Source organism: Pan paniscus, chromosome 9 (assembly GCF_029289425.2).
Source record: "Pan paniscus chromosome 9, NHGRI_mPanPan1-v2.0_pri, whole genome shotgun sequence".
NCBI lineage: Eukaryota > Metazoa > Chordata > Mammalia > Primates > Hominidae > Pan > Pan paniscus.
The window spans coordinates 16,784,879-17,271,380 of record NC_073258.2 but is presented as its reverse complement, the minus strand read 5'-3'; the positions used below and the strand labels follow the sequence as shown (position 1 = coordinate 17,271,380).

General features: G+C 38.6%; 4 protein-coding genes, 1 non-coding gene and 2 pseudogenes across 18 annotated transcripts; 4 read left to right on the top strand and 3 right to left on the bottom strand.

Annotated features, from left to right (window-relative positions):
* Positions 1-7,815: 7,815 nt before the first annotated feature.
* CYP2R1 (cytochrome P450 family 2 subfamily R member 1) lies at positions 7,816-29,442 on the top strand. 4 transcript variants are annotated; one of them, XM_055094146.2, is made up of 6 exons: positions 7,816-12,574; positions 13,263-13,300; positions 17,827-17,968; positions 22,978-23,610; positions 24,187-24,516; positions 25,326-29,442. In XM_055094146.2, exons 1-6 carry the CDS (start codon positions 12,532-12,534, stop codon positions 25,499-25,501), a joined length of 1,362 nt encoding a protein of 453 aa, XP_054950121.1. In that variant the 5' UTR covers positions 7,816-12,531; the 3' UTR covers positions 25,502-29,442. The 4 variants fall into 4 exon arrangements, with proteins under 4 accessions (XP_054950121.1, XP_003818241.2, XP_034788100.1 ...); XM_003818193.6 differs by lacking the exon at positions 13,263-13,300 and having other exon boundaries at positions 7,816-11,746; XM_034932209.3 differs by lacking the exon at positions 13,263-13,300 and having other exon boundaries at positions 7,822-12,574.
* A 2,120-nt stretch (positions 29,443-31,562) lies between these two features.
* On the bottom strand, positions 31,563-246,627 carry PDE3B (phosphodiesterase 3B). 4 transcript variants are annotated; one of them, XM_034932206.3, is made up of 17 exons: positions 245,257-246,566; positions 126,985-127,035; positions 123,147-123,380; positions 112,417-112,665; positions 109,874-110,010; positions 95,079-95,185; positions 86,293-86,503; positions 85,477-85,550; positions 73,824-73,972; positions 72,892-73,029; positions 71,838-71,949; positions 69,573-69,686; positions 59,584-59,783; positions 44,356-44,559; positions 42,233-42,394; positions 35,843-36,095; positions 31,563-34,143 (listed from the first exon to the last, which is right to left on the bottom strand). In XM_034932206.3, exons 1-17 carry the CDS (start codon positions 246,232-246,234, stop codon positions 33,941-33,943), a joined length of 3,576 nt encoding a protein of 1,191 aa, XP_034788097.2. In that variant the 5' UTR covers positions 246,235-246,566; the 3' UTR covers positions 31,563-33,940. The 4 variants fall into 4 exon arrangements, with proteins under 4 accessions (XP_034788097.2, XP_003818240.3, XP_034788094.2 ...); XM_003818192.6 differs by lacking the exon at positions 123,147-123,380 and having other exon boundaries at positions 245,257-246,627; XM_034932203.3 differs by lacking the exons at positions 69,573-69,686; positions 123,147-123,380.
* Positions 215,764-217,955, top strand: LOC117974861 (mortality factor 4-like protein 1; annotated as a pseudogene).
* Positions 246,598-385,289, top strand: PSMA1 (proteasome 20S subunit alpha 1). 6 transcript variants are annotated; one of them, XM_034932202.3, is made up of 11 exons: positions 246,598-246,854; positions 279,092-279,277; positions 371,132-371,176; positions 372,194-372,295; positions 372,441-372,544; positions 375,678-375,766; positions 376,282-376,352; positions 376,470-376,599; positions 379,201-379,280; positions 382,396-382,506; positions 384,917-385,289. In XM_034932202.3, exons 2-11 carry the CDS (start codon positions 279,257-279,259, stop codon positions 384,971-384,973), a joined length of 810 nt encoding a protein of 269 aa, XP_034788093.1. In that variant the 5' UTR covers positions 246,598-246,854; positions 279,092-279,256; the 3' UTR covers positions 384,974-385,289. The 6 variants fall into 6 exon arrangements, with proteins under 6 accessions (XP_034788093.1, XP_003818239.1, XP_063464167.1 ...); XM_003818191.6 differs by lacking the exons at positions 246,598-246,854; positions 279,092-279,277 and adding an exon at positions 367,409-369,875; XM_008971456.5 differs by lacking the exons at positions 246,598-246,854; positions 279,092-279,277 and adding an exon at positions 369,890-369,979.
* A 4,961-nt stretch (positions 385,290-390,250) lies between these two features.
* COPB1 (COPI coat complex subunit beta 1) lies at positions 390,251-432,592 on the top strand. 3 transcript variants are annotated; one of them, XM_003818188.5, is made up of 22 exons: positions 390,251-390,451; positions 391,159-391,306; positions 395,717-395,946; positions 396,341-396,510; positions 399,466-399,580; positions 401,563-401,655; positions 403,649-403,786; positions 406,990-407,109; positions 409,044-409,151; positions 409,236-409,382; positions 410,427-410,572; positions 413,136-413,232; positions 414,203-414,363; positions 415,531-415,651; positions 420,564-420,791; positions 421,267-421,446; positions 423,698-423,842; positions 425,072-425,191; positions 428,767-428,912; positions 429,799-429,888; positions 431,417-431,572; positions 432,221-432,592. In XM_003818188.5, the coding sequence occupies exons 2-22, from the start codon at positions 391,216-391,218 to the stop codon at positions 432,278-432,280; spliced, it is 2,862 nt and encodes a 953-aa protein (XP_003818236.1). In that variant the 5' UTR covers positions 390,251-390,451; positions 391,159-391,215; the 3' UTR covers positions 432,281-432,592. The 3 variants fall into 3 exon arrangements, with proteins under 3 accessions (XP_003818236.1, XP_024786440.1, XP_003818238.1); XM_024930672.4 differs by having other exon boundaries at positions 390,284-390,555; XM_003818190.5 differs by having other exon boundaries at positions 390,300-390,549.
* Positions 411,184-411,245, bottom strand: LOC112441249 (U7 small nuclear RNA). The gene has a single exon (XR_003029189.1). It is a non-coding gene; the product is annotated as a U7 small nuclear RNA (small nuclear RNA).
* Positions 432,593-447,555: 14,963 nt separating the features above from the next.
* LOC134731191 (large ribosomal subunit protein uL13-like) lies at positions 447,556-448,716 on the bottom strand (annotated as a pseudogene).
* Between the last annotated feature and the right edge of the window lie 37,786 nt (positions 448,717-486,502).

Sequence of the window (486,502 nt, the reverse complement as noted above, 5' to 3'; positions counted from 1 at the left end):
TGTGACAGGATTTTATTCCTTTTTAAGGCTAAATAATATACCATTGCATATGTATATATGACATTTGGTTCATTATTTTATATGTTGATGAATATTTACGTGGTTTTCACCTTTTGGCTATTGTTGATAATGCTGCTATGAAATTGGTGTACAATTATCTATTTGCATCTATGCTTTCAATTCTTTTGTGTATTTTCTTAAAAGTATCATTTTTTAAATTGGAACTTATTTTTATTTTAAATGTCATGTAAGCATATACACTAAAATTCAGAAGAGAAAGAAATTATTCTTATACAATTACTGTATTTTCTTCCTGTATTTTATGCTCATTTATTTTGCATTAACAATAGTGTGTTATGTAAGATTCCAGGGGAAGCAAACTCTTAGTTGGAGATTTGTGTGCCAAAAGGTAGTTGGGAGGAATCCCTGGTATCAACACCTATAAGGGAGTGAAGAAAGTAGGAATGGGCATAAAGAAAAGTTGAACTGTACAGGAAAGACCTGTCTCACAGGGAGCTCTAGAGCTGGGCTAGGACTTCAGAGTTGTTCCAGCTTCAGGCAAGAAGCCTGACCCTTTATGCCTCACTGGAATAGGGCCAGCTTTATTGGCATATGATCTATGCAATCACACAGGGCCCCTATACTCACAAGGGCTCCATGCTTAGTTTAATGCTCTGCTATTACTGTCATGAAGTTCCTGGTAATTTTGGAGTAAGAGGACCCATATTTTCATTTTTCATTGGACTTTGCAAATTATGTAGCTGGCCCTGCCCTCAATCATGCATTCAATGAGAATTTTTCCCAGGAAGGATCTAGACGTTGATCAACACAATTCCCTCTGGCTGAGAGCCATTCTCAGAAACTGACTCATCTGAGAGCTGTCAGCCACCATACTCCAGTGAGGCTGGAGGAATGCAAGACTCAGTCCTGAAAGTGAGATTTGGGCAGTACACAACAGCATCCACTACAAACAGCTTCAGACATGTACCACTTTCACACAGCTCTAATTATGGTGTATATGTACACACTTGTCTACTTTGTACCTATCACATCACAGACATTTTCAGTGAAACTGCGTTGTCTTCATAGCTATGCCTTTTAACTATGTGTAATATTTCAAGGGCATTTCAAGATGTATTTTACTTCATAATTTCATTTCCCTCATCAGTCATTATTTCTATATCTATTTTACTATTTGATTGTATGTAATTTTATTACCAGAACCTCAAACTTTCTGTGACAACAAGAGATACAAATTTATCTATTGATTTATTCTTGGTCAGTTAGGTTTCTAACTTATTCTTATATAGTAATGTTATAATGAATATCTTTCTTTATTCAGAGTTTTCCATGTTTGAGATTATTTCCTGGTGTAGATTATATATAGAATTATTAGATGAGGTAGGCCATTTTGGTGACTTTGGATAGAAATTGCTAAATTGTTCTCCCAAAAAAATCCATTAGATATTTTAGTATCAATATCAAATATCAATAGACAAGGGAGTATCTGTTTCATGGCATCATGGCCTTTATTGTGGGTTTAAAAATTTTTCGGCTTATTATATTTTTAAAAATACTATTCTCATTTAATAGGCAAAATAGTACTTCAGAGTTTGTTTGTCAGCAATTTACTAAGAAAAAACTGAAAAATTCAGAAAAGTTGAAGCACTTGTACAATGAATACCCATGTACCCCATACCTAGACTTTAAAATTTTGCTGTATTTGCTTTAACACATATTTAGATATCTGTTCATCCCTTTGTATATGCATTAATGTGTATTGTTTTTAACTTATCTCAAAGTAAGTTGCATTCAATAGGACACTTCACCCTACACACTTTAGTATGCATATCCTAAATAGAGTTCAATGTTTGCTTGCTGGTCCTTTTTAGGGAAGAAGTTTCAATACAATGAAATGCATAAATTTTAAGTACACAGTTTGATGGGTTTTGAAAAATGCATACCCCTACAAAATATAAACCTACAAGAAAATACAGGATGTTACCATTATGCCAAAAAGTTGCCTCATACCCCTTTCCATCAAACCCTGCCCCCAATACCTGCTCCCACCTTCCCAGAGGCAAATACCATTTTCAATTTTTTAAAATCACAGTTTACTAAAGGCAGCTCCAGAACTCCATGTAAATGGACAGATACAGTATGTACGCTTTGAGATATACATTTTTTCACTTGGCATGTTTTTGAGATTCTTCCACATTGTTTCATGTACCAGCAGATTTTCCTCCCCCATTTTATTGTTTAGTAGTATTCCATTGCATGAATATACCCAGTTATTTATTGATTCTCCTGTTGATATATACCTGGGTTACGTCCAGTTTTTGGGTTTTCTGAATTAAGCTGCTGTGAATTTCAGAGATATTTTATTTTGCGTTTTTTATTATGAGTGAAGCTGTGCCTTTTCATGTTTGTTTACCCATTGTTAATTCCTCTTTAATGAATTCTGTATCTACTCATGGCATTTGTTTAATAATTTCTTTGATTTTCAAAGGTTGTCTTATATGTTTTTAAGAACTGTTTAAACAGTAAATGTATGGCTGGGCGCAGTGGCCACGCCTGTAATCCCAGCACTTTGGGAGGCCAAGGCAGGTGGATGACCTGAGGTCAGGAGTTCGAGACCAGCCTGGCCAACATGGTGAAACCGCATCTCTAATAAAAATACAAAAAATTAGCCGGGCATGGTAGCGGACACCTGTAATCCCAGCTACTCAGGAGGCTGAGGCAGGAGAATCACTTGAACCTGGGAAGCGGGGGTTGCAGTGAGCCGAGATCGCGCCATTGCACTCCAGCCTGGGCAACAAGAACAAAACCCCATCTCAAAAAAAATAAATAAATAAAAATAAATAGTAAATATATTACCTCCATAACTATCTTACTTGTAGTTTGGTATTTAACTATTTTCACAACTTTTATTTGGGCAGTAATGGCTAATTCTCAATATTTAATTAGAAGATAGAGGTTCTATTTTCTAATATATTTTGAAAAATTCTGAGCGGATGACTTATATAATATTTTTAACACATTTTTATTCTCTTCAGAAATTTAATACCACTATTGCCAGAATACACACCACATGCACACATACATACACACAAATCTTTACAAAGAAAACATAAGTGGTTTAAATTTGATTTGAAATTTATATGTAAGTTCTAGGATATTATTAGATTCATAGCTGAGAGCATATTATGAAGCTCTGAAATTGAATAATATGTCACATAGTCAAAATGCATTTTTTCAAAATTTTCATTTGCCCTAAGATAATAGTTACTGTAAAACTGTATTTCAGAGCTTAGGTTAAAATACTGCTTTTAGACCAATCCATGTGGAAGACAATATTTTTTAAAGCTTGGTCCTTTCTGTATCTTGGCACAGTTTAAAGATCTCTAATTAACTGGAGTGTTCCAAATTGTACAGAGATTATGGTTTTTGAAGGAGACAGCCAAAAGCCTTCTATTAAAGGGGCTGCTGTTAAGAGAGAACTTAAAAAGGAAATAAAGTGATTGCTAGCCTGCTGTGTATTCGGTTATTATCAGAGAGAACTGTATTACTTCTCTTTGTGGGTAGCGGGGGTGGGGGGCATCGAATCCAGGTAGCAGGGTACCAAAATGGGGATTCTGCTTAGTGATCTGGCAGTGATCTAATAATTCTGAATTTGGAAAACTACACCAAGGAAATTATTTCGGACACAGAGAATACTGTATGAAAGGGATGTTTATTATACCACTGTTTATGTAGCCTTACCACAAGCAAACCCAGGGAGATTTTAGTTTGACTATAAACCTAATTGTAAGATTGTGTTCTAAAGATATCAACACATAAGTATAATGAAAAGTACCCAAACTAAAACTGGAAACAAAACATTAGATATTTATGTTTTATTAATTGTTAAACTTGAATTCAGTAATAATATTCACCATAGACTTTTAACTAAAATATATTAGCCCACAGACTTCTCATATTCCTGCCATATTTGCTAAGACACCTGATTCCCTAGGGCAATGAATGTACTCAAGAGAAAATATAGCCAGGTCTTTCTGCTTGGACCAGACCGATTTGTATGAAAGACATCATGACAGTATATAAATTATCCAAAGATACTGTGTGGGAAACTTCCAGTTTTGCAGGAGAAAAATATGTATTTCCCCACTTATTTCAGAGTAAATCATAGAAATTTTTAAATAACTAAATTCATTAAAGTAAAAGATATACTTACAACAGCAGAAAATTTCTCTACTCATTTTATTGTGTTGACAAATCTGCTTAAATAAATCAACCTGTTTTGCTTAAATTGGAACTCAAACATCTGCAAATTGACTTAGATTTGATCCCAAACCAGGTTCATTCTGCCTGTCATGCAGACAGCCAATTACTGAAATGACAAGTTTTGCAGTAGAGAAAAAATTTATTCACAGGACAGCCAGGGAAGGAGACAGTAGAACAGCTCTCAGATCCAACTTCCTGAAGATAAGACTTAGGAATATTTATTCGATAAAGAAGCAGGGTGATAAAAAGCATGTGGAAAGGTAATTGGCAGTGCGAAAAAATGAGGTAATCATTGATCCAGCACTAAGCATAGTCAGGGTTCATGGCTCTTCACAGGACACATGTTCAGAAAATGGCAGCATTAGCATGATCTGAGGCTGGAGTTTTGGGCCCTCTGACATCAAAAGGTCACTTTTCAGACATCTGTGCAGGCTCAGCCAGAGGGTCTCAACTGGCTTGAACTGGACAGGGGCTGCTGCAAGTTCCTGAAAAACATCTTAAGCAACCATTACCACGGAGACATATATGTCGGGGTATTATTTAAAATGAAGCTAGTGAAGGCTAAGTTATAGTGTTTAGTAGCGTGGCTTTCAGTTATGTGGATTAAAAAAAAAAGAAGCAAGCAACTTGATTTCAGGTTGAATGGTATTAGATATCCAATCTGAATAGGTTTATACTCACTCTCACACAGTTGAGACAGCCTGAAAAAAAAGAAAAGAAAAGAAAAAGAGAAAAAAAGAAAGAGCATAGCCCCAGGAGTCAGTACACTGTGCTGTTTTTTTCGCCACCAGTTCAATGTGTAACCTTGAGTGAGTCATTTGTCCTCTCAGGACCTCAACTTCCACATCCGTATGTAAAATATAGCTTTTGGAAATCAAAATTTCTTCCAATTTTGAAATTCTATAAAGTTGCTGTAAATGTTGTGCCATGTGAACTCTACACTACTTTTCTATAATATCAGGTCACGCTATGACTTCCAGAAGTATAGCTAAGAGGTACAAGGATGTGTCTCTGTGGTGTGAGGCATAATCAGGAAAATTACTGCCCCATCCCCTGGACAGCAGAAGTGTACAATTCCCAGAAGAGACAGGAAAAGGAGGTGAGGAGCACTATGCCCTTCAGACCAGTAGGGATTATTCCGTCTTCTTTAAAACAGGTTTGCATTGTGTCTGGGCCCTTGCTTCTCTGTGAACAAGTTCTCTGTGGATAACACCATGTGTTTCCGTAGACAAAAGCTTCCCAGTGTGGTTGTCTGATGAATCCACCGAGAGGCAAAACACATCTTCTGCTGGAGCCTACAAACTGGCTTGAAATATCCTCCCCAGAGGGCCCTCTAAGGAGGAGTCTTGATGGGAGAGACTATCCCAGGTAGACCCAGCCAATCATCCAGGATGGGTTCAGGTTCCATGATGTGTCTAACCACATATGAGGGTACTAAGGTTCAGGAAAAGAGTAATACAGGGATCCTATTCTCCAGAAGTCTAGAGCCATTCTCGTTAAATGATAGATGAAAAAGAGAAAGCCCTGCAAGGTGAATGCTGAGCTAGGTGATAAGAAGCATAAACTGGAGGGGCTCACAGGTAGAGATGCATTATGGCCCAGAGCATTTGGATAAGGCTCTGCAACAGAGGCGGTCTGGAGCAGGCCTGAGGAGGGTGGGTTTGAGGATGGACAGAAATTAGAAAGCCGGGTATTCCTGTGAAAAGTCTGACTGACCATCTCCTGCAGGCCCAGAAAATGCTCTGTTTTCTCTCTGATGCTTAAAATGCCAGTCTCTAAAACCCCAGAGAAATAAACCTCTGTACCACCAACCATCTGCAAATGTCCCTTCTGAAGACCAGAAGATAATTTTCAAAGTTGTTGAAGAACATGATCTGAGTGTGATGACCCAAGATACAGTACCCAGATACAGGCCCAGGTTGTTCACTCTGAGAGGTGGACAACCTCCACAAATGACACTAAAGAATTTCTCAACTTATATTCCATAATGATTAAAAGTTGTTTGGGGTTCAGACACAAAGACCAGATCACTCTCTTCTTGTTTCCTCTGAGGGCATTGACCTGTAAAACCAGGGAGAGAGGGGCCAGAGGCAACCCCACTAAACCTTCAAGCCAGGGCTAGGAGGCCTCCTTCATCATCATCAGGGTATTAGGGCTCCCAAAGAACATTTTCTAAATAATCAAAGTTAAATTATTCAAGTTCTAGGAATTCTTTTTCTGTTTTTGAAATGTAGCCAAATCTTTCAAAAATACATATACACTTCCTCTGCACTCTTAAATTAGAATGTTCTTAAATAATTTAATCTTTGATAAGGATGTTCATTTAATGAGAACATGAATTAATGTGTTCTGTTGTCATACACATGATGCTCTCAGACTTTGAGATGTGTGGCACTGATATTCTCTACCCTAAATGATCTCAGACTCCTGTGCTTTTTAGTTTGTTACATCTATATTTGATAATTATTGTTTCCTTTTTCATTATCAGATTGTCAGATGTCTCCAGAATTGTTGTTGTGGCTATCTCTAACAACAATTCAATCTACTGTTAGTTTGCTTCTTTAAATCTACTATTTTCAGAAGCACAATATAAGAATGTTTATGAAAATCATTTGCAAAGCAGAAGAAGGCTTTAAATTAAGACTTAAATGTCTCTCTGAGTGATATTCACGAATTTTAAATAGAGGATTTTGTTACTTTCCTTTCCCTTCACTCAGTGTCCATATGAGACCAGTTGATAGGGAAGAATTGTAGTAACATCTTCCATGAACACAATCATGGGGGAGTCCCTGGATATAAGCTGGTTGTTTGGTGCAGACTACAATTACTGACCTCCAAGACTGATCACATTTCCTATGTTATGCACACTTGTAGAACTGTTTCTTTACTTCAGAAAACAAAAATGTTTGGCATCTTGAAAACATAGTAATGTTTGAAAACATAAATAATAAATTTACTTGTGATTATTTGACTGGTGTTGGCATCCCCCAATAGAATGTAAACCCCAGGAACACAGGGACCATGACTGATTTTGCTCACCATTATATTCCCAGCATCTAATCTAGTAGGTGCCCAATACATTTGTGGTGAATGACTGAAAGAACACATGGCAAGTCCAGAGCCCAGAATTCTGGTTCTACTGGTGCTATCTTGTGTGACTTGGATAGAACACTAAACTTCCTCTGACTCTCTGTTACTGCATTTGGAAGAGGGTCTTCAACAAGATCATGAAGTGTTCATGCATTTCTATTTTTTTGAAACACAAGGAAAGGAATACAAGATATCATGACACAAGATGGCCCAGTGGGGAGCTGGATGGGAGGAAGTGGCAAGGATTGGTTGGCTGAGTATCCCTAGGAAATGGCAGGAATAACTCCTGCTTCTGAGAAATGTGATTTCTCTAAGTTGATCTAGCCTTTGGAAAAATTGTGAAGGGAAAGAAGTTTCTCTGTAAAACTTCCTTTCCCCTTCTGCATCCTCTTCTGAAACCCCCACACCCACCACCATCATCATCATCACCATGCCACCACCTCCAATAAATCCATGTCATCATGTCCCTCATTCGGCCTTGCCTGTAAATGTGGGATTAAATTCATTCATGTATAAGCGTTTTTAGAACTTCCTATTGCTGTACTCTCCTGCCACCAGGTTTTGCATTTTCCAACTTAGCCTGTTATAGGGAATGTTCAATTCGTATCATTTAATTTGTAAAGACTGAACTTCAGGCAGTGGGGTGAGGAGGACTTTTTAAAGTGGTCACAGGGAGACTTTCATAAGGTTCCTAATCTCACCCAGAAGTGCTACTGGTCTGCCAGCCCCACCTCAGTGCCTGGCTCCTAAGAGCACAATGAAAATCCAAGTGCACAAATTCAGTTTCTACACATCATTTTGTAATCAAAGTCTTCATTTGGGTACCCTACCTCCCAGCATGAGGACTAGGATAAGGCAAGTGAGAAATTCACCTTGGGAACAGAATTTAAGAGGGCTCCAAGAAGATCAAAAGCAAGATAACACTTTAATGCAACAGTTTAAAATCAAAATTGAGGCAAAAACCCATTATGAACAAGACATCAAATTTTTAATAAGGCAGGATCACTATTATTGACTTTTTTCTTTTAGCTCAGCCTCCAGTATGGCTCAGCTTGGCACTTCCTTTGGCTCTCACTTCCTTCAATTCTGATGAAACACACTGAGAATGCACATAATGGAACATGCAAAGGAGGCACATTTGCGCTGATTGCATCACTCTGTGTGGGGAGCTCTCTGGGACAACTCCCACGGCCCAGGCCAGGGCTGCAGCCATTCAAGAACAGAAAGGGACCCCAGGAGAATCTCACTTGATACTGCCCCTCAGGATGAGTCCTGGAGCTTCGGTTCAGTTCCCAAAGGCCCAGAAAGAGGCTCTGATTCTGGCACAGCATTGCTGTTCTCTGTTAGAACCATTACTGTTCTGCACATAGAAATGGCAAAGCCCTATACAGTGTGTTCACCCATTCCACCCCGAGTACTGAAGATGAGATCTCAGCCATGAAACAGTGAAATACTTAACTTCCTGCTGCCCTAAACCTTCCTGTCATGATAAAAGCCATAGACAAACATTATTGATTGTTTTCTATCACTCAAAGAGCAAATGCAAGAAGGGGGAATAAGGGAGGGATTTCTCCTTATTGAGCTGAGGGAACATGATAAACTGTTACAGGGAAGGCTCTATGTCCTGAAAGACTTATAGTTATTCCTGAGAATCCCCCACCTATTATCTCTCAAGGGGAGCTGGGGTGGGGTGGGGTGGGGAACATTTCATCAGTGCTGTCAGTCAGAAATGGCTGCCTCGGGGTAACTCAGCTCTCCTCTGCTATGTAGCCAGGGAAAGAATGCCAAAGAAGGAATGCTCCTTAATTTAAGTGAATTGGAGGATATTTTTGTAATGAAAATTAATCCTTTCTGAAAATAAATGATGGCAGGGGGCCCACTCCTGAACCAAGTACCTGTACTGTATAACAGCTGTGGCCAGACCAAAAACTGTAAGCCTCCTGGTGTTGCAAAGGCAGGGTTGATCTCAGGCATCCCATAGGTGATATTCCTCAGCTCCTGGTGCCTCAGCAGCATTGCCTCCCACCCACAGTCCCAATATCCATCCTGTGTCATCTCCACTGGCCTTTGGTAAGAAACTAGAGACCAAATTTAGTAATGATCTCTCACAATTATTTTTTCATTTTATTAGATTATTGATTAATAAGAATTTTAAGGTATCTCTTAATAGGCATTTGTAATAGGCAGTAGGTAGATATTCTGTGGCTGCAGATCCTGTGACACATACCTGTGGGGGTAACTTCAGCCCCTGGGGATAGTCACAAGCCAGTTAAACAGAAAAACTCAAAGACCTGACTAACTTGCTGACTTCCGCAGTGTCCTTGCGTGGGAGATGGAGAGAAATTGGAAACACTCTCAGAGGACAAGGTTTGCTTAGTATATGAAGCCTTTGCCCTTGATATTTCCTCTGTTTGGAATATTTTCCCCCATATCTGCCTCAAATTTCCCTTCTATAGTAGGCAGAATAATGCTCCCCTCCCCCAATAGGTCCACATACTAATCCCTAGAACTGTGAATATGTTAGGTTTCATGGCAAGAAGAATTAAGGTTGCAGATGGAATTAAAGGGCTAATCAGCTGATCTTTGAGTCGGGATTATCCAGGTGGGCCCAATATAATCACAACGATCCTTATAAGTGGAAGAAGGAAGTAGAAGAGAGATAATCAGAGAGACAGCGATGTTGGAAGGATTCAAACTGACATTAATGGCCTTGAAGAGGAAGGAATGGGGACGAAAGCCAAGGAATGTGGGCAGCCTCTAGAAGCTGAAAAAGACAAGGAAACAGAATCTCTCCTACAGTCTCTAGAAAGAATGAAGCCCCACTAACACCTCTCTGTCAGCCCTGGAAGACTCATTTTGGACTTCTCACCTCAAGAATTGTAAGAAAATAAATTTGTGTGGTTTTAAGCCATCAGATTGGTGGTAATTTATTACAACAGTAGTGGGAAACAAATACACCTCTTTAGCAGTTGATCTCAGCTCCAATGTCATCTTCCTAATAAGACTTTCCTTGACAGCCCTCGCCTGCTAAAGTATCTCCCCAACCACCAGGCGTTTTCTATAACGCACTTTTTGTTTGCTTCTGATTATTGAAAATTATTGTATTTCCATGTCATTGCTCTTCCCTCTCATAAGAATGTAAGTTATAGAAAGGACTTTGTTGCTCTTATTCACCTATGTATCTCCATTGCTTAGGACATGGGAACATAGTAGACATTGAATAAATATTTGTTGTGTGAATGAGTCGTAAGCTAATGAGGACCATAAAACTCATGCCACTGCTAAATCACAATTAGAGGGCAGCTGTTAGAAGAGTCCCAAACCCAGTAAGTCCTGTATTGCAGGAACTGTCCAACAGAAAACAGGAATAAAAACAATTAGCAAGAATAATATGAAATCAGTTGCTTAATTCCACGCAGTGGAGGCAGAAATCTTGAATAGTAAATACTCTCCGTGAACAAGTGCAGACAAGAGTCCCGTGATTGCCAATAAGTAATCAGTTTGGAAAGACCAGAGAGGGGTCAAATATAGGTAAACTGAGTTAATCACATAAACTGCTCAATCATCACAATTATTAAAAGATCACACACAAAAATACATTAACAGGAGAAAAATAGTAAAACAGGACAAAACAGTAAAATTACTTTCTTTTACTACTGATGGGTCAATTTTCTACTGGAAATTCTGAAAAGTATCAGGTTCAGCTAAAGACTGCAGTGTTGATCATCTCTCCAGTTTTCCTAGTGTGAAATGAAATAAGCAGACCTGGTACTTAAAAAGACACTTTAAGAAAGGTCTGGCCCCAGAGAGGCAGGATCCGCCTAGCCCAGTGAGTGAGGCCGTCCTGACACCTCGTCAATGCCCTTGTGTCAACATTCTAGAAAATGGACTCCTGGCTCATTGCTCCGCCTAGAGCCCCGCCACCTCCAAAGGGTAGCACCGGCCACCCGCTCCGCAAAGTCCACTCTCAGCCGCGCAAAACTAGGGGGTAGTTGTCCCGAAGGGGCCTGAGCGCTCACTCAGTCAGCCAATGGCCACGGAGCTAGGGCGGGACCTGAGGGTATCCTGCCAATGGGAGTACGGCAGGGCTGGAGGGAGTGCCTGGGTCTCAGGGCTGCGGTGGAGTTCGCACCTCCAGCTCGGGCCGATGTGGAAGCTTTGGAGAGCTGAAGAGGGCGCGGCGGCGCTCGGCTGCGCGCTCTTCCTGCTGCTCTTCGCGCTAGGGGTCCGCCAGCTGCTGAAGCAGAGGCGGCCGATGGGCTTCCCCCCGGGGCCGCCGGGGCTGCCATTTATCGGCAACATCTATTCCCTGGCAGCCTCATCCGAGCTTCCCCATGTCTACATGAGAAAGCAGAGCCAGGTGTACGGAGAGGTACAGCCCCGACGGGCCCCGGGCAGGGAGGGCCGCCAGGCTGGCCCGGGCTGGCCAGGGCCTTCCTGGTTGGACTTATGGCCGCTCCTGGGCCGACTAGTCGGGACCTCTCCGTGTGCCGGCTGCCCTTTGAGGGACACCCGCTTACCGGGTCTGGAAGGGAGAAGTCCTCGACGCCGTGCCCCCTTGCAGGGGGAGCCCCGCCCCTGCCGGTGACCCACTCCGGGCCGAGGCCCCGAGGCGATCCAGTCCTGATTTTCCCGCTACCGCTCGAGCTCTTGCTCCTGCGCCTGCGCCGTTTGGCTCGCCAGCCGCGCCGCCACTTCAGGTCCAGGGTGGACGCATGCCCTCAGGTGCGGGTGTCTTGCGAGTCGGCCTCGCAGCTCTGTGGAAGCTGCACGCGGCTTGTCGGAAAATCAAGGCGTTCTGAGTTCTAGATGGTTAATAGCAGGTTCTTCGGTGTCTGCAGTCGACGAACGACTGGTGTAGGCGTTTGCTGTGAGAATGGAGAATGCAGGGGAACGCCCCTGACTGAGAAGCGGGCCCTGGGAAACGATTGTGAACGCGTGAATGAATTGCTGACTAAAATCCGCTGCGGGGGTCCTACAGCGCAGATGTTAATGCCGTTCTGACTGGCTGGGAACGGCACCTTAGCAGATACTTAAAAGGCGCCTTCTGTGTGCCACTGTCACTGCCAACTTGGTGACTCATTTAAAACTCATAACCAGCCGGTGAGGTCGGTACTTCGCTCCTCCTCATTCTGCGGAGGAGAAAGCAGCACGGAAATGCCCTGTGACTGGCAGCGGAAAAGGCGACCACCGCTTGTGTGTGGGTGTCCCGACGTCCGGAGGGGGCAGGAGTTTCCACGGGTCCTGGCCAGAGCTCACCTGTTTTGTTTTGAATTACACTTATTTATATGCAACTACAGGCCTGACGCTAGCGGTGAAGAAGGCAGATACAGCCTTTTAAGGCGTTGGCAGATGAGTGGGAGAGAGAAAACTAATCTCACTATCGGCAACAGGCTGTGGTCAGTGTTTTGAAGGAAAAGTACAGGGATGTTTGGCAACTGTGGTATTTCAGGTTTGACCTTAAATCCTTACTTAAACCAATTTTTACAAGGATTGGTCTAGGTGCCCGGGCGCGGTGGCTCACGCCTATAATCCCAGCACTTTAGGAGGCCGAGGCGGGCGGATCACGAAATCAGGAGATCGAGACCGTCCTGGCTAACACGGTGAAACCCCATCTCTACTAAAAGAATACAAAAAATTAGCCGGGCGTGGTGGCGGGCACCTGTAGTCCCAGCTATTCGGGAGGCTGAGGCAGGAGAATGGCGTGAACCCGGGAGGCGGAGCTTTCAGTGAGCCGAGATCGCGCCACTGCACTCCAGCCTGGGCAACAGAGCCAGACTCCGTCTCAAAAAAAAAAAAAAAAAAAAAAAAAAAAAAAAAAAATTGGTCTAGGTTTCTAGAATAGAAAGTCACTAATGGTTTACGTTCCTTTCATGGTTCACTAATAGTTTACGTTGTTAAAGGGAAGCTGGACGAGATAATAAAGGTATGTATAATTCTTAGATCTTATTTTCCAACCTGCAGTTCTCCCAGAATTGAGTTTATTCCCGTGATTTTCATGTAATATATTTGATCTCTTTGGTATCTTGGTACACAGCATCATAATATTCTAGAGAAATAAAATGTGAAAGCATAAGACTAGAGATCAGGTCTTCTGCCAGACAAAACTTGACCTCTATTCTGAGTCTTACTTTTTTTTTTCATCTCGGTAGTGAGAATAACAACAGAAAACAGAAAAGTGCTACTCAAGTGTTCTTGGTTATTGTGTATGTTATTAGTTTCTTTCTTTTTTTATTTGAGACGAGTCTCGCTCTGTCACCCAGGCTGGAGTGCAGTGATGCCATCTCGGCTCACTGAAAGCTCCGCCTCCCGAGTTCACGCCATTCTCCTGCCTCAGCCTCCCGAGTAGCTGGGACCACAGGTGCTCGCCACCACGCCCGGCTAATTTTTTGTAATTTTTAGTAGAGATGGGCATTCACTCGGTTAGGCAGGATGGTCTCGATCTCCTGACCTCGTGATCTGCCCGCCTCGGCCTCCCAAAGTGCTGGGATTACAGGCGTGAGCCACCGCGCCCGGCCTATGTTACTAGTTTCTATACACAGAACACATTTGTTCGACCTCCAAATTTGAAAGTATTTTTAAACAAGTTATTTGAAATGGTTTCTCACAGAAAAAGGAATTAAGCTTTTCTTATATAAATATTTGAACTGAAAGACACTCGGTATTACTATGAATATTTCTTTTGGGCAGGGGATTGTCTAAGTCCCCTATCATAGTTTTATTGCTGGTACCACTGTTTGAGGGAACCATGGTTCTTTACAGAGGGAGCTCTTGACTACAAATGAAATAGGGCCAAACTGTTACTAGCTGCAATGGGGCAGAGGAAAAACTGAAAGGAGCAAAAATGAAAAAGAATGTATGCATCAAAGAGTAGACATTGTTTGCCTCACTGTGCCTTAGATCTAGTTGATAACCACCAAACATATTAACTCTAGGCTACAGCAGCATTTGATCTTTATCCTGGTGTGAAACATCTCTAAAGATCTCCCATTATCTTAGAGATATTTTCCAATTCTGACAAAGTCTCAAAGTTGGCATAAATTGTTAAAATACTATACCTTTTTTTGGAGGTTGAAGAATATTGTTCTCTCCTGTGCTTCCAAAAAGTTCTGGAAAGTTGTACCTAGGACTTAAATAAAATCTTAGTTTTCCACTGTCTTTTAAATTTGAGATGTATGCTCACAGAAAAAAAAAAAAAAAAAACTGGACTTTAAAATTGCTTAGGACAGTCACTTCAAGTGACACCCGCCTTTGTGTTAGTCTGTGAATTCAATTCTGCTTTGTGATTCTTGAAAGTTAAACAGCCAGTCCTCAGGACTTATATATTCATTTTAAAGGCAATCTTAAATAGAAGTGTATCACACTGAAAATTACCATTTCCTTGGAGATTGATTCTGAATGTTTAAATTTCTGCAGTAACTTTAATCTTAGTCTAGATTTCAAGAGGCATTCCCTGGCTAGGAAAGCCAATACAAGTGGCTTTATCGATTATTTTCAGGTAATGGACTTCAGGACAATAAAATAATTCCATTAAGGCAAGTAGAATTGATAGCGTATTAATTTATTTTTACAGCATTTATTGAGAACTTTATGCACAGCACTGAAAGAGATTCTGTGTAAGGATTCAAAGATGAAAAAGATGAAATCACTGCTCCTAAGGAGTTTGTAATTTAGCACGCAGGCAGAAGACAAGAATATGAATGTTTCTGGTTCAAGATAGTGTTAAATAAGTGCCATGGGAGCTTCTAAGCTCCCACGTGTGGTTCAAAGCAGAGAGAAAAAGAGTGCCCCAAGAAAGGCATCATGGAGGATGGTCCCTAAAGACTTGGTATGGTTAGGGTAGTATGGCAGTCAAAGGAAGCCTTCCAAATGAGGAAGCAAACCAAGCAAAGGTTGAAAAGTGTGGCAGTCACTTAATGGTTTTCATCAACAGCACTTTGCACATTTGTCTGTTATTAGCATTTAGCCCATGATGTTATAATAATATGTTTAAATGTATGTCTCTATGACTATTCATTAATTCAACATATATTTCTATTGTCATATGCTGTGCACTGTCCTAGGTGCTAGAGATATAGCAGTGACCAAAACAGATTCCTGCCCTTATGTAGCTTATATTCTAGTGGGGGGAAGACAGACAATATAAACACAAGTAAATTATATAATATATTCAAAGAGTACAGAGTAGGAAGTAAACTAAATTAGGGTAAGGGAATGGAGAATGTTAGTGGGTCAGATTTTAAATTGCTTAATCAGAACAGGTCTCACCACAAAGATAGCATCTGAACAAAGACTTAAAGGAAATGAAGGAGCAAGCTATAGGAATATCAAAAGGAAGAACATTCTAGACTAAGAAAAGAGCAAGAACAAAGGCCATAAAGCAAGAGAATGCCACGTTGAGAATTACCTGTAAAAAGACAAGGATGAAATTAGGGAGGCCAGTTGGGAGGTTGTTGTTATAACATAAGGGAGAAATGCAGGTGACTTAGACCGGTCACCTGCAGGTTATAATAAATTGTCTGACTCTGTTTATATTCTGAAGGTAGAAACAGCATAACTGCTGAGCAGTTGGATGTGGAGTTTGGAAGAAAATAATGAGTCAGTGTGGGTGACTGCAAAGTCCTGGGCCTCAACCACTTGAAGGATGTATGGAGTGGTCATTAACTGGGAGAGTGAAAAATTATGAGTAGGGCTGGTTTGGGTGAGGGAAAGAGACTTGAAGATCATGGAGTGATCTAGAAGGCAAGGAAAATGTTTTGTGTATTCCTGTTTACATCTCTGCCAGCATTATAATTAGCCCATAATTGGCACTAAAATTATTGAATAAATCAAAGAATATATAAGCTAATCTTGTACCCTTCCATAGATCAAAGCAGTTTAAGGATAAGTTTTCACAATTTGAGTCACACACCTTTACCAAAAGTCCTTGAAAACTGTATACAGGAATACATACTAGTTCAAGTAAAAATTTCTCCAGTTCTACCCTCAAATAGAGGACTATTTCAGATTCTTGAGTAAAGGTGGATTGTGTAACAACTTTCTCAAGCCATGGCTCCTCCTTGCTTTTTATGATCCCTGGTGTCCACAGTTTGAAGCTCTACCCTGAAGCTCTATCCTGAAATACATTTGCCCTCTGTTCTGCCTTCATAGTGACACAACTTTAAGTTCATGGCTCTTTTACTATCCTTGTGGAATGGCATCTTTTTATTGTCTCTGCTAAAGTTCCCTTCTGCGAAGAGACTTTCCTTTAATAGGACTACATTACTGCATTGTCCCCACTTTGCTTGGCTGGTAGCCATTCCCTTTTACTTAGAACTCTTCTACTGTCACTTTTGACTAATACCACTGCTTATGGCAGGCAGTCCATGTTCTTTTCCCAAGGTTCTGGATATACCTAGTGCTCACTTGGCAGAGCCCACCCGTGTGCCAAAGACTCTGGTGGCCATTACTCAGCTGGTTAGTTGTTACCACTTGGCAGTCCTCATGACCTTTGCTGATATAACTTTCTGCTGAACTTTTGTTCTCTGCTAAGCCTCCTGTTTTCTTCTGAAGTAGTGTGTACCATGGCTAAATCTCCTTGACTTGTTTGCACAGGGATAAGGCTTGTCTCAGTATTTTGGCTGTAAAAAGCTATCCTGAAAGGATGGCAATAAGCAATCTTTACATTCCACTGATAAGGGAATATCGTTCTCTCACTGACTGGCCTCTTATATTGGGTTAACTAGAATAGACTACAGGAGGTGTGACATTGTAAGTGAACCTGGGGTGAGGCACAGGGCAGACAACTCCAGCAAGGCATGGAATGGATCCTGTTTTGCCTTCCCCTTAACTGAGAGGCAGCCACCTAACCTATGTGGTAAATGCCTTTCCTCCAAGGTTAGGTTCCCTTAGAGCCCTCTTCATTCACTTTGTGGAATACAGAGAGCCAAATACAAATGGGCTTAGTTACAGTATGTTTATACTTCAAAGTTGTCTCTCAGGTATTTGAGAATCCTCTCCCTAACTAGCCTCATTCATCTTGGAAATAGAAGGAGATTCCTAGATATCATTGAACATTTTGAGGTAAAATGAATCATAAAAGAGCATGTATATCAAATATATTTTCTATGGCAATACTGAAGCCCAGATAGGTTAAGTGTTCTGCCCAGAGTCTTTTATCTGTTTAATGGCAAACCTTAAACTAGACCCAGGCCTCCCGAGTCCAGTACCCTTTTCATTATACTGTTGGTAAGACTGTGACTTTAGGCACTGAATGGCATAATGAAATCACACAGTTTTGCATGCCTTATAGAAGGAGGGCACTCTGAACATTGTCAGTTGAGTAATAACTGCCTATATTTTCAGGGACGTAACAAATCCTGGAAGAGCCGCACTTACCACTTGTAGATTTCCATGGTTATATTTCTCCATACATGTTGTCATTTAAATGTTGTTTTTCTTCTCTTCTCAAAGATCTTCAGTTTAGATCTTGGAGGCATATCAACTGTGGTTCTAAATGGCTATGATGTAGTAAAGGAATGCCTTGTTCATCAAAGTGAAATTTTTGCAGACAGACCATGCCTTCCTTTATTCATGAAGATGACAAAAATGGGAGGTATGTTTATTTGCACCTATTTAGTGATTTACTAAGCTATTTTAAATCACATTCCTTATTTTAAGTTTTAGTGCATAGAGTTGGGATTATTTTGTACTGATTAATAAGAAACTATTTATTTACAGAACCTAGTATTTGAGGACCTTTCAGGCTGTACTACACTCATATTTTAGACCAGTACATTGCTAATTCTATTGTGGTCCAGCTCTAATAAGTATTATAAATAATGTTTTTAAGAATCAACACCTAATAACATCTGCAGGTTTTGTGAAACAAGTTAGGAATAAACACATACTTCCACTTGAATCCGAAGTGCCCTTTTGAACCTAGTCTTGAGTACTTGGTGACATTTTTACTATCATTTTACTTATAAGCTTACAGAACTTGAAGCAGCTTTTTTGACTACTAATCACTGGGATTAGTAAGTGTAGAGTTGCATGGTTTGTGTAAAGGACTAGCATTCTGTATGGTTTAGTATTGATCAGTGTTGGGGATTCCATATTCAACAAGGGGGAAAGACTGAAAGTTGACAAAATCGGTAAGAAGAAAGCAGCAACAGACAGCCTAAAATAGAATGTTCAGATCACATACAGTGGTTTTAATAGTTAATAGTATAAGAATTTTTACTAAAGTTGTGTCCTAAATTCTCTGAGTTTCACATTTAATTTCAAATAAAAATTTAACAATATCTTGCTTACATAGGCAAAAACTAAAGACATTGGTTGAAAAGGCAAAAATTAAAATCCTGTATTACATCACAAAGGAAATCAACTAATGCAGAGAAAGCACAACTTGTAAAAGACTGAATTCTGAGGCCAGAGTATAATGATACTTGAAAGCAGTAATATAAATAAAAAACAAACAATTAGACCAAAGAAGCAGCCACAATTATAATAGACCTTTAAAAAGATGATGAAAATGAAAGATGATGCAATCACAGTAATATTTGAGACAAAGTATATATTTTTCAAAGCTGTAAATTTATTGTTTAGACTGTTTTTATCATAAAGCATTCAACTTAAGATTTTTTAAAACCAGGTAGAAAATTATGTGTTTTTTTATTTCTTTTTTTAATTTTTATTTTTTTTAATTATTATTATACTTTAAGTTTTAGGGTACATGTGCACAATGTGCAGGTTAGTTACATATGTATACATGTGCCATACTGGTATGCTGCACCCATTAACTTGTCATTTAGCATTAGGTATATCTCCTAATGCTATCCCTCCCCCCTCCCCCGACCCCACAACAGTCCCCAGAGTGTGATGTTCCCCTTCCTGTGTCCATGTGTTCTCATTGTTCAGTTCCCACCTATGAGTGAGAATATGCGGTGTTTGGTTTTTTGTTCTTGCGATAGTTTACTGAGAATGATGATTTCCAATTTCATCCATGTCCCTAACAAAGGACATGAACTCATTATTTTTTATGGCTGCATAGTATTCCATGGTGTATATGTGCCACATTTTCTTCATCCAGTCTATCATTGTTGGACCTTTGGGTTGGTTCCAAGTCTTTGCTATTGTGAATAGTGCCGCAATAAACTTACGTGTGCATGTGTCTTTATAGCAGCATGATTTATAGTCCTTTGGGTATATACCCAGTAATGGGATGGCAGGGTCAAATGGTATTTCTAGTTCTAGATCCCTGAGGAATCGCCACACTGACTTCCACAATGGTTGAACTAGTTTACAGTCCCACCAACAGTGTAAAAGTATTCCTAATTCTCCACATCCTCTCCAGCACCTGTTGTTTCCTGACTTTTTAATGATTGCCATTCTAACTGGTGTGAGATGGTATCTCATTGTGGTTTTGATTTGCATTTCTCTGATGGCCAGTGATGGTGAGCATTTTTTCATGTGTTTTTTGGCTGCATAAATGTCTTCTTTTGAGAAGTGTCTGTTCATGTCCTTTGCCCACTTGTTGATGGGGTTGTTTTTTTCTTGTAAATTTGTTTGAGTTCATTGTAGACTCTGGATATTAGCCCTTTGTCAGATGAGTAGGTTGCAAAAATTTTCTCCCATTTTGTAGGTTGCCTGTTCACTCTGATGGTAGTTTCTTTTGCTGTACAGAAGCTCTTTAGTTTAATTAGATCCCATTTGTCAATTTTGGCTTTTGTTGCCATTGCTTTTGGTGTTTTAGACATGAAGTCCTTGCCCATGCCTGTGTCCTGAATGGTAATGCCTAGGTTTTCTTCTAGGGTTTTTATGGTTTTAGGTCTAACGTTTAAGTCTTTAATCCATCTTGAATTAATTTTTGTATAAGGCATAAGGAAGGGATCCAGTTTCAGCTTTCTACATATGGCTAGCCAGTTTTCCCAGCACCATTTATTAAATAGGGAATCTTTTCCCCATTGCTTATTTTTCTCAGGTTTGTCAAAGATCAGATAGTTGTGGATATGCAGCATTATTTCTGAGGGCTCTGTTCTGTTCCATTGATCTATATCTCTGTTTTGGTACCAGTACCATGCTGTTTTGGTTAGTGTAGCCTTGTAGTATAGTTTGAAGTCAGGTAGTGTGATGCCTCCAGCTTTGTTCTTTTGGCTTAGGCTTGACTTGGCGATGCAGGCTCTTTTTTGGTTCCATATGAACTTTAAAGTAGTTTTTTCCAATTCTGTGAAGAAAGTCATTGGTAGCTTGATGGGGATGGCATTGAATCTGTAAATTACCTTGGGCAGTATGGCCATTTTCATGATATTGATTCCTCCTACCCATGAGCATGGAATGTTCTTCCATTTGTTTGTTTCCTCTTTTATTTCATTGAGCAGTGGTTTGTAGTTCTCCTTGAAGAGGTCCTTCACGTCTGTTGTAAGTTGGATTCCTAGGTATTTTATTCTCTTTGAAGCAATTGTGAATGGGAGTTCACTCATGATTTGGCTCTCTGATTGTCTATTATTGGTGTATAAGAATGCTTGTGATTTTTGTACATTGGTTTTGTATCCTGAGACTTTGCTGAAGTTTCTTATCAGCTTAAGGAGATTTTGGGCTGAGACAATGGGGTTTTCTCGATATACAATCATGTCATCTGCAAACAGGGACAATTTGACTTCCTCTTTTCCTAATTGAATACCCTTTATTTCCTTCTCCTGCCTAATTGCCCTGGCCAGAACTTCCAACACTATGTTTGATATGTGTTGTTTTAAGGTACTATGTACTGACCTTGGAAGTAGAAAATCATGGCCACTATTAGCCCACTGTGTGAATGGGAAAAAGTTGCCCTTTGGGTGAGCCCAGTGTCATGCCCAGGCACACAGCTTGGCCCGTGTAGGGTTGTTATAAACAGTGCTCCTCTGACCTTCTTGTGTATGTATCCCATGTGCACATATTTCTCTAGGGCTGGTTTCATCTTGGCACCATTGCACTAGCTGTTACCTCTAACTGCAGTGGTCTTTCCTCCGGTATTTGCTTGTCTCACTTCCTCATCTCCTATGAATCTTTACTCAGATGTCATCTTCTCAGTGAGCATTTTGCTGACTACCCTATATCTTTTTACTTGCTGTATAATTTATTTGTTGTTTTGTCTGTCTTTCCTACTAGTGTCTAAGCTCTGTGAGAGTAGGGACCTTTGCTTCTTTTGTTCCCTGATACATTCCTGACACTTAGAACATTGCCTGGAACATAGTAGGTGTTCCACAAATACATGTTAAATGAATATTTGTTGAATGAATAGTCATCTGGGAGTATAGAAAAAAGAATGGACTATGGGAATGTAAGATTGCTACACAGCACTAATGACCCCCTTACAGTAACTTTTTAATAAGTTCTACATTCAAAAATTATTGCACAATAAGTTGTTGGAATGTAAATTTTGTGTGTACCTCATGTACACAAGAGAATGTGACATTTTTCATTGTGGGTTGTGTTAGTCCATTTTGTATTGCTATAAAGAAATACCCGAGGCTGGGTAACCTGTAAAGAAAAGAGGTTTAATTGGCTCATGGTTCTGCACACTTTATAGGAAGCATGGTGCTGGCGTCTGCTTCTGTTGAGGCCATCTGCTTCTACTGAAGCTCACAATCATGGCAGAAGGCATTGAGGAAAGCCAGCATGTCATATGGCAAGAGTGGTAGCAACAGAGCAAGTAGGGAGAGGTCCTTAACTTTTAAACAACCAGATCTCACATTAACTGAGGGAGAACTCACTTATCACCAAGGGGATGTTGTAAGACCATTCATAAGGGATCTGCCCCTATGATCCAATCAGTTCCCACCATGCCCCACCTCCAACATTGGGAATCACATATCAATGTGAAATTTATCAGAGGTACAACCGTGTCCCAGTAATGAGTGAAATTTTGAGTAAAGTACATGTTACATAAATATGTGCACTGAAGATGTTGAATTAATTTAAGGGAGAAAATTTCAATAGTAGCAACATCAAAACAGCAGATACATTGTGGAGACTCTGAAATTTTAAGGCAGGCAATATCAGCATTAGAAAAGTTTGAGCTTCATGTTTGCCCTTTTTTTGACTTCAGCATTTCGACTATATTGACAGCTCATTCAGAGTACCCTTACCCCTGTCATAGTTACTTGATTGTCTACCATATCCCTTTAATGGGAGGAAATTTATTTTCTAAAATCTATTCTCTTTTAAGCAGAAAATTTCTAATCCTAGAAGGATGATTTTTTAGGTGTTTGTTTAGTCTAAGATAAAACTTTGTCCATTGAACATGTGGTCATTTGTCTTTGGTAAATTAGGCTTATAGTAAAAGTTGGATAATATAGTCACCTGGGCCTATTTCACCAGGTTAAATTACACAAGACTGACTAGCTTCTTGTGGTGGTGCAATTATAGGCCTTTTCTGCCAGTCCACAGATAAGGAGTAGAAAAACTTTATCTGTTATAATACTCTGGCTAATGAGTTGCTGAGAACAGGACCCAACCATGTAGTTATATAGGAGGATAATTTGGAGAAGGATGACTAACCATCCATTAAAAAAATTTTGTTCCCTTTCATTTTTTAGATACAGAGAAGTAGGAATTATACAATATTTTAATATTTTTTTTCAGGCTTACTCAATTCCAGATATGGCCGAGGATGGGTCGATCACAGACGATTAGCTGTAAACAGTTTTCGATATTTTGGATATGGCCAAAAGTCTTTTGAATCTAAAATCTTGGAAGAAACCAAATTTTTCAATGATGCTATTGAAACGTACAAAGGTAGACCTTTTGACTTTAAACAGTTAATAACGAATGCTGTTTCAAACATAACCAATCTGATCATTTTTGGAGAACGATTCACTTATGAAGACACCGATTTTCAGCACATGATTGAGTTATTTAGTGAAAATGTGGAACTAGCTGCCAGTGCCTCAGTCTTCTTGTATAATGCCTTTCCATGGATTGGCATCCTGCCTTTTGGAAAACATCAACAGCTGTTTAGAAATGCAGCCGTAGTCTATGATTTTCTCTCCAGACTCATTGAAAAAGCTTCAGTCAACAGAAAGCCTCAGCTACCTCAGCATTTTGTTGATGCTTATTTAGATGAGATGGATCAAGGTAAAAATGACCCAGCATCTACTTTCTCCAAAGAAAACCTAATTTTCTCAGTGGGTGAACTCATCATTGCTGGAACTGAAACTACAACCAATGTGCTACGGTGGGCGATTCTTTTCATGGCCCTTTATCCTAATATTCAAGGTGAGGATTCTCTTGATGATCTCAGGGTCTATCCTTACATGTAGGGTTCATACATGTTTTTGAGTCTTGGCCATGCACAATACATTTTCTTTAGGAACTCCTGCGATGCCAGCCAAGTATAGAAATATTTAATAGTTACAAAAAAGAGTTTTCAAATCTATTATCTCAGTTCATGTAAAAAAAATCTCTGAAAGAGGTCTTATTATGCCCATTTTATAAATCAGAAAAAACACTGTGTGTCTGCAAGTGGCAGAGCTGGAATCTGAACTCTGATAGAATTTTAAAAACTAATTTTATGCTTTACTATTTTTCTTACTCCAATTCTAGGTATGTTTAATGTTTATTCTTATTACTTATGTCTTTCACAATAGAGCTACCCAGAGCACTGACTACTGTTAGAACAAGATATATAGCATATATTTCAATAGAACGCCCAGATAATAAAAAATCTGAATCTGGATGTATCTATATCCTATTGGCTTGTTATAGGTTATCCTTTATTTTATTCCAGAGGGAAATAACTTTAGGTATAATTCTAAGAACTGCATAATAACTTGAATACTTTTTCTCTGACAGGACAAGTTCAGAAAGAGATTGATTTAATTATGGGCCCTAATGGGAAGCCTTCTTGGGACGACAAATGCAAAATGCCTTATACTGAGGCAGTTTTGCATGAAGTTTTAAGATTCTGTAATATAGTTCCATTAGGGATTTTCCATGCAACCTCTGAAGATGCAGTTGTACGTGGTTATTCCATTCCTAAAGGCACAACAGTAATTACAAATCTTTATTCTGTACACTTTGATGAAAAGTACTGGAGAGACCCAGAAGTGTTCCATCCTGAGCGATTTCTGGACAGCAGTGGATATTTTGCCAAGAAGGAAGCTTTGGTTCCTTTTTCCCTAGGTAAGAGAACTTTCACGGGGCGTAACTTTAGAATAAAGGATAATGATAATTCATTAGATACAGCATCTTAATCTAAAGCATCCTTCTATAGAATTAAATATCCCAATTCTAAAAACACAGAACTGATTCTTACAGGAGAGAATGATTAAATTGGAAGTAATTAACATCTGTTTCGGCTTAATATAAGCCTTAATTTATTAACTATAGATGAACTTTTGAGAACCCCTGGCTTCTTCTAAATCTGTTTTTCAAAACTTGTGGAATGAGAATTCAGTAACAGGTAGCTTGAGAAACTGAGACCCAGAGAGGGAAAAGATATAGTCACTTAAGTAAAACTGGAATCTCACTCTCTTGGCTTCTGGTTATTGTACTTCATCTTCAATTAGGAAAATATTGCTTCTTCTGTGAAAAGGTACACAAGACCCATGGAAGATGGACTAGAAACTCTTCCCCTTCATTGGGGAAGAATACACACTTAGTTGAAATGAAGTGGACTGTTCTTGAGCAAAATGTCTCACCTCAAATTAGATCTTTTGTGGCATATCTTAGGCTCTGTTGCAGCATAGGAGGGAAGTGGGAGATGGAACTAAAGTCTTACAAAAGTCCGTGGTCTAACAAAAGGAGGTAAATGAATGGGTTCTGCTTGAAGTGTCAATTTCTATTCTTTGAGATTTAAGAAAATCCTTTAATAAACATAATTCCCTCTTTCTTTAAATTCCAGATTTCCTGAATGACATCCAAATATTAGACATTAATTTTGGTAAAGATTGTGGGTTTAAAAAATTATTACATCTGCTTTTTCTGTTTAGGAAGAAGACATTGTCTTGGAGAACAGTTGGCTCGCATGGAAATGTTCTTGTTTTTTACAGCATTGCTTCAGAGGTTTCATTTGCATTTTCCACATGAACTAGTTCCAGATCTGAAGCCCAGGTTAGGCATGACATTGCAGCCCCAACCCTACCTCATCTGTGCTGAAAGACGCTGAAACTGCCTGGGATGTTTTCGGGAACAAGGATGTATATTTGCCTTATCCCTGAACTTGGTTTAATCAAATCAATGTGTGTATTAGAATAAAAGTCACAGCATCAAAAAGCCAAATGAACACAGATGTGTCTTAAAATAGTACTAGAGCAGAAACAAGCACTAGTCGTGATTGTTTTTCAAGATTTTATGACTTCTGGGATAAAATTCTCTGTTGAGAGACACAAAGGTGCAAATGATGGGTGTTGCTTAAAATGCTAAGAAGGGTCATGGACGCCCTAAGCTGAGCATCTTGTTTAGTACCAGGTACTTTCATCCCTTCTTGACTCCATCTGCCTTCTGTCCTGGGGGGCCTTGGTTCCAGAAACCAGCTCCCTTCTGATCAGGTATTGACATTAATAAACTGTGTGGTACCAGTCCAGTTTAATAGAGGACTACAGAAGAAATTAAAACACAAATAAATGAGTTTGGACTATAGAGGTATTTTAGATATGGTGGGAGATGGTAGAAGAAATATGTATTTAATGTAGAGCCTGCCAGTGCTTTCATATCTTGCTTCCTGCTCTGTCTTCATAAGAACTGTGTCATTCTTCTTATAAATGAGGGTCTGTGTGACCCTGAGTGTCCATCTTCATAGCAGTTAAGTAGATAGGACATTACAATAATATATTTAAAATTTAAAATGATAAATGGCTATTGAATCTTTGTTGGCACATTTTCCCTGGCACCACTTCTTTCTAAAACCAATCACAAGGATTAAAGATTGAATTCACTTATATCTTTTAGAGGTCTCTAGGCATTTCCGTGGGTTAGTGTTATTTTTCTAAAGATAATTATATTCAAATCCAAAAACATGCTTTAGAGACAGGGTAACTGTGTAAACTGGGACACTTGAGAGTGAATGGGGTCCTATTCATAATTATGTCAGGACAACAAGGGTAAATTGTGACTGCCCTAAACAAACTGGAATGTATATTGACCCATTTATAGCTATTTTTACGTCATCATTTCTTCTAAAGTTGTTAAATTACAGGTACATGCTCTTGTAACATGGCTCATGAATAGTTGCAGCCTCAGAGTCAGTGCACACAACGACTTCTATTAAGAATATGGATTTAACCTTAGTTTGGACTTAGTTGTTGAACAGTTTCAAGTTTCCTGTGTTATACATCAGGAGTTTGCATCTTGGATATATTCAGATGTTTCCAGTTGCAAGGGAAAGAAAATCCTTGCAAGTTCACTTAAGTAAGGGAATTTGGAGGAAGGGTGGAAGTTTTAGGGTCCGTATGGCTTAGATGTTACATGGTGTAATCAAAGATCCTGTGTCTTTCCACCTCTGAATTTTGCCTTCCAGATGATACCAGCTTTATCTTAAGGCTAGCTCATGGAGCACATGTGCTTTGCTCACCTCCATACAGAGAAAGCAAGCTTAGATCGTTTCTGGGAGAGCAAGGGAATTTTTCAGATGCCCCCAGAAAACTGTTTTTTGTGTCCTGTAGGTTCTGAGTTATGTGCCCATCCATTAATTTAAAACTATGCTTTGTGAGTGTAATTATGGTTCACTTAGCCTGAACATATGCCTGACTACTAGAAGTAGTGATGGAGTTGGCTTCTCCCAAAATACATGTGCTACATATGGGTGGTGTAGTTATCTAAACAAAACTAGGGATAATTATGAAGAGTCAGAAGACCAACTATAGTGTCTGCCTCACTTGCTAAGCCAAGCAACTTTCCAACCTACCTTCTTGAATCTTTCTTTAATTATTTTATTTTATTTTTTCAGAGATAGTTGTCCAGGCTGGTCTTGAACTCCTGGGCTCAAGCAGTTCTCCAAGCTCAGCTTCCCAAAGTACTGGGATTACAGGCATGAGCCGTCACATCCTGCCCCAACCTTCCTGAATCTTGACAAACATATTCAAGTTGCTCCTTAGTCTTTGTTCTTTCTTTGATACAGCAAATCTCTCATCCCAGGGCCTCCTACTTAGTGTCATATCTGCTATAAGAGCCTAAGTTGAACTTTAAGGTAGTTGTTTTACTAGGCAAAACAACTTAGTGAACTGAAGTAGACTATAATAAAAGTTGAGGAGGCTTTCTTTTGCTTTTGAGTACACCACTACTGCTGCTAGTACAATTTAGGAACTCCATAAATCTATGCAGAATGAAGATCATGCTATTTTCATTGCCTTGCTTCCAAGTTTGCATTTTTCCTTAATCAGGTTAATGTAAGCCTGACAAATTATAAAATATGTAGATTCATAAACTTTTAAAGGTAGAAGAGCCTTAACTTCACTTAATGTGCTCATTTTATAGCCAAGGAAATAGAGGTTTACACAGGGGAAGTGAATTCTCTAGATCACGGCAGAGGCATGCCTTATTTCATTCCATATTCCTTTTATTCACACCCAATAATTTATCTTATGCTTTACTATTTATAAGGCTGTTTTTCATTATGCTTTCAACTCAATTATTTGGAACCAGTTAGCTGTGGTAAAAATAAAATGCTGCACTTTTGGAAAAATATAAATTAGCATGAATTAGTAAGTAATCCATATTGGAAAAATCTATTTTTTGAAATTACATTGTAACAGATACATTGGATCTACGCAATAGGGATGCCTTCTCTCTCATCAGTCAGTGCTAAGCTACTAACTCAAATGTTAGAAATCTAATTTCTTATTCAACAAGTGAGCACACTTGTTTTTTCTCATGTATCACTGAAATAACCATTAAGGATAGGAAAAAGAATAAAGGCATTGAGAATACGGGTTGAGGGCAATGTTAGTGGATCAGATACTTTGAAATTTTAGGAGATGGAAGGTGAATGGAAAAATATAGAAAACCACAAATAAAATCATGCATAGACGAAGCCACAGGTGGAGATGGGAGCCCATTCTTCACGGGATAGCTATGGAGAAAATCGGTACATAAGGAGAGAAGTAGGTAAGGAGAACTTTTTCTAAAAGTGGAAAGAAATCAAGCAGATTTACTGGGATAAACAGCTGAACAATTTGCCCCATCTCATTTTGTCCTTCTGTTTGTGCAGCTGTAGAACTTGCCCCCAAGTGCTGAAATAAGTATAAATAAATTGGGTTCCTATGCCAAGGAGATGGTGGTGCTCCTACCTGGGATTAGTGCCCTAGATTGAGGGCTCCCTAATTTTGTCTGATTTTGAACGGTAAGTTCTCTAGCGCCTAAACTGTTAATCAGGTATGAGGACAAGTTTCAGTGAACCAAGTGATGACTGAGGAAACATCAACAAAAGGACTAGCCTTGAGCACTGAATACATTTAATTATAGAACTAAGACAATGGTGGCATAAATGTGACAATACTATCTAAATGTTTTATTCTCTGATAAAAATAATGCATCTAACAAAAAATGAGAAGAGGAGAAATGGTAGAACACAGAATAAGCTCTTTGCTTCGTATAGTTAGAATTCAAAAGATACAGTTTAAAAGTGACAAGTAGTAGAAGTTTAAGAATATTTAATAGTACAATTTACAAGAATAAAGGATAATATTGCCTTAAATTGGGTAGTGGGAAATAGAGAAGAATATGTACAAGCTAAATTTTTAATTTATAGATGAGAAGCAGATACTATAAAGAAATGGGGTCCAAAGATAGTATAACTATAGCCACTGAATCAAAGATACACACTTTCTTAAATGTCGTAATTAAAATGAGTTTTTAAGAAAAGAGCAAATAATATGAAGAATTAAGTCCTTACAGTCACATGAATAAATATAAATGGGCTTATCTCACCTATCAAAAAGGTGTTCATATAATATAGCATTGGATTTGATTTCAGGCCAAATCCAATGCTATATTGTTGTTGTACAGAAGAGATACTTAAAACATAGGTTAAAGGTTAAAAATAAAAGGATGGTTAAAGGCATGCCAGGAAATACAAATAAAAAGAAAGCATGAGTCATGATCTTAATAAAACAAGGCAGAATTCCAGCCAGAAAACATAAGACAAAAAAGTGCACTTTGTAATTCTAAATACTATAATTCATAAGGACTTTATAATAGTTACAATACCACACCAAGTAACAACTTTCATAAAGCATAAATTACAAGACATGCAAAAAGAAATAGGTAGAAGTACCTTAATACTGAGAGCCATGTTACCCAGGCTGGTCTCGAACTCCTGAGCTTAAGAGATCCACCCACCTCGGCCTCCCAAAGTGCTGGGATTGCAGCGTGAACCACCACACCCAGCCAAGAATAAGGAATTTTTCTGTGTAGTGATATGGCGAGATGTCCAGGATAAATAATAAAACAGATACAGAATGCAGCAGTGTTAGCAAGCAAAAAGGGCTCATTGTCCAATGTACCAGAAGCCAATACTATGACACACAGTTTTTGAGAAAAGGAAAGCTTGATACTCAAAGTAGACTTCCAACTATTTGCTGTTGACTCCCAAATCCATACTTGTAGCCCCTATCACTTTTCTGAGTTCCATACCTACATTGAAATACACTTGGTTGTCTCAAGCCCCTTAATCTCACTTTGCTCGAATCTGAATTCATCTCTTCACTCTCTTAACACATCCAAAATCAACTCCTCTGATATACCCTATCTCAGTGAATGATATTGACAGCTGTCTAAATCAGAAATCTGGGAGCCACCCTTATTATCTTTCTTACCCCCATACCAACTCTATCTTAAATCATAACTCTGTTCATGTCCCTGTGGTCCACAATCTATTCCAGTCAATATCACCAAGCACTCCCTATGTCTAAATCTTGCTCTGCCATTCTGTCAAAAGACAAAATTAGCTACAGATCTAATTGGCTTTTATTCTAGATTCATGTATCAGGTAACTTTCATTCTACAAAATAGAATGAAGTTCCCACTGGGTCATGGCAGAACAGTGGGTTTTGTAAGGATGGGAACAAAGAATAGAAAAATAAAAACTGATTGGTTATCATTAGGTTACTTCAGATTACATCTTCTTTGTACAGTTTAAAGCAGAGGGGACTTCCTTGATTATGCTCAGATAGACTGGAATCTCCTGTTTTGAGGAAAAACTAGTCTGGGGATCTACCTATTTCCTTAAAGTTTCAGTTTGATTGTGTGGCATTTAGTATGAGTGACTCCATTTTGCTTTGGTCTGGTCTACTGGGGCCTAGGTGCAGGAACTCAGTCCAAAACAATAGTTTTAAACCATTCAAAATACAGTTGACCCTTGAACAACATGGGTTCGAACTCCATGGGTCCACTTATATGTGGAGTTTTTCAGTAAATATAGTTGGCTCTGCATTGGCAGGTTCTGCATCCACAACCAAATGCAGATGAAAATATAGTATTTGTGGGATGCGTAACCCTCGTATAGAGAGGGCCAACTTTTTGTATCTGCAGGTTCCATAGGGTTGACTGTGGGAATTGAATATGTGAAGATTTTTATAGCTGAGGAGGTCCTAGAACCAATCCCCCATGTATAACAAGGGACAACTGAAGTATGCTATTTGATCCTCATAAAATGTAAATCTAATCATGTTATTCTTCCAGATTGGAAGTTTTCCATTGGTTCCCATTTCCTTTAGGAATAAAGTTTAAGTGGCATGTCATGTTTTACAAGGCCCTTCATTAACCACCATCTCTCTACCACTCCCTCTTCTTGTGCTCTATCTTCCAGCCACCCTAAATCTCTTTTGGCTTATCCAGTGTGGGGATGCTTTCTCTTCTGGCCTCTGTACATGCTGTTATTCTCTCTACAAGCAATCATTTCTGAGCTAAGTCTTTAATTCTTCAGTTCTGAGTTTAAAAGTCACCTTCCTTTGAGAAGTGATTCATTTCTGCTCCACCTGCCACTCCTATCCCCTACACACTCTAGAGCAGCTTATATTAATCTGGCAACTATAATGAAGGAACCAGAGTTGTATCTATTCATCTCTTTTGTGAAGTGTGTTTCTATGAGATGAATCTAGATACAGAGAATTTCTGATGACTTAAGTAAGCCAGAATCTCCAGGTTTCTTGTAAAAATAAGTAGAAAAAGCTAATAGCACCAACAAAGTAAGTAATGAAATAATAGCAGGAAACAGCTTTCAAATCATGAAGTAATTTTTAAAAGTACTTTTATGGAGAAAAATGTGTCAGTAGGTACATAGATATAGCATTAAAAGAATATTTCTAGTACCAGCGGCTTTAAAAATATAAAATTTATGATGAAAATTATTATAACAAGAAATTAACCTGATTCAGTAGCAATCAAAGTAAGATCTGTAATATGGCTTATGGCAATTTCTCAAGTAAGATTTCATCTAATGGTACAGTGTGCATTTAATATATTCTCACATTCTTTCTTACACTTACGAATTTTTAAGTTTCAGCTCGGGAGAGATACTTTTTTGGGTTTCTTTAGGCTAGTTATTGTTACATATGTCAATTACTTAGCAAGGGTTAAATAATTTAAGGACTATATTATGTAAAAATGAGTTTCCAGTAGTAATTGGATTTATAATTAAATCCAGTAAGTCCAGTATTCGTAATTTAAAATGCTGCTTTTGAGAAAACAACATAAACTAAAGAAACCCAATATAAAACCCAATAAAATAACAGACAGTATGGAAATGTGATTCAATCTCAATATGCATGCTTGTACATGTATGACTTTATACACATACACTTGTATGTATTCTGCAGGAGAGGAAATAATAGCAGAAATACACTTAAACATGATGGAAAATGTACTCTAGAGAAATATAAGGACAGGATATATATATTGTAAGTGCAAATATAAATTATCAGTCAAAATTTTATTAATTAGTAATAAGTGGTGGGACTGGTTTACACATAGTGTGTGACAATGGTAACAAAAGTGGCAGCAAGGAACTCAGCACTCACTCAACATGTCTAATAAAGCTTAGTGATTCATTAAATATTGACACTGTGAAGGATCAAAAATTCTAACACTTCCAGAGATCTTAAATTGATATCTTTCAGATAAGCCAAATATTCTAGATAAGTAAGAAACTGCATGCCAATACCATATTCTAAAGGAATTACCTTGGAAAATTAATGGTTTCACTGTGTGCAAAATTGCATGATTCCAAAATATGATATGGTCTCCAATAATAATAGAAAATATTAGCCTACCATTTTGCCATCATTTTGGCTGCTCTTTATATCTTCAAATGTATTTCACAAGTAGGGTACATATCCACACACTAGCAAGTTTACAAAACATTGTAAATATGGTCCATTTTCTTGCAATTATTTTAATAATGTGGTTAATAATGTACTTTTGTATGAAATGATTTATTAACATTTAGATTTTTATATGAAAAATAAGTATTCCAGTTCTTTACTTGTTCTCAGAAATCAGTCTTGCAGTTAGGCTTCAGAAATAATAAGTAGTGATAGGTCATTTCTGTCATGTAGTCTTGAGGCAGAGGGATATTAACAGAAAGATGAACATCAGTTTTAGAGTGAACAAATGACAGCTAAGATGTGGATCTAAAGAGAACCACATGTTCCAATTATTTATTCAATGTATGTGTCCTTTAGGGCTCACTATATTTCTTTTTTTCTTTATCTTTGATGAGGTTAGTTTTGGTATTACAGCAATTTTTTTTTCTTCTGACAAATCTGTGCTGTGTTTATATTAACTAAATCTTTCTTTAAAAATACGAATCCTGAGCTAGAGTAAAAACAACAATTTTGACTAAAGAATAAATCCCTTCATTGTTAAACCTAAACAGCTTTAAAATTCAGCCATGGAACATAAGATAAGACTGGAATTCAAACTTCTGATGTCCATGGCAAACCTGAATACTCTCAGCAGAAATAAAACACACATAGTAGATAATACACAATAGTAAAAAGCATCAGAAATTGATGCACCTGGATTTTGTTAAATACAACAAAGGTCACTCAGTCCTTCATGGATAAACCTAGCTGGGAGAATAGCACTGAACAGTATATTGCATTGAGCAGAAATCCCTCAGAAAGGCAACACTGGATTCATTTTTAGACAGGCATAGACTTTTCTCCAAAACATTCAAAGACATAAAAGACACACTGGGAAATACAATATGAATCTATTTTCATAAAAGCAAAAAGTTCTGGCCGCTTTGGTAACTGAAATATGTCACTTGAGTTTTTAGTTATAGCTGACCCCCAGTGAAAAATAAGAGCTCACTACCCAGCAAAGCAGCATTATGACAAAGTATTCATACACCAGTGAAGGATTTAAGTAAGGGCTCTGCAACATGGGTCAACACGGATGGTATTTTTGGTTTAAGAATAGTTTTCTAGTTCCTGTGAAAGTGCACAGGAGTGGGAAACTACCAGCAGAGCAAGGATCCTCTCACAGTATTAAGGCCTGTCCACATGGGAATGGTCAGTTGAGAGCCGGTGAACACTAGGCAATGATTTCTGCCCCTGGGCACAGCCCTCTGGGCTTCTTCAATATGACTTTTCTTTTACTCAAACTGTCACTCTTCCTCTTCATCTGCCTCTTCAATTACCTGAATCTCATCTGCTTGAGGTAAGGAGGAATTCTCCACCTGCAGTTTATTCCCATCAGCTTTACATTTTTCTTCTTCCTCTACGATTTCCTTCCATATCTTGTGGTTTTCAGTGAGGTGGTGCATTAGCTGACAAAATATTCGCCGTCTGCTTTTTCTTCTTGGTGGTTCTGTGAAATTTAAAATAAATATATTCTAATCATAGCAATATGATTTAATCATTCAACAAATATTAAATGCCTATTCTAGGTATCTAAGCACTGGGATTATAAAAGTAAACAGTACTATAAAATAATAGTATAATAAAAATAATATAATGAAATAGTACTATAAAAATAATCCCTGCGTTATGGTGTTCAGATTCTAGTGGAAAGAGCTAGGAAAACAGAAAGAAGCAAAACAGGAATATGTTAGATGGTATTGTTATGGATAAAAACAAAATAGAGAAGAGGTTTAGGGAAAACTGGCTGGGTATGGTGGAGAGGGAAGAAGCGTGCTGAAATTTCAAATGAAAATAACCCAAAGTTAAAAACCAACCTTTAAGGGCATTCTTATGTATTGAATTAAACACAATTACCAACATTTTGATGAGTACAGTTTTTTTTTTTTGAGACGGAGTCTTGCTCTGTCGCCCAGGCTGGAGTGCAGTGGCACGATCTCAGCTCACTGGAACCTCCGCCTCATGGGTTCACTCCATTCTCCTGCCTCAGCCTCCCTAGTAGCTGGGACTACAGGTGCCCACCACCATTTCCAGCATATTTTTGTATTTTTAGTAGAGATGGGGGAGTATAAGTTTTAGAAGTCAGTCAACCTTCAGATGCTAATGCCATTTAAAAAAAAAGAATTTTAAATACATTTTAATAGGATTTGCCATGCTAATCCTAAATACAAGGCATGTGTGTGTTGCAGTGGGAGGTTCTTTGTAGTCTTCCTATCTGGTCTGATTTATTGCATGCTTGAAAATCAAAACAATACTTATGTAGGTATAATTTAAATTCTACTTTAAAATGAGCAAATAACTGATTTCATTCACAATTACAAAGTGATAATTTTCATTTCATTTTCCATTTATACTAATTGTCTTATACAGGAAAGTATGTCATTACAGTTTGGTAACTCAAATTCATAATGCCACAAAACTTGGCTCTCCCTCTACAGCCAGGGAATGTATGTTTTCCTTCTCCCCTCCCCCCCACTGTTTGATCTATTTCTCAAGTCTATGTGAACAGCAGATTAGTAGGCTGCTATGGAAGTTGTGCTCCTCAGCTGCCCAGTGGGATTGGGGGTGAGATGTGTGAAAAGGAGTGACATGAAGGAGGACTTGCCATGAGGATCCACCTCACATACGTTCAGATGTGGTGATGGCCCTATCGTGCGTGCACAGGTACTGTGAAGAGTACTGGCTGGAGGGCAACACCTCAAGAGATGTTACTTTAATTAAATAAGAATAAGAATGCTTGTTGTATGACAGTATTCACCCAGTACCCGGCATATAGAAGTTACTCAAAACATGACTGTTGAATCTGAACATTTAGATAGTGGTTACTCAATGTAATGACTGCTGAATCTGTATCTGAGAAACAAAGTTCCAAATCTAAGTTAAATGGATATATGCAGTTATTAAAGGTTGAATATCCCTATTCAAAATGCTTGAGACCAGAAGTGTTTCTGATTTTGGAATATTTGCATTATATTTAGCACCCCTAATTGAAAAATCTGAAATCCAAGTGTCCCAGTGAATATTTCCTTTGAGCACCATGCTGGCACTCAAAAAATTTTGGATTTTGGAGCATTTCATATTTCAGATTTTCAGACTTGGAATACTCAACCTGTAACATTAAATAAATTATAATGTCCCTATATTCTTACTTGGATTTAGATTGTTTTCCATTTCTTCATCTTCTGTATCTAATTCTTCACTGTCTTCATCATCACCACTTTCAGTATCATTATCCTCTTCTGCTTCTATCCACTGACCTGGTAGCAAACCAGCAGCATCATAGGAGTTACACAAGGGACCCACTATGTGGGTGATAAAAGATTCTTGGAGTTTTGCTAGTTGAGGAGAAGAACGATCCATGAATGGACTGATGGGCAGACCAAGATTTGCTTCTTCATCTCCCTGCATATTTTAAAAAGAAAAGTACATTTTTAACTGGTGAAAGAACCACCACTGAGCTTTGCTGTTAAAATTATCTTGAGTTTTTTTAAAATAAACAATCTATATCAAAATATTTTTTATGAATAAGCATCAATCTATCATTTCAACTGTAAGAATTTAACATTGAGAAATCCTAAACAAAACTTTATTCTCACATTCTGTTCACATCAACCAGTATGGCTGATACTCAGTTAATAAGAAACATACAGATCTATTAAAATAAGTATCAGATATTTTACTAACAAACTGCAAAATTCCATAGTGTCAATTATGGATTCTCTTTATCTAGGGGCAAAAGCATAATAGAAACATTTTTGTTGTAGTTATATCTCAAATGTACAGAGCTGAATTTTGCAAGTGCTTTTCAATAACACTACCTCCACCCCCTTTTTTTTTAACAGCAGAACTCTCTAATGATTCAAAATCAGAAAACCTAATATGAAAAACAAATAAAGTAGAGCTACCACGATTGAGGTGAGGATCCTGGGGCTAGATCCCCAACGGCCTGCCTTCTGGTACTCTCCCACTGTGGCTTCTAGGGCTTAATTTAAGATCAGACTACTACCTGTGTGGTGTTGGGCAAGCTCTATGTACAAATGCACTGTGTGTAAAATCTGAATAATAATCTACCTAATAGGGATGCTATGATGAGGTTAAAGGAAATATTAATATAAAGTGTTTAGCAAGTACTGAGCATTCTCCAAATGGTACTATTAACATTTTAGTCCTAGTGTCTGAACTGGTTTGGGATAAATTACTCCCCACAACGTACAAATTCTGCAGGTAAGGAGTGTCTGTTCTGTAATGAGCCAACATAACTCTGAGGAAACAACCAGAAACTGTCCCCGTGATTAACTGTCCCATGATTAGAAATCTTTTACGAGATTATTGTCTATGAGGAAGAAAACAATTGATATTTTTCCAAAAACAGTTGGGTTTATCTATAGGACTCTGTAATTTCACAGATATAACCCAGGAGTTTGGCTTTTCTAAGTCCATGGCAGTTAAATGGCTGTAGGCATCTAAAGACAGTATAATTAGTATAACAAAAAAAAAGTTGGGCATGGTTAGAATTTTACATCAATATCTGAAGAAAGTTTAATAGCATAACCAGAATGAGAAAGAAGTTTAGTTCTGATGAGGGATGATTAAAACTTTCATAAGTGGGAGGATATCAGATGACATTTTCCTGCTTTGATATTGAATAATGACACTTAGATTAAGTGAAACTCTCTGAGATAACATAGTTTTTAGTGATATATATGAAATTATAATAGTTAACATTTATTGAGCACTTATGTATCAGAAACTATTCTAAGAAGTCTACATGTATTAGTTCATTTAATCCTCACAGAAACCTTATGAGGTAGGTACCATCATTCCTATTTTATCAATGAGGAAACTGGCACAGAGAGGTTAAGTAACTTACCCAACCAAGGTCGTATTGGAGATAAGGAAGAGAAGCCATGATTCAACCTCAGGCATGGCTTCCAGGTTTGCTTAATAAGTATTAATTCTATATGCTTTTAAAATGATATGCGGGATCTAAATGAATATTTCTAATGTTCTCTCACTGAACTAGTGAATTTTCTAAAATTGACATACACTATTATTTTTTATTACCCATTTGTACATATAATATAAAGATAACATTTTCCCTAGCATAAAATTCCTCTTTTGTAAACATGAGATCCATGGGCGAGCTCTAAAGCAAGTTTCAATTATCACTGAGAATGAGAATATGCAAACTGCATAGTATAATCTTACAAATTAGGTAAATATAGCCATTTTCTACCCCAAATTAAATATAATTTAAATATATCAGATAATAGTAAAATATTAATAATCTTTCCATGATTATACAGTATGGCATTTTGTAACTTATAAACAGCAGAGTATACATTATTGTGTTGGGATGTTTAGCTGGTGGGTGTAAAACATTGCACATTTTCAATACAATCTGGAAGTAACAAAGTATACCAGGTGCATGGTTATATAGGCTCAATTACTCCCACTTTCCACTCATGTTAAGAAAGCCCTCAACTAGTAGATATGTTGACCTTTCCTGATAATTAGGGCCAACAAGGATTCCTAAGGAATGTAATTCCAAAGCCAAAAAGGTGTATTTGCTATTTTGGAGATAACAAAATGTTAGGCATGTCAGGAAATCAGTGCACTCCTACATTGTAGGAAGCCTCAAAACGGGACCCCAAAAAATGGCAGATTCAGCAAAGTGGAAAGATTATTTTAATGCCAAAAATTTTATAGTATTCTCTGATAGTAGTTTGTATTTCTGTGGGATCAGTGGTGATTTCCCCTTTATCATTTTTTATTGTGTCTATTTGATTCTTCTCTCTTTTCTTTATTAGTCTAGCTAGCGGTCTATTTTGTTAATCTTTTCAAAAAACCAGCTCCTGGATTCATTGATTTTTTTTGAAGGGTTTTCTGTGTCTCCATCTCCTTCAGTTCTGCTCTGATCTTAGTTATTTCTTGTCTTCTGCTAGCTTTTGAATTTGTTTGCTCTTGCTTCTCTAGTTCTTTTAATTGTGATGCTAGGGTGTCGATTTTAGATCTTTCCTGCTTTCTCCTGTGGGCATTTTAGTGCTATAAATTTCCCTCTAAACACTGCTTTAGCTGTGTCCCCGAGATTCTGGTACATTGTGTCTATCTATTTCTGCCTTAATTTCGTTATTTACCCGGTAGTCATTCAGGAGCAGGTTGTTCCGTTTCCATGTCATTGTGCCTTAATTTCGTTATTTACCCAGTAGTCATTCAGGAGCAAGTTGTTCAGTTTCCATGTCATTGTGCAGTTTTGAGTGAGTTTCCTAATCCTGAGTTCTAATTTGATTGCACTGTGGTCTGAGAGACTGTTTGTTATGATTTCCATTCTTTTACATTTGCTGAGGAGTGTTTTACTTCCAATTATGTGGTCAATTTTAGAACAAGTGCGATGTGGTGCTGAGAAGAATGTATATTCTGTTGATTTGGGGTGGAGAGTTCTATAGATGTCTATTAGGTCCACTTGGTCCAGAGCTGAGTTCAAGTCCTGAATATCCTTGTTAATTTTCTGTCTTGATCTGTCTAATATTGACAGTGGGGTGTTAAAATCTCCCACTATTATTTTGTGGGAGTCTGAGTCTCCTTGTAGGTCTCTAAAAACTTGCTTTATGAATCTGGGTGCTCCTGTATTGGGTGCATATATATTTAGGATAGTTAGCTGTTCTTGATGCATTGATCTCTTTACCATTATTTAATGCCCTTCTTGATCTTTTTCTGTCTGTGTTGGTTTAAAGTCTGTTTCATCAGAGACTAGGATTGCAACCCCTGCTTTTTTTTCGCTTTCCATTTGCTGGGTAAATCTTTCTCCATCCCTTTATTTTGAGCCTATGTGTGTCTGCACGTGAGATGGGTCTCCTGAATACAGCACACTGATGGGTCTTGACTCTTTATCCAATTTGCCAGTCTGTGCCTTTTAATTGGGGCATTTAGCCCATTTACATTTAAGGCTAATACTGTTATGTATGAATTTGATCCTGTCATTATGATGCCAGCAGGTTAATTTTGCCCGTTAGTTGATGTGGTTTCTTCATAGTGTCGATGCTCTTTACAATTTGGTATGTTTTTGAGGTGGCTGTTATCGGTTTTTCCTTTCCATATTTAGTGTGTCCTTCAGGAGTTCTTGTAAGGCAGGCCTGGTGGTGACAAAATCTCTCAGCATTTGCTTGCGTGTAAAGGATTTTATTTCTCTTTCGCTTATGAAGCTTAGTTTGGCTGGATATGAAATTCTGGGTTGAAAATTCTTTTCTTTAAGAATGTTGAATATTGGCCCCCACTCTCTTCTGGTTTGTAGGGTTTCTGCAGAGAGATCCACTGGTAGTCTGATGGGCTTCCCTTTGTGAGTAACCCAACCTTTCTCTCTGGCTGCCCTTAACATTTTTTCCTTCATTTCAACCTTGGGGAATCCAATGATTATGCATCGTGGGACATTTATGTAGCCAACAAACACATGAAAAAAGCTCATCATCACTAGTCATTAGAGAAATGCAAATAAAAACCACAATGGGATAACCTCTTATGCCAGTTGGAATGGCGATCATTAGAAAGTCAGGAAACAACAGATGCTGGAGAGGATGTGGAGAAATAGGAAAGCTTTTCAAAGACTTGGAACTAACCCAAATGCCCATTAATGATAGACTGGATAAAGAAAATGTGGCACATATATACCATGGAATACTATGCAGTTATAAAAAAGGATGAGTTCATGTCCTTTGCAGGTACATAGATGAAGCTGGAAACCATCATTCTCAGCAAAAACAGAAACAGAAAACCAAATACCGCATGTTCTCACTCATAAGTGGGAGTTGAACAATGAGAACACATGGACACGGGGAGGGGAATATCACATGGGGGCCTGTTAGGGGGTGGGGGGCTAGAGGAGGGATAGCATTAGGAGAAATACCTAATGTAGATGACAGGTTGATGGGTGCAGCAAACCACCATGGCACGTGTATACCTATATAACAAAACTGCACCTTCTGCACATGTGTCCCAGAACTTAAAGAATAATTTTAAAAAAATTAAAGATTTAAGAACAGCTGGGCACAGTGCCTTATGTCTGTAATCCCAACACTTTGGGAGGCCGAGGTGGGCGGATCACGAGGTCAGGAGTTCGAGACCAGCCTGACCAACATGGTGAAACCCCATCTCTACTAAAAATACAAAAATTAGCCAGGCATGGTGGCGTGCACCTGTAATCCCAGCTACTCAGGAGGCTGAAGCAAGAGAATCGCTTGAACCCAGGTGGCAGAGGTTGCAGTGAGCTGAGATCGCACCACTGCACTACAGCCTGGGCAACAGAGCAAGCCTCTGTCTCAAAAAAAGATTTAAGAACAAAAGAGCATGCTTATATCTTTGAATCCTTGAGAACCACTAAGTGTCTATTCTCTCCATTTTGTAGCCCTCTGTCCGGATTTCTTCCCAGTTGATGTTCCTATGGCAGGGAGTTAGTCTTTTTATAGCAGAATTGAAAATGGATTGATATTCTTTAAATATACTCTGAGCACACCCTGAATAACTTAAAAACCACTTCATCTGGAAATAAATTCTTCTAGGTTACAGAATCTCAGGGTTGAAAGAGACCTTGGAATCATAATGTAGTCTAGACTTGTTATAGAAAGTAGTCAGGCAGACATGGGCAGAGCAGGAGAGGGCCCACCCCCAACCCCATCAGAAATGTCAGGTGACCATCAGGTGATAGGTTAAGCTGTCTCTCTAAAATAATAATTGGTCACAGCTGGCACCAGGGAAAGGCAGTCACCCAATAGAAACTGGTGATCAGCAGCTTCCTGGTAAGATCTCAGGAGGTGGGTGAGTGGGCTCAAGCATGTGCACTAAGAGGCAAAATGGTGGAGTTTAATTGGTATATGACCTTCCTCCATGAACACTGGGCTGGTAAGGGAAAAATGCCTCAAGTGAGCATGAGTACAATTTCAGTAAACACACTGTGTATGTGGCCCCTCCCAAGTGCTGGCAGGTCACTGCACATGTGACAGCCACCTCAAAGGATGAATTGGGAGAAGTAACACAACCCTGGAAGCATGCCAATGTATAAGACTCCAAGTCAAAGGTCAAACCATGCACTTGATCTCTTAGGTTGCCCGCCTGGCCTTCTTCCAAGTGTACTTTACTTCCTTTCATTCTTGCTCTAAAGCTTTTAAATAAACTTTCACTTCTGATCTAAAACTTGTTTCAGTCTCTCCCTCTGCCTTATGCCCCTCAGTTGAATTCTTTCTTCTGAGGGGGCAAGAATTGAGGTTGCTGCAGACTCGGATTTGCGGCTGCTAACAGCCTTACCTGTAGACTCATGAGTATATTCAGCTCAGTCAAGATAGGGAATAAGTTATTTTTAAAAATTTTAACAGCAAAGGCAAACAGAACACAGAAAATACTAAGAACCAAAGCAAATGCAATAATTTTTAACCCTTCCCAGTCAAAGCAACTCAGATTTCAAACACTTAATAAAGCTATCCAAAACCCAAAGAGTAGTGTCTTCTCATGACAGCTCTTAAAAATCCCACCAAGCTCAGGTTTCAACTTACCTGCTCATAAAATTCATTGACAATGCCTTCTGTCCATTTCAAATGCAAGTCTCGAACTTTTGCTGGGCCATTTATATCTGCCAGTTTGATGCACACCTGGCATACCAAGAGGCGATCATTTTCATTACTCCATTCTATGCCATTACTATTTACATCATTTGCCTATTTTGGAAAAACAACATCATTTTAGGTTCTGAAGGCAGTTTTAAAACTCGTTGTTTTGTTTGCTTTTACCAAATTATCTTAAAACTGTTTCCTGTCTAAATGACAGAAAGAAATTTCAGCAAATAGTTCTTTTTAAAATCAGTTCATTCCATAATATGGACCTCTATTGGTTAAATTTCCTTTCTAAAAAATGCTTTCTAGAAAAACATATAACTAACCATGGGTTTCAATATTTGTGATTACCACAAAGAATCATGAATTATATGTGTGTGTGTGTGTGTGTGTATATATATATATGTATTTATTAAGTATAGTAGATACACAATATCAAAAAATCATATAAGAATTATAACTACTTATTTCTACCTCAAAAAAGAACACTTAAGAAGCTAGAGAAGTTTGCCCTTGCTGTGAAAGGCAACATGATATAGTGAACTGAACACAAGTCTGAGAAGCTGGCCCTATAGTTTTAAATCCTGACTCAGAATGTCATGAATCAGCAAGCTGTATTCTGAATCAAAAATTCAGTGTGTAACAGTGAAAAAACTGCTTAACCTATTCGAATCTAACTTTCTTCATCTATGAAGTAAGAAAAGTAGTACCAATCTAGCCATGCTGCTATGAGGATTAATAAATGAAAAAATGCCTTGTTCATGGAAAATGCTAAATATTGTTATTTAAATAAATGATAATTATTAGCTGAAAAAAAGCCTTTCAAGAACTAAAATTTCATTTTGTAAAAAATGAAAAGAATGAGCCACATCATAGCTTTTGAACTTCAGTGTGATGGTTGCTTTTTGGCACCAAACTCTTTCAGAAAAAAAAATATATATATGTAGAACACCACCATAGAAAACACTTGAGAGAAGAGCTCTTTTGATTGAAACTTAATCGGAAGTCTAGAGCCCCATTCATATGGCATTTTTTTGAGAGACTTCAAAATAGAAGTCTTTAAGGAATACACATTCAAAGTATTGTGTTAGATAATCTTTTACCTATAAAAGGTGACTTAAGCACTTAAATGAATTTTATTTAAAAATTAAAGTGAATAAGACTATACAACTATGAAATAATTTTAAAGGTACCCTTACTTCTCACTGATTTTTATAAGCATTTCATTAATGTCATGACAGCAACATATATAAGGGTCTCCTTCCAGCAGGTCTAATCTAGTACTCCTTTGTTACCAGTTTCTCTACTCTGCAGGTACAGCTTCTTTTAGGTCACAAAAGTCATCAAGAAAATAGCAGCTTCCTGCAAGCCAGGGTGGGAATCTAAAGCAGTGGTTCTCAACTTTTTTCACCTCAAATGTCTGAGGGATAAAGCATAGTCCCATGAGTACCACTGTCATACTGGGGCAGTGATTCTTGATCCCCTGGTGAATATGAGTTCTTTGGCCTAGTACAATGTCTGTACATAGTGGGCAATCCCAATAAATACTTGTTGAATGAGTGAATTATTCTCAAGTAGAAGAGGGTGCTTCCTTTTCCTTAACACTAGCCAGCTAAAGAATCACTAATATAAAGAAGGTATAACAGGTGCAGTGAGGTAGGCATAATTAACTGGATTCTTAGAATTAACTGGATTCTTAAGAAACACATAAAGTTAATTTTATATAATGCCTTACTTGACACTGAGCATGGCTTTGTCAAATCTCTCTTTAAACTCATTTGAAATAACTGGTTTGTTTCTATGTGAAAAATATGTGAAATAAAGTCACAATAGTATAAGTTTATGTGTCGAAAGAAAATATAACAAGCAATAATATTTTAGGAAATGTTACCATAACAATAAAAATGTTTATTTTTAAAAATATAGGCATATATATTATTTTATATCAACTATTTATTGTTACTTCCTAAGTAGTAATAATTCTAACTTAACATTAAAAAACATATTTTATCAGTAACACTGACAATAAAGATTTTTTAAATCAGGCACTAATTTTCATAACAAACCTTGGCATTGAATTCTGCAAGAAAATCAAAATGCTTTTTAAGATCCGTAGCAAGGATTGCTTCGATGACTAAAAAACGAAAGCGCTTGAATTCCACATGATCAAGATGAAGAAGGAAGTTGTATTCTGGGCGAGAAAGATATAGATTCCAAGCTGATGCAGCATGATGATTTTCCAAAACAGATCTGTCATTGTATAAAACTGCCTAAAAAGAAATATAGAAAAATGAGGCAGACACCTCAAAGATATTAAACTTTAATATCTTTAATATCAGGTTGGAAGTATACAAACAATGAATACCTACTATATACTAGGCGTTTTACCAGGTATTTTAGTACCTGTGAAAATAGGTTGTGATAATTTTATAAATGAGTAGACTGAAGTACAAAGAGGTTAAGATACACCTTTCCTTCCAACATACATAGCTCTAGTAAGTGAAAGGGTTATTTATCTTTAAAGTTTATCTTTGCAGACACCGTGCTGCCTCCCAAGAGATGTAAAGTTGATACTTTGAGTTCTATTTCATTTGCTTTATCTGAGAAGATAAACTTCTGTGAATAAAGTCATTAGGGATCTAGAGCAGGTTTCAGAATACATTTCTGTTGTTTAGTCATTCTGGAGTCAATGGTGATGGTGACTAAAGAAGAGGAAGCAGTACTTTCCAGGGTAAGTAAGAGACCTGCCTGTCTGAGATGGACATATCCTGGATTCCCATCCTCACACAGTGCCTGGGAGTAAAACAGAACTATGTAACAGATAAAAACACAAATCCTCTGGTTCAAATGGTGTGGAACTACTCACTTTTTCTACACTTCACTCCAGCAGAAGACCCTGAGGTGCCTCCTCAGTACTCTAGGACTTTGGAATACAGACTTAAAATCAGTGGAGTATAGAATTTCTAAAGCCTCTTCCACCTCTAAAAATTAAGCAATTCTTTAAATTATTAAATAAGCATAGGAATTATTTAAAAAAACTTCTACAGCCAAGTTGTGTTAAAGGCCAGGGATAAAAATTAAAACCCTATCCCTGTTTTCATGGAGCCTACTGTGTAATGAGAAAGAAGGACGGAATGAGATCTCAGGTAGGATACATATTCTGAGAGCTTAATTGAATAGCTCTACTTATTTGTGAAAATTAGCTACAGCCTAGATTTAAGCACAGATGCATAACACTAAGTGATTATTTTTTAAGCTATTTGGTTTTATAAAAGCAATGGTATGATTTAAACTTTGCAATGAGCCATATAAAGGCATTTCATACCACCTGTAATACAACTTCTAAACATTATAAATACCAAACAGAAACAGTAAGCTTCGAAAACTCCCTAAGGGGTCATTTACATTTAATAATGATTTGACTAATTCATGCTCAAATGTGACAAGGACTTAACTATGAGAACGGCTCTGTCTGTTCAGGAGGAAGTAATCCGATTCTGGGCTCAATAAAACACAATGTACAATGAGTGCCCTGTGAAGCTAGCTGACTTAATAAACTCACAGATAGCAAGATCAGTTTTTTAAAAAAATGAGCAAGTTCGGAATTCTTTCACCATTCAAATTACCCTTTGAAATTGCCAAAGAACTATAAAATGGGCGGAGGGGGGGACGTCTGAATCAGTATTAGAATTAGATATAATCACCATACTGGAAACTTCAAAGACATGGTGAAAATGAGAATGGATTCAGAAAAGCTAACCAAGTCACTACATAAGAAGGAAAAAGCCTATATGAAGAGTAAGTGGCAGGGGTTCCCTGCTGATCCCCAGTAGACTCACAAGCTCAAAGATGAGTGGGAGGCAAGAAAGAATCATGAAGCAGTAAGTAGGAAGCAAATGTCAATGCTACTTTAGAAGAATACTTGAAGGTAGCACACAGAGCAGCAGACCAAGCTTAAACCAAATAAGAAAAACATTTCAAGCAAACAGATAATGAAGCCTCAGCTCTTACTGCGGGCTCTTAGAAGCAGAGAAAAAAGACAGGGTCCCAGCTCATTTGGAGCTGCAATAAACTAACATCCTTTGACTTTGTGCTAAAGCATCTTGTTACCTGCTTTTTCTAGCTATAGATCCTTCTCTCTACAGCAAATACATCAATACTTTGGCAAAACACATTAGCTGGTCATAAATCTTACTTTTCACCCTCTGAGTTGGAAAGATCTGAGAAGGGGTTTAATACAAACTGACAGAATCTTAGCAAATAGTAACACTTAAATAAGAACAAAAAGAGAAAACCCTTCAGACATAAGAAGGACTTAGATCATACAAAGGATAAGTCTGACTAATCTGAACAAATGTCCCCTTTTAAAACATAAGAAACAGGAGGAAACATTAACAAAAATCGAGGTCATAGCCATTATCTCATAACTAAGAAGGCACTTTTTTTTTTTTTTGAGACGGACTCTCGTTCTGTTGCCCAGGCTGGAGTGCAGTGGCGCGATCTCAGCTCACTGCAAGCTCTGCCTCCTGGGTTCAAGCCATTCTCCTGCCTCAGCCTCCCGAGTAGCTGGGACTACAGGTGCCCGCCACCATGCCCAGCTAATTTTCTGTGTTTTTTAGTAGAGTCGGGGTTTCACCGTGTTAGCCAGGATAGTGTCTATCTCCTGACCTCGTGATCTGCCCGTCTCAGACTCCCAAAGTGCTGGGATTACAGGCGTGAGCCACCACACCTGGCCAACTAAGAAGGCACTTCAAGTGAAAAAGATTAACAAAGATTGTTCATTTAAAAAATAATATTCCCAACTCAAAAAAAAATTCAGTAGAGAGATAGCAGATAAATAAGGTGCCACAGAACACAAAGCAGCTAGTTTTGTTGTTTTTTTATAGGGTAAAGAAATAGTCTTGACGAACAGCTGTTATCTCAGGATTCTTTTACACTGTTCTCGGTTTGTTCTTTTCTGTGTTTACACTGCTATAGAGATACTACCTGAGACTAGGTAATTTATAAACAAAAGAGGTTTAATTGAATCACAGTTCCACATGGGTGGGGAAGCCTCAGGAAACTTACAGTCACAGTGGAAGGCAATGGAGAGGCAGGCACCTTCTTCACAAGACAGCAGGAGAGGGACAGAGAGCACACACAGGGGAGACTACCACTTTTAAACCATCAGATCTCATGACAACTCCCTCACTATCATAAGAACAGCATGGGAGAACCCGCCCCCATGGTCTAATCACCTCACACCAGGGCCCTGCCCTTGACATGTGAGGATTACAATTTGAGATGAGATTTGGGTGAGGACACAGAGACAAACTGTATCAGTTCTAAAATTTCTAATAATCCCTTATCTTCCTTTATCTTGGTTACCACCCTTCTTTTGCTGAAATACATTTTAAAATAACTTTCTGAGGATGGTCAAGATGTGACTGTTTAAAATCACTGCATATCTGAGAATCTCATTATTTTGCTCTCATGTAAAATGGTAGCTTAGCTGAATATAGAACTCTAACTTGAAAATAATACTCTTATGCCAGCACCTCCTATCTCCTCTCATTTTACTTATTTCCTAGCTCTTAAGTCATAATCTTCTCTTTCTCTCTCTGTCTGTCTCTCTTGGTCTCTCTTTCTCTTGTTCTGTCTCTCTCTCTCTCTCTCTCTCTCTCTCTTGCTCACATTATTTATGTATTTATTTTCTTGCTGTACTAGAATGTAAGTTTGATGAGGGGCAAGATTTTTTCCCATGTTTTATTTAATATAACAATGCCTAAATAGTGCCTATCCCACAATATGCACCCAATAAATACTTGAACAAATAAATGAATGAATAAATTCCCCTAGAATTTTAGAGACTCCATTCCAGTATTGTCTAGCATCTATTGTTGCTAAAATACAATGACAGTTGAATTTTTGTTCTTTTATAGATGTATTGTTTTCATCTTCTCGGGAATTCTTTTTTTTTTTAAACAAAATCTCTGGTGTTCTGAAATTTTTCCATGGTGTGCTATGTGTGGTGTTTGAGTTTTTTTCTCTATTCAACTTTCCTGGCACTTAGTGAGCCCCTTCAATCCAAAGACTCCCTTCTTTTTAGAACTTCCACTAGTCACATCTTGACCTAGTCCCCCATGTCTTATCTTCTCCTTCCCTATATTCTCTTTTTATCTTCCTGGTCTATGTCCTGGGAGAGACTACCTGGACTTCTACTTCCAATGCTTATATTGAATTTTTAAAATTTCCTGCAGTAATATTTTTAGTTTCTAAGAGCCTAACTTGTTTTCTGATGTTCCTTTATTATAGTTTCCTGTTCTTACTTTATGGATGCAATATTTTTCAAATTCTCTGAGAATACATTTTAAAAAAATAATTAGATGCTTCTCTATTCCCTAGATTCTCCCTGTGGTCAGTTATTCTTTCCATCTTAGCCTTTTCTTTCCAAGCTTCTGATTAATGTCATGGCTGATGATCCTTGGTTTTCTGTGTATATAGAAAAATGAATTCTAAACTGGGTGCGGTGGCTCACGCCTGTAATCCCAGCACTTTGGGTGGCTGAAGCGGGCAGATCACGAGGTCAAGAGATCGAGACGATCCTGGCCAACATGGTGAAACCCCATCTCTACTAAAAATACAAAAATTAGCTGGGCGTGGTGGCATGTGCCTGTAGTCTCAGCTACTCGGAAGGCTGAAGCAGGAGAATCTCTTGAACCCTGGAGGCAGAGGTTGCAGTGAGCCAAGATCGTGCCACTGCACTCCAGCCTGGCAACAGAGTGAGACCCTGTCTCACAAAAAAAAAAAAAAAAAAAAGAATTCTAGATTTCAGTTGTAATCTCTCTGCTGTTATGTATGTTTTATTGTGGAGTCTCTCCCCTTGGGATGAGTGAGTGGGAACTATGTAAATGTGGATAGGGTTTGTTACCTAGCAAGTTTTGCTTTAGAATAATGGGTGCCAGCTATTAGATGTCTAGAATGAGAGAAATTTACTTTAGACTACTAATACCCACTCTAGGAACTGTTACTCTCTCCAGGCAGTTCCTTCAATATCTAAGAGATGAGTTTTCTGCCTGGAGATAAACATAGGGTTTTAGTAACTCTGCATAAAGGTGTGTGTATGCCCAGGGAGAGCAAGCAGGAGCAAATGGTAACAGGAGTCTCTGGGGTTCCAGCTATGCTGGGTACTTTTGTTTTATCTGTCAATATTCATCCATTTTTCATTTTCCAGAAATGTTATAAAAATTTTTTTTTATCTGCTGGTGATAATACCCATCCTCCTCTTATTGCTCTCTGTTGTAATGAACTTCATATCTTACTATCATTTTAATGCATTCTCAGAAAGAAGGGGAAACAGATTCATGTGTTTAGTCATCTTAATCCATATTTTGGAAGACAAAACATTTACAAATCTCAACTTAAAATTTTGTTTCCTTTTACCCAGTCTCATAAAAATATTCCAGAAATTTTACTGTCTCAAGCACTAACCTGCATCTTTCAGCCAACTTCTCATTTGGAAATAGCTCAGAAATCTCTTAGAATCTTATTAATACTGACATTCCTCCGGGATATACCTGACTATATGTATCACCTTCTTTCGTGGCAAGAATCCTCCTGTATCTTTCTAGCACACATTCCTTACCATGAGAATGAAGAAGAATGCTTGACCCAGCTGGTGGTATTATATGCTACTGTCTATAATACACTAGAACTATAATATCTTTCATTAATTATGGCCTGACTAGACCCACTGAGTTTCCAAAGATGAAAGAACCTACTTTGTTACTTAACCACATTAAGCCCTAGATTTTTACAAGGGTCCTTATCTCACAGGTGCTAGTTGAAGAAGGCCTCATAAACTTCATTACTTTGGGAAGCACAGAACATTTTTCAGAAAACCTAGGAGTACTACAGAGCAAAGAATTCAGACATCCTTCAACATTCAACAAATATTTACTAAATGCTTTTTGTATGTCAAGCACTATTCTAGGTATTATGGAATAAAAGACAAAAATCCCTGCCCTTGTGGAACTTTATATTCCATTGAGAAGATATATATAAAAAACAAAGTACATAAACAAAATATATAGTATCCTAAATGATCACTGCAATGGAAAAAAAGCAGAGAAGGAGCATAATGGTATAAAGAAGGGGATTTTGAAATTTTAGATGGAAGGAGGTGACAAAATGCGTATACGGATATCTAAAGGAAAAGCCCTCTGGGCAGGGAGAACAGAAAGTGCAAACACTCTCAGAAAGGGACAGAGATGGTATTAGCAAGGAAGCCAGTGAGACTAGACTTGAGTAAGTTAAAAAAAAAAAAAGAGAGAGAGAGACTTAATGGGACCAATAACGTACGGCCTTGCAGAACATTTTATGATTGTCATTTACTAGGGGTAAGGTGAATGCCATTGGTTTTTTTTTTGTTTGTTTTTATTTTTTTGAAACAGGGTCTCAAATGTTGCCCAGATTGGTCTCAAACTCCTAGGCTCAAGCAATCCTCATGTCTCAGCCACCCAAAGCATTGAGATTACAGGTGTGAGCCACAGCGCCTGGCAAAAGAGTCTGGAACAGAGTGATGCAACACACTGAAACAGGGTCACATTCTGGCTGACGTGTTGAGAACAGACTGAAGGAGAGCAGACAACAAGCAAGGAGACTAGGTAAGAGGCTATGCATTTTCACAGCTGAACTCTCTAATCCATCTCCTTTCCATTCTAGCACTTCCTATGGCTTCATCTAATGGCAATTCGTAACAATGAGAAGTTAGAAATAACATGATTATTGATATCATGTTCAGACTTCACAACTGTATTTTGATTAGGACAACAATTCAGTATGCAACTTGTATAAGTTGTTCATATAACGTTTTAAATTATCTTCATGTGAGAGAGTTAACATTGGAATTCACTCATTTCTAACATCCTTGAGGGAAGATATACTTTACGAAAATGAAAGCTGTAATAAAAACATAGAGTAGGCCGGCATAGTAGCTCATGCCTGTAATCCCAGCACTTTGGGAGGCTGAGACAGACAGATCACATGAGGTCAGGAGTTTGAGACCAGCCTGGTCAACATGGTGAAACCCTGTCTCTACTACAAATACAAAAATTAGCCGGGCATGGTGGCAGGCACCTGTAATCCCAGCTACTTGGGAGGCTGAGGCAGGAGAATCACTTGAATCCAGGAGATGGAGGTTGCAGTGGGCCAAGATCACGTCACTGCACTCCAGCCTGGGCAACACAGCAAGACTCTGTCTCAAAACAAAACAAAGCAAAACAAAACAGCAGAGTGGACTAGAACAGTAACTAACTTCTACCTATGTGATTTCTGATTCAGGAGCTTCTCATGCCATCAGAAACAGTATAAAACCTTCCATATGTTACCTCCTTAATCATATCAGATAACTGTTTTTAGGTTCAGAGGAATAAACCTTTATTTGAGGTCATACAGCTAATAAGTGGGCAATCAGAAATCTAAGACAGGACTTTTAATCTCGTCCAGTGCTTTTTCCACTATGCCATTAATCCTCAGGTCTATGATTCACCAAAGGACTAGGATTTTCAAAGATTATGATGTGCTAGGTTTGAGAGAATGCGCATCAGATTCTTACAGAATGGTATTGCAAATAAGAAAATATGTGCCACTTAGAAGGTACTTTTTTAAAAAAATAATACTTAGAAAGTGGGCAACTACTAGTAACTAGATTTAAATTCATCAGAAAGTTACCTCTGGAAATCATGAGCTATTAATAAAGTCTCATTGGATAAATGAATCACATGGCCCTTTTAACCTATTCACACACACACACACACACACACACACACACACATCCCATTATACCCATTTACACATATACATATTCATAGTTCCCTACCTGCCTTCCCCCGACCCCAACACACATGCTCACAATTCAAGAGAATATATCTCCTATTTTTAAAAAAGTTGGAGTATATGAAAGAGATTGAAGAAAAAAAAGAAAAACAGAAAATGGCTACAGAAAATGAAAGGATCAGAGCCAAGGTTTAAACATAGAATAAAGAAGTGGGAAGTGAGATGAATTCAGCAACTATCACTGAGCACCTACTCTTCATAAAGCATCCAATTAGAAACACACAGATCACATTTCAGGAATCCCCAGCATAAACAAACCCAGCTACCACACAAAAATCTGCTTAAACCACAACCACACTAAATTCTACTTAAAACCGCATATTTAGGGCCAGGCGTGGTGGCTCACGCCTGTAATCCCAGCACTTTGGGAGGCCAAGGCAGACGGATCACGAGGTCAAGAGATCGAGACCATCCTGGCTAACACAGTGAAACCCGGTCTCTACTAAAAAAAAAAAAAAATAGCTGGGCGTGGTAGTCCCAGCTACTCCAAAGGCTGAGGCAGGAGAATGGCATGAACCTGGGGGGCGGAGCTTGCAGTAAGCCGAGATTGCCCCACTGCACTCCAGCCTAGGTGACAGAGCAGGACTCCGTCTCAAAAAACAAAACAAAGCAAAACACAACACATATTTAGTTCCAAGTCCTAATGTTTAAAGCTATTGCAATTACAGTATCTATTTGTTGAGAACTCTTGCCTCCTTCATGCAAATTGTGACCTTAAAGGAATTTTATATTTTACCAGCTATACTAGCTACAAAAATAATATACCAGAAGAATTTTTACATACACTAATATATTCAGAAGTAAGAGATTTTAGGTCTGGTATTAAGGCAAATCTTAAGGGAAAAAAGAGAACAACAAAAAAGAGTAATAGTTCTCAACCATTATAGCTTTCTAGCCATACAATGGGCCTAAATAGGAGGAACAGAAATCTTTTTTTTTTTAATTTTATTATTATTAAACTTTAAGTTTTAGGGTACATGTGCACAATGTGCAGGTTAGTTACGTATGTATACATGTGCCATGCTGGTGTGCTGCACCCATTAACTTGTCATTTAGCATTAGGTATGTCTCCTAAAGCTATCCCTCCCCCCTCCCCCCACCCTACAACAGTGCCCAGAGTGTGATGTTCCCCTTCCTGTGTCCATGTGTTCTCATTGTTCAATTCCTACCTATGAGTGAGAATATGCGGTGTTTGGTTTTTTGTTCTTGCGATAGTTTACTGAGAATGATGATTTCCAATTTCATCCATGTCCCTACAAAGGACATGAACTCATCATTTTTTATGGCTGCATAGTATTCCATGGTGTATATGTGCCACATTTTCTTCATCCAGTCTATCATTGTTGGACATTTGGGTCGGTTCCACGTCTTTACTATTGTGAATAATGCCGCAATAAACATACGTGTGCATGTGTCTTTATAGCAGCATGATTTATAGTCCTTTGGGTATATACCCAGTAATGGGATGGCTGGGTCAAATGGTATTTCCAGTTCTAGATCCCTGAGGAATCGCCACACTGACTTCCACAATGGTTGAACTAGTTTACAGTCCCACCAACAGTGTAAAAGTATTCCTAATTCTCCACATCCTCTCCAGCACCTGTTGTTTCCCGACTTTTTAATGATTGCCATTCTAACTGGTGTGAGATGGTATCTCATTGTGGTTCTGATTTGCATTTCTCGGATGGCCAGTGATGGTGAGCATTTTTTCATGTGTTTTTTGGCTGCATAAATGTCTTCTTTTGAGAAGTGTCTGTTCATGTCCTTCGCCCACTTGTTGATGGGGTTGTTTGTTTTTTTCTTGTAAATTTGTTTGAGTTCATTGTAGATTCTGGATATTAACCCTTTGTCAGATGAGTAGGTTGCGAAAATTTTCTCCCATTTTGTAGGTTGCCTGTTCACTCTGATGGTAGTTTCTTTTGCTGTGCAGAAGCTCTTGAGTTTAATTAGATCCCATTTGTCAATTTTGGCTTTTGTTGCCATTGCTTTTGGTGTTTTAGACATGAAGTCCTTGCCCATGTCTATGTCCTGAATGGTAATGCCTAGGTTTTCTTCTAGGGTTTTTATGGTTTTAGGTCTAACATTTAAGTCTTTAATCCATCTTGAATTAATTTTTGTATAAGGTGTAAGGAAGGGATCCAGTTTCAGCTTTCTACATATGGCTAGCCAGTTTTCCCAGCACCATTTATTAAACAGGGAATCCTTTCCCCATTGCTTGTTTTTCTCAGGTTTGTCAAAGATCAGATAGTTGTAGATATGCAGTGTTATTTCTGAGGGCTCTGTTCTGTTCCATTGATCTATATCTCTGTTTTGATACCAGTACCATGCTGTTTTGGCTACTGTAGCCTTGTAGTATAGTTTGAAGTCAGGTAGTGTGATGCCTCCAGCTTTGTTCTTTTGGCTTAGGATTGACTTGGTGATGCGGGCTCTTTTTTGGTTCCATATGAACTTTAAAGTAGTTTTTTCCAATTCTAGGAAGAAAGTCATTGGTAGCTTGATGGGGATGGCATTGAATCTATAAATTACCTTGGGCAGTAAGGCCATTTTCATATTGATTCTTCCTACCCATGAGCATGGAATGTTCTTCCATTTGTTTGTATCCTCTTTTATTTCATTGAGCAGTGGTTTGTAGTTCTCCTTGAAGAGGTCCTTCACATCCCTTGTAAGTTGGATTGCTAGGTATTTTATTCTCTTTGTAGCAATTGTGAATGGGAGTTCACTCATGATTTGGCTCTGTGTTTGCCTGTTATTGGTGTATAAGAATGCTTGTGATTTCTGTACATTGATTTTGTATCCTCAGACTTTGCTGAAGTTGCTTATGAGCTTAAGGAGATTTTGGGCTGAGACAATGGGGTTTTCTAGATATACAATCAGGTCATCTGCAAACAGGGACAATTTGACTTCCTCTTTTCCTAATTGAATGCCCTTGATTTCCTTCTCCTGCCTAATTGCCCTGGCCAGAACTTCCAACAGTATGTTGAATAGGAGTGGTGAGAGAGGGCATCCCTGTCTTGTGCCAGTTTTCAAAGGGAATGCTTCCAGTTTTTGCCCATTCAGTATGATATTGGCTGTGGGTTTGTCATAGATAGCTCTTATTATTTTGAGATACATCCCATCAATACCTAATTTATTGAGAGTTTTTAGCATGAAGGGTTGTTGAATTTTGTCAAAGGACTTTTCTGCATCTATTGAGATAATCATGTGGTTTTTGTCTTTGGTTCTGTTTATATGCTGGATTACATTTATTGATTTGCATATATTGAACCAGCCTTGCATCCCAGGGATGAAGCCAACTTGATCATGGTGGATAAGCTTTTTGATGTGCTGCTGGATTCGGTTTGCCAGTATTTTATTGAGGATTTTTGCATCAATGTTCATCAAGGATATTGGTCTAAAATTCTCTTTTTTGGTTGTGTCTCTGCCCGGCTTTGGTATCAGGATGATGCTGGCCTCATAAAATGAGTTGGGGAGGAATCCCTCTTTTTCTATTGATTGGAATAGTTTCAGAAGGAATGGTACCAGTTCCTCCTTGTACCTCTGGTAGAATTCGGCTGTGAATCCATCTGGTCCTGGACTCTTTTTGGTTGGTAAGCTATTGATTATTGCCACAATTTCAGAGCCTGTTATTGGTCTTTTCAGAGAGTCAACTTCTTCCTGGTTTAGTCTTGGGAGGGTGTATGTGTCGAGGAATTTATCCATTTCTTCTAGATTTTCTAGTTTATTTGTGTAGAGGTGTTTGTAGTATTCTCTGATGGCAGTTTGTATTTCTGTGAGATCAGTGGTGATATCCCCTTTATCATTTTTTATTGCGTCTATTTGATTCTTCTCTCTTTTCTTCTTTATTAGTCTTGCTAGTGGTCTATCAATTTTGTTGATCCTTTCAAAAAACCAGCTCCTGGATTCATTGATTTTTTGAAGGGTTTTTTGTGTCTCTATTTCCTTCAGTTCTGCTCTGATTTTAGTTATTTCTTGCCTTCTGCTAGCTTTTGAATGTGTTTGCTCTTGCTTTTCTAGTTCTTTTAATTGTGATGTTAGGGTGTCAATTCTGGATCTTTCCTGCTTTCTCTTGTGGGCATTTAGTGCTATAAATTTCCCTCTACACACTGCTTTGAATGTGTCCCAGAGATTCTGGTATGTTGTGTCTTTGTTCTCATTGGTTTCAAAGAACATCTTTATTTCTGCCTTCATTTCATTATGTAACCAGTAGTCATTCAGGAGCATGCTGTTCAGTTTCCATGTAGTTGAGCGGTTTTGAGTGAGTTTCTTAATCCTGAGTTCCAGTTTGATTGCACTGTGGTCTGAGAGACAGTTTGCTATAATTTCTGATGTTTTACATTTGCTGAGGAGTGCTTTACTTCCAACTATATGGTCAATTTTGGAATAGGAGTGGTGTGGTGCTGAAAAAAATGTATATTCTGTTGATTTGGGGTGGAGAGTTCTGTAGATGTCTATTAGGTCCGCTTGGTGCAGAGGTGAGTTCAATTCCTGGGTATCCTTGTTAACTTTCTGTCTCATTGATCTGTCTAATGTTGACAGTGGGGTGTTAAAGTCTCCCATTATTATTGTGTGGGAGTCTAAGTCTCTTTGTAGGTCTCTAAGGACTTGCTTTATGAATCTGGGTGCTCCTGTATTGGGTGCATATATATTTAGGATAGTTAGCTCTTCTTGTTGAATTGATCCCTTTACCATTATGTAATGGCCTTCTTTGTCTCTTTTGATCTTTGTTGGTTTAAAGTCTGTTTTATCAGAGGCTAGGATTGCAACCCCTGCCTTTTTTTGTTTTCCATTTGCTTGGTAGATCTTCCTCCATCCTTTTATTTTGAGCCTATGTGTGTCTCTGCACATGAGATGGGTTTCCTGAATACAGCACACTGATGGGTCTTGACCCTTTATCCAATTTGCCAGTCTGTATCTTTTAATTGGAGCATTTAGTCCATTTACATTTAAAGTTAATATTGTTATGTGTGAATTTGTTCCTGACATTATGATGTTAGCTGGTTATTTTGCTCATTAGTTGATGCAGTTTCTTCCTAGCCTCGATGGTCTTTACAATTTGGCATGATTTTGCAGTGGCTGGTACCGGTTGTTCCTTTCCATGTTTAGTGCTTCCTTCAGGAGCTCTTTTAGGGCAGGCCTGGTGGTGACAAAATCTCTCAGCATTTGCTTGTCTGTAAAGTATTTTATTTCTCCTTTACTTATGAAGCTTAGTTTGGCTGGATATGAAATTCTGGGTTGAAAATTCTTTTCTTTAAGAATGTTGAATATTGGCCCCCACTCTCTTCTGGTTTGTAGAGTTTCTGCTGAGAGATCTGCTGTTAGTCTGATGGGCTTCCCTTTGTGGTAACCCAGTCTTTCTCTCTGGCTGCCCTTAACATTTTTTTCCTTCATTTCAACTTTGGTGAATCTGACAATTATGTGTCTTGGAGTTGCTCTTCTCGAGGAGTATCTTTGTGGCGTTCTCTGTATTTCCTGAATCTGAATGTTGGCCTGCCTTGCTGGATTGGGGAAGTTCTCCTGGATAATATCCTGCAGAGTGTTTTCCAACTTGGTTCCATTCTCCCCCTCACTTTCAGGTACACCAGTCAGACATAGATTTGGTCTTTTCACATAGTCCCATATTTCTTGGAGGCTTTGTTTGTTTCTTTTTATTCTTTTTTCTCTAAACTTCCCTTCTCGCTTCAATTCATTCGTTTCATCTTCCGTCACTGAAACCCTTTCTTCCAGTTGATCACATCGGCTCCTGAGGCTTCTGCATTCTTCACGTAGTTCTCGAGCCTTGGCTTTCAGCTCCATCAGCTGTTTTAAGCACTTCTCTGTATTGGTTATTCTAGTTATACATTCGTCTAAATTTTTTTCAAAGTTTTCAACTTCTTTGCCTTTGGTTTGAATTTCCTCCTGTAGCTCAGAGTAATTTGATCGTCTGAAGCCTTCTTCTCTCAACTCGTCAAAGTCATTCTCCGTCCAGCTTTGTTCCACTGCTGGTGAGGAGCTGAGTTCCTTTGGAGGAGGAGAGGCGCTCTGCTTTTTAGAGTTTCCAGTTTTTCTGCTCTGTTTTTTCCCCATCTTTGTGGTTTTATCTACTTTTGGTCTTTGATGATGGTGATGTACAGATGGCTTTTTGGTGTGGATGTCCTTTCTGTTTGTTAGTTTTCCTTCTAACAGACAGGACCCTCAGCTGCAGGTCTGTTGGAGTTTGCTAGAGGTGCACTCCAGACCTTGTTTGCCTGGGTACCAGCAGCGGTGGCTGCAGAACAGCGGATTTTCGTGAACCTTGAATGCTGCTGTCTGATCGTTCCTCTGGAAGTTTTGTCTCAGAGGAGTACCCGGCCGTGTGAGGTATCAGTCTGCCCCTACTGGGGGGTGCCTCCCAGTTAGGCTGCTCGGGGGTCAGGGGTCAGGGACCCACTTGAGGAGGCAGTCTGCCCATTCTCAGATCTCCAGCTGTGTACTTGGAGAACCACTGCTCTCTTCAAAGCTGTCAGACGGGGACATTTAAGTATGCAGAGGTTACTGCTGTCTTTTTGTTTGTCTGTGCCCTGCCCCCAGAGGTGGAGCCTACAGAGGCAGGCAGGCCTCCTTGAGCTGTGGTGGGCTCCACCCAGTTCGAGCTTCCCAGCTGCTTTGTTTACCTAAGCAAGCCTGGGCAATGGCGGGCGCCCTTTCCCCAGCCTTGCTGCTGCCTTGCAGTTTGATCTCAGACTGCTGTGCTAGCAATCAGCGAGACTCCGTGGCCATAGGACCCTCCAAGCCAGGTGCGGGATGTAATCTCCTGGTGGGCCGTTTTTTAAGCCCGTGGGAAAAGCGTAGTACTGGGGTGGGAGTGACCTGATTTTCCAGGTGCTGTCTGTCACCCCTTTCTTTGACTAGGAAAGGGAACTCCCTGACCCCTTGTGCTTCCCGAGTGAGGCAATGCCTCGCCCTGCTTCGGCTCGCGAAGGGTGCGCTGCACCCACTGTCCTGCACCCACTGTCTGGCACTCCCTAGTGAGATGAACCTGGTACCTCCGATGGAAATGCAGAAATCACCCGTCTTCTGCGTCACTCACGCTGGGAGCTGTAGACCGGAGCTGTTCCTATTCGGCCATCTTGGCTCCAGTGGAACAGAAATCTTAAATACAGTCAGAGTTTTGCTGGTTTGATTAAAGACAAAAATATTGACAGCAAGGACTCTAGAATTTCACAAAACAATGAGTTATTTCAAAAACTGTCTATTATTTTCTAGTTCAAGAAGTTGATTCTTCCCCTAATTTCCTAGCACACATCACATTAATGCCATGTGTTATCTAATTAATTAAAATGTAGGGTATTAAAGTCAGATGGATTGGCCATATGATTCAACTGAATGATTTATAAAGGGATACATAGCATGACTGAAAATTTCAGAATTACTCTTTAAAGGTTCTGAAAAATATTTCCTACCTGAGGGGCATTTGTAGCCACTAGAAATGCATTTGTCCTCCCTGGGTGATCATAATCATGCATGGCAGCTGCCACGTATAGAGCCATCAATTCTAATGCAGGAATGTTTGAAGACAGGCAGCCATAACTCTCATCAGGATTAGAGCAGCTCTTCGAAGAAATATAAGCAATTCGCCCATGGTTAATTCTACCATCAGAATCTGAGAAACAATAAATAGCAAAATAAACCAGCATTAGCACATAAATTTCTCACAATTTTGCTATGGAGGGGATTCTCATAGGTAATATGATTACTTATTTTATTTGCTGATTTAAGTAAGAACTAAAATCTATGAACTTAAAAGAGTATATTATTCCCAATTTAACATGTTAGTAGAGAGGAACAGTGTTAAATCTGACCCTGAAGTTGCTTACTTTACAAGACGTGATAGGATTCTCACACAAGTTTGATGCTGTCTTACTCAGGCAAATAATAATTTTAAAAACCTCTGATTTTCTAAATATTTGCTGTTTAATGACTAGATAGATACAATGGCCAGGATATATGATATAACAGAAAAAGGCAATACTAGAGAATAAAATTTGATGAAAACATTACAAAGATTTAGGAATTTAATATCTTACCAAACTAAGCTTCTCTACATAGATGCTTTTCAAATCTCATCTGGAAAGATTACATTTCATTTGTAGCCCTAACTACAACTCCTTATCTCCGTTTTGTTTTCTTTCATGAAGCTCCATATAATATAACGGAATAAAAAATAGTGGAAAATGAAAAGGCATGGAAAACTGGGGAACATCTCAGTCAACATAACTCTATTTTTATCCTCTTCTTAGAAACAATATGTTCACTATCCACACTGTGCTTTTGGTGTCTTAATATCTTACCACTGATTTCTTCTTTTTTGGTGGCTTTATCTATCTAGATGATCATTCTATTATTTTTGCGAAAGAAATCTTTAAAAAGTATAAGAAGGAAAAAGAAACTATATTTAAAGTAGACACATAAAACCACAGATATTAGGTACAAAGTTTCCTTGGTTGTATTCATTGGGGGAACCTAGAAATAATGCTCTGGCTTGTTAAAGTCCAAAAGAATTATTTAATCCTATTTTAGTTGACTCAATACACCATCACAAGAATTTTTTAACATGACTTTAATACACTAGTGACAATTATAAATATATCTCATTATTTTCATGCTATTTATAATTTGTATCAAAATTACGTTTTGGAATAGCCCACACTAGAGCATTTTTTTAAAATTTATGTTTTTAGAGATGGGGTCTTGCTATGATGCCCAGGTTGGAGTGCAGCAGCTAGCTATTCATAGGTCCAATCATAATAGTACGCTACACCCTCAAATTCCTCATCTCAATTGACCTGCCCTCAGCCACCTGAGTAGCTTGGACTAGAGTTATGTACCACCACACCGGCTTAGAGCTATTTTTTAAATAATTATAAAAAGCAAACATGAGGCAGTTAAATTATATGCATAATGATATATGTAAGCACTCAAATTTCTAATAAGACTTTAAATATCAATACAGAGTCAATAATTTGAATTTTCCTATGTGATACACATTCTGGACTTTCCCTACAATTTTAAAATATATTTTAAAAATCAAAAATGGCAAAATATTTCCTTTTAAATTCAGTAATTACTTGGAATTTATATATTAGGATCTTAAAACATTAGCTTATATATGTTTCCAAAAAAATAACAGTACAAAAAAGAACACAGTTGGCAAGGGCAATGAAACATAACTACTTAGAATCCCATTTATTCACTTCGTTTCAGAAAACTGTGACTTTAAAAATTTGCTGACACATTTAAAAGGAGGCCTCAGTAAAAGACATCCAGATTGGAAATGAAGATGCAAAACTATCTTTATTCACAGATGGCCTAATCTCATATATGTAGGAAATCCCAAGAAATCTACTGAAAAACTATTAGAACTAATAAATTAGTTCATCAAGTTAGCAGGGAACAAGATAAACACGCAAAAATCAATTGCATTTCTACATACTTAGCAACAAAAAAAATGACATTTTTAGAGAAATAGAAAAAAAAATTCATATGGCACCACAAAAACATTCCAAGTAGCCAAAGCAATCTTGAGCAAAAAGAACAAAGCTAGAGGCATCAGACTACCTGATTTCAAAATCTATTACAAAGCGATAGTAATCAAAACAGCATGGGCCATGCACGGTGGCTGATGCCTATAATCCCACCACTTTGGGAGGCCGAGGCTGGTGGATCACTTGAGCTCAGGAGTTCGAGACCAGCCTGAGAAACATGGTGAAACCCCATCTCTATAAAAAACACACACACAAAAAATTAGCCAGCCATGATGGCATGCACCTGTAGTCCCAGTTACTCAGGAGGCTGAGGTAGAAGGATGGCTTGAGCCCAGGAAGCAGAGGTTTCAGTGAGCTGAGATCATGCCACTGCACTCCAGCCTGGGTGACAGAGCCAGACCCTGTCTCAAAAACAAACAAACAAACAAACAAAAAACAGCATGGTACCAGCACAAAAACAGGTATTTGAACCAATGGAAGAGAATACCACATAGTGGTCATCAGTTCAAAGAACAAATCGCATCTTGTGGGATAGTACTCCTATCCCACAGGTTAGCTCCACAAAATATTTACGCCTAGCAGGAACCCCATCTGAGTCTTAAAGATGTCATTCTACCATTCTCTCAGGTCTGATGTAGACTGATAAGGTTCATGGAAAGATTAGTAAACTCTGTGGGCATAAGCCCACTGCCACAATTTGCAGAAAAATTAGTTTCTTGATCAGATGCAATACTACCTATAATAACCTGATGGTAAATAAGGCAGTAAGTAAGTTCAAGGATGGCGACGGTGAAGCGCTATACACAATGAAGGTAAATCTACATCCAGAATAAATGAGAACAAAAGCTGTCTCTTCCATAAAGGAAAGGGTCCAATGTAATCAACCTACCACCACCCAAATGTCTGAATATTCCCTCAGGGAATGGTGCCATATTAAGGGCTCACCATTGGTCTCTCTTACTGGAGAGCAAGGCACACAGCAGAGGCCTGAGCCAGGTGGGCTGTAGAGAAGAAGCCCACGGTATTTAGCCCATACATAATGTCTCTATTCTTTCCATCTTAGGGATATTGTTTGGCTGTGTTCCCACCCAAAATCTCATCTTGAATTGTAACCCTATAATCCCCACATGTCAAGGGTGGGACTAAGGGTAGAGGTAACCGGATCATGGGGGCAGTTTTCTCCAGGCTGTTCTCATGATAGTGAGTCTCACAAGATCTGATGGTTTTATAAGCATCTGGCATCTCCCCTGCTTGCACTTCTCCTTTCTGCCATCCTGTGAAGAAGGTGTTTTCTTTCCCTTCACCTTTAGCCATGATTGTAAGTTTCCTGAGGCCTCTCCAGCCATGCCTCCTGTACAGCCTGCAGAATTGTGACTCAATTAAGCCTCTTTCCTTCACAAATTACTCAGTCTCAGGTATTTCCTTATAGCAATGTCAGAACGGACTAATACACTTAGCTGTTGTGTGCATAAACCCACGGAATAAGAACTGGAGTTCATAGGGAAAGAGACTGATAGCTATAAGATAAGAGGTCATTTTGTCCACCTGATCATCAAGAGCCTTCTTTGCAGTGAATGGCCTTTGGCAAATATTATATATTAGTGAGGGTTATTCATATATATATATGAATATATATAATTCATATATATATTATATATATAGAGAGAGAGAGAGAGGGAGAGAGAGAGAGATTTATTTTAAGGAACTTGCTCATGAAATTAAGGAGGCTGGCAAGTCCAAAATCTGCAGGGTGGGCTGGTTGGCTAAAGACCCAAGGAAGAGCTGATATTGCAGTTCAAGTCTGAAGGCTGTCTACTGGTGGAATTCCTGTTTGCTCAGAGGAGGTCACTCTTTGTTTCTATTAAGGCCTTCAACTGACTGGATGAGGCCCACCGACCTTATGGAGGGTTATCTGCTTTACTTAAAGTCCATCAACTTAAATGTTAATCTCATCCAAAAAATACCCTGAAGGAAATATTAAAATTAATGTCTGACCAAATATGTAGGTACTACTGCCCAGCCAAGTTGACATGTAAAATTAAGCATCATAGTAAGCATTCACATCGCAAACAAATATCCACCTTCCACTCTGGGAAGGTTAGCCATAAACCCCCTAACTAAAACACCTTGTCCAATTAAAAACTCCAATTTTAAAATATTTTTCCTTCTAAGTCCCAAAGTATCCAAGGAAGCTCTTAGCTACTGATCATAAATCAGTACAGATCCTTTCAGCTGGCCATGTCTCTTTCTTGACCAACTGATTCACCGCTTGACCTGCTCACTGGAAGGATTTACCTTATTACCTTTCAAAAGATACCTTTGAGTGATCCTACAATGCTGTAGCTATCCACTTTCAGGAAGTACTGGCATATTGGGCAGAACTATTTATAAACCAGGGCAACTGGTCTTTCTCTTTAAGTCAGCTGGTCATAGGGAATTCCCCACAAAGCTGTAACTATAGATTAAGGAAGAGGTATTGGTGTATTAGGAATAAACATCATGGAAGTCTGAACTTACATTCTGTGCTTTTAGGAGCAACTCAAAACTAATCTTGTAAGTAATTCTTCCCCTTGATGATCGAGAACTACTGCACATGACAAATTTATGAACTGGAGGATCAGAGGGCCCCAAGTTCATTATGGGCAGGTAACATGGTAATCTAGTGCCCATGGCCAAGTATTCAGATTCTACCAAAGTGCAACAACAATTTAGCTGCTTTTACAGAAAGGAAAATAATTATTTGAGGAAAGCTGCCTGGTTTTGTTTCAAAACTCCATGTATTTACACTGTAATTATCTTGTAGTGGTCTTCTAGAGACTCCAAAGGGGATCTCTATCTGCAAAAGACATTTTCTTTTGGCAGTCAGATGGAAAAATGGCAGAGTAATTTGCACAACAAGTAGAAATTGCTTCACATGCTTCTCTTGCTCTGGGTTGCACATACAGCCTTACAGTAGTATTTTGGAGCAATAGTACTCAGAAGTCATGAATTTGCCTTCAGAATCCAAAGAGCCCTTTATGTAGAGAATTTCAAATATATCAGTTATCCCTCAACTCGGAGGAAATATCTCAACATGTCCTAGACCACTGGATCCCTAGTATACTTCAATGATAAGACAGATCTCTGAATTTTTGAGCAATTTTTCTCATCTCTCATCTTCTGGCACTCTTATGAAGGCATCTAGGATATCTGTTACTTCTTGCTCAATGGAGCTATTCATCATTATCTCATCAATGTAATGGCTGACCTTGATAACTTACGGGAACAGACTAGATTATAACAGAGAATGAAAGACTTGACATAGCCCAGAACTAAGACAATAGAAGTGTATTGTGATGCCTGCCAGATGTAAATATATGTCTTCTTGTGAATTTTGCTATGAGTTATGGAGGAAAAACAACTCTCCAGATCAATTGCTCTGTGCCAAATATCACAAGTTAGGTTAACTTATTAAAAGAAGAGACCACATCTGGAACAGCTGTAGCAACTAGAGTAACCACCTGATTACATTGAGAATAATCCACCATCATTTTCCAGGATCTACTTATCCTGTGTAAAAGCTATATAATTAAGTTGAACAGCAATGTGATGGAAATCACCATTCCTGCATCTATTAAGTATTTGCTAGTAGCACTGATTTCTGCAACTCATCTAGGAATGTGGTATATTGCTTTTGGTTCACTGTTTTGCCAGAATGAGGCAATTCCTGGAGATTCCATTTGATCCTTCCTACAACGATGGTCCTCTTTCCAAAGATCAAGGAATTGATGAAGGGATTCTGACAGTTGCTGAATATGTTTACTCAAACTATACATTCAGAAAATGGGTGTGGTTCAGCTAACTACCATTATGAGATGAACCCAGGCCAAAATCCTTTTATCACCTAAATTCCATAGGCCCCTAACTCTGGCTGTAGGACCAGCATAGCATTTCACTCTCCAGGAATTAATGCTGAAATATATTTCTCACCACTGTGATAAAGGAGGATACTTCTTGGTGATAAAGTTAGGGATGGGTGATAAAATTGAATATGATCACCCCATTTCAACATCTTAACATTGTGAGCTTCTGGATTCCTTCCTCTACAGTATACAAGGAGTTTCAACAATTCTACTTCATCTGATGCCTATACTTTAGACAACTCATGAGGCAAACTGTTAGAGCCACTGCCAGTTGCTCAAGCTAATACACTGACTCCAGAATCTCTGGTAGGTACATCTTCCTTTCTCCCCGGTCTAACACCCTTAAGCCTATTCAGACATATATCCCCCAGGTTTCTACCAATATGAATTGGTAAATTATTCTGGTGTTCAGACTTAATACTTATTCCCCTAAGATCTGCAGGATTTAAGTTTAATTATGGATCTCAAAGAAATGAGTGACAGTGGAGTTGGATTTAGAAGTGAATTATTTCCCTCAAGAATCTCAAGTGAGGTCATTACAGGGTTTTCAGGCAATCAACACAAGGACAAATGACTGCTTCCCAGCATGAAGAATCAGCAGGATTTGGGGAATACAAGGCAATATTTATTTAAATCTATCCAAATGATCTCTTTTCGATTATCAGGATCCTTTATTTCCCATTTGATATCTTAATTCTAACATAAGAAGTCTACTGAGGCCACAAACTCATTTGCATTGTATTTCAAGCAACTTCAGGATCAGACATTGGGTTTTATTTTCAGAAGTTATGATCCTATTACTATAAAAAATAAGGGTTTCTTGGCCGGGCACAGTGGCTCACACCTATAATCCCAGCACTTTGGGAGGCCGAGGCGGGCAGATCACGAGGTCAGGAGATCGAGACCATCCTGGCTAACACGGTGAAACCCCGTCTCCACTAAAAATACAAAAAATTAGCCGGCCATGGTGGCAGGGCGCCTGTGGTCCCAGCTACTCGGGCGGCTGAGGCAGGAGAATCGCATGAACCCAGGAGGCAGCGCTTGCACTGAGCCGAGATCGCGCCACTGCACTCCAGCCTGGGTGACAAAGCGAGACTCCATCTCAAAAATAAAATAAAATAAAATAAATTTAAAAAAAAAATAAGGGTTTCTTTTAGGTCAGTCAGAGATGCTACCTGGTTCTCCAACCATTAATTACAGCCCTAAACTTTTCATTTATTTTCCATTAGTTCTCCAGTGCAGTGAGAATAGGACAGCACATCCCATGGTCCTTCTTGTCTTGGTTTTCATCATAATTTTCCATTGCAATAGCTATCTGGTTTCCCAAAGCTACTTGGTTTCCTTTCTTCTACAGATACTTGGCTCCATAACACTATGTATGAGAACTCATAACACTGCTAGTAAGAACTCAGAAAGAAGTGTGCAGCATGAGAGAGAAAACATATATTGTCTTAGAGAATACTATACCTAAGTCATTGAGAACAGACTGGAGATAGAAAAATGGTCATTAAGGGCATTGCCAATGAATGCTCAGAAGGAAATGAGAAACATGTTATTGGAAACTAGAGGCAAGGGAATCCCTGTTATACAGTAACAGAAAATTTGGCTGAATTAGGTGTTGCAGTTATGTGGAATACAAAACTTACAAATGATAACTTAGACATTTAGTTGAGGAAATTTCCAAGCAAAGCATTGAAGGTGTAGTCTGGTTTCTTACTGTTTATAGTAAATATGAGAGGAAAAAGAAAGATTGGGGGAGAACTGGTAAGCAAAGAGGAATAAGGACTTGATAATTCAGGAAATTCTCAGCCTATCCAGACTACAAGAGAGACTAAAATTAAGAGAGTTGCTGTCAGTTAAGTGTGTTCTGCACAGAAAGCCAAGGTTGCAGAGCTGGATTGATTTTCACTAGTTCCTTGGAAAGATCAAAAGGTCAGGGTCAAAAAGAAATTTGAAGATGTTATGCTGCTGTCTTTAAAGAATGGGCCGGCCAGGCACAGTGGCTCACGCCTGTAATCCTAACACTTTGAGAGGCTGAGGCGGGCGGACTGCCTGAGCTCAGGAGTTCCAGACCAGCCTGGGCAACATGGTGAAACCCCATCTCTACTAAAATACGAAAAATTAGCCAGGCGTGGCAGCGTGCGTCTGTAGTCCCAGCTGCTTGGGAGACTGAGGCAGGAGAATTGCTTGAACCCGCCTAGGAGGCAGAGGTTGCGGTGAGCCGAGATCAAGCCACTGTACTCTGGCCTGGGTGACTGAGTGAGACACCGTCTCCAAAATAAAGAAAGAAAGAAAGAAAGGGCCATGAGCCAAGGAGTGTAATTGGAGGAGGCAAGGAAACAAATTCTCCTCTAGAGTATATAGGAGAAAAATAGTTCTGTTGATGCCTTGATTTTACTCCAGTGAAGCCTTTTTTGGACTTCTGACCTCCAGAACTGTAAGATAATAAATTTGTGTGGTTTTCAGTGACTAAATTTCTGGTAACTTATTACAGCAGCAATAGGAAACTAATACAGACTTTTGGCACCTAGAAGTGAGGTATTGATGTGACAAACACCTAAAAATGTGGGAGTGGCTTTGGAATTAGACAATGGAGAGGCTGAATTTTGAAGAGCATGATAGAAACCAGTAAAAAACTACCAATCAACATATTCAAAAGGTTCACTAAACATCAGGCAGGATTAATACAAAAAAAATTACATGAGTACATCATAGTTAAAATGCTAAAAACCAATAGGAAAGAGAAAAAGGAACATATTATATTTATATATTATATTTCTCAATATGACATAAGTCTTGACTTGTCAGCAAAAACTGTGAAAGTCACAAGATTATGGAATAATACCTTCAAACATGCTAAAATATAAATATATTCTTCTAAGACAAAATGACAGCTAAAACAAAAAAGTTGAAGAAAATTATCTCTAATAAAAGCACAGGACTGCTGGAAGGAATGAAGGGCACTAGAAAGAATAAATACAGATGGCAGACAAAAATGAACCAGTGACATAAAGCAAATCCATTAAACAAATAATGCATACTTTAGACTCAACTACCAAAATGTAAAAAGTAATATCAGTGGTTGAGTCTATGACATTTACACTGGTTAGTATGGTAATGTTATTTCTCAAGTATTGGTAACTGAGCAAATTCTGTCTTGATATATGTCAGTGCAATGGCATAATCATGGCTCACTGCAGCCTTGAACTCCTGGGCTCAAGAGATCCTCCCACCTCAGCCTTCTGGGTAGCTAGGACAGGTGTGTGTCACCACATCCAGCTAAATGTTTTAAAAATTTTTTTGTAGAGATGGGGTCTTGCTTTGTTGCCTAGGCTGGTTTCAAACTCCTGGCCTCAAGTGATCCTCTTGCCTAAGCCTGTAGAAGTGCTGAGATTATAGGCATGAGTCACCAGGCCTGGCCCTTTTAATAAGCTAGAATAAGAGAACTATAAATGTTATGATTCATTGTATTTATATAAACTATTATATTTATGATAAGGAATAGCATTAACTTTTTTGGAAGCAAAATTTGTTTATAAAAGTTTTTAATGTCATCACTGAAATACTTTGCAAGGCTTTTGAAAATGTTCTCTTTGGTTTTTGAATGTTATGTATTTTAAATGTATGTGATGTACTTGAAACAAAAAAAAAAGAATTTTTTTTAAAAAAACAAAGGACTAATTATCATAATATTCGGGATAGTGGCTACCTCAGTGAGGAAAACAAAAGAATGGGGGAAAGAAGGAAACATGATAGATCCAGCAGTACTGAATATTAATCTATCTTTAAGATGGGTATCAGGTTTAAAAATTTTCATGTCATTATTATGCATCAAAACTTACACAGTAGAACTTGGGGATAAGTGGTTAAAAAAACGTACACAGTCCTTCGTATGTACTAAACGGTTACTTAATGAAAAACTTAAAAGAACAGAGGTAATGAAATGAGAAAGCTTGATTTACTATTCCTGATCAAAATAATTAAGAGATTTGTAGAAGGAAGTACCTGCTTCATTTCCTGTTCCACAACCATTGTGGATCTGCTGTAAGCCAGGAACTGGCCGTGTTGTCAGATACCAAACTGCATGTAGCACATCTGTGGCATGTATACGATTGTGATCTAAAGTCACCAAAACGTTTTTCTGTTAGGTTTAACACACAACATTTAAAAAGTACAATAATTTCCTAGTCATACTATATCCTCATAAAAAAGATGTGACAGAATAATTCCCCACAATTGAATTTTATTTCATCTAAAGTCTCTTGATGTATTAAAAAAATTATCTTTTAAAAACTTTCCCATATACTATGAAAACATAGTAAAGGTGCCAAAGAAAAGGCAGGATAACCAAGGAGTATTGAAAGGCATTGGAAAATGTTCTTAAGGTTGCTATTTTCTGGCTTTCAAAAATATCATGTAGTGTCTGGATTACAGAGACCCACATTTGCACACAAAACAGTTTTGTACACAGAACAGTTACAAATTCTGGTTACTTACATTTGTGTCCCCCACAAAAAGGTCAGAAATACTATGTCTCAGGCTTGCCACAGGAATTAAATACTAAATATGTGAAAGCATCCAGCACAGTGTCTGACACATCACATATGATCAATAAAACATCTATTTACTGAAATTCAACTATGTGAAAAGGCAATGTGGCATAGTGTAAAGAGTATAGGCTTCAGAAGTCAGATAGACCTAAAACTGAAACACTACTTTGGTATCTAGTTTTATAATCTTGGGAAAGATCCTTCTGAGTTTACTTCTCACCTATAAAAGTTAGATAATACAACTTTGCCAAAAAAGATTGAATAAGATAACCTATGTGAATCTAATGATTGCAGTTAATGTCGATAGCCAATAAAAATTTAACACTTCAACAAATATTTAATGTGTATGTATGCATTAGTAGATAAAATAATATTGTTTTGCCTATAGACATGACATGGCGTACACTGGGAACTTAATTATTATTAATAAATCACCACCTTTTACTAACAATTTACTAAGTGTCATGAATTGTGATATGTGCTTTACATGAATTATCTTATATTAGCACTACCTATGGAGTAGGTACTATTGTTATTCTCATTCACAAATTTTTAAAGTTTAGAAAAGTTAGGTCCAGAGACTATTTTCTTAACTAATGTATCCTAACTGAAGCTGACAGTGAAGACTCCTTACCACCTCTTTCTTTTCGTTCCATTTCCCTTGAAGTCCATCTTAAAGTATCCCTATATTCCATTTATAAAATTCAACCACTTTTTTGAATGCACAATATATAAGTGGAAATTATAGTATATGTAACTCACCTTAAATTATTAAACATTATTAGTGAGTTATTATGCCAATTGAAGAGTAATTCACTATTTATAGAATTAGTTTCTCAAAAATGTGTCCACATGGAGGGAAACTGTAGACAATATATAAAGACAGTCCATCTTTTTCTAATATGAAACTCAAATTATATTCAAACATAATATATAATAGCCATTAAATTATTCCACAAATCAGAACACAGTTAAAAACTGAAATTAGATGATCAATTTTAAGCATTTTTAAGTGAATGATTTTCTGAAACTCTTGACTAACTTTTAAAAAGATAAAGTACACAGGCAATTAATTTTAAAAATAGAAAGATGTATACTGTATAACAACCAGGTGAAAGAGCAGATAATAAATATGTATCAATATTATGACCACCTTTACAAAAAATAAATTTATGTAAGAACTCTTGGAGAATATATACCAAAATGTTAACAAAAAACAGACAAAATGTTAACAGTAGTCAGTTAAATCTACGTAGTATAATACAAATATTCTTTTTAAAACTCCATTTAAAAATTTTTCAGGCCAGGCGCGGCAGCTGACGTCTGTAATCCCAGCACTTTGGGAGGCCAAGGCAGGTGGATCACCAGAGGTCAGGAGTTCAGCACCAGCCTGGCCAACATGGTGAAACCCCATCTCTACTAAAAATATAAAAAATTAGCTGGGTGTGGTGGCGGGCGCCTGTAATCCCAGCTACCTGCGAGGGCCGAGACAAGAGAATCACTTGAACGTGGGGGGCGGAGGTTGCAGTGGGCCAAGATCGCGCCATTGCACTCCAGCCTGGACGACAAGATCAAGACTCTTGTCTCAAGAAAAAAAAAAAAGAAAATTTCAAACAAGCAGTTTTAAAAGTGTTTAAGGGACCATCTGAAGAGAAAGATGATAAAGAGTTTCAAAACCCATATTATTTGAACTTAAATAATAAAATATGTTAATACTTACAAGGAATGTCTCGATAGCCATTTTCTAATGCACGAAAATAGTTCATAAATTGTTGAGTGGGAATTTTAAATATTTCCAATAAACCAGTGTCTTGAAATAAGGTATACATAACCTAAATGTCAATTAAAATAAAGTTTACTTTAAAAATCAGAATTTCTATTTGTAGCTGAGTATAATGTTTTTGTGATTTGTATTGTGGAATGTTAACCATGTATTAATATATGTCTTTAATAATTTATTTAAAACTTGCCTATAATTAATTCTTTCCAAAAAATCAGAATGGAAGATATCACCCTAAAGCCACTGAAAATTAAAGAAGGCTTACCATACATATCATGTCCCAATTTTTAATTTTTCCATTCTTCTCCTTAGCTTTTTATTCCTAATTTACTGAAGGTCATGTGAATTCTATTCTAATCTAGTCCTGGGTATTAAAAACAAAATTCAAAACAATACTAAGTTTATCACATTTTTATCCCTAAGAACTTCAATTAAATGAACTTATATATTTCACAAAATTTATCCTTATGTTTTTGCATTTCATAAATAAGATATGAAAGTAATTAATGAGAGTAATATTTTGGGGCAGTTAATCTGATGCTGTTATGCGGACCCATCAGGTATAACCCTGTCTGGGTGGTAAAATCAAAGTACTTTCCCATGGTTCTAGCATGAAATGAATCATCCGGCCTTGGGTAAAGTATAGGGAGTGCAGGTGAAAAAAATGAAGCTTAAATTGCAATGGTTAGAACTAGACGATATTTTCATATCCTTTTCAACCTCAACATTCAAGAAAATGTAAATCTTTATTATTTCTTTGGCATAAATTAAATCCCATTAATATGGTCAAATAAACTACTTGTCATATATATAATAGTATGATCTACATCTTATATATAATTGTTTTATGTATATATTTATTTTTTTCTGAAAAAAATAATGAACAATGTCATTGTTGAACTAGTGCCTAAACCATTACATATTAGATTTTGCTTTTTATAAAGATTTAAGAAAAATTAATTTACAGTTAAAAAGTAGATATTTGAAAGCAAACCTGACTGAGAATCCTTCCTGATTTCTCTCCCATCTTTTCTACAAGTTCAAAAATTGGAAAATTCCAGTTGCTCATCTTTTCTATTAATGAGTCATACTCTTCTACTAAAATCAGGTCCAGTGATACTTCCTGTTCAATCTGTACATACAGGGAAACAACAACTTTATTTTATCTTTTATAAATACTGTAAAATATATATTACAATGAGAACACTTAGGATTAAACATTTTAAAAAGTCAGTACTATTTTCTATAACGGTTATTCTTAAATATAGTCTTATCTGCCCTTCTAATTTCTCTTTCTAGAATGTTATCTTCAAAAACTAAAAACATAACTCCTGGGTGTAAGACTTATTAATCTTCTTATATTATTTTTATGAATAAAAGTATTATATTTCCAAATTACTGCACAAATCCAAAGTCTATTATTTTCATTTTAGTAGTTACAGGTATCAAAGGGTAAGAGGAAAAAAAACACATATCCTTATATTGGCATTTATTACCAGGATAATTTTTCAAAAGAAATAGGTGTTTCTTTTCCCTAAAAGCCTAAATTTTGAAATTTAAGAACAAAACTATATTGCCATTATAAATACATTATTTTCATTGTTTTTAGTAACATGCACATATTCTCTATACCTTCACATACGCAAAAGAAAATATCAGAATAGAAAATAATATATTTTATATAAAACTAAATAAAATATGTTCATTTAAAACTGAATGCAGTTTGTTGCTGTAGGATGATAGAATTAGAACAAGTTACTGTATTATTTGTAACCCAAGCAATATTTCAGTTATAGTGACTTATCAGTAAAAACATTAAAAAATACTATTATATTAAAAATCTTGTTCTGGGCAAAAGTAATGAAACCAGTACTAACAGTATTATATTTCACCTTAACATAATCATATTGAAAGTTTATCTTTTACATTTGTTTGCTGTTCATTCTGTGCCTCTTCTGTTAGCCACTTATCACCTTCCTGAAATAATTTTCTGCTGTCTTTCTTCTCTGTTTCCTCTTCTTGTTGAGTTTCCATAAGTTTGAATGATTCTTTCGAAAAAATGTTTTCTTCTTCACCTTTCAAAAAATATATATAGTAACATATAGGAGTAAAATGTGCCCTATATGTACAGCTTTACATGAAAAATAATTGTTAAAAATATTTAGATAAAGTGAATCATAATGGAGTTCAATCTAAATTATTTCACGATACCATTAAGTTGTATCTTCCTGTGCTATTTTGCCTAGATACCTTATGCTCAGGCAACAAAGACACTTCCTGTATTGGACTCACCTTTCGTATCTACTCATGGATGCTAAGTGGATATTCTTTATAAAAGTGAGAAAAAGAAAAAGTTCCTATCAATAGAAATTTTCTTACCAATTTGATATAAACAATTTCCAACATCTCTGAGTTTTAGATATAAAAATTCTAAAATCATAATTACAAATCAATAAGATTAAATCACATGTAAACCTTAAACCATAATATTATAAATGGTGAGTTATATCTCTACCAATGTAATAATTTCTTTTCTCAAATCACATGGAAAAGAGCAGTATTCATAGCTAAATAGCATTCATTCACGTGTTAAAAAACATTCATATTCATTCTATTTGTAATATCTTAAACAAGGAAATTACCCAAAACCTATCGACAGTAGAATAAATAACTTGTGGTATATTTACACAATTGATCACTACAGAGCAAAGAGAATGAACTACAATATGGATGGTACTTAAAAATATAATGTTTAGTGAAGGAAGCCAGGCACAAAAGTATATACTCTCTGATTCTCTTTAAGAAAAGTTCAAAAGCGTATGAAAGACAAAAAGATCATTATCTTTGGGGCATATGATTGGAAGGGGTCATGATGGGTAATTTTGAGGTGTGGGTAATATTTTGTTTCTTTTTTAAAAAACAACTTTTATCTTAGGTTCAGGGGTACATGTGCAGGTTTGTTATATAGGTAAATTTGTGTCATGGAGTTTGTTGTACAGATTATTTCATCACCCAGGTACTAGGCCTAGTACCCAATTACTATTTTTTTCTGATTTTCTTCCTCCTCCCACCCTCCACCATCAGGTAGGCCCCAGTATCTGTTGTTCTCCTCTTTATGTCCATGTGTTCTCGTCATTCATCTCCCGCTTGTAAGTGACAGTATTTGGTTTTCTGTTCCTATGTTAGTTTGACTCCAGCTCCATCCATGTCTCTGCAAAAAACATTACCTCAGTCTTTTTTATAGCTGCATAGTATTCCATGATGTATATATACTACATCTTCTTTTCTTTGCCTTTTCTCTTAGAAAAACTGTGATAATCATTTATTACTTTTCCACTATGGACATATAAGATAGAGCCCAAACTATACAGTAAAATAGAATCTGGATTCAAATCTAAATACTACTTATAGAAACGAGTCCTAGCCTCACTACTTCACTAGCTGTGATTTTTTTTCATTTATTTATTTTTTAAGTTTAGTGGTACAAGTGCAGGTTTGTTACATAGGTAAGCATGTAACAAGGGGGTCTGTTGTACAGGTTATTTCATTACTCAGGTATTAAGCCTAGTACCCATTAGTTGTTTTTCTGATCATCTCCCTCCGCCCACCCTCCACCCTCTGACAGGCCCCAGTGTGTGTTGTTCCCCTCTATGTGCCCATGTGTTCTCATCAGTTAGCTCCCACTTATAAGTGAGAACATAACAATATTTGGTTTTCTGTTCCTGTGGCTAAGGATAATGGTCTCCAGTTCCATCCATGTCCCTGCAAAGGACACAATCTCATTCTTTTTATGGCTGCATAGTATTCCATGGTGTATATGTACCGTATTTTCTTTATCCAGTCTATCATTGGTGGATATTTAGGTTGATTCTATGTCTTTGCTATTGTAAGTAGTGCTGCAATAAACATACACATGCATGTGGCTTTATAAGAGAATGACTTATATTCCTTTGGATATATACCCAGTAATGGGATTGCTGGGTCAGATGGTATTTCTATTTTTAGGTCTTTGAGGAATCACCACACTGTCTACCACAATGACCGAACTAATTTACACTCCCACCGACAGTGTATAAGTGTTTCTTTTTCTCCCCAACATCGCCAGCATCTGTTATTTTTTGCCTTTTTAACAGCAGCCATTCTGACTGGTGTTAGATGGTGTTTCATTGTGGTTTTGACTTGCATTTCGCTAATGATCAGTGATGCTGAGCTGTTATTCATATAATTGTTGCCCATATGTATGTCTTCTTTTGCAAATTGTCTGTTCATATCCTTTGCCCACTTTTTTATGTTTGTTTTTTCTTGTCAATTTAAGTTCCTTGTAGGTGCTGGATATTAGGCCTTTATCAGATGCATAGTTTGCAAAAATTTTCTCCCTTTCCGTAGGTTGTCTGTTTACTCTGCTGATAGTTTATTTTGCTGTGCAGAAGCTCTTTAGTATAATTACATCCCATTTGTCAAGTTTTGCTTTTGTTATGATTGCTTTTGGCATCTTTGTCATGAAATCTTTGCCAGTATCTATATCCAGAATGGTATTGACTCAGTTGTCTTCCAGAGTTTTTATAGTTTTGGGTTTTACATTTAAGTCTTTAAACCATCTTTAGTTGATTTTTGTATATGGTGTAAGGAAGGGATCCAGTTTTAATCTTCTACATATGGCTAGCCAGTTATCCCACCACCATTTATTGAATAGGGAGTCCTTTCCCCATTAATGGGCTTGTTTTTGTTGGCTTTGTCAAAGATCAAATGGTTGTAGGCATGTGGTCTTATTTCTGGGCTCTCTATTCTGTCCCATTGTTCTATGTGTCTGTTTTTGTACCAGTACCATGCTATTTTGTTACTGTAGTTCTGTAGTATACTTTGAAATCAGGTAATATGGAGGTAATATGATGCCTCCAGCTTTGTTCTTTTTGCTTAGGATTGCCTTGGCTACTCAGGCTCTTTTTTGGTTCCATATGAATTTTAAAATAGCTTTTTCTAGTTTTGTGATGAATTTCATTGGTAGTTTGTTAGGAATAACACTGAATCTATAAATTGCCTTGGGCAGTATGACCATTTTGATGATATTGATTCTTCCTATCCATGAGCACAGAATGTTTTTCCATTTGTTTGTGTCATCTCTGCATTCTTTGAGCAGTGTTTTGTAATTCTCATTGTAGAGGTCTTTAACCTCCCTGATTAGCTATATTCCTAGGTATTTTATTCTTTTTGTGGCAATTGTAAATGGTATTGTGTTCCTGGTTTGGCTCTTGGTTTGGCTGTGTTAGTGTATAGGAATGCTAGTTATTTCTGTTCATTGATTTTGTATCCTGAAACTCTGCTGAAGTTACTTATTAGCTTAAGGAGCTTTTGGGCCGAGACTTCGGGGTTTTCTAGATATAGAATCATGTCTGCAAACAGGGATAGTTTGACCTCCTCTCTTCCTATTTGGATGCCCTTTATTTCTTTCTCTTTCCTGATTACTGTGGTCAAGACTTCCAATACTATGTTAAATAGGAGTGGTGAGAGAGGGCATCCTTGTCTTGTGCCCGTTTTCAAGGGGAATGCTTCCAGCTTTTGCCCATTCAGTGTGATGTTGGCTGTGGGTTTCTCCTAGATGGTTCTTATTATTTTGAGGTATGTTCCTTCAATACCTAGTTTATTGAGTTTTTAACATGAAGGGATGTTGAATTTTATCAAAAGCCTTTTTCTGCATCTATTGAGATAATCATGTGGCTTTTGTCTTTAGTTCTGTTTATGCGATGAGTCAGGTTGACTGATTTGCATATGTTGAACCAAACTTGCATCCTAGGGATGAAGCCTATTTGATCATGGTGGATTGGCTTTTAGATGTGCTGCTGAATTTGGTTTGCAAGTATTTTGTTGAGGATTTTTGCATCAATTTTCATCAAGGATATTGGCTTGAGGTTTTGTTTTTTTCTTGTGTCTCTGCTACGTTTTGGTATCAGAATGATGCTGGCCTCATAGTATGGGTTGGGGAGGAGTCCTTCCTCCTCATTTTTTTGTAATACTTTCAGTCCTTCCTCTTCAGTTTTTTGTAATACTACTTTCAGTATAAATAGTACCAGCTCTTCTTTGTACATCTGGTAGGACGTGGCTGTGAATCCATCTGGTCCTGGGCTTTTTTTATTTTTATTTATTTATTTTGGTTGGTGGGCTATTTATTACAGATTCCGTTTTGGAGCTTCTTACTGGTCTATTCAGGGAATCCATGTCTTCCTGGTTCAGTCTTGGGAGGGGTTATGTGTACAGGAATTTATCCATCTCTTCTAGGTTTTCTAGTTTGTGTGTAAAGAGGTGTTCATAGTAGTCTCTGACGGTTGTATTTCTGTGGGGTCAGTGGTACCACCCCCTTTGTCATTTCTAATTGTGTTTATTTGGATCTTCTCTCTTTTCTTCTGTATTTCTCTAGCTAGCAGCCTATTTATCTTACTAATTTTTTCAAAAAATCAACTCCTGGTTTAATTCATCTTTTGGATGGTGTTTTTGTGTCTCAATCACCTTCAGTTCAGCTCTGATTTTGGCTATTTCTTGTTTTCTGTCAGCTTTTGGGTTGGTTTGCTCTCTCTTCTCTAGTTATTTTAGTGGTGATATTAGGTTGTTAATTTGGGATCTCTCTAACTTTTTGATACGGCTGCTTAGTGCTATAAATTTCCCTCTTAACACTGCCTTGGCTGTGTCCCAGAGATTTTGTAGGTTGTATCTTTGTTCTCATTCGTATTAAAAAACTTCTTGATTTCTGCCTTAATTTCACTATTTGCCCAAAAGTCATTCAGGAGCAAGTTGTTTACTTTCCATGTAATTGCATGGTTTTCAGTGATTTTTTTTAGTCTTGATTTCTATCTTTATTGCACTGTGGTCCAGGAGTATGTTTGGCATGACTTCAGTTCTTTTACATTTGCTGAGGGTTGTCTGATGGATTTTAGAATATGTACCATGTGGCAATGAGAAAAATGTACATTCTGTTGTTTTTGAGTGGAGAGTTCTGTAGAGGTCTATCAGATCCATTTGGTCCCATATTGAGTTCAGGTCCTGAATATCTTTGTTAATTTTCTGCCTCAGTGACCTAATACTGTCAGTGGAGTGTTGAAGTCTCTCACTATTATTGTGTGGGAGTCTAAGACACTTCGTAGATCTCTAAGAACTTGCTTTATAAATCTGGGTACTCCTGTGTTGGGTGAATATATATTTAGAATAGTTAGGTCTTATTGAATTGAACCCTTTACCATTATGTAATGCCCTTCTTTGCCTTTTTTGATCTTTGTTGGTTTAAAGTCTGTTTTGTCTGAAATTAGGATTGCAACCTCTGCTTTTTCCTGATTTCCACTTGCTTGGTAGATTTTCCTCCATCCCTTTATTTTGAGCCTATGGGTGTCGCTGCCTGTGAAATGGGTCTCTTGAAGACAGTGTATCATTGGGTCTTACTTTTTTTTAAATCCAGTTTGCCACTCTACGCCTTTTAAATGGGGCATTTAGCCCATTTACACTCAAGGTTAGTATAGATGTGTGTGGATTTGTTCCTGTCATTGTGCTGTTACCTGGTTATTAAGCCAGCTTGTGTGGTAGCTTTACATCACTGGGTCTGTGTACTTAACTGTGTTTTTTTGTACTGCCTGGTAATGGTTCTTCCTTTCATATTTAGTGCTCTTTTCACGATCTCTTTTAAGTGGGTCTCGTAGTAACAAATGGTAGTAACCAACTTCCTCAGCATCTGCTTATCTGAAAAGGATCTTATTTCTCCTTCACTGAGGAAGCTTAGTTTGGCTGGATATGAAATTCTTGAAGATTTTCTTTTTTTTTTTAAGAATGTTGAATATAGGAGCCCAGGCTCTTCTGGCTTGTAGGGTTTCTGCTGAGATGTCCACTGTTAGCCTGATCGGGTTCCCTTCATAGGTGACCTGCCCTTTCTAGCTGCCTTTAACATTCTTTCCTTGATTTCAAAATTGGAAAATCTGATGATTATGCATCTTGGGGATGATCTTCTTGAGTAGAATCTTGCACGAGTTCTCTGTATTTCCTGAGTTTGGGTGTTGGCCTCTCTAGCAAGGCTGGGGAAGTTTTCATGGATGATATCCTGAAATATGTTTTCCAGGTTGTTTGCTTTCTCCTGTCAGGGATGTCAATGATGTGTAGATTTGGCCTCTTTGCATAATCCCATATTTCTAGAGGTTTTGCTCATTCCTTTTCATTCTTTTTAAAATAATTTTTGTCTTACTTTCTTATTTCAGAGAGTCAGTCTTCAAGTTTCAAGATTCTTTCCTCAGCTTGGTCTCTTTTGCTGTACTTGGAATTGCATTACAAAATTCTTGTAGTGTGTTTTTCAGCTCTATCAGATCAGTTAGGTTCCTTTTCATACTGGCTATTTCATCTGTCAGCTCCTGTATCATTTTATTGTGATTCTTAGTTTTGGTGAACTGGGTTTTGCCATTCTCCTGATCTTGATTATCTTTGTTCCTATCCATATTCTGAATTCTATTTCTGTCATTTCAGCCAGCTCAGCCTGGTTAAGAACTAGTGTGGTTGTTTGGAGGTCATAAGATACTGACCATTTAGGTTGCTGGAGTTCTTGCATTGGTTCTTTCTTATCTCTGCATGTGGCTCTTCCTTTAACTGCTGGGCTGCCTCTGATTGATGTGGTCTGACAGGGACAGCGTGTTTGTGCTAGAGTACCAGGTTGAGAGGAGAAGTGAGGACCAGGACCTACGTGGAGAACAGTCCGACCACTTTTCTGTGAGGTGGATACTCTGTGCTCGGGTATGGACCAGCTAGCCCCTGGTCCCCACAGATTCTCCAAAGCCTGAAGACAGCAAAGCCTAAGGCTGTGAGAAAGTAAAGATAGCAACCCACCCCTCCCACTGGGAGTTCTGTCCCAGGGAGTTCCAGAGCTGCTACTGGCTTGATAGCCTGGAGGTGAGGGTAGCTGGAGACCCAGGCCAGGAGGACCTGCCCAGTGAAGAGATATGAGATTGGAAACCCAAGTAACAAACAATCTGGCTACTTTTCTGTAGGGCTGCTGCAGTACGCTGGGGGTACACTCCATTCCCTAGTCACTTTGGTTTATCTAGCACCTGAAGGTATCAACAGTGAAGGGTGTGAAACAGCAAAGATGGCAGACCCCCTATCCCTCTGGGAGCTCCATCCCAGGGAGGTTTGAAACTGCTGCTGGTCAGAAAACACCAGCAGAGATGGCTGGACACCCTAGTTGGGAGGTCCCACCCAGTGAGGAGAAATAGGGTTGAGGACCTGTGTAAAAAAGCAGTCTGGCCACTTTTTTATAGAACAGCTGGGCTGTGTTTGGGGTCTGCTGCAGCCCCCAGTCACTTTGGACTCTCCAAATCCCAAAGGCAACAATGGTTAAGGCTGCAAAACAGCAAAGATGGCAGCTTGCCCCTCCCTCTGGGAACTCCATCCCAGCAAAGTTTGAAACTGTTGCTGGACAGAAAACACTAGCAGGGGTGGTTGTAGACCTTGGTCACAAGATTCTGCCCAGTGAAAAGAAATAAGATCTGGGACCCATGTGAAAAAGCAGTCTAGCTGCTTTCCCATAGAGCTACTGTGCTGCGGTGAGAGACGGCTCCAGTACCTAGTCACCTTGGACTTCCTAGAGCCAGAAGGCAACAATGGCTAAGGCTGTGAAACAGCAAAGATGGCGGCCTGTCCCTCCCCCGGGAGCACTATCTCAGGGAGGCTCGGAACCACTGCCAGCTGAAAAACAGTGGCAAGAGTGGCTGGTTACCTTGGTTGGGAGGTCCTGCCCAGTGAGGAGAAGAGAGGTCAGGGACCCACATAAAAAAGCAAGCTGGCTGCATTTTTGTAGGGTGGTTACACTGAAGGCAACAATGGCTAAGGCTGCAAAACAGCAAAGATGGTAGCCTACCCCTCCCTCTGGGAGCTCCATCAACACTGCTACCAGTGGCTGGCTGGAGTTCCAAGCTAGTGGTCTTATCCTGCAAGGTGCTGTGGACATGGGACCTGAAGACCATTGCTGCTCAGACCCCTGAATTCAGCTACTTCTTAGGGGTCTGTATGGGGGTCTAACCTCCTACTTTGCCAAGTTGCAGCTGCTTTTGCCTAGAAACCCAAGTATCTATAGCTCCTGGGGCTCCGCATGTGCCTGAGCAGCTACTCTGCCAAGATGCCACAGAGCTCTGCATATCAGACTGCAAGCCCTGGTGCAGTGGGTTTACGAGGAGGGTCTCCTGACCCAAGGGTTGCAAAGACCTATGGGAGAAGCATGGGTCCCCAGGGTTGCCCACTTACTCATGCTTCCCTGGGCGAGGGAGGCTCCCCTGGCTCCGTGTCACTCCCAGGTGGGCAGTCATCCTGCCTTGCTTTTGTACATTCTCTGTGGGTTGTTTTCTTGATGAATCCCAACATGTGTACATGTATGTTTCAGTTGAAGGTGCTATATGTACTCACCCCTTCTATTTCTCTCCATGACAGCAGTGCACATTAGCTGCTTCTAGTTGGCCATTTTGGCCAGCCTCTTATTTTGTTTCTGGATCTGGGTGCTGATTATATGATAATTACATGCTATAAGCTCAATATGTAGAGTTTTGTTTGTTTTTTTTGTAAAAAGAGATCTTGGTCAGGCACAACAGCTCATACCTATAATCCTAGTGCTTTGGGAGGCCAAGGTGGGAGGATCACTTGAAGCCAAAAGTTTGGGACTAGCCTGGGCAACAGAGCGAGTTCTCATCTCTACAAAAAAAATTTTTTTTAATTAGCCGGGCATGGTGCTGTAGTCCCAACTACTCAGAAGACTGAGGAGGGAAGATTGCTTGAGCCCAGGAGTTGGAAGCTGCAGTGAGCCATGATTGTGCCACTGTACTCTCTAGCCTGGATGACAGAGTAAGACTCTGTCTCAAAAAAAAAAAAAAAAAAAAAATTCTTAAGAGTAATCATTGGAGTTGAGTTTCAGAAAACTAGGTTCAAATCCTGATTTTCGTACTTAATAATGGCAAGCTTTCTCCCCTGTAAAATTTGGATAATAATACCCATCTTACAAGATATTATACATAATAGGTGATTAATAAATGTCAGTATAATCTCAACTTAATACAATGAATATACCAATCATTAATTGATTAGATGATGATCTGGAAGTATTACTGTTTAGAAAATATTATTTTTTCCAAATGAAAAACATTTAGTCTAAGAAATTAAATTTAGACTATTCGAGTATTCTTGGTAAGGTAAGGCAATACCTACAATGATATTCTAAAATAGAAGTTAATCTAAAAGTTGTTTGCACTTGAGGTATATTACATAATTTACTTTTTAATGATATGAACTCATAATAACTATTATCTTACAGATAATAATAAAAACAGATGAGGTAAATGAAGCATTTCTTTCTAAAGATGTCTACAACACTATCTCTTGTCCCAAACACTTTTCTGAAATGTATTCTTGTCACTCCTCTATCAAGACAGAGCATTTATTTACCAACCCTCTGGAACCTCAACAGGCCTCATGACTGCTCTGATAACAGAATATGGCAGAAGTGACACTCTGTTCTGAGTTCAGCCATTAACTGAACTGGTAGTTTCCACTTCCTACTCTCTTGGAATGCTGCCAACAAACTGAAGAAGCCCATGGAGGGGTCATATTTAGATGGACTGGTCAATAGCCAAAAGGCACACGAGTAACCCATCTTGGAAATTCTGCCCAATCAATCCTTCAGATAACTGCTTCCCCAACCAATATCTGACTGCACTGACTGCAATCTCATCAAAGTCCTCAGGTGAGAATCTCCCAGTTGAGGCTAGTCCACCCAAAGAAATATGACACTTAATAAATTATTGTTCTTTTTAAAAACTTTATTGAGTATAAATTACATACCATTAAAATCTACCCATTGTAAAATGCCTTAGTTCAGGCTGCTATAATTGGATACTACAGACTGAGTGGCTTATAAAAAAATAGGAATTTATTTCTCACAGTTAGGGAAGCTGGACGTCTGATATCAGGGTGCCAGCCTGGCCAAGTTCCAGTATTGCAGACTACCGATTTCACATTGTATCCTCACACGGTGGGAAAGAGGGTGGGAAAGAGAGTTTTCTGGGGTTCTTTTATAAGGGAACTAATCCCATTCATGAAGGATCCACCTTCATGACCTAATTACCTCCCAAAGGCCTTACCTCCCAATACTGTCATATCAGGGTATAGGATTTCGACACATGAATTTTTGGAGGAACACAAACATCCAGCCCACAAGTGTACAATTTAACAATTTTAGTATATTTGCAGTTATCAACAATCATTACAATCCAATTTCAGAACATTCTCAACACCCCCACCCAAAATGTTCCTTCATGCCTATTTATAGTTAATCCCTATTCTCACTTTATGTAACAACTGTTCTGATTATTGTCTCTATAAATTTGTCTTTCAAGAATTTCACATAAATGTAATCATATAATATATGATCTTTTGGGCCTGGCTTCTTTCACTTAGAATAATGTTTTGAAGTTCATCTATGTTGCAGCATGTATCAGAAGTTTATTCCTTTAATTGCTGAACTGAATTCCATTGTAATGATATACAAAAAAAAAAAAGAATGAGTTGGGAAGTGTTCCCTCCTCTTCTATTTTTTGGAAGAGTTTGTGAAGAATTAGTCTTTTTATTTTATTTTATTTGTTAACAATCCTTTAAAATGTAAAAAACAAAAAACTACTAAATTGCACACTTTAAAAGGGTAAGTTTTATGGTATGTAAAGGGATTGAGAAGAACCTATAATCCCTGAAAAGGCTTATCTATTTTTGGTTTAACTTTTTTCTTAGGGTACAACACTTTAGAGTTTATCAAGTTATCCAAACCATGGCAAGCCTTCAACTCTAGCCTCTGTCTTCCTAGCCCCATGAAGCTGCTAATAAAATTGCTCATCCTATCAGTCATTGGTCTCTGTGGAACTGGCATACTCTTTTGATAGCCCCAAACTCCAGGCTCACTTTCTTGGAGTTCTGTCTTCCAACAGATCTTGTACTGGTGATTCATAAGATTTTTTTAGTTCTTCAATGGCTTCAAGTAGATTTTTTTAAAAAAAATAATTCATCCACCTTTTCTAGCTGCCCTCAGGGGAAATGTTGGTCTGAGTTACTTAGTTAATTACTACTGGTAGTTTGAGTCATCAAATTTTAAGGTTATGAAACAACTATAATTTCATCGACACAATATTTCTTGTATGAGGATACAAAATATTTCAGAATGATATAATTAACCACACTTTAAAACAACCCCTCTTTATGCCATAAAAAATTTATGCAAAACCTTTTGGATTTAGATTGTGCACTACAAATTTCAATGTTTAATATAAATAATTCCACTATTTATAAACAATAGACATAACCTAAGAAGACTACATTCATTTGTATGGGACATTTTTATTCTTTGAATTACTTTCACCATCTATTACTTATAATTTGTTCTAAATAAGTCCTCTGTGAAGTGGGTAAAAAATAATAATCTTCATTTTAAAGATGGATAAACTGAAGTTAAACTCATTCATTTTCCCATTCTAAAAATCATTGTAAGAAATTTCTCTTAAACTCAAATACATGACTTTTGTAATCTCACCTGATTTTCCACTGCAGCAATCTGTACCATCTGATTCAGATGTTGAAACATATTTCAGCATTTGATGTCCACAGCTTATAGAATAAAATAGATAAATATATACGGTAAATGAGGTACAAGTTTTTTACCTGAACACAATTAGAAAATCTGTTTAATTTTTAACCAAGATCCCAACTGCAACGCATCCTAATATTCCAATCTCTCCATAAAGTTCAAAGGCTTTAACCTAGAAAGTATCTGTGTGTCCTTGAAGGAAACAAAATATTTTTGAAAAGTCAACATTGGATCTGAGGTAAACCCGTACTATTAGTAAAGCAGAAATAAGATCAAACACCATTTACTGGGTACTATGAATAGGCACTAAAGTAGTGTATACTAAAATACTTTAATATTTACTAAGATCTTAGGATGGGTAGAATACCATTATATTTTAGCTCAGATGGACACCATTTAATTTACAAAATTAATAACCACTAAAATGAGAAGATATTTATTTGGAATAAAAACTATTAGATAAATAAGGAAAAGAATATAGGCTGAATCCATCATCTAGTTATAACATAGAACTAGAAAACTGGTAATACTTTATTAAAATACAGTAAAGTCCTCAATATCATCAATAAGTTTTTGAAAACTGACATTTTAAGTGAAACAACTTATAGCACATCTTCAAATAATGTCATTTCATTATAACACCGAAAAAACCTATGGTCATTTAGCTTAAAGCTGGAGTTTCCAAGAACCTATCCAAAATGTTGAGGACTTAACTGTAATCAACATTTTGAAACAGAAATAATAAACAGTTGGGAAACTTACCTGTTACACAGATTGCTATCAGAATTTCTAAGTTGCTGATAAAAATCTGGAGTATTAGGTGCATTGCCCAGAGATCTCTGCAAGATAACGCTTGGCTTATTAAGAAAATCAGCAGTATCAGGAAATTCTATGGGTGATCGATTAGTTAGAGAGCCAGTAGACACTGGTCCATGGTTGGAAGAATTCACAGGACTCAGACTGGACAAAACACCTTTAAAAATTAAAAGAAAGGAGATAGATAAATAAGAATGTATTTATGTGTGTATGTTTATTAAATATATTTATGTTTTTATGGATTTTTCCTTATTTAAAAAAAGCAGATTATTTACAAATAAATTATAAATTCCTGCATGGGGCCTCACAATATTCTAGAAACTTATGCAATATTTGCCATATTTGTCATTCAATGGCTGTTGGGTAAACACCCCTTGTTGGGTAAATATCTACATTTATAATAGGTAAATGTGAACAGTATGACTAAAACATACATACTGTATGGCAGAAATTTTCCTAATTCCTATTGGTCTTTAACTTTCACCTATGTGTCCCTATCAGATTGATTATCCACAAGAGCAAAGCATCTCTACCAAATTTTATTGAATTATTTTCAATTCAATAAAATTAAATTTTATTTAAATTCTCTTTTTTTGTCTGTGAGATGGGGTCTCATTCCATTGCCCAGGCTGGATTCCAGTGGCACAATCATGACTCACTGCAGACTCAACCTCCTGGGTTCAATTGATCCTCTGGCCTTGGAGACTACAGGCACAGGCCACCGTGCCCAGCTAATTTACCTATTTTTCTGTAGAGACAGGGTTTCAAGATGTTGCCCAGGCTGGTCTCAAACACCTGGGCTCAAGTGTTCCTCCTGCCTCAGCCTCCCAAAATGCTGGGATTACAAGCTTAAGCCACTGCATCTGGCCAAAGAACTAAAATTATTTTTTTTTCTTTTTTAATTATACTTTAAGTTCTAAGGTACATGTGCACAATGTGCAGGTTTGTTACATATGTATACATGTGCCATGTTGGTGTGCTGCACCCATTAACTCATCATTTATATTAGGTATATCTCCTAATGCTATCACTCCCCCGTCCCCCCACCCCACTATAGGCCCCAGTGTGTGATGTTCCCCACCCTGTGTCCAAGTGTTCTCATTGTTCAGTCCCACCTATGAGTGAGGACATATGGTGTTTGGTTTTCTGTCCTTGCGATAGCTTGCTCAGAATGATGGTTTCCAGCTTCATCCATGTCCCTGCAAAGGACATGAACTCATCCTTTTTTATGGCTGCACAGTATTCCATGGTGTGTATGTGCCACATTTTCTTAATCCAGTCTATCACTGATGGACATTTGGGTTGGTTCCAAGTCTTTGCTACTGTGAATAGTGCCGCAATAAACACAGGTGTGCATGTGTCTTTACAGTAGCATGACTTATAATCCTTTGGGTATATACCCAGTAATGGGATGGCTGGGTCAAAAGGTATTTCTAGTTCTAGATCCTTGAGGAATTGCCACACTATCTTCCACAATGGTTGAACTAGTTTATAGTCCCACCAACAGTGTAAAAGTAAGAACTAAAATTCTTAATAGCATTTAAGCAAGTTGAGAATAACATCATATGTTAATGCAATGTCAGATCGCTTTAAAAATTACATGAAAATATTTCCAGCTCATTCATTCATTCAACAAATATTTAGAGCTTACTATATGCTGGAAAATATACTGGTTTTCACAATGAAGAAAAAGATACCATCCCTGAAATTCAATGAAGCAAGAGTGTAGTGAAGAATACAAACAAGTGCTAAGTGCTTAATAAGGGAACAAAACAGAGTGCTTCAGGAACACATAAGATGAGTCTATAATTCTGTCTATTTATTCCAGAAACCTTTGCTGAGTGCCTCAAACTAAAGCAGTGTGGGTATATCCGGAAAGACGCAGGCAGATTTATAACCTTATTTGAAAATAAAGACCCAAGTAAAGTCTCATTCAGAAAGGAAAACAAGTAACAGTCATTAAGGAGCTACAATATTTTCAGGCATAGTGGTAAACACTTATAGATGTGTGCGATGGTGTCAACTTGGTTATGGTGCTCAGTTGTTTATTCAAACACTAGTATAGATGTTGTTGTGAAGATATTTTTCAGATGTGATTAACATTTAAATCAATAAACTTTGAGTAAAGCAGATTAATTTCCATAACATGGGTGGGCCTCATCCAATTAGCTTAGGGCCTAATGAAAAAAGACTGAGGTCTCACAAAGAGGAAAAAATTTTGTCTCAGGTTCAAGACTGCAACATTAACCCTGCTGGAATTTTCAGCCTGCCAGCCTGTCCTGAAAATTTCCTACTTGCTTGCCTTGCAAGCCCACACAGTTGTGTGAGCCAATCCCTTAAAACAAACTTTCTCTCTCTTTCTCTGCGTGTGTGTGTGTGTGTGTGTGTGTGTGTTTAAATATAATGTTCTTTATCTTTTGCCAATCTGATGATAAATAAAAGAGCACCGTACCTTTACTTTTTAATTTCCTCATTACTAATAAGGTTAAGCACATTTCATGTTTATATGCCATTTGTATAGTTTTTTTTCTGAAATGCTCGTTCAAGTCTTTTGCTAATTTTTCTATTGGCTTGTGGTGATGGACACACTCTAAGGTAGCATTAACCCTTGCCCCCTGGTGTTCATGTCTTTGTGTAGAAAACACCTGTGACTAGCTTCTTATCAAAAGAAAGATGACAGGATGTCACCCCTATGATTATGTTTCATTATGAATTCCATCTTGCTAGAGACTCACTCTAGAGATTCTTCTTGCTAGCTCCATGAAGTAAGCAGCCATACTGAGGAAGACCATGTGACAAAAAACTATGGGCAGCCTCTATGAACTGTGGGTGCCCCCCAGCCAATAGCCATCAAGAACCCAGAGCCATCAAGAATCCACAACCAACGGAAATGAAGAACAACCTGAGGACAACCTGAATGAGCTTGGCAGCCGATTCATTCCCAGCTGATTCTCCAGATGAGAACAAGGTAGAGCCAACATCTTGTTTTGAGACTTATGACACCTCAAGCAGAGGACTCAGCTGTGTGTGGACTCTTGCACAAAAGCTGCTACATTTGTTGTAATCTGATATGCAGCAATAGAAAATAAATAGTTGTCCATAATTCTTCCACTGACAAAGTTCTTTATACAGCTGAGTTCTAGTTCCTTCTCAGATGTTATTACTATTTTCAATTCTTTTTACATGACTTTTTTTTTTTGGATGGAGTCTCACTCTATCGCCCAGGCCGGAGTGCAGTGGTGCACTCTGGGCTCACTGCAGCCTCCATCTCTTGGGTTCAAGCAATTCTCCTGCCTCAGCCTCCCAAATAGCTGGAATTACAGGCACCCGCCACTACACCTAGCTTTTTTTTTTTCTTTTCTTTTTTTGAGATGGAGTCTCACTTAGTTGCCCAGGCTGGAGTACAGTGGCGTGATCTCAGATCTCAGCTCACTGCAAGCTCCACCTCCCGGGTTCATGCCATTCTCCTGCCTCAGCTTCCCGAGTAGCTGGGACTACAGGTGCCCGCCACCACGCCCAGCTAATTTTTTTGTGTTTTTAGTAGAGATGGGGTCTTACCATGTTGACCAGGCTGGCCTCGAACTCCTGACCTCAAATGATCCACCAGCCTCAGCCTCCCTAAGTGCTGAGATTACAGGCGTGAGCCACCACGCCTGGCCTTTATATGACTTTTTTCAATAAAGAGGTTATTAATGTTCATGTAGTCAAATTTATTCATCTAATCCCATATGGTAAGTATTTTTATGTCTTGTTACAGAAATTTTTCCCTGAAGTCATGGAGTGTAGCAGCACTGCATATTTTTTATTAAATTTATCTCTAGGTAATTGGTGGCTTTTGATGCTGTGGTAAATGGTGTTTTAAATTTCATTTTAACCATTTTCTGATAGTATAGAGTAATATAATTAATTTTTCTGTACAATTAAAATATTGCAAAATTTACTTATTAATTCTATTACTATATTTTTAGAGCCTTCTAGATTTTCCATATATACAAAATGGTAATCTGCAAACAAATAAAAGGGTTTATATCTTCCTTTCCAATATTTATTCCTTTTCTTTATCTTGTCTTCATTCATTGTCTAGAAATTACAGGATAATGTTGGAGACAAGTGTTTACAGCGAACATCTTTATCTTGTTTCCAAAGTCAGGAGAAAAATGTTCAGTATTTCATTATGTATTATGTTTGAAAAACATTTTTGATAGATACTTTATCAGATTAAAAATGTCCCCTCTATTCCCAATTTGCTTATTTTTTATCATAATTATCAAATTTATCAAATGAACATACATGAAAAGCTTTCTCTGTACCAATTAAGATGACCATATGAGTATTCTCTTTTATTCTATTAATGCAGTGAATTTTCAAAGGTTAAAGAGACTTTATATTCCTGTAATAATACTTCCCAACATGGACATTATGGTATTATCATTTTAATATATTACTCAATTATATGTGTAACTTTTGTTTAGGATTTTTGTATCTATATTCACAAGAGATGTTGGCCTCTAATTTTCTTGTAATATCCTTGTCAGGTTTTAATATTAGGGTTATGCTGGCCTCATAAAAAACTGGTGTTTCCTCTTTCCCTTTTCAGTGAGAGAGTTGTGTAAGATTGGCTGTGGTAAGCAGAATAATCACCCCCAAAGATGTCCATATCCTAAACCACAGAACCTATATGTTAGATTGAATGGCAAAGGGATATTTAAATTGCAAATGGCCTTAAGGTTGCTGATCAGCTAACCTTGAGATGGGGAGATTATCCTGGATTATGTAGTTGTGCTCAATGTAATGACAAGGGTTCTTGTCATTACAGGAGTCACACACGGCTGAGTCCTATGCCTAAGTAAAAGAGAGAGGCAGACATAAAAGAGCCAGAGAGATGGCAGCATCAGGATTCAGACTGACATTGCTGGCAATGAAGATGGAGTAATGGGGCCATGGGCCAGGAATCCAGGCAGGCAAGCTCTAGGAAGGCCTCTGGAAACTGGAAAATGCAAAGAAAATGGATTACCCACTAAAGCCTCCAGAAGACACATAGCCCTGCTGACACCTTGCTTTGGGCCCAATGAGATCAATTTTAAACTTCTGACCTCCAGAATTATAAGTATAAATTTGTGTTATTTAAGTCACTAAGCATATGGTAATTTGATACAATAGTGTGTTAGTCCCTTTGGATTGCTATAACAAAATACCATAGACTAGGTATTTTATAAATAAGAGAATCTTATTTCTCACAGTTCTGGAGGCTGGGAAGTGCAAGATCAAGGCACTGGCAGATGTGGTGTCTGACGATGGCCCACTTCCTGGTTCACTGACGGCCATCTTCTCGTGTCCTCACATGGCGGAAGGGATTAGAGAGCTCTTTGAGGTCTCTTTTATAAGGCACTCATCCCATTCATGAAGAGTCCACTCACATGACCTAATCACATTCCAAAGGCCCCAGCTCCAAATACCATCACACTGAGGATTAGGTTTCAACACATGAATTGGGGTGTAAGTGAGGAGATATGAATATGCAGTTTACAGCAAGCAGCTATAGAAAACTAAGGCATTGGATATAACCTTTCATAACAACATTTTCATTAAATATTGGGAAGAATTTATCAGTAAAGTCATCTGGACCTACAATTTTATTTGTAGGAAGGTTTTTAACTACAGGTTTAATTTCGTTAGAAGATATATGACTCTTCAGATTTTTTATCATTTTTGTATCAGTGTAATCTTTTTGTATCAGTGTCATGTTTTCTTCTTTCTTTTGGTTTACTTTGCTTTGAAACTTATAGCTTCTTAAAATGTAAGCTTAACAGATTTTTAATTTTTCTCTTTTTTTGCTATAAATTTCCCAAGAAAGCACTGCTTTAGCTTCTTCCCACATTTTAATAAGTCCTATTTTCATTATTATTCAGCTCAAAATATTTTCTGATTTTCATTGTTTTTTCTTCTTTGACCCATAGGTTATTTATAATTTGAGGATTTTCTGCAGATCTATTGAGAGATGTTTTCAAATCTAATTCCACTGTGGTGACAGAACATGCTTACGTGTTTTTTAAACAGTCTTTTAAGATATCATTCATATACCATAAAATTTACTATTTTAAATTGTACAATTCACTGAATTTTAGAAATCCACAGAGTTGTGCAACTATCACCACTATCTAATTCTGGAATATTTCCATAAACTCAAAAAGAAACCCTAGACCCATTAGCAGTCATTCCCTATTCCTGTCGCTCCTACCCATAGTCACAAGTGACCACTGTCTTAGTTCATTCAAGTTGCTATTTAAAAAAGCCCAAAATCTCCTTAAGCTGATAAGCAACTTCAGGAAAGTCTCAGGATACAAAATCAATGTGCAAACATCACAAGCATTCTTATACACCAATAACAGACAAACACAGAGCCAAATCATGAGTGAACTCCCATTCACAATTGCTTCAAAGAGAATAAAATACCTAGCAATCCAACTTACAAGGGACGTGAAAGACCTCTTCAAGGAGAACTACAAACCACTGCTCAAGGAAATAAAAGAGGATACAAACAAATGGAAGAACATTCCATGCTCATGGGTAGGAAGAATCAATATTGTGAAAATGGCCATACTGCCCAAGGTAATTTACAGATTCAATGCCATCCCCCCCCCCCATCAAGCTACCAATGACTTTCTTCACAGAATTGGAAAAAACTACTTTAAAGTTCATATGGAACCAAAAAAGAGACCACATCGCCAAGTCCATCCTAAGCCAAAAGAACAAAGCTGGAGGCATCACACTACCTGACTTCAAACTATACTACAAGGCTACAGTAACCAAAACAGCATGGTACTGGTACCAAAACAGAGCCCTCAGAAATAACGCCGCATATCTACAACTATCTGATCTTTGACAAACCTGAGAAAATTTATGCATTATGGCTGCATAAATGTCTTCTTTTGAGAAGTGTCTATTCATATCCTTTGCCAACTTTTTGACCCATCAACACTTTTTAATCCTCACCCATCTATTTAGCCTTACCAGTGCTTTTGGTTTGTTCTTGCAGTTCCATGCTTCAATCTGGATAATTTTCCTCCTGCCTAAGAAACTTCCTTTACTGAATCTTAGTAGCACAGGTCTGCCAGCTACAAATTGTTTCAGCTTTTGTTTGTTTGAAAAAAATGTACGTTTTTCTACTTCTCATCTGATTTACTAAAAGATTTTTTCCAGATTTACTGAGGTACAATTGACAAAAACTGCATGTATTCAAGGTGTACAACATAATGACTTGATTTACATTTTTACTGTGAAATGATTATGACAATCAAATTAATTAACATACCCATCACCACAGTTACTGTTGCAGGGGAGTGAGGATACTAAAAAAAATTTTTATTCCTATTTAATTTTTCAAGAATATTTCTTCATTGGATAAAGAATTCTATGTTGTCAAGTTTTATTCTTTCCACACTTTTTCAAATATGACATTGTCTTTGGAGTTCACAGTTGCTGTTAACAAGTCACTGTCAGTATTATTATTGTTGTTCCTTGAAAAATAAAAACAACCTTGCTTGGTTGCTTTTGAAACTTTTTTCTTTATAATTTGGAGGCTTGATTCATACATCTAGCTGTGATTTTCTTGTATTTATCCTGCTTGGGGTTCACTGCACTTTACGAATTTGTTGTTTGCTTTCTTTAATTAGTTTTGCGAAGTTATTCTGTCCTTTTGTTTCTCTCCTTTCCTTCTGGAACTTCAGTCACACATATTTTAGAACTTCTGTGTCCCATATGTCTTTTAAACTTTGTTCTGTTATTTATGTATTTTTCCTTCTCTGTGCTTCAGTTTGGGTATTTTCTATTTCTCTGTCTTCAAGTTCACTACTTTTGTATTCTGTTGTATCCAATCCATTCTTAAACCCTTGAATAAGCTTTTAATTTAATCAAGTGCATTTCTCAGTTCTAGACTGTCCATTTCTTTTCTATGTGTTCTAGTTCTCTATTCGAAGTATCCATTCATTTTGGCCATTATTCCTTCTATTTCCTTTTAAACATCATTGTTATTTTAAAGATTGTAAAATACAGCATCAATATCATATATAGATCTTTTTCTAGTGCCTACTTTTCTTGATTATCAATAATATTTTCTGATCTCTTCACATGCTTTATAGGTTATTGTGTATAAAAGAATTTTGTAATTGTATATCCCAGTCACAAAATTGTACCTATGTAATATCAGCCATAATGTACTTTAAAAGCACAATATCAGTATTGCTTTGCTATTCCTATGTTGTATTTATTAAAATATCTTGCATCCAAGAGTTTTTAATCATTCTATAATCTTTTAATTAAAAAAAATTCCTATCATAATGTTTTTCCAGGATGAAGTCATGGTTTTTTTTATTCTAATACTAAAATTTTTTTCTCCATAATTATCATTCTACGGAAAAAAAAATACTCTTTCTTGAAGATTTTCCCTTGTCCTGGGTCTGCAACCATTCAGGTTAGTTAAATAGTTATATATTTTATCTCTGAATCCCTACTGCTTAGCAAAATACCTGGTACAGAGTAGATGTTCTAAAACTGTTTTTACTGAAAGAATTAGCAAACGGTCAATTAGTAGCCAACCCAAACTGCTAAGTCATGTTAACTTATAACACATGAAATTGTATTCAAAATTAGCTATAAATATGTGATGAAAAGTGTTTACACTACCATATACTTTGAGAACCCCCATATTTGAGTCATAAAGAATGATTTCTTACCAGCTCTTCTGAGACCTACATGGTGAGTCAGTGATACAGAAGATGACCTTTGCTTCGGGATAGTCAGTAGATTTGAATTAAAAGGCCCATTTAGATAGCATCCTTGACTAAAAGGGAAAAATAACAGGTTAAAATTTTTAAAAACCAGGAAAAGTTTTACCTTTTTTCCTCATGGTTCTCAATTCAATTAGCAAATATATCCTCATAAATTCAGAGTTTGGGCCTCTAGTGCCTAAGGCCTAAAGCAGGAGTCAGCAAACTTTTTCTGTAAAGAACCTGATGGTAAATACTTTTGGCTATATGTTCTCTATTGCAGCTACTCAACTCTGCCGATGTAGCACAAAAGCATCCATAAACTAAAATGAACAAATGGGTATGGTTTTGTTTCAATAAAATTTTACTTACAAAAAAACAGGTTATAGACCAGATTAGGTCCATAGGCTGCAGACTGCCGATCCCTGGGCTGAAGTAGGTTATCACAATTACTTTGAAGGTTTCTTAAAACATAGGCTGCTGGTCTCATCCCCAAGGTTTCTGATTCACTAAGTCTTGGGTGGGGCCAGATAATCCACACTTCTAACAAGTTCTTATATGATGGAGTTTCTGATCCAGTGACCTCACTGAGAACTACTGGACCAAAGTATAGTTTTTCATTTTTTTCTGTTCCCTATCCTCACAGGTATTGACAACTTTTATTAGTGTAGGCAAAAAACAAGCAGTAAGCAAATAATATCACCCAATGAACTCATCTCCCTGTCAATGCTCAGTCATTCTTCATATTTTCATTGTGTGAAAATAAGTAATTCAAAACCAAACTTTTGGAACTTTTATTCTGAGCCTTAAAGGAATGTGATTTTGGGACCTCAGTCACTAACAGGCAGCTGTAACCTAGGCAGACATAGCCTTGATTTCCCTGATTACAGATTAGCCTTTTATTCCCCCCTAACTTACACTGCTTTGCTAAATGCTGCAAATAACTAAAGGATGTCAAAGAAGACTCCTTCCCTCTTTACTGTTGATCTTCATTATAGATTAACTTCCCTTTTGCTTCTCTTACACAAAGACACACTTTCTAAGATGGACTGTTAAATATATTCTTTTAAATTGGAAAAAGAAAACAAACAAGCTGTAACTAATCAAATTGCTGTAACTCAGAAGCCAACTTTGTGTGGAAAATGTTATTCTGCTAAATATCTTTGTTTTCTGCCTATACAAATATGATCTTAACTTTTCAACTTTGAAGCACTGACCCTATTTCCTTGGAGTCTGTGTTTCCTGGATGGGCATCCACAGCTTTGTGTTTGAATAAACTCTTTTAAGCTGGATTCTTATCCTTTTGATTATTTCATACCGGCAACTGCCTACATGTGGGGTGGCAAAGACTGGAAAAGAAGAGTAACAGTACCACCCGGGGCAACATTCAAATAGAAAAATGTGTGTGTTCCCAGGCAAGATGGTTGAATAGAAAGAGCTCCAGTCTGCAGCTCTCAGCAAGATTGACGCAGAAGGTGGGTGATTTCTGCATTTCCAACTGAGGTACCCGGTTCGTCTCACTGGGACTGGTTGGACAGTGAATGCAGCCCAAAGACGGCGAGCTGAAGCAGGGTGGGGCATCACCTCACTTGGGAAGGGAAAGAGGTTGGGGAATTTTCTCCCCTATCCAAGGCAAGCTGTGAGGGACTGTGCCGTGAGGAACAGTGCATTCCAGCCCAGATACTACGCTTTTCCCAGTCTTCACAATCCATAGACCAAGAGATTCCCTCCGGTGCCTACCCCACCGGGGCCCTGGGTTTCAAGCAAAAAACTGGGCGGCCATTTAGGCAGACACCAAACTAGCTGCAAGAGTTTTTGTTGTTGTTGTATTGTTTTTTCCATACCACAGGGGCGCCTGGAACGCCAGCAAGACAGAACCCTATACTCCCCCGGAAAGAGGACTAAAGCCAGGGAGCCAAGTGGTCTGGCTCTGCAGATCTCACCGCCACAGAGCCCAGCAAACTAAGATCCACTGGCTTGAAATTCTCACTGCCAGCACAGCAGCTGTCTGAGATCCACCTGGGATGCTCAAGCTTGGTGGGAGGAGGGGCATCTGCCATTGCTGAGGCTTGAGTAGGCGTTTTACCCTCACAGTGTAAACAAAGCAGCCCAAAAGTTTGAACTGGGTGGACCCCACTGCAGCTCAGCAAGGCCATTGAGGCCAGACTGCCAGATTTCTCCTCTCTGGGCAGGGCATCTCTGAAAAAAAGGCAGCAGCCCCAGTCAGGGACTTACAGATAAAACCCCAATCTCCCTGGGACAGAGCACCTGGGGGAAGGGGTGGCTACGGGTGCAGCTTCAGCAGACTTAACCATCCCTGCCTAATGGCTCTGAAGAGAGTAGCAGACCTCCCAGCACAGTGTTCAAACTCTGCTAAGGGTCAGACTGCCTCCTCAAGTGGGTCCCTGACCCCCATGTATCCTGACTGGAAGACACCTCCCAGTAGGGGCGGACAGACACCCCATACAGAAGAGCTCTGGCTGGCATCTGGCAGGTGTCCCTCTGGGACAAAGCTTCCAGAGGAAAGAACAGGCAGTAATGATTGCTGCTCTGCAGCCGCTCCTGGTGACATCCAGGCAAACAGGGTCTGGAGTGGACCTCCAGCAAACTGCAGCAGACCGAAAGCAAAGGGGCCTGACTGTTAGAAGGAAAACTAACAACAGAAAGGAATAGCATGTCCACTCAAAGACCCCATCCGAAGGTCACAAACATCAAAGACCAAAGGTAGATAAATCCACAAAGATGGGGAGAAACCAGCACAAAAAGGCTGAAAATTCCAAAAAACGCAATGCCTCTTCTCCAAATAATCACAACTCCTCACCAGCAGGGGAATAAAACTGGACAGAGAATGAGTTTGATGAACTGACAGAAGTAGGCTTCAGAAGGTGGGTAACAACAAACTAATCCGAGCTAAAGGAGCATGTTCTAACCCAATGCAAGGAAGCTAAGAACCTTGAAAAAAGGTCAGACGAATTGCTAACTAGAATAATCAGTGTAGAGAAGAAAACAAATGACCGGATGGAGCTGAAAAACACAGCACGAGAACTTCATGAGGCATACACAAGTATCAATAGCCTAATTGATCAAGCGGAAGAAAGGATATCAGAGATTGAAGATCAACTTGATGAACTAAAGCAAGAAGATTAGAGAAAAAAGAATAAAAAGGAATGAACAAAGCCTCCAAGAAATAAGGGACTATGTGAAAATACCAAATCTGCGTTTGATTGGTGTACCTGAAAGTGACAGGGGGAATGGAGCCAAGTTGGAAAACACTCTTCAGGATATTATCCAAGAGAACGTCCCCAACCTAACAAGACAGGCCAACATTCAAATTCAGGAAATACAGAGAATACCACAATGATACTCCTTGAGAAGAGCAACCCCAAGACACATAACTGTCAGATTCACCGAAGTTGAAATGAAGGAAAAAATGTTAAGGGCACCCAGAGAGAAAGCTCAGGTTACTCACAAAGGGAAGCCCATCAGACTAACAGCAGATCTCTCTTGGCAGAAACCCTACAAGCCAGAATAGAATGAGGGCCAGTATTCTTTTTTGAGATGGAGTCTCTCTCTGTCACCCAGGCTGGAATGCAGTGGTGCAATCTCAGCTCACTGCCACCTCTGCCTCCCAGGTTCAAGCAATTCTCCTGCCTCAGCCTCCTGAGTAGTTGCGATTACAGGTGCGCACCACCACGCCCAGCTAACTTTTGTATGTTTATTAGAGACGGGGTTTCACCACGTTGGTCAGGCTGGAATCGAACTCCTGACCTCGTGATCCGCCAAAAGAAAAAGAATTTTCAACCCAGAATTTCATATCCAGCCAAACTAAGCTTCATAAGTGAAGGAGAAATAAAATACTTTACAGACAAGCAAATGCTGAGAGATTCTGTCACCACCAGGCCTGCCTTACAAGAGCTCCTGAAGGAAGCACTAAACATGGAAAGGAACAACCAGTACCAGCCACTGCAAAAACATACCAAATTGTAAAGACCATCAACACTACTAAGAAACTGCATCAACTAAAGGGCAAAACAACCAGCTAGCATCATAATGACAGCATCAAATTCACACATATTAACCTTAAACGTAAATGGGCTAAATGCCTCAATTAAAATACACAGACTGACACATTGGATAGAGTCAAGACCCATCAGTGTGCTGTATTCAGGAGACCCATCTCACCTGTAAAGACACATCAGGCTCAAAATAAAGTGATGGAGGAATATTTACCAAGAAAATGGAAAGCAAAAAAAAAAAAAAAAAGGCAGGAGTTGCAATCCTAATCTCTGATAAAACAGACTTTAAACCAACAAAGATTAAAAGAGACAAAGAAGGGCATTACATAATGGTAAATGGATAAATGCAAAAGAGCTAACCATCTTAAATATATATGTACCCAATATAAGAGCACCCAGATTCATAAAGCAAGTTCTTAGAGACCTACAAAGAGACTTAGACTCCCACACAATAATAGTGGGAGACTTTAACACCCTACTGTCAATATTAGACAGATCAACGAGACAGAAAATTAACAAGGATATTCAGGACTTGAACTCAGCTCTGGACCAACTGGACCTAATAGACATCTACAGAACTCTCCACCCCAAATCAACAGAATATACATTCTTCTCAGCACCTCATTGCACTTATTCTAAGATTGACCACGTAATGGGAAGTAAAACACTCCTCAGCAAAGGCAAAAGAACAGAAATCATAACAAACAGTCTCTTAGACCACAGTGCAATCAAATTAGAACTCAGGACTAGGAAACTCACTCGAAACCGCACAACTACATGGAAACTGAACAACCTGCTCCTGAATGACTACTGGGTACATAACAAAATGAAGGCAGAAATAAAGATGTTTTATGAAACCAATGAGAACAAAGACAAAACATACCAGAATCTCTGGGACACATTTAAAGCAGTGCGTAAAAGGAAATTTATAGGACTAAATGCCCATAAGAGAAAGCAGGAAAGATCTAAAATTGACACCCTAACATCACAATTAAAAGAACTAGAGAAGCAAGAGCAAACAAATTCAAAAGCTAGCAGAAGGCAAGAAATAACTAAGATCAGAACAGAACTGAAGGAGATAGAGACACGAAAAACCCTTCAAAAAATCAATGAATTCAGGAGCTATTTTTTTCAAAAGATCAACAAAATATATTGACCACTAGCCAGGCTAATAAGGAAGAATAAGAAAAGAATCAAATAGACACATTAAAAAATGATATAGGGGATATCACCACTGATCCCACAGAAATATAAACTACCATCAGAGAATACTATAAACACCTCTACACAAATAAACTAAAAAATCTAGAAGAAATGGATAAATTCCTGGGCACACACACCCTCCCAAGTCTAAACCAGGAAGAAGTCGAATCCCTGAACCGACCAATAACAAGTTCTGAAATGGAGGCAGTAATTAATAGCCTACCAACCAAAAAAAAGTCCAGGACCAGACAGATTCACAGCTGAATTCTACGACAGGTACAAAGAGGAGCTAGTACCATTCGTTCTGAAACTACTCCACTCAGTAGAAAAAAAGGAAATCTTCCCTAAATCATTTTATGACACCGACATCATCCTGATACCAAAACCTGGAAGAGACACAACAAAAAAAGAAAATTTCAGGCCAATATCCCTGGTGAACATCGATATGAAAATCCTCAATAAAATATTGGCAAACAGAATCCAGCAGCACATCAAAAAGCTTACCCACCACGATCAAGTAGGCTTCATCCCTGCGATGCAAGGCTGGTTCAACATACACAAATCAATAAACGTAATCCATCACATAAACAGAACCAATGACAAAAACCGCATGATTATCTCAATAGATGCACAAAAGGCCTTTGACAAAATTCAACACTCCTTCATGCTAAAAACTCTCAATGAACTAGGTATCAATGGAATGTATCTCAAAATAATAAGAGCTATTTATGACAAACCAATAAGCAATATCATACTGAATAGGCAAAAACTGGAAGCATTCCTTCTGAAAATTAGCACAAGACAAGGATGCCCTCCCTCACCACTCCTATTCATCATGGTAGTGGAAGTTCTGGTCAGGGCAATTGGGCAAGAGAAAGAAATAAGCGGTATTCAATTAGGAGGAGAGGAAGTCAAATTGTCTCTGTTTGCAGATGACATGATTCAATTATTTATAAAACCCCATTGTCTCAGCCCCAAATCTCCTTAAGCTGATAAGCAACTTCAGAAAAGTCTCAGGATAAAAAATCAATATGCAAAAATCACAAGCATTCCTATACAACAAAAACAGACAAGAGAGCCAAATCATGAGTGAACTCCCATTCATACTTGTTATAAAGAGAATAAAATACCTAGGAATCCAACTTACAAGGGTTGTGAAGGACCTCTTCAAGGAGAACTACAAACTACTGCTCAAGGAAATAAGAGAGGACAAACAAATGAAAAAACATTCCATGCTAATGGATAGGAAGAATCAATATCATAAAAATGGCCATACTGCCCAAAGTAATATATAGATTCAGTGCTATCCTCATCAAGCTACCATTGACTTCCTTCACAGAATTAGAAAAAACTACTTTAAATTTCATATGGAACCAAAAAAGATCCCTCACAGCCAAGACAATCCTAAGCAAAAAGAACAAAGCTGGAGGCATCACGCTACCTGACTTCAAACTATACTGCAAGGCTACAGTAACCAAAACACCCTGTTTGCCTGCCTGGGTATCAACAGGAGAGGCTGCAGAACAGAAATCATTACTGCCTGTTCTTTCCTCTGGTACTGGTACCAAACCGATATATAGACCAATAGAATAGAACAGAGGCCTCAGAAATAACACCACACATCTACAACCATCTGATCTTTGACAAACCTGACACAACAAGCAATGGGGAAAGGATTCCCTATTTAATAAATGGTGTTGGGAAAACTGGCTAGCCATATGCAGAAAACTGAAACTGGACCCCTTTCTTACACCTTATACAAAAATTAACTGAAGATGGATTAAAGACTTAAACGTAAGACCTAAAACCACAAAAATCTTACAAGAAAACCTAGGCAATACCATTCAGGACACAGGCATGGGCAAAGACTTCATGTCTAAAACACCAAAAGCAATGGCAACAAAAGGCAACATTGACCAATGCGATCTAATTAAAGAGCTTCTGCACAGCAAAAGAAACTACCATCCATCAGAGTGAACAGGCAAGCTACAGAATAGGAGAAAATTTTTACACTCTATCCATCTGACAAAGGACTAATATCCAGAATCTACAAAGAACTTAAACAAATTTACAAGAAAAATACAACCCCATCAAAAAGTGGGCAAAGGATATGAACAGACACTTCTCAAAAGAAGACATTTATGCAGCCAACAAACATATGAAAAATGCTCATTATCACTGGTCCTTACAGAAATGCAAATCAAAACCACAATGAGATACCATCTCATGCCAGTTAGAATGGCGATCATTAAAAAGTCAGGAAACAACAGATGCTGCAGAGGATGTGGAGAAATAAGAATACTTTTACACTGTTGGTGGGAGTGTAAATTAGTTCAACCATTGTGAAAGACAGTGTGGCAATTCTTCAAGGATCTAGGACAAGAAATACCATTTGACTCAGCAATCCCATTACTGGGTATACACCCAAAGGATTATGAAGCATTCTATTATAAAAACACATGCACATGTATATTTATTGCTATTCACAATAGCAATGACTTGGAACCAACCGAAGTGTCCATCAATGATAGACTGGATAAAGAAAATGTGGCACATACACACCACAGAATACTACGCAGCCATAAAAAAGGAAGAGTTCATATCCTTTGCAGGGACGTGGATGAAGCTGGAAACCATCATTCTCAGCAAACTATCACAAGAACAGAAAACCAAACACCACATGTTCTCACTCATAAGTGGGAGTTGAACAATGAGAACACATGGACAAAGGGAGGGGAACATCACACACCAGGGCCTGTCGGGGGGTGGGGGACTAGAGGAGGGATAGCATTAGGAGAAACATCTAATGTAGGTGACGGGTTGATGGGTGCAGTGAACCACCATGGCACGTGTATACCTATGTAACAAAACTGCACATTCTGCACATGTACCCCAGAACTTAAAGTATAATGATAATAATAATAATAATAAGATAATGAATTGAGCTTTCAAACACTTAGACATGCAAACAAAATTAAATCTCATATTCTTCTTGTCCATATCATTCACAGCATACAAACACACTCTAAAAGCTTCTAGTTTAAAATAAAAAAGAAAGAAAACAAAAAAAGAGAAAAATCTGTGTATTCTACCAAAGTCCACTTCCTGATTCTATGATTAATAGTCAAGACAAAGAGAGATTTCTCCTTTCAGAATGGCACCACAGCACTGCTCCACTGTCTTCTACCTTGATCCAGGGTCTCTCAATAATTTCAGTATATCATACATTCATTTATCTATTTAGAATTAAGAGTTACAGGTCAAATGATAGGTTCTCAGATTAGTTCCCGAATCTTCCCATCATGTCCTCCCTGGCCCAGCACCAGATAAATACACACCTCAATGAAATTACATAAATCAATACGAAGAAAGCAGAAGACAAGCAGACGAGTAGTTCCAATGACTACTAATAGTTGGCAGGACGGTGATTAAAGTCAGACTTGGTGTGATATTGTGAAATACATATTTGGTTTTAGTCCAGTCCCTGTTTCCTAGCATACAACTCCTAAACTCCTGAGGATCTCCAAAGTGTCTTTTTGTATGCTAATGAGTTGACTGACGGCTGGCAGCTCAGGCTAGTCACTTGAAAGACCAAGACAGGATTAGATGATGGGGGTTTTCAGCCCCACTCCCCAACCTCCAGAGAGAGGAGAGGGACTAAAGCTTAAATTGCTCACCAATGGCCAATGATTTACTCAATCATGCCTATAAAATGAAGCTCCTATAAAAATCCAGAAAGGACTGGGTCTGAGGAGCTTGTGAATAGCCAAACACGTGGGGGCTTCCAGGAAAGTGAACAAGAACATGTCCACAAGCAAGGAAGGTGGTATACTCCAACTCCACAGGGGCAGAAGCTTCTGTACTCAGGCCCCTTCCAGACCTGTCCTTTGTATCTCCTCATCTGGCTGTTGATTTGTATCCTTTAAAATATTCTTTGTAATAAGCCAGTAAACATGCTTCCTTGAGTTCTGTGAGCTGCTCTAGCAAATTACCTGAACCCAGGGAGGGGGCTGTGGGAATCCTGATTTACAGCTGGTTGGTCAGAAGCACAGGCAAAATAACCTGAGGCTTGCTATTGGCATCAGAAGTGGAGATCAGTCTTGTGGGACTGAGTCCTTAACCAGTATGATCTGACGCTATCTCCAGGTAGATGGTGTCAGAAATAATGGAATTAGGCTGGGCATGGTGTCTCATGCCTGTAATCCCAGCACTTTGGGAGGCCGAGGCAAGCAGATCACCTGAGGTCAGGAGTTTGAGACCAGCCTGGCCAACATGGTGAAACCCCGTCTCTACTAAAAATACAAAAATTAGCTGGGTGTGGTGGCATGTGCCTGTAGTCCCAACTACTCAGGAGGTTGAGGAAGAATTGCTTGATCCCAGGAGGCAGAGATTGCAGTGGGCAGAGATCGTGCCACTGCACTCCAGCCTGGGCAACAGAGTGAGACTCTGTCTCAAAAAAAAAAAAAAAAAAAAGAAAAGAAAAAGAAATAATTGAATTATAGGACACCTAGCTTATGTCTACTACAGAATTGCTTGCTTGCCTGCTTGCTTGCTGGTGGGGAGAAATACCCACACATCTGGTATCAGAAATGTGCTGTCAGAGTATGGTGGAAGAAATTGAGTTTGTTTTTCTTTTTCTACTCACTTGGGAATGAGTTGTCAAAAGCAAACGAACAAGAGACGTCAAAAGTTATGGTCCCTGAGCTAAGCTATATTTTAAGAGCTGACTTCTAGACAGTCAATACAAATTACCTTAACAAGGTCTGTACCAACTCAGTTTCAATGCAGTTGTATAAACTTGATAACTGTAGATGTCTAAATTTACAGAGTTATTCTCTTAAGAAGCTGAGTAGGATGACACAATTAGCCCTCTTGAATTGCTGGGGTTCAAATAGGGTCAAGTTTGCTAATATAACCTTGGTGTAAGTCTCTGATAAATTATAAGGCACAGAATTTAGCATACATACTATTGCCAGGCAACGAGTTATTAGATTTGATTACACAGCAGCGGTGAAGATAAATGGTGACTCATGGGTTTAAAAGCAAGTCTCTTTAGTGTAGGAGGTAACTATAATTGATAGCCCACAGGGTAATTGAACACAACTTGCCTATTTTTTTCCCCAGGGAAAACCTGTTCAAAAAGAGTGACCTGTGAGCCCTGAATATATGCTGTTTGACCTCAGAGAAGGCTGGGTCCCATCACTCAGTTCAAAAATAGCAGTTCAGTCTTCTTTTAACTCTAAGTATAGGTTGAGCATCCCAAATCCAAAATGCTCCAAAATTCAAAATTTCTTGAGTATAAACATGACTCTGCAAATGGAAAATTCCACACTTGACCACGAGATGGGTCACAGTTAAAATATAGTCAAAACTTTGTTTCACGCATAAAATTATTTAAAATATTATATAAAATTACCTTCAGGCTATGTGTATATGAAATATAAATGAATATTGGGTTGTATCCCCAAGATACAACATTATGCATAGGCAAATATTCCAAAACCTGAAATCTGAAACACTTCTGGTCCCAAGACTTTCAGATAAGGGATATTCAACCTGTGCTAAAACTAGAACTCAGAGATGGGTAATTTAATCATCAGCAAATCCAGAAAACAACCTTTCCTGGAACTTTCTGACCACAGAAATCTCATCCCAGATCTGAAACTTAAGCAGAAGGCAAGATTAAGGGTCATAATCTCATATGGATACCATACCTCTGCAGGACACTTGTTAAGCAGCCATTTGTCTTCAAAGATTCATTTTAATGCAATCTCGAACTCTTTATAGAAATTAAACAGGCTTTAGAGGAGTAGTAATGGCTGACATAAAGTAAAATGTGAAAAGCGCCGTAAGAGAACGTGTTATGGAAATTCAGAGGAAGAAAAGAGTACTTCTCCTTGGAGAAGGGAGAAGGACCTCCAGGTGTTATCCTTATAAGGTGATTTATGAGCCCAACTAAGGATATACAGAACTGAAGTTGAGATCTATTCCAGTTAAATTGCTTTTTAAATTAAAAGGGTGCACAGATGGACACAGAGAAGATCAAATAGTTCAGCTTGACTAGAATTTCAGAAGACCAGAGGAAGGTGATGTTGGAAACATATTTTGGTGTTGTAAAGGAATGGCCTCCTTAATTAGTAAAATCTCAAGTCCTCTAACAGATGAACAATAATAAACTCTTAACAATAAGAACAGGGTCGCTGTTCAATGGGGGACTAACTCTTCTTCCCTGTGGTTTTCTTTCTTCTGATTATTTTTATCATAGCTCCCAGGGTTATAATACTTAACTTTTTTCTCTAGGCAAAGCATGAATAAAAGCAAAATTAAATCCTGTATTATTCTTTACACAAATAGGGTATTACTTTTTATCCAAATACCTTATATATATTTCATTGTTTGTATTTTAATTATTTTGAAACATAATTTAGCTTAATTTTCAAATGGTGTTAAACCAAGAACAAAATTACCAGAAAACATCAAGGAAGAGTCTTAAACAAGTTACATGCCTACTGTTTTTACCTAGAAAGCTTTCCATATCATTTTTCTATTCTCATTATTTGAAAGACTGCTCATCTGTGTTAGTTCATTTACTTTTTCCAAGTAAGGGCTGCAGCTCTGTCATGAGGTAATAATTGGGTTTCACATTCTACACTAGGAATTTGGGCGTTATTCTATAGGACTGGTAAAGAGTCCAAAAATGCAGTGACTAGACAAACTATATATAGTCAGCTCTCTGTATGTGAGGTTTCTACATCCACAGATTTAACCAACCCCAAATCAAAAATATTCAAGGAAAAAAACCACAGTAATAAAAAGTACAAATAAAAAATAGAGTATAACAACTCTTTACATAGCATTTACATTGCCTTAGGTATTATAAATAATCTGGAGGTGATTTAAAGTATATGAAAGGATGTGTAGAGAGAATATGTAAATACTACACCATTTTATATAAAGGACTCAAGCATCCATGGATTTTTGTACCCATGGGAAAGGGAGGGGCCTGGAACCAATCCCCCAGGGATAACCAGGGACAACTGCAATCACAGTTTTATTTAAGGAAGATTTCTAGTGTAAGGTGGAAGATTAATAAAGTCAAGAAGGATACTGGAAACTGGAATTAAGAGGCTAATTCAATAGCCCAAGTAAGTAGTAATGAAAGCATAAAATACTATAGGCACAGTGATAAAGGAGAAGAAGGAATAGAGAGTAAAAGATAATGCAGGCAGATATCTGACAACTGTTATCTGTAGAATAAGGTAACAGGATGCAAAGATAACACCAAGTCTCTAAGTAAATCAATTTTGTAAGCAACCACTCCACTAGAGGATAGCAGCATTGTGCCGGGAAATAAGGGCAGAACAATAGTAACAGACAAAAAAGCAGCTGGAATGATGAGAAACCTGGTATCAGGCATAGGCTCAGGAAATGAGAAGTTCAACACTGGAATCATGTTGAAATCAGTCAGGCAAACTGTGATCAGAATCCAAAGCTCAAGACTCAAAATCAAGGATATGAGATCTCGATTCTGGAGTACTATAATATAAAGTCAAGATGATTTCAGAGTCATAAGTCTATGAGTTTTGTGCTACTAAAGTCTAAAGATTCCTGAACAAAACATCACTACGCATTAAAGATCTAGAGCTGCACTAATATGGATGTCACATATATCTACAAAACAGTCACATATGGCTCTTTATATCTGAATGAAATTAATAAGAATTAAATCACATTTAAATTTCAGTTCCTTAGTCATGCTAGACACATTTCAAATGATTAACAGTCACATGTAGCTAGGGAGTACCATATTAGACAGTGCAGATATAAACTATTTCCATCATTGCAAAAATTTCTATTAGACAGCACTGATCCAGAGATTTGAATCTGAAAAGGAATAGTGGTTGTAAATGTTTCATATATTCCCATCGTAACCCACCTATGTGCAAAGTACACATAGACATTTATTACCAAGAGGCTCCAGCTTCTGCAAACTAGAAAAGATACATCTAGCCTGGTCTCTTTAAAATAGACATACATAATACCACCAATTAATTTATTCTCCAAATTTCTAAATATTTTATGAGGCATAAATTTCGTTTTAATGAGTTAAGTCACTACATAGAATCTACCTACATTTAGCTTTATATAATAAACACTTTTCAGAGTTAAAGATTAGTTTTCTCTGAACTATGTTTCTATTGTAATCAATTATCTGAGGCAGCAGGATAAAAATGAACTTAACTCAATTTATCAAATATTTCTTTAACTGCAAATGCATTGCTGTTACATCAGTATGAAAGGTTAAAATATAAAATATTTTTATCATTCCTTTTAAAACCCAACTATATTCTCAAGATAATGCCACCCATAGTTAAGAAATACTGTCACATTTTCTGTTCCTAACATCATTCACTTCCCTATATCCTGCTTCCTTTACAAAAAAAAAAAAAAAGACTATGATGTTCAGGCCATGGCAAATTTTGGACCAATGCTCATTTTCCTGTACAGTACTCTTCATACTTCAATCCATTCCTGTTTTAGACATCACTTCATTCAATTTTTCTTTTACAAAAAAGGAGTTCACCTGCTTGAATATATTATACAAGATTCAAATTAATAAACCACCTAAGAATCTAGAAAATTATAATCACCTAATTATCTGTTAACATAAATTTTAACAAATAGCTATGATCCAATCCTGCCATCTACTGTTTCAAATGTGAAACTATACAGCTCAAAAGTATAAAACATGCTCAGTAATACCAGAAAGTGGTTAACACAGAATTTGTGCCAATTCCAATATTATATTAACATAATTAGAAAACTGAGTAAAGAAAAAACTTATGACAAACTCACACAAGGATCAGTATCCTTCCTGGCTTTCAAAAGACAAAGTACTGTATTATTAAATCCTTTGTTATCAGGGTAAATGTATATATTTACATTCGGGAGATTTCAGCTCCTGCATTTTCCCAGCCTCATTTACTTAAAGTTACTGATGCCTTTCATTTATAAGATTAGCATTGTTCAGTTCCCCCAAGTAAATCCTCAACAGAATATAGAATATATTAGTGGTCTCAACCTCCAGCAGGCACAGGATTTGAAAGTCTGGTTACCTTAAACCTAACAATTGTGATGAGCCTTGGAAACGTGCTCCTCTTTTCAGAAGTCAGTAATTCTGCAGACCTACCTTTGGATACTATTCACTGGATTGGTGGCTAACCCTGTAATGGCCACTTCTATCGATTTAAAAACTTCCCCAGCATCCAATCCTGAGTTGATCCTGATTTCCCTAAACTATCTCATGTTCTCAGGGATCCAGCACATTTTGTACCCAGCCTATCAAAGTTTTAGGACAAGACACATTAGCTTCTTTTTAATAATCAGTTTCTCTATTTTACCATATTATTACTACACATGTTGTCCTATACCTAAAATACTTCAACCATTCCTTTCTGCTTCCAGAACTATTTGAAACATTATTGACAGAAACAAAGTAGACGCATTTGATTCAAGTTTCTTAAAAGGCTCTGCAGATTTTACCTTGAAATGCCAAATTCTTGATGAGGCCTTTTGCCATTATTACGATCCCACCTTGAAGACTGTTCAACAGGTAGCAATCCTGAAGTTCCTGAGCTTCTCCTCAGCTGTGGAGTTGGCAAACTATTCCTATTTAGTCCCTGTTGAATAATTTAACAATGGTTTAAAATGTCACTCTTTAATATGCTATATATTTAATATTAGTGATGGCACATGAAAGTATCAATACAAAGTATATTTTTAACATGTACAGAGAAAAAAGAAACATTTTATTCTGAAAAATCTGTCAATTTACTCCAAATTTCACACTATTTTGTTATTCTATTCCTCTTCCTCCTACTAAAAAATATGTCTGAACTCTATAATTTAAGCTAGATTCTTTTTCTTTTGTACATTTTACTACTTGTTTCATAAGAAACAATCGGCAATTTAAAAAGTGGATATGAAAGATTTACCCTGAAAATCAACTTCAGAGGACAATCTTAGGATCAGGGATGATCAGCCCTATATTCTAAATTTTTTATATTTTCAGTACAGTGCTATAGAATTTACTTAGTTGTTAATCAGGAGAAACTGCAGGATTCTGAGTTTGAATAAATGACTGAGTTAAATACAGAACACCTTTAGCATTAATATTTTGCCCTAATTTTAAAAAATATTCTCAACTAACCCAAATGTTCAATTACCAATATTCCATTTTTGACCATTATAAATAAGTGTTTTACTGAGATTTACATAATAGTTTCTGCTTCTTATGAATTTCCTCTATCAGCAGACACTGCAGCAATCTCAGAGGTAAGTATCTGTCTTATATTTCAGTTTTCCCAAGGACACTGATTTTGTAAAGGTTAATAGTTAATTAGACCTGCAGTGAAAAAGTCCTTTATGTTAATATCCTTGTTGACTGTCATTTAGGTTCATATGATCTTTCTTTGTTCTTAATGTGTATAAGATAGTTATATTGTCTGTTCCTTTTCCCTTTTGCCTATTGTTTGTTCAATAAATGCCTTTGCCCTTTTCTGAAGTAACAACAGGCTTTTTATATGCTTTTCCAAAAGGAGAGACAAATTCAATATAGAGTTCTAATAACGAGTTTAAAGAACACAAAGAAAAGGAATAAGGGTTACTTCCTGGTTCTTATATGACTTACTCTATCAGTAGATTCCAGAACCCAAAATAACCTTGATTAACTACAATGCTCAGGAAATGAGGCATTTAGGCATCCTGTTTAATTAATATTATGTTTAAAATGTTCCTAAAATGTACCAGTACACTTTTCTACACACTAAATACTGATATCAATATGATTTCTGATTAAAAATTTTAAGAATTACTATTTTTAAAAATTACTATCCTGAGTATCAAATATCAACAGAAAATGCAAAGAAAGAGTAACATATAGAGTGAAAACTAACTCAAGAATACATTAGAGTTATTTTATTTATGGTTTATTGCTATGCCCTCTGAATGCTTGTGATTAACCTCTTTCTTATAAGATAGAGTGCTAAAAAGGAAGTCATGTAACTAAGTACTAATTAATTGGGTTTTGACTAATGTAGGTGCTACTGCATAAACTTTAAAAAAATAAAAGTGTCACATAACAATGTTCCAGATTGTGATCAATACTTCTGAAATCCTTTTCCTCTAATTGGGTTTAACTTTTCAACATTTCTAAACCCTAATGCTGACAACTGATAAAATTAACTGATGATCAAAATCCCTACAAAAACTATATTTACCTGTTTCTAAGTTCTATAAGCATTATTACAATTGACAAAATTAACTGAAATAAATTTTGTCTTCTCTTGGTTAGTTTCCTTATCTGGAATAAAGTGGTTGAGTAAAATAATTTCTACAATGTTTCTAGTTTTAAAGTTTTATGATTTTAGCTATTGGCAAAGATACTGATAATAGTCAAATAAAACAAGTAAAAGCACTCTGAACAAGGATAATGCATACCCATTTAGAACAGTATTTATTATTTTCTAAAGAAAATCCTATTTTGAAATATTTATATTTTAAAGAGAAATTAATCCTCTATTCTAATGATATAAAAATCAATGCCTACTGGGCTACAGTAATCTTCAGTAGGTGTAAAAGGGGGAAAACAGGGTTCAAAAAACTTAAAAATCATTTTAAAATAATTCTATGTAATTCATAAAATGAATATGATAATGACCATTTCTTCTTGGCTCAACAAGAACAATTCCTAGATTCTAAAGAATAAAATAGAGCAATAACATGATCTGACTACTAGTTTGTTGTACAAGCCTGGAACAAAATTTGCTTGCTGTTCTCTACTTCTTAACAAGAATAATAATACATAGTTGTTATAACTGCTAATCACAGCAATGTATTTAAAATAAAAACTGAATACTCAACTATAATTATTTGAGCTTATAATTGCCTCTAACATCCCAAGCAGCTCAATATTATGTCTGGTCCTTGAAACGAAAATTGTATTTTATATAGAATTTAAAGGAGCAGTTAATTTGAAAATATCATTAAATTTGATAAATAGGGTTAGATGATTACTGTATTTCGACCTTGTTAAGTTTTCTATCCCCTTTCTCAGCTGGGTCCTCTATTTCAGAGCAGGGGTAAAATCCAGGAAATGGTGTGAGAGGATTAATCTTTGGCCTACAGGAACCTGAGAAAGCACCCATTAAGCTACTAATACTCCGTAGAGAGGAAATGACTTGTGGTGGAAGGCTTGGATCAGTCAGAAGATCTGACACCATATTGCGAGCCTCATTTAGCACTGAAAGATCAACTCCATTTCCACCTCCAGAATTCTAGAAAGAAAAAAAGTGAAATTTTCATTCATTTGTACATGGCATAAATGATATAACAAATGGTATAATTCTAACTTAAAATTTATATATATATATATATATGTAGCAAATAACCGTGAACTTTAATTTTTTTCTTTTTCGCTAGCTGATTATCACATTATATTTAATGGTATTAACTACTAACACTGAATTACCTTATGACTAGTATAAAACTAAATCTGTATTTACTTTAAAGTCTGTAATTTGAACATTTCATTTGATTATTTCCTTTCCTTTATAACAAAATTTCTTTTAAACATACAAAGCATTTATTTCATTTACCTTACTCATTTTAGAGGCAGTCTAACACAGTGACAAGGTTTTGTAGCAAACATACCTGAATTTGAAACCTAAACTTTAATCTTACCTGTGTGACCTTGAGTAATTTACTTAACCTCTGAATATTTTAGTTTCTTCAATGTAAAATCAGGATAGTAATGTCTACCTTACTATGGGCTAATATGAGAAATCTGATAATATATGTAAAGCAAATAAAGCAGTGTATAATGTATGATTTAAAGCACAAAAAAGTATTATTACTATTAATATTATGGAAAATGATGAGATAAAATATAGAAAAATATGTTATAGTTCAAAAGAGATAGCGATAACTTAAAGATGAATAATTAACAAAAACCTCACAGACAGGGTAGCATCAGGCAAGGCCTTAAAAACTTGGTAGAAAAAAATTTTTTAATTTAGAAGAAATATGTCACCGATGTAAACATGAGATGATTTTTACTCTTTGAAAAAACATACATATGATGTTCAACTCGATTACCCACAGAAATAAATGGACTAGTAATCAGAACAGTAAATTAAATGTTACTTTTGTTTTTTGTTGTTGTTGTTGTACCTTGAACTTACATTTGGGTATGTTTGCAATTAATAATTATTCAAATTAATGAGTTCACAACAAAACTGTTTATTAAAGTATCCCCAATACATTTTGGAACTGAGAAATATTATGAACATTACACCAAGCTAGCTAAATAATGTCTGCTCTTTGCGGAATTTTTTTTTCTTATGAAGTGTTAATATGTATTAGTTTTCACTTTAAAACATTTCCTGATACCAGGGCATAGCCCAACTATTTCTAGCCTTTCTCCCCTGCAAATACCACTAAAATAAACACCTGTCTATATATGTTACTGTGAACAATTAAGCATATTTCCTATACACAGCTTCCCATAATCTGAATTGCTGAATGCAAATTAACATGTTAAAATAAGGTCATTCCTCTAAAACTGCCTTAGAATATGTTGATCAAATCTACACTTCTAATTATATATAACAGCACCTATTTTTCCATATCCCATTACAATTAGCAACTATGAATTTAATTAATCCCTGATAGGCAAAAAAACCTCTAATTGCTGTTTTAACCTGAATTCTCTGATTATTGTGATTCTAAATGTTCCTTATAATATTTGCATATTCAAACGGAACACACACAAAAACAATTTTTGTTTGCAAGTAACCTTTCCTCAATACTGTTTAAAAACTGCTGAAATTAGGAAAGAACAAATCACAAATTTACTGAGAGTACAGTGTGACTTTCACTTTAACAATACAAGGTAATTAGAATCTACTCATAAATATCTCCAATGACAACAGGAATACCTCATGTAAAAAAAAATCATTTTCATAGACAAATCTGTTTTTCATGGTCAATTTTTCCTTTTCTTCATATTGTATCCTTTTAAGGTAAATACTTATGTCAGGCCATAAGTTTGCTGTTTTATTATTTGTTTTGTGTTTGTTTCTTCTGTTCCTTGTTCCTCTGTTTTTTCTTGCTTTTCTGGGGTTATTAGAATATTTTTATGATTCCATCTTGATTAATTTATAGAGTTTCTGAGTGTATTACTATATAAAGTTTTCTTAGCGGTTGCCCTTGGCAATACAATGTACATATGTGACTTATCACAGTCTACTGGTATCAACATTTTACCACTTTGAGTGAAGTGTGAAAACCTTACTACGAGTTAGGTCTCTACCTTGCTTACTTTTAAGTATAATTATCTTGTCTTGAGTATCAGATGATGTTATAATTTTTGTTGCAATCATCAAATATGATTCATGAAACTCACAAGAAGGATAGTCTATTGCATTCTCCCACTATTTCTTCTTGTTTCATTGTTCTTTCTTCCTTCCTGTTACTTCAAGAGTCCTTCTTTTATAATTTCCTTTCTGTTTAAAGCAGGGGTTCCCTAACCTTTTTGGCATCAGGGACAGGTTTCGTGGAAGACAATTTTTCCACAGGCTGGGTAGGGGTGCAAGGAGATGGTTTCAGAATGAAACTGTTCACCACAGATCATCAGGCCTTAGATTCTCATAAGTAGCGTACAACCCCAAATCCCTTGCATGTGCAGTTCACCATAGGATTTGTGCTCCTATGAGAATCTAATGTGGTGGCTGATCTGACAAGAGGCAGAGCTCAGGTGGTAATGCTCATCTGCCCACTGCTCATCTCCGGCTATGTGGCCCAGTTCCTAACAGGCCACAGACCAGTACTGGTTGGTGACGCCTGGTTTAAAGAACTTCCTTTTGTCTTTCTTGCAAGGTAAGTCTCTTACTGACAGATTCTTTTGTTTTCCTTCATTTCACAATGTTTTCCCCTTCATTCTTTTTTTTTTATTATTATATTTTGTGTTCTAGGGTACATGTGCACAATGTGCAGGTTTGTTACACGTGTATACATGTGCCATGCTGGTGTGCTGCACCCATCAACTCCTCATTTACATCAGGTATATCTCCCAACGCTAGCTATCCCTCCCAACTCCCCCACCCCACTACAAGCCCCGGTGTGTGATGTTCCCCTTCCTGTGTCCAAGTGTTCTCACTATCCAATTCCCACCTATGAGTGAGAACATGCGGTGTTTGGTTTTTTGTCCTTGCGATAGCTTGCTCAGAATGATGGTTTCCAGCTTCATCCATGTCCCTACAAAGGACATGAACTCATCCTTTTTTATGGCTGCATAGTATTTCATGGTGTATATGTACCACTTTTTCTTAATCCAGTCTATCACTGATGGACATCTGGGTTAGTTCCAAGTCTTCACTATTGTGAATAGTGCCGCAATAAACATACATGTGCATGTGTCTTTATAGCAGCATGATTTATCATCCTTTGGGTATATACCCAGTAATGGGATGGCTGGGTCAAATGGTATTTCTAGTTCCAGATCCTTCAGCAATAGCCATACTGTCTTCCACAATGGTTGAACTAGTTTACAGTCCCACCAACAGTGTAAAAGTGTTCCTATTTCTCTACATCCTCTCCAGCACCTGTTGTTCCCTGACTTTTTAATGATCACCATTCTAACTGGTGTGAGATGGTATCTCATTGTGGTTTTGATTTGCATTTCTCTGATGGCCAGTGATGATGAGCATTCAAGTGTCTGTTGGCTGCATAAATGTCTTCTTTCGAGAAGTGTCTGTTCATATCCTTTGCTCACTTTTTGTTGGGGTTGTTTGATTTTTTTCTTGTAAATTTGTTTAAGTTCTTTGTAGATTCTGGATATTAGCCCTTTGTCAGATGGATAGAGTGCAAAAATTTTCTCCCATTCTGTAGGTTGCCTGTTCATTCTGATGGTAGTTTCTTTTGCTATACAGAAGCTCTTTAGTTTAATTAGATCCCATTTGTCAACTTTGGCTTTTGTTGCCATTGCTTTTGGTGTTTTAGCCATGCAGTGCTTGCCCATGCCTATATCTTGAATGGTATTGCCTAGGTTTTCTTCTAGGGTTTTTATGGTTTTAGGTCTAACGTTTAAGTCTTTAATCCATCTTGAATTAATTTTTGTATAAGGTGTAAGGAAGGGATCCAGTTAAAGCTTTCTACATATGGCTAGCCAGTTTTCTCAATACCATTTATTAAATAGGCAATCCTTTCCCCATTTCTTGTTTTTATCAGGTTTGTCAAAGACTGGATGGTTGTGGATGTGTGGTACTATTTCTGAGGACTCTGTTCTGTTCCATTGGTCTATATCTCTGTTTTGGTACCAGTACCATGCTGTTTTGGTTACTGTAGGCTTGCAGTATAGTTTGAAGTCAGATAGCATGATGCCTCCAGCTTTGTTCTTTTGGCTTAGGATTGTCTTGGCAATGTGGGCTCTTTTTTGGTTCCACATGAACTTTCTAGTAGTTTTTTCCAATTCTGTGAAGAAAGTCAATGCTAGCTTGCTGGGGATGGCATTGAATCTATAAATGACCTTGGGCAGTACTGTCATTTGTTTGTGTCCTCTTTTACTTCGTTGAGCAGTGGTTTGTAGTTCTCCTTGAAGAGGTCCTTCACATCCCTTGTAAGTTGGATTCCTAGGTATTTTATTCTCTTTGAAGCAATCGTGAATGGGAGTTCACTCATGATTTGGCTGTTTGTCTGTTAGTGGTGTATAAGAATGCTTGTGATTTCTGCACATTGCTTTTGTATCCTGAGACTTTGCTGAAGTTGCTTATCAGCTTAAGGAGATTTGGGGCTGACATGATGGGGTTTTCTAGATATACAATCATGTCATCTGCAAACAGGGACAATTTGACTTCCTCTTTTCCTAACTGAATACCCTTTATTTCTTTCTCCTGCCTGACTGCCCTGACCAGAACTTCCAACACTATGTTGAATAGGAGTGGTGAGAGAGAGGCATCCCTGTTTTGTGCTGTTTTTCAAAGGGAATGCTTCCAGTTTTTGCCCATTCAGTATGATATTGGCTGTGGGTTTGTCATAAATAGCTCTTATTATTTTGAGATACATCCCATCAATACCTAATTTATTGAGAGTTTTTAGCATGAAGGGCTGCTGAATTTTGTCAAAGGCCTTTTGTGCATCTATTGAGATAATCATGTGGTTTTTGTCTTTGGTTCTCTTTATATCATGGATTACATTTATTGATTTGCGTATGTTGAACCAGCCTTGCATCCCAGGGATGATGCGCACTTGATCATGGTGGATAAGCTTTTTGATGTGCTGCTGGATTCGGTTTGCCAGTATTTTATTCAGCATTTTTGCATCGATGTTCATCGGGGATACTGGTCTAAAATTATTTTTTGTTGTGTCTCTGGCAGGCTTTGGTATCAGGATGATGCTGGCCTCATAAAATCAGTTACGGAGGATTCCCTCTTTTTCTATTGATTGGAATAGTTTCAGAAGGAATGGTATCAGCTCCTCTTTGTACCTCTGGTAGAATTCAGCTGTGACTCCGTCTGGTCCTGGACTTTTTTTGGTTGGTAGGCTCTTAATTATTGCCTCAATTTCATGGCCTGTTATTAGTCTATTCAGAAATTCAACTTCTTCCTGGTTTAGTCTTGGGAGGGTGTTTGTGTCGAGGAATTTATCCATTTCTTCTAGATTTTCTAGTTTATTTGCTTAGAGGTGTTTACAGTATTCTCAGATGGTAGTTTGTATCTCTGTAGGATTGGTGGTGATATCCCCTTTATCATTTTTTATTACGTCTATTTGATTCTTCTCTTTTCTTCTTTATTAGTCTTGCTAGCAGTCTATCAATTTTGTTGATCTTCTCAGAAAACCAGCTCCTGGATTCATTGATTTTTTGAAGGGTTTTTTGTGTCTCTATCTCCTTCAGTTCTGCTCTGATCTTAGTTATTTCTTGCCTTCTGCTAGCTTTTGAATGTGTTTGCTCTTGCTTCTCTTGCTCTTTTAATTGTGATATTAGGGTGTCAATTTTAGATCTTTCCTGCTTTCTCTTGTGGGCATTTAGTGCTATAAATTTCCCTCTACACACTACTTTAAATGTGTCCCAGAGATTCTGGTATGTTGTGTCTTTGTTCTCGTTGGTTTCACAGAACATCTTTATTTCTGCCTTCATTTTGCTATTTACCCATTAGTCACTCAGGAGCAGGTTGTTCAGTTTCCATGTACTTGAGTGGTTTTTAGTGAGTTTCTTAATCCTGAGTTCCAGTTTGACTGCACTGTGGTCTGAGAGACAGTTTGTTATAATTTCTGTTCTTTTACATTTGCTGAGGAGTGCTTTACTTCCAAGTATGTGGTCAATTTTGGAATAAGTGCAATGTGGTGCTGAGAAGAATGTATATTCTGTTGACTTGGGGTGGAGAGTTCTATAGATGTCTATTAGGTTCGCTTGGTGCAGAGCTGAGTTAAATTCTTGGATATCCTTGTGAACTTTCTGTCTCATTGATCTGTCTAATGTTGACAGTGGGGTGTTAAAGTCTCCCATTATTATTGTGTGGGAGTCTAAGTCTCTTTGTAGGTCTCTAAGGACTTGCTTTATGAATCTGGGTGCTCCTATATTGGGTGCATATATATTTAGGATAGTTAGCTCTTCTTGTTGAATTGATCCCTTTACCATTATGTAATGGCCTTGTCTCTTCTGATCTTTGTTGGTTTAAAGTCTGTTTTATCAGAGACTAGGATTGCAACCCCTGCTTTTTTTTTTTTTTCCATTTGCTTGGTAGATCTTCCTCCATCCCTTTATTTTGAGCCTATGTGTCTCTGCACGTGAGATGGGTCTCCTGAATACAGCACACTGATGGGTCTTTACTCTTTATCCAATTTGCCAGTCTGTGTCTTTTAATTGGAGCATTTAACCCATTTACATTTAAGGTTAATATTGTTATGTGTGAATTTGATCCTGTCATTATGATGTTAGCTGGTTATTTTGCTTGTTACTTGATGCAGTTTCTTCCTAGCATCGATGGTCTTTACAATTTGGCATGTTTTTGCAGTGGCTGGTACTGGTTGTTCCTTTCCATGTTTAGTGCTTCCTTCAGGAGCTCTTGTAAGGCAGGCCTGGTGGTGACAAAATCTCTCAGCATTTGCTTGTCTGTAAAGGATTTTATTTCTCCTTCACTTATGAAGCTTAGTTGGGATGGATATGAAATTCTGGGTTGAAAATTCTTTTGTTGAAGAGTATTGAATATTGGACCCCACTCTCTCCTGGCTTGTAGAGTTTCTGCCGAGACATCCGCTGTTAGTCTGATGGGCTTCCCTTTGTGGGTAACCCGACCTTTCTCTCTGGCTGCCCTTAACATTTTTTCCTTTATTTCAACTTTGGTGAATCTGACAATTATGTGTTTTGGAGTTGCTCTTCTCGAGGAGTATCTTTGTGGTGTTCTCTGTATTTCCTGAATTTGAATGTTGGCCTTCCTTGCTAGGTTGGGGAAGTTCTCCTGGATAATAACCTGCAGAGTGTTTTCCAACTTGGTTCCATTCTCCCCGTCACTTTCAGGTACACCCATCAGACGTAGATTTGGTCTTTTCACATAGTCCCATATTTCTTGGAGGCTTTGCTCATTTCTTTCTTTTTTCTCTAAACTTCTCTTCTCGCTTCATTTCATTCATCTGATCGTCAATCACTGACACCCTTTCTTCTACTTGATTGAATCAGCTACTGAAGCTTGTGCGTGTGTCATGCAGTTCTCATGCCATGGTGTTCAGCTCCAACAGGTCATTTAAAGTCTTCTCTACACTGTTTATTTTAGTTAGCCATTCATCTAATCTTTTTTCAAGGTTTTTGGCTTCTTTGCAATGGGTTCGAACATTCTCCTTCAGCTCACAGAAGTTTGTCATTACCAATCATCTGAAGCCTTCTTCTCTCAATTCGTCAAAGTCATTCTCCGTCCAGCTTTGTTCCATTGCTGGCGAGGAGCTGTGTTCCTTTGGAGGAGAAGAGGCACTCTGATTTTTAGAATTTTCAGCTTTTCTGCTCTGGTTTCTCCCCATCTTTGTGGTTTTATCTACCTTTGGTCTTTGATGATGGTGACGTACAGATGGGGTTCTGGTGTGAATGTTCTTTCTGTTTGTTAGTTTTCCTTCTAACAGTCAGGAACCTCAGCTGCAGGTCTGTTGGAGTTTGCTGGAGGTCCACTCCAGACACTCTTTGCCTGGATATCACCAGTGCAGACTGCAGAACTGCAAATGTTGCAGAAGGGCAAATGTTGCTGCCTGATCGTTCCTCTGGAAGCTTCGTCTCAGAGGGGCACCCGGCCGTATGAGGCGTCAGTCAGCCCCTACTGGGAGGTGCCTCCCAGTTAGGCTACTCGGGGGTCAGGGACCCACTTGAGGAGGCAGTCTGTCCATTCTTAGATCTCAAACTCCGTGCTGGGAGAACCACTCCTCTCTTCAAAGCTGTCAGACAGGGACATTTAAGTCTGCAGAAGTTTTTGCTGCCTTTCGTTCAGCTATGCCCTGCCCCCAGAGGTGGAGTCTACAGAGGCCGGCAGTACTCCTTGAGCTGTGGTGGGCTCCACCCAGTTTGACCTTCAGGGCTGCTTTGTTTACCTACTCAAGCCTCAGCAATGGTGGGCACCCCTCCCCCAGCCTCGCTGCTGCCTTGCTGTTCCATCTTAGACTGCTGTGCTAGCAATGAGCGAGGTTCCGTGGGCGTGGAACCCTCCAAGCCAGGCACAGGACATAATCTCCTGGTGTGCCGTTTGCTAAGACCGTTGGAAAAGCGCAGTATTAGGGTGGGAGTGGCCCGATTTTCCAGGTGCCATCTGTCATGGCTTCCCTTGGCTAGGAAAAAGAATTCCCCGACCCCTTGCGCTTCCCAGGTGAGGTGATGCCTCACCCTGCTTTGGCTCACAGTCCATGGGTTGCACCTACTGTCCTGCATCCATGTCTGACAAGCCCCAGAGAGATGAACCCAGTATCTCATTTGGAAATGCAGAAATCACCCATCTTCTGCATCACTCATGCTGGGAGCTGTAGACTGGAGCTGTTCCTATTCAGCCATCTTGGAACCTCCTCCCCTTCATTCTTAAAGAATACTTTTGCTGGATATAGACTTTACAGCCATTTTCTTCCACCTCTTCAAAAGTGTTCTGCCACTTCCTTCTGGCCTTCATGGTTTTAAATGAGAAATCTGCTATTACTTGAATTGGTGTTCCCCTATAGGTTATGTGTTGTTTCTCTCTGGATGCTTTTTAAGATATTTTCTTTGTCTTTAGCTTTCATAAGTTTAATTATAACATGTCTTAGAGTAGATTTTGATGGGGTTGATACTATTTGGGGTTCAGAAAGCTTCTTGAATCTGTAGGATTAAGTTTTTGGCTAAATCTGGGAAGTTTTCAGCCATTACTTCTTCAGATACTCTTTTAATGCCACCCCCTTTCTCCTTCTCAAACACGAGCAATACAAATGTTGGTTCTTTGTTACTGCCCAATAGGTCCCTAAGGCTTGCTGATTTTGTTTCTGTTTCCTCTATGTTGTAAAATTGGCTAAATCTATTGATCTATGCTTAAGCTCACAGATTCTATCCTACTGTCATCTCCACTGTTATTCATCCCATCCAGTAATTTTAAATTTCTATTATTGTATTTTTCAGCTCTATACTTTCCATTTGTTTCTTCTTTATAATTTATATTTCTTTTGCTAATATTTTCTTTCTTTTTCCATTTGTTTCAAGATACTTTGTAATTATTTGTTAGAGCATTTTTATGATGTTTGCTTTAAAAATCCTTGCCAGATAATTCCAAATCTGATTCATCTTAGTGTTGTCATCCCTTTTTCTTATTCAAGTTGTGATTTTCTTGGTTTTGGTATGATGGGTGATTTTTTATTTTATCCTCAATATTTTCACTATAACTTACAAGACTCTGGGTCCTACAGAAATCTTTGCCATTAGAAGGCATATCCCCATTTAGGTTTATCACACAGGTCCTGGCCTACTTTTGTGGGCTGTGGTTTGGATGACAATTTTCAAAGCATTCACAATCATTTAGGTGTGTCTGAATTTTTTTTTTTTTTTTTTTTTTTTTTTTTTTTGGTGCCCGTTGGGTTCCCACTAGTCCACACTGGTGCCTTAGAGTAGGGGGAAAGAGAGCTTCCTCAGGTTGGGTCATCTGGTACCTTTAGGGGAGAGAAAGGAGTCTCCAGGCGACAGGAACAAAGATCACTTTCTGGGCTAGGCATTTGTGAGGATATCCCCCTTGCCAGGCACACTGGCCACCCAGTGTCTGTCATTGGGGAAGGGGAGTCTCATGCCCAGGAAGGAAGGAGAATGCTTCTCCCTGGTCACTGATTGCCAGTGGTTCCAAATCAATTCCCCCTTGCTAGAGCCACCAGACTTGCCTAGTGTTGTTGGCAGGGCTCTTGTTTAATCTGGGGAAAGAATAAGCCTACCTGTGTCATCTTACGTTGCTAGGTTGAGAGTGGGGGCCTAGACCAGGTTTGCTGTTGGGTGTGGGTCATAAGAGACTCTGTCACTGTGTTGTTTTTCCTGTACTAGGGTCCCTAGCCAGTCTGCCTTCCTCTTTCTATTTTTTGTAGTTCTCACTTGATTGCCTCTTACATTATTTCCAGAGTTAATAACTGTACTTAGCAAGGAGGAAAAGAGAGAGTTACATATGGTAACACATGCAGAGCATATAAAGTATAGTATATATAACTAAAGGCAAAGATAGTACTGTTATTATTAACAGAAAGTGAAGAGATAAAAATACAGACAAAATGGCCAGGCGTGGTCTCTTACCCCTGTAATCCCAGCACTTTGGGAGGCCGAGGTGGGCAGATCACCTGAGGTCGGGAGTTCAAGACCAGCCTGACCAACATGGAGAAATCCCATCTCTACTAAAAATACAAAATTAGCCGGGTGTGGTGGCACATGCCTGTAATCCCAGCTACTCCAGAGGCTGAGGCAGGAGAATCGCTTGAACCAGGGAGCTGGAGGTTGCAGTGAGCCGAGATCATGCCACTGCACTCCAGCCTGGGCAACAAGAGAGAAACTTCGTCTCAAAAAAAGAAAAAAATTATATATACAGACAAAATGGCATTAGAGTTCAAAAGAGATATAGAAACCTTCCATTTGGATGGTAACAGAAATTTTATGGAAGGGGTAGCATTTGAGCTGGGCCCTAAAAATTTGGTAGGATTATATTTATACTTGTTTACAATAAAACAAAACAAAAATGTATTGGGGAAGTGTACTGCACAAAATGGACACAGCATAAATAAAAGTATAAAAGTGGTAAAATACAATTTTTAAGTGGTAAAACAATGCTATACAGGGAATATGAAATTGTTGAAGTACAGATGATATAAGAAAGCAATGAAAAACAGGTTGGAAAGACATGTTGGGACCAAATTTTTGAGAACACTGGATTCCAAGCTAAGTAATATGAGTAATAAAGGGTCGTATATAATAGATTTTGAACAAGCTGCTAAAAAGAGAAAATAAAGTAAGTTAAGGGAAAAAGATGTGATAGAACGCAATGCAATTTTAGAGAGGATAGTTGGGGTATGCCTCACTAAGAAGGAAATGCTTATGTAAAGACATGACAAAGTGTGGGAAATAAGCATCCCAGGCAGAGAGACTAGCAAGTGCAAAGACCTGAGTCAGAAGCCTGTCTGACTTGTTTGGGGAATAACAAGGAGGCCAGTGCAGCTGGAACAGAGTAAATGAAGGAGAAAGTAGTAGAAGACAAAGACAGAGAAGTACAAGAGAGTAAGGGAGGGAACCATGTTGTGTAAGTTCTTTTACGTACATGACAAAGACTTTTACTCTGGGTGAAACGAGAGAAATGAGCAAGAGAGTGACATGATAACTTATGGCAGATCAAATTGAATATTCAAATTATTTGCCACAATTTTAAAAGCTGAACTTAAATTCCTATTTTCCATTCACTTATATTTGGCAAAATCTTGATTGTTAAACAGAAAGTTAAGAATAGTTTTTATGTTTTAAATGGTTATTGAAAAAGAAGAGGAGTGGGAGGGAGAAGAGGAAAAAGGAGGGAATGAGGAGAAGCACTGGGGACGGCAAAAGGTAGCAATGGTCATATGTTTCCAGCAAATGCTAAAATACTTACTCTCTGGCCTTTTAAAGAAAAAAATGCTCATTCCTGTCTTATACTTCAAGTTCAGATTAGTATTTATTATTATTGAAATTTATATAATATTGGCTCACATTTGTATTAAGTACCAGGCACATATTAATTAGCCCTTTGGGGGAACTGGTATTATTCTCAATTTGTAGGTGAGGGAATAGGTTCAGAGTGTCTTAAGAGGCTTGCCTAATTTTCCAGCTAAGAGGGACTGGTTTGTATCAGACCAACTCTTCTGTCTAGAACAACTAGAAAAGCTGAAATAAAATATAAATAGCATACATTTCAAGGCATCAAAACACAACCAAACAGCCAGGGCATAAAAGGCCAAGAACCCAGAATTAAGAGAAAAGATTAAAAGAAATCCAACATTCTGTGCTACTCTTTTCCCTCTAGGAATTTTCTGCTGATTCATAACTGGCACAGAGCAGAGAGGATGAGAAGCACAAAAGAGGCCAGAAAACAGAGTAGAGATCTATAGTCCCAAGGGGCTGGGAGACCGAAATTGGAGTTCAGAGCTATGAAGACAGGGGGTGCCAAACAAGATCCCAAAGTGATGAGAAAAACAAAGTAGTGAGCTTAAATTCAGACCTGCTTTTCCTCTAAAGGCATTTGCCAATTTATAAACAGTGGCTAAGAGAGAGATAAACCAAGTAGAAATCCTCAAAAAGATTTCTATTTTGAAATTAAAATAGGGCTTTCAGCAGTCTCACAAATGCCAGAAGGAACAACAACAAAAAAAGGAATTCCTAGAAAAACACAAGTAACTCAATTGTTAGAAGAAAAGATGGAAAATCTAAATGATACTAAAACTATTAAAGAAATTGAATCCATAACTTAAAATTTGACCACAAAATAATTCTTCAAGGTGAGATAGCTTCACCAGAGCATTCTTCCAAACATTAAAGGAGGAAATAATACCAATTTTTAATCTTACCCACACTTTTCGAGATAATAGAAAGGGTAAATATCTCACCTTATTTTATCTTGATATCAAGGTTCTTGGTAACCGTGGTACCAATATAATGCCAAGAACATTATGAAAAGTAAGAATTTATAGGCCAACACTCTCTCATAAACACAAATTCAAAATTTCTAAACAAAACATTAACAAATAGAATCTAGTGATAAAGATTTAAACAAAATACATCTTGATCAAATTTACTTTATTCTGGGAATACAGGGATGGTTTAATAAACATAATTAAACACTGTAATTCACCACATTAGTAGAATAATTAGAAAAAAAATCTCGAATCATTTGAATAGATGCAGAAAAAGCATCTGATAAAATTATATACCCACTCATAACTTAAGAGAAAAAAAGTCCTTAGTAAACTAGAATTAGAATAAAACTTCCTTAATCTGCTAAAGGGTATCTACAAAAAACATTAGTGGTGATATGTTGAACATTTTTTCCCTGAGTTCATGAAGAAAAACAAGGCTGCCTACTCATACTACTTCCATTCAACACTGAGTTGAAGGTCCTAGAAAGTACAATAACATGAGAAAAAGAAATAAAAGGCATAGGTTTGGAAATAAATAAATAAATCTGTCTTTATTCATAGATAACATTATTGTGTACTTCAAGACTCAAAGAATCTTCAAATAAGCTATTAGAATTATTAAGTAAATTTAGCATAAGGGGAAAGATCAATAAAGATAGACATCAAAAGTTAACACAGTTATTGCTTGATGTTTTATGAGTGATTTTCCTTTTTTCTCCTTATATTAAATACTTCTATTTTCATTTTATCTGATATAAACATATATTACTTAGGTGTTCAAAAAATTAATCCTAAAACAGTACACATATTATTCCATTTGTGTATATATAAAGTTCAAAAATTAGCAAAACTAGTTATTAGAAGTCGGATAGGATTTATCTTTGGGGATATAGGTAATGACTGGAATTGGGCATAAGTGAGGCTTCTGAGATACTGGAAACATTCTATTTCTTCATATCGGTACCAGTTACATGGGATGTTTAATTTCTGAAAATTGAGCTGTACACTTTTCTGCATGTATGTTATAATTTGATAAAAAGTTTACCAAAAAATGGAAGTTGGATATCTTTACTTCCCTAATAAAATATGTTGCCAACTGCTTTGCTTTGTCTCAGATATGGCCTTCCATCTATTTTTTCCCCTTTATAGAACAGTGGTCCACATCAGAAAAGAAAAAAATCTTATCCTTAATATAGAAATATTAGTTGATTCTGAGCCCAGATTATATTAGCAATATTTTTCATAAAAATTTATATAAATTTTGTTTTTTATCATTTTCTTTTTCCCTTATAATTAAAATATATTTTTAAAAAATCTACCTCAATGAAGGTTCTAGTTAACTTATTAGTTTAGTTAAAGAAAATCTTATGGCACAGAAATATTGTGAGTGTAACTTTAAGTGTCAAAAGTTTCATCACAGATATTATTTAGTGATCACAGATATTATTTAGATATTCATCACAGATATTAATTATACTTACTTGATAATGAGGCTTATACCATTGTTTTAAGTCCCAATCCCAAAGAATCATCTAGAAAAAAAAATTCACTTGGTTACAAACCAAAAATAAACAAACAAGTATATGTAAAGACAAAATTCAGCATTTTCAATTATAATTATCTAATATAGCTCAAAATCTGGAAGAGATATTGGAATGGTGAGAATAAAAATTATCTCGACAGAATATTTCATTAATATAATCTATAATTGAGAAATCAAAAGAATAAAGAATTATCACAATAAAGTAACTAAAACAAGCCATATTAACCTTCAAATATTACCACAAAAAGGAAAATATAAATCCATAATCACATTAAGTCACAAAAAATAAAAGAAAAATTACATATCATCAGATATTCTCTGCCTACCCACCATCTCCAAAGGCTCATCATGGGTGATGGGTGATGCTATTTTCCTACCAATAAGGTACTTGTGTCAAAAACATTTTGAAAAGCTTGTTGTCCTTGGGGTTAGATTAAGTATAAAGGAATAGATTTATCAAAAGCAGCACATACCCCTTTTGATATGCACATAATTAGTGATTATTTTCCTGTCTGTCTCCTTGATAGCCTAGCTTATCAATGGTAACTTTAGTCCCAGACTAGTTTTTTTCCTGCCCTTCTTCCTAACAAGCTTTTTGGCTGCTTCCCAACCCAATATAGTAGTCACTATGCCCAAGGAGATAAAATTAACTTTAATTTAGGAAGCTATAACTGCTACCTATCATCAATCCTAAATTTCTTTGACATTTACTGAGTTAAATAGGTCTTCTTTTGCTTAAATAATTCATTCTAATAGCCATTTTGTACATAGCTTTGAACCTGTATTGAATATGAGCCCAGTTAATCTGTAATATAATCTCATAATTTCTATATATTGAACTATTTGTGTTGTTTTTTGTCCTTCAGGCTTAAGTTTTCTGGTTGCAAAAGATCTTATTTGGTGCTCTGCTGGCTACATAAGGTCTCTATGGCATATTCTTTGCTTTTTGTTTTTGTTTTATAACCCTTTAAAATGCAAAAAAAATTATTAGCTCAAAGGTGATACAAAAACAGTCTGCTGGCAGGATTTGGTCAGTGGACTACAGTTTGCTGACTCATATTTTACATAATACACCCATGCTTAATCACTCAAAAAACTGTCAATTATCATTATCACCATCTCCTCATCAATATCCTTGCAGAACGTAATTTCTTTCTTACCACTGAGGAAAAATCTATTTCTTCCCAAAGAAAATTCAGACACAGTACAATCACTCAGAAGACTTGTGAACCAGTGCCCACAAAATGGCTCTGATATAACTACATGCAAAGTATACCATATATATAACAGACTCATTAAATTTAAGCAGTATTTTATATGGTCCTAAATGTGGTCCTGATATAATTATTTCAGGTTGTGATTTAATCAGCATATAATCTAGATTCAAGAGACACTAATTATTGCAAATTAAGATGTTAATAGCTTCCTAAAATGCTCCTTAAGATTAACATAACCTAAAATCCCTAAGTTTCTTTTATACATGATATTGTTATGATCCATTTTCCTCCATGCTATTCTTATAAATATGGCTTTTTAGACCCAACTGCAATACTTTACTTCTGCCCTTATTTTAGCCTGTCAGCTTCTTTGGAGATTGAGAATGTCAACTACCCTATTCTCCATTCCTCCCATTATCATAACATCTATAAATCTGATGTTTTCTTAAGTTCACGAATAGATGTCTAGAATAGACAGGAGTGAAAACAGAGCCATACGATATATCACTAAAAATCACCTATGCGATAGGCATCAATGAACTAATTTGCATTCTTGGTCTGCAAACTTGTCTAACTGTACTATCATCTGATCCATATTTCTACACTTTTCCCACAATAATACCATCAAACAGAGACAAATACTTGTATACCTTATTTCCCTGACTCACAACTCTAAGTAGAAGTTGATTTCTGGCTAACTCAAGTATACTTTTCATTAGGATGGTTTCTTAACATTGAGTAGTCTGCCTTCCCCACTTCATTGAACTACATGATCAAATAAACATTACCTTTTTAAATATTTGTACTCTAATGCCAACAGCCATGTTTGTATTCATGTGATATACTCTCAACAGTGGTGCTATCACTTCCAAGCAAGTGGTAGCTGGTTCTTGGGGCAAAAAAAAAAAAAAAAAATCTTGAAAATTAAAATGGTTCGTAGCCCTCCAAAGGCTACGGTATACAAACAGATATACTGTACATCTTTGGTATGAAAATTACATGAAGGGGGAGATGATTACGGAAACATATATATAATATATGTATATACAATATTTTATATATGTACATATATTTTACATATGTATATACAATATAAATATATATACGTATATATATATCCCTGGATTCAGAGTTGTAATGAAAATACGGTGGAGAAACACTGATAAAAAGTAGTCCTGCTGCTTGCTTATAAGAGCAATCTCATCTTAGCTTATATTTTGTGAAAGTTCTCTAATGCATTTAGACAATTAAAGGCTGCCTATGCAGAAGGAAGGCTGCTAATATGAGAAGGAATGTATGCCCTATTTTAACCGGACTCTTAAAGGTCTCTAAAAATCTTACTATGTACAATGCTTCTTTTTTCTCTGCTTGCTCTCTTTAGATCTCTCTACTGTAGCATTTTGTATTACAATATTTCAATATTATAGTATTACAATATTGCAGACCATCTCCCTCAATATTGTACATTACAATATTGTAGTATTACAATATTACAGACCATCTCCCTCAATAAATTCACTCTTCCTGGCCCTTTATCCCATTATCATAGTTTTCTCTCACTTGTGCTTGCTAGATTGGCTTTGAATCAATTCTTAAGCAAAGCCCAATCTTATTTGCAGTCACTTTCTCTAGGATGAAAACTATGTTACCCTAAAGCAGCAGGTCTTACTGTGAAATCCCCTTCATATTAGGAATTGAAAGCAGATACACAGAAAGCCACAAAGAGCTAGCAGACTGCCTTCTGCGTAATTTGAGCAAGTAGCACATTAGTGATTTTGAGAAAACAATTTTCTCCATAAGTAATAGAAGATGAATGACCCAGGAATTCCACAGCTAGGTACACATCTTAGAGCAGTATGCAAAGTGTGGTCCATAATAAGATAAATACAGAAATTCAGAGTAAAGGTTTATATATTTTTATAGCAATTTGACAATGGTGAGACATTTTTAGTGTATTTTACAAAAGCATCAATCCACAACAGATCAGGGAAAAACCCAAAAGCTTGGTCCTTTGCTACAGTTTGACAGAAGGAGACAGGAAGAATGCACATAGCTGTGCAGCTTAGGGTAGCAAAAAACTAGATACAACCCAAATGTTCATCAACAATAAAATAGAAAAATTTTGATGTATTCATACAATGGAGTCTAGGAGTGAAAATGAATGAAGTACATACAGCTACATAGTATATGGATGGATCTCAGAAACATAATGTTGAACAAGAAAAACAAGTCACAGACAGATACATACAGTATACCTTCACTCATTTAAAATGAAATACACATTGCAATATGCTTATTAGAAATACTTATGGTAAACTGTAAAGAAATTCAGGATGGTGATTATCTCTAAAAGAAAAAGAAGTGAACCAGATCCAGGAGTGACATACAGGGAACTTCAATGTTAATGGTAATGTTCAAAAACACCAGTAATGGTGGGTCGATGGTGTCTGTTTCTTTAGTCTCTGTACTTTACGCATATTTCATAAATATTTGTTCAGCTTTAGTAAAAGTTAAGATGAATTTAGGAAGGTAAGGAAGTAGACAAAGTGACTAGAGAAAACTCTTTTGAAAAACTGTGCTGTAAAGGCAAGAATGAAATGAAGCAATCATCAGAAAAAAATGTGGGAATAATACTTTTTTTTTTAACATGGTAGGTTCTAAAGCATGCTTGTACTTGATAGGAATGATCCTGAACAGTGGGAGAGCTAATGACAGAATAAAGTGAGAAATATGCAAAGAGCAAATACTTAATGAAAATACTGCTAAGTGTCTCCGTAATATTAGATTACATATATGTATACACGAAAAAAATATATATATATTTTTAAAAACATAAAATTTTAAACTAGGAAATCGTAATAGAATATTAGCCATTATTTATCAAATTATGATCTGTCAATCACTAGTTGTTCCTCACTGTTCCAGAATATTTAGAGGGAAAAAGGAAACAACTTAGTTTGCATATATTTCATAATTGTGAACTATAAGGTTAATTTTGATTTCCGCAGAAATCTCATTATTATCTTAAAAAATTATATTCTTAAAAGCTGAAAAGGTTCTCTAAGACCTGCATTATTCTAAAAGAGAACAAATCATCTTACCTGAAGTATTTTCACATCATTTGAATATTATTTATATCTTTTAAATTTGCATTATTTTCATTGTGTTGCATTATACTCCCCAATCGATAAATAAATGGCTCAAAATTGGTTTTTAAAGCCTAAGGTATTGATAAAAATAAGGTAACATAAATAGCTCGGAATAAATGTTGAACCTAAATCAAGAATAGGACTCTAATGCAAACAATATAAATCTGTGCATGTGATAATACCACACAAAGAGATAAAAACAAAAATTTTACTAGCACATACAATAGCAACTATCTAAAAGCTGGATTTCTTTCTGACTGGTAATTCATTTACCCTATATTCTTCTGGATGTTGTCTACTTTGAAACTTTATCAAATAATGACATGAAGCTATGGAAAGTTTTCAAACAAAACATAAAAACCTCTTTGGTAAATGAACAGAATCTTTCTAGAACAAGCATAAAATGCTTTCATATATGAAACTGAAGATTTTTGTTCCTAAAAGAGACAAAAACTACACAGGCACCATTCAGATTCTGTGCTCCTCCTAGCAAAAGCATATAAAAAAGATAGACTATTGCTGAGAGATTTATAAAACTCTCAGCCACACAAACGATAAATATTATGCTGAAAGAAAAACCAGATATTTTACTTTACTGCTTGATAAATGCACTGAAGTGCAAAGCCAAATCAGCTCTTGGTATATGTATAATACACTTGAGGAAGAATAGCAGACAAGTTTTTGTGTTTACCTCTGAAAAATTCATACTACAAAACATGATTTTTTCCTACTTAATATTTATTTTGTAAACTATGATATAGACTGGGAAATATGTGATGAAATCAGTCCTGAGAGAAAAAATCAGTTGTCCGCACATCAAGAAAAAGCCTTGCTAAGCAATGAGTACTACACTAACTGCAAATCTATATACCCTGTTTTTTGTTTGTTTGTTTGTTTGTTTGTTTTCACAGAAAGAGGCTGGTGGTTAAAATACATTATGCTGAGTTCAATGTTAAAGAAATAGCATAAATGTAAATGCACTCAATTTTTGGATACAGAGTATACATCTTTTCAGTGTGCTTTGGAAAAAATGAGCAAATAAAATATTTTAAAGTAAATATAAAATATAAAGAGCAAAAAGTGCTTTTTTCAATAAAATGCAAAAGCCTCTATTTCTTAAACTTTCAAGTATGATAATGTCCATCAACTTAGCAAGTGACTCAGCCTTGAAAGAGTCTTCAGTGAGCAATCTCTTAATTCTGGAGTCCATGTTTAACCTGAGTATTCAAAACCAACAGCCAAAAAACCCCTGCTGACTGTCCTCATAAATTATAATTTTCGTTGGATTTTTCCAAATTAAGAGAAATAGAGATGAGAAAAGAATATGATGATATACAATGAACCTACAACAAGCAGCCTATTTACTCAACATTGAGCTAAACAGAGATACCTTTAATATTGTAAATATACACTGATATAAAATATTTTAATTTTTTAGTTTTCAAAAATTGTGATTAGTTCTTTTTTATACATTTACCTTAAGTTGGTGGGTAGCTACCATGCATACAGAATGCATAGTTGGCGGTACATGTATATTAAAAGTTTTAAGAAATACTGGTTCAAGCACTCATTCCTCCTATATAATAAAATGTAGCTCTTTTAAAATTTTACTTCCAAGTAGACAGTAAATGCTCTGATACACATTGTTTCCAAGTCAGCAAAGTTTTAGGCATCTAAACCCAATACCAAAGTAGATCTTGTAAATAACTTAAATATAAGAATTTTATAAATATATATATAAAATAAATAAAATTAAATTTTTAATCCCAGTTTAAAACAAAAAGTTATAGTGCTATGGTATGTTTTAAAAATGTAGTTCTATCAAACTATAAGACATCATTTAATGAAAGCATAAAATTTTAACTTGCTGTTTTTAGGAGCTTCCATTATTATATTTACCTCTTTCCTTCTGTGCTAATATATAATACAATACCAGAAATTATTATTTCTTTTCATACTGTGGTTATTTGTTCAAAACTAATTAAGGAACAGTAATTTCTCTAAGTAATATATACTATTAAACATTTTTTAAGTTGATCTAGGTGTACCCAAGACTGCGCCTTTATTTAAATTCATTTTTTCTTTATGGTTAAAAAGTTGAATCCTGATAAAAGTTTCTGTTTGAATATGTTTTTAAGTCTAACACGCTCTACGGAGCTCTACAAAACCACCAAAACCACAGTGAAACATCAGCAGTACAACCAGGAGATGTTATCAGGTTCAGTTACGTCAATGAGGCTTTATTTCATTGTTCTCTATGTAGCCAAAAAGAAAAACATGTATGTGCCCTCAAATCAAGCTTACAGAACTGTTATATTTATGTGAAATTTAAAAAGAATACTTATTATAGTACAGCTCTGAATTAACTGTTACAGCATCCTATATTCTCCCATTTCTTGACGACATTTTACTTGAGCTTCATATATAAATCTATGCTAATGAAACTGACTGAATTCAGTGTTTCCAACTTTTTCTATGCCTTCCAACTTAGGCCTAATAAAAAAATCTACTTAACTCTTTGTGTGTGTTTAGCGAACATAAATCAAAAACAAAATAAATGAATAGCCAAAAAGTTAAACTAACTAAAGCTATATTTCCTAATTGTTTAAAGTGCAAAGATAGTAACCTTGAACCCTATGTAACAAAGAAATAACCCTATTTAGAAAAACTGAGAAGCAGGAAAAAAAAGTGTGGGGGGAGGGGGTGGGGGAGGAGACTAGTATTACTTGGAAACTGATGTCATTTACTATTCTTTCTAGTCATATAATATTATGATGGTCATGGTAACTTAAACTGCATGCTGTGTACCAGCACTATATTAGGCACTTAATATATACTGTCCCTTTTCATCTTTACTAGAATTCTCTGTGGTAAGCCTTATTTCCCCATTTTACAGATGACAAAACAAAGACTTCCCAAAATCTCATGATTAGTAAGTGACGGACAGAACTTAAATCCAGATCTGCCTAATTCCAAAGAGTTAAGGACTAACCATTATGCTGTAGCATCTTATATTTGTCATTTAATAAACAGTACTATATGCTAGCAATGTAGCAGTGCTTGGCAGTACATGTAACATCACAGCAACTTTGCGGTAGCCTCATTTTATATATGGAGAAGTTGAGGCTTAGTGATTCTACTGATTACTCAGCATTTGTCTCCACATCCATCTTTTGCCCTTCTCTGGACCCTAGGGAGAGTGAACCCTATATTCTGCAACACCTAAGAAGCCTTGCAGCTGGTTTCTGCTTACATTTAGCCAATGGAGGTCAATAGCAGAAAAATAAGAGTTGAGGAGTAGAGAGAGATCGAGGTTATTTCTTCTCTGCTGCTTCCTTACCTATGTACCATTGTCTCTGGCAACAACTGTGTTCCTCCACAACTATAGCTCTTACTAGCTGGTCCTTCCTTCATACCTTTGGCAATCACTAAACTAAAAACACCATGTCCACTCTTGCCTCTTCAGCCCCAGGTGAGGTAACAGCTTTCCATAATTGCTAGTTTCTAGTTGCCTTACCATATCTTGCCCATTCCTTAACTCTGTTCATTCTCTCAAAGTAGACTCTTCATTAAAGTGTTTTTATTTGAACCACTTTTTAGTGAATTTTATTTCTTGCTGGGTCCCTAAATAATACAGGGGCATTGTAACTAAGTTCTGCCACATGTCAGCTAGTAATTGGCAGAGCTAAAATCTAAACCCAGGTTTATCTCCCTCCAATTTCATTCCTTTCCACTATGCTAAAATGGTAATAATTTTTATAACACATTTCTTTCAAAAATGGAAAGTATCTACCTAGACCTTGTTTTTATTTATCAAATCATGATATTACCTTCTAATATCTGTATCCATATACCTGGCATTTCATTCTGTCACAACAGATGAACTGTCTGTGCTCCAGCCTACAGCTACTTTTCCATAAATGTAGTAGATTCGATTCCCTCTTCCCTACCTGAAGATATTTCAGCAGCAATTCTCTCTCTCATCATCATTTTTTCTCTACTAAATCATTCCAATTAGATTATAAACATGCTGCAGTTTCTCACATCTCACATTCATTACACACACACACCTTTATCATGATCATACTTTCACCCAGCCACTATCTCATTTCTCTGTAAAATTCTTCAAAAGAGTTGTCTTTATTGGTTGTTTCTAGTTCTTCTCCTTTCATTCTCTGGTAAGTTGACTCTAATCAGGTTTTGGCACTTTTTCATTAAATCTGTTCTTGATGAGGTCTCTAATGTTGTTAAAACCAATGGTCAAGTCTCACTCTTCAAACTTCTGATCCATCACCATTTGACACAATCTAACACTCTTTCCTCCCTGAAATTATTTTTCTCACTTGGCTTCTGGAGTATTACATTCTCCAGATTTCTTTCTAATTCACTGGACACTATTTCTCAGTCTCCTCTCTGAGTCTTACTTACCATTTTGATGTCTTAACATTGCTGTGGCCCCCACTGCCCTTGGACCTCTTCTCTTTTCTATTTCACTTAGCTTTGTGGGTGTAAATACCTTCAATAAGCTAATGACTCACAAATGTATATGTATCTTCTTCTCTGAGCTGAAGAATTATATATCCAATAGCCTACTCAACATCTCCAGTTGACTGTCTAATAGATAACTTGAACTTAACATGTCCAAAACTGAACTGACCTTCCTCCCCATAGTCTTCCCTCATCTCAGTTAGTGGCAATCCCATCATTACCTTGGCTTAGGCCAAAAATATAACTCCCCTCTTTCTCACACATCACACTGGAAAATCCTGTTATCTCTACTTTCATAATATGTACAGAATATAAACATTTATCATATCTTCATTGCTCCCACTCTAGCCTAAGCCATCATGCTCTCTTGCCCAAATCATTACCAAAGCCTCCTAAATATTCTTTGCTTCCTTTCTTGCCCAGGTAGAATTTATTCTCAACAGAGCAAAGCAACCCTCTTAAAGCTTAAGTCACATAATGTCACTTCTTTGTTCAACACTCTCCAGTGACTTCTCATCTCAACCTGAGTAAAAGCCTAAGGTTTTAACAATGGCCTACAAGGCCCTCTCCACTCCCCTCCAGCTAAGTTGGTTTATTTACTATTCCTTGAACAGGCCAGGAAAGTTCAATAAAGATTCATTCCCCTGCATCTTCCTTTTTCTTAATAAATTAAAAAGGAAATAACAGTACAACACTATTATCTAGCGTGATGTTCTAAAGCTGTACTGATAAAATTTTAAAGCAGCACTTAAAATATGCATTAAGGAATTTCTTGTTCATTTTTTCTTTTCCTGTCAAGAAGTACAAAACCAGCTGGGTGGGGTGGTGAATGCCTGTAGTACCAGGCAGGAGGAGTACTTGAGTCCAGGAGTTCAAAACCAGCCTGGGCAATACAGTGAGATCCCATTTCAAAAAAAAAAGTATAAAATCCGTAGAGACAGGGTCTCACCATGTTGCCCAAACTGGTCTTAAACTCCTGGGCTCAAGCGATCTGCCAGGCTCAGTTTCCCAAAGTGCTGGGATTACAGGCATGAACCACCACACCCAGCTGACTTGTCTTTATTTTAGAACTGCATATTAAATTTAGGAGATATGGATATTAAAGAAAATTAACAAAAAAGCATCAGAGTAGACTTTAACCAAAAAGAAAAACTTAAAAACTCAATTTATATTCAGAAACTAATCTTTTTCCACTTAAAATAAAAATGTACCATTTTTATTTGGGATTTTTATTAGTCAGATAGAAATTAGTCCAGTTGCCAGCAGTATATATTTGACACTGTTAGGCATTAGCTAAATAAATAAGTTTTGTCATGGTAATTGTGATTAAAATTAAGCAAACAAAGATGCTAGCCCCATAGCAACTTGATTTAAAAATGAAAACTGGGAACCTCTTGTCTGTTAAAAAAAATCAGATTCCCCAGGGATTATCATGGTATCCTATACTTATAAAACAAAATGTACTAAAAGTTTTACGCTCTGAATAGGCAAAATAACTTTTCCAATAAACTTTAAACATGCAGACAAATTAACACTACATTTTGAGAAAAAACTTTACAAAGGACCATTAAATACTAATTGTTCATGTAAAAAATAGCATAAAATAATAAAATCTGAGAATAATATAATACTGAATTGACTGTTACTACAAAATGGCAGGTATAAGCTAAAGAAACTGACAAATCAAAACCAAGCTTCAAGTAATCCTATCTAAACTGAGCACAATGTCTAACTACTGTTCAGTGTGAAATAACTTATCTTCCCAAACATTGCACTTTTTGGTAGTGCCACACAAAGAAAAAATTACCATTTATAATTCCAAATGGCATAGAAAGGAAAATCAGATGATAATTAAAGTCTTTCCATGATGAATGTACTACTAGAATTTATATTTTTAATTCAATGATCTTTTTTCTATATTAATAGCGCTGCTCGTTTATTAGGAAGCAAATACACAAGTCTAGTGTTTTACTGTGATTAGAGAGTCTAGCACAATGATAAATTGTGCTAATTCTTGAACACAAGACAACTAAAAAAAAATCCTAGAAGGAATAAGTTCTAGTATAGGATAACAGGAAAATTACAGTTAAGAATAATTTATTGTATATTTCAAAATAGCTAGAGAGAAGAACTGTAATGTTCCCAACACCAAGAAAAGATAAATGTTGGAGGTGATGGATATCCCAATTACCCTGATTTGATTGTTACACAATGTATACAAGTATTAAAATATCACATGTACCACAGAAATATGTACAACTGTGATGTCAATTTTTTTAATGTTCCAAAAGAATATGTATACACACTGAGAACAGTGGTTACTTTTGTGGGGTAAGTTGAGAACTAAGCAATGCGAAAGAGAATTGTCAACTTATGACTGTTTCCACTTTTTGCATTTTGAACCATGTGAATATATTATGTACTTTGAAATATTAAATAAGAACCCCATTAAACTTGATTTTGAAGAAAAACAATTTTAAACTATCCTAGTCTTTTTGGTATGCTGATGGTCAATGAGGATAACTAAGTAACCCATTAGGCTGGCAGCACATATGTCAGTACAGGAACTGTTTACTAATTCATCAATTATTAATATAAATCAGATGCAAATTATGCACCTTCAGTCTCCAGGAGGTCGAGGTCTGATTTGTTCCTACTTTGATTATAGCATCTAGCACAGTGAGTACGCAGCACATAATCATTGTTTAATAAATATCTGTAGAATGATTTAACCTATAAATATCACTTGTTCCATTATAAATTTGAAATTTTGGTTATAGAATCTATGAACACTACTAATAATAGCTAACATCTATTAAGGGCTTACTATATGCCATTATCTCACTTAAAACTTGAAACAACCTTGTGGCTGTCCTCACTTTTAAATAAACTGTGGCTGAGCAAGTCTAAGCAACTTGCCCAGACTTACAGGGCAAGGCAGTAGCAGAGCCAGAATCATATTGTGGTTTCTCTAACTACAAAATCCATAACTTTAACAACAATATTATACTGCAATACTCACAATTTATTTTTAGGTTGAGAATCTCTATTATGTAAGTCTCTTTCATCCTATAAAAACAACCAGTTTATAAAAATCTCAAAATAATGAATTTTCAACTGATAAACAATAGCAATGCATTATTTAACTTCTGGGCTTCTTACTACTTAGCCTCCTCCTGAAGCTGAGTTCTAAACCACTTAAAACAATATCTGTAGCCGGGCACGGTGGCTCACACCTGTAATCCCAGCACTTTGGGAGGCCAAGGCGGGCAGTTCACAAGGTCACGAGATCGAGACCATCTGGGCCAACATGGTGAAACCCTGTATCTACTAAAAATACAAAAATTAGCTGGGCGTGGTGGCACACACCTGTAGTCCCAGCTACTCTAGAAGCTGAGGCAGAAGAATCGCTTGAACCCAGGAGGTGGAGGTTTCAGTGAGCCGAGACCACACCACTGCACTCCAACCAGGCGACAAAGCAAGACTCTGTCTCAAAAAAAACTACTTCTGATAGACAGTGGAACAACTTTATGCAGCAGCAGAAGTGGCCTACCAATTTAGAACTGAACTACTACTGAACTACAATTAGACTGAACTTTGTTCCAGATGTCAGTGTAAAAAGGAATGTGGTGCAGATTTAAACTTGTGGTGCAGATAAAGAATGTACTTTTAAAAATGAAAAAGCACTTAAAATGATATCTTGTGTGTTGGTATGCTATTAAGTATATGTAGTCCAGATTGCTCATGCACTTAGAATATGTTACCACGTGCTATTACCATACAAGTAATCCTGCTCTCTGAGGTGGATATTCTCCATTTGTCCCTTCAGATCCACTCTCTAACTCGCAGTTTTCCTTAGGAGACTAACCTTTTTGGACTCCATCCAAAGGTTATTTGCCATGTGGCTTTTGGCAGGATTAGGACTACGGGAGGCGCCAGCAGGAGATGAAAGGGCAGGAGGAGAATGAGGTCAAGGTATTTATAGGTGGGGTATCACCTCCTTTCTGGACAGCGTGGGTTGACAGTAGTTGGATTCCTCCACCAAAAGCCACAGCTCCTCTTGAGGGGCCTCTCCTATAGCCACCCCTTGTCTCTTTAGGCTTCGATGGCAAAAGCCTATTTCCCAAAACTCTCTCCACCCTTTTATAAATAGTCTGTCATTAAATGACCCTCAACTAGTCCATTGGAGTGTATTATTCTTGCTGGGACCCTGACTGATACACTCCCCAACTAGATTATAATATATCTTGATATAGACACCATTTCTAATATTTCTTTTTTATCATTCTTAGTATCCAGCAGAAACACTTGCATATAAATAAAGCTCACTAGAAAGAACACTAGATGGAAAATGAGAATATCTCAGTTCCATTTTCAGTTATACCAATGTTTAGCTTCCATTAAACCTTGGATTCTTAATTGTAAAATAAGGATTCTTAATTGTAAAATAATTGTAAAATGGGTTAAGTTGGAGTAAATAATCATCTAAAGTCTGTTCTGGGAATGATGTAGAATTATTTTTTCAACACTAATAGTTGAAACTCTACCAGTAGAGACTTATTTCTCTGTGTTTGATAGGCATGAGCTCACTTAAAAGAATGAATAATTGTTTAGCTCACAGTTAGCAAACTTTTTATATAAGGGTCAGATAGTAAATATTTTAGACTTTAATGCCCAAGAGACAAAATGAAGGTTATTATGTAGGTACCTAGTACAATACAAATATATTTCCATAAAGTTTTTATCAACAAAATTCAAAATATAATAATGTGAATATAATGTTTTGTAATGTGAGTCTTCCAATGAGAAGAATGGAATTCTTTTGGGGAAAGAGTATTTCATTTTAATTGGGACTCAAAGCTGGTGTTCTCTATCATCAAAATCAACGTTTATCTGTTAATGCTCATCTGTAATGAGAGTTTACATATTTCATTTTTGAAAATGTCTTTTCATGCAGACAGGCACTGCCAAATATTGATACCAGTCCACAGGCACATTATTTTATTTAAGTATATTCCTCACTTACAAGGTATTTATAAAATTCTATTAGATTCTTCTCCTGACTTTTAGCAGGTCATTACACTGTAAATAATCATTTCCAATTGACAGTTACCTGGAAGTTCCTTGATTGCACAGTTAAACAGATTTTGAAATACGGAAAATCCCTAACTTGTATTTTAGTTTGAAAACTGCTGCTAGAACTATAATTTTATCTAGAAAATGTATCTGCCATAAATTTGTGTGGGAATGGACATCTAACTTCTTGTTTTAACTTTTGACAAGATGTGACGTATACAGTGGCTTGACATTACTTGTGACTCAAACAACATTCATTGTCATCAAAATGACTTTTACTATAACATGATTTTTGCATTTAAACTCTGTTATTCCTTGTAACTTTAGGATGGATTTATCAAGTCTGCAGCAAAAGTTAACTTCCAAAGTCACTCAGTGTTCAGTAATCGTGGTTGAGGGTGGTTCTCATTCAGAAAAATTTCAATCTCAGTCCTGAGCTCAAAAAGTACAACAGATAATGGGAGAAATATTATAGAGATTGTCCTTCCAAGACTGTGCAACTTCCTGGTTTGAAGAGGGCATGAAAGAGAAGAAGGGGAGCAAAGCCAAAAGAGCCTATAGAGTTCAAATCTGAGCAGACACAAAAGATAATGGCGACATTCATAAAAATAATAAAGGATGAATAGACCTAAAAATAGCTGGGTTTTTTTTGTTGTTTGTTTGTTTTTTTTAAAAGAGATGGAGCCTTGCAATGTTGCCCAGGCTGGACTTGAACTCCTGGGCTCAAGCGATCCACCCACCTCAGCCTCCTGAGTAGCTGGGACTAAAGGCACCCACCACTGCACCTGGCTAGAAATAGCATATTTAACAAAACATTGTCATATACAAAAGTATATATGTATAAAATAGATAAATTGAGGAATGGGTGCTCACATTCCAAAACACTATTTATTTTTCCAAAGGATTTACTACAGAGTTCTTTTAAGTAATGTCGTTTATAACATAGCAATAATAATATCTACACACTCAGGTTATTGAGACATCAAGTGAGATAATACACATGAGAGCTTACATATTACTCTAGAGATTGATCTCAAGAAATGTTAGCATGATTTGTTAGTATTATTGATATTAATAATAATGAGTTCTCTTGATTTGTTTATATAGAGTTAAGGAACAGTGAAAATTAAAATGCTAAAGAAACTGGCTGATAAAATTAGATTATCACATTAAATTACCCAATTATTTAAATATTTAATTCCCATAAATATACATGTAACTCAGAAAAGAACAAGTAATTAATAAAAAGTGAACTAATTCTCCCTCTATGCCATGAAATATTTTTTAAAGTTTTTGCCTACCTAATTGGGTCAAGCCTCATCACATACCCATATTCCTTTGTCTAAAGTCTTAGTTGTTTATAAAAGCTGTTTTAAAAAATGTTGTATGTTATTTAACATAATCTAAACAGGACAAGAAGTTCTTAAAACACAAGCTTCCACATTCACTCTATCTTATTACAAAATAAAAATAAACAAGCCAATAAGATTTTATTGGTATGGAATGAACTATTTTTATAACAAGTCTTGCTTTTCAATTTCCAAAGCAAAACACTATTTAATCATCTAACATCAAGTGGAGTTTTTAAAATCTCCTGCATGTGCTTCAGTTTTCCCAGAAAAGTAACGATTTTAAGTTGTTGTGTATATTTTATGTACTAAAATATTTAAAAACCTGGGGAGTTCCTGCTCCCCTTTCATCCTCTAAAAGGGATACTTTGTTTTTTATTCTCTTTTCAATTAAAGTATCTTACTTCTATCATTTAAACACAGAGGCATAAAAATAACAATTCTTCTGCCTGGTAGAAAATACTGAAGATACAGCACTGGATGTTTAGCCTAACATTTACCTAAGGAAATCAAAGCTATTGGATTCTTACCATCATAATTTTCAGCATGGAGAAATCAGAATTGGCATCTGAGAATAATATGTCAACTTCACACACCAAATGATTCAATTTATAAACCCAAGAATTACCAGAACATCATGTTATTACAGAAGATATTTCATAAAAAATATATCCATCATTTAGGGCATTCAATTTAACTTCGACATTAAAATTCAAGTATTTGTTTACATCTCCATCTCTTTTATTAGATTCTTTGATAACAATGTTCCTGGCCTTCTTTATCCTTGGTGACTAATAAAGTATGTGGTTCATGGAAGGCACTCAAAAAGATCTATACTGAAAATATAGTTGTAATTGTAAAATCACCTGAGTCAAAACTTTTGTATCTCTCCCTCCAAAGAACTAAGTTACTTTTCACTTACGTTAACAGTTAATTTTTCCTATGATCCAATGGATGGTGAATAGGGAAACAAAGGGGAAAAACAGGGATCCTAGACTCCTGACAAAACACAAATATGTTATCTTACCACTTCCACACACTATCATTCCTTAATACCTGAAGACTAAGTAGTTTATCAGTTTAGCTATGGTCACTGAATAAGCATCCCAAAGCAATGGAATAAATGAGAGCAAACAGTAGATAGTTTAGAAAGCAAAAGTCAACAGATACACTAGAATACTAGATAACTTTTAGAAGAAGTGGAAAAGAGGGGTAAGGCAAAAGAAAAAAGATTAAGAATGGGGCAGGAGGACAAAAGTGACTGAATAACAGTAGCCTTTGACTTGTACAAAGACAAGTAATACCTAAATGAAGGATTCCAGGGCTTATCAGAATCAAGGAGAAAATGCAAGGAGTGACCATGTCAGCTCAGAGTTTGTGATGGCCACAAATAAAGAAAAAGTCTAGATATATTCAATGGATCTCCTTAAAATTTAAGAAAACATTTCAACGTTCTCACAGAAAAGACAGCCATGACTCCATAGCATAAAACTTGAAGGAGGGAGGAACTTTAGAAGAGAGCTGGGAAAAGAAATTAAAGAATTTAACCAGTGAACTCAAAAAACCCAAACCTCAAAATTACCTATGGCTTGCAAAGTTCAAGAGACAACAAAAGGAATTTTCTTTCTTTTTCTTTTCTTTGCTAGATTAAACCAAGATAGAACAACAACAATAACAAAGCCTTATTTCAGAAGATAGTATAATACCACTAAAGAGAAAGTAAAACTCTTTAACTCCTAGATTGTCCCAGTTTTCTCTGTCAGAAACTGAAAAGGTCTGAACAAACATTGTAATGCCAGAACTAAAGCCCAAGACAGGTAAGTCACTCCAAGTTCTTAGTCAGAATGAATTATAGTCACAGGATACTGAGAGAATTAGCACATGAGGTTATTGGTAACCTTTGAAGACTCTTAGAAACAAACAAATGTATTGATTTATAAAAAGAAAAAAGTAGATTTCTTAAAATACAGAAGATGAGTGTAGCAAGTACCACTGATAACCCATGTCACAGTCCCTCAGTCCACTTTTTGTCATACTTGTGGTGAACCTTCCTGAAAAGATTTACCTCACATTAACAGACTGCCACTTCAAAGATGCATTCACCATCTTTCCACTTTCTGTCCCAGGATTTTCACTGGCACTACAATGTCCCACTCAGCCTGTTAGCAAGGGCAGCCTGGAAATATGGGTGAGTTAACTTTCCCAGGTTAAGGGATGGAGGGAATCTTTGACCAATAAAGAACAAGAGCTGATAGATAAATCTCGTTGCCTATCTTTCAGATAGAAAGTCTAGGAAGCTTTCTGAACACTTTTCAGGATGTCACAGCAGAATCTAGCTTCTGCTGTCAAAATACCACTACAATACTATAGTCTTATATTGGCATTTCCTTCTTCCCTGTCTCACTCTTGACCACTTCCTTATTCCCACTTTGTGGGATCACTTCCCAAATAAACTACTGTCCTTGTTTCATGCTTGACTTTTAGGGAAACTTAAACCAAAACAATACGGCTGATATCAATTGATTACAAACAAGTTTTAAGGAATAATTTATGACAAATCAGGTGAAGAGGTAGTGATTAGTATAAGTTTATATCAACTCACTAGAAAAATGAGTGACAATTTCCTTTTTTGCCAAGATTTATTATTAGACGGCGTATCAGAGAAATTAGGTAGATGCACTCAATTTCTTGAAACAAACTGATTCAAAACAGAAAAGTATGAATTACAGTAATGATATAAAGTAATAATCATTGGAACCTCCAGGGTGCTGCAGGTCAACCTGGAAAGACTTAGCAAGTGCAACACTACAAAATTCTAACTTCTATAACATTTTTAAAAATATTACTATAAATGACATAAATTATATAAAAAATGGGATTTCCAAATATGAATTCACAGAACAGTGCCAGGCAGCTTGCATAATCACCAGGTGCACAATGTTTCTGACTAAATGTGAGGGAGGAACTAAAAATCTATTTTTTAAAACTCCTCAGATGATTCTGATGAGCAGCCAGGTTTGGTAATCTGTGATACAGAGAACATGCCTATTGTATTTGTAAATGACAGAAACGTAGAACAGGGAACACACTAACAGAGTGATTCTGAAAAGACCAGGCTAGAATCAAAAGATGGACTAATTCCAACTAGTGTGATCAGTCTGGCTGCCTAAAAAAAATGAATGAGATCTTGGTTTATTTTATGTAGATGCAGGGAGATAATAATCTCTACTCCTATGTCAGTGTTAATGGGCCACACCCATAAAATGTATTCCTTTCTAAAATTACACTTTTAGAAAAAGTATAGACCAAAGGTTCTTAACCACTTCTTGAACAATGGACCCCTTTTGCAGTCTAGTAAAGCCTATGGATCCTTTTCAAAATAATATTCTTAAAAGCATAAAATTTAATGCATAAGAAAACAGAGAAAACCAATCAGTCAATAAAATTTATATCATATCTACATTATAAATATTATTAAAATAAACATGATTCAATAATATATGTTCTTATAATTAGGAAATTATATATAATATTCACATTAAGAACCAATGAATGTCAATATTTCCAAATGTCTGCAACAACTATAGTGGATATAAAGTTATCTGTGATTTCTACTGTTGTGAAGCCACAGTTTTGCTATAGTGGTCTGTTGCTTACAATCATAAATTTTCAAATTTATGATTTGAAATAATCATAAACTCTCATTCAGAAGTTAGTAAATATAAGGATACAAATTTTTCATATTTGTGATAGTTAATTTTATGTGTTAACTTGACTGAGTCCCAAGGTGCCCATACATTTGGCCAAACATTATTCTATTCTGTATGTATCTAGGAGGGTATTTCTGGATGAGATTAACATTTGAAGCAGTACACTGCGTAAAGCAGATTGCTTTCCCTACTGCTGGTGGACCTCATGCAATCAATTAAATAGAACCAAAAGGCTGAATAGGAGGAATTCTTCCTGCCTGACAGCTTGAGCTACAACACTGGTGTTTTCCAGCTTTAGAACTGGACTGAAACATCCTCTCTTCTTGGGTCTCAAGCTGACCAGCTTTCAGATTGGAACTTACACTACTGGCTCTCCAAGGTCTCCAGCTTGCTAAATGCAGATCTTGGGACTTCTCAGCTTCCACAAAGATACATATATATATATATATATATATATATGGGATATATTTATTTTAAATATATAAATATATAAATTTTAAATATATATAAATAAATATATATATATTTATGGGATATAGGAGGATGTGCATGTGTAAATATCCTCCTATTGGTTCTATTCTTCTGGACAACCCTGACTAATATCGAAATCCATGGGTTTCCTGAATCCTATTCATGGATTCTGCTCCTAGTAGAGACCATCTGCAGTATATTCTGAATAACAGAGAAGGCCTTTGTGACATATGAAGAATGGCTGAAGGAACCAAAAGTATTTATTTAGAGAAGAAACTTCAGGAACGGTAAGAGAGACTGTGGAGTCATAAAAGGTGTCCTCAAATATTTTATGATTGTCATAAGGAAGACTGCTTAAACGGTTCTGTATAGCCCCAAATAATCTAGGGCCAACAGGTTAAAAACAAAAAGAAACACAAGGAAGCTGACTTTGATTCAGTATAACTATTTGCTTTTCACTAGTCAATGCTATCCAAAGATGGAATGTATTATCTTCAGAGGTATAGAGTTACTCATCATTGGATCAGTACCTGCATAAGCTAGCTTACTATTTAGTTAATGTGTTTAAGGAAATTCAAGCACTGAAAGGCCAGACTAGATGATCTTCACTTCTCTTTCTACATGAATATTACTTTTCATTTACATATGTACCAATCTATGTTTAAAAAAAAAGTTTTATACAAAAATAGAAAGTTCTTGGCCAGGCGTGGATGGCTCACGCTTGTAATCCCAGCACTTTGGGAAGCCGAGGCAGGTGCATCACTTGAGGCCAGGAGTTTGACACCAGCCTGAGCAACATGGCAAAACCCCGAATCTACTAAAAAGACAAAAATTAGACAGGCATGGTGGTACATACCTGTAATCCCAGCTACGTGGGAGGCTGAAGCATGAGAATCACATGAACCCAGGCGGCGGAAGCTGCAGTGAGCCAAGACTGTGCCACTGCACTCCAGCCTGGGCAAAAGAGCGAAACTCTGTCTCAAAAAAAAAGAAAAAAGAAAGGCTATAGACCACTCCTTAAAAGGAAGTTAGCTCTTTTTTTAATAGTATCATTTTAGTATGGATATTTCAACAATGAAGAGAAAGACCATTATCTTTTTACCTTAACTATAGTGTAGTTAATAAATGTAGCTGTCTTAGATACTTTCCAAAACCATAATGAATGAAAAAGAGAACTAAATAAGTTAGAAAGTGAGAATTCCATTGGAAATAATTGTTCCTATTTTGAAATGATTAAAGAATCAGTGTAATAACCATTCTGCTATTTGGGTCAGAATTTAAATAATTGTATAAGGTTTGTGTAAAAATATAATTAGGGTCTCTTTAGATCATGTCTATGTTAAAATAAGTTAGCAATTACGTATTTCACAAAAATGTAAAGAATATTGTTATACAAAAATCAAGTTAATATATTATGTGAAAATTCAAAGAATATTATGAATTTGAAATTAACTCTGTACTGAAAAGACTTCAGGTTTCTGAGAATGATTTAAAAATACATAGAAAAAAAAATTGTGATTTAATTTATGAATGCTGCTTCTTCAGGCCATCTGCCTCAAAGCAGAACAGCTGCAGCCAATCTGAAACATAAACAGCTACATATCCAAGAGAACAATTAATAGGTCACAGAACGGCTACCCATCACAAATAGGGAATTACAGTAATAAGATCTGAAGTAATCCTCAACATTTTAAAATAATTCTAAACCATATGATCTATTCTTACTAATATTATAGGCCTATGCCTATGTTAAACAATTTAGATTATGTTAAAGAACTAGGTTACATTAAAGAATTTAGGTTATAACTCGCTTACAACACTCATTTACAATATAATAAATGCTAAAGGAAATGCTATACTATGTTGGTAAAATTATTATATGCACAATTTAATCACTAAAAATCTAATTATACTTGTAAATTTCTTGTCATTACGTATGTGGTGAGTCAAATAGTGACTATTTCTTCAAAGGGGCTTTTGAATTCTGAAACACAGAAATGTGTGCACTTCTATAAAAAGGTATTTATGAAACACCTGCTACTTAAATATGTATATTACATGCGTTTATAAAACAATGCATTATTTTTGCAAATCATTTGATTCAAAATATGGAAGTTAAAAAATAAGAAAGATTTTAAATGAATTAATTTTTAAGCCATTCTCCCCTCCTCCCCTCCCCCAATACACACACATCCCACCATCACCACTACATTTTGGTTGCTTGATTTTTTAGGGATTATGCACACGATATGCTTCTTTAAAAACTTTATACAGCACATAAAGGCTTAAAATGAAAACTATACACTTCCCTTTGTTCCTATCCCCTGGAGTCAACCACAATGAATAACAGATTCTGTTTAGGCTATCTTCTGACTGTCTTCTCTATGGGAGAAAGACATGACAGCACTTACTCTTCCTAGTACTCACTCACTTTCATGTTATATTATTTTTTACAATGTTGAGGCTTTGATATTTGTGTTATGTTGTGTAAGTCTAGTCAAAAATGGCAAATCAAAGGGCTTTACAATACTATGATTCTGTAAGTATCATTCACTCTGAAACAAAACAGAGTGACTGATATGGTTTGGACGTTTATCCCTCCAAATCTCATGCTGAAATGTGATTCCCAAAGTTGAAGGTGGGGCCTGCTGGGAGGTGACTAGATCATGGAGCTGGATCCTTCATGAATGGGTTAGCATCATCCCCTTGGTGATGATTGTGTTGTTTAAAAGATTATGTTGTTTTAAAGATTGTGTTGTTTAAAAGAGCATGGCACCTCCCCCAACCCTTGCTCTGCCTCTCGCCACATGACACACCTCCTCCGCCTTTGCCTTCCACCATGGTTGTAAGCTTACTGAGGCACTCGCCAGGAGCGGATGCTGGCACCACACTTCCTGTACAGCCTGAAGAACTATGAGCCAACTAAACCTCTTTTCTTTATAAATTACCAGTCTCAGGTATTCCTTTATAGTGATGCAGAAATGTCCTGTAACAGTGACTAAAGCCATAGAGATGGAAATGAAATTCTACATAATTAAGTTCACCATTTCAAATAGGATCTTCCAAAATTACCATCGAAAGGATCCTCATATTCTTTTCAGCCTCACTCATGCTTTCTGGGTCATACTCTTGCCACTATTCCATTTTTTTAACCTTATGTAATGCTTAATATTTTAAGTGACAGTTAAATGAGCCTAAGGATAGCTTTCAAATATCTCAAAACATGACACCAGTGAAAGATTATTTCTCATTAGCAAAAGAATACAAAAACATTTAGGTAAGTTTATATCCTCAGCTTTTAAAACATCCTAGTCTAGTAACCAGAAAAGGGCAACTAAGACATCCCTTCAGAGTTGTCCTAAATTGGGTTGAGAGAGGGTGAAGCCTTTACAGCATCAAATCAACAAGTCACTTAATGTGAGCTGCCCTAGAAAAAGGGCATTAACTTTTTAAAGACAGCTTTATTTTATTATTTTTTATTTTATTTTATTTTGAGATAGAGTGTCACTCCATCACCCAGGCTGGAGTGCACTGGTGTGATCTCGGCTCACTGCAACCTCCGCCTCCTGGGTTCTTGTGCCTCAGCCTCCCGAGTAGCTGGAATTGCAGGTGAATGCCACCACACCCAGCTAATTTTTGTATTTTTAGTAGAGACAGGGTTTCACCATGTTGGCCAGGCTGGTCACGAACTCCTGACCTTAAGTGATCCATCTGCCTTGGCCTCCCAAAGTGAGGGGATTACAGGCATGAGTGCGGTGGCACCTGGCCAAGACAGGCTCTCATTAGACATTTCAACAATTTTATGAGAGGGCTTCCTGATGAGACCTGTCAGTGGACAATCTTCCTAGCAGCTGGGGAAATAAATCTTTCAGTCCTGAAGGGAAGAGCTGGACAACATAACATAGAACATGGGGATATGGAATAACTATCATGGATGCTATGTTATTAGGGACCTGAATCTGAATCAGATAGCAAATGGGGATGTGGAATAACTATCATGGATGTTACCTGATTCAGATTCAGGTCCCTGATCTCACAAAATTCCAGGAGAATCCAGCCAATATACATTAATTCTTTTCCTTTTCCTGTCAAACAGGCTAAACAATCCTTGTATGTACTTTAGATGGGCACAGGCAGGGAAGGTGGAAAAAAAATGGTGAAAGGAAAAAGTATAGCGAGGAAAGGAGGAAAAATAAAAGGAGAAGGAAAATAATTAAAATATACGTAATAAAAGATTCCTATCCACCTCTGACTTCATTTGGCACTGAATTCCAGCTAACTAGTAGCTGTCTAACATTAAAGTTGACAAATGACGGTGAGCAGAAATCAATACTTCTAAAAGTACATTTTTATATATTTCTTGATAGTTTTTTTATGTAGCTAAATACAAAGAAATAATGGTTGATCCACAACAGGAACAAGAAAAGTATGTGGTAAAAAAAAAATGCCATATTAGATCTGCTGTGTGTGTGTGTATGTATACACACACTTAATCAATATAGTTAGATCACAAACAAGACTCAAGCAAAAAACCAAAACCTTAAAAATAAGTGATTATCCAGATACAGTATTCTTTCTCTGAATCAAGAAATAACATTTTAAAGAACCACTAAAATTTCAAAGTCAGTTTATAAATTTCACAGATATTTAATTACAGAATTCAGAAAAAAATTATTTTTATAAACAGCTTGTGAGGCACTTGCTCTAGGGAATGTGAAAAGAACAAAACACAGTCTCCCTCCAAAAAAGCTACCTTCAGCTGGTGCAGGGGCTCACGCCTATAATCCCAGTGCTTTGGGAGGCCGAGGTGGGAGGATCGCTTGATCTCAGGAGTTCAAGACCAGCCTGGGCAACATAGAGAGACCCTGTCTCTATAAAATAAAAACAAAAAACAAAAAAGCTATTTTCATAGAGCTTATAAATTAACGAAAAGGATAAACACTTAAAGAACAATTATACTATATGACTGAGCTAAATTATAACCCTATCCCCTGGGCTTTTATTGTCAATATTAAAAATATGTTTCCTATAAAACATTAAAATTATCCTTATAATGTTATTTCATGTCCCTAATGCAAAAGTTCTCGTAATAATTTTCTCCTAGAGTTGAGTTCCAGAAAAAAGTTCTTCTCTTTTATTAGAAAGTCACATACACTGACCCTGCTTCCCTATCTCATTTCCTTTTTGCCAGCCTTTCAGGATGCTTAGAACTAAATCTACTACTCAATTTATTTTATTCTCTGTGTATGCACATTGGGATCTTAAGAGAAAGAACTGAGATGGGAGATATAGATGAAATAATCCATCTTTACAACAGAATTTACAATGGCATCAAAAATAATAAAATACTTGGTAATAAACTTAATCAAGGCAGTACAAAACTTTGACAATGAAAACTACAAAACATTGCTGAAAGAAAGTAAAGAAGACCTAACTAAATGGAAAAACATTCACATTCATGGACTTGGAAGACAATATAGTGAAAATGGCAATATCACCCAAAGCAAACTAAAAATGCAATGCAATTCCTATCAAAATCCCAATGACTTTTTTTGCAGAAATGAAAAAACTGATCCTACAATTCATACAGAATTTTAAGAACATTGAATAACCAAATCAAAGGAAAAAGAATAGAAAGGAAAAAAGAAACAGTATGATAAAACTCACATAGCTGGTTGCATAACTGATTATAAAAGCTACAGTAATCAAAACATCATGGTAATGGCATAAAGACAGACATATAGATCAATGGAATAAAACTGAGAATTGAGAAATAAACCTATATATCTATGGTCAACTGATTTTCAACAAAGGTGCTAAGAACACTCAACAATATAAAGCTAAGCTCTTTGATAGTGGCTGGCAAGATGGTCGAATAGCAACAGCTCTGGTCTGCAGCTCCCAGAGAGATCAATGCAGAAGGTGGGAGATTTCTGTATTTCCAACTGAGGTACCCAGCTCATCTCAATGGGACTGGTTAGACAGTGGGTCCAGCCCACAGAGGGCGAGCAGATGCAGGGTGGGGCATCTCCTCACCCAGGAAGTGCAAGGGGTTGAGGAACTCCCTCCCCTAGCCAAGGGAAGCCATGAGGGACTGTGCCGTGAGGAATGGTGCATTGCGGCCCAGATAGTACACATTTCCCACAGTCTTTGCAACCTGCAGACCAGGAAAATCCCTCTGGTACCTAGGCCACCAGGGCCCTGAGTTTCAAGCACAAAACTGGGCAGCCACTTGGGCAGACACCGAGCTAGCTGCAGGAGTTTCTTTTCATACCCCAGTGGCACATGGAACACCAGCAAGACAAAACTGTTCACTACCCTGGAAAGGGAGTTGAAGCCAGGGAGCCCAGTGGTCTAGCTCAGTGGATCCCACCCTGATGGAGCCCAGCAAGCTGAGATCCATTGGCTTGAAATTCTTGCTGCCAGCACAGCAGTCTGAAGTCAACCTGTGATGCTCCAACTTGGTGGGGGAAGGGGTGTCTGCCATTACTGAGACTTGAGTAGGCGGTTTTCCCCTCACAGCATAAATAAAGCTGCTGGGAAGTTCAAACTGGGTGGAGCCCACTTCATCTTGGCAAAGCCACTATAGCCAGACTTCCTCTCTAGATTCCACCTCTCTGGGCAGGGTATCTCTGAAATAAAGGCAGCAGCCCCAGTCAGGGGCTTAGAGATACAACTCCCATCTCCCTGGGACAGAGCACCTGGGGGAAGGGGCAGCTGTGGGTGCAACTTCAGCAAACAAACGTTCCTGTCTGCCAGGTCTGAAGAGAACAGCAGATCTCCCAACACAGCGCTCAAGCTCTGCTAAGGGACAGACTGCCTCCTCAAGTGGGTCCCTGACCCCCGTGCCTCCTGACTGGGAGAAATCTCTCAGCAGGAGTTGACAGACACCTCATACAGGAGAGCTCTGGCTGGCATCTAGTGAGAGCCCCTCTGGGACAAAGCTTCCAGAGGAAGGAACAGTCAGCAATCTTTACTGTTCTGCAGCCTCTCCTGGTGACATTCAGGCAAACAGGGTCTGGAGTGGACCTCCAGCAAACTCCAGCAGACCTGCAGCATAGGGGCCTGACTGTCAGAAGGAAAACTAACAAGCAGAAAGAAATCGCATGTCCACTCAAAGACCCCATCCAGAGGTCACCAACATCAAAGACCAAAGGTAGATAAATCCACAAAGATGGGGAGAAACTAGCACAAAAAGGCTGAAAATTCCAAAAAACACAACGCCTCTTCTCCTCTAAAGGATCACAACTCCTCACCAGCAAGGGAACAAAATTGGATGGAGAACGAGTTTGACAGACAGAAGTAGGCTTCAGAAGGTGGGTAATAACAAACGATTCTGAGCTAAAGGAGCATGTCCTAACCCAAAGCAAGGAAGCTAAGAACCTAGAAAAAAGGTTAGATGAATTGCTAACTAGAATAACCAGTTTAGAGAAGAACATAAATGACCTGGTGGAGCTGAAAAACACAGCACAAGAACTTCGTGAAGCATACACAAGTATCGATAGCTGAACTCATCAAGTGGAAGAAAGGATATCAGAGATTGAAGATCAACTTGATGAAATAAAGCAAGAAGATTAGAGAAAACAGAATGAAAAGGAACGAACAAAGCCTCCAAGAAATATGGGACTATGTGAAAAGACCAAATTGCATTTAATTTGTGCACCTGAAAGTGACAGGGAGAATGGAACCAAGTTGGAAAACACTCTGCAGGATATTATCCAGGAGAACTTCCTGAACCTAACAAGGCAGGCCAACATTCAAATTCAGGAAATACAGAGAACACCACAAAGATACTCCTAAAGAAGCACAACCCCAAGACACATAATTGTCAGATTCACCAAGGCTGAAATGAAGGAAAAAATGATAAGGCAGCCAGAGAGAAAGGTTGGGTTACTCACAAAGGGAAGCCCATCAGACTAACAGCGGATCTCTCGGCAGAAACTCTACAAGCCAGAAGAAAGTAGGGGCCAATATTCAACATTCTTAAAGAAAAGAATTTTCAACCCAGAATTTCATATCCAGTCAAACTAAAGCTTGATAAACAAAGGAAAAATAAAATCCTTTACAGACAAGCAAATGCTGAGAGATTTTGTCATCACCAGGCCTGCCTTACAAGAGCTCCTAAAGGAAGCACTAAACATGGAAAGGAACAACCAGTACCAGCCACTGCAAAAACATACCAAACTGTAAAGACCATCGACACTATGAAGAAACTGCATCAACTAACAGGCAAAATAACCAGCTAGCATCATAATGACAGGATCAAATTCACACATAACAATATTAACCTTAAATGTAAATGGGCTAAATGCCCCAAGTAAAAGACATGGACTGGCAAATTGAATAAAGAGTCAAGACCCATTGATGTGCTGTATTCAGGAGACCCATCTCATATGCAAAAACACATAGGCTCAAAAAGAGATAGCGGAATATTTACCAAGCAAATGGAAAGCAAAAAAAATGCAATCCTAGTCTCTGATAAAATGGACTTTAAACCAACAAAGCTCAAAAGACACAAAGAAGGGCATTACATAATGGTAAACAGATCAATGCAACAAAAAGAGCTAACTATCCTAAATATATATGCAGCCAATACACGAGCACCGAGATTCATAATACCAAGTCTTAGAGGCGTACAAAGAGACTTAGTCTCCGACACAGTAATAGTGGGAGACTGTAACACCCCACTGACAATATTAGACAGATCAATGCGATAGAAAATCAACAAGGAAATTCAAGACTTGAACTCAGCTCTGGACCAAGCAGACCTAATACACATCTACAGAACTCCCCACCCCAAATCAACAGAATATACATTCTTCTCAGTACCACATTGCATTTATTCTAAAATTGACCATATAATTGGAAGTAAAACACTCTGCAGAAAATGAAAAAGAATGGAAATCATAACAAACAGTTTCTCAGGCCACAGTGCAATCAAATTAGAACTTAGGATTAAGACACTCACTCAAAACCGCACAACTACATGGAAACTGAACAACCTGCTCCTGAATGACTACTGGGTAAATAACGAAATTATGGCAGAAATTAATAAATTCTTTGAAACCAATGAGAACAAGAGACACTACATATCAGAATCTCTGGCACAGAACCAAAGCAGTGTTTAGAGAGAAATTTACAGACTAAATGCCTACAAGAGAAAGCAGAAAAGATCTACAATCGATACACTAACATCACAATTGAAAGTACTAGAGAAGCAAGAGCAAACAAATTCAAATGCTAGCAGAAGACCAGAAATAACTAAGATCAGAGCAGAATTGAAGGAGATAGAGACACAAAAAATCTTTCAAAAAATCAATGAATCCAAGAGCTGGTTTTTTGAAAAGATTACCAAAATAGACAGACCGCTAGCCAGACTAATAAAGATGAAAAGAGAGAAGAATCAAATAGACTCAATAAAAAATGATACAGGGGATATCACCCCTGATCCCACGGAAATACAAACTACCATCAGAGAGTACTATAAACATCTCTATGCAAATAAACTAGAAAATCTAGAAGAAATGGATAAATTCCTGGACACATACACCCTCCCAAGTCTAAACCAGGAAGAAGTCAAATCCCTGAATAGACCAATAACAAGTTCTGAAATTGAAGCAGTAATTAATAGCCTACCAACCAAAAAAATTCCAGGACCAGACAGATTCACAGCTGAATTCTACCAGAGATACAAAGATGAGTTGGTGCCATTCCTTCTGAAACTATTCCAATCAATAGAAAAAAAGGAAATCCTCCCTAACTCATTTTATGAATTTAGCATCATCCAGATACCAAAACCTGGCAGAGACACAACAAAACAAGAAAATTTGGCCAATATACCTAATGAACATCGATGCAAAAATTCTCAATAAAATACTGGCAAACCGAATCCAGCAGGACATCAAAAAGCTTATCCACCACAATCAAGCCAGCTTCAACCCTGGGATGCAAGGCTAGTTCAACATACACAAATCAATAAATGTAATCCATCACATAAGCAGAACCAATGACAAAAACCACATGATTATCTCAATAGATGCACAAAAGGCCTTCGACAAAATTCAACACCCCTTCATGCTAAAAACTCTCAATGAGCTAGGTGTCGATGGAACGTATCTCAAAATAGTAAGAGCTATTTATGACAAACCCACAGCCAATATCATATTGAATGGGCAAAAACTGGAAGCATTCCCTTTGAAAACCAGCACAAGACAAGGATGCCCTCTCTCGGCACTCCTAGTCAACAAAGTATTGGAAGTTCTGGCCAGGGCAATCAGGCAAAGAGAAAGAAATAGAGGGTATTCAAATAGGAAGAAAGGAAGTCAAATTGTCTCTGTTTGTAGATGACATGATTCCATATCTAGAAAAACCCATCGTCTCAGCCCAAAATCTCCTTAAGCTGATAAGCAACTTCTGCAAGTCTCAGGATACAAAGTCAGTGTGCAAAAATCACAAGGATTCCTTTATACCAATAAGAGGCAAACAGAGAGCCAAATCATGAGTGAACTGCCATTCACAATTGTTACAAAGAGAATAAAATACCTAGGAATCCAACTTACAAGGGATGTGAAGGACCTCTTCAAGGAAAACTACAAACCACTGCTCAAGGAAATAAGAGAGGACATAAACAAATGGAAACACATTCCACGCTCATGGTTAGGAAGAATCAATATTGTGAAAACGGCCATACTGTCCAAGGTAATTTATAGATTCAATGCTATCCCCATCAAGCTACCATTGACTTTCTTCACAGAATTAGAGAAAACTACTTTAAATTTCATATGGAACCCAAAAAAGGGCCTGCATAGCCAAGTCAATCCTAAGCAAAAAGAACAAAGCTGGAGGCATCACACTACCTGACTTCAAACTATACTACAAGGCTACAGTAACCAAAACAGCATGGTACTAGTACCAAAACAGAGATATCGACCAATGGAACAGAGCAGAGGCCTCAGAAATAATACCATATATCTGCAACCATCTGGTCTTTGACAAACCTGGCAAAAACAAGCAATGGGGAAAGGATATCCTGTTTAATAAATGGTGTTGGGAAAACTGGCTAGCCATATGCAGAAAACTGAAACTGGACCCCTTTCTTACACGTTATACAAAAATTAACTCAAGATGGATTAAAGACTTAAGCATAAGACCTAAAACCATAAAAACCCTACAAGAAAACCTAGGCAATACCATTCAGGCCATAGGCATGGGCAAAGACTTCATGACTAAAATACAAAAAGCAATGGCAACAAAAGCCAAAATTGACAAATGGGATCTAATTAAACTAAAGAGCTTCTGCACAGCAAAAGAAGTGAAAAGTCAACCTAGAGAATGGGAGAAAATTTTTGCAATCTATCCATCTAACAAAGGGCTAATATCCAGAATCTACAAAGAACTTAAACAAATTTACAAGAAAAAACAACCCATCAAAAAGTGGGCAAAGGATATGAACAGACACTTCTCAAAAGAAGACATTTATGCAGCCAACAGACATATGAAAGAAAGCTCATCATCACTAGTCATTAGAGAAACGCAAATCAAAACCACAATGAGACACCATCTCACGCCAGTTAGAATGGCGATCACTAAAAAGTCAGGAAACAACAGATGCTGGAGAGGATGTGGAGAAATAGGAACACTTTTACACTGTTGGTGGGAGTATAAATTAGTTCAACCATTGTGGAAGTCAGTGTGGCGATTCCTCAGGGATCTAGAACTAGAAATACCATTTGACCCAGCCATCCCATTACTGGGTATATACCCAAAGGACTATAAATCATGCTGCTATAAAGACACATGCACACGTATGTTTATTGTGGCACTATTCACAATAGCAAAGACTTGGAACCAACCCAAATGTCCAACAATGATAGACTGGATTAAGAAAATGTGGCACATATACACCATGGAATACTATGCAGCCATAAAAAATGATGAGTTCATGTCCTTTGCAGGCACATGGATGAAATTGGAAATCATCATTCTCAGTAAACTACCCCAAGGACAAAAAACCAAACACCGCATGTTCTCACTCATAGATGGGAATTGAACAATGAGAACACATGGACACAGGAAGGGGAACATCACACTCTGGGGACTGTTGTGGGGTGGGGGGAGGGGGAAGGGATAGCATTAGGAGATATAACTAATGCTAAATGAGGAGTTAATGGGTGCAGCACACCAGCATGGCACATGTATACATATGTAACTAACCTGCACATTGTGCATGTGTACCCTAAAACTTAAAGTATAACAATAAAAAAAATGGTTAATTTTAGGCTATGCAAATTTCACCTCAATTTTTTTAAAGAAGAGCTGCTACAATCTTTCCACATTAGCTGTTTCATTTCACTGAGCTACAAGTTTGATTAAAGAAGGCAGCCTGTGGCCGGGTGCAGTGGCTCACGCCTGTAATCCCAGCACTTTGGGAGGCCAAGGCGGGCAGATCACGAGGTCAGAAGATCGAGACCATCCTGGCTAACACAGTGAAACCCTGTCTCTACTAAAAACACAAAAAATTAGCTGGGCGTGGTGGCAGGGCGCCTGCCTGTAGTCCCAGCTACTCAGGAGGCTGAGGCAGGAGAACGGCGTGAACCCGGGAGGCCGAGCTTGCAGTGAGCCAAGATTGTGCCACTGCAGTCCAGCCTGGGTGAAAGAGCGAGATTCCATCTCAAAAAAAAAAAAAAAAGAAGGCAGCCTGTTGGTCTCTCTCTAGCTATTTATCTATCACTGACATTGTGCTTTTTATGTATCACATTTTGTTCTAAATGTTTTACAAATGTAAATTCATTTATTCTTTATTACGAGCCTATGTAATAGATATTATTTTTATTTTCATTTTAAAGATAAAGCTGAGACCCAGATAGATGAAGCAAATTACTCAACGTTGCACAGCTAGTACATGGTGGACTTGAAAAGTCAATCTGTCACAATGATGCACCATGAGCCCATACTAACTCCTAATGACCACTACTACCTCTCTTGGGTGTTCAGAACCCACTTCTTTAATCTTTTCTTAGTGACCACTACTATCTCTCTCAGATGATCAAAACCCACCCCTTTAATCTTTTCTAAGGTCAATGTCAAACCAATTGATTTATTGTTTGTGGAACCTTCATTTCTCCCTTCTGAAAATCAGAATGGCATGTATCTATCTCCAGTATTCCAGAACCTCTCTCCTTCTCTATAGTGTCTTAAAAAATATATATAGTCTGTTTGCTAATCTCCTTTGTAAGTTATCTCAATACCCTAGGACAAAATTCATCTGTATTGGGATATTTGAATATGTTTATGAACAATCAGTCAAGTACTTTTCTATAATCTTCTTTAATCTTGGACTTCAGTTCCTTTATGATAACTGGGCTTTATTTCTGTTAATGGCAACTTTAGTTATACTCTTGTCAGTAAAAAGTACATCATTCTCCTTGCCCAAAAATACTGAAAGAAAATATGTACCAAAGAGGTTTTCTTTTCTTTGTGATCTCTACGAAAATGTGCCCCATGCACCAGGGCTGTTTCCTCTTCAAAATTATTAATTCACAGAAAACCCCCAAAACACTCACTTCAACAAGCTTTCAACTCCCTTGTAGCTTTAGTTTCCTTCTACACGTTCAGGCTATTCTCTTTTTGGCTCTTAACTGTGTATCCTTTACTCATTTTGTTTATCAAGGCTGTGTTCATGCCTTGCTTCCCAGGCCGCCCTCAACTGGGCTTCAGTTCAGGGCCACAGTAATAAGCACATCCTATCAATCCCAGTTTCAGGGCCTCCAGCCTGGATCAAAGGCTTAGCCTTCTACCTTGCAAGAGAGAAGAGCACAGGTAAAACTAGATTACTTGTCTTCTACTATCTTCCTTCATTGTTCCACTGTGTCAATCAACAATAAGGAGTAACACACACACACACACACACACCCCTATTATTCCCAGCACATCCAGATTTTTTGTGAGGACTCTAAATATGCTTCCGTGTTCTCTTCCTCACTGTCATTATCCCCTATGTGATTCATCCAGACTAAATAACAATCAAGGATTTTGATCAGTTTTAATAGGCTCCCTACCAAACCTTGAATGTGTACCCTAAAGGCCAGCATACCTTTATATTGAATCTATTGCAGTGATGGCCAGTTAAACTTTTTTCGATGATGAAAACACTCTAATATGGTAGCCACTAGCTATGTATAGCTATTGAGCACTTGAAATGTGGTCAGTGTGACTGAGGGACTAGATTTTTTATTTTATGTAATTTTAACTAGTTAACTGAAGTTTAAACAGCCATTCGTGGCTGGCAGGTGCAGTGGTGGATAATTACAACCCATTTCTTCTACATAGTGCCAATGAAGTGTTTTCTTTCACCTTTTCGTTCTGGAGAATATCCCCTTATATTTGATAGTTTTCACCAGAAATTGTAATATTCTCTCTATATAGGATATATCTTGTAATCATTTTTAAAACTCCTATAATTTCTTCAGTATTCCTCTTCATTATTGTCCTGCTTCACAACCTCAGTATGAAGAATCTTAACATTTATTATATAGCTCCAAGGTTCAAAGGTTTTACTTCTCCCTTTGTATCACATTCCTCTACTTTCTATCTTTGTCACATAGACTTTGTACCTCCTGGACTTCTCTATATTATCATTTCCTCTGTTGTATCTACAAACTTTTCATCTTCCTTCAAGCCAGAGTGCAGAGGTATGGGTCCAATGCCCATTCCTTCTCAAGCATTATGATCGATATACATTTATACATATTTATGAGTGCTTTTTCTGTAGTGAAAAATATGACATCATCTCTGCATATTAGTATAACTGTCCAACAGAAGAAAAGATGATGGGGTGGGCTATTCTAGATTGAAAGAGATGAAAGAGACATAACCGCATGCAATGAATGTATAAACCTTGCCTGGTTTGGAAAAAAATGAAAGCTATAAAAGATATTTTGGGGATATTTGGGGAAACTTAAAGAACAGATATTACATAAGATAGAATCAGTATTAATTTTCTTAGATGTGGTAAGGTTTTTGTGGTTGTATTGGAATCTGTATTCTCAAAAACAGCTTCAAGTGGTCTAACAAAAAAAAGAGGAGATATAGCAAAATGTTAATTGTTAAATTAAGACAGAGGATATACAGATTTCCACCGAATAAATTTCAACTTTTCTGTATGGTTAAAATTTTTCATAATAACTCATTTAAAAGAATAGAATTATATGACATATTCCAGAAATTCAAGATTAATTCAATATTGAGCATTCAATTAATATACTTCATCTTATTAATATAAGAAGAAAAAGTATGTAATCATGCAATACATGCTGAGAGTATTGTTTTAGAAGTGCTAACTTTACACAATCAGAGAAAAAAGCAAAATCTTAGATTGAAAAGAAAGAAAAATTGTCACTACTGCAAAGGACATTTACTTGGTAATCCCAAGAAGAACAACCTATAAGTTATAAGAAACAGTAAGTTCAGCAAGATTGTTATCAACACATAAAATTGGCTGGGTGCAGTGGCTCATGCCTGTAAACCCAGCACTTTGGGAGCTGGAGGCTGGAGGCGCTTGAGCCCAGGAGTTCCAGACCAGCCTGGGAAACACAGTGGGACCCCAAATTGTACAAAAAAAAATTAAAAATTAGCCAAGTGTAGTGGCATGTGCCTGTAGTAACAGCTACTCAGGAGGCTGAAGTGGGAGGATCACTTGAGCCTGGGAGGCCAAAGCTACAGTGAGCTGTGATCATGCCACTGCACTCCAGCCTGGGCAGCAGATCAAGACCCTGTCTCAAGAAAAAAAGAAAACACTCATATGAAACTAATTTAATTTAAATTTTGGAAGAAACAATATGTTTGACTCAAGACTACACTTAATTTGTTTTTAGTCGGATGGTACTTCGACATACCCTCACACTGAATGTTAGCCAATAATTTTCAATTTTCAATAAAGTGTTCTCTTTCTCAAATAGTTTTTAATACAGCAAATTCTGAAACAGAATCCCCTTTTTTTCCCTTTCTGCAGAGTAATGGTGGCTGTGTTCATGGCTAAATTAGAGCTCCTAAAAAAATTACATCTCATTCTTTCATGTCTTTTAAACTTCTATTTATTGGCTAAAAGGCACATCTTTCCTACCTTTTTTCTTTTTCATTTTCTCTCTGCTTTTATCAATACCAATGGCTTACTTTTCAGACCCACCATTTCCCACAAAATGATCCTGTACAAAAGCCTGTATCTAACTTCATGAAAGTTATTTCAAGAAGGAAAAACAAATGTTAAAGTAGGACAATCAAACTAAGCCTACCTACTAGCTGACTCCCACAACCCTAGCTTGAAGAACATGTAATCAAAAGCCACACCTTAATAAAATCACTATGGTAGCATTCATGAATTTAATTCACAAAGATTTCAGAACTCATACTACATAATATATCAGAAATACTGTTCAATTTCCAACTTTGATGGATCCAAAGAAATAAACAAGAGAGGTTGGGAGTAAAAGAGAGAATGCGCAGGAAAAGACAGGAGACAGAGAAACAGAAAAAATAAAAAATTAAAATAAGAATCAGAGCTTATTGTCATTTCTGTAGACCATCCTAGGGGCTGAGATATCTTTTTACAAGATAAAACATTCACTCCTAATCTTTCAATACAACTGACACTCCTCTGTAATTTCCTCATTGTTTCTCCTTGTTGACTAATAACAATTAAACTTCTAATCAGTAAAAATGAAAATGTTCAAGCAATTTAGAAAAGGGAATCTGAATGCCATTTTTACACTGTCATTTTGTAAAGCAATATGCATACTACTATTCAAAAAATAGGTATATCGATTTGTGAAAATAAATTTTTCATATACATTTTTAAGTATTAGGAATTTAAGTGTGTCTTAACAATGAAAATTAAAATAGCAATCTCATTAGGTGTATATGAACCAATGAATAAAACAGCAATTGTATCAATCTAAAGATCAGTGTTTTATGGTAGGCAAAACAAAACAGGTTTATATGCTAACCTGATACACAGTTGACTCTTGAACAACACAGGTTTGAACTGTAGAAGTCCACTTATATACATGGCTTTTCTTCAACCAAACATGGGCTGAAAATACAGTAAGTTCAGGATGTGAAACTTGTATATGCGGGTTCTGCAGGGTCTAACGTAGGACCTGAGTATGTGCAGATTTGGATATACTCAAGAGTCCTGGAACCAATCTCCCATGTATACCAAGGAACAACTGTATTTTAAATTGCCCTGTTTGATTTGGCAAACACAGATGATCCATCCTAGTAAGTTATCTTGAACACTTCTATTTTATAAGATCATTACTTTCCTCTCCATGTTGTTTAACCATGAAAAAAATGACACTAAAATGCATCTCAAAAATCTATAATTAAAAGGCAGTTCCTCAGAGTACATTTAATCTGTTCTTCATATTGAACTAGTCTAAAGCCACAGTTCTCAATTTAATTGCCTCATTAAACTATAGTTGCTCAAACTCCATTCTCTGATATATTGACTGGGCATTAACAGCTCCTATTAACAACAGAAAAATTAAGCAAAGTTAGGTACCAGTATGAAATCTAGACCCAAGAAAAAAATCACTTGCTTTCGTATGCTTTTTCATTATTTTCATCTCATTTCCTTTTACTCTTCCCTTTGCTTACCTTGCTTTCAACATACTGCCCCCCACCCGCACCTTGCCTCACCTTGAACGTGTCAGACATGCTGCATTCTCAGGGCCTTGGACTTTGGCTCTTCTCTCTACCTATAATGTTCTTCTCCAAGACATCCGCATGTCTCCTTCCCATACCTCCTTTAGGTCTTTTGTTGCTCAGATGTCACCTTCCTAGCGATGTCTTCCTCAATAATTCTGTTTAAAATTATAACTCCCCTTTCCTAACCCCTAGAATTCCCCTTTACCCTTCCTTGCTTAATTTTCCTCCACAGCACTTACTTATCAAAAGGTGAAAATATTTTTTACACTTATTTTCTACTTCCCTCTATAAGTGTATAAGCTCCATGACAGCAGAAATCGTCTGATTTACTTAGGTATCTCCAGCACTTAAGTCAGTGCACAGAACACACTAGGCGCTCAGTAAGCACTTTCTGAATAAATAAGTGAAATTTTAAAATTTCTTTTACTACTATGACTATCATTTGGGAACAAAAACGCTTAACTTATATGACTGAGTTTCTCTGTGAGAACTAAACTATAGCCTTATAACTATGTCATTTTTAATCTATATTCCTAATTTCCCACATCTGTAAAAATGACATTATACAAGTACAAGGGGTGTTGTAAGGTTAAAAAATCAAAGTAAAGGCCAGGCGTGGTGGCTCACACCTGTAATCTCAGCACTTTGGGAGGCTGAAGTGGGCAGATCACGAGGTCAGGAGATCGAGACCATCCTGGCTAACACGATGAAACCCCATCTCTACTAAAAATACAAAAAAGTAGCCGGGCATGGTGGCGGCCACCTGCAGTCCCAGCTACTCGGGAGGCTGAGGCAGGAGAATGGCGTGAACTCGGGACGCGGAGCTTGCAGTGAGCCGAGATAGTGCCACTGCACTCCAGCCTGGGCGACAGAGCAAGACTCTGTCTCAAAAAAAAAAAAAAAATCAAAGTAAAATGCTTTAAAACTTTAAGATATTAAATGATGGTGGAAGGGTATAACAAATAGTTATTTAGAATATGAACAAAATCTCCCCAACATTCTAAACATAAAACACAAGGAACTGAGACAAACTGATCTAACATGATTACCTGTTCCTGTATGTAAGTTAAAAAATTAGACATCTGTAATTGGAATATGGGTATCTAAGTCACTGCATACTTGAGATGCACTAAAAATATTTATACTACATTTAGAAAAAAAGTAAGTTAATTTTTCTGGATACTTTTTAATGTTTAATCATTCACGTTTAATTTAAAAGTCTTGAGCTACTTAACCTCTCTACGATTCAGTTTTATCATATCTAAAATGAGAATAACGGCTAATGTTAGATACCAAATGATGATGACAGAGTGACAGAGGTCACATCTGATCCCAAACCTGGCTCTAAAGTTTTCGTTCCTTCCATTATACTTTTAGAGCTCATTCTCCAAAGTGAGTACAAAGATAAGGATATATCTAGGGAAATGTTGATATATCTTTCAGAAGAAGGGATAGAATACTATGTTTATGATATCTGATAATGCTCAAATAGCACTACTGGTATGTTTGCTATTAATACAACCACAACTTTGCAGAAACTTGTTAAATAACTAAAATAAGGTTGAAATGGCCTGAAACGTCTAAGAACATCCAGAGTAATATCATGTGTCCAACCAAGTCTCTGAATCTAAAATTTTAAAATAATTTATGCCTTTTTCTCTTATGCAACAATAATGTTAAAAGAATTTATAAAAGAATGAAATGGAAAGAACTTAGATGCTATCACAAGGAAATGTAGTGGGTATCTGTACATTTTTGGCCACCCAACATCTGAACTTCCCTACACTTAGAAATTACCTACCTGAGGAGTGTTGATAGACCACAGAGCTTAGTTCTCCACACAATCTGAAAATATCCAATCCTCACTTTCCCAGCTATTCTTGTAGTTACAGTATTAGTATGTGACCTTAGGTCAGCTACTCAGAAACACCCATCTTTAAACTGGGAGATAATGATGCAGAGGGGAGTATCAGAGAATCCATTCTGGAAACTGATGGTAGCAACATCAAGGTTCTTAGATAGCAGTGGAAGAGACAGCATTCATTGGCTAACGTGAGGGGCAAGTGAGTGTTCATTTTTGGTGGCAGCCATGCATGTATTCACCAGACTGATGTACTGTGATTTTGGTTGTGGTCCTATTTGCTGCCTAACCTCTCCTATTCTGATCCTTTTATTGAGCCTAGTTCTACAACCCTCTCAGTGATTCTGTAAGCTTCTCAGTAACGTTTCAATTTTTTTTTTTTTAGTTCTTAAAATATCCAGAGTTGATTTCTATTATTTGCAACTATGAACCCTAGTTTACAAAGCTCTATTTGATAACTTATTCAATCATTTTAGTCATCCATTGTTTTTATTACAAAGTATTTGAACACTCCATTAAATATAAAACAAAATTTTAGATTATGATTTTATATTCAAAATTTGTTTATATACTTGCACATAGAGATTAATCATACTTTATGTAATAGGTACAGTACTGAAAGTTAGATTAATCAACTTCTGAATATCAGTCATATTTATCTCACATTAGTTTGATCTTACAAATGTTTCAACAGAACTTTTTACTTGCAAATTTAAACATAGAAAATTATAAAATCTTGGCATTTTATTTGTAGTAGCTAATTTCTGTAACCAAGAGGGGATAAAATGGAGAAGTAAACAAAGGTGGCAGTGGACAATATGACTTATTTTCACAAAAGCAAAGCATCTCATTAAGGAAATTTGAGAAACTGCAACTAGCCTAGTTCCACCCAGGACAGAACTTTATTGCTTTCGGCCAGAGGCCACTGTGAAAATAAGCACAATGTGATCTTTGAAATGTTATTTTACAAATAAACATAAAAGTATATTCAAGTTCATTTCAAAAGAAGGAAATAATCACAATACATTACTGTCATTTTATCTGGAATTCCTAAAACAACTGAGCTATGCTCTGATCAACAAAAAGTTTGAGATGCTTTCTGTGTTCACATCAGTCAATAATGTATTTACTGTTGGGATCTAATACAAGAGCTAAGGAAATTATCTCCAGGAAACATTTGATCTTGACCAATTTACTGAAAACTATAGCAGAGGTAGTAGGGAAGATTCTCTAACTCAGGGACTGCTACAAAAATAAATTAGCTGTATGGGAGTAGACAAGGTGGTTCACGGGTATCTCTTCAATGCATCAATGAGCATGGTCTGGAAGCAAACTGCTATAAAAGCTGTCTAAGCTTTTGTATAATACAAATGATTACATACACTTAAAAAAGACCTGCTATAATTACTTTTAATTATTCTACAGAACTCTGATAAATGAGTCAACATGCAGTTTAGTTTTTATATTCAAAAGACCTGCAAGCTTATATAGTAGTATAGTATTTTTATGTTTATGATAGCTGAGTAAATAAAAATTTAAATATCATAATTCTATCAAGAATTCTGCTATGACATAGAATAATTACCTGTTTAAGAAGGCCCAAGAACAACTCCATAAAACAAGTGTAAGAGGAAGCTTAAGTATCAGGTAGATCTAGATTTCAATCCTAGTTCTACTTGATCTATGTGATCTTTATCAACATAATTAACCTCTGCAACCTCAGTTTCCTCATCTGTAAAAGGGAAATTATAATACCTCGAAAGACTTCTGTGAGAATGAAATGATATACTGCCCTATTACTGAGTTGCCTAGAACATAAAATGTACTCTAAAAATGTTACTTCCTCTTCCTTTTCTCTGATTCCCTTAGATCCTCTCCATGGCCTCTGACATTCTTTACAATGTTAGCATGAAAAATACTGACTAAATCTAGCTTTTCAAAATTTCTCCACAATTGTAGCAGTAGAAACATTTTCATTAGGTTACAAGTATTAGTGACTTTCACAAAAAGCATAAAAACATAAACTTTTAGCTTTTCAAAACTAGAAAACAACTTTATATAACACTATCAGCCACAGTTGGTTTAGCCAATCACCTGAAATGAAAGAGCTTGTTTAAATTCATAATTTAAAATAACCCCAAAATTTAAATTACTAAAAGCTTTTGCCAGCTAATCATATTATTTATAACAAACCATTAAAACATACGCACATATTATAAACTCTGTGAAAAGTAAGCATGTATGATAGATCTTTCCATAATAGATAAATGTAAGAAACTTGTAGAACTATCACATAAACAGTTCTAACATTCCTTTTCAACGATGCCTATAAGCATGCTCTTCATCACTGTCAAAATGGAATGTCATAAAACCAAGAGTATATTTAAGTGTAAACCTGCTATAGCTACTCTGACACTCTGGAAACGGTAAGCCTTGTAAGGTTTGTAAAACCACTCAAGGAATAAATAGTGCTTATTATTGTTATAAGCACAAATGAATTTTAAAATAAAGTTCACAGCCAACAGAGTAGGCCAAAAAAGACAAAGGAGAAAAAATGCAGTTTAGAAAACAGATCTATCTGATTAGCAGATTTTTATTCCATTCATTATGTAATTAAATGTCCCATCTAGCCCTAAAATTTGATTATTGTAAAAATAATAGAGTTACCAATAATCCAGTCTAAGACATAAATTCATATAACAGATATAAAAGTGGAGAAAAAGAAGTATTAACTTTACCAAAACAATTCACCAAAGGCATATTAGTTTAACATAATTAGAAGATGAAACATTTACTTTGTTAACTTAAAGACAGAATAGCATGGTGGCTAACAGCAAAAGCTCTACAATCATACCTGTAACCACTTATGAACTATATGATCTTGAGGAAATTACCTAAGCCCTCTGAACCTCAGATCCTTAGATCCTCTACTGAGGATAATAATAGCACCTGCCTCCCATGGTTGTTTTGAATATTAAGTTAAAAAAATGTAAATTTCTTCAAAAGACCCCACATAGTAAATATCAATACATGTTAGTATTATATTATTACAGTTTCTATCACTATTAACATTTGAAATCATCTATGATAGTTATATAATACGGTAAAATCAGCAAGAAAGGCAAAGGCTTAATTTACTGAAGAGTTATAACAAAAAGAAATGTGAATCATTTACCAAGGACTCTAATGAAATTAAAGAAGAAAGAGAACTTTGGTAGATAGAAGGTTTGAGGACGAAGGTAAGCTTTGCCACCTTGCAAAAAGGGATTATGAATCAATCCTCCAGTTAACTGATGACAGCTAGACCTCAAGGGGAGATAATCAAGATGAATGAATTGCAAATTCAGAAAACTCTGGGGGAATACTTAAGTCCTTCCTTGATTACATTTCCTCCCTTCAATGATCATTCAATTCTGTTCTTCACAGCAAAACTTCTCAAAGGAGTCTACTTCACTCTCCCTACCTCACCTGTCATACTCCAGTCTGATTTCTACCCCAACCACTCCACTGAAATAACTCTTAAAAGCCACAAAACAATCTTCATCTTTGCAAATCCAATGGTTAATTTACAAACACATCTTAATCCAGCCTGTAAGCATTATCCAACAAAGCTGTGTCCTTAGAACATTTCCTCTCTTAGTTTCAATGATATGTCTCTCCTGGTTTTCCTCCTAACTTGTTGGGTCCTTCTAATCTGATTTATAAATGAAAAATCAGCCAAAGGCTTGAATCTGGGTCCCTTTTCTGGTTTGGCTCCATACTATCTCTTGATAATTTCATCCAGTCCTACAGTTTAAATGACCATTTATATTCTATTGACTACTAAATTTACATTTCAGCACTGAAATCTCCTCTGAGCTCCAGACTTATATATTCATTCATTCATTCACTAAAAAAAAAATGTTTATGGAACCCACATATTATGTACCAGGCATTATTCTTGGCTGTTGGGATGCAGACATTAATAAGACAGACAAGGTCTTTGCATTCTAGAGGGAAAGAAAAAATAATAAACAAGAACATATTAGATGATAAGTGAAATGAAGAAAAATAAAAATGGGCTAAGGGAATACAGAATGATAGGCAGGTGTCAAAGAAGGCTTATTTATATAGGGTGGTCAGGGAAAACCTCTTTCATAAGATCACAGCTGAACAGAGACTGGTATGAAGTGAGGGAGCAAGCTAAGTGAAAATATGGGGGAAGAGCATTCCAAGTGAAAAAACAGCAAATGCAAATGCCCTGAAGTCTGGAATAATACTGATATCTTCAAGGAATAGCGGAGTCTTGGCCAGTGAAGCTGAAGTAGAGGGAAAGAGCATTCCAAAATGCAGTCAAAAAAGTGACTAGATCATATAGAGCATTATTGCCATGGTAAACTGTGTCGATATTATAGGAAACAACTGGAGCATATGATCAAAGAATTTTGGTTTTTAAAAGATCATTCGGGCTGCAATGTGAATACCAGATTACATGGGGACAAGATTGGAAGCTGGGAGATCAGAACAGAGGTTACTCCAATAGTCTAGGCAAGAGAAAATGATGGCTTAGAGTAAAGAAATAGTGCATATAATTGAAGTAATCATATTGAGCACAAATGTTAAAGATGGAGTAGTCAGGAGCTGCTAATGGACTGAATATGGAGTATAAGAAAGAGAGAGAGAAAAAGGAAAGGAAAGGAGAGGAGATAACAGGAGAGAGGAGGGGAGGGAAGGGGGAGGGAGGGAGAGGGGAGAGAAGAGGGAGGAGGAGGGGGAGGGGAGGGGAAGGGAAGGGGAGAAGGAGGGGGAAGGGAAGGGGAAGGGGGAGGGAAAGGGGGACAGAGGCAGGGAAGGAGGGAGGGAGGGAAGGAAGGAAAAAGAAAAAGAGAAGGAAGCAAGGAAGGAAGGAAGAAAGAAAGGAGAAAGAGAGAGGAGAAAGAAAAAGAAAGAAAGAAGAAAGAAAGAAAGAAAGAGAGAAAGAAAGAGAGAAAGAAAGAAAGAAAAAGAGAAAGAAAGAACGAAAGAAAGAAAAAAGCTGCTGGAAGTTTGAGCCTGCCAATTTGGGTGAATGGTGGTGTTATTTACTAGCATGCAGCAGCCCCTATTAATCACTTGGACTTGGATATAGATACCTCAAAAGTAGCATGGCTAAAAAGAAGGAAGTTCTTGATTTTCCTCAAAAGCCTTTTTCCTCTTCTAGTCTTCCCTTCCTCAGTCACATAATCCTTTTCTATTTCCTTTTAGTACCTGTACCTATCTAAAGTATTTATGTTTATTTACGTACTTACTACTACAGTTTAGGTTCCATGACAGCAAAGATCTTGACTATCTTATCCTTGCTATATCCCTGGATTCCATATTTGTCCCTGGTATATAATAGGCACTTGATAAATATCTGTTGAATAAATAAATAAATGAATGAAAGAATCCTTCTACTATATCCTTTGTAGGTTATCCTCTTCAGTTTGGCCAGTTAATATTGGAGTTCCTCAACTTCTAGGCCTTCTTCTCTTCTCACTCCCTCTCACAAGGCATTCTTAACCATTACATCAATTACAATATATTTGCCCTTTCCTTGAACATTCTTATCTCTGGCCTGGAGTTCTGTGTGATCCAATCTAATACAGGTTGAGTATCCTGATCTGAAATGCTTGAGATCAGAAGTGTTTCATATTTCAGAATTTAGAATAACATAATTCCATTACACTGGCTGAGCAACGCTAATCCAGATATCCAAAATCTGAAATGCTCCAAATGAGCATTTCCTTTGAGCATGACCTTCAAGCATCTTATAGGCATTCAAAAAGTTTCAGATTTTGGAGCATTTCCGATTTTGGATTTTCAGATTAGGGATGTTCAACCTGTACATCTTTCTCAACATTCCACACTTGGATGTCTCAAACATATCTCAAATTCAGCAAAAGCTAACTAATGAGTTTTACCACCAAATGTGTCCCCCTTCCTATTAATGTTCTGTACCCTTAATAAATAGCATCATCAATCATACACACAGATAGGCAAGTAGGAAATCTTTTCACCATTCTTAACAATGCCTTCTCCCCAACCCCTTGGTAATCAATCTTCTCACCAAGTCCTGTTGATTTTATCCTGTAACCATCTTTCAAGTCTATTTCTCTCCATTTCTGAAAAAACTTTTGCCAATACCTTAGTCCATCTTTTTTGTTTGGTTATTTCAACAGCTTCCTAAGAGTCTCCAGATAGCCACTATGGCATGTCTACAATGTCCATATTTTAACTACAATGATCTTTTCAAAAAGAAAACCTTAACATAATATCTGTTAAAAACTTTTCGATAGCTTCCCTTAGGAAGTAGAATAAAACATCACCTTCCAAGGCCTTGCTAGTCTGGCCCATGCATATCTTTCCAGCCTAATCTCACACCACTCTTCTTTTTGTTTTCTGTGCTATAACCTTGTTGCCCTTCTTTCAGTTTGTAAGCATACTATTACTCTTCTACAATAAAAACTTGCTTTTACTGTTTTTTTTTTTTTTTGAGATGGAGTCTCACTCTATTGCCCAGGCTGGAGTACAGTGGCCCAATCATAGCTCACTTGTAGCCTTAAACTCCTGGGCCCAAACGATCCTCCTGCCTCAGCCTCCTGAGTAGCTAGGACTAGAGGTGTGCATCATCATTCCCAGCTAATGGGTTTTTTTTTTAATTTGTGTAGCAGCAGGGTCTCACTATATTGCCCAGGCTGGTCTCAAACTCCTGGCCTCAAGCGATCCTCCCACCTTAGCCTCCGAAATTGCTAGAATTACAGGCATGAGCCACTGTGCCTGGACCAGAAACTTGCTTTTATTAAAGGATCTCAGAACTCATCTTCATAGTACTGACCTCAGTCTGTAAATATGTATTTATTGTATTAATGTCTATGTACTTCAAAATGTTGTAAGTGGCATGAGATCTGAGGTTGTGTCTCCCTTTGCTCACCACTATATCTCCAGCATCCATCGAAATTTAAGAATCCCTCAGATGTTTAACACATGAATTTCTATACCTCAGAAGTTACCTGATCACAGTATGGTTAGTACAATGGCTAAATTGGAGTCAAAGTGATTTGGTTTTAAAGTCTGAAGTACTCAATACAATTCTGTAAGGACTAAATGATACAATGTCCATCACATGCTTAGGATAGTTTCTGAAACAGAGAAAGAGTTCAATACATGTTATCTATTGTTATTAGCTATTTTTCATTCATTCAAATGGCCAGATGCCATTTAGGTTGGCTAGTGAAAATACTTAATTTCAACATTTTTCCTAACTATATTTACACCCTCAAATGTATAAGGCTATAAATGTACTTTCATAAATAAGATTTGAAGGTTTAGAAAGCTGTATCTATTTATCATTTAACACCAGGCACCTTTATTCTAAAAAAAAAATCATAACATAGTTAGCTTCTTCTACATAAAAAAATTACCCCAAAACTAAGCAGCTTAAAACAACAAACATTTTTTATCTCAGTTTCTGTGGGTCAAGAATCTGAAAGTGGCTTAGCTGAGTGCCTCTGGTTCAAGTTCTCTCATGACGTTATAATCAAACTGTCAGCCAGGACTGCAGTCATCTCAAGACTAAACTAGCTCTGCAGAATCTGCTTCTCAGCTCACTCACATGGTTATTGGCAGGCTTTAGCTCTTCACAAAATTTTTTACCAAGATTTGACGTAAATATATGATAAAAATGTCTCTATTATTTGTAAAATTGCTATTAAACAATGCCGTCCACTATACTACTCAACAAATCTTACAAAATGGAATAAATTTCTCCTTGTTTCATCTTTGGAAAAAGTTTCTCTCTTGACTCAATGGCATGTCTCATTACATAAAAATGTTATTTTTTTATTGGATTTTTTTTTTTACTCTATCTGCCAGTTGACACAGATGGATTTTTTGCTACCCTCGACTAGACTTTCCTAGATTTTTCCCCTTTTCTTTTTTTTTTGTAATTATAATTTAAGTTTTAAGGTACATGTGCACAACGTGCAGGTTTGTTACATATGTATACATGTGCCATGTTGGTGTGCTGCACGCATTAACTCGTCATTTAACATTAGGCATATCTCCTAATTCTATTCCCTCCCCCCTCCCCCTACCCCACAACAGGCCCTGGTGTGTGATGTTCCCCTTCCTGTGTCCATGTGTTCTCATTGTTTAATTCCCACCTATGAGTGAGAACATGCGGTGTTTTGTTTTTTGTCCTTGCGATAGTTTGCTGAGAATGGTTTCCAGCTTCATCCATGTCCCTACAAAGGACATGAACTCATCATTTTTTACGGCTGCATAGTATTCCATGGTGTATATGTGCCACATTTTCTTAATCCAGTCTATCATTGTTGGACATTTGGCTTGGCTCCAAGTCTTTGCTATTGTGAATAGTGTCGCAATGCCCTCTCTCACCACTCCTATTCAACATAGCGTTGGAAGTTCTGGCCAGGGCAATCAGGCAGGAGAAGGAAATAAAGGGTATTCAATTAGGAAAAGAGGAAGTCAAATTGTCTCTGTTTGCAGATAGCATGATTGTATATTTAGAAAACCCCATCATCTCAGCCCAAAATCTCCTTAAGCTGATAGGCAACTTCAGCAAAGTCTCAGGATACAAAATCAATGTGCAAAAATCACAAGCATTCTTATACACCAATAACACACAAACAGAGAGCCAAATCATGAGTGAACTCCCATTCACAATTGCTTCAAAGACAATAAAATACCTAGGAATCCAACTTACAAGGGACGTGAAGGACCTCTTCAAGGAGAACTACAAACCACTGCTCAAGGAAATAAAAGAGGATACAAACAAATGGAAGAACATTCCATGCTCATGGGTAGGAAGAATCAATATTGTGAAAATGGCCATACTGCCCAAGGTAATTTATAGATCCAACGCCATCCCCATCAAGCTACCAATGACTTTCTTCACAGAATTGGAAAAAACTACTTTAAAGTTCATATGGAACCAAAAAGGAGCCCGCATCGCCAAGTCAATCCTAAGCCAAAAGAAAAAAGCTGGAGGCATCACGCTTTTTCCCCTTTTCTTGCTTCTCTTCTCACTTCATTTGTTACATGGCTCTTTTTCTTTTATCATTATTTTAATAATTGTACCTTTAATAGATCATTTCCTATCATTCACATACAATCTTTATTTGGAATGAGGCAGAACATAAACAATTAATTAATAAATACCCAATTTTACTGAAGAATTGGCAATATCAAAATTCATTTGCTGTGTAATCACCAATAGAATATTTAAGAATATTTAAGATATTATATTTTAAATATGAGTGAAAATACTGCTTGGTCAGCCCTTCTCAACACCAGAGAGCTAGAAACAAGCCAAAACTTCTTAAGCTCCAGAACTGCAATGTCTCATACAGTAACCACTAGCTATATGTTACAATTTAAATTTAAATCAATTAAAATTAAATAAAACTTAAAATTCCATTTTTCAGCCACACTAGCCATATGTCAAGGACTCAATAGCTATGTGTGGCTGGTGGATACCACACTGGACACTGGAGAAAGTCCTACTAAACAGTACTGCCGTTCTACATTGGCACCATCTTGGGGCATCAATCATCCCAGGAAATGGATGGTCAAATATGTAAAATAAGCAATTAAATCTGAGGGTATAAAACATGAATTTCTTTTTTTTTTTTTTTTTTTTTTTTTTTTGAGGCAGGGTTTAGCTGGGTCACCCAGGCTGGAATGCAGAGGTGTAGGCATGGCTCACTGCAGCCTGGAGCTCCCAGGCTCAAATGATCCTCCCGCCTCAATACCCCGAGTAGCTGGGACGACAGGCACTGCCACCACGCCCAGCTAAAAACATGAATTTCAAAGCTATATAAACCTTTGCTATTTCATAACTTAGGTCCACTAAGAGAAAAGCAAGCTAAAAATAGGGCCAAGGGAAGAATGTCATCATATTCACTTTGCAACCTATGAGAGAACCAATACAAATAGCAAGACACACACATATATATACACATTTATACGGTCTTTTTTTCTGACTATAACCCTCCCCTCCCCTGGACTGGAGCATGATAGAGTAACGAAAAATGATCTCAGGTTAGATTAACCAGAATGCTGAGAAAGCAGACTTCCTCTTTAACCAATCATCAATCAACCTGCTACAGTCATTTTTTTAAAAAAAAGTCACACGCGCACTGCCACTGCCACTACCACACTACCACCAAGTACTAGCCAGGTTGTGGTAAAACTGGTGTTCTCCCACAACTCTTCTGAAATGCAAAAAAACAGCAGAAACATCTTGAACTCTAGCCAAATTATACTACTTGAGACTGCTTCCATCACATACCCTATTTCCTCTGCCTGCAGTGTTTTTCTTCACCATCTTTATCTACTGAAATCCTGCTTATACGATAGTTTAGCCTCTGGCTTAAATTCCACCTCCTCTGTGATGCCTTTCCAAGTCACCCTTTATTAATTACAGTTCTCCAGGGAAACAGAAACAATAGTATGTGTGTGAGTGTGTGTGTGTGTGTGTGTGTGTGTGTGTGTAGAGATTTTTTATTATAAGGAAGTGGCTCACATGATTGTGGAGGCTGACCTAACATGTGCAGAGCTGTGGTAGCAAGTTGGAGAACCAATGGTTTAGTCTCAGTCCAAGTCTGAAGCATTAAGAACCAAGAAAGCTGGCATTATAGTTTCCATCTGAAGGCCAGCAAGCTTGGGACCCAGGAAGGGCCAATGTTTCAGTTCAAGTTCAAAGGCAGGTAAAAAGCCAATGTCCCAGTTTGAAGGCAGTCAGGTAGGAAAGAATTCTCTCTTATATGTGGGAGAGTTAGCCTTTTTGCTCTACTCATAATCCATCTATCTCATCCAAAAACACTCTCATAGAAACTCAGAATAATATTTGACCAAATATCTGGTCATCCCGTGATCCAGTGAGGTTCACACATAAAATTAACCATCACAAACCCCAAATGGACTCTGACCTTAAAACACTTAGTTGATACTCAGCACAAGGCACTTAATATACATAATGTTTATATACTTAATATATATAACACCTATGTAATTAATGCTTTGAGTAACAGATACGTGTGTAACTATTTTAACACTCTATCAGAATGTATTGGCCTAAGGCAAAGACTTCTTGTATCCTTTGTGTTTATCCTAGTACCTTACACATAATTGGTATTCAAATTTTTTAAAATGAATGTTACATAAATGTCTATGTGCCTAACAGTAAAGCATCTCAATCTTATTCTTTGTACAACTTTATGAGATATATTAAGGAAATCATGGCACAAGGTATAACCAAACAGTTCACTATTTAAGACATTACATCATATTAAGGCATTATCTAAATCTGACATCAGTAGGAGGATTTGTATTTAATTCTCCTATACAATTGCTTGCAAAGAAAACTGGTTAAATCAATCCACAGAATTAACTTCTACTTTAAAAACACACCTTGGCCAGGCACAGTGGCTCATGCCTGTAATCCCAACACTCTGGGAGGCCAAGGCAGGAGGATCACTTGAGGTCAGGAGTCCAAGACCAGCCTGCCCAACATAGTTAAACCCTGTCACTATTAAAAATACAAAAATTAGCTGGGTGTGGTGCTGTGCACCTGTAAGCCGAGCTACTCGGGAGGCTGAGGCAAAAGAATCACTTGAACCTGCAAGGCGGAGATTGTAGTGAGCCAAGATCATGCCACTGCACTCCAGCATAGGCAACAGGACAAGAGTCCATCTCAAAAAAAAAAAAACAAGCTTGTACGTCCAAATAAACTACTTTTCCAAACTCCAGGTAAAATGTAAATATTTAACGCACCTCAAAAAAGAAAACAGGATTGGGTGTGGTGGCTCACTCCTATAATCTCAGTGCTTTGGGAGCCCAAGACAAGAGAATTGCTTGAGGCCAGGAGTTCAAGATCAGCCTAGCCAATATAGTAAGACGCTGTCTCTACAAAAAATAAAAAATTAGCTAGGTGTGGTGGCACACGTCTGTAGTCCTAGCTACTTGGGAGGCTGAGGCAGGAGGACAGCTTGAGCCCAGGAGTTGGAGGTTACAGTGAGCTATGATCGCATTACCGCACTCCAGTGTGGGGGACAGAGAAAGATCCTGTTTCTAAAAAATATACAAAATAAAACAGAAAATAGAAGTAGACAGGATAGTCACTCATGTACTATCCCCTACAGCCATTCTTGGACTTAGAAGAATGACTAAATTTTTTCTTAGCTTCTCAGGCCATAATAAATTATTTGTACTACTTTAGGTATTCAGTGTGCAGGATGATTTTAAAGGAAATTCTTTCCTTCCCTGACATGTTCTCAAACCTTAATCAAATTGCAAACTTCCAAGTGAATATGGCCATGCTGTGAATCTTTGGCTCCTATCCAGACTAACCAAATTAAGAATACAAATACTGTTTTTACCAGCAGTGAATGCTGACACTGATTCATTGCCCTTTGATATAGTTTGGATGCCCCCTACAAATCTCATGTTGAATTGTAATCCCCAATGTTGGAGGTGGGACCTGGTGGGAGGGGTTTAGGTCATGGGGGCGGGTTCCTCATGGCTTGGTGCTATCCTTGCAATAATGAGTGAGTTCTCTTGAGATATGATTGTTGCAAAGTCCGGCACCTCCCGCACCAGACTCTCTTGCTCCTGCTCTGGCCATATGATGTGCCTGCTCCCACTTCACCTTCCACCATGAGTAAAACTTCCTGAGGCCTCCCCAGAAGCAGATGCCAGCACTATGCTTCCTGTACAGCCTGCAGAACTGTAAGCCAATTAAACTTCTTTTCTTATAAATTACTCCATCTCAGATATTTCTTTATAGCAATGCAAGAATAGTCTAATACACCTTTCTAGTCCTCTCAATTATATTCTGGGTCACCTCTTAAGCTTCAGACAAGTTGGGCCCTGCTCACTCTATCTGAGAGTCATAAGAAGAAGGGACATTAAAGATGAAAAACAAATAACTGCAAATGTAATTTTATCCCTTTTATCCATTATATCTTTAATCAGAGCTTCTAAATGTGGTAAATGGTTTCTAATTAAAATTAAGACTGCAAATTTTCTTTGTACATCTATAGATGTTTACTTGCAATACGGTATCCCTATAGCATCACTAGAAATAATAATGTGACATGGAAAAAATCTTAAACTCAGAGATCTTCCTTAAAAAAATCATAATTTTTATTTCTTTTTCCAGGCATTCATCCTCTATGTAATAGCCTATTATATACTAGTCTTTAACAATTTAGCAAGAAAGCAATATAGGCAGTTCTTTGAGCAAGAAAAGTTCTTTGGGCAAATAACACCATTATCATATTCATCAGAACTCTTCACTGCAAGTGACAGAAATCCAACTTAAACCACATTTTTTTAAAAAAAGCATTTAGTAGTTCACAAAGCTGGAAAGGAGACTGGCATATCTCTGAAAGAAGAGCTATAGGAAGGATAGCCTAAAAAAATGGAACTGGATCTCCCTCAGTCTCTGTCTCTCTCCTCCCTCTCTTTTTTGCCCTCCCCAACCCTCAACCTCCATCTCTTATCCTTGATAGCTTCTCCTTAGCTTCATTATTTAAGCAGACTTCTCCATATGGAATTAGATGGTAGTTGCCAGTGGCTTTGGATCTAAATCCAACCTTTGTAATTCCGGTAGAGAGGTTTTCTTCCCCCATTCCCTGTATATCAATCCTGATGGGAAAAGACTCTGATGGACTTTGGTCACATGCACTCAGACGTGAACCTACCATTATATTTAGAGGATTAATCTAAATTGGCCAGGATGAATAATGTGCCCACCTCTCTCGTGGTTGGTGGGAGGGGATGGTTGGACAAGATATATTTCCATAAGAAGAGGGACTGGGTGGAAGAGGATGTCCTAGGAAACCAAAAATAATGGCAATCACAATCAATCAAAAAAATAAATCATCTATTCAGCACCACAGCTCTGCCAGAGCCCACACTAGACCTTTATATACACTATCTCATTGAAGGAGCACAATAACATTAACAGAGCAGTAATATCATAAACCATTCTCTAGATGAGGAAACTAAAGTTCAGAAAGATTAAGTTACAGAGGTAAGCTTCAGAGAATCCAAAACTTGGACTAACTCCAGGGGGTATGTATGCTCATTCATCTCTTCTATAAGGTCCTCCAAACCAAAAACTGACTATGACTTTATGCTACAACTTTTCCCCAAGACAAATGACTTAATGAACTAAGCTATCAATGTAGGGTGTTATTTTACCTTTAGAATTCCTTTGGATAGGGTGAGATTAAAGATATCTGTGAAACCATGAATAGGAACAATACAATTAAGAACATATCTCCAAAAAGCAAGGACACCAAAGTTAGGCAGGAAAAAAAGTATTTTTATCACCATTATTTTCATATATAACTGAAAACAACAAAAAATATCCAATAGTCTAACAGGAACCCTCATAAGAAGACTGTGACAAAAAACATATAAGAGTAAAGGGGAAATAAACCTATTACAAGGAAAGCAACAGCACAGAAATTTGTCTTCTCAATCTTGGCACTAGTGGCGCGGGGGAGAGAGGTGCTATCTCCTCTTCAAATTTGAACCACCAGCCAGAACACACACAAATCTGTAATCCGGATTCACACTAGGGTGGTCCAAGTACTCAAACACAAAAGATAATTTAAAATAGTTTCAGGTTGGTACTGTCCCCAGGTTACTGGCAGAAGAAAAGTGGTAGTGCCTCCAGGTTACTGGTAGTGCCCCCAGGTTACAGGCAAAACCACAAATCTTATATGGAAAAACTGACTTTAATCCACACCGATGTTGATTATCAGATGCCACTGATTATAAGGTACACCCTGATTTCAGAGATTTTTTTAATGTGAAAAAAAAGTGCACGTTAAAATTCAATAAAACATGGTAAGTATCCTCAGGAAGACTGCAAAAGACTACAAAACATTGCTCTACAATGGTAGCATTTACATGGGTAACTACTAAATTTACCTTCTCCAATTCTGACTTCTCAACCAGCTCATTCTTTCCAGTTTCTCTTAACTACCTCACCACTCTGCACTTTTTTTTCACAGTTCTAACATCCAATCCACACTAATCTTTTCTACCTCTAGATTCAAAAAATATTAGTTTGTAACCCAATATTTAACACTTGATCATTGTACTAACATTGGAATTTTGCTTGATAAACTCAACATAGAATTGATAGTATTTCTGACAATGAGATATAGCTATATTTTGAAATTATTTTTAAACAAAAAATAACTTTAACCCATTTTTAGTATTTTATTTAGACATAATTTTAAACTTACAGAAGAGGTGCAAAAATAAGATTAGTGCATAGAACTCCTATATGTCCTTTATCCAGATCCATCTATTGTTAAAATTTTGTCCTATTTGTTTTATTATTAACATACACCTACATTCTCTCTCTATATATATATATATATAATTCACCCCTGAACTTTTTTAGAGTAAGTTGCTTACATCATGCTTTTTAGCCCTAAATTCTTCAATGTAAATTTCCTAAGATTAGGAATATTCTCTTACATAACCACACTATAGTTATTGACTCCAGAAAAATCAACATCACTAAATACCTGCATCAGATTTACTGTACTGGTACAATTTTGTCAGCTGATCCAATAACATTCTTTATAGCACTGCTTATAGAATCCAGTCTAGAAGCCATGTATTACATTTAGGTACATCTAATATTTGAGACTCTAAGCTGTCCCCATATGTAAAAAACACATTTAAATACTTATATATATTTATAATAGGACTTAGCCAATGTCTTATTCCATTTTTTGTTGCTATAAAGGAATACCTGAGGCTGGGTAGTTTATAAAGAAAAAGGATTTATTTGGCTCATGATTCTGATGACTGGAAAGTTCAAGAATGGACATCTGCATCTAGGGAGGGCCTCAGGTTGTTTCCTCTCAGGGGGTAAGGTGAAGGGAAGCTAGTGTGCATAGACCACATGACAAAAGAAGAAGCAAGAGAGAAATGGAAGGAGGTACCAGGCTCTTTTTAACAACAAGCTCCTCCAGGAATTAATGGAGAACTCACTCACCCCCAATGGAAGTCATTAATCTATTTGTGAGGGACTCATCCCTATGACCCAAATACCTCCTTTTAGGCCCTTCCTCTAACACTGAAGATCAAATTTCAACATGAGGTTTGAAGAGGACAAGCAACCAAACCATTGCAACCAAGAAGAAGGCTAAATAAAATAACCTATTCTTACCTTCCAAGGGATGCTTCTCCGTAGGTATACTTTTCTAATCTACTTAAATGAGTGATCTTAACCAAACAAGCTCTCTCTAGTCACTTCTCCTTGTATGTTACTATACGGTATCCAAATACTATTTATGTTTTGACCAAAGAGTAGGAAACAAAGTGTTGAACTCTAGCTAAATTATTTGCCTTTCTTCATCACAAATATCATATATACAGGGGGAAAACCCTACACTCTCAGTAAAATATCAAAGAAGAAGTCTAAAGAATTAATGGGAGGGAAAGAGTAGTATGCCCATATTACCTCCTCTGCTGCTTTCAAAACACATTTTACAAATTGATGTTTCCCTAAAGAGAAGTCAATAATCAGACCTGGTTTCTCCCCACGGCATACAAAGTTAATGATTATTTATTTTATTATACTTCCAAATCCCCAATAAAAATCTTCCAGGATATTTTACCTGTTTCCTAAAAGCCACACCGTTAATACCAACCACTTATTTTCCATATTTCTCTTTGCTTACAGCATCAAGCTTCACAGACTCAGTAAGAAATGATGCCCAAGGCTATCTGTGAAAGATAGGTCCTGGCTATCTTTCCACCCTCCTCTACTTTATTAGTCTTCTACCTAATTACCATCCTTTAGCAATATTCATCTTTTGTAAGAATTCAAATATACCAAGTTCATCAGGTCTAAGATGCAGTTGAACTCCTGTCCCCACTGACTAGAAAATCCATCCCCAGATTTTCAGGACTCTTCATCTCAGGTCTTCGCTCAAATGTCATCTCACAAAGGCTTTCTATAACCACACAACCCAAATTAGTCCTTCCAGGCATGTTCTACCCCATCATCCCATTTTCTTCTTCTCATCACTTACTACTATCTGAAGTTATCTTGTTATTTTATGTGTTGTTTTGTCCAATCTTTCCTCCCCAGTATCTCCCCCAACAATGAAATCTAAGTTCCATGACAGAGGCATCTAGATTGTCTTCACTGTTACATCCCCAGCACCTGGTACATACCAGGTACTCAATATTTGCTGGATAACAGAGTAAGGGGGAAATCTTGACACTTATCAGATGTCTAAGATACATTCTAATATGGCATGTACCAAAATGCTAAAGTATGAAAAATATGAAAACTGCAGTTATGTCTTCAAAGCCATTTTGAAATGTATGAAAGTGGTCAAAAACTCTAAAAATGAATTAACAATGCTCCTATCTAAATGTGTATTGTATGCACCTAATGAATTGATAATAAGTACAATTTCACCTATGATCTAAAATTTATAATGCACATCTTTTTTGTTTCTTTGAAAGTGGCATATCACCGTATTTTTCTTTAAAATACATTATATTGCTTAGTAACACATATATTAAAATAGCCAAGGTCAGATGTGGAAGAAATTTCACTTTGAATATGACCATGATGATAACAGGCAAATAATTATTGAGTAGTTACTATGTGCCCGCACTTTAAATACATTGGCTCATTTAATCCTTTCAACATATTATTATTGTTGTCTTACAAATGAGAAAACTGAGAAACACAGTGAGCAATTTTCCCAAGATCATCCAGTAAACTGCAATTTTCAGTCACCTTCTTAACTGAATTATAGATGCTCAGAAAATGTAACATTTTTTTAAAAGATGAATCCATTTATTTAACCTTTTAGTTTCAGGTACTGTATAATTTTAATTTTCCTTCTTCATTCAACTTGATATTTTAAAAAATTTATTATACTAATCTGAATCTAGATCAGTGCACAAATTCAACTTGCACTGTCACCAGCAAAGGGAAATAAGGATAGGTAGAAGCGGGAAAGAAGGGAGTGAAGGAGGGAGGGAGAAACAAAGGGAAGGAGAGGGGGAGAAAGGAAGGTAAAAAGGAAGGTAGGTTATTGCTATTACACTTACTCCAACAGTCTAACAACATGGCCATTGCATCCTTTTCTTGTTCAGCAGTTTATTGAACACATATAAAACAAGTTTAGTATTTTGTTTGCTTTAGTAGGCACACATAAAAGATTTGAAGTGACTATTGCCACATTTTTAATTGTATAGCTTTTTTACCTTATTTCTATATAAGTACTGAAAGACATTCCCAGTAATACACAGCAGAAAGTAACTGTAACATAAAGTTAACATCATGCTATATCAATATTCAATTAAAGGTTAAAATATTTTATTTGTAAATGAGCTAAGACCACACACACACTTCCTCCACAGTAAATACCCACATTCAACAATAAACATTGTAGCTTAACCACTAACACGGATTTGAAATCACAAAAAAAGCTCATGAGATTGTCCAACTTAGTGTTCCTAAGTTCCTTAGTCAAACTTGTTGAATAAAATATGCATACACCCATTTAAAATGTGCAGTTTGATTATTTTTAACAAATGTTGTACAACTGTGTGACAACCAACAAAATTAAAATACAAAACATTTCCATCACCAACAAAAGATACCTCATGTGCCTCTGCAGTCAAACTCTCCTACCACTACCCCAAGTCACTGATCTGCTTTCTGACACCATAAATTAGTTTTTGATTTCTAAAATCTCATATAAATGATATTATACAGAATATATTGTATGTGGCTTCCTCCATTTAGCGTCATGTTTTTGTTAATGTTTTAAGACTTATCCATGTGTGTGTTCATAGTTCATTCCCTTCTACTGGTAGGGATAGAGCACAATTTGTTTAACCATTCATCTGCAATGAATATCTGGGTGTTCCCAGTTTACAGCTATTATGAATAAAACTGCTATAAACATGCATGACGAAATTTTTGTGTGGATATCTGTTTTCATTTCTCTTGGATAAATACCTAGGAGAGAATTCCAGTATCATATGCTAAACTGCCAAACTATTTTCCAAGGAATGAAAATGGTACATGTTCAAATCTTCTAGAATGTAGTAGCAGTGCTGAAATATTCTGCCTATTTTAACTTGAGTCAATTATTTTCTTTTCATTGAGTTGTAAGAGTTCTTTATATATCCAATATATAAGTCGTTTCTCAAATATATGTATTATAAATATTTTTCCTATGTTAACGCTTATCTTTTCATTTTCTTATTGATAACTTTTAAAGAACAAAAGGTTTTAATTTTGACAAGGTCCAGTTTATGAATTTTTTTCTTTTATGGTTTGTGTTTTCTGTGTTCTATGTTTTCTTCTAGATGTCTTACAGCTTTTTTTAGTTTTAAATTTAGGTCTATGACACATTTTAAGTTCACCTTTCCTGCATGATGTGAGGTAAGAGTCAGTATACATTTTATTACATACATATTATACAGTTTTTCCAGCACATTTGTTGTAAATATTATTACTTCCTCCTTTGAAATGCCCTACCACCTTTGCCAAAAACCAACTGAATATGTATGTGTGGGTCTATTGTCCATAATATCCATTCTATCACTAATACCACATTGTCTTTAAGTAAATCTCAAAATCAGGAACTATAAATCCAATGATGTACTTCTTTTTTATTGCTTTGACTATTGATCTGTCTTTCCACATACATTTTGAATTTAGGCTGCCAACTTTTTAAATAAAAACAAAACAAAAAGAAAAAGACAGTTGAGATTTGTATTAGAATATCACTGAATTTACAGCTCAATTTGTAACTTCATGTTCTTTAACCTCTGGCTACACATTAGAATTATTTGAGCACACTGAAAGAAAATACAGGCTTGGACTCCCACCTCAAACCAATTAAATCAATAGGCTTTACTATGTAGTCATGATTCAGACATGCTGGTTTAATATTTTAACATAATTCTAACCATTAAAATTAAAGATATCTGAGACTATATGGTACTTTTTATCATGAATATTGCTGGTATCTAAATAAAAACTAGGAAATGAATTATAAAAATTAGTTTTCATTTGTTAAATCTATAGACCTAATATTTAAGTAAGATTCAGGCCACATATCAAGCCACATGGTCATCAAGCCAAACTGAAAATAAGAAAAAAACTTGGAAAATTTTCAAAAGATTTAAGGAAGAAAAAACTCAAAACAGACTTGTCAGAATTCTATACCCAGCTAAACTATCATCCAAGAGTGAGAGTTAAACAAAGAAACTTCCAGAAACACAAAAAGAACTTACCACTAACAGACTCTAACTGAAAAAACTACATTTAAGGTGTTTTAAAAAGAAAAATATTAAACTAGTAAGAAGGAATGTCACACACACACACACACACACACACACACACACACACACACACACACACAAACAACCGGGCCTAAACTGGGTAGTTCAACCAAGCATTTAAGGAACAACTAATCTTAATTTTGTACAAACTGTTCCACATAACGGAAAAAGAGGTAACACAAACTTTTTTCATAAATCTAGTGTTACCTGGACATCAAAACCAAATGCAGACAAATGTTACATAGAAAGAACATTATAATATGCTAAGATCTCTTATGCAAATAGAACAAAAATTTCTCAATAAACTATTAGCCACCTAAAAACAGCAAAGGAGAAGAAAAAAGACATAACAACCCCAGCAGCCTTGATATCACTGAGTGGTGACAAGTCTCCTAAAATTTAAACAAAAGATTCCTGGTATTAAAAAAAAAAAGACAACCCATCAGGGCTTAGTTGAATTTATCCCAGCACTATATGAATTGCAAGCATATTTTTTCTTTATACTCCTCCACATGTTTGAAATATTATATATCATAATTTTTCTTAAGCTACGGAGTGGTAGTAATTTGCAGATCAGGGAAAACTGCAATCAGAATGCCTGTGGTAAAGGACAAGAATAAGAAGTCAATTTACTCCATGGAATCCTCCAAAGGCTTGGAACTCGAATATAACAGTTGCCATGGGATACTGGGGTAAGATTTCCCCAAAAAAAATGAGCAATTTGGTTAAAAATCTGCATACTTATAAAAGACTATCTTCCCTCCACCACATTCAGTCAAGTGACTACTTGCCTCAGACTGACAGAAGACCAGGATTTGGATCTCTAGAAAAAAATGAACTAGAGAAACTCTGCATTTGGTGTTACTAGGTACCCAGTGGAAATGAGTAAGGTAGCAGAAATGACACAGCCCCTGTGTGGCGCAGGCCATAAGTGACAGGGAGTCAGTAACTCTAAGAGCAACTCTTAATCAATAAGGGACAGATGATGGTAGATAAATAGGTCAGTTTTCCTGAACCTCCATGGTACAATTCTAAGGTATGTTCTAAACCATGATGGAAATGTCCTGTATCTGCACTGGACTGGACTGAATTGGAGTGTTCTATATCTGCACTGTCTAATGTTCTACATCTGCACTTAAAGTGTGGCTGGTGTGAATGCAAACTGAATCTCTAATTTTACTTAATTTCATTCATTTTAATTTTAATTTTAATAGCCATATGTAGCTAGTGATTAGTATTAGACAGTGCAGTTCTACACAGTCTCTCTGAAAGTCTCCAGCAGTATTGAGCTCCAGCTGCTCCAAACGATAACCCACGAAATCAATACACCTTTTACTGGACTTCTTCTCTTCCCTGTCTCACCTCCTTATTCTCTCATTATAATTCCTGGAATCACCTTCCAAATAAACCAAAGATAGGGTATTTTAGATTCTGCTTTTGCAAGAACTAAGACCTGAAGAATCTGACAAAAGCTTGCAACAGAAAAGCAAAGACAAAAATGTGCCAAAAGAAATTAGGAAGTAGGAGGAATGATATCAATAAACTCTTACTAATAATCTCAGAAAAATAAGAATAGATGTTGTACCCATGAATCAAAAACATAATGTTAAAATGGGAACAGAGAATAAGGAACCCCTCTAAGAAATTAAAACTATGATAATAAAATTTTTATAATTCAGTAGACGGACAGAAAGATGAAGTGAAGGACAACTAGAAAAATAAGACAAAAAGCCTAAGAGATAAACTATAGGAGAAAAACACTTTAAAAATTAGGCAAATTAACCTAGGGAACAGAATTTTCAACTAACAGGAAGCCCAGAAAGAATCGAAAAAAGGGAAGAGAAAAAAAAACACACACATGAATTTTTCCCCAAAAATTAAAAAGTAAAAAGACCCATCAAATATCAGCACAAAGGTTGAAAAAAAGACACTTATCAAAGCACAGCATCACAAAACTTGTGAGCACCAGGGGTAAATGAAATCTTGAACGCTTCCAGAGAGAAATCAGAATGGCTTTCTACTTATTAATAGTAACACTGGATGCTTTAAAAAAAAGTGAACTACTTAGTTCACAAATAAACAGTATTTCCATAATCAAGTAATATAAATACCAAAAATAGATTTTAAATTCATGACATAACTATAGCAAGAGAATGGAGAAAGAATGGAGAGAGGCATAATAAAAGAGCTAACTCTTCAATTATCATAAGCAAACTGCTTAAGCCAAAAAATTAGTAGAAGAGCCATATTATTTTAAATTATGTAGGTAAATACCTTAAGAAATGGGGAAAAAATTAGGAGTAATTGCTTTTGGAGTGCAGGACTGTAGAGTGGAACAGAACTAGAAAGAAGACTGCTATTTTTCACCTTAAGTCTTTTGGTACTATCTTATTGTTAACTATGTGCATGTATTACTTGAAGGAAATTTAAAAAGTATAAAAATTGAGCAGAAATTTTATGTTAAAAATTTTCAAACTTTGAAATAATTTTTGATTATCAGTTGTAAAGAGATGGTGTGAATAACTGAAATCAAAGATAATTACACTGCAGATAATATAATTACTATTCATTTACCCATCTAATTCAATAAAACTTAAAAATGCTAACAAGAAAAATAGTGAAACTTATTAATTCATGCTGATGCAAACTAGCTACAATATGAATAAATCCTTTGTTTTTGCAATTAAAATATACAAAATAAAATTTGTGGGGGAAGATTAAGCTCCATATGTGAGGAATATTAAGCGCTATATGTTTTACAGAATTAATATTAAAATTGGTTATTATCACTTGAGCACAATGAATGAACTGAATGGTCACAGAAATATTATGTACATGATAGGCACTCAGATCTGCTCATAATGAACAAAATCAATAATCCTAGCAAGGTACCTAAAGAACAACAAAAAAGCCAATGCAAATTTAAAATGTAACATGGATAATATACAAGTAGTAATTGATACCTAATGTAAGTATATTTAACCACTTTTAGTTTCAGTTTCATCTTTTTTCTCTTCCAACTGACCTTTTGCTCTTCCACTCTGACAGATTTCCATAAAATAACTAAAACATGATACAGTGCAGAAAAGGAAAGCAATGATATCCTGATATTTACAATAGGAGAATAAGCTCACTCTTGGGAGATATTGCTTGCAACGGCTTCCCACACCTACTGCCACTTGAACATCAGAAAAACACTGAGGAAAAAGGGAAAATTTTCATTTAGAGGAAAACACACATTTGAAATTTAAGTAACCTTTTTTTAATTCAGCAAATGTTTTGAAAAATAATACCCTAAATATGGGGGAAACTGGCATGCCTTTTCTATACTTGTTTTGATGGCATTATACTTTGATTTTAATTTTAAGCAAAGAATTAACAGTTGTCAGTTCATAAGTAATTTAGCACTCAAATATTCCTTTCTAAATACTTATTTTTGACAGCATACCACAATTTTTTTATTTTTCCTGTTTTACAGCATTAATAAAGTCAACTTCCTCTTTTTCTATCTCAATTTTTAAACAACTTCAAGAGCAAGTATTTCTACTTCTACTAATATACTGATCATCCAAATATTAGACTTTTGTTATTCAGCATAATTAACTACCAAATCTATTAATACATAGCTTCACTTTATATAAAAACCAAAATGAAACTCTTAATTTTCATACTAAAAATTAACCTTACTAAATATTAGCAGCCACATGTTAACCAATTAAACCTATAAAATGGCAAATAAAACTTACTATTACTAGCAAAACTAAAGAGAAGGAAAAAGACCAGCAGGCCAACACTTTAACTCCAATTTTTATGGAGACCATGGGTAAAAATAGTATTTATTCATTTAAGCCAAACTCAAATCTCTACTGTCGGAGCCATATATAATTAACAAAAGATCATTAAAAGCACTCAATACTGTATTTGTCAAGAAATATTGCCACTGAGGTAGCAATTTCAAAAGTCCCAGAAGGATTAACTGAGCTCTCGAAAAAGTTTCTAGCTCTAAAATTTATTAACACAGAACATTTTTCAGCTAAAAAGTACAATTTTCTCTAACATTATTCTTTTGTAGGTTTCACTAAATAACACCTTCTGCTTTAAAAATGAGAAGCAGTTTCAGAGGGAGCCAAATGTTCTAATTAAGTTAACTGGAAATGAGACAAACTTATTGAGGTTTTTCATATTAAGCAAATAAAATAACATCACTGGCATAGTATAAACTTTAGTGATTAAACGACATCAAAACTTGCTGAAAACTCATAAAGACGCCAAACATTTCCAATAAAATCCTCAAGAAAAAAATGTAAATAGCTACAGAATGAGAAGTCATTAGGAAACAATTGTTAGAAAACCTAAATTCTTTGGTAACGAAAACAAGGAATAGTTTTTCAAGTATTCTATATCACTTGAAGGAAGAAAAGATGTTTCCACATGAAACAACAGCTAAACATTTTTCTTATATAAGAAAGTAATAATGTTTGGACTTGTGGGAAAATAAGGTACTAGATTCATCTTAAAACTCACCTTATATTTCCCTTGTATGAAGTTTTTCCCTCATCCTTGGACCTATCAGTATATGATGAATGGAATCCCTTGACCTATCATATACTGTAAAGAATCAATGTTGGAAATATCTTAACATCAAAGAAAAAAAAGATGTTGCCAGTACTATGTGGATTTGGAAAAAGAAAAATCCCGGTAAATTCCAAGTAACCATTTGTTCTCACACAGAAATAAAACTGATTTGTTCAGTTTTGGAATGGATAGACTTTTCATTTGACAGAGCCAACAGAATTATAAAGCTTAGCTACTTTAAGCCACAACCCTCACAAACAACTAAGAAGCATTCATCAAGAGTGCCCTTCTTAGACCGACAGGAAGTAAGATTTTAAAAGAAGCTTACGAGTTTCCAAAAGAACAACCTCTGGTATTTCTTAAGATCCCCATATGATCACCTGGTCAGTCATTTTCCTCCATGTATACTGTATAGCAAAGGCTTTGAAGTAAAACAGAACTGGTTTTCAATACAGAGCAGTAACCACCAGCTATCTAATAGTACTTAAATTCTATAAGCTTCAGTTTCTTCAGCTGCAAAAGAAGACAACCATACTCTATTTTGATGACTATTTCACAAATTTTAAAAAGAGAAAAAGAGATTATGATACAGATTAAAAATAACAGAAATCAATCTTATACTATTTTTCTAGCCAACAGAAAGACAAGAAAACACTTCCTAAGTCACTGTGTGAGGCCAGCATAAGCCTAATAATATGCATACATGATATGGACACAAAAAAAGAAAATTATAGGCTAACATCTCTCATGAACATAGATGAAAACTTTTAAAAATAAAAATAATAATTTAGCAAAGAAAACCCAGCAATATATAAGGATAATATACATAATATACATAATCAAGTGGGGTTTATTCCAAGAATACAATGTTGGTTCAACATTCAAAAATAAACCAAAGTAATATCCAGGCACAGTGAAGTGAGACCCATCTTTAAAAAGAAATTAAAATTTTTTTAAAAAGTAATTCACTACATTAACAGAATTAAGCAGAGAAATTCTAGGATCATCTCAATAGATGCAGAAAAAGTATTTGATAGAATTTAACATTCATTTATCATTTTTTTAAAAAAAGCTCTTAGTAACCTAGGAATGGAAGGGAACTTCCTTAATCTGATAAAAGGTAGCTATTACCAAAAATAATAGTAATAATAATATACACACACATACACACAAACCTACCACTAATACCAATCTATTTATTAGATTGGTAAAATGTTCAATACTTCCCCAAGGTTAAAGAGAAAAGAAGATTGTCCACTATCATCACTTCTATTCAACATTATACTAAAGGTTATAGTCAGGAAAACAGGCAATAAAAGGGTGGGAAAGTATAAAGATCAAAAAGAAAACAGGTAACATGATTATATACAAACTACAACGAATAAGCAAATTTAGTAAGGTTGTTTAATACAAGCTCAAGATTTTTCTATTTCTATTTTCTATTTCTATTTCTAACAACAACAATCAAAAATGAAATTTATGAAACACCACTTATACAATAACATAAGAAAATAAAATACCAATGAATAAAGACATCTACAACTGAAAACTAAAAATTGAGAAAAAAATTTTAAGACGTAAATAAATGGAGAAATATATCATGTTCATGGTTCAAAAGACTCAATATTGCTATGATGCCAATCCTCCCCAAATTAATCTATAGATACAATGCAAACCAAATCAAAATTCCATTAAGTTTTTTTGTGGAAATTGACCTAAGGATCCTAAAAATTACATACAAATGCAAAGGTCCTAGACTAGCCAAGGCAATCTTTAAGAACAAAGTTGAGAACTGACACTACCAGACTTCAAGATTTATTATATTGGAGAGTCTGACAACAACCAAAGAATGCATAAATAGACCAATGGAACAGAGTCCAAAAACAGATCCACATGTAAACAGTCACTTAGTTTATGAAAAAGACCACTGCAAGTCTGAAGGGAAAAGACAATCTTTTCAATTAATGGTGCTAGAGCACTGTAAACCAGTAAAACAAACAAACAAAAACCTTAATCCCAATTGCACACCATGAACAAAAATTAATTCTAGATCACACATCTAAAAGTGAAAGGTAGCCAGGTGTGGTGGCTCACAGCTATAGACCCTGCACCTTGGAAGGTCAAGGCGGGAGGATCCTTTGAGCCCAGGAGTGTGAGGCCAGGCTGGGCAACATGGTAAGACCCTACCTCTATAAAAATAAATCAAAAAATTGCTGGACATGGTGGCATGCACAGTGGTCCCAATTACAAGGGAGGCGGAGGCAGGAGGCTCACTTGAGCCCAGGAGGTCAAGGTTGCACTGAGCTATATTTGCACCACTGCACTCCAACCTGAGTGACAGAGCAAGACCCTGCCTAAAAAAAAAGTGAAAGATAAATCTATAAAACTTCTAGAACAAAATGTAGGACAATATCTTTGTGATCTTCCTGTAGGCAAAGATTTTTTAAATTAATATTCAAAAGCACTAAACTACTAAAGAAAAAAATAAGTTGGACTTCACGAAAACTAGGAACTTTTGTTCCCTAAAAGACATCATTAAGATTAAAACAGTAAGAGATAAGCCACAGACCAGGAGAAGATATTCCCAATACATATATCCCACAAAAGTTTTGTATATAAAATACATAATATAAAGAATTACTATAAATCAATAATAAATAAGGCAAACAATCCAATTTTTTAAAGGGGTAAAGATCTAAAGAGAAATTTCACAAAAGAGAATATCAATATCCAAATGGCCAGTCAACATATATAGAAGCACTCGCGCATCATCAGCACCACAGAAATGCAAATTAAAATGACAATGATACACAAATATACACCTCCCAGAATGGCTAAAGACTTCACTCACTGGAAGTGTTCTTGAGAATGTGAAGCAAATGAAACTCTCACCTAATGCTTTTGGGTGAATACACTGGTACAACGTGGGAAACTGCTTGGAGTTTCTACTGAAGTTAAACGTATACCTACCCTACAAAGGATATGAACAGACACTTCTCAAAAAAAGACATACATGTAGCCAACAGACATACGAAAAACAGCTCAACATCACTGATCATTAGAGAAATGCAAATGAAAACCACAATGAGATACCATCTCACACCAGTCAGAATGGTGGTTATTTAAAAAGTCAAGAAACAACAAATGCTGGCAAGGTTGTGGAGAAACAGGAACACTTTTACATGGTTGATGAGAATGTAAATTAGTTCAACCATTGTGGAAGACAGCGTGGCAATTCCGCCAAGATTTAGAGCTGGAAATACCATTTGACCCAGCAATTCCATTACTTAGTATATACTCAAAGGAATATAAATCAGTATATTATACATGCACACATATGTTCACTGCAGCACGATTCACAATAGCAAAGACATGGAATCAACCCAAATGCCCATCAATGATAGACTGGATAAAGAAAATGGTGCACACACATGATGGAATAGTATGCAGCCATTAAAAGGAATGAGATCATGTCCTTTGTAGGGACATGGATGAAGCTGGAAGCCATTATTCTAGCAAACTAACGCAGGAACAGAAAACCAAACACTGCATGTTCTCACTTATAAGTGGGAGCCAAACAATGAGAACACATGGACACAGGGAGGGGAACAATACTTGCTGGGGCCTGTTGGGGGAGGGTGGGGAAGCAGAGCATTAGGGAAAAGAGCTAAAACATGCTGGGCTTAATACCTAGGTGATGGGTTAACAGGTCCAGTAAACTACCATGGCACACATTTATCTATGTAACCTGCACATCCTGAACATGTACCCCAGAACTTAAAAAAAATAAAATAATTATTTTAAAAATATATATACCTACCCTATGACTCAGTAAACCCACTCCTTGTATATAGCCATCAAAATTAGTACATATGTCTACCAAAATGATGTATAAAAATGTTCACACAAGCTTTATTCATAACTACTCCCTCAAAATAAAAATAATCCAAACGTCCATAAACTAGAAAATGAATAAATAAATTGTGGTCCATTTAAACTATGGAACACTACACAGAACTGAAACCCAACAAACTGGTGATAATGTAACAATGTGGATGAATTTTGTGGGAGTTGTTTTCAGCAAATGAAGCCAGATAAAAAAGATAACAAACCATAAATAAATAAAATTGTTTTGCCTTTTTTGAATTTTCATAAAATAGAAATGGAAATAGAAGTCAGAAATATGAAATTGAAAAACGAGAAAACAAATTGATGGAAATGGAAGTCAGAACAGTGGATACCTACAGAAGGTAGTAATGACTCAAAGGGTGAACAAAGATTTCTTCTGGTGGGCTGGGAATATGGCATACTTGGATCTGTGTGGCGACTATATAGGTATGTATCTAAGAAAATATTCACTGAGTAGTATATCTGAGACTAATATACCTTACAGTATATGCATGTGCCTCAATTTAAAACAATTATTTAATCTCCAAGTTGAAAAAACACAGAAGCTTCATTCTGTAATTTGGAGGTATCTACAGAAAAGAAAGGTATTTAATAGAGGATTATAACTTATTTGGTTCACATAAAAGCAGACAATAAATGCAAGCATACCTTGGAGATACTGTAAATGTGGTTCTAGACCACTGAAATAAAGTGAGTATCAGAATAAAGCATGTCACATGAATTTTTTGGTTTCCCAGTGCATAAAAAGTATATTTACACTATACTGTCGTATATTTACACTATATTGTAGTAAAGTGCTAAGTAGCATTATGTCTTAAAGAACAACGTACATACCTTAATCTAAAAATACTCTATTGCTAAAAAATGTTAATGTTCATCTAAGCCTTCAGCAAATTGTAATTCTTTTGCTGGTGGGAGGTCTTGCCTCAATACTGATGGCTGCTGACTTATCAGGGTGGTGGTTGCTGAAGGCGGGGTGGCCTGTGGCAATTTCTTAAAACAAGACAATAGTGAAGTGTGCCACATCAATTGACTCTTCCTTTCGGGAAGAACTTCTCTGGAGCATCCAATGCTTCATTTTATCCATACTAGAACTTCTTTTAAAATTGGAGTCAATTTTCTCAAATGCTGCCACTGCTTTATCCACTAAGTTTATGTAAACCCATTGTTGTCATTTCAACAATGTTCACTGCATATTTATCAGAAGTAGATTCCATCTCAAGAATCCACTTTCTTTGCTCATCCATAAAAAGTAACTCCTCGTATGTTCAAGTTTTTTCATGACACTGAAGTAATTCAGTCACATCTTCAGGCTCTATTTATTCCCTTGCTATTTCCATCACATCTGCAGTTACTTCCTCCACTAACATCTTGAGCCCCTCAAAGTCACTCATGAGGGCTCAAATCAACTTCTTCCAAATTCCTGTTAATGTCAATATTCTGATCTCCTCCCATGAATCACAAATGTTCTTAAGGGCATCTAGAATGGTCAATCCTTTCCAGGTTTTCCAATTACTTTGCACACATCCATCAATCTATGGTAGCTATAGCCTTATAAGATGTAATTCTGAAATAATAAGATTTGAAAGTCAAAATTACTCCTTGATCCATGGGCTGCAGAATGGATGTTATGTTTGCAGGCATGAAAACAACATTTATCTCCTTGTACATCTCCATCAGAGCTCTTGGATGATGACTAACTGCACTGTCAATGAGCAGTAATATTTTGAAAGGAATATATTTTTTTGAGCAGTAGATCTCAACAGTGGACTTAAAATATTCAGTAAACTATGCCATCAACAGATGTGCTGTCATCTAGGCTTTGTTGTTCTGTTTACAGGGCTCAAGTAGAGTAGATTTACCGTAATTCTTAAGGGCCCTAGGATTTTCAGAATGGGAAATGAGCACTGGCATCAACTTAAAGTTATCAGCTGCATTAGTCTCTAACAAGACAGTCAGCCTAGGCTTCGAAGCTTTGAAACCAGGCATTGACTTCTTCTCTCTAGCTAGAAAGTCCTAGCATCTTCTTCCAATAGAAGGCTGATTTACCTACGTTGAAAATCTGTTGTTTAGTGCAGCCACCTTCCACTTACCTTAGCTAGATGATCTAGATAACTTGCTGCAGCTTCTCCATCAGCACTTGCTGCTTCACCTTGCACTTTTATGTTATGGAGATAGTTGCTAAAACCTCATGAACTAACCTCCGCTAGCTTCAAACTTTTCTCCTGCAGCTTCCTTACTTCTCTCAGCCTTCACAGAATTGAAGAGAGTTAGCGCCTGGCTCTGGGATAGGCTTTGGTTTAAGGAAATGTTCTGACTGGTTTGATTTTCTATCCAGACCACTCGAACTTCTCCATATCAGCAGTAAAGCTGGTCACTTCCATTTTTGTGTTCACTGGAGAAGCACTTTTAATTTCCTTCAAGAACTTTTCCTTTGCATTCACAGCTTGACTAACTGTTTGGCTCAAGAAGCCTAGCATTTTGGTGTATGTCAGCTTTCCACATGCCTTCCTCACTAAGGTCCAATCATTCTGGCTTTCTATTTAAGGTAAGAAATGTGCAACTATTGCTTTCTCTTGAGCACTGAGAGTCCACTGTAGGATTATTAATCGGCCCATTTTCATTATTGCAGTGTCTCAGGGAATAGGGAGGTCCAAGGACAGGGGAGAAAGATAGGGGAAGAGCCAGCTGGTAGAGCAGTCAGAACCCACACATTTATCAATTAAGTTAGCTCTCTTCTCTGCGTGCAGTGATTCATTTTGCCCCGAAACAATTACAGTAGTAACATCAAAGATCACTGATCACAAATAGTCATAATAGATATACTAATAAAAAATTAAAAATTTTTCGCAAGAATTACCAAAATGTGATACGAAGATACAAAGTGAGCATATGCTGTAAGAAAAATGGTGCCAACAGACTTGCTCAACACAGCGCTGCCACAAACCTCCAATTTGTGAAAAACACAGTATCTGCGAAACATAATAAGTAAAGTTTTATTCCCTTTTACAGGCATACTTCATATAAAGTGAAGAGTAAGAGCACTGCACCAAAACAGTCATACAAAATCTTATTTAAACCATGCAACAAACCTATGGTGTAGACACTATTATTATTATATATATCATTTTTAGAGATAGGGTCTTGCTTTGTCACCCAGGCTGGAGTGCAGTGGCATGGTCATAGCTTACTGCAGCCTCAAATTCCTGGGCTCAAAGGATCCTCCTGCCTCAGCCTCTCAAGTAGTTGGGACTACAGATACATGCCACCATGCCTGGCTGATTTTTAATTATTTATTTTTGTAGAGATGGGGGTCTCAGCATCTTGCCCAGGCTGGTCTCAAACTCCTGCACCCAAGCGATTCTCCCACCTCAGCCTCCCAAAGTACTGGGATTACAGGCATGAGCCACCACACCTAGCCTGGTACTATTATAAATCAATAATTTCAGAAGGGAAAACTCAGGTAAGCAGATGTTGCTCCTATTAAATTGTAAATGATTTGATCTTAGTAAACACAATTTGACTTGCATAAAATAGTTTTCTAAATACACTGACAAAAAGCAACATATAAGTGTCCTACCTGGCTTTCCTTACCACACTATCTGAAATATCATCCTATACAACTCTCTGTCGCCTTACTCTCCCTTATTTTTCTTTGTAACACACATTACTATCTGACAATATATATGTACATGCTTATTTGCTTATATTCTGTCTCTTCCACTAAAATGTAAATTCCATGAAGGCAGAAATTTTGTGTTGTTCACTGCTCTATCTCCAGCACCTAGACCTGCTCCTGGCATATAATAAACACTCAATACATTTTGATGAGTGAAATGGAAAAAATAATAATAAATATCCTACCTGACACTCAATTCTGTACCTTTTTCCATACCATCTATAAAACTAAGAGAAAATAAGATTATTTCATGTATTTTCTATTAATTAGCTTACATAACTTACTAGCAAAATACTTGATAATATCTCTAAGCTGATTTGGGGCAATCACTTAATAAGTCAAAAAATTCTGGAAGATTAATTTTAACATATTCAACTAATTAGATAATTAAGATAATTATCTTCCAACTATGTCATGAAACATTTCATTTTAAACATCCAAATGAAAATCTTTATAAATTATGTGATTGTAAGTCTTTATAAATTGTATAATAAATCTTAATGAACTAAGCATAAATGTTGATTTGCAGAAAAATTACAGCATTATGAAAATCAATTATTGCACTCAGCACTAGCACAGTGCTAATACAGTAACAATTAAATCAACTTTACTGAATTCTACTATTTAGAACACTCCTATGTCTTGATCTCATTTCCTTTTTCCTCCCTGCTCTCGTCACTATTTCTACACTGCTTTAACCTCTCTTGCTATTGCCTTTAATTTTTCCTTCTGTGCTATTAGCATGTTTTCCCTTCCTTTAACGTATTTAGATGTCCACCTACCTTTGAAGCATGCACACATACAAAAAAACTTCCCTGGACCTTGCTTTCCTCAAAAGCTACTGTTCTTGGACTCCACTGTCACTTTCTTTAAAAAGTACACAACCTCCACTTCCCACTCCCAAATTCATACTCATTAGTGAAGATTATCAATAATCCCTGAATCGCCAAATGCAACTGCCTTCCTTAGCTACCCCAATGCATCATTTAAAACAGTACATATTCTCCATCCGTGATTTGTCTCCTCTTAACTTCCATGATTCTGTGCCTCCCAGGTATTGTTGGGCCTGAACCTTCTAGAATTTAGGGGGCCTTCTTTAAAAAAAAAAAAAAGGAAGCAAAATTACAAATACAAAATTAGGTACAAAGGTGAATACTTACTTAGAATGAGAAAAAAAAGTCACAGCATCATAAACATCACAAGAATCCAGAAAAAATAACAATAATGTTATCAATAAACTCCCTGACACACTTCTAGTATACTTCTACATATTTTTTGCGTAACTTTTGTTATCACCTCTTCATATGGCAATTACATGTAAGGTTTTCTATAAATATCTTTTTAATTTTCGAAAGACTAAATTGTGATTTATATTTTACAAAATAGTCTTCACAAACTGTTCAAAAACTACTACTGGTAATGTCATAAACTTTTAGTATTGTCAAATTTAGAGAAACTCATGTATTTTCTTTCATTTATAAACCATTCGATTTGGAAGAATTTTTCCCAGACTAGCTTCTGGCCCCGTGTATTTCAAATTTTGTTTCTCTTATCCTACCACATATTTCTAATGTGATGCATTATAGGACACGTCCATATCACCAGGTGATCTCTAGCCTTCCATCTTTGTGTCATAACACTAAGTGTTAACACAGTGAGTAACAACAGTATTCCTTGATATCCTTCCTATACCAGAACAGCTAGTCTATATTCAGAAGTGACATGACCACATAAATATATGCCTCCCAAACTAAATGTAAATCCTATTCAACTTCCCCTTAGCTGGATCCCAAAAATGCCTGCAGCCACTCTAATGCCATACGACATGAGGGTAAGTTAGAATGAAAGAAATGGCAATATCGAAATGCCTTACTTTTGGAAATCCTACAGAAACATATGCCCATGTGAAAACCTTCCTCCCACAGACTTGAAAGGATTTTATGTAAGCGACAAACCTGGAGCTTAAATTTAATTAGCTTAATGATAAATCCCCCAAATCCCTGACACTCTGAACCTCTTTTCTTCACTGACTCTTCATCATGCCAATCACCAAACATAGGTACTTCCCCCACAGTCCTTGTCTTTCTCCTAAAAACCTACATAATGTATTTCCCAAAGTCACTGTGTCCTTAAATGTTTTAATCATATCTACACTCTTTTTTTTCAGTCTTATCCATTCCCAAGCTTCACCTATGACCTTCGAAGCAAATAATCCTCCCTCTAGAATCTAGTAACTAGACTATCAATTCCACAAGCAAAGGAGATGCTAGTCTTGTGGTCTGCATGAATTCCAGGGCTTCAATCTTAAAGGACATATATTAGGCCTTCAATAAAATATACTGAGTAACTTCTAGAGTATAACTCTAGCCTTATTCTCTCTTTCCAAGCTCCTAGTCTAACATTTCAAATTGCCCACTCATCTTTTCCACCTAGATAACGTCTACCCTGCTTCCCAAGAAACAGACAAATTCCCATAATACTTGGGAGTACTTTGAACTTTATTTTAACCCTCATCGATATATTTTAAACTCTTAGTAGATAATTTTCATCGTATCTGTTCAGAAAACTAAAGCACAATGAAATCATAGGACTTATGACAAATCCAGATTATTCCACCTTTAATTGCACGAACTTCCCTCTCTAAAACAAATATGTGGGACGCATACAGTGGTTCAGGCCTGTAATCCCAGCACTTTGGGAGGCCGAGGAGGGTGGATCACCTGAGGTCAGGAGTTCGAGACCAGCCTGGCCAGCATGGCGAAACTTCACCTCTACTAAAAATACAAAAATTAGCCAGGCATGGTGGTGGGCGCCTATAATCTCAGCTATTGGGGAGGCTAAGGCAGAAGAATCGCGTGAACCCAGGAGGCAGAGGTTGCAGTGAGCCAAGATCATGCCACTGCACTGCAGCCTAGGTGACAGAGAAGACTGTCTCAAAACAAACAAACAACAACAACAACAAAAAAACCAAATATGTGGCTGATGAGCCGCATAGATCTAGCTGTAATAACTTATCTGGAATCACACTCAGTGACCTACACAAAGACACCAAAATTAGAAATAAAAAGTGAATGGCTGAGTGCTAGTTATCAAAAATGAACAAATAAAATACTTCTGAGAAATAAAATACAAGACTAAATGTCAGTAACAAATATGTCTATAAACATATCTTAAAGTTTACACATAGAATGTACTCAGACAATACAGAGTACACACACATTCAGTCATGTAGCCCTCTCCACTGAAAGGCCTCATTGTAAACACACTACTAAACAAGAGTTCCCAAGCAAATAGGACAAAGTGCTGACATAAGTGTCAGCACTATACACAGATACTGACGTATGTCTATTTGCTTTCAGTTGCTAAGATTCAGTGTGTCCATTTGTCTCTAAGCTTAAAAACATGCAACTCTGATGTTCTGAAGATTCCATAATTAAACAAAGATTGATGGATTTCTTGATATACAAAAAATATTTCAAATTCAAATCTCTAATTTCCTGAAAATACTCATGTTCTCTCCGAGAAAGAGAAGAGGGAGAGAGAGAGAGAGAGAGAGAGAGAGAGAGAGAGAGAGAGGGAGGGAGGGAGGGAGGGAGAGGGAGAGAGAGAGAGAGAGAGAAAGAAAGAGAAAGAAAGAAAGAAAGAAAATTTTAATTCAATTTTAATAAAATTGAATGAAAAGGGAAACTACATACTTTCACCTGAGTATCACAGAAATAAAATTGAGTGCAGCTTTAAAAGAAAATATCTCCTATGTTTTCAGAACCTTTCTGAATCTATATAATGAAAAGTATATATTTTGATTATTCAAAAAAAGAAATTGTATGTTGATGAGCAAATTCCTAATAGGAGTTCCAATTAGCATCCATTTCACCTCTTGAATTATAATCTTATAACTTTATGCTAATCAATTAGATATTGACAAATAAACAGAACTGTATGTCATCCATATGATCTGTGACAGAAAAGGTGACAAAAGATCTGATAGGCAACTAAAACAAAAACAGTGGCAAACCCCAAGACTATTTTTGTAGCTCTGTAAACTATCATCTTATCTCAAATTATGGGTCAGTTGGAAAGTTCCCCTGGGAACTTGCCATCTGCTCTTGCTACAGCCCAGGTATAATGCATAAAATGGGCTTAAAATACCCTTGGGTGAGAGAAAAACCAATCAAATTTCCAGTAAAATCTTCATAAGTTTAATGCTTAATATTAAATAAACATAGTTCTATTGTCTCCCCAGTTGCATTAGCAGTTTGCTTCATATTTCCCACTGGCTTTCAACCACTTAAATATTTCTCAGCTTTTAATAATATATACTTTAGAAAAAAGCTCCCACACTATATTTTAAGATTCAAATAATTCAAATCAATTCAATATAACATTATAAATTTACAATAAATGTTTTTAAGTAGACATTTAGGAAGTCACAATTTAATAATTTTTCTGCCTTTATATATCTTCCCTACCTGATAAAGTAATATTCTTCACAAATCAGAACTTCATTCTAGCAAGAAGCATTCTAAATGTCTATTATCTTAACTTTTGTTCAAATTGTTTGGCTAATTCATTCTCATACTTCTGAGTAACACAAGGATAGTTGGAAGGCATTTTTGTCAAGTTTAATAAAACCATATTACCAAAAGGAATAAATATAACATAATACACCTGCATTTTTACTATAAAAAATATTTTAATAAAAGAATGGCCAGGCGTGGTGGCTCACACCTGTAATCCCAGGACTTTGGGAGGCCGAGGCAGGTGGATCACGAGGTCAGGAGATCCAGACCATCCTGGTTAACACGGTGAAACACCGTCTCTAATAAAAATACAAAAAATTAGCCAGCCATGGTGGCGGGCACCTGTAGTCCCAGATACTAGGGATGCTGAGACAGGAGAATGGCACAAACCCAGGAGGCAGAGCTTGCAGTGAGCTAAGATCATGCCACTGCACTCCAGCCTGGGCGACCCAGCGAGACTCTGTCTTTAAAAAAAATAAAAATAAAAACAAAGAATGATATTCAGTTTGTTAACTGAATAATAAAAGTGGCTTATTTTTAAGTTAAATAGATGGTAAGGTAGTTTAAAATTTAAAGTAAGTATAAAGCCAATTCAGTCTTTACTTTCCTCTTTAAATTTTAATCACTCATAAAAAAAGAAAGCTAGATGTTTTCCTGTCATTTAAAATGTCTCAGGTTAAAATAACTTATCCCCAAAGGAAAAACTTTCCTCTGTGTCTTAAAAGTTGACCACTATTTCAACAGTCTCAAATTAATTCAAGGTTAAGTTCTACTAATCACTGTTATTATTTTCTTTAAAGTATAGTTTAAGCACTAAAAATTATATAACTTGTATTACAAAGGTTATGAAATACAGTAGATGCCCACAATCAACTATCCTTTAAGGATGGAATTAAATATTTGTCATTAGCACATAAGGGTTGAAAATATAGACTCAGATAAAGGTATAAGAGATTTGTAGAATTCGAATGGAAGACTTGTGTCTTTGTCAGATAGGAAGAATGTAAAAAAATTTTTAAATTTAAAAGAATTTAAAACCCAGGCAGAATTCTATCAGGCAATGAAAAGACTGGTTGAAGAAGTTAGGTAAAAACTTAGAATTAGGTGAAGAATTTCTTTTACCTGTACAAAACTGAAGAACTTCAACATTTAAAGCATGAAGACTGGAAGTAGATATTGGTGAAAATCTAATCTCATCTCTAGGATATGGACTTATTTCAGCAACCATAAAAGGGCTTACCTGTCCACCTGTGGCATAGGTAGAATCACTCTGGCTAGAGGCAGCCCCAGGTCCTGTTTCACAGCCAAAACTCCATGACCAATGAGAAACTTCAAGTCATTTGGAATGATAACCAAACCCTACTTGAGTTTTCAACTTCAGTATGCTTACTGTGATACCCTAAATTATCAAGGATGATATAAAACTTAACTCACGAAAGATGAGGCCAGCTGCAGTGGCTCATGCCTGTAATCCTAGCACTTTGGGAGGTCAAGGCGCTTGGATCACCTGAGGTCAGGAGTTCAAGACCAGCCTGGCCAACATGGTGAAACGCTGTCTCTACTAAAAACACAAAAATTAGCCAGGCATGGTGGTGCACGTCTGTAATCCCAGCTACTTGGGAAGCTGAGGGAGAAAAAGCGCTTGAACCCAGGAGATGGAGGTTTCAGGAAGCCGAGATTGTGCCACTGCACTCCAGCCCAGGTAACAGAGCAAGACTCTGTCTTAAAAAAAAAAAAAAAAAAAAGATGAGAAAAATGTTCCCTTAGTGATTGTCTTCCAAGACTAGAATAATGAATAAATCAAATACATAGTAGGTTTAGGGAGGATATAGAACATTCATATCCCATTCTGGGGCAGGAGGAGTGGTGCAATAGATTCGTACAACTACTTTCATGTTGCGGGAAGTCAGGGACCCTGAACGGAGGGACCGGCTGGAGCTGCGGCAGAGGAACATAAATTGTGAAGATTTCATTTTAATATGGACATATATCAGTTCCCAAAATTAATACTTTAATAATTTCTTACGCCTGTCTTTACTGCAATCTCTGAACATAAATTGTGAAGATTTCATTTTAATATGGACATTTATCAGTTCCCAAAATTAATACTTTTATAATTTCTTATGCCTGTCTTACTTTAACCTCTTAATCCTGTCATCTTCGTAAGCTGAGGATGTACGTCACCTCAGGACCACTATTGTGTTAACTGTACAAATTGATTATAAAACATGTGTGTTTGAACAGTATGAAATCAGTGCACCTTGAAAAAAAAAACAGAGTAACAGCAATTTTAGGGAACAAGGGAAGACAACCATAAGGTCTGACTGCCTGAAGTTCAGGCAGAATAGAGCCATATTTTTCTTCTTGCAGAGAGCCTATAAACAGATGTGCAAGTAGGGAAGATATCACTAAATTATTTTCCTAGCAAGGAATATTAATAATGAAGACCCTGGGAAAGGAATGCATCCCTGGGGGGAGGTCTATAAACGCTGCTCTGGAAGTGTCTTATGCAGTTGAGATAAGGACTGAAATATGCCCTGGTTCCCTACAGTACCCTCAGGCTTACTAGGGTGGGGAAAAACCCCACCCTGGTGAATTTGAGGTCAGACCAGTTCTCTGCTCTTCAACCCTGTTTTCTGTTGTTTAAGATGTTTATCAAGATAATATGTGCACAGCTGAACAAAGACCCTAATCAGTAGTTCTGAATTTGCCCTTGTACTGTTTCCTCAGAAGCATGTGATCTTTGTTCTCCTTTTTGCCCTTTGAAGCATGTGATCTTGTGACCTACTCCCTGTTCTTGTACCCCCTCCCCTTTTGAAATCTTAATACAACCTGCTGGCTTTAAGGCTCAGGTAGGCATCACAGTCCTACCGATATGTGATGTCACCCCCAGAGGCCCAGCTGTAAAATTCCTCTCTTTGTACTTTCTCTTTATTTCTCAACTGGCCGACACTTATGGAAAATAGAAAGAACCTACGTTGAAATACGGGGGGTGGGTTCCCCTGATACTTTCAAACTTTGAAAAACAATTTGGCATTTTCCAGCAAAACTGAAGACTAACATAATCTACAACCTAGTAAATCTATCCAGGATAAGTACCACAGATAAAATCTCATATCTAGACATCAAATATATGCAGAGAATTGAAATCATACAAAGTATGTTCTCTGATCATAATGAAATTGAACCAGAAATAGGTAACAAAAAGATGGCAGAAATACTCCAAACACTAGAAATTAAATAACTTCTAAATAAGCCAGCATTCAAAGAGGAAGTTTAATGAGAAATTAGAAGATAGTCTGAACCAAATAAAAACTAAAATGCAATGTATCAAAATTTATGGCACACAGCTAGCATAGTGCTTAGAGGGAAACTCAAAGAATCTAATGCTTATATTAGAAAAGAATAAAAATCTAAAATCAATCATCTAAGCTTTTATCTTAACAAATTAGGAAAAGAAGAACAAAATAAACCTAAAGCAAGCAGAAAAATAAGAAATAATGATCAGCTCCCCATCAATAAGAGTGATAACAGAAAAACAATAGAGAAAATTAATGAAACCAAATCTCGTTCTTTGAAAAGATTTAAAAATTTATAAGCCTCAAACAAAACTGATAAAGAAAAAAAGATAGACATAAATTACCAATAACAAGAATAAAAGAGGAATATCATTATAGACTCCATAGATAGTAAAAGGATAATAAAATAACACTACAAATAACACTTTACACATAAATTCAGTAACTTAGATGAAATGAATCGATTACTTGAAAAATTCAAACTACCAAAGCTCACCAATGATGAGACAGATATTCTGAGTAATTCTATAACTAAGTTCAACACATAGTTTAAAGCTTTCCAAAAAAACAAAAAGAAAAAAAAAATTTAGACCCAGATGGTTTCACTAGCAAATTCAACCCAACATTAAAAGAAAAAAATCAGGCCGGGCACGGTGGCTCACGCCTGTAATCCCAGCACTCTGGGAGGCCAAGGTGGGCGGATCACCTGAGGTCAGGAGTTCAAGATCAGCCTGATCAACATGGAGAAACCCTGTCTCTACTAAAAACAGAAAAAAAATCAGCCAGGCGTTGTGGCGCATGCCTGTAATCCCAGCTACTTGGGAGGCTGAGGCAGGAGAATCACTTGAACCTGGGAGGCGGAGGTTGTGGTGAGCTGAGATCATGCCATTGCACTCCAGCCTGGACAACAAGAGCCAAACTCCGTCTCAAAAAAAAACAAAATCAATACTATGTATCAATAAAAGAAAAATATTTAAAAAAGAAGAAATAAAACCAGGTCTATACACTCATTTCTGAAAATAGAGGAGGGAAAACTTCCCAATTCGTTTTGAGAGTCACCATTACCCCAATACCAAAAAAGGTATTAAAAAAAAAAAAACAAAAAACTACAGGCCTATGTCCCTCATGAACATAGCAACAACAAAAATCCTTAATAAAATATCAACAAATCAAATCCAGCAATGTATAAGAATATATCACAATCAAGTGGGATTTATACTAGGAATGCAAAGCTGTTCAATATTTTTTAAATCGACCAATATAATCCATCATATTAACAGTTTAAAAACAAACCCACATGATCATATTGATGCAAAAAAAGGCATTTGACAGCATTCAACATTCATTCATGATAAAAACTCTCAGCAAACTAAGAACTGAAAGGAACCTCCCCAACATAATAAAGGGCATCTAAACAAAAGCTACAGCCAACATCATATTTAATGGTTTCCTAGATTGGAACCAAGGAAAAAATATAATACCACATCTCTCTTATTCATCATGGTACTGGAAGTCCTAGCCAGTACAATAAAGCAGGAAAATAACAAAAAGTATACAGATTAGAAAGAAAGAAATCAAACTGTCCTATTGACAGACAACGTTATCATTTACAGTCGACCCTTGAACACAGGTTTGAACTGCACAGGTCCACTTATATGTGGATTTTCCTCTGCCTCTGCCACCCCTGAGACAGACTAACTGTTCCTCTTCCTCCGCCTCCCCAACCTACTCAATGTGAAGACAGTGAGGATGAAGACCTTTATGATAATCCACTTCCATGAATTAAACAGTAAACATATTTTCTCTTCCTTGTGATTCTCTTAATAACATTTTCTTTTCTCTAGCTTACTTTATTGTAAGAATATAGTATATAACATCTATAACATAAAAATATGTGCTAATTGACTGTTTATGTTGATGGTAAGGCTTCCAGTCAACAGCAGGCTATCAGTAGTTAGGTTTGGGGGAGTCAAAAGTTATTTGTAGATTTTCAACTGCTTCAGGGGTCAGCACCCCTAACTTCCACCTTGCCACATTATTCAAGGGTCAACTGTACATAGAAAAATCTCAAGAAATCTATGAAAAATGCTTCTAGAACTAATAAGTGAATTCAGCAACATCACAGAATACAAAGCCAACACAAAAAACTCAATTGTATTTCTATATACTAGCAAAGAGCAACTGGAAACCAATTCTTTTTAAATACCATTTACAACAGCTCTAAGAAATAAATACAGACAGTCCTCAACCTATGATGGTACAACTTACAATTTTTCAGCTTTACAATGTATATTAGTCTGTTCTCACGCTGCTAATAAAGACATACCTGAGACTGGGTAATTTATAAAGGAAAGAGGTTTAATTGACTCACAGTTCCACATGGCAGGGAAGTCCTCACACTCATGGCAAGAGAGAATTTGTACAGGGAAACTCTCCCTTACAAAACCATCAGATCTCATGAGACTTATTCACTATCACGAGAACAGCACAGGAAAGACCCTCCCCCACGATTCAATTACTTCCCACTGGAAGTAATGACACATGGGAATTGTGGGAGCCACCATTCAAGATGAGATTTGGGTGGGAACACAGCCAAACCGTATCACAGTGGTACAAAAGCAATATATATTCAGTATGCTCCTCGACTTACAATGAGGTTATGTCTAGATAAATGCACTATAAGTTGAAAATATCACAATTTGAAAGTGTGCTTTCAACTGATAAAAATATTAAGTCAAAAATGTGCTTTTCACTGGTTTGAAAATATTAAGTCAAAAGTGTGCTTTTCACTGGTGAAAATACCATAAATTGAAAGTCTGGTTTTGACTGGTGAGAATATTGTAAGCCAAAAATATGTTTTTGGCTTACAATATTTTCAACTTACGATGGGTTTATCTGGATACATAACCCCATCATCATAAGTTGAGGAGGATCTGTACTTACATGTAAATCAAACAAAAAGTCAACAGGGTTTATATGCTAAAAATTACGAAACACTGATGAATAAAATCAAAGAAGACCTAAGTAAATAAAGAGATACATCATGTCCATGGATTGGAAGACCCAACAGTAAAAATGTCCATTCCTTTTTTTTTTTTTTGAAGTCATTTCTATTTTTATTTTACCAATCATTTTAAAACCAGCTTGTTTAGTAAAGTTATACTTAAGTCACATGAACTTGAAAAGTACTTAGACTTATTTAACTTATGAGTACTCTTTTACGTGTATGTCAATTTTGTAGACAGAATGTATAACAATAAGTGTACATACAAATAAACACATCTAGACATGTATATACACATACAAATGAAGATTCAATAGCTTTTACCTTGGAACTCTAGCCATGAGACAGCAATACAAACTTGCCGGTTTTACTTTTGTTTGCCCCAGTAGTTAATCCAATGAAGGCAGTGAACCAAAATTTCAGGTAAAGCAGTTTCCATGGCAGTTTAATTTTTAAAGGTCAAACCTCCCCAGACTCCAAAGAACACTGGGGCCAAACAGCACCAAAGGAGAACATCACATATAACCAGGCCTGACCCTGCTTGGAACAGCAGCATCAAAGCCTGGATACATGCAACTCCATCTCACTTTCCCATTCAACAGCACACTTGATTCCAAACAAAACTGGGGCCAAACAGTATTGCAACTGTGAGATAAAATTCTAAGGAGGGCTTAGTACTAGGCCTTAGGACCTCTGCCAAGGGTGTTCCCTTCAGAGAGGTTGAGGTCCAAAGGATCCCCTGGGACATCCCTCTTTGGGGTCCAGTCTTAAGAGTATCAGACGTCTCTGACGTTACGTGGGCACCAGTGCCGCTTTGCATGTTTTCCCTCCAGAGGCAATTGCCTACTACTATGAGCTTCCCTTTGGTTCCTAGGTATAATCCCTGACTTTCAGAATCCTTAAAATTTGATAAGGCCATCTTTTCCCATGCTTCCTGGTCCACTACAGTGATGGAGCAAAGGAGGAGCATTTGGTCCCACTCTAGTGGAACAGCATGCTTCCTGTTCCACTAGAGTGATGGAGCAAAGTGGACTTGGCTCCATTCCGTGAACTGTAGTGATAGGAACTGGAGGCTAGGTGGGTTTCTTTTGTCCTTAGCCAGTTGAGTAGAGTAAGGGAAAAATTTAGTGTAAGAAAAGAAGATTTAAGTTGCCTGAAACACATGTGAGTTCGCCCTGAGCTGCTCCACATGTAGGGATCAGGAACCACAACCAGAAAAGACAGAAGAGAGTCCTTCAGAGTGACCCCAGCCAGAAATCTGCAGTTGCCTCTGTGTTTAGGCGCTGCCCACCAAGGGTCCCGAGTGAAGAAGAGATTCCCCTGCATGGAGCAGAAAGGAAAAGGAAAAAAATAAACCCCAACCTTATTTTACATCCTGGCTGGCTTGCCAAAATATGTTACCGGTGGACGGTGTCTAGGTTCTTGGTGTCTTGAACAAAGAATTGGACAAAATGCACAAACAAAGCAAGAAAAGAATGAAGCAACAAAGGTGGAGATTTATTGAAAATGAAAGTACACTCCACAGAGTGGGAGTGGGCCCACAAATAGGGGCTCAAGAGCCTAAAAAATGTCAATTCTACCCAAATTGATTCTACTAATTTAATGCGATTATAATGGAAATCCCAGCCAAATTTTTCATAGATATAAACAAGCTGATTCTAAAATGTTTATGCAAAGGTCAAACAATATTGAAAAAAAAAAGATAAGAAGATTCACACTACACAATTTTCTAGTAATCAAGACAGTGTGGTATTGGCAGAGGGAATGACACACTGATCAATGTGACAGAATCAATAACCCGGAAATAAATCCACATAAATATAGCAAATTAATTCTTGACAAAGGTGCCAAAGCCATTCGATAAACAAAGGAGAGTACACAACAAATGATGTTAGAATTGGAAATTCTGTATGTAGGAGAAAATAAACCTAAACTTAACACTTTATACAAAAATCAACTCAAAATGCATCACAGGTCTTAAGGTAAAACATAAAGCTATTAAATTTTTATAAGATTTATAAGAAAACATAAGAAAAAATATACATGTCCTGTGGTTAAAAAGTTCTTAAATATTACATCAAAAGAACTTATAAAACAAAAAATTGAAAAACTGAACTTCATTACAATTAAAATCTTCGGTTCTCTGAAAGACATTGTTCATAGAATGAAGAAAGAAGCTACAAACTGGAAGAAAATATTTGCAAATCACAAATCCAACAAAAGACTTATATCCACTTAACCAAAGATGATATATAATGTAAATAAACCCATAAAAAACAGATGCTCAAAATCATTACCCATTAACAAAATGCAAATTTAAATCATGATGCAATACCACTACACACCTAGAATGACAAAAATAAAAAATACTAACAATACCAAGTGCTGGTCAGGATGTGGAACTACTAGAATTTTCATACACTGCCAGTAAAACTGCAAAATGGCATGAACACTCTGGAAAACAGTGGCAATTTCTTATAAAGTTAAACATACACTTAACAAATGACCCAGCAATCCCACTCTCAGGTATTACACTAGAGGAATAAAAACTAATGTTCACACAAAAACTTGTACGTGAATGTTTACAGCAGTTCTATTCCTAATCAACACAACTGGAAAAAAAAAAACCTAAATACTCTTCAAAGAATGAATGGATAGGCCAGGTGCAGTGGCTCATGCCTATAATCCCAGCAGTCTGGGAGGCTAAGACAAGTGAATAACTTGAGGCCAGTTCAAAACCAGCCTAGCCAACATGGCAAAGCCCCATCTCTACTAAAAATACAAAAATCAGCCAGGCGTGGTGGTGCATGCCTGTAATCCCAGCTACTCCGGAGGCTGTGGCATGAGAATCACTTGAACCTGGGAGGCGGAGGTTGCAGTGAGCCGAGATCGTGTCACCGCACTCACTCAAGCCTGGGCAACAGACAAAAACTCTGTCCCCCCCAAAAAAAGGATGAATGAATGGATAAACAGGTACATCCAATCAATGGACTACTACTTAACAATAAAATATAAACTGGTTCATGCAACAACTCGGATGAATCTCAAAGGCATTATGCTAAATAAAAGTAGCCAGTCTCAAAAGGTTACATGCTGTGTGATTTCACTTATGACATCAAGAAGATAAAACTACAGTGAAGGAAAAGAGACTAGTAGTTACCAGGGATTAGGGATAGAAGGAAGATACAACTACAAAGGGATAGAAAGCACAAGGGAACTTCTGGAAGTAATGGGACAACTCTATGTCCTGAATGTTGTAGTGGATATACAAAATCTATACTCATGGTAAAATTCATAGAACCATACACCAAAAAACATCTATTTTACTCTGTTAATTTTTTATTTTAAATTAAAAAAAATAAAAGGTAAATACTTAAGATTCGAGGGAAGGATTAAGTGAGAATATGTTTACAATTCAGTGCTTTGAACAACATCTAAAACATAGAAAGATATCATTACATATACGCAAGTTATTTTTATGAAGTAATCTAGAAAGTTAAAGATAACAGGCTACCTAACCTTATGCCATGAGCCCCATATCAAACCCTGGATTACTTCCTCAATCCTCAGAGAGTAATTTGGCTTGAGAATAAAAGAAATAAGCTTCATTTCCTTTATTCTGAGGAACTCAAAATGTATTCTGAAAATGACACCACCAGAAAACTCTAAAATACAACAAGATAAGTGCCATCTTACCCATTATAGGTTCTATCCCTGGTTTTCATTTTTTTTAGAATTTAAATCAGAAAAAAAATTAAAAACTAAGGCTAGCTTCCTATATGTAAGCCAACAAATATACTACCAATTTATTTTAGACAAGGGTGCCAAGTCTTTTCAACAAAACAGTGCTGGAACAACTGGTTATCTACATGGAAAAAGCAAACTTTGACCCCCTACCTTACCTCATACCCAAAAAATTACTTCAAGTTAGATCATACACCATAAAACTTCTAGAAGAAAATAGAGTACCTTAGAGATGCTTAAGCAAAAATTTCTTAAGGTATAAAAAAAGCACTAAATATAAAGGAAAAAAATTAGTGCCTTAGACTTAAACAAAATTAAAATGTCTGCTTATCCAAAGACATTTGGAAAATGAAGAGGTAAGCAACAGATTGAGAGAAAATATTCATAACACATACATATGGCAAAGGACTCACATCCATAATATAGTGACATGCCACATAATGAACTTTCAGTTGCAGCTGTCATGACATTGTGACGCAGTTACTTTTTTTATAAAGTAACTGGAAAACTAAAAAGCCTAAGTGTTCAGTGTTTATAAAGTCCATAATAGTGTACAGTAATGTCCTAGACCTTCCATTCACTCACCTCTCACTCACTGACTCACCAAATGCAATTTCCAGTCCTGCAAGCTCCATTCATGGTAAGTGCCCTATACAGGTGTACATATTTTTACCGTACTTTTTCTATGTTTAAATATGCTTAGATACACAAATACTTAGCATTGTGTTACAACTGCCTACAGCATTCAGTACAGTAACATGCTGTACAGGTTTGTATCTTAGAAGCAATAGGCTATAACATATAGCCTAGGTGTGGAGTAGGCTGTAACATCTAGGTTTGTGTAAGTACTCTACGATGTTTGCACAATGACGAAATCACCTAACACATTTCTCAGAACATATCCTCATTGTTAAGCAACGCGTGACTGTCTAAAACAACTACAAACCAGTAATTTTTTGAAAATGAACAATCCAATTTTAAAATTAGCAAAAGACTTGAACATTTCACAAAAGAAGATACATAAATGGTCAATAAGAACATAAAAAGGCATTCAACATCACAGGTACTATATGGCTAAAATAAAAGAATGGCAACATCAAATGTTGGTGAGGATGTGGGGCAACTGGAACTCTCATATATTGCTGGTAGGAGTGTAAATGGTACAACCACTTTGAAAAAGTGTATGTCAGTTTCTTTTAATGTTAAATACACATCTACTCTGACTTAATTTCACTCTTAGGCATTTACCCAACAGAAATGAATACATGTCTCCACAAAAAAGACTTGCACAAGAATGCTCAGAGCAGCCTAATTCATAAGGCAAAAACTGGAAACCTAAATATTCATCAACATAAGAATGTATAAACAAATTGTGACAGAATAATAAATAAATTGTGATGTATTCATAAAATATATTCATTCAGGGAACATATTCATTGAATATATTCATGACTGATATACAAAACAATATGAATGCATTACAGGACAGTATATGAAGTGAAAGATGCTCAACACAAAAGAATGCATACTGTATAATTCTATTTAAAGAGGTTAAAAAACAGTTAAAACAAATATATGGCAATAGAAATCTGTAAGTGGCTGTCTCTGAGGAGCTGGATGGAACAGACCGGAAAGAAGTTCAAGGAAAGATTCTGTATCTTGTTTTGGTTCATGATTACATAAGTGTATATAACCATCAAAACTTCAACTCAACATTTAGGCCCATGCATTTTATTATATGTAAATTATCTGAATTTTTTTTAAATAAGCAAAAAATAAAATGAATAACAATATTAATAAGAAAGAAAAAATACTGAATCAAGATTATAAAGGAACGACCCCAAAGATTATGTCTGCTCTTAAGAAATAGAGAAATAGGTGATAATTTACCATCCAACAGAAAAAAAAGTTACCTCTCTTTAGGAGACAGTCCTGAAAACAGAAACACAGACTTAAGGCCTAAAAGGTTCTAAAGCAGCTTTTCATCCTCAACTCCAACTCTGAGAACTTCAGTTCTACCTGATGAAGAATTATATCAACCTAATATGTGGTAACAAGGAAGATATACATTAAAAGCAATAAGAAATCCCTTATCCCAAACTGCCTTAATAGAAATATTATACATCCGTATCCTTTATACCTGCCATGAGGGCAACCAGCCCACCATTTCTACAAGCCCTTTGGTGAGCAAGAGTTGTTTCTTTATAAAAATAATAAAAAAATTAGTAGTCCTGCCTTACCTAAAGCAACAATTTTCAAGACTCATACATACTCTCTTTCATTTGAACATAACTTCATTTTTAATAAAAATACAAATAAAAACTTTTCTTAGAATAGTAATAAAATCAGTTTTCCATCCCAGTTGCAATCAGGATCAAGATGCCTCTCCCTAAGTGTAAATGCTATATAGAAGTTCAATATTTTTCCTATGGGGGTAAGAAGCAGAAATTAATTAATTGTTACCCTCATATTCACTTTAAGTAGTTGAAATAACAGCAACTATAGAAGATTGTTAGCTGAAAATCAAAGTTAGTAAAGTTTTAGTTGGGGGTGGTAGGAGAAGGAGGAGACAGCAAATCACTTATAAATGGCTTCAAAACAGGACCCAAAGCCTAAATTCCAGGAGGTTGAGTGAGTGCTGTGCTTTCATGGGCCTCTTCTTCATGAAACAAAGTGTGTAAAGGTTGCCATTAAGGACAAACAAGTGAAATACTTTATACATTACAGTGGTTGGAATAAAAATTGGGATGAGTGGGTTCCAGAGAGCAGAGTACTCAAATACAAGGACACTAATTTGCAGAAAGAGTAAGAACTTCAAAAAGCCAATCAGGAGCAGTATCCAGAGGGGAAGACAATAGGGGCTGCCCCAGGAAAGAAGACATCTGGTCTCCAACAGAAAAATGTTGAAGTGAAAACAAAAAAGAACAAACAGAAAACTCCTGGAAATGGAGATGGTGGCAGTACCAGTGAGACTCCTTGGCCTCCTCGGAAGAAAAGGACCCGGGTAGATCCTACTGCTGAAAATGAGGAAACATTCATGAACAGAGTTGAAGTTAAAGTAAAGATTCCTGAAGAGCTAAAACTGTGGCTTGTTGATGACTGGGACTTAATTACCAGACAAAAACAGCTCTTTTAACTTCCTGCCAAGAAGAATGTGGATTCCATTCTTGAGGATTACGCAAATTACAAGAAATCTGGTGGAAACACAGATAATAAGGACTATGCGGTTAATGAAGTTGTGGCAGGGATAAAAGAATACTTCAACGTAATGTTGGGCACCCAACTACTCTACAAATTTGAGAGACCACAGTATGCCAAAATTCTTGCAGATCACCCCAAAGCACCCATGTCCCAGGTGTATGGAGTGCCACATCTCCTGAGATTATTTGTACGAATTGGAGCAATGTTGGCCTATACACCTCTGGATGAGAAGAGCCTTGCTTAATTACTGAATTATCTTCATGATTTCCTGAAGTACCTGGCAAAGAATTCTGCAACTTTGTTTAGTGCCAGAGATTATGAAGTGGCTCCTCCTGAGAACCATCCTGATAGCCATGTGAGAGGCGATCTCACTCACTTATGTTTGGATCTCTGTAAACACATTTTTGTTCTTAGTCTATCTCTTGTACAAACGATGTGCTTTGAAGATGTTAGTGTGTAACAACTGATTTTTTTTCTGTTTTGTTTTAAACAAAGAAAATAAAAGGGGTAATAGATGCTTTTTCTTTTTTTTTTCATTTCAAAGTCACTACCAGTGTATTCAATGATGGACAACAGAGGATATGCTGTAGAGTGTTTTACTGCCTACTTGACAAAGCTGCTTTTGAATGTTGGTGGTTCTATTCCTTTGACACTACGCACTTTTATAATACATGTTAATGCTATATGACAAAATACTCTGATTCCTAGTGCCAAAGGTTCAATTCAGTGTATATAACTGAACACACTCATCCATTTGTGCTTTTTTTTTTATGGTGCTTAAAGTAAAGAGCCCATCCTTTGCAAGTCATCCATGTTGTTACTTAGGCATTTTATCTTTGCTCAAATTGTTGAAGAATGGTGGCTTGTTTCACGGTTTTTGTATTTGTGTCTAATGCATGTTTTAACATGATAGACACAATGCATTGTGTAGCTAGTGTTTTCTGGAAAAGTCTATCTTTTAGGAATTGATTTTCAGATCTTCAATAGATTTTTTCTTTAAATTTCAAAAAAAAAAAAAAGTAAAGTTTTTGCTATGACTCCCCAGCTAAAAACTACATTTCTCCATCTCTCTAGTAGCTGAGTAAGACCATATGACTAAGTACCAGTGGAATATGAGCAAGATGATACATGCAACTTTCACCTCACTTGCTTAAAATAAAATTATTTATCTGGACTCTGTGGACTCTCTCTTTCCCCTTCCCCACTGACTAGAAGATAAATGTGACAATGCCCTAGCTTGACCGTGCTGATTAAGACAAGACCCTAAGAGGTGGCAGAGCAACATAAAGGAAGGAGCCCGTGAAAGACCCAGCAGCCTGAATGTGTGACCTGTTGTTATATGATAAATAAACTTCTTTCTTACTTGAGCCACTATATCTGTCTCTTGTTAACATTAGTTTAGCCTTTATCTTAACAAATAGACCAACAAAACTAGTTCTTGGTTTTATTTCCCTAAGCCTTTCTGATTTGTGTTTCACCTCTAATAAAACATTGTGATTTTCCCTTCTTAGTAGGTTTTCCTAAACTATATACAAACTACATTCTCTGTGTAAAGTATGGGAAAGTATTTTTTTAATTCCATCTCAAATCTAGCTTACCTTATTGCACTTACGTATTTAACTGTGCCATTTGTAATAGCTATAAAAAGCCCTGTGTTCAGATAGAAGTTTCATGAATTCACTTAATAGCAATGCATTAAGTGCAAAATTAATAACAGTGCTATAATGCTACCTAAAATAATAAGAAAAGGGATAAGACATTGTCCTTGTGCTTAAGAAACTCAGAATCTAATGAGGAAGCCAATTGTATACCTAATTAAAATATAATATAAAGATACTTTAACAGTAGTATCTAGTAAACACTATAAAATATATATATACATATATATGTATATATATATATATTTTTTTCAAGACAAGGTCTCACTCTGTCACCCAGGCTGGAGTACAGTACCACAATCACAGCTCACTGCAGCCTCAAATTCCTAGCCTCCCACCTCAGCCCCCTAAGTAGCTAGGAACACAGGCACACACTACCATGCCTGGCTAATTTTTTAATTTTTTGTAAAAACAGAGTCTTGCTATGTTGCCCAAACTGGTCTCAAACTCCTGGCCTCATGCAATCCTCCCATCTCGGCCTCCCAAAGAGCTAGGATTACAGGGATGAGCCAACATGCCTGGCCTATAAAATATTTTTTAAAGGACATTCTATCCAGGGATGAATGGGGGAGAAAGTCATCTGAGATAGTCCAAGTCACTATTATGTCTCACTTGTATAACTGCAACAGCCTCCTATCTTCCTGCTTCCACTCTAGCTATTCCGTCAATAGCCCATAAACAAGCAAGAATAATCTTTTTTAAACATAAATTATACCATAAAATTGTCTCATGACTTGCCATTAGAATGCAATTGGAGTGAAATGTAAATGTTAACAAGGTGTATAAGGCCTTATGTGATCCACACTGTTCTTACCACTCCCGCCACTCTCTAGCCACCCAGTTTGCTTTCTAACAAGCACGTCAAGATCTTTCCCACCACAGGGCCTTTGCTGGTTCTTCTGCCTAGAGTGTGCTTCCCTCAGCACAACCAGCTCCTTCTCAACATTTATATGCTGGTTAAAATGTCACCTCTTCAGAGAGGCTTTCCCTTCCTACCATACCTAAAGCACCATCTTCACCTCCACCATCCAAAGCCCTAGTATCCCTTTATACTATTATTCTGTTTTATTTTCTTCATGCATCACAGTACTTAAAACTACCTGAAATTTATTTCACTGTGTTTTTACTTTCAATTTCCCTCTGCTAAAATTTCTTAAAGCTCCATTAGGGCAGGAGACTGATGTGTCTTGTTCACTGTACTAATCACAGTATCCAGCGCAATACCTGGCACATTTGTATGTGCTCAATAAATATTGTTAAATATGCTGGGCATGGTGGTGTGCACTTGTAGTACCAACTGCTCAGGAGACTGACGCAAGAGTATCACCTACCCAGGAGTTTGCGCCCAGCCTGGAGAACATGGTGAGACTCTGTCTCTTGAAAAAAAAAAAAAAAATTATACGTGTCATTAAACAAAGATAGATGACATGTAAGCTGGATTGTTGGAAGGTAGTTAGGAACAGAAATTGTCAACAGGAACAGACAGAGATGTGGAAAAGGAAATCAAACACATTTCCTCTTACGTAAAATTTGATTTTCACAAATTTTTTAGGATAAAGTAATAGACTATTATGGTTGGAAGATATCTTAAAGCTTTTATCCAATTTTCTCATTTTGAGACATTAATACTTTAAAACATCCCCTTGATGTTTTCCTGAAAACTTCCCTTGGTATGTAAATCATTATCTCATGAGCTAACCTATTCTAATTCAAGCAACTCTATAACTATTAAAAGATTTTCTCAAATTAATCCCAAATCTGTTTGCCTGTTACTTATACACATTACTCCTGATTCTGATACTAGAGGTTCTCATGAAGACAAGTTTAATCCCTATTTCATGGGGCAGCCTTTCAAATATTAAAAGATATCTATAATACCCTCCTAAACTAAAAAACAAAAAATAGGTAACATTTATTAACAGTATCTGCTAGGCTCTGGGCTAAATATGTGAATTACTCAATCCTCACAACTACTCTAAAATAAAACTATTATGACTGTACCTATTTTGAAAATGAGAAAACTGAGCCCGTATTAGATAACTTGCCTAAGGTCATCAAGCTGGAAAGTGCTGGAGTCAGAAATTAAACACAGATGGTGCAAATCCAGAGCCTATATTCTTAACTGAAAGCCCCACTCTCTAAATGACTCCTGATCTTTGTACTATTTGCACTAGGCCGCTATGTGTAAATCACCCAGATAACCATGCTAAGGCACAAAACTCGACGAACTATCTCCCACCTAATGATGAAGGCACTATTGATTCTCGGGTATTTATAAAAACATTTATAATACAAGACTTAATAATAAATAAGAGGATACGCAATATAAAGATTAACATTTGTCTACAAATACTAACCTATGCTTTCATTTTTATGCCTATTCTTCTTAAGCACACACTCCAAACTATCTGAAATATTTTCCATTTTCTCAACATACTCTTCATTTCAATACTCCTCTACCCTTTGTTTACATGATTCTTCCTAAAAGGACCTTCCTCCGATACTGCAGATACTGTGTCCTTAAAAAAATGGTAGTGCTATCGCAAGGACAGAAAACCAAACACCGCATGTTCTCACTCATAGGTGGGAATTGAACAACGAGAACACTTGGACACAGGGTGGGGAACATCACACACTGGGGCCTGTCGTGGGGTGAGGGGAGGGGGGAGGGATAGCATTAGGAGGAATACTTAATGTAAATGACGAGTTAATGCGTGCAGCACACCAACATGGCACATGTATACATATGTAACAAACCTGCACATTGTGCACTTGTACCCTAGAACTTAAAAGTATAATTTAAAAAAAGGTAGTGTTACGAATATTTCATTTGCCCCTCCAGATCCATTCTTCATTCTTCTCCACCCTGTTCAGTGCCCCAGGAGACTCTTGTTTATATCCAAAGCCCCCCTTGCCCTCTGTCTTTGGGGTGGAGTCAACCAATGGAATACAAGAGCAGAAGATAGAAAGACAGGAAGTGAGCCTGGGGTAGTTATTCTCCCCTACTCTCCCACCCACCTCCACCCCTGCTCTCATGTAAAATCACCTCTGGTTAGTGATGCTTCTCTACTACCAGAGCCACGGCTTCTTTCAAATGAACCTCTATACAGCTACTCTCTGAGTCTTAACAGCTCCCTATTCTGCCCTTGTATGTCTAAAGGTGATAACGGCTATCTGTTGTTGCTCATCAGATACTCATACCATGTTCTCTTAACACTTCCCACTCTTTTATAAATCATTCCTTCATAAACTCTCCCTACGTTAGCCATTTGAGTGTGCCATCTATTTTCATTAGGACGCTCACTCTTACAGAGGGTCCCCAGGAGCAGGGAGGCTTGTGCAAGAATGGAAGGCAACAGCCAAGGCTTAATGTGTGATCTCAGTCCGAGACAAACAGGCTTCCAAAACAATTCTACTGGTTGGATCGCTGGCTTTTCATCCTTTTTGACATAGTGTTGTTTACTTTTGTGTTATCTTTTGCCAAGACCAGTGTGCTGATAACTAAACGAATAAGCTGGTTTCTGGAATGAATTCTGAAAACGACTACAAATTCTTGAATAAAGCAGACAGACAGGATTGTGCTGCAGAAAAACTTCAAATGTCTAAGGGACCTTCCTTTCATTGTATACTTTCTGTTCATTTGGAGAACTCTATTAAATGGGTAGGATATCATCCATTCACAGCTAAGTTCTTAAAACTAGACTCTTTGCTTCATGCTTAAAATTTTTTTTCAAACATCTGATGGCTTTACAGAGGCTGATGACAAATATATTTGTACTTAAAAGTTTAGTGTATTCATTAAAAAATATAGTAATGTCTTTCCTTTAACATTTTAAGGGTTGACCAGGGTTTAACATAATGCAAATAATACGATAAATAATAAGGTGAGGTATTTATAAATTCAAAAGTAAATTACTCAAAAGTGAGGAAAGGATTTTGAGAGAAAGAACCAAGTGTCCTTAGACTGTATAGACGCTATAACACAAAATACATGCAAAAAAATGTAGGCCCACATGTATTTCTTGGCTCTAAGTACCAATTAAATGTGGAGCTTAAGTAGGACTCTGTTACAAAAAGATGTGTCATGGTCAAAGGGTCGATACTGTCTCAGAAAAAGTAGATAATGTCCAATATTGGAAAGACAGCATACGTGTCCTCTTACCTGGATGTCTCCCCCTTTCTTCCTTTTAAACTCTTGAGCCCCCTGAAATAGGATTGTATGCTTCAAACCTTTTTTTTTTTTTACTCTTGCATTAATTAAGCTTTTGGCCAAAATGTATTTCTTTTAATAATGTCTGAAAATTATTTAAATACTTCAGCAAAGTCAGTGTGATATTTACCCATTCAATAGCTATTTGAGCTCTTACTATTGGCCAGGCATTATTTTGGACATGGCAGTGAACAAAACAGACAAAAATTATTTTATTATTATTATTATTATTATACTTTAAGTTTTAGGGTACATGTGCACAACGTGCAAGTTTGTTACATATGTATATATGTGCCATGTTGGTGTGCTGCACCCATTAACTTGTCATTTAGCACTAGGTATATCTCCTAACGCTATCCCGCCACCCTCCCCCAACCCCACAACAGTCCCCGGAGTGTCATGTTCCCCTTCCTGTGTCCATGTGTTCTCATTGTTCAATTCCCACCTATCAGTGAGAACATGCGATGATTGGTTTTTTGTCCTTGCGACAGTTTGCTGAGAATGATGGTTTCCAGCTTCATCCATGTCCCTACGAAGGACATGAACTCATCCTTTTTTATGGCTGCATAGTATTCCATGGTGTATGTGTGCCACATTTTCTTCTTTTTTTAATTTAATTTTATTTCATTTTATTTCATTTTATTATTATTATACTTTAAGTTTTAGGGTACATGTGCACAATGTGCAGGTTAGTTACCTGTGTATACATGTGCCATGCTGGTGTGCTGCACTCATTAACTCGTCATTTAGCATTAGGTGTATCTCCTAATGCTATCCCTCCCCACTCCCCCCACCCCACAACAGTCCCCAGAGTGTGATGTTCCCCTTCCTGTGTCCATGTGTTCTCATTGTTCAATTCCCACCTATGAGTGAGAATATGCGGTGTTTGGTTTTTTGTCCTTGCGATAGTTTACTGGGAATGATGATTTCCAATTTCATCCATGTCCCTACAAAGGACATGAACTCATCGTTTTTTATGGCTGCATAGTATTCCATGGTGTATATGTGCCATATTTTCTTCATCCAGTCTATCATTGTTGGACATTTGGGTTGGTTCCAAGTCTTTGCTATTGTGAATAGTGCCACAATAAACATACGTGTGCATGTGTCTTTATAGCAGCATGATTTATAGTCCTTTGGGTATATACCCAGTAATGGGATGGCAGGGTCAAATGGTATTTCTAGTTCTAGATCCCTGAGGAATCGCCACACTGACTTCCACAATGGTCAAACTAGTTTACAGTCCCACCAACAGTGTAAAAGTGTTCCTATTTCTCCACATCCTCTCCAGCACCTGTTGTTTCCTGACTTTTTAATGATTGCCATTCTAACTGGTGTGAGATGGTATCTCATTGTGGTTTTGATTTGCATTTCTCTGATGGCCAGTGATGGTGAGCATTTTTTCATGTGTTTTTTGGCTGCATAAATGTCTTCTTTTGAGAAGTGTCTGTTCATGTCCTTCGCCCACTTTTTGATGGGGTTGTTTTTTTCTTGTAAATTTGTTTGAGTTCATTGTAGATTCTGGATATTAGTCCTTCGTCAGATGAGTAGGTTGCGAAAATTTTCTCCCATTTTGTAGGTTGCCTGTTCACTCTGATGGTAGTTTCCTTTGCTGTGCAGAAGCTCTTGAGTTTAATTAGATCCCATTTGTCAATTTTGGCTTCTGTTGCCATTGCTTTTGGTGTTTTAGACATGAAGTCCTTGCCCATGCCTATGTCCTGAATGGTAATGCCTAGGTTTTCTTCTAGGGTTTTCGTGGTTTTAGGTCTAACGTTTAAGTCTTTAATCCATCTTGAATTGATTTTTGTATAAGGTGTAAGGAAGGGATCCAGTTTCAGCTTTCTACATATGGCTAGCGAGTTTTCCAAGCACCATATTAAATAGGGAATCCTTTCCCCATTGCTTGTTTTTCTCAGGTTTGTCAAAGATCAGATAGTTGTAGATATGCGGCGTTATTTCTGAGGGCTCTGTTCTGGTCCATTGATCTATATCTCTGTTTTGGTACCAGTACCATGCTGTTTTGGTTACTGTAGCCTTGTAGCATAGTTTGAAGTCAGGTAGCGTGATGCCTCCAGCTTTGTTCTTTTGGCGTTGGATTGACTTGGCAATGCGGGCTCTTTTTTCATTCCATATGAACTTTAAAGTAGCTTTTTCCAATTCTCTGAAGAAAGTCACTGGTAGCTTGATGGGGATGGCATTGAATCTATAAATTACCTTGGGCAGTATGGCGATTTTCATATTGATTCTTCCTACCCATGAGCATGGAATGTTCTTCCATTTGTTTGTATCCTCTTTTATTTCCTTGAGCAGTGGTTTGTAGTTCTCCTTGAAGAGGTCCTTCATGTCCCTTGTAAGTTGGATTCCTAGGTATTTTATTCTCTTTGAAGCAATTGTGAATGGGAGTTCACTCATGATTTGGCTCTCTGTTTGTGTGTTATTGGTGTATAAGAATGCTTGTGATTTTTGTACATTGACTTTGTATCCTGAGACTTTGCTGAAGTTGCTTATCAGCTTAAGGAGATTTTGGGCTGAGACAATGGGGTTTTCTAGGTATACAATCATGTCATCTGCAAACAGGGACAATTTGACTTCCTCTTTTCCTAATTGAATACCCTTTATTTCCTTCTCCTGCCTAATTGCCCTGGCCAGAACTTCCAACACTATGTGGAATAGGAGTGGTGAGAGAGAGCATCCCTGTCTTGTGCCAGTTTTCAAAGGGAATGCTTCCAGTTTTTGCCCATTCGGTATGATATTGGCTGTGGGTTTGTCATAGATAGCTCTTATTATTTTGAGATACGTCCCATCAATACTTAATTTATTGAGAGTTTTTAGCATGAAAGGTTGTTGAATTTTGTCAAAGGCCTTTTCTGCATCTATTGAGATAATCATGTGGTTTTTGTCTTTGGCTCTGTTTACATGCTGGATTACATTTATTGATTTGTGGATATCGAACCAGCCTTGCATCCCAGGGATGAAGCCCACTTGATCATGGTGGATAAGCTTTTTGATGTGCTGCTGGATTCGGATTGCTAGTATTTTATTGAGGATTTTTGCATCAATGTTCATCAAGGATATTGGTCTAAAATTCTCTTTTTTGGTTGTGTCTCTGCCCGGCTTTGGTATCAGGATGATGCTGGCCTCATAAAATGAGTTAGGGAGGATTCCCTCTTTTTCTATTCATTGGAATAGTTTCAGGAGGAATGGTACCAGTTCCTCCTTGTACCTCTGGTAGAATTCGGCTGTGAATCCATCTGGTCCTGGACTCTTTTTGGTTGGTAAGCTATTGATTATTGCCACAATTTCAGAGCCTGTTATTGGTCTATTCAGAGAGTCAACTTCTTCCTGGTTTAGTCTTGGGAGGGTGTATGTGTCGAGGAATTTATCCATTTCTTCTAGATTGTCTAGTTTATTTGCTTAGAGCTGTTTGTAGTATCCTCTGACGGTAGTTTGTATTTCTGTGGGATTGGTAGTGATATCCCCTTTATCATTTTTTATTGTGTCTATTTGATTCTTCTCTCTTTTCTTCTTTATTAGTCTTGTTAGCGGTCTATCAATTTTGTTGATCCTTTCAAAAAACCAGCTCCTGGATTCATTGATTTTTTGAAGGGTTTTTTGTGTCTCTGTTTCCTTCAGTTCTGCTCTGATTTTAGTTATTTCTTGCCTTCTGCTAGCTTTTGAATGTGTTTGCTCTTGCTTTTCTAGTTCTTTTAATTGTGATGTTAGGGTGTCAATTCTGGATCTTTCCTGCTTTCTCTTGTGGGCATTTAGTGCTATAAATTTCCCTCTACACACTGCTTTGAATGTGTCCCAGAGATTCTGATATGTTGTGTCTTTGTTCTCGTTGGTTTCAAAGAACATCTTTATTTCTGCCTTCATTTCATTATGTACCCAGTAGTCATTCAGGAGCAGGTTGTTCAGTTTCCATGTAGTTGAGCGGTTTTGAGTGAGTTTCTTAATCCTGAGTTCTAGTTTGATTGCACTGTGGTCTGAGAGACAGCTTGTTATAATTTCTGCTTGTTTACATTTGCTGAGGAGAGCTTTACTTCCAACTATGTGGTCAATTTTGGAATAGGTGTGGTGTGGTGCTGAAAAAAATGTATATTCTCTTGACTTGGGGTGGAGAGTTCTGTAGATGTCTATTAGGTTGGCTTGGTGCAGAGCTGAGTTCAATTCCTGGGTATCCTTGTTAACTTTCTGTCTCATTGATCTGTCTAATGTTGACAGTGGGGTGTTAAAGTCTCCCATTATTATTGTGTGGGAGTCTAAGTCTCTTTGTAGGTCTCTAAGGACTTGCTTTATGAATCTGGGTGCTCCTGTATTGGGTGCATATATATTTAGGATAGTTAGCTCTTCTTGTTGAATTGATCCCTTTACCATTATGTAATGGCCTTGTCTCTTTTGATCTTTGTTGGTTTAAAGTCTGTTTTATCAGAGACTAGGATTGCAACCCCTGCCTTTTTTTTTTTTTTTCCATTTGCTTGGTAGGTCTTCCTCCATCCTTTTAGTTTGAGTCTATGTGTGTTTCTGCACGTGCGACGGGTTTTTTGAAGAGAGCAGTGTCTTTTAATTGGAGCATTTAGCCCATTTACATTTAAAGTTAATATTGTTATGTGTGAATTTGATCCTGTCATTATGATGTTAGCTGGTTATTTTGCTCGTTAGTTGATGCAGTTTCTTCCTAGCCTTGATGGTCTTTACAATTTGGCATGTTTTTGCAGTGGCTGGTACTGGTTGTTCCTTTCCATGTTTAGTGCTTCCTTCAGGAGCTCTTTTAGGGCAGGCCTGGTGGTGACAAAATCTCTCAGCATTTGCTTGTCTGTAAAGGATTTTATTTCTCCTTCACTTATGAAGCTTAGTTTGGCTGGATATGAAATTCTGGGTTGAAAATTCTTTTCTTTAAGAATGTTGAATATTGGCCCCCACTCTCTTCTGGTTTGTAGAGTTTCTGCTGAGAGATCCGCTGTTAGTCTGATGGGCTTCCCTTTGTGGGTAACCCAACCTTTCTCTCTGGCTGCCCTTAACATTTTTTCCTTCATTTCAACTTTGGTGAATCTGACAATTATGTGTCTTGGAGTTGCTCTTCTCAAGGAGTATCTTTGTGGCGTTCTCTGTATTTCCTGAAGCTGAATGTTGGCCTACCTTGCTAGATTGGGGAAGTTCTCCTGGATAATATCCTGCAGAGTGTTTTCCAACTTGGTTCCATTCTCCCCGTCACTTTCAGGTACACCAATCAGACGCAGATTTGGTCTTTTCACATAGTCCCATATTTCTTGGAGGCTTTGTTTGTTTCTTTTTATTCTCTTTTCTCTAAACTTCCCTTCTCGCTTCAGTTCATTCATTTCATCTTCCATCACTGATACCCTTTCTTCCAGTTGATCGCATCGGCTCCTAAGGCTTCTGCATTCTTCACGTAGTTCTCGAGCCTTGGTTTTCAGCTCCATCAGCTCCTTTAAGCACTTCTCTGTATTGGTTATTCTAGTTATACGTTCGTCTAAATTTTTTTCAAAGTTTTCAACTTCTTTGCCTTTGGTTTGAATTTCCTCCTGTAGCTCAGAGTAGTTTGATCATCTGAAGCCTTCTTCTCTCAATTCGTCAAAGTCATTCTCCGTCCAGCTTTGTTCCATTGCTGGTGAGGAGCTGAGTTCCTTTGGAGGAGGAGAGGTGCTCTGCTTTTTAGAGTTTCCAGTTTTTCTGCTCTGTTTTTTCCCCATCTTTGTGGTTTTATCTACTTTTGGTCTTTGATGATGGTGATGTACAGATGGGTTTTTGGTGTGGATGTCCTTTCTGTTTGTTAGTTTTCCTTCTAACAGACAGGACCCTCAGCTGCAGGTCTGTTGGAGTTTGCTAGAGGTGCACTCCAGACCCTGTTTGCCTGGGTAACAGCAGCGGTGGCTGCAGAACAGCGGATTTTCGTGAACCGTGAATGTTGCTGTCTGATCGTTCCTCTGGAAGTTTTGTCTCAGAGGAGTACCTGGCCGTGTGAGGTGTCAGTCTGCCCCTACTGGGGGGTACCTCCCAGTTAGGCTGCTCGGGGGTCAGGGGTCAGGGACCCACTTGAGGAGGCAGTCTGCCCGTTCTCAGATCTCCAGCTGCATGCTTGGAGAACCACTGCTCTCTTCAAAGCTGCCAGACAGGGACATTTAAGTCTGCAGAGGTTCCTGCTGTCTTTTTGTTTGTCTGTGCCCTGCCCCCAGAGGTGGAGCCTACAGAAGCAGGCAGGCCTCCTTGAACCGTGGTGGGCTCCACCCAGTTCGAGCTTACCTGCTGTTTACCTAAGTAAGCCTCGGAAATGGCGGGCGCCCCTTCCCCAGCCTAACTGCTGCCTTGCAGTTTGATCTCAGACTGCTGTGCTAGCAATCAGCGAGACTCTGTGGGCTAGGACCCTCCGAGCGAGGTGCGGGATATAATCTCCTGGTGCGCCGTTTTTTAAGCCCATCAGAAAAGCGCAGTATTAGGGTGGGAGTGACCCGATTTTCCAGGTGCCGTCTGTCACCCCTTTCTTTGACTAGGAAAGGGAACTCCCTGACCCGTTGTGCTTCCCGAGTGAGGCAATGCCTCGCCCTGCTTCGGCTCGCGCACGGTGCCCTGCACCCACTGTCCTACGCCCACTGTCTGGCACTCCCTAGTGAGATGAACCCAGTACCTCAGAGGGAAATGCAGAAATCAACCGTCTTCTGCATCGCTCACACTGGAAGCTGTAGACCAGAGCTGTTCCTATTCGGCCATCTCGACTACCCTCCTCTTAACCGCCACATTTTCTTAATCCAGTCTCTCATTGTTGGACATTTGGGTTGGTTCCAAGTCTTTGCTATTGTGAATAGTGCCACAATAAACATACGTGTGCATGTGTCTTTATAGCAGCATGATTTATAATCCTTTGGGTATATACCCAGTAATGGGATGGCAGGGTCAAATGGTATTTCTAGTTCTAGATCCCCGAGGAATTGCCACACTGACTTCCACAATGGTTGAACTAGTTTACAGTCCTACCAACAGTGTAAAAGTGTTCCTATTTCTCCACATCCTCTCCAGCACCTGTTGCTTCCTGACTTCTTAATGATCGCCATTCTAACTGGTGTGAGATGGTATCTCATTGTGGTTTTGATTTGCATTTCTCTGATGGCCAGTGATGATGAGCATTTTTTCATGTGTTTTTTGGCCGCATAAATGTCTTCTTTTGAGAAGTGTCAGAACAGACAAAAATTCTTATCTTCAGGATGCTTACATTCTCCTTTCTTGCTATTTAAATGTAAATATGTTATTTAACAAGAATTTATATTCTAAGGGTGATCAGCTAGCATTTAATCAGAAAGGCCACACTCCCGAAGCAGCTATTATAAGCACTTCAGAAGCTATTCCTATTAGCCCTAAAGACTAATGTAAGGCATATTAGAAATATAAGAAATATTAGAAAGAATAATATAAGGAATACTCTAGCATTAGAACATTAGAAGGGACCAGGCATAGTGGCTCATGCCTGCAATCCCAGCACTCTGGGAGGCCAAGGTGGGCAGATGACTAGAGCTCAGGAGTTCAAGACCAGCATGGGCAACACAGCAAAAACTCATCTCTACAAAATACAAAAAAAAAAAATAGCCAGGAATGGTGGCACGTGCCTGTAGCCCCAGCTACTCCAGAGGCTGAAGTGGGAGGATCACTTGAGCCTGGGAGGCAGAGGTTGCAGTGAGCCGAGATCACGCCATTGCACTCCAGCCTGGGCAACAGGGCGAGACCCCACCTCAAAAAAAAAAAAAAAAAAAGAATATTAGAAGCAATAATATAAGGAATATTAGAAATAAGCTCTTGTCGTTGAAATTAGTGGCATTCAGTATGTGTGAACTCTCCTAAATATTTTGGGGATATTCCCCTCCCTTATAAACAGGGCATAAGATCTCGTAAACTCTACATCCTCTGTCTTCCAGAATGGCTCTTAGGGTTACAGCCAAGTCTGGAATTAATTTCGGAGGATTTTAATTGCCTAATGCTGACTATAAAGCTAACAATTATGCCTTCAGGGTACTGTTGCATCTGCCTAAAGAGAACCTTTTATGGAATGTGTGGGTGAACTATTTGGGGGAACACAGAACTGGGAGATCACTCAGTTTACCAAACAGATTGTATGAACTGCTTCTGCTGTGCTTGCTAATAATTTTGTCAAATACATGTGTACTAATTTTTAAAATGACAATCCTTACTTTTCAGAGAAATATATTATTTTCATCAAGATCTATTCAGGATAAGCAGAAATGGGGTAAACATAATAGAAATAGTCACAGCAAAAATGTGTTTAAATTAAAAAGATATTACTTGTAAAAAGATAAACTTCAGTTACCTGACAAAAATGTACTTGATGAGAACACATGACCACGAAGGGAGGAACAGCACACACTGGGGCCTACCGGAGTGGGAGGAGGGACAGGATGAGGAAAAATAACTAATGGGTACTAGGCTTAATACCTGGGTGGTGAAATAATCTGTACAACAAACTCCCATGACACAAGTTTACCTTTACAAACCTGCACATGTACCCCTGAACTTAAAGAAAAGTTTTTTTAAAAAATCACATTTCCAGAGTTTGCTAAATAATTATGACCAGTATTTTACTACCATCTTCTTCCTTGGTGAACTACTAAAATTAGTAAATTTATGTTAAAAATGAAGTTCTCCCTAGAAATCAAAAGTGCAGTCTAAGCACTGAAAATGTTCTATCAACACTTGTTAACTGAGAACCATTCAAACATCTAGGAATTTTTAACTCTGCAAGCCATATCTGAAAAAGTAATGTCAAAACTGTTTATAACCCTACTGCCTCACTATGACGTCACCTCAAATTATCATTCCATGCTCCTCCTTTTTTTTAGAGGCAACTCCTGCACACAATGTCCTGCATTAGTTTCCATTCTCCCAACTTGCAACATTCTTCCAAGCTTCACCTATAAACTGAGGCATTCACCTAAGTAAGCTTCCCCTGCTGAAGAAGATTTTTGCTGGGTTTTGTGACATCAAGAACAAGAACTTATTCCTTAGGCATCCTGTTCTTCAAGTTACTTTCAGTGATGAAATTATGAGTATTATGTATCAACTAGGAAAAAAATGTCCTGTGAAGTGATTTAAAAAAACAGTATTTAATCCAATAATTCAACTCAATAAACTATTTGATATATGCCAAGCACCAGGGTCACAAAAATAAATAAGATACTGTCCCTGAATTTAAAGGACATAAAATGTAGAGACAGGAAAGGCCTATCAACCCAAATATGATAGAGAATATTAAGTGCAACAATAAATGCACAGAAATAAGTGACTCGATTTTGTCAAGAAAGAAACAAATGAACAAAGGCAGAATCTAGGCTCAGTTTTTAAATTATGTACATTCCATGCAACTATATAGACACTATAGTTACAAGAAAGGTGACATCTGGTGCGGTGGCTCATGCCTGTAATCTCAGCACTTTGGGAGGCTGAGGCGGGAGGATCACGAGGTCAAGAATTCAAGACCAGCCTGGCCAACATGGCAAAACCCCCGTCTCTACTAAAAATACAAAAATTAGCTGGGAGTGTTGGTGCATGCCTGTAATCCCAGCTACTTGGGAGGGTGAGGCAGGAGAATCCTTGAACCCAGGAGACGGAGGTTGCAGTGAGCTGAGATAGTGCCATTGCACTTCAGCCTGGGCGACAAGAGCAGGACTCCATCTCAAAAAAAAAGAAATGTGACAAGCAAAAATTAAAATATATGTTGTCTAAAAGATGTCAGAATTTCAAATAGCTTTTTCTATTATCGTGTTGAGAGAGGCAATGCCTTTTTCTCAATCCTATGGCTTCTATGAGGAAGAACTGTTGCTAAATATTTTTGGACTCTCTCTACCCTTTCACTTATTTATCCCCTAGAAGGAGGATAGTGACTTACCTGACTGGTAAGTTTAGACTAAAGAATCATGTAAGCATAATTCTACCCCTTTTTTTGCTCTTAGAAGCCTACCCACTAGATGGAAGCAGAAGTTCTCCAATGCTTCTCCATGGATAGGCTCTCCAGGCAAACAGGGAAAATGTTCCTGGTCCTATTCTGCTAATGACCAGGGAAGTCTGTTTAACTATGGGGTTTGGTATTAGAAAGCAAAACTACCTACTGATATAAGCCATGCCTTCCAATAACAGCTTTATCAGGAATACAGGTGGTATTCTGATATCTCATCTGTCACTCTCTTCTCAAAATTTGGGCAGGGAATTTGGGTGTTATTTTTTGAGACCTCTCAAACACTACAATATTAATTGCACTGCCTTTTTTATTATTTAAAATATAATCTTCACTTTTTATCTTACATTAAACTCCTAAGAATAATGACATTATGTGATTCTTTTTCATAGCCCTTACAGCTCCTAGCAGAATGCCCAGTAATGCTGCTGAAGAAATGAGTTTTCAGGTATTAAAGTTATTTGTAGATGGTGCTTATTTTTACAACAAAAACAAACAAAAAATGACTTACATAATGATAAACACTGGTATTTAGTAATGTGTATGTAAGTATTTTCCCGTAAAGAAAAATATTTTCCCATATATTGGTAAAAATTCCTATCCATATTTATTTTTGTCTGCTTTGAACGATTACTATCTAACTGGTAGAAGCTCTTCAGGAGACTTTTTCTGAAAAGTGGAACAAAGTGTTACATTGAAGCAGTAAAGTAAAGTGACTAATACTGACTGGAGTGACAAAGAGGGTTGGAAGAGTCACTTTTTTACATACAGTTTCTCTTCTTTCTGTTTCCGTATCTCTTATCTCCCTCTTACCATTCCTGGGGAGGTGCTGCATAGTTATCAACATGCTTAACAGACAGTGAACTGTGAAGGAAGAATTATGGGTAAAGACATTTGTTTGACTTCCCAGTGTACTCCCAACTCCAAAGTGACAAACTGGAACAAAAAGCTTATGGGACAGTAAATTATGACTGTAGCAGCTGACACATTTTTCTTCTGGAAGACCAAAGGTTCTTAATCTTTAACTCTGAAACTTTAAAAGAAAATAAATCCAAATTACCCCCCTTTTAATCACTTTTTAAATTACTCCTTGTATCTTTTCTTTGTTGTCCTAAATACTGACCACTGTTGAAAGAATTTCCCCTATATAATCCCTTATGGAAAGGATTTGCTTTTTTGCTTAATACCAGTCCCAAGAGAAGTATCGAGACAATAAAAACAGATTGTCTCATAGATCTAAATTTCAATTAGTTTTACCATTGATTTAGAGAAACTTGGCATAAACTATTAAATAATTCAAGGATGAGAATTTCAACTATTAATAGTAACAGCCATAACAACTAATCTGTTGAAAACTTGCCAGGTGCCAGACACTGTTCCAAGAACTTACAGGTTATTAATCCTCACAACATTTCATATCACATCTATTTCACATCAATAAGATAAGTACTGTTATTACCCCTAATTTATACACAGAGAAACTGGGGTACAGAGAAGTTAAACAACTTGTCCAACATTCTGTAAGTGGCAGAGATGACATTTAAACTCAAGCAGTCTAGCTTCACCACTGTGCAATAGCTGTCTATTAAGGAAAATACCAAAGACAGTAGGAAATTGGGATTCATCTCCACCCACAGTTCTTTTCTTCACTCAAGGTTAACAAGGAAACATTATAAGAAATGACAATAAGTATAAATATAATAACAGATATCCATTGTGAACTCCAAAATGTAAATGATAAATACAAAACAGAAATGCTTAGTTCTTACACTCAGGGAGTTCACATCCCATTTAGAGATGTAAAAGAGGTATCAACCATTCACATGTGAAAACTGGAACATGCATTAATCAATAGTCAAGCTCTTTAGCATTTCTCCCAAACCAGCTCATCTTCCAATGTTCCCTACATTAGCTAATGACACCACTAAACTTTCAGTCACTAAGACTTTAAGCATCTTCATACCTCCTTTTTTCCAATCACCAGGGCTTTTCCACTCCCACTGTTCTCAGTCTCTCATATAAATGATTATAACGGGCTCCCTGCTCCCAATATTTTCATTCTCTGATCTACTTTTCCCATTGTCAATAATCTCTCTAAACTAAATAAAGAAAATGTCTCTTCTCTTCTGAAAATCTTCCAACATCTTCCACTGAATAAATCAAAAAGTTTAGGATGGCATTCAATATCTTCCACACATTACTCTCAACCAATCTTCCAGTCTTTTCCAGTAACATTCCCACACTAACTCTACACTCCTCACTTTACTAGCTTTCCATTCTGATTTCCACAACAATGTCATGAATTTTACCATCACATGGTTTACCAGTCTCAACGCCTGTCTCTACTTAATCAAGTCTTATATAATATGTCCTTCAAATGCCTCCTCTATAAAGACTTCCAATACACTCCCCCGAAAAACTGATCACTATTTGCCTTCCACAATGAGGTGCTCGACTGGAACATAGCAATTACACAATTGTGTCTCACGGTGAGCTAGTCTGCACATCTGAGTCTACTAGATATAAACTCCTTAGGGATAGAACCATATCTTATTGATCTTTATATTTCCGCCACAGCACCTAGCACACTGAGATGCTCAAAAAAGGGGGCTAATAACTGAAAGGTAATTAAGACAGTATAAGAAGAGTATATTAATGTGATAGGAATGAATTAAAGGTATAAATAAAATATACAAAAGGAATGCTTTCTACTGTAGGTGAATTTGGAAATAATTATATGTGTGTGTATATATGTGTATGTATATATATAGACATAGACATTTATGTTATTAGGTATCTACAATTTTAAATTTTATCTTCTTGGTGAATTCAGTCTTTTATAATTACATAATGATCATCTTTTTCTCTAGCAAAGTGTTTTCCCAGTGTTTCTGATATTAATATTAGCAGTTTTATTATAGTGTCTTGTGTCCTTTTTCCATTCTTTTATTTCCAACCTTGATAAATTCTTATGTTTGCAAAGAGTATACAGTCAGAAAATCCAAGTGGACAATCTTTATATTCTTTTAACGAAAGTTTTTGCTTCTATATTTATTGTGATTCGTGGTAGTATCTAGATTTATTTCTATCATCTTTTTACATGCTTTAAGTATTTGTCCTGTTTGCTAGGTTTCCTTTTTTGACCTCCTTTTTTCTCTGATATTAATTATTTGGTCTCCTTTTTTCCCTCAATTCTTTTGTCACCTCTATTTGTTTGGAAGCCATTCACACAATATCTACTCTTTCAGCAGTTGCACTAGCTCTGTGTGTGTGTGTGTGTGTGTGTGTGTGTGTAGACAGCTATTGTGTATATATAAACAAGATTTAAAGTCAAACTCTTAGCCCTCCCCTTGAAATATAACTTTTTAACATACTCTTCTAATTTCTTCTTTCCAATGTAAATGCTATTGTTTTCTAGCACTTTAGTTCTAGTCTGTTCTCTTAGAAGGCATTGTTAATAATGTCTTATAATAACAGCGTTTGTTTAGTTTTGCCTATATTTATCATTAGTATACCTTCTTGATCTCATTCATTTCTTCTGCCTGAGTATGTACTTTCAGTGGTAAAAACTCCCTCAATTTTTCCTTTTCTGAAATTGTTTTAGCTTGCACTTTTCCTAGGGAGATAGTTTTGCGGGGCACTGATTTCTAGTTTGACACTTATTTTCTCTCAGCACCTGTCGGATGATATTCCACTGCTTTATGGATTCCACTGTGACTACTAATAAGTCACCTTTCAGTAAAACTGCCGTTCATTCTTTTGAAGGCCATTTCTCTTTTCTGAGTTCTTTTAGTAGTTATCTTTTTATTTAAGGTTCTGTAATTTTGCAATAATGTATGGGTTTCTTTTAATTTATTCTGCTTGAGATTCAGTGAGCTTTCTGGACAAAAACTTGGCATTTTTCATCAGTTCTTTAAAATGCTATTTTACAGCCATTTTTTTCTAATATTTCTTCCTCTCCATTTTATTATCCCCTTTTCGAACTTCAATTAAGTCCAAGTTATACTTTACCTCTTATTCTCCAACTCTTCTGACCTACATAACTTTTTGTGTGTGTGTTTTGGGGTTTTGGGGGATTTTTCTTCAGACAGAGTCTCACTCTGTCACTCAGGCGCAGTGCAGTGGTACAATCAGAGCTCACTGCAGCCTCGACCTCCCCAGCTCAGGTGATGCTCCCACATTAGCCTCCCAGGTAGCTGCGACTACAGGCATTCGCCACCATGCCTAGCTAATATTTTGTATCTTGTAGAGACAGGGTTTTGCCATGTTGCCCAGGCTGGTCTCGAACTTCTGGATTCAAGCCATCCACCCACCTCGGCCTCCCAAAGTGCTGGGATTACAAGCATGAACCACCACACTCGGCCAGTGACAGTTTTTTTAATCACCTGTCCCCCAATCATTTTTTTCAGGTTTCTATTTTATTTCTTTCATCATAATAAACGTGTTTTTATATTTCTTATATAATCCAAAGCTTTGGTGGGTGTGTTTTTTTTTGTTGGTTTTTTTGGTTTTTTTTTTGAGATGGAGTCTTGCTCTGTCGCCCAGGCTGGAGTGTAGTGGCATGATCTCGGCTCACTGCAAGCTTTGCCTCCCGGGTTCAAGCCATTCTCCTGCCTCAGCCTCCCGAGGGCAGATGTGTTTTTGTTGTGTACTTTTTCTTAGGTTCTTATTCATAGTGCCTTATTACCTTGCCTGATTTGTGGATTTTTGACTAGGCACTGCTGAATTTCCTTGGGATTTTATCTGTAGGAATTATTTGAGGCCTTGGAGAATCTGAATTTGCTTCTAACCATTGCCTTGGAACATTGCCAACTTGAGGCCAATTTAAATTTTTACGTGAGGTTTCTGAGTCTACATATGCAGCACTAATTTTAGGGATCAAAAACTAAGTGAAGACCCTGAAGATTCCACCAAAAAAAACCATTAGAACAAACAAATTCAGCAAAGCTGCAGTATATAAAGATCAACACATACAAATCAGTTGCATAGAGTTATATACTATAAATAATTCAAAAAGGAAATTAAGAAAACAGTTCTATCTGCAACAGCATTGAAAAGAATAAAATGCTCAGGAATAAACTTAACCATGGAGGTGAAAGACTCATACACTGAAAACTATGAAATATTGCTGAAATAAATTAATATACAAATAAATCAAAAGATATCCCATTTTCATGGATTAGAAAACCTATTATTGTTAAGATGCCAGTGCTACTAAAAGCAATCTACAGATTCAAGGCAATCTCTATCAAAATCCCAAAGATGATTATACTAAGTGAAATAAGCAAGTCACAAAAAAATACTGTATGATTCCACTTATATGAGGTATCTAAAGTCGTCAAATTCATTGAAACATAAAGTCGAACGGTGATTATCAGGGGACAGCGGAAGGGTAGTTGTTATTTAATGAGTATAGAGTGTCAGTTCTGCAAGATGGAAAAGATAGGGAGATCTGTTTCACAACAATGTGAATATACTTAACACTACTGAACTGTACACTTAAAAATAAAGAACAGAGTAAATTTTATGGTTTTTACCACAATAAAAAATAAACCCCAATGACGTTTTTTGCAGAAACAGAAAAATTCATCCTAAAATTCATATGGAATCTCAAAGGACACTCAAACAGCCAAAATAATCTTGAAAAAGAACAAAGTTTGAGGTCTCAAACTTCATGATTTCAAAACTTACTAAAAGATACAATAATCAAAACAGTGTGGTACTGACAGAAACACAGACATATAGACCTATGACAAAGAACAGAGAGCCTAGCAATAAATCCTCACATGTACTGTCAAATAATTTTCAACAAAGAAGCCAACACTTTGTTGAAAGGTTATTAACAGTTTTTTTCAACAAATGGTCTTAGAAAAATGTAACATCCACAGGCAAAAGAATAAAGTTGGACCATTATCTTACACTGTAATTATACAAAATTTTGTATACAAAAATTAACTCAAAATGAATCAAAGACCTAAATATTAGAACTAAAACTTTTATAAAACTCCTCAAAGAAAACACAGAATGAGAGCTTCATTACATTGAATTTGCAGTGATTTATTTGATATGACACCAAAATCATAGGCAACAAAAGAAAAAGTAGATAAACTTCATCAAAATTGAAAACTTTTGCACAACAATGGACACTATCAATACTGGATATTAAGTCTTATTAGAAAGCTATTATAACTAAGATAGTGTGGTATTAACACAAGATGCATAAACTAACAAATCAAACATAATAGAGCCCAGATACAGTCATACATATATTGAAATTTGATACAGGACAGAGGCAGCACTGATGAATGGAGAATAAATAAACTTTTCAATATAGTGTGTTGGCATGACTGGATATCCATTTGGATAAAAAATGAGATTGAATCTCTACATCACAACATACATATAAATCTAGAAATTAGAAAAATGCAGATTACAATCACAAAGAAATGCCATTTCATACCCACTAGACTAGCCAAACTTAAAAGTCAGTAAATAGGAAGTGCTGGTTGATAAGAATGTGGATCCAGGGGCATTCTTACTCACTGCTAGCAAAAATATAAATGTATCAATTTATATTCAGCATCCATTTTGAAAAACAATTCAATTTTACGTAGCTTTAGTTTTCTGTTTCTACCTACATGGGTTGAATTGTATCGCCCCCAAAAAATATGTTGAGTCCTAATCCTCAGTACCTCAGAATGTAATCTTATTAGGAAATAAGGTCTCTACGGGGATAATCAGGGTGGACCCCAATCCAATATGACCTGGATCCTTAGAAGATTAGAAAATTTGGAAACAAAGACAGGTACAGGGAAAGACTATGTGAACATACAGGGAGAATGCCATGGGAAGATGAAGAATGAGATCAGTGTGATGCATCTGCAAGCCAAAGATTGCCAGTAAACCACCAGAAGCTAGGAGAAAGACATGGAACATATTCTCCCTCACAGCCTTCAAAAGGAACCAACCCTGGAGATAACTTGATCTTGGACTTCTGGCCTCCAGAACTTGAGACAATTCATTTCTGCTGTTCAAGCCACCTAGTTTGTGGTACTTTGTCATGGCAGCCCTAGCAAACTAATATGCTCCTGTAACAAATTATCGCAAATTCAAAGGCATAAAATAACACAAATGTACCTTACAGGTCTGCAAGTCAGAAGTCTGACATAGGTCTCACTAAGCTAAACCAAGGTGCTGGTGGGGCTTCAATACTTTCTGGGAGCTCTAGGGAAAAAATCTACTTCCTTACCTTTTTCATCTTCTTAGAGGCTGCCTGCTTTCCTTGGCTCAGGGTCCCCTTCTTTCATCACCAAAGCTAGCAAAGATGGGTTGAGTGATCTCGGCTCACTGCAAGCTCCGCCTCCCGGGTTCAAGCCATTCTCCGGCCTCAGCCTCCCGAGGGTGGATGTGTATCACACTGTATTACTCCAACCCTGCTTCCACTGTCAAATCTTCTCTGATCTCTTCTGCCTCTCTCTTCTACTTTTTAAGGACCCTCATGATTACACTGCACCCACTCAGATAATCCTGGATAATATCTTCATCTCAAAATCCTTAAACCCATCTCCAAAGTCCATTTTGCCATGTAAGGTAACATATTCTCAAATGTGGACATCTCTGGCCAAGGTGGGCAGATGGCTAGAGCCCAGGAGTTTGAGACATGCCTGGGCAACACAGCGAAACCCCTTCTCTACAAAAAAAAAGATACAAAAATTAGCTGGGCATGATGGCACGCACTGCAGTCCCACCTAGTCAGGAGGCTGAGGTGGGAGGATTACTTGAGCCTGCAAGGCAGAGTTTGCAGTGAGGCAAGATTGCACATCACTGCACCCTAGCCTGGGCAACAGAGTGAGACCCTGTCTCAAAAAAAAAAAAAAAAAAAAAAAAACATTGCTGAATGCAAGTTTTATGAAATGTAAGGAAGAGGTGGCCAAAGAACGTGCTGTAGCAGATGGAGGAGGAGAAATTTGTAAAGTTATCTTCTAGGTAAATCAATGCCAGAAGGAAAGTTGTTGGTTATAAAAGAAAAAAAAAAAAAGTGGGAGATACACTCTTCTGCCCCAAGTTCTAAGAACAGGCTTATAACAACAACCTAAATAAGTGCAGAACAGCTTGTAAATAACAAGGTGAACAACAAGTCAATGTTATAAACTGTCAGGAACCACCCACAGACAGAACCCAGTTCTTCCAAAATGTTGTTTAGCTAACAGTTTTTCAGTTTCTTTTGTTTAAACTGAATGCCTTTAAGCGAAGCAGGCAATAGTCAATTCACTTCCATTCTTCCTACTCTCCTTTTGACCCTCCCCTCTGTCTTCAACATATAAAATAAATGTTATGTAGGTACATGAGTTTGCGACCAGCTGCATCCTTACAAATTACTCTGAAATAACTGTATCAGAAGTTTGTCATCAAGGTCATTACAAACTATAGGATTTTCAAGTGTCCCTCTTAACTGACTCTCTCTCACTTCTCGCCTACCTCCTTTAACCAGAGACACTGCCTTTTTTCACATAATTGGAGATACCTGGCAAAATTAAGTACAGCCTTGGAAGGCTATGATGGGAAGTATATACGCTCCTTGTGGAAAGTAAAAGTGGACTAGGAGTAAAGACCTAGGTTCTAGTCCCCGTTTTCCAAATATCTCACAGAATAACCCTCAGCCAGTATTTTTATCTCTCTGGAGTTCAATTTATTTTCCTTGTACAATATATAATGAGCAGATTTCAATTAGATTAGATAAACTCTGAACCCGTCCTATATTTTATATATCTATACCAACATTTATACTGAAATAGGCTTTTTCGGCAAGAATAGATTTTTGCTTTGAATGGGGTACAGAAGGCAGAAGAGTGTGCTAGGGAAATAAGCTGACTTGGTAATTGAAAGGGAAAAGAGAAAGAATGAGAGAAGGGCCTGCCACTGAGGAGGACAGAGTCTGATGACAATGAAAAACATACTTTATGGTTTTACTTATGGTTACCTTCTACTAAGTGTATAAAAACAAATTATGGAGATGTGACTATCTAATGCACTATAATGAAAATACTCATCAGCACTGCTTCATATGGTTTGTCAACTTTTATTTTTAAATATGGCCCATTCTGCTATAATGGAGTTTTGTTCTCAGCTTATATATAAATTTGAGTATCAGTGCACTGCCTAAAGTCTTCCTAATCTTATTTGTTCCTTAAAGGAGATTTCAACAAGTGGAGATGTTAAAATCAAAAGAGAAAAATCCACAACAATGTCAATAACAAGAAGCAGCCCTCAAATAGCTAGAATGCATGTGGAGAGGGAGTGTAATAATTAGTAATAAAATGCTTTTTAAAAAAATAAAACAAAAAATGGCGAAGTGCAGATTATGAAGGACTTTGCAAGCAAGGGTCAAGGGCATGAATAGTATCCTGTGGACAATGAAAAGCCATAAGAGATTTTTAAAACAGAGTGACTCTATCAAATCTGTGTTTTTGAAAAATAATACTCATGGCAGAGTACATACTATATTTACAAAATAAAGTATAAAATTATTATGTAGGCTGATATTTTACCACAAAATAGTAACATGAAATTGGAATAAAACACTCACTCACTGAAGCCATAAAATAAATTTCACAAATACTACAGTATTCTTAAAGAAATTAACAGGGAATTATGCCTTGCAAATTCCTTAGGTGAGTAAATAACCACACTTTAAAAAAAACTCTCTTTTTTAAGCTCTCACACTACATATGTATACCTTTTTCAAATAAAATTAAAACTTTAAGTAATATTTATGGGCATTAGGGCCATGGAATTTTTAAATATTTACCTAACCATTTAGAAAGCACTTAGCATTAAAGGTATAGAAAAATATCTCACGCACTAACTTATGCCTTTCAAAACCTTGTATTTACCTAGTCAAACACAAAGTGATCTCATTGAAAAGCTGAAAATTGCACTGTAGAATATGGAATTAAAATGGCATAGAAATGTAGCTTGTTTAATTCTGATTAAAGCTTCTATGCAGACGACTGATTTTTTCAAACTTCCTATTAGTTTCTGCTGATTCTTGGCAGATAAGACTACAAACTCAGTGCTTCTTTCCATTAACCCACCAAAGCAGAACACCATTAACAGCACCTAGATTTGGGCTTCAAATCTCTAAATGCTTTGCCAAAAAAAAAAAAAAAACCTTAGTTAAGAACTGAACTGACACATATAAAGCATTTAAATCAAATATTATAAATCTAATTATAAAATCAAATGTTTTACAAACATGCCATTATTTTTCAACACAGTAATATAACATCCCAAAAGCTAAAAACTACTTTAAATCTATTATTCTACAATTAAAAACATTTCTATTGATAGAAGTTTAAGTGGCTTTCAAAGAGGTTAATAAAAATGTTTAAATTCTTAAGGCAATGAACACGTAATAATTTTGTTACCATCCTATAAATGAACCCCCATATACTTTTTTAAAGTCCTATCCAAAATATACAGGATATTTGCTCATCTTTTTCAATTATTATACCTTGGAAAGTACAGGTTAGCAAGGTCAACATTCAACATTTAAGTAAAACTTCAAGAATTACTAGTTTGTGACATCTTATTTTAATTTCTACCTTACCAAAAGTGTAAACTAAAAGAATTTAATTTTAGAATTAGAAGGTATTATATAATTTAATTTTAGAATTAGAAGATATTACAGAATTCATCTACTAGGATCCCTTAATTTGACAGGATACTAAGATTCAGAAAGGTTCACAGACTTTTCCAAAATTAAACAGTTAAGCCAAGACTCCTCAATCCTCTGTCTATGAATCCAGGACATTTTCTCCTATGTCAGGTCCCATCTAAAATCTTTTCATCTTCCTTCACTTTCTGAAACAAGCAAGTGTTTTTACCATTGTCATATACAACACTTTGAAAATCAGAAAATCTCCTGATCTTTTACTTCCATAAAAGTACTGATTTCCTCTCAATATATTTAACATAATATACATGCAAACAAAAAGCACAAATCCACTGTTAGACTTCTGGAACAAGCATAAATAAACATTCTTGTTATGATAGTATCTGCTAAGTTAAAAATACCCTTTTCTAGTAATGTCAAAACAGAATTATTTTGTAGACAGAATATTAGGTAGGCATGTATAAACCCTGAACTATTCACATATACTTTAAGTGTGCAAAAATGTTCCTATTAAAAGTAGAATGTGAAAAAGGGTTTTCTGCACTAAGAAAATACACCCTTTTTAGAAGCACAAATTGTATTTTCCTCTAATATAAACAATAATTGAAGCTACCTGGTATAGCTATATACATATATAGCTGTGCTGTGATGGAAAGAGCACCACACTAGGATTAAGAAGCCTAGAAATTTTCCACTTACAAGAGGACAGACAGAATTACCGCACCAACAAATTACAATTAAAAAATGTTAAACTGTAACTGTTAAGTTCAGGAAAATTGCCCACAAAAGTGATGAAACTGCTAAAACAATTTTCCAGTGTTAAAAAATGCAATTTGTTCACATTTGGTCAAAATTCAATTAATTCCATTCTATGAAATAGTTGATACCACTTTGTTCCATAATAAATCCTCTCAAAACAATTTTTCTCCCGACACACATTTTCCTAAAGTACTATCTATTATCACTGGTAGTAAACTGAGAAAACAAAAGTCATAACAGAACTTTTTCAAGTGGTTGACCACAGAAGTGGCCTCCGAAGCCAATTCAAGAAGCAAAGTATTGTGTCATTGGAACATTACAGATCAGTGTTCAACACGTCATAAAACCAATGTAGTAGCTTGGAGATTATTTCGAAGAGAAGACAGACAAGAAGTGAAGGAAGAGAACAGAAAAGAAGAAAGAAGAATGCATCAAATGCATTAAGGACAAGAAACTTTTGTCTCCAACATATTGGCTCCCAGTGTAAAGCATATCACTAATCCAAAAATTCAGAAAACCTACGGTGTACGCTCTTACTCTCCTACTTAAAACCACTATACTTACCAGTTAGTCGTGCAGAACACAGCACTGAAAACTCAAAAATCTAATCAAATCCCAGAACTACCACTTAACTAGACATGTGAAGCTGTGTTACCTCTATATGCCTAGATTTCTCATCTCTAGAGGTTAATGGCACCAGCCAAACACCGTTCTTGTGAGGATTTGAGACAGTATGTGTAAAATGTTTTGCACTTCATAAATGCTCAATAATAGTAACTATACTTATTAAGTTTCTTGGTGATGTAGAACAGGTAGCTTTTCCAATACTATATAAAGATGTAAACTCATTTGCTAATGATTTCAATCCCTTTAAAAAAAACCAAAAATATGTAAACCTATGGTGAAAAAATGGAAATGCTTTTGGCATCTTTCCAGGAATTACCAAGTTTAAAGTTTAAACGTTAAAACAGTCTCCTAATTATGCAACAAATACAAGGAACATTTAATTAATCTGTAAAATATTATATTCATCTATACTGCTGTCTTTTCATCTAAATTACTCTCATTTGCAAAGCTCATGTCTTGTAACGATAAAATCTCAGATTTTTCCTCTCGATTTTCAATAACAAAACCACACTGATTAAAACTCATAGATGTATCCTCTCATTCTAAAGGCTGTATGTTATCTTTGGGTAGGCATCATTATAACAGCAAACAGATAAATGGCACCAAAAAGACACATATCAGAGGATGCCAAAAGCGGGAGTAGTCAATCTATTCAACCACAAATGATTCACCTCATTCTTCTGCGAATTCATCTATTGCATATACAGTCCTTAAAAAGTGCCATGTGATTAGCGGGCTATTTGATTTCTATTCAATGACAAAAGCTACTTGCTTCTGCATTTTTAAAAGGCTTCCTGTATTTTAAGAATCCTTTCCAGAATAAAACATTATTTCCTCCCCCCCCCTCCGCAACACACCCTTTTTCCATTCTGAAAGTTAACATGCTTTGAAATAAGCGAATTCAACTCGGAAACTGCAGCGGTAAACCCGAACCCGCTCGCGTCCCAGACCTCGCCTTCCAGCTAACATACCTGTTCTCTGGAAATACAAGGCAACGACGGTCTCCTGAATATTTTGCAACTGCCATAGTAACTGGCTGCAGTCTCTCCTAACGACACGCAGCTGGACCTCCTCCGGGGTCGGATCACAGGCACTTTTTCTTCGGCGGCACTGGACAGCCGAGGATGAAGAGGCGCTTCCCTGATTTGAAAGAAGTGATCCAACCCCAGGGCCAGCAGGCAGCCAGCGCCCCCCACCAGGCCGGAGAGCAGCGGCCTGAGGGCGGAGGGCAGCGACCCGAGGCTGGTGAAGGAGACCCACCAGACGAAGCTGGCCAGGAGCAGCACCAGAACGCAGTGCCGGAGCCGCAGCGGGTGCGCGAGCGTCAGCAGCAGCCCTACGCAGCTCAGCACCAGCAGCAACCTGCCCGCTGCCGCCTCGGGGGGCGTGTGCGGGGCCGCGGGCCCTGCGTCGCCATCCCCCCAAGGCCAAGACCACCACTGCCACACCAAGAAGTCCCCCAGGTAACAGCAGGCGGGCAGCGCCAGCAGCCACCAGGAGCCGCAGCTCCGGCCCGGGCCGGGTCCCCGCTTGGTCCGGGTGAGGAAGCAGGTGAGGAAGAAGAAGGCACAGGCGATGCTGAAGAGGGGGCTCAGGCTGTGCGAACACACGCTCAGCAGCGTCCGCAGCCAGGCGGCCCCGGCAGCCCAGCTCTCGGGTTCCGCGCCCAGCAGCAGGGCGAGGACAAAGGCAGCCAGGGCGCCCAGCGAGAGGCGCGCCCGGCAGAAGGGGGAGCAGCGCCGCGGCTGCTGGGGAGAGGCCGGCGGCGGCCGCAGCTCCACGTTGCAGAAGCGGCAGAGGTGGAAGAAGAAGCCGCGCGGAGGGTCCTGCCGCAAGGGGCTCACGCAGCTCTTCACGTAGCCGTTCCTCAGACTCTCGGGGGGCGAGCCGGCCCCATCCGGCGGCTGCAGGGACCGCATGGCTTTGGCGTCTCGCTCGTCCCTCCTCATGGCTGGGGCCGGGGTGGCCACGGGACTCAGCACACCCCGCTCGTACCGTAGCGGCCGCTCGCGCTCCCAGACCCCAACCCCCGCGTTCGGGGCGCCCCCTGGTTCGCAACCCGTCAGGGCTGCGCCGGCCGCCACGGCCCGGGGTCCCCACCGCGCGGACTGAGGAGCGGCGGAGTCCGGGACATGCTGGCTGAGGAGAGGGGCGGAAGGGGCTTCTCTCCAGGACCAGTTTGGCTGCCGCCTCCTTTTCCCTCGGGCACCTCTCGGGACTGGAGACTCGGTGTCGCCTCCCAGCTCCGCTGGCTGCAACAGTTACCTCACGGCCCCAGCCTGGTCCGTTGGGCGCGCGAGCGGCGGGCGGGCGCTCCTCCCCCGCGGCTGCCCCGGCCGGGCGCGCGCCCAGCGCGCGCTCGCGGCTTGTCCCGCCGCCACCCGCGCCGCGGCCGCCCAACAGGGACGCGAGCCGGGACCCCGCCGACCCAGCGTGCCCAGGCCGAGGAAAGCGCGGCGGCGGCAGTCTGAAGACCCACCGGGACTGAAAGAGAAGGACGAGGTCATCTTCGGACGGGAGGGGCAAGCCAGCCATCCTGGGACCCCAGGCGTGCAGGTTCTCTTTGAGGGTAAGTCACGGACACCCAGCCAGAATCCCACAGGTCACTACTGGGGTCTTCGGGAAAGAGGGCGTTTGTGGTCCCCAAGGGGTGTGCTTAGTGGGGATGCTGAGCTAAGGGTGGGAGGGGAGGGGCGCTGTCTCTAACCTTAGCCCCTTTCAGGGTGGGTCTTCAGACTGTGACCAGTTGAGGGCCAGCCACCACCAAGGCCATGGCGAAGAAACCCTAATCGCTGTGGCTAGATCTAGCCTCAGAAGCAACGTGGATTCTTGGGCCACGCAGCAGGCCCAGGATCCTTGCAGTGGCTCTTAGGGAGGAACGTGCACGTGGAGTGCACTCTAGGAGCACTCCACGTGCACGTTCTTGAGTGTTGCTCAATAACCATCTTCACAGGCGAAGAACTAACGTCTCGCCTTCCATTTTGTACCCTTGTCATACATATCTGCCGGTTCACAACTTGTATCCCCTTCCACACAGCACAGATTTGCTGTCGCAATTGGTCTTTGCAAATTGAAGGCTTTTTCACTGTAACAGCACTTTCTAGATGGGGGAGCGGAGAGAACTAGGAATCCTCTCCAAGACCACTCCCCAGTTTGGATCAGCAGGCCTTGAAGGAAGCCGAATAAGATGCTATCTGTGAAGTACTGGTGAAACTAGCAACATTAGGAAACACAGACCTGAAAGCGAGAAGAAAAGAACTTTGCTACACCAATGGGACTGCTCTGGAATCTAACCAATCATAACTGCCTTAGAGAGTGAACTGTGTTTCCCTCCCTAAGCTCTCACTTCAACCTCATGACCGGACTGCAGTTCTCAAAGAGCTAATTCCACATTTTTCCAGGGAGATGAGAAATCTTACTGTGTGGTAAATCCCACAAACAGGCCCATTTTTCACCAATTAATCTCTGCCCACAGTCATGACCTAAAACAGACCATTTTCGTATATGGTCATAGTTCACATGCATAGCAAAAGGCACTGAGAAATTAGCACAAGAATTTAACCAAAATGAAAAAGTTCCAGAATTCCCTTTCCTTTGCTTTTCCTTTTCTAATGTATTACCCAAATGCTTGTCCTAAAAGATAAAAATTCAAAAGGTCATTTTATCCCCATGACAATTGAAAGAAAAAAAATGCTCATTTCAGCAAAACTCAGCAAATGTATTTTTTATATGATGCGCATAGAACTCATTACCACCAGTTGAAGATTAAAGTAAAAAACAATGGATACATTTTGAGTTTGTACAGAAGGGCGTGACAAAACTAGCACCAGCATTATTGAAATTCCCGTTATAAATTCCATAGGAAATAATAAATTGATTTGAAAATTAGAACAAATTCAGATTAACAGGTGTGTGTGTGTGCATGTGCGTGTATGTGTGTGGGCATTTAATCTGAAGTTGTCATCTAAAGTAGGATTGGCACGTGATCATGGAAACGGTAGGGAGTAGAAATCCAGTTTTGTGAGTTTTTGTCTGGGCCTAGCCATTCATACTCTGCCATTAAGCAATCCTATAACTTTTACTGGCCTTGTTCTTCTCAAATGTGAAATGAAGCAATTAATTTAGATAACCTTTGAAATCCTTTCTAGTCTTAAAAAGCTCTGATTTCTGTATGCCAAAAATACATAGGCATCCTTAAGACTCACCTTTCAGGTTGCCAATAATATAATAAGAGCAAGAGCCAAGAGCAACCTTTTATATTATTTATACTACCAAACTAAACCAAACTCTCAGTGTTGACAAGTAAAAATAAAGGGATTGTGTCAAATGACTGTTTTCTGAAAAATAAAATCCAAAGCCCTCTTCACAAAATCGTCTTCAAGATTCTCTAGCCGCCTTTTAGCTGTCATTCAGGTTTTTATAAGGCTACAAGCCCACCTCTTTCAATAACCCATAGTCAGAGTGCATCCCTCTGAAGGCCAACCTAGCACCTGAGAGAATTCTAAAATAAAGTGTAAGGACGTGACCAAAGACCATCAGAAGTTTACTTAACTAAAAATATGCACAAAAAGAATGAGCTAGCTATGTTTATAGCAACTCCCTTCTCTGTTTACAGTCTTTGTCAAAGATTATTACTAGGCCACATTTCTTAGAGGTCAGATTATTTAATTATTCCCTTGCCAAACTTAAACAACCAATAAAATTACTTAGTTCTTTAGGTTCAAGAATTTATGACCATTATCTGTCATGAAAAAAACTGAAGTCACAGTATACCTTTGACTTTTCCCAGCACTCTACCCCATCCTTATTTTACCTGACTTTGCCTTCCCTCACGTCTTTTTTTTTTTTAATTATTATTATACTTTAAGTTCTGGGATACATGTGCAGAACGTACAGGTTTGTTACATAGGTATACACGTGCCGTGGTGGTTTGCTGCACCCATCAAGCCGTCATCTACATTAGGTGCCTTCCCTCACGTTTTGACCCATCATCTCTCCACTCCTTAGTGGATCTCTCCACTCTCCTGGTTTACCATGACATGGGATCCTGGCTGTTACCACCCTGCTCCCAAGTCATTTTAGGACAATGCAAGCCCCTGGGTATTTCTTTTTTTCTAATTTCTCAGGATAAAGTGGTCTGACACATTTTAAATATCAAAGAAACTCAGAAATAGGCAGTAAATTAACCAGTATCATTGAGATTCCAAATTTATAAAACTAGAGTCATCCCTGAAGATACATGCAAAACCTTATAAGGTTTTTCAAAGAGTTAAATAATTAACATTTACAACCTTATATTTAAAAACAAAAATGGACAAGCTTTTCTCTAGCATAGAAAGGATCATTGTTTTCTGTGTGCAGTAGCAACTCTGTTGCCCAAGTATGTTAACAATACCTATGTTCCTTCCAGCTAATACTCATCTCAGAATCTGAGCCTCATTTTGACTCATTCTTTTAGTTCTTTTCAACAAGTAGCTATTTAGTGCCCACTATATGCCGAGATTTGTACTAAATGCTATTTAGAACATTTTTTAAAACTATAACAATTCCTTCAGAGTTTTCTCAGAGCTGCAGCTTTATCTGGGAGATAGAATGTCTGCACATAGACTATTAAATAGCACAAAAGAATAAATATGTGATTAAGAACTGTTGAGAACAATGTGTTAGGACTATTAAAACAGAATAAAATCATTTTCTTCTAGGGTGCCCCCACTGTGTAATTGTTTCAGCTTGTTCTCAGTTTCTCATTCTTCTAGTTCCATTTCTCTCTCTTACAGTCTTCCTTCTTTCTCTCCCCAGCATCTGTCCAGATGGCTGTCTTCTGATCTCTCTCTTCTTTCCCCCGACCTCTCTCTTTCATCTCTGTATTATATTCCCTAACTTCTTTTACTTCTCCTACGTACCATCGCCCCTCTACCAGCATTTAATCTATCTCCATTAATGAATGCATTCATTCATTCAGTATTTATTATGTGCCCGGGTGCTGGACACTGTGCTAGATGACAAAGATATAATGGTGAAGATGTGGTTCCTTAGTCTAATGAAAGCAAGACAGTAAGAAGTCTATTACAGCCCATTGTAACAGGAGCTGTGATACAGAGGTAATAATCCTCAGTGTACTCTGGGATCTCAGGAGCCCAGACTACAGTAGGAGTAGCAGGTAAGGAGTAATGCTCTGGAGGACTCAGAGAAAGTGATTTCTAGGCTTGATATTAAAAGGTGAATATAAGTTACCTAAGTAAAGTAAGTAGAAAAGATAATCTGGGCAAAGGAAGCAAGCAGTGCAAAAATCTGGAGGAATTCAGCTATAGTGCATTTGGATAACTCAAGTATCCTATGGCTTAAGTGTAAGGTATGATGGGACTACAGAGATGGTGTGGCCCTACTAATGGAACTGGAGTTTGTTATTATTTGTTACATAAAGGTTTATGTTCTGTTATCATATTTGCTTATTTACATGGCTAGCTCTGCAATATATTCTTCAAACAAGAATTCTCTCTTATTCAATCTTAGCTCAATCTTCATGCCTATAGCAAGTACTTAGCCTACAGCAAGTCCTCAGAATTTTTCAAGTGTGTTGATATTTCTCAAAACTATTTTAATAAATCAGACTTTAACTGTATTTCCTTTGATTTTTGGCTTTATTAGTCAATGAATTTTAATAGAAAACTCTTAAAATAGAATATAATAGAAAAAACTTTTCATATTGTGATTTTAAAATATTTTTCTTAACATTCATTTGCACCAAATCACTAAAAGAACCCTTTTTCCTAGATTTACAAAAACAAAATTACACATATGTTTATGTCGTATTTCACTTTCAACATAAAATAAATGTTTCAGAGATGTGTGGGTCATTTTTTATTTTAACTCAAGTGACAGTACCTGAATTCTTTGGCTGTGAAAGCATATATTCTAGTACTGTTAAGAATTTTCCTCTTTACGTTTCAAGTTTTCAGAGCAACAATTGTATCTCTGACACAAATTTACTATTATACTTTTAAAATATAACAATTGGTAAAAGTATTAAATCTATAACGATTACCCAGAAATTTCCTGGATTTTTTATTATAAATCTAAAACCTGAAACTTGAACAATGAACAGCAATGCAGACTCTTTCCAAGTTTTCTTGTTCCCTCCCTAGACAAGCAGGAGTTTCTTCAGCTCTGGCTATCCCAGCAGATCTGAAGGATCACAGCCACGACGGTGGCAGCCTACCGTTGACACTGAACTTGTGGTTAATTGTGGAGTTCTGCCACAAAACCACCTCACTACCACAAACTGGATACTTGCCCAGGAAAGTGACAAACTGCCAGGCCAAGCAATCTACAGGAGGCAGCAAAAGCAAACTGCCTTTTCCCCCAGAAAGCAGTCATTTCTGGATTCCAAATGGAGCCAACAAGCAGAGCACACCAAAAAAAAAAAAATATATATATATATATATATATATAGAGAGAGAGAGAGAGAGAGGTGTGTTTCTCCACTAAGCCTACTTAAAATGTATTCATGCAGTTTTGCAAGAGGAGCTCAAAAGGATTCATCTAGTTCATTAGCATCATCAAAAAGTGTAAGACTATTCTTTTCTTAAAAAATTTTTATTAAGCATGGAATTAGAAATAAATTACAGTTATATTACTATTAACTGCTAAGTGAAACACCTACATATTATCATTGCAAATAGGAGTAAATAATGTGACTTCGTGTGTGTTACTAAGCTGCGCACAGCAGCACAGCAGCTCTGGGAACTTCATTTGAAAGGCCAGGTAGCACGATGTGAAGGAAGGAAACTTTAGCATCATTCTGATCTAGTTACCATTTGTAGCTACATGACCTTGGAGGTTACTTAAAGTCTCATGTTACCTACCTCATCTGTGAAATGGGGATAACAATGTCTACCTCTTAAAGAGTTGCTATGGATTAAATTAAATTACACGTGTAAGGTAACTAACAATGAGTAGATGCTTAGTAAATGTAAATTAGCTTATTTTTCTTACATCTATCCTTTTCCTTACCCTCCCACATCCCTTCAGGACTTCACAGGACTCTGTTAATTCTGAGTTTTTCCAAGGAGACCTCCAGATTATATTGTCTGTTCAACTCTTTTTAAGCCTTACTTTCAATATTATTTTATTCAACTAAGTCTGCCTTTTTACTATACAATCAAGTAAATAGCTCTCTTTCATCAAAAAGCAAATGCTACAGGGATGTTAATGCCTCTGTTCTAATTACTATAAATGCAGAAATGTTTTATATATTAAATTTTAAGGAATGCATACATAATATTATCTTAATTTCATGGCCCTACATATCTTAGATCTCATTCTGCAGAAAAGATGTTGATTTAGGGCCTATATGTTGTAACATGGAGAAACAGAAAAAAAAAATTAAGCCGTAACCAATTTCATTCATATTAGCATTAAACATAGGGAAGACAAAAAAAGATTTATGTTTGCAAATGTATTCATTTATTCAGCATGTACTTGATGCTACTCAGATACTAAAGGTACAAATATGAATAAGATACGGTCCCTGTCCTCAGTTTGGTAAAAGAGAAAATAAGTAAACAAATGCAGTACAGTGCAAAATGCTCTAACAGAGTTCTTACCAGGTACAGTGATAGGACATGGAGTAGTTCACAGATGAAGAGATACTAACCTAGGTATTGAAGAATAGGAGCTTCCCAGGTGGACAAGGAGGAGGGAGAGTATTCCATACAAAGAACAGTATTGCAAAGCCATGGAGGCATGAGACATCATGGGCATTTCTGGAACTTTAAACAGATTGGTATGATTTGTGGGGGAGGGAAGATGGGAATGGAAAAATGAGACTGGATAGATAGGTGGAAGCCAAATCATGGGAATCCCTATAGGCCATTCTGAGAAACCTGGACTTTATTCTGTAGGTGGTAAGGAACTGTTAAGTTTTAAAGGAGGGAGAAGCCATGATCAATTTTTATTGTATTTAATTGTTTTTCAAAACCCAATGCTGGTATTGAATGAAGGTTAGTTTGAAAGAATGTAAGACCAAAGCTAGGAAAATCGTTTAAGAAACCATTATAATTGGCCAAATGAAAGATAAAGTTCTGTAAGGCAATGGCAGTAGTACCATTTGGAAAGGAAGAATTAATTGAATTAATAACAGCTATAAAACTTTCTGATCAGTTCCATAGAATTGGAATGTGCAGAAAAGGAGACTGTGAAGAGGGTTCCCCAGGTCTAGCCTAGGTGACTAGAATATCTTGAAACCATTGAACAGGATAAGAAGTACTAGAGGAATAATTGAGAGTAAAGATTATGGATTTCCTTTTGAACAGATTGAATCTAAGTGGGAATGTTTCTTGGCCATTGGATGTATGAGTCTGAAGCTCAAGAAAACAATCTGGGCTAGAGGTATAGATTGGAAGCCTGTAGTACATATGGAGAAGTGGAACCCTGGGAGAAAGAGAGATATCCCCTATGAGAGTATATAGTGTGAGAAGAGAAGAGGATTTGTTTTTGAACTCAGGAATACAAACATGTAAGGGACAAGGAACTAAAGAATTGCTCAAAAGTATGACTGAAAAGGAACTAGCAAAGCTAGAAAGAGAATCTGACAGGAGTGGTGTCACAAACCAAAATGAGGAAGTTTCCAGAAGGGGGACAAAAAAGCATAAAATACCACATTCTAAAAAGATGAGGACAGGAAAGTAACCACGGGTGTCAATGAAACCTGACAATGACAAGTTTCGTTGTCAACCTTATGTGGAACAGTTGCCACAGTTGGGGCAGAAACCAGATTGCAGTGGATTGAGGAATGAATTAACACTTATTTTGACATTAAGAAAAGAGAGTTTCATTCTAGAAAGTTTAGCCAGGAAAAAGCTTTACCTTTAGTTTCATCATTATTTTGTTAGTTTTAGTGTAAAAAGAAAATTTGAGTAGTTTGTTGATACAATATAAAGTACACATATACCAACTTTTCTCCTTTGTAAAAAAAATAAGTTTAAAATAATGGATTCCCCTTAATGGTATACTACCTACAGTCTTCCCTACATTTCTAGAAATAGATATGATAAACCAACACTTATTTTGTATTCATAGTGGTATCCTACAAATAAGAGAGTAAAAAATATGACAGTGAGGCTACAGATTCTATATAATACAGAAACAAATATAAATGTCTAGCATAGCTCTTAGAGGTTAAAATAACTAAACAGTTATTATCTGGCTTCAATGAGTCATACAATCTTATTCTGCTTTTTTTCTCGTACCCCTTTGAAGTCAGTGAGAAATCTCCCTTTTGAAAAGATTCAGATGGTAAGATCATTGAAATGATCTTGTTCAACATTCTTTGTTTAAAATCACTATATTTTTACCAGCTCCAGAAATAATAAACAAACAACTAGATCTACTAATGAAAAGCAAAATAAAGACTTGTACATTTACAGAATTTCTTTAATGTCTAGTCAGATAATTCAGGCAAAAGCAAGAGTATTTTATGTCATTTTCCTGCTAAATAACCAGAATTAACTGCAGCGCTCCAGTTCTTAACCTAACATCAATCTTCACTAGAATTATGCTTGGACCGTTCCCAGTGACAACTCTCTAGCATGGTCTGGTGCTTTGGTAACTATATTAAATGTAAGTGCAAACTGTGAAAAATAACAAGAAACCTTATATAAATTCAAGATTTTAATGCTGTATTTTGGGATGTGTAATCATGTTTGAAAGGATCACTAACATCCACTCTAACATGAACAACACTTTAAACAAATCAAAACTATGGCTCTTTAACCAGTAAACTTCATGGCTATGGCTGATTTTATTCCTTAGAGACCCTCCTTTTTACAGGTGAAACGGTTTACATCAGATTTCCTCTCATTATAGCCTCTCAAATGTTGTCCAGACCAGCAAGCCACTCTCTTTAAACAAATACCAGCCAACCAGGAAACCATGAGGTTTTATTGTGCTATAAAATAGACCAGACATTTCTAAACCTTCATAGGAATGAACCTGACTAAATCTTTACTAAAAATGGTTTCAAAATAAACTGTGGGCTCCAAGTTTCTCTAACAATCAAAATTTCTTCATCCTTCATCAATCTCACTCTCAAGCTCTTTACTCTTCCAGAGGTACACATTGCAGTAAGTTTCTCTGGCCACATGTTCATAATAATAACTAAAGGCTGCAGTTCTGTTTACTTATTGGGATATAAGAATGAAGGGATATATTAGCTTCATTCCCTGCATACATTCACATTTGTCAAAATTCTGTTTCAAATTTTCTTGTATACTACCAGCCCCTAAAACATGAGCTACTACTTCTTGTATCATGGGCATAGAAAGCCTGAATTTTGGCTATGCACGGTGGCTCATGCCTGTAATCCCACACTTCAGAAGGCTGAGTTAGGAGAATAACTAGTTCAAGACTAGCCTGGGCAACATAGTGAAACCCTGTCTCTACAAAAATCACTTAAAAAAAAAAAAGCCTAAATTTTACGAAGAATTAAGTGGAATCTTCGCCTTCAAAAAAACATATCCCCTTTGATTCCATTCAGCAAATATTTATTAATTTAAGCCCTGTCCTAGGTACCCTCGAAAAGTGTGTGTTGCATGCATTTGTGTGTTGTGTATGTGTACAAGTGTTGGGATAGTATCAGTTGTAAATGGTCAGTGGGGAACAAGACATACACAAATAACTGTAATACAAAATGGAATATCCAGAAACAGCAGTCCCAACCTTTTTGGCACCAACGACTGGTTTTGTGGAAGACAATTTTCCACAGACCAGGGGTGGGGGGATGATTTCGGGATGAAACTATTCCATCGGAGGAGCCAAGATGGCCGAATAGGAACAGCTCCTGTCTACAGCTCTCAGTGTGAGCGACGCAGAAGACGGGTGATTTCTGCATTTCCATCTGAGGTACCGGGTTCATCTCACTAGGGAGTGCCAGACAGTGGGCGCAGGTCAGTGGGTGCGCGCACCGTGCGCGAGCCGAAGCAGGGCGAGGCATTGCCTCACCTGGGAAGCGCAAGGGGTCAGGGAGTTCCCTTTCCTAGTCAAAGAAAGGGGTGACAGACGGCACCTGGAAAATCGGGTCACTCCCACCTGAATACTGTGCTTTTCCGACGGGCTTAAAAAACGGCGCATCACGAGATTATATCCCGCACCTGGCTCGGAGGATCTTACGCCCACAGAGTCTCGCTGATTGCTAGCACAGCAGTCTGAGATCAAACTGCAAGGCGGCAGCGAGGCTGGGGGAGGGGTGCCCGCCATTGCCCAGGCTTGATTAGGTAAACAAAGCAGCCGGGAAGCTCGAACTGGGTGGAGCCCACCACAGCTCAAGGAGGCCTGCCTGCCTCTGTAGGCTCCACCTCTGGGGGCAGGGCACAGACAAACAAAAAGACAGCAGGAACCTCTACAGACTTAAATGTCCCTGTCTGACAGCTTTGAAGAGAGCAGTGGTTCTCCCAGGACGCAGCTGGAGATCTGAGAACGGGCAGACTGCCTCCTCAAGTGGGTCCCTGACCCCTGACCCCCGAGCAGCCTAACTGGGAGGCACCCCCCAGCAGGGGCACACTGACACCTCACACGGCAGGGTACTCCAACAGACCTGCAACTGAGGGTCCTGTCTGTTAGAAGGAAAGCTAACAAACAGAAAGGACATCCACAGCAAAAACCCATCTGTACATCACCATCATCAAAGACCAAAAGTAGATAAAAACCACAAAGATGGGGAAAAAACAGAACAGAAAAACTGGAAACTCTAAAAAGCAGAGCGCCTCTCCTCCTCCAAAGGAATGCAGTTCCTCACCAGCAATGGAACAAAGCTGGATGGAGAATGACTTTGACGAGCTGAGAGAAGAAGGCTTCAGACGATCAAATTACTCTGAGCTACGGGACGACATTCAAACCAAAGGCAAAGAAGTTGAAAACTTTGAAAAAAATTTAGAAGAATGTATAACTAGAATAACCAATACAGAGAAGTGCTTAAAGGAGCTGATGGAGCTGAAAACCAAGGCTCGAGAACTACGTGAAGAATGCAGAAGCCTCAGGAGCCGATGCAATCAACTGGAAGAAAGGGTTTCAGTGACGGAAGATGAAACGAATGAATTGAAGCAAGAAGGGAAGTTTAGAGAAAAAAGAATAAAAAGAAACAAAGCCTCCAAGAAATATGGGACTATGCGAAAAGACCAAATCTACGTCTGATTGGTGTACCTGAAAGTGATGGGGAGAATGGAACCAAGTTGGAAAACACTCTTCAGGATATTATCCAGGAGAACTTCCCCAATCTAGCAAGGCAGGCCAAAGTTCAGATTCAGGAAATACAGAGAACGCCACAAAGATACTCCTCGAGAAGAGCAACTCCAAGACACATAATTGTCAGATTCACCAAAGTTGAAATGAAGGAAAAAATGTTAAGGGCAGCCAGAGAGAAAGGTCGGATTACCCTCAAAGGGAAGCCCATCAGACTAACAGCAGATCTCTCAGCAGAAACCCTACAAGCCAGAAGAGAGTGGGGGCCGATATTCAACATTCTTAAAGAAAAGAATTTTCAACCTAGAATTTCATATCCAGCCAAACTAAGCTTCATAAGTGAAGGAGAAATAAAATACTTTACAGACAAGCAAATGCTGAGAGATTTTGTCACCACCAGGCCTGCCTTACAAGAGCTCCTGAAGGAAGCACTAAACATGGAAAGGAACAACCGGTACCAGCCGCTGCAAAATCATGCCAAAATGTAAAGACCATCGAGACTAGGAAGAAACTGCATCAACTAACGAGCAAAATAACCAGCTAACATCATAATGACAGGATCAAATTCACACATAACAATATTAACTTTAAATGTAAATGGACTAAATACTCCAATTAAAAGACACAGACTGGCAAATTGGATAAAGAGTCAAGACCCATCAGTGTGCTGTATTCAGGAAACCCATCTCACGTGCAGAGACACACATAGGCTCAAAATAAAAGGATGGAGGAAGATCTACCAAGCCAATGGAAAACAAAAAAAGGCAGGGGTTGCAATCCTAGTCTCTGATAAAACAGACTTTAAACCAACAAAGATCAAAAGAGACAAAGAAGGCCATTACATAATGGTAAAGGGATCAATTCAACAAGAAGAGCTAACTATCCTAAATATATATGCACCCAATACAGGAGCACCAAGATTCATAAAGCAAGTCCTGAGTGACCTACAAATAGACTTAGACTCCCACACATTAATAATGGGAGATTTTAACACCCCACTGTCAACATTAGACAGATCAATGAGACAGAAAGTCAACAAGGATACCCAGGAATTGAACTCATCTCTGCACCAAGCGGACCTAATAGACATCTACAGAACTCTTCACCCCAAATCAACAGAATATACATTTTTTTCAGCACCACACCACTCCTATTCCAAAATTGACCATATAGTTGGAAGTAAAGCTCTCCTCAGCAAATGTAAAAGATCAGAAATTATAGCAAAGTGTCTCTCAGACCACAGTGCAGTCAAACTGGAACTCAGGATTAAGAAACTCACTCAAAACCGCTCAACTACATGGAAACTGAACAACATGCTCCTGAATGACTACTGGGTACATAACGAAATGAAGGCAGAAATAAAGATGTTCTTTGAAACCAGTGAGAACAAAGACACAACATACCAGAATCTCTGGGACACATTCAAAGCAGTGTGTAGAGGGAAATTTATAGCACTAAATGCCCACAAGAGAAAGCAGGAAAGATCCAGAATTGACACCCTAACATCACAATTAAAAGAACTAGAAAAGCAAGAGCAAACACATTCGAAAGCTAGCAGAAGGCAAGAAATAACTAAAATCAGAGCAGAACTGAAGGAAATAGAGACACAAAAATCCCTTCAAAAAATCAATGAATCCAGGAGCTGGTTTTTTGAAAGGATCAACAAAATTGATAGACCACTAGCAAGACTAATAAAGAAGAAAAGAGAGAAGAATCAAATAGACGCAATAAAAAATGATAAAGGGGATATCACCACTGGTCCCACAGAAATACAAACTGCCATCAGAGAATACTACAAACACCTCTACACAAATAAACTAGAAAATCTAGAAGAAATGGATAAATTCCTGGACACATACACCCTCCCAAGACTAAACCAGGAAGAAGTTGAATCTTTGAATACACCAATAACAGGCTCTGAAATTGTGGCAATAATCAATAGCTTACCAACCAAAAAGAGTCCAGGACCAGATGGATTCACAGCCGAATTCTACCAGAGGTACAAGGAGGAACTGGTACCATTCCTTCTGAAACTATTCCAATCAATAGAAAAAGAGGGAATCCTCCCTAACTCATTTTATGAGGCCCGCATCATTCTGATACCAAAGCCGGGCAGAGACACAACCAAAAAAGAGAATTTTAGACCAATATCCTTGATGAACATTGATGCAAAAATCCTCAATAAAATACTGGCAAACAGAATCCAGCAGCACATCAAAAAGCTTATCCACCATGACCAAGTGGGCTTCATCCCTGGGATGCAAGGCTGGTTCAATATATGCAAATCAATAAATGTAATCCAGCATATAAACAGAGCCAAAGACAAAAACCACATGATTATCTCAATAGATGCAGAAAAGGCCTTTGACAAAATTCAACAACCCTTCATGCTAAAAATTCTCAATAAATTAGGTATTGATGGGACGTATCTCAAAATAATAAGAGCTATCTATGACAAACCCACAGCCAATATCATACTGCATGGGCAAAAACTGGAAGCATTCCCTTTGAAAACTGGCACAAGACAGGGATGCCCTCTCTCACCACTCCTATTCAACATAGTGTTGGAAGTTCTGGCCAGGGCAATTAGGCAGGAGAAGGAAATAAAGGGTATTCAATTAGGAAAAGAGGAAGTCAAATTGTCCCTTTTTGCAGACGACATGATTGTATATCTAGAAAACCCCATTGTCTCAGCCCAAAATCTCCTTAAGCTGATAAGCAACTTCAGCAAAGTCTCAGGATACAAAATCAATGTACAAAAATCACAAGCATTCTTATACACCAACAACAGACAGAGAGCCAAATCATGAGTGAACTCCCATTCACAATTGCTTCAAAGAGAATAAAATACCTAGCAATCCAACTTACAAGGGATGTGAAGGACCTCTTCAAGAAGAACTACAAACCACTGCTCAAGGAAATAAAAGAGGATACAAACAAATGGAAGAACATTCCATGCTCATGGGTAGGAAGAATCAATATCATGAAAACGGCCATACTGCCCAAGGTAATTTACAGATTCAATGCCATCCCCATCAAGCTACCAATGACTTTCTTCCCAGAATTGGAAAAAACTACTTTAAAGTTCATATGGAACCAAAAAAGAGCCCGCATCACCAAGTCAATCCTAAGCCAAAAGAACAAAGCTGGAGGCATCACACTACCTGACTTCAAACTATACTACAAGGCTACAGTAGCCAAAACAGCATGGTACTGGTATCAAAACAGAGATATAGATCAATGGAACAGAACAGAGCCCTCGGAAATAACACTGCATATCTACAACTATCTGATCTTTGACAAACCTGAGAAAAACAAGCAATGGGGAAAGGATTCCCTGTTTAATAAATGGTGCTGGGAAAACTGGCTAGCCATATGTAGAAAGCTGAAACTGGATCCCTTCCTTACACCTTATACAAAAATCAATTCAAGGTGGATTAAAGACTTAAACGTTAGACCTAAAACCATAAAAACCCTAGAAGAAAACCTAGGCATTACCATTCAGGACATAGGCATGGGCAAGGACTTCATGTCTAAAACACCAGAAGCAATGGCAACAGAAGCCAAAATTGACAAATGGGATCTAATTAAACTCAAGAGCTTCTGCACAGCAAAAGAAACTACCATCAGAGTGAACAGGCAACCTACAAAATGGGAGAAAATTTTCGCAACCTACTCATCTAACAAAGGGCTAATATCCAGAATCTACAATGAACTCAAACAAATTTACAAGAAAAAAAAAACAACCCCATCAAAAAGTGGGCGAAGGATATGAACAGACACTTCTCAAAAGAAGACATTTGTGCAGCCAAAAAACACATGAAAAAATGCTCATCATCACTGGCCATCAGAGAAATGCAAATCAAAACCACAATGAGATACCATCTCACACCAGTTAGAATGGCAGTCATTAAAAAGTCAGGAAACAACAGGTGCTGGAGAGGATGTGGAGAAATAGGAACACTTTTACACTGTTGGTGGGACTGTAAACTAGTTCAACCATTGTGGAAGTCAGTGTGGCGATTCCTCAGGGATCTAGAACTAGAAATACCATTTGACCCAGCCATCCCATTACTGGGTATATACCCAAAGGACTATAAATCATGCTGCTATAAAGACACATGCACACGTATGTTTATTGCGGCATTATTCACAATAGCAAAGACTTGGAACCAACCCAAATGTCCAACAATGATAGCCTGGATGAAGAAAATGTGGCACATATACACCATGGAATACTATGCAGCCATAAAAAATGATGAGTTCATGTCCTTTGTAGGGACATGGATGAAATTGGAAATCATCATTCTCAGTAAACTATCGCAAGAACAAAAAACCAAACACTGCATATCCTCAGTCATAGGTGGGAATTGAACAATGAGATCACATGGACACAGGAAGGGGAACATCACACTCTGGGGACTGTTGTGGGGTGGGGGGAGGGGGGAGGGATAGCATTGGGAGACATACCTAATGCTAGATGACAAGTTAGTGGGTGCAGCGCACCAGCATGGCACATGTATACATATGCAACTAACCTGCACAATGTGCACATGTACCCTAAAACTTAAAGTATAATAAAAAAAAAAAAAAGAAAAGGAAACTATTCCATCTCAGATCATCAGGCATTAGATGGAGCATGCAACCTAGATCCCTTGCATGCGCAGTTCACAAAAGGATTCATGTTCCTATGAGAATCTAATGCCTCTGCTGATCTGACAGGAGGTGGAGCTCAGGCGGTAAGGCTCACTCATCTGCCACTCACCTCCTGTTGTGCAGCCTGGTTCCTAACAGGCCATGGACCAGTACCAGTGTGGGGGTTGAGGATCCCTGTCCTAAAAGATAGCCAAATTGCAATGAGGATCAGGAAGGGTGACATAAAGTAGATGAGATTTAAAATCTGTCTTAAAGAATGGGTAGGATTTAGATATAAGAGAGGATGGCATTGCAAGGAAGAAAAAAGGCATAAAAATGAAAGTGTTCATGAAATCATTGTTTTATCAGAATATAAAGTATGAGAATGATAACAATAAAAATATTATGAAGCAACTACAGCATGTGAGGTCCTCTAAGCCTCTTACTCTCATCCTCACAACAATCTGCCAGTAGAAATAATAACCCTCATTTTTACAACACATGGGACAATTGAGATTAAGTAATTTGTAGGGCAGAAAGATTAAGTAATTTGTCAAAGATTACACATCTAGTAGTTGGTGGAGCCAGGATTTGAACCCAGGCCATGGAACTCCAAAGCTCTATGTGCTTTCCGTTATAACAGTAATTGTTAAACTTTGGTACACAAGAACCATCCAGATAACTTTTACCCAGATGATAAAAATGCAGTTGCTGAATGCTAACCCCAGAGATTCTGATTCATTAAACCCGAGATGGGACTGAGGAATCTGCATTTCTACCAAGCACCTCAAGTAACCCTGAGGCAGGAGGTCTAGGAACCACATTATCCTGAGGTAGACCAGCATAGTTTCGAATAGACCCTGGAATGGATTTGAACATACTTAATGATGAGTGTTATGGATGAAATTGTGTTCATTCAAAATTTGAATTTTGAAACCCTAACCCCAGTGTGTCTGTATTAGTAAATGGGGCCTTTAAAGAGGTAATTAAGGTTAAATGAAGTCCTAATGGTGGGGCACTAATCCAATATGACTGATGTCCTTATAAGAAGAGGAAGAGACACCAGGGATGGAGGAAAAAAACTTATGAAGACACAGCAAGAAGGGGGCTATCTGAAAGCTAAGGAGAGAAGCCTCAGAAGAAACCAACCCTGCCAGCACCTTGATCTTGAACTTCTAGACTTTCTAGCCTCCAGAACTGTGATAAAATAAAGTTCTGTTGTTTAAGCTACCCAATCTATGGTGTTTTGTTATGGAAGCCCTAGTAGAGTAATACAGTGAGTTAAATTAACTTCCTGCTTATCCTAAGCTATTTACATGTGTCATATATCAGGAGCTGTCCTAAAGAAGATCCCTAATTATCATCGCTATCATAAAAATTCACATTTATATGGCATTTTATAATTTACAAAGCCTTTTCACGTGCTCTGTTACACTTGAACTTTGCAACAGCCTACAGGGTAACCAAAACTCAATAAGGCAATAGGACTTGCCCAGGTTTCTTACAAGTTGTAGAGCTGAGTTCAGGTCTCCTTACTCCAAATCTTATGCTGATTTTTTCTGCATCAGACATCACACACTTCATGATGTGCATGCACACACATCATGAAGTATGATTAATATATAAGAGACCCATCTAAGGATATGTCTTTCTTTAGCTGTAGAGAGTAAATACCTTTACTTGATTTTCTAGTTACATAAGATATGGTTTCAAGAATTTAAGAGATGTGCCAAAACGGTAATAGCATAGATAAGATAAGAATAGGTACAAGATTCCTAATGTTCAGTTCTCTTTTCAAACAATTGACTAGGCAGTAACAAAATGGTCTCATTTATATGAATTAAGATTATGCTTTTGCTCCTTCAGGGCACACACTTTTGAGTGATTTTCTAGTAGTGTTTTGCTCAAATGCCAAGTGCTATAAATTTGTAGACTGCCAGACTGTACAAAAGATTATCACTTAAGTAATAATAAAAACTGTAAATAGGGAAAAAAAAGTGAAAGAACAGTTAGAGATAGAGGAAGTGATTCCTTTACTTTCATTTTATTTTCCAGCACTTCCTCTTTAAGTTTGAATTGGCATTTGCAGAAAACAGTTCATAGAACACAGTCAACATTGTATACTACATTTCTGTAGATCCAGTACAGGAGGTAGATTCTAAGTCTGTCTTCTTCATACCCTACCATTTTATTGTTAGCTAAGGTCTTATTCCCTGGTGGCACTGTGTTAGTTTGTATCCTCTGAGAAACAAATGCCAAAACAGAATTAGACGTGCAAGTGACTTATTGTGGAAAGTGCCTATGAAAGATAAATGGAAGATAGCCAGAGGAAGTGGAGAGAGCCTTCAGACTGTGATGGAAGGCTCACAATAGGGAAAGTGGGGAAAGGAAGGAGGATTAGGTAGAAAGAGCCTTATACTACAGCATCATTCTAAGAAAGTGTCAACCAGGCCAATGTGAGGTCCTCAAGCCAAAGTCTCCTATTAAAAGGAGTCCCTCATCTCACAGGAATGGGCCTACATTATACCCTTGCTGTTACTGACTAGGAGAAGCCCAAAAGAAGTATTGCCTCAGTACTGAAACAGGGGTGGATCCAGAAGAGTAATGGTCCAGTAGTCAATTACGTTCCCTATAGCAGAAGATTTGAGTGACAAATTTTCTTTTTTGAGATGGAGTTTCACTCTTTTTGCCCAGGCTGGAGTGCAGTGGCACGATCTCGGCTCACTGCAACCTTTGCCTCCCGGGTTCAAGTGATTCTCCTACCTCAGCCTCCCAAGTAGCTAGGATTACAAGCACACACCACCAAACCCAGCTAATTTTGTATTTTTGGTAGAGATAGGGTTTCACCATGTTGGCCAGACTGGTCTCAAACTCCTGACTTCAGGTGATCTGCCTGCCTTGGCCTTCCAAAATGCTGGGATTACAGGCATGAGTTACCACGCCCAGGCTGAATGACAAATTTTCTTGATTGCCACAGTCCACCTCTTTCTCTGGACAGATCTGCTTCTCTATGCAAATTTAGGGAACACATCCTCCATGTTTCCTATGGGCCTTTCTTCCTGAGGGAAAACTTAGAAGGAAGTTAGTGAGATGAACTGGAGCCCCATTGCTGCAGTTGGGCTTGAGACTGCAACAAGGTACTTAACCTCTCCCACCTCTATTATCCATTCCAAGTCCTCTCAACCCTCAGCTATCACCTTGGCAAGTAATGGTAGCTTACCTTGTGGTGTGACCCAAACCTTCATTCCTGATGGGTCTGAACTCTTGGCAGTCATACCCTTTTCAAGTCAGGGTCGTTGTACATGTCCTTTCACAGCTACAGTGGGCCAAAGGAGTACCAGCAGGCTTCCAAGTAGATGACATAGGAGTTGCATACATATTCCTATCCTTATTGTCTATAAGCAGCACTACCTTCTCCCAATGATCAGGGTTGATTACCCCTGCCAAGATGTGACCCTATTCTTGCCTGCAGGTCTCTGGACATGAGGTGTCCAAACTGCCGTGGCAGTATCTGTAACATATAGTTCAATGAGACACTCACTGTCCTCTGGCAAGAGTGCACTCCCTCTCGGGACCTCCAGCCCTGCAGAGCCCAGAGTTGCACATATGGGGAGCCCAAAATCCCCCATTGAGAGTTATTGGGAGTGATGGTAGATAGGGCTAGTCCTGATTACACCCATCGATGGCCATTGTGTTCCTCCTGCTGATGACATGGTACCATATAGAGGTCTCTGAGTTAGCTCAGATCCCCATGTCATCTACCACAGTTGCAACAGCATCCCTTTCCCAGTTGGTACCTTTGGCTAAAATGGGGCTAGAGGAAAGGGTTCCCATACGACCAGCTAAAGGAGGAAGAATAATCCTGAGCTTCTCTCTGCAAAGGATGGCACTGCCTCCTTTGAGAGTGTTGCTTCTGAGCTGACGTTTCAGCTGTGCCTTTAGATAGCTGTTCCAGTGTTCTGTGAAGTTGGCTACTTCTAAATGATTTTGTTGTAGAAGATATAGCTAGAGCTCCCATGGTCATGAGTTCAATCCTGCATCTCCTTTACTGTGAAATGGGTCACCTGTTCAAATGTTTTTTGTGTGGTATTCTATACCCATAGATCAGACATTCTTTAAGCCCCTGGATTATGGTGCTGGCTAAGGTACTACAATCAGGAAAGACAAGCCTGTACCCAGAATAGGTGAAAAGAACCCTCTAGCCCTTGTAGTTGACTTACCACCAAGTGGCCAGTTGGTCTCATTAATAAATGGTGATATAACAGCATTGATCTCTGTTGCTGACAGGTTGGACATTCAGAAGCAGCAGAAGCTAGGTCAGCTTTGGTGATGGGAGGTCCATGCTCCTGGGCCCATGCATAGCCTGTCTCTGGCAGCATGGCCACTTTTTTCTTATGCCAAAATGTCAGTTTCAGGGTAGCCAACAACAAAGACTGGCTTATATAAACTGGTCTGGTTATTATATCTGCTTCACTGTTCACAATCTCTTCCATGGTAGATGCTTTCTATTGGGCCATAATATGTCACACTAAACTCTTCATGTTTACCTGCATACCTCTACCCCAGAACTCCTGTTCTAAAATCTTTCAATTATTTTCTTTCCAGGCCCCTGACCAGACAGCGAGGACATTGGCTATTTCCCAAGTCTATATATACTGGGCCACTTCTCATTCCACAAGAAGTCAATGACTAGGTGCACTTTTTACAGATCCACGCACTGGGAAGATTTTCCCTCTCCACTGTCTTTCAAGGCTATCCTTGAATGTGGTTGTAATGCAGCCATGGTCCATTTTGAGCTTGTACTCACATACAGAAGAGACCCACCCAAAAATCAAGCTTAAGCTTCCCTTCTACTTCAGTTGGTCATACGGGGCCCCCATATAGCCATAGGAACAAGCTAGGGAAGGGTGTTATTTCAGCTGTTGTGAATGACATGCTGGTCTGAGCTACCTGCGCATGCAATTTGCCATGTCCTTTGTCCTTCTCAGGCTCAATCCTTGATGTAATTTTCCATATTAAAGTAGACTACTGCTGGACCTATACAGCCTTGTGATTTAACATATCCAGCAGAACCAAACTTGTAATGTGCAGTTCTAGACCCATGGTCACTTTGTGCCGCATGGTGAAGCACTCTGCCTCTACCAGTCCCAGTAATTCACCAAGAGCTTTTTCTCAAAAGACATATAATTCTATGCTACAAATGGCATAGCCTTGCCCCAGAATTCCAGGGCCCTACGTTGTTATTCTCCCAATGATACTTGCCGTAAGAGACTGCATGTTTTCCCACCACTGTCACCTACACCATGAGATGTGCTGGATTGTATGCCCCAAGTGGCAGCTCTGTTTGCAGTGCAGCCTGGACCTCTTCACTCAAAGCTGGCAACTTTCTATGTCACTCAATCTAGCAGTATTCATAGGTTTGGAATACGCTGCCTCCAGAACCCAAAGAGGCCTACCAGCCACTTCATTTCCTTCTTTGTGGTGGCACACGCAAGATGCAGCAATTTTCTTTTACTTTGAAGGGGATATCTTGTCATGTTTATGACCATTGCATTCCTAAAACACTTCATTGAAGTTTCAAATCCCTGAATCTTCATAGGATTTATTTCCAACCCTCTGGAACACTGTGTCTTACCAAGGCCTTTAGCATACTAGTGCCTTCTTGCTCATTCTAAACAATCAGCATAATGTCATCAATGTAATGTATCAGATGAATGTTCAGGCAGTCCAGATTTCTTCAGAGTATATTATGACAGAAGGCAGGAACATTAACATAGCTCTAAGTCAAAAGTGTAATTGAAAATTATTATCTAACCCACAGGAATGTGAACTGTTTCTGATCCTCTCTTCTAATTGGAATAGAAAAGAATGTATTCATCATATCAGTTGCCACATACCATGTGCCTGAGACCTCATTAATCTGTTCTATTAATCACACAGTGTCTGGCAAAGCAACTGCAAGTGGGGCTACTAATTGCTTGACTCCGAACTCCTGAAAGTCTGCATAGGTACCCAGTCTTACATACTTTTCTGTCTAGAGCATCTAGGACCTAGCAGGTATTCTATATGTATTTTATGAATGGATTAATAAATTGAGTATGACATTCAAGAAGATGTCTACTAACAGGTTGATTTAGCTGATGACCCTAGCTCACAGGGTTATGAGGATTAAATGAGTTACTAAATGGAAAGTGTTTACAATAGTGTCTGGCACATAAAAAGCATTCAGTAAATCTTATCAATTGTATTTTTCCAGGCCGCAGAGAACCATCAGATATGATAGAGAGATTGACATTAAGCTAACTCCTTGACCATAAGTTTAAATGAAACGTGAGAGACATGTGTTGGCCTTTAAAGTGAAAGAGTCTGCAATATTTTTCTGAGAATGTGAGGTTTCCAAGGAAAACTCAAAAGAAAACTGATTGTAAAGCTGGAAAGAAAGAATTACTTATAGAAACAGACACTTTCATAGCTAGTGGAGAGAAAAAGGTGGTTACTATGTGCCAATTCATTACTAGCATTGCTATATTTAGGATAATTTTGAGGGCCAAATGTGGTGGCTCAGCACTTTAGGAGGCCAAGGTGGGAGGACAGCTTAAGCCCAGCAGTTTGAGACCAGCCTGGGCAACATAATGGGACCCCATCTCTACAAAAAAACAAAACAAAACATTGAAAATTAGCTGGGGGTGGTGGCGCATGCCTGTAGTCCCAGCTACTCTGGAGGCTGAGCCCAAGAGGTTGAGGCTGCAGTGAGCTATGATGGTGCTACTGCACTCCAGCTGGGTGACAGAGGGGTCTCAAATTAAAAAAAAAAAAAGAAAAGAAAGAAAGATAATTTCAGAAAAATCTCAAAGTTAAAATTTTTGACAAATGCTTTTTACTAATAAAGCAAAACATGATCTTGAAATAAAATGAATGAGTGCAATTATGCCCACTAGCCATTTCACAAAAATGGTGTTTTCCATTACCTAAATGACTATTTCCATATAAAAATTAATTAAAAGTACACTCACAGTTTTCATCTCTGACATAGGTCAATGTAACAGCTAATACAGGAAAACGAAAAGGTATAATAACAGGACATACACACCCCTACTCTTCATTAGAAGAAAAAAGAATATTTTTTCTTGTATAATACTGTGATTTGAGAGGCCTTAAAGCTGATATTCTCTGACATTAGCTTTGTGGTCAAATTTAAAATGATCTTGATAACTCTCAGGAAACCCCAAGTCTCATAAAACTTTCCCAACAATTTTCACAATGAGAGCTGTGAAATAATTTCAGGGTCTCTAGGAAAGAATCCACACTTGCTACTTTTAAGAAAGCTAGGAAGTGGGTTGTTGGACAAGATCTAAACATGAATTCTTTCATCTACAAAAAAAGTTGAGCCACTATGAAGAATTTCCAGTGGCCACTCTGTTATCAATATCTCACAACTAGGTCTAGACGACCTCAAAACTTGGGAAATTGCTTTGCTGCTTTATTGCCAGTATCTCTGTCTTTACAGAGCCTTCCAGAATAGAATCACTAGATTGAATTTATTCCTCCAGAAAGTCAGTTGCTTATTAGCACTTTTAACATCCAGATGGTTTGAGACAAAGGCTAAACCAGGGATAATTCCCAAGTATAAACAGTGGAAACTCTCTTTTGCTGAGGGACTCTAGTCTACTGGGCTATGGGCCAGGGCATGGGTTTCTTTTGCAACATCCCAACACTGCTGTGGCCTTTTCTATAACCCTTGCAAGTGAAGTCACCTGAAAAGCCAAGAGTTAAACTGGCTGTACAGTCTGAACTGTGAAGTTTGGAAATAAATTCAAATGGACCAATAGCCTGGATCTGTTTCATGAATAAACAGAGGAGTTCAGGCTTAGGACCCTATAAAGTTAAGTCAATATTAGTTATAGAGGAAATCCTGTTTGTTCTTCTTCTGTTGTAATTGTCTTTTTAAAAAGAACTCAGGTAGAGCTTTGGGGTATGTTATAATGCTCAAAACATCCTTAAAACATACACATACACATACACACACACACACACACGCACACACATGAGTGTTTATAACCAAGAAGAAAGCAAATCACTGTTGTCCTTACTGTTAGGTACACGAGAATTAAAAGTGTTTGCTCAATATCCTTAAAAAATACAACTTAAAATGCCCTAACTTATGAAATGGGAAATACTTATCTAGGTTCTGATGCCATATAGTCACCTTATCATGATTATTACAATAAAGATAAGTAAGTGATTGCTATTAAAGCCCTTTAGTTATGCTGATTTGGCACAAATTTTTCCCAGTACTCATGACCTAGAAATTACACATAACAAGGTCTGAGTAATCCAGTGTTTAAACTTTGAGGGTACTAAGAGAGTGATTTCTAACCTCTTTGAAATTATGACACCCTATTTTGCCCATTAGACATCACAACTCTTGCTCCTGTTATACTGTCTCCACACACTCAAGGAAAACAATTAATCTATTATATGATATAAAAAACACTTAAATGAATTTAAATTAATCTTAATTTCTTCAGGCTTTTACTTGTTTTTCTTTATAATTACCTCTTCTTTGAAGCTGAGTCACCCTAGGTTTAAGCCAGAATTAACCTCTCCTCTTCGTGTATTCTTTTAGCTCTTTATGTGGTATAAATCTATATTACAGATTTTTTTTTGAGACAGGATCTCTCTCTGTCACCCAGGTTGGAGTTCAGTGGCACTATCTCAACTCACTGAAGCCTCGATCTCCTGGCTCCCCTACTTCAGTTTACCAAGTAGCTGGGACCACAGGTGTGCACCACCACACTCAGCTAATTTTTTTTATTTTTGTAGAGGCAAGTTTTCGCCATGTTGCCCGGGCTGGTCTTGAACTCCTGAGCTCAAGCAATCTGCTTGCCTCCCCCTCCCAAAGTGCTGGGATCACAGGCGTGAGCTGCCATGCCCAGCCTATATTACAGTATTTTTAAATCATATTTTTGTTGATTAATTTTAAGCCTTTCCCCCTGGCTTAAATGTAAGGGCCATGTTTATTCATCTTTTTTCCAGAATTTCTAGCACAGTGCTTAATACAAAGGGAGATTCAATACATGCTAGATGAAGGAATAATGAATGAATGCACAATGGCTGTGGAGGCAGAAATATACCAGCATGTCAAAAATATCAACCCAAGAATTATTATTCTAGTAGCTTAAAGATATGCCTGTATAAGATCATCTGTTACAGAACTTAAATCCAGTGAGAAAATGGATGCAAAAATACTTTATAAACTGTAAAATCATACACAAATGTGAGCAAATGTCACTGTTACTTACTATTTAGTATCCTTCAGGGAATAGTTTCTGAATTTATGAATCAAACTTTGAAAAATAGAATGAACTTAACTCATTGGAATAGTAGGACCATGAAAGGAATAATAAATGGAAGCCAGTTAACAACAAGTTGTCATTTGTCTATAATGTAATGCAGTAGGAGTTCAGTTTTGGAAAACCAGGCCTTGGTGACATCTTTAAAATACTAATTTTTGTGTCCTGGTTTATAAATGACCATTCCTTTAGATGCTTAGGATTTGGATAATTCCATATAGTATTCCCAGAAATATGTGTTACCAGGTACAAAACATACAGGCTTGATTGTTCAAGGAAACATGTATTACATTTGGATAACTCTACTGAGAGGCTAAAATAACTGATTCATTTTTGAAGTGACCATTGATAGTAAACTTCAGCAGTTCTAGAAGAGGCAATAAACATATCAGGGCAATTTGACAGGCTACTGTGGTTCAAACAGATGTTAGTGGTAGCCAAAGTTCACAAATTATGTCAATGAAGCTGGATTCCATTAAGTCAATCAGTAACTAAGGAAATAGTTAATTGAGATACAATCACAAGCTAGAAAAGCAGGATAAATTAAAGAAGTAAGAGGAATAATCACATTTCTCGATAATCACATGCTATCAGACAGCAGAATCTGATGTCTGGAAGATAAAGCAGGCAGATTTCAAAAATGGAAAAGGAGGCCATAGGCTAGAGCATGAGTAATTCCATAAAAGCGGTCAAATGGGAATCTTTCTGAAAAGCAAATGATGTCCTCACAGAAGGAAATTGCCTAAAAACTACTAGAACATAGTTTCTATGCTACAAACATAATCTGGCCAAAGTCATCAGCTAGTAAGTTGCAAAATGGATTTTCAAAACCAGGTTGACACCAAAGCCCATGTCCTCCACACTGTACTTCTCTCTCCTAGGCAAGGAATAATCAAGGTATGTGCCAAGCTCCCAGGCTGTGTTGTTCCTTACACCTCTCCTGATTCCAGTTTCAGTAAAGCCATGAGTCACAGCAGCGGTAACAGTAAGAAGCTTTCAGCTTGTCCAGCTCACTTGTTAACCCCATATATATATACACACACACATACACATATATATATATATACGTATATATATATTTCAAAAAAAAAGGACAATAAAGAGGCTGAAGATGAACTCAAACCAAGTAGCTGATTTTCTGAAGCAGCTAACCTATTTCTGAGCTAACAGTGTGTGTTAAATTCTTACTTCTGTATTCTCTCAGAATTAGAGAGAAATGTCCATTCACTCTTTCATTTAACAAGCAATTATTGAGTGCTTACCCTGTGCCAGTCACTGGAGAAGCAGAGATTAATAGAAAAAGATTTCTGCTGTTAGAATCACATAGTTGAGGAAGGAAGGGGGAAGTAGAAACAGACAAGCAAATGATTATAGTACAATGTAGCATTGATATTGAGAACTAAAAAAAGAAATTAACAGTAATAAATATAGGGATGCTACATTGGGGGAAATATCCTTTCCCAATTTTTGGCGTTTCCTTCCAGATGGAGAAGATTCCACTAGTGTGGTATTCCCTAAACTTTGTCCACCCCTCAACTCTTTCCTTCCCAGAGAAGGAGAAATTACTTAATCTGATTGATTAGTATGAAAAAAGAAAGTGGGCATGCAACACAAGCCCCTTATTTTCTCCCTCCACACCCACTCTCAGCAGGCAGTCTGAAAAGAAGATAACTTCTGTTCTCCCATGCCCTGTGTTTTTCACAGACTGGCTTCATGTAAGAAAGCCTAGAGAAGTCCAGCACTGTCTGTGACTAGGGATTCACTATTAGGAATCCCTTTTGTTCATAGATACAAACCACATTCTCCACCATCAGTTTAATCTGTACTAAATGTGTTATTTCTCAAGAGGCAATATAATGTAGTGGTTAGGTTCATAGACTCTGGAGCCAAACTGGTTCATACCCTGGGTTTGCTACTTAATAATAGCCATGAGACTTTGGGTCAGTTGCTTAACCTCCCTGGGGCTTCAATTTCTCCACCTACAAAATAGGGCTAATAGTATCTACTCACAGGATGATGTGAGGATTAAGTGAGTTAACATATCTAAAGCACATAGAACAGTGCCTGTTACAAAATAACTTCTCCAGAAGTTTGAGCTATCATTACTATTATTATTATTTTAACCTTTATCTATTGTAATCTTATTTCTCAATTTGTTGAAAACTCAAGCAGGAAAAAGTGTTATTAATATTTATTGGGATCTGATCGGGCACAGTGGTTCACACCTGTAGTCTTAGCACTTTGGAAGGCTGAGGCAGGCAGATCATTTGGGTCAGGAGTTCGAGACCAGCCTAGCCAACATGGTGAGACCTCCATCCCTACTAAAAGTATAAAAATTAGCCGGGCATGGTAGTGCTTGCCTGTAATCACAGCTACTCAGAGGCTGAGGCACAAGAATAGTTTGAGCCTGGTAGGTGAAGGTTGCAGTGAGCCAAGATGGCACCATGCACTCCAGCCTGGGTGACAGAGCAAGACTCTGTCTCAAAAAAAAAAAAAAAAAAATACTGTTGGGATCCTCCAACTGTCACCTCCAATAGTTAGGGAAGTTTAAGAAATCTTACACAGTTCTTACAGTCGTTGCCCTTTTGTTTATAGTTCTTGGCTCTTTACTGGATGAAATTTGGAAGATTGTATCAGTAGGTGCCAGATGCCAAGCCAAGCATCTCAGACTTCAGCCCAAATTGGTTTGAGGTTGATGCCTCTGATTTCCATGGGTAAGGCAGGCAGGCAGCTCTTTACTTGATTCTCAAAGATTAATCCCATGTCCCTCAGGTTATCTGCACATTCTAGAGATCCCCTCTTGCTCTGGCCTCTGCGTGTCCTACTGTGGTCTTTGCAAAACCCTCCTAGGAAGAGAAGGCTCTTTCCCACCTAGTCACAATGATTCTTTCCCTGGATTCAGATCTGCCTTTCAGGAGTTCAATGAGGGAAACAAACAGGTAGGCTAAAACAATTGGAATACAAAGTATTAAGTACAGTTAAAAAGAGATCTAAATGGTACCACAGAAGTGGACCAGTCAGGACAGGAAACAGATGGCATACTGAAAAGGAGTGATTAAAGAGAGTTTAATAAGGAATTTATTTACAAAGGTATAGGCAGTTAAGGACAGTGAAGCATCAACAGTGAAAATTGCTCCTACACCTAGGCCTGAAGAAACAAAGGGAAAGAGCTATTACCAAACTTCAGAAAGCAAGCTATAGGAGAGAGCTACCTCACAGGAACTCTGTTTCAGGTAATGCAGCCCCTGCCAATCCAAGGCCTGGAAGAGAGGGATGTAGGAAAATATTACAATTGTACTCTTCTGTCCTCTGAGTTTCTTTCAGGGTGTCCCACTGTTCAAATCTACCAGAAAGTCAGAGGACAAGGAAACCTGTTACTGTCATCCAAAGAGGTCAACCTCTGAGGACGCAGGGCAAGTAGAGAATGCTGGAGAGGGGATCTCAAGTGGCCAGCAAAGAACAACCCAGCACAGAAGCGAAGGGACTAACACTTTCTTAAGATTTCATAAAAGACCTTTTAAAGGAGGTTATATTTGAGATAGGCACTGAAGGATAAGTAGGGGTTTACCAAATAGAGAAGTGAATAAGACATTTTAGGCAAAAGGATAGCATTGTCAATATCTCATAGGTATACAAAAGAACTTGCATGGGTTATATATTCAGACAAGCAATCCCATTTGGCAGAAGCACATGATGCTTCTGGAGAGATGGGTCTGAAAAGAAAAGTTAGGATCAGATTATAAAGGCTCTTAAGTGCCATGCTAAAATGACTGGACTCGATCCTGTAGTTAATGAGGATCCGCTCAGAAACTTTCAGAGAAAGAGAGTGACATGAGCATAGTTTAAGTTAGAAAAAGATCCCTCCAATGGCAGTGTAAAGGATGGACTAGAGTACTGAAAGACTAAAAGCAGGAAGATCATTTTGGGGATCTTTGCCATAGTCCAGGCAAGATAAAGGTGAATGGCACTAAAGCAGTGGCAGTGATAAGGAAGCAAAGATTCTAGGCATTTTCTGAAGATTTAATGAACAGAACTGGATGACCTAGTAACTATGAGGAATGCAGAAAAAGGCAGGCTCTAAATGAGAATCAAATTTCTAGCTTAAGAAACTAGATCGATGGTGGTACTATTAATTAGGAGAGAAAATTCAAGCAGAGTAGCTTTGTGTGAGACTGCATGGATTTCATCTTTCTGCGTACTGAGTTTATTATGCCTATGGATCACTAACAGAAATATCTAGATGGCAATGAACAGTAGAAGGCCAGGCTCTGAAGAGAGATCTAGGAGCCAGATGTACAGTCTGGAGAAGAACAATTCATTATTTGGGGTTTTTTTTTTCAGCTTATATGAAACATATTCACCAAATTTTTCTCAACCTCTGTAACAAAGGAAAAAATGTTACTCATCATATAATGAAATAAACCACAGAGTTGGAAATAAATCCACTGATGACACTTCTTACCAGGGGAGAGTTTTTCATCTGTTTGTTAATAATAGAAACTCCTAACTCAGAATTGCATGGTAGTTTAGGAGTATTTTTTAAAAAAACAAACAACCCTCAGTTTTTAAAACTGAGTACTGTTTGCTTGTTATATTTAACACTTGGTTATTTTGTAAATAATATCCAAATTTTCCATAAAAGCTTCATTTTATTATTTAAACCCATATCCCAGTGACATGCAATTGTTCTTCAACTGAGACATTTGATAATACTGTGACAAGCAGAGTTCTTTTCTCATAGTAAGTTCAATATAAATATTTACTGGATGAATGGATAGGTAGAAGGATAAATGAAAGCAGCAGAGTGTGATAAAGTAATTTTGATTTTGTTGTAAATGTGATATATATAAATGTATGAAAAACTGTAATCAAGAGAATTACAAATGGTCTACTTTTGTTTCATTTGTGGAAGATGCCAGAATTATTTAGACAACTGCCTGTTTCTCCTTTGTGTCCAGAGGCCTCAACCACCTTACTTAAAAAGAACTGAAATACTGTTCTTCTAGTTCTTTGCTGTATAAAATGAGCACAGGTATAGGGTTTCACTACTTTACTTCTTTTGTGTAATTTCCTACATAATTATTTTGAAATCTCAGAAATATAGTTCTGATTATCTGAAACCAATGGAAGTCTGTCCTTAATACCACATAATGAGGCACAGTAGAACCAGTTGATTTTTGGCTGGGCACAGTGCTCACGCCTATAATCCCAGCACTTTGGGAGGCCGAGGTGGGCAGATCACCTGAGGTCAGAAGTTTGAGATCAGACTGGCCAACATGGTGAAACCCCGTCTCTACTAAAAATACAAAAAATTTAGCTGGGCATGGTGGTGCACACCTGTAATCCCAGCTACTTGGGAATCTGAGACATGAGAATCACTTGAACCTGGGAGGCAGAGGTTGCAGTGAGCCGAGATGGTGCCACTGCAGTCCAGCCTGGGCACCATCTCGGCTCACTGCAACCTCTGCCTCCCTGGAGCAAGACTCCATCTCAATTTAAAAAAAAAATTGATTTTTAACTCCTAACTTTATACATGACCAATATGTGACTTAATAAACCTATTTAAAATTATTGAGTTTATTACTGTATTTTACATTATTAACTTTATTACAGACTTTATTTGTTAAAATCCTCTATTCAAAATAACTTTAGAAAAAATGTTCTGCTTTGGTGGTTGTCCATCCAGTGAAATTTGGAATGAGTCATTAATACACTGCATAACCATGTTCCTTCCCTATCTCCATCTTAATGTAGTTCCTTGTCTTCAATGGGCACCATTGACACTGCATCTTTTATCACTCATCTGCCCAGCCCTCCCGGCCCACAAAATAAATGGAAAGATTTCTTCCTAACTCCTGCCCTTTCTAAGGAAGGAAGTATAGGCACATGGTCTAAAGAGGACTGGACCTCAAGTTAAATTATGACCAGGCCCAGTCACCCACAGATCATATGATCTCTGGGTAAACACAGCCTACTCTAAATGACTAAGTTAAAGGTAGCAGGAAGATACAGAGGATACTAAAAATGCTTGACAAATTTTAAATTTCTGTTGAATATTTTAAAAATATTTTATTTATATCTCTTTCCTAGAGGGTACAGTCTATGTCCTAGTCATCTATGTATTTTTCTTTTCACCTAGCACAATATCAGTTGCTAGTAGAATGAATTAAGAAACTGCTCCATACATTTTTTTTCTAATTTTCTGCATTATCTAATGTTTCTTTAATGCAGATAAACTGCTTATATGATAGTTAAATGTCTCTTTCCTGTTTTAAATGTATATATTTTATATAGATATATTGTACACAATAATACATATATGATCATACTTTCAATTGAAGGAAAGTAAGGAAATAGTTTAAAACTGACTTATGAATCAATACATAATACAATTTCAACATCTTATGAGAATTGTGTGTTACACTACATAATATTTAAATACAAATTATATTTTTCTGCTATTCTAAACACCATGGTTAGCAAAAACTGAAATGAATGTTTTGTTTTCCTATGACACAACTGGGTGAAAAGCAGAACTACACATAAGTTTCATAATAAAACTTCACACCACATCATACTTGTCTTTTGTCAGGTTTTGTTACATTCCTCCTAGCTCAACCAAGACTCCCTGGGGCTGGCAAACAGGGCAAAGTTTGAGTCAAAACCATGCACTTCCTTTCAGCTTTAGAGATGCACTTACAATTTTGGGGGAAACCAAAAAACAGCTGTTTTTTCCTCCAGATGTGGCAAGTCTGTCACTTTCAGTGTTTATTCCAACTCCAAACTCAGCACAAATAAAGACAATTGCCTGGGAAAGGAAGGGGATAGAGGCTGGAGAATCCAAAAGTTCTATTCCACTCAAAATAAGGTATCAATGTTACAAGACTCCTTTGAAAAGAGACAAAGTTGGGAAGATGGCAGAGCAGAAAGGGAAAGAAGGAGAGAAGAGAGAGAGAGCATGGAAGGGAGGGTGGGAAGAAGGAGGAAAGGAAGGAACAATCTAGTGAGGAGTATGTGTCATTACCAAAGATTAGGATTAACCCAATCTGTGGTCCTGGGATCCAACAAAAAAAAATGCACACCTGACCTAATTGTATTCATTTGTCAAGAGGCCGGTTCCATATCGGAGACAGGCTGTATTCATAGATGATTTTAAGGACAGTTTAAGGCATAGAGTTTTACTCTAAAAACTGAGAAACAAAAAATCCTTCATTGTAGAATTTGTTTTGTTGCCCTATCTCTACTATTTATACTTTTCCACTTTAGCTATGCACAGAACATAACTAATTTTCTCTCAATTTTTCAATTCTTTTGCTGTATAATAGTTAACATTTATTGACCACTAACCTCATTTTAAGGACTGTGCTAAGTATTTTACATACTTTCCTGGGGAAGCACTTATTCCTCACTTTTGATATTTCCCTCCACGTGGGGAACATCCATTAGAGTAACTCTCCTGGCCTGTATCTACTTACCCCCAGGAGAGGAGAAGAGAGTTTGGTGAGTTTGAGATGAGGAACAGGATGTCTGATGAAGATCTAATATAACTCATGTTCCTTTTCCCTTCTCCATTGTCTTTCAGGTATTCCACCCTGCAAAAAGCATGTATTCATGGTCAGCTCTCAGCAAGGCCAGTAGCAGAGTGGTAAAGGCCTTGGCCCTCCAAGGCTGGGAAAAGACAATGACAAGTCAAATCCAGACCTATGTTGGATGTTGGTCTACTAGGTGACTGTCTCCTGGAAATGTTATGCAGCTCAGCAAGGTGAAGGTGAGAATATCTTTGCTTTTTGATAAAACACAGAATGCATAGATTTCACATCTCACTATGTGAGCCCCCACAAAACAAAACCTAGAGGAGCATGTGAGAAAAACGCATGTCTAGGCTAGAAAACAAGAGAAAAAAAGAAAAATGTCTGTGTAAGAAAGCAAAGGAAAGAAGATGCTCAAATCCAGCAAATCATACCAGCCTTGTCATAGGCACAAAAAGAAAGGGATTAACCTAAGTTACAAGGTGAATTATCATGAAATCAGATGAACCTTTCTGAAAAATAGTCATGGGACAAAGGAGGGATATATAACACCAGAGGCTTAACCCTTTCCTGCAGAGAAAAAAATGTAACTGAAAGAAATGCCACTCAAGGCTTGTGACATTCAAAGTGAAGACAAGATAAGGTCTTATGTAGTACATGACATAGGTGTAGACACTCACTAGACTGAAAGGAGTACATGTTTCCAAAGCAGCTTTAATTCACGTCTCTGCTGAGGGTGATTACAATAGTAGGAAGCAGGAGGCAGGTCTTAGGCCATAGCAAGAGGTACAGGCAATAGCCTCTGTGGCACAGGATTGAGATACCTGTTCATAAGACATCTCGGAGGCTGTGTCACTAGACACAGCCCCACTCTTATCAGCATGGGGTGCCAGAAACATGAGACTCAATGGGAAAATAAAATTAAGAGGATTTGAATATGTTATAAAGGAAAGGCACTTTGAGTAAAACATATTAATTGGGGCTGCCATCATGTGAAGATTTTTAAACTTTTGTAGAACCCAGAGGTGTTGCAAATGCCGCTCTCTGAGAAAGCAGATAGTATGCAGAAGTGGCTCTTCCTCTGATATTGGAAGTAAAAGATTAACTTATTGATGGCTGACTTCTCCCAACTGAGTTTAAGCTCACAATTTCCTGACTCCTGAAAATTGGCTGTGACTGCCACCAAACTGTATCCAGAAACCCAACCATTTGTCACCTCCCCTGCTATCACATTGGTCCAAGCCACAATCATGTCTTCTTTAGATTATTGCAACAGTTTCCTAAATGGTCTTCCTGCTGCTGCACTTACCCTTTAGAGTCTCTTCTCAGCAAAGCATCCAGGTGATCGTGTTAATTCAAGTCAGTACCTTGTTCTGTACGCTGCACTGGCTTCCTATCTCATCAGAATGAACACTACATGGTCTGCCCTCTGTATCCCCCTGATCTCATCTCATCACTCTTCACCTTGCTCACTGCACTCCAGCCACATAGGATTCCTTGCTGTTTTGTAAACACTCCAGGAATACTCCTGCCTCCTGTTTTTGCATTTGCTATTTCCTCCACCCTAAAATGATCTTTCACTACATAGGCACATGGCTTGCTCTTTAACATCCTCTAGGTTTTTATTCAAAATAGTCTCCCTGGCTCTCCTAGCTAAAATTCTAATCCCCTCTCAACATCTCATAACTCCATTCTTTTATTTTTTTCTCCTTATCATGTCACTAATATGCTAAATATTTAATTATCTTATTTAAAAAAGGTCTTCCCCAAAAGAATGCAATTTTGCTCCATGAAGGCAAGAATCTTTGTCTGTTTTATTAGCTGCTAGAATATCTCCTGATACATAGTAGGTATTCAGTAATTATTTGCAGTATGAATGAATGAATGAATCCTGATGAGACAAGCCTGGATTATCTCCATCCACCTATCGTTATGCAGATAACTTTGATATGGTCTTTGGACTCACCAAGTGATGTGATCTGGAACCATAATTTTCCTATAGTATCAACATTACAATCTAGGGATTAGCTTGCTTTCCAAATTGCATAGTGACTGAGCTAGAACTCTTATAATTCAGTATGCTCTAGGAATTCTTTGGACTTTATTTTATTAAGTGGGGATCATGAAAACAAATTCTGAGTTCTTGAAGGAACTGCATCCATTCTAGGAACTGCGCTACTGAGGGAAACGAACACCACATCTGCCTTCTCTTGACCAGGACTGAGTAGAGTAAGAAATGAGGAAAGACAAGTTTTGTACTTTAACTTTTTTAAACTTTAACTCATAAAGTCAAAAGAATTTGATTTAGGGCTTTAATCTCTTTGGGTTTTAACTTATTTAGACTTAACTTGCAAGGGAATCTAATATTTTTTACTGTAATTTCTCCCTGGAATTTGATAATGGGAAGAAGTCTATATTCAGATGTGAAGCATCTTATTATTTTATATATTTTATACATAATATGTATACTTTTATATTATATATAATTATTTTAACATATATAATCATATATATTTTATATGTATAAAATACAGACAGGATCTTGCTTTATATTCATATAATTATATATTTTTAACATATATAATCATATTTTATATATATATAATTTTTTTTGCCTTTTTTAAATTTTATTATTATTATACTTTAAGCTTTAGGGTACATGTGCACAACGTTCAGGTTTGTTATATATGTATACATGTGCCATGTTGGTGTGCTTCACCCATTAACTCGTCATTTATCATTAGGTATATCTCCTAATGCTAACCCTCCCCGCTCCCCCTACCCCACAACAGTCCCTGGTGTGTGATGTTCCCCTTCCTGTGTCCATTTTATATATATATAATAGAGACAGGGTCTCGCTGTATGACCCAGGCTTAAGTGCACCCAGGCTCATAGCTCACTGCAGCCTCCAACACCTGAGCTGAAGAGATCCTCCTGCCTCAGTCTCCCAGGCAGCTGGAACTACAGGCACATGCCAGCAAGCTTGGCCAATTTTTAAATTTTTTGTAGAGATGAAGTCTCACCATGTTGCCCAAGTTGGTCTCAAACTCCTGGCCTCGGTGATCCTTCCACCTCAGCCTCCCAAAGTACTAGGATTACAGGCATAAGCCACTGTGCCTGCCTTGTTATATACACTATTATTGGGGTGTTTTTATGCTGTCATTCAGTGCCATTGTAGAACTTCTGATGGGCTATATACATGTTACATCCATGAAAATCCACTGCTCACACTTCCTGCTGTAAGGATCATAATGGACTGATGGCCTCTGGACCCATCATCATGTTCACACTGAGGCCACACTTCCTGCTAGCTGCTTCTACCAATGACTGAAGATGACTAGGGTACTAAAACATGCCCATTCCAGTGAAATAGAACTCTTCCAACAAGGAACTTTGGCTGAAGGATTTTCCATCAGCCAGGTTTAACCTTTCTAAGAACTGCTGCATTGCAGTCTAAGATTCTTCCTACCCAGTTGTCCTTCCTTCCCTCTCTTCTTGCACAGATGTCAGACCTACACCATGCTTTGGAGGCATTCCCTGCCTTCACCTGCTCCCTCCGTCAATAAATCTCTTCCATTTCTCATCCTTTCTTGGCATCTGCTTCTCAGTGGACCCAAAGTTACATACTATATAATAGGACAACGTGGCTAGACATCATCTGGGGTGGGAAATTGATTTTCAGCCAGGGGTACAATGTTGCCTACAAGTTAATTTATCTAATGTATTACTCTGGCCTATTTCAGAGCATTCTGGGGTCAGAAGCAACCCTGGACAGTACCAGGAGGACCCACAGAGCATCACAATTAGTGTTAGGAGAACAGCCTTGTGAAAGTAAGAATAGAATTATCTTGATAGTCTGCTGATCTCTTCTCCACAAGAGGATAGCTACAGCTTGATGGAATATAGGCTAAATGGTCAAGCCCAATGTATTAAAAGAATTAGAGTCTGGGAAATGTTCAGAGCGAAAACTTTTCCTCTACTCCAGTGTTTCTTTCCTTGTGGAAAGAGCTTCACTGGCACAATACTCCTGTCGGCTCTCTGCCAACCTCTCTCACTCCTCCCCAGGGAAACACTGGTGACTTTCCTTATTGATAAGTTTGGAAGAAGAATTTTACAATGCTCATCTCAGCTCCTTCCTCCTTCATTTTAACATAATATCCACAGAGAGTATGCACTCTATTCTGTTCCTCTATATCATATATTTTACAGGGGCAGGCTCCTGCACAGGGAGACCAGCAGGTCCAGCTGGTCTGTATGCCTGGGGCTATGTGTCAGTAAGCCTATTATTCCCACACATCTAAGCCACATCCTCAATTCTGGCCTTTAGCAGCTTATCAGGTGATATTGTGACTGCTATTTATTTTTTCCTTTTTGCCTTATAATTGATACAGAATTCCAGTGGAGAGAAGGTACTATATTCCCTTTTTACCTAGCAGAAAACAGGTGTATCAACTTCTACAAGATTATACAGCTAATAAATGTCAGAATTAAAAATCAAGAAAAAGTCCTTAGCCTCTCTGCTTTTTAATGTTGTCATTTCTTTTTATAGCTCTGTTTCATGATAAAGGCTTTTGATGCACATGAATTAGAAACATCCAATTACTGAATACATCAGTAGTTTTGATAAGGTTTGGTCCTGTAGGCCTGCATTTATTTATCCTGGATTTTTAAGGTTTTTAAACTATAAATTGTTACATTTGAAATCTCTCCCTGAGGGTCTTGACAAATATTTCAAAACAGATTCTTTTTTTTTTTCTTTTTCATTCAGACAGGGTCTCACTCTGTAGCTTAGACTGGAGTGCAGCAGTGTGAACACAGCTCACTGCAGCCTTGACCTCCCTGGGCCCAGGTGATCATCCTGAAAAGAGGTGATTTCATTTCCCAACTTCAGACTATACTATAAAGCTACAGTAACCAAAACAGCATGGTACTGGTACAGAAACACATAGACCAATGGAACAGAAGAGAGAATCCAGAAATAAAGCTGCACACTTATAGCCATCTAATCTTCAACAAAGTTGACAAAAATAAGCAATGAGGAAAGGACTCTCTATTCAATAAATTGTGCTGAGATAGCTGGCTAGCCATATGCAGGGCAATGAAACTGAGCCCCTACATTTTACCATATACAGAAATTAACTCAAGATGGATTAAAAATTTAAATGTAAGACCAGAAACTAGAAGAATTCCAGAAGAAAATCAAGGAAATGCCATTCTAGACATTGGCCTTGGGAAAGAATTTATGATGTTCTAAAAAGCAATTACAGCAAAAGCAAACATTGACAAGTGACACCTAATTAAACTAAAGAGATTCTGCATAGCAAAAGAAACTATCAACAGAGTAAACATACAACCTACACGTTGGGAGAAAACGTGAATATTTTCATATTTGCAAAGTATGCATCCAATATAAGTCTGATATCCAGAATCTATATGGAACTTAAACAATTGAACAAGCAAAAAACAAATAACCCTAATTAAAAATAGGCAAAAGAAGCCAGGCACAGTAGCTCATGCCTATAATCCCAGCACTTTGGGAGGCTGAGGCAGGAGAATTGCTTGATTCCAGGAGTTTGAGACCAGCCTGGGCAACATAGTGAGACCCCGTCTCTATAAAAAATAAACAAAGTTAGCGCCAGGCATGGTGTTGCATGCCTGTAGTCCTAGCTACTTGGGAGGCTGAGGTAGGAGGATCACTTGAGCCTGGGCGATTGAAGCTGCAGTGAGCCAAGATCACGCCATTGTATTCCAACCTGGGTGACAGAGTGAGACTCTGTCTCAAAAAAATAAAAAAATTAATGGACAAAAAAGACATGAACAGACCACTTCCCAAAAGAGGACACAGAAGTGGCCGGGAAACATGAAAAGATGCTCCACATCGCTATCCTCAGAGAAATGCAAATCAAAACTGCAGTGATATACCATCTCACACCAGTCATAATGGCTATTATTAAAAGTCAAAAAACAACAGCTGTTGGCAAGGCTTCAGAGAAAAGGGAACACTTATACACTGTTGATGGGAATGCGAATTAGTTCAGCCACTGTGGAAAGCAGTTGGAGATTTTTCAAAGAACTTAAAACAGAACTATTACTCAACCTAGCAATCCCATTACTAGGTATATATCCAAAAGAAAATAAATTCTTCTACCAAAAATGCATATGTATTCTCATGTTTATCACAGCACTATTCACAATAGCAAAGACATGGAATCAACCTAGATGCTCATCAGGGGTGGATTGGATAAAGAAAATGTGGTATATATAATAACCCATGGAATACTACACAGCCATAAAAGGATGAACTCATGTTCTTTGCAGCAATTAGAGGTCATTATCCTAAGCAAATTAACACAAGAAGAGAAAACCAATTACCACATGTTCTCACTTATAAGTAGGAGCTAAACATTGGGTACTTATGGACATAAAGACGGCAGCAGTAGACTCTGGGAATTACCAGAGGAAGGAGGGAGGGAAGGGGGCAAGGGTTGAAAAACTATTAGGTACTATACTCCTTACCTGGATGATGGGATTATTCATACCCCAAACCTCAGCATCACATAATATATTCAGGTACAAACCTGTACATGTACCTCTAACTCAAAAAAGTTGAAAATAATTAATTTTTAAAAAGAGGTGATTTCAAGAAAAATCTAACTTCTAACTACCTTTTTTTCTCATGTGACCTCTAGCGTATTACAAGGAATGGACTAAAATTGCATGTGCCCCAAATATTTTTATCTTTGCATTGGGGCCCTAGAAAGGCCTGAATATAGAGATGTCACATATATTCTACAGAATATAACAGTCAAGAAAGTAGAATTAGGCTGGGCACAGTGGCTCACATCTGTAATCCCAACACTTTGGGAGGCCGAGGTGGGTGGATCATTTGAGGTCAGTGGTTCAAGACCAGCCTGGGCAACATAGTGAAACCCTGTCTCTACTAAAAATACAAAAAAATTAGCCGGGCGTGGTGGCATATGCCTGTAATCCCAGCTACTCAGGAGGCTGAGGCAGGATAATCACTTGAACCCAGGAGGTGGAGGCTGCAGTGAGCTAAGAATGAATATGAATATTTACTTCAAACTCTATCTCTCTCAGCTTACTGGAAAGGACATTTAGAAGAAATGTATTTTAATGGTGGGAAGAGTTTGCTAAGAATGATTTTCAGAGTATTTTGTAGGGATCCAACAGAAGACTATATGCTAACTTTCTCAAAAGAGAGTTAAGCATCAGTCTTTTTTCTCTTGTAAAGGAATCAAGCCACAAGCTGTATCCCTGTCACCAGATCTATGGAATTAAAACTTCTCTTTGTATTTGAATTCCTGGAATATTTCTTGATATTGATTTCCAATTCATAATTTTATAGATCTGTTTTCCCTGTCACTACATTTCTGCATTTTGTATAAATACTTAATTTGTTTCTTGAATTTGTAATTAAACAGTCAACCAGCTTAAGTCCAATAAGAATCTACTGAAGCTAAATATTTGCTGCTTTTAGTAAGCCTAATAATTTCCATCTTTGTCTTACTTGAATAATTAGCTAGGAATATTTGATGTTTAGTCTGTGCATGGAATATTTTGTAAGGTATTAGAACCCTTGCAAATAACAGGAAAATTCAGCACAAAACACTGTGACACACACCTAAGCACTTTGAGTCGGTGGACTCATTGGGTGCAATAAAAAATAACTTTTCCATCTCTCCTCATTGCCCATTTTGAGGAGGAAGTGGTCCTTTGCTTGAAAGAAATCTAGAGCAGATCACTCCTAGATAATAAAGTCATCTGATTACATCTCGTCATATGGATAGTCCTCTTTTGTTAATTAAAAGTTCAATAATTTAAGTGTGAGAGTCAAAGTTCCAAATTTCATTTAAAATTTCTCCCCTTAAAGTGCTTACAGTGGGAGAGGGGTGCTTAGCTGGCTTCATCTCTCTTTACCTACCTGGTGAATTACTTCTCCTTCCTTACTCACCATCAGGCTGCCTCTGGATCCTCCAGGGTTAAAACAGTGAGAGGAATAAGAGGGAGCAGGAAATGTCTTACCTGACTGGCACCAATGTAATTTTGCATTGGTTACCTCTAGCTGTGGCAAATATTTAAAGCCAGCTCTTTCTGGCTGATGTTCCAAGCTGATGATTCTTCTCACAGTTGCTTTCATGGGTACATTGGAAGCCCCCACATCAAACCCCCACATCTATAGTGTGGGTGGAGCATTGACCTTCAACTGGTTACTTATGTCTCCCCGCACAGCCATGGAAATCAGGTGAACCCATCCTGTATTGGGGTCACTTGATCTTTCTGAGCGGAACTCACGTGAAATCTGAAATGGCTCCAGGCTGGCTCTGGTCTGCTGAGCCCACACCTAATCCATGAGAAACACTCACCATCTTTGTTCCTGCTTTCAGTGTAAATTCAGTTAGCACTCAATGCAGGCTGGGTTCTGCCTTTCTCTATATATTTACCTGCACTTTAGACCAGTATCTGCAGCCTCTTGTCTTGCACATCCAAGTTTATTTATTTAAACTTTATCACCGCCAACGGCCATTTTTAGTACCTTCCAAAAGGCTACTCCAAGATTATGAGCATGACTTTCTACTCCTCCCATCAAAAAAAGGTCAAATTTCATACACTTTGTAGACTGTAAAATTACAAGAAAAATAATATATATACATATACATATATAGAAATCAGTTTCTATTACTATGATTTTTTTTTTTCATACCTCTGGAAGTCTAAAAGGAGCTGGAAAGCCTGGCCCGGAGCTCTCCGCCCAATGAATGTACCAGGTCAAGGAAGATAATATAAAACAAAGTCCACTCTTTTCTCCCAAACAAATGTCCCAAAGAGGTGGTGATAAATGAGACAGTTTTCCTTGCTACTCCCAAAAAGCTTGGTGATAGCTCAGCCTTTTCATGGCCAAGACAGTTTTGCCCAAGTGTCTAGTTCTGGGAAACAGTCTCTATCACATAACTGAAATTCCCTCTCCAATTGTAATTTAGTGTTCATGAGTTTCTCCATCCTGCTGGATCCTCTTGCTCTAATGGGAGGGATCTAAAAAATAGATGTGCCATTATAGATGATTCTACTGAGCCGGAACTAGGACCCACTTATGCATGTGTACTATGCTGGGTGTGAAGTATGAAGCCATGAATCTATAGTGAGGAACCAATGAGGGCTCTATGTAAAGAATGAGAGGATTGACTAAATTTAGGGTAGACATGAAAGGTGGAGAATGGTGAAGGGTGCGGGTAAACATCGATATCCTTACCTTTTTCTGACAGTAAGCCCTTCACAAGATTTTCTCATGCATGAGGTTATTTGGCATGGACCTTGACAGAATTCTCACTTAGCAAAATTGTTATGTACATAGGTATTGAGAGTTAGACAACTTGGATTTTAATCTCATTCTTTCACTTACTAGATATATGGCCTCGGACAAGTTACCTGAGCAAGTTCATGGAGTTGGGAGTAAGGGTGTTCACTTTTGCTTCTTAAGGCATCTATAAATCTTTTAAACTCTGATTCTGAAGCCCATGACATCCTGATTTTCCCCAAAGTGAGCATGTAGACAGGATTATGTGATCACGAAGAACCCCTTGTTCTATTTATATTAAGCCTCCATTCACCCAGAGTTACCAGCTCAAGAGACTGAGTCTGAGAGAGTTTACATCTTCTCCAGGCCATATCTAGAGGCTTTCAGGCAATAATGCAGGTAGCTAGATTTGTGTTTTGAGGTGGAAGAACGGCAGCCTTTGGTGGGTTTCAAGTGCAAATTTCATCCCAGACCCAGGGATAGTTATGTAGCTGGGCATCCAGGAGGCTAGAACATAGTTTAGGAACAGGAAAGAATCCCTAAAATCCTTGTCTGTAGTAGTTTGGGGATTTTTACTCCAGTATTACACCATTGATCTGTCAGCTACTCCGCTCATGTTTGTTTCCAACACAAGTCCCACTCCCCCCAGTTTAGGCAGCACCCTTGAGTTAGCACTGACCCATTTGTGTTGCAAGACCCCATGCATGTTGCTTGTGTAAATGATGTTTGGCTCCTTACTCCTGAAATAGCCAACTGGCAGTCACCTGAAATAGGGAGTCAAAGCTGAATTTCTAAAATGGAATAATGCATGACATAATGCTATTTACTGGGAATGAGTGATTTGTTTCCCTATCTAAACTTTAATTTCTTTAATAGTGCTTCCAAGATATTTGGTTTTAAAAAAAACACATAAGAATACTAAACAAAAAATTGGAACTACACAAAAGTGGGAAAGAATGCCAATGTGAAAGCCAGAAATAAAGAAATGTTGGAGCATTCCAAGATGGCCAAATAGGAAGAGCTCCTGTCTGCAGCTCCCAGCAGGATCGACGCAGAAGATGGGTGATTTCTGCATTTCCAACTGAGGTACCTGGTGCATCTCACTGGGACTGGTTGAACAATGGGTGCAGCCCACAGAGGGCGAGCAGAAACAGGGTGGGGCATAACCTCACCTGGGAAGCACAAGGGGTCAGGGGATTTCCCTTTCCTAGCCAAGGGAAGCCATGACAGACTACCTGGGAAAATGGGACACTCCCGCTCAAATACAGTGCTGTTCCCAAGGTCTTAGCAACCAGCAGACAAGGTGATTCTCTTCCGTGCCTGGCTCGGCGGCTCCCACACCCACAGAGCCTTGCTCACTGCTAGCGCAGCAGTCTGAGATTGATCTGGGAGACAGCAGCCTGGCTCGGGGAGGGGCATCCACCATTGCTGAGGCTTGAGTAGGTAAAAAAGCGGTGGGAAACTCGAACTGAGCGGAGCCCACAACAGCTTAACAAGGCCTACTGCCTCTAGACTTCACCTCTGTGGGCAGGGCATAGCTGAACATAAGGCAACGGACTACTTCTGCAGACTTAAATGTCCCTGTCTCATAGCTCTGAAGAGAGCAGTGGTTCTCCCAGCATAGCGTTTGAGCTCTGAGAACGGACAGACTGCCTCCTCAAGTGGATCCCTAACCTCCGTGTAACCTAACTGGGAGACACCTCCCAGTAGTGGCCGACAGACACCTCATATAGGTGGCTGCCTCTCTGGGATGAAGTTTCCAGAGGAAGGACCAGACAGCAATATATGCTGTTCTGCAGCCTCTGCTGGTGACACCCAGGCAAATAGGGTCTGGAGTGGAACTCCAGCAAACTCCAACAGACCTGCAGCTGAGGGACTTGACTGTTAGGAGGAAAACTAACAAACAGAAAGGAATAGTATCAACATCAACAAAAAGGTCATCTACACCAAAACCCCATCTGTAGGTCACCAACATCAAAGACCAAAGCTAGATAAAACCACAAAGATGGGGAGAAACCAGAGCAGAAAAGCTGAAAATTCTAAAACTCACAGTGCCTTTTCTCCTCCAAAGGAACACAGCTCGTAGCCAGCAATGGAACAAAGCTGGGCAGAGAATGACTTTGATGAGTGGACAGAAGTAGGCTTCAGAAGGTCGGTAATAACAGACTTCTCCGAGGTAAAGGAGGATGTTCAAACCCATCTCGAGGAAGCTAAAAACCTTGAAAAAAGATTAGACAAATGGCTAACTAGAATAAACAGCAGAGAGAAGACCTTAAATGACCTGATGGAGCTGAAAACCATGGTACGAGAACTTCGTGATGCATGCACAAGCTTCAATAGCCAATGTGATCAAGTGGAAGAAAGGGTATCAGTTATTGGAGATCAAATTAATGAAATAAAGTGAGAAAACAAGATTAGAGAAAAAAGAGTAAAAAGAAATGAACAAAGCCTCCAAGAAATATGGGACTATGTGAAAAGACCAAATCTACGTCTGATTGGTGTACTTGAAAGTGACGGGGAGAATGGAGCCAAGTTGGAAAACACTCTTCAGGATATTATCCAGGAGAACTTCCCCAACCTAGCAAGGCAGGCCAACATTCAAATTCAGGAAATACAGAGACCACTATAAAGATACTCCTCAAGAAGAGCAACTCCAAGGCACATAATTGTCAGATTCACCAAAGTTGAAATGAAGGAAAAAATGTTAAGTGCAGCCAGAGAGAAAGGTTGGGTTACCCACAAAGGGAAGCCCATCAGACTAACAGCGGATCTCTCAGCAGAAACTCTAGAAGCCAGAAGAGAATGGGGGCCAATATTCAACATTCTTAAAGAAAAGAATTTTCAACCCAGAATTTCATATCCAGCCAAACTAAGCTTCATAAGTGAAGGAGAAATAAAATCCTTTACAGAAAAATGCTGAGAGATTTTGTCACCACTGAGCCTGCCTTACAAGAGCTCCTGAAGGAAGCACTAAACATGGAAAGGAACAACCAGTACCAGCCACTGCAAAAACATGCCAAATTGTGAAGATCATCAATGCTAGGAATAAACTGCATCAAATAATGAGCAAAATAACCAGCTAACATCATAATGACAGGATGAAATTCACACATGACATATTAACCTTAAATGTAAATGGGCTAAATGCTCCAATTAAAAGACACATACTGGCAAACTGGATAAAGAGTCAAGACCCATCAGTGTGCTGTATTCAGGAGACCCATCTCATGTGCAGAGACATATGTAGGCTCAAAATAAAGGGAAGGAGGAAGATCTACCAAGCAAATGGAAAAAAATTAAAAGCAGGGGTTGCAATCCTAGTCTCTGATAAAACAGACTTTAAACCATCAAAGATCAAAAGAGACAAAGAAGGCCATTAAATAATGGTAAAGGGATTAATTCAACAAGAAGAGCTAACTATCCTAAATATATATGCAACCAATACAGGAGCACCCAGATTCATAAAGCAAGTCCTTAGAGACCTACAAAGAGACTTAGACTCCCACACAATAATAATGGGAGACAAACACCCCACTGTCAACATTAGACAGATCAACAAAACAGAAAGTTAACAAGCATATCCAGAAATTGAACTCAGCTCTGCACCAAGCGGACCTAATAGTCATCTACCGAACTCTCCACCCCAAATCAACAGAATATACATTCTTCTCAGCATCAATCACACTTATTCCAAAATTGACCACATATTTGGAAGTAAAGCACTCCTCAGCAAATGTAAAAGAACAGAAATTATAACAAACTGTCTCTCAGACCACAGTGCAATCAAATTAGAACTCAGGACTAAGAAAATGACTAAAAACCACACAACTACATGGAAACTGAACAACTTGCTCCTGAGTGACTACTGGGTAAATAATGAAATGAAGGCAAAAATAAAGATGTTTTTTGAAACCAGTGAGAACAAAGACACAACATACCAGAATCTCTAGGACACACTCAAAGCAGTGTGTAGAGGGAAATATATAGCACTAAATGCCCACAAGAGACAGCAGGAAATATCTAAAAACAACACCCTAACATCACAATTAAAAGAACTAGAGAAGCAAGAGCAAACACATTCAAAAGCTAGCAGAAGGCAAGAAATAACTAAGATCAGAGCAGAACTGAAGGAGATAGAGACACAAAAAAACCTTCAAAAAATCAATGAATCTAGGGGCTGGTTTTTTGAAAAAGATCAACAAAATAGATAGGACAGACTGCTAGCAAGACTAATAAAGAAGAAAAGAGAAGAATCAAATAGACTCAATAAAAAATGATAAAGGGGATATCACCACCAATCCCACAGAAATACAAACTACCATCAGAGAATACTATAAACACCTCTATGCAAATAAACTAGAAAATCTAGAAGAATTGGATAAATTCCTGGACACATACACCCTCCCAAGACTAAACCAGGAAGAAGTTGAATCTCTGAATAGACCAATAACAGGCTCTGAAATTGAGGCAATAATTAATAGCCTACCAACCAAAAAAAGTCCAGGACCAGATGGATTCACAACCGAATTCTACCAGAGGTACAAGGAAGAGCTGGTACCACTCCTTTTGAAACTATTCCAATCAATAGAAAAAGAGGGAATCCTCCCTAATTCATTTTATGAGGCCAACATCCTCTTGATACCAAAGCGTGGCACAGACACAACAAAAAAAGGAATTTTAGACCAATATCCCTGATGAACATCAATGCAAAAATCTTCAATAAAATACTGGCAAACCGAATCCAGCAGCACATCAAAAGGCTTATCCACCATGATCAAGTTGGCTTCATCCCTGGGATGCAAGGCTGGTTCAATATACGCAAATCAATAAACGTACTCCATCACATAAACAGAACCAATGAGAAAAACCACGTGATTATCTCAATAGATGCAGAAAAAGCCTTCGACAAAATTCAACAGCCCTTCATGCTAAAAACTCTCAGTAAACTAGGTATTGATGGAACGTATTTCAAAATAATAAGAGCTATTTATGACAAACCCATAACCAATATCATACTGAATGGGCAAAAACTGGAAGCATTCCCTTTGAAAACTGGCACAAGACAGGGATGCCCTCTCTCACCACTCCTATTCAACATAGCGTTGGAAGTTCTGGCCAGGGCAATCAGGCAAGGGAAAGAAATAAAGGGTATTCAATTAGGAAATGAGGAAGTCAAATTGTACCTGTTTGCAGATGACATGATTGTATATTTAGAAAACCCCATCATCTCAGCCCAAAATCTCCTTAAGCTGATAAGCAACTTCAGCAAAGTCTCAGGATACAAAATCAGTGTGCAAACATCACAAGCATTCCTATACACCATTAACAGACAAACAGAGAGCCAAATCATGAGTGAACTCCCATTCACAATTGCTACAAAGAGAATAAAATACCTAGCAATCCAACTTACAAGGGATGTGAAGGACCTCTTCAAGGAGAACTACAAACCACTGCTCAAGGAAATAAAAGAGGACACAAGCAAATGGAAGAATATTCCATGCTCATGGATAGGAAGACTCAGTATCATGAAAATGGCCATAATGCCCAAAGTAATTTATAGATTCAATGCCATCTCCATCAAGCTACCAATGACGTTCTTCCCAGAATTGGAAAAAACTACTTTAAAGTTCATATGGAACCAAAAAAGAGCTCTTATTGCCAAGACAATCCTAAGCCAAAAGAACAAAGCTGGAGGCATCACACTACCTGACTTCAAACTATACTACAAGCCAACAGTAACCAAAACAGCATGGTACTGGTACCAAAACAGAGACATAGACCAATGGAACAGAACAGAGGCTTCAGAAATAATACCACACATCTACAACCATCTGATCTTTGACAAACCTGACAAAAACAAGCAATAGGGAAAGGATTTCTCTATTTAATAAATGGTGCTGGGAAAACTGGCTAGCCATATATAGAAAGCTGAAACTGGATCCCTCCCTTACACCTTATACAAAAATTAATTCAAGATGGATTAAAGACTTAACTGTTTGACCTAAAAACTTAAAAACCCTGGAAGAAAACCTAGGCAATACCATTCAGGACATAGGCATGGGCAAGGACTTCATGACTAAAACACCAAAAGCAATGGCAGCAAAAGCCAAAATTGACAAATGAGATCTAATTAAACTCAAGAGCTTCTGCACAGCAAAAGAAACTACCATCAGAGTGAACAGTCAACCTACAGAATGGGAGAAAATTTTTACAATCTACCCATCTGACAAAGGGCTAATATCCAGAATCTACAAAGAACTCAAACAAATTTACAAGAAAAAAAACATCAAAAAGTGGGCAAAGGATATGAACAGACACTTCTCCAAAGACATCTATGCAGCCAACAGACACATGAAAAAATGCTCATCATCACTGGTCATCAGAGAAATGCAAATCAAAACCACAATGAGATACCATCTCATGCTAGTTAGTATGGCAGTCATTAAAAAGTCAGGAAACAGCAGATGCTGGAGAGGATGTGGAGAAATAATGCTTTTACACCGTTGGTGGGAGTGTAAATTAGTTCAACCATTGTAGAAGACAGTGTGGTGATTCCTCAAGGATCTAGAACTAGAATTACCATTTGACCCAGCAATCCCATGACTGGGTATATACCTCAAGGATTGTAAATAATGCTACTGTAAAGACACATGCACACGTATGTTTATTGTGGCACTATTCACAATAGCAAAGACTTGGAACCAACCCAAATGTCCATCAATGATAGACTGGATTAAGAAAATGTGGCACATATACACCATGGAATACTATGCAGCCATAAAAAAGGATGAGTTCATGTCCTTTGCAGGGACGTGAATGAAGCTGGAAACCATTCTCAGCAAACTGTCATAAGGACAGAAAATCAAACAGTGCATGTTCTCACTCATAGGTGGGAATTGAACAATGAGATCACTTGGACACAGGGTGGGGAACATCACACATTGGGGCCTGTGGGGGGTGGGGGGCTGGGGGAGGGATAGCATTAGGAGAATTACCTAATGTAAATGATGAGTTGATGAGTGCAGCAAACCAACATGGCACATGTATACCTATGTATCAAACCTGCACGTTGTGCACATGTACCCTAGAAATTAAAGTATAATAAAAAAAAGAAACGTTATGCATTTTTTCAACCCATAAGTAGACCCATATAAGTTACCTTTAACTGTAATATGAATGATAACTAGAAGCTAACATTGTGCTATGGAAAAATAATTCCAAGTAAGTTAAAATGTTGTATTATAGTCAATATATGTGGTAAATCTCTTATTTAAAACACAAGGAAAGACATCTACAATTTTGATTAACAGAAAATCAGATATTCTCATCCCCATTAAATCAATATTGAACACTTATTTACTGAATATTGGGTTAAAGGAGTACGAAATGTTTTTTTGCATGGGAACCTACATGTCTTGGTCTAGACATGATGGAAATGTAAAGCTGAAACCCTCCCTTCCCTGTGCCAACAATTTATCAAGCTTATTAGTATCTTTTACTGCAGAAATGTAGATCTCTCTATTTGGACTTCCCACTATTGTAGTGCTCCTTCCAAATGCTCACACTCTGACCTGTGTGAACATATGGAGGGGATATGAGGGGTTCTATTTCCTAACTATATCAGTTGAGATGCTTTGGTCACCAGTAACAGAAAAACTTAAGAAAATTGCTTCAATAAAAAGAAACATTTATTACTTCACATAATAAGAAGTCCAGATGAGAATGTAGGTTGGCCAAGCAATGTCATCATGAATCAGGTTCTTTCCATTCTTCAGCTCTGCCATTCTCATTATTAACATTAGCTTTGTCCAACATCTCTTCCTATGTGCCTCTTTTCCATGAAGAGGTAAACCTTTCCTAGAAGTCCCCAGGCAGACTTGCCTTTATGTCTCACTGACCACAACTGCATAAGGCAACCTATTCATTCCTACAGCATTTACTGGTGAGGGGAGCAATTGGCTTAGGGAAGCACAGGCTAAGGGCCTGAGGGTGAATTACAAGGCAAGATACAGTGTTCTGTTAGAAAAGAGGAAGAAAGAGAATGAATTTTGAGTAAACAACACCAATGTCTACTCACCCACTGGAGATTTACATGCCAGAATTAACTTTCTGCTGCCTTACCCAGGACCACATACTGTATAGTCACAGATTTTGCTGAAAGAAAGCCGATCTTTGTGCCTTTCTCTTATTAGGACCACACATTAGGGCTGGTGCTCTCTCTCTCTCTCTCTCTCTCTCTCATTTTTCCTCCTCTATTACTTTCTTTGACAGTAACCCCGGAATGTCTTTGCTTTTCCATTCAGCAGACCTCTCTTCCTTCTTCCCACCATGGCTCTTAAGCATGTTAGGTGACATGCCTTGAATTACAATGAAGTTATGTTAGACCTGTAAAGAAAGCTCTAACAACTTCCAAGTCAAAAGGGCTAGAACCTTATGGAAGCATTTTCAAAAGTATATCCATAAAATTCTAGGAACTTCCCACATAGAAGAAGCTTCTGTGGTCAAGTAAATTTGGGCAGCGTTGTAGATGCTTTCCTTCTCTTGCAGATTGTAGATATACAAGGCTCTCAGAAGTCTTCAGTTACATAAACTAACTCAGAATGAGTCCTGGAATCAGAATGCCTGTGTTCAAATCTGGGCTCTGTCACTTTCTAGCTATGTAAGCTCTGTTTTCTCATTTGAGATAAGGGAATTCTATGGTACTATTTAATTGGGGTTGCTATGAGAAGTGGGTGAGATAATTCATCTGAAGCTTTCAACACAGTGTTTTGTACATTCACTCATTTAACAATTATTGTGTCAAGGGCCCAGGTCTCAAGGAGCCTACATTCTAATGGAGGAGGGAGGAGGAAGACAATAAGCAAGTAAATAAATAGAATAATTTCAGATAATGACAAGTAATATGAGAAAAGTAAAACATAATGATATTATAAAGCACAACTAGGATGAGAAGGGCTGTTTTAGATAGGAGGATCAGGAAAGGCATTTCTGAGGAAGGCATTTTATCTGAGACCTGAGATATGAGGAGACTGGAATTATTTATCCATTTATTCAGTCATTCATTCAAACAATGTTTATTGAGTACTTACTGTGTACCACAAATTGTTTTAGGCACCAGGGATAAAGCAAGAAACAAAATTCTACAAGAATATCTGCCCTGGCCGGGCACGGTGACTCATGCCTGTAATCCCAGCACTTTGGGAGGCCCAGGCGGGCGGATCACAAGGTCAGGAGGTTGAGACCATCCTGGCTAACACGGTGAAACCCCATCTCTACTAAAAATACAAAAAATTAGCAGGGTGTGGTGGTGGGCGCCTGTAGTCCCAGCTACTTGGGACGCTGAGGCAGGAGAATGGCGTGAAACCAGGAGGTGGAGCTTGCAGTGAGCAGAGATTGCACCACTGCACTCCAGCCTGGGGAGCAAAGCGAGACTCCATCTAAAAAAATAGAGAGAGAGAGAGAGAGAGAGAGAGAGAGAGAGACTGTGTCGGAGTTGAGACGGGGTCGATGAGGCTGACCCCAGCGGGGAGAAGGGACGGGGAGGAGGGGGCAGCGGAAGGTCCTGATGTGTCCGGAATTGGTGGGTTCTTGGTCTCACTGACTTCAAGAATGAAGCCGCGAACCCTCGCGATGAGTGTTACAGCTCTTAAGGTGGCGCGTCTGGAGTTTGTTCCTTCTGATGTTCAGATGATGTGTTCGGAGTTTCTTCCTTGTGGTGGGTTCGTGGTCTCACTGGCTCAGGAGTGAAGCTGCAGACCTTCGCGGTGAGTGTTACAGCTCTTAAGGCAGCATGTCTGGAGTTGTTCCTTCCTCCCGGTGGGCTCGTGGTCTCGCTGGGCTCAGGAGTGAAGCTGCAGATCTTCGCGGTGAGTGTTACAGCTCATAAAAGCAGCGTGGACCTAAAGAGTGAGCAGTAGCAAGATTTATTGCAAAGACCGAAAGAACAAACCTTCCACAGTGTGGAAGGGGACCCGAGCGGGTTGCCACTGCTGGCTGGGGCAGCCTGCTTTTATTCTCGTATCTGGCCCCACCCACATCCTGCTGATTGGTAGAGCCAAGTGGCCTGTTTTAACAGGGCGCTGATTGGTGCCTTTACAATCCCTGAGCTAGATACAAAGGTTCTCCACGTCCCCATCAGATTAGTTAGATACAGAGTATGGACACACAGGTTCTCCAAGGCCCCAGAGCAGCTAGATACAGAGTGTCAATTGGTGCACTCACAAACCCTGAGCTAGACACAGGGTGCTGATTGGTGTGTTTACAATCCCTGAGCTAGATATAAAGACTCTCCAAGGCCCCACCAGACTCAGGAGCCCAGCTGGCTTCACCCAGTGAATCCCACACTGGGGCTGCAGGTGGAACTGCCTGCCAGTCCCAGTGCCGTGCGCCCGCACTCCTCAGCCCTTGGGTGGTCAATGGGACTGGGCGCCGTGGAGCAGGGGGCGGCGCTCATCGGGGAGGCTCCAGCTGCCCAGGAACCCACGGAGTGGGTGGGAGGCTCAGGCATGGCGGGCTGCAGGTCCTGAGCCCTGCCCCTCGGGAAGGCAGCTAAGGCTGGGTGAGAAATTGAGCGCAGCGCCGGTGGGCTGGCACTGCTGGGGGACCCAGAGTACACCCTCTGCAGCCACTGGCCTGGGTGCCAAGTCCCTCACTGCCCGGGGCCGGCAGGGCCGGCCGGCTGCTCCGAGTGCAGGCCCGCCAAGCCCATGCCCACCTGGAACTCCAGCTGGCCCGCAAGCGCTGCATGCAGCCCCGGTTCCCGCTCGCGCATCTCCCTCCACTGCAAGCTGAGGGGGCCGGCTCTGGCCTTGGCCAGCCCAGAAAGGGGCTCCCACAGTGCAGTGGTGGGCTGAAGGGCTCCTCAAGTGCCGCTAAAGTGGGAGCCCAGGCAGAGGAGGCGCCTAGAGCGAGCGAGAACTGTGAGGACTGCCAGCACACTGTCACCTCTCACTGGGGTGTCCGCCATATAAAGTCGTTTGAGGTAACCGTTGCCTAATTGTGAGTCTGTGAGAGAAGATGTGAAGTATGGCCTCGTCCCGGTCATCTGGGCGTGCGGGTCTCGGGTTTTGATCTTGCGTTTGTGTAGTTTTAACTTCTAGCCATGGCGAACGATCCCAGGGGAGCACAGACTGGACCCCGCTACGATCTCTCTTGGAGTGGATCAGACTGATGATCACCAACAACCAACTCATTCCCGGATAAGGAAGAAGAGAGTGTTACCCATTTCAATGTGGTTTCAACCCCACTTCTACATCTTAAAGACATTGTATTGTTTCAGCAGTGATGCCCCTGTTCATTAGTCCCACTGATGTTTTCATTCCTCATCTCATCTTTTTCTTAGCAGCATTCAATGAATCCTTCATTCTAGAAACACTCTGTTTTTTTGGTTTTCATGAGACCATTCTCACCTTGTTTTGTCCTGTGACTCTTTTGAAAACTAACAAACAAACAAAAAAACCCTTTTTTTCTTTTTAAGTTCTGGTAAAAAACACAAAATGAAAATTTGCTATCTTAACCGTGTTGAATGTGCAGTTAGTAAAGTACATTCACATTGTGGTGCAAGCCATCACCACCATCCATCACTAGAACTCTTTTCATCTTGCAGATCTGAAACTTTACCCATTAAATAACTTCCCATCTTCCCATCCCCACAACTCCTAACAACCAACATTCTACTTTCTCTATCAGTTTGACTACTCTAGGTACCTCATATGAGTAGAATCATACAGCATTTATCCTTCTCTGCCTGGCTTATTTCACTTGTACAATGTCCTCAAGGTTCATCCATGTTGTAGCATGCATCAGAACTTCCTCCCCTTTTAAGGCTGGATAATATTTCATAGTATGTTTAGACCACATTCTGTTTATCCATTCATCCATCAGTGAACACTTGTGCTCCTTCCAACTTTGGGCTGTTGGGTGTCCTGCTACTGTTGCTCCCAGTGCTCAATCTTGTTTACTCCCTCCTAATCGAGTGTACAGCGTTGGACACTGTGCAGGATGATGCCACTTCATCTTGGATGCTAATCTGCCATGTTGACTTCTGATTAACCCCAGGCCCAGGAATGCCTCAAGATTTCTACTTTATGTACTGTTGCTTGTGTACGCCTTGATGTTATCATAAACATGTACTTACCTAAGTGCTGTCCTTTGGCAAATTATGGGCTATGAGACACAGCATTCTTACCTTTCCCTGAGGGGTCAATTTCAGTGATCCTACACATTCCGTCTGAAGCACGTATGCTCTTTCTATATGGTATGTAAGCTCTGGGTCTGGGGAGTAACAGTAGAGAGATCTACCTGTCTTGTTGCCACATGTTTCTAAATTTTCCAATAAGTCACCTTCTACTGACAAAGAAAAAACATATATATATATATACACACACACACATATATATACACACATATATATACACACATATATACACACATATATACACACGCACACACACACATATATATATACACACACACACACACACATATATATATATATCTTCCCTAATGCACCTCAAATTCTACCATGGAAAAACAAAAAGGAAAAGGAAAATACATAGTATCCCAAGTGGTTAAGTGCTATGGGGAAAAAGAAAGTAGAAAAGGAGAAAGAATATTTAACTTCACATTTTTAAATAGGGATGCAGGGATTCCTCACAGAAAAGTTGACACATAAGCAAAGAAAGACCTGAAGGAGGTGAGGAAATGAGCCATGTAGAAATCTAGGAGAAGAGAATTCTAGGCAGAAACAGCAAGTGCAATGGCCCTGGGGCAAGAGCATGCTTGATTTATTCAAGAAAGAGTAAGAAGGGTGAATGCCTAAAGGAGGGTAAGTGAAAGGAAGGGTAGTAAGAAGTGAAGTGCCAGAAGATGTAAGGATAAGCAAAGGTCTGGAATAAAATTCCTCCAGGCAGATAGAACAGCAGCTGCAAAGGCCTTGAGTCAGAACCAGGGCGTGGTTGGCCTATTCAAGCAACAGAAAAATGGCTTATAGAGCTGGAGTAGACTGAGCAAGGGGAAGCATACAGATGAAGTCTGAGAACTTTCTGGGTCAGATCACATAAAGCCTTATTATAGGCCAGTATAAAGAATGTATATTTTTTCTAAATACATTAAAAAATAATTGGCTATAATTGCGATTATTGTGATTCATGAGACACTCGTATGCTAAACAGATTGAGAAATGCTGTTTCAAAGCCAATTTTAATGAACACTCTTGTCCATCTTTCCTATCAATCTATCCCCATGTGTTGTGGATTATGTCACAGTAGGACTATAGTAAGAACTTGATAATGGGTCTCCAAACTCTGTTTTTTCTTTCTTAAGTTACAGTTGGATTTCTGAGGTCACTCAGAAATCACTCCCCTTCTCAAAAATTTGCATTGATTTTTTTACTTGTAGGATCAAGTCCATACCCAGCAGCTATCAAGGATTTCAAGGTCTCTCCCTACATCTCCCTCCACCTACTCCTGTTAGAGGTGCTGAAATTGTGCTCTAAATGTACGTGCATGGTTATAGCTCCACCATTTAGTTCATGCCATTCCCTCAGCCCAAATTCTTCTTTCCCTCATTCTTTGCCTGTTGAAAGTTTTCTTTTCATTCAAAACCAGCAGAGCGCCTATTCCTTTCTGAAGTTTTTCCTGATATTCCCAGGCAGAGTCACTCACTCATTCCTTCAACCATGTACCTGTTGGTGTCACTTGTACCTCAGTTTGGTGTGTTTGTCAGATTGCATTTCTGCAGACTTAGTTGTTGTCACATCTCTCACTTTCATTAGATTGTAAGCACATTAAAGGCAAGGGCTGTATTTTCATCATATCTTCTAGAAGTACTACCTAACACAATTGCCAGTACATAGTAGATGCTCAATAAGTTGCTGATTAAATTAAATTTCAGAGGAAGTAATGTGATAAACACCTTTAGGTAAAGCACTGAGACACAAAAAGAAGAAAATGGCTATGCTGTCAGGGAGTATATAAATCAATAATGGTAGCTTCCATTTATTGAGTCCTAACTATGGTATTGGCACTGTTCATATAGTATGCCATTTAACACTCATAGCAACCCAGTGAAGTAGGTGTTATAACCCCTAGTTTAAGAATGAAATTAAGTAACTTAAACAAGTTCATAGAATAAACAATAGGATTCAAACTTAGGTCCCTCCAGTTTCCAAGCCTGTGCTCTTTCACTGTACATGATGTCAGCTGGGATCTAGCCAGGAAAAAAAAAGACAAAAAAAACCCAGGTCTTTCAGAGGAAGGGAAATTGTTTCAACAGAGGATTCGTTATGCAGATGAATGGAGCAATGTAGAAGTCGAAAAGGGAATGGTGAAGTAATTCACAGATTAGCAAAATTGGGAAGTTATTCTCCTTGTTGCAAGGGTGACACTGGGAGGAGCAGTTGTCACCAGAGCCCAGAAGCCTTGGCTGTCAGACAGAAGGAGCAAAAACCACCAGGAGAACTGCCTGAGTAGATCTGGGAGAAAGAAGGGAGAGGCTGTCCAGAGGGACACCGCCAGATTCCAAAGGATGCAGGGAACAGAGTGAGAAATGGCCCAGCTTCTCTCTTCCCGTTTCCAGTCCTCCTGTGGTGCCTCTCATTGCTTTAACCTGTCAAGAATGAAAGAACAAGACAGCCTGTGAGAGGCAGCAACAGAGCAGAGCAGGGAAAGGGTGGGAATGGATCTGAGACTAGTGTCAGCAAGCTACCTTTCTACCTGAAATGAAAAGAATATAAATTAAATAGCATTTAATTTGGGGCTATGATGAATGGCAAAGATATTAAGTAAATTCAAAAGAAAGAGACTGAGAGGCCGAGGCAGGTGGATCACGAGGTCAGGAGATCGAGACCATCCTGGCCAACATAGTGGAACCCTGTCTCTACTAAAAATACAAAAAATTTGCTCAGAATGGTGGCACGCACCTGTAATCCCAGCTACTAAGGAGGCTGAGGCAGGAGAATGGCTTGAATCTGGAAAGCAGAGGTTTCAGTGAGCCGAGATTGTGCCACTGCACTCCAGCCTGGTGACAGAGCAAGACTCCATCTAAAAAAAAAAAGAAAGAAAGAAAGAAAGAGAGATTGATGATGGCTGCAGTAGCAAGGGAGAGATTCTTCGGTGGGGGAAAGTTATACCAATTCCTAAAAAAAGGTAGACTTTCTATGGGTGAAAAGAAGAGGGTAGGTAGGTATTCCACACAGAAAAAACTACCTAAGTATTTTCCCTTGGGCAAAGAATACTATTCATTCTTTTTAAATGTCTTTTTATTTGGGGATAAAATAGAATACCTATCATATATGTGTACAGTATAAAGAATAATGAAAAACAAACACCCACATGCATACTATCCTGGCTCAGGGAGTAACACATCATTTATCTGCATTTCCTTTTTTTTTTCTTTTTTTTTTTTTTTTTGAGACAGAGTCTCACTTGGTCGCCCAGGCTGGAGTACAATGGCACGATCTCGGCTCACTGCAGCCTCTGCCTCCCGGGTTCAAGTGATTCTCCTGCCTTAGCCTCCCAAGTAGCTGGGATTACAGACATGAGCCACCATGCCCAGCTAATTTTTGTATTTTTAGTAGAGATGGTGTTTCACCATGTTGGCCAGGCTGCTCTCGAATTCCTGGCCTCAAGTAGTCCTCCAGCCTCGGCCTCCCAAAGTGCCAGGATTACCAGTGTGAGCCACCACACCTGGTCCAATTTACTTTTAAATGTATCAAAAAATAAGTGGATTAGTAGACAGAGGGGTGTTAACAGATGGATAGATATGTGGTAATAAAATGTTACTAAATGGATAGGCATGAATAATAAAATGCTAATGGTAGAATCCAGGTGGCAAGATTGTAAATTTTTTCTACTGTCTTGTCTGTTTGAAAATTTTCTCAATAAAATACTGAGAAGAGAAATCCCATGCCTAAAAGATTCTAATTTAATTGGTTGTATTTGGGTCTGGACACCAGATTTTTTTTTTCTGACCACTGCAATGAAATCTTGCAGTGGAGGGAAGAGATCGGGCTCAGCACCCCAAAACTGTTCAAGAGCTCTCTGGATAGATTCCAATGTGCAGCCAGGTTTCAGGGCTACTGCACTGCAGTATGCCATGGGATCACAGAGCCAGCATGAGCAGAACAGAGAATGGGGTAAGTAGGAGGGGCGAATAAAAGAGGGGCAAATTTCTGTCTGCCTATCAGAGATGAGGCCTCCAGGCTGGATTTTTATGTGGTTTCTGTGTCAGAATGGGTGGATCAACTGCATGCATGTGAAAGAGGCAAGAGAGGTTTAGCAATTCAGCAGGGGTTACTGAGAACATAGGCTTAGCTAGGGTTCTCTGAAGTTCTTAAAAGGGGACTCAAAAGTTTATATTTAATGTAAACTTTTAATTTGGCAATGACTCATCCTTCGCAATGGTTCCTATAGCTTTAAATAAGGTCATCTATTCATTCAGAATAATACTTTTAGCATGTTATCTCCCTTGAGAAGTATAACATCCACTTTCAACATATATATAGAGAGAGATGCATTTCTATGTTTTATTTTTTTAATTCATTTTTATGGAGATGAAGAAAGAGACCTGTTCAGAAAGAAGGGAAGCAGAAAGAAAATGTTATACCTTTGGCAGCCTTGGACTCCTGGGTCAGCAGAAAAAGAACAAGAGAAAGCTAGGCCTGGATAGTATAGGAACAAGCAATCGAGCCTAGTGTCAGGCTTGGAAATTTGACAATTCCAAAGAAGCATGTATAACCCAATTAATCAGTAAAGAGAGTAATTGATGCTTCCCAGAAAACGGATTTCTATACTGCCTAATCTGCAGTAATATGAATATCTTCTATAACCCTTCCCCTATCTCCAGTTATTTTAAAATCTTACTCTGAGGGTTACTGTAGTGTATAAGGTTGTTTGTCTCTACAGTAAATGATTCCAGTCCATTTAACCATGTGAAAGGAGACAGGAACACTAGCATCTGATCCTCGTCATGGGACCCCAGCCTGTCTTACTACAATTGCCAGCTGGAGACAGAACAGGGCCTAAGGGCAAAGGCAGAATGGCATATGAGGAAGAGAACCAAAGGTCAGTCACAGAACAGCTGTGTCACAGGTGAGATCTAAAGGAAAACTGCGGGGCTAAAAGCAGGAAGCAAACAGAAGTTCAGGAGCCAGAGGAATGCAAGAACATATCAGGAAGGGGGATATGAGACAGGAATAGAATCAGGGCTTTGGCCATGAATGAGGCCAGGGTACCTCAAGCTCATTCTTGTTGAGAGCTTGCCCTGTGGTGCTTGGGTAAGCAGGAAAGAGTTAGGCAGTGCAGGTTGGGACAGTCTTTAAAAAAAACAAAAAACAAAAAACAAAAAAAACACTCCAAACCATATTATCACATAGCCTATTAACTGACACTTATTTTGATGCCTCTGAGCCATCCGGAAGAGGCTAAATGTGGTATCTTCCACTTAAAAAGTAAGGGAAATATGTGAAATATTTTAGAAAAGCCTGCGAATAGCATGGTTTAAAAACAAAAAGAGAGGTCCTTTTACCTCTGAAGGGATAACTTTTAGCTGCCAGGAAAATTCACATATGTATAATCCCACATTGCCTCCATAAATCTAGGTAGCTATGGCAGTGATTCAGAAAAGTGAAGGCATCGCTTTTTGACTTTGAATGTCTCCATTTCTCCCAGCTGGTATGACAGTGATTTTCCTTTCTCCCTTATTTTGGAGTTGTAAGGTATATTAACATTCTTACATAGCTTTGATCCAATATAGAATTTTTTTAAAAAACTTTCAAAGAAGGACTTTATGGACTGGCATTAGCCACATGCTTATTTGCTGTGTCCAGGGGGCTGTGACACTGTAATTGGCTCTGCTGGGGATAATCACTCCCTAGGAGACAGATGAGGTTAGGGTAGGAGGGTATGAGCCCTGAAGCCATGTGGAGTAGTAAAGGAGTCCCCCAAGTGAAAAGAGGCTGCCGTTTTCAGAAGCAGAGGTGTGGGAAAAATACTGAGCAGATATCTACCACAACCTAACAGGTGCACACAAGTAATGAGTGAAATAGCAGGGACTTTAACTTATGTTTGCCTATTTTTAAACGTCTGCTTTTCTCCTAATGTTGTGTCTCCTTTGCTGGGGAAAACTTTTATAATTGCTGCCTAACTCCTGTTGTTTCAGTCTGTCTGCCCTCTCTCCTACCCTGCTTTTACCCCCAGCCTGGAGTCCACTTGGGTGGAAATGCAGCATATAATGAGCCCAAAGTTAATCATCTGCAGGTTTGCCCTGATAAGTCACAGTATGTTTGCTGCACTCCTTCCAAGAGTCAACAGCAGCTTTGGGGATGTGCTGAGAGTGGCTTATGGCATTCTGAGCGCTGGCCCAGATGGGAGGCAGTGTGTTGGGGAGTCTATCTGAACGCCACCATCTGGAATGCCTCTGTTGCCCTGAAGGCACTCGTCTGCATCTCCAGTGTACACGGCTTAGAGTCCAAAAATTGAGCCAAGTTCACTGGATGTACAAATGGCCTGACGTCAATGGAATTTATTCATAATTTAGGCCTCATGTGTGATGTACTGTCTGAACTCAATGATCTGTCAAAACAATCAGGGAAGAAGAGGAGAAGGAAGAAGAAAAGGTGGAGGAAAACAAAGAGGAAGAAGAGAAGTGAAAGGTAGAAGAAACAGCAGAGAAGAAGAAGAGGAAATTAGGACAGGGCCAGGAGCTGTAGCAGCACAGGTTCAGCTTTTGGCTCCTGGGGCCAATGGTCCCTGTAAGTTTGTTGAAAGCATCAGTGCCAAATAAAACATGGCCTTTTAAAGCACCGAATTACGTGAGCGCAGAGCTGTTAAAATCAGTGTAGCAAAAATCCAGCTGGGTTTGGCCGTTGCCACAAAGTACAAAATGATGATCATTTGTACTGCCAAGACCCAGGGTTCTCCAGACGTGGTGGACTGAGCAGAGTTACTTGGATATACATTCAGTTGCCCATTCTTTAAAATAAGGAATCTGCTATTAAGAAGTGTATGAGGCTGGGAGCAGTGGCTCACGCCTGTAATCCTAACACTTTGGGAGGCCGAGATGGGTGGATCACTTCAGGTCAGGAGTTTGAAACCAACCTGGCCAACATGGTGAAACCCCGTCTCTACTAAAAAGTACAAAAAAAAAAAAAATTAGCTGGGCCTGTTGGCGTGTGCCTGTAATCCCAGCTACTTGGGAGGCTGAGGCAGGAGAATTGTTTGAACCTGGGAGGCAGAGGTTGCAGTGAGCCAAGATGGCGCCACTATACTCCAGCGTGGTGATAGAGTGAGACTCCATCTCAAAAAAAAAGAAAAGAAAGAAATGTATGAAGTGGATATTTGCTAGGGGTTTTTTGGTTGTTGTTGTTGTTTTGTTTTTGCTTGCCCTGTGTCCAGAGGTGGATTATATTGTGAAACTAACAAAGCTTAAGCTTCACAAGCCTTCAGTTGCATGGGAGGTGCTGGGAGTTATGGAGTATTCTAGGTGGGGAGAGAAAGCCAGGTTACAATCAACAAGCATTTATATATTAGCATTTCTGGTAAATTGTCTAAATCGATCTAAGAAGTAAAGAACCTAAATCTCCAAGAGTTCAATAATTTGTTGGGATTTATTTTCTCATTCTAAATAAAACTAACTTTTATACCTGTTTTTAAATTTGTATTTTTTTTAGTTAAAGAAGACCCCAAAATTATAAGGCTTTAAGTTCCATAAAATCTGAATCTATCCCTATCTGCCTCAATTGCCTTTCTTCTGCAGATCAAGGTAACCAAACCTTGATTTGCCTTTGTGGAAAGGTTTCCTGCTCACTCAGCAGTAGACACATGATCCGGGTTCAGGAATAAGTATGTGATCCAATTTGGGCTAATAAGAATCAGGGGCAAAGTTTTTGCTGGACCTTCTACTGGGGTTATTAAGTTGAAAGTTACTAAGTTGTGTGGAAATGCAAGTGTGGCATTGCCAACAACCATCTTGCTTCTATAAGAGGAAACTGCCTGAGAATAAAATTCGTATAGAAGAAAGCAGAGCTAAGGGATATAAAGAAGCCAAGTCTTAATAATGTGACTTTGCAACCCTGAAACAATACTGAAGTTACTACAGATAATCCTGGGCTTTTCAGACAGACAAATCAATAAAAACCTCTTTTTTTCTTAAGCTATTTTGAGTTGGGTTTCTGGCAGTTGCAACTGAGTCTTGACTAATACAGGTCCTTATATGCTAGAAAAATAATTATTATTATTTCAACTCAGAAGGTGATTTTTTAGTGTATTTGCCTCTGAATAGTTATAACATAGATAACACTTACTGATCACTCTTATTAAGGGTTTTACTCATATTAGCCCATCTGAATCTCAAAAGCAACCTCATGAAGTATGTACTGGTATTATCATGTCCATTTTACTAAAGAGGAAATCGAAGGCACATAGAAGTTAATTAACTTGTCTAATTGGTGTACACTTTGGTTTTAGACCTTGGATTCCTAACTGTTACACTGTGCTGCTTGAGCCAACTGATTCAGATGATACTAACATCCTTTTAAGAAAAGCTCTTATACCAAGACTTCATTAGAGGTTGCCAGCCTATGAATTATATGCCCTTAGAACAAATGCAAGGGTGGGCAATGTAGTTCACTTTCGTCAGAATTGGCTGAGAATGACAGCTACCAAGAATATAGTAGACTATTCACCAGCCAATATATGTACACCAGCCAATGGGACCCAACATCAAATCCCTCTTTTCTTATTTGGGAACTTTCTAAAGGTTCTCTCATATGTGTTTCCCTTTGTCCTCTTTCCCTTGATTCATCCCATAACTACATAGCTCCCTGGTGTCAGTATGACACTTTCTATCTGTAGTTCATCTGTCATTCCTATCACTCCTGATGTGTTGCCACTGGTATTAAGGGGAATCCCAACACGATTCCACTTCAGTAGTTTTCATGCTGAAGATGGGAGAATGAACTGAGGGCTCCTAATCTTCTTAACCCCCATTATGCCTCCAAACTGGATAATCTCTCAGTTTCCTACAATTCCCTCTTCTTGTGCCTCTTCCAGACTTACTCCCTTGTGTTCTTCTCTGCCTATGGCTCCAGTCTGACAGGCTTAAGATCTAAAGCCTGGATCCCACTATCACCAAACCAAGTATGTATTTCAGACTTGAAGCCATAATGATCTGATCCTTTCATTTTTCAGCAAATGTTTATTAAGCACTTACTAGGCACTGGAGATTTAGGGATGAGTATGACACAGTTTTATCTTTCTAGAAGCTCTCAAAGTACTGGACTCAGGGGAAGTTAGGGTGGGACACAAGGCCAACAGTTCCTATGAATGGAGTGACTTAGAATCACAGCAGAGGCAGATGCCAACTCATTGAAGAGAATAAGGAGGCTTTTTAATGCAGGACAGAAGATGGAGTGGCAGGAAAAGTGGTCTTGAGGTGTAGCAGGAATTATCCAGCAGAGAATAGCATTCCAAGCAGATGGAACAGCATGTTCAAGGCTAGGAAAGCAATAAAGGATAAGACGTGTTTGAGAAATAGCAAGAATTTTAGTATGGCAGGAGCAGACAGTCTTTGAGGGAGAGTGGTGAGAGATGATTCTAAAATAGTAGATAGAAGCCAGCTTGTGAAATCCTTGTGTGTTGTGTTCTGGAATCTGAAAATCATCCATTATTCATAGACAGCCAATGAGATCTCAAGCGAGAGTGACATGATTACATTTGTATTGCAGACAGATCACATGAGCAACAGTGTCGCTCTCTTGTAGTAATCAGATCTTTCTTTCCAGCCCTGCTCTTTGGATTTGAGGTTCTTCAGATCAACCCAATTTGTGGCCTCCATTATCACTACAGACAGATTTTTCTCTCCCTTTCCTCAGCACACAATCAGTGTACCTTGAAGTTCCCTCTTACCCATCCATCAGCCTGGGAATGGCATTTCCTCAGAGAAGCAATTCTCAAACACATGTGGGTGTGTAGCTTGTAGGAAGGATATATCATGTTCACTTGGAGGGCATTTTCAAAGTACATGTGCCTTTGCATCACATGCCCCTCTTGCTCTGAAATTCTAATAGGCCAAAGGTTTGAGGGGGGTTTCTAGGGGAACTAGCATTTTGTAAAAGTTTATTATTTTAAAGAATAGAGATCTAGACATGGAAACTCTAATCAAGACATACTCCTCTCAATTCCTTAGTTGTTATTAAAATACTACAAAATCTGCATTTATATTATAATAGTGATACTTCTTATAGTTGGTCAAAAGTTGGCCCCAAAAAGGATGTGTCCATGTCCTGATACTTGGCCCCTGTTAATGTTACCTTATTTGGAAAAAAAAAAAAAAGTCTTTGCAGCTGTAATTAAGTTAAGGATCTTGAAATGAGATCATCCAGATGGATTTTAAATCCAATTCCAAGTATCCTTATAACAGACAGAAGAGTAAAAGACAAAGACAAAGAGGAAAGGCCATATGAAGATGAAGGTAGAGATCGCCGTTACGTAGCTAGAAGCCAAAGAACGCCTGGAGACATCAGAAGCTGGACAAGGCAAGGAAGCATTCTCTTCTAGAACCTTCAGAAGGATCATGGCCCTGCCAATACCTTGATTTCAGACTTCTGGCCTCTAGAATAGTAAAAGGATAGATTTATGTTGTTTTAAGTCACGAGGTTTGTAGCAATTTGTTATGGCATCTCTAGAATGTCAACATACCTTCTTTCTAATAGGTTATACCTAATAGTTACTTTTAAGAGAGGAGACAGTTTCCAAAGTGTTGTATAATAGTATGATGTAAATGAATTTAGGCCAGGTAACTTAATCCCTTTGAGCTGGTTTCTTCACCTAATCCCATCCTCACAGAATGTTGAGATGATTCAATGAGATAAAATAAAACTACCCAGCAGACAACTGGCAAAAACCAGGCTCTAAAGGAAGTATCTATTTGAGAATAGGACTCAACACATGTTGCATAGACACTCTGGTGAAACAAGCTCTCCCAGGAGAAGGCCGGGATAATTAACATGCAATGTCTGGGCCTCTATCAGAATCTCTTTTACATGTAACCACTTACACCCATCTGGTATCAGCTCTTGTTTGTCACCAACTAACCACTGCCCTCTCCTGCAACCTTCTCTACTTCCTGTTTACGTAGATAGCTGCTTCCTGACTGACGAAACTGAATGGTTTCAGCCAGACTGCTTTTCCCCTGGACCCATGCCAAGAATACCTTCTTTACTTTGCATTTCTCATTCTGCTTTCTTCTTATAGTAGAAACCATCATATTAATGAGTTGCAAACTGCTGCCCTGAGCTATTCCCAGCTAATCAGTTAGTCTTCTTCCTAGCTATTGGATTAAATCAGATGAACACAAGTAATAACACGTCAGGTATCATGTCTGTATCAAGAAATTTGTCCATCCTTTCTTGCTCCAGCCCTGCCAAGCTACTGACAATGATGCTTTTTTCATTTAACTGGACAAGTCATAATGCTGACACTCTCAAGCCCAGCCCTGTCCTGTTTATGTGAAGCAATTCTAACCAAGGCCAGCAGGACAACAAACAATAGGGTTAAACTTGACCAGAACTCCAGATTGGGAGACTATTTTTTTTTTAATTATACTTTAAGCTCTGGGGTACATGTGCAGAACATGCAAGTTTGTTACAAAGGTATACACTTGCCATGGTGGCTTGCTGCACCCATCAACCCGTGATCTACATTAGGTATTTCTCCTAATGCTATCCCTCCCCTAGCCCCCAACCCCCCAACAGGCCCCGGTGTGTGATGTTCACCTCCCTGTGCCCATGTGTTCTCATTGTTCAACTCCCACTTATGAGCGACAACATGCGGCTGTTTAAATGAGCTAATTTGTGGTTCTCAATATGAGTGAATATGCAAATCATGTTAGAGGCTCTTTCAAACAAACAGATAAACAAATATTTGGAACATGAGTTAGGCATGGATTTTTTTGTTAACTCCTAAGTGGGATAATAACTTTTCCCTCAACTCCAGGCTTATCATCCTTAACACAATAGTTAAGGATGTGAACACTGGAGCCTGACTGTCTGGGTTCAAATTCTGGCTTTGCCACCCATAAGCTGTGTGGCCTTGAGCATGTCACCTAACCTCCTTTGCCTCAATTTCCTCATCTGTAAAACAGTTGTAATAATACCTACATTTGCCAGGGAATTGTGAGGAATAAATAAGTTAACTTGTGAAGAGCACTTAGGCTATATAAATGCTATTATTACTATTACTTTTATTGTTGTTTTATAACTTCTCTGGAGAGACAGGATGTTGGTCAGAGGGTGAGATGCCTGAATTAGTGATTTCAAGATGAGGCAGGTTGAGGTGATGTGAGGGTTCACAGTATGACAGTGGAAGTGGATAGCAGAGGTAGAATGGAGGAAAGATCATCATTGGAAGGAGAAAATTTGTAGTAGTATTAAAGCATGTTCTTTATGAGACTGGAGTACCTGAGTTCAGATCCTGCCTTCACTACTTAATGGCAGCGCAACCATGAGCAGATTACTTAATTGTTTTCTCATCTGTACCACTACAGAACCATGAGCAGATTTCTCGTCTATAAAATGAAGATAATAATAGTGACCTATCTTATAGGGCTTTCATGGCATCAAATAAGTTAGTAAATAACATACTGATTTCTTAGAACAGTGACTGGCATTTAGCAAGTGTTAGCTCAGGATACAAAAGCAATGTGCAAAATCACAAGCATTCTTATACACCAATAACAGACAAACAGAGAGCCAAATCATGAGTGAACTGCCATTTACAGTTGCTTCAAAGAGAATAAAATACCTAGGAATCCAACTTACAAGGGATGTGAAGGACCTCTTCAAGGAGAACTACAAAACACTGCTCAACGAAATAAAAGAGGACACAAAGAAATGGAAGAACATTCCATGCTCATGGATAGGAAGAATCAATATCATGAAAATGGCCATACTGCGCAAGGTAATTTATAGATTCAATGCCATCCCCATCAAGCTACCAATGACTTTCTTCACAGAATTGGAAAAAACTACTTTAAAGTTCACGTGGAACCAAAACAGAGCCTGCATTGCCAAGACAATCCTAAGCCAAAAGAACAAAGCTGGAGGCATCATGCTATCTGACTTCAAACTATACTACAAGGCTACAGTAACCAAAACAGCATGTCACTGGAACCAAAACAGAGATATAGATCAATGGAACAGAACAGAGCCCTCAGAAATAATACCACACATCTACAACCATCTGATCTTTGACAAACCTGACAAAAACAAGAAATGGGGAAAGGATTCCCTATTTAATACATGGTGCTGGGAAAACTGGCTAGCCATATGTAGAAAGCTAAAACTGAATCCCTTACTTACACCTTATACAAAAATTAATTCAAGATGGATTAAAGACTTAAATATTAGACCTAAAACCATAAAAACCCTAGAAGAAAACCTAGGCAATACCATTCAGGACATAGGCATGGGCAAGGACTTCATGACTAAAACATCAAAAGCAATGGCAACAAAAGCCAAAATTGACAAATGGGATCTAATTAAACTAAAGAGCTTCTGCACAGCAAAAGAAACTACCATCAGAGAGAACAGGCAACCTACAGAATGGGAGAAAATTTTTACAATCTACCCATCTGACAAAGGGCTAATATCCAGAATCTACAAAGAACTTAAACAAATTTACAAGAAAAAAAAAATATACAAGAAAAAATCAAACAACCCCATCAAAAAGTGGGCAAAGGATATGAACAGACACTTCTCAAACGAAGATATTTATGCAGGCAACAGACATATGAAAAAATGCTCATCATCACTGGCCATCAGAGAAATACAAATCAAAACCACAATGAGATACCATCTCACACCAGTTAGAATGGTGATCATTAAAAAGTCAGGAAACAACAGGTGCTGGAGAGGAGGTGGAGAAATAGGAGCACTTTTACATTGTTGGTGGGACTGTAAACTAGTTCAACCATTGTGGAAGACAGTGTGGTGATTCCTCAAGGATCTAGAACTAGAAATACCATTTGACCCAGCAATCCCATTACTGGGTATATACCCAAAGGATTATAAATCATGCTGCTATAAAGACACATGCACACGTATGTTTATTGCGGCACTATTCACAATAGCAAAGACTTGGAACCAACCCAAATGTCCAACAATGATAGACTGGATGAAGAAAATGTGGCACATATACACCAAGGAATACTATGCAGCCATAAAAAAGGATGAGTTCATGTCCTTTGTAGGGACATGGATGAAGCTGGAAACCATCATTCTGAGCAAATTATCGCAAGGACAGAAAACCAAACACCGCATGTTCTAACTCGTAGGTGGGAATTGAACATGAGAACACATGGACACAGGGTGGGGAACATCACACACTGTGGCCTGAGGTGGGGTGGGGGTAGGGGGGAGGGATAGCATTAGGAGATATACCTAATGTAAATGACGAGTTAATGGATGCAGCACACCAACATGGCACATGTATACATATGTAACAAACCTGCACATTGTGCATATGTACCCTAGAATTTAAAGTATTATAATTAAAAAATAATAAATTTTTTTAAAATTTAAAAAAAGAAATTTATTCTGCTGGATACCCTAAATCATCTCCCCCAGGTTCAAAGTTCCACAGATCTCTAGGGCAGGGGTAAAATTCCACCAGTCTCTTTGCTAAAGCAAAGCAAGAGTTCATCTCCAGTTCCCAACAAGTTTCTCATCTCAATCTGAGATCACCTCAGCCTGGGACTTCATTGTCCATATCACTATCAGCATTTTGGTCAAAGCCCTTCAACAGGTCTCTAGGAAGTTCTAAAGTTTCCAACATTTTCCTTTCTTCTTCTGAGCCCTCCAAACTGTTCCAACCTCTGCCTGTTACCCAGTTCCAAAGTCACTTCTGCATTTTTTAGTATCCTTATAGCAGCACCCCACTATAGTGGTACCAATTTACTGTATTAGTCCATTCTCACATTGCTGCAAAGATAATACCCAAGACTGGGTAATTTATAAAGGAAAGAAGTTTAATTGACTCACAGTTCTGCATGGCTAAGGAGGCCTCAGGAAACTTATAATTATTGTGGAAGGGGAAGCAAACATGTCTTTCTTGACATGGTGGCAGGGGAAAGAAGTGCTGACCAAAGCAGCAAAAGCCCCTTATAAAACCATCAGATCTCATGAAAACTCACAATCAGGAGATGGGGGTAACCACCCCCATCATTCAATTACCTCCCACTGGGTCTCTCCCACAACACATGGGGATTACGGGAACTACAATTCAAGATGAGATTTGGGTGAGAACACAGCCAAACCATATCACCATACGTCTTCTGAAATCGAGGCAGGGGCATCCAAGCCTCAACTCTTGCACTATGTGCACCTGCAGGCTTAACACCATGTGAAAGCTACAAAGGCTTATGGCTTGCACCTTCTGAAGCAGCAGCCCAAGTACCTGGGTAACTTTGAGCCACATCTGGAGCTGGAGTGGCTGGGATGTAGGGAGCATTGTGCCCTGGGCCTGACCCACAAAATCATTTTTCCCTCCTAGGCCTCTGGACCTGTGATAAGAGAGGCTGTTGTGAAGGTCTGTAAAATATCTTCAGGGTCTTTTTCCCATTGTCTTGGCTACTAGTACTTCCCTCTCTTTGAGATATGCAAATTTCTGCAGCCTCCTTTAATTCCTTCCCTGAAAATGGGTGTTTCTTTTCTACCACATGGCCAGGCTATGAATTTTCCAAACTTTTATACTCTGCTTCTCTTTTAAATATAAGTTCCAGTTTCAGGTTATTTCTTTGTTCATGCATATGAACATAGAATTTTAGAGGCAGCCAGGGCAATTCTTGAATGTTTTGCTGCTTAGAAATTTCTTCTGCCCGATACTCTAAATCATATCTCTCAAATTCAAAGTTCCACAGATGTCTAGAGCAGGGGCACACTACCGCCAGGCTCTTTGCTAATGCATAACAAAAGTGACCTTTGCTCCAGTTCCCAATAAGTTCCAGACTTTGCTGAAGTTGCTTATCAGCTTAAGGAGATTTTGGGCGGAGACGATGGGGTTTTCTAGATATACAATCATGTCATCTGCAAACAACTACAATTTGACTTCCTCTTTTCCTAATTGAATACCCTTTATTTCTTTCTCCTGCCTGATTGCCCTGGCCAGAACTTCCAATAGTAAATTGAATAGGAGTGGTGAGAGAGGCCATCCCTGTCTTGTGCCAGTTTTCAAAGGGAATGCTTCCAGTTTTTGCCCATTCAATATGATATTGGCTGTGGGTTTGTCATAAATAGCTCTTATTATTTTGAGATATGTCCCATCAATACCTAATTTATTGAGAGTTTTTAGCATGAAGGGCTGTTGAATTTTGTCAAAGGCCTTTTCTGCATCTATTGAGATAATCATGTGGTTTTTGTCTTTGGTTCTGCTTATATGCTGGATTATGTTTATTGATTTGCATACGTTGAGCCAGCCTTGCATCCCAGGGACGAAGCCCCCTTGATCATGGTGGATAAGCTTTTTGATGTGCTGCTGGATTCGGTTTGCCAGTATTTTATTGAGGATATTTGCATCGATGTCCATCAGGGATATTGATCTAAAATTCTCTTTTTTTGTTGTGTCTCTGCCAGGCTTGGTATCAGGATGATGCTGGCCTCATAAAATGAGTTAGGGAGGATTCTCTTTTTCTGTTGATTGGAATAGTTTCAGAAGGAATGGTACCAGCTCCTCCTTGTACCTCTGGTAGAATTTGGCTGTGAATCCGTCTGGTCCTGGACTTTTTTTGGTTGGTAGGCTATTAATTATTGCCTCAATTTCAGCTCCTGTTATTGGTCTATTCAGAGATTCAACTTCTTCCTGGTTTAGTCTTCAGAGGGTGTATGTGTCCAGGAATTTATCCATTTCTTCTAGATTTTCTAGTTTATTTGTGTAGAGGTGTTTATAGTATTCTCTGATGGTAGTTTATATTTCCGTGGGATTGGTGGTAATATCCCCTTTATCATTTTTTATTGTGTCTGTTTGATTCTTCTCTCTTGTCTTCTTTATTAGTCTTGCTAGCAGTCTATCAGTTTTGTTGATCTTTTCAAAAAACCAGCTCCTGGATTCATTGATTTTTTGAAGGGTTTTTGTGTCTCTATCTCCTTCAGTTCTGCTCTGATCTTAGTTATTTCTTGCCTTCTGCTAGCTTTTGAATGTGTTTGCTCTTGCTTCTCTAGTTCTTTTAATTGTGATGTTAGGGTGTCAATTTTAGATCTTTCTTGCTTTCTCTTGTGGGCATTTAGTGCTATATATTTCCCTCTACACACTGCTTTAAATGTGTCCCAGAGTTTCTGGTATGTTGTGTCTTTGTTCTCACTGGTTTCAAAGAACATCTTTATTTCTGCCTTCATTTCGTTATGTACTCAGTAGTCGTTCAGGAACAGGTTGCTCAGTTTCCATGTAGTTGAGCGGTTTTGAGTGAGTTTCTTAATCCTGAGTTCTAGTTTGATTGCACTGTGGTCTGAGAGACAGTTTCTTAAAATTTCTGTTTTTTTACATTTGCTGAGGAGTGCTTTACTTCCAAATATGTGGTCAATTTTGAAATAAGTGCGATGTGGTGCTGAGAAGAATATATCTTCTGTTAATTTGGTGTGGAGAGTTCTGTAGATGTCTATTAGGTCCACTTGGTGTGGAGCTGAGTTCAATTCCTGGATATCCTTGTTAACTTTCTGTTTCGTTGAGCTGTCTAATATTGACAGTGGGGTGTTAAATTCTCCCATTATTATTGTATGGGAGTCTAAGTCTTTTTGTAGGTCTCTAAGGACTTTCTTTATGAATCTGGGTGCTCCTGTATTGGGTGCATGTATATTTAGGATAGTTAGCTCTTCTTGTTGAATTAATCCCTTTACCATTATGTAATGGCCTTCTTTGTCTCTTTTGATCTTTGTTGGCTTAAAGTCTATTTTATCAGAGACTAGACTTGCAACCCTGTTTTTTTTTTTTTTTGTTTTCCATTTGCTTGGTAGATCTTCCTCCATCCCTTTATTTTGAGCCTATGTGTGTCTCTGCATGTGAGATAGGTCTCCTGAATACAGCACACTGATGGGTCTTGACTCTTTATCCAATTTGCCAGTATGTGTCTTTTAATTGGAGCACTTAGCTCATTTACATTTAAGGTTAATATTGTTATGTGTGAATTTGATCCTGTCATTATGATGTTAGCTGGTTATTTTGCTCGTTAGTTGATGCAGTTTCTTCCTAGCATCAATGGTCTTCACAATTTGGCATGTTTTTGCAGTGGCTGGTACTGATTGTTCCTTTCCGTGTTTAGTGCTTCCTTCAGGAACTCTTATAAGGCAGGCCTGGTGATGACAAAATCTCTCTGCATTGTCTGTAAAGGATTTTACTTCTCCTTCACTTGTGAAGCTTAGTTTGGCTGGATATGAAATTCTGGGTTGAAAATTCTTTTGTTTAAGAATGTTGAGGCCTGGCACGATGGCTCATGCCTGTAATCCCAGCACTTTGGGAGGCCAAGGCAGGCAGATCACGGGGTCAGGAGATCAAGACCATCCTGGCTAACATGGTGAAACGCCATCTCTACTAAAAAATACAAAAAATTAGCCGGGCATGGTGGTGGGTTCCTGTAGTCCCAGCTACTTGGAAGGCTGAGGCAGGAGAATGGCGAGCACCTGGGAGGTGGAGCTTGCCGTGATCCGAGATCTCGCCAGTACACTCCTGCCTGGGTGAGAGAGCGAGACTCCATCTCAAAACAAAACAAAACAAAAAAGAATGTTGAATATTGGCCCCCACTCTCTTCTGGCTTGTACAGTTTCTTCTGAGAGATCTGCTGTTGGAGTATGATGGGCTTCCCTTTGTGGGTAACCCGACCTTTCTCTCTGGCTGCCCTTAACATTTTTTCCTTCATTTCAACTTTGGTGACTCTGATAATTATGTGTCTTGGAGTTGCTCTTCTCAAGGAGTATCTTTGTGGTGGTCTCTGTATTTCCTGAATTTGAATGTTGGCCTGCCTTGCTAGGTTGGGGAAGTTCTCCTGGATAATATCCTGAAGAGTGTTTTCCAACTTGGTTCCATTCTCCCCGTCATTTTCAGGTACACCAATCAGATGTAGATTTGGTCTTTTCACATAGTCCCATATTTCTTGGAGGCTTTGTTTGTTTCTTTTTAGTCTTTTTTCTATAAACTTCTCTTCTTGCTTCATTTCATTTGATCTTCAATCACTCCTTTCCTCCACTTGATCAAATCGGCTACTGAAGCTTCTGCATGCATCATGTTCTCCTGCCATAGCTTTCAGCTCCATCAGGTCATTTACAGTCTTCTCTATGCTGTTTATTCTAGTTGGCCATTTGTCTAATTTTTTTCAAGGTTTTTAGCTTCTTTGCAATGGGTTTGAACATCCTCCTTTAGCTTGGAGAAGTTTGTTATTACTGATCGTCTGAAGCTTTCTTCTCTCAACTCGTCTAAGTCATTCTCCATCCAGCTTTGTTCCATTGCTGGTGAGGAGCTGTGTTCCTTTGGAGGAGAAGAGGTACTCTGATTTTTAGAATTTTCATCTTTTCTACTCTGGTTTCTCCCCATCTTTGTGGTTTTATCTACCTTTGGTCTTTAATGATGGTGACATACAGATGGGGTTTTGGTATGGATGTCCTTTCTGTTTGTTAGTTTTCCTTCTAACAATCAGGACCCTCAGCTGCAGGTCTGTTGGAGTTTGCTGGAGGTCCACTCCGAATCCTGTTTGTCTGGGTATCACCAGTGGAGGCGGCAGAACAGCAAATATTGCAGAACGGCAAATGTTGCTGTCTGATCCTTCCTCTGGAAGCTTCGTCTCAGAGGGCTACCTGCCTGTATGAGGTGTCAGTTGGCCCCTACTGGGAGTTGTCTCCAAGTTAGGCTACTTGGGGGTCAGGGACCCACTTGAGGAGGCAGTCTGTCTGTTCTCAGATCTCAAACTCCATGCTGGGAGAACCACTACTCTCTTCAAAGCTGTCAGACAGGGATGTTTAAGTCTGCAGAAGTTTCTGCTGCCTTTTTTTTCAGCTATGCCCCACCTCCAGAGATGGAGTCTACAGAGGCTGGCAGGCCTTCTTGAGCTGTGGTGGGCTCCACCCAGTTCAAGCTTCCTGGCTGCTTTGTTTGCCTACTCAAGCCTCAGCAATGGCGGATGCCCCACCTCCAGCCTTGCTGCCGCCTTGCCGTTTGGTCTCAGACTGCTGTGCTAGCAGTGAGTGAGGCTCCGTGGGTGTGGGACCCCCTGAGCCAGGCGTGGGATATAATCTCTGGTGTGCCATTTGCTAAGACTGATGGAAAAGTGCAGTGTTATGGAGTGCCCCGATTTTCCAGGTACCGTCTGTCATGGCTTCCCTTGGCTAGGAAAGGGAATTCCCCAATCCCTTGCACTTCCCAGGTGAGGTAATGCCCCACCCTGCTTCAGCTCATGCTCTGTGGGCTGCACTCACTGTCCGACAAGCCCCAGTGAGATGAACCTGGTACCTCAGTTGGAAATGCGGAAATCACCCGTCTTCTGCGTCGCTCATGCTGGGAGCTGCAGACTGGAGCTGTTCCTATTTGGCCATCTTGGAACCTCCCCCCAGCAGAAGAAATTTCTAAGCAGCAAAGCATTCAATAGGAAGCAGAGCATAAAATTTCAGAAAATTTGCAGCCTGATGACAATGTGGTAGAAAAGAAAAACCAATTTTCTGGGAAGAAACTCAATCTGGCTGCAGAAATTTGCACAAGTAACAAGAAGCCAAATGTTAATCGCCCAGATAATGGGGAAAATGTCTCCAGGGCATGTCAGAGACCTTTGCAGCAGCCCCTCTCATCACAGGCCTGGAGTCCTAGGAGGGAAAAATGGTGTCGTGGGCCAGGCCTAGGGCCCCCCTACTCTGTGCAGCCTCACAACATGGTGCCCTGTGTCTCAGCTGCTTCAGCTCCAGTTGTGGCACACAGGTGAGATTCAGAGATGAACAAGAAAGATGTCCCCACTACAGTGAATCTTGCAGAAGCAAAGTCTTATACAAAGGACTCCATAAAGCCTTTCCAAAGCAGAGTCAGCCAAGACACTAAGAGCTATCACTAGCCAAGACACTAAGTGCTCCCTAAGAGGATATAGGCTTTGAAACAGACAAATAAATTTGCTTAAACTCTAAAGTTCTTTAAGCCTGGCAACTCAGATCCTCCAGGAGTATGCTTGATTTTGTAAGGACACTTATGCAAGGAAGATAAAGATTTCATCTTAGATGCCAACTCTGAGTGACTGGTAGTTGTGGTTTAGAGTCCTGAGTTAAGGACAGTGAAATTCCATCTGAGTTCAGCAGGAAAAGAAGCTATGATAGATTTGCAATGTCAGCCACATGTATTTAAGGGATGAATGAGGGCAAATGTGGCACACATTACTATCCCAGCCCTAATGTAGCCTATCTTATATTTTTCACAGTTGTTTCACATACCTGTTGATTTTCCAACTGGGCAACAAGCTCCAGGGAAGGCAGCATTATGCAGTGGAAGGAGCAGTGGAAGCTGAGCAAAGGAGCTTTTCTTTCTCTTCTGAAAGGTAGCATGGTGGGATGGAATGAGCACAAGGTGCCCAGAGTTAGAAAGGTATGGCTTTGGAGTTGGGCACTTCTCTCTTCCACAGATTGCCTGATCCTAGACATGTTACAGTCAATTCTCATTCTCTTTTATGGTAGTTAATATTCTATAAAATCTGAAGCATTGACTTAGCATTTGCTATGAGCTGTTGCAGGGGAAATACAAGGTTAGGTTCCTGCAAGCCTCTGGTCACATTTTCATCAACCAATCAATACATAACCTAGTTTTATGTGTGTTTCTGTTTAAAGACACCTTATTTAATATATATTGTTAATTTATTAACACTGAACTCACAGCCTACAGGGCTATAATTCCTACCCGAAGGAAGCTTATCTAACACACGTTTGTTTTCTCTATAAGGCACATCACAGCCTTCTTGCTCTCAGGAACACCAGACAGCACTGCAACACTATTATTAGGAATCATTTTAAAGAGCAAAATCACCAAAAAACACAAAAATGAGAAAAACGTGGCACTAAATAGACTGCAAAAAGATTCTTGTTTATAGTATAAGAGATGAAACAAGAAGGCAAGGCATTGCTTTGTTCAATCTCAGCTGGGAATATTCATGTTAGACAACTCACATTTGTCACGGATCTGCGCATATCTGTAAATGACTACAAAAGTTCCATGAGCACTGATTTGGGCTACAAATAAATTTTGGCAAGTAGGCAAATCCATTCATGAATAATGAGGATGAACTGTACTAAGTTTCTGTGAGCCTTAGTAATGATACCTCCCTCACACTACAGAGTAAATGAAAGAAGGCATGTAAAATGCCTTGCATGGTTACAGTTAGTTCTTCTTTATACCAGATATTTACATTTTCACCTCCTGTACCTTATCTGCCATGCTCAAATCTGAGAGATAAGTAGATATCAAGAAACTTCCAGCCAAATGTCTCATCTTTATCCTGGGAGCATAGACCAAAAACTACTCACACTAGCTAAAATAGAAAAGAAGGTGTTTTGAACAGACACAAGAGGCAATCTCTTGAGGCACCAAAGTGCAGGGTTCAGCATAGCTAGGCCACCCTGCGTTGGGACTGAAACAGGAAGATCAGAAGAAGTTGCAACTCTCAGGTGGATGCATCCTCTGCCATCTGTGCCTCTCTGAGCATCTGCTAGCTACACTTTTCTGATTCTCTCAGCAGACAGGTTTCCTCTGCTTTCTCTGGCTTTCTTGCACCCTCATAATTTTGACTCTCATGTGGTTCTGACTTCCATGGCACTGATTCCAGCCTGACTCTACATGTCTGGTGCACACCTGTCGTTTTTGCCTGTCTAGCACCATTCTCCCAGTTCTGGTAACAGAGGAACTGACTGGCTCCAGGATTGGCCTGTGAGCGAGACCCAGCCATTGACTCTCTCCTGAGGGTTTGATTTGTCTTGGTTATCTTCTATCATTTATGTTGTTATTCTTTGTATCTTTTCACTGCCTTGTGGCTTTTGTTTGCTCAGTGCTCCTGTTTATTCATGGTTCCTGCTTACTCATGAAGTCTGATACTGGCTTCACTCTGCACCTTTGAGCTTTCATTCACTGAAGAATTTTTCCCTGTGTCTCTCCAGTTCTGATTATTGAAAGAAAATATCTTATTGACATAGTTAATTGCCATGTGTTTGGGCAGAATTTTCCTGCCAGGACACCCTACAGGCCAATGTCCAGCCTATTGATCAGCTGCCCCTAGGTAAGGGCCTGTCATAGCCTAACAAGCAGTAAGCAGAGTTGTAGGGGTTGGAGGTGTGCATATGGTATCACACGTGGCCACTTATGTTGAAGGATTTACATCAAGCTAGTTATCCAGACCCTTCTCTTTTTCTAACACCTCATGTCCAACTGTGAAGAAATCCTATTAGCTCTACCCTCAGAATATATTTAGAATATAATCACTTCTCATTGCTCCCACTGCTATCCCTCTGCTCCAAGCCACTCTGCCTTTCACTTGCATTACTCCAGTAGCTTAAGAAGTCACCTGCTTCTACCCATAGTCTATTCCCAATATAGCACCTAGAGTGATTATTTTAAAGCCTTAGTCATATCATGTCATTCCTTTGTTTCACATATACTCCTGGCTCCCCATTTCACTCAAAGTAAAAGCCAAAGCCCTACCCCATTACCTCCAACTCCATCTTTACTACTTTCCCTTGCTCACTTCACTCCGGCCACACTGGCCTTGCTTTTTCTCAGATATCCAGGTATGCTCCCACCATGGGGCCTTTGTTCCAGCTGCCCTATCTGTCTGAAAAAAATCTTCTTTCAGATAATGGCTTGAGTAACTCCCCTAATTCCTTTAGATCCTTATTCAAATTTCAACTTCTCCAGAAGGCTTGCCTGACTAATTTATTTTATTCTACAACTGTAGTGGATAAATGCCATACAGTAAATACTGTGGAAATAAACACTATGGTTCCCCACAGATCCATGCCTTCTTGCTGCTGCTTTACCTTTTGTTCTTGCACTTACCATTTTCTAACATATTATATACATTTTGCTTACTACTTATTGCTTATCTCTCCCTGCTAGAATATAAGCTCCACAAAGATAGAGATCTTTGTCTGCTTTGCTCCATGATATACCAAGGATTTAGAACAGTGCCTGGCCCAAGCGCTCCATAAATATTTGTTGAATTGAATTCCTTGGTAGGTAGCTATAAACATAGCAGATACACTAAGGCTTTCTCTATGCAATATAAAATGTCTCTCAGAGAAATTCATGGCACTAAAAGCATATATAAGAAAAGAAGAAAATTATTGGATCAATAATCTAAGCTCACATTCAAGAACCTAGAAAAAGCAAATAAAATAAACACAAAGCAAAGGAAGGAAATATAACAAAGGGCAGAAATCAATGAAAGTGAAAAACAAAGAATAGAGAAAATTAACAAAACTAAGAGCTGGTTCTTTGAAAAGATCGGTAAAACTGATAAACCTCTAGCAAGACTGAGAAAGAAAAAAGATAAAAGACACAACTTTCTAGTATCAGGAATGAAATAGGAGATACCATTACAGACCCTGCAGACATCTAAAGGATAATAAAGGCATACTAAAAACAACTCTATACACATAAATTTGACAACTTAGTTTAAATGGAGCAATTCCTTGAAAAATGCAACCACAAGTCACCCAATATGAACTAGATCATTTGAAGAGCCCTATAGGCTGGGTGCTGTGGCTCATGCCTGTAATCTCAGCACTTTGGGAGGCTGAGGCAGGAGGATTACTTGAGCCCAGGAGTTCACGGCCAGCCTGGAGAAAAAGTAAGACCCCATCTCTACAAAAAAATTTTTTTAATTAGCCAAGCGTGGTGATGTGTACCTGTAGTCCCAGCTACTTGGTAGGCTGAGGTGGGAGGATGGCCTGAGCCTAGGAGGTTGAACTGCAGTGAGCTGTGATTGCACCACTACATTCCAGCCTGGGCAACAGAGTGGGACCCTTCTCAAAAAAAAAAAAAAAAAAAAGAAAGAAAGAAAAGAAAAGTACTATAACTATTAAAGAGATTCACTTACTTGTAAGAACGGCTGAAATAAAAAATAGCCCCCAAATGCTGCTAAGGATGAAGAAAAGACAAATCACTCATACATTGCTGGTGGAAAGTAAAATGGGACAGCCACTCTGGCAGTTTGGCAATTTCTTTAAAAACTAAATATGTGACTACCATACAACCCAGCAATTGCACCCCTGGGCATTTATCTCAGACAAATGAAGACTTACATTCACACAAAAACCTGTACATGAATATTTATAGCAGCTTTATTTGTAATACCAAAAACTGGAAGCAATCCAAATATACTTCAATGAGTGAATAGTTTAAAAATTGAGTACATCTATATTGTGGAATATTACTCAACAATATAAAAGAACACATTATCAATGCATGCAAAACCTGGATGAATCGCCAGAGAATTATGCTGAATGAAAAAAAAGGCCAAAAATTTACACATTGTGTGATTCCATTTTTGAAACGTTCTTCAGATGACAAAATTATAGAAACAAAGAACATATGTGGCTACCAGGGTAACAGAGTAGGTGGGGTGGGGGGGTAGGAGGAAGGTGGGTATGATTATAAAAGGGCAGCATGGGATATCCTATGATGTTAGAAATGGTCTGTATCAATATCAGTATGCTGGTTGTGGTTCTGTATTATAAGTTTGTAAGATGTTTACCATTAGGGGTAATTGGGTAAAGGATATAAGATATCTTTTTGTATTACTTCTTACAACTATGTATAAATTTAAAATTATCTAAAAATGAAAAGTTTAATTAAAAATCTTTCTCCCAACAGACTTTATTTAATTATGGTTGTTTCATGGGAGAAGAGAAACACTTTATTAAATTTAATCATTGATTATAAAATTGCACCTAAATTTCAAAAATGTGAAAAATGGGAAAGTACAACTTAGAAACTAGGAAATATATTAAGTATGCATATTTATTTGTATAATTATTTGCATCAGAAATAGGGAACCATTTAGAAGAAGAAAAGACAACAAAGTCTTCCTAACAGTGATTATCTCTAAATGGTAGAATTATGGGCATTTTTTTTTAGCTTATCTGCATTTTCTTATTTTCTACAGTAAACACATATTACTGACGTAATTTTAAAGAAACATGATATTTTAAAGATGTTATTTAGACCAACCCTTAATCCATTGCTTGAAAACCTGCAACGAATCCTCAAATAATTAGTCACTTCAGTCTTTAATACCATAGAAACCAATAGCTCCCAAAGCAGCCCAGGCAGCTCTAATTATTTGAAATGAGAGCTGTTGAAAGCAAAGGTCTGCACTGCCTGTGCCATTAGGGGGTTTAAGGATATGGGTTTGATCCCAGCACAGGTCAATTAACTCTGCTTATTCATAGAGGAAAATGGTAAAGGTACACTGCCTGCATGGCTCACAAGGGACAGTCACTACTGAAACACTGTCCACAAGAGACACAAACACGTGAAAGTAAACAGGCAGCTCAAATCCATTTCTGCTAAGCACCTCTTCTCATACTGGACAATTTCTCATTTCCTCAAGTGGTCAGCAGGAAACAAACAGATTGTAAAATAGTTGTTACAATCAATAGCCAGGAATAAAAGCGTAAAAAGCAATCCCATCTCCAAATGAAATTCTAAATCCCCATTAAATACTTTAATGTCAACCTAACAAGAACTAAAAAGAAAACTCTAAAACCATAATGACACAATAAAGGTAATCAGACTGGATGCATATCCATCTTTGCTTGTAACTGGAAAGATTACATAAATGACATAATAACACTTTCCATATTAATTCATAGATTTAATGCAATGATAATTAAGGGGGCATTAAGAGTTTTATAAACCAGAACTTGACATAGTAATTGTAAAATGCTCATGAATACAGCCAGGCCCGGTGGCTCACACCTGTAATCCCAGCACTTTGGGAGGCCAGTATGTGGGCAGATACTTGAGTCCAGGAGTTTGAGACCAGTCTCTAAAACTACAAAAATTAGCCAGGCTACTCGGGAGGCTGGGATGGGAGGATCGCTTGAGCCCAGGAGGCAGAGGCTTCAGTGAGCCCTGATCATGCCCCTGCACTCCAGCCTGGGTGGCAGAGTGAGACCCTGTCTCAAAAAAAAAAAAAAATGCTCATGAATAGAAGCATATTTATTCACGAAGGAAAAAAGATAATGTTGTAGAACTCTTTCATGGATTTAAAAATATTGTACTGTTATAAAGCAGCAATAATCAAAATTCTTTGGCAGTTCCATTGAAATTGAAGGAGCTGTTCTGAGCCAGTATGGTAAAGGAAAATGTTAGGAAAGATGTCCGGGCTAAAGACCATTGAGGTCTGGGCTAAAGACCATTGAGGCACCATTGGGTGCCTTGGAAAGGTTTTTTGGTTTGCAAGACACAGAGACCTCCTTCAAAGTAGCTCATGTACAAGGGGGAAGAAAAGCTATAACAAGCTTTCTCAATTCATCTAATGACAGAAACAGAGAACAGCTGGACCTCACTGCTCTGAAACTATGAACCATGGCAACTCTCTTCATATCTCAAGAATTCTTAATGGTCCTGCTCCCTGAGATCTAAGCACTCGCTGGGGTCACCTCATCCCACCTCCCACAGTCTCAGCCCCTGAAGCAGTGATAGCTCTGGAGGACGTTCATAGCATTGGCTCACTTTTGTTCTCCCAGTCTTAAAGGTAGAAGTGGCTTCCTGAAATATGAATCTTTGGTTTTCCTAGCTTCCTCTTTCTGCTTTTCCAGCTTTCCAACACCTGTGTAAGAAATTCCATGAATTAAATCCCTTCTGTTTAAGGTATCTAGAGTGATTTCTAATTTCCTGATTAGACCCTGATTGATACATTGTTAGCTTCAACACTGCCCTTTATTTCGTTTAGTTTAGTTTAGTTTAGTTTAGTTTAGTTTAGTTTAGTTTAGTTTAGGACTAGAGTGCACAAATCATAAGCTGTTGTCCTTTTGTGCAGGTATCCACCTCTGTGCCCCCCAAAACAGCTCAGGGCATGGCTACATTGAGCAGATAGTCTATCATCCCACACTTTCTGATGCAGCTGAGACTAGGACAGTCCAGGTGGAGTTGGGAATGGGTGGGTAGGTAACATGAGAGTGAGGAGGGTTGACAATTGAGGGAGGACTACAAAGAGATTTGAGAAGAATTATACAAACACACAAAGGAGAAAATCTGTTACCAGAAATCCAGAAAGAAATCAGTGACACTAGTCACTGTGGTAACCAGCTGACTGCAAAAGCCAAAGGCAGATGCAGTTGTAGTTACAGGAAATAGAGTCCAGGAACAGGACCGATACAGACTGGGATAGGAGAGTTAGGCATTTCAGGCACATTAGCAGGCAACTATGTGGAGATGTATAGACAGTGGACTGGACAGTCTCAGGTAATGTTATAAAGCAGCAATGATCAAAGCTCAGTTCAACGGATATTGAAGGAGCTGTTTTGAGTCAGCATGGTGAAGGAAAATGCCACATAAAGAGAGCAAATGCAATCTATCTGAGTTTTCCCATAATGTGACATATTCCCAACCTTCCTCTTCTTTTTATTTTCTAAATAATTGTGATTTATTTAACAGTTAATATTTTTATGTTCATTTTATTTAGTTTCTCCTTTTCTAAGCAACGAAGTGATATGTGTTCATTGTGATACATATTAAAATATTCAGATACATGAAAAGAAAAATATTATGTTCATCTGTAATCCAATCATCCAAGGTTAACTGCTGTTAAAATTTTCCTTTCATATATTTTATGCTTGCATATCGTATGTATGTACCTATGATTATATGCCTATATTTTAAAACCAAAATTATTCCACTGTTCCTGTTTCATACCATACAGCTTCTGCATACAGAAGCTGTCAGCTTGACAGAGTAATGAAATCGCCTTCTGCAGGTGCAACTGAGGTGCTACTTTATAGGTGATACCCTGCAAAGATAGAGTGATATCTTCCAGGATGCAGCATACACTCTAAATCTACCATCATTATATGGGCATGTGTTCTCAATAGGTACAACACATAAGTCTGGGAACCAAAAGTAAGAAGTAGGAGTGGCCCTGGGCCCTGCTTACCATCGCTCACAGTGATCCACTTGTGTTATTTGTGCTTCTTATCCCTGCAACCCTGGGATTTGTGGGTTTGGAGGTCCTGGTGATTGACTGGGACATCTCTTGGTATCACTTTGCCCAATTTTGATGGTAAATGGAGGCAGGAGCAGCAGCCATGGCCCAAGAAGGACATAGTAACCAGAAACCCACCAGGTAAACCACCTGGATGGCAGAGCTGAGGGTGAGTGAAACTAAAATGGGTTGTAGAACAGGAACACAACGAGTATCAGTGGCAACTTTCAGACCAGAGGTCAGTAACAAGGTTCTAGTTTACCCCACTAACTTTCTGCTTGTAAGTTTACCCAGGAAAAAGAGTCTAACCAGGATACTGGAGGAACTGTTCCTGGAACTTGTGCAAAATTAGTAGATCCAACACAAAGCGTTGGCTGTAATGAATGCTGTGGTTTGCCACTCAGATCCCCTGGTTGGATTAAGGCAGTCATTCCCACAACTACTAGGAATATTGGCCACTGATAGCTCTCAGATAATTTATCTCCTGATAATTGTTTTCTGCTAAAGAGAGTCACCTTGCCCAAGTTCATAGGTAGCCCATATCTAATAACTAGTCCATGCCCAGGTATTAAGGCCCAGCCTTCTTTGCTTCAAAGCAGGACAACTCCAGAGCTCCCTGTAGGATTGGCCAAGAGACCTTTGTTGTGACCCTACTGCAGTTTAACTTCTTCTAGCCAATCCTACTTCCTTCACTCTTTCCCTGATATTGAATCCCTAGGCACTCTCCAATAAACTCCCTGCATGCAAATATCCATCTCGGAGTCTATTTCTAGGGAACTCAGGATACAACAGTTATATTCATTTTTTGTGTTTATATTTTAACAGAAAACACTAACACTTAAAGCTCTAAGCATTTGACTGTATAAAGATATTAAGAATCCCTGGGTCATCTTTGTAAAGTTCATTTACCTCACCAGCAGCATGGACACCTTGTTTCCTTGCAACCCAACCCTCCTTGCATGTGCTAAATACCAAAAGCAGCCAGCCTTTCAGTTCTGCTTCTGTCTAGTGGTCATTTTCTATCCCCTTCTGCTCTCTGGTTGTGTTAAGTCCTGAGCTTTTCCATCCCATCCTTCCAGAAAGCCACTAGTCCCACTAGCTGTCACTTATATGCCCGCACCCATTGTGAACTAAGTTCCGGATGCTGAGGGTTGTGGGAATCTCTCCAGTGTTGCCAGGAGGAAGGGAACTAAAATTCCTCTGGCTAGCAGTCACCATCTTGTTTCTCTATTTCTTTCCTTTGCCCTTTTCTCTCATGATTAGAAAGTTCCTTCCTTAACCCACTACATCTTCAACTTCTGCTTCCCATTGGGATTTCAACACCTTTTCACAGCAAATCCTTGTATTCGTGATTTACACTTTCCAATTTCTGAATTATAAAGCTGTAAATGGAAAGTAAGTTCTTTCCTTCCTTTCTTTTTTGTTTCCTTCTCTCCTTCCTTCAGCAAATTTCTTGCTCACTAACTCTGAGTCATCTCTTAAGTAAAGGTAGGCTATACCTATGCTTATTTAAGGTTATTAAATGTGATATTAAGGACACAACTATTCCCTCTCAAAACTTCCCCAGGGGCCAAGGTTGGCAGCAAATTGCTGGTCTGGCTGAGTCTTGCAGCACATCCCACTTGACCAACAACCCAGAGCTCATGCCCTTGGATGGAGAGTTTATTAACAGCATTCTCTTTGTGTAGGAACGCCTCCAAGTTTTGTAAAGGCCCACTATATTTCGTGTAGTAATGTGGAATGTTCCTAACCAGTAGATTTCTATCAACCAGCCAGTCTTCAAAGACCAACTGGACAGGGAGGATGGAAACCACAACCTAGCCCCCTCCCAGTGGCTCCTTTAAGACACCAGGCCCTCCTGTGCACTTCTAAATCAAAAACCACATAAAATTGGATCTTCTCCGTCCTCACATTGTTGTTGACCTTAGTCCTAAAGCCTGGACACACATCTCAACTTTTCCCCAACCTCCAGGTTTCTGATCTTGCAATTTGTTCTCCCATTTATAGCCTTGCTTCTCCCTCAGGGAATAGCTTGGGTCAGCAGAGGGAACTACAGCTCCTCTTTAGCACATTATCTCAAAGCAGAGTCTTTTCAAACAGGGAAATGTAGAGAGAAGGTAGACAAAGATTGTGACTTTTATTTATTATTGTTTTTTAATTTTTTTAGAGACAGGAGCTTACTCTGTTGCCCAGACTGGATTGCAGTGGCACAATCATAGCTCACTGCAGCCTTGATCTCCTAGGCTCAAGTGATCCTGTCTCAGCCTTTCTAGCAGCTGGGACTACAGATGTGTGCCACCATGCACAGTATTTTTTTTTTTTTTTTTTTTTTTTTTTTTGTGCAGATGGGCTCTCACTACCTTGCTCAGGCCAGTCTCGAGCTCCTGTCCTTAAGCAGTCCCCCAACCGTGGCCTCCCTGAGTGCTGGGATTACAGCCGTGAGCCACCATGCCAAGGTAGATTGTGACTTTTAATATGATTATCCTTCCACTTGCAGAAACTTTCTTGTTTTTGCTCATCGTTTGTATTTGACTATCGGCACCATTTCTCTGGCTTTGACTTCAAACTTTTGTTTTGCTCCTGAATCAGGATTCAGATTCACTCATACTGGGACAAATCAGAGAAAGCTGAAAGAAGGACGATAAATAGCACCATGGAACCCTGGACAATTCTGCAATTGGAGGCACCAGATGTCTCTGAAGATGGAATTGTGGGGTGTAGGTAGAAAGAAAAGATTATTTGAAAGCTTTATAATGACCGTTTAGATCCCCAGATCTTCTTCCCAACATACTATTGTCAAATGACTGCTCTTCTGTTACCCAGGAAGAAGCCTGAAGGTTTATTCTCATGAAAGGCTGGGTCAAACGCTCTGGGCAGTATATGCTAGACATAACTGAAAACAAGGGATTTAAATGGAAGTCTACAGACTGAATGATGAATTCCCTCACCCCTCTAGGAGTGAGGGGAAAACAGAGAACTAGAAATAGCTTTTAGAAATAAAAATGTGATAGCAGAAATTTTAAAATTGAGTAGAAAAATTAAAAGATGGCCAGGCGCGGTGGCTCACGCCTGTAATCCCAGCACTTTGGGAGGCCGAGGTGGGCGGATCACGAAGTCAAGAGATTGAGACCATCCTGGCCAACATGGTGAAACCCCGTTTCTACTAAAAATACAAAAGTTAGCTGGGCGTGGTGGTGCGCTTGTGCACCTGTAGTCCCAGCTACTCTGGAGGCTAAGGCAGGAGAATCGCTCGAACCTGGGAGGCGGAGGTTGCAGTGAGCCGAGATCACACTACTGCACTCCAGCCTGGTGACAGAGTGAGACTCCGTCTCAAAAAAAAGAAAAATTAAAAGATAAAGTTAAAAAAATCTCCCAGAAGAAAAAGGAAAGATAAGAAACCTAGAAAGTCAGTTCAGGTGATCCAACAACTGAATCAGGAGTTCTAGAAAGAATGATCAGGGTGCAGTCGCTTATGCCTGTAATCCCAGAACTTTGGGAGGCCAAGGCAAGAGGATCACTTGAGGCCAGGAGTTTGAGACTGGTCTGGGCAACACAGTGATACCCCCATCTCTACAAAAAATAGAAATAAAAAAAGTAGCTGGGTATGCACCTGTAGTTCCCACTGCTCGGAAGGCTGATGTGGAAGGATTGCTTGAGCCCAGGAGTTGGAGGCGACAGTGAGCCATGATTGCTCCACTGTACCCTAGCCTGGGCAACAGAGCAAGTCCCCAGTTCTATAGATTTAAAAGTAAAATGTCAAAAAAAATCAATGGAGAAAAGATAGTCTTCCAACAAACAGTGCTAGAGCAACTGGATGTCTATAGGCAAAATAATGAACTTCAACCTAAACTTCACACCCTATAGAAAAACTAACTCAAAATGGATAACAGATTTAAAAGTAAAATGTCAAAAAAAATTTTTCTCAAGAGTAAACAGAGAAAATGGAGGGGAGGGAATTACTAAAATAAGATGCCTGAAGCTGATATGGCCTTTTAAAAAAGAATACACATGGTAATTTCTCAAAGCTGAAGGAAATGTGTTTTCAGATTTAAAAGGCCTATTGTGTTGACGTTCATTCCTCATACAGAATGAAAAAGGACACTATTCTAAGGTGTGTCATCATGAAACATTAAAAAAAGAAGATTCCAAAACTTTCCAGAGAGGAGGGGAAAAAACCCTTTCATGTCCCGTAGGAAATATTATTAATGTAAAACATATCAACAGCAACATGGAAAGTTAGAAGACAAAGAAGTAATGCCTTTAGAATTCTGAGAGAAAATTTTTCCAACCTAGAAGTCTATACTCAGATTTTCACTCAAGTGCAATGCTAAATTTAAAACATTTTCAGTCATGCTAGGTCTCAAAGAAATACACATTCCATAAACTTTTTCTCAGGAAGCTATTGCAGGATGAGCTCCACCAAACCCAGTGAGTAAACCAAAAGGAATATAGGAGATCTAAGGAAACAGGAGATCCAACAAAAGGGGGATGTGGAGGAATTCCCAAAATGATGAAAAGGGGGCATCTCAAACAGCTGGAGAGCTGCCCTGGACAGCAACAACCCAGACCAGAGCCGGACAAGGAAGGTCCCCAGGATGACATCCAGAAGAGAAGTCAGTGAGAAAACAAAACTGATAGAAGGAGAGATTTATAATTCTGTTAGAGGGCTAGGGAGAAATTAGTGATTAATTCATGAACATTGATGTTTTAAAAAGACAATTATTAACTAAAGGGAAAACAAAATGATTGTATCAGATATGAAGTGAACATCAAGCAGTTCACCTGTGAACAATATTTTCTTAGGCCTAATAATTTAAACACTGAAATTGTGATGTAATGGGAGGATGGGGATAGGTGAAGGGTTTATGTTGGAGAGGGTGGTAGAAGAAAACTAGATCCTAACCACCATAGTAGGAAATCAAGAGATGATATCTGAAACTGAAAAGTCAAGAGAGAAAAAGTACAAGCACCAGAAGAAAAGGCTAAAGATGTGACTACAGTTAGCTGTGTGGAGCAAAACACAGAGGTGGGGAAGAGTAAGCAAAATACTGTTTCTTTTTGTTGTTAAAAGCCTTGGATTTGACTTTTTATGCTATGTGCTTATATATTTTTTCTTTTATTTTTATTCCTCTAGATATGATGCCTGAAGAATTCTTGTATGTTTCTGTTTTTTAAAAGACTAAAGCAAAAAAATTTTAAAGAGGAAATAAGAGAGAAGGGAAAATTAGGGTAGAAAAAAATAAGATGAAGTCAGAAGTAATGCACATCATCCAGTACACATCATTGCTAAAGATAGGCTGAAAATTTGGTTCTGAGCTTTTTAGCAGCCAGCATAAAGTGGGAAATGTAATTGTTTACATGGTTTCACAATGTCCAAGAGATAAAAACAAACCACTTACTCAGGAGAAATATAGCTATTCCTGGTACTGCGATCTGAGAGACAGTTCTCCCATCTGTTCTCCTAAAGAGGACACATGTGACGTAGTGAACCACATCCTCCTTAACTTGCCAACAGTAAATGCAACAATAAGTTTCATAGAGCTGTTTCTTGTCATGTCTCTCAACATAGGTGAATGGCAAAATGCCAATGCAGTGCTCAGTAAAAGCAACTCTATGAAGAAACAAAAATCTGTTTAGAGAGGCAATAAAGCATAATAGTAAGAGTGTTGGCCTGGGTTCCAAATCTATCTGTCAAACAAGTTACTTAACTACTTTGTACTCAGTCTTCTCATCGATAAAACTGGTCTAATATTACCATCTCATAGAATTTTGTGAGTTATGCATGTAAAGTACTTAGAACAATGCCTGGCATATATAAGCACTAAATCCATTTAAAAAATCCACTTTTAAAAAAAGTGAATCTTACATGTTAAGGCTACTGTAAAGAAAACAGTGTGATATTGATGGAGAGATAGACACATAGATCAGTGAAATATAATAGAGAAATATATCACACAAGTATAGCCAACCGATTTTCAACAATGTTGCAAAAAAAAATTCAATGGAGAAAAGATAGTCTTCCAATAAATAGTGCTAGAGCAACTGGATGTCAATAGGCAAAATAATGAACTTCAACCTAAACTTCACACCCTATAGAAAAACTAACTCAAAATGGATAACAGATTTAAAAGTAAAATGTCAAACTATAAAATGTTTTCACAAAAACAAAGGAGAAAACCTTCAGGACTTAGGGCAATGTGAAAAGTTCCTCAACATGATACCCAGAAATGATCCTTAAGAGAAAAATTGATAAATTAGACTTCATCAAACTTAAAACTTTTGCTCTGTAAAATACCACATTAAGAGAATGAAGACAGACACAGGCTGAAAGAAGGTGTCTGCAAACCAAAAACCACTGCAGAAAATATAGTAAACCAAACATCTGACAAAGGACCAAAAAATCAACATCAAGGAAACAATCTAATTAGAAAATAGGTAAAAGACATGAAAATACATTTCTGCAAAGAGGATATACAAATGGCAAATAAGCAAATAAAATATGTTCAATGTCATTAGCCATTAGGAAGATGCAAATTAAAACCATGATGAGATATCGTTATATACCTATTAGGATGGCTAAAATAATGACAATACCAAACACCTGTGGAGAAAACTGACTCTCTCATATATCACTGGTGGTAGTGTAAAATGGTATAGCCACTCTGCAAAATAGTTTGGCAATTTCTTAAAAATCTAAACATATACTTACCACATGATCTAGCAATCACATTCCTAGGCATTTACCCAGAGAAATGAAAATTTATGTTCACACGAAAACCTATACAAGAATACCCATTGTAAGTTTATTTGTAGTAGCCTAAATTGGAAACAACCCAAATGTCCTTCAATGGGTGAATGGCTAAACAAACTGTGGTGCATCTATATCATGGAATACTACTCAGTAATAAAAAGAAACAATCTATTATATTAGTACATGCAACAATTTGTATGAGCCTCAAGAAAATTATGCTGAGTGAAAAAAAAAAGCCAATCTCAAAAGGTTGGATATTGTATGATTTCATTTATCTAACATTCCTAAAATGATAAAATTACAGAGATGAAGAACAGATTAGTGGCACTAGGGATGGGTTGGGGGCAGTACAGCTGTGACCATAGAGAGGTAGCATTTGGGATATTTGTGGTAATAAAACAGTTCTGTATCTTGACTTTTACTGTTGTTACATCAATTTACTACATGTGATGAAATTGCATAGAACTACACACACACACGAGTATAGGTAAAAACTGGTGAAATTTGAATAAATTCAATGGATTGTACCAATATAAATTTCCTGCATTTGTTTTGTACTATAGTTATGTAAGATGTTACCATTGGGGGAAACGGGATAAAGGGTACACAGAACGTCCCTGTACTATGAATTTCCTATGAATCTATAATAATTTTAAAATAAAAAGTTTCCAAAAAAATGTATCTTATAAAAAATGTTATAGGCTGGGTGTAATGGCTCACACCTGTAATCCCAGCACTTTGGGAAGCCAAGGCAGGAAGATCACTTGAGCCCAGGAATTCGAGATCAGCCTGGGCAACATTGGAAGACCTCATCTCTACAAAAAGTAAAAAGTTAGCTGGGTGTCATGATGCATGCCTTAGTCCCAGCTAATAGGGAGGCTGAGGTGTAGGGATTGCTCGAGCCCAGGAAATTGTGGCTGCAGTGAGCTATGATAATAGCACTACTACACTCCAGCCTGGGTGATAAAGCCAGACCCTGTCTCGAAAAAAAAAAAAAGTTATATAAGCTCTATAATAAAACTTCATTAATTAGGGATTAAAGTTTACCTTTATTTAACAAACTGTGTATTGTATAAAATTAGAATTAAACATTCGGGATATTGGTAGAAATTATACAAATTCATCAAGTTTTGCTCTTGCAAAACTTGGTGAAGGCAAAGGGGCCCAGGGGGACTCTAATGCAGATGCTCACTGCTTCAAGAAGGCAAGTAGCATATTTTCAAGAGTTGTTAAAGAATAGCACTTATTACCATAGAGTAATTGTCTTGCCCTTATCTTTTCAGGTTCAAAATTTTGATTTCCTAGCATGAATTCATATTAACTGAGCTCACAGGACTGATGTACTATGTGTGACAATCTCAGCCGCAATTTCAGATGTGCAAGAAAAAAACAAGTTTCTCTCTCTTCTTTAAATCAACTTATTTTGAACTCCACATCCCCATCATATGAGCTGGAGAGAAATTCAGCCTAAGTAATTCCTTGCCAAGGCACTGTTGGTCTGGTTACTGTCCAGACACCCACTGTTGTAGTCTGAAGGGCACTCTCAGGAGTAGAGACTGTGGCTTTTGTGATGCTTCGGACTCGGGAACTTTTCGTGCTGAGGATCCAGCCTCCATGGGCACTCCAATTGCTCTCTGAGGTCTTGCTATCTTTCTGTGCTCTGACATCTCACCCTCTCCAGCCTCAGGGAAACTCCTAGAGAAGCCTCTTTCCTTTCTAAGATCATTTCTGTCTCAACCCTCCAAGAAATCCAGCAACATCTAGTCAATCAGCTTAGCTTTTCCAGAGCTGAGGAAAACCACTAACTTGAAGCTGCTTCTAATTTTTGTCCTGCCAACATTCTTATTATAAGAAATTATAAAGCCTCACTACCTTGTGAAATGCAGAGAAGAGGAAAATATAGAGAGGATAAAATAAAATTAATATTTTAACAAATCACCCTACCAAACTACAAAAGCCACTTTATTAATTTGCAATAAATGTCACAGCAATGGGTTACATCGATATGGCTAGCCCACTCTCCCCTCTTTAAAGTAGACTTTCATGATCCTCCTTAGACTGTTGCTTGGTGAACATGAAGCAGAGCCAGAGGCTTTAGAATAGTTCAACATTTAAAGGGATCAGGTTATCAGAGTCTGATGTATTAATCCCACAATAGGGACATTCACATCATGGTAGGGGAGCTGGGAACACTGGAAGTTCATTGGCTATGATCTCCCAAATCCATGTTTACTTTGAAAATGTCCTTGTCTGTGGAGCTGCAATCTTCAGAGGCATTTGGCTGGCTGGGACTCTCTTCCCCCTGACAGCACTTGGATGAACACTGTCAACATTTGTCCTGGAGGCCGTCTTTTTTCTATGCCTCAACAGCTCACCACCCCTTCCATCAAATAAGAGGCCAATTCTGCTGACCAAATATCCATGTCTCTTCAGGATGATTTTGCATAGATCTGTTCCAGTAAATTACGTAGGGACTCTAAATTTGAACTCTGAAAGCCATATAATTTCTTTGCTTTTGGGTTAGCCTTCCTGTACCCATCACATCCTGATAATGGCATATATAAAACAAATTATATTAGATCTTCAATCTAGGATTCAAAACACCAGAAGCATCCAAGCAAAGAAACTGTCTTCAGAAACTTAAAAATAATTATACATCAAAAAATTACATCATTATAGTATCTGAAGACTAGTTAATTGCGGCATGTATGATAATGGTGAAATCTGCTAGATGCAAATGACACAACAGTAATGTCATTGAAGTCAGATTTTTAAGTGTTGAGTTCATGCACTGTGCTGTGTGCTATGTTTAGATACCTAAACTTTAGATATATCAATAACCTAGTTAGGTCAAGCAAGTCCATGACATTTCCCCACTCTTTGCATAGAAATAATGGACGTTCTAATGAAAGTATGATACTCCAAATTTGCAAAAGGCTTAAATGCAATCTTGATGGTAATTCCTCACATATATATGTGTATATATACACATATATATATACACACAAAGAATTATCCTATTTTCTTCCTTACAGGAGAATAAGAAAATATAATTAATAATAATACATTATAAGGTTATTTTCCTTTAAAAAAATTAACAAGTTTCATCACGCACGTCAGCAAAAATAACACTCCAACTGATCCCCCACCCTCAAACTCTATTTAGTTATCTGGTATTCTCTAGAATCCTTTTGCTTGCCTTACCTCTCTTTTCAATGTTTTTTTTCTTCTCTAGTTTTCTTAAAATGACACCTTCACGGTACCCATCATTACTAATAAGGTCTTCCCAAACTTTGTCAATTGATTATGTCCAATAAAGCCAAGAAAAAATACCAGGCAACTGGCTTTATGAGTGATTTTGTAATAACTTTATCTATCAAGATAAATAGATTTGCTGTAGCATGTTAGGGCTTCTGAAGTAATTCCACTACAATTTTAGGATTCCAAAGGCAGTATATGATAAACTGAAGTTTTTTAAAGATCACTTCAACTGGGTTGGGGATAAAACTTAGCATAATATTTCTATCAAGCTGTGTTTTATTTTGATTTGATTTCCTTCAGTATTTTTGAAACGTATTAATGTTTATGAAATACATGAATATATTTACTTTGAGCTTTGCTTGCCTCTAACTCATGCACAAGGACCCTTTTTCACGTAAACTTGAAATAATAATAATAAGCTAGTTGTGTTCAGCTCTGTCCTTTGAGATGAAGAGATGCAGTCATAACCCCAGAGGGCAGTCATATGGTCTCCATTGCATCTCAGCATGATTACAAATAATGACTGTGCCCAGAATTTGTTCAGATGATTGTTTTACCCATGATATGTTTTGTTAAATACAGAATACCAGACATTAGGAGAAGATGAGGCTGAGAAGAGTTAACATCTTTCGTTTTGCTGAGATAACAAAGATCCCATCCAACATATTACCTACTGACCCCATCCTCTTGCCATTGGAGCAGCAGGGCAAAATCTGTTCACATTCTCATGGCCCCAGCCAGAGTGCTGGCCTTGAGCACACTGTGTGACACTCATTTGACCAAGAGAATCCAGTAGGCACAGGGAGAGCTGCCTACTATTGCCATGTTGTATGAGGTGACAAGAATGTCTCTTTTTTTTTTTTTTTTGAGATGGAGTCTCACTCTGTCACTCAGGCTGGAGTGCAGTGGCACCATCTTGGCTCACTGCAAACTGCCTCCCAGGTTCGCACCATTCTCCTGCCTCAGCCTCCTAAGTAGCTGGGACTACAGGGGCCCGCCACCATGCCCGGCTAATTTTTTTGTATTTTTAGTAAAGACAGGGTTTCAACGTGTTAGCCAGGATGGTCTCGATCTCCTGACCTTGTGATCCTCCTGCCTTGGCCTCCCAAAGTGCTGGGATTACAGGCGTGAGCCACCACGCCCGGCCAAGAATGTCTCTTTAGGTTTGATTTCCATTTCAGGAAATCACAAAATCAGATTGCATATAATGGGGCTCACTCCAAGAGAGTAGAGTGAGATTTAGAAGCCTTTCAACCTACTTACAAAATGTGTACAGTTCCCATTTCACTGCAGATGAAACAATAACAAATATTGAGCAAAGGAGGTTAATCCACATCCAGAAGATTTTATTAAGTTAAACAAAAAAGTCATGCAGGTCCCAGACAATAAGTTTTATTTAAAATTAACAGCAACCTATAAGCACATTTCATCAAAAACCATAGATATTGTAATGTATCTTTTTCACTACTGACTCTATCATGAGTCTACCTGAAAAGAAAAAAAAAAACAGTAATAGCAACCATCAGGGCTTTTTAAAAAAATCAGTATTTTTCATAAAACAACATAGCAGATTTCAGACTGATAGAGACCTGTCATAAGGTGTTGTCTACAGAGCAGTAGCAAGGCATTATTTTCTATACTGAAATTTAGTTTAACATTTATAACAAGTATCTTATAAGGAAATCTCTTTATTGGATCTTTTAATCAGTATAGACTGGGTGTGAGGGAAAGTAGGTCAAAATAAAATAGTTATTACACAGTCAAGAAAAGACAATATATTTTTAATTTGTGGCTTAAGATGCGAATTAATTTATTTATGTTCTTGGTTACCTATGTTACATATGTCTATCCACATGATGTATGTGTCTGTGTGATATGTATATCCAGTGGGGTGCTGATAAATCAACTCTTAAAAAAATTAAATCCTGATCTATTGCCTTTGCTCATTTCCATACTGTAAATATTTCCACTATGGCCAGTTTCAAGCTGCCAATATGATGTCCCTGAATATGGAGTTGGGAAGAGATATGCACACTTGATACTTGTACACCAGTATCTATACATATAGACACTACTGTATCTATACATGTGTATATATACATACATATGTATGTAAAAGTATGTGTATACATGCACACACACACACACACCTGTGTGTACAGGTGTGTATACACCACATACATATACCAAGAAGTCTGAAGTAGTGACAGAGACTGAAGCCAGTGTCTACCTTGAAATCCACCTCTACCACCTACCAGTCATATGAGCTTGGGCAAATCACTTAACTTTTTTGTGAACATAATAATAGTACATAATAATAGAACATAATAATAGTACCACTTACTGCAATAGTCCTGTCCAAGTTAAAAAATAAATAAAAGAAAAAAGTAGCACTTAGTAGGTATGTTATAAATATTAAATTAATATCTATAAAGTGCTAACAACAGTAACACATAAGAGCTATATAAACATCAGCTATTATTTTTGCTATCATTATTATTATCTGTATATACAACTCTGTGTGGTGTGTGTGTGTGTGTGTGTGTGTGTTGTATATAGTGATCTCTCAGGATCTTGCCCACCAGAAGCAGCTGATGCTCATCTCCATCTCCTCCTCTACTCTGGGACCTCTGCTCCATCTCCCTCCTCCTCCCATTTGCAGGTTCAAGTTAGCCAAGTAGGGATTAAGTTCTGTTCCAATCAGAATCACAGTAAATCTTTAGACCTGAGGCAGGAGCTGTTTTTAAGCAAGCATCGTGTCTGCTCTCTTGCCTGTTTTGCCTCCCTCCATCGATCCCTGGAGAGCTCCAGTTAAGGAGTATGGCCCTGGATGTTTGGCTACCTATCCTGGTCCCCCACAGAGCCTCTGAGCTCCTCTGGTTGTCTCTTGTCTATTGGTTTCTGACTGATGATCCCTGTTTAGAGTGTGTGTCCAAATCTCTGGACCTTGACCCCATGACCTTGCTTTGGCTTGGAATCCTGAATGATGATTTTGCTCTGGACCCTCCCCAGTTCCTATCCATTTTTACTGCACTCCCAGTTCCCTTCATCTGTGATACCTTCCCTGAAATCTATAACTATAATGACCATTTAACCTGGATTTTCCAGAGAGAGTCAACTTTAAATATTTTGTCCTTTTGACTCTAATGTTTTGGCATGCAAAGTATACTGCCCAGAAAATTGTTAATGACGAAAAGAAATACAAAATTCCCTGAATTTTTAAATTCACAAAATACAGTCGTTTAAAAAGATTTCTCTAACCTTCTAATTTCCAGTACTGAAGTGATGACCAATTCTAAACCAGTGCCCAGGCCCTACTACTCTAACAAGCTGTACCATATTACATGATAGAGGTGATTTGGAAAGAAGGCAAAGTTCAGAGGAGGACCCAGAAATCTCCTTGCCCCAGTTTTCAAACTAATGGCAGATTTCTGCCACACATCCACACATTCCATTCTTATTTTTAAATATTATTTTACTGTATTTGTGTATGCATATTGTAATCATCTGATATTTGTTGTCATTTCATTATGATGGAAACTAACAACTTGAGCCACTGTTTTCCTTCATTCCATCTCTTAGTCACCATGTGTATATTCGCACCTGTCTATTTAAAGCTTTATCATAAGGCATGTTCTGGTAAGCAACCCTCTAAATCGAAGAGTGACTAAATTTTTGCAAAATCCAAAATGAGTGGTTTGAGCTAGGTTACTCCCACTCTATATCCAACTGACTAAATCTCTGCTGGCAGCTTTTCTGCTTCTCCAGGCATTCAAAAGCAAATTCTAGAAAGTAGTCCCTCTGAAAAAACTTTAAAATCCCCATTTCCTGGGCCGGATGTGGTGGCTGACACCTCTAATTCCAGCTCTTTGGGAGGTCAAGGTGGGCAGATTGTGAGGTCAGGAGTTCGAGACCAGCCTGGCCAACATGGTGAAACCCTGTCTCTACTAAAAATACAAAAATTAGCCAGGCATGGTGACACACACCTGTAATCCTAGCTACTCGGGAGGCTGAGGCAGGAGAATTGCTTGAACCCGAGAGGCAGAGGTTGCAGTGAGCCGAGATCGTGCCATTGTACTCCAGCCTGGGCAACAGAGCGAGACTCTGTCTGGGGGGAAAAAAAGCCACATTTCCATGAGAGCTCTAAACAACAATTATTTCTCTAAAGTAATGTCTCCTGGTGAAAGGGAAAAGCATTCTAACATCATTTGCTGTATATGGTTGTATGGGTGCTGGTGGTGTTGGGGGGCAGGGTGGAGAAAAAAGGGGAGGGTCACAATCAAAATCCTCTTTTCTTTGGAAACTCCTACATAAGCAACCCTCTTGCCCCTCTCTTTTTAGAACTGACTCAGTCTAGCGGTTTAAATAAAAACTCTATCTCTTCCACCTAATCCCCTTTACTAAAAAAAAAAAAAAAGAGAGAGAGAGAGAGGTAGAATTAGGTAACAAGAGACTTAGAGACAGGAGGCCTGAATTTTAAACCAGCTCATTCACTAACTCTCTTTACAAAGGTTTTTAACTTGAGCTTGATGGACCCCCCCAAAGGAGTCTATAGACAGAATTCAGGGTATGCATGAACTTGGAAGGAAAGCAAAATTACATTATTTTCACTGACCTCTAATTTAAATTTAGCATTTCCTTCAGGATCTCCCCCAATCTCTGCCCTATCTTTCACCTCTTCCTATTTGTAGGCTTAGATTGGCAAGTGGTTCTTCAATTATTAATGTAGACAAGAAATCACAAAGTATTAGCAGTCCTTATGACTTTCACCAGTGGAAATCACAGACTTTTTTTTATTGCTTTCACATTTGTTGCAGATATCTAAAACATCATATATACTAATTACACTTCAAAATTATGGTAGTTAATAGATCTACTGCTATACCTTATAATTTAATGTGTTAATTAAAAAAGGAACAACATCATGTCATTTGCAGGGACATAGATGGAGCTGGAAGCCATTATCCTCAGCAAACTAACACAGGAAAAGAAAACCAAACACCGCATGTTCTCACTTCTAAGTGGGAACTGAACAATGAGAACACGTGGACACAGGAAGGGGAACAACACATGCTGGGGCCTGTACGAGGGGAAAGGAAGGGAGAGCATCAGGATAAATAGCTAATGCAAGCAAGGCTTAGTACCTAGGTGATGGGTTGATAGGTGCAGCCAACCACCATGGCACACATTTACCTATGTAACAAACCTGCACGTCCTGCACGTGTATCCTGGTACTTAAAATTAAATTAAATTAAATTTTAAAAATAATTAAACAATCATGTGTATCACTATATCCCAAATTTGTTTTTAATATTTTGATAACTGCATTTCAATAGAATTGGTTTGCTTTGGATTCTTATGTGTTTTATTTTTTAAAACATCTTTATTGAGATACAAGTCATAAAATTCTCCACTTAAAGTATACAATCCACTGGCTCTAATCACAGAATTATGCAATCTTCACTATAATCTAAGTTTACAGCATTTTTTATCACCACAGAAAGAAACCTGTACCCATTAGCTGTTACTCTCTACTCCACTCCATCTTCTGGACTTCAGGACTTCAGTTCTTTTTAATGCCAAATAATATTCCATTGTTTGGATTTACCATATTTTGTTTATCAATGTTGATGCACGTTTAGGTTGTTTCCCCTTCTTAGCTATTATGAATAATGCTGCTATGAACATTCATGTACAAGTTTTTGGGTGGATATATGTTTTCAATTCTCTTGGGTTATTACCTAGAAATAGAATTGCTGAGTCATGTGGTAACTCTACATTCAAACTTTTGAAGAACTGCGTGACTGTTTTCCTAAGTGATTACACCATTTTATGTTACTACTGGCAGTGGTTTGAGGGTTTCAATTTCTCAATATCCTCTCCAACCCCTGTGATTATGTATCTTTTTTATTGTAGCCATCTTAGTAAGTATAAAGTGGTATTTCAATGTAGTTTTGGTTTATATTTCCCTAATGATTAATGATGTTGAACATCTTCCATGGGCTTATTGGCCATTTGTATATCTCCTTTTAGAGAAATATCTATTTAATAAATAAAACCTTAGCCCATTCTTTAATTGGGTTGTCTTTTTATTATTGAACTGTGAGAGTTCTTAATATATTCTGGATATAATTCCTTAACAGATGTATGATTTGCAATTTTTTTTTCCATTCTGTGGGCTGCCTTTCCACTTTCCTGATGATATCATTTGCAACACAAAAGTTTTTAATTTACCGGCCGGGCACGGTAGCTCACGCCTGTAATCCCAGCACTTTGAGAGGCCAAGGCGGGCGGGTTGCTTGAGCTCAGGGGTTTGAGACCAGCCTGGGCAGCAAACATGGCAAAACCTTGTCTCTGCAAAAAATACGAAAATTAGCCGGGCTTGGTGCTGTGCGCCTGTGGTCCCAGCTACTCAGGAGACGGAGTTGGGAGGATCGCTTGAGCCCAGGAGGTCGAGGCAGTGATTGTGCCACTGCACTCCAGCTTGGATGACAGAGCAAGATCGTGTCTCAAAAAAGAAAAAGTTTTATTTTGAGGTAGTACAAGTTATTATATTTTCTTTTGTTGCTTGAGCTTTTGATGTCATATTTAAGAAGTTACTGCCTATGTGAGGGTTGTACAACTCTGTGAATATGCCGAAAACTTTTGGCATAAGAACACTTTAAATGAGTGAACTGTATAGTACAATAAGTCCTCAATGTTGTCAGTAGGTTCTTGGAAACTATGACTTTAAGCAAAAGGACATATAACAGAACCAATATTTTTTTCTCATCCTTATAATAAAATGAAGTTGAACTAAACAGTCTTATTCAAGGACCTGATGTACATTGTTTCACTTAAAGTTGCAGTTTCCAAATACCTGGTAAGGACTTTAAGTGAGGACTTACTGTATGTAAATTAATTTCAATAAAGCTGTTTTTTATAAAAGCCAAAATGGCAGAAGGACAGAGAAAAATGCAGACCTTGGTGTTATTATATTATTTGACTTTCTCTGTACACAAGCCAATAAATCCTCCTTATTGTTTAAAAAAAAAAGAAACCAAATCAAGTTTTAAAATTAGATCATGGTGATAGTTGCACAATTCTGTAAATATACTAAAACCACCGAATCATATATGCTTTAAATGAATGAATTGTATGGTTATATGAGTTATATTTCAATAAAGCTATCTTTCAAAAGACAAAAGAAGCCACTGCCAAATCCACAGTCTTAAGATTTACTCCTGTTTTCTTAAGAAACTGTGTCTTGCTATGTAGTCCAGACTGCATTTGAACTCCTGGGCTCAAAGGATCTTCTCCCTTCAGCCTCCAGAGTAGCTGGAACTACAGGCACATACCACTGCACCTGGCTCCATTTTGAGTTAATTTTTGAAATTTGGTGCAAGGAAAGGTCCAGCCTCATGTACTTTATTTTATGCTCTTAAAAACCTTATTCTGGCAGGGCACGGTGGCTCACGCTTGTAATCCCAGCACTTTGGGAGGCCAAGGTGGGTGGATTGCCTAAACTCAGGAGTTCAAAACCAGCCTGGGTAACACGGTGAAAATTAGCTGGGTGTGGTGGCGGGCACCTATAATCCCAGCTACTTGGGAGGCTGAAGCAGGACAATCACTCGAACCTGGGAGGCGGAGGTTACAGTGAGCCGAGATCTTGCCACTGCACTCCAGCCTGGGAGACAGAGCTAGACTCCGTCTCAAGAAAGGAAAAAAAAATCATTCTGAGAAGGAATCCATTAGCTTCGCCAACCTGCAAAGATGGTTTCTGGCACAGAAAAAGTGAAGAACTCTTGCTCTAGAATTGGAACTATATATCCTTACTTCTCTGGAACTCAGGTTCCTGCCCTGTAAAATTTAATAGGTAGGATTGAATCGGGAAGTCCCTTCCAGCCCTGTGGTGCCATTAATTGTGCAGACATTGTAGGTGGAGGGCAATGACTCTTTAATAAAACACCTCAGGTTTATGACACCAGCTGCTTCTGTTATTTTTCTTCCAAAGGAAGCCATTGTCTGGCAATCATGGGAGGGCTCAGCCAGAGCTTTGTGAAATGTTTTAGGGGGTAGAGGTGACATAATAGGGGAAGGAAACATTTTCTATTGAAAAGCAGTCAATTGCCTTCAACAAGTTGCCAACAAACTGGAAAGTTGTTGGGTTTTTTTTTCCCTGCTTACAGCTGAATGCCAGCCTTTGAAAGGTAAATAGAGTGGGCTAGATGAATGGGTTACAGATGCCCCCAAATGAGGGAGAGGATTGTTTGTACAAAATTAGCAGGAGGAAGGATGCCAAGCATGTAACTGAGCCATCATCATTGACATCATGAAAGGGGAACAAAAATCAGGAAAATACAATCAAATCTTTGCTTTTACAATTGTAAAGGTACTTCCACAATTTTATAATTTTTATTCTGTAATATTTACTTTTTTAAAAGTTTTAACCATGGTATAGAGACTTTTTAATATAGAATTGTTGGGTCTTTTTCAAAATTAAGTAATTATAGTTTGCATTTTAAAAAGCTTTAGCTATTAGCTGTAATAGCTAAAGCTATATACAATAGCTGTAGCTATAAACTATTTGATCATTGTATGCGTTCTAATTTTGCCTGGAATCTAATCTTACACAGTGGAAATACTGATAATGCTCATTATAAAAAAGCGGCAATATATTTGCAAAAGCTCCATTAAATATGGACTTTCAAAAAGACTATAGGATATCTGCAGAAAGGCTAGCATATTCTTCCGAGGTTTATAAACTATCCGCCCTGATGCATAGACCATGCTAAATTCTCCATGTGTTTGCAAATTTTCCATGCCATGTGTTGGTATCCTTTGAAATTAACAGTCCTACTCCCTTATCAAGAAGGAGGGGAACTCCTAAGAGGCTCAGACTTGCACTTTTCTCTCCCTAGTGCCTCTTTCTCCAGCTTTTCTGCCTTCCAAAAGGTATCAAGAATGTGGGGGAAAAGAGTGTGGGCAGTGGGGAAGCAGAGTCAAGGCTCCAGAGCCCTGCCAATTAGTTAAAGGTCAGCACGGAAGGGACTGTCTGTGAGAGGACAAGAAAGCTGAACTTCTCTTGAGCCAACTCAACTGGATGGCAGCCAATTTCTATCTCTTTCCTGGGCCAGAGCAGAGCTCCCCCAGTTCTGTGTGCGCCTGCACAAAGACGAATATGTTCTGTACAAATAGGGTCTAGTTTTACCTTAGGTGAATAGACTGAGCCTGGGGGTCAAGGGACAGAGGACAGAGAGGACCAAACTGGTGTTTGCTGCGTCAGAAGCATACAGGCTTATTTGGAAAGACTGAAACTAAATAAAGACTTCTTATTAGCATAGGACTAGAGTTGTGAAATCTGGTCAAAGGGTTTTATGCAAGGATGCCTTTTATATATTCTCATGTTAATGTGGAAAAGTAGAAAAATACAACATTTTAATTAGGGGAGAAAACTATTGTTATATATAACTTTAGAACATTTTTCTTTTTTTTTAAATTATACTTTAAGTTCTAGGGTACATGTTCACAACGTGCAGGTTTGTTACATATGTATACATGTGCCATGTTGGTGTGCTGCACCCATTAACTCGTCATTTACATTAGATATATCTCCGAATGCTATCCCTCCCTCCTCCCCCCACCCCACAACAGGCCCCGGTGTGTGATGTTCCCCTTCCTGTGTCCAAGTGTTAACTTTAGAACATTTTTCATACCAGGAACTTTTTTTTCTTTTACACTAGAACATGGGAGTGATACTCCCAAGTTTTTGTCCCCCATCCCAAAATGACAGGGGAAGTAAAATTCTTTTCACAAAAAGTGTACCTTTTTTAAAAAGAACAGTAAGCCAGCATTAGATGACTTATTCTAAAACAATCTTCTTCTTTAATTGGGCTTTTCTGCAGATTTTCTAAGAGGAAAAGTTGATGTTTAACTCCACATGTTCCTTTTTTGCGTTCACAATTTTTTTTTCACATTTCCTTTCTGATAGGAGTAGTATTTTATTGTTGTGTGAAAACCCAATTGCAATCCATCAGGTATCAGCTTTTAGTAAGGTAGTATGTGTAAAACTGAAAAACAGACATTTACCTCCAGAAATGAAGGGCTTTTTTGATCTTTCTGCATTTAGGTGATCTCAGTTTATTTTCTGGAAGTGTGCGCTGAACCATAAGCAATATCGTATCTCTCCTGAGGACATAATGTTTCCTAAAAGCCTGTCTAGTTCACTGTGTTTTTCAGAGGGAAAAATCCTGAGGACTGGATCCAACTGGGAGGAGTGTCACCCAGGGTGGCCTGAGACAACGTAGCTGGATGGAGAGTTCCAGTTTTCATCATCTTAGTTGCAAAAAGACAAGGTCACCCACAGAAGGCAACTGTGCATTTGTGGGCCAGGCAAATGCAGAGAGCAAGTAGGGAAGCTGAAAACAAGGGAGTGAAGATCTGAACAGAGCTGGGTGGGTAGAGAGGGTCAAGGGAAACATTTCAGTTCTGAAGCCACAAATGGAAACCCTGTGCCAGAGTGCCCCTTTTATGTTAGTGGTTGAGAGAGGTTCCTGCTGCTTAGAGTAGTCACCCAGCACTACAGGCTAAATGCTGCAAATCTATAGTGATATCAGGTCTATTTTTATTCTCTCATTTATATGTTTCCTTTTTATCTTAGCAATATAGGATTTTTTATCCTTTATCTTCCTCCTGTGGGTCCTGTTGTTGTTTTTTTTTCTTCGTTTGTTTGTTTGTTTGTTTGAGACGGAGTCTCGCTCTGTCACCCAGGCTGGAGTGCAGTGGCGCAATCTCGGCTCACTGCAAGCTCCACCTCCCAGGTTCACGCCATTCTCCTGCCTCAGCCTCCTGAGTAGCTGGGACTACAGGCGCCTGCCACCACGCCCGGCTAATTCTGTTTTTGTATTTTCAGTAGAGACGGGGTTTCACCGTGTTAGCCAGGATGGTCTCCATCTCCTGACTTCGTGATCCGCCCGTCTCGCCCTCCCAAAGTGCTGGGATTACAGGCGTGAGCCACCGCACCCGGCCCGTGGGTCCTGTTCTTAAGCTCCACTCTTTATAACTCTAGTTTGTTTTGGTTTTTAAAATTATTTTTTTCTTCCTTTTTTTCCTTTAAGAGCTTTCTAGAAGCTGGCACTTTGGTAGATTTCTTTTTTTTCTTTGTTCACGTAGTCTGCTCTGGAAGCCAGGACTTTATGTTGGCCTGGATTTGTCAGGTCTCTAATCAACTCTGTGTAAAGTGGAATAGCTTGGCAACAGGCATAATAATAATAATTAAAAATAACAGTGACTGCAGAACTAAGACATGAGATTCAAAAATAAGAGGGAAAGTGACACAGAATCATAGGCTTTCATCTGAAAATATCTCATTCCGGCCAACTGAGAAGCACCCTTGCAAATCAGTTAGACTATCTCTCTGTGGAGAAAAGGAAAGCCAGAGAGAAATGTTGCCTTCAAGTGTAGTTTGCCTGTGTATTACCTTCTGTTGAAATTCCCACAGACAAATAAGCCTTTGAGAACCCATAAGAAAACAATGGCTGCCACTAGTAAGATTTCCAAAGGTACTTTTAAAACATGGAGTAGATTTGTTTTTCTGTCCCAACGACTTCAGAGAAGTTCCCACTTAAATCCATGCATGCTCATTTTATATCTGCCATTACATATTCTTGTTTGCTAAATGTAAGTCTTGTCAATGAGTTATTTTAAAAAGTACTTTTTGAAATTACGCACACCCCAAAAAACAGAACTGCTGTGTGTATACAAATGCTCTGGAAAGGCACAAGTCAGGTACTGGGTGTAGGCACAGGACAGACCGCATGGTCTGCCTTGGCAGCCCTGTCCTCACCTGCAAGCTGCCCACACACACTCCCTTCCAAACGGTGCTCCCTCTGATGCCAATTGGCTGACTGAGCTACTGTGGGAGGAAGCCTGTGAAGGGGTTGGTGGTAGTGATGTGAATAAATATTTTATAAACTAAACTTCAAGTATAAAACTTGATTTACCCTTTCAACCAAATTCACATGGGAAGTCCCACTTCTTCTTAAAAATCTTGGACATTCAAGAGTTAAGGGATATGGAAGCTGGCGTAGCATGGGGCTGTCATCCAAGACCAGCTGAAAAGGCAGCAGGAAGGGTTTGGTTCTGGCTAGGCTACAGACAGGCCATCTGGATGCAGGGAAGGCCTAGAATGCCAGAAGCAGCTTTTCTTTTTGATTTTAGACTTCATCGAGTCCAGCCTGGGAAAAGTCTTTAGTTTAAGACCCAAACCGAGAGTCTTCTTTAAACAGGGATTCAATATTTGAATTTTATATAAAACAAACATCCACTACACGTATTCTTTTTGGCAAAGAAGGTTGGAGACAGCAATGTACACACAATTAAACATACTTAGAAAAAAATGTAGACCAGATTCACTAGACTTATAAATACATAGGAACTATGTGTAGTTTTTAAGTAATTTTGCTAGGAATAAATATTGAAAGATTGCCTGAAAAAAAAATTTTTTTATATTATACCCCCTCAGTTACTTTTATGAATAATTATTTCGTTGTTTTTCCCATAGTTCACATTAAAAAGCAATTTTAGGCCAGGCGCGGTGGCTCACACTTGTAATCCCAGCACTTTGGGAGTCCGAGGCAGGCGGATCACTTGAGGCCAGGAGTTCGAGACCAGCCTGGCCAACATGGCAAAACCCCATCTCTACTAAAAATACAAAAGTTAGCCAGGTGTGGCAGTGCACATCTGTAATTTCAGCTACTGGGGAGGCTGAGGCATGAGAATCACTTGAACCTGGGAGATGGAAGTTGCAGTGAGCTGAGATCATGGCACTGCACTCCAGCCTGGGTGACAAAGTGATACTCTGTCTCAAAAAAAAAAAAAAAAAAAAGGTAATTTTACCACATTAAAATTGCCTTTAGGTCTTTAAAATAATTTTCCTTCTCTTTTTATTTTATATTTAATAATGTTACATTTATAATTAATCACATTAGGCATGATGTTAGCATGGGCCAGGAAATTTTTCTTTAGTGAAACTGAAAAAAAAAAAAAAAACCCTGCAGGGAAGTTATAGCAACTTCCTACTCTGTATCATTCATGAACATACACTCAGTTTGGAAACCACCCTCTTTAAAAGATATGATCTATTCTTCCTTAGTTATTGCAGTATGCGTTTGATTTGTATGTGTTATTCTTAACAATTAAAGGAAAAGGTGAATGTAAATTCACTTGGACAAAACAGGAATAAAAGAATATTATCCTTAAGGGAAGTCTTACCTTAAAGAAGAGAAAATGCACGTATTTTTCTGGGCGAGGGTGGTGGGGTCAGGGAGAAGAATTGTTTTTTCTAAATAAGGCATTAATCGCCACCTAGCAGTAGAGGAAGGAACTGCGCACTTAGTTTGCCACTGAAATTCTAGAAAACATTAGTTTTAAAGGACATATTACTTTTATTGTAAACAATATCTTAGGAATTATTGGTCTATTGGCAGACTAAGGATTGAATTTTTTCTCTCTTGTCTTGAGGAAAGATAAAGAAATAAAACAAATGGAAATATTTGGCCTATTTGTAAGCATACTCCTTCCATCATAAAACGTCTGTTCTCTTGTTGCCCTTGCCACTCCAGCAACAAGCTAAAGGAAAAGAAATTCTGAAGCCATCATGACACGAAAAAATGTTGCCTTTGGCAGGGCGCGGTGGCTCACGCCTGTAATCCCAGCACTTTGGGAGGCCGAGGCGGGCGGATCACGAGGTCAGGAGATTGAGACCATCCTGGCTAACACAGTGAAACCCCATCTCTACTAAAAATAGAAAAACAAAATTAGCCTGGCGTGGTGGCGGGCGCCTGTAGTCCCAGCTACTCGGGAGGCTGAGGCAGGAGAATGGCATGAACTCAGGAGGCGGAGCTTGCGGTAAGCCGAGATCGTGCCACTGCACTCCAGCCTGGGCGACAGAGCGAGACTCCGTCTCAAAAATAAAAATAAAAAAAATTTTTTTTAAATGCTGCCTTTGTCCTATTAGAGGAAGAAATATCTGAGTTTTTTTGTTTGTTTTTCTGTTTGTTTGTTTTTTGGAGTCGGAGTCTCGCTCTTTCGCCCGGGCTGGAGTGCAGTGGCAAGATCTCTGCTCACTGCAACCTCCACCTCCCGGGTTCAAGCGATCCTCTTGCCTCAGCCTCCCGAGTAGTTGGGATTACAGGCGCTCACCACCAAGCCCGGCTAATGTTTGTATTTTTAGTAAAGACGGGGTTTCTCCATGTTGGTCAGGCTGCTTTCGAATTCTTGACCGCAGGTGATCCGCCCCCCTCGGCCTCCCAAAGTGCTGGGATTACAGGCGTGAGCCACCGCGCGCGGCCTAAGAGAGGTTTATTTTGAAAATGAGAAGACATTGGCCGGGATTAGTAATAACAGTTATTATTGTTAGTAATAATGCTTAGTATATAGTAAGGTGATCAACAAATATTTTTTGAAGGAATGAGAAATGTCTGGCTCCAAAACCTGTGCTTTTCACTATTACCTTCTATGCATATGTATTGGTGGCTGAAAGTGCTTGGCTGGACACTTCAGAGTGGCTCTTATATAAAAGCCCTACTTGTGGACCAACAAAAGAGATATTTGGTTTCTTGGGGTTTTAATGGCTTTCAACTCCTCGAAGCATGATTTGGGGATTTGGATCAGGATACACCCTGATTCTTAACCAGTATTTGCAAAATTGATCAATAGAGGTATCTTGCAGGAAGAATGGAACAGAAAAACAACACTAATTCTCCAATTTAAAGACCATTATTAGTTATTTCAGGATTTTTTAGAATTAAAAAAATCCTAATAAAAGCCAAACTGAAATTTTCCCATGAATGGCCGGGGGGGGGTGGCTCATGCCTGTAATCCCAGCACTTTGGGAGGCCGAGGTGGGCGCATCACCTGAGATCGGGAGTTCGAGACCAGCCTGACCAAAATGGAGAAATCCCCGTCTCTACTAAAAATACAAAAATTAGCCGGGTGTGGTGGCGCATGCTTGTAATCCCAGCTACTCGGGAAGCTGAGGCAGGAGAACCTCTTGAACCCTGGAGGCGGAGGTTGCAGTGAGCCGAGATCGTGCCATTGCACTCTAGCCTGGGCAACAAGAGCAAAACTCCGTCTCAAAAAAAAAAAAAAAAAGAAAGAAAGAAAGAAAAGGAAATTTTCCCATGAACATGTAAGATTCATTGTTACTCAACTATCTAGATGACAGTCTGTAATAATTGCTTAATTTCTGGAAAAAAATATTTCTAAACAACTCAAGTGTGCCATGGCTTTCGTACAGGCCTCTCTTTTAGTCACACACTGAGGGAGGAAAATTATATTATACAGTTTAGATATAACTCTAAATTGTTATTCTTCCCAATTATGTCTATTAATTCCAGATTGCTCTATTCCAAGTGTTAGCTGTTGCCAGAAAAAAAAAAAAACCTTAGCTTCTGAATAACCAGTTAAAAATAAAAAGCTTCTAAAATACCAGGGTTTTTTTTGTTTGTTTTTTGTTTTTGTTTTTCCTGAGATGGAGTCTCGTTCTGTCGCCCAAGCTGGAGTGCAGTGGTGCAATCTCGGCTCATTGCAACCTCTGCCTCCCGGGTTCAAGCAATTCTCCTGCCTCAGCCTCCCGAGTAGCTGGGATTACAGGCGTCTGCCACCATGCCCACTAATTTTGTATTTTTAGTAGAGACGGGGTTTTGCCATGTTGGCCAGGCTGGTCTTGAATTCCTGATCTCAGGAGATCTGCCTGCCTTGGCTTCCCAAAGTGCTGGGATTACAGGCGTGAGCCACCGCACCTGGCCTCCTATAAGCAGGTTTGTTTTTTTAATTTTTTTAAATATGCATATGTACACACGATGTATATACATGTTACACATATTGGAAAATATATTCTCAGGATATTCTCCCTTCTCCAGATGGATAGTATTGAAAGGGAAAAAACACAGTAATTAAAAAAAAAAAATGGTCAGCACAGTGGCTCACTCCTGTAGACCCAGCTACTCTTAGAGGCTGAGGTAGGAGAGTTGCTTGAGCCCAGGAGTGAACTTTGATCACACCACTGCACTCCAGCCTGGGCAACAGAGCAAAAGCCTGTCCTAAAAATAAACAAATAAATTAAAATTAAAATTTTAAAAAGGTGGGAGTGGGTGCAGACAAGGCTAGTTTAAAGCAAGCTGTTTAAAGGCTATCAAATATTAGTCAAATAAATTATGAAACATTTATATGATGTAATACCTTATAGCTATACAGACATTTAAAGCATGTGACATGAAGAAATGTTCGTGGTTTAATGTTTACATAGAAAAACAGGTTTAAAAAGAATCATATATAATTTGATACAAATTTTTTGTGGCAGTTTATTTTGAGATATTAATTTTTATTTTATTTTATGTTTGTATGTATGTATGTATGTATTTTTGAGGCAGAGTTTTGCTCTTGTTGCCCAGTCTGGAGTGCAGTGGCACAATTTCGGCTCACTGCAACCTCCACCTCCTGGGTTCAAGTGATTCTCCTGCCTCAGCCTCCCAAGTAGCTGGGGTTACAGACATGCACCTCCATGCCCGGCTAATTTTGTATTTTTAGTAGAGATGGGGATTTCACTATTTTGGTCAGGCTGGTCTCAAACTCCTGACCTCAGGTGATCCACCCTCCTCAGCCTCCCAAAGTGCTGGGATTACAGGCATGAGCCACTGCGCCCAGCCTTGAGATATTAATTTTATGTGTTCTCCTATCCTACTACCCCTTTCTCCCATTCAAGCAAGTATCTAGACTTCAGATTTTTGTAAGGCAAAAAGCAAACACTGCTCAGAAATACCATAGGCTCTCTCTTGTGAAATGAGAAGAGGGAGGTGAAAGAGGGATTCCTCAAAAGTTAGAAGTCTGGGCCAAGCTCAGTGGCTCATGCCTGTAATCCCAGCACTTTGGGAGGCTGAGCTGGGTAGATGGCTCGAGCCCAGGAGTTCAAGACCTGCCTGGGCAACATAGTGAGACCCCGTTTCTATTAAAAAAAAAAAAAAAAAGAAAAGAAAAAAGAAAAAAACTTAGAAGTCTGAAGCCTATAGTTTGAGTGAATAGCTAAGATTCCCATCTTGTTCTGTAACAAAGCCCAGAGAGTGGCAAAACCTCAAAGAGGAAAGCCACATGGGGTACCTTAGGAAGCTGTACTTGGGTGCAGGGGCTGCCACATTCACTTACTTGATTCCAGATTCTTGAGTACCAACAGTGGTAAAGAAATATGAGAGTCACCAGTCTGAAGTGAAGATGGCACAAAAGGGAATCCCAGCACCAAATCAATGTGGAGAGATGACCAAATAATTTGAGATAATTCCAGGTACTTCTATAATAATTCAAGCCCTAGAAACTTTGTACAACCCTGGATGGAGAGGAAATGCTCAATGATAACTAAGGTAGAATTTCTCACCAGCATGGCAGGATGGGAGCTCAGGCTTAGACAAGTGGACCTAAAGAAATGCAGTATTTATTTCTATGAAATAAGAATCATATACACAATATGCATATGTACACACGATGTATATACATGTTACACATATTGGAAAATATATTCTCAGGATATTCTCCCTTCTCTAGATGGATAGTATTGAAGGGGAAAAAACACAGTAAGTTTCACTACCTAGTACAATATAGTAATTTATCATATTGTCTTTTTTTAGTAGCTATTTTTAGATTTAAAAAAAAAATTTTTTTTTGAGACAGAGTCTTGCTCTGTCACCCAGGCTGGAGTACAGTGGCAGATGTCGGCTCACCTGCAACCTCCACCTCCTTGGTTCAAGCAATTCTTATGCCTCAGCCTCCCAAGAAGCTGGGGTTTCGCCATGTTGGTCAAGGTGGTCTCCAACTCCTGACCTCAAGTGGTCTGCCCGCCTTGGCCTCCCAGAGTGCTGGGATTACAGGCATGAGCCACCTAGCCTGGCCAATCATATTGTCTTTATTGAAAAAAAATCTTCAATGTATATCCCCCTTTTTTTTTTTTTTGAGACGGAGTCTCGCTCTGTCACCCAGGCTGGAGTGCAGTGGCACAATCTCGGCTCACTGCAACCTCTGCCTCCCAGGTTCAAGCAATTCTTCTGCCTCAGCCTCCCGAGTAGCTGGGACTACAGGCATGTGCCACTACGCCGGGCTAAGTTTTGTATTTTTAGTAGAGGTGGGGTTTCACCATTTTGGCCAGGCTGATCTCGAACTCCTGATCTCAGGAGATCTGCCCGCCTTGGCCTCCCAAAGTGCTGGGATTATAGGTGTGAGCCACCGCACCTGGCCTCCCTTTTTTAATTAGAAAAAATGTATATTATAAAACCAGCTGTAAGCTGTTTTTCCTATATATTTGAACAGGTCGAAAATAGGGAAGGGCATAGATAATAAGCTTAGGTTCTATTTTCCAGCTGTTTTAGACCTATTGATATTAACATTTCTAGAAGTATAATACAAACTTAATGTCAAAAAAAGATGAGGATTTTTTTTTCACAGAAAAAAGTATTGGATAACTCTTGTACCCTGAAAAAAATTAAAATGGTATTATATTAGTCAGAGTCTCAGCAAGAATCAGATGCACTCTCCAAAGGGGTAACTGAAGAGAGTATAATCAGAATGTGGGCAGGGGAACAGCAAGTGGTAATGCAGTACCACTGCCAACCTGTGGCCAACATGGAGCGGGAGAAGGTAATACATAATCTGATATCTCTTTCCTATTGCTTTCTGATCTACTAGTGTCTTCCATTAGCTGAGCCCAACCAGGAGCTAGAGAGGAATGGATCTTACTGATGCAATCTATAAAAGATTAAAGTACCATAGAATACTATACAGCCATAAAAAATACAGGAGGCTGGGCTTGGTGGCTCATTCCTGTAATCCCAGCACTTTGGGAGGTGAAGACAGGCGGATCACTTGAGCTCAGGAGTTCAAGACCAGCTTGGGCAACATGGCAAAGCCCCATCTCTACAAAAAATACAAAAATTAGGTGGGTGTGGTGGCACAGGACTGTGATCCCAGCTACTCAGGCTGAGGTAGAGGGATCACTTGAACCCAGGAGGTCGAGGCTACGGTGAGCTAAGTTCGCGCCATTGCACTCTAGCCTGGGAGACAGAATGAGACCCTATCTCTAAAACCAAAAGGAAAACACAAAATCATGTCCTTTGCAGTAACATGGATGGAGCTAGAGGCCATTATCCTAAGTGAACTAACACAGGAACAGAAAACCAAATACCACATGTTCTCACTTATAAATGTGAGCTGAACATTGAGTACATATGGACACAAAGATGGGAACAATAGATCCCAGGGCCGACTTGAGTGGAGGGAGTGGAAGAAGGGCCTATTGGGTACTATGCTCACTACGTGCATGATGAAATCATTTGTACACCAAAGTTCAACAACACGCAATCTACCCATGTAATAAACATGCACATGTACCCTCTGAATCTAAAATAAAAGTTGAAAAAAGGGAAAAAAAGGGTGAAGTATATCTATAGGGTTATCAGAGAATATCTAGCACAATGACATTAAAGTATAAGCAATTCCACAATTTTCCTATAAATATTTCCAGATAAAACTATCTACTAGAAGAGTACTAGAAACATAGAGTTTTAGACTTCAACTTTTGGTACTATGTAAATTATTTGAAATTATTGCTACTACTACTAGAGAACTTTTATTCATCCACTAATTTTTTTTTTTTTTTGAGACGGAGTCTTGACCTGTCGCCCAAGCTAGAGTGCAGTGGAGTGATCTCGGCTCACTGCAACCTCCACCTCCCAGGTTCAAGCAATTCTCCTGCCTCAGCCTCCTAAGTAGCTAGGATTACAGGCGTGCACCACCGCACCTGGCCAATTTTTGTATTTTTAGTAGCGACAGGGTTTCACCATGTTGGTCAGGCTGGTCTTGAACTCCTGACCTCGTGATCTGCCCGTCTTGGCCTCCCAAAGTGCTGGGATTACGGGCATGAGCCACTGCACCCAGCCCACTAACTCTTAACTAAATTTTATTGAGCATCGAGTTAGTGTGACACATTAAACATATGTACAAAGATAAATATGAAACATTATCTATCCTCCAGTGGCTCCTGATTTAATGTGAGGACAACATGTGAACAAATAAGTGCAATTAAGCTTTATATGTGTAGTTGCATTTTAAAATGGGACTCTTTCTGTCTCAGTTTGGCTGAGGCTCCAAGAAAGTAAAATGCCAATATTCTCATATTTTATAATAAAGTGGAAAACCATAAAAAGTAGAAATTGCCCAAAAAAGGTGGCAGGAGTGGAAAGGGAACTGTTTTTGCAACTGTTAGCTGTCCATCTACTTCTAATTCAGAGACTGGAGTTTAGAAGATTTTGAGAGTTTTTGGTGTGCTGTGAGTGGACATTGCTTTTTCCTCACCTCACACCTAGGGAAAGAGGCTTTAATGAAACTTTGATATATGATCCCTACACCTAGCAGGGGGGTAGGGCAGGGGTTGAGGTCACAGTGGACTCATATCTGAGGAATTCATTCATTCAATACTTAATGTAGCACTTATTAAGTACAGGCACTGTATTCGCGTATTCTAGGTATAGGCAAATGCAGTGGTGAGCAAAATAGATAAAAATTCCCCGCTTCATGGAGCTAACATTCTAGTGGATGAGAGCAAGAAATTTTGGCTAATTGCAAAAATGAGTTTGGGATATGGTCAAAGTCTGCACTCTCAGAGGCAAAGCCACTCTGTAGGTATTTGGATTAGACCAGGGCCACTAGAAAGGTTCACAAAGAAGGACGAGACTTCCACAGAAAAAAAGCTGGGAGTGTAGCTATACATGCTAGCAATTAACATTGAGCTGATAGCCAGATGAAATATATTTACCCAAGGGTAAGCACAAGATTACCAGTATTTTCTCATTGGGCTAAGGTGAGAATTAAGGTGTTACCAAAGAACGCATAAAGTTACAAGTGTCAACTGTAAACATCTGCCAAGCTCAAAGAGTACCAGCCCTTAATCACAGAACTGTAGTAGCCAAGTTAAGAATGTTCTTGCCTGTTCCTCTGTTTGAACTTGAAAGAAGGAAGGAAACCTGGAGTTGGTGGTGATGATGGGAGTTGGGGTGGGGGCGGATGTGGTGGCGATTAGGAGAGAAATTTTAGACAGGGACATAGAAGGGAAGTCAAACATTTTTTACTTGAACAACCAGAAAACTCATGAGATTTGTATCTTATTTTATTCAATGAGCATGGGAGGATTAACTCCACCAGGTGTGTTTTAACATGTGGAGTGAAAATAAGTTACTTACAAATTGCACCCTATACATCTATTTGTTCAATGTACCAGTTATAGGTGCTAAACATAATAACACGGTAAGATTTACACATCCATGAAAAAAATTTTCAACTTGGCTTTTATTTAGAATTTACTTTTATTTGATTCTTTTAAAAGCCTAACATAACTTACCAATTACCTTTAATTTTTTTTTTTTTTTTTGAGACAGGGTCTTTGTCACCCAGGCTGATCATAGTTCATTGCAAACTTGAACTCCTGGGTATCTCATGTGTCCGTGTGAAGAGAACACCAAACAGACTTTGTGTGAGCAACATGGCTGTTTATTTCACCTGGGTGCAGGCGGGCTGAGTCCGAAAAGAGAGTCAGCAAAGGGTGGTGGATTATCATTAATTAGTTCTTAAAGATTTTGGGATAGGCGGTGGAGTTAAGAGCAATGTTTTAGGGGCAGAGGGTGGATCTCACAAAGTACATTCTCAAGGGTGGGGAGAATTACAAAGAACCTTCTTAAGGGTGGGGGAGATTACAAAGTACATTGATCAGTTAGGTTGGGGCAGAAATAAATCAATGGTGGAATGTCGTCAGTTAAGGCTATTTTCACTTCTTTTGTGGATCTTCAGTTGCTTCAGGCCATCTGGATGTATACGTGCAGGTCACTGGGGATATGATGGCTTAGCTTGGGCTCAGAGGCCTGACATTCCTGTCTTCTTATATTAATAAGAAAAATAAAACAAAATAGTGGTAAAGTGTTGGGGCAGCGAAAATTTTTGGGGGTGGTATGGAGAGATAATGGGCGATGTTTCTCAGGGCTGATTCAAGCGGGATTGGGGCAGCGTGGGAACCTACAGTGGGAGAGATTCAACTGAAGAAAGATTTTGGGGTAAGGGGTGATATTGTGGGGCTGTTAGAAGAAGCATTTGTCATATAGTATTGGTGATGGCCTGGATGTGGTTTTATATGAATTGAGAAACTAAACAAAAGACACAAGGTCCGAATAAAAGGAGAAAAATAGGTATTAAAGGACTAAGAATTGGGAGTACTCAGGATGTCCAATTAGAGAGTGTCCAAGGGGGTTCAACGTTATTGTTTGCTTGGCTGGCGAGTTTTTGGGCTGTATCCTTGAGTTTTTTTATGTTGTCATATACCAGGCCAGATTGATTTAGGTAAAAATAGCACTCTTCATTTAAAAATATACAGAGTTTCCCTCCCCCCCTTTTTTTTAGTAGTAAGTCGAGGCCTCAGCAATTTTGGAGGAAAGAGAAATGCAAAGCCAGCAATTGTTTGTTAAAGAAGGATTAGAAACAGCTAGGAGGGAGTGACTGAGATTGATAGTGTGGTGGAGATAGCTGGGAGAGGTAGAGGGTGGCATAAGATTGGGAACAAGAATAAGAGTAAGTATAAAAGTAAAGAATAGGACTTCATCCGGGTGAAAGTATTGAAGTGTACTTTGTCACTGAAGATCTTCTATCCACTTAAAGAGAGACTTAAGGGTGGCAGTTTGAGGTAAAACCAGGTGCCACTGAATACCAAGAGCCTGAGAAACTGAGGTGGGAAGGCCAAACTGAGGAATTATGTCTGACAGAAGGGATGAAATGACCGCGGTGGCCTTCTCAGACCCTGTGGGAAAGGCCTCTACCCAGCCAGTGAAAGTGTCTACGCAGACCAAGAGGTATTTTAGTTTCCTGACTCGAGGCATGTGAGTAAAGTCAATTTGCCAGTCCTGGGCGGGGGCAAATCCCCGAGCTTGATGTTCAGGAAGGGGCCTGAACAATCCCTGAGGAGTAGTAGAATAGCAGATGGAACACTGAAAAGTGATTTCCCTAAGGATAGATTTCCATGTTGGAAAGGAAATGAGAGGTTCTAAGAGACAGGCTAGTGGCTTGCAACCTACATGGAAGAGGTTATGAAATGACGATAGAATAGAATGGGCCTGTGAGGCTGGAAGGAGGTATTTTCCTTGGTCCAAGAACCATTTGCCTTGTGTGGGAAGAGATTGATAGGTGGAAGTTTCAGTGGGGCAGTAGGTGGGAGTGACTGATGAGAAGGAGAAAAACTGGCCATGAGGGACAGAAGTTGGAATTCTAGCTGCTTCTTTAGCTACCTTATCAGCATAAGCGTTGCCCTGAGTGATGGAATCTGATGCCTTTTGGTGGCCCTTGCAGTGTATGACTCCAGCTTCCTTTGGAAGTAAAGCGGCCTTGAGAAGAGTTTTTATTAAAGAGGCATTAATGATGGAGGACCTTGTGTAGTGAGGAAACCTCTTTCAGCCCATATAACAGCGTGGTGATGCAAGATATGGAAGGCATATTAAGAGTCAGTATAAATATTGACGCGTAGTCCCTTTGCAAAGGTGAGGGCTCGAGTTAAGGCAATGAGTTAGGCTTGCTGAGAGATAGTGGAGGGGGGCAGAGTGGTAGCCTCAGTGATAGATGTAGAAGATACTATAGCATAGCCTGCCTTTGCTGGTGAGTGGCGATTAGGCCTGGTGGAACTGCCATCAATAAGCCAAGTGTGATCAGGGTGAGGAACAGGAAAGAAGGAAACATGGGGAAATGGAGTGAATGTCAGGTGCATCAGAGAGATACAGTCATGGGGGTCAGGTGTGGTATCCAGAATAATGTGGGAGGCCAGATTGAAGTCCAGGCCAGGAACAATGGTAATTGTGGGAGACTCAACAAAGAGTGAGTACAGCTGAAGGATCTGGGGAGCAGAAAGTATATGCATCAGGTGTGAGGAAGAAAATAGATTTTGGAAATTATGAGAGCTGTAGAGAGTGAGTTGAGCATAGTTTGTGATTTTGAGGGCCTCTAAAAGTATTAGGGCAGCGGCAGCCACTGCACGGAGACATGATGGCCAGCTAAAAGAGTAAGGTCAAGTTGTTTGGACAAAAAGGCTATAGGGTGCGGTCCCGGTCCTTGTGTAAGAATTCTGACTGCACAGCCCTGCACTTTGGCTGTGTGTAATGAAAAGGGTTGGGATGAGTCAGGGAGAGCTAGTGTGGGGGCAGTCACTAAAGCTGTCTTCGAGGAACAGAAAGAGGAGTGGGGAAAGGATTTAGGATCTATGGGATCAGCTAGGTTTCCTTTTGTGAGTTTATATAATGGTTTTGTTAGGATGGCAAAACCAGGTATCCAAAGGCGAAAGTATCCAACCATGCCTGGAAGGAAAGGAGTTGTCCTTTTGTAGGTGTTGGGGTTTGAGAGATCAGTTGGACACAGTCGGCAGGGAGAGCACGTGTGTTTTTATGAAGAGTTATGCTGAGGTAGGTAACGGATGGAGAAGAAATTTGAGCTTTGGAGGGGGATACCCGATATCCTTTGGAGAATAAATGTTGAAGGAGCAGGAGGGTGTCTTGTTGAGAAGATTCAAAGGAGGGGCTACAAAGTAGAAGGTCATCAATATATTGAATAAGGTGAGAAGCAGAGGGGTGGAAAGAAAGTAAATCAAGGGAAAGAGCTTGGCTGAAGTAATGAGGGCTGTCCCTGAAGCCTTGTGGCAGCACAGCCCAGGTAAGCTGCTGGGACTGATGTGTGTCAGGGTCAGTCCAGGTAAAAGCAAAGAGAGGCTGGGACAAGGGGTCCAGGGGAATAGTGAAAAAAGCATCTTTAAGATCAAGAACCGAATAGTGAGTTGTGGAGGAAGGTATTGAGGACAAAAGAGTGTACGGGTTGCGCACTACAGGGTGGATAGGCAAAACAATTTGGTTGATAAGGCACAGATCCTGAACTAACCTGTAAGACTTGTCTGGTTTTTGGACAAGTAAAATGGGGGAATTGTAAGGAGAGTTTATAGGTTTTAGAAGCCCATGCTGTAACAGGCAACTGATAACAGGCTTTAATCCTGTAAAAGCGTGCTGTGGGATGGGATATTGGCGTTGAGCGGGGTAAGGGTGATTAGGTTTTTATGGGATGGTAAGGGGTGCATGATCGGTCGCCAAGGAGGGAGTAGAGGTGTCCTATACTTGTGAATTAAGGTAGGGAGATACAAGGAGAGGATGTGAAGGAGGCTTTGAACTGGGGCAAAAGGTGGCAATAAGGTGTGGCTGTAGTCCAGGAATAATCAGGGAAGCAGATAATTTGGTTAAAATGTCTTGGCTTAATAAGGAAAGTGGGCAGTTGGGGATAACTAAAAAGAGTGCATAAAGGAATGTTGTCCAAGTTGGCACCAGAGTGGGGGAGTTTTAAGGGGTTTAGAAGCCTGGCCATCAATACCCACAACAGTTATGGAGGCAAGGGAAACAGGCCCTTGAAAAGAAGGTAATGAGGGGTGGGTAGCCTCCCTATTGATTAAGATGGAGACGGACTTACCCTCCACTGTAAGAGTTACCCAAAGCGTCTGTGATGGTCCAGGAGGCTTCCGAGAAGATTGGGCAGTGTCAGTCTTCAGCCGCTAAGCCGAGATCTGGGAAGGAGTCAGTCAGAGCCTTGGACCAGAGTTCCAGGGGCTCTGGGAGTGGCTGCCAGGCAAGTTGGACAGTCTGATTTCCAGTGGGCTCCCGATTTAAAATCGGTGAGATGTTCCTTGGGCTGGTTGGTCTGAGGACCGGAGGTCATAGGTGGATCTCTTCACGGAGTGAGGGTGAGGACAGCGGACTGGTCTCCCAAAGGAGTCCGCTGACCCGGGTCTTCGGCACCAAATGTCTTACGTGTCCGTGTGAAGAGACTACCAAACAGGCTTTGTGTGAGCAACATGGCTGTTTATTTCACCTGGGTGCAGATGGGCTGAGTCCAAAAAGAGAGTCAGCCAAGGGTGGTAGATTATCATTATTAGTTCTTAGAGGTTTTGGGATAGGCAGTGGAGTTAAGAGCAATGTTTTGGGGGCAGGGGGTGGATCTCACAAAGTACATTCTCAAGGGTGGGAAGAATTACAAAGAACCTTCTTAAGGGTGGGGGAGATTACAAAGTACATTGATCAGTTAGGTTGGGGCAGAAATAAATCACAATGGTGGAATGTCATCAGTTAAGGCTATTTTCACTTCTTTCGTGATCTTCAGTTGCTTCAGGCCATCTGGATGTATACGTGCAGGTCACTGGGGATACGATGGCTTAGCTTGAGCTCAGAGGCCTGACACCGGGCTCATGTGATCCTGTCACCTCAGCCTCTCGAGTAGCTGGGACTACAGGTGCATACAACTACACCTGGCTAATTTTCTTTCCTTCCTTTCTTCCTCCCTCCCTCTCTCCCTCCCTTCTTCATTTTTTTTTTTTTTTTGAGACAGGGTCTTGCTATGTTGCTCAGGCTGGTAACTCCTGGCCCTAAGCAATTCTCCTGCATTAGCAGGAGAAAAAAAAGTGTTGGGATTACAGGTGTGAGCCACTTTGCCTGGCTTCCAATGACCTTTAAAGAAGTAGTGCTATGTTCGCTGACCTAGTCTTCCCACAAAATATCTTTATTGATCAGTTTTTCAGCTTCTGATTAATGCTCAAGATGTATCTTGAGGCCGGGCATGGTAGCTCATGCCTATAATCCCAGCACTTTGGGAGGCCCAGGCAGGAGGATAGCTTGAGTCCAGGAGTTCGAGACCAACCTGGGCAACAAAGTAAGACCTTGTCTCTACAAAAAAAAATAATTTTTTTTTTATTTTTGACTTTATTTATTTTATTTGGGACTACTTGCCTGTAGTCCCAGCTACTTGGGAGGCTGAGGTAGGAGGATCACTTGGGCCCAGGAGGTCCAGGCTGAAGTGATTGTGCCATTGCACTCCAGCCTGGGCAACAGAGAAATACCCTGTCTTAAAAAAAAAAAAAAAAAAAAAATGTATCCTGAGAGCTGAGGAGCTGAGTATGGTGGCTCACTCCTGTAATTTCAGCACTTTGGGAGGCCAAGGAGGGAGGATCACTTTAAGGCCAGGCATTCATGACCAGCCTGGGCAACATAGTAGGAGCCTGTCTCTACAAAAAATTTTAAAATTAGCCAGGTATGGTGGTGTGCACCTGTAGCCCTAGCTACTTGGGAGGCTGAGGCAATAGGATGGCTTGAGCCCAGGAGTTCAAGGTTACAGTGAGCTATGATCATGCCACTGTACTCTAGCCTGGGCTACACAGCTGGACTCTGTCTCTAAAAAAAAAGTTGTTGTTGTTGTTGTTTTTAACGATGTATCTTGAGCCAAATCCCCAAAACACACAAAGAGGAGCTGAAAATCATATAAACCTTTAATAAGCCCTTGGGACTTTCAGTCTTAACAAAAAGGTCAACCAAATGCCCCTTCTTTTGGTCTACAAGTAGAGCTTTGATAACAGCCATTCTGAAGAGTACAGACAATTGCTGTGAATAAAGGATGTATCGCAAAGCCCCAGATATTTGCTTAGGAAATAATTATCAGAAGGATAGGTTTGGAGTGATAGATCTATCACTCATTCATTCAACAAATGTTTAGTGAGTGCCTACTATATGCCAGGCTTTGTTTCAGGTACTAGGAATATCTCAGTAAATTTTTAAAAAGTCAAAAAATTATGTTTGGATATTTATGTGATTCCCTGTTGCATATTTACAATGTGTGCTTCAACTTTTATTTAAACTAGATTCAGTGGGTTTATTTTATTTGTATCCAAAAGGCCCTTTCTATAAAAGTGACACAGTAATAAGAGGTTACCATCCCTAATTACAGGAAGCTCCTACAAGTCAGTAAGAAAATGATTAACACAATAATATGAGGAAAGGAATGAAGTGGCAATCCACTAAAGTAACATAAACAGCCAAGAAATACAACAAAAGATTTTTTTACTAGTAATAAAAAACTATAAATAAAATTAAAAATTAAAGAAACAGGTTTTCTTTTTTGGCCTATCAAATTGATAAAAGTAAAAAGTACTTATAATATCCAGTGTTGGTAAGAATACAGAGAAAACTGACTCTCAGGCAGCGTAGAATATTAAATGGATATAACTTTTTTTGCAACTCAGCCATATTTATCATAACTGTAAATGTAAGTTCCATTTGACCCCACAATTCTACTTCTATGAATTCTTCATCAGGTAAGGTAATTATGCACACAATATGTGTGTATGTACAAGAATATTCATTATAGTATTTTTATGAGACCAATAACTTGGAAACAATCGAATTGCACACTAATAATTAAGCAAATTATTATATTTCCATACAATAAAATACTATGCGACTATTGAAAATAATATAGACCATTACTTATGGACATATGATAGCTATAACTTTTTAAGTGTATTAATAAAAACAGTATCATCTTATTTTTAAAAATTGTATATTTATTACACATCTGTGTGAGGCATGTGACTAGAGAGATATATATGGAAAGAATTTTCAAAATGTTTATGTAGTATATGACAATTTTTAAATGAGCATTTATTTAATCAGTTAGCACTATTTATAAACACTTAATATGTGCTACGCATTGTGCTAGGTCCTGGAGAAACGAAAGAGAACAATCTATTAATTTAATCTGTTAATTTAGTCCACCAAATCAACAGTGTTTTTCAGAAATACGACAATAACCAGTGTTGATGAATTAGAGAAGGTAACCTCATATACTACTGTTGAGAGTATATGTTGGTAAAACATTTCTGGAGAACAATTTAGTACTTTGTTTTTTGTTGTTGTTTTTTTGAGATGGAGTCGCACTCTGTCGCCCAGGCTGGAGTGCAGTGGCACGATCTCAGCTCACTGCAACCTCCGCCTTCCAGGTTCAAGCGATTCTCCTGCCTCAGCCTCCTGAGGCACGCCACCACGCCCGGCTAATTTTTGTATTTTTAGTAGAGACGGGGTTTTACCATGTTGGCCAGGATGGTCCGATCTCCTGACCTCGTGATCCACCCGCCTCTGCCTTCCAAAGTGTTGGGATTACAAGCGTGAGCCACCGCGCCCGGCGTTTTTTTTTTTTTGAAACAGAATCTCTATTGCCCAGGCGGGCTGGAGTGCAATGGCGCGACCATGGCTCACTGCAACCTCGATCTCCCTGGCTCAAGAGATCCTCCCACTTCAGCTTCCCGAGTGGCTGGGACCACAGGCCCATGCCAACATGCCCAGCCTTTTTTTTATTCTTCTTCTTCTTATTATTATTATTATTGTAGCGACGAGGTCCCACTGTATTAAAATAATATAGTGATCTCAAACTCCTGGGTTCAAGCGATCCTCCGCCCTCGGCCTCCAATAGTGCTGGGATTACAGGCGTGAGCCACCACACCCAGTCTCTTTTTTACAAAGAATATAAATAGCCGGTGGATGTCAGATTGGCAGCTGTTTGCAGAGATGTCAGACTATTTCGTTATGGAAAGATGCTCTCAAAAGACGAAATAGATAAATCGAAAGAAAGTGTCCATTTTTTCTCAGTGGCCTAATCTGTCAGGTACCATGCTTGGTTTTGGGGGCATAGAAAGACATTAGCGCCCTCATGGAGTTCAAAGTCTGGTGGAGGAAACCAATCATAATAACAATGAGGGGTTAACGACAACAGACCCTTGAAAGATAACATCTCCAGGGAATAAGGAAGAGCATTCCAAAGTATTTTGCCAAATGGCAAAACCCGCAGTTACTTTTGCACCAACCTTAATGCAAATAAAAGCATGTACACAAACAAGATACTCGAGGAAGAATACAGCTGACACACAGAAACGGATCGTTATCTTGTGGCTTTCCTGCAGCCTCGTTCCTTTCAGTCACATAACACCCCAAATCTGTGGACGGTTAATGAGAGCTAGTATCACCCAGAGTCACGGCTGTTGACTCGGACGACTTTAGATGCAGCCCGCCAGCGGGAGAAACTGGAGGGAATCCGCCATACACAGGAACCAAGAAGGGCTACGTGACAGGGGCTGCCCCGCAGCTCTCAGCCGCCGGCACTCCCAGCCCACGGTTTCCCGCCAGTCTCAGTTCCTAGATCTTCCGAGGCTCCGCCCGCCGCCGAGCGGTCGGAAAGTTTTAAGGAAGGGGAAGTGTTGCAAGCCTATCGATATCTCTGGAATAGACTGCGCTACCCTGCGCTGCCGCCGTCAAACTCCCGCAGACTTCTCTGTAGATCGCTGAGCGATACTTTCGGCAGCACCTCCTTGATTCTCAGTTTTGCTGGAGGCCGCAACCAGGCCCGCGCCGCCACCATGGTACGTTGAATCCCGATCTCTGGAAGGTTTAGGGCAGAGCTCTGGTGACTGGGGGATGACGAGCCACCTCTCCTGTCATCCTTAGCGCCGCCCGGTGCCACGAGGTATGAGAGCCTCGGCAGACGGCCGGGCTCCGGCAGTGATTCAGCATCTCCGGCCTGGCCGGGCTAGGGGTTATCGGTAGCCAGTGCGGCCTTTCCACCGCTTTCGCTTCCCGGGGAGCCTCCGACACTTCCTCCTCGGTCAGCTAGATGAGTTCGCCCCTCAGGTTCCTTCAGTGGAGTAGATTCTGAGCGGTCCAGAATAGCTCCTAGTGCTGTGTATGGGAGAGGAGAAGACAGAGACTTGACTTGGAGGCCTACCTGTACCACCAGTGCGGACTTGACCCCCAGGTTTGTGTTCCTGGACAGCGTCCGTTTTCCTGGTGGGTCCGTCTATTTATCTCTCGCCTAGACTTCGATTAGAAGAGGCCCTTTTCAATCATTTTGTCCAGTCACCTAGTTGCGGATGAGTAAGCCGAGGCTGAGAGGGGAAGTGATGGAATCAGGGTTACAATATAGGGTTCTGGGTTTCCATTGCTGTCTGCCATTCTAGCACTCAGTCTCACTCCCATGACTATTATTATAATAGTCGTAATAGCCGTAATGGTTCTATCGCTGCAGCTATTTGTGTCCACCTCTAACTTTGTGAGGACATTTTTGTTCATTCAATGTGAATATACAGACAGCACTTGTACAGGCATAACTACAGTGAACATTAAAAAAATAAGTCATACATGTCCCTAATCATAAAAACAGAAAGGGACGTTTAGATAAAGAGCTGTGGGAGTATATGTTAGGGGGATTTGGGAAGAAAAGGAGAAGACTTCAAGAAATCGACATTTAAGCTACCTTAAAGAAAAGGAAGACTTTTAACCATTTATTAGGGCCCAATAAAAGGGAGCAGCATAAGCAAAAATAGGCAAGAAAGTTGATTGTGAACTTTAGTAATTGAGCCTAAAGGGGTTGATATGGAGGGTGTTAGAATAAGAGTTTGGAAAAATAGGACCCATTTAGATCTGCTTCTCCCTCTCTCACCAGTTTATGGTAAATGTAGAATTGGCTGACATCTGAGTACAGTAGTAATCTTCCAGTAAGACTGCATGAACAGAGTGCCTTAACATTGAATGGAAACACAAGCATATTTCTTAATGAATGTTAAGAGTTGGGATTTGAAATGTTCTTCTATTAACAGGTCTTTTTTTCTTTTACTTTCAGTTTCGAAATCAGTATGACAATGATGTCACTGTTTGGAGCCCTCAGGTAAAATAATGTTTTTAAACCTTTTCTGTGAAGTGGCTTTTTGTGGCTGCAATATATTTAGAAACTTGTGAGAGCGTAGGCTTGGGGAAAATGGAATATAATTATTTTAGACGTTCTTGGAAGTTGCATTTATAATTAAAATAGGTTTCCTGATGGACCTAGAGGACATTATGTTAAGTGAAATAAGCCAGAAACAGAAAGAAAAATGTTTCATGCTCTCACTTATATGTGGAATCTTTTGTTTAAAAGGGCAAATATATATAGAGAGAGAGTAAAACAGTGGTTACCAGGGTAGGGGGTGGCAGTGGGGAGGAAAAAAGAGGAGATACAAAGTAGCAAATATGTAGGTTGAGCAAGTGGAAAGATCTAATGTACAACATGAAGACTACAGTTAATAATGCAGGTAGTGTTTTGTATTCAAGATTTTTGTTAAATGAGTAGTTTATAGCCCTTGCCACAGCAGAGGAAAATGGGTAACTATGTGAGACAACGGATGTGTTCATTCTGCGATAGTGACCCTACTATATATGCGTATCTTATAACATCATGTTGCATACGTTAAATATACACAGAAAATTTATTTTAAAAGAAGCTTTCAGCCGGGCGCAGTGGCTCATGCCTGTAATCCCAGCACTTTGGGAGGCCAAGGAAGGTAGATTGCTTGAGTCTTGGAGTTCAAGACCACCCTGAACAACATGAAACCCGGACTCTACAAGAAATACAAAAATTAGCTGGGCGTGGTGGTGCTTGCCTATAGTCCCAGCTACTGTGGACGGTGAGGTGAGAGGACTGCTTGAGCCTAGGAGGCAGAGGTTGTACTGAGCTGAAGATTGTGCCACTGCACTCCAGCCTGGGTGACAGAGTGAGAACCTGTCTCAAAAAAAAAAAAAAAGGTCTCTTGATTTAAAAAAAAATCAGTTGAGATTTAACTGTGCTCACCTGATATTTGAAAACCCTAATTTTTAATTTATAAAAGATCTTCTAAGATGTGTGTTTTTTGTTTTTTTTTTTCTTTAGGGCAGGATTCATCAAATTGAATATGCAATGGAAGCTGTTAAACAAGGTTCAGCCACAGTTGGTCTGAAATCAAAAACTCATGCAGTTTTGGTTGCATTGAAAGTAAGTACAGTAATAAATATGTCTTCCTCTGTAGAAAACTATTAATGTAAATTTCACCATAGAAAATAAGGTTGTAAACTTATTTTTACATTTGTCTCTTTTTTTTTTTTTTTTTTTTTTTACATCTTATAATGTCTCTATTTAGAGGGCACAATCAGAGCTTGCAGCTCATCAGAAAAAAATTCTCCATGTTGACAACCATATTGGTATCTCAATTGCGGGGCTTACTGCTGATGCTAGACTGTTATGGTAAGTATAATCATGAAAAATAAACATCCTTTTTGTTTCATAATTGATTAGTTTTCTTAAAAAGATCCAGATAAGATATTTTAGGAAGTTGTCTGCCAAAATTCTTGTAAATTAAGATTATGAATACCTTGGTGGGTTTGAGTTTGTTATTAAATTTTCCATTTTTTGATCCCTGTAGGAGTAACTAATAAGATTAAACATTAGCACTTTTTAGAAGTCACTGAGTAATGTGATGTTTGTTAATACAATGTATATCGTTTGAGACCCTGTTATGTCTAAGAAGAACGTGATACTTTTGTCTGGTTTCTAAGGACAAGCTGAACCACACTTGTTTTCTTTGTGCTTGTTTTCTTCAATACATCAGTATTTATTAGACATTTATTTTTTGCAATGCTCAATACTGGATACTGCAGGGTATACATAGGTGACTCAGACATGGATCTTGTCTTAAGGGAACTTGAAGGCAAGTTTATCTATAAACTCAAATGTAGTTTATCTATAATATAACAGAAAAATTTCTGTGAGAGTCTAGAAGAGACAGATTATTTATGGTTAAAAGGTAATACATAAATGAAGAGATAGGGCTTTGAAATTGCACATATTGAGTTCTCACCTTCACCACTTAGTATCTGAGATTTGGCTAAATACCTAAACACTGAATTTTTTCCAGTGTTTTCTTTATCAAGGCTATTTTTAAATGTTATTTATTTATTTTTTTGAGATGGAGTCTCACTCTCACCCAGGCTGGAGTATAGTGGTGCGATCTCAGCTCACTGCAACCTCTACCTCCCAGGTTCAAGCGATTCTCCTGCCTCAGCCTCCCAAGTAGCTGGGATTACAGGCACCCGCCACCACGCCTGGCTAATTTTTGTATTTTTAGTAGAGACGGGGTTTCGCCATGTTGGCCAGGCTAGTCTTGAACTCCTGACCTCAGGTAATCTGCCCACCTCAGCCTCCCAAAGTGCTGGGATTATAGGTGTGAGCCACTGCACCCAGCCTATTTTTAAATATTTTAAATTGCCTACTGTAAACCACTAACACAGAGCCTTTCAGGTATTATGTGAGTATGTGTGTTGTGGATGGCAGGTAGTTAGCTAAAACTAATCTTGTAAATTTGTGATTTGATTAGGAAAGAAAGAATATAAATTATAAGGGTGGGCCTGGCACAGTGGCTCCTACGTATAATCCCAGCTCTTTGAGAAGCTTAAGGTCAAGAATTTGAGACCAGGGCAACATAGTGAATCCCCATCTCTACAAAAAATTTTAAAACTTAGCTGGGTGTGGTGGCACACACCTGTTGTCCTAGCTACTCAAAAGGCTGAGGTGGGAGGATTGCTTGAGCCTAGGATTTCAAGGTTGCAGTGAGCTATGATAGTGCCACTGTACTCTAGCGTAGGCAACAGAGTGAGACCCTATTCTTTTTTTTTTTTTTTTTTGAGACGGAGTCTAGCGCTGTCGCCCAGGCTAGAGTGCAGTGGTATGATCTCGGCTCACTGCAACCTCCGCCTCCAGAGTTCAAGGAATTCTTCTGCCTCAGCCTCCCGAGTAGCTGGGACTACAAGCATGTGCCACCACACCCGGCTAATTTTTGCATTTTTAGTAGAGATGAGGTTTCACCATATTGGCCAGGCTGGTCTAGAGCTCCTGACCTCATGATCCACCTGCCTTGGCCTCCCAAAGTGCTGGGATTACAGGCGTGAGCCACAGCACCTAGCTGAGTGAGACCCTATTCTTAAAACAACAGCAGCAGCAAAAACAGTGTAAATAGTAATGCTATGGTTTAAGAATTTCAGGCTGAGCATGGTGTCTCATGCCTGTAATCCCAGCACTCTGGGAGGCTGAAGCGGGTGGATCACCTGAGGTCCAGAGTTCAAGACCAGCCTGGCCAACATGGTGAAACCCTGTCTCTACTAAAAATAAAAAAATTAGCTGAGTGTGGTGGCAGGCACCTGTAATCCCAGCTACTTGGGAGGCTGAGGCAAGAGAATCGCTTGAACCCAGGAGGCAGAGGTTGCAGTGAGCTGAGATCATGCCATTGCACTCCAGCCTGGGCAACAAGAGCGAAACTCAGTATTAAAAAAAAAAAAAAAGAATTTCAGTTTACTCAGCCAGTCCCTTGCTCTTAAGTCAGCAATATAATGGCAGCCTTAAGGGTTTCCACCTACTCTTCAAAATGGAAAATGTATTATATTATCAAACATTTTATTTAACCCAATCTATAAAATATTGCCATGCCAACACATAATCAATATAAAAACTTTATTAATGAGTTATTGCACGTTTTTAGGTACTAAGTCTTTGAAATTTGTACATCTCAGTTCAGTCTAGCTACTTTTCAAGAGCTCCATAGCCACATGTGATTATTGCCTGCCATATTGGGCAGTATACTTTTAGGCAGCATTGGGAAATGGACTTAAATATAAGTACTGAACAAATAGCTTGGTTCCTGTAGTCAACCATGTGATGATCAGATGTGATATACGCATATACTGGACAAAGCAACATTGAAAAAAAGGAGCATATCCATTTCTTGTTGATCTTATTTATAGGCATAAATTCTCTTCTCCCCAATGTTAACCTTGCTTGAATTTCATCAGATTTAACAGTGAGACCCAGCGGCTAGTGTCCAGTATCTCCTCTAGAGTGCTTCTTATGAATAGAAGTAACAGTGGCAGAAACACGTAAAGATACCCTCTGCTGTGGTTTCCATTTCTTATAGTTGCTCTTTTGGAGAAATGTTAGTCTGCTTTCAAGAAAAAAGGACAGAGTAGATAATCTTTTTGCTGGTTCGAGATCTAGAATTATGACAAGCTTGCTGACAGTGGGAAGGATAAGAGAAGAGAGGTTGCTGTTTTTCTTTTGTTCAGCCTTCTCTTCTCTGTTCCATAAGTGCTCTGATACAAAGATTTTCTAGAGCTAAAAAATGTTTCAGTCTTTTTTAAAAACCTTATGTGGCTCCAGAGTTTAGCACAAAAACGCACCCTTGCAGGCATGTCTTTCTTACCTTCTGTTTTTCTTATATGGATGTTATCCATGTAAACGCTTGGAAGAATTCGAAGTGAAATGAAACAATTTAGATTGGAATAGTTGTCTATAATTTGAAATTACTAAACTTTTTTTGTTTCTTTTTTAGTAATTTTATGCGTCAGGAGTGTTTGGATTCCAGATTTGTATTCGATAGACCACTGCCTGTGTCTCGTCTTGTATCTCTAATTGGAAGCAGTATCCTTTTTATGTTAGCATTTATGGATATGAACTTTGAAGGGTTTTGATACTTGTGTTAATTATTAGGAATATAATAATAATATGACATAGGTAAGATTGTGAAAACTTTAAAACAACAAATTGGATTGCTCTTTCATTAGCCTTTATAAGCAATTTATATTTGCTAGACATAAATAAGCCCAACTTCAGGAAAATCATCTAAGCATCTTTTTAGAGGGGATTTAAAGTTTCTTAATGGTTCTAGATGTCCCAAGAAATCCTAGACCCCTTGTATCCAAAACAAATCAGGTTTTAGATGGGAAGAAATTATTTTGCTGGCACTCTTTCTTAGGTTCGGTAGAAAGTCAAACATTTTATATTAGGCCAAAGAAATAGTGTCCTATTGCATTATTTCTCTGGTGGATTATGCAACAATTAAAGAATAAGCCAGAGACCTTTGTTAATAATGTATAATTTGAAAATAAAGACAGTACTTCATTCCTTGTTAAAACAAGCTCTTTAACCAGTCTAAGAGACCCAGATACCAACACAACGATATGGCCGGAGACCATATGGTGTTGGTCTGCTTATTGCTGGTTATGATGTAAGTTCATTGAATATTGTTATATGTTAATGATTTTTTTTAATTAACTAGAAATTTTTATAATTTTTAGTTCAACCAAAGTAAATAATTATGTGGTGTATTTATTTCTATTTGTAGGATATGGGCCCTCACATTTTCCAAACCTGTCCATCTGCTAACTATTTTGACTGCAGAGCCATGTCCATTGGAGCCCGTTCCCAATCAGCTCGTACTTACTTGGAGAGACATATGTCTGAATTTATGGAGTGTAAGTGACAGCCTTGCTTTTTTTTTTTTTTTTTTTTTGCCTTTTCCAGTCTATATAGTAAATAAACATAGTATCCTAAATGCATAAAACTGTAAGTCTTATAGAAAGAATTTTTTTAAAAAAAATTACGCCCATGAAGAGTTTATTGTTTCTGTCACATATACTAATCTTAACTTCTGGTTACCACAGTAGTTTCAAGCACGAGTAGAACTTTTTCAAAATATAAATGTGTTCCCAACCTTGAAAATTCTTGATTCATTTGGTCAGAAGTGTGCCCTGTGGAGTGGAGAGTGGAGAACCACTGTACTACCTGCCAGTTGTAAGCTCTGTTCACTTTTAGTTTTCTGTGAGTCTTTTGTTATTTTAAGCCACACAGACATTTCTGCATTAGTAGTCCATAAACAAGAAATAAAAAGGCAGTGTAGTTGAGGGAGAAGAAGGTAAAAGAGGTAAGATGTTATGACAGGACAGGTTTTCAAGTGCTTTGCTTTGCATTGGAAGGAGGGTATCGGGTTTTACATTTCTCTTTGTCATCTGTTTTCTGGTGACAAAGCATTCTTTGGAGGAAATATTTGGGGTTTAGTGAATGCAGAGAAAAATAGTTTAATTGACATTACTCAAAGCAAACTTGTAGGATGACAATAGGTTTAACTTTGGGAAAAGAGGATTCCTTGGACAAATAAGCTTGGTAAATGCTGGCTTAAAGTTTAACATTTTAAATTATGGTAAATGGATTGGGGTCCCCAAGGTTACCCCTAAATTTGGAGATATGCTAGGACTTAAAGCACACAGCATATAGTTGTACTCCCAGGTAAGACTTTTAACAATAAAATAACAGTACATAGGTGGATCATTAAGGAAAAATACAGTCCAGAGGAATGTATGTGCAGGCTTCCTTATGCTCTTTCCTTCCCATAAGGAGTCACAGAGTACACTTGCAGCAATATGTATGTGATGTTTCTGCCCAGGGAAGCTCATTAGAAACTCAGTGTCCAAAGTTTGGTTCAGAACTGCTCATATCAGCACCCTCTGCCTAGCACATTTCAATCTGGATAGGAAATTCCTAAAGATTGCAATAAATCTATAGATAATTTTGGGGAGTACTGCTACTTTGATGATACAAAGCATCTGATCCATGAACATGGAATATCTTCATTTATTTAGGTATTTAATTCTTTTTTTTTTTCCTGAGACGGGGTTTCACTGTTTTTGCCCAGGCTGGAGTGCAATGGCGCGATCTCGGCTCATTGCAACCTCTGCCTCCCAGGTTCAAGCAATTCTCCTGCCTCAGCCTCCTGAGTAGCTGGGATTGCAGGCATGCGCCACCACGCCTGGCTAATTTTGTATTTTTAGTAGAGACGGGGTTTCTCCATGTTGGTCAGGCTGGTCTCAAACTCCCGACCTCAGGTGATCCGCCCAACTGGGCCTCCCAAAGTGCTGGGATTACAGGCGTGAGCCACCACACCCAGCCAGGTATTTAATTCTTTCACTGATGTTTTGTAGTTTTCAGTGTACAAATCATATTTGTCTTAAAGTATTTTATTATTTTTGGTGCTGTTGTGAACAGAATTGTTTTCTTAATTTCATTGCATATTATTCATTGCAACTATATAGAAATACAGTTGATTTTTATATATCAATCTTATATCCTGCAATCTTGCTGAACTTGTTTATTAGTTCAGTCATTTTTTTATAGATTCCTAAGATCATGTTGTCTGGGAATAGAGATAGTTTTACTTTCTCCTTTCTAATTGCCGTGGCTGGAACCTCTGGTACAATGATGAATAGAAGTTGCATGAACAAACCTTCTTTTTTTTGTTCCTAAACTTAAGGGAAAAGGTTTTAGTCATTCACTGCTAAGAATGATGTTACCTGTCAGCTTTTTGTAGATGCCCTCTATCAGACTGAAGAGGTTCCTTTCAATTACTAGTTTGTTTTGTGTTTTTATTATGCAAACATTTTAGGTTTTATCACGTGCTTTTTATGCATCTCTTGAGGTGGTTATGCAGGTTTTCTCCCTTCCTTCAGTGTAACTGAAAATTACACTGGCTTTCAGTTGTTAAACTAACTTATTCTTGGGATAAATCTCGCTTGTATATGGTATATAATTTTTTTAATGTGTTGCCAGGTTCCGTTTGTGGTTTTTGTTGAGGGTTTTGTTTTGTTTTTGCATCTATATTGGGTCTGTAGTTTTATTTTCTTGTGATGTCTTTATCCTTGTTATCAGTAATACTGGCCACATAGAATAAGTTGGAGATTCCTTTTTACAATGAGCAAATATAAGGACTAGGATTCTACAGAACACATTCTACAAAACTTGGAGTTGTATAATTTATAGTCGGGATTTTGATTTGACCTAGCAAAAGAGAAGATCAAAATCGTAACAAAAATCATGAGTCCTCTCATTAAATAAAATAAGAATCAGCAATGTCATAGAATGCTATTAAAAGATTATATGACTAGCATTAAACTTGGCTGTTTTTACTGTGATAAATTTAGTGTGTAACTAAAAACCACAATTTGAGACTGTAGATTTGATAAATAACAGAAGCCTAGCATAACAATGAAATTAAGAAATAATTGTTAATTTATTACATATAGGTAATTTAAATGAACTAGTTAAACATGGTCTGCGTGCCTTAAGAGAGACGCTTCCTGCAGAACAGGACCTGACTACAAAGGTAAGTATTGTCTTTTCCAATTGTAGATATTAACGTTACAGTTTAAACCTTTATTGCATAAATGTAATGGAGTATATATACAACATTCTGTAATTTGGGATATGATTGTCTTGGCAGATTCTTTTCCTTTAAGCTATTTGCTAAGTAATCCAATTTTATTTTTTAACCATTTCTTTTTGGTACAAAGCAGTAAAACCAGTAAATCTCATGCAAAATGTCCTTCATTATTTTCAGCAGATTGGCATATCTTGGTATTATTTAGTTAACAAAAATATATATATATTGAGCACCTACCATGTGCAGGCACTTTCTAAGCATTGAAAATACAGCAAACACAACAAATAACTTTTTCTTCATGGAACGTACATCCTAGTAGGGAAAGATAGACAGTATGTACATAAGTACATTATATAGTATATTAGAAGAAGATAAATGCTATGTAAAAAATAAAAAAGCGTTAAAAGGAGAAAGAATGACCAATTGGATGTAGGTAGCTGTAATTTAAAATAGGTGGTTGAGGATATTCTCACTAAGAAAATGAAATTTGAGGAAAAGATATAAAGGAGGTAAGTGAGTATGAGCTATGCAGATCTAGAGCAAAATTATTCTAGGAAATACAAATGCAAAGGCCCTAGTATTTAAGGCAAGGAGGCCAGTAGTGTTGAGGTCAATCATCGAGAGGAAGAGGAAAAGGGAAGAAATCAGAGAGGTAATGGTGGTCCCATAAGCCATTGTGGTTACTCTGCATTTTACTCTGGGTGGGCTGTTAAGAGTTTGAGCAGAGGAATACCATGATTTGGTTTAGGTTTTAAAACAGTCACTCTGGTTGGCATTTTAACAACAGATTGAGGCTGGGCGCGGTGGCTCACGCCTGTAATCCCAGCACTTTGGGAGACCAAGGCGGGTAGATCACGAAGTCAGGAGATCAAGACCATCTTGGCTAACACGGTGAAACCCCATCTCTACTAAAAATACAAAAAATTAGCCGGGCTTGGTGGCAGGCGCCTGTAGTCCCAGCTACTTGGGAGGCTGAGGCAGGAGAATGGCGTGAACCTGGGAGGTGGAGCTTGCAGTGAGCGGAGATTGCACCACTGCACTCCAGCCTGTCCAGCCTGGGCGACAGAGCGAGACTCCGTCTCAAAAAAAAAAAAAAAAACAACCGGTTTGTGGGCCAGGCGCGGTGGCTCACGCCTGTAATCCCAACACTTTGGGAGGCTGAGGTGAGTGGATCACTTGAGATCAGGAGTTCGAGACCAGCCTGGCCAACACGATGAAACCCTGTCTCTATTAAAAATACAAAAATCAGCCGGGCGTGGCGGTGCATGCACTCCAGCCTGGGTGACAAAGCAAAACTCCATCTCAAAAAAAAAAAAAAACAGATTGTAGGGTTAGATAGATAGTGGGGCTATGGGTAGAAATAGTTTTAAGGCTATTCAGGTGATTATGTGAGAGATGATAGTGATTGCAGCAGAGTGACAGAGTTAAAGATGAAGAGTAGTGGTTCAATTTTGGATATCTTTTGAAATTACAGCCAAAAAAGTTTGCTAATAGATTTGTTATAGGGTGTGAGGGGGGAATGTCTCCAAGGTTTTGGGCCTAATTAATTGGAATGAAAGATTTATGATTTACTGAGGTGAAGAAGATAGTGGGAGGAACAGGTTTTAGAGTAGGCGTTGGGGAGGAAGGTCAGGCAGTCAGTTGTGGACATGTAAAATTTGAAATGCCTTTTTGTCTAATTGACGGTACAGAGTAAGCAGTTATAAGCAACACGTGGAGTTCCATGGAGAGTGGTCCAACCTACATTTCAAATTTTTGAAGTCTTTATATAGAAATGGCATTTAGAGTCTGGACTGGAAGAGATTCCTAAAGGAATTGAATAGTTAGACAAGCATTGTGAGGACTGGACCAAGAACACTAACCTTTAGCAACTGGGAGATGAGTAGGTGTTGGCAAAAAAGACTGAGAGAGGTGGTCAAAGAAGTAGGAGGAAAACTTGGAAAATGAGGCATCTTTGGAGGCAAATGAATAAACTTTCAAGGAGGAGGGGCAATGAAGTTGTCACTGAGGACCTGACAAGACAGGCTTAATGGAATAATAAGGCAAAAACCTGATAGTGGAATCAGCAGAGAATGGGAGACGAGGAATTGGAGATAGCTTTTTGGAGGATATTTCTGTTGACGGTCACTCTGTCACTCTGCTCCAATCACTATCATCTCTCACATGAATTACCTGAATAGCCTTAAAACTATTTCTACCCATAGCCCCACTATCTATTTACCCCTACAATCTGGTTTTTTGTTTTTTTGTTTTTTTTTTTTTTGAGATGGAGTGGTGACTGGAAGAGGAGAGAAATAAATTGTTTTGTTTTTTAAGATGGAAGAAATTACATCACATTTGCTGCATGATTGTGAGAGTAATCCAAGTAAATTTAGGGAAGCATTTATGAGGAAAAATAATGAGAAAATTGTTAGAACAATGTCCTTTAATAGTACATAGGTGGAAGGGTTGGCCTTAGGAAGTTTTAATGGGAAAGGAGAGAATCTAGGGACATAGGTACAGGAAAGAGTGGATACAGTGGGAACTTGTGAAAGTTCTCTTCTAATTGCTTCTGTTTTCGCAGTAATATAGGAACAAGGTTTTCAGCTTCAAAGAGCTTGGAGAATGTTAGAAGTGTCTAAAAGAAGGGGAGCATGAATGATGTAGAAATGGGTATAGTGGGATCCAGGAACCACTAAGGCCTACTTGAAGTTAATGATCATTAATAAAGTGAGATTAGTCAGTTTTATAAAGCCATTTTGTTATGGTGATTGGATAATTATTGTTTAATATCAATGTGAAGACTTTATAGCCTGCATTATCTTTTTAAAAAAATGTTTCTAGATAACATAGATCTTTGGAGTTACTCATGATAATCAAAAGTTAGTATTAATATTAAATCTGCAAATGACAAGGGTCCGCTAGTTTCCTTCTTTTTTCTCCTACACATAAGTGGTTTTTAAGGTTTTATTCAAATGCTATATAAATTGTTATTCTGCTTTTTTCACCCAATATTTTATCGTGTGTATTTTTTCATCCAAATTCTCTTATTTTACTTTTACCATATTTTACCCTTCAGAATGTTTCCATTGGAATTGTTGGTAAAGACTTGGAGTTTACAATCTATGATGATGATGATGTGTCTCCATTCCTGGAAGGTCTTGAAGAAAGACCACAGAGAAAGGCACAGGTATATAATCATAACACAAGAGGCTTTAGTTCTATTGTAAGCTGCTGTTCTTACCACAACTGTGTCTGTAAATTTTCCATTTTGTCTTAAATATTGAAATGGGCCCATAATTCAAATGGCAACAGGAAAATTAAGAACTGAGTAAAGTTAAATATTGAAAGGGCAGTGATCTCCATAAACACAAAAAGGGGGCCGGGTGCGGTGGCTCATGCCTGTAATCCCAGCACTTTGGGAGGCCGAGGCGGGTGAATCACGAGGTCAAGAGATGGAGACCATCCTGGCCAACATGGTGAAACCCCGTCTCTACTAAAAATACAAAAATTAGCTGGGTGTCATGGCATGCACCTGTAGTCCCAGCTACTCAGGAGGTGAGGCAGGAGAATCGCTTGAACCCAGGAGGCGGAGGTTGCAGTGAGCTGAGATCCTACCACTGCCCTCCAGCCTGGGCGACAGAGTGAGACTCTGTCTCAAAAAAAAAAAAAACAAACACAAAAAGGGAGAAGTGTTGATTATTTGGTTATCTATTGCTAGGTAATAAGCTGCCCCAAAACTTAGGGGCTAGAACAACAAACACTATTTCTCACAATTTTGCGGCTGACTGGGGCTCAGCTACATGGTTCTTTGCTGGTCTCACCTGGGATCTCTCAAACATTGCAGTCATTTGTGGGGTGCAACTGGAACACCCAAGATAACTTCAGTCACATGTCTTCTTTACTCACACCTTTTAGGTGTCTTAGAGGAGCATCTAGAAGGCAGAGACCTCTGCTAGGATGACTGAGCCTCTGTCCACGTAGTTTCAGGGCCGCTTCTTCAGCAGGGTCTCTCTAGCATATTGGCAACTCAGGGCTTGCAAAAGTCAGAAGTGAAAGCCGCCAGACATTCTTAAGGCTGAGATGCAGGACTGGCACAACATCACTTGTACACATTCTGTTGGTTAAAGTGAGTCACTGGCCTGGCCCAGTTTCTGTTTGAGCAGAGACTGGGAGAAATGCTCATTGGGGGCCAGCTTTGGACACTAAGATGGCTCTTCATAAAGAGAAAAGCATCAAGAAGTGAATCTCAGGTGAAATATGGGTCTTTTTGCTAGATGTTTAGAATATACATTTGCTATTTATAGATGCTTATTTGATAGCAGTGTAATTGAAAGTAAAAAAGAATCTAGTATGGAAATTTCTACAGCATGAGTTTTTTTAACTTGGAAAGGATATTGTTGGTACTATTTGGGGGATCAAGATTTGCAATATTTAAACTGTTTTTGGTAAAAACTAGCACTGTTGGGAAGAATGCTGTGGAATACCACAAACTAGTTTGGCAAAGGGGAAAAGAATGTCTAAAAAGTGCTGATTGTATTTTAAACATAGTAGTGATAATACAAGGAAAGCTTTTACTCCTGAGCAATGCAAAGTACGATAAAATGGTGGAATTGTTCAATGATATTTAGGTTTTCAGAAATGTGAAATTATATATACAGTTATCCTCGAACAGTGTGGGGTTTAGTGGTGCCAAACCCCAGCATGGTTGAAAATCCACATATAACTTTTGACTCCTAAAAATCTTCTGATAGCCTGCTGTTGACTGGAAGCCTTACTGATAACATAAACTGACAATTAACACATAAATAGACTAGTTTCTTTTTTGTTGTTTTTTGAGACAAGGTCTTGCCCTCTTGTCCAGGCTGGCGTGCAGTGGTGCCATTATAGCTCACTGCAAGGTTGAACTCCTGGGCTCAAGCGATTCTCCTACCTTCCCCCGCACCACCAAGTAGCTGAAACTACAGGTGTGTGCCACCATGCCCAGCACATTTTTTTTCTTTTTAGTAGAGATGGGATCTCACTGTGTTGCCCAGGCCAGTTTCAAACTCCTGGGCTTAAGCAATCCTCCTGCCTCAGCCTCCCAGAGTGTTGGGATTACAGGTGTGAACTGCTGCACCCGACCAAATAGACTATTTTCTACATATATTTTATGCATTCGGCATACCTAACTTTTTCTTACTCTTTTTTTTTATATTTCTAGGCTACACAGTTGGTCTGCTAGTTTATATTTATTGGAAAACAAACAAACAAACAAAAGCTTCACCCTAAACAATGTTAGAGTAAAAGCAAACAAAAAAGAAAAAGAAAAAGAAAAAAAAATCCGCATATAAGTGGACCTTCACTGTTTAAACCTTTGTTGTTCGAGCCAACTGTATTTTTTTTTAAATAAAAAATCTTTATTCCCTCAAATCATGAGCACTCAAGGAGAAAAAAAATACTGCTCAGAAATGTTAACAGGACAGTGAACTAAAACTGAGTATTCAGAATATCTCTTTACCCCTTTTTCTCAATTTTTTATAACGTAATATTTGTGATTAGATGTGTATATTGATCAAGTGTTCATTTTACATATTTTCTTTTTTTCTTTCCCTGTTAAGCCTGCTCAACCTGCTGATGAACCTGCAGAAAAGGCTGATGAACCAATGGAACATTAAGTGATAAGCCAGTCTATATATGTATTATCAAATATGTAAGAATACAGGCACCACATACTGATGACAATAATCTATACTTTGAACCAAAAGTTGCAGAGTGGTGGAATGCTATGTTTTAGGAATCAGTCCAGATGTGAGTTTTTTCCAGGCAACCTCACTGAAACCTATATAATGGAATACATTTTTCTTTGAAAGGGTCTGTATAATCATTTTCTAGAAAGTATGGGTATCTATACTAATGTTTTTATATGAAGAACATAGGTGTCTTTGTGGTTTTAAAGACAACTGTGAAATAAAATTGTTTCACCGCCTGGTATATTGGGTTTTTGTTTTTTTAAGTAGCTTCAACTCTATATAGTAGTCTGGGATTACAACTGGTCATTTGCCTAATTAAATTGCCTTATTTTTAGTGATGGAGAAAAATAATACCTCTTATCTGTCATAGCCTTATAACAGTTCTCCAGTGTATGAACTGGCTGCATGAGAATCCATGGAGATTTGGTTTAGAATACAAATTTCAGGGTTCAACTGTGGTGATTTTAATTAAAACTTAAGAAACCACCACTTCCTGATATAAGCATCAGTTATCATATGAATGGTTTTCTTTCCAACCAGCAAATGGCAGTAGTTGTAGCTCTGGTCTTTGAAGGGAACTTCTGTAAAAACAACACATGGGAAATTGTAATCCCAAACCTTTTATCCTCTCCAGCCCCACTCCAGCATGATCTTTAGGCTGCCTTCTGTTATTCCCATGAGTGGTATACTCAGGTATTGCAGAACCATTTTTATCTTAGACCATGTAAAATGAAATTAGAGGAAATCTGATTTAAAAAAAAACCATAATCCTGGCCGGGCGTGGTGGCTCATGCCTGTAATCCCAGCACTTTGGGAGGCTGAGGTGGGCGGATCACTTGAGGTCGGGAGTTCCAGACCAGCCTGACCAACATGGAGAAACCTCATCTCTACTAAAAATACAAAACAATTAGCTGGGTGTGGTGGCACATGCATGTAATCCTAGCTACTCAGGAGGCTGGGGCAGGAGAATCGCTTGAACCCAGGAGGCAGAGGTTGCAGTGAGCCAAGATCGTGCCATTGCACTCTAGCCTGGGCAACAAGAGTGAAACTCCATCTCAAAAAAAATTTTAATTTAATTTAATTTTTAAAAACCCATAATCCGGCCAGGTGCGGTGGCTCACGCTTGTAATCCCAGCACTTTGGGAGGCCGAGGCAGGCGGATCACGAGATCAGGAGATCGAGACCACGGTGAAACCCCGTCTCTACTGAAAATACAAAAAATTAGCCGGGCATGGTGGAGGGTGCCTGTAGTCCCAGCTACTCGGAGAGGCTGAGGCAGGAGAATGGCGTGAACGCGGGAGGCGGAGCGTGCAGTGAGCCAAGATCGCGCCACTGCACTCCAGCCTGGAGCGAGACTCTGTCTCAAAAAAAAAAAAAAAAAAAAAAGACAAAAACCATAATCCAAAATTTGGCTGCTGACATCTAGAGGAGTTATTTTATTTTCTGAGATAATACATCTTTCTGAAGAAAAATTCATTTATAGATAGTAACCCATTTTAGACCTAATTCTAATTAGCTGCTATTGGCTTTGGGCAAGTTACTTAGCTCTTTTTTAAGGAAACCCTTTGGAGAATTATAGTGAGGGTTAAAAGGGAGAATTTATGTGATAACACCTTTTAAACTCTAAAATTCATAGTTTATTTTTTCCCCCCAACTTTCCCAAATCTTCAAAAGCCTTAGTAGGTTTAAATCTCCCTGATTTCTTAGAGAATGGTAAAAGTAGCTCTGGGAGCCTTATTAAGGGAAAGATGTCTAAGTACTGGAATGTGAGAGATGTCAGTTTCTCCAGCAGTAGCCTCAGGAATCTACCATGTAAGCTTGGGAGTTAGACGCAAGTACCATGTGGCTATTTGACCTACAGTGGAGTTGCATCAAGCACATGTAACTTTCCACACACATACACACACACACACACACACAAAATAGTGAACTCAGGAACTCCCACCTGCCTCTACACTCAATGGGTATTTAGTCTGGGGAGGGAGCATAAGTGGGAAATATAATAATCTGCCCTTTGCTTAGGCAGATCTGTCTTCCACATGCATTCCATTGGGTGAGCCTCTGTCTTTGCTGAATGATTCTGCTGTTTAAAGATATTGTGGCTCATACCTGTAATCCCAGCACTTTGGGAGGCCGAGGCGGGTGGATCACTTGAGGTCAAGGGTTCGAGACCAGCCTGGGCAACATGGCAAAATCCCGTCTCTACTAAAAATAAAAAAATTAAATGGGCATGGTAGCACGCGCCTGTAGTCCCAGCTACTCGGGAGGCTGAGGCAGGAGAATCGCTTGAACCTGGGAGGCAGAGGTTGCAGTGAGCCGAGATCATGCCACTGCACTCCAGCCTGGCCAGGTGACAGAGCGAGACTCTGTCTCAAAAAATAAAAGCAAAGATATTGTTATGTTTATCATTGTGGAACATGCACCTGTTCCACAAATGCAAACCACTAGTTGGCTTGTATTCAGCTAAAAAAATAAATATTCTGTATTATACTTTGGGAGCAATTTAAGTAATTTTTTCAATGTGATTTTTAGTCTTACATACTGACTTTAGAACTTAAAGTCCTCCCCACTCCAGTAATACTCAACCCCACTGTATATACAGTTCATTGTGATGCCCTTTCATGTTTAGTCTGTTGTACTCACATATTCCATTTAGTCTGTCGAATAATTATAAACAGTAAAATCCTAATGATGTTTTATAAAGCCTGTCACTTTGATACAAAGATACTCAATTCACCTGGAATTTACTGAGCATGTATGTGTGCAGCTCTGAAGAACTGGCATGGAATAAAAGGCAGTGGCTGGGTCTGTTGGCTCACGCCTGTAATCTCAACACTTTGAGAGGCCGAGGTGGGAGGATTGCTTGAGTTCAGGAGTTCAAGACCAGCCTGGGCAATATAGTGAGACCCCATCTCTACAAAAATTTTTAAAACTTAGCCTGGTGTGGTGGCACACACCTGTGGTCCCAGCTACTCAGGAGGCTGAGGTGGGAGAATCACTTGAGTCCAGAGTCTGAGGCTGCAATGAGCTATGATCATGCCGCTGTACTCCGGCCTGGGTGACAGAGTGAGACTCTTGTCTCAAAAAAATAAAAATAATAACATAGATGACAGGATTCAGGTCCTAGTTCTAACTCAGTGTTTGGCCATTACATGATTTGGGGCAAGTCCCTATTCTCTAGGCCTTGACTTTTTAGATACCACAATTTCTATGGTCCTTGATAAAATGACAAGGTCTTTGCTCTGCATTTATAATTTAAAAGGCATTCAAAATTATATAATTACATCTTAGAGTAAAACAGCCCAAACAAAGTGTATTTTACAACAGATCAGGAAGAGTTAATGAGGCTAATATTAAGGTCCTTATACCCATTCAAAAAGCTTTGTACTTAAGAATATGGAAAAATATATGCACTGCCAATGACAATTGTAGGTTCAGATCTAACTAAAGTAATATGTAAAACATTACATTTTCTTGCCTTTTCATATTTAGAACTTAACGACTTGGGGTCATGAGAAACCTCAAAGTTATTCTGTAACAGAATGAACCTCTGGGGCAAATGAAGTCTGTACGGTTTAAGTCCTACACCGTGATGGCCCTAAACTGAGCTTTCTTACTGTAAATCTAGTTTTTATACCTTTTTTGGCCTCATTTCTTGCTGACAGATTGTCACTTTTTGGTAAGTTAAGTGGGCTTGGAAACCAGATAACTGCATTTGTAAAACTTCCACGTTAAAAACGAATACACAGAAAAGGAACAAACTGTTGTACACACACCCAGGATTGATCTCAAGGGAATTATGCTCAGTAAAAAAATCCAATCTCAAAAGATTACATTGTATAATTCCATTTATATAACATTGAGATGATAAAAATCATAGAGAATTATTAGTGGTTGCCACAGGTTAGTGTGGGAGGTGGCTATGGCTATCAAAGGACAGCATGAGAATCCTTGTGATAGAACTGTTCTGTCTCGACTGTGTTGGTGATTACACACATATAAGCATGATAAAATTGTCTACAAGTAAATATAAAAACGAGTACATGTAAAACTAGTGAAGTCTGGACAAGGCTGGGTGAATTATGTCCGTCAATTTCCTGAAATTGATATTGTACTATAACTATGCAAGATGTTACCATTGGGAGAAACTAGGTAAAGAGTATATGGGATCTCTGTATTCATGTCACTCTACCATTAAGATTAAATATTAAAAAAAAATGAATGCACAGAATCAGAGAGGCACTCTTAAAGTGCTGTCAACACATGGCCTTTGGATACAATTTTGGGTGCTCAAAGAATTTGTAGATTGCTTGATGGTTCTAAAAAGAGAAAGCTCAAAAGAGCTAGATCCTACATAAATGAGGTACTATTGGTGTTCCATCTTCCTGAGATGAACCTGTTAACTAGGGCAGTTGCCGTCAGATCTGTTTTTATTCGCAGTATTTTGCTTAAGCTTTAAGATATTTTGTTATTAATAATTGGCCATAAAACCCTTTTGTGGGCAGAGGGAGGTGTAGGGGCGGGGCGTGCTATGGAACTTCAAATGGGCAAAACCGAAAGTACTATGGCTGATTGCAGCTGTAACAGGTCTTTGGAGATACGTAAAATCCTTTAAAACAGTGACTGTCTCCCTTTATGCATAAAAATTTTTTCTAATCTACTGGGTGCTCAGAAAGGATCACGGAAAGAGGCCATTATTAAATAAAAAGCAGAAATTATACCAATGTGACTTTGGATTTTCAAATAACTCCAGCCCTACCTGCAGAGAGGCAGATTCAAACTACTAGCGATGTTAAGAACTGAAATGGATTTTAATCTAGTGATCATTAATAAAATAACTGAATTACCTTCCCAATAGTATTAGTTACTTTCCCAGTTTATTAGGGTGTGGGCAAGAAAAAGGATTACTGGGTTTCCACTTTCTAGTCCAGAGCTCTTTTTCACGGGAACAGAGCCCTGTAAAAGTTTCCCTCTCTCCAAGCACTTTCTCCCCTTGACTGTTCCTGAAGAAGGAACGATTTCCAGTTAGCGTTTAAATTAGCATAGTGCTTAACTCAGAGCTTGGCTTGCAGGGAAAACTAGAAAATACGTGGTTTCATTGCTTTGCGGCCTAATCAAACCCTGGACAAGAGAAGAGGAAGAAAATAGGATATACTTGTAGCGCGCAAGCGCTGCACAAAGAAAGCATGTCCTCTCTGAGTCGCCGTAGGTGCTAGGTGGCTGTGGCTTCGGTTGTTACCCCACCCACTTCCACGTCAGCCAAGGACTCTGGAACCGCCGCCGCCGCCGCCGCCGCCGCCGCTGCTGCGGTTCGTAGCCGGAGTAGACGGATCCGCGGCTGCACCAAACCACTGCTCCTCGGAGCCTGGTAGTGGGCCACAAGCCCACAGTCCTAGAGGCGTGGTGGGTCGGGCAGAGTCGGAAGAACTGGCTTTCTAGCTGGAAGATGCGGAAGGGGAGCGACTAGGCCGCTTGCGTCTGGGCCTGGCAGAAGGGACCGGGTGGGGGTACGGGTGGGGGTGGGGGCGGAGGGCTAGGAAGCTCCGGGTCGGACGCTCCATCCCGTCCTTTGTATTGGCCGGGGGTCTTTTCCCTCCCAAGACCCCTAGGCGTACCCTTTCAGGCCCAGGGCTGCTTTGCTGGAGGAAGGGGAGGAGGAAGCGGATGGGGCGAGGTGGGGGTGCAGCGCGTTGATTAAGGGACCCGCGGACATAGAGTCGGAACCCACCAAGGACCGTGATAAAGCGCTTTAGGGTTTTGGCAGAGTGTTCAGGCACAAGGTCTCTTAACTTGAGCATGCAGATTGTGTGTTGTGTAAAAACCATACGGTCCATAACATTGTGGGGTGTGGCTGGGGGGACTGTCACTGTTCTGTGGGCCTTCATTCGGCTATACAGCATTCTCAAACACTGGACCGGGATGCGATGAGGGAGTGATAGATAGTATACCTTATGCCGGAGCTGATAGTGTGGTTTTTGCTAGAATTTATTTTTATGGGAACACGATATAGATTGACCTGCCCTTTCTAATACTTTAAAAGGTCACTATAGGTACTTGTTTGTGGGTTTTTTTTAAAATTTGTAATGATATATCTGTGTTTATTTTTCTAGATTTTCTGGCATCCTTAAATCTTGTGTCAAGGATTGGTTATAATATAACCAGAAACCATGACGGCGGCTGAGAACGTATGCTACACGTTAATTAACGTGCCAATGGATTCAGAACCACCATCTGAAATTAGCTTAAAAAATGATCTAGGTAAACTTCGATATTATTTTGAGAATGAAATGAAAAAAGAAAAAACGAAAATAAAAAACTCATATTTCATATTCCTTTATAATTAGAAATGCTTAATTTTTGTCTAAAGTTTCTCTAGGATCTCTTCAATAGACCTTTTATTAAAAATGCGAACTTCTTTAAATATTGGTTGTTTGAAATAGAACATCTCAGTTTATCTTAGTAAACCTAAAGAAATTGTAATCGTTTAGATATTCCTCAAAATGTCATAATTTTTGTAGACTTCAATATATTAATGTAGCTGATTATTTTCTCTAGGCAACAGGTTGAGGATGTGTATTGGAATATCTTAATTCCATCGTGCACTTAACTTCATGTTACTTAGCTTGTAAAACCAAAAGAACTTTGTTCTTTGGATTACCCACCCAAACAATTAGGTGAACACTGGAATAAACATGTATTTTCCAGAAAAGTTTACCTTTTCATTTTTTATGCATTTTTGCAAATAAGAAAACAACTATATTTCTGAACTTTTTTTAATGTTTAATTTTTGTGGGTACACAGTAGATGTATATATTTATGGGGTACATGAAATGCTTTGATACAGGCATGCAATACATAATTATCACATCATGGAAAAATGGAGTATCCATCCCTTCAAGCATTTGTCTTCTGTGTGACAAACAATCCAGTTACACTTTCAGTTATTTTTAAATGTCCAATTAAATTATTATTGACTGTAGTTACCCTGTGTGCTATCAAATATCGGGTCTAACTCATTTTTTCTGTACCCATTAACCATCTCCACTTCCCTCCCACTACCCTTCCCACCTCTGATAACCATCCTTTTACTCTATCTCCATGAGTTTGTTTTGATTTTTAGCTTCCACAAATAAGTGAGAACATGTGAAGTTTGTCTTTCTATGCCTGACTTATTTCATGTAACATAATGACCTCCAGTTCCATCCATATTTTTGCAAATGACAAGATCTCATTCTTTTTTTATGGCTGAATAGTACTCCATTGTGTATATGTACCACGTTTTCTTTATACATTTATCTGTTGGTGGACACTTAGGTTGCTTTCAAGTTTTGACTGTTGTAAACAGTGCTGCAACAAACATAGGAGTCCAGATATCTCTTTGATGTACTCATTTCCTTTCTTTTGGATATATACCCAGTAGTCGGATTGCTGAATCGTATGGTACCTCTGTTTTTAGTTTTCTGAGGACCCTCCAAACTGTTCTCCATAGTGGGTGTACTAGTTTACATTCCCACCAACAGTGTACGAGGGTTCCCTTTTCTCCACATCCTCTCCAGCATTTGTTTTTGCTTGTCTTTTGGATAAAAGCCATTTTAACTGGGGTGAGATGATATCTCATTGTAGTTTTGATATGCATTTCTCTGATGATCAGTGATGTTGAGCACCTTTTCATATGCCTGTTTGCCAATTGTATGTCTTTGTGAAATGTCTGTTCAAATCTTTTGCCCATTTTTAAATCAGATTATGAGATTTTTTTTTTTTTCCTGTAGAGTTGTTTGAGCTCCTTACATATCTGGTTATTAATCCCTTGTGAGATGATAGGTAGTCAGCACATATTTTCTCCCATTCTGTGGGTTGTCTCATCACGTATGTCGATTGTTTCCTTTGCTGCGCGGAAGCTTTTTAACTTGATATGATCCCAATTGTCCGTTTTTGCTTTGGTTGCCTGTGCCTGTGGCGTATTATTCAAGAAATTTTTGGCCAGACCAGCGTCCTGGAGATTTTTCCCAATATTTTCTTGTAGTAGTTTCATAGTTTAAAGTCTTAGATTTAAGCCTTTAATCCATTTTGATTTTATTTTTGTGTAAGTTGAGAGATGGGGGACAAGTTTCATTCTTCTGCACATAGTTTTCCAAGCACCATTTATTGAAGGGACTGTCTTTTCTCCAATGTATGTTCTTGGCGCCTTTGTCAAAATGAGTTCACTGTAGGTGTATGGATTTGTTTCTTGGTTCTATTATTTTCCATGGGTCTTTATGTCTGTTTTTATGCCAGTACCATGCTGTTTTGGTTACTGTAGCTATGTAGGATAATTTGATGTCAAGTAATGTGATTCCTTCAGTTTTGTTCTTTTTGCTTAGGATAGCTTTGGCTATTCTGGGTCTTTTGTGGTTCCATATAAATTTTAGGATTTTTTTTTTTTTTTTTCTGTGAAGAATGTCATTGGTATTTTGATAGGAATTGCATTGACTCTAGATTGCTTTGGGTGGTATGGACATTTTAACAATACTGATTCTTCTAATCCATGATCATGGAATATCTTTCCATTTGTTGATGTTCTCTTCAATTTCTTTCATCAGTATTTATAGTTTTCATTGTAGAAATCTTTCATTTATTTGGTTAAATTAATTCCTAGGTATCTGATTTTATCTGTGGGTATTGTAAATGGGATTAGATTACTTCTTCAATTTCTTTTTCAGATTGTTCACTGTTGGCATATACAAATGCTACTGATTTTTGTATGTTGATTTTGTGTCCTGGAACTTTACTAAATTTATCATATTTCTGAATTTTAAAAATGTATACCGTGTCTCCTTTTTGTGAGTGATTCTGTCAAGAAAAAAAAAATTTGTAATTAATATGCTTTCCAAAGTAATGATTCTTGTTTAATTGAACTGCTAAAAATAAATACAACTTAAACTAATAAATATTGTTTAAACAGAGCAGAGTGAAAATTATGCTTCAAATATAGAAAGGATCTTTTAGAAGATAGTTTGCAGTTTGAAAAGAAACTTAATATTTTACTTGCCTATTCCCACTTCTTAATCAGCAGTAATGGAATACCTCCTGATTCTAGGTTACTTAATACTAGGTTTCTATTGAGGTCTATTTTTAAAGAAGGGAAAAGAAACCCAGTTTTATGACATTTAAAATGATACCATTATATACATAAGCCACATTTATTTCGCTCTTTTCATGTTCATGTAGGATAGTTGAATGCAAAATAGTGAATACATTCATTAGTGTTTTTCCTCATAATTTAAAAATTTTCATTATTAGATCCTCAGGATACTTAAGGTTATAGCTAGGAAGGTAAAGAATAAAATCTGCCCTTAGTTGGAACAATGCCCTAGTCTTAATTGAAGCTGCCTTAGCTACCTTCCTCCAACCAATAAATAAATACATACTCTCCAGTTTAATGTATATTTTTGCCATTGAGAAGAGTTGAGACTAGGCATGGTGGCTCATGCCTGTAATCCCAGCACTTTGGGAAGCTGAGGCAGGTGGATCACTTGACTTCAGGAGTTCGAGACCAGCGTGGCCAACATGGTGAAACCCCATCTCTAGTAAAAATACAAAAATTTTAAGTGGCTATTAAATGAAGAGTTCTGTGGGCCAGATGAACCACCGCGTCTGACCCTCAGAACTCTGTTTCATAGCCGCTTAGCTCTAATCATTAGAAATGTATTTCTCATATTTAGGCCCAAATCTGGTTCCCGGTAACTACTACCCATTAGTTGTAGTTCTTTTCCTCATAATGGCCCTAAGATTATTGAAGACTTGTAATCATTCTTTGTTCTCCCCTTCCCAAGATAATTCATTTATTTTGATGATCTAAACAGTTGTAGTACAGTGTGCTACTACATACTTCTCTGCCTTTGAGTTTTGGATCCAGAAGATTTTTAGTACTATAAATTCTTCAGTATGCAATGATAATGGTGTGAAATTTTAGATAGTTTTGCGTAAAATACTTTATGTTGCAGAGTTTTTAGGCTAAATAACAGTAAACTAGCATTTTATCTTAAATGTGTCATCCTTAATTCTAAATAATGACTACTAATCTAGAACATCTGAATTACCTCCCAGTTTTCCAGATGATATCTTAAGAAAGATTCTAAAGTTTTACAGCCTGCCTGCAGAACTATGATGAGATTTTAGAAATAATCCACTACTTTAGTTTTCAGCCTTTTTGAGTATGACGTTTCTCTTTCTAATGTTAAAAAAGTTACATATTTATCCTCCCATAATAGTAGTTTTAACTTTGTTAAAATGCACACAAATAGCTAAAAGCTGTTTTGAATTCAAAATCAATTAATAGTATGTATTTACATTTTGAAAAATAGCTATATGTGTTTTGAAACACGTTTACTTGGTATGACTGTAGATTCATGGAGCCTGCATTAACTCAATTGGTTAGGAACCAGAAATCTAATCCAGTGCCTTCATATTATATATAAAGAGTCTGATTTCCAGAGATAAATGACTTGAGCAAAGACAGCTTATTTGGTGGAGAACCAGGTGGAGAACCCTTGTCACTTGGGTTTGTACTTTTATTACCATTGCTGATACTGAAGAAGGTACATTTTATTTTGTTAATTGCTTTTAAATTTATGTGATGAATTTTCTTTTGAAATAATTGTGCTTTTTTTTTTTAAATTTTTGATTCAGAAAAAGGAGATGTAAAGTCAAAGACTGAAGCTTTGAAGAAAGTAATCATTATGATTCTGAATGGTGAAAAGCTTCCTGGACTTCTGATGACCATCATTCGTTTTGTGCTACCTCTTCAGGATCACACTATCAAGAAATTACTTCTGGTATTTTGGGAAATTGTTCCTAAAACAACTCCGGATGGGAGACTTTTACATGAGATGATCCTTGTATGTGATGCATACAGAAAGGTAAACCAAATCATAATTATTTCTGAATATTGCTTTGAATTTAAATGTAAAATTGGTAGAATAGGCGGTATTTTAATTGTTAAAATTGAGTCTTTGATAAGATGTAAGTTGTAGAGATTTGGAATTGTAAAAGAGTTATTTTTAAAAGTTTTATTGTCACTTTTCAGACATTTTCTATGCATTTTATGTGTATATATTAAAAAACAGTGACACACATATAAGACATTGATGAGATAGGTAAAAATTGCTTCAGTCGACAAGAATATGATGGAAATTGTCGGTAATCTAGGTCTTTTCTCAAACGTATTTTTTTTTCATTGGAAAGTTTTGCATTAAAGTTTTCTTTTTGTAAAAAGCTGAAACTCAGCATTTCATATTTTAATTTTTATATCAGGATCTTCAACATCCTAATGAATTTATTCGAGGATCTACTCTTCGTTTTCTTTGCAAATTGAAAGAAGCAGAATTGCTAGAACCTTTAATGCCAGCTATTCGTGCATGTTTGGAGCATCGACACAGCTATGTTAGAAGAAATGCTGTTTTGGCCATCTATACCATCTATAGGTAAATAAAGATACTGCTTTGGCTTCATTCTGTGAGTACTGTTTAGTCTTTTAGACTAGTGGTTCCAAAGTGGTTGCTTGCAGACTGAATATAGCTTGAAGATATATTTTGTATGGCCAGCACTGTATTTTTTATTATGAACATTGAAAAGTCAAAAGATCTGGCAGCGCTGTTCCTAGCTTCCACATGACAACATTCTGCTGAACTTGTATAACAGTAACCCCCTTTAAATAAGTTATATACTTTACAGTTTATGACAGTGCTTGTCATTCTCAACCGTATTACTCCAAGCCACTTTATATGTTCACTTGCTTAGCCTCTATAGGCTTTTAACTTTGGACCTTGTTTTAGAATTCGTTTTGTGGAATGTTGGTCTTTTTACTGTCAGAAGCTTTGAGGAAGGAACTTTTTAAATGAGAAGGGCTACAGTTATAACTGAGTCCAATTCTTAGAAAGCTGAAGATTTTGAATTTTTATTTGTTTTTGTTTTGTTTTGAGATGGAGTTCCACTCTCGTTGCCCAGGCTGGAGCACAGTGGCGCGATCTCAGCTCACAACAACCTCCGCCTCCCGGGTTCAAGTGATTCTCCTGCCTCAGCCTCCCAAGTAGCTGGGATTACAGGCACCCACCACCACGCCCAGCCAATTTTTGTATTTTTAGTAGATATGGGGTTTCACCATGTTGGCCAGGCTGGTCTCGAACTCCTGACCTCAAGTGTTCCACTCGCCTTGGCCTCCCAAAGTGCTGGGATTGTAGGTGCGGGCTACCACACCTGGCTGAGATTTTGGATTTTTAAACCAATTTAAGGAACCAGTTAGATGAAGCTAGAATGCTCAGTTTTTACAGTCACAGGTATCAATTTATTAAGGACTACAATGTAATTTTTATAAGCATCTTTGTACTTTAGTAGATTTGTTGGTTAAGATATAATTTCATAGTTATCTTACTGTTAGATTTTATCCATTAAGGAAAGTGGTATTCTGGTTAATAATGTAGATGAGCCAGGCGTGGTGGCTCATGCCTGTAATCCCAGCACTTTGGGAGGCCGAGGCGGGCCGATAACCTGAGGTCGGGAGTTCGAGACCAGCCTGACCAACATGGAGAAACCCCGTCTCTACTAAAAATACAAAATTAGCTGGGCGTGGTGGCACATGCCTGTAGTCCTAGCTACTCAGGAGGCTGAAGCAGAAGAATTGCTCGAACCTGGGAGGCAGAGGTTGCGATGAACCAAGATCGCGCTATTGCACTCTAGCCTGGGCAACAAAAGCAAAACTCCATCTCAAATAATAATAATAATAATAATAATAATAATAATGTAGGGTGAGTTCCTTTAATGTTACCATACAGACTACACAAATTTCAGAATTTAAACTATAGTGCACATAGAAAAATTAGGCCATTTATAGGACAATTGGAAATTTGAACACTATGTCTTGATATTAGGAAATTATTAATTTTGTGAGGTGTGATGATGAATAATTAGTTTTACAAGTAAAGAGTCCTTGATTTTAGAGAAACCTACCAATATATTTACAGAAGAAAGGATACATTGCCTGTGATTTGCTTCAAAATAATATGGCAAGAGGTAAATTTGGCAAGGATATAGATGAAACAAAACTAGCTATGAATTATAATTGTTGAAGCAAGGTGATGGATTTTATTAAGCTAGTGTTCACTCTTCTCTTTACTAATATTTCTAAATTTCCAAAAGAAGAGGCAAGTCAGTAAGTAAATAGTACACAACTAATAAAATTCAAGGGACTATGTTTTTCCTCTTAATGTAATTCTTAATATATTGATATGCTTAAAATGTATGCACAACAGTTATTAGAGACATTGGTTAACAGATGGTGTGTTGAATAAATCAGCTTTTTCTGTATCGAACTAGAAAACGTATAATTTGATAATTTAATAGATGAAGGTATAACTTTGTGTTTCCTTCTACCAGTTCCTTTTTTTTTTTTTTTTGAGACAGAGTTTCGCTCTTGTCGCCCAGGCTCGAGTGCAATGGCACGATCTCAGCTTACTGCAGCCTCCACCTCCCAGGTTCAAGCAATTCTCCTGCCTCAGCCTCCCAAGTAGCTAGGATTACAGGCATGCGCCACCACGCCTGGCTAATTTTGTATTTTTAGTAGAAACGGAGTTTCTCCATGTTGGTCAGGCTCGTCTCAAACTCCCTCCCTCAGGTGATCTGCCCACCTGGGCCTCTGAAAGTGCTGGGATTACAGGTGTGAGCCACTGCGCCCGGCTCCTTCTCCCAGTTCTAATTGATTTGAAGTTTCAAAAAGCAGGCCGGGCATGGTGGTTCATGTCTGTAATCCCAGCACTTTGGGAAGCCGAGGTGGGTGGATCAGTTGAGGTCAGGAATATGAGACAAGCCTGGCCAATGTGGCAAAATGCTGTCTCTACTAAAAAAATAACAAAAATTAGCCTGGCATGGTGGCACGTGCCTGTAGTCCCAGATACTCAGGAGGCTGAGGCAGGACAATCACTCGACCTAGAAGGCGGAGGTTGCAGTAAGCCGAGATCACTCCACTGCACTCTAGCCTTGTCTGGGCACGGTGGCTCACACCTGTAATCCCAGCACTTTGGAGGCCAAGGTGGGCAAATCATGAGGTCAGGAGTTCAAGACCAGCCTGGCCAACATGGTGAAACCCCACTACTAAAAATACAAAAAATTAGCTGGGCATAGTGGTGGGCACCTATAATCGCAGCTACTCGGGAGGCTGAGGCAGGAGAATCGCTTGAACCCTGGAAGTGGAGGCAGCAGTGAGCTGAGATCGCACCACTGCACTCCAGCCCAGGCAACAGAGTGAGACTCGGTCTCCAAAAAAAAAAAAAAGCAAAAGTATGTTGTAAAGTTTGATTAAATTTAATTTTGGTATTGTCCAGAGAGTTACTAAAATAGTAAAGTAGGCTTTTATTAAATATGGATGTTACCTGTTTTATTTAAAGAAATTTTGAACATCTTATACCTGATGCTCCTGAACTGATACATGATTTTCTGGTGAATGAGAAGGATGCAAGTTGCAAAAGGAATGCATTTATGATGCTAATTCATGCAGATCAGGTGAGGTACTTTTTAAAAAATACTCTTATTACTGTATTTAAGTGACAATTAAAAGTATTACATAGACTTAATCATGTTTTTAGTCAGTAATTTTGTTTATAGTTCATGTGGTTTGTGTATTTTGAAATTTTTAAGCTTGTAGAAAAATACATTTTTTTCTTAACCCTTCTCTAAAATATTGCATATGTATACATTCTTTTTTTCAATTAAACATTGAAGAGGCATTTTAGAGCAGCCACCCTACAGTTTTTAAAAATTAAAATTATTATGACTGTTCTTTCCTATGATGGTATAGATCTAAAATTGTTTAGTAGAGAAAAATAGTAGCTTTGCATAGATACATCCTTAGCCATGCCTGTGGAAATAGGGTGGCCTTCAGTGTAGAGGTGTATCCTTTTAGGTTCTTCAACTTTCATACATGGGTGCCAACTCCACATCCTGCTCTGCTGGTGGTTAAAGTACATGGATCTACTTTTGGTTAGCAATTACTCTGTACACCTTGATGCCATCTAATCTTGAAATTTTCTAGCCAGTATTTATCACCAAAATATGGGAAATAATATGCATGAAGTCTGAAAAATATGGAGGCCTTCCAGTCCTCTGAAATCTAGATACTGTTACTTTTTTCCCCCCCGATCTTCCTTTAATGGATTGTCCCCCAGTTATTTAAAATTGTGGTAACATACACATAACAAAAAAATTTACCCTCTTAACCATTTTTAAGTGTTCAATGATTTTAAATACATTTATAATGTAGAACCATCACTATCTTCCATCCTCATAACTTTTTTTGTCTTGCAAAACTGAAACTCTGTACCCATTAAAAAATAGCTCCTTATTACCACTTCATCCCAGTCCCTGGCAACCACCATTCTACTTGCTGTCTCTGTGATTTTGACTAAGTATTCCAGATAAGTGGAATCATACAGTATTTGTCCTTTTGTGACTGGCTTATTTTACTTAGCCTAATGTCTTCAAGGTTCATTTATGTTGCGGCATGTGTTGGAATTTCTTTCCTTTTTAAGGCTAAATAATACCCCATTGTAAATATATGCTACATTGTGTTTACCTGTTCATCCATTGGTGGACACTTGGGTTGCTTCAATCTTTTAGCTATTAGGAATAATGCTATTGTGAACGTAGATGTACACGTATCTGTTTGAGACTTTGCTTTCTGTTATTTTGGGTATACACCCAGAAGTGGATTTACTGAAGATACAGCAATTCTGTTTTTAATTATTTTAGGAAGTGCCATACTGTTTTGCACAGCAGCTCTACCATTTTACATTCTCACTAGTAGTGCACAAGGGTTCCATTTTCTCCACATCCATGCCAACACTTGTTGCTATTGTTTTTTTGATAGTAGCAATGTTAATGGGCACGTGAAGTGGTATTCAATATTGTCATTTTGTCTTCCTAAACAAGATTATGAGAAAGCTGCGTATATGAGCAGTGTTTTGTCCTCTTGTGTAATTGGTTTTACTGACCAATGCTTTTGGCATTATGCTGTTAACCTACATTGAGGGGCATAATCAGAAATAGTCCAATAAAATTTATTGATACTTTTACTGGAGAGATGTTTTCAGCATTGTAGTTCTGTATATTACAGTGTCCAATATATGAGGACACATAGGAGATTTTTCTTTTAGGTCTCAGTAATAGGAATAACTATACACCTAAGCAGCTGGTTTTGATTGTATGGATACCCTGAATCCCATAGCACATAGTGTTTTCCCTCTTTGGTTTAGCTGCTAGAAAATCAGACCCCAGGTTTGTGGCTCATTTCCAGAAAATATATTTAACTTTATGTCTTATATTTTATATGTTAATTTTATTCTTGATTTTTTTCCCAGTTAATTTCTCTTTGCCCTGATCTCCTCATTTGTTTTATATTGAGTTGTAATGTGTGTATTTTTTAAGATGCATTAAGTCCTTCTATTGAATGAGGTGGAGAATGATAAATATATTCTTATTTTTTTTAGGATCGAGCTTTGGATTACTTAAGTACTTGCATTGATCAGGTTCAAACATTTGGAGACATTCTGCAGCTGGTTATTGTTGAACTGATTTATAAGGTAAGAATGATAATCTATGAGTAAAATAAACTCAGCAGTTTAAGACAGGGTTAAATACTTTCTTTCTGGGATAATTATTGCTAGGATAATATATTTTAATAGTATAAATATTTTATAGCATAGCCTATTAAAGCCTTTGTTTCTTTTACTTTTGGTTTATTGTATTTTCCAAGTAGAATACTTGCTTATATCCTTTCTAAACCTCCATAAAGATTTTGATAAAAATTCATGGCTTGAGCCAGTGTAGCTGCACATAAATCATTGTGAACTTCCCAGTCACTGAATAGATTATAATTAGGCTTTAAAATAAAATTCAAGATTTTCTTGAGCATACATCAGACTAAAATCAAACAAAAAAGCCTTAAATACTTTTTATGTTCCCTGTTTGTAAAAGAGAATAGAAAAACTTTAAATGCATTAATATGACATTGTAGGCCATTGACAGGAAATCTAAAACCAGCTAAGAATTTTGGATTTTTAAATCAAATACTATATTGGCAACACTTTACTATGATATATCCTTTGAAAGAGTTGATTACATCTTAATGTTCTGATAAAAGGTACAAGAAGATCCAACTTTGCTATTGATACCATTAGAGGCCAACAAAACATAGGTCCAGATGGCTTTATTAAATATGATAGTATGGTCAAAACACCGGTAGACATTACTAACTGATTATAGCTGTCTTGCTTCTGTAAGAAAGGGACTCCTCTTAACACAAGGTACCAGTAGTTTGGAATGGGAATTTAAGATGAAACCAAGACTTACTGTACAGTTTTTTTTTGTTTTTTTGTTTTGTTTTGTTTTTTGTTTTTTTTGGGCAGAGTCTCACTCTATTGCCCAGGCTGGAGTGCAGTGGTGCGATCGCGGCTCACTGCTGCCTCTACCTCCTGGGCTCAAGCGATTCTCCTGCCTCAGCCTCCTGAGTAGCTGGGATTACAGGTGCACGCCACCGTATCCAGCTAATTTTTGTATTTTTAGTAGAGACGGGGTTTCACCATGTTGGCCAGGCTGGTCCCAAACTCCTGACCTCGTGATCTGCCCACCTTGGCCTCCCAAAGTGCTGAGATTACAGGCGTGAGCCACCATGTCCAGCCTATAGTTCTTTTTAATTCATGTGTATAGTTTAGGATGACACTGAGGTTCTCAAAATTAGTGGTTCCCTGCTATCTAATGACTTGTTAAGTAGGGTCCATGTTATAGTAAAAGGAAATAACTTTTAAGTCATGTCCATGTAATAGAGTTTTGACTATATATATTTTAGGAAAATCTACTACAAATACTGACTTCAAAAGAGAAAAAATAAGGGATATTTGCTATACAAGTAAAGGTATCAGGATACATTTAGAATGGGATAGAAATTTTTAGTTTTCTCTCCAATGTTGAATATAGTCTCAAATAATAAGTAGTAGTACTTGGGAAAAATGTGTTATCTTTCTTGCTTGAAAAACTGGTGTTTTCCTTTTATTAGCTATTGAGATTTATATCATCCGTCATGTTTCCCTTTGGCATCCAGAATAAACATTTAGGACCAAATTTAATATCCTGTGACAGTACCCATATTAGTGTACTGGGTTAATGTGTCCTTACTTTTGTTACTTTACATTTTCTTTTTCTCTTTCACTTGTGTATAGCATACACATTTTAAGTCATCAGAAAACCTTTTACGAAACAGTAAAAATATAAATTATGATGGGATGAATAAATAAGTGCACAGCTGTAAAAATTATTTTGTTCACACCATCCTATCTAGTAAAGCCATTTCTTATCTATGTTTTTGTTGGCCTCTAACTTGCTTCTTTCTGAAATTACCGATGTTGTGTCATAGTGTCTCATCCCATTTTGGCTGATATTTTCATATGTCCTCATAAGACTGTTCTTAGCTTTCATATTGAGAAAACTAGCATCCCATAAGCTGACATTCATGAAAAAACTCCATTTGAAAACAAGCGTTCCTGAAATCGGTTGAAATGTTAATGTTTTCTTCTCCAGGTCTGTCATGCTAATCCATCAGAAAGAGCTCGTTTTATTCGCTGCATCTATAACTTATTACAGTCATCCAGCCCTGCCGTAAAATATGAAGCTGCTGGGACATTAGTGACACTCTCTAGTGCACCAACTGCAATCAAGGTACTGTGTATTTCCTTTGGGGCCAGATTAGATGATAGATTTTCTGTCTTAGCACTCATGATTTAGTGACATTTCAATTCACTATGTGGTTACATGGCACAGAGAGAATAACTACAAATTTATAAAATTATGTGATGCCTTACATTGTTCAACCTTCCTTCTTTTCTTCCTTCCTGCTTTCATACACACATACATAGATACAGACAGAGAATGACAGTACAGTTAACCTCTGACAACACAGGTTCGAACTGCGCAGGTCCACTTATACATGGACTTTTTTTCTACCTCTGCTACTCCTGAGACAGCAAGACTAATCCCTCTTCCTCTTCCTCCTCCTCCTCCTCAGCCTACTCAGTGTAAAGAGGTTGGGGATGAAGACCTTTATGATGATCTACTTCCTCTTAATGAGTAGTAAATATTTTCCTTATGCTTTTCTTAACATTTTCTTTTTTCTAGCTTACTTTATAAGAATACATTATATAATACATTTAACATACAAAATATGGGTTGTTGTTTTGTTTTGTTTTGAGACAAGGTATTGCTTTGTCACCCAGGCTGGAGTGGGGCAATCTTGGCTCACTGCATCCTCCACCTCCTGGGTTCAAGCAATTCTCCTGCCTCAGCTTCCCGAGTAGCTGGGATTACAGGTGCCCACCGCTATGCCCAGCTAATTTTTTGTATTTTTAGTAGAGATGGAGTTTCACCATGTTGGCCAGGCTGGTCTTGAACTCCTGACCTCAAGTGATCCGCTAACCTCGGCTTCCCAAAATGCTGGGATTACAGGCGTGAGCCACCGCGCCTGGCCACAAAACATGTTTTAATCAACTGTGTCATTGGTAAGGCTTCTGGCCAACAGTAGGTTATTAGTAGTTAAGTTTTTGGGGAGTCAAAAGTTACGTGTGTGGCTGGGCACAGAGGCTAACACCTAAAATCCCAGCATTTTGGGAGGCCAAGCTGGGAGGATTGCTTAAAACCAGGAGTTTGAGACCAGCCTGGGCAACAAAGAGAGACCCTATCTGTACAGAACCTTTTTTTTTTAATTAGCTGGTGCTAGGTGTGGTGGTGCATGCCTGGAGTCCCAGTACTTTGGGAGGCCAAGGTGGGATGATTGTTTGAGGCCAGGAGTTCGAGGTTGCAGTGAGCTATCGTGGTGCCACTGTACTCCAGCCAAGGCAACAGAGAAAGACAAAAAATAATATGAATTAGCTGGGCATGGTGGTGTGTGCTTATAGTCCCAGCTATTCTGAAGGCTGAGGCATGAGGATAGCTTGAGCCCAGGAGTTCAAGACTGCGGTTAGCTATCATTACTCCAGCCTAGGTGAAACAGTGAGACCCTGTCTCTAAGAAAATAAAAATTAAAAGAAAAATGTTACATGTAGATTTTAAGTTTTAGTGAGTGTTTTCAATAATAGAGTATTTACCTTTCTCCCTTTCTCTAATTTATTCTATCAAGACTATATCATCAACCCCTAATCTATTCAGAGAATGAGCTGTTCTAAAAGCCAAATTGTTTAAATTGGAGAATTTACTGCTTTACCCAAAACTTGAACTTTTTTTAATTTTTGATTTTGAAATAATTTTAAACTTACAGAAAAATTGCATAGTACAAAGTTCTTTTCTGTTGTTGTTTTTTTGTTTTGTTTTTGTTTTTTGAGACAGAGTCTCACTCCGTCGCTCAGGTTGGAGGATACTGGTGGGATCTTGGCTCACTGCAACCTCCGCCTCCCAGATTCAAGTGATTCTCCTGCCTCAGCCTCCTGAGTAGCTGGGACTACAGGCGCATGCCACCACACCCAGCTAATTTTTGTATTTTCGGTAGAGACAGGGTTTCACCATGTTGGCCAGAATGGTCTCGATCTCCTGACCTTGTGATCCACCCGCCTCGACCTCCCAAAGTGCTGGGATTATAGGCGTGAGCCACCATGCCCGATGAGGACAACATTCTTATATATTCTTCTCCCAGCCTTTCTCATATGTTCACATCTTCTATAATCATATAATTGTCAAAACTACAAAATTAACATCAGAACAATATTATTAACCAAACTACAGGCTTTATTCATATTTCATCAGTTTTCCCACTGATGTCCTTTTTTTGTTCAGGATCTAACCTAGGATCCCATATTGTATGCAGTGGTCATATCGTAGTCTCCTCCGATCTGTGCTAGTTCTTAGTCACTTATTATTTTTCATGATCTTGACGCATTTGAAGAATACTGGCTGGTTTGTTTGTAAAATATCCCGTAACTTGGGTTTGTCTGATGTTTTCTCAGATTGAGGTTGTACATTTTTGGAAAGAATACCACAGAAGTGATGTGTCCTTCTTAGCGTATCTTACCAAGGAGTACATGATGTCTGTATGTCTTATTACTGATGATGTTAACCTTGATCAGTGAAGGTGCTGTCTGCCAGATCTTCCAGTTTTATGATTTCTTCTAGTGTAATCCGTACATGTTGTAGGGGGAGATACTTTGAAAGTATGCAAATATGTTGTTCCTCAAATTCATACCTACTTATTTTAGCATCCATCAGTGGATTTTCTTACAACAATTATTGCTTTGGTATTCTAATGGTGGTTTTCTATTTCTCTCATTCAGTATTTATTTATTGGAATTCTTATGCAAGGAAGGGCTGTTCTTTCTCTTCCCTCCCTCCCTTCTTTTCCTTCCTTCTTTCTTTGTATCAGTATGGACATTTTATTCTATCATTCTAAAATACTTTACACATTTTTTGTCTTATTAATAGTTATTATAAATACTAAAATATTTTAACAACTCTGGGTGATCTTTATATTCTTGTTGTTTGTGTACTGCAATGCAGATGAGTTAGACTTTGCCTCTAAACTGAAATATGCTTAATCGATGTACTTCTTGGGATTCTTTTCCTGCATTTTTCTGGCTTGTTCCTTAGTTTTAACCCTTAAATTTTGGCTGTTAGTAAGTATGTCTACCTATAGCAGCTTTTTTTCATCCTTTTAATTTGTAATGCCTCTAATCTTCTGTAAGTTTGAAAAATAAGAAGGGACTAGAGGAACCCATTCCTCAGAACAAAATGTATAATATATAAACTCTAGTACAGGGATTAATGAGTGTATTTTGGCTTCATGGGAGTGTGTGTGTGTGTGTGTGGTGTGCGCGCGCATGCTTATTTTCAAATTTTATGATAGATGAATAACTTCTTAAAATGTATTTTTTTTTATATAGGCTGCTGCTCAGTGTTACATTGATTTAATTATTAAGGAGAGCGACAACAATGTAAAACTCATAGTTTTGGATCGCTTGATAGAATTAAAAGAGCATCCTGCTCATGAACGAGTACTACAGGTAAGTGTTATCTGAAAAAGAGAGATCCTAAATAAAATGTTTTTCAAATTTAGGTCATTCTCAAGCTTTGCCCATCTTGGTTAACCTAAATGCTTGGAAACTGAGCAGTTTATATTTTGATCAGCTAAAGTGTTAACTATTGAGTCGTCATAGCCTTTTGGGGTATTATCTTTACCACAAAAAATATTTCTAAAATGGCTGGACGCAGTGGCTCACGCCTGTAATCCTAGCACTTTGGGAGTCAGAGGCGGGCACATCATCTGAGGTCAGGAGTTTGAGACCAGCCTGGCCAACATGGTAAAACCCTGTCTATACTAAAAATAACAAAAATTAGCTGGGTGTGGTGAAGTGCGCCTGTAATCCCAACTACTTGGGAGGCTGAGGCAGGAGAATCACTTGAACCCAGGAGGCAGAGGTTGCAGTGAGCTGAGATCGTGCCACTGCACTCCAGCCTGGGCAACAGAGTGAGACTCTGTCTCAAAAAAAAAAAATGTTTTTCTAAAGTGAATCAGTATTATATTTTTTTATCTTTTCAGTTTGTACTGTATTGACTATTCTTAGCGATAGTGACATACTCATTTTAATTTGAATATAATTTACATTTCGTGGAAAATTATTATACCAATTGAGAATAAAAGATGATCTGATTCTAGAAAATTATCACCATATTTGTTTAATCCATGAGAATAATAATGGTTATAAAAATAAAACCCCATGACAGGTAAATGCAGTGCTGATCTTGGATCAGAACAACAGCAACAACAAATTTCTATGAAGGACATTATTGGGACAGATTGAGAAATATGAATATGGTGTGTATATTAGTTAATAGTATTGATCAGTGTTAAATTCTCTGATAATTATAATGTGGTTATATAAGAAATTATCCTTACCCTTGAGAGAGATACACTAAAATTATCAGCAGTAAAGAGCAAATGTGGGCCAGGTGTGGTGGCTCATGCCTAAAATCACAGCACTTTGGGAGGCTGAGGCAGGTGGATCACCTGAGGTCAGGAGTTCGAGACCACCCTGACCAATATGGTGAAACCCTCCCTGTCTCCATTAAAAATACAAAAATTAGCTGGACATGGTGGCGTGCAACTGTAGTCCCAGCTACTCAGGAGGCTGAGACAGGAGAATTGCTTGAACCCAGGAGGCAGAGGTTGCAGTGAGCCAAGATCTTGCCACTGCACTCCAGCCTGGGTGACAGAGCAAGACTCCATCTCAAAAAAAGAAAAGAGCAAATGTGGGAAGATATTAACTGGTGAATGTAGGTGAAGGATATACAGGAGTTCACTCTTAGAACTTTTTTATCAGTTTCGAATTGTTTTTAAGTGTGCATCTTTTAAATGTTACATTTTCCTATGGAGTCAAATAATATCACATTTAACGAAATTGTTAATAATTTATGAATGTTATCTAATACCAAGTCTATATGTAGATTTTCCCAGTTATCCCAAAAGCACTTTTTGTTTAGTTTGACCATTTTGTGACCATGTATCGTATTTGGTGGTTATGCCCTTTCAGTCTCTTAATTTTGGACAGTATCTTTTTTTTATGACACTGATTTGTTGAAGAGACCAGAGCAGTAATACTATAAAATGCCCCTCTTTCTGGATGTGTATGGCTACTTTCTTACGTTGTTTAGCTTGTTCTTTGACTTCTGTTACTTTCTATAAACTGTAAGTTGGAGCTTTAGCTTTAGCTTGACAGAGTCAAAGTAAACATTATCAGTTTGAATGTGTCATGTGCTATTATTTCATATTGCAGTGTATCAGGAGACCCAAACTATCTAGTTCTTCCACCACTAGTGGTTTTGTTATTGATTAAAGAATTAAAGTGATGATAGATAAACCCCACCATTCTGCAGTGAAGATTTTTTTCCTGTGACCAGAAAGATTGGTGTTAATTCTTGATTTTTTCTTCTTTTTTAGGATCTGGTTATGGATATTCTAAGAGTATTGAGCACACCAGACTTAGAAGTACGAAAGAAAACTCTGCAGTTAGCACTGGATCTTGTCTCTTCTAGAAATGTTGAAGAGGTAAAAGGAAACTCTGACAGCACTTTGTAGCTATCAGGCCCAAATATGATGTAACTCTCACTTATTTTTACTTCATTCTATAAGCTGGTTATTGTCCTGAAGAAGGAAGTGATAAAAACAAATAATGTGTCTGAGCATGAAGATACTGACAAATACAGACAACTCCTAGTGCGAACATTGCATTCCTGTTCTGTCCGATTTCCAGATATGGCTGCAAATGTTATTCCTGTGGTATGTAATTCTGATGACTTTAATTTTGAAATTATCTAAAAGAATTTTTTAAAAAATATAGTTATTTGACAAACTCCAGAAATCTCAGCTGCCTAGAACCATTAAATCTCATGGTGAGAAGTGATCTTTATATCTACCTCTACCTTTAAAGTCAGAAGGGTGAGGACTGACTTCTTTCACTTGCATATTCATCAAAAAAACAAAAACAGTGACCAAAAAAAAGCTTTGCATATTATTTTAATTGATGATACAGTTACCTAAAGTAAAATTATGCTGTGTATGTATATTATTCAGTAAGGCAAATAGGTATTTATTTTAAATAGCTTTAGCTCTTAAAGGAATCAGTTATAGGAAAAATTCACATATGTAGAATATTTTGCTGTCACTATCAGATAAGTGAGGTATGTTATTATAATTTGATTTTTGCCTTTGAGCTCTTGAGTTCTCTCTAAAATGATTTTAGTTACAATTTAGGAGGATCGAATTCATTTATTTATTTTGAGTTTTGGATCTCTAGCTTATCTTTTATAGTGAATTTTAAAATAAATTTTGCTGCACATAAAATGGAAAAGCCATTGTGACTTTGTTTACATAATAGTACTTGTCTCTCAATTTACATTTTGTTGTGTATTTGAAAATTATTAAGAATTACAAGGGTCAGGCATGGCGCTTCATGTCTGTAATTCGAGCACTTTGGGAGGGCTAGGCAAGAGGATTACTTGAGGCCAGGGATTCAAGACCAGCCAGGGCAATATAGGGAGACCCTGTCTCTACAAAAAAATTAATATTAGTTAGGCATAGTGTCATGCCTGAAGTCCTAGCTCCTGGGGAGGCTGAGGCTGCCAGAGGATCACTTGAGCCCAAGAGTTCAAGGCTGCAGTGAGCTATGATTGTGCCACTATTCTCTAGCCTGGGCAGCAAAGCAAGACCCTGTCTCTTAGAAAACAAAAAAAGAATTACATTCTTTTAATTTATTTCTTGTCCTAGATAATTTTCTTTTCGAAAATTGTTAGTTCCATTTTCCTTTTTTTTTTTTTCTTTTAGTTAATGGAATTTCTCAGTGACAACAACGAAGCAGCAGCTGCTGATGTCTTGGAGTTTGTTCGTGAAGCCATTCAGCGCTTTGATAACCTGAGAATGCTTATTGTTGAGAAGATGCTTGAAGTCTTTCATGCTATTAAATCTGTCAAGTAGGTTTAAAATACATTTAAATGTAAGGTCAAGTAAGCATTTTATCAGTTTTTATCTTTAAAGGGTCAGTTGATAGAAAATAGAATGGAGAGGACAATCAAGCCAAAATAAGACAAGTTTGTACAACAAGCATCACGCTAACTCCACTCTCATTTAATCTATAATAAATGGCCCAAAATAATTTTTTTAGGAGTGATTTAGCTCAGGGTCTCTTTTCTGATTTTCTCTAAAACATTGCGAATCTTAAAGTAACTAAAGAGCATATTTTTAAATGGCATCACTTTTTGGCTATTACTATTATTTATATCTTCCTGTCACATTTAATCAAGAGAAAGATTGAAAATGCAACCTAAATCTGTCTTTCCCTTCGGAGAGCCTTTGCTAATGAGAAAGGACTGTTGCATCTAAATTTTGCTTCATTTAAAGCATCTGATGGATAGTCTCTAACAGACTTGAAATATGTCTTAGGAAGGAAGGGACAAGTACAAAATTGTTTTTATGATATGAAAATATATTAATATTTATGGAAGTGAGCAGAGCAGGATTTGCTTCCTTTGTGAGAAGAAAATCATATTAAGGATTTGCTTTTTTTTTTTTTTTTTTTTTGTGAGAGGGCTTTCCGGCAAAAACCGGAAAGCCTACTAAACAAATTTTAAAAGAGCTATAACACTAAGAATTTGTTTTTGACAGCCATAATCTCTTAGAGCTTTGGTTTCTATAATTAATTTTTTCTGAATAAATTTAATTAAAATCTTAGGGGAAAGATGACTAAGGACTTTATTCAGTTTAACATTTTAAACTAAAGAATTGTTGGCTGGGTATGGTGGCTCACACCGGTATTCCCAGCACTTTGGGAGGCCAAGGCAGGAGAATTGCTGGATGTCAGGAGTTGGAGACCAGCCTGGGCAACATGGTGAGACTTTGTCTCTGTGTATTTTTTTAATCTAAATGAATGAATGAATGGTTGCTTTACTATTATTTTTTTACTGATCCCTTGTACTTCTTCTGTATCCATTGTTCAGTTCAACACCTTGCCTCTTCAGTGACTGAAAATAAAAAGTGAATTACTTTTTACATTAAAATAATACATTCCTGATTTTTTGTTTTTGTTTTTGTTTTGTTTTTACTTTATTTTATTTATTTATTTTTTTAAGAGAGATGAGGGCCTTGCTTTGTTGCCCAGGCTGGTCTCGAACTCCTGGACTAAAGCAATCCTCCCACCTCATCCTCCCCAGATGCTGAGATTACAGGTGTGAGCCACTGTGTCTGGCCATAAAATAATACATTTCTTATAGTAGTAAGAGATAAAGCCAAATTTGCCTTCACTGTGTCCTAAATGGACACTTTACTGGGAAACATTTTGGTATTTTATTTTTACTGCTAGGTTTACCAGTTTTAGAATGTTCCTAATAATAATTAACAAGAACAGTTATTTTACTTTTAATCTTTGTGATTGCTGGAGAGAACTGAAACCTAGGTTTTGTTAGATTCTTTCTGAAATATTTATCTAAAATACTTTAGAACTGCAGAATCTTGTTGGTTTTTGTTTTTTGTTTTTTTGTTATTGAGACAGAAGCTCGCTCTGTCACCCAGGCTGGAGTGCAGTGGCGCTATCTCAGGGCATTGCAACCTCCGCCTCCTGGATTCAGGCAGTTCTTTTTTTTTTTTTTTTTTGAGATGGAGTCTTGCTCTGTCTCACAGGCTAGAGTGCAGTGGCGCGATCTCGGCTCACTGCAACCGCCGCCTCTCATGTTCAAGCGATTCTCCAGCCTCAGCCTCCCAAGTATCTGGACTACAGGCGCGTGCCACTGCATCCAGCTAATTTTTTTTGTATTTTCAGTAGAGACGAGGTTTCACCATGTTTGTGAGGCTGGTCTTGAACTCCCAACCTCAGGTGATCCGCCCGCCTCAGCCTCTCAAAGTGCTGGGATTACAGGCGTGAGCCACTGTGCCCGGCCTCAAGGAGCTCTTATGCCTCAGTTTCCTCAATAGCTGGGATTACAGATGTGCATCACCATGCCCGGCTGATTTTTGTATTTTTAGTAGAGATGGGGTTTCACCATGTTGCCCAGGCTGGTTTTGAGCTCCTGGGCTCAAGTGATCCGCTGGCCTCAGCCTCTGAATGTGCTAGGATTACAGGCGTGAGCCACCGTGCCTGGCCCTTGTTTTTTTTTTTTTTTTTTTTTTTGAGAGGGAGTCCCGCTCTGTCACCCAGCCTGGAGTGCAGTGGCGCGATCTTGGCTCACTGCAAGCTCCGCCTCCCGAGAAAGGGTTCCCGCCATTCTCCTGCCTCAGCCTCCCGGGTAGCTGGGACTACAGGCGCCCGCCACCATGCCCGGCTAATTTTTTTGTATTTTTAGTAGAGACGTGATTTCACCATGTTAGCCAGGATGGTCTCGATCTCCTGACTTCGTGATCCGCCCACCTCGGCCTCCCAAAGTGCTGGGATTACAGGCGTGAGTGCCTGGGCCTTGTTTTTATTTGAGCTTAAATTAACAAAGAAAGATCTCTGCTTCAAGATTTGTCTGCCAAGTTCATGTTTCAGATCTTGTATTGTGCTAGGATTTACCGAGGAGCATTATGGATCCTGGGAGAATACTGTAGTACCAAGGAAGACATTCAGAGTGTGATGACTGAGATCCGCAGGTCCCTTGGAGAGGTATGTTTTACTTTAGTAAATGTTACTTTATATGGTAATTTTTCCTTTAGGAAAATCTGACTTTTTATAGTGATTTTCTTACATTATTTACACTTCTGAGTTAGATTTTGTTTGAACAAAATGTTCTGTGTTTATTAAAAAAAAAAAAAAAAAAGAAGCAGCAGCTTGTAAAATTCTGCTTTAGCCTGTATTCTGAAGGAAGAATGCCTTAGAGTAAGTCTGACTTTAGAATATTTATGCACTAAAACTGACAGTATTCTTCATCCTAACAACCTTATGGTAGAATAGAAAGAACAGTGGACTAATTATCAGGAGACCTGACAATTAGTTCTAGTCATTGTTCTGTCGACAGTTAGCTGGAGGACCTTGAATATAAGTTCCTCAACCTAACTTGACGTCAGTTTTTTTCACCTATAAAATAAATTAAAATAGGTAATGATTAAATACTCTTAGTGCTCTTACATTAGGTATGGACTGGTATTGAGTAATAAATACATAATAGCCATTCAGTTAATTTAAAAGTTAGTTGATGAGGTTATTATGTACAAATAAGTCGGATTTATTTCATTTTAGAAGGATGAGTACTGTTTTGGTTAAAATTTCAAGGAAAGGAATGAAGAAGAGGAATACGACTTAATGACCATCTACTTTGTGTTAGACACTGTCCAGTGCATTTTTCTATTAGGTAAAATGTGTAGAAAGAATTAAGATTTCCACTTAGCAGATTAAGAAACTGAGGTCCAAAGAAGTAAGTGGCAGAGTGAGAATTCAAACCCTGGAATATCCATCTCTGAAGCCCCTATTCTACCTACTACATTATCCTGGGAAGGAAATAAATTGAAAGCAGAGTTCCCAGTTCCAAAAATCCCATTAGGGTAATGCCTTTTTTAGAGAAACAATCAAATATTTAAATATAATTTTGCTTGCTGTTGATACTATTACTAAAATGATGTTTCCAATTGACTTTTAGATCCCAATTGTAGAGTCAGAAATAAAGAAAGAAGCTGGTGAATTAAAACCTGAAGAAGAAATAACTGTAGGGCCAGTTCAGAAATTGGTTACTGAAATGGGTACCTATGCAACTCAGAGTGCCCTTAGCAGTTCTAGACCCACCAAGAAAGAGGAAGACAGGTAATTTATGGCACATATACCCTGCCAGCTGTACTACTTTTATTATTACTCTTGTATGTAAAACAGTCAAATGATTTCTTTTCTCTTGCTTTTGCAATCAAAATGAAAATCTTTGCCATTTAAGGTACTTGAGAAGCGGAGGATGTTTAAATTCTTCCCCCTAGGAATTGTATTGATGGTTTTAATCCTCTGTCCCTTCCAGTGTTTTTATGGAAATAACTGTTCTGTTTAAACTCAAATTATTTTTACTCAGAAAATGCTAAGTGGGGGTAACTGAAGATATTTGAGTTTTGTTGTTTATTAGCATCTGAAAACATTTTGAAGATTTTTCAATTTCTAAATGATGGAATAAAATTGTGCATTTTTCTATTAAGTAAATTTTAATGGTGAAGATGGTGAAATCTTTGCCTAAAATTTTACTGAATACCCACTAAGTGCTAGGCATTGTGCTAAGTAGTTTGTCTTATATAGTCTTGACAATAAGCCTTTGAGATAGAATATATTATCTCCATTTTATGGAAGAAGAATTTGAGGCTTACCCAGTAAATAAACAGGTAAGCTGGAATTCGGAGGTACTTCATTAGCTGCAATTACGTATGCCCCTAATTAAATATTTTATCTTTCCATATTCTGATGGCTTTTGTGTCATTCAAAAGATAAGTTTTCTCTTTTTTTTTTTTTTTTTTTTGGACACAGAGTCTTGCTCTGTCGGCCAGGCTAGAGTGCAGTGGCGCGATCATGGCTCACTGCAACCTGTCTCCTGGGCTCAAGCACTTCTCCTGCCTCAATCTCCTGAGTAGCTGGGATTACAGGTTTGTGCCACCATGCCCAGCTAATTTTTGTATTTTTAGTAGAGACGGGGTTTCACCATGTTGGCCAGGCTGTCCTCGAACTCCTGACCTCAGGTAATCCGCCCGCCTTGGCCTCCCAAAGTGCTGGGATTAGAGGTGTGAGCCACTGCACCTGGCCAAAGATAAGTTTTAAAGTCATGTATTATTTTTCTTTTTCCTTCTTTCTTCTGGGAGCTAAGGAGTTAGTTAGCTAAGGTATCCTTATCACTGAAGGATGGTAATAAGAGTGTTTAATAGGCCTATATCATTCATTTATACAGAAGCTGCATGCTGCTTAGCAACTTGGTGGGTTTGATTTTCCTTGGTTGCTTTGCAGACCTCCCTTGAGAGGATTCCTTCTGGATGGAGATTTCTTTGTTGCTGCCTCCCTTGCCACAACTCTGACCAAGATTGCATTGCGCTATGTAGCTTTGGTTCAGGAGAAGAAAAAGCAAAATGTAAGTTCATTTATTTTACATTTAACCAACAATTAAACATTGAGTGCCTACTATATGCATTGAACAGTGAGGGACTCAAAAATTAATGCTAAGTTTCTGTCATGAAAGAGTTTATGATTTAATAGCAGAAGTGGACACAGTAATATATTACTCTGAAATTGATAAAGTATCTTCCTCTTCTGTTTGGGCTTTAAAAAAATGAAAATTGACAAAGTAATACAATAACAATGTCATGTGATTATTCCAGTGGAAGAGAAAGGATTTATGAAGTCACCTCAGTTTGCTGGGATTAGTTCAGGACCAGTGAAGGAAATGTCCTTCTCTCCAGCATCTGCATCCATTCGGTCATTGTCTGTTTTATTCCAGAATGTCTCTTAAGTTATTCTCATCTATAGTTCATGCCTGCTTTGTAGCTTCTGACCGTTCTAACCAAACACCCATTTACAATGGTATGCAGTTGGTCCTCCATATTCACAGCTTCTGCACCTGCAGATTCAATCAACTATGGATTGAAAATATCTTTTTTAAAAAATGATAAACAGTAAAAAATATTAGAAAGTTGAAAACAATACAGTGTAACAATTATTTACATAGCATTTACAGGCATACTTCATTTTATTGTACTTTGCACATATTGCTTTTTTTTTTTTTTTAAAACAAATGAAGGTTTGTGGGAACCCTGAGTTGAGCAAGTCTGTTAGCACCATTTTTCCAAATAAGCATATGCTCACTTCATATCTCTGTGTTACATTTTGGTAATTCTCACAATATTTCAAACTTTTTCATTATTATTACATCTGTTATGGTGATCTGTTATCAGTGATCTTTAATGTTACTATCATAGTTGTTTTGGGATGCCAGGAACCATTCCCATATAAAATAGTAAACGTAATCCATAATTGTTGTGTGTGTTCCGACTGCTCCACCAACTGGCTGTTACCCCGTCTCTTTCCTCCTTGGGCCTCCCTATTCTATTCCCTGAGATACCACAATATTGAAATTAGGCCGGTTAATAATCCTACAATGGCTTCTAAGTGAAGGGAAGAGTCACATGTCTTTCACTTTAAATCAAAAGTGAGAAATAATTAAACTTAGTAAGGAATGCATGTCAAAAGCTAAGCTAAGCCAAAAGCTAGGCTGCTTTTGCCAAGTAGGTAGCCAAGTTATGCATGCAAAGGAAATGCTCTTAAAGCAAATTAAAAGTGCTACTCCAGTAAACACATGAATGATAAGAAAGTGAAACATTTGGCAGGCGTGGTGACTCACACCAGCACTTTGGGAGGCCCGAGACAGGCGGATCACGAGGTCAGGAGTTCGAGACCAGCCTGGCCAACATGGTGAAACCCTGTCTCTACTAAAAATACAAAAATTAGCCAGGTGTGGTGGCAGGCGCCTGTACTCCCAGCTACTTGGGAGGCTGAGGCAGGAGAATTGTTTGAACATGGGAGGCAGAGGTTGCAGTGAGCTGACATCACGCCACTGCACTCCAGCCTGGGAGACAGAACAAGACTCCGTCTCGAGGAAAAAAAAGAAGAAGAAAGAAAGCGAAATAGCTTTATTGCTGATAGAAAGTTTGAGTGGTCTGGATAGAAGATAAAACCAGCCACAAGATTCCCTTAAGCCAAAAGCCTAATCCAGACTAAGACCTTAACTCTCTTCAATTCCATGAAGGCTGAGAGAGGTTAGGAAGCTTCAGAAGAAGAGTTTGAAGCTAGCAGAGGTTGGTTCATGAGGTTTATGGAAATAAGCCCGTCTTCATAATGTAAAAGTTTGACATGAAGTAGCAAGTCCTAATGGAGAAGCTGTGGCAAGTTATCTGGAAGATCTAGCCAAGATCATTGGTGAAGGTGACCACACTAAACAACAGATTTTCAGTGTAGACTAAACAACCTTATATTGGAAGAAGATGTCATCTAGGACTTTGGTAGCTAGAGAGAAGTCGGTGCCTGGCTTCAAAGCTTCAAAGGATAGGCTGACTCTTTTGGTAAGGGCTAATACAACCAGTAACTTAAGTTGAAGCCATTGCTCATTTCCCATTTTGAAAATCCTAGGGCTCTTAAGAATTGTGCTTTATCAACTCTGTCTGTGCTCTGTCAGTGGAACAACAAAGCCTGGATGTCAGCACATCCTCTTTATGGGATGGCTTACTAAGTATTTTAAGCTCACCATTGAGACCTACTGCTCAGAAATAAAAGACTCCTTTTAAAATATTACTGTTCATTGACAATTTAGCTGGTCACCCAAGAGCTCTGATGGAGATGTAGAAAGAAATGAATGTTTTCATGCCTGCTAAGACAACATCCATTCTGCTGCCACTGATCAAGTAGTTTCAACTCTTATTATTTAAGAAACAGAATCCATAGAACATTTGTGGTAGTAGCGCAGAGTTGGTTACAATGTCCTACCACAGCAATTTCTGACATTCAAATTGGGCCTGTAGCAATGGGACTCCTTTTGATTCCTTCAGCTTTTGTATTATGTTGGTTATCTATACAGCAGGTTTCTAAATTGAAACACTTTCACCCACATCACTCATATTTCCTTCGTTTTTGGAGACTAACAGCTTGATCTAAAAAAAATTTTTTTTTTAGACGGAGTCTCACTCTTCTTGCCCAGGCCGGAGTGCCGTGGCATGATCTCAGCTCACTGCAACCTCCGCCTCCTGGGTTCAAGCGATTCTCCTGGCTCAGCCTCCCGAGTAGCTGGGGCTACAGGCGCCTGCCACCACGCCTGTCTAATTTTTTTTGTATTTTTAGTAGAGACTGGGGTTTCACCATGTTGACCAGGCTGGTCTCGAACTGCTGACCTCAGGTGATCCGCCCACCTCGGCCTCCCAAAGTGCTGGGATTACAGGCATGAGCCACCGTGCCTGGCCAGGTTTTTTTTGTTTTTGTTTTAATTCCATTATAAGAAAGGCCATAAATGAGAGCCAGATAATTTACAAGGTATATTATCCCTTAATTGATTTGATTTTTGAGCAATAATTTATTTTGTAACTCTTTTGTGGGCATTTATTTATTCAGGTCTGGTCACAGTATAATCTTTAAAGTATGTTTTTTAAAAGTCTCCAACATTTTTTTATCTCAGAGTTGAATTTGCTTTCCTCTCCTGGTTGCATCACTTCTGGAAGTTGGGAGTGTTTACTGATACCTGCTTAAAAGAGCCAGTTTCTTGTAACATACCGAGTTAATAATGTTTGCACTGTTTGGTACAAAAGGAAGTTTGGTTGCTTATAATCTCACTGGCACTCCTTCATTTATGCCATTTCCAACACTCTTCATTTCTTTGTGTAGGACTAAGTTTCTGGTATCATACATCTTTTGCCTAAAGAATTTGCTTTAACTTTTCTTATAGTGCAGATTTGTTGGCAACAGATTGTTCCAGTTTTTGTCTGGAAAAAGCCTATTTTTTTGTACACTTTAGTAAGTTACCTTTGTGGGTATAGGATTCTAAGTCTTCTGTTTTTTTTCCCCAGTAGTGTAAAAGTAAAGCTCCATTGTCTTCTGGCTTTTTGGTGAGAAGTCTACTGTCATTCTTATCTCCCTGGGTGGAGAGTGTGTGTGTGTGTGTGTGTGTATTTCTTCCACTGGTTTTAGATTTTCTCCTTTTCACTTGGTTTCAGTAATTTGATTAGGATGTGCCTTAGTGTGGTTTTCTTCATGTTTGCTGTACTTGTGGTTCATTGAGCTTGTTGGGTTTGCAGGTTTATATCTCCATCAGTTAGGGAAATTTTCAGTCATTTCCTCGGATTTTTTTTTTCTGTCCCCTCCTCTCTTTCCTCTCCTTTTGGAGACAGTATCCAAGCTTGGGGGACATATACTTACTCTTCTGCTGGTTTTTCCCAGGCCTCCAGTAGTTTTTCATGCATGTGTGCAGATCAGTACTCAGCCAAAGGCAATTTGGCAAGGGCTTAGAGCATATGTGTCAGGATAATGCTACATGAGACTAAAAAAGTAAGTTGCAATCACTTGTGGAAGACTTTGAATAGCGAGCTAAGTAATATGGACTTCAGTATGAAGGCTGACATTCATTAAAGGTATTTACATAGGGAGTGAAATGATTGGTGCAGTATAAAGATTAAGATAGCAGCATCAGGTGATCACGCTTAGCAGCACAATAATTGGACAGCCTAACTTTAGGTACCTTGTGATGCAGTACAGGGTGAAATATAAAACATCACCTATCTGGTATTCTAATCAAAAGTGTGGGATATTCTATAAAACAACTGGCCTCAGTTCTTTAAAAAAGTTAGTGTGATTAAAAACAAAAAGGCAGAGAACTGGTCTAGATTAAGAGGGATAAAATGCATGAAGCTGATCCTGGATTTAAAAAATAAAACAAAAACATTTTAAGACAATTTAGGGAGATTTATTTGAATTCAGAGTATAGAAGCTGTATTTTGGGATTGTTGAATTTTTTAGGTGAGAAAATGAAATTGTGGTTTGTAGGAAACTGTTCTGACTCTTAGGAGATGAATGCTGAAGCATTTATGAGGTGAAGACTTTTTCACATGTCAGCCAAAAAAAAAAGTGTACATATACAGAATAGGTAAGCAAATGTGGCAAAATGTTAACAATTGGTAAAGTATATCATTCTTTTAACTTTTCTGTAGTTGGGATTAAAAAGGACAGCATCAGCATATGAAGTGGTTACAGAGAAGGACTGGAGCAAGGGAAAACAGTTAAAAAGCCTCTGCTGTCTCTAATTGAGGATTAATGCAGGTCTTAGAGAGTGGCAGTTAAGAGTAGAAAGGAAGGAGAAGAATGCAAAAACAGATATGGACATAAAATCCAAAGAATTTGAAATCTTATTCAGGTGAAGTGAAAATTTAGATTGTGAATTATAATGAAGTGACATGATTGCAATCTGAGAATCAAGACAATATCAGTAACCGATTTCTCTACTTTCTTAGTCTTTTGTTGCTGAGGCTATGTTGCTCATGGCTACTATCCTGCATTTGGGAAAATCCTCTCTTCCTAAGAAGCCAATTACTGATGATGATGTGGATCGAATTTCCCTGTGCCTCAAGGTCTTGTCTGAATGTTCACCTTTAATGAATGACATTTTCAATAAGGAATGCAGACAGTCCCTTTCTCACATGTTATCTGCTAAACTAGAAGAAGAGAAATTATCCCAAAAGGTAAGGTATATATGATGAGGCAACAAAAGTGTTTTGTGTCTCTCTGTGCAGTGGCTCACGCCTGTAATCCCAGCACTTTGGGAGGCTGAGGCAGGAGGACTCCTTGGGGCCAGGTGTTTGAGACCAGTGTGGGCTACATAGCAAGCCCCTGTCTCAACAAAAAAAATGAGAAAATTAGCCAGGCATGGTGGTATGTGCCTGTCATTCCAGCTACTTGGAAGGCTGAGGAGGAAGGATCGTTTGAATCTAAGAGTTCGAGGCTGCAGTGAGCTGTGATCATACCACTGCACTCCGCCTGGGCAACAGAGTAAGAGCCTGTCTCAGGAAAAAAAAAAAAAAGAAAAGAAAAGTGCTTTGTGGGTTTTCTTGTTTTGTTGATTTTTCAGTTTTCATATGTGAGGGCTGTCTCTGTCAAAAGCCTCTAAAAAACTATCTTTTCATATTAAAGAGAGACTTTGTTATATTCTCAACACAGAAAGAATCTGAAAAGAGGAATGTGACAGTACAGCCTGATGACCCCATTTCCTTCATGCAACTAACTGCTAAGAATGAAATGAACTGCAAGGAAGATCAGTTTCAGCTGAGTTTACTGGCAGCAATGGGTAACACACAGAGGAAAGAGACAGCGGATCCCCTAGCATCTAAACTTAACAAGGTAACAAAATGTCTGATAGACTCTAAATTATTTAAATTGACTCCTTAAGGAAGTTGTTAGTGCTGCTATTTTTAAAAGAAAGATAACTATTTTGTCAAGTCACTGTGATAGGTCCATTAAACCTCAGGTGAAACTCAGAAGCTGATGAAGTACCTTACTACTATATGGGATAGTACTGTAAGTCCATCAGATGGTTTAACTCGATCCAGTTGTGTCTGGAATCATAGACCAATAAATAGAAGTTGAGGGAAGGGGATCCTTAAAGGTTAGCTGAGGTTTTTAAAGGGAAGCTGAACAGGCAACAGCCCTGGCCTCTTCCCACACCTTGACCTCACCTTCTCTTATTCTCTGCTACTTTAAACAGAGCAGTTCTACTTTTGTATTCTTAATATATTGAGTTCCATATAGAATTTTATTAGGAAAATGATTCTACTCTCTTAAATATATAAATTTAAGAATCAGTAATCCCTCATCTATTAGACTGAATGAACAGTCTTACATTACTTTTGTTTAAGATAAGGTCAGTAGCAGAATTGGAATTACTAAAACAATTTCCCTCCCTTAAAATTTGGAATTGATATCAATAATATTACATTTATAAAATTTTTTTAGTTTTTTTGAATTATAGTTAAAGTTGCAAAAGATTTGCCATTTTAACCCATTTGTAAGTGTACGGTTCTGTGGCATTAATTAAATTCATATTGTTATGCAGCCATCTCCAGGACTGTTTTCATCTTGCTAAGCTGAAACTATGTCCATTAAACAATAACTCGTCATTCCTACTTCCCCTCAACCTCTACTTACCCCTAGCCACCATTCTACTTTGTGTCTCTGTGATTTTGACTATTTTAAGTACCTCACAGAAGTGGAACAATACAGTATTTTTCCTTTTGTGACTGGCATATTTCACTCAGTATAATGTCTTCAAGATTCATTCATGTTATAGCATGTATCAGAATTTCCTGCCTTATTAAGGCTGAATAATATTACATTGTAAGTATATGCCACATTTTGTTTATCCATATATCCATCCCTGGATATGTGGATTGCTTCTGCCTTTTGGTTACTGTGAAGAATGCTGCTGTTAACACAGATGTACAAATATCTGTTCAAGTCCCTGCTTTTAGTTCTTTGGGTATATATCTAGAAGCAGAATTGCTGGATCATATGATAATTGTACTTTTAATTTTTTGAGGAACCTCCACTGTGTTTTTCATGGTAGCTACACTATTTTACATTCTTACCAGCAGTGCACAAGAGTTCCAATTTCTCCATATCCTTGCCAACACTTGTTTTGTTTTTTTTTGATGATAGCCATCTTAATGGGTATGTGAAGTGGTATCTCATTGTGGTTTTGATTTGCATTTTCCTAATGATTAGTGATGATGAGTGTCTTTTCACGTGCTTATTGGCCATTTGTATATTTTCTTTGGAGAAATGTTTGTTCAAGTCCTGCGCCTATTTTTAAATTGGGTTGTTGGTTTTTTTGTTTGAATTTTAGGAGTTATTAATATTCTGGATACTAACCCCCTTATCAGATACATGATTTGCAAATATTTTCTTCCATTCTGTGAGTTGCCTTTTCATTCTGTTGATAATATTTGATGCACAAAAGTGTTTAATTTTGATGTTTAATCTATTTTTTCTTTTATTGCCTATGCTTTTGGTGACAATATTAGCTTTTTAAAGTACAGTGCTTTCAGTGTGTTTAAATTTGGAGTGGGAGGGCATTTGTAATTTTATTTTTGTGGCATTACAATCATTTCTTACTATATAATCTGTTTAGTGCCTAAGTTTGTGGAGCAAGGGCTACCACATGATTTGGATTTTATTTGGATCCTGAGTTTCATAGATCAAGTAGTGAGTTTAGATACTTACTGAGGGATTTAAATGAAAGTGTATCCAAATTTATTTAGTTGGCAAAATTGGGATAATGTTTAATGTATTTGCTAAATATATTTAACATTTTTCTACTACTGAACTTATAAGCTCAAAAATCAACATGTATAATACCTTATACTGAGTTATTGAGCTTAAAAACAAATCGATGTCTTAAACTCTAGGACCTGTTATTTCTAATATTCTGGTTTCAATTTCCATTGCTGCATTATAAAACAATTTTATTTTACCTATCTCAAAATGACTTCAAAGCAACTCTGTTAATAACCTACCAGACTTAATCATTTGGCCAGGGTATGTTTGGTGAAATTGCATCTGTCATTTGATGATGTCTTTGTTTTTGTTTTGACAGGTCACCCAATTGACAGGTTTCTCAGATCCTGTATATGCAGAAGCTTACGTTCATGTCAACCAATATGATATTGTCCTGGATGTACTTGTTGTGAACCAAACCAGTGATACTTTGCAGAATTGCACATTAGAATTAGCTACACTAGGTGAGGAAACTTACCATTCAGGAAAGAGATTGTCACATAGTAGATCTTTATGACAGATTAAGGGAGGTGCACAGGTTTCAGTATAAAAATTCTCTTGAACCTTTTCTGACATTTTGAATCAAGGCTTAGTTTTTCATTTATCATTTAGTTTCCTTAAACTCCAGTTTTCTGAACCTCTGTCATACTGAATTTTTATGCTCTTGGCACATTCAGGTGGATTCATTTAATAAACTTAATCTAGCAAATGTCAGTATTTCTAGTTATAATACGAGCTGTTTAAGTCGCAGATTGACCAGGTAGCTCACTTAGTTAATTTCTAATTGCCTCATTACAGAACTAAGTATTTTCTGAATGCATAACTGTTAGATACCACATGTGACCAAAGTAATAAATCATATTACATTTAGCAATGTGAGATGCATTTTTTTTTCTTAGTAAAGACACATGAGTCAGACTGCTTACTTCCACATCTGGTTTTGAAGTTGGAAAATATAAATTGTATATGGGAACAGTGCAGTACCCCCATCAGATTTCATATGGCTTATGCAAGTGTTAAGGAACTTCAAGATATCAAGGGGAAAACATACTTTTGCCCTGTTGTCCTCAGCATAGCTTGATGGCTGTATAAAAAACCATGTTTCTTAAGCATTTACAAGTCTTTATGCAGATTGTTTTATCTTTCTTCATAATGAAGTATATAGTTTAAGACTTAAGCTTTTTGAGAAGTTTGCATTCATTCATTGAAATAAAATGACCCCAATCTCTACAAAAAATCAAGAAAATTAGCCAGGTGTGGTGGGCCACTCCTGTAGTCCCAGCAACTCAGGAGGCTGAGGTAGGAGGATCGCTTGAGCCTGGAAGATCAGGGCTGTAATGAGCTATGATCATGCAGTTGCACTCCAGCCTAGGTAACAAAGCAAGACCCTATCTCAAAATAAATAAATGGTAGGCTCAAAGTAGCCTCCCTTCCCACAAATTAAATATGGAATTATTCTGAGATGCCTATTACCTTTTAAAAGAAAATATGCCTATTGATGGTGAATAATAAGGATGGTTAAGTGGTTTCTTTATTTTGTCCTCATTATATTTGATTCATACTCTTCTCATATTCGTCATATTCCTTATTTTCCTAGAAACTATTAAGCTGCATACATTTAAGGTTTTATGGTTAGTGTGTGTGTGTGTGTGTGTGTGTGTATTTTTAACCATATCCAAACTCTGTCTTTCAGGGGATCTGAAACTTGTGGAAAAGCCGTCTCCTTTGACTCTTGCTCCTCATGACTTCGCAAATATTAAAGCTAACGTCAAAGTAGCATCAACAGAAAATGGAATAATTTTTGGTAATATAGGTAAGGTGCTGTTTTATGGCATGTAATGTTTGGATATTTTTACTGAAGAATTTCTATAGTGAGTAGCTGGGGACATTGTATGAGGAGAGGATCTAAATCCATTTATTCATAATTTATGAGATACTCTCTATGGTACCACGCATTGAACTATGTTCTGGATGTACAGAAATGAACCAGATAGGGTCACTGTCCTCTAGAAACTGTCAGGCAAAAGGAGGAGCTAGCTAAGGCAATATATAATTGTAGTCCAGTGTGTTACAGGATGGTTTATATACCATATGCTTTGAGGTTAGGGGAAAAAAAAATGCTAACAGTGTGGAAGGCTTTATAAAGGAAGATGGTGTGTTATCAAAGGATAATATTTTACCTGAGTCATTTGTTGCTAGGTGCACAAGGGTATCTCAGACCTAGGGATTAGCTTGTATAGAGTCATTCAGTCAGTAAGCTTATTTTGTTGCAATTTCTGTCATAAGGATAGGGCTACCATGGTGAGGAACAAATGATAGATTATGGTTGAGTAAGGGAAAACAGATATATAAAATAAATATGTGCAGTATGTAATGGTAAGTACTGTGAAAAAAAAAATAAGTAAACCTGTACTAAGTAAGGTAGGAATCCATAAAGGGATTTGGTCAGTTCTCAGAGTGGTGGGGGATTGGGAGAAAAGCTTAGAAAAGGCTTCATGGAGGAGCAAGTGCTCAGTAGAAGACTACAGATAGACAAGGATGCAGTTAGAATAAATGCAAATGATTTGATACACTTGGAGTTCAGAATGGGTTGGAGGATGATGGCAGGAAAAAAATGAAGTTAGGAAGGTTTGTGGAAGCCATATTTTACTTGTCATGCTAAGGATTTCAGACTTTATCTGTGGAGAGAGGAAACATTGAGGAATTACAAATGAATGACTTATAGCATTATATCTTTTTGCGACAGTACTATAGAAGGTTGATTGGAAGAGGCAGGAAGATTAACTAGTAGAGAAGCCCAAGTGAGAGATGGCAGAGGACTTGAGCCAACACAGTAGTGGAATGGAGAGAAGGATGAATATAATGTTAAGGATATGGTTAATGATTGAAGAGGAAGTGGCTAGAGTAACCCTCAGATTTCCAGATTAGGTTTATTGGGTTGTTTATGTCATCACCATAACAGGAAATACAGGAGAGAAGAACAAACTTTAGAGAGACATAATAGGTTAAATCTTGAGCAGGTTCGGTATTAAAGTGCCTAAAGATATTCAAGGACAGTTTGATGTGAGTCTGGGACACGAACAAGAGGTCTAAACTAGAGATAGGCCGGGTGTGGTGGCTCATACCTGTAATTCCAGCACTTTGGGAGACCGAGGCGGGCAGATTACCTGAGATCAAGAGTTCTCAAGACCAGCCTGGCCAACATAGCGAAATCCTGTCTCTACTAAAAATACAAAATTAATTGGGCATAATGGCGCATGCCTGTAGTCCCAGCTAACTCGGGAGGCTGAGGCAGGAGAATAGCTTGAACCCATGAGACAGAGGTTACAGTGAGCCGGGATCGCACCACTGCGCTCCAGCCTAGACAACAGAGTGAGACTCTGTCTCAAAAATAAATAAATAAGTAAAAATAAACTAGAGATAAGTATTTGTTTAAAAGCCATAGGAATAGAAGAAATCACCCAGAGAGGGCATACAGACTAAAAAGAGGGGAGATTTGAAAACAGAATCCAAGCAAACAGCAACACTGAAAGCTTGGTCAAAGGAGAAAGAGCCTACAAGGGTATCTGAAGTGTGGTTAGAAAAGTAAGGAAAAACCTTCAGAAAGTATTTGAAGCTCCACAAGATAAAATAACTTTAGTTATTAAAGTCTGAAAGAGAGGTCTTTTGGATTTGGCTATTAGTGATTTTAAAACATTTCTTGTGGGACATCTTGGGCGTTAGTGGTGGGTTGAAGACTAAATACGATATGAAGAAATACAGGTAGTGTAGACTATTCTGAGTGTAGGATCTTGGCTTTGATAGGAATAAGAAAGGGCAGTACCAAGAAGAGAAGGCAAGAATGAGTGAGGATTTATTTTTTGAAAATAAGAGAACCTCGAGTATATTTATAGACCATAAGGGAAGAAAGTTGGTAGAGAATGGGAAAGTAAAGACATAAGGATGAAAGAGATAATGATTGGAGTGGGGTCCTGGACCAAAGCAGGAATCACAGATGGCAGGAAGTATTAATCTTGAAGAAATGAGGTAGTACTTCTCTGATACGTGTGAGAGGGAAGGATGTGAGAGCGAATTCCGAGAGAGAGAGTTGTTTTTAGATGTGGAGCTGAAAATTAAAGGAGCTTATTCTTGGTAGCCTCAGTTTTCCCTGAAAGTTGAAAGAGTGGAAGAATGTCAAGAAAAGAGCCTAGAGGCCGGGCACAGTGGCTCATGCCTGTAATCCCAGCACTTTGGGAGGCCGAGGCGGGTGGATCACGAGGTCAGGAGTTCAAGACCAGCCTGGCCAAGATGGTGAAACCACATCTCTACTAAAAATACAAAAAATTAGCCAGGCGCGGTGGCAGGCGCCTGTGGTCCCAGCTACTCAGGAGGCTGAGGAAGGAGAATCATTTGAACCCGAAGGGTGGAGGTTGCAGTGAGCTGAGATCGTGCCACTGCACTCCAGCCTGGGTGACAGAGTGAAACTCCGTCTCAAAAAGAAAAGAAAAGAAAAGAGCCTAGAAAGAGGAATGTAGGCTCCAATCAGATTATAACTCTCTACTGTGGAAGAAATGGTCATAGAAGCAAATATAGTCAGCCTTCTGTATCCGTGGGTTCCACATCCATGGATTCAACCAGCCACAAACTGAAAATATTTTAGAAAAAAAAAAAAGAATGGTTGTGTCTATACTGAACATATATAGACTTTTTTTCCATGTCATTATATCCTAAACAATACAGTATAACTATTTACATAGCATTTATGTTGTATTAGGTAGTAAGTAAGCTAGAGATGATTTAAAATATATGAGAAGATGTGTATAGGTAATGCAAATACTATGCCATTTGATATCAGGGACTTGAGCATCTGTAGATTTTGGTATCCATAGGGGGTCCTGGAAGCAATTCCCCATTAATACTGAGGGATGACTAATCTTGTATCATTAAGTAGTATGGGTCAGCAATATTTATTCAAAAGTATTAGTTAAGTACCTCCTATGGGAACATCGTCCACTTGTATATCTGCTGCAGTGCCTAGTATGCTGCAACTGCTATGTAAGTACTCACTGAATTGAATTATTTGTTTAACTACAAAAAACAAAGTGTGCCTGAGTTCGAATCCTATCCCCACCACTTATCAGTTGTGTGATCTGGAACAACTTACTTAACTTCTCTGCTTTCATTTCCTCATATGTAAGATGGAAAATAATAATACTATCAGATAGAATTGATGGGAGTATTAAACCAGTAATATTTATAAAGCATGTAGAATAGAGCTCTGTACATAATAAGTATTATATAAACAATCTTATTGTTAATAGTGTAGTTCTTTGGATATTTGGATATTAAGATTTTTTAAATTCAAGTTTACCCCAGTGATTGCGAATCTTTTTGTATATGTAATTGCAGTTTATGATGTCTCTGGAGCGGCAAGTGACAGAAATTGTGTGGTTCTCAGTGATATTCACATCGACATCATGGACTATATCCAGCCTGCAACTTGTACTGATGCAGAATTCCGTCAGATGTGGGCCGAATTTGAATGGGAAAACAAAGTTAGTCCTTGGGAGATTTTCTCATATTCCTTTATCTTTCTTCCTTTTGCCTGCTGTTGAGGAGTATGCTAATAAAATTAATCTCGCTAAAAAGTGTTTAACATGAAAAGCAAATAGTCTTTCAGTATCTGTTCTTGCAAATTAGCCTTAACTAAAAATCATGTAAGTAGTTTGGTAATTTGCTGTTATAAATTGATTAGAGTAGCAGTTCTATAGCCAATCTGATAGGTTTAGACATTATAGGTAATATTCCATCCCTTCTATGTATGACCAAGAGCTTACCATTTAATCTAGTGCCCGAAAAAGGCTTTACAAAGTTCATGGTCTTTTGAGGAACTTTGTCCCTTTGAGCCTTGACTTTTATTAGAAATATTCTATATGAGGCTGGGCACGGTAGCTCGTGCCTGTAATCCCAGCACTTTGGGAGGCTGAGGCAGGCAGATTGCTCGTGCTCAGGAGTTCTAGACCAGCCTGAGCAAAATGGTGAAACTCCATCTCTACAAAAAATACAAAAATTAGCCCGGTGTGGTAGTCCCAGCTACTCCGGAGACTGAGGTGAGAGGATCACTTGAACATGGGAGGTTGAGGCTGCAGTGAGCTGAAATGACGCACTGCACTCTAGCCTGGGTGACAGAGTGAGACCCTGTCTCAAAAAAAAAAGAAATATTCTATATGCTTCATATTGAATCTCTGTGAAGTTATCTCTATTGGGAAGTACTGATACCAACCTACAGCTTGTTGGATTTTACAGATGTTATTTAGTTTTTGGTGTCTACTCTTTCCAACCTAAACAGTTGGAACAAGTTTTTAATATGACATACTGGTGATTCACAGCTTTCTCATAGTAAGATTTATGATCTCCTTGACTTTTTTTTCCTCTCTACAGGTGACAGTTAACACCAATATGGTTGATTTAAATGACTACTTACAGCACATATTAAAGTCAACCAATATGAAATGCCTGACTCCAGAAAAGGTAAAATTTGACTAGGAAATTCAGAAATCTGATGGAATGGTAGGGTAGGTTCCTGGCCTTCCTGTATTTCCTCTAGCACATTTTTGTTATTCAATATGCAGTACCATTCTAGGCTATCTAAAAGATGTTATCCCATAGAATGTTGGAATCTGCCTACCTCTTTCTATTGGACTATACCATCCTACTTTTTCCTAGTGCAGTGACCCAACTGAATAGTCAGATTAATTTTTTTTTTGTTTTCTTTTCATTCTTCTCCCCCATTCAGCTAGAGGCACATTCTAAAGTAGTTTATGCTGCACATGGTGGTTCATTCCTGTGATCCTAGCACTTTGAGAGGCTGAGGCGGGCAGATCACTTGAGGTCAGGAGTTTGAGACCAGCCTGGCCAATATGGCGAAACCCCATCTCTACTAAAAATACAAAAATTACCCAGGTGTGGTGGCACGTGCCTGTAATCCCAGCTACTTGGGAGGTTGAGGCAGGAGAATCACCTGAACCCCAGGGGGTGGAGGTTGCAGTGAGCCGAGATCACACCACTGCATTCCAGCGTGGGTGACAGAGTGAAACTCTGTCTCAAAAAGATAAATAAATAAAATCGTTTATTTGTAATACTGGATTAGAAAATGTCCATGAGCTCTTCCGTGGGCTCTGATTGTTGGTTAAAATATATGTGCTCAAATACAGAATCGTTGTTATACTGTGACTTTTTGCTATGTTTGTGTATGTATGAAAAAAACTAGAAAGAAAGAAAAATGAAGCTGGAGCTCTAAGGAACTTTTTTCTTAATGTAAAATTTCTATAATGTTATAATATTCATTTTATAAATAAAATAATGTCTGCTACCAAACAAGTAGGTTTTAATTTATATATTAGTTTATTCAGCATATACTGAGTCCAACAAAAGTAGTCTCTTCCTTCATGGCACTTAAGGTCTGATATGGGAGGCAGTCAAGCAAGTTAAGTAAACAGAATATATAAATACAAATCGGATTAAGAACTATTTATTTAACATCAGATTTATTGAGGTATAATACACAGTAAAATTCACACTTTTTACATGTATAGTTGAGTTTTGACAAACTCATAAGATTATGTAACCACCACCCTGTATGTAAGTACTGTTTTAAGTGATAAATAACCAATGGGGCCGGGCGTGGTGGCTCACACCTGCAGTCCCAGCATTTTGGGAGGCCGAGGCGGGTGGATCACTTGAGGTCAGGAGTTCAAGACCAGCCTGGCCAACATGGTGAAACCCTGTCTCTACTAAAATTACAAAAATTAGCCAGGTGTGGTGGCGAATGCCTGTAATCCCAGCTACTTGGGAGGCTGAGGCAGGAGAATTGCCTGAACCTGGGAGGGAGGTTGCAGTGAGCCGAGATCACGCCACTGCACTCCAGCTCCAACCTGGACAACAGAGTGAGACTCTGTCTCCAAAAAAAAAAAAAAAAAAAAAGTCACCTATGCTGTTTGGTTTTGGTCTCTATGTAGGTATCTGGTAAAGTAATGAATTTATCACAAATTTTTTCCAGGCCCTTTCTGGTTACTGTGGCTTTATGGCAGCCAACCTTTATGCTCGTTCCATATTTGGTGAAGATGCACTTGCAAATGTCAGCATTGAGAAGCCAATTCACCAGGGACCAGATGCTGCTGTTACCGGCCATATAAGAATTCGTGCAAAGAGCCAGGTAACAGTTCCTTTTTTTTTGAGAGTATCTCTGGACTGACAAAGGGGGGAGGAATTTATGACTTTATTATTTCTATATGTAGTATCTTTTTAGCATTAGATGCATATACACATAAAATAATAATATTCTCTGAATAGAAGTATAACTTTTCTCATTAAAATTTCTCATCTTTTGGGCCCCTCATTCTGGGATATTTGCCTAAAACCAGATTGATTCCTATGGGGTGTTTGTGAAATGGGTTCTCTAGAATTTTTTGAAAGCCAAGGTGTAAATCTAGTGACTAATTAGCTGGGCATGGTAGCGCACACCCGGTAATCCCAGCTACTCGGGAGGCTGAGGCAGGAGAATTGCTTGAACCCGGGAGGTGGAGGTTGCAGTGAGCTGAGATTGTGCCATTTCACTCCAACCTGGGTGACAGAATGAGACTTCGTCTCAAAAAAAAAAAAAAAAAAAAAAATCTGGTGACGGCTTGAAAAATCTAGCACTAAAAGGTAATTACCAGTAAAGTATGGTAAGTCTGTTTGGTATGTCCTTGATTTTATTGTTGATAATGGTGTCATTGAATTGAATTGGGGCTTAATAATATGGAATAACCTACTGATTGTACATAGTTTAAATAATTATAAATATCTTAATTTTTCTTTACAGGGAATGGCCTTAAGTCTTGGAGATAAAATCAACTTGTCACAGAAGAAAACTAGTATATAAAAATAAACAAAAAGTCCTTGAAGCTTTACAGTTAATTTAGGTATGGGCTTACTGGACTCCAACATCTTTTGTACTCTTTCATGCTTATATAGAATCTGAGTTCATGCTGAATACTTTTCAGCCAATAATTTATAGCCTTTCCCTTAAATCAAGATTGAGTTTAAAATTATAGTTTGTCTTTTGTCTTAACAGTTCTGAATGCTGTCCTCAAAGTATATAATGTTTCATGTACCAAGACCCTTTTCACAGTACAATAAACAGATCTATTCATAAATTTTTGTTATTTTATAAATAAATGATAACATAATTTTAGTTATATGGCAATGGATTTCTTTTAGTGGGGTTATAAATTTCTATTATAAATTTAAATTACTGAGTTGTGAATATATGCAGCTTTATTAAGAGAATTTACAAATTCAATGATATAAAATAAGGCAGGCCTTGATTCACTTGGTTGTTTCTTACTTATTTAATATTCCAACATTGCTATCTCTAAAAATGCATTATCATGTTTTGAAGGGATTTGCTCTTGAATTTAGCTCCAGGGAGAAAGTATCAAAATAACTTTTTTTTTTTTTGAGATGGAGTCTGGCTCTGTCACCCAGGCTGGAGTGCAGTGGCGTGATCTTGGCTCACTGCAAGCTCCACCTCCCGGGTTTACACCATTCTCCTGCCTCGGCCTCCCAAGTAGCTGGGACTACAGGTGCCCGCCACCATGCCTGGCTAATTTTTTGTATTTTTAGTAGAGACGGGCTTTCACCATGTTGGCCAGGATGGTCTCGATCTCCTGACCTCGTGATCCGCCCGCCTCAGCCTCCCAGAGTGTTGGGATTACAGGCGTGAGCCACCGCACCCGGCCCAAAATAACTTGAGAAAACAGATCGCTCTGCAGTTTAAAGAAGTATTATGTACCCTAACTGAAATAGATATACTGTTCTTAATTATCCTGAATCATAATGAAGAGTAGATAATCCAAAATAGATTTTTTAATCATTCACATTTAGTTTGGGGTGTTCTATGTTTGTTAGGAATAAAACTGGTTCTAACCAGTTACTGAAGCTGGTACTGGGAGGATTCAACTAGAGAGGATTCAAAAAGCTGCCTTTTTCTCTGTTGCCTCTGTGCCTTACTCACTCGTCTCCTTTTCCTCACTTCAGACTAGGACTGGGTACCATCACACTGCAGTATAATTCCAAATGCATTTCCAAGCTAAGTTTCCCAGCGTCTGATTGTGCTTTCCTTTTGGCCTTTACCTTCATTGGGGGTGATTGAGGTAGTCTGATTTTTTAGCTAAGTCTAAACTTAAGGCTATTATTTGTCTACCAGCTAGGGTTCAGGCTGCATTCCCTGTGAGTCCTTAGATAAGGTCTGTGAAAGACTGAAAGCATCTCCTGTTTCATTAAGAATGAAATGATTTGTTTGGAGTATAAGGAGATTGATACCTTGTATGATGTCATAAACTGTGAAGCCACTTGCTTTTAAAAAAAAAAAGAAAAAGAAAAAAAGCCTAGATTACAGGGCATTTGAGATTCCAGAACACTGAGATCTTAGAACAAAGCCAGGGCTTATCAAATGGGAAAGATATACTGGAAATGCAGAGAAGGGATGTCGATTCAAGGGTAGAGATTTGCAATGAGAGCGAAGGAGCTGGTGCAACTTTGAATTAGATCATCATTTCCCAAACTCTGTTCTACTGAACATTAGCTTCCTTAGATGTCATTAGATATTCTGAGTGAAAAAGTAATTCCATAGTCAAGTAAGTTGGGGAAAAGCTTCAAACTGTCCTGCACTGGAGATTCACAATGTACATTAGCATACCAGAGATTCTGAGAGGAAAGCAGATTAGTTTGGTTTAACCCAGTATATCCTAACCTTACTTTACCAGGGAATCCTTTTTCCATGACCTATTGACAATATATGGGACAGGAAAAGTGACTTAGCCTGTTAATGATATTAGTGTTGTAATCACGGTTAACCAGTATCACATTTCACATCTGAAGGAATTATGCCTGTGTACATCCTAGAATATATCTCGGTTGATACTCTTAGAAAGTTGCCTGCCTGACATATTCAGGCCATTTTTGTTGGAATCAGATTGCCTCACATTGCCATTTTCTTAAATTCATAAATAAGGAGAACAAAGAAGTTAACACAATTGTCAGATACATTAAACTGTTTACTTCATTAGCATTTCATTAGCTTTGTGCATGTGATAAATGTGAACTGAATCGGATAGCAGCACATTGTTGAAAGAAGCTGTTTACACTATGCCCTGTTATTTGGGATATAATATACATTCAAAGATAGTAGCTGTTCACATTATAAGATACCATATAATTAGGACCATGATGTCTGGTAGAGAATAAACATTAAATACCAAATGAAAGCTTAATATATTAATGTATTGAATGTGGATAAACCTGTAAAGCTTACAGGAGCATTAAATGGCTTACATTGCAGTAATGTCACAACACTAGAGGGAGCTCTGTGCAGTGATTTTTTTTTTTTTTTTTTTCATTTTGCAATTAGAAGAGATTGGCACTCAGTTGTTTTATAAGAAGAAAAAGGGTCAAGTGTGGTGGCTCGTACCTATAATCCCAACACTTTGGGAGGCCAAGGCTGGAGGGTGGATTGAGGCCAGGAATTCAAAACCAACCTGGGCAACATAGACCCTGTCTCTACAAAAAAATGTTACAAATTAGCCTGGTATGGTGGCATGTGCCCGGGAAGCTGAATCGGGAGAAATTCTCGGGACCAGGAGTTCAAGGCTGCAGCGAGCTATGATTGTGCCGCTGCAGTCCATCCTGGGTGACAGGGTGAGACACCCTCTCTTTAAAAAAAAAATTTTTTTTTAAAGGAGCCTGGGCATGGTGGTTTATGCCTGTGATCCCAACACTTTCGGAGGCCAAGGTGGGAGTATCACTTGAGCCCAGAAGTTCAAGACCAGCCTGAGCAACAAAGAGATCCCCCATCAAAAAAAAAAAAAATTAAGAAAAAGCAAGATTATTTTTCCTTTTTTAAAAAACTTTTTTTTTTTTTTTTTTTTTTTTTTTTGAGACGGAGTCTGGCTCTGTCACCAGGCTGGAGTGCAGTGGCACAATCGGCTCACTGCAACCTCCAACTCCCTGGTTCAAGCAATTCTCCTGCCTCAGCCTCCTGAGTAGCTGGGACTACAGGCGTGGGCCACCATGCCCAGCTAATTTTTATCTATTTTTAGTAGAGATGGGTTTTCGCCATATTGGCCAGGATGGTCTCAGTCTCAACCTCGTGATCTGCCTACCTCAGCCTCCCAAAGTGCTGGGATTACAGGCATGAGCCACGGTGCCCGGCCTTTTTTTTTTTTTTTTTTTTTTTGGGACGGGGTCTGGCAGTGGTGCGATCTCGGCTCACTGCAACCTCCACCTCTCTCACCTCATCACCCGAGTAGCTGGGACCACAGGCACATGCCACCATGCCCAGCTAATTTAATTTTAGTATTTTTTGTAGAGACAGTTTTGCCATGTTGCCCAGGCTGGTCTCAAACTCCTGAGCTCAAGCAATCCATCCACATTGGCCTCTCAAAGTTTTGGGATTACAGGCGTGAGCCACTACACCTGGCTATTTTTCTATTAGCAAGGTAATTCATAAATGAGAACAAAGAGAAGGAAGTTAATATAGTTGGCAGATACATCAAGCTGTTTGCTTACCTCACTAATAGAAAACTTGCTTTTTCTTCTTTTAAAAACAACTTCGGCTGGGCACGATGGCTTACACCTGTAATCCCAACACTTTGGGAGGCTGAGGCAGGCAGATGGCATGAGCCTGGGGTTTAAGACCAGCCTGGGCAACATGGCAAAACCCTGTCTCTACAAAAAATAAAAAAATTAGCCGGGCATGGTGGCATGCACCTGTAGTCCTAGCTATTCAGGAGGCTGAGGTAGGAGGACTGATAAGGCCCAGGAGGTTGAGGCTGTAGTGAGCTGTGATCATGCCACTGCATTCCAGCCTGGGCAACAGAGTGAGACCCTGTCTCAGAAAAAAAAAAAAAAAAATGCCAAGGTTGACAGTGATATTTTGCTACCTGTCAGAAACTTTTCTACTTAAGTGGGAAATAATATGGGAGACAAAAACTCATTTTAGGGATATCAGAAAGGTAAGAACCAAAATATAAATATCTTTAGAAACTCAAATAATATCAGAGGTGAAATATTTGTGCTATGTATTGGGTAAACTAAGTAGTTTTATTTGTGACTTGTTCCTTCCAGGTTGATGAATGTTCCAGTCAGCTAATGTATAGCCTTTCTCTTAAATCAAGATTGAGTTTAAATTATAGCTTGTCTTTTAATAGTTCTGAATGCTGTCCTCAAAATGGTTAGGGATACCAGCCTCCTGCCTTACTTTCCTCTCCCAGATTCTCAGTACACCATCACTGTTACTGTCCCCAGCTCCATTCTCTACCTCCAGGATCTCAGGAGCCTACAGAAGTAACCAGGTATGATGCAGAAGTTCAGTTTAGAATTAGGAAAGTATGGAATCCTATCTGCTAGTTACGTGCTATGTAGTCTCAGGCAATGGTAAATAGCTAACTTAGTGCTTACTTGTGCCAGGGTATAACTGTGAGTGCTTTTTCCATGACATTTACAGTGTTCACAATGACCCTCTAAGGCAAATACTGTTAATATCATCATTTAAGGATGACGATTACAGTCTTACAACAGGTTAAGTCACTTATTCAAGGTTTAATAGTAAGAGACAAACTCAGATATAAAGCCAGGTATCTGACACTAAAGCCCTTGTAACTAGTCACACATTGCCACCACAGCCTAATAAATTGTACCTCAGTTTCCTCATTTGTAAGGTGCTTTTAAGGTGTATTTCACAGAGGTGATATGAACATGAAATGATACTTACTGTGAATATTTAACACACAGTAGACGCTCATCAGTATGTATTCATTCCATTTTTTCCCACATTGACCTTCCTTACCTTTCAGAGGAGACTGAACCCTGTTCCCATTATCTTTATACTTCCCTCAGAATTTAGGTCTTCATTTTACACTGTAAAATGTACGTTTTACACAGTAACTTACTTAAAAGAATCTTCATGTCTTGAGAATTATTCAATTGAGGTATCATTGGCCCTTGACTCTGTAACTATTTGTTGTGTAGTTTTTTTTGTTTTTGTTTTGTTTTGTTTTGTTTTTTGAGACGGAGTTTCACTCTGTTGCCCAGGCTGGAGTGCAATGGCACGATCTCAGCTCACCGCAACCTCCGCCTCGTGGGTTCAAGCGATTCTCCTACCTCAGCCTCCCGAGTAGCTGGAAGAACAGATGCCTGCCACCATACCTAGCTAATTTTTGCATTTTTAGTAGAGATGGGGTTTCTCCACATTGGTCAGGCTGGTCTCGAACTCCTAACCTCAGGTGATCCACCACCTCAGCCTCCCAAAGTGCTGGGTTTACAGGTGTGAGCCACCGCACCCAGCCTGTTGTGTAGTTTTTTAAATAAGCTCTTGGCACTTTTGCCTATCAACTATTGTTAGCTAAACGTAATTGTCATAACCCATGTTCCTCATGTGATAGATCATCTATGATGAACATACTGGCTTTGTTTGCTTTCAGAATGACAATCAGATGACTGGTTCTTTAAAATTGAGCCCAGAGATATGTGCAGCCAGGTTACAATAACAGTGTGATGTTTAGGGGTTGCTCACTATGATCAAAAGTCACTTCTAATAATCTGACCACTTCCTCTTTTATTTTCTCCATCTAGCAATGGCAGAATCTCTGAGAAGTCAGTCATGCAGTGACAAAAGAATGCAAGTGGGATTTGTGTCTTTTATCTGGGCTCTGTTTATAATTATAGGATTCTGAGAAAACTTCGCGTTGTATGTATTTTGGAATAATTGTATGTGGAATAATTGTATTAGTTAGGGTCCTCTAGAGGGACAGACTAATAGGATATATATATAAAGGGGAGTTTATAAAGTATTAACTCACACGATTACAAGGTCCCACAATAGGCTGTCTGCAAGCTGAGGAGCAAGGAAAGCCAGTCTGAGTCCCAAAACTGAAGAACTTGGAGTCTGATGTTCGAAGGCAGGAAGAGTCTAGCACTGGAGAAAGATATAGGCTGGGAGGCTAGGCCAGTCTAGTCCAGTCTTTTCTTTTCTTTTCTTTTTTTGAGATGGAGTTTTGCTCTTGTTGCCCAGGCTGGCGTGCCATTGCATGATCTCGGCTCACTGCAACCTTTGCCTCCCAGGTTCAAATGATTCTCTTGCCTCAGCCTCTGGAGTAGCTGAGATTACAGGCGCCTGCCACCAAGCCCAGCTAATTTTTTTGTATTTCCAGTAGAGATGGGGTTTCACCATGTTGGCCAGGCTGGTCTCGAACTCCTGACGTCAGGCAATCCACCTGCCTCAGCCTCCCAAAGTGCTGAGATTACAGGCGTGAGCCACCGCGCCTGGCCTCAGTCTAGTCTTTTCACGTTCTTCTGACTGCTTTATATTCTAGCCACACTGGCATCTGATTAGATGGTGCCCACCCAGATTAAGAGTGGGTCTGCCTTTCCCAGCCCACTGACTCAAATGTTAATCTCCTTTGGCAACACCCTCACAGACACACCCAGGATCAATACTTTGCATCCTTCAATCAAATTGACACTCAGTATTAACCATCGCAATTGTAAAACCAACAAAATAAACAAATGAAATGCAGCATGTTGGACTGAAAGAATCCTGAATGAATTTTTCTAAATCTATTCTCAATTCACTAAGTAGCTTTGTGAAAACAGACAGATGTCACTGGGCCTATGTTCTTATCTGTAAAATGAAACAATTCAGCTAGCTGACTTTCTGGGTTTCTGGCTTAAAAATCTATACTAAAAAGCCTTATGTTTTATTTTTGTTTTTTATGTTTTTAAAAATATCCTTATTGCCATAAACAAGGAGCAGGAAAGCCTTGTGTTTTTATAGCTACCTCTTCAACAAGCTCTGTAAATCAACTGGGATATCTCTACCTGGATGTTACCAATGGGCACATCAAAATGAAATGGAATTTATCTTGTTCCCCTAACTTGCTCCTCTACTGTGTTCTCTGGTAATTTATGCTAGAAACCCAGTAGTCATCCTTAACTCTACCCTCACACCTATATCTCATCAGACAGCAAGACTCATTTTTTTCCCTTCCTCAATATTTTTCTAATCTTCTTTCCCCACTCCACTGCCATTGTCCTGGTTTAGATTCTCGTCATCCTTAACGTGGTCTCCTACAGTAGCCTAACCATAAACTTCACATATAATTTTAAAATTAAAGCCTATGCCTTAATTTTAATCACATACAACAGTTTCTATACAATTTTTGGACCTGGTCAGACTCTTCCCTACTAATACTATTTTTGAGAGGCATACTGAAAAAAAGAAAAAGTCCAAAGATTTAATAACATTTTTAATAATAAAAATGAAAAATGATCAAGATGCTCCAAAATGAGTATTGACAAGCAATGGTGGTGTGTCTATAGTCTGTACCAGAGTACCCAGTAGATAGTAGATGCTTAATAAATGTTTGTTGAGTGACCAAATGAATAATGCATATAGTCATAAAGATAACTAGGGTGTGGACTAAATTGCACTGTGGGGATGTGCCTAGGAAAAAAATGTTAGGTGAGAAAAAGACAGCACTCTCCTACATTATGATAATGTCTCCTGCATAAGATGAATCAGGGCCGGGCGCAGTGGCTCACGCCTGTAATCCCAGCACTTTGGGAGGCCGAGGCAGGTGGATCACCTGAGGTCAGGAGTTCATGACCAGCCTGGCCAACATGGTGGAACCCTGTCTCTACTAAAAATACAAAAAAAAAAAAAATTAGCCGGGCATGGTGGTGGGCACCTGTAATCCCACTACTCGGGAGGCTGAGGCAGCAGAATAGCTTGAACCTGGGAGGCGGGGGTTGCAGTGAGCCCAGATCGTGCCATTGCACTCCAGCCTGGGCAACGGGGCAAGACTCTGTCTCAAAAGAAAAAAAAAGATGAGTCAGGATATGTTGCAGATACACGGCCTATCTCTCCAAGTGAATAGGAAATTGAAATATCACATCAGTCTTATCTCCAGTACATCTTGAAAATAAATGTTGTCTACCCCACCCACCCTGTTACTGGGTGTAGCTAAGATATTTTATTGGCTACAGTCCCTGATTCCAGCTTTTGTGATTTTTATATCTGTGATCTTGATCTCTTGGGCTTCAAAGTGGCTGAAACCTCAGCCTTTTCTGGGCATCCTCTTGTGAGTTAACAATGTATTCCCTTATAAGAGGGTGGGAACAGATTCCTACCACACAGGACTTCACCAGCCAGGGTGTAGGGAAAATGCCGATCTGGCTCAAGGAGTCTGGGAAAATTACTGACTTCTACTGAGCTATGCAAACCATTTCTGAAAGCCCAACAACATTTAAAAAGTGAATTTAATGAATTATAATCAAAATTTTCTCTTTCTACAAAGTAAGTCACACTTTTTTTTTTAAGTGATCCCTTGCTTTGAGTAAAAGTATGACTGCTTTCTGTTAGGCTAAGAGCATGTTTTTCAAACTTTCCCTGCTAGAACACTAGTATTCCACAAACTGGACAAATGTGTTCCCACAGCTAAAATCAGATAGTGATGATCTTTTTCCCAAGTTGGTAGAACACATTTTATCAATTTTATGTTTATTCTCTATAAAGATTTTTAACACTTTAATGCCTGCTACCAAACTTTAAAAGTACTGAGGAAGCATTATGGAAATATTAGTATTTGGTGGGATGAATGTTCTTGATCTAACGGCTTGTCTTTGTGGCCATATGTGCTCCTGGTGGTTTTATATTGCATACATATATTTTCAGCTAGCAAATTGTTTCTTGTTTATCAAATTGAATTTGTATTTCATGGTTGTAGCAAAGGACAATTTGGTTTCTAGGTGCCCCACTACCATCCTAGATGTTTGTATAAAACATAAAACCCAAATGCTCTTATGTAATCCATATATAGTGCTCATAAACACCGTTTACCCTAATGAAATAAGCCTTGGTAATGGAAATGTAAATCCCAGTTCAGGTAGTCCCCAGCTTATGCCTTCAATGTAAAAGAACTCTGGAAACGCCCTGGAAGAGTGCACCCTTGTTTTTGGCACTCAACCTGTATGCTTTTTCCCTCATTCCCCAAACTAAGATAAAACACAGGGACTCAGTGCTAAGGACCCTTGGGTTCTGACTGGTAATACCTGCCGTACATCTAGTGTTATGCAACATCCTGATGTTACTAAGAGTAAGATAAAGTCTGGTGAATATTTTAAGGGCACAGAAACACCTAATCAGAGCACTGCTTGAAAGTCTTAAAATAGAAAAATGTATCAATTGCTGTGAGAGCACAGAAAACTGGTGGCTATCAGAGGAGAGTCAGGTATAGTTTCATAAAGAGGTGACATTTGAATTAAGCCTTGAAAAGCATAAATTTGGCTGCTTAATGTCAAATAAGGGATGGGGGAAAAGGGGTGAAAAAACCATTCCAGCCACAAAACAGGTGGGAGAAAGTCACAGAGGTACATGACACAGAGAATTGGGTTCTATTCAACGTAGCATCTTTGGGAGGCAATACGATTAGGCTGGAGATGGCAAATTGTAAGCAGATAGTGACAAATTTGCTTTTTGTTTGTTTTTTAAGAGACAGGGTCTTGCTCTGTCACCTAGGCTGGAGTGCAGTGAGTGGCGTAACCATAGTTCACCGTAAGCTTGAACTCCTGGGCTCAAGCAATCCTCCCACCTCAGCCTCCCAAGTAGTTAGGACTAAAGCGTATGCCACCACACCGAGCTAATTTTTAAAATTCTTTCTTTTTTGTGAGATAGGGTCTTGCTGTGTTGTCCAGGCTGGTCTTAAACATCTGATCTCAACTGATTCTCCTGCTGCAGACTCCCAGAGTGCTGGGATTACAGGTGTGAGCCACTGAGCCCAGCCCAGATTTGCATTTAGGAAAAAACCTTTGGAGAATAGATTGGAAGTGTGGGAGACCAGTTAGAAGCCAACTGTAGAAGCAAAATTCAAGAGTAATTTTAAGCTGGGTGCAGTGGCTCACACCTGTAATTCCAGAACTTTAGGAAGCCAAGGTGGGAGGATTGCTTGAGCCCAGGAGTTTGAGACTGGCCTGGGCAACATAGTGAGACCCCTGTCTCTACAAAAACTAAAATAGCCCAGCATGGTGACCCAGCTACTTGGGAGGCTAAGGTGGGAGGATTGCTTGAGCCCAGGAGTTCAAGGCTGCATCGACCTATGATTGTGCCACTGCACTCCAACCTGGGTAACAGAGCGAGACCCTGTCTCTTTTTAGAAAAAAAAAAAAAAGTTATTTTGACAGAACATGATGTGGAAAGTGGGACATGGAAGGGGCAGGGAGTAAGGGACAGGTAGGAGCCTTTAAAAAAACTTAAACATGTTTTCCTAAGGGCAAATGCTACTCTGAAAAATGGGTAGGGTTATCAAATCTGCTCTTCCTCATATGTAAAACACTTCCTGTCTTAAGCCATTACTGAAATGACATGAAATTTAATCAGTAAAGGTGTGTACAGATGAGTGATGGAGTAGTTATTAATAGGGTTGTCATGGTGATCTTTATCCACAGAAATAATACCATACCATGAGGTTGAAGTATATGAAACTGCTTCTTTTATGGGTTAAAAAAAGTCAAGTATCAGCAATTTTATGTGATTCAACCTAATAGTTTGTGAATTACTTAGTTTTTCCTATTACTTCCTGCTTCCTTTTAAGCCATATTATTGCCTTTTTTTTTCTTTTTAAGATGAGCAATATATTTCATCAAGGGGATTTCCAGGAATGCTGGAGAGGCAAGTGTGGTAAATAAAAAGTATGCAGGCTCTAGAATCAAATAAACCTGGAATTTAGATTTTCCTCTGTAATTTATTAACTGTGATCTTGGGCAAATCAATCTATTTCAGCCTTATTTTTTTGTTGTGGAAAATGGAAATAAATAGTGCCTGCCTTGTAGGGTTATTAAATGAGAAAATTCATGGCTTGTTAGTGTGTGGCATATAAAAGATGAATGAAAGTCTCAGCTGTCCCCTCTCGCTTTCATTTTTCCTACTTGCTCGTTCACGAAAGGTTTGACATAAAACTCAGAATTCTCTGCTTCCTTGTGTCCCATAAAAACTGAGTTATGCCAGGGATTTTGATGTGTATAAGAAATATTCATTTAACTTCAAGCCAAAATCTTTTAGACTAAGTAGCCATTTAAACTTTTAAATATCATTCCATGGAATTACTTTAGTGTACAATTTGTATCAAGTTTTTCCAGAATGCCAGAGCCTCATCACTTTTCATGTCATTCAGGAAGTTACTCATTTAGCCCAGACTTCCAATAAGTTCATACATAGAGGCTGTGTCATATTCTTCTGGAAGTGTCATCACCATTTTTTAAAAATGTGATAACTGCTTTTTGAAAAGAAAAAAGACCATTGAAATTGTATTTATTTGCTTATATTCCTTACTTTGAATCCAACCCCAAAAGGTGAACTCATAATTGCTGACCCCTCACACTTGTAGATCCCAAAGGCACAGCTGGATTTCTGCCTTATTTTTATTCCCTGGTGGGTTTTGATTTTGCATTAATTCTCTTTTTAATTGAGCTCCTATTTTGTGCAGGCGCTCTTCATGTCACAGCATGTATATGATGAATAAGATGGACAAAATCTTTGCACACATGAGCTTACATTCCTGTGACAACAACCAAATAAGGTGTTTTCAGAGTAAGTCCTGGGAAGGAAATAAATTAGGTGAATGGAGTAGACAGTGGCTGGTAGATGGGGAGGGTAATTAAGAAAGGTTTTCAGGAATTAAAGTAGTTACAAGGACCTGAGTTGCTCTGGCCCCCAGCTCCCCTGGAGGGTTGGATTGTGTATCTAGCCACTGCCTAGGACTGCCCTTTAAATCGGAAGTATGCCAACCACATGTCTGATGTGACTGCTATTCTGACTTCATCCCTATTTTGTGGAACCTGGCTACCTTGTGCTATCTGCTTGAATTTGTCCCTGGCTGAAATCAAGCCTTGATTCTCCACTAAGTGATGGCCTTTTTAAACTTAAAAATTAGTAACTATTAATTAATGTCTGTTCACTGAAAATAGAAAATGAAGAAAGGTGAAAATAAAACATCAGAGATAAATACTGATTAACATTTTGGGATGTACTATTTCAGGTATTTTTATTCTTTTTTGAGATGGAATCTCGCTGTGTTGCTAAGGCTGGAATGCAGTGGCGTGATCTCAGCTCACTGCAACCTCCACCTCCCAGGTTTGAGTGATTCTCCTGCCTCGGCCTCCCAAGTAGCTGGGATTATAGTCATATGCCACCACATCCAGCGAATTTTTGTATTTTTAGTAGAGATGAGGTTTCACCATGTTGGCCGGCTGGTCTTGAACTCCTGGCCTCAACTGATCCATCCACCTCGGCCTCTCAGAGTGCTGGGATTAAAGGCAGAGCCACCATGCCTGGCGTATATACATATTTTAATCAAAGTATGATCATAATTTGACCTTTTTATTCAACCATATAAATCAGTTTCTGTTTCAATAAGTCAATATCTGCTTCCACATTACTTTAAATAGTTTCTGTCATGCTGATGATATATACCACAATTGATTCAACCCATTCACTGGGGACAAAAGAATAATTATGACGATCAGAGCAGTAACTAACCACTGAGCACTTAACACATGTTAGGAATGATGGTGATGTTACATACAACACTTTTTTTTTTTCTGAGATGGAGTCTCGCTCTCTCGCCCAGGCTGCCCAGATCTTGGCTCACTGCAACTTCTGCCTTCCTGGTTCAAGTGATTCTCCTGCCTTAGCCTCCCGAGTAGCTAGGATTACAGGCGCACACCACCACACCTGGCTAATTTTTGTATTTTAGTAGAGACAGGGTTTCACCATGTTGGTCAGGCTGATCTCAAACTCCTCACCTCAAGTGATCCACCCAGGCATGAGCCACCACACCCGACCTACACACATCATTTCTGAGGCAAAGAATGTTAAGTGACTTGCCTAACACCACTCAGATTGTAAGAAAAGAGTGCTGAGCAGAAATGACCTTTGCTAAACATGGAGTGTGGGCTAGGCTGCATACTAGTCTCAACAGGGAGGTAACTTTTGCTATTTCCCTTAAATCTCAAAGGTTAGAATTCTGTAGCCCTTCCCTAACTGTAGTGGGAGACAGGCCTCTCTGCATGTCTGCTCCCACCAAGACTGCACATAATGTGTACAGAAATGAGGGTACTATCAGGAAGCGGGGAAATGGATGCTAGGCAGCCAAACATTGACAGATAGTCATTATTGCCTTGCCTTAGGCTGTATTCCTGTCTCATGTTCTGGTTTTTCCCCACCCTGAGCCTCTCACCTCTTACCCTCTCTGAGGTTTAGCTTCTTCATCTGTAAAATGGATATACCATGGTTATTATTATCACAGGATATTAAATAGAAATATGGCCCACCACTGGGTAACCAAGTTTTTAGGAATGAGGTGGGTTACTGGGTCCCCACCAATGCCCTTTGAAAAAGTGTGAAGGGAACAGTCAGACTTTGGGAACCTAAGAGATTGAGGAAGAAGGAAATCAAATAGGATCTGTTTTTTCTCCAAAGTCACTGAAGGAAATAGGGGAGGAGGGGATAGGACAGAGGGACCTCTAGCAACCTCATTCAGGTGTAGAACAATCACAGTGTGTGTGACAAGTCACAATTCCTTTAAAATTAACCCTGCTGGTTTCCTGGGAGAGCTGCTCACAGTTGACCTACTGGTCTCATTGATTCCCAGATAAGGCATGGCAGTCAGCCAACAGCAGGCATCATCAGAGAACTTGGAAGAGGCTTGGAGGCAGAAACTGAAGTGTGATGCTGCATATCTGGAGGATGTGAACTGTACGTTTGCACACTGACAGTAAGTTGTTGACAGCAAATTGCGAAGAGACTAAGCAAGAATGGTGGTGTTCCCATGGCAGCTAGGCCCTTAGCAAAAGCAAAGAGAATATGCTCTGGAAGGTGTTGGGGGCGGGGGTCAAAGAGCACTGGGAAGCAGTACCTAACTGCATGTTTGTGGCCCTGGCTTCTCCTTAGATCTCTACCAGTAACTAAGGAGAGTGGAATAGCTTTCCCTTTCTCAGACTTAATCTTCAATGGCCAGTTCACATGGCATTTCCACTATAAAGTTCACTTAAGCTCTGAATTGTTCCTTTTTCTGTGCTCACACAGCATTCTCTATTCCACCATTATACCACATAGCACAACTTAGCATGGTACTTTGCCCCACCTCTAAAATGGAGTTAGTATTTGGCCTGCGTTCCTCCCAGTACTATTCCAAACTAAGTCAGGAATAAGAACATTGGTCCAAATGCTTGCATGAACTCACCGCACATTAATGATAACAATATGTGGGGACCACACTTTACAGTTTATAATGCGAATTGCACCCATTATCTCATTTGATCCTCAAAGTAACCAAATTATTAGGTTACTGTTTCACAAGTGGGAAAACTGAGCTAAGGCAAAGTAATTGGCTAAAGTTGCTTGGCTAGTAAGTGATAGATCCAGGAATGGAATCCTGACCTCTGACCAGGGCCTGTTCTCTCTCTATTACATGTTGTTACTTTTACTGCTGGAATAATCCTTCATCCATTGAAAAATAGGCAAATAAGCAAAAACCTCTCCTACAAACTTTAATTTCTTGGCAGTTTACTTTCTCTGCCTCCTGCTTAATGGAAACCTGGCTCTTTCTCAATGCCACACCTCCCTTATATCTTCTTCCAGCTTCTTTTTTTTGAGATGAAGTCTTGCTCTTGTCCCCCAGGCTGGAGTACAATGGCGCGATCTCGGCTCACTGCAAACTTCACCTCCTGGGTTCAAGTGATTCTCCTGCTTCAGCCTCCTGAGTAGCTGGGATTACAGGCGCATGCCACCATGCCCGGCTAATTTTTGTATTTTTAGTAGAGATGGGGTTTCACCATGTTGGCCTGGCTGGTCTCGAACTCCTGACCTCAGGTGATCCACCCACCTCGGCCTCCCAAAGTGCTGGGATTACAGGCGTGAGCCACCGCGCCTGGGCCTTCCAGCTTCTTGATTAGACACTGCCTTTTCTCACATCTTCCATATACTACTGGGGACTTCACTGGCAGTCTTGTCATTCCCCATTGACACTAACCTACCACGTTACTTCTGCCACTTGCAAAATTTACTTGTCCTTTGAGGCTTATACCATCCAGCTCAGCCTGTCAGACCCTCTGTCGTGGAACTTTGACTGTTGAATGACTGATCCAAGAATGGAAGGAACGAGAGGAAGGCCTGTGTTTGGGGCTCATGCCATCTTATATGCTATCTTTATAGGAGTCATCCTCTGACCACTTCAGTCCTTAAAGATTTTGGTACCTGGCACAAAGTCTTCTTCACTTTAAGTCTCACTATCACCTAGGTAACTTCACTGTATGGAACCACTTAACATCCTAGCCTCCGTATTCCTTATTTTTGGCAACAGTAACCACCACCTTACAGCCATTCCACTCATTCATTTCCATGATTATGTCCTGGACTTTTTAAAGACCTGGCACTGCTCCACTTTTGAGATCTTAAGGTCTGGAGTACTAAATCTCTGACTATCACCTCCTGGCTCCCTAGCTCTCTCACTCTTACTCCCACCATACATTCTCCTTCATATCCTGGACTCCACCAGGTCTTTGGCCTTACCATTTTCTACCAAGTTCATCACTCCTCTTGATATTTCCCTTCCCTATTCTGCCTAGACCTTATAGTGCCACATGAAGACCAACATTATCCTCTTTCTTCCACACCCACCTTGCATCAGTTCAACTATCTGCTTTCTCCACCCCCATAATGAAGCTGTTGAACATAACCCTGCAGACTGACTCTGCAGCAGTGCTGTGGTCTCCTTTTTTTTTTTTTTTTTTTTTTTGGAATTAACAGTCTTTACTGGGCTCAGACCAGGAGTCCGTGGGTCTGGAGGACCTCTGTGTATTTGTCAATTTTCTTCTCCACGTTTTTCTCGGCCAGTTTCCGTAGCCTCGTGAGCTGTTTCTTCTTCCAGTAGTGGGTCTTGGCTTTCTCCTTCCTCTTCTCCTCCAGGGTAGCTGTCACTGCCTGGTACTTCCAGCTAACCTCATGAGCCAGGTGCCCCAGATAGGCAAACTTTTTTGTAGGGTTCAGACGCACGACCTTGAGGGCAGCAGGAACCACCATCCGCTTTTTCTTTTCTTAGGGTGGTGGGATGCTGTCAAACACCTTGAGGCAGTCCAGGGCGGCATGGCCTCGCTTGGTCTTGTGGGGCAGCATGCCTCGCAGGGTCCGCCAGAAAATGCTGCTGGGGGCCTGGAAGTGGTAAGGGGGCCTCGGGAAGGGTTGGCGTTCATCCACTTGTGGAGGAAAACCAGGTACTTCAACTTATTTCTGTGGAAATTGCCATAAATGGCTGGGCGTGGTGCTCACATCTGTAATCCCAGCACTTTAGGAGGCCGAGCCGGGTGGATCACCTGAGGTCAGGAGTTCAAGACCAGCCTAGCCAACGTGGTGAAACCCCATCTCTACTAAAAATACAAAAAATTAGCTGGGCGTGGTGGTGGCGCCTGTAATCCCGGCTACTCAGGAGGCTGAGGCAGGAGAATCGCTTGAACCTGGGAGATGGAGGTTGCTTTGAGCCAAGATCACATCATTGCACTCCAGCCTGGGCAACAAGAGCGAAGCTCTCTCAAAAAAGAAGAAAAGAAATTGCCAGAAATGTTGATGCCGTCGCAGTGTACAACCACCACCTTCCGGCCCAGCAGTACCTGCTTAGCCACGATGGCTACCAGGAGGCCCAGGAGATGGCCTCGACCTGCACCTCCGCCATCTTCGGCAGCCGCCTGGGAAAAGCGGTCTCCATTCTTGATTGGGCTCTCATAGGTATTGTGACCTTGATTATCTCTTCACAATAGATATGGGTTAATTGACAAAATTGATTAACCTATTCATTTGACAACTATTTGTCATCTTTTACATGCCAGGCAATGTGCTACATGTTAAACATGTAGCAGTAGACCAAACAGACACAGTGCCTACCTTCATGGAATTATGGTCTAGTGGAGGACAGATCCCTTGTTCACTATATACAAACATATTCAGTTGACCCTTGAACAACATGGGGGTTAAGGGGCTGACCCCCTGCACAGTTGAAAATCCATGTATAGCTTTTGACTCCCCAAAAATACAACTACTAATAGCCTACTGTTGATCTTATTGATAACATAAACAGTTGATGAACACATATTTTGTATGTTATACGTATTATATACTATGTTCTTACACTAAAGTCAGCTAGAGAAAAGAAAATGTTATTAAGAAAATCACAGGGAGCTGGGTGCAGTGACTCACACCTGTAATCCCAGCATTTTCGGAGGCCGAGGTGGGCAGATCATTTGAGGTCAGGAGTTTGAGACCATCCTGACCAACATGGTGAAACCCCGTCTTTACTAAAAATACAAAAAAATTAGCCAGGTATGGTGATGCATGCCTGTAGTCCCAGCTACTCAGGAGGCTGAGGCAGGAGGATCGCTTGAACTGGAGAGGCAGAGGTTGCAGTGAGCCAAGATCACACCACTTCACTCCAGGCTGGGCGACAGAGTGAGACTCTGTCTCAAAAAAAAAAGAAAAAGAAAAAGAAAAGGAAAATCACAGGGAAGAGAAGAGAAAATATATTTACTATTTATTAAGCAGAAATGGATCATCATAAAGGTCTTTATCCTCATCATCTTCCTGTTGAATAGCCCAAGCAGCAGGAAGAAGAGGAGGGATTGGTCTTGCTGTCTCAGAGGTGGCAGAGGCAGAAGGAAATTCCTGTAAACAAGGACCCATGAAGTTCAATCCCATGTTGTTCAAGGGCCAACTATAATTACAATTGTGAAGAGTGCTACCAAGGAAAAAACTCCAAGTATCATAAGAGCTTACAATAGGAAGACCTAGCCTAGACCAAAGAATCAGGGAAGGCCTCTCCGAGAAAGTGACATTTAATTCGAGACCTAAAGAAAGGGTTAAAATTAGCCAAGTGAAAGGAGTAGGAGTGAAATGGAAGTGCTCTCCTCGTGCAAGAAAGAGTATCTGTGAAGGCCTCAAGGAGGAAAGGAGGAAGGAAATGAAAAGCGTTCCTGTTAGAGTGTATGGAAGGTTGAGGGTAAGACTAAGAAGACAATGTGAACCAAATATTTGGGTCATTTCAAGGATTTTGAGCAAGTGTACAGTTTCACGCAGAGGGTGGCATGATCTGATACGTCCTTTTAAAAAAGGTCAGCCTGTTTGTAGTATGTTGAAAGGGCTTAATGGAGGTAAGTAAATCAGATGGGAAGCTCTTGTATTAATAGTTGTCCATCCGAAGGCAGATGGCTTAGTGGAGATAGATTCAAGAAACTTCTCCAAGCTCCTGAATGCCCATAACCTACTTCTGGTCCCTTCTCCACCACACCACCACTACTACCAATTTTGGCAATTGACTTGCTTCCTACTTCTTAGGAAATTTAAAATATCAGGTGTGAACTTCAATTTCCTGCTTCTACACCTACACATTTAGCTAACTATACTTCCTTCACTTCCTTCCTGCCAGTCTCAGAGAAAGAGGGTCAGATCTCCTTTCTAAGGCACATCATTCTTCCTTCCACCTTCTCCAAGACCAATACCATGCCCCTTGATTAACCACTCCTTCTCCTCTAAACACATGCAATTCTCTTCTAATTAGAAGAACAAAAAACAGGCCTGGCATAGTGGCTCACACCTGTATTCCCAACACTTTGGGAGGCCAAGGCAGGCGGATCACCTAAGGTCAGGAGTTTGTGACCAGCCTGACCAATATGGTGAAACTCCGTCTCTACTAAAAATACAAAAATTAGCTGGGTGTGGTGGCACGGGCCTGTAATCCCAGCTACTTGGGAGGCAGAGGCAGGAGAATTGCTTGAACCTGGGAGGTGGAGGTTGCAGTGAGCGGAGATCACGCCACTGCACTCCAGCCTGGGCGACAGAGTGAGACTCCGTCTCAAAAAAAAAAGAAAAACAAAAAATCCACTCACCTCCTGTCACCCTAGCTACTACCTTATCTCTCCTTCCCTTTATAACAAAATTTCTATAGTCCACTCTTCCTATGTCAGAGATAGTGGTGTTTACCAAATATTCTGTTCTGCTCCTCACATTTCCCAGGAACTTTGCAATTAGGCAGGCTGAGGTGATTAGTATCTCACTCTGGACCAAAGTGTAAAATAGCTGGCATGTGACCTCCTAAGATCTCTTCACTTGCTGAGCCAATTGTGGAGAGGATTTTGTCTTCCAGAAGTTGCCCAGCACAGTGAATGAAAATATATTCATATCTCAACACTTAGTGAAATTCAGAACACTGTTGTATAATTTCAGAACACCAAAGACAAAGAGAAGATTCTAGCAGGGTGTAGTGGAATCCTGTAATCCTGTAATGCCTGTAATTCTAACACTTTGGGAGGATTACTTTAGGCCAGGAGTTAGAGATCAGTTTGGGCAACCTAGCAAGACCTTATGTCTACAACAAATTAAAAAATTAGCCAGGTGTGGTGGTGCATGCCTGAGTAGTCCAAGCTACTCAGGAGGCTGAGGCAGGAGGATTGCTTAAGCTCACTAGGTCCAGGCTGCAGTGAGCTATGATCCTGCCACTGCACTTCAGCCTGGGTGACAGAGCGAGACCCTGTCTCTAAAATAAAAATAAATAAATCAATCAATAAATAAGAGAAGATTCTGAAAACTTCCAAAAAGAAACAATGGGTTGTATACAATCAGGAATCAAAATGTCTTCAGGATCCTTAACAACATTGGAATCAAGAAGGGAATGGAGCAATGGCTTTAAAATTCTGCAAGCAAATACTTCCTAAGAGTTCTATACTTTTCAGACTATAATCAAGTGTGAAGATAGGATGAAGAAATTTTCTCTGAAATGTACACTTTCCCACCAAAATATAGGAGTAAACAAACAAACAAACAAACAAGATCCAGCAAGGAAAGAGATGAAGAGCACCTGAAGAGTGACAATCAGTAGAGATTCTAGGATCACAGCATTGCACCAGGTGTCGAGCATAATCAGGCCAAAGAGTAAGGTGATTCAAGAGAGGTTCACTGAGGAGTATCATCAGGTTAAAACTGATGAAACTACTGGAACAGATATCTCCCAAACAGGGGTGCAAACTGAGAAAGAGAAAGATACAAATTCTAGGCAACAGGGATCCCAACTCAGAAAAAGGCAAAAAAGAATTCTCAGGATGACAGGGAAGAAAAGTGCTGGGAAGACAGCTAAGCAGAAGGGCTAGGGTGCAATCAGATGAGAAAATGAGTCTCCGGGAGTCTCTAGGAGACTCATTTTCAATTTTTCAATAGAAAAATTGGAACAGACAGATTACCTGATGTAATTGACTACAAGGGAATCTGTAGTGAAAGATTATTGTAAAGTGTCAAAGAAATAACTATAGGTAATAATTACAAAGAAAATTAAGCAGGTGAAAAACCAAGGCAATTATTAGATTTGGGAAAAGCAAAAGTTGGAAAAGAAATATAATTTTGAGCAGGGCATGGTGGCTCACATCTGTAATCCTTGCACTTTGGGAGACCAAGGCAGGAGGGCGGATTGAGGCCAGGAGTTCAAGACCAACCTGGGCAACATAGTGAGACCCTGTGTCTACAAAAAATACAAAAATTAGCCGCACATGGTGGCAGGCACCTGTAGTCCCAGCTACTCGGGAGGCTGAGGTGGAAGAATTGCTTGAGCTGGGGGCGCGGAGGCTGCAGTGAGCCAAGTTATGCAACTGCACTTCAGCCTGGGTGACAGAGTGAGACCCTGTCTCAAAAAAACAAAATATATATATAATTTTGGTGTGCTTGTAATAACATAACAAGTAAATAGTTGTAAGGCATAATAATGTAAATACTAAATACTGATGTAGCGAAAAAATTGCAGTACAATTCTATTGGGAGTATAGGGGAGAAGCAGCAGATGGGACAGTGGTGTAAGAGAGCTAAATCCTGAATCCACTATACAAGAAGTCATTACATTATGTCTAAAATTGATTAATCAAAAATTAGCATTAGCAGTGTATTATTTAGGAAAAGCAGAGATATATAAATGCCAGAAGAAGCCTCTAAAATGTCACTTCCAAGATTAGGCTATTAAAAAAAAAATGTCTAAAATGGTTACTTTGGAGAAAAGGGACTTGGGGAAATGGGGAGGGAGAGGCAGAACAGGGATTATTGGTTTTTGTTACAAGCTTTGTGTTTATGTGACTTTCTTTTTAAAAGCGTTGTGCATTTATTACTTTGAGAAACATTAAATACAAGTGAAAGTGTATAGAAGCATGCACAAGAAACTGCTGACATTAGGTATCCCTAAGGAGTGAAATTGGCAGGGAGAAGGTTTTTATTTACCCCTTTATATCCTCTGTACTGTTTGAATTTTTACAAAAAGCATGCATTACTTTTATAATTATAATAAAAAACAATAAAACCAATGTGCCACCTCTATTTTCTGCCTTCTTGGGAATTTCATCTCCAGGCTGTTGAGACATCCAAGAAAGTTCTCACCATTACTAGGCTCAAACCCTGTCTGTAGATATGTCTCCTTTAAGCTTGAATGACAGTAGGGCAATAGGGTGGCTCTGTGTGTCCCATGTTGTGGTTTCTTTGCTCAATCAAGAGCCCATCTTAGTTGTTTGGCAAACTCTTATCTTCATGCCATCTGCAAAGGGCAGGAAGCTCTGGTTCGTCTGCTGAGTTAGCCACTGTCCTGCAAACCAAAGAGCTTCTATTGAACCACATGTTGCTGTGCATTACATTTTTCTTTTGTGGAGTTCTCTCCTCCAACCCTCACTCTATTCCCACTATACAATCTTTTTCATGTTTCTTCTCCTCCAACCTCCCCATCCCTCCTTTCCCCAACCGCCTCCTGGTATAGGCATTTCCTGGAGCATATCATAGCTGTAAATATTTATAGCTGTAAATGTTTAAGTGTGTGTTTGGGCCATACAAGAGAAAACACTCTGAAGTCAATTTCTGCATTCATAGTGTACGGTTAAAAGCTAAAGGCTGCAAGCAAACCTGCCCAACCTTCACCCCAGGCAAAGACATTATCTTTACTGGATGAATCAGGAAACAAATCAGCCCTCTGCCATGGAGAGAGACATTTTCTCCATCTTCCAAGGCTGTTTGCTAAACAAACATCCTTTATTTATTATCTATCTGTCTATTTATTTATTTATTTTTCAAATTTAATCAACAAATTTTTTACTGTTTCCATTACATGTAAGATTATTTTACACTAGATACCAGGGGTCACAAAGGTTGACTAAATGGTTTCTGACTTTGGAGTGTAATAATTGTTCACCAATAACTCTGTAGTACAAGACATATGAAAAATCCTATATCAGTTAGGAGCAGTGGTGCATACCTGTAATCCCAGCTACTCTGGAGGCTGAGGCAGGAGGATTGATTTTGTTTTGTTTTGTTTTGTTTTGTTTTTTCTGACTTCTTGAAATTCTTTTTTTTGTTGCTGTTGTATTATACTTTAAGTTCTAGGATACATGTGCACAACATGCAGGTTTGTTACATATGTATACGTGTGCCAAGTTGGTGTACTGCACCCAAGAACTTGTCATTTACATTAGGTATATCTCCTAATGCTATCCCCTCCCCCCTCCCCCCAACCTCATGGCAGGCCCTGGTGTGTGATGTTCCCCACCCTGTGTTCAAGTGTTCTCATTGTTCAATTCCCACCTATGAGTGAGAACATGTGGTGTTTGATTTTCTGTCCTTGTGATAGTTTGCTCAGAATGATGGTTTCCAGCTTCATCCATGTCCCTACAAAGGACATGAACTCATCCATTTTTGTGGCTGCATAGTATTCCATGGTGTATATGTGCCACATTTTCTTAATCCAGTCTATCATTGATGGCATTTGGGTTGGTTCCAAGTCTTTGCTATTGGGAATAGGGCTGCAATAAACATACGTGTGCATGTGTCTTTATAGCAGCATGATTTATAATCCTTTGGATATATACCCAGTAATGGGAAGGCTGGGTCAAATGGTATTTCTAGTTCTAGATCCTTGAGGAATCACCACACTGACTTCCGCAATGGTTGAAATAGTTTACAGTCCCACCAACAGTGTGAAAGTGTTCCTATTTCTCCACATCCTCTCCAGCACCTGTTGTTTCCTGAATTTTTAATGATTGCCGTTCTAACTGGTGTGAGATGGTATCTCATTGTGGTTTTGATTTACATTTCTCTGATGGCCAGTGATGATGAGCATTTTTTCATGTATCTGTTGGCTGCACAAATGTCTTCTTTTGAGAAGTGTCTGTTCATATCCTTTGCCCACTATTTGATGGGGTTGTTTTATTTTTTCTTGTACATTTGTTTAAGTTCTTTGTAGATGCTGGATATTAGCCCTTTGTCAGATGGGTAGATTGTAAAAATATTCTCTCATTCTATAGGTTGCCTGTTCACTCTGATGGTAGTTTCTTTTGCTGTGTAGAAGCTCTTTAGTTTAATTAGTCCCATTTGTCAATTTTGGCTTTTGTTACCATTGCTTTTGGTGTTTTAGTCATGAAGTCCTTGCCCATGCCTATGTCCTGAATGGTATTGCCTAGGTTTTCTTCTAGGGTTTTTATGATTTTAGGTCTAACATTTAAGTCTTTAATCCATCTTGAATTAATTTTTGTATAAGGCATAAGGAAGGGATCCAGTTTCAGCTTTCTACATATGGCTAGCCAGTTTTCCCAGCACCATTTATTAAATAGGGAATCCTTTCCCGATTGCTTGTTTTTGTCAGGTTTGTCAAAGATCAGATGGTTGTAGATGTGTGGTATTATTTCTGAAGGCTCTGTTCTGTTCCATTGATCTATATCTCTGTTTTGGTACCAGTACTATGCTGTTTTGGTTACTGTAGCCTTGTAGTATAGTTTGAAGTCAGGTAGCATGATGCCTCCAGCTTTGTTCTTTTGGCTTAGGATTGTGTTGGCAATGTGGGCTCTTTTTTGGTTCCATATGAACTTTTAAGTAGTTTTTTCCAATTCTGTGAAGAAAGCCATTGTTAGCTTGATGGGGATGGCATTGAATCTATAAATTACCTTGGGCAGCATGGCCATTTTCATGATATTGATTCTTCCTATCCATGAGCATGGAATGTTCTTCCATTTGTTTGTGTCCTCTTTTATTTCATTGAGCAGTGGTTTGTAGTTCTCCTTGAAGAGGTCCTTCACATCCCTTGTAAGTTGGATTGCTAGGTATTTTATTCTCTTTGAAGCAATTGTGAATGGGAGTTCACTCATGATTTGGCTCTCTGTCTGTTAATGGTGTATAGGAATGCTTGTGATGTTTGCACATTGATTTTGTATCCTGAGACTTTGCTGAAGTTGCTTATCAGCTTAAGGAGATTTGGGGCTGAGACAATGGGGTTTTCTAGATATACAATCATGTCATCTGCAAACAGGGACAATTTGACTTCCTCTTTTCTTAGTTGAATGCCCTTTATTTCCTTCTCCTGCCTGATTGCCCTGGCCAGAACTTCCAACACTATGTTGAATAAGAGTGGTGAGAGAGGGCATCCCTGTCTTGTGCCAGTTTTCCAAGGGAATGCATCCAGTTTTTTGCCCATTCAGTATGATATTGGCTGTGGGTTTGTCATAAATAGCTCTTATTATTTTGAGATACGTCCCATCAATACCTAGCTTATTGAGAGTTTTTAGCATGAAGGGCTGTTGAATTTTGTTGAAGGCCTTTTCTGCATCTATTGAGATAATCGTGGTTTTTGTCAGTGGTTCTGCTTATATGATGGATTACGTAGATTGATTTGCATATGTTGAAGCACCCTTGCATCCCAGGGATGAAGCCAACTTGATCGTGGTGGATAAGCTTTTTGATGTGCTGCTGGATTCGGTTTGCCAGTATTTTATTGAGGATTTTTGCATCGATGTTCATCAGGGATATTGATCTAAAATTCTCTTTTTTTGTTGTTTCTCTGCCAGACTTTGGTATCAGGATGATGCTGGCCTCATAAAATGAGTTAGGGAGGATTCCCTCTTTTTCTATTGATTGGAATAGTTTCAGAAGGAACGGTACCAGCTCCTCTTTGTACCTGTGGTAGAATTTGGCTGTGAATCCGTCTCGTCCTGGACTTTTTTTGGTTCGTAGGCTATTAATTATTGCCTCAATTTCAGAGCCTGTTATTGGCCTATTCAGGGATTCAACTTCTTCCTGTTTTAGTCTTGGGAGGGTGTATGTGTCCAGGAATTTATCCATTTCTTCTAGAATTTCTAGTTTATTTGCATAAAGGTGTTTATAGTATTCTCTGATGGTAGTTTGTATTTCCGTGGGATCGGTGGTGATATCCCCTTTATCATTTTTTATTGCATCTATTCGCGTCTTCTCTCTTTTCTTCTTTATTAGTCTTGCTAGCGGTCTATCAGTTTTGTTGATCCTTTCAAAACACCAGCTCCTGGATTCACTGATTTTTTGAAAGGTTTTTTGTGTCTCTATCTCCTTCAGTTCTGCTCTGATCTTAGTTATTTCTTGCTTTCTGCTAGCTTTTGAATGTGTTTGCTCTTGCTTCTCTAGTTCTTTTAATTGTGATGTTAGGGTGTCAATTTTGGATCTTTCCTTCTTTGTCTTGTGGGCATTTACTGCTATATATTTCCCTCTACACACTGCTTTAAAGGTGTCCCAGAGATTCTGGTATGTGTGTCTTTGTTCTCATTGGTTTCAAAGAACATCTTTATTTTTGCCTTCATTGCATTATGTACCCAGTAGTCATTCAGGAGCAGGTTGCTCAGTTTCCATGTAGTTGAGCAGTTTTGAGTGAGTTTCTTAATCCTGAGTTCTAGTTTGATTGCACTGTGGTCTGAGAGACAGTTTGTTATAATTTCTATTCTTTCACATTTGCTGAGAAGTGCTTTACTTCCAACTATGTGGTCAATTTTGGAATAAGTGTGATGTGGTGCTGAGAAGAATGTATATTCTGTGGATTTGGGGTGGAGAGTTCTTTAGATGTCTACTAGGTCCACTTGGTGCAGAGCTGAGTTCAATTCCTGGATATCCTTGTTAACTTTCTATCTTGTTGATCTGTCTAATGTTGACAGTGGAATGTGAAAGTCTCCCATTTTTATGTGTGGGAGTCTAAGTCTCTTTGTAGGTCTCTAAGGACTTGCTTTCTGAATCTGGGTGCTCCTGTATTGGGTGCATATATATTTAGGATAGTTAGCTCTTCTTGTTGAATTGATCCCTTTACCATTATGTAATGGCCTTCTTTGTCTCTTTTGATCTTTGTTGGTTTAAAGTCTGTTTTATCAGAGACTAGGATTGCAACCCCTGCTTTTTTTGTTGCTTTCCATTTGCTTGGTAGATCTTCCTCCATCCCTTTATTTTGAGCCTATGTATGTCTCTGAATGTGAGATGTGTCTCCTGAATACAGCATACTGCTGGGTCTTGACTCTTTATCCAATTTGCCAGTCTGTATCTTTTAATTGGAACATTTAGCCCATTTACATTTAAGGTTAATATTGTTATGTATGAATTTTATCCTGTCATTATGATGTTAGCTGGTTATTTTGCTCGTTAGTTGATGCAGTTTCTTCCTAGCATCGATGGTCTTCACAATTTGGCATATTTTTGCAGTGGCTGGTACCGGTTGTTCCTTTCCATGTTTAGCGCTTCCTTCAGGAGCTCTTGTAAGGCAGGCCTGGTGGTGACAAAATCTCTCAGCATTTGTTTGTCTGTAAAGGATTTTATTTCTCCTTCACTTATGAAGCTTAGTTTGGCTGGATATGAAATTCTGGGTTGAAAATTCTTTTCTTTAAGAATGTTGAATATTGACCCCCACTCTCTTCTGGCTTGTAGAGTTTCTGCCAAGAGATCCACTGTTAGTTTGATGGGCTTCCCTTTGTGGTTAACCCGACCTTTCTCTCTGGCTGCCCTTAACATTTTTTCCTTCATTTCAACTTTGATGAATCTGACAATTATATGTCTTGGAGTTGCTCTTCTCAAGGAGTATCTTTGTGGCATTCTCTGCATTTCTTGCATTTGAATGTTAGCCTGCCTTGCTAGGTTGGGGAAGTTCTCCTGGATAATATGCTGAAGAGTGTTTTCAACTTGGTTCCATTCTCCCTGTCACTTTCAGGTACACCAATAAGACGTGGATTTGGTCTTTTCACATAGTCCCATATTTCTTGGAGGCTTTGTTCGTTTCTTTTTACTCTTTTTCCTCTAAACTTCTCTTCTCGCCTCATTTCATTCACTTGATCTTCAATCACTGATACCCTTTCTTCCACTCGTTCGAATCGGCTACTGAAGCTTGTGCATGTGTCACGCAGTTCTCGTGCCATGGTGTTCAGCTCCATCAGGTCATCTAAGGTCTTCTCTGTGCTGTTTATTCTAGTTAGACATTTGTCTAATCTTTTTTCAAGGTTTTTAGCTTCTTTGCGATGGGTTCGAACATACTCCTTTAGCTCGGAGAAGTTTGTTATTACCAATCGTCTGAAGCCTTCTTCTCTCAACTCATCAGTCATTCTCTGTCCAGCTTTGTTCCATTGCTGGCAAGGAGCTGCATTCCTTTGGAGGAGAAGAGGCGCTCTGATTTTTAGAATTTTCAGCTTTTCTGCTCTGGTTTCTCCCCATCTTTGTGGTTTTATCTACCTTTGGTCTTTGATGATGGTGATGTACAGATGGGGTTTTGGTGTGGATGTCCTTTCTGTTTGTTAGTTTTCCTTCTAACAATCAGGACCCTCAGCTGCAGGTCTGTTGGAGTTTGCTGGAGGTGCACTCCAGACCCTACAAATATCCTTTAAAAGATAGCTTACACTGGGTGCAGTGGCTCATGCCTGTAATCCCAGCACTTTGGGAGGCTGAGTGGGCAAATCACGAGGTCAGGAGTTCGAGACTAGCCTAGCCAACATGGTGAAACCCCATCTCTACTAAAAATACAAAGAATTAGCTGGGTATGATTGCGGGCGCCTGTAATCGAAGCTACTCGGGAAGCTGAGTCAGGAGAATTGCTTGAACCTGGGAGGTGGAGGTTGCAGTGAGCCAAGATCGTGCCACTGCACTCCAGACCAGGTGACAATGCAAGACTTCATCCAAAAAAAAAAGAAAAAAGATAGTTTAGAACAAATATGATACAAGATATGCAGAAATTCCATGGAGAATTGTCTCCCAAAACTGACCCATATGAGATAATACATTTGTCATTTTAAGCCATCAAAGTTTAGAATAATTTATTATACAGCAATAGATAGTACACCCATATATTTTTATCTCTAGTGCTTTGCTCCTTTGCATAGATCTAGATTTCTATTTGGCATGATTTTCCTTTTGATTGGAGTATTTCCTTGAACTTTTCTTGCAGTGCTGTTTTGCTGGTGATAAATTTTTTCTGTTTTAAAAATATGTCTCAGAGTCTTTATTTCTTCTTTGTTTTCTGTTAAGCAGCTGCATTGGGTATAATTTACATACTGTAAAATTTACCAATTATAAATTTATAAATTCAGTCATTTAGTAAATTAATAGAGTTGTGTGACTATCATCACAATCCACCCAACAAGTTTTCCACCACCCAAAAAGTTTCCCGATGTGCATACAATAATTAATCTTCACTTCTACCCCAACCCAAGCAACCAGTTAACCTGCTTTCTGTCTCTTTAAATTTGTTTTTGCCTATAGATTTTATATAAATAGAATCATACATGTAATTTTTTTGCTTCTAGCTTCTTTCACTCAGCATCATGTTTCAAGGTTCACCAATATTGTGGTATGTATCAGTAGTTTATTCCTTTTAATTACTGAATAATATTCCATTTATAGATATACTACATTAGGTTTATCCATTCACCACCTGATGAACATTTAGTTTGTTTCTGTTTTTGTGAGGGGCTATTATGAATAGTACTGCTATGAACATTTGCATATATGCCATAAGGTAGATATATGTTTTCATTTATTTTGGTTAGATTTATAGAAATTGAATTGCTGGGTTGTACTGCTGAGTTTGTGCCTACTTTTTTTTTTTTTTTTAATAGAGACAAGGTCTCAGTATGTTGCCCAGCCTGGTCTCAAACTCCTGGCCTCAAGTGATCCTCCTGCCATGGCCTCCCAAAGTGCTGGGATTATAGGACTGAGCCACTGTGTCAGGCCTGTGCTTGTCTTTTTGAGGAACTGACAAACTGTTTTCCAAATCAGTTATACTGGTTTACATTCTCACGAGCAATGCATGGGGGTTCCAATTTCTCCACATTCTCACAAACATTTGGTATTGGATATTTTCGGTTTTTTTTTTAAGGTATATCTTTTTTTTTTTTTTTAAGAGGTGGAGTCTCACAGCGTTGCTCAGATTGGCCTTGAATTTCTAAGTTCATGCAATCCTCCCGCCTCAGCCTCCTGAGTAGCTAGGACTACAGGTGCATGCCTGGATTATCTTTTTTATTATTGCCCTTCTGGTATGGTGGCATTGCATTGTGATTTTAATTTGCATGTTATTGACAAAGATGTTGAGCATCTCTTCACATGCTCATTAGCCGTCTGTTTTCCTTCTTTGGTAAAGCGTCTCCTCAAAATTTTTGGCCATTTAAAAATTGAGTTATTTTTCTTTTTTGTTATTGAGTTGTAAAAGATTTTTATAAATTCTGGGTACAAGTTCTTTATCCCAACCTATGGCTTCTGTTTTCATCTTCTTAATAGTATCTTTTGAATGCAAAAGTTTTTTATTTTGATAAAGTCCAATTTATCAAAATTTTATTTTATGGCTTGTACTTTTAGTGTCATGTCTAAAAGTTCTTTGCTCAACCAAAGGTCATGATTTTTTTTCTCCTATGTTTTCTTATAGATGTCTTATAGTGTTAGCTCCAATGTCTAAGTCTATAATCCATTTTGAATTAATTTTTGTATATGGTGTAAGGTAAGGGTTTGAGTTCACTTTTTTGTGCATGGATATTTAATTTTCCCAGCACCATTAGTTGAAAAGACTATTCTTTCCCTCATTGAGTTGTCCTTGCTCCTTTGTTTAAATCAAGTGACCATAAATGTAAGGTTTTATATCTGGACTATTAATTATGTTCCATTAACCTATATGCATATCTTTCTGCCACTACCACTCTCTTGATTACTGTGACTTCATAGTAAGTTTGACTGCCTTTATTTATTTATTTATTTACTTACTTATTTTTCCAAAATGGAGTCTCACTCTGTCACCGAGACTGGAGTGCAGTGGCATGATCTCGGCTTACTGCAACCTCCGCCTCCCAGGTTCAAGTGATTCTCTTGCCTCAGCCTCCCAAGTAGCTGGGATTACAGGTGCACGCCACCATGCCTGGCTAATTTTTGTATTTTTAGTAAAGACGGGGTTTCACCATGTTCGGCAGGCTGGTCTCCAACTCCTGACCTCAAGTGATCCACACACCTTGGCCTCCCAAAGTGCTAGAATTACAGGTGTGAGTCACAGCACCTGGCCGATTCCCTTTATTTTTGAAAGACATTTTTTGTTAGGTATGGAATTCTAGGTTGGCGTTTTTTTCTTTCAGCACATTAAAAATGTTACATTACTCTTTTTGGGCTTGCATAATTTCAGATGGGAAGTCTGATATCTTTTTTTTTTTTTTTTTCAGAGATGGGGTCTTAGTTGCCCAGGCTAGAGTACAGTGCTATTCATAGGTGTGATCATAGCACACTGCAGCCCCAAACCCCTGAACTCAAGTGATCCTCCTGCCTCAGCATCCCATGTCATTTTGCTCCTCTCTGCAACATCTTTTTTTCTCTAGCTGTTTGAAGATTTTCTCTTTATCACTGGTTCTAAGTAAATTGATTATGGTGTGCCTTAGTGTGTTGTCTACATGTTTCTTCTGCTTGGGATTCGTGGAGCTTTTTGGATCTGTGGGTTTCCAATTTTTATTAAATTTGGAAATTTGGGGCTATTGTTTCTTCAGGTATTTCTTCTGTCTTCTCCCTGTCCTTTCCTTTAGGATTTCCAATTACATATATATTAAGGACTATTTAGTTCACTGATGCTCATTCCTTGTTTTACATCTTTTTTCCTATGTTTTATTTTGGATAGTTTCTATTGCTGTGTCTTCGAATTACTAATATTTCTTCTGCAACATCTAATCTATTAGTTCCATCTAGTATATTTTTTATCTTAATATTGCAATTTTCATCTATTTAAGTTTGATTTAGGCCTTTGTGCATCTTCCTTCTCTCTCCTCGACATGCTCATGCTTTCCTCTGTCTTCTTAAACGTCTGAAATGTATTTATAAAATCTGTTCTATTGTTCTTATCTTCTATCATCTGTGTCATTATGGGCCTGCTTCTATTGATTGATTTTCTCCTCATTATGGACCATAATTTCCTGCTTCTTTGCATGTCTGGTAAGTTTGAGTCAATGCCAATATTGTAAGCTTTACATTGTTGGGTGCTAGGCTTTTTTATTCCTTAATTGTTTTGAGCTTTGTTTCAGGATGCAGTTAACTTGCTTGGAAACAGTTTGATGCCTCTGAGGTTGCTTTGAAGCTTTGGGAGCACAGTATATTCTAGGAGTAATTTGGCTCCTTTATGAGGCAATATCCTTGTGGGTATTTTTCCCATGCTCAATGTATTATGAGATTTATTCACCCTGGTTGTTAGGAATATGAACTATTTCCAACCTTGTGTGAACACCAAAAATTATTCCACCTGTTTCTGTGAAGTGTGCTTTCTCCAGCCTCTAGTAGCTTCCTCATATGCATACAGTCTTTAGTACTCAGATGAAGACTTAATGGGAACCCTTTGCAGATCTCTAGAGTTCTCTCTATGCAAATTTCTCCCCCTGATACTCTGCCCTGTGAATTCTAGCCATCTTGGCCTCCCTGAATAATCAGCTGTCTCCTCAACTCAGAGAATCTTCCAGCTCCGCCTAGGTTACTCTTTTATGCACTACAGCCTGGAAACTGCAGACAGTAAGCTTGTGCAGTATTAGGACTCATTTTTTTCTCTCTCTCTCTTTCAAGGATCAGTGTCCTGCACTATCAGAAACAGTTATGTATAATTTTGTCTGCTTTATAATTGTTTTTTTTCTTCTTTTTCTTTTTCTTTTTTTTTTTTTGAGACAGAGACTCACTCTGTCACCCAGGCTGGAGTGCAGTGGCGCTATCTTGCTCACCTCAACCTCTGCCTCCCGGGTTCAAGTGATTCCCCTGCCTCAGCCTCCCTAGTTGCTGGGATTACAGGCATGTGCCAACACGCCTGGCTAATTTTGTATTTTTAGTAGAGGGGGGTTTCTCCACGTTGGCCAGGCTGGTCTCAAACTCCTGACCTCAGGTGATCCACCTGCCTTGGCCTCCCGAGTGCTGGATTACAGGTGTGAGCCACTGCACCTGGCCTATTGCTTTATAATTGTTTTAGGCAGGAGGTTAAATCCAGTGCCTGTTATTCTTTCTTGGCTGGAAGAAAGTCTTCTAATAGCCTTCTAAATTTTCCCCAGGTGTTCTTTCTCATTGTTCAAATTTGGTCCACATGCACTGGAGTGGACTGGGAACATTGAGATAAACAACTGTAAAATAGAATATAAAAGCACTTACAATCTCCAATAGTAATAACTCTGATAAATGTAAAAACTCCTATAATTCCTCATGCTGATAACTCTGATTAATGTTTTGTGTATTTTATATTTCCTTCCAGTCTTCTTTCTGTCTTTTGATTATGTATGGTTTTTACATCAGTCCTCTGCTTACTTGGCCTCTTTTTAGCCTTTGACACTAATGATTACTCCCTCATTCTTAAAATTTTGTACACTAGGCCGGGCACGGTGGCTCATGCCTCAAATCCCAGCACTTCGGGAGGGCGAGCTGGGCGGATCACCTGAGGTCAGGAGTTTGAGACCAGCCTGACCAACATGGAGAAACCCCATCTCTACTAAAAATACAAAATTACCCGTGTGTGGTGGTGCATGCCTGTAATCCCAGCTACTCGGGAGGCTGAGGCAGGAGAATCGCTTGAACCCGGGAGGCAGAGGTTGCCGTGAGCCAAGATCGTGCCATTGCACTCCAGCCTGGGCAACAAGAGTGAAACTCCATTTCAAAACAAAACAAAACAAAACAAAACATTGTGTACTATTAGCTTCTAGGAGATACCTCTCCTGATTTTATTTCAATCCTTTCAACCCCTAAGAATTCCCTCTCACAGTCTTCTTTACAAATTCCTCTTCCTCCATGTCCCCTTAAATATTGACTTCTTTCTTGCTTCTCTCCTTACTGGATATCTAAATTCTCCCTTAGTGATCTCATCTGTTACCCATGACTTCAGTTGTCTGCTTGTGACTCACAAATTGACATTTCTAAATCTCTCTCCCCAGTGCTCCAGACCTATATAGTCAATTGCTTGATGTATATTTCTACTTGGACATCTCACATTGTGTCTCAAACACAACTCATCTTCCTCCAAGAACCTAAACTGCATCATGGTTCCATCTCAGTGCATGGCACTATCATCTACCTTACTTCTCAAGCTAGAATCACAGAAACTATGCTCAACTCTTCCTTCTTTCTTCTTTTTAACCCCCACACATTTAATGAGGGCATCTAATTTTTTACTAGTTTATCTCCTAAATATCTCTTTTCTTTAAGCCTATATACTAGTTTCCCATACATTCCTATTGTTCACACTTTTTTCTCTCACTTGAACTGTTGCAACAGCCACTTATTTGACCTCTGGATAAGTGCCGGATGCATTGTGGTCTTTGCAAAACATCAGTTAAATCATGTCACTCTCTTGTTTAAAGAGCTCCAATAGTTCCCCTTTACTTATAGGATAAAAGCCAAAACCTTTAGCTTAGTGTGAACAAGGCCCTTCACAGTCCACCTCTAAACTCTCTTTCAGCCTTGCTCCCGGCTGATCTCATGTGTATCATTCCCCAAATACAGCATCCCCTCTGCCTTTGTGCTGTTCTTTCTGCCTGGTAAGTCTTTCTGCATCTTCTCTGTTTGATAAATGCCTTCTCATCTTTCAATGTATATCTTAAGTGTCCCCTTCTTCAGTGAGTTCCTCCCTGAACCCATCAAGAAGTGCTTCCCCTCATTCCTCTCGTGCTCTGCCAGTTCTTTCATCCAGCCACTACTGCACTTGTTACAGTGCCCTGTAGTTATGCATTTACATCTATTCCTCCTGCTAGACTGTGTACTCTTTAAACAGTGGCCATCTTCTTCCTCTATGTACTTATCTCTCTAACAAGGGCTCAGTATCATAGCCATTCAATAAGTGTTTATGTAATACTTGGTTTCCTAACTTGAGGTCCATGGATAGGCTTTGGAGGGCCCCTAGAACTCCATAATATTGCATATAAAATTATGTGTTTTGAGGGCATTTTCCTGGAAGATTCATTCTGGTCACCAGATTTTTCAGGGGCACCCCAGATTAACAAACAGTTAAGTACCCCTACCTTAGGAGAAAACTGTAGCCAAGGAGTTGGTTTGGGAAACCTAAATCATAGCCAGAGCCTAAACTTCACATTGGGCTTGATATGACCTTTTGCTGCTGCTGATGTCAGTCAGTCCTGTGATGAGGAGAGAGAGCTGGAGGGAGGGGCATACAGCAACTCTCCACTGCAGGTGGGAACATTCAACATTCTCAACTCTCAAAGCCCATGACCCTTCTCCCCCTACTTCCCACCCCCAGCTTTCTCTTTCATGCTCATGAGCACACATCCTACATGAATGCAAATTTGAAACTCAAACACACACACATACACTTCTGCATGCACACAAATACACACACAAACACACAGCTAGGCATGCACACATGCATTCATCCACACGCATACAGACAAACGTGCAAACCGGCCACATACACATGGGCACTCTGGATAATACACAGCTTCACTCCTGCATGGTCCATGTGAAAACACACACACACACACACACACACACGCACACATCCATGCATGTGAAACTCATACGACCTCCCTCCTGCTGAGAACGAGTGCTGCCCCTGGCATCAGGCCCGTGGAGACAGCCGAGTGGAGCCATCTGTCAGGCTGAGGTTCCTGAGCGCCGCCCATCCTGCCTGAGCTCAGCTGGTCGGCATGCCGGGCATGCAGCCTTGCTATTCTCTCCGGCTGAATCATGCTGAGTGAGCTGGCCCAGCTAGGGTTTATCAAATCGGAACAGAATTTTGGCAAAACAGATGACTTGTGAGTTTGGCATTTGTGGACTTGGGAGGTGGAGACCTGTGGGGTGGGGGAGGAGGGGGGAAAGGAGAAAGGGAGAAAAATTGCTTCTGGATACACTGAGATATGCTGGAGAACTGAGTTCAAGAATGTGGCAGAGGAGCTTAGGTGCCAGATGTAAAGTCAAAAAAACCCTATTCAAGTTCCAGCTCTACCACTTAATAGCCACGTGACTTTGAACATGTTAATTTACCTCTTTGAGCCTCGGTTTCTTTTGTTTGTTTTTGTTTTTTTGAGACTGAGTCTCGCTCTGTTGCCCAGGCTGAAGTACAATGGCACAGTCTTGGCTCACTGCAACCTCCACCTCCTGAGTTCAAGCAATTCTCCCTGCCTCAGCCTCCCCAGTAGCTGGGATTACAGGCATGCACCACCACGCCTAGCTAATTTTTGTATTTTAGTAGAGACAGGGTTTCACCATGTTGGTCAGGCTGGTCTTGAACTCCTGACCTCAGGTGATCCACCTGCCTCAGCTTCCCAAGGTGCTGGGATTACAGGTGTGAGCCACCACGCCCGGCCTGAACCTTCTTGGTTGCTTTTATAAAATTGATCTAATAAAATCACCTAACTCATATGATTGATAACAGATTTCTGTGAGACAGTACTTATCAATTAGTACAGTGCCCTGGCACGTAGTAAAGACTTAATAGACAGTAGTTATTACAGTCAGAGAACATGCAATTTCAAAGAGAACATATAGACCAACTAGCCCAACCTGGCTATCCCTTTTAACCCACCAACCCATCCCCGCTGGGCAACCAGGCTTGGTACCCTAACATGGTTCCCAGTCTTCACCTGAAAACCATATGTCCTCATCAACCTTGTGCTGCATTGGACACTTGTCTGGCTTCCTGGCTACTGTTCATCACACTCCCCTTTTGACCTGAGAACCAGCATTGCCCCTCCCATACCAGCCTTCCCCTCTTCTGCTTCTAGCTGCTCAGCTCATGCAGCTCCCACCACACCCATTACCTGGTTTGAAATGATAATAATGAAAACAATACCAATACATGGAATTTATTAAGCCCTTATTGTGTGCCAGAAATTTCCAAAGCAAGTCTAATTTAGTCTTCACAACTTTATAAGTAGACACTATTATTATCCCTATTTTACAACTGAAGAAACTGAGGTACCAAGAGATTAAGTAATTTGCCCAACATAAGAGATCAAGTGTAAAGACAGGCTATTATCTCATATATTCTAAGAGATAATAACTGACAATTAAACCATGTTACAATGCTGAGGTGCATTCTGATTTCAGAGATGTTTAAAATGTGGGGGAGGGGAGGTGTGGAAAGTACATTATAGAAACAATTAAAATGGGACCATGATTTGACCTTGGGAAGTCAATCTGACTCAAGGGTCTGTACCACACTGTAATGCCCTCAATATCCCACTTATTGCACACCCTATGTAACAGACATTGTGCTAACTTCCTTTGTTTTTGTTTTTTTTTTTTTGAGACAGAGCCTTACTCTGTTGCCCAGGCTGGAGTGGAGTGGCATGATCTTGGCTCACTGCAACCTCTGCCTCCTGGGTTCAAGCAATTCTCCTGCTTCAGCCTCCCGAGTAGCTGGGATTACAGGCATGCACCACCATGTCCAGCTAATTTTTGTATTTCAGTAGAGATGGGGTTTCCCCATGTTGCCTAGGCTCCTGACCTTAAGTGATCCTCCTAACCGCAAGTGATCCTCCTGCCTCAGCCTCCCAAAGTGGTGGGATTACAGGCGTGAGCCACGAGGCCCCGCCACATTGTGCTAACTTCTTAATATGCATTACCTCATTCAGATCTTATTAACCATCCTTGTTCTACAGGTGAGGAAACTAAGGCTCAGAAAAGTCATGATTTGTCCAAGGTAACATCGTGTCATGAAACTGGTGATAAATGCCCGGCCTGTCTGACTCTGGAGTCTGCTCTTAGCCATTATGCAACTCAGATACCTGCTCTCTGCCTAGGTGGTAGTTCCCACAGCTTCCTCCAGAGGATCCTTCAGGCTGGCCATGGGGCTGAGCCACAGCTGCTGTCCTGGTGACTTCCAACCCCAGACTTCATTTTCTCTCTATGTGGAGGAGAGGGAGTTTGTTGGGAGGAGGGGCACAGTCCTGAACTGAAAGGCAGAACACTGGGGTACTCGTGCTGTTCTGTCTGGGCACTGTGATCTCTCTCTCAGCAGGTGTCTCTTGTACTGGGTAACACGCAATCGGTAACATGGGAAGAATTGTCCTATTCCTGGTCCCCACCAAAATTAGTATACTCTTTCTGAGATTATATGTGAAAGACATCTGAATAAAGGGTTAGTACATTACTAGATTATGGGTCTAGCCCCTGACCAGTGTTCCAGCCTTAATTCCCAAAATTTCCCACCAAACTTGGAAAATCTCCAAAGTATCCCTGCCTCTCTGCCTCTGTTCATGCCTTTCCACATTATCTGAAAGGCTTTTTCATCTTCACCTACCATAATTCTACTATCCAGAAGATCAAGTTCATAGACTTTCTCCTAAGAGGCGTTCATGGACAGCTGTCCTTGAAATGATCCATTTCTTCTATCTAATCTTTGACTGTAAGCTCCCAAGAAAGGCATCACTCCTGGCCTTGCCATAATTATTAGTGTATAAGACATCTCCTGTATGGAGGACATGTTGGTTTTTGCCTGCCCAGCATCATCTCCCACTTTGGTAACAGCAACTTGATTTTCCTCTGGGGGACCACGTTCCCTCACTTTTAGTCGATATGATTTGGATGGGGTTAACCCCACCTCAAAATCCAGAGGCAGGCATGTGACTTAGGACTTTTAAATCAGAGTCACTGTGAAGGGTTCTGTGAAGGGCAGATGAACCATTGGGAATTACTTTTGCTGGAAAGATTGGAACAAGCAGCTCTAATTGCTGTGATTGGATGCAAACATGGAGCTGTGAAGTACTTTCACATGGAAAAAAAAATCCTGAGAATGCAGCTACACAAGAGCAAGTTATAGAAAGAGATGTAATTTTGAGAATAATATTGTTGGAAATCCTTGGATCTTAGATTCAGTGATTCCTGAAGCTGGAGGTAATCTTAAGCCCGGCTTCCTGACACACTCACTGGTAAGTGGAGTTGGATAGCCATAACTGACTTAGACTAATTGGGATCTAAGAGGATCCACCTCTGGAATTAGAGATTGAGCCCAGCTTTCTCCTGATCACATGCCTGGGGCAAATTAATTCTGCCCCCTACCCACATTCTTTTTTTACTTCTTAAACTAGTTTGAGTTGGGTTTCTGTAATATATAATTGAAAGATACAAACGCATCCTCAATTTGTTTATAAACTTCCAGAGGACAGAAGCCTGATCTTTTTAACCATATAACTCCTTAGGTGTAGCACAGTTCCTGATAAGACAGAGGGCGCTCAAGGTGTGATGTTTGATGGATGGATGCTCACTTCATTCAATCCCACTTTTCCTGAGCACCTACGATGAGCTAAGCTGAGCACGGGAACCACAAGGAATAACCGATCGAAGTGCTTGCCCTCAAGGAGTTCTGAGTTTAGTAAAAGGAGAAGGTATGAAAACAAACATATTATAAAATAACCTGGGCTATAATAGAAATCTGAACACATTTCTGTGGGATCCCAGAAGGTTGGAGATCTGGGGAGCTGGGAATGTGGGGAAGCTTCTTAGAGGAGAAGATAGATCTGAGTCGAGTTCTTAACAAAAAGAAGCTCCTAGGCAGAGAATGGCCGGGCGCGGTGGCTCACGCCTGTAATCCCAGCACTTTGGGAGGCCGAGGCAGGAGGATCACGAGGTCAGGAGATCCAGACCATCCTGGCTAACACAGTGAAACCCGTCTTTACTAAACATACAAAAAAAATTAGCTAGGCGTGGTGGCAGGCACCTGCAGTCCCAGCTACTCGGGAGGCTGAGGCAGGAAAATGGTGTGAACCTGGGAGGCAGAGCTTGCAGTGAGCCGAGATCGCGCCATTGCACTCCAGCCTGGGTGACAGAGCGAGACTCCGTCTCAAAAAAAAAAAAAAAGTTCCTAGGCAGAGAAAAACTGTCCCAGGGATGAGGTTCCAGGCGGAGATAGCAATATTATATAATTATATTAATATAATTAATAATATCTCTATCTCCTCTTCTTCCTGGGGCTTCTTCACAATCTCCTTCCTGTTTTCCTCTGCCTCACATATGGATGGAATCACTACAGTGATTAAGAGCACAGGCTCTGAGTTCTGACAGATTTTCATTCTGCAACTTAACCACCCAAATGACCTTTAGCAGAATCACTTGTGTCTTACAAATAAGCACAGTAGTTGCATTTGCCTTGTAAGATTGTTTAGAACATTTTTAAAAATTACCAGTATAAAGTGTGAGCCTCCACAAGCCAATTCTCAAGAAATGTTAGCTGCTATTATTTTTATTGTCAGTTAAGAACCTTTAAGGACCAGGGAACAGAAAACCTAACTCGAACTGGCTTAAACAGTAAGGAGATTCTTCACAGTACATAATGGGGAGTGTTGAAGTAGAGCAGGCCCCAGGCATGGAATAATCGGGGCTCTGACTCCATTTCTCTGTAGTGCTCCCGGCTCTGCCCTCTTCTTTGTATTGGCTCTGTCTACAGGCTAGCTTCCCTCATTGTCCAGAGACGGCTGTATCACTGTGTCCTGAGCAACTGTGACAACATGCTTCCTTGTTCACATTCATCATAACAGAGAAAAAAAATCTCCTCCCCAAACAGAAATATAAACCCTTCCTTTCAATATGCTTAGGCTAGTTTAGGGTATGTGCCTGCTTCTGGACCAATGACAGTGATCAGGGGGATTCCCTATGTTGATTGGCTTAAGCCTGGCTTCCTAACACACTCACTGGTAAGTGGAGTTGGATAGCCATAATTGACTTAGACTAATTGGGATCTAACAGGATCCACCTCTGGGATTAGAGATTGAGCCCAGCTTTCTCCTCATCACACGGCAGCATCTTGGCAAAGGGAGAAGGGTTCTGTGAGAGAGAAGGAAGGAATAACTGGATGTTGGCTGGACAATCAACTGCATCTTTTGTGATGATTCCTATTGCATTTTTTTGCATGTGAGTTCACATGGGTCTTTTAAGGCCATGGCTCAAATGGTTCCTTCCTGGTGAGGCTGACAATGGAACCAGCTACAGAGAATAGCACATGGCTCCCACCTCTCTGCCTCGTTCCTCTCCTCTGCGCTTCCTGTCGCCCTCGCTCAGCATTAGTTTTATCTAAAGTTTTATCACCACCTGACATGTCATACTTTTAGCTTTACTTGTTTATTATGTCTTCTCCGTCTAAAATATAAATTACATGAGAGTAGAGGTTTGGAGTTGTTCAGTTTTGTACTTCTAATGTCTAGAAGAGTCCTGGCCCACAGTATGCACAACATAACAATTTGTTGAGTGAATAAAGTCTTCTAATCAGAGCCAGACTCCTTGGATCATCTCAGAGGTTGTCACCCAGCTATGGGGCCTGGGAATGGTCTCTGCTTTCACAGCTTCGTTTCTCCTCTTTCTGCTCTATTTGCCCCTTGTCTATTCCTCAGTCTCTCTAATATCCATCTGCTGAGTAGGCTCATATTTGTCATTTTGCTTTCTTCCTACACAGCATTGATTATAAATCTTTTTCTTCTCCCTTTTCATGCTGACTACCTCTTATTCTCTACATGCAAAATATTAAATATTTTGTGTTCAAATAAAGCTAAAAGAGCTGAGTGACCCTTATATCCTGCAAATATTTAAGATAGGACATCACATTTTTTTGAGAACTTCATTTATGTTTTTACATACGTGTTTGAGAAATCCATATGGAGTGTATTACTGTAGGTGCTTCCATGTCTACCATTCCATGGCTTCCGGATTTGTATCCTTTTTTTTTTTTTTTTTTTTTTGAAACAGGGTCTCACTCTGTCACCCAGGCTGAGTGCAGATGTGTGATCATGGCTCACTGCAGCCTCGACCTCCCTGGCTCAAGTGATCCTCCCACCTCAGCCTCCTGAGTAGCTGGGACTACAGGCCCACACCACCACACCCGGCTAATTTTTTATTTTTTGTAGAGATGGAGTCTTGCTGTGTTGCCAAGGCTAGTCTAAAACTCCTGGGCATAAGTGACCCTTCCACCTTGGCCTCCCAAAGAACTGAGATTATAGATGTGAGCCACTGTGCCTGGCCCTGGGTTTGTATCCTCTTTGAAGTCCTCTTTGGTATGAATATTTTTAAATTTTAAGAGAAAAGCCTCTGCTTTCTCCCATACCACTCCCACCCTAAAATCTGTCTGCCTCTAGTAAGGGACATGTAAGAAGGCATTGTTTTCTTATGTGATATTTTCTGACTCTAGGACTGGACAAAGGAACAATGATAAAAATAACAATAGAAAATATGTATTTGTCTAGCACTTTACAATAAACTGTTACCATTGTTCTTTTCTTAATTATAAAATTCATATGAGCTTACAAAATATTACTTTTTTTTTTTTTTTTTTTTTTTTTTTAGCAAGGCTCTGTCTCCCAGGCCAGAGTGCAGTGGCACAGTTTGGGATCACTGCAACCTCTGCCTCATTGGTTCAAGCGACATTGGTTCAAGCGATTCTCCTGCCTCAGCCTCCCAAGTAGCTGGGACTGTAGGAGTACGCCACTACGCCCGGCTAATTTTTGTATTTTTAGTAGAGATGGGGTTTCACCACGTTGCCCAGGCTTGTCTCAAACTCCTGACCTTAAGTGATCCTCCTGCCTCGGGTTCCCAAAGTGCTGGGATTACAGGTGTGAGCCACTGCACCTAGCCTACAATTTTTTTTAGTGGGATCGCATTACACCATGGTGTTATTGGGCTTTCAGAGACTGAGAGAGGTTATCAAATAGATATGGCTAGGAGGTGGAAGAGCCAGAACTAGAACCTGGGCCCTGTCGTCCCAAAGCCTTTGCTCTTCTTAGTTCCCCCATTCCAGGCATTCAACTTGGCCTTCACCTCCCTCTCTGATGATGTGAACGTGTAAGTGGGTGTTAGTTGTTAGGCTTACTTGATGACTCAGAACAGCTGCCTTCCCCTCTGAGGTCGGGGGTAACCCCAGGTAGGTACTGCCCACCCAGGAGTCTGTGGCTTCCTGCCTTCTTCATTTCAAGGGTTTATCAGATAAGGCGGAGCCTTAAAATGCTCATATTTCCCAGAACACATAGTTTGATTTGACAAGCACAGGCTGCAAAGACTGACCAGAGGACAGGGAGTGTGTGGTCATGGGTAAATAGCAGTGGAGACTGGAAGAGTCCAGGGCTAACAGCCTCTTCCTCCAGTCCAGCATCTGTACCCCCAGGGCCTCAGTATCTATAACTAGTGAGCCTATGTCCCCAGATGGGGATCCCTCCTCCACCAGAAAGTGAACTTTAGAAAGCCAGATGGTCTCAGCCCTCACAGGCTTCCAGGAAACCTCAACAATTCTAAGAAGACCCCATTTCCTGCTTCACACCCAGAGCCTGAGTCTTTGGTGGGGAAAGGGAGGGAGGCTTGTGCCACCCCCTGCTCCCTCCACCTCCAATCCTTGCCCTAGGCAACCCCTCTGTTTGAACAACTTCTCATAGAGACAGCATATCTCTATGAGGTGTTGAGAGGGGGCCTCCCAGCTTATCCAGACTCTAGGATCCCCCTCTTCTCTGGGATACCTTTCACACCCATGTCTCCTAACCCAGATCATTCTGTTACTCCCGAGCTAAAGACAGGCCCTAGAGGTGAGCCAAAGCAATTGACAGCCCTAAAGGCATTTCAATGTGGTTATGACATTTAATAAATCAATGTTTCCCCGTATGGAAGTCATATAGCGTTGGTAGGACAGAAAATAATTTTAAGTTTCCACATGAATATCAGCATTAAAGAATATTTAATTACCCCCTTTTTCATTCCTTTTCAATACTTTTGATTATATCAAGAAGAATGTCTCCATTAGGTGCTAGTAGTTCTTTAACATCCCTCTGATACCAGTAAGACTCACCATGAAGAAAAGAAGAGAGGGCATAAATAAATAATATTAAAAATAAAAACAGGATTATAGCAAGCACTTTCTATATAATGTTTTAAAAGATAACCTTTCAAAAGCAACAACATTGTTTACGTGTAGAAATAAATCTCATAAAAGATGTATGCCTAGTCTTTATCAAGAAAATTGTATAATTTTAATGAAAACTATAAAGTAAAACCTAAACAAATAAGATCCAGCATGGATGGGAAGAAAACTCAGTATGATAAAGATGTCAGTTCTTCCAAATTATTCTAGAAATTTAATGCAATCCCAATCAATATTCTGAGTGTGTGTGTGTGTGTGTGTGTGTGTTTAATTTTTCTAGCTGATTCTAAAACTTATTTGGAAGAGCAAACAGAGCTGCTATTTTATATTTTATATAGGGTGGCCTGGGAAGGCCCTTCTGAGGAATGATGTGTGAGGAATGAAGGATTCTAGGTAGGTTGAGCCAAGGCTTTGAGGTAGCAGCTTGCTTGGAATGTTCCAAGAACACGAGGTCAGTGTGGCTGACTGAATGAATGGCAGAAATGAGGTCAGAGAAGTAGCCAGGGGCCAGGTGACATTGGGCCTTGTGGACTGCGGTAAGAGCTCCGAAATTTACTCTGTAATGGGAGGCTGTTTGATTTTTTGAGCAAAGAGTGATCCAATTTAATTTGAACATTAAAAATGTTTGAAAGAGCTGAAAATATTAAGTAAGCCTCTGTGTGGGCGGTATGGAAATGCAGTTAAAACTGTGAAGGAGGCACATGAATGACTGAAATTTTGAAAATTCTGCATGAAGTAATTCCTTAAGTCACAGATTTGGTCTTTCTAATTTAGCTGAGCCCAAACAGAATGGGAAAGGAATCTGAGTTCTTGGAGCCAATGCTGACAAATGTGTGGGAGGGGCAGGCCAGGCCCAAATCTTCTTCCTGCTGCTTTGGCTCATGGTGGATGTCCCAGGGAATCCCCCCAATGGCTGGACCTCCAATTACAGCCTCCCAGAGAGTGAGTCCAAAAAGCAGCTACTCTGAAAAACATCACTGACCTCAAAACTAGTGAGATTTAAAGAAGGTTAGAATGGGACTCCAGAGAGAGTAATAAAAATGAGAAATTATAATAACACGTGCATGTCCCTAAAGACAATCATTATCTTCTCTCAAAAACTGTTCCTTCTCTGGCATTCCCTAGTCCAGTAAATGGCACATTATTCACTCAGTCAGCCAACAAAGTTTTATTAAGCCTATACTACATGTCAGTATTGGATTCTCTCTAACAAGCAAAATTGACATAGGCTCTGCCCTCATGGAGCTACCAGTCTGATATGGGGAGAGAGACAGTAAACAAGTTATTACAAAACACTTAGCACTGTGAAAGAAATAAATAGAGTAGTGTGGTAGAGCAAGGATCAGCAAACTAAACAGAGGTCATATATGGCTTACTGTCCTTTTTTTGTAAATAAAGTTTTATTGGAACACAGACATACTCATTTGTTTATATATTGTCTATGCTTGCTTTCATGCTACAATGGCAAGTTTGAGTAGCTTGTAACAGAGACTTATAGCCTTCAAAGCCTAAAATAGTTACTATCTGGCCATTTACAGGATAAGTTTGCCTACCACTATTATAGAAGATAATGGGATTATTGGTGAATGACAAACAAAATTAAAACAAACAAAAACAAAACAAAAGAAGATAATGGGGGAGCCGGTCTCCCAGTAATGTCCAATAGAACTTTCTGAAATGATGGCAGTGTCCTGTATCTGTGCTGTTCATTATGGTAACCACCAACCACATGTAACTATTGGATTTGTCGCACTTGGGTTTAGCTTCCCACTTCCACTTCTCCAGTCAGTTTTGGCTGAAGGGTGATAGGGTCACATGGTAAAAACAGGGCTTCCCTTAGCTGCCTTTTGCAGAGACAAGGAGCGGAGTATTTACCCTTAGGAAGGGCTGTGGGTGTAACAGTGGAGTTAGTTGATGTGTTAACTACCATCCTGTAATGTCTGCATTAGCTAGGTGCCCGAATCTGTGATGCTATGATTCTCCCTGAGGCTTTGGCTCTTGGGGGGCCTGGATCTGTGACCTAAATTAACTCCCTCTATAGCCAGAAGTTCCCAGATGGTTATGATTGCTTGGTTGGGGCAAACACATTCTTTTCCCTCCATGCCCCCAACCAGACCTCCTCTATTCCTTCCCCCATTTAGAGACACTTCAGCAAGGGAGGGAAGGACAAAGCCTCCCACATGTGGGTCTCAGAGCCACAAAAAATAGTGCAGTCCCTTGGGAGGAAGCCTGCTGCAGAGGCTGCTGGAGAATTTCTGATTTTCTGCTTTGGGTCTTAATAACTCAGGGATGATGTGGTCAGGGCCTAAGGGGATCATTTTGTAATTTCACCCCTGACAGCATTGGCTTGGGCTCTGATGCTTGGGCCATCTCTGACTCAGAGCTGAGTTAAATAATTAAATCTGCTGCCTCCCAAATTTGGCAGGGATGGGGGTGGGTGGTGGCTGCACAGGTCCTGTGAATCTCCTAGGCAGGCAGAATGGGTTTTACTTAGCCATGTGGCAGGGGAGGGAGGCCTGGAAATTTTCCATTTCCAGTACACCTTCCCTAACTGCTCCGAATGCCTAAAAATAAGCCAGTGGACCCTTACCTTACCTGGAGGCTTTGTTTCCAACGAAAAGCAACTCCCTATACTGCCCAAGACTGTCCTTGGAGTTAGCATCAGTCCTATGGGCTTTAGAGAGGACTGAGTTTCACATCCTTTCCTCCTATTGGGTATGGAAAGGGAGATAGCAGGGAACCATGAGAGCCCTAGAGTAATGTGTGCATGTGAGTGTGTGTGTGAGTGTGTGAGAGCATATGTGTGTGAGCGTGTGTGTGTGTGTGTGTGTGTGTGTGTTGGGGATAGATGTGGGAGGTGGGATTGAAAGAAGAAACATGTTCAGAATTGGGGCTGGGTAGCACTCAATGCAGATGTTCGCAGGGCTATACCTCTAATAAAAACCCATGTCTTATCCTGGCTGTGCCACTCATTCTCTATATCCTTGATTGAGCAAGTCTCTTAATCTCCCTGGGCTTCAGTTTCCTCATTTGTAAAATGAAGTGATTGGGTGAGGAAGTATCCAAGGGTCCTTCCAGTTCTGCATCACTGGACCGGAAACACATCCCTTCTGGAGGAGGGCTGGTGAGGGGAGGCAAGTTCCAGTGGAATCTCCCCTTTCAGGCTTTCAAATAGCAAGAACAGTACAGCAGCACACGCCCAGGAGGAAAGGTGTGGGAGGTCTCACAGGGAAGCACAGACTGCCCTGAATCTGGCCCCTGCAAGTCTCACCTCCAGTCCAATTAGAAAACGGTGTCCCTTCTTCAAGACATGTTACTTCGGTTTACCAGAAAATTGTCTTAATAACTCTACAGATCTACAATGCCTGAAATGTGAAGGGCACTCCTCAGAGCTCTGCAAAGCACAGTGGCCTGCCATGCTATCACATGCTCTGCCATGGGCAGGTTGCAGGCTTAGGAGGTACTGGGTGCCATAAAGACCTTGCCATAGAGCAATGGTTTGCAAACTGCTGGGCCCCACCCCAGCGTTTCTGATTCAGTAGTTCAAGGGTGGACCCTGAAAATATGCATCTCTAACAAGTTCCCAGGTAAATCTGATGCTACTTGACTGGGGACCACACACTGAGGACCACCACTGTAGAGTGTGAGAAGCCATCTAGTCCCCTTCCTCCACTCTGCATCCTTTCTTATGGATTAGTAAACTGAGGGAAAGTGAGTTGTCAGCATCACAGGGCTGTGATCAGATTTCTCATCCAGTCCTCTTTCATTTATTTATTTATTTATTAGAGACTAGGCCTTTCTCTGTTGCCCAGGCTGGTGTGCAGTGGTATGATCCTAGCTTATTGCAGCCTCGAACTCCCAGGCTCCAGCAATCCTCCTGTCTCAGTCTCCCAATTAGCTTGGATTGCAGATTCAACTCACTGCACCTTGCCAGTCCTCTTTCTACTCCATCATCTTGCTATTTCTTGAATAGTGATATTAATGGAAAATCCAGCATCTTCCTCAGCCTTCCTGGAGATCTTTGAGGAAAGGGGAGGCTAAGTCAGGGCTCTCTGGAGGCAGGAGAAGGACCTTTCTAGCCTCTGGCAAGCCATGGGAAGTTCTTTCTCAAACTCAGGCCGTACCAGCACAGGTGAAGCCTGAACTCATTATGGGACTCTGGCAGGGCACGTGGCGGCAGTTCCCTCCTCACCCCAGAAAGGGGAGGCTAATTCAGAAGGAAACGTGCCAAGCTGTGGTTTCCTGCTCCAGCTCTGCCCCACCTTGCTAAGCTTGAGTGAATTGTTTGGCTTCAAGGTCCCAAACCTTTGTTCCATACACACACAAATTCCAAATCCAGTTTGACTAATCCTGCTTGTGCTTGAATGCCTCCAGTGAGCAGAAACTCATGCCTTCCCGGGCATCATCGTAACTTCAGCTAAATATCCAATCTCAGAGGAGAATTTCTCCTGGAGAAATATGTGCATAGATGCCTAAGGTTTTCTTAAGGCCCAGCACTTTGTCTTCCCGAGATCAGAAGTGCTTCCTTATGCTGTCAGCTAAGTAGGTGATCTACAAATATTTGTTAAAGGAATGAAATGAGGTGAGGTTGGGTGGGCGGAGTGAAGCTATCAAGAAGACCATTTTATCAGCAGCTACTTAGAGGTGCAGATCTTGCAGTGTTCACATGGCTGCTACCGCCTTGTGTGATCTGGACACTGCCTGCCTCTCCTATCCCATCTCACACAACCTTCCCTCACACTCACTCCTTTCGTGACTACATATTTATTTGTGTGACTGTTTGAATAATGTCTGTCTCCTCCCCTAGACTGGATGAGGGCGGGGACAGTGTTGGTTTTGCTCACCAATGTATCCCTAGCACTTAGCAATGTACCTATCACATAGTATATGCTCAACACATACTGTTTTTGAGACAGGGTCTCACTCTGTCACCCAGGCTGGAGTGCAGTTGCACCATCTTGGCTCACTGCAGCCTTAACCTCTGGGCTCAAGCAATCCTCCCACCTCAGCCTCCTGAGGAGCTAGGAATACAGGTGGATGCCACCACACCAGCTAATTTTTGTATTTTTTGTAGAGACAGGGTTTTGCCATGTTGCTCAGACTGCTCTCGAACTCTTGGGCTCAAGCAATCTGCCTGCCTCAGCCTCCCAAAGTGCTGGGATTACAGGCGTGAGCCACTGCGCCTGGCTTCAACACATATTGTGAAAGGAAGGAATGACTTGCCTGTTCTGTGGCAGAGCAGTGCTTAGCCCCCTTAAATTCCTGTTTAAATAGACAGAAAATATATGCATATGTAAATTATTTTGCTCAAACACTGAGGGTAGTGCTCTAAGAGATAGCCTATTTCCAAAAAAATATTGAATGGATGTTAGGGTAAAGGCTAAGTTGCTTTTAGCACCTTTAAAAAGGTTCCAGAATACAATGACTTAAGAAAATGCAAGTTTATTTCTCTCTAACAAAAGCACCCCAAGGTAAGCAGGCCAGAACGGCAAAGCCTCTCTGACCCACACAGTCATTAAGGATCCCAAGTTCCTTCCATCTTACTGTTTTGTCATCCTCAATGCCATTGTCTTCATCTGTGTATTAGGGTTCTCTAGAGGGACAGAACTAGTAGGATATATATATATATATGAATTTATTAAGTATTAATCTACACAATCACAAGGTCGCACAATAGGCTGTCTGCAAGCTTGAGGAGCAAGGAGAGCCAGTCCGAGTCTCAAAACTGAAGATCTTGGAGTCTGATGTTCAAGGGCAGGAAGCATCCAGCATGGAAGAAATATGTAGGCTAGGAGGCTAGGCCAGTCTCGCCTTTTCACGTTTTTCTGCCTGCTTTATATTTGCTGGCAGCTGATTAAATGGTGCCCACCAGATTAAGGGTGGATCTGCCTTTCCCAGCCCACTGACTCGAATGTTAATATCCTTTGGCAACACCCTCACAGACATACCCAGGATCAATACTTTGCATCCTTCAATCCAATCAAGTTGACACTCAGTATTAACCATCAAAATCTGCATGGTCAAAGATGGGTCATAGACCCAAACACATTTCAGCTTGTAAGAAGGGTAGAGAGTAGAAGTCCAGGGTGAGTGATTTAAAAAAAAAAAACAATAAACAAAAAAAAAAAAGTGAGGGAAAGTTGCATCCTCCACTTCCACTCATAGTCCATTGGTCATACATTAATTCCAAGGTCACATCTAGCTGCAAACTGACCAGGAAATGAATGGCCATTTGCCCAACTTAACCTCTATGACTATGAAAGAAGAGGTGAATGGATTTAGGGAGACAATTGGGAGTGTCTGTCATGAGAAGTCTTATAATAAATAACCATCACTCAGGAGATCTAAATGTAACCCGAATTATTATGCCCAAACCACTAAGTTCCACCAATTAATTCCCAGAAAAAAGTTGTCCTCATGGATTCTCCCAGCTATTTCTGAAACTGTTTCAGGGTGCTATTCCATATGTATTCAAGAACAGGTCCCTCCTCAATATAGCAAGATATACCCAAATTACAGATGCTCATACCTATCAGGGAACCTGCCCCGATATTCACGTAGGTTCTTTTCTATTTTTGCTAAGCATTGGCCAGCTTGAGAAATAAAGGGACGGAGTACAAAAGAGAAAAATTTTAAAGCTGGGCATCCAGGGGAGACATCGCATGTTGGTAGGTTCCGTGATGCCCCACAAGCCGCAAAAACCAGCAAGTTTTTATTAGAGATTTTCAAAAGGGGAGGGAGTGTGCGAATAGGTTGTGGGTGACAGACATCAAGTACTTAACAGGGTAATAGAATATCACAAGGCAAGTGGAGGCAGGGCGAGATCACAGGACCACAGGACCGAGGCGAAATTAAAATTGCTAATGAAGTTTAAGGCACCATTGTCATTGATAACATCTTATCAGGAGACAGGTTTTTGAGATCAACTGGTCTGACCAAAATTTATTAGGCGGGAATTTCCTCTTCCTAATAAGCCTGGGAGCACTATGGGAGACTGTGGTCTATTTCACCCCTGCAGCCTCAACCATAAGAGGCAGGCGCACCTGAGGGGGCTGTTTATAAGCCTATACCTCCAGGCGCGTATCCTCTTTCCCAGGGATGTTCCATGCTGAGAAAAAGAATTTAGTGATATTTCTCCCATTTGCTTTTGAAAGAAGAGAAATATGGCTCTGTTCTGCCTGGCTCACCGGTGGTCAGAGTTTAAGGTTATCTCTCTTATTCCCTGAACAATTGCTGTTATCCTGTTCTTTTTTCAAGGTGCCCACATTTCATATTGTTTAAACACACATGCTCTACAATTTGTGCAGTTAATGCAATTATCACGTGGTCCTGAGGTGACATACATCCTCCTCGGCTGACAGGATTAAGAGATTAAAGTAAAGCCAGGCATAGGAAATCACAAGGGTATTGATTGGGGAAGTGATAAGTGTCCATGAAATCTTTACAATTTATGTTTAGAGATTGAAGTAAAGACAGGCATAAGAAATTATAAAAGTATTAATTTGGGGAACTAATAAATGTCCATGAAATCTTCAGAATCCACGTTCTTCTGCCATGGCTTTAGCCGGTCCCTCCATTTGGGGTCCCTGACTTACCGCAACACATACCCTTTGACCCAGCAAGTCTACCTGTAGGAATTTCTCCAGTAGATATATTTACCCACATGGGAAATTAAATACACATTGTTCATAAAAGGAAAATATTTAAAAATATATAATGTCCCAGTCTGGGTGTGGTGGCTTACACATGCAATCCCAGCACTTTGAGAGGCCAAGGCGGGTGGCTCGCTTGGGCAACATGGCAAAACTCCAAAACTCCATCTTTACAAAACTGTACAGCATGTTACTGTACTGATTACTGTAGTCAATTGTAACACAATGGTATTTGTGCATCTACACATAGAAAATATACAGTAAAAATATGGTATAAAAGATTTAAAATGGTACGCCTCTATTGGGCACTTATGAACGGAATTTGCAGGACTAGAAATTGCTCTGGGTGAGTCAGTGAGTGAGTGGTGAGGGAATATGAAGGCCTAGGACATTACTGTACACTACTGTAGACTTTATAAACACTGTACACTTAGGCTACACTAAATTTAAAAATGCAGCCCAGCGTGGTGGTATGTGCCTGTAGTCCCAGCTACTTGGGAGGCCAAGGAGGGAGAATCACTTGAGGCCAGGAGTTTGAGATCAGCCTGGAAAAGACAGTGAGACCCCATCTCTACCAAAAATTTAAAAATTAGCCAGGTGTGGTGGTGTGTACCTGTAGTCCTAGCTACTTGGGAGGCCAATGTAGAAGGATCACTTGAGCCCAGGAGTTTGAGGCAGCAGTGAGCTATGATTGTGCCACTGCACTCCAGTCTGAGTGACAGAGTGAGATCCTTCTAAAATAAATAAATAAATAAATAAATAAAATTTAAAAATGAGTTTTTAAATAGAAATTTTTTTTCTTTCTTTATATCTTTATTTTGTAAGCTTTTTGCTTTTTTCTTAATTTTTATTTTGAGATTGGAGGTACATGTTAAGGTTTGTTACGTAGGTGAACTTGTGTCATGGGAGTTTGTTTTACTTTTTATTTTTTAGATTTTTTCGAAAAATAAAACTAAGGCACAAACACACACATTAGCCTAGGCCTACACAGGGTCAGCATCATCAATATCACCTCCACATCTTGTCCCACTGGAAGGCCTTCAGGGTCAATAACACAAATGGAGCTGTCATCTTATGATACCAATGCCTTCTTCTGAAATATCTCCTGAAAGATCTGCCTTAGGCTAATTTACAGTTAACTTTTTTTTTTTTTTGAGATGGAGTCTCACTCTGTCACCCAGGCTGGAATGCAATGGTGCTATCTCGGCTCACTGCAAATTCTGTCTCCCAGGTTCAAGCAATTCTCCTGCCTCAGCCTCCTGAGTAGCTGGGATTACAGGCACCTATCACCACACCCAACTAATTTTTGTATTTTTAGTAGAGATGGGGTTTCACCATGTTAGCCAGGCTGGTCTTGAACTCCTGACCTCAAGTTATCCACTCACCTCGGCCTCCCAAAGTGCTGGGATTACAGGCCTGAACCACCGTGCCCAGCCCTTTTTTTTTTTTTTTTTTTTTGAGACAGGATCTTGCTCTGTCACCCAAGCTGGAGTGCAGTGGTCCAGTCATGGATCACTGCAGCCTCAATCTCCCAGGCTCAAGAGATCCTCCCACCTCAGCCTTCTGAGTAGCTGTGACTACAGGCACACACCATCACACCTGGCTGATTTTTGTATTTTTTATAGAGACAGGGTTTCTTCCATGTTTCCCAGGCTGGTCTCAAACTCATGGCCTCAAGTGATCCTCCTGCCTCAGCCTCCCAAAGTGCTGGGATTACAGGCATTAGCCACTGTGCCTATTTTTTTTTTTTTTAGTAAGTAGGCGTACACACTAAAATAACACTTAAAAAGTATAGTATAGTCGGCTGGGCACAGTGGCTCACACCTGTAATCCTAGCACTTTGGGAGGCCGAGGCGGGCAGATCACTTGAGGTCAGGAGTTCGAGACCAGCCTGCCAACATAGTGAAACCCCGTCTCTACTGAAAACAGAAAAATTAGCCAGGCATGGTAGCACACGCCTGTAATCCCAGCTACTCGGGAGGCTGAGGCAGGAGAACTGCTTGAATCCAGGAGGCAGAGGTTGCAGTGAGCCAAGATCACGCCACTGCACTCCAGCCTGAGTGACAGAGTGAGACTCCTCAAAATAAAAATAAAAAAGTATAGTATAGTCAACACATAAGCCAGTCCCCTAGTCATTTATTATCATTATCAAATATTATATACTGTACATAATTGTATGTGCTATACTTTTTGTATGACTGGCAGCACAGTAGGTTGTTTACATCAGCATCACCACAAACATGTGAGTGGTGCTTTGCGCTATGACGTTAAGATGGCCACAACATCACGAGACATAGAAATTTTTCAGCTCTCTTAAAATATGGGACCACCATCCTATATGTAGTCCATCATTGACTGAAATGTTATGCAGCACATGAATAAATATATTTTGATAAATATATCTTTTAAATAAACATATATTTATATAAATATAAATATATATACTGGTTTGTATATTCATAAGTTTCCCTACAAGAATTCAAAGGAAACTAGTAGCAGGGGTGAGAAGGGGAAGGGACTGGGTGACTGGATGTCTGGGGTATATGCTTTTTGTACTTTTTCATTTAGGACCATGTGAATATGTTACCTATTTAAAAAGAAGAGGGCAGGGCAAGGTGGCTTACACCTGTAATCCCAGTACTTTGGGAGGCTGAGGCGGGTGAATAGCCTGAGGTCAGGAGTTTGAGACCAGGCTGATCAGCATGGTGAAACCCCAACACTGTCTGTACTAAAAAATATAAAATTAGCCTGGCGTGGTGGCAGGTGCGTGTAATCCCAGCTACTTGGGAGGCTGAGGCAGGAAAATCACTTGAACCTGGGAGGTGGAGGTTGCAGTGAGCCAAGATCACGCTGTTGCACTCCAGCCTGGGCAACAAGAGAGAAACGCTGTCTCAAAATAAATAAATAAATAAATAAATAAACAAAATAAAAAGAAGGGCCAAGTGTGGTGGCTCATCCCGGTAATATTCCAGAGCTTTGGGAGGCCAAGGCAGGAGGATCACTTGAAGCCTGGAGTTTGAGATGAGCCTGGGCAACATAGCAAGACCCCATCTCTAAAAAAAAAAAAAAAATTAGCCAGATGTGGTGGCATGTGCCTGTAGTTCCAGCTACTTGGGAGGCAGAGGCAGGGGGAATCACTTGAGCCCAGGAGTTCACGGTTACAGTGAGCTATGATTGTGCCACTGCACTCAGCCTATTTGACAGAGTAAGACCTAGTCTCTAAAAAAAAAAAAAGAAAAAAGATGGCCTGGGTGCAGTGAC

Coding starts and splice junctions, on each gene's coding strand:
- CYP2R1 (XM_003818193.6), top strand. CDS start 11,405: ATGGCCACGGAGCTAGGGCGGGACCTGAGGGTATCCTGCCAATGGGAG. Junction 23,611..24,186: donor CCTTTATCCTAATATTCAAG/GTGAGGATTCTC, acceptor TTTCTCTGACAG/GACAAGTTCAGAAAGAGATT. Junction 24,517..25,325: donor TTTGGTTCCTTTTTCCCTAG/GTAAGAGAACTT, acceptor TTTTCTGTTTAG/GAAGAAGACATTGTCTTGGA.
- PDE3B (XM_034932206.3), bottom strand. CDS start 246,234: ATGAGGAGGGACGAGCGAGACGCCAAAGCCATGCGGTCCCTGCAGCCG. Junction 73,973..85,476: donor TTGCTGCAGTGGAAAATCAG/GTGAGATTACAA, acceptor ATTTTTTGAAAG/GTGAAGAAGAAAACATTTTT. Junction 69,687..71,837: donor TGGCTATCGAGACATTCCTT/GTAAGTATTAAC, acceptor TGGTGACTTTAG/ATCACAATCGTATACATGCC.
- PSMA1 (XM_063608097.1), top strand. Junction 372,296..372,440: donor CAGTTTTGGTTGCATTGAAA/GTAAGTACAGTA, acceptor GTCTCTATTTAG/AGGGCACAATCAGAGCTTGC. Junction 372,545..375,677: donor GCTGATGCTAGACTGTTATG/GTAAGTATAATC, acceptor TTTCTTTTTTAG/TAATTTTATGCGTCAGGAGT.
- COPB1 (XM_003818188.5), top strand. CDS start 391,216: ATGACGGCGGCTGAGAACGTATGCTACACGTTAATTAACGTGCCAATG. Junction 410,573..413,135: donor CATGCTATTAAATCTGTCAA/GTAGGTTTAAAA, acceptor GTATTGTGCTAG/GATTTACCGAGGAGCATTAT. Junction 429,889..431,416: donor AATGCCTGACTCCAGAAAAG/GTAAAATTTGAC, acceptor AATTTTTTCCAG/GCCCTTTCTGGTTACTGTGG.